Source organism: Pan troglodytes, chromosome 16 (assembly GCF_028858775.2).
Source record: "Pan troglodytes isolate AG18354 chromosome 16, NHGRI_mPanTro3-v2.0_pri, whole genome shotgun sequence".
Taxonomy (NCBI): Eukaryota; Metazoa; Chordata; class Mammalia; order Primates; family Hominidae; genus Pan; species Pan troglodytes.
The window spans coordinates 79,584,598-80,161,313 of record NC_072414.2 but is presented as its reverse complement, the minus strand read 5'-3'; the positions used below and the strand labels follow the sequence as shown (position 1 = coordinate 80,161,313).

The 576,716-nt window shown below is 45.1% G+C and overlaps 2 protein-coding genes and 3 long non-coding RNA genes across 15 annotated transcripts in view; 4 read left to right on the top strand and 1 right to left on the bottom strand.

Annotated features, from left to right (window-relative positions):
* LOC134808475 (uncharacterized) overlaps nucleotides 1-2,716 on the top strand; it is a 4,772-nt gene extending 2,056 nt beyond the window's left edge. The window contains exon 3 of the long non-coding RNA XR_010151494.1: nucleotides 2,611-2,716. This is a non-coding gene — a long non-coding RNA (uncharacterized LOC134808475). The remainder of the gene's footprint in view (nucleotides 1-2,610) is intronic.
* A 435-nt stretch (nucleotides 2,717-3,151) lies between these two features.
* LOC104002417 (uncharacterized) lies at nucleotides 3,152-12,614 on the top strand. The gene is made up of 3 exons (XR_008539396.2): nucleotides 3,152-3,277; nucleotides 3,629-3,726; nucleotides 11,633-12,614. It is a non-coding gene; the product is annotated as an uncharacterized LOC104002417 (long non-coding RNA).
* Nucleotides 12,615-96,408: 83,794 nt separating this feature from the next.
* LOC107968414 (uncharacterized) lies at nucleotides 96,409-114,516 on the bottom strand. The gene is made up of 4 exons (XR_001709561.3): nucleotides 113,768-114,516; nucleotides 100,364-100,455; nucleotides 99,402-99,621; nucleotides 96,409-98,010 (listed from the first exon to the last, which is right to left on the bottom strand). It is a non-coding gene; the product is annotated as an uncharacterized LOC107968414 (long non-coding RNA).
* LOC134808576 (5E5 antigen-like) lies at nucleotides 109,803-110,949 on the top strand. The gene is made up of 4 exons (XM_063795453.1): nucleotides 109,803-109,906; nucleotides 110,112-110,263; nucleotides 110,367-110,579; nucleotides 110,747-110,949. The coding sequence occupies exons 1-4, from the start codon at nucleotides 109,803-109,805 to the stop codon at nucleotides 110,947-110,949; spliced, it is 672 nt and encodes a 223-aa protein (XP_063651523.1).
* NTRK3 (neurotrophic receptor tyrosine kinase 3) lies at nucleotides 111,029-492,303 on the top strand. Of its 11 annotated transcripts, XM_016927087.4 has the most exons (19): nucleotides 111,030-111,345; nucleotides 182,943-183,017; nucleotides 183,753-183,824; nucleotides 219,794-219,862; nucleotides 229,624-229,781; nucleotides 230,571-230,713; nucleotides 231,140-231,281; nucleotides 231,783-232,079; nucleotides 238,444-238,467; nucleotides 239,953-240,017; nucleotides 240,806-240,908; nucleotides 332,780-332,968; nucleotides 428,442-428,572; nucleotides 436,006-436,178; nucleotides 439,756-439,999; nucleotides 460,620-460,694; nucleotides 483,373-483,414; nucleotides 488,678-488,836; nucleotides 491,974-492,255. In XM_016927087.4, the coding sequence occupies exons 1-19, from the start codon at nucleotides 111,098-111,100 to the stop codon at nucleotides 492,157-492,159; spliced, it is 2,595 nt and encodes an 864-aa protein (XP_016782576.1). In that variant the 5' UTR covers nucleotides 111,030-111,097; the 3' UTR covers nucleotides 492,160-492,255. The 11 variants fall into 11 exon arrangements, with proteins under 11 accessions (XP_063650090.1, XP_016782576.1, XP_016782570.1 ...); XM_063794020.1 differs by lacking the exon at nucleotides 238,444-238,467 and having other exon boundaries at nucleotides 111,029-111,345; XM_016927081.4 differs by lacking the exon at nucleotides 483,373-483,414 and having other exon boundaries at nucleotides 491,974-492,303.
* Nucleotides 492,304-576,716: the final 84,413 nt, after the last annotated feature.

Sequence of the window (576,716 nt, the reverse complement as noted above, 5' to 3'; positions counted from 1 at the left end):
CCAGCTCCTGAGGAGTGGACATTTGATCTCTGGGCGGTCTGGCACAGAATGCCTGCCTGAGCCACAGATCTCAGTGGGTGAAGTCACGTGGCAGGTGACTTCCCTTTTCTGACCTCAATGTCATTTCCCAACATTTAGGGACGGTGAAAAAGAGGGTGTCAGGGAAGGAGGCTGAGCTTGTGAGAAGAGAGAGACAGGGGAGCAGAAAGTTTTTCTGACCTTTGCTGCATTTTGGTTTGTCTGTCTGCCAAGACTGGGAGTCGTTAGGTTGCCCAGGGGACATTCTGTGGCGGTGTCAGGGAGTTCTGGGGGACGCACGATTAAAGGTGGTGTGGCAGCACCTGCTGTAAGAGAGGCATGGTGCAGAACAGAGGCCACGGTGCTGCTCTTGGCGCTGGGACCCAGGGGTCCTCATCCCTGCTTCACGCCAGCCAGCCAGCCAGGTGACTGTGGGCAAGCCACCCCACCCCCTGAGCCTCAGTTTCCCCATCCAGAGCCAGAAATCCTATCTGACTACCTCTAAGTAGTGGCCATCTGCCCTGACTACCTCGAAGACATGACCATCTGAGCAAGCCCTTTGCGAGCTCTGTGGCCATGACAAACTGGGACAAACAAATGGCTGGGCCCTGATGTGGGTCTTGCCCTGGTTTGGCAACCCTGCATCCAGACATTCTTTTTACTTGGGAGGATTCATCCACTTGGAGCATCTTGGTGAGAGGCAGAAGCCCACTTCGCACCAGGAGAAGCAAAAGTGTCCTTCACTTCCTCTCCTGGAATCCACGCCTATCACTGCTGCCCCCACAACACACACACAGCCCTCGTCTGGGGCCTCGGAAGTTCTTCATCTGCAGGGGCCTCAGTTTCTTCATCTGCACAGTAAGGATAGTAATAGCGTGTCCGGAGTTGGTTCCTTCCAGCGGGTTCGTGATCTCGCTGACTTCAGGAATGAAGCTGCAGACTTTTGTGGGGAGTGTTACAGCTATTAGAGGTGGTGCGGACCCAAACAGTGAGCAGCAGCAAGATTTATTGTGGAGAACAAAAGAAGGAAGCTTCCACAGTGGCTGGCTGGCGGCAGGAGTGGGGGTGGAGGTGGGGGGGTGGGGGGGGCACCTTTTATTCCCTTATTTGTCCCCGCCCATGTCCTGCTGATCTGTCCATTTTACAGAGTGCTGATTGGTCCATTTTACAGTGTGCTGATTGGCCCATTTTACAAACCTCTAGCTAGCCACAGAGAGCTGATTGGTGTGTTTTTACAGAGTGCTGATTGGCACATTTTACAAACCTCTAGCTAGCCACAGAGCACTGACTGGTGCGTTTTATAATCCTAGCTACAGAGTGCTGATTGGTGCATTTTACAATCCTCTTGTAAGAGGATTGTAAGACAGAAAAGTTCTCCAAGTCCGCACCTGACCCAGAAGTCCAGCTGGCTTCACCTCTCAGTAGCACCTCCCTCACGGGGCTGTGGGGAGAATGAAATGCAAGCCTCTCTCCCGTGCTCCCCACAAATGACTGGAGGTGGCTATGATTAACTTTATTGTTCTGCTCTTGCTAGGATGCTGGCTTTCCCTGCTGGGCTCTGGAGTCTCATCCAGGGCCTTTTCCCATCTCTGAGGCATGGGCACAGAAGGCCTGAGGTTGACTTTCTTGAATGCTTTGGCTTCTCAGTAAAATATGGGTTCTGGCACAAGGAAGCAAGGAGTTCAGGAGATTTGGCACCAGACGTGTAAGCACCCAAGTTTTCAGCAGCCTCACATCTGCTGCTGTCAGCGCTGGGTCGGTCTTGCCCATCGCCCACTGATGCTTTGTGTTATGGGCACTCTGGCCCCCTACCCTTCCAGCTTTCCTGAGTCAGACCCAGCACATTATCAAGGTCACCTCGGCACCATGATCTGGGGTCCTGGACAGAAGGGGTCTCTATGTGGTAGACTCTCAGAGCGCAAAGAGGCACGAGAGCCCCTTTTTCTGACTTCCTCCTTTACAGATGAGGAGACCAAGTCCACTGAGGGAAAAGAGCCTCAGGATAGTGGAAGTGGGATGGAGCCCAGTCTTTGGACTGCAGGGAAAATCCCTTGGGCCCACACCCTCGGCCAGTGTGTCCTGGAGGCTTGCATTCACACACATGTGTGTGCCTGTGCCATCTCATTCTTCCCCTTTCCTCCTCCTTGACGTTTGTCGTGAGCACATACAAGATGCAGGGATTCCCACCCTCTTCCTCCTTTACGAGCTGTGTATTCTGAGGCTGCACATACCTCTGTTCCTTGCCCGACCCTGGCCCCCCACCCCTCTGCCCTCCCTCTGATTTATCTCTCACGAGACTCCTGGGATGAGCTGCAGCACTGAAGGCAGATGTATGCCCAGAACGTCTTCAGCTGACTGCTCGCTCAGGCTGTGATCACTTCTAATCACCGGGGGCCTCATCAGTAGATTTCTTTCCTGAGCTTGCAATCCAGGGTCAGGTGCTTCCGAGAGGTAGCGGAAACAGACAAATCCACAATGGAAACAACCAAGTCCAACCAAAGGAAGGGGAAAGGGCTAGTGGGAGAGCAAGGAGAGGAAAAAATATTTCATTGAGTGACTCTTCACCCTCAATCTCTCACTGAATTCTCACAGCTGCTCTACAGGTTATTTTCCTCTTTTGCGGGCGGGAAGAAATGGCTTCAGAGAGGCTGTGAAGGCCACAGGGCAAGCAGAGGCTGGAACCAGGAGTCCAAACCAGGTCTGTCTGCCTCCAAAGTTCATGAAGACCTCTTTGTCACAGTTCAATTAAGTTTCTGGAGAAGAATTTAACATGTTTGGGAAAAATCCATTGTAAGAAGGAAGAGTTTCTCACTTTGTCCTTGATTTTTCTTCCTCAGAAACTCTTTTTCTTTATAAACCAATGTCTGTTTTTCATTTCCTCTTTCTCTTTCTCCTTCGCCACCTCTCTCTTTGCTTGCTCTTTTCACTTCTGTGGCTAAGGTTATCAAATGTCCTGAGTTGAGTTGCCTGTGGAATCCAAGGGCCCATGCAGTCATCTCTCTGGGTAGAGAAGCTGGTGCAAGCAGTGGGCAGGAGGCAGAGGCTGCCTGGTTGGTGTGGGCAGGAAGGGGACAGGCTGGCCTGGGAGGTGCCCCAGCTGCTCCTGGTTGCCTTGGCCTCTGGCACTCCCTAGACTGGGGACCGGTGGCCACATGGAAGAACCAACAGCGTAATGGATGGAGGATTGCCCACCAGGCAGCATGCCAGACATCAGGACACCCTATGCTACTCTCTGGCTGAAGTTACCCTGGTCCACATGGTGAGCAGTCAGGATGGGAAGTCTGTAGCTGACTTGGCACCTGAAATTTAACCAATGGTTATCAACTTAATAATTAGGTCTCTAACTCATCTATTCAACAAATACTTATTGAAGGCCTACTATACTCGAGACTCCTTTTAAGAGTCTAAATGAACCCTAAAATGATTAAATGTATGTGGCAGATAAGTCATAGGTTCAAGAAACTTCTAGCAGAAGGAAGAGACAGTGAACAAGCCTCATTTTGGAGGAGAAAGGGGGTAGAAAAAAAGGTGCCTGTGTTCAGATGTAAGACTTTTATTTCTTTTCTCCGTGCCTCTTTAACCTGTTTCCTACCTTTGTGTTAATTTGTAGCAATTACAGATTGCAGCCAACATCAAAGACACCTGATGTGGATGATCAAAGATTCAGGATTTAAGTAAAGCAAACGGCTTCTCTTTTGTATTTCAAAGGTGAGTGATGCCACTGTTCTCTTTGGGCAAACACTCAGGCAGCTCTACGTGTTCAAGGAACATCCATAACACCATGCCCCAGGTAGATGGGATGACCTGTGGATAATTTTTAGGGAGTAACTTCTAGGTCAAGTCATCTAATGGCAGGGCATTTCTTTTCTTTTTTCTTTTTTAAATTGAGAACTATCTACCATTCAAAGAGCACCGTCATGTTCATGGGACATCTAGAGAGCCTCAAAGGCCATGAGTATCTTGGCATCCTCACTCAGAGAGCTCATATTCTTCCAATTGCGGGGGCCCCAGGGATACACCTGCCGGCAATACACCTGTTGCTGTCAATCATCACCTGTACTGGATAAAACAGTGGCTTTAGGGCCAGAACTTATTTTAAAATCTAGTTCTGTTATTTCCTGTGCAATCTTAGCTAAATTACTTAATCTTCATGAGTTTCAGTGACTCTTTGGGAAGCAGAATAGTTAAATAGAAAACACAGAGTCTTTGAAGGTTGAATTCTTGCTCTGCCACTTACTTGTTGTGTAACCTTAGGCAAATAGCTTACTTTTGGGATCTTGGTTTTTACATCTAAAAAATGAAATAAAAAATAAACAAACAAAAAATAAAAATAAGCATAAAAATAAATACCAGCTTCACAGGACTGTTTTAAAGATTAAATAAAAAATCATACATTTCAATCACAGAGTCTGTATATATTATATGGTCAAAAACATAATTTTTTTTTTTTAGTTTTATTATTATTGTACTTTAAGTTTTAGGGTACATGTGCACAACGTGCAGGTTTGTTACATATGTATACATGTGACATGCTGGTATGCTGCACCCGTTAACTCGTCATTTAGCATTAGGTATACCTCCTAATGCTATCCCTCCCCCATCCCCCCACCCCACAACAGTCCCCGGTGTGTGATGTTCCCCTTCCTGTGTCCATGTGTTCTCATTGTTCAATTCCCACCTATGAGTGAGAACATGTGGTGTTTGGTTTTTTGTCCTTGTGATAGTTTGCTGAGAATGATGGTTTCCAGTTTCATCCATGTCCCTACAAAGGACATGAATTCATCATTTTTTATGGCTGCACAGTATTCCATGGTGTATATGTGCCACATTTTCTTAATCCAGTCTATCGTTGTTGGACATTTAGGTTAGTTCCAAGTCTTTGCTATTGTGAATAGTGCCGCAATAAACATATGTGTGTGTGTGTCATTATAGCAGCATGATTTATAGTCCTTCGGGTATATACCCAGTAATGGGATGGCTGGGTCAAATGGTATTTCTAGTTCTAGATCCCTGGGAATCGCCACACTGACTTCCACAATGGTTGAACTAGTTTACAGTCCCACCAACAGTGTAAAAGTGTTCCTATTTCTCCACATCCTCTCCAGCACCTGTTGTTTCCTGACTTTTTAATGATCGCCATTCTAACTGGTGTGAGATGGTATCTCATTGTGGCTTTGATTTGCATTTCTCTGATGGCCAGTGATGATGAGCATTTTTTTAATGTGTTTTTTTGCTGCATAAATGTCTTCTTTTGAGAAGTGTCTGTTCATATCCTTCGCCCACATTTTGATGGGGTTGTTTGTTTTTTTCTTGTAAATTTGTTTGAGTTCATTGTAGATTCTGGATATTAGCCCTTTGTCAGATGAGTAGGTTGCAAAAATTTTCTTCCATTCTGTAGGTTGCCTGTTCACTCTGATGGTAGTTTCTTTTGCTGTGCAGAAACTCTTTAGTTTAATTAGATCCCATTTGTCAATTTTGGCTTTTGTTGCCATTGCTTTTGGTGTTTTAGACATGAAGTCCTTGCCCATGCCTATGTCCTGAATGGTATTGCCTAGGTTTTCTTCTAGGGTTTTTATGGTTTTAGGTCTAACATTTAAGTCTTTAATCCATCTTGAATTAATTTTTGTATAAGGTGTAAGGAAGGGATCCAGTTTCAGCTTTCTACATATGGCTAGCCAGTTTTCCCAGCACCATTTATTAAATAGGGAATCCTTTCCCCATTGCTTGTTTTTGTCAGGTTTGTCAAAGATCAGATGGTTGTAGATATGTGGCATTATTTCTGAGGGCTCTATTCTGTTCCATTTGTCTATATCTCTGTTTTGGTGTCAGTACCATGCTGTTTTGGTTACTGTAGCCTTGTAGTATAGTTTGAAGTCAGGTAGTGTGATGCCTCCAGCTTTGTTCTTTTGGCTTAGGATTGACTTGGCGATGCCAAGTTCCATATGAACTTTAAAGTAGTTTTTTCCAATTCTGTGAAGAAAGTCATTGGTAGCTTGATGGGGATGGCACTGAATCTATAAATTACCTTGGGCAGTATGGCCATTTTCACGATATTGGTTCTTCCTACCCATGCGCATGGAATGTTCTTCCATTTGTTTGTATCCTCTTTTATTTCATTGAGCAGTGGTTTGTAGTTCTCCTTGAAGAGGTCCTTCACATCCCTTGTAAGTTGGATTCATAGGTATTTGATTCTCTTTGAAGCAATTGTGAATGGGAGTTCACTCATGATTTGGCTCTCTGTTTGTCTGTTATTGGTGTATAAGAATGCTTGTGATTTTTGTACATTGATTTTGTATCCTGAGACTTTGCTGAAGTTGCTTATCAGCTTGAGGAGATTTTGGGCTGAGATGATGGGGTTTTCTAGATATACAATCATGTCATCTGCAAACAGGGACAATTTGACTTCCTCTTTTCCTAATTGAATACCCTTTATTTCCTTCTCCTGCCTGATTGCCCTGGCCAGAACTTCCAACACTATGTTGAATAGGAGTGGTGAGAGAGGGCATCCCTGTCTTGTGCCCATTTTCAAAGGGAATGCTTCCAGTTTTTGCCCATTCAGTATGATATTGGCTGTGGGTTTGTCATAGATAGCTCTTATTATTTTGAGATATGTCCCATCAATACCTAATTTATTGAGAGTTTTTAGCATGAAGAGTTGTTGAATTTTGTCAAAGGCCTTTTCTGCATCTATTGAGATAATCATGTGGTTTTTGTCTTTGGTTCTGTTTATATGCTGGATTACATTTATTGATTTGCGTATGTTGAACCAGCCTTGCATCCCAGGGATGAAGCCCACTTGATCATGGTGGATAAGCTTTTTGATGTGCTGCTGGATTCAGTTTGCCAGTATTTTACTGAGGATTTTTGCATCAATGTTCATCAAGGATATTGGTCTAAAATTCTCTTTCTTGGTTGTGTCTCTGCCTAGCTTTGGTATCAGAATGATGCTGGCCTCATAAAATGAGTTAGGGAGGATTCCCTCTTTTTCTATTGATTGGAATAGTTTCAGAAGGAATGGTACCAGTTCCTCTTTGTACCTCTGGTAGAATTCGGCTGTGAATCCATCTGGTCCTGGACTTTTTTTGGTTGGTAAGCTATTGATTATTGCCACAATTTCAGCTCCTGTTATTGGTCTATTCAGAGATTCAACTTCTTCCTGGTTTAGTCTTGGGAGGATGTATGTGTTGAGGAATTTATCCATTTCTTCTAGATTTTCTAGTTTATTTGCGTAGAGGTGTTTATAGTATTCTCTGGTGGTAGTTTGTATTTCTATGGGATTGGTGGTGATATCCCCTTTATCATTTTTTATTGTGTCTATTTGATTCTTCTCTCTTTTCTTCTTTATTAGTCTTGCTAGCAGTCTATCAATTTTGTTGATCTTTTCAAAAAACCAGCTCCTGGATTCATTAATTTTTTGAAGGGTTTTTTGTGTCTCTATTTCCTTCAGTTCTGCTCTGATCTTAGTTATTTCTTGCCTTCTGCTAGCTTCTGAATGTGTTTGCTCTTGCTTTTCTAGCTCTTTTAATTGTGATGTTAGGGTGTCAATTTTAGATCTTTCCTGCTTTCTCTTGTGGGCATTTAGTGCTATAAATTTCCCTCTACACACTGCTTTGAATGTGTCCCAGAGATTCTGGTATGTTGTGTCTTTGTTCTCGTTGGTTTCAAAGAACATCTTTATTTCTGCCTTCATTTCGTTATGTACCCAGTAGTCATTCAGGAGCAGGTTGTTCAGTTTCCATGTAGTTGAGCGGTTTTGAGTGAGTTTCTTAATCCTGAGTTCTAGTTTGATTGCACTGTGGTCTGAGAGGCAGTTTGTTATAATTTCTGTTCTTTTACATTTGCTGTGGAGTGCTTTACTTCCAACTATGTGGTCAATTTTGGAGTAGGTGTGGTGTGGTGCTGAAAAGAATGTATATTCTGTTGATTTGGGGTGGAGAGTTGTGTAGATGTCTATTAGGTCTGCTTGGTGCAGAGCTGAGTTCAATTCCTGGGTGTGCTTGTTAACTTTCTGTCTTGTTGATCTGTCTAATGTTGACAGTGGGGTGTTAAAGTCTCCCATTATTATTGTGTGGGAGTCTAAGTCTCTTTGTAGGTCTCTAAGGACTTGCTTTATGAATCTGGGTGCTCCTGTATTGGGTGCATATATATTTAGGATAGTTAGCTCTTCTTGTTGAATTGATCCCTTTACCATTATGTGATGGCCTTCTTTGTCTCCTTTGATCTTTGTTGGTTTAAAGTCCATTTTATCAGAGACTAGGATTGCAACCCCTGCCTTTTTTTGTTTTCCATTTGCTTGGTAGATCTTCTTCCATCCCTTTATTTTGAGCCTATGTGTGTCTCTGCATGTGAGATGGGTTTCCTGAATACAGCACACTGATGGGTCTTGACTCTTTATGCAATTTGCCAGTCTGTGTCTTTTAATTGGAGCATTTAGCCCATTTACATTTAAAGTTAATATTGTTATGTGTGAATTTGATCCTGTCATTATGATGTTAGCTGGTTATTTTGCTCATTAGTTCATGCAGTTTCTTCCTAGCCTTGATGGTCTTTACATTTTGGCATGTTTTTGCAGTGGCTGGTACCAGTTGTTCCTTTCCATGTTTAGTGCTTCCTTCAGGAGCTCTTTTAGGGCAGGCCTGGTGGTGACAAAATCTCTCAGCATTTGCTTGTCTGTAAAGTATTTTATTTCTCCTTCACTTATGAAGCTTAGTTTGGCTGGATATGAGATTCTGGGTTGAAAATTCGTTTCTTTAAGAATGTTGAATATTGGTCCCCACTCTTTTCTGGCTTGTAGAGTTTCTGCAGAGAGATCAGCTGTTAGTCTGATGGGCTTCCCTTTGTGGGTAACCCGACCTTTCTCTCTGGCTGCCCTTAACATTTTTTCCTTCATTTCAACTTTGGTGAATCTGACAATTATGTGTCTTGGAGTTGCTCTTCTCGAGGAGTATCTTTGTGGCATTCTCTATATTTCCTGAATTTGAATGTTGGCCTTCCTTGCTAGATTGGAGAAGTTCTCCTGGATAATATCCTGCAGAATGTTTTCCAACTTGGTTCCATTCTCCCCGTCACCTTCAGGTACATCAATCAGACAGAGATTTGGTCTTTTCACATAGTCCCATATTTCTTGGAGGCTTTGTTCATTTCTTTTTATTCTTTTTTCTCTAAACTTCTCTTCTTGCTTCATTTCATTCATTTTGTCTTCCATCACTGATACCCTTTCTTCCAGTTGATCGCATTGGCTACTGAGGCTTGTGCGTTTGTCACATAGCTCTCGTGCCTTGGTTTTCAGCTCCATCAGGTCCTTTAAGGACTTCTCTGCCTTGATTATTATAGTTATCCATTCGTCTAATTTTTTTCCAAAGCTTTTAACTTCTTTGCCATTGGTTCACATTTCCTCCTGTAGCTCGGAGTAGTTTGATTATCTGAAGCCTTCTTCTCTCAACTCGTCAAAGTCATTCTCCGTCCAGCTTTGTTCCGTTGCTGGTGAGGAGCTGCGTTCCTTTGGAGGAGGAGAGGCACTCTGACTTTTAGAGTTTCCACTTTTTCTGCTCTGTTTTTTTCCCATCTTTGTGGCTTTATCTACCTTTGGTCTTTGATGTTGGTGACGTACAGATGGGTTTTTGGTGTGGATGTCCTTTCTGTTTGTTAGCTTTCCTTCTAACAGACAGGACCCTCAGCTGCAGGTCTGTTGGAGTTTGCTAGAGGTCCACTCCAGACCCTGTTTGCCTGGGTATCAGCAGTGGTGGCTGCAGAACAGTGGATATTGGTGAACTGCAGATGCTGCTGTCTGATCATTCCTCTGGAAGTTTTGTCTCAGAGGAGTACCTGGCCGTGTGAGGTGTCAGTCTGCCCCTACTGGGTGGTGCCTCTCAGTTAGGCTACTTGGGAGTCAGGGACCCACTTGAGGAGGCAGTCTGCCCATTCTCAGATCTCAAGCTGTGGGCTGGGAGAACCACTACTCTCTTCAAAGCTGTCAGAGAGGGACATTTAAGTCTGCAAAGGTTACTGCTGTCTTTTTGTTTGTCTGTGCCCTGCCCCCAGAGGTGGAGCCTACAGAGGCAGGCAGGCCTCCTTGAGCTGTGGTGGGCTCCACCCAGTTCGAGCTTCCTGGCTGCTTTTTTTACCTAATCAAACAACTAACTCGGCAGTGGCGGGCATCCCTCCCCTAGCCTCGCTGCCACCTTGCAGTTTGATCTTGGACTGCTGTGCTAGCAATGAGCGAGACTCTGGGCGTAGGACCCTCTGAGCCATGTGTGGGATATAATCTCCTGGTGTGCCATTTTTTAAGCCCGTTGGAAAAGCTCAGTATTGGGGGAGAGTGACCCGATTTTCCAGGTGCCGTCTGTCACCACTTTCTTTGACTAGGAAAGGGAATTCCCTGACCCCTTGTGCTTCCCGGGTGAGGTGATGCCTCGCCCTGCTTCGGCTCCTGCACGGTGCGCTGCACCCACTGTCCTGCACCTACTGTCTGGCACTTCCCAGTGAGATGAACCCGGTACCTCAGTTGGAAATGCAGAAATCACCCGTCTTCTGCGTCGCTCATGCTGGGAGCTGTAGACTGGAGCTGTTCCTATTCGGCCATCTTGGCTCCTCCCACCGCAAAAACATAGTTTTAAACCCTTCATTTAGAATGAAGTAGGACCTCCTGGGGTAACTCCTTCCCCAGCCCAGAAATGGCACTACCATCTACCCAAGTGCTTGGCCCCAAAACCTAGAAGTCATTCATGATTCTTCTTTTTACATCACCATCACCCCCTTTCTCCAGCATATAATTCAACAGCAAGTTTCTTGACTTGACTCCTAAATGCCTCTTGAATCTGTCTTCACTCTCCATCTTCACTGCTAATCACTCTGTTTGTAGCCATAATAATCTCTCCCTTAGCAGTTTTAAAACATGGTCCCCAAATTCTTTAACACTTCTGGCATCAAGAGGTGGAGTTGATGTTCCTTCCCCCTTGAACCTGGGTGGGCCCAAGACTACTTTAACTAATTGCATATGGTGGAAGCGAAGCTATGTGACTTCTCTGAATAGATCATAAAAAGCTTCTTTTTGCTTCTCTTGGAACACTCACTTTGGATGCTCCCTATTGTAACTAAGCTGCCATGCTATGAGGAAGCCCAAGAGGCAGGCATGTTGGTATTCCAGTTAACAGTTCCAGCTTAACTCCGCTAGTGCAGTTCCCACCCACTTAAATCATCTCAGCCATTTGAGACTTCCAACCTGAGGCTTCAGACATCATGAGCATAGATAAACCATGCCGACTGCACTCTTTCTGAATTCTTGACTCATAGATAATGACCATAATAAAATAATATTTTGTTTTTTTATTTAAAAATTTTTACAGTTTTCTCTATATGCCAGAAAGTTATTGTTTTCATGCTTCTGAATTTGGGGTAGTTTGTTACACGGTGATAGATAACCAGAATGCTCCTCTTGACTATTGGCATGCTCTCCCAACTTATTTCCCTCCTTCCACTAATATCTATTCTCCACACGGCAGCCAGAGGAATCTCTTGGAAATGTGAATCAGATAACATCACTCTGTCATGTGAAATTCTTTCAAACATCTTACCTTGGTCTACTAGACTCATGTGTTCTGGTCCCTCTTCTCAGGTGCATGCTAGAAGTGAAACACTCATCTCTAGGGAAATCAGAGACTGACCAGGGGCAAATGATGTTGGACACAAAAACCACCTATTACAGCTCGGTTTCAGCTTCCCCATCTCAAGGGCCAAGGAAGCATCTCCTGTACTTGTGTGGGTTTTAGAACCGTGGTTTATAGACCCTAAACCCTCTGCAGATGGTCATGACCTTCCTGTACCTTTTTGTCTCTGTCTTATCTCTTGATTTCTGGCACTATGACATTTCCCTTTCCTTCTTTCAAGTGCAGCCATATTTTAAAAACAATATCAAGTGTTTCTATGTGTTTGTAACTGAAGGGAAGAGCTGCATCAACTTAACAGAACATGTTGCAAGAAGTCTGAAAACTCTCTCTGTACATAATATGATCATCTACTTAAGAAAATCAGCTAAAAAGCAGTTGGAAGTTAGAGTGTTTGGCAAGTTGATCAGAGAGCAGAGCTGAGTACACTCATCTAAATTCATACTGTCCTGTAACTCCACTAAAACCACCAGTAAAGCGTTCCTTTTTTTGCTACAAATCCACAAGTTTGGGTAAAATGAGAGTGGAGACAACGGTATCATTTTGGAAGCTAGAAAGGAGATGGACAAGTGATAACATATGTAGCTGACCTGAGAAAGAAGACTCTGAAGGCGGCAGTGAAAAAACGCACCAACCAACCAAATTTACACTGCAGAATCCTCAAAGGCTCAGCGATTACTGGCATCAGAAACTTTCAGAACTGGAGATAGAGGTGGGAATAAAGAGGATTGGTGGAAAGCTGTTTCAGAAACAGGAATGGGGAATTATTGCCTAATGAGTACAGAGTTTGTGTTTGGGGTGATGAAAAATTCTGGAAGTAAGTAGTAGTGATGGTTGCACAACACTGTGAATGTAATTCACACTACGATTAAAGTAGCAAATGTTATGTCATATATGTTTTACCACAATAAAAAAGAAGCAGTTAGACTCCTACATTTTCTCCCTCATTCCTTGCTGATGGGTTAGGAAGCCCTAACATCCTGGCCAAGATACAAGGGGTTTATTTTCTGGAGAGGTAAAAGAGAGTGTCCATAGATAGAGGACACCAGGCACAGTCAATGTTATGGGTACCATACTGAAAATAGGGAGACAAAATGACTGAATGCAAACTGGATATTTAGACTCCCAGGCTTTCTCCTCTACTCTGTGCCCTCTTTGAATCCCAGAACACAGCCCTTTAACTTCCTAGCAGGAGATTAGAATAAATGTTTCTGGGGAATCTGAGTAGCTCAATAAGAAAGACTGAAGAGACTTACATTGAGGTTCCCTAGCAAATGGCCCAGCTGTATCGCTTAACAGTGTAGTTCACAATCAACAAGTGCCACAATGAGCTCAGGACTTTCAATCAATGCTTTAGGTCCCCACTCTTAAATATAATTATCAGAGATTTGAGAATGTGAGAATGACTCTAATGTGAATGACTGAATACCAAACAAGCTAGTAGGCAGACAGAAAAAGGCAACAGGTAGGAAACAAGAATAGGACAGGAAAAAGGAAATAGGTAGGATAGCATCTGTGAAACAAGAACATGATGCTATCCAAAAAGAATGGACATTTAGAGAACAAAATAAACTTTTAGAAACTAAAATCATGGTAGTGGAAATGAAAAACTCAATAGAAGGGTTAGAAGATAAAGCTAGGCAAATTTCTCAGGTAGTATACCAGGAAGACAAGAAAAACACAAAGTAGAAGAGGAAAAAAATATAGAGTTTCAATCTAAAATGCTCAACATCTGAATAATAAGAGTGTCAGAAGGATAAAACAAAGACAGTGAACAAGAGAAAATCATCAACGAAGTAATTTTTAAAAGTTTATAACTTAAGAACATGAAAACCCAACACTAACATTTATATTCTGAAATTTTAGAATGCTGTTGTATTAGTATGAGTTTTATACTGCTGTGTAATAAATTACCATAAACTTAAGTAGTTCAAATGGACATACATTTAGCATAGCATGGTTTCTATGGGTCAGGCGTTTAGACACAGTGTAACTGAGTCCTCTACTCAGGGTCTCATGAGGCTGCAATCCAGGCTTTGTTCCTATCTGGAGCTTGGGGTTCTCTTCCAATCTCATGTGATAATGTTGGCAAAACTCAGTTCCTTGTGGTTGTAGGACTGAGGTCCTTGCTTCCTTGCTGCCTGTCAGCTGGGAGCTACTCTCATCTCTCAGAGGTACCCTTGCCATATTGTGCTTTCATAGACCATCTCACAACATGATAACTTAGTTTTAGTTTTTCAAAGTCTGCAGAAAAATCTCTCACTCCAGTCTAAGATGGAGTTTTATATAACATAAAATAATCACATGAGTGACTATCCCATCATCTTTGTTATAGAATGTAACCTAACCAAGGGAATGACTTTCCCATCACCTTTGGTATATTCTATTCGCTAGAAGGAAGTCTCAGTTTCTGTCCTCAGATTATACATGAGTGTAACCCATTGAGGGTCATCTTAGAATTCTTCCTACTATAAATGGGACAAATGAAGCTCTTGTAAGCTTTCAGAGGGAAATAAATAGGTTAATATAAATGATCAGGCAGTTGAATGGTTCAGATTTCTCAACAGCAGTGTTGGAAGCTAGAAGACAATGGAGTGGTGCTATCAAAATTCCAAAGAGAAAGGATTTCCTACCTACAGTTCTATACCCAGCCAAACTATCTATTGAGCATGACAACAGGATATGAATATTGTTGAAAAAAAGGATCTCAAATATTTACTTTCTACACATTCTTTCTCAAGAAGCTACAGGAGACTATGTTCCATAAATCAAAGTAGTAACTAATGAAAGGAAGACATCTGATTCAAGAAACAGGAAATAAAGAGAATCTTCAGCACAGAAGGGAAGGTACATCCTCCCAAGATCAACCCGAACAGATTAGAGCAGGTTAGAAGCCCTGGGGATCAAGATGAAATTGACAGACAGTTGAGATGAGTGAATGGGATGAGAAAAGATTTAGACAACTGGCAGAAGGATTTGTTTAAACTGATGGTAAGAACATAAAAATTAATCAAAGTGATTGAAAAACTATTATTAACTTCAGATACAACAAAAAATTATTCAGGAAAAAAATAAAACCATAGTTTACTACATAGCTGAGCTCTGCATAACTGTGGGTTTATTACAATGTAAATACTGAACATTAATCTAACCAAATTGATGACATAGTTATATAGTTTTGAAAGGATGTTATTACAGGTTGAATTGTGTTCCCATAAAATATGTTGGCGTCCTAACCCTCAATACTTGTGAATGTGACTTCATTTGAAAATAGGTTCTCTGCAGATGATCAAGTTAAGATGTGGCCTTTGGAGTAAGCTCCAGTTCAATATGACTGGTGTCATTATAAAAAGGAGAAATCTGAATATATAGAGACAGAGACACAGTGAAAACATTGTTGTGAAGATTGGAGTTATGCTGCCATAGGCCAAGAAATGCCAAAGATTCCTAGCAAACCACCAGAAACTAAGAGAGAGGCATAGGACAGTTTCTTCCTCACAGTTTCAGAAGGAACCAACCTTGCTGACGCCCTGACTTCAGAGTTCTAGTCCCCAGGACTGTGAGACAATACATTTCTGTTGTTTGTCACCTAGTTTGTGGCACTTTGTTATGGCATCCCTACAAACCTAATACAGGTGGGAAGTACATGTGTGTTGGTGGGAGGCAGGGAAAGGGAGATGAAAGAGTCAACACTTCATCTTCCTGAGTGGGAAGTTAATATATATTTCCTACACACAAAATATCAAGAAATGGTAGTATACGCATGGCATTTAGAGCTACTGAGGTGAATACTTGCTGTGGATTGGGTATGGTTTATTTGTCCCCATCAAAGCATAATGGAAAATGGTGAGAGATGAAGCTGAATAGTGAGGCCGAAATCAGGTCACTAAAAAGCCATTCACTCAATGGGAGTTTGCTCTGTTTTATAGGAATGGGCGCCTTTGAAGGTTTTCAAGTGGCAGAGTGAGACAGAAGGTGATGTTTCTCTCATGGTATAAACAGATGGGTGATTTCTCAATACAAGATGTCCATTTCAATACAAGATGGACAGACAGGCTGGGTTACTGGCTTGAATTCTTCGGGCAGACCCTCTAAAGACCCTATCTTAATCAGCTTGGATTGCTACAACAAATTAGCATAGAATGGGTGGCTTAAACAACAGAAATTTACTTCTCACAGTTCTGGAGGCTGGGAAGTCCAAGATCAAGGCTCAGCAGGTCTGGTTCCTGGTAAGGGTTCTCTTACTGGTTTTAAGATTGAGACAGAGTTCCACCACTTCCTGATTGCTTGAAGAGGCATACCTTTTTTGAGCCTCCATTTCATTATTTCTAAAATGGGGATAATAATATCTGTTCTCCTTTCCTCACAAGCTTTTGTGAGGATCGGCTGACATAATGCAACTGAAAGCAATTAATAAACTCTATTATTTTAGCCACAGTTTCTTGTTAGGTCTGTTCAGCCTGCATCCTCCAGCCCTTAAACTTTTTGGTTCACTGGGGCCAACACCTTCCCCTTGGCCATGCTCATTGGCTGAAGGATGGTCATATGACCTAAGCTGGCCAATAAGCCTTTTGCTGGTTATATTGAGGGGGAAAAAAAGTGCTCTTTCTCCTGGAAGCCATCTTGTCTCCAGGCAATAGGCAGTCTTGAGAATGAAAACGACACAGAGAAAAGCAGAGACATGTTCAAAGACAAATTTCTGATAATGTCGTTTCATCATCTGCATCAAATAATTCATTTTTTCATTCCACAACTAGTTGTTAAGTTCCTCTTATAGTCCATAACAATTTCTGGATTCTTGGCATTTGGTGATAAATGAAAGCAAGACCCTACTCTCATGGTGCTTGCATTCCAGTGGGCAGCCCTGGCAATAAACAAACACTAAATAAATGCATGATATAATGCCAGGTAGTAATAGATTCTAAGAAGAAAATTTACAGCAGAATAGGGGAAGACCGAGGTGAGGTGTTATTTAGATGGAGTGGCTGAATCCACCTCTACCTCTGGATTTTTTAAACTTCATGAGCCAATAAAGCCTCATTGAATTGTGGTGCTATCAGTCGCCACCAACTGTCCTGATGAATACAGCTTTACAAATGTAAGGATTGGTAATGATGCTGATGATGATTATAATTATAATAGCAGCACAAAAGCCTCTTGAGAATGAGTTGGATCATTCCTCCTGGGAATCCATGTCTAAGATATTTATGCCAGTGAAACAACCCAAGGATAGGAAATTATCAAACGATTCCCAAAAATATTCCTCATGGAATTAAGTGCATACAAGGGTCATTCCTCTGGATTCATCAGTTGTATCAATTCACTTGAAAGCCAGAAACTTAACTTAAAAATGTATTTTGAAAGTTGAAGACACTGAGCATCAAATCAATCAAAGCATTCAGCTGGTCATCTGTGGCCACCTGGCTCTAGCGATATTAACAGGACTGACACCTATCGCTTATGTGGAGTTAGGGGACACTGTAAAAGCATCAGAAAGATGAAGTTAAAGAACATTCACAGCCACTAGTCACAGTCAGTTGACTTTCTGCAGTTCTTATAGGGTAGTTAGAGGCTAATAGTTTCAAACCCTGATGTTGCTCAAGGTTATTGATAGCCAGTCATCAAGGTTAAGCATGCAAATGTCCATTCATATCATCATTTCCACAGAGGTTTTCTAAGTTTGAGTCCTTTAATTTTAAATTCCTGACACTCAGGAAATTTTCTAATGCTTTGTAACTTTATAACCACTCACCCCTACCCTCCCTCCACCACCCTCTTTCTTTTCCTCTCTCTTCTGTAAAATTTTGGTGTGGTGATTAGTATTTCAGGGATGCACCAACCACGGGAGTTTTCTCAGCTTGAACTCTCAAAAGAACATTGAAACATCCTATATAGTTTTGATGCATAGAATGTACACCAAATAAAAAAAATGTGAAACTGGAGCTTCCATTATTGTCCTCCTGAGCTGCCACGCCTACACTGTGAATAATATTTGTCTTACTCAGATTAAGACGTGCACAAGCCAAGATGAACCTACTCAAAAAATAAAACAAGTGCTTCCAGCCTTCCTGTACCTGCTGGAATTTTCTCATGTTTCCCTTCCACAAAATGCAACAATTGCTGAGATGCTGCTTCACCTGCTGGGAAAAGGTGTTCGTTATCCCTGAACAAGACAGCATGAGGACCCTTTCCAGAATGTCAAGCAGGTGTTGTCTTCTGTCACTGTGCTCGTTTGAAGTGTTGCACACCAGGACTGAAATGAGCTTTGCAAAGACAATATTCTGTCAGGAGTGCTATAATCATGGTTTTGGCTTATTTTTGCACCAGTATCTTGATTCCAAGAAACACTTATAATCTGCCAGATAAATGTATAGTTCAGCATTTCCCTAAAAATACTGGAACACTGAATGTTACATTTAAGAAAGAGTTCTATGGTCAGGCAAGTTTAAGAAACACTAGGTTAAAAAAAAAAGTTGAGGCGATAATACACATTGGTTAAGCAGAACCTTATAAATGATAATGCACATTGTAAGTATATCAGAGCAAGGTATGACAGGGTTCCTAAATTTATTTTATCACAGATTTTTTTTTTAGGTGGGAACGTCTATTAACATTCTACAGAGCACAGTGTGGGACAAATCAAATTATAGCAATATTCAGTAGAATTTTTTATCCCCAGACCTTGAGAATTCAATACAAATAAATAAATGAGACTGTTCGAACACACACAATGGAAAGAGATTAAAAGAGATAATACTCTGAATTTATAAGTATAATTAAACCTAACAAACTACACATTTTTAAAACAAACAAACAACTTCACTGCTTATGAATTTCCAAGTTGCAAACTTTTATAGATAGAAACAACACAAAGCTACAAAACAAGATCACATTAACTCAGCCTCCCACCAAAGGTGGTGGTAGTTGCAGTGTGAGGTTCTTTTAGTCTGGACCATAGAGTCCTTTGTTGTACAGTCATGCACCAGATAACAAAGTTTCATGTAACAACAGGAAACAGGTGTGTCCCATAAGATTATAAGACTGTATTTTTACTGTACCTTTTCTATGTTTAGGTACACAAAAACCTGCCACTGTGTTACAGTTGCCTACAGTATTTGGCATAGGAGCATGCTGTGCTGGCTTGTTGCCTAGGAGCAACAGGCTATACCATACAGCCTCTTGTGTGTGTAGTAGGCTAGGTGTGTAGTAGGCTAGACCATTTAGGTTTGTGTAAGTGCACTCTGTGATGTTCACACAATGACAAAATCACCCAATGACACATTTCTCAGAATGTATCCCCGTGGTTAAGTGACACATAACTCTTAGTGGCAATCTTGCTGGGGTTCTATTTAGTTCCAAGGTATTTTGCAAACATTAATTTCATTGTATCCAGTGAATACAAATGCAGTGAACGTTTTAAATTGCTGAAATAAAAGGTGTGCAATTGTTATGGAATTGAAAGAAGAGAATTGTATGGAATTGAAAGATTGAAAGTGCTGAGAAAAATAATGCCTGTTGCTCTGTGTGCTGTGAGTTTTCCAAAAGGAGGCGTGGTTCAGAAGGACAAAGCACTTAACTTGCAACGCGCTGTGCATACACCGTCCATGATACTCAGCAAGAGAGGAGGAGAAAGGACAAACACAAAAACTAGAGCAGAGCACTGCAAGATCCGCATCCAGATGGGCTACCTATCAGCCAGATACTCATTCAGGAGAGATCTGGGACATAGCTCAGTGACCTAAACGGCAGAATATGCTGAAGGTGCTGTTGCTGAACTGTTCATTCATTTGTTCACTCAGCACCTATTTTATTTTATTTTTTGAGACAGAGTCTCACTCTGTCGTTCAGGATGGAGTGCAGTGGCGCAATCTCAGCTCACTGCAGCCTCCACCTCCTGGGTTCAAGCAGTTCTCCCTGCCTCAACCTCCCAAGTAGCTGGGATTACAGGTACCCACCACCACACCCAGCTAATTTTTGTATTTTTTTAGTAGAGATGGGGTTTTGCCATGTGGCCAGGCTGGTCTTGAACTCCTGACCTCAGGTTATGCACCTGCCTCGGCCTTTCAGTGCTGGGATTACAGGCAGGAGCCACCATGCTCAGCCACCTATTTTACTGAGTGTCCACTATGAGCCAAACATTGTGCTGGCTACGGGGAACATATTAGTGACTAAAACAGATATAGCTAGTCCCTGCCTGTAAGGAAATGATAGTCTATGGAAGAATGGGGGATGGAGGGAGCAGACAACAAACAAACAGAAATATAGAAGTGTAAACGCTGGTAAGTGCCATGAAAGAAACGAGACAAGGGCAGTGATAGAAGCAATTGAAGCAGAGGTCGGGTAGGTGGTGGTGTCAGGATGGTTCTTGGTTTCAGGTCTTTCAAATCTGCACAGGCCAGAGTGGGTGGGGGCATGGCACATTGCAGCTATCATGGCAGCTGAGGCCCTCCATGGGCTGAGGGTGGGGGCAGGAGGGAATTACCTGGCTCCACAGATTTCCCCGCTACACTGATCTGATCTACTTTGGAGAAAAGAAGACCCATAAAATATTTATTAGCATAAAGAAGCAGCATCTGCTGGTTTTAAAGTTTCAAGGGACTTACACTCAGATTAAGTGGAAATACTCCTTGTTCCCTCTGGACTCACAAACAAATAGACTTACAAAGAACATAACTGTTCTTAAGTAGAGGAACTTCCGTGCTACCTAGCAAGAGTCTGGTGTTAGTTTTTAATTTCTTATCATTAAAGAACAGAGAAAATGTTTAATTGGATTTAGCTAAGAGAATTGTCTGCTCAGGCTTGATCTGGATTTTTTTTCCCTTATATTGTGCACCTAAGAGTCTCCTGAGCCTCTTCTTCCTACACTGATCTTGGCCCACACTGGTCTACATTTTCTGTGTCACAACCTTCTTTTGCAGACAACCCTGTCTTTATTTAATAATTTAATAGATCAAAATGTATTCAGCATTTACTCATTGTAAGGCTGTGTTTACTCAGATTGGGTTGGGATATGAGTAATAGAAGAATCCAAAATTAACAATGGCTTTAAAAGATAGAAGGTTATTTTTCTCTCAAATAAAAATTAGAAGATGTGTCATCCAGGGAAAGTACAGCAGCTCTGCTCCACAAAATCTTCAAGAAGTCAGGAGCTTTCTCCCTTGTGGCTCCACCAAGCATGACTCCTGTTTACCTCATGAGCCAACAGGCTTGCTTGAACTCCAGTCATCAGTTCTGCATTCACAGACAGCAGGAAAAAGATAAGGGAGAAAAATCCTTTCAAGGAAACTTCCTGGAAGCTGCACTCACCACTTCCACTTACATCCTTTGGGCCAGGACTAGTCACTTAACTACACACAGCTGCAAGGAAGGTTGGGAATTTGTTTTCTATCAAAAATAAAAAGACGGGCCAGGTGCAATGGCTCACGCCTGTAATCCTAGCACTTTGGGAGGCTGAGGTGGGAGGATCATTTGAGACCAGGAGGTCGAAATCAGCCTGGGCAACATGTTGAAACCCCGTTTCTACAAAAACTACAAAAATTTAGTCCAGCATGGTGGCACATGCTTGTAGTCCCAGCTACTTGGATGCTGAGGTAGGCAGATTGCTTGAGCCTGGGAGGCAGAGGTTGCAGTGAGCTGAGATCACGCTACTGCACTTCAGCCTGGGTGACCGAGTGAGACTCTGTTTGAAACAAACAAACAAAAAAGTGGAAAGAAGTGCTGCCTCCGCCAACAAGCTCCACAGGTTATCTGTTACCGGTTTTATCTTCCGGTCTTCATGGCTCTGCTGAGCTCTTCATCATCATTATCCATAACTCAATTCCTTTTGAAGTTCTGCTGTCTGTGAGAAGCCAGATCTCTATCACCTCTGGAGGGAAAACACATTTTGATTTTGTCAGAGCTAAAAATTGCCCATTAGGCAAAAACCCAGACAGTGGAAGACATCCTAGGTACTACTAGAATTTGTCTAAATTGCAGCAGCTTATACATTTACCATTTAACGTCTTCATGTTCACTATCTTGCAGATTGAAGTGTTAATATTTTTAGAGAGTTTGAGCAAGGGAGCAAGAAAAGGGTTAATTTTTATGAAAGAGCCATATTATGACATATATGAGGTTGGAAGCACTTTACTCACTTACGACCCTGCTATGCTGCTGTCCCCTAGAGTTTGTATGTTGAAATCCAATACCTAATATGATAGTATTAAGAGGTGGAGCCTTTTGGGGGTGATTAAGTCATGACGGTTCCACCCTCTTCAGTGGGATTAGTAACCTTTTAAAAGAAGCTTGAGAGAGCTGCCTTCCTCCTTTACCATGTGAGGACACACAGAATGCACCAAGATGAGGAACAGGGACTCAACAGGCACAGAATCTGCTGGTGCCTTGAACTTGGATTTCCCAGCCTCTAGAACTGTGAGCATTACATCTCTGTTGTTTATAACTTACCCACTCTAAGGTGTTTTGTTATAGCAGCCTGAATAAACTCAGATGGACCTCCAAAAAATAATAATTGGCATGCAGAAGTTCATTCACTGAATTACTTTATTCAATATCTATTTCTTGAGCACCTACTATATGCCTGATGCTAGGCACTGGGCATACAGCAGAGAACAAGACGGTCAAAGTCCTCATGGTGCAAGTATTCTAGTGGTGGGGAGGGAAAGAATGAACAAGCGAACAAATTCAGAACATAATTTCAGTTAGTGAGTAAGGGGAGAGAATGACTGGGATGGGTGGGGAAACTATTCTAACAGGAGGTGACATGTTATTATTGATGAATGATAATAGTTAACTCTTATTTACACTTACCATGCAATAGGCATTATTCTAAGATTTTACATGCACTGGCTTCTTTGATTTTCATAACTGTCCATCCACTCAGGCACACAGAGCTGGGGCTTGAGCCCAGGCAGGCTGGCTCCATTGTTCTTGCTCTTAATGCTTCAAGATAAGATCTCCTGAGAGAATAAGCAGAAGACAGCCACATAAGGATCTGGAAAAGAACATTCCAGAAAATGGACTAAGCAAGGCTCAAGTTTCTGAGGCTGGCTGGCACCAATATGTTTGGAGATCCACAGGAATGCCAGCATGACTGGAGACTAGAGGTGAAGAGTGTGAGAAAGCCAGGCCGAGGTCTGCTGACGGGGCCAGAAGGCCAACCCAGTAGGGAATTGCCAGAGAGTCACAGGAAGGGGCAGGTCTGCATAGCACCTTTTCTTCCTTATCACTTGGCCTCGCTCAGTGTGCCACTGCCCCCGAGATGCTGAGCCGCACTCAGCCACAAAACCACACAGGGCCGTCTGCTTTCCACTCAAGAGCCAGGTTATCTACAGAGAGGCCTTATGCCAACACTGATGCAAACGTATTTATTATTACTACAGTTAAGAAGCATCACTGTTTTTTTCTTTTATAATCCCTCGCCTTTATAATGAGACTGAAAACTACGTGCTTTCAGGGTTCCTTGGAGGAAGAGCCCATGCTGCCTTCATCTCTGGGTAGGCAATGCCAGTGTCTCCGCATCGGGTTTTAAAGTATACTCCTGACAAGTGGGAGGAGGCACAAGCTCTGAGGGATCGAGTAGGCTGCCTTCATTGGCCCCTTCCGTTGGAGGTGTCAACATGGAAGTCCTCCCTGAAGCATGCCTCCTCAGGTGGGTTAATAATACCATGACCATCCCTGGGTCAATGGCTGACTGAGGTCTGTGATTGATGTCAAGGGGTGTCTGCTATGGGTTTAATGTTTATGTGCCCCTAAGATCTGTACATCAAACCCTTTGATAGGGTTTGGATCTGTGTCCCTATCAAATCTCATGTCAAGATGTAATCCCCAATGTTAAAGGTGGGGCCTGGTAGGAAGTGATTGGATCATGGGGGTGGTCCTCCATGAATGGTTTAGCACCATCTCCTGCTGCTGTTCTCATGAGATCTGGTTGTTTAAAAGTGGGTGGCTCCTCCTCCCCACCTTCCTCTTGCTCTGGCCATGTAAGATGTGCCTGCTTCCCCTTCCCTCATAATTGTAAGTTGCTGGAGGCCTCCCCAGAAGCAGAAGCCACTATATCTTCTGTACAACCTGCAGAATCATGAGCCAATCAAACCTCTTTTCCTTATAAATTACTCAGTCTCAGTTATTTCTTTATAGTGTGTGAGAATGGACTAATACACCCCTAAACCTCAATGTGATGGTATTTGGAGATGGGGCCTTAGGGAGATAATCAGGTTATCAGGTGGAGGCTTCACAACAAGATTATTGCCCTTATTAGAAGATATGTGAGAAGGTTTGCTTCCTCTCTCTGGCTTGTCTTTGCAGAAGTAGCTGAAAAAATGGGACAAGGCAAGAGATTTGATAAAAATCCTTGAAGGTTTTAAAATTCTTAGGGTGGTTGACTTTGCTTCACCTGTTGGTCTCTCAGTGGAGCCAACTGGTTGGACATGAGTGGTAATAACTAAAAGGTTTAGCCTAGCATGTGGAAAGTGAGGACTTACTACATTGTGAGGACGGACTGGCAATAACAGCAAATTCTCTGAGCCTGATGACCTGAATCTGAAAAAAAAAAAAAAAAAAAAGGCATCATATCTAGGCAACTCACAATCTCCTCTGATCCATGTGGAAGCATAGAAGTTTATCTTCCTGCCAGTTTTGCACACATGGATAGAATACCAATTTTTAGAGATGAAAGGAACCTCATGGAGCAACTGGTCCTACATTATTCTCAACCAGTGTTTCCTAGCTGGCAAGCCAGATTTTTAGCACCTCATGCCTATTCTCCTCCCCATTCCCCATCCTCCTTGGTCCCAGTGGCTGTGTCTCTTTTTCTTATTCTGGGGTCAGTTGTAGAACGATTATAGAGTTGACCAGTTTTGCAGAACAATTTTGATGGGAACGCATTGATCTGGGGGTTTTGCATTTGAAGAACTGGGCTAGGAAAAAAGTAAAGTAACGTCTCCAAGATTGTATGGTGATAAGCAGAGGAACTGACCCTTAAACCCAGACATTTAATTTTATTTATTGGCTTAAAGTTCAAGTTGTTTCTAGTAAGCCAGTGTTTCCCAATCATGGCTGGGTCCCACGCCAGGGGTTCTGATTTAATTGGTTTGAGGCATAGCTGAGGCATCTGGATTTTCAGAATCTCCTCAAGTATTGTGGTGTGCAGTCACTGTTGAAAACCACAGCCACCCATGAGGTAAAATGAAAGGCTATGGGTAGCTCCAAGTGAGGTTAGAGGAACCTGGACTAGAAGCAAACTGGATTATAGGAGAAGATTATAGGATTATAGGAGATTACAGAAGAAAGGAATAGATCTGATATCTTTACGGAAGCCAACTGGGCCAATGAAGGAAATGGATATTGGTTTCTAAATGCAGACCGTGATGGGAACAAGGCCACTGCTAACCCATAGTGCTTTCGTGCAAAAAAAAAAAAAAAAGAAAGAAAAAAAAAGAAAAAAAAACTCCTCTAGGGAGACTCAGCCCTGCAATTTCCAAGGTTGGCAAGAGGATGGTCACTGTGCTGTGAATGTAAAAAAGAACCCATGCTTTGGGAGGCTAAGGCAGGAGAATCGCTTGAGGTCAGGAGGTTGAGATCTGCCTGGGCAACACAGTGAGACTCTGTCTCTACAAAAAATTTAAAAAAAATTAGCCAGACGTGATGGCACATATCTATAGTCCTAGCTGCTCAGGAAGCTGAGGCAGGAGGATTACTGAAGCCCAGGAGTTCGAGGCTACAGTGAGCTTTGATTTCTGGCCACTGCACTCCAGCCTGGGTGACAGAATGGGACCCTGTCTCTAAAAATGAATGAATAAACGAATGCATGAACAGAACCCCCTCCACCTTGAAGCATTCGGCCCTGCACCAGGCACATGCCAGTGAGCAGAACGAGGACTGGATTTTGGTCTCCACCTGCCCCCTTGGATAGTTCTTTGTGTAGTGGACAACCTGCAGAAGCATTATGTCAGTCTAGGGTAAGGACGTCCAGCCAACTAGAAATTCCATGCACCTAGAAGATGAGTGTCTAATACCTTGACTTTCCTTACTGTTAAATTCATCTGCTGGGGGAGAGAGAGAGATGCAAATATGCTCTTACTACTCTAGTCCTTATACTGATAAGGAGAAATTCCTTGGTAACATATAAATGACTAGAGTTTTTGGGAAACTCCCATGCTATCTTAGGGTAGATAAGGCTGGGCATAATCAGACATGCTTCCCAACCCTTAAGAAGGTAGACCTTAGTAGAACTTTAAAAAAAGGTGTCCAAGTCATAGCATGAAACTTATGAAATAACATGGCTCAAGGGAACTGGAAGATTGTCAAAAATATAACTCTTAAAATAATTTTTCTTGTTACGAAAGTGATCCAAACTAATTGCAAAAAATGTAGAAAATAGAAATGAGCCAAAAGAGGAAAAGAGTCACTTGAAATTTTACTACTCAGAAATAACCACTCACAGTTTTCTGTTTATCCTATCAGTCTCTTTTCTATGCTTATAGATACATTTAGGATACATTTATATATACTGCAAAATGGATTGTATGTATAGACTTTTTTGATCTGCTTTTAAACTTAATAACATTCCATAAATATTTTCCATGTAATTAGCTATTCCCCAACCTTGTTATTTTAACAGTTGCATGGTAACCCATTTAATAATACTGTAAGAATTTATGTAATTCATCCTTATTTTGGAATTTACATTGTTTTCATTTTTTATTTTTATGAATAGTGTTCGATGAACATTCTTTGAGTTTCATCTCTTACCACATGTATTAGTCGGGGTTCTCCAGAGAAACATAACCAGTAGGATATATATAGATAGATAGATAAGAAAAGATTTATTATAGGAGTTGGCTCACTTGATTATGGAGGCTGAGAAGTCCCACGGCATGCCGTCTGCAAGCTAGAGAACCGGGAAAGCCAGTGGTGCAGTTCAATCTGAGTCCCAAGGCCTGAGAACAGTTTACATGGGAGGGGTTTTGATGTCTGGAGTCTGATGGCCTGAGAATCAGGGGCTCTGATGTCCCAAGGCGGTAGAAGATGTCCCAGTTCCATAGGAGGGAGCAAATTCACCCTTCCTCTGCCTTTTTGTTCTGCTGAGGCCCTCCCACATTGGGTGAGGGCGGATCTTCTTACTGAGTCTGCTGATTCCAGTGCTAATCTCTTCCAGAAACGCTCTCACAGACAGAACCAGAAATCACGTTTCATACACTATCTGGGCATCCCTTAGCCTAGTCAAGTTGATGTATAATATTAACCATCATGATAGCACTATAGGGTGAATATAATTGACAATAATTTACTGTATCTTTTTAAATAGCTCTAAGGGTGGATTTTGGATGTTCCCGATACAAAGATATGATAAATGAGGTGATGGATATGCTAATTACCCTAGGACGATCATTACACATTGTATACATGTATCAAAATATCACACTGTACCCCATAAATATGTACAATTATTATGTTAATTAAAAATAATAGTAAAAGCCTGGTCGAGGTAGCTCACGCCTATAATACCAGCACTTTGGGAGGCTGAGGTGGGCAGACCGCTTGAGTCCAGGAGTTCGAGACCAGTCTGGGCAACATGGCAAAAATCCATCTCTACAAAAAATACAAAAATTAGCTGGGCGTGGTGATGAACTCCTGTACTCTCAGCTACTTGGGAGGCTGAGGATCACCTGAGCCCAGGAGGCAGAGGTTGCAGGGAGCTGAGATCATGCCACTGCACTCCAGCCTGGGCAATAGCGTGGGACCCTGTGTCAAAATAATAATAATAATAAAAGCAAAAAATTAACCATCAAAGCACATTCCTGAATGAATTCTTAGAGGTGGACATAAAGGTCAAACACTTCTTGCCAAATGGCTCAACGGCAAGGTTGTATCATTTTCTACTTCCATCAGCAGTGGATGAGAATGCAGGTTTCTTGGAAGACCCTCCAGCTAGGCAGCGAGGGTCAGAACAACATCTCTGATTTAGCGATTCTTCAACTCTAAATGAGGTTTGTGAGGCAAGGACAGGGGTTGAGACCTTGAAAATAGTCAGTCCCAGGCTGATGAAAATGTGGAGAAAAGGAAATCCTTGTACACTGTCAGTGGGAATGTAAATTAGTACAGCCACTGTGGAGAACAGTATGGAGGTTCCTCAAAAAACTAAAACTAGAACTTCCATATGATCCAGCAATTCCACTTCTGTGTGTATATATTTTTAAAAGTGAATCAATGTATCAAAATGACCTCTGCACGTCCATGTTTATTGCACCACTATTTACAATTGCCAAAATATGGAGTCAGCTTAAGTGCTCATCAAAGGATGAATGCATAAAGGGAATGTGGTACATATACACAATGGAATACTATTCAGCAATAAAGGGGAATCGATTCCTGTCACTTTCAGCAAGGTGAATGGAACTGGAGGCTATTAAAAGGGAAAAAGAAGGGAAGAACCCAGCGTCCTTCTCACTGGCAGTGTGTCTAATGCCTCCCAGCCCTCAGGGAGAGCTCATTGCGTCCCTCCAGGCTCTTCTTAGTCCTTTACAGAAGCAAGTCCACCCCACCCCATCCCTCCCACTGTGCTCAAGCAGTGTCAGGCAGCCAGGTGCATGCAGTGAGAACACCTATGAACAGGAAGCCTGGAATGAACTCTGCAGTGTGGTGGGAAAATGCAATGCAGGCTCAGTTCCTCTGGGCCAGTGGGGTCAGCACAGGGCAGACAAATATCTTTCTTGAAACCTTATTGTGTGAGAACAGCCTCCAGGAATCAGCTCTTTGGGTCTGCCCCTTTTCTTTTCTTTTTTTGAAATAGAAATTTTCCATTTTATCCAAATTAAGTTTTCTTTATTGATGCATAATAGATGTACATAGTTTCAGGTACATGTGATAATTTAGTACATTGATATAACTTGTAACGATCAAATAATTGTACTTGAGATATTCATCACCTTAAATATTTTTATCTTTTCTTTATGCTAGAACTGTTCAAATTATTCTCTTCTAGCTATTTTGAAATGTACAATAGATTATTGTAAATTATAGTCACCCAACTGATCTAACACCAGGTCTTATTCCTTCTCTCAAACCATATATTTGTACCCATTAATCAGCTTCTCTTCACCCCTCTCCCACCTAACATTCCTGGCTTCTGCTAACGACCAATATACTCTTCATCTAAATGAGATTCACTTTTTAATTCCCACATATGAGTGAGAACATGCAATATTTGTCTTTCTGTGTTCAGTTTATTTCACTTAACATAGTAGCCTCCAGACAGAAACCTGAAGACCACTGGTATTTCAGGGGCAGGTGGCAAAAAAGAAACCTTCAAAGGGAACAGAGAAGGAACTGCTCGAGGGGCAGGCTCAGGATAAAAACAGCAAGAGAAAGATGCTCTGGAAAGAGCGAAGACAGTTTTAAGGAGAAAGAGGAGGCTGACAGTGTCAAAGGGTTGAGGTTTAGGTTAGGGTTAGGTCAGTGTTAAATAAAGGTGAAGCACAGCAGGCTGAGCATCAACAACATTGATAAGATCCAAGGCTTCCAGCTTATAGGCCAATGTTCTCTCCCTATCCTCTGCTTCTCTCCTGTGATCCCATTCAGAATCTCAGGGGAGAGAGGATTCATCCATTGTAAAGAGCCCCTGTTTGTTTGCCACAGGGCCCATTTTAAGCAAATTTGTAATATGAAAATAGGAAACTGCAAGTGTTAATAGTTGCTGGGCTGAGACTGCATGATTGATGATTGCCCTTAATCCTCTACCCCTGCCTGTATCCATGCCCTTTGCTGGGCATCTCTGTAATTCCTTCCACAAGAGGGCAAGTGTATTTCCCTGCTCCTTGTCTTTTGGCTAAGCCACCTGACTTGCTTTAGCTGGCTGGATATTAGTAGATGTGATGCAAGCAGGAGCTTGGGTGGCCTTGTGCAGTTGGTCTTGCTCTCTTGAACGTCTGTCATTGCCCTGAAAAAAACCTGCCTGCTGGCTCACTGGTCCCTGGTGGATGAGGGCTGTATGGAGCAGAGCCATCCCTAGCCACCCGCAAACTCATGGGGGAGAATTTGACATGCTTGTTACTGTATGCCACTGAGACTTTGAGGTTCTTTGTTTCAGAGCAAGCATTTGAGTTTTCCACTATTCATTTAATAAAGCTCTGGTGGCTTCACAAAAGCTTTAATCTGTCCTACCTTTCTTGATTCTCACCTTGGTGTCCCCTTTCCTGACTCCCTGCTGGGACGTGGTTCATCTCTTGCAGTCACAGCTCTCCTAGATCCCGGGGCCTGATCTGGGGCAGGACGGATTGAAACAGCTCCAGCCCCTCCTCCCATTGCCTAACTCCATTCACTTGGGAGGCCAGTCCAGCATGATCAGCACTCAAGTATGAATGTGGTGTTTCTTACTTATACCTGAGCCCAGTATCAATCAGGTGCCCTTCCATTCTAACATTCTAATTCACATGAATTAAATAATTTGTTTTATATATATATATATATACGTATATATATATGTGTGTATATATATATGTGTGTGTGTGTATATATATATATATATATATTTTTTTTTTTTTTTTGAGATGGAGTCTCGCTCTGTCACCCAGGCTGGAGTGCGGTGGTGTGATCTCAGCTCACTGCAACCTCTGTCTCCTGGGTTCAAGCGATTCTCCTGTCTCAGCCTCCCGAGTAGCTGGGATTACAGGTGTGCACCACCACGCCTAGCTAATTTTTCTATTTTTAGTAGTGATGGGGTTTCACCATGTAGACCAGGCTGGTCTTGAACTCCTGACCTCAGGTGATCTGCCCAGCTCGACCTCCCAAAGTTCTGGGATTACAGGTGTGAGCCACCATGCCTGGCCTACTCAACATATTTTATTGGACAGCTACTATATGCCAGTCTTTTAAAAGCGAACTCTCCTTTTTTAAAAAAAAAAAAAGAAAAGAAAATACTTGGTTGTTTTCATGTAAATCACCCCGTGCAGTGCCTGATATGTCATTGGTGATCCCCTGATGGCAAACACATTGTTATTTTAGAAAATAGTGTAATAAAATCTTTTTGCATAAATCTTGGTTTCCATTTTTAAAAACTTCTTGTATTTTTAATGATAAAAGTAATGCATGTTTTAACATACTAAAATATCAAATTACATTTAAATTTTAAATTAATTGACAGGAGCTTGTTTTTCATATCTCCCAGGGAACTGTCTATTGGGTAAAATGAGGCTCAGTTTTGTATTATATGCTTAGCACTGGGCCTGGCACAGGGTAAACTCTCAATTTAGCGAGTGGAGCGAGGCTGCCACTGTGCAAGTCCAGGTTGGCTGGAACTCCTGCCAGGAACACTGAAATCGCCTCCTAACTGGTCTCCCCTCCTCCAGCCTCTCCGTGCACTGGCTGATTAATTAATTAAAGCCTGATTAATTAAAGTGCATTTCTGATCCTGTCTCTTGATGCTCCAAGCCCTTCTGTGGCTCCCCATTGCCTTACTGACTCTTTCTTTCTTTTCTCTTCCTTTTTTTTTTTTTTTTTTTTTTTTTTTTTGAGACAGAGTCTTGCTCTGTCACCAGGCTGGAGCACAGTGGCACAATCTCAGCTCACTGCAACCTCCGCCTCCCAGGTTCAAGTGTTTCTCCTGCCTCAGCCTCCCAAGTAGCTGGGACTACAGGCGTGGGCCACCACATCCAGCTAATTTTTGTACTTTTAATAGAGAGGGGGGTTTCACCATGTTGGCCAGGATGGTCTCAATCTCCTGACCTCGTGATCCACCTGCCTTGGCCTCCCAAAGTGCTAGGATTACAGGTGTGAGCCACTGCGCCTGGCCCTTACTGACTCTTTCTAACTTGCTTTAAGGCTCATAAACATCTAACCTGAAACGACTTTTTCAGCCATTTTCTCTTACTCCTCCTCATGAATGCTGTACACACGAAGCGCACAGTTCCTTGAACACACCCCTTACTTTGCACCTTCTAGGTCTTGCTTAAGTTCTCTCCTGTGCTGGTAATTCTTCTCCCTCATCCTCATGCATCCACATCCTCTCCATTTGTGTGATCTTCTTAAATACCTCTTCTCCATGAACCCTCTTCTGATTTCTTTAACTGGAATTAACCATGCTTTCCTCTGCATGCCTTACTGCAATCCTTTCTTTGGATCAGGGTTTCTCCAGCTCAGCTCTATTGAGATTTGTGGGCTGGGTAATTCCTGGTTGTGGGGAGCTGTCCTGCACTGTTTAGGATGTTTAGCACCATCACTGGCCTCTACCTACTAGAGGCCAGTAGCACCCCCTCCACCCAGTTGTGACAACCAACAATGTCTGCAGACATTGGCCTAAGTGTGCTGGGAGGCAGAATTGCCTCCTCTCAAAAACTGGTCTAGAGTAAAAATTATGCAATAAATCCCCTGCCACACTCGGGGTTTGCATCTTGCTTAGGAGGATGCTACCTAAGCACCAGGCCCTTTTAAGCCTCCAGGCCTTTGTTCATGCTGTTCCCTCTCCCAGGAATGCCCTTCCCCTCCCTCCTTCATCTGATGATTTCCTCCGTAGCCTTCAAGGCCTGGATGATATGCCATCTCCTCTTGTCACCTTTCCCAATCTGCCTTCTCTTCCCCAGGCAGAATGGATGGCCCTGCTCCCTGAGTTCCCACAGCACTTTGCACAAACCTCAGTCACAGCCCTCACCAGACCATGTGCCATGTTATACAAAAACAGTTGAAATAATTGTGTCCCCAGGTAGAATGTGAGTTGTGGTGTGGCAAGGACCTTGTCTGGCTGAGGCCTCTCCAGGTGCGGCAGGGCCCTGTACCATCTCCTATTGGTATAAGATGATAAAGCAAAAGGCAGTGCACAGGAGTGGTTATGCATATCTAGAAGTTCTGGAACAACAGTGCCTGGGTTCATGCTCATCCCCCTGCTCAACTCTCAGAAGCATTTACTAGTTGTGTGATTTTTGGGTACATTAAACTCTGGAGGTTTAATTTCCCTCTCTGTAAAAATGACATTGTAATAGCATCTACTTTACTGGATTATTTCAAGGATTTAGTATATTAATACATAGAAAATGGTTGCCAGGTGCCTGGTACACAGTAAATGCTTGGTAAATCTTGATAATTAATGGAGAATGAATGAATGGGTATGTTGAGCTGGGTGATGAGGGAACACAGATCTCACAGGCTGTTATATCAACTCTGTAACAAGGGTGCTACCCTTGAGACCGAAGCCTCTGCCCCTCTCCTGCCCCTTCCAGCTGTCCTCACCCCATCCTCCCCAGCCTGGGCAGTGGGCACCGGCTGCTCAGGGAGTGAGAGCTGTGGGCTCGCTTCACAGTGAGGTAGCCAGGCTGGGTGGAACAAGGGCAGACATTAAAAACCTATTTTCTCACTGGGCATAAGTAATTGGCAAAAAAGCTCTAAATCCATAGCTGTCAGGTGAAGTCATTTCCGAGAGAAAAGGATGGAGGGAGAGAGCAGGAGGAGGGCATGGGTGGGAGCCAGAGGGAGAGAGCAAAATGCAAAACCAGGAGCTGGTGAGGCCAGGACAGAAGCCTTCTCCTTCCCTCTTCCAGACCAGGCTGCTCTCCTCACTTCCAACCCACCCTCATTTATTGTTTTCTTTTCTGGAAAGAGGCTTCTAAGGTGGTAAAAGCAAAGAAAGTCGTCCATGGGATTATTTAATGAGTCAGAATGAATTGCGTTGAAAATCCTTTAAATGGGATCTGGGAGCATTTAACTGCAGCTTGGGATCTTAACTAGAGTGGGAAAGGATCTTTGTGCTAATTGCTGGCAATAATATTCGTACAGAGAGGGAGAGATAGCAGCGACCAATTGGTAGACAGAGGGGTAGTTTCAGGGTCTGGCCCACTTGGCTATGAGACTGAGCACCTTGGTGCAGCCATCTGGGGAGTCTAAGACCCCCAGCAGGAGACAGGCAAGGCTTGGGCCCCACAGGGAGGGGAAACTGTGGGGGTGAGGTGAGGTGAGGTGAGAGTGGCAGGGGAGACCCGACCTGGGCTTCCAGGAGTGGAGGCAGGGCCTAGCATCCTTCCGAAGGATGAGCATTCCCAGGAGGAACATAAGGTGAAGCTTCTAGCCTTGCATTTGTTCTAACCCCACCATCCAGAATGCAAACTTTGGACAGGCAGAAAACTTTACCTAAAGCCCAAGTGAGAGAGCAGAGACCCCCCACTTTACCCATTTCAGTTTTTTCTATTCCGTTCCACTCACTGAACCTAGAGATCTCGCTGTTCGTTTCACTTTTTTTTTCTTTTTCTTTTTTTTTTTTGAGATGGAGTCTCGCTCTGTCGCCCAGGCTGGAGTGCAGTGGTGTGATCTTGGCTTACTGCAACCTCTGGCTCCCAAGTTCAAGCAATTCTTATGCCTCAGCCTCCAGAGAAGCTGGAATTACAAGCATGCGCAACCACACCCAGCTAATTTTTGTATTTTTAGTAGAGATGAGGTTTCACCATGTTGACCAGGCTGGTCACAAATTCCTGGCCTCAAGTGATCCACCCACCTCGGCCTCCCAAAGTGCTGGGATTACAGGTGTGAGCCACCGTGCCTGGCCTCATTTCACCTTTAAACATCACTTTTGGCAGGGAGTGTAGGATCCTGTTCCTTAGCTTTTTGATGCACATATAACCCTGGGAAGGTATTATTAGCTCCAGTTTGCAGATGAGAAAACTAAGACCTTCAATTGGGACTTAGTTGAGGAAACATAGTTGATGAGTGACAGAAGGTGACCTAAGACCCAAGGTGTGTCCTGAACACACATCAACTAGTAGTCATTGCTTGTTACGGTGATGTTCAGATAAATGTGAAGGACAATGTCTTCTTGCCTTCCAGGATGAGTCTACAAGGCTCATACCCTAGAATCACAAATAATTATAAAAGATTAAAATGCTAACTTCCCTATGAAAGATACAAGTGAAAGCCAGAGGAGAGAAGGGTTACTTCTGAATGGGTGGCCAGCAGAGGCGTCACCTTGAATATGGGTAAAATTGGGGCATGTGGGGATCTGGAAGAGAGAGACGGTAACAGAGGGCATTATTTGAACAAAGACAGGGAGGTGGGAAAGCATGAGACAAGTATTGGGAGACATCACATGTTTCTATATGTCTGGAGAGTAGGAAGAACTAGGGAAAGAGTTGGGGTCAGATAATAGAGAGTTTTGCGTATAGATTGAGTTTGAATCTCATTGTGCAGGCAGTGGGGATCTATGAATGGTTTTTGAGCTGGGGAGTGGCTGCAGTAGATGATTAATTTGGCAGTGGTATGGAGAAAGGGCTGGAGTAGAAATAGGATGACTGCTGGAACCAGTTGGAAGTTATCATAGTACCCTACCGAAAAGGCAGTAAGTGTCTGGATGGGGCAATGGCTGTGAGATGGACAGAAGACAACCTTCTCTCTCCGTCCATCTCCATCCTTCACTCTGCCCTCAGCACCATGATGGCTGTCATGAGTGTGCTCTGAGGTCCTCAGCAGTAGTTGGACCTCAGCCTGGGTTGGAAACATAGGTCATGTACAACATGTGCATAAAATGTGGGACATAAAGCTGGTGTGGCCAGGAGGTCATCTGGTCATCAAGACCAGTCCTTGCCCTTGGCAGATGACAACCCAAACCACCCAAGACCATGTTCACTTACCCTGCATTATAATCCCCCAATCTCTCTTCTCTGGGAGGTCTGCCTTCAATCATCCTGACAGTCTAGAAAGCCTGCCCTAAGCACTTCCTCAAGTTTGAGCAGGAGCATTTTCTAACTGAGCTATTGGCAGAGGGGAAGTTGGCCTCCCTAGTGTGGTTGGGACTCATCCCTGGAGTAAGGTGAATAGACCAGACCTGTTGGAGCTGGCTTTGATTCAAATATGGGAACAGGCGGTTGGACCTCATGAGCTTTAAGTTGCTTTCCACGCTGATTCCTAAATTTCCCTCATTGTACTGTGGGTTCCTCTCATTCTATGCTCTGTGCCGCCTCTTTCACAGCCACCTTGTGCCTCCTGAAGGATCTGCTTCCTAGGAGAGTTGCCTGTAGAGAGATCTGAGCCTACCTTGAAGGCAGGGCGTGTGTCTTGTACATATGCCCTGTAAGACTAGCAGGAGGCATGATAGAGAGAAATTTTTTATTAATACAAACATAATATTTTGCTATTATTACTAATGCTAGTAATTATTGTTAAAGTTACCATTACACTTACTATGATCTGAGTATTTCAATACATTATTTGTAATCTCAAGCAAACCTGCAAGGGAGGTATCATTACTACCATTTTCAAATGAGTAAAGTGAGACTCAGGCCAAGTCACTTGTCCTCTGTGCTGCAGCTAGAAGGGGAGGCGTCACGACTTTCTCCCAGGCTGGGCAGCTCTGAAGCTCTCTCCCTCTCTCTCTTTTTTAGGTGGAATTGGATGATCATAATCATGTTTCCAAATATCATCCCATGACTGGAAGAATAATAATAGCAAACCATATTGAGTGTGCTAAACTAGGGTTATTGTCCATCTGAAGGTCCCCAAAAGGATTTATGGCACAAGGGGAAGTTTGTTTATTGTTCTAATTCTGCTGATCATGCAGCTTTCCACAGCTCTAAGCCAATGGATTGGGGTGGGAGGGCCCACATTTAGTTTCTTGGGTAGACAAAGAGGTCGCTGAGAAAATGCTATCTCTCGGGGGTCTTCCGGCCCATAGATGGCGCTGTTGGACCCTGGGAAGTCCCACGGCCCAGTTGCGGAGGGGTGGAGGTAGCGTTGTGGTGCAGTCCCAGCTCTGCTCTGTTAAAGGGAAGGCACAGATCTGTTTGTAAGAATGCACCTTGGAAGCAGCCTAAATGACCACCAAGATGGGCCTGGTTAAATAAATTATGATACATCCATATATTGGAATGCCATGTAACCATTAAAAATTTTGACATAGATTTATGTTGATTGATATAGAAAGATATCTCACAATGTATTTTGTCGAGGGAAAAGCATGCCTCGGGACATTTCATATATATAGCATTATCCCAAAGATATTAAATTGTGTGAGACAGAGACAGAGACAGATAGCAAGCCGGATGTTCACCAAAACTATGAACAGCGTAGATCTTTAGGTTGGTGAGATTTCAAATGATTTTTACTTTAACCTTATCTGTAATGTGGGGGTTTTAAAAATAAAAAAGCATGTCTTATCTTAACAATTGGGAAAAATCAGATTGGTTTCCATTTGAAAATGTATAAACCAAACCAAACTGAATGTCTCTCTAACTCTCCCTGAAAAAAGTCTCTTTCAGAGTGTAGCCACCTCTGATGTCTCATCTGTGTGTTAGTGACTAGTTATTCCCTCTTCAAGGAGTGGAGACATTTGTCACCAGTGTTAGAGAAAAGCCCTAGGAGGCTTTTCCTGGGGCAGTTCCAGGGCACGTTTCACAGCTCAGGCACGGGGTGTGATCCCGGTCCTTCCCACCCTGTCTCAGCGACACCCATCGCCCCCTCCCCAGCCTCCACTTTCCATTCTCTCCTTCCACGCCTTCACCCTCTTTCTGGTATCTCCAGAAGCTTTCATATCCACACATTCTATTCAGCAGCGAGTCCCTGAACTTTCTAATTGAGATCAGAGATAAATATAGTGGGGAACGCAGGAGGGAGAGGGAGGAGGCCTAGTTTTAATTTGCAGCACTTCCCATTAATAACAAATTCTAATTAAAAAGTCTCTGTCTTCCAGCCTCAGTCCAAGGGAAAAGTGTCCCCAGGTCTGTCTGGCTGGAATCTTTGTGACAGTGAGTTTGGGGTGCAGATTTCTGTACCAGCTGAGCCCTGTCTGTCAGAAGCCATAATTAAGCTGGAAAAAAAAAAGGATGTCATCTAAGACCATAGGGATCTTCTCTTGCTGCAGTCCTAAAATGAGGCCATATGCCTTCCTTGGACAGAGGTGCCTCTGGGCTATTCCTCGTAGAGGGGGTGGCCAGCCCGGGTGTGCAATGAGGCAGATGTTCAGTGGCTGGGGAGTGTTTTTGGAGTTGCAGGAGCTAAGCGTTTTTGGAGCGCAGGAGCTCCTAGTAGAAGGGGGGAGCCTTAGGGGAGAGCCTTCTCTGCATCATCTGCGGGGCGTCTGCCTCGTCTTTGCCTTTTCTCTTCACCCAGAATTTTCTCAGTGAAGACTGCCTCATTCTTTGGTGTGTGAGCCTCTGTGTTTGTGTGTGTGTGTGTAGACAGGGTGCTCGTGCTGCTGACAGAGAAGTGAAGGCTATTAACAGTCTAAGATAGTAGGACGTGCCACTTAGTATTGATCTAAATACAAGTTTATTTTTTTTCACCAGGAACATTTTGATTCCTTGCTGAACTGAAGTAGGCACTCAGTAAATGGCTATGAATAAATGAAGCAGCGAGTGAACAAAAGGGTCCACCCTGAACTTTCAGTCTCTTATAGCCACCCGCTTACTTAGCACCTCCTCTTGGAGGTTAAATCCTTAGAAAACTAATGCAGGAACAGAAAATCAAATACCACATGTTCTCACTTACAAGTGGGAGCTGAATGATGAGGCATCTCAGACTTAAGGTGCCCAAGGTCATAGGCCTGGTCCAAGGTCATGTTGCTCAGAATTTGCAGTTGCTCAGACAAGAAATCCATCAAGTGATTCCTTCCTCTCTTGGTTATAACATCCCTGACTCTACTCTTTCTCTCACATGCTGCATCCCTCATCCATGCAGCATTCCTGTTGGCTCGACCTTGAAAATATATCCAGAGTCCAGTGGGATTCTCTGCACCTCTACTGCTGGGACTCTGGTCGGAATCCCCATTGTCTCTCTTGTGTTTGATTTCAGAAGCTTCCAAACTGTTCTGCCTGCTTCCGCTCTTGTCCACTAAAGTCCATTCTAAACCCAGCAGCCAGAGGGGTCCACTTACAGCCTCAGTGAGATGACCTCCCTCCTCTGCTCCGATGCCTCCACTGACTTCCCTTCTTGCTCAGAGTGGAACCCCAAAGCCGTGCGGAGGCCTCAAGCACTGCAGGGCCTGGCCCTTTTAAACCTCGACCTCACCTCCTGCTACTCTCCCCTTGGTCCTTCTGCTCCAGCCAGTTGGTGTCTCTGCTACTCCTTGACTGTGCCAGCCATAGCCCTGCCTCAGGGTCTTTCTTCCTCTGCTTGAAAGCCTCTTCCTCCAGGTGCCCACATGGCTCAATCCTTCACCTCCAAGAGGCTGCCTTCCCAGCAAGGCCACTCTGACCACCCTACTTAAAACTGCAACCCTGCCCCCTCCAGCACGTGATTTCTTCCTTGCCTGGTTATTTTTTTCATAGCACTTGCCACTTTTAATATTATTTTCTTTTCTTTTCTTTTTTTTTTTTTTTTGAGACAGAGTCTCATGCTCAGGCTGGAGTGCAGTGGTGCGAGCTTAGCTCACCACAACCTCTGCCTCCTGGGTTCAAGTGATTCTCCTGCCTTAGCCTCTGGAGTAGCTGGGATTGCAGGTGTGAGCCACCACACCCAGCTAATTTTTGTATTTTTAGTAGAGACAGGTTTTGCCACGTTGGCCAGGCTGGTCTCAAAGCCCTGACGTCAGGTGATCTGCCCGCCTCAGCCTCCCAGAGTGCTAGGATTACAAGAGTGAGCCACGGCACCTGGCCTTAATTCTTTTCCTTATTTGTTTTATTTATGCCTCTCTCCCTTTCCTCTATCCTGCTAAAAGGCAGGGTCCAGGAGGGCAGATATTTTTGTCTGTTTTGCTCACTGCCATTATTCCAGCACCCTAGAACAAGGCCTGGCTCATGCAGTTAGTCAATGAGCCGCTTGTTGGATAAATGCAGGTGAGCTAAATTATCAAGTTAAAGTCACGAGTTCTTGATGTGGGAACCATAACCAAATGTAACCCAGCTGGGTTCTAGTACCTGGGAAGGGGAAAGCTATTGTTGTAAGATGGGGCTCGGGAATCAGTAGGACCTGGGTTTGAAATCTAACCTCGTCATATGTGAACTGTATGACTTCGGATCATACTTATAACCATTCTGAACCTCCAATTTCTTCATTTATAAAATGGGGATAATGATAGGCTCTACCTTATAGGAGAGTTGGTGGAAACAATCAAAGCAGTGATATACACTACTTATCCCTGGCCCGGTGCATAGCAAGTGCTCAGTGAATGCTAGCTAGGAATGGTGGTGCTATTTTGTTGTTAACAGGGAACACCTTGTAAATCAGCAGTGACTGTTGACCATGAGGAAGTGAATGTCATCTTTCTCTGCAGAAAGAAGGGCTTGGTATTAAGAAAAAGGAAGGAGATGAGTCTTGTCCAGTTCCTGCAAGAGCATGGTTCTGGGATCGCTCTTTAAAAAATGAACATAAATTAATGGGAGGTGTTAAGAGGAGAGTGATCAGGATGGTGAAGGTGAAAAGACTCAAAATCATGCCCCATGATGATCACTAGCGAGATCTGGCTTGTTCTGCACCTACCGAAGAAGTTATAGTCCACAGCAAGAGTCCCCAACTCCTGGGCCGTGGACCAGTACCAGTCCGTGGCCTGTTGGGAACTGGGGCACACAGCAGGAGGTCAGCAGTGGGGTAGCTCCATTACTGCCTGAGCTCCACCTTCTGTCATATCAGCCGTGGCATTAGATTCTCATAGGAGAGCGAGAATTGTGAACTGATATTGTGAACTGCTCATTGCAAGGGATCTAGGTTGCGTGCTCCTTATGAGAATCTGACTAATGCCTGATGATCTGAATGGAAAAGTTGCATCCAGAAACCACCCCCTCAACCCATCCATGGAAAAATTATCTTCCATGAAACTGGTCCCTGGTGCCAAAAAGGTTGGGGACTGCTGGTCTACAGCAGGGGTTGGCAAATATTTTTGTAAAAGGTTAGATAGTAAATATTTTAGGCTTTGCAGGCCATATGGTCTCTGTCACAACTACTCAGCTTTACTGTTGAAGTGTAAGAGCATCCATAGGCAAATGAATGTGGCTGCGTTTCAATAAAACTTTATTTACAAAAACAAGTGGAAGGCCATATTTGGTTCCAAGACCTGGGGTTGCTTAACCTTGGTCTTTAGGATCCTATCTTGAGATGGTTGAAAGAATGTTTGAAGGAGGGCTGGACTGTTCTGAGGGTCCTCAAGGGAAGAAGTGAGGCTGAAGGATGGAATTTATAGATCCATAAATTTTCTTCCCTTTAAGGGTGATGTTTAATTGGCCAGAGCTTCTGGCTGTGCCTAGTCAGAATGGGCTGCCTGGGGCAAAAGCCTATGAATCCTTATCTGTGGATTGTTCAGGAAAAAGCTAGGGCAGCTTGGCAGAAATACAGGAGAGTGTATTCCAACACTGGGTAAGTCGTTGATTCATTCCTCAGGGGCTTTCAAAATCTCTGCTTATCGGGATGTTCTAAAGCGTATGCATGTTGCCATTCAGGAAAACAAAGTCACAGATTGGGCACCTTTCCAATGAATGGGTCATTGAAATATGCAGATTGAAAACAGTTCTACTTTCTAGTTATATCACCAGACAGATTTTGTGCACATATCCACAGGTGAAAACCAGTGAGAATGCATTGTCAACTTCACTTAAGATGCAATCCATCTCAGTACTCATCTGGGTCTCTCATGAAGACCCAGACACTGACTGTCAGCCATAGTCACTGTCCTACTAACATAACATGAGGAATGCATGATAATTCATCTTCCATTTGTATCCAAGAATGGCAAACATCTGCCACAGAGGCCTCCACTCCTCTCACCTCTATGTATTTGAAAAAAATTGCTAATTGATCTTGACTGTCTTTCTTCCTGAACCTTGGCCTCAAATGGTTCAGGTTCTAGAATTTTTATAATAGGAGGGACTGGGGCCAGCTGTCTCGTTGGAATAGGGGTGAGGGTGTAGGCTCAAAGCTGAAGTATGTCAAAGAATAGAGCGGAGATGAGTGAGAACCCCCAAAGACCTTCTTCTCTAGGACTCCCATGGCCCCACTACCCAGGAATTATTCACAATATCTTGCTTCAGGCATCAACTATCAACTTATTGAAGGTGGCTGTTTGCCATCTTTGGTTTGGGAAGTCCAAGGGCAACAACAGACATTTTCTAGAACTGCCTAGAAGTTGGCTGGGGGACAGTATGAAGACTGTGGATAGCCTGGGATTCTCTACTGAGCATCCTGTGCAGAAAGAATCAGGATCTCAGCATCTTTGATATCATGACATCTTAATCAGATAGCTACTGGAGGTTATTCAAAACTTTTGGATTCAGGCATACCCTAAGCCAGGTGCTAGAAAATGTGAAGTCATAAATTGGTGACATTTATCTGACCTTTTTCTGTGCACTAGAAGCACCTGTGTTCATGCCTCATGAGTAGCAGGGCTGAGTGATGAGAGGAGAATGGGATTCTGGTGAGAGCGTGTGAGTGATGGACTTAGCCATGTGTCCACACTTCAAGCTAAATATGGAATGGAGGCAGGAGAACAAGGGCAGGATCAGTGGTGAATGTGTTTGTGGAGACAGGGTGAGCCCATTTGGAACATCTTCCAGGAGGGAAGCCCCAAGATTTGAGGATTTGGGGGTTAATGTGGAAATAGCCAGGGTCCTGTCCTAGAAAATGGTACCCGACATCAAACACCAAAGGCCAAGGTAACAATGTAAGTGGCAGACCAGATAGAAAGACTAACCATTGGGTGGGTTGGTTGCATAATGAAATTAGTGTGATGGATGGACTAAGGAGGGCAGTTCTAAAGCAAGGCAGGAAGTGGTGAAGGTGCTTGTGTTTGCATCTCAGGATAAAATACAAAACCGTAGCCTAGGTTCCTCAATTTTGGCATTGTTGATATATTGGTCCAGGTCATTCTTTGTTGTTGGGGGCTGTCCTGTGCATTGTTGGATGTCTAGCCTCTTACTACTAGATGCCAGTGGTATCTGCTCCACCATAAAAATGTTAACAATAAAAAAATGTCTCTAGACATTACTAAATGTCCCTGGGGGGCAAATCACCCCCGGCTGAAGACCACTGCATAGTCTGCCAGGCTGCAGCACACAGCACATGTTATGGAATATAGAAGAGATCTGCCAGTCTAGCCTGTAATGGGGGACCTGGGAGAAATGGAATAGCCTTGTGGCCCTGTAGATTTACTGGAGAGTCTCTCAGGTCCAGTGCCAGCTCCCTGCATTCCATCATCCCGACTTAGGAGTTTCACCTGCCGTAGTACATCACACATTTTCCCAATCCAGCTACTATTTTCTGGTATTGTCAATGTTTGCATGGTTTTATCCCCACAAGACTTGAAATCCCCCCAGGGCATGCCTGCATTCCTTTATCTTTGTGTTTCCAGTAGCCAGCATGGAGCCTGACATATAGAACTTACTCATTAAATGTTTCCCAAATGCATGCATGCATGCATGAATGAATGAAGTAGTGATTTTGTGGATCATTCCCTCGACCTCCAGCATGACAAATGGACGAGAGGCAAGACCCTGAATCATCAATGCAGAGGAGATATCAGAACTGGAAAGTGATGAGTCCTTTCCTCTTCTGGAAAACATAAGTCAGCCTAGGAATGAGGTTCCTGAGTCACTGAGGCAAAATGAACCCAGAATGGGGACAGGAGGGCCGAGCTTGGGTTTGGGACCAGGCCAGAAGGCTATGTGGTCTTAACATCCTGACAGCGGCCAACTCAAGGCCCCCTCCCTTCAGCATGGCCTGCAGCGGCCACCCTCGCAGCTCGGCTTCCCCCACGCTGCTGGTGGTTGCATCGGCCAGCAGCTGGGAGCACAGCCACCAGTTAATGGACCTCTTAAAGGGGGGACCCAGCCAGGAGCCATCAGCACAGCTCCCTACCAAACAGTCCTACTGAACCGGTTATTTCAATTAAAGGACCATTACCATGAAACCCTATCCAGCCCCAGCTCCCATTTGCCGGCAGGAGGACTTTCTCCTCCTTGTCCCAGGCCCTGCTCTGTGGTTACCCGACGGCCCTCTCACGGGGGCTCACCGCCTTCGCTAAAACACAGCAGCTGCTGCTAATAAACAAACATATTGATCATACCGATACGGGATGTCAGGGACTTAATTCATGAATGAAGTGAGCTTTAAGAGTGCCCAGTGGGAGCTGGCTCCATTTAAAGGGCCAGCAGCTGCCTGAGCACTCTTAAGGGAGGTCCAAAGAGGCCAGGCAAGATAACCTCTCTCTTCCCTGTGTCCTATGGTGTGCTGTTGGGGGGAAATGGAATCTCCTGCCCCATAGTTATCACCCCGTCTGACCCACCTTCCTCCTCCTTGATCCTTTTTGCAGCTTGGAGAGAGTCGGCTGAGGCTGCCGTGGACTCGTATCTAACAAGGGCTGGGGCCACTGTAGCGGAGGAGCAGGAGAAGAGGCTACACTAGCTCTTGGCTCAGCCTCTCAGGCCTCTTACCCTAATGATGTGATGACGGCCTTGGTCCTGAACCAGTCTCTACCAGGATCTGCTATCTCATTAGAGCAAGTGGCGTAAGGACTCTGAAAATCGTGCTGAAGGGTCCACTCCACTAGTGGTGGAGTGCTTCTCCAGTACGCTGGCCCCAGCCCTTGTTAGGTACGAGTCCACTCCAGCCTCACCTGACCATCTATCTCCAAGTTGTGAAAAGGGTCCCGGAGGAGAACAGTGGAGAGTTGGGGAGGGAGATAACCGTGGGATGAGAGATTCCATTTCACTCCAACAACACACCATAGGACTCAGGGCAGAGAGAAGTTCTCTCGCCTAACCTTTTTGAGATTTCCCTTAACAATGCTCAGGCAGCTGCTGGCCCTTTGGGATGCCAGAGGGCCTAGACATTTCTTCTGTAACCACTTCCAAGCCAGACAGACCACCCCCTTGATAATTTTAGCAATTAGTCAAGAGTGAAGGCTCTGTAGCCAGAGTTCTAGAATTTAAATCACAGCTCTATCATTCACAAGCTATGTGATTTCAGGCAAGTTTCTTAACCTCTCTGGGCCTTATCTATACAAAAGGTAAAATTGTTGGTGTAGAGAGTAAAATGAACCCAATATGTGCTGTGCTTGCAACAGTGCCTGGCACTTATTACATGTTCAGTAACAGTGCTCCCAGCCCCATCCTGCTGTGATGGCCACGGACCCGCACTGCATCCTTATCTCTCTGTCCCTCATGTATTCTCAGGTACCACTCAGGAGCAGGAGGTGGCTTCATGGAAGTACAACACGCTGCAAAACACGTTTCATCTTTTCTCAGTGTCCAGATGGGCAGCTTCAGCCTGAGCCCTGGCCCAGTTGCTAGCTGGAAACTCAGAGTGGCTTCTGCACCTAGGCTGAAATCTAGCCACCCTGAGCCCTCCCAGGCCTGAGCTTTGGACTGCTGTGGGAGAAGGCTAGTCCTTCAGCTCCCACAGCTCTTTGCTGTAATCCCTCCTCCTCTCGGCTTTGTCTAGAGCTGCACTGACCCAATATGGTGGCGACCATGAGTCACATGTGACTAAGTACATTTCAGTGAATTAAAGTAAAACTAAAAATTCAATTCCTTAGTCACACTAGCTACATGTGGCTACCACATTGGACACTGCAGACTATAGAACATTTCTTTTTTCTTTTTTTATTTCCCTAGAGACAGGGTCTTGCTCTGTCACCTGGGCTGGAATGCAGTGGTGTGATCATAGCTCACTGCAGCCTCAAATTCCTGGGCTCAAGTGACCCTCCTGCCTCAGCCTCCTGAGCAGTTGGGACTATAGGTGTATGCCACCACACCCTAATACTTTTTAAAATTTTTAATTTTTTTGTAAAGACAGAGTCTCACTTTGTTGCCCAGGCTGATCTTGAACTCCTGGCTTCAAGCGATCCTTCTTCCTCAGCCTCCCAAAATACTGGGATTGTAGGTGTGAGCCATCACACCCAGATAGAACATTTCCATCTCTGCAGAAAGTTCTGTAGTGCTGCTCTAGAGGTCTATGGCAAGGAGGGAGGCACACAGTTTTAAAACCCCTTGCTACTCAAAGGGAGGTCTATGGCCTTTGCATCCATATCACCTGGGAGCCTCTTAGAAATGCACACTCTCAGGCCCTGACCCAGACTGACTGAGTCAGAATCTGCATTTTTTTTTTTTTAAGACAGAGTCTCACTCTGTCACCCAGGATGGAGTGCAGTGGCACAATCTGGGCTCACTGCAATCTCTGCCTCCCAGGTTCAAGCAATTCTCCTGCCTCAGCCTCCCGAATAGCTGGGATTACAGGCATCCATCACCATGCTTGGCTAATTTTTTTTTTTGTATTTTTAGTAGAGATGGGGTTCCACCGTGTTGGCCAGGCTGGTCTCGAACTCTTGGCCTCAAGTGATCAGCCTGCCTCAGGCTCCCAAAGTGCTGGGATTACAGGTGTGAGCCACTTGCCCAGAATCTGCATTTTAATAGGATCCCAGGTGATTCCTGTGCATACCAACGTTTGGGAAATACTGCTCTAAACCTCAATCTTCCTGTTATAGAAAGTGGGAATCATACCTTGTAGGATTAAAGAAGGTACCCCCTAAAAACTTCTTGCCCAATAGTGAGTGCTCAATAAAATCTAGATGCCTTAACCAACCTCATCGGCCTCAATGAAAAAGTGATTTGTCTGAGTGTCATGGAGGACCTGATGTTGTTTGGAGACCAGAGAGTGCCACCTGTTGTCCTTCCCAGCTGTAGAGGCAGAGTGTGAGGTCCGAAAGGGATCTGCATCTGCTCTGGGCATGTGTGAGTGTTTTGTTTCCAAAGCCCAAGCTGCAAAACCCTCGAGGCCTACGGCTCAGAGATGTTCATCAGTTGAGTTCAGAGTCAGCATCAGAGTGAAGGACTAGGGACCCAGGTAAATGGAAACATTGTGTTTGGTCATTAGTAAAGTGACAGATAAACAAATAAGCAAGCAGATAGATTATCTCAATGCACTGTGGTGAGGAAAAGGCAAGGGCCATGTCCATGTGGCTGTGGGAGCTGAGGGGCGCTTTGCCATGGAGCAGGCAGGGGGCAGGGAGGGTGCCTGGGGAGGCTTCTGAAGCAGGGGTCTCCTAAGTTCAGATGAGATGGTTGCAGCACAGGGGCTGGCAGGGGAGACATGGGTGGGCACAGTGGGCAAAGGCAGCCTGTGATGCAAAGGGATGGAGCTATGCACCAAGCTGGGAGTACAGGGCACCACGCATTGCTTGGTTCTGTTGGAGGATGAAGGATAAGGGTACGTGGAGTCTGGGAGGAAGGGCAATTGAGGTTAGAGGTGGGCAGGAGTTCAGACACAGGATGGTGTGTGTGGCACTAACAATTATCCTGTAATGAGAAAGCTGCTGAAGGGTTTTAGGTAGAGGAATCATGAGGCTGCATTTGTGAATTAGAAAGATCACAGGAGCAACTGCGTGAAGCAGGAGCTGGAAGCAGAGATCATTAGGGGTTAGTGTCCAAGTCCAAGGAGAGACAGTGTAGGCATGGACACTGGCAGGCAGGTTAAGGGGAGAGGAAGGAAAGTGTTGAGGACAAGAGGCCACACATTAACATGTCAGCTATTAATTTTGAATTATTAATTTTGAATTTGTGATCAGTTTTTTAAAAAGTTTACTTGTGTTCAGAAATAATTCTTCAGACAGGGTGCAAGTCCCCAAATCTATGAGACAGTGAAAGCTGTTTACAGAGGAAAATTAATAGCCTTAAACGCCTTCATTACTAATGGCTTCACTTCTAATGAAGAAAGACCTTCCCTCGAAGAAAGGGGTGGTGTTAAGCACTCATCTGAAGAAATTAAAATAGGAATGACTAAATAAACCCAAAGAAAATGGGGAAAGAATATTAATAAAGATAAAAGTGATGGTTAATAAGACAAAAAAAATGTATGTTAGAAAAAAATAAAACCAGAAGACTAGCAAAATAGATGAACGTGCCTTGAGTGCCTGATTAAGGGGAGGGGAGATATTAAAGAGAGAAAACAGAGATGATATAAATTAATTGCCTCAGCAAGATGGTTGGGAGGAAATTGTAAACACAGTACTTGAGATTCAAGAGCCTCTTCCTATACCGATAATGGACCTGGCAACTCCAGTTCATGCTTAACCTTCTGTTCCCTGGAGCCTGAGGATACCAGCAATATTTTGTTAATATCATTCTCCTTTCCGTCATACAAAATACAGCGACTCACATTTATCCAGCTTTTCTTCTATATGTCAGACACTATGCTAACTACTATGCGTAGACTTTATTTTAATCCTCCCAAAATTGAACCAGGTGAATTCGGGCCAACTATGACATCATTTTACAGATGAGAAACATCAAATTTAGCATGACAGATTCATTTGCCCCATGCGCCCACCTCTCTCGAGAGGCAGCATTTGCGCTGGGACAACATGACTCCTGGCCTTCTGTGCCCATACAGTTTAACTGATGCCTCTCCCTCAGTATACCTTCCCCCCAGGTGAGCATGTTTGGAATATTCAAAGGTGTAGGAGGAGCACTTTGGTTTTGACTCAGCGATAATCTGGACCCTGGGTTCCAGTCATATTGTTGTCACTTAGAGGCTCAACCTGGGGGCTTTGTCACTTAAGGCTTCTAAGGCTAAGCTAAGCCTTCCTAAGTCTCAGTTTACAACTCTTCTTTAAAATAAAGGAGTTGGACTGGGCCCCTATGCTTTTAAAATTCTTTTATATCTTTAAAAATGCCTTATAGTCAGACCTCACTGCTAATGAAGGTGGGCCTTGACATTCAGTATCAATTAGGCATGGATGTTCCAGCCCTGTCAGTCTTACCTTCTGTGCAGGATCCCTGGCTCCCCTCTAAATAAGTGTACCAAATACTAGCACATAAACTGCCACAGTAGGAAGTACAGACAGTGGCATATGGTGGTACTGCCCTTAGACCTGGTTGGACACACCTACTAGAACCCCCACTCTCTTATATTCTGAGACAGGGTCTTGCTCTGTCTCCCAGGCTGGAGTGCAGTGGCACAATCATGGCTCACTGCAGCCTTGACCTCCTGGCTCCATCAATCCTCCCACCCCAGTTGCCCAGGCTGGTCTTGAACTCCTGGGCTCAGGTGATCTGCCTGCCACACTCTCCTCTTGACCACACTTCCCAAGCCTACTTCCAGGGCCTGTGTAGGCCTCCTACTCCTGGCCCACCTCTCCCTGATGGATTCACTGGTGTGTGCATGTCCAGCCCCATGTGGTGTCCGGGGGCAAGTGCTGGGGCTGTGGACAGAGTTGGGCTTTGCAGGACTTACAGGCTGGAGTGCATCAGGTTCCTTGTGGTGTGAGAATGAGCTGGGAGTGGGAAGAGAAGGGGAACACTGGCATGGGGCCTCCCACTGGAACTCACGCCCTGCCATGTGGTGCCCTAGAATTTAATAAAGGAAAATTCAATGGCCTGGTAACAGTTAAACTCCCCACAAAAGACACATATGCGTGAGAATATATATACATATATATATGAATGTGGATAATAGACAGGCAAAAATGATAGGTTGCAGGACAGGTCAAGCTTGATCATTGGGGGCTGGATAAACGAGCACAACTGTGGCAAGAGAAGCCCTCAAAAAGGGGCTGCACTGCCTAGAAGAATTTCGGGGGCCAGGATAGACAGAAAGCAAACTAACAGAAATCTATCTTAGCCTTCTGATCTCACAACTAGCTCACTTCCTTTAGCCCTGGCTTGAATCTGACTGGAACAATTTCCTCCAAATAGATGTGCCAGGATTCATTCACTCCTTCATGGCTCCATCAGCGAATATTTATGGAGCACCTCTCATGTGCAAAGCACAGTGCCAAGGATGGCAGTGAGCAGAACCAGATCCGGCTCTGCTTCATGGAAATGCAATCTGGTGATGAGAGACACATGTGGATTGAAGAATCGTAGAATGGTGCAGGTAAACCAATGCTTGCGAGGCACCCATAGCGGGGAAGGTCTGAGGGCTCCAAGGTGCCCAGCACAGGACCTGACCTGGGCTGGTAGTGGTAGGTGCTTTCCTGAGGATGTGACATTTGGGGATGGGACAGCTTGTGTGTGGTCCCTGGGATGGATGGAAGGCCAGTCTGCTTAGGGGTAAGAAATGGATGGGGAGAGGAGGCCAGATGAGGCTGGAAGGTAAGCAGGGGTCAGGAAAAAGAGGGAAGCATCAGGGGAGTTTCTGGCTTCCAGAGCCCCTTGAAGGTGGGGCCTTCCTGAGATAAGGAAACTGGAAGAGAATCATTTCTAGGGGTGGAGATTTCGGGGAGGTCATGAATTTGCCCTCCTAGTCATGAATTTGACCTGCTGATCTTGAAGTACTTAAAAAATAATTTATTTTGAAATAATTTATCTCGAAATAATTTCAAACTTAAGAGCTGCAAGAACTGTACAAAAATCTCTTGACTTCCCTTTTCTCAGCTTCCCCAGTAGTTAGCATTTAATCACATTTGTTCCAACGCCCTTAAATGCTCCCCTAAAGACACTGTCCTTCCTTACCACCACACAAGCCCCAAATCAGGAAAGAAGCCACAAATCCCATTCAAATGTCATCAACCATCTCAACAACCTTTCTCCTTATGGCCCAAGATCCCATCCAAGAACACACGTTGCATTTGGTTGCCATGTCATTTTGGTCTCCTTGCATCTGAAACACTCTCTCACTGTTTCCCTGGCTTTCATGTGCAGTTTGAAGGGTACAGGCCTGTCTTTCTATGTGATGATGTGTGTGATGTCTGTGTGATGAAGCTCAGCCCACTTTAATGTGGGGTTTCCTCGTGACAAGAGTCTTTTAAAAACATGTCAGGTTTATTGAGGTTTAATTTACACATGGCAGCATTCATCCTTTCTAGTGTGTTTTTATGGGTTTTGACAAATGCATAGCACCAGGTAGTCACACCACCATCAAGATATACAGCATTTTCATCCAGGACATTTTTCCTGGGCATGGGACCTGTGCATGCCCCACACATAGAAGAACCCACGCTTGGTTGAATGGTATTGGTATCCTGTCACTGTCTTTCAGTTCTTAATAATTTTTAAACAAGGGACTCCACATTTTCATTTTGCACCGGACCCTGTGAATTATGTAACCAGTCCCGTTTCCCATCACACTAAAAAGTTTCCTGGTGCCCTTTTCTTTGACTATCTGTTTCCTATCCCTGAGTTTTGTTTTTTCCTGGTTTCATATAAATGGAATCATCTCGTATGTAGCCTTTCAAGATAGATTTCCCCTTCATCCTTGTTGTTTTATGTATTAGTAGTTTGTTCCTTTCTATTGGTAAATATTATTTCACTGCATGGATGTATCACAGTTTGTTTGTTTATTCACCAGTTGAAGCACATTTGAATTGTTTCCAATATTTGGCACAATAAACATATACATACAGTTTTGTGTAAACATGTGTTCTTATTTCTCTTGGATAAATAGCAGTAACAAATAGAGTGGGATTGCTGGGTCAAATGGAAAGTATATGTTTAACTTTAGGAGGAACTGCCAAATTGCCTTACAGAATGGCTGTATCATTTTGCATTCCCGCAAGCAATTCATGAGGGTTCCAGCTGCTCCAAGTCCTTGCCAGCACCGCGTGTTGTCAATATTTTTTTATTTTAGCTGTATCAATAGGTGTGAAGTGGTATCTCGTTGTGATTTTATTTTGCATTTCCCTAAAGACTAATGATGTTGGGCATCTTTTCATGTTTGCCATCTGTAGATCTTCTTACATAAAGTGTCTATTCAAATCTTTTGCCTATTTAAAAACTAGGTTTATAGCCAGGCGTGGTGGTGCGTGCCTGTAGTCCCAGCTAGTTGGGAGGCTGAAGCAGGAGAATTGCTTGAAGCCGGGAGGCAGAGGTTGCAGTGAGCCAAAATCATGCCACTGCACTCCAGTCTGGGTGACAGAGCAAGACTCTGTCTCAAAACAATAACAACAAGAAAAACAAACAAACAAAGAAACGAAGAAAACTAGGCTTGTTTTCTTATTATCAAGTTATGAGTGTTTTATAATATGTATTCTGGATACAAGTTCTGTATCAAATATGTGTTTCATAAATATCTCCTCCTGAAGTGCTTTTGAAGTGGTTAGAGCTGATGCTCAGAGGAAAGTTCTAGGCTGATAATATAAAATACAACTTAATTAGTGCGTAAATTAGAATCGAAGACATGGGCATGGGTACAACTGTCCAGGGAGAAAGAACAGCCTTGAAAGAAGTGGTGGCTTCAGACCAAGCATTTAGGAATTACAGCATTCAATAGCCAGGCAGAATGGGATGTGCTAGAAAAGGAGATTAAAAAAGAGCTGCCCACATTGTAGCAGGAAACCCAGGAAAGTGTGAGGCCAGAGAAGACAAGAGAAAGGAGTGTTTCAAGAAGAAAGGAATGGTTAAGAGAGTCAGATGCAGTTGAGAAATTAAGTAAGATGAGGACTGAAAAATATCCTTACTACATTTAGCAACATGGAAGTCTTTGATGAGCTTAGCAAGAGCTATTTATGTGGAGTGATGGAGCAAGGCTGATATTCACACCATACCAAATGATACAGCCATGCTGTGTGAACACATGGAAATACTTATATATTGGTTGGTAAATAGCTACCACCCCAATCCCCCTGAATGATCCCCCATAGCCCCAGTTCATTGTCTCTCTCCCTGGCTCACCTACAGACCTCAACATGATTCAGTAGCAAAAGTCAACCTCCCAACCAGCAGGGGGATGTAGGACCTTGCCAAGCTCTATGGCTGGATGATTGCTTTCCAAGCCATCTTGGTAACTTAAGTATCTTGGTTACTTAGATACTTATATCACTGCTGGATGGATGTCATATTGAAGTGGATTGAGAAATCAATGGGAAGTGGAGAAACTGAGACAATGACAATGAACAATTCTTTATAGAACTTTTGCTTTGAAAGGGAGGAGAGAGAGAGAGGGGGTAGAAACTGGATGTGAGGCCCAGGGGTGTTAGATTGTGTTCATTGTTCTTTTTTAGGTGAGAGACTTCAGTGTGTCTAAATGCTGATGGAAGGATTTTGACCAAGAGAAATTGCCCTAGTCGGCAAGACCCAGGCACTCTAGTATGCATGACCGTTATGCTTACAGTATTTTTCAATGTAAATTAATAAGTTAGAGTCCAGTTTATATATCTATCTAAAGAACTCAGTTGATTTGAGTTATCCCTAATTGACAGATCAGTTCTCTGTGTTAACACCTCAAGTTTCTGAGCCTCTCAGTTTGAGGACCAGATCCTGGACTCTAATGAATTCACTGATGCATATGCTACCTTGGGAGACTGATATGGTTTGGCTGTGTCCCCACCCAAATCTCATCTTGAATTCCCACATGTTGTGGGAGGGACCCAATGGGAGGTAATTAAATCATGGGGACAAGTCTTTCCCATGCTGTTCTCCTGATAGTGAATAAGTCTCACGAGATCTGATGGTTTTAAAAAGAGGAGCTCCCCTGCACAAGTTCTCTCTCTTTGCCTGCCTGCTGCCATCCATGTAAGACATGACTTGCTCCTCCTTGCCTTCCACCACGATTGTGAGGCTTCCCCAGCCACGTGGAATTGTAAGTCCAATTAAACCTCTTTCTTTTGTAAATTGCTCAGTCTCAGGTATGTCTTTATCAGCAGTGTAAAAACGGACTAATACAGAGACCCATTGGCCTTCTGCTAACCCTCCCTGGCATCATCTTAATCTCCCTGCTAGAGATCTGTTAAATCTTCTAACCATCCCAATCTAGGCCAGTCAGGACCACCTCCCAATTTCTAGTTCAAGCCACAGTTACTCCTAGCAGATCCTTGAGATCACCAAGTGTGTGGGTCATTGAGCATTGATAAGATGTGAACCCTGCCCTCATCTTGTAGGTGGAGAGACAAGGCAGTGTTAAACCAAGTTAGAATAATATAAGGTGGACTGCAACATGTACCATCATAAGTATAAACAGTATGATGGGAGCCCACAGCAGGGTGCAACAGGCTCTGTTGGGGAGGTAATTAATTCTGCAATGCAACTTGGTATTCTTCTTGCCAACCCTGCATATCATCTCCCTTTCACTACATGTTCCCTCATTCACACTCCATGCCCAAGGAAGTATTAATAGTATCCTCAAATGGTACCTCTGGAGGTGCTTTCCATCTGCACAGCTGCATGGGATTGGGATTAGTTCAGGCACCTGCTGGTCCTGGAGCTTAGAACCTAATCACATTCCCTTCCCTTAGACTGTCTTCAGACACACACAGCACAAAGGCCCACTTTGCCCACCCTCTCAAAGATGCTTTCTTTCTGCCTGTTGTACAGCTATTTTACCCTCCCAGGGTTGACTTTCTAAGTCCTCCCAGCAAGGCTTTCCACCACCTCATTGACTTGAAAGAGGGGAAAACACAAGCTTCATTCAGGGTGGATCGTTTTGATACAGAAAAGATTTCCTTTGCCCCAAAGGGAAGGCCGACTTTTCTCTTCTGGCGCAATTCTCTGGGTCCTTGTAGCTTTCTGCTCACACTGACTCACAAATTCCTGAGGTCTCCTTTCCTCTTGGATGGAACTACCCTCACATTTCCCGGCTAGCAAAGGGAGAAGTTGTACCCAATAGCGCTGAAGGCCTCCTCCAGCTCTGCTGACTTATGAGCCTTTGTCCTTTGTGGTTTGTCCTGAGCCAAGGACAACTAGGCACTGCCCTATGCATTGCCCACCTGAAACAGCTGCCCACACGTGACGCCATTAAGGAAGGCCACCCTGGTCTTGCGGTGTTTCCATTGCAAGGTTACAAAGTAAAGATAATGGGAAATAATGCTGCTTCATCATTTTTAACCTTTCTGAATAATGCCTCTGTGCATAAGCCAGAGATTTTTATTTTAAAATCAATTGTGCTTATTGTGTTCTTTGAAAAAATAAACGAGAAGCTGGGAAGAAAGAAGTGGGATCCAGGGTTTATTAAGACAAATAGTTTGGAGTGGGGTGTGGGAATGTGGTCCTGCCTAGCCTAGACTGCTGTTGTCCTGGAGGACAGGGCTAGCAGCTGAAAACCCCAAGTGGTTGCTATGGGAGAAGAGAGCTTCTCACGCTGCAAAAATGTACCAGACATATGTGGGCAAAGCATCTGTCTTCTATTACTCTCAGGCGCCCAGAGAACCTCCATTCTTATCCCAAGGAAAATGGGGCTCTGGCCCTAAGGAAGAGCTTTTAAGAGAAAAATATCAGACATCAAATTCAGCTTCAGCCACTCATTAGCTGTGTGGCCTTGGGAGGGTTACATGATGCCTCTTCTGCAGAATGCAGGCGACAACACCTATTTCTTGGAGGTCAGAGGGCCCCTGAAACAGCATACACCCTGGACCAGAGTAACCAATGGCTTGTCTAGAAGCCCAAGGCTCAGCCCCAAAGTAGCATGTGGAAGTGTGGGTTGCAGGAGTGGAGGGGCTGGTAACTTGAGAGAACAAAGTCAAGCTCAGTGGGTATAAGAGGGGCTGTCATCTCAGCCCAGTCGATTCTGCAGCTGCCTTGGGCATTCTGGTGACAGCACTTGGAGCAGTGGAAACCCCATGCATGGCCACATAGTGTCCATGCTTGGCTCTGTTAAAGCCACAACATACATACACAAATCATACACACACACACACACACACACACACACACACACACCACGCACACCACGCCATCTGCCCTCAGCCCCATCTCACCACTCAGAACCTCATACTCCTTTTCCAAATCTACTTCGCTTCTTATAGGAGAAAGCAGGGAAGCTCTTTTTATCACTTGCAGGGGAAAACCATGAAGAGCATGGGCCACATTAGACTGTACTAGGGCGTGCTCATTTTTGCTAGTTACACTACTATGCATAATCTAACAGCCCCTGGTGTAAGAAACAGAGCAGGCCCTCCAAGAGGCCAGGGAGCTTTTCCCTGAGCGAGCCCTTAGCTCATTTTGTCACTCCTACAGATCTTGACACAAGTAGGGATGGTTATTTTCCAGCCTGGGCCTTAGTGCTGGCAAAGACATCTTACTGGAGAGGCCATACCCTCAGTTTAATCCCAGTGATCCACATTGATCTCTCTTCTGCTGTTCTCTAGGACTCACTTATTTGCCACCTATGTCCTAATGGGACTAAAAGTAGGAAGGTGGAGCGAGGGAGGAGGGATGCAAAAAGTAACTGTTTCTTCTTGCTCACCAGAGATTATTCATGAGGTTTGATCCACCAGATTTGGGATTATTTTCATTCCCTGCCTGAAGTAAATGAGCTGAGCATGGCGGCAGACTTGGGGGTAGGGAGCAGATGCTTAAGGTGTGAGGATCTGCAGGGAGATCTCAGAGACCTGGGGCAGTGTCAAAGGTTCCACGGTGGCTTTTCATTTTCCTAGAGATCAAGCCCTTCTTCTTACACTGTCTTCACCAATGAGCACAGAGGTCCATGTGTACCTTCTCAGTGCAGTATCAATTGTGTCCTATGTGCATAGCATCACCTGGAGTTGGGCAGCATGGCAGCCCTGATTCCCATCACTGTTCAAGCCCTAGCTGCAATAGGCATTGCTTCATGGGTCTGTCACTCCTGCCTGTCATATGCTTTATGTCTGGAATGGTCCTTCATATCCTGCATCAAAACTGGCTCTCTAATACTTATACCATCCTAGAACTCCAAACTCATTCAAGAAGCAATTTCACATGTCTAAGAGATATCTATGGCTCGACCTTATCCAGGCAAACACCCATCTTACCAGGTAGGGTAGACACTGCTGGTTCCCTACATAATAGATCTCTCTGTATCCCAAATCCCATCTTGTTGTTAGGGTTGGCCTTCTACTCTAAGTGTTAGAAAGTCACCTACTCACCTCACTAGGCTCCTTTGCATCCAGAGCATGGACAATGGGATCTAATCTTTACCAATGGGGCAATGTGCAGGGAGATCTCCAAGAAAGATTTTCCTCCCTGGTAAAAAGAGACATGTGAGGATAAAATGCCATTTTTAATTCTTAAGAATATAGGGTGTGAGGATATGATACCTGGAGCCGCAGCAGTCATCTTGACACCATGAGGATACACACCTTAAGAAAATTGATGCTGACAGCAGAAGGAAAGAAAGAACCTGGTTCTTAGATGACATTATTGAACCACTGGATAGACCTTTGAATGCTGCTGGTTCTGTGACTTCTTGTTAGGTTTGGTAATTAAATGCCCTTCTTGATTAATTTTTATGGGACATTTTGTTACATGCGGCCAAAAGCCTCATCACTGGGCTTCAGAACCCGACTACCACCATCAGCGTGTGGAACTCTGTAGTGGTGGAAAAGGAGTCCTGGCTATTATGTCCAGCTCGTCTACCACCTTCTTGTGGTGAGTCAGGGACTGGTAGGAAATAGCCTTGAAGGTCAGGCTAGAGCTCAGTTCTTGATGAGAACTGGAGTGGGTTCAAGGAATCAGGTGCCAGGACACAAGGTCACCCCAAGTGTGCTAGGCAAAGAGGTTACAGCATTACCCGCTTAAGAGCATTCAGGGAGTTATTCTAGCCCCTTGCCCACCTAGAACATGGTATTCCAGTCCTAGACCACCTCTAAAAGCCTGTCTCATATGAGTAGGGGGAGGTCTGAACAAGCTCTATGGCTGGCTGGCTCTTGTTGGCTCAGGGACTGGCCAGGATGAGCTTGCAGTTGGCAGGGTTCACAACCCACACAGGACATGGGGCGAAGTCTGCAAAAGGCTTAGCTGAGGCGTGGCCTGACACCCTTGGCTAAATTTTGATCTTTGCTTTTTGAATTTTTCATGCTGTTCCTGTCTTCCCTCCCCTTGGCTATGAAAAAGTGGCCTATGCCATACTTACTGCTTAGGCTCAAATTACCCTTTGAGGAAACATCCTTGTCTAGGGCAGGTGCTGCTCCTTACTGCAAGGCAGGGCCCCTAAAATCCCATCTGTCAGATGGGGAATATCTTTTAAAAATCACAGGACATTAGGACTGAAGACACTGTGACCCAGATAGTGACAGACGATTTGCTAAGGTCACCAGCTGGTTACTGGAAGAGCCTGCTTAGAATCAACACTCTGGATGCTGAGTTTGATGCATCCTATATGACACTAAAAATAATTCACTAGTTCATTTCATGGGTGCCCCCACACGGCAATAATGACGTGGGCAAACGTGTTCATGAAAATTGGGGCTGAGGACAGACCAATTCATCCTTCTTACCCTCTGACTTTTTATTACCTTCCAAGACTTGTACTCAAGTCATTGGGGAAAAGATGATATCAGAGCATTGGGATTCTCAGCCATAGGTGTGAGAGGCCCTCAGGTTTTGATGGGTACATCTTTTTTAGGACTAATTTTTATCAGACGACGGTGGGCCCAATTTGTTGTGGCATGGATAAATAATTTACCTCTTGTATTTTTTGAAAACCAGACATCACTCAAGGGTGATTCATCAAAAGCAGTGTCAGTGACATCAATATTTCTGAGGAGCTGTATGATAGGTAGCTTATGAGATCTTCCCCCCCATTGAAGTAGTTTACAGGCTAAAATAATTCAAGAACCACTGTCATTCTTTGTGTTTTGTAGGTCACTCAAATGAAAATTTAAGGACTAGTGAAGCAATCTGTATTTGTCAGGGAAGGAGCGTACTCCACAAGGTGGCCCCTAGTGGTAAGAAAGTCCTCAGGGGAACCTGTTGAATTCTGAGTGACTAGAATAACTTACTCCGTTGTGTTTTGAATACAGATGGCTTGCATCTGCCTGTATGATGTGTATATATACACCTTCACTCAGTCATGTGTGATGGCATAGCATCACCCACGAAGTCACCCCTCCACCTGCAACGACACCCATGGTGTGGTGTGGTGGAAAGTACACAAATCTGGCCGATTGCGGTTTCTCACGCCTGTAATCCCAGCACTTTGGGAGGCAGAGGTGGGCGGATCACGAAGTCAGGGAATAGAGACCATCCTGGCTAACACGGTGAAACCCCGTCTCTACTAAAAATACAAAAACAAAATTAGCCGGGCCTGGTGGCAGACGCCTGTAGTCCCAGCTACTCGGGAGGGTGAGGCGGGAGGATGGTGTGAACCTGGGAGGCGGAGTTTGCAGTGAGCAGAGATTGCGCCACTGCACTCCAGCCTGGGCGACAGAGCGAGACTCCGCCTTGGAAAAAAAAAAAAGAAAATACGCAAATCTCAAAGTGAAGCAAATTTGGGATCCAATTCCAGCCCACCAGCCAATTGTCTGGAAGTATTCTCTTTCCCTCACTGTATCTCAGTTTCCAAATCTGAAAAATAGGGATAATTATATTGACCCCTTCAGGTTTCAGTAAAGATTAAGTGAGATCCCTTATTTAAAAAGAGCATAGCATACAGTAGGGCCTCAGTGAATGCCAGTTCCCTTTCTTCTTTCCTTTTCCCTCACCATCTGCCAGCTGTTCTGGGAAATTTGGTTCCGGCCCCTGGCAGTCTGTACATCATAAACTTCACAGCCACGCTGTGGGAAAGACCCAGCACAGTGAAGATGCTGGGAGCAACGGTCTTTCCTGCTGCTCTTCCCATCCCTTAAGCAGATGCATCTGCTTCTCGGCAGACAGCAATCACATCACTCTCTGCCCCAAAGGGAACCTGACTTCTGAGACCTTTTTAGGCATTGGGTATCAGGGTAATAATAGTAATAGCTTCCGTTTATTGAGTTTTTACTATGTGCCAAGCATCGCGTTAAGCGCTTTATGTGCATTCTTACCACGTGGCAGGAATGAGCATTCTCAGACTAAGGAAACCCAGGTAGGGAGAAGCTAAGTTGCTTATCCAGGGTCACATAGCTAGGAAGAACTGGACTCAGGATAGAAATCCCAAACCAAACCTCACTCTTAATCAAGGGCCCCAGCAAGATGTACGGTATACATCTGCCTTTGTGTGAATGTAGCACGTTATGACTATCTTACAATTGTCGTCAATACTGCATTGTCAAGGATAATGTGCATTTTAAAATTTCAGACTCCAGCACGACCCAAGTAGGTATCAGATAATGTCTGTCCTTTCTGTTTGCTAAAATACATGTTTATAAAATGTAGGTAAGTGCTACTCAAAGTGTGGCCCCAGCTTCACCAGGGAGCCTGCTAGGAATGCAGATTCTCAGGCCCCACCCCAAATTTGCTGAATCAGACTTGGGGGGCAGGCTCAGGGAACTGTGTTTTAGCAAATCTCCAGGCGATTCTAACTTATAAGAAGCACTGGAATGGATGTTTCTTTGAGGTCCTCAGCACACAGCTTTGCAGAAAAATAGCGAATTAAAACCCACCATCCCCTGATTGGTTCAATCAGTTGGTGGGAGGTTTCTACGTTGTGCCAAAGACCTTGCAGTGTTCTTGCTTTCTGAGAACGTGAGGCTGACCCGTTATTTTGCTGAGAGCTGCTAAATGAAGGAAGACCCATCGGCTTCCTCTTTGACTGCACGACACTCTCCTATCCCTTTCATCCAGCGACAATGGCAGCAAGCACAGCCACTCTCAGAAAGATTTAAATACTCAATTAATCAATGGAATATTCCATTAGTGGGATAATCAGTTGCCATTGCCCTGATCTATAGTTACATCTCAGCTGGGCCTCACAAATTGATTCCTGATGAAGTTCTAATTGACTGGACCATCTGATAAAGGGCCAGTTGGAGTTTATTGAAATACCCGGTGAGCAGTCCCTGGGGTCAGGGCCTTCCTTAAGGGAAGGCAGAGGGTGGAAAGAGGGGCAGAGGAGCATGATTTATGCCTGGTTCTCACTACATCTCCTCTCCAACACAACATTTATGGGTCCCAGGTGAGGGATGAGCACTCACAGCTGGGATGTGGGGATGACACAGCTGCTCTGAGCCTACCCCCAGCCCTGGGTGGCAGGTGGCCTGAATGGGATTTGCCCAGGAACTCTCGGGGCAATATCTCAAACTTGAAGATGCTTAAGAGTAACCCAAAGAACTTACAAATGTAGGGTTTCAAATCCTGGTGTCAGATATTCCAACTTTCTGGGTCTGGGGCAGGTTTTAGGAATCAGTGTTTTGACAGATCTCCCAACAATTCTTATGCTGGTGGCTTCCAAACCTCACTTTGAGAAATACTGCCTTAGGAGCTGGTGGCTTAGAAGCAGGCTGTGTCCCCAGGGTCCAGCTTCCTCTGGGGGAGATTAGAGCTTCTTAGGCCATGTGTGGGGACACACGTATCTGTGCATTATCTAAGGATCCCAGCCTTTTTCTTCCCTAGCACCATTTTCGTTATTTTTTTCATTTGTTTGGAGTGATATTTCCTTCAAAATAATTTATGTTTACTACCAACGAATTTGCCTTCACATTTTGATTAATCTAAGATATATATATATACACACATATATACATGTATATATATACACATATATACACACATATATACGTGTATATATACACATATATACACACATGTATATACGTATATGTGTGTGTGTGTATATATGTGTGTGTGTGTATATATATATATATATACAGCGATGTATGCAATGGAAACAGTGTAGTATCACATTTATTTGTTTCATTCATCCAGTGGCCACTTATTCATCAGACATCATTTAAGGATCATTATGTGCCAGGCATTGAGGATATTTTTTTAAAAAGTGAAATCAGTCAAATGCATGGTTTCCAACTGCAAGGAGCTCACACCCCTTTGTGGGAGACAGGCAAGAAAATGACGTGATACATTAGAGATAAGTACAGGACCCTGCTGTGGGCTTTACTACTAGGCTTTGTTGAAGGAAAATATATAATACCTATTAGGTTTTAATACCTATTATGTTTTTTAGAAAATTTGAAAACAGCTCCTGGAGCCCTGCATCTACCTTTGAGAATTCCCCCAGAACAGGGGGTCCTGGGTGACATTAAGGCCCCATCAGCTGAAGATGCCCCTGGGTAGTCCATAAGTGTGCATGACTCTTCCTGTGGGGACCTGCAGACACTGGGTGGTCTTAGGGGGGCTAGATTTAGATATAAGTGATCCAAAACCTTGTGTACCTAAAAAGGAGAGTGGCCTTGTCCCTATTATAAAGGGAGAAAAATTACTGAAGAGTTTCACACAGGGGAGACGCTATGGTCAAATATCAGATAGGGCATTTTCCTTTTCCCTTTCTCCTCACTTCTTCCTCTTTCATTTTCCATTTCTTTGCCTTCTCTCCTTCTCCTCTCTCTCCCTCCCTCCCTTTCTTCTCTCTTAATACACTATATTTTGTATATATGCCGCTTTAATTTGTATTTAGATATGAATGTTCAATGTTCTGTCTGTAAAAATACATTCTGGTGTTTTGGATGATGTGGGACATACTTTAGGGCCTCAGAATGTCTTAATCTGGCCCTGGATCTATTGAATGTCTTAATTCCTTTAGACGTAGCCCTGCCCCAGTGTGCCACAGGAGCGATTTGGTAGATGGAACCTTTAGTGTGGTTTAACATTTTAGTCCCATTTCCTTTGTCATGATGTTCTGCTTCTGACAGAAACTGCCAACTAGGTCAGAGACTGTTCCTGGCCATATCTTCACTCATTTACTGTTTATTAAGTGGCTCCTACGTGTGAGGAACCAAGAGATATACAACTGCCATTTAAATGTGATCTTGGCCTTCAGGGGACCATAGTCTAGGATAGTGGCCCCTAAGTGGGCATGGATCCCTCCGGAGGGCAATGGGGCTCATCTGATATGAGATATGGATATACATTGGATGGCTGATCACGCTGTGGGAAAGGTGTTCTTTTTTAGATTCTTTTACAATCCTGCTGATCGTTTTAAGGTGAAAGTCTCATCATGGTATTAGTTCATCTTTAACACCTCCCCAGTACTTGTTCATCTCCCTTTTAAATAGACAAAAAAATAGCAGACCTCAGACCCAGAGCCTTTGATAGGCGACAGATTCTAGCTGGACTTAATCATAGTGTTAGGTTTTCATTGTATTATTGTATCTTCTAATTGTGGTAAATATATGGTCAATTTAATGCATTGTCTTGACTGTGCTATAGAGTGCCCAGATATTTGGTCACACATTATTCTGGGTGTATCTGTGAGAGTGTTTCTGGATGAGATTAACATTTACATCGGAAGACTAAGTAAAGCAGATGGCCCTGCCTAGGTTGTGTGGGCCCCATCCAATCAGTTGAAGACCTTAAGAGAACAAAAAGGTTGACTCTCCCAAGAATAAGAGGGAATTATTTCCTTTGGGACTGCCTTGAGCTGGGACATAGTGGGTTTTTTTTCCTCCCCTTTAGACTGAAACTATAGCATCAATTCTCCTGGGTCTCCAGCTTGCTGATGAAAGATCTTGGGACTTGTCTGCCTCCATTTAAAGAGTTGCATAAAGTGTCTCTAGTCAATATATTTATTCAAATTAAAAAGAGAGCTTGTTTTTGAAAAGATATTAAATAAATGATAATAGAGGTTGTAATAGATTTGGCAATCAAGCTGAAAAGAGTTTGGGAAATACAGAGGTTTGGAGAGGAATACAAAGAGCTGCAGAGCTTCGTAGGAAGAAGGAAGGGTCAGAAAGGCAGTGGCTGAAATCCTGACCCCTTGTGCTTCTCTCTGGGGCCCAGGGAAGGAGGCAAAGATGACAAGCCAGGGTACTGTGTCTGGAGTGTTTAAGGCAGCTGAGTGGCTGGTGTTGGGGTGTACTGACTGCTGTCACAAACAATCTCAAAACCTCAGCAATTGCACCCAATCAAAGGTCATTTCCCATTCACTCACATTATGTTTATTCAAAGGTTAGTAGGGGAGGGGATGACTCTGCCCCATGGCATTATTTGAGGGCCAGACTTCCCTTAGTGTGCGCGCCACAGAACAGCACATCCCGTAGCACTTTCTGCAATTGTGAACTTGTTCCCTACCTGTGCTGTGGCGAGCAAGCATTTGAAATGTGGTTAGTGCAACTGAGGAGCTGAATTTTTAATTTTCTTTCCTATTTTTTTTTTGAGATGGAGTTTCGCTCTTGTTGCCCAGGCTGGAGTGCAATGGCACGATATTGGCTCACTGCAACCTCCGCCTCCATGTTCAAGTGATTCTCCTGCCTCAGCCTCCCGAGTAGCTGGGATTATAGGCATGCGCCACCACGCCCAGCTAATTTTGTATTTTTAATAGGGGTGGGGTTTCTTCATGTTGGTCAGGCTGGTCTCGAACTCCCAACCTTAGGTGATCACCCCCGCCCCCCTCAGCCTCCCAAAGTGCTGGGATTATAGGCATGAGCCACCATGCCTGACCAATTTTTAATTTTCTTTCATTTAAAGTAGTTTAAATTGAAATAACTGCATGTGGCTAGTGGCTACCGTATTAGTGCAGTCTCATTTGCAATCATCCATTGAGATAGATATAGAGATAGATAGAAAGAGAAAAGGGGGACATGAGAGAAAGAGAGAGAGAGTCTGGAGAGAGGAAGGAGAAAGGAGGAGAGAGAGGAAGACTGAACAAGTCTATGGGCTGGGCCTAGAGGTGAAGTACAGAGGTTCTTCACTTTCTTGCATTCCATTGTACTCACATCAGAACAATGTCATATGGCTGCACTGTATTCCACAGAGTGAAGTCCAGGTATGTGCCAGGAAGAGGGCGGATGGGTTTGGTGAGAATCTAGCCAATCTCTGCCACCACAAATCTGGCAGAAGAGAGTGGCAATATCTGGTGATAAGCAGTCTGGGGTGGGCACTGGGTGATAGCATAGGCAGATGGCATCAGAGAGGCTGGGCTGCTAGTGGCAGAGTTGTCCTGTGGCTGAGGTTCAGAGAGGGAATTAGCCTCTGAGTAGAAGGAAGCTATACCATGGAGAAAGTGGAGAACTGGAAGTATAGTTCCTTCTGAGACCTGGAGGAAGGATAGGCCATGGTCTCAGGAGCAAGGCAAAAGCCACCCAGAGAGGCAAGGAACACAGTAGGCTGTTTGGCAAGATGTCTGTCACTGAGTCACTGCGCATAGGAGGGCTGCCATGGGCTCCTGATATTTCCCTTCCCTTTGCTGTAGCTCCAAGGTGGGGAGGGGCTGAGAGAACAGAAGGGGCTTGGTGGGTCTAGCAGTGGGGAGAAGCGTAGTGGGAGGTGTTGCAGGGAGTCAGGCTGGTTATCGCAGAGTGAACTAAGGAGGGAAGAAGCTGCAAGGAGCTGTGGGAGAGTCATTCATTCATTGATTCAATCACTGATTCAACAAGCATGTGGAGCACCTACCGCGGGACAGGTAGAGAACAGGAGATTCTGGTGCAGTCTTTTCCACAGTGAGACATTTGGATGCACTTAAAAACCAAACCATATACTCTCAGCTATTTTAAAATTAGAAACGTACAAGCCAGACATCTTCAATCCATCCCCAAACTGCATCCCCTGGTCAACTCTCACCCCTCGGGTGAGAACCAGGGGTGGGATGGGAGTTGGGTGAGGTAGGACACAGGGATTTTAAATGCTGATATGGCTGAGCCGAATCAGTTGCATTGCAAAACTGCATGTGAACATGTCCTGCTTTTGCCAGGCACCGTGCTAAGTGTGGGCAGTTTTGTGGAGGAGGTGACACCTGAGCTGGGCTTTGAAGGAGAGGTGGGATTTGACAGGTAGAGATGGAGGGGAGAGCAGTCTAGGCAGAGGATGTAGAATGAGCAAGCTCACAGGGAGGAGAAGCGTGGGTGTGTGCACAGGAGACCAGAGTAGACCAGTTGGGCAGAGGGTGAGTGGGTGCAGTGAAAGATACAGCTGGAGAAATTTGCTGGGGCCAGGTTAGGAAAGGTGGTGAATGCCAGGCGAAGGGGATAGCTTTTATTCTAGGGCTAGTGGAGGCTGCTGAAGGATTCTGAGCAAGGCAGTGGCATAACCAAGCTCTGGAAATGTGCAGGGCTGGATCGGAGAGAGGGCCAAATAGTGACAGACATGGTAGGAGGCTTTTGCAATGCACTGGAGACGGTCCTGGACAGCTTAGACCCATGTGCAGGCAGAGGCCATCGAGAGGGCTGTGTGTGTTGTGTGTCTGTGTGTATTTGTGTGTGCATGCATGTGCATGTGCAGGGGAAGTGGGGAAAGGGGGTAGGTATTAAAAACTCTAATGCAGGATTTGGTTTCACAGCTCAACAAATTGTCTTTGTGTCTACTCTGCTTGCTTGGACATGCCTGGCTTTTGGTTGTGTGGACAGGTCAAGAGAGTGGGGGCATTTCACACATCACCATCCTTTTCTAGAAGAAAAACTCAAGGACTGTGCTGCTTGCTTAGGTAAAGAGGTGGATACTGCTGATTTCTTCTGAAACAGCAACTTCAATCTGAGAGAGAGGCTGCAGCTCAGATGGAAGTCCCATGAGTCAAGAAAGGGCAAGAATGGAAGGTGCTTTTCAGCTTGGGTCTCCATGGGAGCCACACCCAGGCTAAAGGAGAAGAGAACACAGGTGAATATAGAGGCTGGTGGAAAACAAAACAGCAGCAGTGGTGGCAACGGCACTGAGCCAGATGAAAGCACAGTGGTGAGCAGGTTAATTCCCCCTGGCTGTCTGGATGCCTGAAATGGAAGCATAAACATTATAGAACTGGATGTTTTGCATTACATTACAGGCCTGCCTATGCCGGGGGGTGTGCTTTTTAAGGGGGAATTTGGTGAGTCAATTTGAGTCTATGACAGCAACCTGATTCTTTTTCGCCAATGCCAGCTGGGGGTTTGGAAAGGGAGATTTCCTTTTCTACCGAAGACATTCAGTGTGGAAACCCAATGCAGCAGAGTAATAGGCATTCCATATAGGACTATGAAGGCAACAATTTCCTCATTGTGTGTATTTCCGTAATAGCTACAAGAGTCTCTCATTCTTGCCCTACATAAGTGCCCAATTACAGAGGTTTCAAAGAGGGAGAAAGTCTTCAAGGTACTTGGTTTTCGGGCCTTTTTTGATTCTGTTTTCATTTTTCATTGTGGTTTTAATCCCAAATGAAACTGGCAAGAAAAGGCAGCGTGTTATCTCAGCAAAGTTTATCTCCTGCTCATTCGGCTCAGGGAGAAGCTGGCAGAGCCTCCAGCAATCAATCCCTCCCTTCTCCTGAGTGAGTGGGCTACAAATGCATGGGCTGGGCTGGAGCCAGCCAGGCACCTACCCCTAGTTTGGTAGAGAAATCCTGGCCTGATGATCAACAAAGCAAATTTACCGCCTGCTTTAGCAACATCCATCCTGCTTCTGAGCTCACAGTGAGGAATCCAGACCTCAGAGCAAATTCTCACCAACATCCACAGAGCGCCTCTTGCAAGGCCTTTCTTCACTTTCCTACATCCAGTCCTCAGCATATTGACCAGTCAGAAATGTGCCAATCATCTTTACCCACAAACGTTTTACTCAAACCCCAGCTCTGCTCTGTGACTTTGACAATTTGCTTAGCTCTTCTAAGCCTCAGTTTCCTCATCTGTAAAATGGGGGTCTGTAATAAAAATCCGGTTCCTGGGGCTGCTGTGAAGGCCAGATTGGTCCATTTGGGCCAAATGACTTCAGGAGCTGCGGTCTGACAAGGCTGGACATACCTCTGCTCTGAATGACTGTGAGGGAATGGGGCAGATACAAGCTGGGTGTGACCTTTGCTTTAGCATCTGTGAGCTGTGAGACCTGGAGCAAGTTATTTCAGCTGCGGAAACTTTATTTTCTTCCTCTAAATAATGGGAGTAATAATAGCACCTAAGGCATAGGGTGGTGGGAGGACTGAATGTGACAGTGGATGTGCAAGAACAAGAGCTCACACTCACAGGGCACTCAGCACGTGGGAAGCATGGCTGTAAGCACTTTCCATTTGGGGCCAGTTGGCCAGGCGGGCATCCAACATTTATTCTGCACCTGTGACACCTAGCCCCATGCCAGGCAACTGGGACTGAATGAGGCCCACGGCAGATGTGGTCTCTGCCCGCCCACATTATGGGGCAGGGGAGGAGATGGGGTGACCAGGCACATGCCGTGAGAAGGGCTGCATCCTGCAGTGGGGGATGGGGTTCGCATGAAGGAGACTTATTGCCTCTGAGAAACTCCTAGCTCAGCAGAGAGGTTAAAGAGGTTGGAGTCTTTCTACGGCTGGGAGTGGCTGCCATTCACCTTTAGGATCTGGAACTCTGAGCAGGGAGGCTGGTCAGCAGGGGTGAAATGGGGCTGCTCTTTGAGCAGGGTCTAGGCTGAGGAGCTGGAGCATGTGAAACACCAAGGTGTAACCCTCCAGGTGCACATATTTGAAGCTGCCGTTTCCTTGGCCAAAGCTCTCAGCCCGGGGGAATCTTGTAGGGAGATACTGGCTGCTCTCATCCTGCAGATTTCAGGGAAGAGCAGGTGAAAGGGACCCCTGAGCCAGGGCTGATGGGCTCTCCAGCTACCCTTGAGCAGGCATTTTGTAGCAAGTATCTTTTCCTGTGAAATTTCCCTCCCAGACCTGCATTCCCAAGCAGCTCAGCATATGGACAGAATCTGCAGGAGGCCGGGGGAGTGGGGAGGGGTGTCCAGCCCAAAGCATGTCGCAGATGCCCATGGAGAGCTGGGGAGGATTAGAGCGAATCATTAATTGTCATTAATATGCTGGGGCTTAACAGCCCTGGGTTTATTTTTACACTGAAGACCAGACGTGCCTTGCACATGTCCCTGGGTTCTGGGCTCTGGGGGAGAAGGGAAAATTGGTTGCACTTGTCATCTGCCAGCCTCTCCAGGATTGGACAGTGGACCTTCGGCTTGGCTCCATGGCCTGGCAGAAACCATAGCTTCCAAGGAGCCCCTCACCCTCCTTCCTTTCTGGTTTTCTTCCTGTGGCTTGTTGACCTGTTGGCCAAGGGCCTCAGGGATGAAGGGAGCAGTCCAGACGGAAGATAAATGATGTCACAGAAAAGGCTGCCATTCAAGGGTTAAACTGCTACCTAGAAGAGTGATGTATCAAAAGGAAAGCCTTTGGCCAGGTGTGGTGGCTCACGCCTGTAATCCCAGCACTTTGGGAGGCCAAGGCGGGTGGATTGCCTGAGGTTAGGAGTTCGAGACCAGCCTGGCTAACATAGTGAAACCCCGTCTCCACTAAAAATACAAAAAAATTTCTGGGTATGGTGGCGGGCACCTGTAATTTCAGCTACTCGGGAGGCTGAGGCAGGAGAATCGCTTGAACCTGGGAGGTGGAGGTTGCAGTGAGCCAAGATTGTGCCACTGCACTTCAGCCTGGGCAACAAGAGCAAAACTCCGTCAAAAAAAGAAAGAAAGAAAGAAAAGAAAAAAGAAAAGAAAAGCCTTTACAGCAGGACTTTTATAGATACTAACTTCTATAGAAGAAAAAGGAATTCTGGATCGCTCTTCCTTTCAAATAGTTATTGAAAACCCAGGGTTGACTCTAAAATTGATTTTGTAATCCTTATGAGAAGCTGGTGGCTCTTGCTGGAGACACTCCTGTTAGCCAATATTGTCCTCTAAGGCTAGAGGCCCCATGAGGAGGTGGATATGGGGGTTCCATGAATCCTTGAAGAATTTCATTGAGCATTTACTCTGTGCCAGCACTGAGCTGGGCCTGGGAATTCATCACACTGAGTACACTGGTTGTGTGTGGAAGTCTCCATCAGCAGACAGCAGTGGGGTCCTGTCTTCCAAGTGGTAGGCACCCTGTTATCTCTCCTTTCCCCATACTTCTGCCAGCTTTCCTTCTGGGGCTTTTGTCCTTTTCCTCTTTGCCGGCATTTGGGAGAACTTCATCAGTTTCTAGGTGGTTGAATTAGTTTCCTATGGCTGTTATAGCAAAACCATAAACTTGGCGGCTTCAAACAACACACATTGATTACAGTTCTGTAGGTTAGAAGTCTGACATGGGTCTCACTGGATTGAAATGAAGGTGTCTGCGTGGCTGTGTTCCTTTCTGGAGGCTCCATGGGAGAATCTGTCCCCTGCCTTTTTCAGCTTCTAGAGGTACACGCTTTCCTTGGCTTGTGATTTCTTCATCTATCTTCAAAGCCAGCAATGTTGCATGGCTCCAGGCCTTTCTTCCACAGCCACATTGCCATTATTCTGCTTAGTGGGTTCTTCACTATTGTTTGGTAGCATTGCTAGCTGTTCCTCCTGCACCTGTGTTTGTGGGGATGCAGGGCTCCTGGCACAGTTGGACAGAGGATGGAAAAGCACCTTCATGTCCTGGAGAAGGAGCCCTGTGCTGAGTATTGGGTGGGAGGTGGTGCCTTCTGAGATCCCTCCCACTCCAAGGGTTGTGATTTGATGACTCTGTGTTATGGACTGAATTGTGCCCTCCTCAAAATTCATACACTGAAGCCCTAACTCCCAATGTGATTATACGTGGAGAGAGTGTCTTTAAAAGAGGTCATTAGTTGGGAGGCCGAGGTGGGCAGATCACAAGGCCAGGAGATCGAGACCATCCTGGCTAACACGGTGAAACCCCATCTGTATTAAAAATACAAAAAATTAGCCGGGCACGGTGGCGGGCGCCTGTAGTCCCAGCTACTCGGGAGGCTGAGGCAGGAGAATGGCGTGAACCCGGGAGGCGGAGCTTGCAGTGAGCCGAGATCGCACCACTGCACTCCAGCCTGGGTGACAGAGTGAGACTCCGTCTTAAAAAAAAAAAAAGTGGTCATTAGGTTACATGAGGTCATAAGGGTGGGCCCTAATCCAGTGTGACCGATGTCCTTATAAGAAGACGACGAGACACCAGGGATGAGTGTGCACAGAGAAGAGGCCACATGAGGCTACAGCAAGGAGGTGGCCATCTGCAAGTCAAGGAAACCAACCCCATTGACACCTTAATCTTAGACTTCTAACCTTCAGACCGTGCAAAAATAAATTTCTGTTGTTGAAGCCACTGAGTGTATGGTATTTTGTTATGGCAGCCCTAGCAAGTAAGATAGCCAGGCTGGAAGACAGGATCAGTGTTCATCTCAGGCAACATTGCCATCTCACCTGGCTCAGTGCCCGTGGAGAAAGTTTACTGCTGGCGTGTGACCTAATGGCTCCGTTGATCCTTCCCCTCCCTCCCATCTATTTTCTGGGATCTTCTTTCATTCAAAGGTGAGTCTTTGGAACAAACATCACTTTCTTTGTCTGAATTCCTGTGGGTTATTTTCTGAGTTCTTGAAGGTTTATTGTGATTCATTTGAGGGTGTCCTTGATGAAACCAAGAACGACCCACTACTGGAAGTCTCCTGGATATGGTTTGTAGTGGAGAGAGTCTGAAGACCTTTGTGAGGGTCACTTAGAATACTTAAAACAACATGATTTCATCTTGGATCTCACTTGTCTTACCTTGAAACAAAGACGCAAGATTAGATCAGGGATGGCAAAGAGGTTTGCCAGTTCCAATTAATTCAGAGTGGTTGCCTGGGACTAGTAGGAAAGAATGCTACCACCAATTAGCCATGTCTGCAAAGGGATGCAGGAGGAGAGAAAGGTAGCATATATATATCACGTATCTGCCATCTCAGAATCAGAGTCTTAAATTAAGGTCTCTTCCAGCTCAAAGTTTTTAAGACCCTTGCTGATCAGAGGTTCATGCAGACCCAGGATCCAAATGTTGCCTGGTATCTTGTCTGGAGTAATATTTCTACCCTGCTGCCTTGGACCACCCACACTCTTGCAGTCTCCTGCTGCTTCCCTTTCATTTGCTCTCTCTCCTTGCTGGCACACGAAGTCCTGGGGTGCCCATTCCATGCTTTCCTCTCACTGCTAATTAAGGTATTTCTTCAGAGCCCTATTGTTTAATGACTCACATTGCCCTTCAGCCCACATCCCCCAGGCCCCCTTTGGGATCCAACTCTGATTTCATTAAGATTTGTTCTGTTGCCAGTGGCCATCAGTGGAAGATCCGCTTTTAAACTGGAAAACCACTCAAACCTTTTGAAGTTGGTCCTCAGCAAAGTCCAATCAGAGGGAACATAAGGGTTGATTTTTTTTTCTTTTAAAGAAAAGAGTGCTCTGTGTGTGCATGCGTGTGTGTGTGTGTGTGTGTGTGTGTTTCCCCCCAAAGAAAGCGTTTCAAATGCTCATTAGGCAAAAATATCTATTTTACATGCACTGTAATTGTTCTATCTAAGATGAAATATATTATTTTTCTTAAGTAAAGCTACAGGCAGTTTATTAGCAGAGCTAATTAACCCACAATCAGGAACTGGCTCACCTCTAATCACAACCTGCCTGCATTCTTCACAGGCAATGTGGTAGTGCTACAGCACTTATATTTATAAATATGTGCAATGCAATATGAACTATATTTATGGGGACAGCATCAATTTTTTTAGCCACAAAACCTGACCTACCTAAAACAGATGGTGAGAGAACTGGACTGCCGATCTAGGGCTGGAGGTGGAGACTTTTCATCTCTTTAGCAAGAGCTTTATTTTTTTTAAAAACAAAAAACAAAAACAAAACAACCTATTATCCTGTTAGGCCTTTTCCTCCCAATGAGTATTTCCAAGTGAAGGTTGTCTAGTGCACTGTGTGGTGCAAGCCAGCTGTCTCCTGGTGGGTGGGCATCAGCCTCTTCTTCACCTCCCTCAGTTCCTCACTGCAGGGAATGAATGAAGGTAGCCCCAGTGAGACTGGCAGGTGTCTTGGCCAAGGGAGATTGTCTGAGGAAGGTGAACAGGTCTGCTGGGGCTTGGGCAAAGGTCAAGCTGAAGGAATTCCTCCCAGCATTCAGGGAACTCTGCCAGTCAAGGCAGAAATTGTCCCATTGGTGGTAGGTGGCACATATTAGGTTAGTTTAAAGGGATATCTGCCAGAGACCATGGAATGCTCATGTCTTGACCCAACAACGATGCTTTGGCAGGGTTTTAAGACATTGAGTGGGAGTAGAGAACCAAATAGGAATAAAGAATCACTTTTGCTGGACTCTATGATAAAGAGTGCCTTAAAGCCTGAAAGCACATCTTAGGTGTTCACTAACTGTGGCCGGCTGAACAGAAGGCATTGAGAGAAAAACAGCCAGGTCCCAAGAGGATCCTCTGTATAGACTGGAGGGAAGAGACAGCTGAGTGTAGACACACAGTGACCCCAGGCACCCCAGTGAATGCTCTGTACCCGGATGGATTCGATGGATATTTCTTCCTGCGGTGGAATGGGGGTAGTTGTGAGGTAAGCAGGAAGGAAGATGCCAAGGGAATCTAATTCTTAATAAAAGTAATTGCTTATTTGATGAAAGGAGGGAAGGGAGGAAGGAAGGGAGGGAGGGTAGGAGGAAAGAAAGAAGTGACATTCAGAATCTAGTATATGTCAGGCAGTATGTCAAATACTTTTATACCCACTATTTCACTTAATTCTTCAACCCTTTGAGGCAAAACGTATTACCTTCATTTTATGGAAGTGGAATTAACATAGAATCTTTTTAAAAATCAGCATTTGGACCCAGGCCCATCCAGATCTCTTTCCATCTACCATTTTTCAGGTATCCCCTTAAGTGAGAAGTGTTTGCTTGTTGAATAATGCGACCACGAGGCTCTTAATGTACTTCTAATCCAGACCCTTGTTCTTCACATCAACGGGGTAAAATTTCCCTGTCGATTCAATCAGGGGAGTCTTGAAGCTTTCATAGAGTCTCTAGTTGTATCAAGCCTAGCCTCTTCCTATATGAGGCCCTGGTGACTTCACCTAAGTTAGAAGGGAAAGCCTGTCTGGGCACTGTGGCTCACACCTGTAATCTCAGCACTTTGGGAGGTCAAGGAGTTAGAGGCTGGCCTGGCCAACATGGTGAAACTCCATCTTTACTAAAAATACAAAAATTCGCTGGGCATGGTAGTGTGTGCATGTAATCTCAGCTACTCAGGAGGCTGAGGCAGGAAAATTGCTTGAATCCATGAGGCAGAGGTTGCAGTGAGCCGAGATTGCGCCACTGCACTCCAGCCTGGGTGATAGAATAAGACTCCATCTCAAAAAAAAAAAAAAAAGAAAAAGAAAAAAAGTTGTCGGGGGGAACCCAGCTATTGCGTTTATTACATAACAGATAAGTGTAGATATACTATGTCAGTTGGCCTTAACTTCCTGGCAAAGCCAAGGGGTATTCCTGTAGGGACAAGACATAGGGTATAGAGATTCTCCGGTTTGTGGTAGGCGAGAGATTTCAGTAGAAAGGAATGGAGACTCTCAGCTCATTTGTATCCAAATACTGTGCCAAGGTTTCCTTTTGTCCCCTATGGTAGAAGAACTGGCTCTCTTGGGTGGTATCCACTGCCCTTTTCTGGCTTATTTGTTTTCAAGGCTGGGAATAGAAGCATCTGGGATGCAAACTGGATGGGGGCCATGCATGGGGCCAGAAGGTGCATCTCAGATGCCAAGACTGGACGGCTGGAGGAGCATCTACAAAGTGCTGGGGGCCTGGGACAAAGAGTGGGATCCACATGGCAGTGATAGCTCAGGTAGAAGCCAGGAGCAACCAGAGCAAGAAGTCATCAGTCAGAACAGGTGAGCTGGAAAAGTTTTAGAAGCAAGATCCAGTGCCCTGTAATGGAGTTTGTGTGTGAGTGTGGCTATGGGTACACCAGGATCACTCTTTTTTTTTTGGTGGGAGTCTTTGAAATGAAAGCTCAATTCCTTTTAGGGTCACATGAATTCACTCAAATAAGGTTGTATCTTTTGAGCCTGGGCAAGACATCACAAACTTGCCCTGATGAAACCTTCTTCTAAAATCACTATTCTCCAAATTTATGAGATTGGTTGGAAATGTGAGGAGAGAGAAGCAAATCAATAGATAACCAAGTTATTCTTTGGGTCCTGCATCCATCTCCTCTTTCTTGGAAAGTTTTCCTGTTACTTGTCAGAAAAGGAGTTCAAGAGGTAAGTGTACCAGATGTACGAGGAATGAGTAGCTCAGTGCTTGCAGTATTAATGTAAGTCTGGCAATAGGGTGCGAGGCCTATATTTAAAAACACAGATTCCCTTCTCTGAACTTCACCTTCCCTAGGTGTGAAATGAAGCAGACGAGTTGGCCATCTCAGTAAAGAGCTGAAGCACTGGTTATTAGGTATGACAACAAAATGTCTCAAAAGCTGTGTTGCATAGGTGAACCTTGAAGACATTGTACTGAGTGAAATAAAACAATCACAAAAGGCCAGATACTTATGTTTCTATTTATATGAGGTACCTAGAGTAGTCAGAATCACAGAGACAGAAAGTAGAATGATGGCTTCCAGGGGCTGGAGAGAGCGGGGGATGGGAAGTTATTGCTGAATGGAGACAGAGTTTTTTGGGAAGAGGAAAAAAGTTCTAGAGATGGATGCTGGTGATGGTTGCACAACCATGTGAATGTACCACTGATGCGTACACTTAAAAATGATTAAAATGGTAAATTTTACATTAAGTGTATTCTACCATAACTAAAGAAAAAAGCTATATTGTCTACAAGAGGGCCATAAGATCAAGAAGCCCAGTTTATAAGACTGAGGCATGCCCTCGAACAGGTGCACAGGTCAGCCCCCTGTTCTAGACAGGCTCACCATGGCCATCAATGGACTTTTAGGCCACCTGTTCTTAAATGTGAAAAACAGCAGTGGACTTCTTCTCTCCAAGAAAAACAAAACAAAACAAAACTTTGTCACAAATTCCATTATATGAAGCAGACAATGAAGAGATCACAACTTCGTGGAGCGAGAAGCCAGGCACAAAAGCCACAGTGGCACAATGTGGGATGAGGTCAGCATGCGTGTCCCACCCTAGGGTCGCAGGTGGGTGTAGCAAAAGGAGAGGCCACTGGCACCATGTGATGCTTGACACCAGAGAGCTGTGTGAGGTTCGTGTCTCTATCCTTGGTGTGAGGTACGGGCTTCCATCAAGTGTGTCTCTCTGGCCACAAGGAGGCAAGGCCATGATGCAGCGGAACCCACCCCCTCTCCCAGCAGCCTGGTCCACGGCCCCTTTTGCAGGATTCCCTCCTGCAGGATGCCCTGTAGCATCACCCCCAAGGATAATCTGGGAAAGCTTCTGCTAGGCCAGCATCATCTCTTCTTCCTAAATAAGGAACCTAGTTGGGCTTGGCCAGAGATGACATCCTGGACCCTTTCATGGACCTAAAGCAACTGGATGGATCAAGAACTCTTTTGGTTGCAAGTGACAGAAACCAAACCCAAAGTGGCTTAAACTCGAATAAAACTTATCAATTCAGTGTGTAACTGAAACTTACCAGTTCAGTGTGTAACTGAAATGTCAGGTACAGCTGGCTCCAGGGGCTCAAATAATGCTGTCCGCTTTCTTTCTTTATCTTGCTTGCTTACTCCACAGTTTGTTTTCCATTTATCTTCCTCTCTCTCTGGCAGACCCTCTCCACATGATGACTGTTGGCAGCAAGAGGCTTATGTCATGCCTCTGCCTGGCAGTCCGTCCCAAGTTTTCTTTTTCTCAACAGGATTTACTTTGCAGCTCATGCATGAGCTATTGGCATGGCCAGGAGTCACGAGTGGAATACTCTGATTGGCCAGGCCTGGGACACTTGCCACCCGAAGCCAGGGTGTGAGGCCAGTGCCACCCCCAACCATGGGTGGAGCATGAGGGAGGAATTGGTCCCTGGAGAGGAAGTGGGTACAGTGACCAGAACAGGAAGCAGAGACCAGTCAGGCAGTGATGAGAGACACACCTTTCCAAGCCCATTGTGACAGGTGTGAGAAGGGCATGAGAAGCTGCCCAGGGCTTAGGAACTCTCTAAGCTCCTGTCTCTCTGCTTCTCCTGCCCTGACCCACTGCCTTCAGTGTCTCCCCTGGTGTCTGGGCCCATTTTGGCTTTTCTCCTTGACTTCTACTCTCTCTCTCCAACCCTGGGGTTGGTGACCTCAGTTCAGATGATTCGGTGTGGCTGGTAACTGACCCTCCCTCATGATAGGACTTCCATTGTCTGCCCTGTGACTGCACTGGCTTGCCCCAGCCCACCACCACCCGACACAAGGATGGGGGTGAAGTGCAGGACCACAGGGACGGTGCCCTAGTTTAGAGGAACTCACATTGGGAGGCTTCAATTTCACCTTCCTCACCCTGCCAAGATTCAGAGCCTCAAACTCTTTTTCCCCCTTCCAAGTTATTTTCTTCATTTGTCAGGTCCCTGTTGTGATGTGTGGCATTTGCTGCTGAGTGGTGTCGGTTTGTTATTTTCACCCTGTTTCGTGCCCTGACACTTCCCAGAGGTGCAGGCATATTCTAAAATAATGAGCTCCCCATGGCCAAGAGAGCCTGACCCCTCTGCAGTGGTTTCAGCAGCTCTGGTCTCCAGGAGGGGACCAGGAGTTTTGCTTGGGGCCCAGTGCTGGAGGGGCTGGGATGAGCTCACTGGGATAGAAGAGAATGTCCTGTGGGGGTGCAGAGGGCCAGAGCTGGAAGGTGTCTGGGTGGAGGTGAATATCACAGGTGTAGGTGGCTGGGCCTCAGAGGTGCTGCTCTGGGTGGCAGCACCAGGTCCCACCCAGGCGGACTAGAGGTCATTGAGCGTATCAGGCCCTGAAGAAACCTGCTCATGATGGCTAAACTCTCCAGGAGCCCCAGAGTGGTGGTGGCTGATTTGCCGTGAAGGATCTGGGCAGGGTGGGGTGGGGCCGGATGAGGGGGCTCTAGATCAGAATGCACACAGGTGAGCCCCTGCCTTGCCAGTGTCAAGGTACAAGGGATCCTTCCATCATTTGAAGGTGGTTCCATGTCCGTGCTGGTGGCATGTGCTTCCAAGGTCCAGCTGGAAGGAGATTTCTTGCCCTGTGGGGTCCTGTGTCCTTACGCCACCTTCTGTGGCTGTTGGAGAAGGGTATTCCTCCATGGTGGGGCACATGCCTGCCATCCCTGGACAGAGAAGGCCTTGGGGCTCTTTGAAGCCACCCACTCCAGTTCTTCCTCCTCTTTTCCAGTTCCCACAAGCCTCCCTCCTTTGCTGGTTCTGGCCACAGTAATTCACTGTTTGAATTCAATGGTATCCCGTTTAACTGTTACCACTCCCAAGTGTCAGGTGATGCTTCTTTGATGATGAGGCAAGATCCAGTCGTGTTGGAAAGAGGACAGCCGTGAGCTCTGGAGTGAGGTGGACGTGGATTCATGTTCTGGCTGCACCTCTCACAAGTTAAATGACTGGTGTGAGTCACTCAGCTTCTGTAAGCCTTAGCTTTCTCACTGACAAAGTGGGTTGATAGAATTGCCCTGTTTTCAGGACTGTTGTGAGGATGAAATCAAGCAAACATTGATTCCTTCACTAAGTATTTACTGCATGCCTAATACCTGCAAAGTGCTGTTCTAGGCACTCCGTTGCACTCATAAAACAGTTCCAGTGGATGGGATGCAAGCAATGCATATATAAATCCTTGGCAAAGAGAAGGGGGGGGTGCCCTGATGGTACCACACAGTGGGCCGTGGCTTTTGGAAGGATTTCTATTGCTGCCAATGCTGTTGGAGACTCTGATGCAGACCTGCCCCAGAGTCTGGACTGGACAAGCCTTGCCAGTAGGTGTGGGGCAGGGTGAGCAGTCCTGCCCCCTCACTTCAGGGTGAGTCTTTGCTTTGCTGACTAGAGGGGCTGGTTTCCTGGAACTCCCTGAGCTTTTGTCCTCAGGACTCTTCCCACAAGCCTTTGCAGTCTTGTTCTTCAAACTCAGTCCAGGTGAAGATGATGGTGTGTGATTCATCAGCCCGGAGCCAGAGAAGGCTGATAGCTAGGCGGCCTGTCTTTGCCCCCAAGAGGTGGGCTGAGGTTGACTCTTGCTGCCCAACATCCTGGGTACATGCACTTGCATGCATGCGCACACACACACACACACACACACACACACACACACACTGTTTCCCACACCATCTGCTGTGAGGCCCTCCCTTCCCCAGGATGCTCTTCCGTGGATGTAGCACTGACCATGACCTCACAACACAGCCATATGTGACCCACTCAGGTGCCCTTCAAGCAAGGAGTGAAAGGGAGGGGCCAGCCAGATCCAGAGAGAAAGAGAACCCCGTTGACTAGCTTTTGAAGGTTCCTTTTTGATCCAGGGCCTTAGCTGCCTCTTCCTTGGGGTCTCTATAGGTGGAAGGTAACACCCTTGTTTCAGCCCTACACGACCCCTCAGCTTGCCTGGATTGTCCCCAACTCTAAGACCTCACCCTGGAGGCACAGTCTCTGGACCTCCCCATACCCTCTTCCTCCTAGGAGGAGAGTTGAGATGCTAAAGAATAAAGGAGAAATGGGGCTCAAGATACCAGTGGGTGGGGCAGGCTGGCAGGGAGCCACTGCTCTCCCGGGGCAGGTTTTTCTTGTTCTTTCTACACGACTCCCTAGGACGCCACGGGTGGCTATTTGACCCTGGAGCACTGGGCTTCTCCAGAGAGGTAAGGCCTCTCCTGCAGCCCTAGGTCTTCTCCACTACAGCCAGAAATTTAATTTGTAAAGATTTTCCCTGGCCTGAACTATGGCTCCCTTACCTTGTCTCTCTGGCTGCTGCTGAAGCTGGCTCCTCCTCTTTTCTCTCTCTTTTCAGATTTCTTGGATGAAATTGATTCTCTCTGAGACTCTCACCCCAAATGCAGCTCAGAGCAGAAGGGTCAGCAAATATTTTTTTTCTCCAGCAGGCTATCTCTCTCGTCTGATGAGCAGTGCCCATGAAACCCTGAGATCTGGTGTTTGTGCATGCATGTATGTGCATGTGTGTGCACGTGTGTGCATGTGCATCCACGTGCGTGTATGTATGTGCATGCATGTGTGTGTTGTGTGTGTGCATGCGTGTGCATGTGCGTGCACGTGTGTGCATGCCTGTGTATGTGTGGGTGCATGTTTGTGTATGTATGTGCATGTGTGTGCATGTCTGCATGTATGTGCATGTGTGTGTGCGCGTATATGTCCGTGTGGGTGCACATGCATACATGTCTGTGCATGTGTGTGCATGCCTGTGTATGTGTGTGCATGTGTGTGCATGTCTATGCATGTGTGTGCATGTGTGTGAGATGAATGTGGTGAATGAGAAGGAATCCAGGGAGAGGATGCAGCTTTTTTAACAGAGGTGAATGTGATGCCCCAAAAGACGACAGCTCTGTCCTTCCAAGACTGGCCAGAGCAGGCTACAGCAGCAGGCTCTCCTTTGGCTTCTGAGTGAGCTGCCCCTTCCCCCTGGAAACTGATGGGGGAAGGGAGAGGCAGCTTCTACATGTAGAAGGGCCAGGAACAGAGATTTCTCGGTAAAACTCATGTTCGAAACATAACATTTTCCCCAACTCCTCCTCTCTCTCTCTCTTCATTCCTCAGAGGTTGCTGCTGAAGTCTTTCTAATGCCTCTGCCTTGGACTTCTTTCTGTTCCCATGGCCTTGAGTGAATACCTAGACCTGCAGGGCCCTGCAGTAAGCTTCCAATAGGACCCTTTTCTCTTCTCGTGCATCCTTCAATCCCCTGACTGCCTAGGGTTTCCAGAACCTGCCCCACTCTTTCTCACCTGTGCCTTTACTGACCATCCTCCTGCCACCCTGTCCCTCTCGCCTATCTCATCCCTTTTCTTTATTCCAGGCCACATTCTGCTCTTCCCATGAGGTCTCTTTGGACTGCCCCCTCTATCAAGGTCTCTGCTATTAATTTGCCAAGTCTGCCACCTCGAGCAGTCAGGCTGGGCAGTGTGGACTGCAATGCATTACCACTTACTCACTGTGTGATATAGAACCAGGCTTTTGAAAACTTTTCTGAGCCTCAGCTTTCTCATCGGGAAAATGGAACCTACCTCATAGAATTATTGTAAAAAAAATCCATGATATAATATATGTACCAATTCTAGTGGCTCAAACTTGTAATCCCAGCACTTTGGGAGATCAAAGTGGGTGGATCGCTTGCGCTCAGGAGTTTGAGACCATCCTGAGAGACATGACAAAACCCTGTCTCTACAAAACATACACAAGCTTAGTCAATCTAAATTTTGGTGGTGGCATGTGACTGTAGTCCCAGCTACTTGGGAGGCGGAGGCAGGAGGATTTCTTGAACCCAGAAGGTCAAGGCTGCAGTGAGCAGAGATTGCGCCACTGCACTCCAGTCTGGGCGATGGAGTGAGATCCTGTCTCAAAAAAAAAAAAAACATTCTAATACTGTGACTGACACATAGTAGGATCTCAGTTACTAGAGGTTCCACTCCCTTTGTGGACACGGGCCATTTCTTCAATGAGAGTTCAAAGCTCTGGAGAACAGTGACTGAATCCGATTGTATCTCTGAGTTCCCAATGCTTAAGCATTTGATAAATGTGGTTTGCAGTCTTTGATCTAGCTCCTGTCTACCTCTCTGGGACTTTCTCTCATTGCTTCCTCTTTTCTTTACTCCAACAATCCTGAAACTGCCTGTCATCTTTCTAGAGAAGGTTTCACAGTTTCTCAACATTGGTACTATTGACATTTTGGAGCGGAGGCTGTCCTGTGAATTGTAGGCTGTTTAGCCGGTGGCACCCCCAAGTTGTGACAACCAAAAATGTCTCCAGATATTGTCAAATGTCTCCTGAAGGGCAAGATCACTCCATGTTGAGAGCCACCATTGTAGAGCTTTGCAGAGCTTTTCTCTTAGAATTTTATGCTTTTCTGCATGCAGTTGCCTCTGCTGAGCACTGACTTCACCTGTTCACCTAGTGAACTCTTAATCACCTGTTGAAACCCAGGCCAGATATCAGTTCCTGGGAGAAGTCTTCTCTAATCCCCACAGAGGCCCTTCTAAATCCCACATGTTTTCATGCTTCCCACTCAGCCATTCTTCATCAAATCACATTGCCATTGCCTATTTTTGTGTCACTGTCTTATGCATTATAATTTGACCTCTTTAAAGGCAGAATTTGTGATTTACTCATCTCTTTATCTTTAATACATAATCTAGGGTGTAGAATACAGTGGGTGGTCAAAATAATGAAGAGAAAGATGGGTAGAAGGCTAGAAAGATTAATAAATGGTAGATAGATTGATGAATGGGTAGATGGATGGGTGAGTTGATAGATAAATTTGTAGGAAGGTAAATGGGAGAGCAATCGCATGGAAAGGTGGGTAGAAGGATGGATGGAATTTACAGATAAATTAATAAGTAGAGGAATGAATAGATGTGTGACTTGATGGATGAATGAGAGGATAGGCAGATGAATGGGTCAATAGAGAAATGACTGGGTAGATAAATAAATGGGTAGGTGAGTAGATAGATGGATGAGTAAGTGGATAAATAGATGGATGAGTGAGTAGGTGGTGGATGGGTGTGTGAGTGAATGAATATAGGTGGGATGGATGGAAGGATGGGTGAAATTTATGACTGAGTCAATGAATGCATGAATGGATAGGTGTGTGGTTTGATGAATGGAGGGGAGAATAGATGAATGGGTGAATGGATAGATGGATGAGTAGACAGATAAATAGGTTGGTGGGTAGACGAGTGGGTGGGTGGGATAAATGGATGTATAGGTGTGTGAATGGGTGAATTTCTGAGTGAATTAACCCTTTCAAAAGATGAAAGGAGTTTATGAATGGGTGCATGCATGGTTGCAATGAAGATAAATGGAACAATACATGAACAAGTCAGTGAAGAATAGGGCACATTTTCCTGTGCTTATCTCTTCATTTAGACAACCTGGAGGGAGAAACTGAGTTAGAGGGGTGGGGACATCCCAGGGGTCTGGAATTCTGAGGGAACCCAAAAGTTTCCTTCCTTTAAAAATCGCTCTTACATTGGGTTCCGACAGGCTTTTTTAGGAGGGGGTTTTGGGGGTCCCATTTTAAAAATGGAAATTGAACAATGTGCAAGTCAAAGTCATTAGGTGTGGAACTCAGCTTTCTAACTCCCAGTCTGCTATTCCTTGGGAAAGCATGCCCTACCTCTGCCACTGAAGCTCAAGACAGGCTGGCCAGGGACTGGCAAAGTCTTAGAGTTGCCTTGAGGGTTAAATTCCTCAACACAATGTCTGGCACGTGGAAGCCACTCAATGAATGTCAATTCCACTGAGAGACTGGGGCCGCAGAGCCATGGGGTGTCAGGCCAAGGACAGTCTCATTCTGGATTAAAAGGAGACAGAAGCCTCAGGGCTCAAGGCTGATCACCAAGAGATGGAAGGGTGCAGAGACAGATTCTGGAAAGGTCAGCCACAAAGAACACTGCCCAGAGCTGGAACCAGGGAGCCTGAGCTGGATGCCAGGGACTAGAACTGCTGGTGACAGACTCTGCCAGCACCACCAGACTCAGTAGCCAGAGCTTCAGGCTTAATCTGCCTGAGTCAGCAATGCAGGACTCAGACCCGTATGCCAGGCGCAAGGCTCCCTGGACCCAGGCAAGGAGGAGGGTTCCTAAATTAGAATCGGAGTGCAAAGCTGGGGTCACACCTCAGAGCAAGGGTCAAGTGGGGAGCTGCTGCAGTCGGCGCGCCGGGGCGGCTCTGGTGAGGAGCCGCCACCTTTGCCTCTGTTTACAGAAGGCAGACTGGAGACCTGTGACCCGGACACATGGCTCAGTGGAGGAACCTCACTCCCGTGGGGCCCCCGGGGCATGGAGCAGAGGCCCATTTAGCTTCTTGCAGAGAGAGGGGGTGGGGGGCAGGGTGAAGGAGGAGAGCTGCAAGGGGCTGGGCTAGGGGACAGGCAATTAAGGCTGCCTGAGCTGCCAGCAGAGCTGATGCACGCCCTCCCCCTTGCGCTGCAGAGAGGGCCCCTTCCTTCATTAGCTGCTAAGCTGCTCCCCATCTCTAGCACCTCGGTGTGGCCTGGAGAGGCAGGGATGGGCAACCAGCCTCAGGTGGCATGGGAGCTGATTAATAAAAACACACAAAGACGAGGGCTGTGCCCACTTCCACTCAGCCAGCTATCTCAGATATCCAAGGCTCTTCCAGCCCCTTTTCTTGAAATGGTTTCCTTGCCTAGGGTCAGAAACAGGCTTGTGGACTCCAGCCCTTTGGCCAGAACCTGAGGCATGGTGGGAGGGACATTAGAAAAGGAGGGAAGCCCCAGAGGTTCCAGTTTGAATTCCATGACAATGCACATCTGATTGGTAGGGCGTGTTGGAGAATTGAAGATAATTTTGAAAAACAGCTCATATTTTTGAGGGATATTCAGGTTCTCTTGTATCCCTCTGCATATATCATGGTTTAGTCAATTAAGTACAAATGATATTAATAGAGCCCTATGCCTGGGGTGCTGGTGCCCTGACAGGCTGCACCCTGGAAGGCAGGTGAAGCTGGGCAGGGTGCCCTTGAGTCCTAGAGCACAGGCACACTGGTTGACTTTGCAAATGCTGGCCACTGCTCACTTGAAGAGGGTAAAAAGAAATCTGGCACGATCCAAGGAAGCCGGGAAGTTTCCAGAACAGGGATGGTTGCTAGGTTCCTGTGGAAACTTTGGCTGCAGCCTAAACTTGAAGCTCCCCATCTGTTGGAAGATGGGGGACACTCTCTGGACTCTGGATGGATGGATGGAATCTGCCTGGAATATGAAGATGGCTCTGTGTATCTGTGCAGCCCCTGAGGGAGTGGGTGTGCGAGGCTGAGTGCCAATTCCTCCCTCTGAGGCAGCTGCCTGCGTAAGGGTCCTGGCTCTAGTGGCTGGGCTGATGCATAAAGAACTGGACCTTGTGGTCTCTGTTTGAGGTGCAGAGAATCTCAGAGTGGGCAGAGAGCTTGGAGACACCTGGCTCTTCCTCTCCATTTTATAAACTGGGAACATGGATGCCTAGTATGGAAAATAACCTGATGGTAATCTAGGAAAGCTAAATGCAGAGAAGAACTTTATCCTGAGACTGAGGTCCTGAGAGAAGCTGGAAGCCCCCTAAAACAGAGTGCAAAATTATCACAAACGTGTGCATTTTCCTGGAGAATGGTTCTGGGGAGTGTCTACACATCTGCAAGGTGCCCGACACCAGAGCTGGTTAGAATGACTCACCTAACAGTGGAGCACGGGACGGAGGTGTGTTCACTGGCACGAGGATGGAATGAGGTTTGGGGGGCTGGGGGTTAGGTGAGCTGCTACCAGCCTCAAAAGGGAAGGGAAAGGAGGCTCTGACAGCACCATCATCCGCTGTGAGCCCCCTCTAAACAGGCCTCCACCTGCTGTGCCCCCCACCCTGACTTCACTTTCCTGAAGGCATGCAAGACCCCAGATGAGGAGATGTGTTTGTGGCCAGACCAGAGCCCTTTTGTTAAGCAAACACAGCAGCCCTCCATTTAGCAGAAATAGCTCTGGAGCAAAGAGAGGGAGGGAGTGTGTCCACAAACCCATTTGCCGTTTAGGTGTCAGAAATAAATTTTACCACTGGAGTCTGTAGCATCTGATTAGTGAATTATTCAGTTGGGATATTGCGTTCCCTCTGACCTCATTAGTAACCCTGAGGTGAGAGGGATGCATTAGAGTAACCACCAGGCTGTCACGGAGCAGAGTGGGGGCATTAAAGTGGATTAAAGTGCTTTACCAAGAACTACGGCACAACTCATAAAAACAGGGCATTGTTAAACCAGGGCTCAGCAAATAAACAGGCAGACGCCACTGGGGAGGGGGAGGGGAGGGGAGGACAGCAGGGCAGCGAGGAGGTGGGTGGGGGGCAGAACTTTGTGGCAATGTTGGCACTTCTGCCTACCAGCTGATGGCATTGGGACCCAAGTCTGGGGAGAGGGTGCTCCCCGAGCCCGGCTTAGTTGATTTTTTTGTGTTATGCCCTTTTATATACCTTCCATGGTTGTCCTTTTTGCCCTCTTTTGCCACTGGGTCTTAAAGTCCTGTAGAGTTGACAAATTTAGAGTGAATAAGACCTCAATGAGTGTCCACTGTGTTTTTGTTTCTAAGTAGGAGTTTTCCATTTTAATAAAACTTCTTTCTGCCTCCCGTTGATAAAGTAGTCAGCTAGCGGAAGGGGAGCCTGCCTTGACACCTGGTTCCCCAGTGCTCCAGTGTTCCTATCTACCTCACAGAAGAGAGCTCCCATCCATGCCTGGCCCCTGTATCTGGGAGATGTGCCAGAGGATCAGGCTGGTTTATGGATCAAAGAGGGCACATTGGGTGGGTGGGTGTGATCTTTTGTTCCTCCCAAGGAATTCACATCCCCTTTGGGAGACCCATGGGGCTTTTTGCACTCCATATAGCTCTTAGCCCTCACACCAAGCCTAGTTGATCAGACGTTTGGGTCTGTCATGCTATGGAATGAATGGGGACAGAAGGGGAACACCAGAGGGACAGCCTGCTTCTGCTTATCCAAATCAAGGGCTCTACAAGCCTCCTGTCCTTTGTTTCAGGGGAATGGAACCTGTTGCATAAACCTTAATGCAGAGGAACTGTGTCTTCCTCCAAGGATGGGTGGATTCCACAGAGTCTGATTCTGAAAGCTGATATCTAAACAGTTATGAAAATACCAGATCCCAGCAACTCATCTCTGTTTCTCATGGAACCGCCTTAGCAGGACCACTGCTCACTGAGCTAAAGATATTGAGGACTCCTCCTTGCCAAGGACCAGAACACAGTTGGAGGGCTGCAACGTTCGAGGTCTGGATTTAGCGGCAGAGATGGAGATGGGGTTGCTGAGAGCACCTCCTCTATCCTTTGTTTGGGGATGGGGCTCTGGGCTGGAGTTCAAGGCTGTCCCAGGAGAGCCAAGCCCCAGCTAGTGACTGGTGTGTTTGCAATTGTTTGTTCAGCAGCAGTCGCAAATGGATGCTAAAAGGCTTTGTGGTTCATTGATGGTCATGCTCCTCTCCATCCCATTCTTCATCCGTTTCTTGGGCGAGCCGCAAACTCTCCACTGGCAGCCCCTACCACTGCCCTCACTTGGCGCTGGGTCCTAAATCCTGCCTGCTCACAGCCCTCTGCCTGCCAGCAATCCTGAGGGTGGGTGCCCTTGCTCCAGGTCCTGTATTTTGAAGACCCTTGGCAAGGCCAGGGCCTTGCTGGCCTTCTCCTCTGCTCCTGGCTTTCTGTCTGAGCTCATAGAAACCGGGTGGTGGGTCCATATAGCAGCTGGTATAGTCCAACAGAATAAATGGTTTATTCAAGACATCCACCAGGAGCTTAATCACACAGAGAAAGGGGCCACGGAGAGGAGTTGTTTGGAGCTCCATTATCATTTTACTTGGGATTTGTGGCCCCCCAGTTTGGGGTCCAGTTGCTGATTCTACTTCAAAGACTGGATGTGAAATGACTGTGTGGGTGGAGAACAGGAACCCCCATTTAAAAGCAAAAACATATTCTTCACAACTTGGCATGGAGGCAGGGGAAGAGGAAACGATGTCTTTTTGTTTGGTGGTGCCTTGAGATATTATATTAATCTGTGCATCTGCTGTGGCATGGGTGAACCTTGAACATTATGCTCAGTGAAAGAAGCCAGCCACAAAGGACCACGTGTAGAATGAATCCATTTAGATGAAATGTCAGAATAAGCAAATCCATAGAGACAGAAAGTGGTTGCCAGGCACTGGGGGTATGGGAGTACTGGGGAATGATGGCTAAGAGATATGGAGTTTTTTTGGGGGGGTGATGTAAATATTCTAAACTTGACTCTAGTGATGGTTGCACAGCTCTGTGATTATACTAGAAGTTGCTGAATTATACACTTTAAATGGGCGAATTGTATGGTATGCGAAGTATGTTTCAATAAAGCTGTAAAAAATAAGCTACACATCTTTTTCCCCCAGCGGGTGTTTTTCCCTTTTCCTTCTCCCACTGAAGTAGGTTACCTGACTCTGCTCCTTGCCCTAGGGGAGAGATGGTAGAAATTGTGAAAAGTCTGCCTATCTCATAGGCTTTTGTGCCTCAAAAGCCTAAACCATTAGGCAAACTTAGATGCATTATGGAGGAGGTGAAAGGAAGAAGAAAGAGATGCTTGGGTATAAATATAGTGTCATGGAAAAACAAAAAGGAAAACGACTCTCCACAGTGGACTGGAGAGAGGATCCCCAGGCAGGAGAGATGAGGAGAGATGCGTGCAACCTCCAAATCAGTATGGACTTATGCCAGGGAGGAGGCAAGACCTCAGACAGGTGTGTCTGCATATTGATGCATTGGGCAGACAGGATGTTCCACGTACAATTGATGCATAACAAACCACTTCAAATTTTGTAAAGCAATCATTTTATTATGCTTATAGACTTAGTGGGTCAGGAATGCAGAAAGAGGCCATTAGGAATGGCTTGTCCCTACTCCTTGAGTTCTTGGAAAGGTCAAAGGCAGGGAGTGATTTGCTGGCTGGCCCGGGGCTGGAATCACCCATAGGCTTATTCACCCATATGTCTGGCAGTTGCTGCTGGCTGTCAGCTGGGGTCTCAGTTGGGACTGTCACCTGAAACCCTGCATGCATATTCTTTATGTGGCTGCTTGGGCTTCCTCATAGCATGGAGGCTTAAGTTCCAAGAGCAAGCATCCCAAAAGAGCCAGGCACAGCTGTATCTCCCTTTAGAGTCCCATAGTGTCACTTCTGCTATAGGCACAAGACTCCATCTCTTGATGGATGAAGTTTCAAAGTTATATTGTGAGAAGAGCATGTGGGATGAAAGATATTCTGGCCTCTTTGGAAAATACAGCATGCCACATGGGATTATAGATAGCCTTGAAAAACGGTCCTTAGTCTCAAGTACTGTGCAGAAGAAGTAGTGAACCATCAGACCTGCCTGAATGAGCCATATAGAGAAACAGTGAATGCTTCAAGTGTAATCTGAGTGGACAGATGGCCAACAGCATTCCTTACACCATCTATCTCCCCACCATGTGTTGGCACAACTTAGAACCCAGGAACCCTGACCTAATCCCAGGGAGTATGGAGGGCAGGAAAGCCTCAAGAAGGACTAAGATCACATTTCTGCCAACCAGGCAAAAGGAGGCTCAGGATTAGAAATTAGGTAGAGTTTTTGAATGCACGTTTGAAAATATCTTGCACACTTGGAGCTTATGGTGTGAACTTTGCACTTGTTCTGCATTCATTCATCTCTACAAAGATGGAACCAGGGAGATAAGGAACAAATGTGTAAACATGGAGGCAGGATGAAGTTCTAAGTCAGGCTTCAGGCCTCCCCAAGTCTCAGGTTACTCCCCGGGCATGGTGAGATTGTATGATGTAGGGTACATGACGCATGGGATGCCCGCATGGGATGCACGCTACAGCTCCGTGCCCGAAACATGCTGAAACTCAATGCACACGAGCCATTGTTACTGTTCTTTAGGCCAAGCACTAAGGCGTCAGTCCCAAGCTGGATAGTGGCCTCACCTGAGATAGACAGACTCCTATTCCTTCCCCCAGGGCCTCTGAAGGTCGTGCAGAATCACTCATCTCTTCCCTGTCATGTGAAAGCAACCTGATTATGTCCAGGTCATTGGTTCTCAATGAGAGGTGATTTTCCCCCCCACCCCAGAGGACTTTTAGCAACATCTGGTGACATTTTTCATGTCACAACTGGGAAGGAAGGAGGGTGCTACTTTGGCATTTAGAGAATAGAGGCCAGGAATGCTTCTAAACATCCCACAATGCATGGGACAACCCTACAACATGGAACTCTCCAGCCCCAAGTGTCAATAGCGCCTGGGTTATGAAACCTTGGTCTAGGTGTTCTCAACAAGAAATAGATCTTTCAGGGAGATTTTAGAAACACTTGCCCCCTTTTACTCCCGCTGTCCGAATGGCATCCCCTACTCGTGTTCCAAGGTGGTGACTATTTTTTCACCATATTCCAGAAGGAAGTCCAGCCAGGCGAAGTTGGTTGAAAGTACTAAATTTGAGTCTGTGGGTGATTTCTTTTTGCCTTTCGCAATCATGCATATGCTACATACAATTTTTTTGTTTTTAAGGCATCATAAAATCTGCCTTCCGTATAGACCAAAAAAGTTATCCGATATAAAAGTGAGCTTTATATATGAGAAAGGTATGATTTCTCGACAGGGGGAAGAATGTTGAGACCAGGGTCCAGGTTACTCACCTTGGGATCGGGGATGATGAGTCTGGAGAAACTGAAAAGAAAAAGTCTGGAATGAGTCATTGATTTTGGTTACAAGGATTGTCAGAAATGAGCAGTCAGAAGAGCCTGAAAGTTAAGTTTAGGAAGACAGAGGCTTTCAGAAAGGAGACTGGTTGAGTGGGAAAGGCAGGCAGAGTGGTTCTTGGGCTGTGTCCAGAAGGGGAGACAAGAGGGAAGATTGGTCCTAAAATTTATTGGATTTATTGGGAGGAGAGGTAGGTGAGGAAGGGGTGTGAAACTCAGTTTAGACCTAGAACTTGGGAATGGACTTGGCTTTCTTGGGAATCAGGGGATCTGAGAAGAAGAAAGAAAGGCAAAGAAAGAGGAATGAGTGGGAAGGATGTGAGGGGAAGAAGAGATAGAAAGGGCAATAGCACCTGGGAATGGAGAGGAAGCAAAGGGGAGGGAAGGGAGGAATGGAGGCTGCCGGAGGGAACCCGAGCTCCTTAGGTGCTCCAGCATCTCCTGTCCTCCAGGTCTTTCTACAAGTAGCTATTAGCATTGTGCCCCAGACTGACTGGCAGGGGGTAGTCTGCTTGGCAGGCCCCCTAACAGAAAGGGCACAAATGGAAGTAAAGGTGGAAAGAGCAAAGGTGTGGGGTCAGGATCTGCATACTTGGAAGGAAGGTTTGAGCCCTTAGAAATCTGAGCGTAGGGAGGGTGTGAACTGGGAGCTTCTTGCCCCCCCAGGAGGCTTTCTTTGTGTTCAAGGATGGAACTGTTTTTCTGTGTGACAAAGACACACATGGCAGAACCCACAGGCGCTTCCCTTCCCTCCCTTGGAAAGCTGTTGTCAGAAGCCCCTATCTGTCCCTCGGAGAAGATGGGCAGGGGGAGGGAGTGTGTGCAGCGGGAGGAGGAGTTGGAGGGAGGGAAGGCGGCTTGCGCTCCTCCCTGGCACTTGCTATTTCGGACCCACCAAAAGTCTGTTCCTCCTAGGTCTCCGTTCAAATGCAAGTGACAAGACTCCTCGCAGCGATCTCTTTACTTAACCCCTTTTGCTGGGCCATCTGTTCAGAACTCGGATGTATGCTTCTCCTCGGAGCAGACATCACATTATTCAGGCTCCTTCCCTGGCACAGGCTCTGTCCTTCACGGCTGCCCCTGCCTCACACAACAAAACCCAACCGCTTGCTCACGTCCTGAGTGACAAGGATACTTGCAGGCCTGTGGGCGAGTGGATCGCAGTTGAGCAAAAAATACTGGAGGCCTGGTTCCCTACTCATCCTTCCCTCAGATTCCAGCTTATGTCTCAACTCCACTGACTCCCCCGGGCTGGTTTTTAAAAATACCCCTCCTCTGTGTTCCCATGGTGCCTCGTGTTTCTCTCTCGTGGTCAGCAAGGAGCTGGGGCTGCCACACCCTGATCCTTCCAGAGAGTCTTCAAGGGGCCTGTCCTACCCCCCTGCCGGTTCTTCAAGCTCCCACAAAGCTTCAACAGCCCCGGGGCTTTCCATTAGACTCTCTTTCACTCCTAGCCCATCGCCCTTGATAAACCCATCATTCTGGTAGACTTTCTAGAGCAGTGCTGTTTGATAGAACTTCCCACAACTATAGAAATGTTCTCTATTTGCACTGTCCAATGTGGACCCACTAGCCATATGTGTCTACTGAGTCTGTGAAATGTGGCCAGTGCAACCAAGCAACTGTACTTAAATTCTAATTTAATATAATTTTAATCGACTTAAATTTACATAATCCCACAGCAGCAACAGCAGCAGCAATAGCACCTGGGAACTGTTGGAAATGCAGAATCTGGGGCCTCCCTTCAGACCTTCTGGATCAGCATGTCTAGGGATGGGGCCCAGCAATCTGTGTTTTAACAAGCCCTCCAGGTGATTTTCATGCATAGTGAAGTTTGAGAAGCACTAATTTAGGGCTGAATGCTTGGAAAGCCCCAGCTCCCTTTCTAATACCTGCCAACCCCATCACCTGGAGCTTTGGAGAGCCAGGGTTTTGGAAGATGGACCCAACTTCCTTCTGGGTCTCTGCACTAGTCTTGCTGTCCACCTCTCAGGCAGAGAAGGCAAAACTGGCCTTGGCTGGTGTTCCTCGCACACCCCCATAGCAGGCATCAGGCTGTGGGAAGTTCTGAATAATGAATGCTGCAGAGAGGGGTGCTGGCTTTTTCCGTTCACTCACTGAGCGCCTTCCCTAGTGGGTGGGGTGCACAGTCATCACCCACCCCAAGAGCAATCTTCTCCGGGTGAGAACAGGCCCCTGCCCCCGCCTTTCCTCCCTCACCCACGGAGGCTGGGAGCTGGCTGGGGGAGGCTGCTGAGCCATGCCTTAGAATTTATTCCAAGCAAGGGGATGCAGGGTGCTCAGCGACGAAGCCGTCAAGGTCTTGGTTTTTGTTTTCTCCTAGCCAATATTTATTGAGCTTATCTTCCAGGTACTGGGCTAAGTGGTTTGTGTGCTTACTCTTTACAATAGTTCGATGAGGTGGTTTCGCCATCCTTATTTTTCAGAGGAGCGCAAGGCTCAGAGATGTTAAGTGACTCGCCCAAGTCAACAGCTGGTGTGTCTGATTCCAAAGCCCGAAATTTTACCTGAAGCTCCATGTGCTTCTCCATGGGCTCCTCTTTGTAGCCCCTGAAAAAGGAGGGAGCGTGGACTATCAGGGATGTCAGCTTCTGCCAGTGCCCAGGAAGCTATCTTTTAAGCAGAAATCCCTGAGCCAGTGATTCAAAATTGAAGGATGCTTAATTGCAATTTAATCTTACATCAGGAACTCTATATGTGATTCATGTAATATCAGCTTATGCTGAAACCCTCACCTCTGTTCCTTCTCCCTTTGTCTCTTTCCAATCTTCATGGCTGTCTCCCGACTAAGACGAGCCGGAGCTGAGCTGGGCACCAAGAAGGGTGTGTCCTGGCTCCAGCTGCAGTGCTGGGAGCAGCCCTGGGCAAGTGCCGCTCGTGGAGGTCAGAGGGCTGGGAGGAGCTGCCCGGAAGCACCTGGGTACAAGAAGGGTGACATTGTCTAGGATGAGGGCAGCCTCAGCACCTGACCTGCTGGGGCCGGAATGTGACTCCTTTCTGGGACCTCAGGTCCTTCTCCAGGAAGATTCCATAGAACCCTCCAGCATCTTCCGTGTCTCCACTGCTTGATTCTGACTGTCATTCACTGTGCTGCTGTCCCTTTTTGACCTCTTTCTCAGGCCCCATCCTGCTCTGCCCTCTCAGCCTGCCCCTCAGGCTCCAGGGCACAGATTCTGTCCCTGTGTCTGCCTGCTCCAGCTGGCTTTGTGGCCTCTTGTTTCCTTCAGAGTGTCTGTGTCACGTTTGAAGTTTGCCCTCTGCCCTTGGGTGGCGAGATGGGGCTCTAGGGTGATAATCAGGGTGTGAAGGGATGCAGCATCCAGGCAAGGCATGACTGCAGGAGCCCTGGGGGAGAGGTGGCAGCTGGACCTTTGCTTTTCCTCTTGTGGCCAGTAGGTGGTGCTAGATGCCAACCAAGGCCCATCTGGGGCCTTGGATGTGCAAACTGCAGCCCTCACTTACAGCAAAGGGCTCAGCTTGCCACCCAGCTCTTTTGGGAGAGATGTAAGGAAACACAGACTTGCACGCTGATTCAGGACACTGGAGGGGATGGGAGAACTCAGTAGTTTCTCTTCACTCAGGCTTGTGGCCCTTATAGGTTTGTTCCCCACTAGGAATTGGAAACAGGTTGAAAAGAGAACCTACCTTACCTTTTCCTCCCCAAGGAGATTGGAGGAACTGGATTACAGGCACTTGTTTCCACCTTTGCCCAAATATCATCTCTTCCAAGCAGGGGTTGGCCCTTGCCTGTGGGCGCTCATGACAAGTTTTATTAATGCTTCACCACACTGGGGGCACATTATACATGACAGAAGCACTGTTTCCATGGCTGCCTTCCTCAGTAGACTGTCAGCTCCTGGAGGTCATTTTATAATCACTTCTGTATCCCCAGTGCCTACTCAAGGCCTGGCGCATAGCATGTGCTCAATAAATGAGTTAGCAAGTGAATGAGTCAATGGAGAGATGAGCTCAACAGTTTCTACTGGCTGTAAAGAGAATGTGCTATCTTTCTGTTTGGAGATCTTTAAGTACAGAGGTAGTCCCTCTGCTTAAGGATTTTAGGGATGGCCCAGTGGAAAGGATGAACCTTGAAGCCTTCTTGAGGCCAATGCCGAATTCAGAACTTCACACATATATATGGAAGGTGCTTATTTTCCTTTCATTTGATGAACATTCACTGCATGCCCACAGTGGACCAGGTACATCTTTCTAAGTCAAGAAACTTCCTCATGTCTGCAAAGAAATCTTCCCATATCTACAAAGAAGAGGAATGACATATAGCCTGGACACTGGAGCTCAGGGACTTTGGACTTAGCTTCCAGGCATGCAGAGCTTGGGAAAATGGTTGGACTTTTGAGGTTGACCAGTCAGAAAATAAAAAAGGAGCTCTGTTGGGCAGGACCTGGGCTGCTGGGCTCAGTGTGCAGAGGGAGGGGATGTTATCTAGGCAGGGAAATGAACAGGCATTGAAGTAACCTGGTTGGCGGGGGTGGGGGGTGGGGGGGCGTTTGTTCCTCTAAAACTATTTTTCCCTGCCTAAGACTCAAACTCTGAAGAATGTGCAGTTTTATTGAGAATAAGCAGGCTAATCAGATGTGCAGCTGACATGGAATTGGGAAGGGTTAGGTAATTTTGAGGATCCCTAAAGATCTGTACAGACAAGGATGGAGGGATGAGTCAACAAGGCACCGTGTAACAGGGATAAAAGTAAAGTTCTGCCCCAAAAGCCAACTGGATTTAGGAGGCATGGCTTTGGAGTTATGAAGACTCTAGGGCTTCTTAATGATACGAGTGAGCCATGGAATGGAAGGGCCACAACAATAAATTAGTGTTGCAAGAGTGTTTAGAATAAGGGTCTGAGCTGCAGTCGGCTCTGGTCAACCACTCTTGGAAGGTTCCATTCAGTTCTAGGGAACTTTATAAGGATTCAATGAACATCAGTTTGTGTTGAAACCCTGATGCCTGTTCCTTCCCCCTTTGTCTCTTTCCAATCCTTATTGCTATCTCCCAACTAAGAAGAGCCAGAAGAGCTGTCTTTTAATACATATGATGTACTGAAGCAAACACTGAGGGAACAAGCCCAGCAAGGCGGAGACTCAAAACCAGCTCATAAGAGAAACCATTGAAGGAACCAGAGCTCATTACCCTGGAGAAAACAAGGCATGGGGCACGTGAGACTCAAAGGAGTGATTCTACTTGTGTTGAGATGACTCGGTGAGCAGACTTGACATGTCTGCAGCAGATGAGTTCCCCTGGGAATTTGCAAGCCCAGAATGGGGGTCGAGTTTGAAGCCCCTGTGTTTCCTTTTGGGCCTCTGAGACCAAGAGCAAGTCTCTCTCTATCTCTCTGCACCTCTAAGCTTCCTCAGGGACTGCTTAGCCATAATGTCAATTAGCTGTAAGGGTCTGTGGCCTCACAGCTCTGCCTCTCCTGTTGGCCCCGTGGTGCCGCACTCAAGCCTCTTGCTGAGCCTGGGGCTGTGGGTTGAGCTGGCTCCTCTTGAGTCTCTGGGAGAGAACCAGGAGTAGCAGAGCTGATGGGCTTATGGCTCTCAGAGATGGGGCAGCTCAGACTCGAAGGCTTCTGCTGCTCTCCTCTTGCTCCCTCCTCTGCAAAGACTTGGGGTTCAAATCCTAGCTGTGTGATCTTGGGTAAGTCAGATGACCTCCCAGAGCCTCAGCATGGGTACTTGCTGGGTTAATTTCAAGATTCATTAATCTTGAAATGACTCTACTTGTGTTCAGATGACCCGGTGAGCAGACTTGACATGTTTGAAGAGGGTGAGTTCCCCTGGGGATTTGCAAGCCCAGGATGCTCCATTCCTTCATCTCAGCACTGTTTGTCATCTGCCCTGGCGCTCCACAGCGAAGGGCACATCTCCTCTCAGTTGGAATGGGTTTGCCCTTTCCTTTCTCACTTGGCAACTGTTCATTTCCCCCTGGAACTTCTAATGAATCTTGAAATTAACCTGGCATTAACCAGGTATCCTTTGGCAGGTACGGCAGGTATCCTTTCCGTGGACCATCTCTCGGAGCCACCCGCCTCACCTTGAACACTGTAGCATGAAGCACCTTCAACAGCCACTTGCTGGAATTAGGGGGATGACCTTCCCCCTTTGCCCTGGGTGGAGGGGATTCCTGGGATGTGGGACTTTGAATGCTAAAACCTAGAATGATCTGGGCAAGCCAAGACCAGTTGGTTAACTTAGCTGGACTCCCCATCCATTTATCTTCCTCTGCGACGTGGCTGTCCTCCTGTCAGCCCTCAGTTAAAGATTCACTGAAGGATGGCTCGGGGCAGCTATTGAGGACTGATGCTCTGTCCCTTCATCTCAGCACTCTTTGTCACCCCTTGGAGCGCCACAGCAAAGGAAACATCTCCTCTCACTTAGAATGGGCTTGCCCTTTCCTCTCTCACTTGGCAACTGTTCATTTCCCCCTGGAATTTCTAATGAATCTTGAAATTAACCTGGCATTTTCTCCCTGCTTATCTCACATGGGGAGCCTGGTGCTTTGGGCTGTCCATTGCTGGACAGAGGAGGAAGAGGAGGAGCAGCTGTGTGCTCAGGTTCAGCCTGCAGAGGGACAGCAGCTTTCATTCCCTTCATCGCTGAGGACCCTGGTGCCCATGTGGCCTCTAGGTGCCTGGGTCTTGTTCTCTTCAGTCTCCCAGGATAAACAAATGTATTTGGGCTCAGTGCATGACTTTTCCTAGGGCAAGAAAGTCATCGTATTGACTGGTGCTGTTCTCAGATATTTTCACTTCCTTTCAAGTTGAGCAAAGGCCCTGCAGGGACATAAGGCCAGTTTCCCAATGACCATGGATGGGATCCCACATTGCTGCAACCCCTTCCAGCCCATTTAAAGAAGGGCCTTCCATAGAAGCACAAACTCCAAGGCCACACAGTCTGACAGTGGACTTAGCCTTGCCTGCCTTCAATTTAAAACTCTGTCCAAAGACCACACTGCTCCATTGGCACATTTCTTCCTGGGACCCAAAGAAATATCCTGCTGGGATGGAAAGTAGGGGATGGGAAAGAATAGCAAGCATTATTTTCTGGTTTGGTTTTCTAGTTTAATTCAATGAGTACTAGATAAACACACATTGATGGAATGCCTGTTAGGTACTGGACTCTGTGTAAATACATGGCCCTGGCTTCAAGGAACCTAGAGTTCAGGATAGAGGCAGAAGTATGCATGGCCATCTCTGACGGATGGAAGACCAATGGAAGGCTCTCAATGATGCTGTAATAGTTGCTGAGCTGCCCCGTTCTGAACATACAGGAGGCAAAATTGCTTGGAGAAATTGGGGGGCTTGTTAGGGAGGTGAGATGCCTGGGCTTTGAAAGCTAGACAGAGTTTTGACAGGCTGGAGCTGAAGAGCCAAAATATAGAGATGGGTAACAGTGGGAAAAGGTGAGATTGGAAGTGGGCTGGAGCCCAGGTGCTGGGCACAAGGGGCAGTCTGGTGGCAGAGCAGCTGAAGTGGGAGGAAAGGCTGGGTCCTGGACAGTGCTGGATGCTGGGTGGTGGAGCTTAAAGTGGAGACCTGTAGACAGTGGGGATCCAGGGAAAGTTGGAAAGCAGGAGAGAGCCAGAAACCCATCATCTTTTGACAAAATGTCAGTTCCCCTGTGACTTCCCCCTGTTGCTGTATTTTCCTGTTTCTTCTTTAACAAGGAGCTGGACCAGACTTCCCCCACCTGGAGCAGCCTTTTCCTTTCTCTTCATGCCTGGAGCAGGGAGGTTTGACCCAGCCCTAGGGAAGCTCTTGCCATTGGCTCCACTTCATTCCCAGGCTGGGAGTGGCAGAGCCCCTCCTCCCCGTCCCTGCACTGGATCCCACTGCTCCCTGGCTGCTTAGAAGCAGGGCTTTGAGGTCAGACAGATCCAAGTTTGCTCCTGGTCTCCCCAGTGTAACTTCAGGTATGCGACTTAACCTCTTTAAGTGTCCGATTCTTCACCTGCAAAAGATGGATGATGAGAGAGACGCCACTGGGTGGGGAGGAGTCCACTGGCATCTGACCCTCGTGGGCACTCAGGGACGTGCTTCCTTTTCCCTCTTCTCCCTTTCAGGCTGGGGATGGGAGGAGGGTATCTTGGCCTTTCCAGGAAGCAGCTGGCTAGCGTTGGCTGAGGAGCCAGTGGGCAGCTCCAGGTGCTGTGGGGCTCCTTGTTGGGCTTCCCAAAGCTGCTGGCCTTTTAAATTGCCTTGCTGTCTTCCTTACAGGATAACAAGGGCATAAATCAGGAGCTGTCAGCATTCATTTCCATCCTTGGGTGGACAGTTGTCCTGCCCTCACCAGGCTCCAGGTATGTCTGCGGAAGATCAGCTCCCTAAAAGCCAGGGAGGGTGGTGGGCTGGGGCTGAGGGGGTCAGTTCCGACCCCAGAGCTGCAGGAGGAAGGGCCGGCATGCGCTGCCACTCCCATGTGGGTCTGTCCTTCCTGGTCCGCATCAGTCCTGGGTCAGAAACCACAAGCTGTCAGACAAGTGGGGCCTAGAATCTTCTCTCTGAAATGTCAGGCTGCCAGGATGAGACCAACACTTGCCAGGGGCTGTGTGTGCCAGGAATGGAAGAGGGAAAACCTTCTGCCAGGAGCCTCGGGCAGAGACTTCAACAAGGGTGGTTGCTCCTTGTCCTTCTGCTTCTAGGGGACTGGAGGGTGCCAGAAGCAAAAGCAGCTCTCAGAAAATCAGTGAAGAGAATGAGAGGTAGCAGAGAACCTCAGGACTTGGGCAATAGAGCCCTTAACTGCAGCCAGGACCTAGAAAGCTTGGGTGTCCCAGCTGGGAGGAGTTTTTGAAGGGCTCCAATTTAAACACAGCCATTTTACAGATGAGGAAAATGAGGCCCAGCAGGACCAGACTTGGTTATCTGGGTCTTAATCCCAAGGCAGCTGCCACAGGATCTCATAAACACAGAACAGGCACCCAACAAACAAACAAATGAATCAATGAAAGTAAACACATGTATGAATGAAAATGAATGAAAGAAGAGAGCTGTAGCCCCTCTGACTCTCCCCAATGAAAATGAACCTCTCGGCTGGGCACAGTGGCTCACGCCTGTAATCCCAGCACTTTGGGAGGCTGAGGTGGGTGAATCACTTGAGGTCAGGAGCTCGAGACTGGCCTGGCCAACATGGTGAAACCCAGTCTGTACTAAAAATACAAAAATTAGCTGGGCGTGGTGCCACACACCTGTAATCCCAGCTACTCGGCAGGCTAAGGCAGGAGAATCGCTTGAACCCGGGAGACAGAAGTTGCATTGAGCTGAGATGGTGCCACTGTACTCCAGCCTAGGTGACAGAGAGAGATTCCGTCTCAAAAAAAAAAAAAAAAAAAAAAAGAAAGAAAGAAAGAAAGAAAGAAAAAGAAAATGAACTTCTTTATGTGCTCACTGCCCACTGACACCTGGCCCCTGCCATTTGCCACGTGTCACGGATGATATTCTGCTGTTTTCCCTAACAGAGCCGACAGACCATGAGCTACTTGAGACCAGAGACCAATCTAATGACCAATTCGATGTCTCTTGCCTCGCCCATGGCTTGCCCTTGTTAAATGCTCTGGGATGCTCTAGACCTTTTTTTTTTTTTTCATTTCCACTGGATCCATCTGGGGTAAGGGATGCAGGGACTGAGAGGATATTCCTATCCTGCCTCAGTTCAGCCCAAGAGTCAGCTGGAGAGAAGCAGGCAGCAGAAGCAGGCAAATCGGCCCTCTTTAGGAAAGGTCAGCTAAATTAGCCCCCCTGCAAGAAACGTGCCTGGTATTTTTAGAAGCTTTTCAAGCCTGTGGGCCTGAGCTCAGCAGGAGGCACTCAGAGCCTTCACCCATCCAGCCCCTGATCACCCCAGTTTAACCCCACTTCACTGTCTCCTACTTCAGGCAAGGGAAGGTAACTGAGCAGAAGCTGGTACAGTCATTCAGCGAGGCCACATGGCTAAACCCTGATCTCCTTTAGATGATACAATAGGCGGTCTCATCTACTTCACTGGCCAAAATGTATCATGTGACCATGAGAAAGTCGCGTTCCTATGTTACTCCTACCTGTACAATGGAGAGGTCATTATATTTGCCTGTAAATCCATTTCGGAAACGAGGCAGGATAAATAGGTATCCAATAAACACCAAAAATTGCTGTACTCTGGTGGATTCTGGGGGACTGTTGTAAGGCCTGGGTGAGGTTATGTTGGAGAATTTTGTGTTCCTTGGAGAGAGATGCTTAAAGAGCTGATGTCATAAAAATGTGTCATAAAATGCTGTTGTGCTGAAAAAAGAAAAAAAAAAAAAAAAAAAAAAAAAAAAGAAAGGTAGCTTTCCACTTGAAAGAGAGGTATGTGGTCCAGGAGGGGCCAGCAGCGTTTGGGACATGAGGTTCTCAGACCTCTAGCCAGAATCTGTTACTTTTTCTTTCTTTCTTTCTTTCTTTCTTTCTTTCTTTCTTTCTTTCTTTCTTTCTTTCTCTTTCTCTTTCTTTCTTCCTTTCCTTCCCTCCCTTCCTTCCTTCCTTCCTTCCTTCCTTCCTTGTTTCTTTCTTACTTTCTTTCATTTTTTTGAGTGGGCAGAATGGATGCCTCGGAGTAGAAGCCTTTGGCTGTAGTCCTAACTAACTATGCAGCTTTGGGGACATAACTTAGTTATCTTGGGCCTAATTTGTCTACCTATAAAATAGCAGGGACAGGGGATTGTACTAAATGTGGTGTTTCCCAAATTGGTAAGTTTCCATGAGGCTTTTGTGACTGTGGCAACACCCCAGGGTCTTCAAAGGCACAGGAATAATAAACATGGCACAAATCTTCCACCCCCTTCCCCCTCATCCCCTCCCTCCCTGCTCTCTCTCCTCCAAGTTTGGGAATTCTAGTTGGGAAAATGTGAGGAACACAGGAATGGTTAATCTCTAAGGCCTTTTCAAAGGTTATGATTTTATAATTATAAAATATGTGATATTATTATTGCTATTATTTTTGGTATGTGTGAGGGAGTTGGGGTTAATGATAAACTGAACTCACAGAAATGTCTAGTATCTTCTTTCTTCTTCCTAAAATCCTGGGACTGGAAACTTTCAGTGGACTTGGAAGCTGAAAGCAAAGTGAGCTGGCTTCTGTGGCCAGCCCATGAGGGCAGGGAGGGACAGAAGAGAAGAGTGGGGGTCAGAAAGTGGGGTGATATTTACAAAGTTCTATTCTGTCATCTTTGCATCAGAGACTTTACAGATTAAAAGTATGGCTTCTAATTCAATCTGGCACAAGGGAATGAGGATCCTGCCATCAGCATCCTTTATTAAGCACCTTCTTTTGCCCCCAGCCCCTGCAGTTGCCCTCACCACACACGCAACCTCCCCACACACCCCTCTGGCTCCCACCTCTCTCTCCGACCTGCATCCACATGTGCATACCCAGCCCATTGGGAGTGCCCCTCACCCACACCCCACCCCACCCCACCCACGAGTAAAGCCCACCCGCCCTCCGCCACCTGCTCCCTGTGCTCACCTGCACCGTCCAGCCCCTGAAGACCCCCTCGCAGGCTGGAGGTTCCTGCCACCCTCAGCACATGCCCCTGGGGACCACATGTGGTGAGTTCACACACCCATCCCCGAGCCGACTCCCCATCTCTCTGTCGCTGCCCACAGCCTTCCCCAGGCTTGGAGCACACACTTGTTCACCCCGTTTAAGATCACAAATAAACTCTCTGGAACCTGTTCAAAGACTAATGTGCATCCTCCCTTAATTATTGATTTGTTGATTACAGATGCTTGGGTAGGACATTCATTGTGTCCACTGTGCCAAGGGCCTAACTCTAGAATCCCTGTCCTTTTTGGGAGAAAGTTGGCCCATTGATCTTTTGGGAAGGAGTTATTTGAGTGTTAGATAAAACCTGTCCTGTCACAGGACAGGTCACAGACTAAATATTGTGCTCCCTGCTGAAGCCCTCATTAGCCCTAGCCCAGGATGGTCTAGGGCTATGGCTAATGAGGGCTTGGATGGTCACCGCTGGGGTCCTCCCTCCTTCCTTCGCTCTCAAAACCAGGGAAACCCTGGCAAAGGGGTGTGGGGATGCAGAGGGGCAGAAGTGCATCTCACCAAGTCCCCTGCAGAGGTGGCAGTCTCCCCTTTCCTCATTGCCTCACTAGGGACAATTTAGTGTAAAAAGTGGCACCTGGTTCCATGCTGTGTTTAGGAGACCTGGGTTTAAAACCTGGCTTATTCCACGTACCAGTTGGGTGACCTTGGACATGTGATTTAACCTCTCTGATTCTGTTTCTCAACTGTAAAACCAAGTATTTGTGAGGATTCAATGAAATGACACATGTGAAGGCTATAGAAAAATGTCACACACAGAAAACAGTCAATACATTGCGGTTGAAGTTATTATCATCATCATCACCATCATTCTGCCCATCTTCATCTCTGGGGCCCCACGATCGTTAAGAGATGGCTTTCTTTGGCCCAGGGGATGCTTCCCTTTTGGTATGTGGGTGTGGCCTCTGGATGGCTTCTGCTACATTTAAATCTGTCAGGGACACTGAGCCCTGGGGCAACCATAAACTCTTCTGGAAAGAGGTTAGATCCTTCACACCACAGTTCTATGGACATCTCCTTGTTCGTTCCAGCATGAGGCTGGGCAAGGGGAGTGTGGGGCTTGTCACTGGGAAACACTGGGGAGAGGTCTGTCATAGGGCACGTGCACAGTGGGAAAATGTCACTGCCATCCATCCATGGGGTTGGACTCCTGGGCTCTCTTTCTTGGAGGGAAGTTCTAGAACTTGACACTAGGAAGAGGGTGTTCAAGGGGAACTCCAAGTGTCCGCAGTGCTTTGAGGGTCATCTGGCTTCCAGCAGTTGGATGAACTCATGGTGCCTTCCAGGTGTGCTTCCAGGCTGAGTTTCTAGGACCCCTTCCCCACGCCTCACATTCACCCCACAGCTTTGAGCATCTGACCTGAGCTTTTGTCAGGGCTGGTTTGCACCTTCCCCCACTGCCACCTTCATTCCCTGTCCCACCCCCATCCCAGAACTCCCTGGGCTGGGCTTTCTGTTCCCTCAGTTCCCAGGCAGTGCAGCTGGTGCTGTGGGCTGGGGAGGGGGTGGAGGACACAGCAGAAAGTCTGTGGGAGGGAACTATCTCTTAGTTCCAAAGGCAAGCATGGCTTCCCATGCCCTTCCCCACAACGCATTGCTTCCCCCAAATTCCCACACTGGTATCTCAGCAAATAAGACAACACTTTTTTTTTTTAATTTTGGTTTTCCATTTGCTCTTGATACCTACTTAAATGTGTGTTGTGTGTGTGCTGTTCTCAGTAATCAGTGCCAGAAGAAATTGGAGCCGATCTGGTGATTTCTTGTTTTGAGTCCCAGGTATCTGGCAAATATCTAGTCTCCTCCTCTCTGGGCCTGAGGAGTTTGGGGCATCACCTCTTTGGCCCTCTATGCTCCTGGAGTTCTGTTCTGTTTAAAGAAACAGAAGCCAGGATAGTTTCTAGCAAGCAAGGAGGGTGGAGTTGTGAGCACCCTAATAGGGAGGCCGAACCATCTGGTATGGAGCGGGCCCCCTAAGGAAGAATAGTAGAAAGAAAAAATAAGGGAAGGGAGAAATCCTATGTATCAAATCCTGGGCTAGGCACATTATGCACGTTTTATGATTGCCTTCTCCAAACTGCATTGCAAGGGAAATATCCATGAGCAATGCCCTTCAGGAGAGGAGGATGAGGCTCTGCTAGGTGAAATGATAAGCCCAGGTCACCAGCTAGAAAGTGCTGGAGCTGGGGTTCAAACCAGATTTGCCTGGGGCTAAAACTCACACTTCATAAAGCTGCCCCTTGGAGGCGAGAGTGTAACGCATGGTGTAAATGGAAGCTGTTGTCTTGGCTTTCCTCAACTCTGAGATCATCTGGTTGTTGATAAATGCAGGCAGGTCAGAGGTGAAGTGCTAATCAAGTGTGCAAAGGTACTGGTGTCCGCTACTCTTAGTGGAAACCAGTGGCTGTCATTTGTGAGTGTTAATGTCCACAAGGTGTTTTCAGGTGCATTATCTTGCTTGGTCCTTGGCATCATTGGATCCCCACATGACAGAGAAGGAAGTGGAGGATAAGAGAAGGACAGTAGCATGCCCAAGGTGATGCAGCCCAATATGTGTTGATGCTAAATGAATGCATTAGTACAAAGATGGGTCTGAAAGCCATAGTCCTATAATCTGAGCCAGAGGCTCAGGGCCAGGGCAGCTGGAAGGTGTGGCATGGGCCACTTTGGTGAGGAGCAGGTGGAGAGAAGGGCAACTGTGGGAGGTGGTGAGGCAGAGGCGGGAGCCTGGGAGCCAAGCAGGAGTGGGCTGGGTTGACCAAGAAGGGCAATAGGATACAGTGGGGGCCCTAGGAGATGGGGAGGAACGAAGGGGGAATGTCTAACCCAGAAGAAGTCTTTCTTTGGCTTTCTGCAGGCTGCTGGACCTGGGCTCTGCCCTAGACTCAGTGGGAGGAGGCCGCCAAAGGCCCAGGCGGTAGGACATTGCTGTTCCCAACCTTCTCTTGAAAACAGGAGCTGCTAATCTTTCTGCTTCTAGAACCCCTTGATATTTGCCTTGTTGGGGAGAAGTGTGTGGCGGCACATATAACTCTGGGGATACAGAGGAAGTGGTCAGCCCAAAGCACCTCACTTCTGTTAAGTCCCAAACTTCTCTTGTGGACACACATGGGGTTTCTGGCGGCAAAATAATTCATTTAATCTTCCCCCAAAATATGTGGTGTCCATTTTTGGGCTAGCACCAAAGTAGGCTTTGGGGGGTATGTAGTGAACAACACTGACAGCTCCTGGCCCTCTTGGTCCCTGCAGCCCAGGGGGAGGCAGACACTGAACCCTTACTTCCATGTGTGTGGAGTGGTACAAAAGGGCAAGGTGTGCTGGGGGCAGCCATTCATTCAACAACCACCTAGAGAGCCCCTCTGTGTTCTCAATGCCGTTTACGGGGCTGGCAAATCAGTAGATAAAATAAGCAAGGTCTGCGCCCTCAAGGAAGTTACATCTTAAAACCTGGTAACAGGAATATCTCCTTGCAAGTCAGGAAGGTGCCCAGACTTCTCTGCCCCACCCTGTCAATCTTAGTTGCTTCATCTGCCAAATGAAGGCCATTATCCCCGGCTGCCCTCTGAGATGATCCCTGGCTGCTCTCTCATCAGTAAATAGGCAAATGGCTGGGTATTGTGCAGAGGAAGGCACAATGTAAGTTACTCCGAGAGAGCTCATCTAGGAAGGCACGTGAGGGCTATGTCTATAATGGAGGGTGGGTGTGGAGGTGCAATTCTCCAGCCTCTCCATTCCCCCCAGTCCCTGTCAGTGGTGCTGCACTAGCCTCTGCCAACCACCTGCAGGTTTCTGGCTTCCTAAAAGTGTGAGTCCTGACTCTTGACTCCTGATTTCATACCTTGGGGTAAGTTGGCTCATGAAGTGGGAATCCCTCTTCCCTGGCTCCCCTAACCTGCCTGCAGTGCTCACCTGCTGGCAGGAAGTCAGCTGCCTGCCCTGGACCTGCTGTCTAAGGAAGGGCTCTAGCATCTGCTCCTGCAGGGCCCCCACCAGGACACTCAGAGGCCAGGGAGGCCTTGTGAGTCACTGCCTCTGCAGGACCTAGGACGTGCGGCATTAAATTCCCAGCCCAACTCAACTGCTCAGAGTCGGTGGTGACTCAGCAGGGTCTACCTTCCTATGGAAGGGACCAAAGCCCAGAAGGAGCAACTCAAAGGCATGAGAACCAGCAGCGAGGGGCTCCGGGGCTGAGGAGTTGCATCTCAGGGGAGATGTACCTGGGCCTGCGCTCTGTACTTTCTTCCCCAGGGACCCGAGATTCGCTGAACCCTCTCTGGCAGCACACCACTTTGGGGTCTAGGACCAGAGCCCAGAGAGTATCTGTGGGCGGTGGCTGCACCCGACCCATTGCACCAACTTGCCAGGGGGCACTGCAATGTGTGTGGGAAGAGCTTCATGGCGGCATTGTGTTTGGCTGTTAGTGGATAAAGGCTGCTGGGGCCTCCCTGCTGGGTGGTAAAGCCCTCTGGGAACCTCAAAAGTGGCATAATGAAGTTGACATACCATGCTTATGTGCACCAGGCACTGTTCAAAGTGCCTTACTGTGTTATCTCATGACAACCTTGTGAGTTAGATCCTATTTTGCAGAAGGGGAAACTGAGGCGGAGAGACTTAAGTACATTGCTAGGGTTCGATACTAGCGGGTAGTAAACCCTACATGACACCATTTTAGTCCCATTACAGCTGCTTACTGCCTGGCTCCCCAAGGTCAGAGCACCTCAAGCCGGTGTGATCTGGAGCCATGCTTTATTTAAACCGATCACTTTGACAAACCGAATGCATTTCCAATAACTGTAGTGGGGAAAGATCAGAAAGCTGTGCTTTTGGAGTATAGGGAAGGAACTGAGGCTTTGCTCAGAGAAGAGAGGGGCAGTGAGTAGCCTCCTGGGTGGCTGGCAGAAAAGAGGTGAGACTTTTCCCTGAGGGTCTAGGTGGCAGCACTAGCACGAGGGTGGCAGCTTTAGGGTGCTGGCTTCGCTATGTCAAAGTCAAGGATACCCAAGGAATGGAGCTGTCTGAGAACAGAGTCGAAGGCTCTGGAGTGGCTGGTAATGAGCTTCCTGCCACTGAAGGTGTTCAAGCAGGACACCACCAGCAGGTAGTTCCAACCTCCTGGCAGGTGTTTGTCCAAGATATTGGGACTTGAGTGGGAGCCCTGAGCTGGCTCTTCCATGGTTGAATTCTTCTGCTTTCCTGGACCACTTTGGTGCTTGACTGTCCCCTTTTGTGGGTGGGCTTTCATCTTCCATGTATGGTCAAAATTCTTTCCTTGGACCCAGAGCTTCTGGATAGCATTATACATCCCCAGCATCCAACCAGGCCCAGACCTGTCTCTTTCCCTTGTAACTTATGCTTGGGCCACCCAAGAAACAGAACTCCTCCTCTAGCCCAAGCCCAGATCTGCCAGCTCCAGATAGCTCTTTTAGAACAGCAAGTCCTTCAGGACCTAGTATTCCCTTTGTAGCCCGCTGTGCTCCCCAGTCACCTCCCAGTATCACAGTTTCTTGACCAGCTGAGACTTGCAGAAGTAGATCCTATTTCTGCCCAAACTTGAAAGTTGTGCAGCACAGCTCTTGGATTCAGAATGACACCATAGGAGCAGGGCATGATGGGTGAATCCATGGACCTGCCTGGTGTGTGGCCTACATCCCAGTAATGTGGCCACTGACTCAGGAGTATGGGTCCTTTGGAAAAAGGGATGTGGCTGGGTTAGAAAGGCAGACAGGTGACCAATAGACTGGCAGGGCTCTGCTCTGAGTTTCCACTCCCTTTCTCCCTTGCTAGGTGGAGGGGAATGTGGGCTGCTGGAAATCTCCCATAAACAGTTGATATTAATCTCAGGTGCTTGCACGCCTGGAACATGCCTTTTAAGAAAGACACGTGTTCAATTTCTCTAGGTGTCAGGGGAGTTGGGCCACTGTGCTCCAGCAAGTGGTCCCCACTCTGACCTGTCTGGTGAAAGATTGCATTCGAATCTTGGGAACATTTCTGTCTTCTCCAAACCCTTGGTACTGGAAGGTGTCTACTCACCTGTAAAGGGTTTCTAAAGCTTTACTTTCTGTTCAAAAAACAAAACAAAACAAAAAACTTTGCCTATTCCTGCCCCTTATTGATCAGCAAGGGGCACATGGGTGAGTTTCCTCCTTTCTAAGACTCCAGCTGGTAGCAAAGGAGATGAGGAGGTTGGGGGGTGACCCCTGGTTGGCTGGATGCTGAGCTTGGTCATGATATCTCCAGGACTCCATGAAGCGACAGGCATTTTTCCTTTTCAACCAGGACATTCTTATCAAGAGGTAAGACACTGTAAATGCTCTGGACTCTTACTGAGGGGAGGGTGTCTACACTGGAGACTTTCTTCTGCTCCCACATTTAAACCTGGCCTACTGCAGAGGTTAAGAACTAGCAAACTCTGAGTGTGCACTATTATTGACCCTGCACTATGATTTCTGTGAGCAGTGCATGAGCAGGTCATTCTCACCTTCTTAAGCTTAGAATGAAACTTCAAATGTCTTTTTCTGACAAGGCCCCTGCCTCTGAGATACCCAGTTTATTTCACCCTAACTTCACTGTAACTGAATAATATTATGAGGACCCATCATCCCCATCATTCCCCACCTTTTTTTTTTTTTTCCTCCCTCAGCAGTCCCTTTGGCCCAGATCCATGTAGAATCAGAGAATCTTCAGGCTGGGAGGGGTGACTATGGGGCTGCGATGTGCTTATGAATCACCTGGGAGCTTGTTCTGATGGACATTCTGGTTTGGGAGGTCTGTGATGGGGCCTCAGATGCTGCACTTCTTGCAAGCTTCCAGGTGATATGGATGCTGCTGGACAGAGGGCCACACTTTGGGTTTTGAGGATCTGGTCTTAACGTGGTCATTTTACAGATGGGAAAGCGGAGTCCCAGAAAGCTTGTCATTTCCCTGTGGTTAGAAATGAAATTCTGCTCTTCGCCACACTAGTCTATCACCTGCTTTTTTTTTTTTTTAAACCTTTAAGTTCAGGGGTACGTGTGTAGGATGTGCAGCTTTGTTATACAGGTAGACATGTGTCATGGGGTTTGTCGTACAGATTATTTCATCACCCAGGTATTAAGCCTGGTATCCATGAGTTATTTTTCCTGATCCTCTCCCTCCTCCCACCTTCTACCCTCTGGTAGACCCTCATGTGCATTGTCCCCTCTATGTGTCCATGTGTCACCTGCTTTTGAAAGGGCTTCCCTCTTTTTCAGCTGTCGCTTCCTGCTCAGGCCCAGAGTGTGAGCATAAATGTAGCACCCCATCTTAATCCCATTTTACTGTCAGGATGAAAGACTTCTTGCCCATCAGGGCCCCTTGCTCCACAATCTGCATTTTTACCAAATCCAGAGGGGTTTTTAAAGGTTTTTTTTGTTGTTGTTTTTGTTGTTCTAACTTATGGATGTCTCTTCTTCTCTGCTTGACATGTTAAAAATCCTCTCTCTCTCTCTTTCTTTCTCTCTCTCTCTCTCAAAAAAGTGGGCTGGGCATCTTTTGGACACAACCATTTCAGTTCCAGGCTGGAGCACTGATGCTGGGCTGAATCCACTTGGCGTTCCCTGCCCAGGAGTGGTCTGAGAGAGGCTGTGTTTCTCTGCTGCCACCTGCCACCTCCCAAGAGAGGCCAAGTGTTAGGATCTGACTACACCTCAGTTTCCCTGACTCTCAGATATTCTAAAGCCAATCCCAGAATGGCACTTGAAGTGACAGGGAAATTCCCAGTGGCCTAAGGACACCCAGGATTGGCCTAGGGCCAGTAGCAAGTGGTTTGAGAGTCCAAGGAGGTCTTCACACTCTGTCCCCTCCTGCTGGTGGGAGGGCAAAATGCCAGTCTGGAGACAAGGCCATAATGGCGACGGGGGTAAAAATCTCCCTGAGGCCAAGGGAAGGTGGAATGTGACGGGAAGTCGGGAAAACTGCCTTTTATAGGCATGTTCTTTTCTTCCATTTTTTTCGTCCAAGTTTTTACTCCAAGCGACAGTGCCACCCGAAGGCGACCGGCCTGTTCGTGGTTGCGCCTGGGGCAGGCGGTGACACCGGCATACCCCTTCCCCCATCTTGCCTGCAAGTTGCATGACCTGCATCGGAATCCACGGGGGGCGGGGGAGACTCCTTTCAGATACTGGATGCAGTTGAATTGAATTCAATGTATTTTGCTTCCTCGCCTGCCCTCATCCAAGCTCGGGAAGGAGAACCCTGCTTTCTTCTGCGTGTGAATGCTGTAGTGTGTCTGCCTGCTCGGACTCCCCTAACCCTTTCTTCTCCTTTCCCACAGCGAATGCTCGTTTTTTTTTTTTTTTTTTTTTCAGCAAACAGCTCACACTTGGCATCTTTATGTTTTATTAAGAAAAAAATCCCTACCAGCGCAAAAGCGGGGACCCCCCCCACACACTTCTTTCCCGGATGAGATCTGAGCTCTCGTCGAAAGCTGCACCTGCTTTGCGTCCCTACCAGGAAGGGGTGCTTGTGTGGGAGGGAAGGAGGAGGTTCTGCGCCCCCGAATCCGGAGAAAGCAGCCCGCCCGCCCCTCACCCGGCAGCCAGTTCAGCGCACCCGAGAGCTGAGCCCAAGAAGCCGGCCTCTGACGGTGCTGGCGTGGCGCTTGCCAAAATATGCCCCTTGCATCTCAATTTCCCCCGGCCATTTCTCTTGCACGCACAGCTCGCCCGGGGCCACCTCGGCTCTCCAGCGCAGCCCTTTCGACCCTTGTTTCTTCCTTCCCCGATCCATGCCTGCTCAAGGCCGAATGCAAAACCCACCTCCAAGAAAGCGCAGCGGGCACGGGGGGCACCTAGCGTGCCATGTCCCGCAGTCCCCTCCCAGCCAAGACCAGCGCCCCAGACTCTAGATTACGGAAATGAGTGTCATTCAGACCAAGGACTGCGCGTCTGCGGTCCCGGTCCCCGGCTCTGGGTGCTTCTCTGGGGTGTCTGTGCGCTCCGGCACCCCCCGTCGCCGTCCGTGAGCCTGCGCCCCCCACCCACCCAGGCTTGGGAGCGCCCCCCACCCAAGGCTTGGGAGCACTCCCCAATCACCTCCGCCACGTTCATTTCACTTCCTACCGCGGTCCGGATTGCAGCAAAACCGGGTAGCGCGAGGGCCAAAAAGTGGAAAGGAGAGCGCCTTTCCGTGTCGTGCAGCCAGCTCGCCAACTCTCCCTCCCCAGCCCCGACCCTCGCAATCTCAACTGCAACTTTTTCCCTTCGGTCTCGGTTTCCCCCGGGCTGCGGCTAGCGGGCGCCGCGCTGCGAGGCGTGGAGCGGGCGGGCTGCCGCGAGGCTGCGGGTGGCGGTGCCGGCTACAGCCGCGAGCCGGCGAGTGGGTGGGTGGGTGGGTGGGGAGGAGGGAGAGGACGGGCGGGGAGAGAGACGGGTGTGGGGAGGGGAGGGAGGGGGAGATTCCGCTCTCCTGCCGCTCCCAGCCCGGGCGGGGGGCGGGGGGAGGAGGCCGCGACGAGGGAGGGGAGGAGGGAGGGAGGAAGGGAGGGAGGGAGCCGAGGAAGACGCTCCGATAACCCGTGCGTTTCGTAAGGCTCGGAGCACTTGTACATTTCTGCAGCCGCGCGGCGAGCCATTCGCGGCGGCTGCTGCAGCTCCTACTGCATCTTCCTTCTCTTCCTTTCATCGGGCTCCGGGTGTGTGTATGTGTGAGAGTGTGTGAGTGTGTGTGTTTTGCAGGTGTGTGGTGTGTCCGTTTTAATTCTGCCCAGTAGGTGGGACTTGGTGACTTTAGCACCATTTTTTCCTTTTCCTTTTTTTTTTTTTTTTTTGCCTCCCCACCGTCTGTTGCAACCCTGCAAAGTCTCGGAGTCGGAGAGCGCGCCTCGCTTCCAGAGCCCCCGGACCCGGCGAGTCAGCGATCGCCGAGCCGGCCACCATGCCCGGCAGACCGCGCCACTAGGCGCTCCTCGCGGCTCCCACCCGGCGGCGGCGGCGGCGGCGGCGGCGGCGGCGGCGGCGGCGGCGGCCGCGATGGTTTCAGACGCTGAAGGATTTTGCATCTGATCACTCGGCGTTTCAAAGGCAGAGGCCCCCCCTCCCCCTTCTCCCCTCCCTCGCCGTCTTTGTTTCCTTCCCCCCCTGCTCTCCCCACTCCCCCCACCCCACCCCCCTCTCCTCTCCTCCTCCTCTTTTTTAGAAGCAGCGATCGGAGATGGATGTCTCTCTTTGCCCAGCCAAGTGTAGTTTCTGGCGGATTTTCTTGCTGGGAAGCGTCTGGCTGGACTATGTGGGCTCCGTGCTGGCTTGCCCTGCAAATTGTGTCTGCAGCAAGACTGAGATCAATTGCCGGCGGCCGGACGATGGGAACCTCTTCCCCCTCCTGGAAGGGCAGGATTCAGGGAACAGCAATGGGAACGCCAGCATCAACATCACGGACATCTCAAGGAATATCACTTCCATGTAAGTCAGGCGGCCGCTCCCCAGCCTGCCTCCCCCGCGCTCCGCGTCTCCCTCCTGCCCGCCCGCGGCCGGGAGCCGGCCCTCCGCCCGCCCCAGCTCGCCGCTGCCCGCCGCCCGCTGGGCGCGCGTCAGGCTCGCTCTGGCTCGGGAGATGCTCTCCGGCTGCGCATTCCAGGTGACTCCGGCCCTGGCGAGGCGCGATCCGGCGATGCGTGTGTGTGCCTCTCCCCGGAGAGGACCCTGGCCGCCGAGGGCACGCGGGGCCCAGCTACCGCCCGCCCCCCAACCAGTTGCTGGCTCGTTTCGATGGTGCAAATTGTTTTTTTTGCTCCCCACTAAATAGCAACAGTTTGGCCACGCTCAAGTGGAATAAAGTAGACGAGGTTCGATTCTTTGGCAGAGGCGGCAGCAGCGGTGGCAGCGGCGACAGCGCTTAGCCGGCAGGGAAGGTGACAGATAGGGACTGCTCGCGATCCAGCCGAGGTGTTTAACTATTTCCATTTGGAAACAGTAAAACATGCTGACAAGTAAACAAGTTGCGAGCTGGCTGCTCGCGGGGAGACTTTGGACGTGTGGAGGCCGTCATGGACGCCTACCTCTTCCCTTCCCCTCCTGCAGCCCGCCCTCTCCAGCCCCATTTTGGGCATTTCCGAGACACCCCCTTTGCCACCCTCATCTGCATCTGGGCGCCTACAGATCCCTTCCCAGTTTGGGCTTTGATAACTGCTCGGAATAATTCCGAGTCAGGATGGAGCAGGGAGAGGAGAGGGCGTGTGTTTTGAGGAGAGGGGTTTCTTGTGTGATCGTGCGGATCGGTTCATTTGGAACATTCAACTCTGGCTGGCTTTTGCTTGGTTCTGCCCCCTCCGAGGGAGACCAGTGCTGGCCTGCTCTTTTCTCCTTGCTATTTTTCTTTGGTGGGGATGGCAGCAGACGCAAAGGAGAGGACAGATCGAGGGCTGGGGACCGGAGAGTCTGCTCCTCTTTTCTTTCGTTGACCTCGGCCAGGTGACCCCTTCCTAACCTACCACCCTGGAGAAGGGTGTGGACCGTACTGGAATTGCTCAGAGGATAATTCTCACCTCTTTTCCCCCAAGGCTTCCAGCCCTTGGGGACCCTCAGCAACGGGTAGGCAGCTGAGAAGGGTTTGTGCTGAGGTCCTGGCCAAGGTCTGGAGGAAGGCATTTTGGGTGGCTCTTTACCCCTTCGACGGACTTAAGGGGGCCGGACCTGCCTTTGGTGCTGCTCTGGGAGCACCTCCCCTTGCTTCAGCCCAGGGCCATGGGGCTGCAAAGCCTGGAGGAATTGCAGTCCTGCTCTCTGGAAAGCCCACCAGCCCTCTCGGCTTAATGGAGCTTCTGCTTGCGCTCTCGCAGCTGACAGTTTGAGGGAAATGGATAGCCCAGGAGATGTCTCTGACTCCTGGCCCAGGAGACAAGCTTGACCCATATCTCAGCTCTGCTGTTCACCCCCTTACCCTCTTCAACCCGGCCAGAGATGACAAGACAAACAGCCAAGGGGCGGGGGTCAGCAGGGAGGGCAGGAGGAACAGGACAGACCCAACTGTGCCTCTCCCCGACTGCAGGCCACAGGCTTCCAGCATTCCCAAGGATGCAGGGAGAAGGGTTCAGAGTGAGACTGTTAGGGAAACTCAGACTTGGAAGTGCATTGCTGGAGCTGTATGTGTGTAGGGGGTGGATGTGGGTAGTAGGGTGCTGGTGAAGGTGGGAGCTGAGCAGCCAGTCTTGGTGCTCAGAAGCCTGACCTAGAGATTGCCAGGGGTGGGCCAAGGGTTGGAAGAAGGGGCCCCTGGTACCCAGCCTGGGTCTCTGGGAATGGGTGAGCTGCATCCAGTGTGCTGCTCCAAGGATGTGTCTGTCTGTAGAAAGCCAGTGGGAGGCAGGGATGGTCACAATCACGTAGGCTCTTTATAGCCACACAGAGGTGTTGCTCCTCTGAAAATGATGCTCAGGGAAGCAGTTTCATAGGGAAGAGTTGGGTTAGCCTTTCTAGGCTGCCAGAAAGGTCTGTGATGGGAGGGGACTGGGGGTGGCCTCTTGCCCTCTTTGGTACTGGAGGGCCTCAGGAGGGCGTCTGGGAGGATAGTGAGCAGGGAGTGGATCTGGAGCCCCTCTGTGTGTGTCCCCATTCTTGTTTCAGGACTTGGATTCTGAGAGGCCATCAGGACTCCTTTCTCTAAATCGACCCAACACCAAAGAACAAGGGAACTGGATTCCCACAGGAGCTGTGCCAGTGGCAGGTGGGGGAGGGTCAGAGGTCATGGGTCGAATGACCTCTCCTTGCCCCATCTTCTCCCCAGTGCCCTGTTATATCTATGGCTGGTATTGACTGAGCTCGAGAAGAGCCCAGATTTCCACTCCAGAGCCAGAGGGCTGGAGAGAGGGCGGGGAGTCACGCTCACCCCAGAAAGTCAGCATCCCCATCCCTGTTTGACTTCTGAGGAAATGGAGGCTTGGGGTGGTAAGGTCACTTGCCCCAGACACACAACCCCAACAGGAACCCCCACTGTGTGGGGCTGCATATGGAGCAGGCTGGAAGAGGGATGTGTGGGCAGAGAGGAGCACCCTCGGCTGGGGTCGGTTCTTGTTTTAGTATGACTTGGGAAGAGGGCTTCAGTTGAAGCCCGTGCCTTGCTGGAGAGTTGTTCTTCAGATTTCTGATGTTACCAAGGAAATGGGACCAAGAGGTCCCCTAGCTTCCCATTGGCCTGAAGCTCTTGATGCTGGTGGATGCCCCAGGGTATAGCTTGGGCACACTCTGGGTAGAAGATGCTGAGGCCTCCACAGTTTCACCCTCTTGTTCTTCGGGCTGTAATGTTTCGAGATCCTTCCTTCAAGTGCTGAACTGATTGTACCTGAGTTTCCAGAGGGACAAGAGGTTTCCCTGTGGTTCTGCTTCTCAGGGATGGTGTGTGGAGTGATTCCTGTGTGGCCATCCAAGGAAGCTGGCTGGGAACTGCCTCTGATGGGGGAGGCCATCTCCCCATTCAGCTGCCCTGTTTGTATCTGGAGGAAATCAGTTGCAAGGCATCAGAGCATAAGTGTGGGTCTCACCTCCACCCCTCACCAGAGCCACGCTCCTCCAAAGGGCCCTCCCTTTTGGCCCCTTTCTGCCCAGGAGGCCAATCCCTTTGCCTTTGCAGCTGTTGATACACAGGAACCTCATGGAGCCTGGAAGGGTCCATGCGCAGCCACACCCAACCAGGCTGTGACGTCACAAAGGCAGGAGGGTGGTGGCCATGGTGGACTGTCTGGGCCGCTTTGCTAGGCCAGGCCTACCTGGGGCTGGGTTGGAATGGTATGGTCTTTAGCTGTTAGAAAGAAGATGAAGCGGGAGAGGATGGCGTGGCTGGACCAGGTATGCTTGGGGCTGGCTACCTTGGCTTGCAAAGACCACGGGCTCTTAGCTGGGACTCTGAGTCGCCAGCTGGGTCTCACTCTGAGCCGCCACAGGGTCCCTGGCATTTGGCAGCTCTCTGGTCCCTTCATTTCCATGGCCCTCCCTGAAGGCCCTCTTCTGGCTGGCTGAAGGATCATTCGGGGCTTTGGCCGTCATGTTGGCTCCTGAGTCTCATTCTTTCTAAGGATCAAGGGGAGACCCAGCCTTGACAATGACCCGGCAGGGTATGAGCCAGGCCCCAAAGGCATCATGGGGCTCACTCTTGGTAGGCACAGTTTGGTGCTCAGAACCCCAGGATTAGGACTAGGTCTGAGAGAGGTGGGCAGAAATGTGAGGGGCTGTTGACATGAGATTTGGAAGCAGGAGTAGTTACAGCCCCACAGAAAGATACTTCCAGGATCAAACCTGGGGCCCTTGGTCTCCTGAGGCCCTGGGGTTTTCCACCAAGGAAAGGCTATTGGTGGCTCCAGAGCCAAGACCCCCTGCCCCAGGAAGCCCAGCAGGTCAAGCTTCTGTCATACACCCTGGGGCCAAGGGCATCTGCTCTGCACCTCCATGGGACCTGAGGCCATGACAGCTTTGGGCGAAAACCAGCCCAGCCTGACCACTGCTTTGAAAGTCCTCATCTACTGGCCCCAGGAAGGCTAAGCCTGCAACCTGGAAGGTTCCTTAGGGTTCTAGAAGGCTCCTACTACCCTCCTGCCTGGCTGAACAGGAGGTGCTGCTGTGAGAAAGGGAGGGCCTGTCCTTGCCTTGCCAGTCCCTGCCAGCTGCTGCTTCTGTCCAACTCTGTAGAAGGACCAGGGCCCCACCTCAGCTGGCTCTTGGGTGGGTGTGGGTAGCCTGAGGCCCTCCTTTGGTATGGCCCTTGCCAATATCGCGGCATTTCCACTGTGGCCCGGGTCCCCATCCCATGGGCTCCCATGGGTGGCTGGCACAGGAGTCATAGGCATGGTCTCCATCCTCCCCTCGGGGCCTCCAGTTGGCTGGTGGCAGAGAAAGGGATGGATCATGTGAATCCCACCTTGGCTCTGCCCCTAACTCCCTGTGAGCTCCATCAGGGCACTCTAGACGTTCAGAGCCTGTAAATTCAACTATGAATTGAGGCCGCAGGGCAGAGTGTTTCTTCCAACTTGGACATATGTCATCTCAGGGCCCAGAGAACTTCCCCCAGGAGGCTTGGCCACTCCACTTTTAAGGGCACCTCCTGGGGATGGCAATGATCCTTGTGATGGTGCCAGGAGGAGGTGCACTCCCTCACTGACCTTGGGACAGTGGTTATTCTCCTCTTCCTTCCCTTCCCACCTCTAGCAAACTCAGGCCACCCAGAATTTGACACCATTTGTGACACATGACACTATTTAGAGTCAACTGCCCAGACCAAATGGCATATTTAACAAGAATGTGCTGGGGCCTGCAGCCTCTCATTAGGGCCTGGACACCCAGCTTCGTGACTCCCCATCTGCACCCTGGGCTCAGGGCCAGGAAAAGATGTTCTTTTGCAAAGCTTTCAGCCCATTGCTGGAGCACAGCTCTCCACTGGGTGTGAGAAGAAAACACTGGAACTTCTATTGCAAATTATTTTTGCCTAGAAAAGAGGATATTTCATATTTAATGTATAGATAATAGATATATAAACATATAAAGTAATAAATATGAGTGTTTGGGGTTTATAAAATAAACTTTTTGATTGCTAAATCATGCATGATCAATACAGCCTGGTACCCACTGCTCTTGTGATTGGGAGGGTTGGCACTTGAGAAGGAGACAGGGTGGTGACAGAAGAGGTGGTCCTGAAGCCCCTGGCTCTCTCTTGGTGCTGGGCCAAGGAAGGGTTGATTAATAGGGGGGTATGGTTAATGTGAGGAGGGAATAAGCTGGGTGGGGTGGAGGATCTCAGTTCCAGATCAGAGTTCCCAAGGCCCAAAAGCCCCCTCGCAGGGGCCAGGCCAGCTCTTAAACGATGGTCTAGTGCCTACTGGGATCCTACCTTCTTATCCTTGTGTAGCAAATTCTTCATCTCCACGAATGCCCCCATCAGTCATATCATTATTTTTAGTTTACAATTGTTGAGTTTATTTTTGTGACAGTTGCTTGGCATATAAAAGCAGAGCTTAACAGTCCCATTTTACAGATCAAGAAAACAAAATAAAGAACAAATCTAGTGTTCCAGGTGGTCATGTTGTCATAGCTCACAAATGGAAAAGTCCAGAGGCTCTCAGGAGTCTGTGGTTCTTCTGGGGCTTCTCTTACCAGCTTGTGGGTCCCCTTGGCTCTGTTCTTCCTTGGGCGTGGCCCTTTCAGCCAGACATTAGGACTACGCCTGAGAGAGGAAGACAGAAATGTGAGGGGCTATTGACATGAGATTTGGAAGCGGGAATAGTTACGGCCCCAGAGAAAGATACTTCCAGGATCAAACCTGGGGACCTTGGTCTCCTGAGGCCCTGGGGTTTGGCTTGTTGGGAAGGAAGGTGCAGAGCATTTTCATCTAGGAAGTTTTTTTCCACCCAAAGGGCAGCATTGCGGGAATGACCCATCTTTGAGGGACTTGCAAAGGGCGGCTGAGTGTTCAGCAACTGGTCAAAGAGTGGCCCAGATAGAGGCTGGACTCAGTCACTCAGATGTTGGTGACGAACTGAGTGATCAGCTCATGTCATTTGTCATTCTTTGAGCCTCGTTGACCTCAACTTTGAGGAACACAAATCCTCCTGGTGGCCCGGTGTGTTGGAAGCTGCTCGTTGATGGGTTGGGTCATAAGGAGTGAAGACTCCAGTGAGGCTAACACCAAAGCTCAGGGCCCAGTGGAGTCCTGAGAACCCCCAAGGAGGCTCTTCCCATTTCCGCCGCCTCTAAGTGCAGGGCTTACCAGAATTCAAAGCTGGAAAGGACCACTGCAGTCATCTTCTCCCTCATGTCACCCATGAGGGTCCAAGGGCCCAGAGTGGGCAGGGACTCAGCCGGGGTCCCTGGGTCGCTCGAAGACTTCTCTTCCCGGGCACACTCCCAGGTGCTGGGGCCGCCTTCTACTCAGTGCTGGCTCTTGTTCTGGGCACTTTGTCAAAGCCAGAGCCTCCCCCATGACTGTGTCTCCCTCTGAGGCAATGTTTCCAAATTCAGGGTCCCCAGAGGCAGCAACTATGTGAGACTGGCAGCCCCAGAGCTCTTTGCAGCTTGCAGCCCACACCAATTAGAAATCAACTCGATGAGGCCTTCTGCTGAGCTCTGTTCACATACAGGGCTGGGGAACCTGGGGCTCAGCAGACTTGGGAGCTTGTCCTTTTCCCCTGGCCTCACCTCTGCCCCCAGTCCTCCTGCCTGGCTTGTCCCATCATAAGTGTCCCAGAGTCTGGGTGGTGGGAGATTCAGGATTCCTTCCCCAGACACGCATCATCAAGCATGGAGGACTCTGCAGCTACTCTTTTCCTAAGCCCAGTTTTCCCAGCAGCTCCTCCAGGCATGGCCTCTCCCTAGCTTTGAACAAATCCCTTTCCTCCTCTGGGTCTCAATTTCCTTATCTATAAGAAATGGATAATAATAACAACTACATTATGTAAGCACCTTGTTGAAGTTCAGTGCCCTGGGTCATGTCTGGCAAAGAGAAATCTGTCTATACATAACTAGTGACAGCTAGCATCTACTGAGTACATGATAACAATCGTTAGCGTTTCTGGAACACTTACTATGTTCTAGACACTGTGCCAAGCACTCTAAGGCTAATACCTCATTGCGGCCTCACATCAACCCCAAAAAGATAAGTACTATTATTAGCCTCATTTTCCAGATGGGGAAACTGAGTGCAGAGAAGGAACTTAACTCACTTAATTTCATGCAGCCAGTAAATGGCAAAGCAGTCTGGCATTTAAATATTAAGCTATATTGCCTATGCTCTTTTGTAATACTCTTATGCATACTAGCATACACATATATATGCACACATGCACACACACACACACACACATTAATATATTACTATTAAGTTAAAAATAAATAAAAGAGTTGATGTAAAAGTCTAGGAGAATCATTTAGTTTACAACATTTCAGTTACTTGGGTGGGAGTTACCCTGGCTGGGATAGGAGGGGAAGGCACATAGGATAATTATGGGTGTGGTATTGGCCAAACAGTGTGGCCAACACTGTCCCAGGCAGGCCTCTCTAGTAGTGGGGGAGGCTTTTGGTCTCTCCTTCTGTCCTGTTCCCAAGAGGGAGTTTCTCCTGAAATTGTGTCTCAGCCACACCCTCTTCCCAGGCCTCCTCATCCACCCCATGATGTCCTGGCCTCTGAGGTCAGGTCAGCCCACAGCAGAACAGGTGCCAGCTGAGGCTGGCTGAGATTCAGAAAGCTGGTGGCTGGGTCCCAGCCAGCTCCTCTCTGGGCTGAGCCGTGGTCAGCAGGACTATGCCCCTGGTGCTCATGGCCAGCGAGAGCCCGGATGGGAGAGCAGAGGGCTGAGTGGCTTCTCCCAGGTAGAGCTTTGGGGTGCCAGGAGCATTTCTGGGTGCAGAGTAAAAGGGGGGTGTCTAAATCGCTGGGCAGCTGGAGCTGGAAGCTGATGTTTAGAGCTTCTTTCTGAGTCCTTCCCTGGTCCTCTCCACAATAAGCAGCCTTTATCCCCCCGCGACCTTACCCCGCCTCTCTACCTTCATTGCTCATGGAAGCTCCATCTCTCTCTCCATAGGGATGAGCTCTTAGTGTGGGAGACAGGTACAACTTTCTTCTGTGAAACAGCCGAAACTGTGGGGCAGGGTTTGGTGCATTTTCCACGTTCGCTGCTTCTTGGCTGTGTGAGCTTGCTTCATCATCGCTCAGCCACTGGCCTCGCACTTCTGAGAGCTGAGGTCATGGAACTCTCCAGCCCGGCACCCCCGTAGGGTCACTGTCATGTTCAGACCTATGTAATGATGTATTCGCTAGGCTCTGTAAATAATTGGGTACCACGTTGGTTATTTCCTTTTCTAGACTACTGGGAAGATTTCTAAGTTAGAGAGAAGATCAAGACTTTGAACCATAAATTACTAGATCTGGAAAGGGCCTCAGAAAATGTTGGGGCCAAACACTGTTTTACAGAGAAAGAACTTAGGAATCAAGAGAGGTGAATTGATTTGGCCCAATCGCCCAGTGAGTTCCTGGCACAAGGCAGCCCAGAACGAAGGGCCCTGCCTCCCTAGCTGGTGTGGGTCTCCATCCGCCTGTTGGTGTCTGCTCTGGGACTCAGGGGTTCCGGCTTTTACAGGCAGGCGGGGAAAGGAGCTCTTAGAGTGCTGCAGAGAAGAGGAGAACACGAGGGGAGCAATAGTAGCTTCGAAGTCCTAAACCCGGCTACCTGCCGCGGGAAACAGGGCTGCGTGCGTGTATCTGGGGGCACAGGCGCAAGTGCGTCTCTTCTGTATTCTGTGCACATCGTGTCTGAGGTCTCTGTAAACAGACCTTAAAAGATTTTGGCTTCCCTCTGCGGCTACACTCCTGGTGGCCACCAGAGGTCAGTGTGGCGCACGAGACGGTCCTGGGCTGATGGCTTCCCAGGGCGGGAGCCGGGCGTGTGGCGCTAGCCTGGTGAGAAGTGCACTGTCAGCCCTGGCTTTCAGAGCATTTCCTGAACCAGGGCTGAGCAGAGAGGTCAGCTCTCCTCTATGAGGGGCATCTCTCCGCCGAGATGACCCTGCTTCCATTGTATCTCTGCAGTCCAAAGATGTGAGACTCCTGGACCTGGACTTTCTGACTCATGAGCCTTTGGCTTCCTGGGAAGGAGGTGGCTGGGCGAGTGCATTGGACGGAGGAAAGCCACCTGGTGTGCTCTCCTTCCAGCCTTCTCTCAGCAGCAGCAGGAGAGATCAACACATTTTACAGAGGGTAATGGGATGAATGCATGGAAGGTAGCCCAGGAAGACCCACAGGCTTAATAGAGAAGTTGACAGATAGTTTCACTGTGGGGCTAGTATCATGGAGGAAGCGAGCTTTATACAGGCTCTCAGGCTGTCTGATGCCCTGGCTCAAGTGTGGGGGCATCTCTCCCCTCTCCCTGCCCCCACCAACCCAAGCTTGGATATTACCGGACGACAAGTAGTGCTCAGAAAATAGCAGGTCCTGGCATTGACTAGAGATGAGAGCTTGGCGCCTTCTCTTAACCTCTCCAGATCCCGTGTCTGCTTTAGGAGATAACCATACACAGAGGTGGCTACGAAAGTGCCTTGCAAACCAAAGCCATGGGCCCTGCCTGGACTGGCTGGTTTTGACAGTGTTTCTGAGAGTATCGTTGGCTTGTCTGTCTGTTCCAGGCAGTCTTATATTTGAGCAGGTGCTGTCTTGTTCCGTGCACAAATGAGTGTCCTCCTACTAACAAGGTTATCAGCTTTAGAGACAAGGTCTGCTGCTTTTGGGGTGGGTGTGGAGCTCTCTGGTCTGGGGCCTGTGACTCTTTCTTGAGGGTCTGCTCCCAGCTTCCTGACCTGGGGCTGCAGGCAGTGTTCTCTCTGTTGTGGTCCGTCTTTCCCCACTTCCTTATTTCTGATAGTTTTTCAAGTCTGGTCCACCGAAGAGAAGGAAAGAAGCTGACATTATGGCCCTTCTACTGGGCCAGAGATCATTTACATATACAACCCTAATTATTTATGGCAACGACTAAATGAAGCTTTAGATCATGACTCTGCCTCTTACATCGTGAGACCCTGGGCTGGCTACTTGACCTTGTTGATCCTCAGTTTTCTCATATGAAAATAATAAACATAAGGCAGGATTATTATAAGATTTCAATGAGCACATGTGTGTGTGTGTGTGTGTAAAACTATTTTCTCTCTCTTCCTATTACTACACCCCAGAACCTCATCCCCACAAGCATGGATACTTTTTATAGCCCTCATCTGTTCTTCTTGCTTCCAGTCTCTCCTGCCTCTAGCTCATTTTCCACACCCTAACAGATTAATCTTCTAATCCAGGGTATTTGGTTAGACCAATTCCTGCATCCCGAACTTTTCAGTAGTCCCTTTGTCTGAGAGGTGGCATGGTGTAGTGGGAAGAGTAGAGGCTTCTTTGGTCAAAAAACTCAGTTTAAATCCTGGCTCTGCCCTGGTATAGGCTTAGGCACATTACTTAACTTTTCTGAGCCTCAGTTTCCTCATCTGAAAAATCTGGTTAGCTATACCCATCTAATAGAGAGGTTGTGACGGTTGAATGAGATTATGGTAGGTGCCTGGCATGTGATGGCTACACAGAAGCCAAGCTGGTGAGCAGTCCACGGGAGTCTGTAAGAGGTGATGGGCAGTGACATTTCCAGGTCCTTGAAGAATGGCATTAGAGGAAGTTGCATGAGGGAACTAGCATGTGGACAAAGCTGACGGAGGCAAGAGAAGGACTAAGATGGCATGTATTTGGAAAAAGGGACACAGTGGCTGAGGTACATGCCTTCCACAGGGACAGGGAGATTGTTATGGCTCCTGCTAAGGGACTCCTTTGGAATACCAAGTGTCAGAGTGTCCCAGGCAAAGCCTTTAACTACCTGCCTTCCCCACTCTGCAGCCCCAGAAATCTGGATGCCAGAAATCTCTATCTAGGGTAATTTAGTAGCATCTAGCTTCTTGCAGATGTTGTCCCAAGTGGTTTTATTGCTATTCTTGCCTTACATAGCTTCCCATTCACTAGCTGATTCCCTCTTGGCTATTGTAATCCAATAAGTCTGTCTGAAGAGGGGGCTTCAGGACCGTCCCTGGTAGAAAGAATTTAGGAATCCAATGGGATAGGATGACCTAAAATCCTTCCAATCCACTCATGAGAGCCTCCCATGGACATTCATCCCAGTTCCATATAAAGCCACAAGAGGGCACTAGACCATGATTTCTGCAGGGAGGGAAGGGCTGTTGAGCCTGTCCTGATGTGATTTGTACCTTTGATGAAAGTCTGAGCCCCACTTGGTTTTTTCCCAGGTGCCATCTTCTCTGGGGTCATGGCAAACCAGCTTGATTCAGCCAGAGCCCATAGCACTGAGACTGATAGCTCAAGGGAGGCTAAATTGTGTAGTAAAAAGGTCATGGAATTTGGCATCTGTCTCAGGTTCCAATCCTTGCCCTCCTCCTTGCTTGCTTTTTTAAACTGTGAGCACGTTATTTAATTTTTCTCTGCCTCATTTTCTTTCCCTGCAAAGTAAGATGTTATTGGGAGAGTTGCTATGAGATGGTGTTGTGAGGATTAAAATACATGATGTGGGGACAGCATCTGGAATATGATAGAACAGCATCTGGAGCAGCATCTGGAACATGGTTGGCCATCTATCTCTTTCTGGGAGAAATATGAAGTTAGGTCACACCCAGGAGATATGTATGAGATCCCCTTGGCCTGCTGGGGTCATTTTACCCCCTACTGAACGCTCTATGGTTCCAATTCATGGGGGGGCAGCAGTGACACCCAGTGGCTGGCATGGAGAACAGCAAGTGTATTCTGATCTTGCAGGTGGTGTGGTGGGGATTGTCCAGGCCAGGTCAGACTGAGTCAGGGTTAGTGGATATTGGCTTCAGAGGTTTCATTAGCAGAATTTCTCCCCTTCAACTGCTAGGTGCTAAAGATATTTTTTTTCTGAGGGCATTCATGTGATGATGGCTATTAGGGATGTTTCTTGCTGGGGCCCACAGTACGAAGTCACAACTGGAGAAACCACATGGGCAACTGACTAACTTGATTGTGATGAAACAATCCTGGCACCTAAAAACCAGAGCCTTTCTGGTGTTTTCCTGGGGCACCACTCTTTTTGACATGCTTTCATACAGTCTATCTGGTTGGCCTTAGCCAAGAGACTCCAGATCTCTGAACCTCAGTTTGTTTACCTGGGAAATGTAGGGGTTGGTCTGGTTGACAAAAAAGCCTCTTTTAGCTTAAATTTGAGTGTCAGACATGATTGAATACCTTTTGCTCAGTGTGTGTGTGTGTGTGTGTGTGTGTGTGTGCTATGGGGGTTGGGATCAAGTGAGAAGCAGGGGTAGGGGTCACTGCTAAGCTTTGGGCTTTACTGGTGAAGAAACTCCAGCCTCCTCTCAGCAGAGGAGTAGCTCTGAGGCTGGTTTGGGGTGACCCTGGCTCTCATCCTTGCAGCCTCTTCATTTCTCCACCTGAGATCCAGGAGGGAGCGTTGGCAGACGGGCCAGGCTCAGGAAGTTATTTAATATCAGCTTTGCTCCAGATTGTGTTTCTGACTCCCTGCCACCTCTTAAGTGGCAGTCATTTGAACAAATGTGGCGATAAGACACAGAGAGGGAAATAACATAAGAAGTGGGGAGGGGGCAAGGGCGTGGAGGAGGGGTGCAGTTTTATTCTCTTGGCAGAAACCTTGTCTTTGAGGCACTCAGGAGCAAGAAAGAAATGGAAGAGGAGTTCAGCTCAGGGCTCCTCAAAGACCCTGGTGTTGAAGGAAGAGGGTGGAAAGAAGGGCCTAATTTTTAGGGCCTGCAGCTGCAGCTCCTCCTCCTCCGTGGGAGGGCCCTATGGCCTATGGGGACTTCTGGCTCCCATCCCTAGGGCAGGTGTTGGAGGGGCGGCCTCATATTCTGTTTTCCAAAGGACTGTCTTCCAAGTGCGTAACAGACAGCTAATGGGGGCCTGGCATTGGCGGTGTGTTCAGCCCACAGTGACTGCTGAGCTGCATCTGTACCTAGGCTGTGGGGTGCCCAGGTGTCTGGCCGCCTGCCTTGCTGTTTGCCAAAGCCCATCCTAGCATCTGGACTGTTGGGGAAGAATGAGCAGATGCGCTAGCAGGGCCAGCCTGGCTCTTCCTTCTGTGGGACCCAAAGAGGAGGAGAGTCTACCCCCTTTCATTCTAGCGCCTAGCACCAGCTGTGGGCCAGACCCATGCTGAGCCCTGGGGCACAGCCTTGAGAAAATAAAAGACCGTGATACTGCCTTCTTGGAGCTACAGGTGAATGGAGGGAGGCAGGTATTAGACAAATGACCTACAGCTCAAAGGGTTATCTCAAGAGAAGCGGGGGCAGAATTTTAGAAAACGGATCTAATGTAAAGTTTAAAGAAAAATTTATATATATGAAAATGTGGCTTCCCTAAGGTGGAGAGGGTGCAATTTTCCTAAATGGAGTTTTGAAAATTCTAGATTTACCTGCTCCCAGGTGTACTGAATGTGATAACAGTAGACTGTGCCCCCTGGCTGGGAAGTTGATTCATTGGCCTTGCTGTTGCTCACAGAGGCCCCATGCGGAAAGGCAAGAGAAGCGAGTTTCATTTCTTTACCTGTCACTCTGTCTGTGTGAGATGAAGATTTGGGGTGTGGGTAGTTTATTTGGAAGGTGACCCCAGGAAACCTGGGAGGGAGAGCGGAAGTGAGACAGGGAGGGAGGAAAGCCACGCATCAGTGTGTCCATGCGCAGGTGGCTACGTGCTCTTCCCAGGCGACCGTTCATTCGTTTCTCTATTTGTGCATTTATTCAACGTGGGTTTATTGGAGAGTCTCTGATGGGCCAGCCACTTGGGAGAGCTGGGAAAGCCGTGGAGAGCAGGACCCCTGAGGTCTCCATTGTCCCTAGGTCTCCATTGTCGTTCTAGGATGTGTGCAGCCGAGCAGCAACTCTCCTGGCCTCTCCCTGCACCTGGAAATCGACCTCTGGAGAGGGGAGGTGGGCCGAGTTTGCTGAGAGTGCACGGCAGATTCCGTCCATTCCCGGGGCCATGTTCTCGGCAGAAAAGTCAGAGGGCTGTGGGGATAGGGCAGCCCTTCTCCCCAGTGCGCTGGGTGGAGGTGAGCCTGGGTGAGGCGAGGTGCAGGTCAGATGAAGAGAGTAGCTCCACGTGGTATTGAAGGGTAGCCCCGCTTCCTGCTCCCAGCACCCGGCTGGCATTCTGCCCAACCAGCGGCTGACCTGCCCCATGCCCCCTGCTCCTAGGTGAGACTGACCAGGGCACACCCTCCCTCCTCCTTTCCAGCCCAGAGCAGCTCCCTGGGCCCTGGGGAAGCAGAAGTGGCAGGAGAGTGACCTCATGACTCCCTGATTTGCATCTAGGGTTCATTTTCCGGGGTCATGTTCTGTCTCCCTGGAAATGATTGGTTGCTCTTCCCTGCGCCCATCACCCCCATCCCTGAGCTGCAGGCTGTGTCTCCCATCCAGGTGACTGACGTCCCCCTGCCCTCCTTCTGTCACTCACTCAGGACTGCTGTTGCCTGCTGTCTGGGCAGGCATGCTCTGACCTTGAGGCCCCACCCTGCTGTCCTCTACTGCCCTCTATGTTCTTACCTGCTCAGGAGGTCCCTGAACAGAAGAGGGCGGCACAGCTAGTGTCTCAGTCCAGCTGACACCCTCGGGAGCCCCACGATGTGTCCTATATGGCATTAGCTTGTTAATGTTCCTGTTTCCTCACTGTGTGGTGAGCTCCTGAAGGCTGGCATTGAGGCTTATTCAGCTCTGTCCCCAAGAGCCCCCACCTAGTAGGTGTTCAGTAAAGACCTGTGGACTGGAACAGGCTCATTTCCTGCACCAGAATGTCCCCCAGGCCCACAGCAACCCTCCCAGCTTGCTGAGGGCACACATGCCTCCATGCAGAATTCTGGGCACACCATTCTCATTGCTCTCCACACCTTTGTGGGCCTCGGGCTTTGCCCTCAGCAGGGCAGCCCGTTGGAGGAATCTTCTAGAGAAAACTGAGCTCATCACAGTGACAGCAAATGCTGTGTGATGACTGCTCTGGGGGCTCCTTTAAGGGGACTTTTATTTTAACCCGCTTCCATTCTCAGCACAGTGACATGGCAGGTCCCATGATCATCCTCATTTTACAGGGGAGAAAACTGAGGCACAGGGTGGCTAAGTAGCTTGCCCTAGGTGGTTCTGCTAGGAAGTGGCAGAGCTGAGATTTGTCTGCAGCAGGTCTGGCTCCAGAGCCAGGAGGGCAGCCCTGTATTACAGACCCCTTTCCATTTCCTGCCAGCCCCAGCCTCCTCCACGGTAAGCAGGCACCCTTGGGCCGACAGGACACACGACGTGCTGTTTTGGTGTTTGACTTTGGTAGTGGTAAGGAGGGTGGGGTAGAAGGGGCCCTTGGGACTCAGTGGAGTTTGAGATCCTTGAGTTTCATGGACACAGGTGTTTTTGGCCACATCCTCACAGAATGTCCCCTGAGTCAGGGCAGGATGGGGCTGGCCTCTGTGTCCCATCACTGCCACAGTTTATCGGCTGTGTCGGGGCTGGGCATTGTTGTCTCTAAGGTCTCAGTTTTCTTATATTTAAAATCAGGGGGATGGACTAGGTGATCTTTGAGATCCCTTCCAGCTCTGACTTGTGATGTTTCTATGGCGGTGGTTGGGGACGGGATGGGAAAGTAGGGGAGCCATACAGATGCGGCAGCCCTGGGTGTCTCTGGGGGCAATCCTGTGGGGGAGGGGAGGGGGGGCTGTGCTCCTGCACACAGGTGCGTGGGAACCTTGTTCCTGTGTGTGTGTGTGTGTGTGTGTCTGTGTGTGTCGCTGTGTGTGTATATGTGTGTTCTGGAGACCAGACCCTGTGAGTTATTAAGCTTTGGCGTGCACGCGCATCACCAAGGGCTGTTAAAACACTGACCGCTGGGCCCCACCCCAGAGTTTCTGATTCCGAAGATCGGCTGTCAGGCCTGAGAATTCGCATCGAGTCCAGGACCACACTTTGAGAGTGACTGTTGATATTGATGGCTTTCACACTGTACTCCCTGGAGTGAGATCAGAGGCGGGGTGGTATTCTGCATAACATTTTTATGAATAAGATTTCCTAGACTGCAAAAAGCCTGCATCCTTCCATTCTTGAAGAATACCAGCCCACTCCCAAGCACATTCTGCCAGGCCTTGTCCTGGTACTCGGTTCTCTGTCTGTTTCTCTCTCCCCTCTTCTCTCTGCACCCCAGATGTGGTGCCTGGCTCTCTCCTGACTTTGGCCCCATGCTGACCTTTCCCTAAGGGCTGGACTTGACCTGAACCTGCCTTGACCTGCGTGATCCAACCTGTAGTTGAGAGACGAAAACACACTTGTTACAGAATGCCATTCCAGACTCAAGTGGATTTGTAAAAATGATCTGGGAGGTAGAGTAAGTCATTGTGTAACTGCGCCTCAAGAACCTTACTTGGCTCCCACTTGCCCCCAAGGTGTAGTTGAGACTTCTCTCTGTGGCACTCAGAGCTGTTCATGTTCAGGCTGCAGCTCCTCTTTGGAGTCCTGCCTCTCGTTATTCCCCATGGGAATCCTCTCCCCCAGTGAGCTGATCTGCTGTTCATTCCTCAAACATTCTCAGCATTGTTCACTCTCAGTCTCGTGATCCGGCCACTTCCCCTGCCTGGAGGGCTTCTGGCCTCCAGTTTGCTTATCTGGGCCCTCCCTGTCACTCCAGTCCCACCTTTGAGAGGTTCTTTGTTGCCCAGACCCATGTTTGCGGATTATTTTATCTTTCCACTTCCTGGAGCTCATAGTGCTAGCAGCTGCTGTGTGTTAAGCACTGTATTCAGGCCTGGCAGTGTATATAGTCACTCATTTAATCTGCACAGCCACTATCTGAGTGGAGAACTGCTCTCGTCTGACAGATGAGGAAATGGAGACCAAAAGATGCAAGAGCTTGTCTAAGGCCACAGCGGTAAATGACAGTGAGGATTCCAGCCCAGGCTGACTCCAGAGCCCGTGTTCCCATGTTTATTGCAGAAGTGTGTGCAAGAGCAAAACAACTGGAAACAAGCTGAAATGTTATCAGGAGGCATTTGAATCAAGAGCTGAATCATGGCATAGTGAGATGATGAAATCCTGTACAGCAGTTTCAGTGAAAACCTTGTTCTCTGTGTGGTAACATGGCTATATTTTGAAAACATAATGCTGGTGAAAAATATAATAAGTTGCAGAGTGACATACCATATATACACGTTAAACATCACAATGACCGATATAATACGTTGTTTATAGACAGAAAGATAAAATCGTGGGCTGAATACAAACCAATTTCGTGACAGTCTTGGCCTCTAGGGAGAGTGGGAGAGAGGAAAAGAAGGGTATGTACAGGGCTCTTAACTTTACCTGTAATGTTTATATTCTGTCTTTTTAAAAAGATCTTGGCATTTGACCCAATGGTAATGTGTATTAATTCCAGGTGATGAGTAGATAAAATATTCAATACAAGATCCTTTGTTTTTTCTTTATTATAATGAAACTTTAGAAGCCCTAAGCAATAAAAAGATTATTATACCCACTAGATTTATGATTTAAAATAAAAACAATATTAAAATCCTCATATTTCTTGGCTGGGGCTGCCATAAGAAGGTCTCACAGACTGGGTGGCTTAAAAAGCATACGTTTGTTTTTTATGGTTCCGGAGGCTGGAAGTCCAAGATGAAGGTGTTGTCAGGGTTGGTTTCTTCTGAGGCCTCCCTCCATGGCTTGCAGACGGTCGCCTTCTCACTGTATCTTTACATGGTCTTCTCTGTGTGTGTGTGTGCCTGTGTCCTAATCTCCTCTTCTTATAAGGACACCAGTCATTTTGAATTAGGGCTACCCCAATCACCTCATTTAAACTTAATTACTTCTTTAAAGACCCTATCTCCAAATACAGTTACATTCCGAGGTACTGGGGGTTAGGACTTCAACAAAGGAATTTTGAGGGGGACACAAAAATATTATAACAATCATAAAACAAAAAAATGCATACCTGATGAAATTTAAAGCACCATTTTTAGATTTTCTGAGTGCAGAATTCTGTGGAAGTTCATCAAGGCTGATTTTTTTTTCTCATTTTATTTTGGTGTGTCTTGTTGCGAATGCCCAAAGTGTCTGCTTAGTCGGTCATGTAAGCAAGAGAGCCCTGTGGAAGAAGTTGCACAGTCTTAGGTGAAATAGAGGTGGATAATGGGAAGGACACACGCAAGCAAGTGCAACATCTGAGAAGGGTCCACAGGACAGTTCTGTGTTTTAAATTTAGATCTCAGGTGTAAATAAGCAAAACAACTCATATATAAAGTGCATGATTTTTAGCTCTCTTATGAATTAATTAACTAATTATTTCAACAGCTACCAGTGAGCACCACGCTTGTGTCAGTAACCATGTTAGGCATCCCTCCACCCCCACACAATGACAACGGGCTGGGACCTTCAGCTCTGGGGATGTGGGTTAGCAGTAAGAAAGAACTTCCCAAAACAATGGGTCACAAAATAGGGCTATGGAATTGTTTTCTTTGGGACATGTAAATACATAGGATCCCTCCCATCCCGTCACTTTATTATGCAAATCCTCAAACATACAGAGAAGTTGAAAATTTTGTGGTGAACATCCATAAAACTACGCCCTAGAGTCTGCAATTAATATGGCACTCTACTTCTTTATCACATCCTCTATCCATCTGTCCAGCCCTTTATCCACTCCTTAACCCATCCTATTTTTCTGATGCATTTCAGAGTAAATTTTAGATGTTGGCATGCTCCGTCTACATACTTCAGCATGTATGTCATAAAATTAGACTTCGATTCTTTTTCACTTTTTGAGCTAATATTTATATTTAATGAAATGCGTTACTCTTAAGTGTGCATTCTCTGAGTTTTGACAGATGCGCACGCCTGTGGGACCCAAGCCCAGTGAGAGACAGAACATTACCATCCCCCAGAAAGTTCCCCACATTCTTCCCAGTCAGCATCTGCCATTGCCTCCCCAGGGGGAGCCACTGTTTGGGAGATTTTTCTTTTCTTTTCTTTTTGTTATCTACTTTTGAGAGTAGTGTTTTTTTTTTTTTTTTTTAAATTTTGGTAGCTTTTGGAGTACAAGTTGTTTTTGGTTTCATGGGCGAATTTATAGTGCGAATTTGTAGAGGAGATTTGTACCCAATATGTAGTTTTTTTTTTTAAATCCCTTCCTCCCTTCCGCCCTTCCCCTTCTGAGTCTCCAGAGTCCATTATATCCCTCTGTATGTCTTTGCATCTTCATAGCTTAGCTCCCATGTTGGTATTTTTCTTCTCTTTTCTTTTTTACAATTTTTTTTTTTTTTTTTTTAATAATAGAGGCTGGAGTCTCACTTTGTTGCTCAGGCTGGTCTCGAACTCCTGGCCCTAAGTGATCCTCCTGACTCAGTCTCCCAAAGTGCTGGGATTACAGGCATGAGCCACAGTGCCCAGCCTGTTTTGGGCTTTTTCACAATAGATGACTTTTTCTTCTTCTACAGCTTCATAGAAATGGAATCATATAATATCTGTTTGTCAAAAATGTTTGTGAGATTCATCCACATTGTTACAGATATCAGTGTTTGGTTCCTTTTTATTGCTAAGTGATCTTACATTGTATGGGTAACCTGAGTTTATCTGTTCTCTTGTTTTTGGTTGTTTCTAGTTTTGGAGTATTATGGATAAATCTGCTATGAACATTCTTGTACAAGCCTTTTTGTGAACATAGGCTTTCATTTCTCTTGGGTCATTCCCCAGGAGTGAAATTTCTGGGATGTTTGATAAATTTATGTTTAACTTTATAAGATACTGCCTGACCTTTTTCCGAAGTGGTTGTAACAGTTTACACTCTAGGACTGTTTTTGATTAATCTGGGTTAGGAGAGACACATTTATGTGACTCATCGAAACAGGACCTTGTATCTTTGCCTTGCAGAGGAAGAAATTGAGGGGAAGAAGGGTGGCGTCACTTGTTCAAGGTCATCCAACTGGTAGGTGGCAGAGCTGGGATCCTGTTTGACTCAAAGCCCCAGTGGGGTTACTGTTGTGGTGCACAGCTTCTTGCTGCTTTTTGCAGAGGAGTGAAGCAGGAAGAAAACAGATGACTGACTTCTCAAGGGCACCTTCTGGGGTCCTCAGCCCAAGGACATCCCCCTAGGGTCCTCTCAGAGCTCCCTTCTTCTCTGTGACACTGTGGAAGCCATGGCCTGGTGGGCATTTGGTGCTCTTTAGCAGGGCTGGGCCCCTGGGTCTCTGGCCTGGGGCTGGGTCGTTTCCTTGGGGTTCTCCATCCACCCCAGTTGTGCTGCTCCTCCCAGGGGCCCAGGCTGAGTCTCATGTGCAAGGGATAGATGAATGCCACTCGAAGAGGGCCTGGTCCCACCAGAAAGGCAACTCCCCTGGGCTTGTGTCTCTCTCCTACAATGGTTTAGCTGCGAGTCCTGCTTGCTGAGTGCTCAGATGTGGGTTCCGGGAAGGCCGAGACCAGTGAGTGTCCACTGTCTGTGGCAGGGTACTGACTGCGTGGGTCCGGCGACCAGCCCAGCCTGCCGGCTCAGAGCCTGGAGGCTATTGTGGGTAGGGTAGACAGCAACACAGGCCTTACTCATTCATGTTGGTGATTCTGTGATGTGCAAGACACAACGTTTCTGGCCTGGGACCTTACAATTCAGTGGATAGAGGCCATCCGTTGATATGTAAGCAAAGAAATCAGTACAATCATATCAGGAGTAAGAAGTCCCATGAAGGTACTCAACAGAGTGCTCTGTTATGAGGCATGATGGGGAGGTGAGGAGGCTGCCTTGGTGTAAGGGTAGGGCGTCTGGGCTCTCAGAGAATGGATTGTCCAGCTTCGATCTGTCAGTGACAGACAGTCAGAGCTTCATGAGAACTGGAGCCAGAAGTTTCCAGGCCCAGGGCATAGCCAGTGCAACGCCTCTCAGGTCGGAAGGGGCTGGAAGTGTGTCGGGGGCTGGATAGGAGGCCCTGGGAGCAGGGCTGAGTAGGGTGCGCTGGCGGGAGTGGGAGGTTGGAGAGGTCGGCAGGGACTAGATCAAGCAGGGTCATGCAGGCTGTGGGAAGGGGTTAGATTTTATTCCTAGCAAAATAGGAAGTCCTAGAGGGTTTTCCTTTTATACAAGAGATGATTCGACTTACAGCTGAAGTGATGGGTGTAATAAATGTGTTGGAGAAAGAAGCACAAGGTTGTACAGATTTCTGTGAGGGGGTGCGTAATCCAGGCTGGGCATGCAGAGAAGCTCCCCAGAGGAAGGGGCAACTGAGCTGGAACTGGAGGGATGAGCAGGCACTAGCAACATGGCGAGGGCAGAGGCGATGGAGAGCTAGTCTAGAGGAGGGAGCAGCGTGAGGAGGGCCCCTGAAGCAATGGTGTCTTTAAGAAGCTGAAGAAAGTTCATTCTGGCTGGGGAAGTCGAGAGGGGAGAGACTGTGCAGGCCCAAGGAATATGGGCTTCTTATAATGATGGCTGGTGTTTGGTCCTGCTTATCTTTGTCTTTCCAGTGTTTAGCATATGCCTTGCTATATAAATGCAGGGCCGATGCATACATCAGTCAATGAAGGAGAATGAATGAATGAAGGAAGAGAGTGCACTCTGGAGATGTGTAGGCTATGGGAGCTTTTTGAAGGTCAAGCGGGGGGCGATGAGAGACAGCCTTGGATCCTGAGAGGGGCAGATGTGATTGGACTAGGGTGCTGTCCATCGTCTCCTGACTGAAGGTCCAGGCTGCCTGGCAGGCTGGCCTGGCACAGGACGGTGACTGTGGACCTCCTTTGCCATGAGAAGAAGGCTTGGTCCCACCCAAAAGGCATCGAGGTGCATGGTGGCAGAAAGGGACTCCAGCTCAGGAATGCCACTTGCTAAAATATATTTGTTTATTCGGAGATTTAATTAACATGTTTAAATATTAAAGAGTAAACAACGCGTGTCTAGTGGGACTCAACATTTACCAACAGTTCTCACTTATTTAATGATTTGTTTTCACAGCCCTGAGAGCCATGTTTCTGGCTTTGTTCTAGGAAGGCCAGAGGGAGTAGAGATTCTCTTGGACAAGGCAGGGAGGGGGAGCGCTGGATGTCAGGGGAGGAGGAGCAAGGTGTAGGGAGGAAGGGGGCAGGGATGGAAGGGAGAGTAAGGAGGACCAGGAGGAGAGGGAGGAGAGGAGAGCAGTTTTCTGAAGAGGTGGACCTCTCCAGGCAAAAGAAACCAAGACCCTGCATTTGGTTTTTGTGGAAGGAAGAGAGTTTTGGAGTTTCAGGACAGTAGGGCTAGCCTGCAAATTAAGGAGGCCTGTGGCAACTAGGAAGTCCTTGGGGGAGTCTCTGCAGCTGGGGGATTACAGGGTCTTGGGATTTGCTCTTTCGAGGATGCTAACTGTGGTTTCAGTGTGCTAACTTTCGTGGGGTGCCACTTCTCCCCAGGATGCTTAAAGAGCCTGCAGGCTGTATGGCAGCAGCCCATTCCCTTGCCTTCACAGGGAGGAAAGGATATGGACAGATAATAAGACCCCCAGCCACCACTGCAGGTGGAACTGTGTGAAGCCAGAGGTGTTTCACAAGTGATCTGCATTATAATATCTCTGCAAATGAAGTCCTGGATACTGAGAGATTACACTGGGGGGGGGGGGGGGGGGTTATTTATTGGCAATGTGCTCTACGGTTTTAATTTTTTCTTTTTGCTTATTCAGGCTTTAGCGCCAGAGGAAAATAGCCTGGGGTGGCTCCGAAATAGATTCTCTCTGCCCCATTAACTTATTCAGTGAGTTTAATGGTCCCTTCTCCCTTCAGCCTTGAAGCCATCATTAAGAGGCAGAGATTTATAAAAGCGAAGACACTGAGCTTTAGTCAAACTTTCGCTCTGGGCTGGGGGGAGGGTCTGGGTGGAGGTGCCCCCTCAGCCCTGCTGCTGTGGATACAGCCCATGAGTGGGCCCAAGACCCTCAAGACGGAAGCTGTAGGCTGGGGGATGGGTTCCTGGGTGTGTGGGGGTAGTGACATCACTCCACAAAACTCTTTAGGGTTGAGTGATCCCAGCTTCTCCCAGCTCTCACAAGGCAAGAATGTTATGTTGTCACTGAAGGCCCGGAGGCTGAGTTTTCTGGGGTCCTCAGTAGGCCTCTGGGGCCTTTTCTTGGTACATCCCACTGCCCAACTCCTGGCTGCTCACTGCCTGCTTTGGTTCAGTTTACTGCAAATCAGCTCCTCAGAGGTTGCTTCATGGAGGGATTAACTTGTCAGAAGCCGGTTCCTTTCCAGCCAAGTGTCTAGGGGGCCAATTGCCCAAATGACCAATGAGCAAATGGCCAAAAGAAAAACAGCCACATTTACCAAAACTTTGATTTAAGGAATATAATTATTGAATCAAGCCAAGTTAAGCCAGTCTAATCCAGGGCTGTCCAATTCAGTGCAATCCAATTCAATCCACTTCACTTCCTCCATTATTTGAGCATCTGTGCTGTGCATAGCCAGATATTGCAGAGGGTACAGCAGAGGAATAAACCAGGTCTGGGAGCAGATTAGACAAGTGCATCTGTTCTGTAAAGGAAGATGGATGTGACAAGTGAGGTGGCGATAGAAGAGGATGCAGTGGGGTGGGGTGGGGTGGGTTTTAGGAAAACTTTGAGGATGGTGCCTATATAGGGGGGTCCCTGGCTGTACAGGTAGGACCTGGATAGGGAGGGAGGTGAGGCAGGACATTTCAGGCGGAAGGTGCAGCACACAGCCAGAGTGCCCAGTGGGGTGGGTGAAGTGCAAGATCTCCCATCACCTGGAGGTAGGGAGCATGGAGGGGCCATGAGCGGCCACAGATGAGCTGTGGGATTCACTCGGGGAGAGTCTTGAATGTTGGGCTGAGGCATCTGTACCTTATCCAGTTAGTGACTGGAGTCACTGAAGGTCTAGGAAGACAATCTTAAAGAAAGTTCAAATGGCTCAAAAAAAATTTAAGTATCTTTGTTAATGGAAAATTGAAATAGTGAAAAGTAGGAGATAGAATAAGAAATCACTCAGTTCCAGCAACCAGGAAAAAATCCCCCCTACTCTGATGGATTTCCTTTCAATCTTACAGTAGGTTGATTCTATAGTAAGGTGGATACTAGAGTCACAAGGCAAAAAGTGATCTCTGAAAACTCTTTAAACCGCTCATGAGTGGACACAAGTGTGTTCACTATGAAGAACACAGGAGTGAGATCAGCTAGGGTACAGTGGGTTCAGCACCTGTCTTACACTGGTGTTGATGGATGCTCGCATTGAGTGAAATCGAGGCAGAAACACCAGCCTTTGAAACCTGGTTATTTCTCTTCTCATTTTTCCTGGGTGCATAAAGCTAAATTTGCATAGACTCAGTGTGTAGACTAAAGAAGACCATTGCATTTGTGTGTGTGTGTGTGTGTGTGTGTGTATGTGTGTATTTACATATACTTGGGCAATTATTTTTAATCTGCATTTCAAGAAAGAGAATCTGAAAGTGACACAGATTGAGGAAGAGGAGAAGCAAATAGTGGAGAAAGAAGACAGGAGGCAACTACAATAGCTCTGGATGGGTGATGTGGGTGGGGGGCAAGGGGAGCGGAGAGGAAATATATTTCAAAGCCTATACAAAAATGTTAAACAATGCTGATTTTCATGTGTTGAGTGTGAGAGTTGGAGGTGTTAAGGTGGAATAAAATGCCCAGAACTTGGGTGAGAAGGGGAACAATGCTGCCTTTAGCAGGAAATGGTTAGGGGGAGAGGTCTGTGACATCTGTTTGGAACACGTTGAGTTGATGGTGGTTATGAGAGATGAATAGCATGCAGGTTAGAAATGGTCTGGAGCAAGACATCCTCCCTCTAATCAGCAGACCCATGTTGGTTAAGTTTATCAACACAAGAAACCAGCAAGAATAGCTTGTTAAAGAAGGGGGGTCAAGACTTGGCCATATTCTGAGAGCCCATTCTGCCATGGCTACCAGCCAGTTTTCTCCATGGGCGTCAACCAACTGGCATGTCTTCAGGAAATGGGCCTTCTCTTGTGAGAGCTTTGTTAATATTGGCTTAAAAGACATTTTACCTTTGTCTTTATTTACAGGGTGGTTTTGTCTGAGCTTTGTTAATATTGGCTTAAAAGACATTTTACCTTTGTCTTTATTTACAGGTGGTTTTGTCTTTTATGTTTCCTCTCCCCATCCCCGCTCTTCTCACCAGGTCTGTAGGTAGAATTGGGCCTCTCTATCCCAGAACAGGTATACTGCAAGCTAATAGGAGAAGGCAAGAAGATTGGTTGGTACATGATTATTAATAATAATGGGAAAAATTAAAATGATTAAAATTAAAATTTATGGCTTTTCAAAATAACTTTTTACTCTTCTTTGAGGAAAGCTGGCCAGATTTTTTGGTTCCATTTTACAGAGAAGGCAATGACTTTTCCAAGATCTACCTGCCTGTTAGGGGGCAAACAGGGCCCTTCTTGCAATAGTCAGCCTTCCGCGATCATGATCTCTGAATCCAAAATGAGAACATGTGCTCTGCAGAGGTGAGGATACTTGTGGGAACAACAGGTTTCCATATATGAACTTTGAGCCATCCTCGAAAATTCAGGCATCCTCTTATCCTTGTGGATGAAGTACTTATAATGGTGATGATGATGACTGACAACAATAGGAAGAAGAGCATCACCCAAATTGGGTGCTATGTGCTGAGCACTTTTCATTCAGTGACTTTAATTTAATTTAATCACAGCTGAACAAGGTAGGTGTTATGATTCCCACTTTTTAGATGAGGAAACTGAGACAACGGAACTGAGGTCACATGGCCAAGGTCATCCAGCTAGCAACACTAACTAGATTGGAGCCCAGAGCACACGTTCACACCCCTACAAGTTACAGATGACAGTCTATGGTCTCTCTGGACTCTTTGTCCAACCTACATCTGGAGGTGGTGGGACCACCCTGTGCTACCCAGTTCTGTACAATGGCTGCATTGTGACTTGGTTAGATTTTCCAAGCTGGAACAAATGTTCCTGATGTCAGTCCAGTGAGAAATTCTGCTCCATGCTCCCTGGGCTACACTGATCCATTCATCTTGTATAAGACAACCATGTGGGGAAGTAGATAAAATATTTGTACCATTGATTGCTTTATCTCATGTGGATGGAAGGTGGGAGTGAGCAAGTGCCCATGAGCAGGTGAGGGAGGCTGCACCCACCTGTGTGCAGAGAGTGACCAGGGCAGAACCTCAGGGATGCTGGTACCCCTGGGGACATTGCCTGTTGCATCCAGATCTAACTCTGACAAGAGTTAACTGGCAGGCTCTTCTCAGGATCCCTTCTGGTGACAGACTGTGTTAGTTGCAGACCAGGGTATCTTCTTTTGGATCGGAGTGACGAAGGCATCCATCTTGAGGAGGATGTAGTCCCTCCTCACATCTTTGAAGGTTCATATGGAAGATTTAGTAAAGTGGATGGTCTTTCCAGTCATTGAGTCACTCAACAAGCATTGGGATGTAACATGGAGAAGCAGATTGGAAAGATCCTGAGTGTAAAGATCAGGCAGATTTGATCCTAGTTCTCCTGCTCTTGGGCTCTAGGATGTTGGATAAGTCATGTAACCTCTTCAAGCTTTAGTTCCTCCTGGAACCTCATCCCCCAGGGTGGTTGTTAGAGTTGAATACCATTATGTATGTAATCAGACAGGCTTGCGTTTGGCTGCAAGTAACTGAAAACTGGCTTGGTGGCTTAAACATATAGGGGTTTATTTTTCTGATGAAAATTAGACAATGGGAGATTGGCTGGTGTTGGTCCAGCACTCAGCTATGTCAAGGGTGGAGTCTCTGCCATTCTCTTAGCCTTTCTCTCATGGTTGCATGGTGGCTGCAGACAATATGTCCTGGTGAGGGGCAGATAGGGTCAGGGAGGGGTAAGGAGTGAGCACACCAGCAAAGGAGGGAGCTCCCCAGAGGTCCCCCCACAACACTCCCACCCTTAGACTTCTGCATATGGCTCAGGCTTCAAACCTGGCCATCCCTTGTTGCCAGGGAGGCTGAGCAGATGAACATGTGGCTTTCAATCTCTATGGCAAGGTGAGGTGAAGGAGGCAGAAGCTGGAGGGGCTTCTGGGGTGCTGCCATATCTAGAGAGCTTGTTGGCTTGCAGACCTCCAGTTCCCCTCTCTTACTGCGTGTGAGGCTTTGTGGAAGTTATTTTGAGGATCACAGTGATGACCCCAATAGACAACTATAATACAAGGGAAGAGGTGAAGAGTACTGGGGTCATGTGCTGTGGGTTTTCCTGGAGGAGGGTCTATTTCTGCCCAGGGGAATCAGGAAGGCTGTGGTGGGATCTGAGTGGTGGGTCACAACTGACCAAGAGGAAGGGAGTTGGAAGGGGCAGCAATTACCACAGCTCCCAGAGGCTCTGAGTGCAGGTGTAGACAGATCCTTTATGCACTACAGGGTAGTATGGGGGCAAGGGGACTGATAGGATGAGACTCATGTTTCAGGAAGATTGAGCCATAACAGCCAGCCATGGATTGGAAGTAGCAGACAGCCAGGATGGGGAGACCCACCGGGAGGTGCGGAATCTCTCCAGATGGAGGGATGAAAATCAGATATAGGAAGAGGGGGTGGGAGAGAGAAATGGCATGGAGGTCAGAGTGGCAGAATTTGAGCTGAGGGGGCGTGCATGGATTCTCAGCGCTGGGATTTCCAGTGGGGAGCCCAGGAGAGAGGGGAGTGACGTGCCCAGAGATAGAGGAAGATCAGCAGGGAGTGGATATGAGAAGGAAAAGCATGATTCTGGTTTCACACATTGGGTTTAGGTTTGGCCTGGAAATCCAGAGGCAGATGTCTGCCAGCAGTTGGAGTTTCTGGGCTGGCTTGGGCATAAAAACCAGGCCTGCAGATTAGTGAATTATGTATCTAGAGGTGAGGGCTGAAGCCAAGGATGCCAGTGAACATGAAGACGGGAGGAGGGCCAAGGTGAGAATCCTGTTTCCATCTGGATACAGGAGTAAGGAGAAAGGACCCACGGGAGTGAGCTAGCAAGGGGAATGCTTGGTACTGCTGCGAGGGGCATGCAGCTTCTAGGGGGAGGGTAGTGGTCAGAGACCTCAGTGGCCCAGAACTGAGGTGGGTAAAGGGGGAGGGAGGAACGGGCAGTGAGTGTTCCCCTGAGGGTCTGGTTACCAGGTGTGTTAATCTGCTGCTGCTGCCATAACGAAGTCCCACAGACTGGATGTCTTAAACAGAAGAAGTGGATTTCTCACCGTTCTAGAGGCTGGAAGTCCAACATCAAGGAGCCAGCAGGACTGGGTTCCTCTAGGGCCTCTCTCCTTGGCTTGCAGATGGCGGCCTTCTTGCTGCCCCTTCACCTGGTCATCCTTCTGCGTGCACATGTCCCCGGTGTCTCTCTTTTCACCTGCCCACATTTCCTCTTATAAGGACCCAGTCACACTGGATTAAGGCCCACCCTAATGACCTCATTGTATCTTAATTACCTGTTTAAAGGTTCTATCTCCAAATACAGTCACACACCGAGGCTCTAGGTAGGGGCTAGGACTTCAACAAATGAATTTCATGTTGGGGGTGAGGAGTGGACAGCAATCAGCCCCTAACACCAAGGGAAAGCTGGTGATAGGTTGGTGGGAAATGCAGCTTTTTAAGGGAAATGTGGGCACAAAGGAGGAGCCAGTGGATGGGAGAGCCTGAAGGAGCAGGAGAGACCCGACGGGGAGGGTGCAGGGCATGGAGGATTTGGGAGAGAGAGAATAAGAGGTGCAAACTGAAGCTGGGATTTCCTGGAAGGCTGGGGCACCATCGTTCATCTCTGTCCACAGAGCCTCACTTTATGCTGGGTTTTGGATAAATAAAAGAAGAGCATCCTCTATCTCTGCAAAAGGAGGGAAAGTGGAAAAGGTGAATGTGCAGATGCATACATAAAGTGGAAAGAAGATGAGAGCTCAGGTCAGATGTTCTAAATCTTCTCAGTGATACTTAACCTCTCTGAGCCTCAGTTTGCTGCTCTGTAAGATGGGGCTATCACCCCTCCTTTATTGGGTGACTGAGAAGATTAAGTAAGATAATTTCTGCAAAACACTTGGCCTAGTACAATGCTAAGGGCTCTCTCCAAGTTGAGTGTAATTATTGTTGTTACTTTTATTAATAATGGAACGGGACACAAGACCATGTGAGTGTGGGCCCAGGGGCAGGGGTGGGGGTTTGATGGAGATTTGCATCAGCCATAGGGGCCGTGTGGCCCAGAGATGGCTCAGTGCTCCCCCTGGGTATGTCAGGATGGAGGGCAGTGGGGGCCTGAGGACAAGGAGGAGGGACTTTTGAGGCTGCACTTCCCTGGCCTCTGGAATAATTTGTGTCTGAAATTTCAGAAGCCAGACTGTTCTCCAGGAAGTGAGTGTTGGAACTGGAGACCCACACCCATTGTGGGTCATCTCACTGCCCTTCAGTGCCTGGCCTTCCCTGGCATCTCAGGGCCACCTTGTGGACTGCTCGTGGCCTGTTTCTTATCCACTCACACCATCCAGTCGGCACTTCCTGGGATCTACCCTGAGGGATCCTCTGGTGGCTGCAACCTCTGGGGTGGAGGAGAGAGCATGTGCTGAGGGCATTGGAGGGCAGGGATGAAGGGAGAGGAACCCATGGAAGGAGTCTGCAGGGGGCAACCGGCAGGTGCTGCCCTGGGCTTAGGACTCTTGGTCCCAGAGCTAAGGACTTAGAGACGGTCTGGCTCACTCCCTGCATTCTACAGATGAGGAAACTGAGGCCTGAAAGGAAGAGGACTTGCCTGGTGTTGCACAGTGGGGACATCACAGAGTGAAGACTCCTACCATGCCTTTGACTTCACATCCAGTGTTCTCTCGACTTCCAGACTGCTTCCTGGGATCGCCCTTGGCTTGTCACCTCGGCCCTTTAGAAGGGCCATCTCTCCAGGTTCTAGGGTCTGAGCAGATCAGGGCCGGGGCAGCGGCAGGCTGTGCATGTCTGGGTAGCGGGTGACTGCTGACTGCAGCCTATTGGACCCCCAGGAAGGGATCTGTGCCTTGTTGTTCTGGCCCTTCCTTCAATCTCCTCCCATCCCTTCTCCTGCCTGCCATGAGGTGTGGTGTACGGGGCTGTCGGGGCTCCCTGAGTTTCTGGAGAGGGTTTTGGATCTGGTCTGCATGGATCTGGTTGGGAAACATCAGCACTGTCAGAAGAGGGGGAGTGGGCTGTGCCCGGCTTGTCCTGATAATTGTGACCCTGCTTTGTGAGTCGGAACTGTGGATGACTTAAAACAGAGATATCAAGAGAGAAGCTTCCCACGCCCTGCAGCCCTGCCCTGTCCCCCATCTTGTCTCTCTTCTTCATCTCCTGGACTCTTCATCCTCCCACTTCATTCATCTGCAGCTTGCTTTGGGAGCCTTCTCCACTCTGAACAGCATCCAGGGGTCCCTCCTACAGAAAACAGAGGGTTTTTGGGGTTTGCAGAAAGGAGGTGGGATGGGTGGCTTCTGCAGCTCTGACTGGCTGGTCTCTTTTAGGATCAGGGTAGTACAGAGGGTATAGCCCCTGCTCACCTCCACCCAGCAGAGAACCCATACCCGCTTAAGCCCAGTATTTGTGCAGAAATGTCTTCTCTCACTCAAGCAAAACCCCGACCTGCATTGGAAAGCAAACCCAGCAGCACAGGGGTAGAGATCCACTGGGGTGTCTTGACACGTCCCTTTTAGTTTCATCTCGGGCTTCTTTCCCTTTCATTATTCCTGCCATCACCCTCTGGCCCAGGGGTACACTCCGCTACCCTCCACCCTGTGAGAAACATCATCTTTCCCGCAACCTGTTGGTAGTGGCTGGCATTTAAAAGAAGAGAACTTCACTAACTACTAAGGGAAAATAAAGTGGAGATCATTATAGGAAAATAAAAAGGCAAACAGGATCAAAATAGCCCACTTTGCAAGGCAAGGGACTGCAGTCCTGCACTAGTGACACCCTGCCCCCCAGGGGTTGATTTGATTCTCCAGCTCCAGTGCCAAGAGTGAGGGCCTTGTGCACACCTCTGCCACTCTGCCTGCTTCCGTGTGCCAGGATAATTTATGTAGCTGCCTCCCTAACAAGACAGGGACACCTCAAGGTCAGCAGCAGGCTGTGCCTTATCAACCCTACCTTCCCAGAGTTGCAGCACTCCTGGTAGGTACCTGGGCAGTGCGTTCCTGCCGTAGAAGCAGTGTCACAGGCCAGATAACAGCACGGGTGAGAATAATGACAGTCATGATAGAACCTGATGACTGAAGTCTTAATAGGTTCCAGGCCCTGCTATGGACTTTATAGAGATGATCTCAGGAATAACAACGCTTATCTGAAATTCAAATTAATACTGTCATTAGCTTCATTGGACAGAAGAGGAAACTGAGGCTTAGTGGTTCATAATGTACCCGAGGTCCCCTCAGCTGGGAGGTGAAGGAGAGAGTATTTAGACCCAGCTTGTTGAGGCCCCGGAATGCAGACTGTGTGGGACTTGTCTGCACCTGCTGGGCATGTTCTTCTCATGCTGGGAAATAGGGTTCTCACGACTTGCTCTCCAGGCCTCAGACTCTGCAGGCCAACTGTTCAGCCTGTCCTAGTCTCTGCCTTTCAGATCTAGGTTCTGAGCTCTGGTGCCTGGTGCAGGGCTGGCCCCTCACCTCGCAGGGAGCATCCTGATCTGAACTTGGGGCCTCATCTTTCTCAGCCCCATGCTCACACAGGGGCCTTCTGACACTGTATCATCCTTAGGACGAGAGGCCCAGGCCTATTGTCTTACATTATCTGCACCAGCTCTGAGATGCAGAATCTGAGATCACACCAGATCAGACAATAGGTCTCCGGCCCCGGGCCTTCCTAGATATGTGGGTGCTGCCTTGAGTGTTGCCTGGAGGCCAACTCTGTGTCTTGTTAACTCTGCAACTCCCTCTGGTCAACAGAATGAATGCCATCTCACTGCCCTCATCTTACTCCTAATAACACCTCCCATGCCTGGTTGTCCCTTGTCACTTTGTTCTTCTGCCTTTGGAGCACTGCCTCGGTTTCTAGCCTCTACCCTGGGCCGAACTTTCTAAGTCTTCTGCTCTTACCTTGTGAATAACAATCATGGCCAGCCAGCATTGTGCGAAGGGTTTTTAATGTGCAGTAGCCCACTGAATCCTCCTGTGGCCCAAGGAGGTAGACGGTATTATTATGCCCATTACATATATAAGGAAACAGAGGAAGACCCCAAAAGGTTGAGTATTTTTTCCAAGACCATGGAGCGATGAAGTGGTGGCGTTGCATCGGACAGGGCTCTCTGACATGTCAAAGCTGCCTCCTTACCTAGGGCTGCCCCAGGCCTGCTTCTGGCCCCTGGGCATACCCAGGCCCTGCTCCGCAGTCTCTGGCCCTTGCAAAACTCCCCACAAGCCCACCCTTGTTGCCCACGGCCTTTGCCTTCTTGTCCCTGGTGCAGTCTTCGCCTGCCAGCTGCTCCTTCTGCCTCTGAGCGCGTGGGCAGAGAGGGGCTCTGGGGAGGAAGGGAGCAATGAGGCAGCAGGGGGCACAGCTGTGACCAGCGGCCAGCCCCCTCCTCCAGCACTCACGCCTGGCGACACAGGCCACTGCGTCCTCCCGGGTGACCTGGTGTGATGCTTTGCCCTGGCCAGCTGGTCAAGGACGTTCCACTCGGCTGATTTGGAAGCGGTCACTGTCCGCCCTGGGGGCCGTGTGCTGGGGGTGTTCCAGCTGGAGCGGCTGACATCTGCCTTCTGCCCAATCCCACCCGCCTCCCGAGCCGGCAGCTCTGGCTGGAGGGAGCAGGGAGGCAAGCACCTTCTCTCCCCTGACGCCCACCCTCCTGCCAGCCCCATCACCCCATCTCCTTCCTCTCCCTCCTCTCCCCACTTCTTGGTTTGAGCTTGGAGGGCTCTCAGCCCAGTGTGAGGCAGTCCAGAACCCCAAAAGAATCCTGCGGGTTCCTCAGGGACCCCTTGGTCTCACTTTGCCGCTGCCTGACTGCGGGATGTTCAGTGAGTCATTGAGCCTCCCTGGGCCTCGGTTTCTTAATCTGCTGTTAATAATGGTACTTGCCTCCTAGGGTGATTGTGAGAATTCCAAGTGCCTGGCACCCCACACTTCAGAAGTGGGCACTCTGGTCACAGATTATTGCCGTGACCTCCAGGAAGCAGTCAATCACCTCAAAGGGCCAGGAAAGTGGCAGTTTTGTCTAGTTTCACCTCACAACTGGGCAACCTAATCTTCTTGGGCAAGTCTTTGAGCTCTATGTGCCTCAGTTTCCCCACCTATGAATGGAAATCACAGGCTATTTCACAAGATTAATGTTCTGCGTTCTGTGTGAAATGTTCTAGAAATGTGCTTCATAAACTGAAATGGATGATTAAAATGAGGGATGATATATCTTTAAAAAATATGATTGTTGTATTATTGAAAGGCAGCTTCAGGGTTAGGAACGTAAACTGTGGATCCTGCCTGAATTTGAACACTAGAGCTGCTTTTCTTGCCAGCCGTGTGACCTTGGCTAAGCCATTGAACCTGTGTCTCAGTTTCCTGTTCTGTAAAATGGGAATAATAACAGTACCTGCTGCATAACCTTGTTGTGAGGTTTTAGTGCGGGTGATGTGCCAGATTCAGAACTAAGCTGGCATGAGAGTCATAGGTAGGTGCATGTATGTGTTACAGCTGGGCACTGGGATCTGTTCCTATGCCCGTGTCACAGAGAATCTCTGAGTTCTGACCCACGTGCATTCCAGTTAGTTGGCAAACAGCCCCTCTGTACTGCCTCACCCAACATGGGCTGCAAAGTCTGCTTTCTAGCTCATGCTTTGAGGTATGACAGGCCTTTCTAGCTCATGCTTTGAGGTATGCTTTGAGGTATGACAGGTATGTGGCCAAGAGATTCCAGTTGCATGTAAGGTGTGCAAGAAGCCCTCGTTCTGGCAGTTATCTCTGCAGTGCCGCGTAAGCTGTATTGATAAATTAATCTTATATTGTTGGGACCAAACAATCCTGTAATTTTTCTATTGTGCAGCCTAATCGGTCTCAACAGCTGTGTCATTAGTTTATGTTTGTTGTAATCTAGTCAGGCCCTTGTGAGCCATTGAACAAGCCCCCCTCCCACCTCCCCATTCACCCGTCACTACGGGACTGGCCTCTGCTCTTTTCCCTGGACTGCACTCTCTGTTAAGGGGTGGCAAATTCTTTGTTTTATTTTATTTCATTTTTATTATTTAATTTTCAACATTTTATTTCTTTAAATAGAGATGAGGTTCCACCATGTTGCCCAGGCTGGTCTCAAATTCCTGGGCTCAAGGGATCCACCTGCCTCAGCCTCCCAAGTGTTGGGATTACAGGCGTGAGCCACCGCACCTGATGGTAAACTCCTTGTTGAAAAAGTAAGCATTGCATCAGGATCAGGTTATCTGGCTCTGCCCTTGGTATTCACTAGCTATTTACTTTGGTAACATGGTTAAAATTGCTCAGTTATTTTTCTCATCTTTATTGATGTTTTTTTCTTATGAATTTGTAATGACATCAGCAAATACCTAAGGTGAAATATTAAGTGAAGAAAAGCTAGGATTCAAGTTGTCCATCCGTCATCATCTCATCCTGTAAGAATGAAGACGGGAGGAAATGCTTTCAGGCTGAAGATGGTTACCTCTGGGAGCCGTAATTACCAGTGACTTTACTTTTCTTTATATGTTTTCAGTTTTTCCAGACTTTCCACAATACGTCTGTATTACTTTATAATGAGGAAAAGAGTAATTGAAATTAATCCGCATGAAGTCCACCAGCAATAGAGTTTCTTTCTTTCTAAAATGAAAGCATTGGACTAGATTCCTAACCCTGGCTGTGTTTCAGAATCCCCAGGAGAGTTTGTTAAAAATGCAGAGAACTGAGCCCCATTCCAGGAATTCTGAGCCTGTACTCTGGGGTTAAGCCCAAGAATCAGCATTTTTGAGACGTATCCCCTGGAGGTTCAGAGGCATCCAGGGTTTAGATCTCTGGACGGGTTGATCTCTTGGAACCTTTCTGCCATGATCACTTCCTATGGATGTGTCCTATTTCAAGTGGCTTGACTGTGGGGTGGGAATGGGGAGTCCTGTGGCCAGCATTCCTCTGGCTTGAGGGACAGATCTTTTGGACATTCCCGCTCTCTCTGGGAAGAAGCTGGCTGCAGGTGTTTGTGGCCATGTGCAGGAAATGGCTGGCTTGAAAGCTGTGTGGGCTCCTGTGACTGCCTGGAAAGGGGCCTTCCTCTTGCCAGCATTTCCCAAGAGCCTTCCAGGGCTGGGCCTCTTCTCATCTCTGACCCATTTCATTCTCACCAACTCACACAGTGGACCTTGCTCTCACTATTTTTCAGATCCGAGGCTTCCAAATTTAAGTGACTAGCTGGCATCACACAGCTACTTAGTGGCAGAGCCTAGATTTGAACTCCCATCTGTACCTGCAAGCCCATGGCGTTTTCTCTCCAGCAGGCCCCATTGGGGGCTGACCCACAGGTCTCTGTCTTGGTGGCCTTTGAGGTTTCGGTCATTCTTCTGAGTAGGAGAGGCTAGGATTTTCCTGTGGGCCATCACCCCTCTCCTTGCCTACAGTAAGACCCCTGCCATGGGACTCCCCAACCCCAAGAAATGCATGAGCAGTTGATTTGCTTGGGGGAGCTTTTTCAGGGTTCCTACGTGTGGCTCAAAGCCATGGTGGTCATTGTCATCTCTGCTACTGGCATTCTTTTTCATTTCTTTATTTCATTTATTTTATTTTATCTTATTATATTTTAGTCTGCTGATTATGCCTTCTTTTAAACCCAAGCTTATTAAATTGTAGTCTGATTTACTTGGGGATTTTCTCTGGGCATTTGAAGCTCTCTCTCCTGGCAGTCGATAGCTGCGTCTTTGGCTGGGCTAGCAGAAGCGAGAGAGGAGGGGGTGCGGGCATTTCTGGGTTTGGATGCAAGTTCCCCAGTGAGAGCTGTGTGACCTTGGGCAAGCCATTTTGCAGACCTTTGTTTCACCATGTGTGCAGTGGGGATAATGCTGCCCATCTCAGAGGGGTGCAGAGAGCATGGGCTGAGATGATGTAATGCACTCAGTGCAGGGCCTGGCACTCAGAAGTGCTCAGTGCGTGTTAGGCACCACCATCAAGATTCTTCCAGTCTTGATTTTGACCTCCACCACCCCTGGAAGCCTGGGCAAGTCACCCACTTCAGGAGCTTCAGTTCCCACCAGAATGTACCGTTTTGGAAATGGAAGTGCTGGTTCACAGCTGGGCTAGTAGAAGTTTGGGTTTAGTCGACTTCATCCAGGGAGAATGACTGTTTCTTCCAGAATTTAGCTCAGTGTGAGGGAAACAGGATTGGTTCTGTCTCCTAAGGTTTTGCTTGGTTCCATTGCCAGTAGGCATTGAGGCCAGGAGGCCAGCCTTCTGCCCCAAGGGTCCAGCCCTGCACAGTGAGGGACTCTGGGATGCCTCATCAGTTGCAGCATTCCAGCTGCTGGCTGGGACTTCTCCTCTTGGCCCCCGTCTGTGGGTTTCAGGGGGCTGTCAGTTTCCTAGTAGACAGCCCAGTTGTACCCAAACAGCCACACAGCTGGCTGGAGAGGATTAAACTTAATTTGCTGCAGGTCAAAAGGATTTTAGGCCCCTCCTGTCTTTTTTCATTGATTATTTTGCTTTGATATTGAAGGGGGAAGTTGGACACTGCTAATGGGCTTCTCTCTCTGCCCAGGCAGGTGCCATCCTGCACATGTAGGTCTGCCTCAGGCCTTCCACAGCTTTCCTTCATGTGTGCAGATTGTTGTTTACATATTTCCCACCAGTCTGTGGCCAAGAGGTCGTCTCCTGTCATTGTTGCTAGGGCTGTTGCTATGGCATCTGTCATCCAGGCTGTGTTGTGAGAGACCACGTGGGTGATGCCATGCCCCCTCCAGTACAGACGGTCCTTGGCACTGGAATGGAGGAAGGCCTTAAAGGGAATACTGGCTGGGTTTACAAACAGGTGGATTTGGATGAGAATAGAGAACTCTTAGGGCAAGGGATTCCTGAGCACTCTAAAGCTCCACCTCTCACAGGGGTTAATGCGGCATCAGGGCCTCCTGTGACCGGAGCAGATGCAGGTGCTGATCCTGGTGATGACATCATTGAGCTTTCGGGCAGCTCAGGAAATGGTGCAGGGCACAGAAGCAACAAAGTCACTTGTGCCTAAGGATAATGCTTCCCAAGGTCCCCAGGCCCTGCAGTCAGACTGTGAGCCCGAGAGTGGTGCACGGGGCTCCAGCTGACAGCATGGTGGTTAAAACTCAGAATCATCACGTCCTATGATTGAACATTGAGTGCCTTCTGTGCCCCAGCCCTTAGCAAGCATTGTCTTGAATCCCCAGGGCAGGGCTAGTTGATGAGCATTATTATCCCATTTTACAGAGGAGGAAATGTAAGCTCAGAGAGATCCAGTAAGCTGTGCTGGGTCACAGTAAGCTGTGCTGGATCACAGAGCTGGTAAGTGGCAGAGGCAAGGTTGACATCCCAGGCTGCCCGGCCCCATAGCCTGGGTCTTCACCAGCAACCGTAGCTGCATGGAGAAGTCTTGTTTATTTCTCTTTAGGAGGTTTTCTATGGAGGCTGCATAGAAATGTCCATCAGAGGCCTCAACATAGTGGTCTTGTTTATAGCAAAGGCAGATGCTCCCATTTCACAGACGAGAGAGTCTGTGACTTGCCCAGGGATGTAGTCAGGTTAGACTAGAAATGGTTTCTTGAAGCACACCTGCATTCAACTCGGGGGAACAGAGATGTTCTGGGCCCCCGCAGTGGGTCTTTAGGGAGAGTTGAGATTGCTGTTGTCCAGGTGTTCGTCCAAGACAGCGACCCCCAGAGGCGGCCTGGAGAATGGGCACAAGAGCCTTAAAAAATTGTGCTAAAACGGTGAAACCCCGTCTCTATTAAAAATACAAAAAAAAATTAACCGGACGCGGTGGCGGGTGCCTGTAGTCCCAGCTACTCGGGAGGCTGAGGCAGGAGAATGGCGTGAACCCGGGAGGCGGAGCTTGCAGTGAGCCAAGATAGTGTCATTGCGTTCCAGCCTGGGCGACAGAGCGAGACTCCGCCTCAAAAAAAAAAAAAAAAAATTGTGCTACAAAACACATAATAAAATTTACCATTCTAACCATTTTTAAGTGTACAGCTCAGCAACGTTAAGCACATCCACATTGCTGTGTAACTGGTCTCCCAAACTCTTTTCATCTTGCAAAACTGAAACTCTATGCCCATTAAACAACAACTCTTCCTCATTTCCCCATTCCCCCCTCCCCTGGCAACCACCATTTTCTGTCCCTAGAAATCTGGCTGTTCTAGGTACCTCATATAAGTGGAATCGGACAGCGTTTGTATTTTTGTGACTGGCTTGTTTCACTTAGCATAATGTCCTCAAGGTTCATCTCTACTGTAGAGTTTGTCAGAATTTTCTTCCTTTCTAAGGCTGGATAGTAGTCCATGGTGTGTATTTACCACATTTTGTTATCCATTCATCTGCGATGGATACACGGGTTACTTTAACCCTTTGATTATTGTGAACAGGGCTGCTGAGAACATGGGTATACAGTTAGTTATCTCTTTGAGACCTTTAATCTTTTTGGGCATTTACCCAGAAGTAGAGTTGTTGGACTACATGGCAATTCTTTGTTTAACTGGGGAACTGCCACACTGTTTTCCTTAGTGGTTGTACCATTTTACATTACCACCAGCAGCGTAATGTCTCCACATCCTCACCAACTCTTGTTATTTTTTGTTTTTTTTAGTGTCCACCCTAGTGGTTATGAGGTGGCATCTCATGGTTTTGATGTGCATTTCCGTAACGATTAGTGATGTCAAGTATGTCTTCATGTGCTTATCGGCCATAAGAGTCATTTTTTTTGAAGCTCTGTTAACGTCAAACTTCAAACCACTGAGTTCAGTTCAGTCCCTGGTACTTTGGGGTCACCACCAAATATAGTTCTTATCCTCATGGGACTTGCAGATTAAGACAAGTGGGGCCTGAGGCCATTCCACAGTCAACTATAGCAAGGAAGGGTGAGATCAGTTCCTCAAGAGAGGGGTGGATAATAAGTTCTGGAGCTCTTGCCATGGGAGGAGGACATGCATTTGTGATGATGCTGGGCTCCCCTAAGAGGAGTGATAACCATTCCCCAGGCAGTCACCATCACCATCTTGACCCACCACAGGGGATGTGCCTCATGGAGGCCTGTTCTAGGAAGGATGGCTGGGTGGCAGGAGGAAGTTCCAGCTGCTGCACTTGGATCCAGAGACAGCTCTCCCACTGGCCATTCCTGTGTGCCCTTTGCCAAAAGGGATGGTCTCACTGCTAATTTGGGGTCGTGCAGAACTGCCTCCCTGCTATGACCAGCACGTAGCTGGGCTGGTCAGCCCCGGTGAGAGCTATTTGAGTACATTTTATTCTGTAGCTAAGTTTCCCTCCTTCTCAAGCTCCAGGCCCACAGGGGTGAGCTCTTTCTGAGCCAGGACAAGTACCTAGGGCTGCTGTGTAGTTTTTCAATACCCAGGATGGCCAGGATGCTGAGCCTCCGGGGCAAGATATTCCATCTGATTTCGGGGGACAGTCCTTCCTAATGCAGACCAAACTTGATATCCTAGTGGCTGTCCCTCTGAGGTCAGTGATCAACTGCTCCTGTCCTCCCTGCCCCAGTGAACTACAACATAATAACTCGCTCTCACCGCTTATTTAATCCTGGCTTAAATGGGAGCACTATTGAGTGGGGGCACTAAGATCCCCTAGCCGTGACCTTGGGCCAGGCACTGTACTGGGTGCTTTATGAACATCTTTTTGTTCAAGTCTTATGACAACCTAATGAATGTGAGAATTGCTTTCTCCAATTATAATGGGACAGCATAGGATAGAGTTTAAAAGCAGAGACCCTCTCAAATCAAGCTGCCTGGGTTCAAATTTCAGAATTGTTTTTTTTCCAGGGAGAACCTGAGGAGCCTAGATCCAGGGAAAGAACAGCACAGAGAGTTATAAATCTTTGCATTCATGTTTGCATTTTTCAATTTCATATTCTTTGCCTATGAAACTTCCTGTGGTTCCATATTTTAAAAGTATATATAGATGTTACCCTGGTACTGCTTTGCCCAGTGTCAATTCTCTCCCTCAAGAGAATGGACTTGCAATTCTCTCACCAGAGGTGATCAATTTTGCATTTAATTTGCAGTTTGCCCCTCTTTGTTATGCAATTGTGTTGCTAGCATTAGACCCTCTATTTCTGGATCTCTCATTCTAGAATTCTTTGGGCCTCTTGCCCCAGCTTTCCTCCCAGCCCCAGCCTGGCTCCGCTGAGCTGCCTGTTGATGCTTTTGATTTCTCTCTCTGTGGCTCCCTCCTGGCATCGCAGGACACAGTGTCTAGCACGGAACGTTTCAGGGGAGCCACGGGGAGCTCTGCGTCAATGGAGATGTAACGCTGGAATGAATGCCTACACACAGAGTGAATATCTGCACGAGGGAGACAGTTATTGGGGCCAGGTGGGGCAGTGGGGGGCTGTGTTTGCCCTGGAGCTGGGCATGCTGATTAGGTCCATCCCGGGTGACAGCTGCTTTCCTTCTCCAACCCCCAAGCGTGATGCTCCGTTTGAACTGGGATTTGTCAAGGAAGCTGTGAACAAACCGGGATGTTTTTCCTCTGATGAATTGCCATTGCCAAATTTTGGAGTTACTTCCTGGGCCTAAATGCTAGACGGCAAACCCACAGTGCTTATGGTGTGCCAGACACATAGGGTAGGAGGTGAGGGAACCCAGATACCTTTCTCTGACCAAGAAGGGCTATGGGCCTATGGGGGCTTTGAGCAAATCACTGAATCTTCCTGGGGCTGTCAACTTCCTCATGTGGGAGGAAACCGGGCAGAGGAGTGGGGAGCAGGGCAAGGCCCAGAAAGTCATGAGTTCCCCATCCCTTTGCTGAACACCTGTCACCTGCCAGCCACTGCTCTAGGCACTGGGGCATGAAGATGAGCCCCGACAGCCCTGCACTTCAGGGGCTCACCTCCTAGTGGAGGGGCAGATGTGTGCCCAGCCGGTTATGGGACAAAATGGTAAATTCAGACAAAACTGGGCTCGTATGGGAAGGCGTTCCAGAGAGGTTGCATCTTGCTTGGGAAATAGGAAGAGTGTTCATTTGGGGGCACATTTTTTTTGTCCTTATTCTCTCTGTTTTTTTTTTTTTTTTCTGCTTTATTTTTTCCTGGCTCAAATGGTCCTAGCCCTAGTGACCTCCCCTTCAAGAAGCAGTACAGCCCAGTGGCTGTTCCAGGTTCAGTAGTGTCCTTGTAAAGCTCATGTCTACTCTGCAGCTCAGAATGTGGCTGTGTTGGAAATAGGGTCTTTGCAGACATAATTCCTTAAGATGAGGTTATATAGCATTAAGAGGGGCCCTAAACCCAGTGACTGGTGTTCTTATAAGAATTCGACATGTGGACCCAGCCACACGCAGAGGGAGGAAGGCCTTGTGAAGATGGAGTAGAGATTGGAGTGATGCAGCTATGAGCCAAGGAATGTTAAGGATTGATAGTAACCCCTGGAAACTAGGAAGAGGCAAGAGAGGATTCTCTTCTACAGCCATTCGAGGGAGCATGGCCCTGCTGATACCTCGATTTCTGACTTCCAGCCTCCAGGACTGTGAGACAATTTCATTTGTTTTAAGCCACACAGTTTGTGATACTTTGTTATGGGAGCCCCGGGAAACTCTACAGTGGCTAAGCACATAGATGCTGGCATACGGCCTCATTTCTTTTGTTTTTTTTCTTTTTTGAGACAGAGTCTCATTCTGTCTCCCAGGTTGGAGTGCAGTGGCATGATCTTGGCTTGCTGCAACCTCCACCTCCCAGGTTCAAGCAGTTATCCTGCCTCAGCCTCCTGAGTAGCTGGGACTACAGCCATGTGCCACCACGCCTGGCTAATTTTGTATTTTTAGTAGAGACGGGGTTTCGCAATGTTTGTCAGGCTGGTCTCGAACTCCTGACCTCAGGTGATCCACCCGCCTTGTCCTCCCAAAGTGCTGGGATTACAGGCGTGAGCCACTGCACTTGGCCGCCTCGTTTCAAATCTTACTTAAGCTGTGTGACCTTAGGTAAGTGACTTGACTCCTCTGTGCCTCGGTTTCTTCTTTGTAAAATGGTGATAGTATTAGCATTTACCTCGCAGGACTGTGTGAGGGCCGTAATAAGTTAATGAAGGCAGAGCATGTAAAATAGTGCCCAGCACATAGCAAGCACTGCGTGTTTGTGATTATTATTTGAAGTCCATCTACACTCCCGCTTCTGAACCACAGAGCTCTCTTCGTACCCCCGAGTGAGGCCGAGCTGCCTTGTCTGTCTGTCTGTCTGTCTGTCTGGGCCTTAGTCTCCCCTGTTCCTAGAGAGGGGCTGTGGGCACATCCTCACAGCATCTCAAGTGGACACGTGTGGGCAGCTTGTCCGCCTGTTCCTCTTTCATTGTCCTTGTCCCGCCTTTATTTTATTCAGGCTGCAAGGATAGAAAGTGGGAGAACCCAGACACCTTTAAAAGTAGACAGTTTCCTCCAGTGGAGAAGAGCTGTGAACCTAACAGCTGGGGGTCTTTGAGCAAGTTACTCAATCCTGGTGGGCCTCTGTTTCCTCATGTGTGAAACGGGAATGATGGCTCACCCCAACATCAGAGGGCTGCCTAAGGATGACAGGAAGTGAGATCATGACTCCAGGGAGCAGCTGTCAATAAATGTTCCAAGCAAGAAAATCCACACCAGAAAGACATTTGTGCTAGTCTCTGTCAGGCATAGAAAGAAGCACATTTTTACTATGGCTTAAACCTCACACATACGGGCCATTCTGCATGGGCTGTTGGCGTCAGGTGCCCAGGCGATGGGACCCCACAGCCCTGCAGTGTCTCAGCGTGGGCATCGGTGCAGTGACCAGCTTTCCTGCGGCTGTTTCTGACTCAGTATAGGGTGAGGATGGAGTTGGACTCCACTCAGTGTGGGGGCCCTGACGTTTCCCCTTCAGGCATGGGTCTTCTTTGGATGTCTGATGGATTTTTGCTCTGCCAATGGCAGCCACATAGTGGGACATACTGCTGGCCATGGGGGCCTGGGGTGTGTGTGTGTGTGTGTGTGTGTGTGTGTGTGTGTGTGTGTGTGGCAGCAGCCAAAACAGCTTCCATGAAGCATCTACCAGGTTGGAGAGGTAGGAGGAGCTGGGAGAAGGGAGGGTCAGAGGTCAGCCAAGTGCAAGTCTCAGTTACTGTATTTTTGGGTAGGAATGAGGTCCATCAACAGAGAAGTGTCTCGTGAACATCCACAGCTAAATGGCAGCTTTACCCTTTACACACCTTGCCTCATATGTAAGCTAAGGGCCATCACTTTGACCACCAGCATAAAATGTCTGCACTATGGGCACGTGTTAAAGAATTCAGAGACATGCTGAAGAAATGAACTGTTAGAGACTTTTTATTTTATTTTTATTTTTTGAGATGGAGTCTCACTCTGTCGCCCAGGCTGGAGTGCAGTGGTGCGATCTCGGCTCACTGCAAGCTCCGCCTCCCAGGTTCACTCCATTCTCCTGTCTCAGCCTCCCAAGTAGCTGGGACTACAGGCGCCCGCCACCATGCCCAGCTAATTTTTTTGTATTTTTAATAGAGACGGAGTTTCACTGTGTTAGCCAGGATGGTCTCGATCTCCTGACCTCGTGATCTGCCCACCTCGGCCTCCCAAAGTGCTGGGATTACAGGTGTGAGCCACCGTGCCTGGCCTGTTAGAGACTTTTAGTGGATGCTTCCACCTTTATTTCTTTGGGATTCTTCACATTTGATTCATGTAATAAATTGAGTATTTAGAAAGCAATGTATCTGGGCTGTATTTGCTTTATTCTACAAAATTGGGTTTATTGAATTACAGTTTAAATGTGTTCATGAGCCATATAGAGTTGATTAGAAAAGAAAAAACAAAACCACTCATTTGAAGAACATTTCTGTCTCTTGTAGAAATATAAGAACATGTCCTCTGCAATGTCACACACAATCTTTTATAGAAGGATCTATGCTACAGGTTCTTTTCTGGATCTAGTGTCAGGGAAAACATGTTTATCTCTACAGCTGACTTGTAGTGACTTGATTTGTTTCCCTTTTCACCTTAGCTGCCAGGAAACCTGTGGCCACATTCAGTGCCTGAGATTGTGAGAATTAGTTCACCCTGGACTCCTGTTAACACATACTCCTTTGTTCCCTTTTAATAAGTCTATTTTGCTTACATTCCTAATTATGCTATTTTATATTACATCTTCTCTCAAATCCTTTAAAAATGGACAATTCTTCTGGATGTATACCCAAAATAATTGAAAGTAGGTATTTCAACAAAAAACATAAACATGAATGGCTGTAGTGGCACTATTTAAAATAGCCAAAAGGTGGAAACACTCCAAAATGTCCATCATCTGATGAATGAATAAACATGTGGTCTATCTCTATAACGGCCTATTATTCAGCCATAAAAGAGTGACATTTTGATACATGCTACAACATGGATGAACCTAACCTCAAAAATGTGTTAAGTGAAATAAGCCAGATACAAATGCATGTGCATATTTTATGATTCCATTTATATCAAATGTCCAGAATTGATAAATCCATAGTTGCCAGGGACTGGGGAAAGGGAAGAAAGGGGAGTGTGACTGCTTAATAGATATAGGATATTTTTTGGGGGGTGATGACAATGCTTTGGCACTAAATAGAAGTGATGTTTGCATGACATTGTGAGTGTATTAAATGCCACTAAATTATACATGTTAAGATGGCTAATTTTATGTTATGTAAATTTGCCCTCAATTAAAACAATAGTGCATTAATTTTTTTAATGAGTGGAGTATATAAATGCCACTTGAATGAAAATGGTGTGCTGGGCTCTCAGTGGAACATCTCACTGCTCTGGGTCTCAGGCAGGGTGTTTCCCTCCCTGCTCACTGCTCTGTTTGTCTCTCCCAAAGCTGCCTTCCATCCAAGGTGGCAGCTGTCCCAGGAGCCCGCTCTCTGATGGAAGTTGACGCAGAAGTTATGCTCTTTGGTTAGCTTTTTAGGACGAGTTTTCATGATCCATTTACAAATAAATCAGAAGAACTCCGTGATATTAGCTGTATGAGAGAAGGCTTCTGCTTTCTCTGAAGACTCTGTAAACTTAGAGGAATTTCTAAATAAAACCAGGGGCAAGTTGCTCCAGGTGTTCGCTCCCTCCTGCCCTTGGGGAAGACCCAGCAGCATCATCTTCACAGGCACCACCTGGGAGAGTTGTTCCTGCATCTGAGCTTTCCCTCTGGCCAGTTTGTTCAGTTCCAAACCATCGTGGTGCAAAGGCAAGAAACCAATTGAGGAATTGCAGAGGAACAACTGCTTGAGATACAGGACATTCTGTAGCATTCCTTTATTTCTTTGAAAACCTGAGGCTAGGGCTTTTTTGGGTTTCATTTTAAGAATTTCTTCCATCTTCAGGCTTCCGCGAGGAAGATAGATCAGGTCATTGCTCTCTGTTTTGGAATCGGGCTGCTCTTCGAATTGCTTCTCTCCTGGTGCTTCCAGGAGGCCAGCACAGTTAGAGGGGTCTGAGGCTTCCTCCCCTTGAGAGGCCCTCCCTATTCAAGAAAAACATTTCTTCCTAGGTGTGGGCTCCCTTCAATCCCTCTTTCTTAGCTTTTTCTTGGGGCAGTGCTTCATAAACACTTGTACATCATTGCACACAGAGAAATTGATAATATTTGTTATTTGTGTAGCACCATGAGGACACATAGAAGAAGGTATTTACAGCTGGATGTGACCTGCCGGGTGGCCTCCCCAGATCCTATGTGGACAGTGTCTGTACTGCATTGGCTGGCAAGATAGAGTTTTGAAGGTAGGGAAGGGGATGAGGGATATGTTTAGCCTGCTTTTGCCAGAAGCCCAGAATGAGTCTGTCATTTACCTGTCAGTGCCCAGATCCATTCCCTGCCCTTCAGGCCTGACCCCTGGAAATTACATCTCCCAGGACCCTTTGCCAACTGGCTGGGGGCTGGGTTTGGCCAATGGAAGGCACTGTTTGAGTCTGTGGTCAGGAACAGAGAGGGCAAGCTCCCTGCCTCACTCTCTGGGTAGTGGTCTTTGCATCTTTAGCAATGGTTGTGTTTCTTAGTATTTGCAGCTTCTGCTGGGCAGTCCCTGCTGTACCTGGCTCCTGCCAGACGGCTCTGACCCTGGGCTTCACAGCACCACTTCCTCCTTTTATCCCTTCAGCCTGGGGTCTTTCTGCTGTTGCTTATCTCTGGGTTGCCTTGTGGCTACCTGTTTGGCTTTTCAGCAACTCCAAGATGTCACCCGTTTCCCCATTAAATTTCCTCTGTCAAGTATAGGATGTGAATTCCGTTTTCCTGACTGGTCTCTGACTGATAGGGCATCCTAGCCACTCCCATGTGGTCTTCCAAATAGCACCAGCTGGTAACAGAACACACATTGGATGAACCTCGTTCTTTGTGCATACACCTTCCTTATCAACCCATGGTGGTAGTAGGCAGCTGCCTAGAATTTAGGACCCCGACAGCTGGCCAAACATCATCTCCCCATGACCAATAATGGGGAAGAACAGAGGTTTGGGGCAGCTGCTTCTCTTGTCTGTCTAGAAAACTCCTATGCATCCATTAAGGCCCATACATCACTACCTCTTGGTCACTGTCTTCTTTTTCCTCTCATTTCCTCTATCTTGGATCAGTTGTTTCTTCATCTGTATTCCCAAACCAGTTTATAGAACTTATGCCTAATAGTAGTTTTTCCACTATAATTACACATAGATTTATTTCCCTTATTAGTCTTCAAGTTTGCTGTGGGCAGTACTTGGTCCCACTCAACTCTGTATGTCCAATGCCTCACTCAGGCACGATGCTTGGCACATTGCAGGCAATGACATCGTTTTATTGAATTCATTGGCCCTCTAACTTGATTGCACACTAGGATCCCCTAAGGAACCTTTAAAAAATACTCAGACTCTACTGCAGACCAATGAAATTGCAATCTCTGAGGGTGGGCTCCAGGCATTGGCATTTTCAAAAGATTCTCTAGGTGATTTTGATGTGCAGCCAGCACTGGAAACCATTGGTTTATTTGACTGCTTCAGCTTACCACTTGCTGTTTATTAATGAGTCCTGCCATCAAACCCAGCTCTTCCTGCAGTTTAATTCAACGTAGCAAATCACTGTGAGTGCCTACTCTGTGGCCAGGCATTGTGCAGGCACACTCTTGCTACTCAAAGTGTGTTCTATGGACTAGCAGCCTCAGCCATCCTGGGAGCTTGTTAAAAATGCAGAATCTCAGACCCCGCCTCATTCTGACCTATGAGTCAGAATTTGCATTTTAACAACACGCCCAGGTGGTTTGCATGCACTTTATAGCCTGAGACACAATGATGTAGCATCATGCAAATGTCAAATTGCTTTCTCACTGTGAATCTTATTTCCTTTGTGTCCACTCTATTTTGATTCCCTTTAGAGGGGTATCATTTTATATCCCTTTCTCCAGCTAAAATGGAACATCCAAAGGGGGCGGAGACCAAGCAGGAGTCAGATGAGATGAAGGATCCCCTTGAGTGTGGGAGGGGTGTGGGAGGGAAGAAATGGACTTTGAGAGATGGAAGCCTTCCTGGGCACACAGAGTGCCAGTGTTGGGAGGCCTTGGGGATGGGCTGTTTGGAAGGGATGTCTCCTGTTTCTGACATTGCCACTTCCTTGGTTATGATCCAGGCATGCTGGAGGGATGTTGTGGCCATAGTGGCTAGAGGACTGCAACAGATCCCATTGCAGGGAGTGGGGTGACATCGATGCAAACCAAGTAGCCTTACTTGCCTCATGCCTTTGGGATCCACACACCGTAGGAAGTTTCTGCAGGCTGGCCTCCCAGAATCCACAAGGTTACCTGTTGTTCAAGTTAAAATGGAATATGATGACTTGTGTCCACAGGAGCAGTGGCTTTTAAAGGCAGCCAGGAAGGGGCTGAGAATCTTTGCACATCTGATTGCATCTCTGCCATCTCCCATGAGCTGAGCACATCTGGCCCTGGTCTGTTGAGGCTGTGTTTGAGGGTGATGCTGATGATAGCTCCGGGAAGCCAGGAGGGGCCTTGGCTTATCTGGGGAAAATAGCCTTATCTGGGGACCTGCTTCTTTTGCCTGCAGCAGAGGCCTCTGCCATGTACTGTCGCATGGTTGGTACTAAACCTTTGAGAAGACAAAGAAGAGGCAGGATATCCTTCTCCAGAGAAAAAAGCTCTTGTCCCCCTAATATACTGCTTTGCCACCTGAGTCTCTGTGACTGGATGAGGCCACAGTGATAGCACATAACCTGCTTCAACAGGACAGCTGTGTGTATTTCATCTTGAACTCTTCAGATAGATTTAACAGAAGCTTTTGGAGGAATTGGGATTGTGTTTGAGAAACGATGTAGTAAGGGTGTGTTTGGGCTGTGGGCAGGAAGTCAGAAGGTGTTGGGGGGAAAGAGTGACATCTGTGGGTAGCTCAGTTGTCCTGACTGCCTCAGCACTGAAGACAGTTCCACCACCCAGCTCATGGGACAACTATCCCGGCAGTGCCATCCTGGAGGCAGGTGCCTGGGGACTCGCTGGAGGCAGGTAATATAATAGTCCCAGCAATCACCTTCTCATGAAACCAGCCTGTTAGGGTCAAGCAACCTGACAAATACCATTGAGCTCCTGGCCCGAGGGCTGGGGATGCAGCCAGGAATAAAACAGGCCCTGATGGACCCACAATGTCGGGGCGGAGCTAGACGCTAAGCCAGTGACTCCGAGTTTGACTGTGAATTCCCTGAAGGAGGAACAGAAGGTTCTGGGTAATGTAGACCTGGGGCGCTGACCAAGCCTGGGCCTGGGGGTCCCTGAGGAAGCACATTTCCCCTGAGACTTGAAGGAGTTGACCAGGGGCAATGGTGTGTCTGGGGACAGTCTCAGGGAGAAGCACGAGCAGACACTAACAAAGGCCCTGCGTGGGGCCTCCGATGCAGAGACAGATGGCTGTGGCTGCAGGGCTATGGCCGAGGTGGGAGCAGGGAAAGGAGCTGTGAGCCATGAAAGACCCGGCCCCGCCCGCCTGGCCACTGTAAGGAGTGTGGGTTTCTCCTCAGAACCAGGACTCTTTGAGGTTTCTGGAGAGGTTTTTTTTTTTTTTTTTTCCCGAGACGGAGTCTTGCTCTGTTGCCCAAGCCGGAGTGCAGTGGCGCAATCTCGGCTCACTGCAAGCTCCGCCTCCCGGGTTCGCGCCATTCTCCTGCCTCAGCCTCCTGAGTAGCTGGGACTACAGGCGCCCGCCACCGCGCCCGGCTAATTTTTTGTATTTTTAGTAGAGATGGGGTTTCACCGCGTTAGCCAGGATGGTCTCGATCTCCTGACCTCGTGATCCGCCCGCCTCGGCCTCCCAAAGTGCTGGGATTATAGGCGTGAGCCACCGCGCCCGGCCTGTTTTTTTGTTTGTTTGTTTGTTTTTTGTTTCTGAGACGGAGTCTCGCTGTCGCCCAGGCTGGAGTGCAGTGGCGCGATCTCGGCTCACTGCAGGCTCCGCCCCCGGGGTTCGCGCCATTCTCCTGCCTCAGCCTCCTGAGTAGCTGGGACTACAGGCGCCCGCCACCGCGCCCGGCTAATTTTTTTTTTGTATTTTTAGTAGAGACGGGGTTTCACCGTGTTAACCAGGATGATCTAGATCTCCTGACCTCGTGATCCGCCCGCCTCGGCCTCCCAAAGTGCTGGGATTACAGGCGTGAGCCACCGCGCCCGGCCTCTGGAGAGTTTTAAGTGTCTTCCAAGGCATCTCTAGCTGCTGTGGGGAATGGATTAGAAAAGGGCGCTGAGCAGATCCCGGAAGATGAGGTCGGCTGCTGTTGCAACTGGACCCCTCTTCATTAAGCTGTCCACATTCACAAGGCACACTCCAGGTCTGCAGGAGGGAGCATGAGGGATTCAGGGGACGCCCTTGTCCCCTGTACACACCTAGAGGCCGGTTCGACTACAGTAGGTAGGTCAGGGTTATGGGAGACTCTGTTCAGCCTGTGTGCCTTCCCATCCCCAAAGTCCTTAGGAGCCTTCTCTTGTAGTCAGGCCCGCCATTTTATTTATTCAAGGCCTGGAGAACGAGTAGGGGCCAAACCGGGGTGAGAGGGCTGACCCTGGAGTCACCGTTTTGGGGGCTTAGGATAGCCCTTGTTCAGAAGTGGGCTGTGTGCAGCTGGGTTACCTTTCAGTGCTCAGGAAATAGAGGGCTGTGGCTGGCTGGCTTCCTGTATCCCTAGGATGATATACCAGAGCTCATGTCTGTAGAAGTTTGTAGCCTCCTAGGAAGAGATCTGTGGCAGATCATGTAGTAAGTGTGATTTCACGTAGGCATCGCTGCCATGCTGGGCTCTTGGACCTCTGTGGGACCTTGGGGAGATGCTTGCAGGAGAGGCCTCAAAGGCCTGGCTGGTGAGATGGGAGGGTCTGAGAGCCGAGGCCCACATAGGCCAGTCTGGGCGGTGGACACATTCTGGCTTGCGGTTTCCCCATGCTCTCTTGAACCAGGGAAGTCTGTCATCCCTTCTGTTTCTCACCCCACACGGACACTAAGGCATCAAGGCTCCAGCTGAAATGCATTTTAAACCCTGAATCCAGATCCCTCGTCTTCCCACCATATACAGAACCACATGCTAAGCTTAGCAGCAGGGGGAGAAAATCACTTTTAATGAACGTCACTGTCAGCCCTGGATTGTTTTCTTCTTTCTCTCCAATTTCTCAGCACTCCTGAGAATGCTGATTTTCCTGGTAGGAAGGGCAGGACTGATGTGGGACATTGCCCAGATTGTAACAAGAATCTCAGAAACGCATCATCTTTCCCATCATGTTCCTTTCCTTTTCCCTCACCTCCTGTCAAAGTGGTTTGATCCAGCTGAGTTTGATCCAATGGGAGAGGGGCTTGTACCTCACCACTCAGGTAGCTCTGCTCTGCTGAGAGGTGACACCTGATGAATATGCCGGAGCCAGAGACTGTGCCCAGCAGGTGGCACGCCCCCAGTGAATATTTGTCCAGTGACTGCAGCCTCGCTTCCCTTCACCAGCAGCTCTGGATGTATGGAATGAGAGTCTGTGGCTTGGGCGGGTCCGATTCTCACACCTTTATGTAACTGATTAGTTCATCCAGAAAGAATTTTTAACACCTCCTAGGATGCAAGCAGGGTGCAAAGGAAAGGGTCTTTCTGAGGGGAGAAAAGATACATCCACAAAAACTCTGATCCCAAAACAGACTGTGATAAGGCTTGAAGGAGACCCTGGCCAAGGATCAGGGCATCAAAGGAAGAGTTTGTAGAGTGAGCAGCATTAGAAATGGCTGATTGTAGGAGTAGAAGTGATCAAAATCTGGCTTCCCTACTTTTCTATAATGTGTTATCGTTTATTGTGGTTTTTGTTATAGACAGTGGCTTGTTGAATCATCTCAAGAACTCTGTGAGATAGGCAAGACTTTTTTTTTTAAATTTTTCAAGTTAGAAGGTAATAGGGGAGAGAGTATGCCAGAAGGAGAGAAATCCAAAGACTGGCGAGAGCAGGTGCCTGAAAGGCACTAGATTGTTGGGATTAAGAGCAACTGCTGCGGAATCCAATGGAGGAGAGAGTTTGTATCTGGACTTCACTTAAAAAATTACCTTTGCTTGACTAACACAGGAACAGAGAACCAAGCACCACATGTTCTCACTCATAAGTGGGAGTTGAACAATGAGAACACACGGACACAGGGAGAGGAACATCACACACCTGGGCCTGTTGGCAGGTGGGGAGAAAGGGGAGGGAGAGCGTTAGGACAAATACCTAATGCATGTGAGGCTTAAAATGTAGATGACGGGTTGATAGGTGCAGCAAACCACCATGGCATATGTATACCTGTGTAACAAACCTACACATTCTGCATATGTATCCCAGAACTTAAAGTAAAATTTTAAAAATTATCTTTGCTTTTTTTAAAAAAATTATTTTTATTGATACATAATAGACATACATATTTTGGGGTACATGTGATAATCTAATACATTCGTATAATGTGTAAAGATCAAATCAGGGTTATTGGGATAGCCATCCCCTTAAATATTTATCTTTTCTTTATTCTAGGAACATTTGAATTACTTTCTCCTAGCTATTTGGAAATGTACAATAGATTAATGTGAACTATAGTCACCCTACTGATCTATTGAACATTAGGTCTTATTTCTTCCATCTAACTGTATATCCTTACCCAATAATCAACCTCTTTTAGCTGTGTGAGGTTTGAGAAGGTCACTCAACCTCTTGGTGCCTTGGTGCCTTTCATTTATAAACAAGAATGATAAAACCTGTTCATTAGGGTGGTTATGGGATTGAAATGAGATTAGGGGGGTAAATGCAGAGACTGACACACAGTAAAAGCTCAAACAGTGCAACTCTTTATTCTTTTAAGTGGATTATTGGGGTCTGAGTCATGCGGTAGGAGACAGAGCTGGAAAGACATACATGGGTTCCCATGTGTAGCAGCTGGTAGACAAAAAGCTGTCTTAGTTTGGGAATCCCTAGAAGCAGACCCTGAGAGAAATATTCAAGGGCAAGTAATTTATTTGGGAAGTAATCTCAGGACTTCTAGGTAGGGGAATGGGGAACTGAGATGGGAAGTCAGGAAGAGTGTGTACCGAGCTAGCAATCACTGTGGGAAACTGGATCTGGGATATTTGTCCACCATCATTGCTAGGAGGGCTGCTCCTGGGGTATTAAGCCCTGCAGACACTTGGCCCACCCCAGAGAAAGCTCTCAGGAAGAGAGAAGCAGGTGCTGGCCACTGGGAGCCAGCTAGCGTCAAAAAGTGGGAAGGTCTGAGGGACATCAGTGGGACACACAGAGTGTTTGCTTGGCAAGATTTGCAGTGTCTCATCCAGCCTCTGCCCAACCAGATTCTCCTGCTAGCCAGCGGCGTTTTACTTCCTAGGGAATCAGCAATGCTAGTTTTCCTTCTTTATCTTCTGGTCTTTGGTCTTGTTAGTTCTGGGATCTCACGTTTGTGGGAAACAAGACTCATGGGTCACACTCAGCCTTTGGACACACAGGTGTGGATGCTCTCCTTGGCAACATCGTTCTCTCCAGGACAGCACTCTGTGCAGCTGCACAGGTCATGGTGAGGAGATGGGCTTGAATGGAAACTTGCAGGCAGCCTCTGAGGAATCCTAGGACAGGAACAGGTCTGGGGCCCAACTGGCCACACCCTGAAGATGGACATGAATGGGTCGCTTAGTCAAAAGGGCATCTGTATCTCCATAACTCCCCCAAATGACTGTCCGGAGCACACAGCTGAGCACGGGACAGCTTTCGGAAACACTGACTCACTTTTTGGGTTCTTTGAGGTTTCTGCTTTAGAGAATGGGGCATTCTGCCTGTTGCTGCCAACTATGACTTCACACTGCACAGAGCAGCTGGCTGGGAGAGGAGCCCTGTCTCCCAAATGTGGAGATGAATGATTGAAGGGAAAGGCCAGGAGAGAAAGTCAGTGAAGTGGGGGAGATGTCGAACGGAAGTGAAGTTGAAAGAGCCTGAGCAAGGCTGCTGAGATATAGGCTGGTGGAGAAAGAAGCCCCTCGTGCCTCCCCACTTAGGATTGGATTAGCTAGGAGAAGACCTGGAAGGCAAGAAACGAAGACCAGGAGGAAGGCTCCTGCAGGTTTTGGCCAGCAGTAGTCAGCTGGAGAATGGTTATTAACAGCTGTTTGGGGGTCCTAATCTGTGGAACCCTGACCTTCTTCAGAGGAAAATAGATCTTCACATTTAGGCCTTGATGTAGTCTTTTTTTTTTTTAGGAATCCAGACCTGCTGGAAGGGCACCATCTATGACAAAGAAATGAGGGAGGAAATAGAAGACAGAGTGACTTGGAACATCATTCAAATGTATTTTATAAAGCTGTTATCAGTAAGAAGAGCTCTGTATGCCCTATGCAAGCATTTATTCCAGGGGTGTGAAAAGAACCCCTTATGAGCAGACCCAGTGGACAGGGGCTCCTTGGCAAACAGGCAGTTTCCATTAAGAAAAAGCCCAACATCATGGTGGCCTGGCCCTGTGTTCTGAAGTATTCGGACCCCAAGACATCTGCAGGCAGGGCTAGCACCTCACAGGTTTAAGTACAGGGAACAGCAGAGACTCAACCTTCTCTGCTGGGAGGAATGGCCTTTGTGTCCAGATGGCGTGAATTGGGAGTGTTTTCCTCAGGGATGATTTGCACCTTAACCTCTCTGCACTCCTGTAGCATGTACGAGGTGTGCAAGAGGAGAGGGTTTGTTGTCACACAGATTCCTTGAGAGTCTGAGCTGAAGACTACTGTGAAGTTTATTACCATTGTAGAATTCAGATGTAAGTCCTGTGCTGGCCTAGGTTTTGAATTCTTGAATTGCACGTGATATGGTGGCTTCACACACCCTTAGAACCGAGGGACAACACCCATGAGACCCATGGGTGGTAGGTGTCTGCACACTTGTAAATGCAGCTTTCAGTCATTTTGAATTACCAATGGCATGCTGGTGAGGAAAAGGAAGAAAACTATCAATAGGTGGGCTCAGGTCAAAGGGAAACTAACCAGCTGCTGGGCTGGTCCCCAGAGTCTAGCCAGCACTCCCATTCCAACATATCATGGTGGGTAAGATATCAGGGCTTGAGTCTGATTGGGACTGGTCTGGCTGACCGTGGCGCCTAATGTGGTGGATCTGGGAAGCACTCCTGTTGTTAACCGAAAATTAATAATGCGGGGTAGACAGGGATCTACATGGTTTGAGATTGGTCCATGAGCCATTAGCAAGATGCTGATGAGAAAGTGTGAGCAGGACTTGAGTCCCTCTGCCAGGAAAAGGAAAGATGATGGTGTGCTCGCTGCATTGTTAGAGCCTAGCTGAGCAGCTGGGATTTGGGCAGAGCTCCTGTCCCAGCTTTTCAGCATCTCATTGAAGTGGCAATCAGAGCCTGTGATAGAGACCCTGTCATATTGCTAAGGCGCTTCCAGTAGGCTTGGAGGGAGGGCTGCAGCTTGGTGGTTGTATTAGTCTGTTCTCCCACTGCTATAAAGAACTGCCTGAGACTGGGTAATTTATAAAGGAAAGAGGTTTAATTGACTCACAGTTCCACATGGCTGGGGAGGCTTCAGGAAACTTACAGTCATGGCAGAAGGGGAAGCAAAAACATCCTTCTTCACATGGTGGCAGGAAGGAGAAGTGCTGAGCAAAGAGGGAAGAGCCCCTTATAAAACCATCAGATCTTGTGAGAACTCACCCATTATCATGAGAACAGCATGAAGGTAATTGCCCCATGATTCAGTTACCTCCCACAGGGTCCCTTCCATGACACGTGGGGATTATGGGAACTATAACTCAAGATGAGATTTGGGTGGGGGCACAGCCAAACCATATCAGTGGTGCAGGAGGGGAAATCTCTCCAGGAACACCAGATGCCAGGCAGAGGGAGCTGGCACATAGTAGGTGCTTATAAATAAATGAAGTGGAGTTCCAGGCCATACCTGCTGTTGGGATTAGGCCTGGATAAATCAGCCTGACCTAGGCTTGGGAGAAGTTGAACCCACTGAGTAAAGATGCTCTAGGTTGGCGGCCAGTCTGGGCAGGTGGGGACTGATGAGTGGCTTCTGGCCATTGAGTCCTTCTTCGTGGTGAATGCAGGGGGACATGAGTGAGCTCTGTAGCCAGAGGCTCAGAGCCTGGGCTCAATCATGCTCCCAATTTATTCACGGTCACCCACTATCTGGACTGCCATGGGCTGTGCTGCTTTCTTGTGCATAGTGTGAGAAGAGAGCTGATTGGGGTTGGACCTGAGAATCCTGGTGTGTTCTGGCTCTGACTCCCCTCTCCCACCTGTAGGTTTTTCCTTCTCTTTACTCAGTGGGCACCAGCACCACTTCCTTTCTTGGAAGTGGTGGCCCAGGCTGTCCTGCTGAACTCCATTTCAGGAGCCAGCTGTGAGGTTCTACATTCCCAAGCCCCTGGGATCTTTGAGTAAACTCTGCTGCTACTGGCCTAGAGAGGAGGAATGCTTGCAGGGGTGAGGGCCAAAGACTGGGTCTCCCCAGACACTTTCCCCGGTGCTGGAGTTAAGGGCACAGACACCACTTTGACCTTGAGGTTTCCACTTTGTGCAGTGCAGAAGGTCAGTCCCAGGAGATGTGCTCCACCAGGCTCCCTAGAAGAGGGGTGGTTAGAATCTTTGTTGCATTCCCCTGTCCTGCCCCACCATGGGACTCCTGGGATGGTGCCTTGGGCCTCCCTTCACTAATTTGGACAATTCCTTTCAGGATATTAAATGTTCTTGCCCAAGGGTGAAGCTGACAGCTCTGGGAAGGAGAACTCCTGCTGCATCCATGCAACATTTACTAGGGCTTTTTAGGAGCCAGGAGCCCCATTTGGCACCAGGGATGCAGAGATAAAAGACATAGTCCCTGCCCCAAGGATCATGGAGTCTTGTGGAGGAGATAGGCTTGTCAAAGAATACAGGATGACATGATGAGTGTCCTGGGAGAGGTACAGGCTCTGTTTGGAGTGGACTCTCACCAGCTCACATCAGTTAAAGCCTGGAAGTTGTGAAAGTAGTGAACTACTTCCATAGTAAAGGGTAAATATTTGCTCCCTGAGCCCCCCAAGTGATGATGCCCAATATTCCAGTCTACCAGCCATTCCAGCCTGATACCTCCTTCTCCCCACCCCACCCTGTCCCTGGATCCAGGAACTAAGGATCAGTGCCTGGCTTAGGATGTGATGTCCATTTGGTCCTGAGTTTGCGCTCTATGAAGTGTTACTTGTCTCAAATATCAGCCCTAGTTCCATGATGGACAGCACAGCAGAGAAATTTGTGACTGAGAAACAGGGGGCCAAGGAAGGCTCTCCAAAGGCGAGGACATCCTGGCTGAGTTGTGCAGGATGAGACTCTGAGGAGTGTGTGTCAGTCAGCATCTCTCCTCAGCTCTCTGTTTTGTGCTTCTTGGGCCCTTGGCATTGGACCTCAGCCCTGTCCCAGGCTACTTAGACAGCTCTTTCCCACTGCAGGTTGGAGCCCACCTGGTCCCAGCTTCAAGGAGAAGCTTCTGGGAATTTCTGCAAGGTCTGAATGCTTACTGAGCGCAGAACTGAGCATGGGGCACGAGGAGGGTGAACAAAATAAATAGAATGCAGCAGACTTTGTTGTCAAGGAATTTATGCTCTCACAAGGGAAGCCAGGCAGATAATGCCTAGACACACAGGTGACAGGATTACATACATACATCAGCAGCCACCTAGAAAAATTTCCCAGGAATTAGAGGGTGAGGCTGGGATCACTGAGTGACTGTGACTGGGTGGCGATGGTTTGTTAAAAGCTTAGGGGAGAGGAAGATGTGGCACATTGGAACCCCAGGAGGAGACATTCAGCTCCACTGACATTCTGAGTACCCAGAGGTGGGCAGGGAGAGGCACCATGGCTCAGAGGATACTGGAGGGAACCATATCTGGGCAGCCAGGGCTTTGTTTGGCTGACTTGTAAAGTTGAGGCTGGGTTATGAGAGGATGAGGAAGCAGTGGGTAAGGATGGGAAGGGGGTGGCTGGGAAGAGTCTCACACTACACGTCTGTCACAGCCTCAGCCACTGAAGCTACAAGTAGGGTTACCCTCCCTGCCATGATGGCCCCAGATCCTGACCTCAATTCCTGCCCAACCCAAGGATTGCTTTTCTTTTTGAAGAGGAAAATAAACATTCTTTGAGCCCTAGCATATTTCAGGGAATGTGCTAGGGCTTTTTACAAACACTATTTTAGTTCATTGTTATGATGCCTCCGTGAGTTCAGCATCATTATCTCTATTTTACAGATAAGGAAACTGAGGCCATGGGAGATCACCTAGCTTGTCAGTGACAGACTGGAAAGTGAAGCCCAGTGCTGACCCCAAAGCTGTTATTTTTTTTCATTATACCAAACCGCTTCCAAAAATAGTACAGGGAAGAACCAGAGGGGAGACGGCATGATGATGCCTGGCAGGTGGATTTCTCTGTGGAAGTAAGCACACCTCCCTGGAGTAGCTTGATGTTTTATTTTCTTTGAGAAAAAGATGAGGACACATGGGGACAAGAAGAATGAGAGTCACAAAAGCCATTTACACAGGTCCCATTAGCAATCCCCTTTCCTCTCAGCTTCCAGCTGGATTCAAGCCTCAGGAAAGCATCTCAGTAGTGCAATGGTTTGGACACGGGAAACAGAGAAAAAGTTGCTTCTGTCCTCAAAGGGTCTGTAGCTCTGTTTATAGTCCCTTCTCCTCAGTTTCAGATTTCCTGCAGGCTTAAGGCTTCCTAATAGAAGTTTGGTTTGGTGTGAGGCATTTGATAGCCATTGGGATGTCTTGGGCCTGTAGGGGACATGATCGATGTCATCTTTGTAAAAAATGGAGCCTAGAACAAGTTAGCACTCAAAGAATGAAAGCTGAAAGGGTTGCTAAGAGGTCCTCCTATCCTTCTGGGCATGAGGCTAAGATAGAAGCTGTAGAAATAAAAAGACAAGGTAAGTTACTTGCAATATCAGGAAGGAGGGACTGATGGGACTTGAATCTGAGAAAGAAAAGACCTCTCAGAGCCTTTTGAGTAGATGTGGTCAATGGATGATACTTTCATGGTCCTTCCATGTACTGTGCCCAGGGCAGACATCACTAATCAATCACAGAGGTTTTTTTTTTTTTTTTGTCCTGCTCAACCATAGACCTCTTCTAATCACAGCACTCTGTGTTAGCTCTTGCCAACCCACTAGTATTGTACATAAGTTAAAATTGACTGACCATCTCTGCTGCCATGTTTCAAGTCAGGAGTACTCAGTGAAGGTAGATTGGGAAAGTTCAGGTGGGAAGAGTGAGCCATTCTGTCCATATTTGCTCTTTAGAGTTCAGGGGAATGCATATTGTGATAACAAGAACTTCAGGACAGGAGACAGGTTAGGCATCAAGGGTAGAGCTGTAGAACTAGAATCAATCTCTAATTAGGCAGTAATTGAAGTCATGTGAATGGAGAGATGCCTTCCCAGAGGGTGAGTATATGAGGAAGAGAACAGATGGTTTATTGCTGGAGGAAAGGAATTGGGTGGCAATGATGAAGTAAGGGAGAGAAAAGCGAACAAGAGAGAAACCTGCATTTCCTTCACTTGGGTGAGGAAGGCTACCGCTCCAGCTCCTTAAATGGAGCCCTCTGGAACCTTCAGAAATTCCAGAGCTGGTTTCCTTACAGATAACAAGGGTGAATATCATTTCCTCCCTTTCAGGCCCCAGATGTAAGTAGGTGTTCCTCTCAGTGCCAGGTCTTACAGGAGCTGGCCCTGGGGCCTGCCTCCCTCCTGCAGCCCCTGCTCCACATTCTTCTGCAGCCCCCATCCCAGCCCACCCTTCCTTCTTCATCCTGTGACTTCTCTCTTCTTCACTGTGGCTCGGTCGCATCCCGGCTTGCTGTGCACGAAAGAGAGGGCCAGGCATCACAAATGTGATCTTGTCTTTCTGATGCTTACCTTGACTAATCACACTGACACCCTCAGGTTCTGGGATAATTATTCCTGCAAAGTCAAGGACTCCCTTTCCTCCTAGTGACCTGAACTTACCCTCTAACAATGAAAATGCCCCAAGCTTTGGAGCGACTTTTCTGCATTAACTCTGAGGCAGAGTTGCAGTGAGAAAATCTACCCTTTTAATGGGCGAAAATATTGCCCTCATAAGTCTTTATGCAATGCACTTGAGCTTAATGCTCACTTACCAATTCGCCTTTATAACTTCCATATTGAGTGAATTAAGTCCTCCATGCGGGTAGTTATTAAAGAAGTGATAAGTGCTTTATAATTCAGTAAAGGGTGGCCTGGCCATTTCATATTTTCCTAAGGAAATTGGCCACCCAAAGGGCAGCATTCTCAGAACCCCTGGGGCCAGCTGATTTTAGGCACAGAGCTCGCACTATTGGATTACTTTCAAGCCAGCTGCTCAGGCCTGGACCAAACTCCTTCTCACTCAGGCTTTTCCCCCCAAGACCCCTTGGGGAGTAAGGGTCAAAATCAATGTCTGTCTCCCTGCCCGAGGCTGTTTTTACTCTTGATCAAAGGCTTCCATTTTCTCCCCTGGTTCAAAGCTAAGATGCCTAGTAAGGATCAGAGGTTTTATAATCAACATGATTTGATTCTCATTTGTAGACAGGAGGAGACTTTCTCCAAGGGGCTACAAGGGTTCCACCCCTCTGACCCCAATCCCATGGGCACAGCTTGCTCCTTTATGCTTTAGACTCTTCAAGTGGTTGGAAAAAGTGCTGTCCCAATCAAGACCTTGGTAACCACAGATTTTTCATGACTTGTTGAGAGGTCACAGGGTTCTGAGGAGGGACAGTCATTTATTAATTTGTTTATTTAAAATTTCTACTATGTACCGGGAACTTGGATGAGTGCTGCAGATACAATAGTGAATAAGACAGGTTGCCTGCCTTCAGGGAGCCTGCAATGCATTAGGAGAGAGACACGATAAACAAGTGAACACATAGGTGACATAATCAGAGGTTTTGGTAAGTGATAATAAATGAGTTATCTAGAGCATCATTTCTCAACCTTAGCGCTACTGATATTTTGGAATGGATAATTCTCTGTTGGGGGTGGGGGCTGTCTTGTGCATTGTGGGAGATTAATAACATCTCTGGCCTCACCCCGCTAGACACCAGTGGCACCACCCCAATAGTGACAATCAAAACTGATGTCTTCAGACAACCCAAGCCTGGGGGGCACAGTCTGCCCCTGACTTGAGTATGAGCACTATTGATCTAGAGGAAGGTTCAGAGAATGACCCTAGCTAGGTTGGTCAGGGAAGGCTTCTCTGGAGAAGTGACATTTCAAAAGAATGCTGAAGCTGCTGTTTTGGCCGAGGGAAAAATAAATGTGAAGGTCCTGAGAGGAGACCAGTGAGGCTGAAGTCAAGTGAATAAAGAGAGAGGGAGGTTTCAGCTGAGGAGGGAATGGCATATGTTACATGAGGAAGGATCCTGCTGGTCATGGTGGAGTCAGAATTTTCCCCCAAGTCCAAGTGCAGGAGAAGCCACTAGAGGTTTTTTGTTTGTTTTGGTGGAGGGCATGATTAAATTTATATTCCAACTAATTCATTGGGGTTTCTGTGTGGAGGACAGATTTTAATTGGGCTGCAGTGGAAACAGTAGTCATGTTTTGGAGGCAGGGGTCTTTGTGAAAGGTGATGGTGGCCTGGATGCAGGTGATAATAGTGGATGTGCCAAGAAGTAGATAGAGTTGAAGGGTAGAATCAATGACAGGGTTTGTCTGGGACAACTCCATGATACCAGTGTCATTTATTGATATGGAGACAGCTCACTGGGAGGAAAGCAGGGGCTGGTATTGGATCTGCTAAGATGTCAGCTAAACATCTGGAGCTCAGGGAAAGTTCTGCCAGAGATGCACATTTGAGTGCTATCAGCACAAGGATGGCACTCAGAGCAGAGCACTTGGGGGAGATCACCTTGGCACATGAGAGAGGAAGTGAATAGAGGAGCCCCAGGCTCCCTGGGAGACTCCAACATTTAAGGATCAGGCAAAGAATACAACATCAGCAAAGGAGCCTAAGAAAGAATATCCAGAGAGTAGAAAGAAACCCGGGAGAGAGTGTAGTCAAGGAAGCCAGAGAGGAAAGAATGTTTCAAGGAAGAAAGAGTGGTTAACAGGGTAAAATGCTACCCAGAGATTGAATAATGGGTGACAGAGAAGAGTCGATTGGATTTGCAAACATAAAAATCGCTGGTGACCTTGACAGTGCAGTTTCAGTAGAGTAGTGGGATCGAAGACAAACTAGGATGGAGAATCAAAGGGAGGTGAGGAAGAAGGGCCTGCAGGTGTAGACGATTCTTTTAAACCATTTGCCATAAAGAGGCATAGACACATGAGTTGGTAGCTGGAGGAGGACATGGAGTCAAGGAGGTTTTTTTTCTTTTTGTAGATGAGCTTTCCTAAAACATGTTTATATGTTGATGGAAAAATATAGCAGAGAGATAGTTGAGGGTAGAGAAGAGGAAGAGAAAAAATGAATGTGTTCCTGAGAAGATGGGAAAGGTTGAGGCCAGGTAGAAAGTCCACATGGGAAGCTGATAGCTAAATGGTTAAGGTCTGACATTGATCCCTTTGGGGATTCGTTCATTTATTCGCCTAGTGGTCACTATTTGCATAACACTGCAACCACAGCCTCCTGGCTTTGCCCTTAGAAAACTCATGCTTTGTTGAAGGCCATAGTCATGTAGGGACAGGAAAGGTGGAAAAGATGTGCCTGGGTGCCAAGGACATTTCTGCTTCCTCTTCGTTTGGTGTGTGGGGCCCTCCTACTTCCCCACTGCTGACCCTGACAGTGGACATCAAGCTGAGACCTGGGCCTGGGAGGGAGCTCTGGATATGGGGCCCTTGAGACCTCTGAGATCACCTTCCCCTTGCTGCTGTGCCCTGCAGTTATGCCTCCAGCATGCCTGTCCCTGGGTGGGATGTTCAGTGGTGTGCTCGGGGCCACAGCTCTCCCCAGAGATCAAGTTCAGGGTGCCTGTAGGGTCAGACCAGGGCCCTGGGCTGCTCAGGGGGCCAGGGTGAGGGCCGTGCAGGTACTGAGGGTGGAGATCCTCTGGCAGTGAGGTGGGGCAGCTGGGTGGCTACGTAGTACCGCCCTGGATGGCTTTCCAGGTATATACTTACTCAGGGGTAGTGCCCCAATTTAAGATTCTGGGGGTGAGTAAATGGTGAGTAAGACAGATATGATCTCTGTTCTCATGCATTATGGTTCTAATGTAGAGACACTGATGACAAACACATAATCAAATAATCTAATAAGACAATTACAGATGGTTATTAAGGGCTGTGAAGGACATAAACAGGAGTTTGTGCCAGAGAGCAACTGGAGGGGAAATGCAGGGGCTGCTAACACAGTGGGGTCAGGGCAGGCTTCTCTGAGAAGGTGATTTTTGAGTGGAGATCTGAGGGATTGAAAGAAGCCAGGGATGAGTGTTTCACGTAGGAGGTCCAGTTGGGAATAAGCTTGGCATATTTAAAGACCAGAGGCAGGACAGTGTGACTGGAGCCCACAAAACAAGGGGAGTGTGTTCAGAGAAGGAGCCCTAGAGGCATCTGGTGGCCAGCTTGTGCAGGACCTTGAGGGTGGCTTCCCAGTGATGTCTGGACATCATTGGATTTTATTGTCATAGCCAAAGGAAGCCATTGGAGGGTTTTAGGCAGGAGAGAGTGGTTGCAATAACGTAGATTGTTGAAGAGGGAAAGCAGGGAGGCCAGGTAGGAGGGGATGCTTGTTCTCCAGGTTAGAATAGGTGGTGGTTACCAGGAGCACTGATGTGTAGGCAAGCTGGGGTTGCCATCCTGTGCCAGCCCAGGCAGCAGCAGTAAAAATAGAAGCAGATAGGCTGGGGAGGGGAAGGATAGGAGGCCACAGGCTGGGGTTCAGCCACAATGGCCTGGACTCCCCAGTGAACTGGCTGGCTCCCAGATGAAATCTCGCTCCTGGGAGTTAGCCCTTTTCTTAGTGGGGTAGCAGTGAAGATGTGCCCTTGATCTTTTCCTGTTAGGAGACACAGCATCTTTGCACCTGCAGAACACAGGTGTGTGCACAAACGTTCTTCATTCCTGGCACAATACTTTGGAATTGATCAGGAAGCCAGCACAGATGCTGTCGTCTCCCATCTGTTCGCTGCATGATCTGAATGTTCCTTTCTGTGGTCCCAGGGGTGGCCCCAGATGCGGGGCTGGTTCACCGTGGTCCTTGGCGCACAGCTGCTTGTAGGCTTGTGTGCTAACGTGCTGGCATGCTGGGGTCACCGGCACAAGCCGTCCCAACCCCTGGCTGCCTGGGGCTCTCAGGTCTGGCTCCCCAGGCATCTAGCACACTGTCCCCCACAACAGCTGTCAAGGGAGGGAGAGCCAGGTGACTTGGCTAGCGTGATCCGATGCGCTCCTTCCCAGCCCCCGTGATGCCTTAGCACCATGGAGCTGTTGCTCCAGACGGTTTGTTTATGATGCTAAACATATCAGATAATTGAAAGCTAATGCTGCTGTCTGGATCACTAGACATAATACGCCTGGATAACAAATCAATTTCCTCATTGCCCTACAAGGCTTCGGAGTCAAAAGCGCGGCACATTGTGCGTGTGTGTGCACACGTGCATTCATGCATGTGTGTGCTCCAATGCTGACTTGTTAGGAAATGGGATTCCAGACTAGCTTCTGCAGGCACTAGCTGGAGAGAAGGGACACCTGTATGCAGTCTTGTTTTTGAAGCTTTTGAATTTTGTGTTGGAGGAGTAGAGTACTCACATATAAAAAACATCCGGAGGCCTAGGCAGGCTGATTGCTTGAGGCCAGGATTTCGCAACCAGCCTGGCCAACATGGTATAACCCTGTCTCTACTAAAAATACAAAAATCAGCCAGGCGTGGTGACACATGCCTATAGTCCCAGCTACTCGGTAGGCTGAGGCACGAGAATTGCTTGAACCTGGGAGGCAGAGTTTGCAGTGAGCTGAGATCACTGCACTCCAGCCTGGGTGACAGTGAGGCTCTGTGTCAAGACACACACACACACACACACACACACACACACACACACACACACACGCACGGGAAACATCAGCTTCAGCTGCCTCCTGCCAGTATTCTGAACACAATGTTAGTGTCGTACACTTAGGTACTGCCATGTAAATGTGAATTGTGACTGCACCTCCAGGAAAGCTTCACTTAACTGGCAACTTCAGTTATCCAAAAGGGGGAGCAAAACAAAGTCATATGAAAACAAGGGCAAATATCTGCCTATCTGTATGCATGTGCATGTATGTGTGTGTGAATGTTTTCATATTCCCTTAGATCCTATTTACGCTTACTTAACATGCATTTCTAACAATACAAATGGAATCAGCTATTTATTCCACTAGTGCCATGCATCCACAGTGAATTGAGGACTTAGGCATTACCTTCTCTAACCCTCACCACAACTAATTTTGCTATGGAAAATCTGACAGCTGGAGAAGCTCTAGTAACTGGCCTGAGGGCATCTGGCTTCCGGTGCTAGCGTGTCATCTCCAGGTCAGCCTAACTCCAGGTGCCAGCTCTTACCTATTGGGCTCCAAGAGGCTGCAGAGGAGACTGGGCACAGCACATTTGGGAGGGAGGAGGGGCCCTGGGGACAGCTTAAGAGGTGATGGCCTGCAGCCTAATATCAAAGAAAGAGCCAGAAAATAGTTAAAATGGAGCAATAACCATTGGAATAGGAAGTCATATCAGGGTAGGGCCATTTGTAGTAGGGCTACAAATTCTGCATCCATCAAGAGCTTCTGAGGGTTTTGCTGTGCTACAGCCTGGCAGACTCATTAGGCTGGTCGTATTGATGTAAGGTCATCAAGAAAATGTAAATCATGATCTGTCTACTCTGTTTAAAAAGGCAAGGATGTGTGTAATGCATTTTAGGTGGAAAAAAGAAACATCCAGCAGGGAAGTTGAAAATGCAAAGGGTTTTGCATTTAAATTTAGTTGTCTGGAAAATTTGGTTATGAAGAAGAGCTCATTAATAGCAGTGAGAAGTCACAGTGAAGATAACAGCAATCTGACAGCCAGAGAGGAGCGGGAAAAGCTTAGAAAAATGAGGCAATACTGGGCCTGCTACCTGTCGAGAAAGGAAGGATGTTCCTAAGTCCCACCGACCGAGCTCCTGTCTTGCCAAGTGCCCAGGGAAGTTCTGCCAGGTAAAGGGTGCCTTGTCCCTGTTGACTTCCTCAATCACCTTAGTCCTCTGGGGTTAGATGGTGGTGGGCGTCTTTGTGTTCTACAGTTTTCTGCATAGGAGAGGAGTAAACGTGAAACATTAAATATTGAAGGTAGAAACAACTCTTAAACATATCCACATGACATATTTTTAATTAAAATATGGACCACACATTCTGTACCATCCAATTTTGGAATGCTTGGAGATTGCCAATTCGTTTATCATATTGGCCCAAGCAAAACAGAAGGAAGAAGAGAAAACTGGGGTACAAAAGTACCATCTGGTTGGGAACGGTGGCTCATGCCTGTAATCCCAGCACTTTGGGAGGCTGAGGCAGGTGGATCACCTGAGGTAAGGAGTTTGAGACCAGCCTGGCCAACATGATGAAACCCTGTCTCTACTAAAAATACAAAATTAGCTGGGTGTGGTGGCACATGCCTGTAATCCCAGCTACTCAGGAGGCTAAGGCAGGAGAATTGCTTGAACCTGGGAGGCAGAGGTTGCAGTGAGCCATTGCACTCCAGCCTGGGTGGCAAGAGTGAAACTCCATCTCAAAAAAAAAAAAAAAAAAAAAAAAGGAATTACAATCTAATTTATTCTAGCACAGAGAATGTTTGTAGTCCCCATGAACGTATCAATTAATATTTAATTTATGCCATGTCCCATTATAAAAATGGCTATGAAGCAGCTATCTGTGTTCCTGGGTCTCTGGGACCTGGTGTTGCTGTTATGAGTCACTAAGAGTGGGTATGTTTCAGACTGATTTTTTAGAATTGCCAAAGAGACTCTGCATGGCCATTCCCTGACTCCATTTCCCTTCTAAGCCTACCTGGCAGCATCATGAGATCTTGATCCCAGGGGTCTACCTTGACATCACTGAGGTTTTTGAGTTCCTGCCCTAAGCCCGACTCTGACTCTGGAGGTCAATGTCATCATGTATTATGCCCCACTGTCTCCCTCCGTCTGGAAAAGTGGTGCCCAACTAGCTCTTGGCAGAGTAGTGGCTCTGTGGAATGGAAGGGCAGTGGTGAGAGGGTAGGAGCAGGGCATTGAGCTGATTTTCTGAATGGAGCATTTCACATTTCTATGGAATGAAGAGGCATGAGAAATCCAGGAGAGGAACTTTCAGTGGAGAGAAAAGGCTCTTGGCCAGTGGGTTCCAGCCAGAGATGGTGAGAAGAGACCACTGTTGCGTCTGGAATGTGTAGCCTGGCTTGGGCCATGGTCCAGCAGGCCAACACACCCCTCATTTCCTCTCAAGAAATGCCTGTGACTTGAGAGGGTCCTGGGAGCTGTGGCTTGCCCATTTTTTCCTCTCACCTGGACTCAGTGACCTAGAGGTAGACTTTTTTGTATTGGCCTGAAGCCTGGTAGTGTTTGCTGCAAAGCAGTTATTTTCAAAATTGATGTTGTTTTAAGCCATGAGACTCTTGCTTTAATAGCCCTTTTAGGCAGAAGCTTTATATAATAAAGCAGGATTTCTCAATCCTGGTGCTGTGGACATTTGGGGCTGATGATTCTTAGCGGTGGGGGCTGTCCTGTGCATTGTAGGATGTTTAGCAACATCTCTAATCTCTACCCACTGTAGGCCAGTGTTACTCTCTTTCCCCAGCTGTGACAATCAAAAATGTGTCCAGATATTGTCAAATGTCTGCTGGGGGGCAAAATCGCCTCCCTTTGAGAACCAATGTATTATGAGACTAAAGTGGAGGTAATTTATTTAAAGTAGGAGTGGGCACCTGATGTGCCACCCCTTTGCCCTCTTTCTCCTCCCTCCACTCTGTTTCTGATTGAACCAGGACACCCAGATTGAGAGCAGAGCTGCAGGTTCCTGTGGGGGCCATCACCATGCACTCTGCAGAATTGCACAGTCCCTTGGGCATTGCTCTAAATTCTGTTCCTCCACAGCGGGAGTGGGTTTGTAAGATGTCTGGGCAGGGATGAGCTGGTCCAGCCTGTGGTCCTGGAACAGGGAAACCAGTCACTGCCCCCACAGGGTTTAGGTGCCTGGCCTGCCTCTAGAAGTGAATAGGTATTGATTTTTTCTTTTTTTTTTTTTTGAGACAGTGTCTCATTGTGTTGTCCACACTGGAGTGCAGTGGTGTGATCTCGGCTCACTGCAGCCTCTGCCTCCCAGGTTCAAGCGATTCTCCTGCCTCAGCCTCCTGAGTAGCTGGGATTACAGGCGCCCACCACCATACCTGGCTAATTTTTGTATTTTTAGTAGCGACAGAGTTTCCCCATGTTGGCCAGGCTGGTCTCGAACTCCTGACCACGAATGATCCACCCGCCTCAGCCTCGCAAAGTGCTGGGATTGCAGGCAGTATTGATTGATTTTCAAATGACAAAACAAATGCTCAATGAAAACAACCTGGACAGCCCAGAAAATCACAAAAAAGGAGAAGCCACGTGTAATCGTTCTGGGTTGAGATACTCACCATTAACAAAGGCAAACCAAACCTGCTCTTTTACTATATATATATAATATTTTCTAGAGCCTGCCTTTTTCACTGAAAGTGGTGGTCTCCCTAGTAGCACACACACACCAGCCGGCAGAGTCACAACACTGACCTCCTGGTTGGGTACCAAGTGGTGAGTCATAGGAGAACTTGGCAGGTGCCCAGCTGATGCCATCCGGAAATGTCAGGGCCTCATCTTCATCCTCTTGCTCTTCCTCGGAACCTGCTCTGATGTGGCATCTATGCACTCCTTGAACCTGTGTATAAACTCCTGCTGGAACAGTTTTCCTGGAGGCCATGAATGACAGGTTTCCTACCCCTCCACACTCTGCCACATGGGGTTTTTATCAATGATTGCTGAGAAATGACAACTTCCAGCAGAAGCCTGATGCCATTTTTAGCTTGAAAACTGAGAACAAGACTGCTCAGTTTCTGTAAGGCACAGGAGGAAAATAATCAGCACAGCCAGCTCTGCCTGAGGACTTACATGTGCCCCACACTGCAAAGGGGTTTTCTTTTTTATCATAGTCTTTTGATCTTCACATTATTCTTAGGAGGCAGTTATTTTATTATCCCCATTTAATAGATGAGAAAACTGAGGCACAGACAGAGAAGTAACCTGGACAGGGTCACATAGATAGGGGTACTGGTGGCGCCAGGATATGCATTTTGACCATCAGCTTCTAGGGCAGGAGTCGACAACTGTTTTCTGTAAAGGGCCAGAGAGTAAATATTTCAGGTTTTGCAGGCCATATGGCCTCTGTAGCAACTATTCAGCTCTGTTATTGTAGCTTGAAGAGAGCTATAGATGACAGTAAATGAACAGGTATGAACATGGAAATTTGAATTTCATGTAGTTTTCATGTGTTATGAAATATAATTCTTCTTTTGATTTTTAAGAATGTAAATGCTATTTTTAGCTCTGGGGCTGCAGGAAAGCAGGCAGCGGGCTGTAGCTTGACGACCACTGCCTTAGAGCCCTGACTCCTACCCACACTGTTGCACTGTGGCTACAAAAATGCCATTCCCTGATTTAGGAAAACTCAGACCTACTCAACGGAGGAGGTGGGGACCATTATTCTACTTACCGGAGGACTCTTTGCAGCAAGGAGTTCATTCATTTCTCTGCCATATCTCAGTGCTTGCCTAAGTCAGGGAAGGGTCAGTTTGTGGGCATAAGGACATGAGGGCTGAGAAGGGTAAGGCTTGAGAACATGGTAATGATTGACAACTCAACCGTAACAACACATTTATGGAATTCTAATGTGGGCTGTGAAAAATGATTTCACTGATTTAAACAATTGGATCAAAGTTGCTTGTTGGGAGCAGATCCTTGTAGGAAGCTGGAGTCCTGTGAATTAGAAGTATTCTGTACAATCATGGTGATCTACTTGGTAATTTACAAAGCCCAGGGAATACACTGGGGGACCTGGTGGCACAGATAGTTCTACTCCTCTGGCACTTTCTTTTCATCTGAAATGTTGCCAGGTTCTCTGCCATGGTGAGACCAGACCACCCAAACTGCCCTGGGGCTGTAAGGCTTCCAGGGAGAACTTTGGCATTGGAATCCAACACCAACCTGGCCACCTGGTCCATGTCCCCAGCAGATGCCATTGTCTCTGGCTGCTCAGCAGGGACTTTGAGAGAATGTGGTACAAAACAGGTTCTCAGCATACCTTGTCACCGTGTGGCTCTGAAATGCTTCCAGAGGCCCTGGCAGTCATAGTCCTGCTGCCTTGCTGGCTCTGACTCGAGTTGGTGGCAGATGGCAGAGCTACGGGTGTGGTGGTGCTGGGGAGGAGACGTCTGGGGAAGGTGGCTGTCACTTTTCTGGACAGAGTGTGCCTGGGTTAGTTCTGTCCCAGGATGAGCTGTCACCTCTCTGCACTCTTCACTAAGAGTGAAGTACTTAGAATTCATGGCCACTGATCAGAGTAAAATCCTGGGAGGATGGGGTGGGCAGTGGAAGGCCTTTTCCCGAGATCCTTTGGTGCCTCTTGGGATCACAGGTGTGTATGAATGGGCACATGCATACACCTTTAGAGCTGCAAAGGGCTTTGATAATTAATAGTGTAATGGTCCTCAACCTGGGGACCCCAAAAGCAGTAATGAGGGGTGTTTGTTTCTGGCATTTGGTCAATACAAAAATAGTAAACCCAGAAATCAGATCCATACCCATGACAAGCCTTCTCATGTTGACAGAATGTTGAGTTTCTTTGCTTTGGGCTGGAATTTATGCAGTGGATGAGTTAGCACGGGTTTGTGTCTGTTGATAAAAAGCTCTGGTTAACAGTGATTTACATTGCTGATTAATAAATCCAAGAAGATGAATTAATTAGTAGTTAATAGATGTAGTGTGCTTGCTAGACATAAACCTCCTCAAACATGGGATCTCTTGGGGCAAAGTTCTAAAAGGAGACCTTCATGATGAAAAGGGGAGAAACTGCTGATCCAGGGCAACTCTCCTCTTTTACAAATGAAGACATGAGAGACTCAGAGAGGTGGAAGCACTGGCTCAAAGTCACTGGGTCCTGAAGTCTCGGATGAAGCTAGGGTTTGTGTCCTCCACTGCCAGGTTCCCATTCTTTCCATGACACCCTAGTGGCTCCAGGATCCTTAGGTGGCCCCCACTCTCTGGAGTCAGCTCCACCAAATCAAGCCAATGGTTTTTTGAGCTCCAGGAGGGATTGGGCTGTGGGTCACCCAAAGTGGGCTTCCAGAGTCTAGACCCTGGTGATGCTGGAAGTAGGAGTGTGTCCCTCCTTGGCTATGCCCACTGGCCAGCCGGCCACCCCGTCCTTTTTTAAAGCCATGTCATTTGTATTGTCTTTATGGGCAGTAACTAAGGGAAAAAAAAGGCCAGTCCTTAGGAAATTCTGAATAGGAAAAAGAAAGAAGGGGAACAGAGGAAAACTGAGTTAGGAAGGCAAGCAGGGAGATTGAACTTCACGTCTTTAGCATCTTTTTCTAGCTGATGGGGAGACATTCAATGCAATCCATGGGCCAGGAACTTGGAACCAATGAATCCAGTTAATTCTTGCAACAACCCAATCAGGCAGACGGTGTGAACCCCACCACGCAGAGGAAGAAACTGAGGCTCAGATTTATTTGGTGACTTGGCAAAAGGCCTGGCAATCAATTAGCTCATCGGGGATCAAAGCCAGGTCTCTGTGGCTCCAAAGCCAGCCCCATTTCTGTTGCTTCTGGCTGACCATTACCTTTCCTCCTCCCCTGCAGACACATAGAGAACTGGCGCAGTCTTCACACGCTCAACGCCGTGGACATGGAGCTCTACACCGGACTTCAAAAGCTGTGAGTACACCTGGCCACAGAGAGGCCTTTCCCTGTGGAAGGGGTGGATGCCACCTGGTCTGCCTTCTGGGGTGGCGTGAGGGGCACAGCAAGGCTGCCATCCGTGCTTTCTCCCCCAGGTCTTCTTTTGGTAGAGTTGGCAATATGCACTTAGGGGACACCAGAGGCTTCAAAGGCCATCTCTTCACACCCCTTTGTTTCACCCTAGTCTAGAGAGGCAAGGGGGTTGTGTGAATTCCCATCTTGAAGGTAGGGTTTCAAGGCAGGCCTAGAACCCAGGCATGCTGGGTGAGTGTCCTTTCCCTACCCTTATGCTTGACTGATGAGCCCCATGGAGTATGAGATTTCCCAGCTACCTCCACCCTTGGATGTCGGTACTAGTGACTGTGGGGACCTGGAGTGGGGAGAGGGACAAGGAACAAAGAGGGCTGCAGCCCTGCCATTACTGGACCAGCAGAAGCCCTGGTCCTTACCTACTGGCCAGGATGGGTGGAGGGCAGCTGCCAGTATGACCCCTTACCTCCCAGCCTCACGGGGCCCTGGGGCGTGTGAGCCCAGGTGCCTCCACTGAGCAACCCCAGCAGGCCACCTGTGATAACTGGCAATGAAGAGGTGCAGATAATCCACAGGGCGGCTGCAGGGCCAGCCTTAGCCTCACCCCCTGCCAGCCTCAGCCCAGAGCAGATATCCCTCTGCCACTTGAGCTCTGCTGATCCTCTTTTTCTCTCTGTCTAGGACCATCAAGAACTCAGGACTTCGGAGCATTCAGCCCAGAGCCTTTGCCAAGAACCCCCATTTGCGTTATATGTGAGTAGAGCTGGGCTGCAGGGATGGGGGGCACATGGCAGGTACTCTTGGGGCAGTGAAGCCGGAGACCTGAGGTCTAGACCTGGCTTTTTGCCTCCAGGGGCTCTTGGGCAAGGTTTTGAACTTTCTTGGGCTTCCAATTTTGCCTCTTAAAAGGATTATTTTGGGTTTGATGATCTCTAAGTTTCCTGTCAGAAGGAAAAATCTAGGACCAGGGGCTGAGAGGGAGAGTCAGTCTCCTGACACCCAAGTGTGTTCACTTTCATGATGAAACTTGCAATTTTATGGGAATGTAAATGATAGGGAATTCCACTCATATGTAATGTGAATACTACACTTCTGAGACCATAAGTAGGCCCATAAGAGTGTGTATGTGTGTTAGGACTGGGGGGGTGTTGCAAGAAGAAAGAAAGTATGGCCAATAGCCAGTGTTATGTCTAAATAGATCTGGGTTCAGTGGGGAAAAGCTCAGAGAAGTGGAAACACCTGTGTAATGTCACACAGCTTTGTTTGGGACAAGCTAGAGGTCAAGTGGTTATGGGTGGGGGTTCCTGTCTGTCTGTGCCTCCTTCATCCTGTCTCTCCCCTTTCCCTAGTGGGGATAGAATCACAAGAGTTGATGCTTCCTCTCTAAGCCGAGTTCTGGGCTGATAAACTTTGGGATTTAATGAGGACTGCCATTTCCTGGGGAGAAAGTGGGCATGAAAGGAAGCCTGGGGTGAGTGATTAGGGGAAGTGCCAACCTGCTGCACCTGTAGAGGGGTATTTGTTGTCTGGGTCAACTCCAAGGATAGTGGCCATCTCGGACACCCATTGGGCATGTTCCCAAAGAGCAGAGGCTCTGCAGGAACCAGGTGGGGAGGGGTCTATTGCCTTTGTGGAGAAAGTGGAGAAGTGGTGTGCTTTGGGCTAGTCTTTCCTGTGGCCACTTAAAAGTTTCACTGACTGAGCACTTTGCATTTGGTAACGGAGGGCAGCTGGGCTGGAGAGAAATTGCATGCACCGGGGCAGAACATCCAGGGGAGCTGTGGGAAGTGGAGGGTAGGGAAGGTGGGGAAAGGGAAGAGATGACAGTGAATCCTCGTGGAGGAGTTGTTTTTTCTTTTTTGGGGGATCCTGACCTTACCCCCAGGCTCTTTGTGTTTTCCCAAGCACATAGTGAGTGCTTGATAAATATTTGTTTATCAGTATGGCCACCTCTCCTTTCTGCAGAGCTTTCTTTTCTCTCTCTGGAAAGAACAGGCTCTGTGGCCACTGTTCAGGGCCAGGTGTATCAGCTCCAGGGGACTGAGACCTCCCTTTCAGCTGCCTAATTAACTGTTGCCCCTTGCCCCAGGGTAGCCTCTGTGGTGAGAGTCTCCTGATGTGTGTTCTTTGCAGCTGGAGGCATAGCTGGGACCAGAGGAGGGTCTTGGACCAGATGTTCCAGGTGTTTATTTTATTGGGGGTTTGAGTTTCACTGTAAAACATCCTAAGGGAAAAAGCTTTTGACATCTGAGAAGTCTCCGTTTTCATAGTAATTCATACAAGGCTCACAAAGCCAAATGCCCATGGTGGACCAGGTGGGGTCACGTGTCCCCTCCAAAGAGGCAACCAGTCATCAGTTCCAGCTGAGTGCTGCCACGTGGAGGTGGGGCCTGGTGTGGTCAGACTTGTTTCCAGAAGACTTGGAGATTCCGTGAAACAACTCAAGTTTTAAATGCTGCCAACTAAAAACAAGACCCTTCAACTCCATGGGCCAAATGAAACTACTTCTATGAGCAGAATGTGGCACACAGAGTGCCAGCTTGTGGTGCGAGGTCGTATTTGGGGGAGGGATGCTGTTGATGCGAGACAAACCCTGTTCTCTTTGAGGACAGGGGCTGGGTGCTCAGGCCTCAGAGCCTTCTAGGGCACGGTGTCCCTGCAGCTCTTAGGGAGATGGAGAGGCTTCAGGACCCAGGCTCAGGAGTGGGAGCAGGGTTGCATCTTGGGCTGCAGGTGGCTCTGAAGTGGGTTGTACCAGAGCATGTCTTTGGCTTGCCCTTGAGGATCCTGGAAGAGGGCTGTGACCCACTGTCTCTTTTGGAATGATATGGGGTCTGCTGAGTGGTGGCAGCGATAGAGGCTGGTGGAGGTTTGCAAGATTCCCAAGGCTTTGTGGGTAGGAGGACCTAGTTGGAAGAGGACCCAAGGATACCATTGAACCTGCCCATGACCTTGGGCCCTGTTTTCTCCTGGACACATTGGCCAGCTCTTGCCAAAGTACTTGTTATTGGCTACAGGGTGATTACCGAGAAGGATGGATGACCATTAGTTCACCCCCAATTTGAGTCTGTCTGTGCATTAGGGGCAAGTCAGGGTGCTCAACCTCGTTCAAGAAAGTCAGCACCCAGTCAAGTGGCTCTGATAGGCACAGTGGGATGCCCAGAGGAGCCTGGGGGTCACAGAGAGACGAGTCAATAGGATGAGGCAGAAGCACTGGCTTTATCCATGGGTTTTATTTATTAACTTTTCTTATTTATGAAGACACACACCAAATTCCCAACTGAGTAAATTTCCCGGCAGCTTTGGGACATTTTCTACTGGCAAATGGGCCAGGTTTCTCTGCTGTCTCACAACATCTTCTATTTCTGTCCTCTAAATGCATTTACAAGTCTTCTGGCCCCAGCTGAGCAATCACAAGATGATCACTTACTCCAACACTAATTGCCGAGCCCTGGCTTGGCGGCTTTTTTTTTTTTTTTTTTTTTTTTTAGGGTAATGGCTGAGAAGTCTTTTCTTCTTTCCTCTGTATAAAATAAGAAGTAGGAAGTGATATCATTGCCCCTAGTACTGATGTCAAATTGTTCAAGTTGTTCTGATTGGTTGAACTGTCTCCCACCCCTAAGCTACTGTTGCGTTAATCAGTGTAATTCTTCCTCATGCCAGAAAATGAATTGACAAAGTTTTGGCCAAGTTGTCTGCTGTACAGTAGGCTGGAGATTAGGACTTTTGGGCCCTACGTCATGGTTTATGAGTGACTGACCATCTCCTCTTGACTGCTTTAGTTTTCTCTACCTTTTGTAGATTGTGGAAAATGAGATATGGATGAATACACATCAAGGGAAACCCTTTTTTGAGAGATGGGAATATTTTCCACCCTTGTATCCCTTCTCTGATCCTAAGAATTCTGGATTAAGGATTTTTAAGGATAAGGATTTCTGAGATTGATAATTGTAATAGCTGTATGCCAATCTGAAAAGTGGGCATAATAATAGTGGCTATTCTAGGGATGGGATGTGGTCAAGATTAAATGATAAGAGGCACATACAGCTCTCAGCCCAGTGACCAGGAAATAGTGAGCGTTCAGAGAGAACAGTTGCTAGTAATGATAGTAATTATTGTTATTATTCCTGGTGGTGATGATAGAATCAAAGAGAAGGGGTTAGGTGACCTTGATGGATATTCTGACCACTTCTTTGTCCTGAAAAAGCTGAATTTCTGTCTCACAGTGGAGCCCACCTCTCTGGTGACTGGAATACTCATATTCTCCAGCGTCTTTCTTCATTGTACACTGATGAATAAATTCGGATAAGTTCTCTATTCTCCTCTTTTATCCCCTTGCTCTAGACTGTATGTAGGCCTCTCTGTAGATGCTGTCAGTTTCAGAAAGGAGTTAAGGAACTGAAACTGATGAGCTGACAACTTTCTTTATTTCCACCTGAGTTGAGATCTCCTCCACCAGCATTATTGGACTTGGGTTGTTCTCAGAGTCCTCTGAGCCCAGCTTCTGCAGCTGGCCCCTCTTTCCCTTTATGGGGTGTGTTTTCTCTGGCATGGCTCACACAGACTGGATCGCCACAGTCTGGGATCCCCATACATGAAGAATGTAGACATCTGTCTGAGCTGCACTCAAACAATGGTACTTCCTTTCATCTGTAGAGCTCTTCGTGGTTTTCAAAGTGCTTTTCCATACATTATCTCATTGAATTCTCATAACCATCCTTGGGGCAGGGGTATGGTAGGTGGCTTTATTTTACAGCACAGAAGATAGGCCCAGAGAGGCTCTGACTTTTAAGTAGCAGAAGTAGAACTGCACCTGAATCCTCTGATTCTCTTTCCAGGAATCTTTCCACTATAGCTCATGGGCCAGAAGAGGCAATGTTTTTTCACAGAAGCAATTTAAAAAGTTACTATGTTTTGCTAGTCATTACTATGTTTAGAAAACCGCATAAAACTGCCGGTATCAGAAAAGAAGAGGGAAAGGCTAATCAGGTTGAGAACTTCCTGTGTGCCAAGAACTGTGCCTGGTGCATTTGCAAATATGAACTCACTTACTCCCCACAGTAACTCTAAGTTAGGAGTCCTCTATTCCCATTTCATAGATGCAAACATTGAAGCTCAGAAGTTATAACTGAGTTCTCCTAAGGTTATACAGTAAGTTAGTGGAAGAATCAGGATGTGGACTCTAAATCCTTTGAATCTGAAGTCCGTGTACTTTTTTACATCCCAGGAGCGTTTTTTCTCTCTGGTTTTCACAGCAAGAACTTCTTATAGGAGAGGTGGGCATCTTTAAAGTTCCGTGAAAGAGCTGCTCTTTCCCCCTGGGGATTCAGCACGCTCCATCCTCAAAGAGCTCTGTTGAGAAAGCTCTGTTTAGTTCCTCTTTCTATTCAGGTCAAATCCTATAATGACAGTTACATTACAACCTGAATATCTTTATTATGAAAGATTTCTTAGCATTAGCCTATGGCCTACTTATTTCCAAGAATATTTAATGTAAGATTCCAGCAAGCCAAGAGAATTTATTTAATCCCTAGAGTTGATTGTGGTGGGATCTCTCTTGGGCTCCATTTCTTGCTCTTTTCCAAAAAGCTCTGGATGCCGGACTAAGTTATTTCTCCTTTTGGAAGCAAACGTGCACTCAATCTTTAGCTGGGAGAGTCAGCCGTCAGAGTGGGGCAAAAGATGGAGAATGTCCTGATTTGAGCATGATTGTATCAACTGTGTTATGTTTGCAAAGAGAGGAAGTCAGTGATGCTGTGCGGATAGGAAAAGAAGAGGTGGCTAGGATCCCTACCCTTTCAGGACACTGACTGCATAGGTAATAAATTTCTCTTGAGATTATTGAGGTGAAAAAATGGTGACATGGATTTATTATGTATTATAAATTACTCAATGTTCTTTCTCCTTGGAATAACCCCAGATTCTGAGTTTCAAGATGACATGTAGACAGTATCTCAGTTAATTTTTGCTTTTCTGCCTTCCCCCTTACCTCTGCACTGAGACTTTTCTCCAAGTCCCAAAAGGATTGGCAACTGGCACACTGGTCTCCCTCACTGCTTCTCCACAAGTATCCTCCTTCTTCTGTTCTTTGTGGAGGACTTAGCCATGAAATGCTGGATAGCTGACAGTAAGAAGCATGGGCTTTGAAGATAGAAAGATCAGGGTTCAAATCCTAGATCTTTCACTTCCTGCTGTTGACCTTAGGCAAATTATTGAACTTCTCTGAGCTTTGAAAGGAAAATAAGAGTTCCTACTTCATAGGATTGTTCTTAGCCTTAAATAAGACAACATCTGGAAAGTGCTTAAGACAATGTACTATGAAAGACTCAATATATATATTTTTGCTATTATTAAAGATTTCCTCCCAACACATGTTGGTCTCCAATTGTTTAGAATCATAGATAGTTAAAGCTGGAAGAGTCCTTAGAACCAACTCCCAAATTTGTATTCCTATCGTGCCCTTTAGTTTCCTATATCAAACTGCCTACTTGCATGCCGCAGTCATGAGTCAACCTTAAGCTGGCCAAGACAGGATTCTTGATTTCATACCAAGCCCTTCCTCCTAACCTCTTCTTCCTCAATGCTTCTTGTTCTTGTAAGTGGTACCATCCATCAAATTGCTCAGGCCAAAACCTTGGGAGACATTCTTGATGCCTCTCTTTCCTTTACCTGCCTACTCCCTTCTTCTGACATTCAGTTTAATAAATTCATAAAATATTTTGTATCCATCTGCTTATTTACCCTTTCCATCCTCATATCTATTGTCTTGGTCCAAGTCGTCATCCCCTCCTCTGGCACTGTGACAGTAGCCTTCTAACTTAGGTTTTCCACACCTTCACTTTTGTCTGCTACATTTCATTGTCCACACAGTTGCCAGAGTGATATTTTAAACATAGAAATCCGATCATACCACTTAGCTGCTTAAAGCCCTCCAATTACTTCTTGCGTTACTTACAATAAAAGCTAAGCCCCTTTCCATGGCCACAGGACTCACATGGATATAGTTTCTGTCTCCCTCTCTAATTGTCTTGTACTTTTCCCCTTGTTCTCTCTGCTGCAGCCTTACAAGCCTTTTCAGTCCCTTAAATGTGCCAAGCTCATTCCCACATTGGAGTTTTTGTCCCTGTTGGCCCATCTGACCCAAACAGATACCCTGCCCTGGATCTTGGCATGGCTGGCCCCTTCTCATCATTCACCCAAATGCTACTTTCTTAGCAAGGCCTCCCTTGACTACTCAAACTTTGTGGCCTTCCTTCTCCTTACAAATAGATCACATTTTATTCCGTCATGTGGCTGAATAATTTCCTTCGCCTTTATTACTATTGATCATCTGCAAGTATCTCATTCAGCTATTTAAGAGTTGATACTCTATCTCCCGCACTGGAATGTAAACTTCCGTGGAGCAGAAATTTTCCCTGCTATATCTCCAGCACTCAGAACAATGCCTGTCATATGCCAAGTGATTGGTAGTGATTTGTTGCATGTACAAGTGACTCTAGTCTGACTTGATCATTTTCTGGATGACAAGAAGGATATCTTGAGTGGAAGAATTCTGACCAAGATCTCCATGGGTAAGAGCTGAGCCAGGACTAGAATGTGGGCCTTGGTACGCTCTGTGTGGCATTCCTCCCATCATATTTATCCTGTCTACTTTCTTTGGGTCTTACCTAGCCAGGGATCCTCACACTTCTATGTATGGTAGAAACTATTGCAGCCCTGTTTAAAAGAAGGGACATATGGGCCGGGCACAGTGGCTCACGCCTATACTTCTAGCACTTTGGGAGGCCGAGACAGGTGGATCATGAGGTCAAGAGATCGAGACCATTCTGACCAACATGGTGAAACCCCGTCTCTACTAAAAATACAAAAATTAGCTGGGCATGGTGGCGCTTGCCTGTAGTCCCAGCTACTCAGGAGGTTGAGGCAGGAGAATCACTTGAACCTGGGAGGCGGAGGTTGCAGTGAGCTGAAATTGTGCCACTGGGCTCCAGCCTGGTGACAGAGCGAGACTCTGTCTCCAAAAAAAAAAAAAAAAAAAAAAAAAGAAGGGGCATATAGGCAAATATTACATGCATATCACTTATATTATTGGAACGTACAAATATAAATAGTACAGAATCATATCACAGTATCACCCTGCTGAGGTGTGATACAAAAATGTGCAGTGAAGGTAGGTCGCCTCTTTGAGCTTTCTGCTCATTCAGTTCTTCTTGCTCAGAGCTTCCATCAAACATCCTGCTTAAGCTATTGCCTCTAACCCACCCTCATCACTAATTTGGTTATTTCGATAAGTAGTTGAGAGTATGTGCTCTTGAACCACATGGCCTGACATTCGATTCTGGCTTTATCACATATGTCTGCATATCTTGGGCAAGTTACTTAACATATCTATGCCTTAATCTCCTCTTTTGGAAAATGGGAATAATATGGTTGTTAGCAAGATTAAATGAATTAATGTATATGAAGAATTGAGGAGAATGTCTGGCCCATAACAATGACCCAATATATGTTAGTGGAGATTGCTGTTATTATTCTTTAGAAAATTGGAACGTACAAATATAAATAGTACATATAGCAGATGATCAATATCAATATCATCTAAAATTGATATTCTAAAATGGATCAATTTGATTCTAAAATTGATCATTATCATGATGAAAATATTCTAAAATTGATCGTCAGTATTCTAAAATTGATTCACAACTCTGTGAATATATGAAAAACTTTTGAATTGTACATTTTAAGTGAATCGTGTATATCTATTGCTCTATCTCTTTATGTCTCTCTCTCTCTCTCTCTCTATCTCTCTATGTCTATCCTGTGTTTCTTCTTAGAAGATGCTTTCAGAGCCTGTGTGGGGCCTACTATGTCTCTTTTCCTCTGCTGTGGGGCAAAGGATGTTACTGTTCCAGATGGAGGCTGCTCCATTAGCTGGCGTCTTGTTGGGAAGATGATGGGAGCAAAGCCACAGCTGACCTCTGTTGACATGTAGTGTGAGAGAGAAATACACTTTTATTGTGGCTAAGAAAAAGAAAGAAAAGATAAACCAGGAATGACAGAGGCTGTAATCAGTGTATGCAGTAGATAGGCTACTGGGGGTGCATGAAACTTGGTGTCTAATCTATTACCCAATTCTTTTCTCTCCTACTCAAGACAGGGTCTCAGAACACAGATGAGAGAGATGTTATTACAGGGAAAGTGTTGAACCTCCTCTAATTTAAGTATAAGGATGTAAATGGTGAGTGGTGGTTCTTCATCAGTGGCTATGGGTTGTTGGTGACACAGCTCACACCTTTGACAGATTGCAGAAACGGCTGACATTCTCCAGGGACTTCCAGCACAAGGCAGTGGAGGTGCCGCTGGAGGGCTCTGAGCAGGGCTGCTGACCCGAGATGGGCAGGAATGGCTGGGCAGCCTTATGGAGCAGGTGACAGCTGGCCTGGCTTTGGAGGAGAGTGGGCTTGGGTTGGCAGACAGCCTGCTTATGGCACAGGGCTGCAGCTTACTATGGGGTGTGCACAGCTGTTTCCCCCTGGACTTTCTGCTAGAGCTGTTTGGACATGTGCTGATGGGCACAGGCCACTGAGCCTGTTTATCAGGTATACTGAAAAAATTGCCAAGGGAACAGCATTTGGAAATGGAGCTATTTGTCCACGGAATAGGATTTTCACAGAGTGAATGATGTGGGAGGCTTGAGTCAGGACTATATGCAGTGGTGTGTCTGGGTGGAGGCCAGGAGGGAAGATGCTGGGCTTTGGGTCCATATGAGTATATGGGAGGGGCTGGTGGGGATGGCTGTCAATCATTAGAGGTATTTTTTGGCTGCAGCAGGGATAGGTGGCCACTTCTTGCACATCCCTTTGGCTCTTTCTTGGCCTTATGCTGTGACGTTGGATAAGCTATTTAACCCATTTGGTCTGTTTTCACATCTCAAACATGAGACAGTGTTATAAGTGGCCCAATCCTGACCTCATAGCATTTTGGGAAATTCTTCCTGGAAGAAAGGTTGCATCTGAGACACAGCTGGGGCCACTGAGGGGCAGGACCAGAGGAAATCTGTTGTCTATTTGTTTTAGTTTTACCCACTTTATTCTACTCCCCCATCTCACCTCCGTGGAGGGGCAGGCATTCCAATGCAGTGAGTTCCAGGGACATAATATCAGTGAAGCACTGACTATAGACCAAGCATTCCTCTATGCACTTTATATGTCATTTCATGCTCATAATAGCAAGTGGACATCATTGTTGTCCCCATTTTACAGATGGGGAATTTGAGGCACAGAGAGGTTGAGTGACTTGCCTAAGGTTTCATACCTGCTAAGTGGCAGAGCCAGAAACCGACTCCAGGTTGCTTGCCTCTAGAGCTCCAGAGCCTCCACTCTACCATCTCTTGGCCAAGGCCAACTCTGGTCAGCCTTGGCTGGTTTCAATTCAGGAACCCAGCTGGAGAAGAGAGGGAGGCAGTAGGCTTCAGAGCAGCACTCCTCAAAATGAAGGGCAGATGGAGGGGAAGGCCCATGGGAGACCACGAAGGGAGTGCCTGAAACCATGTCCTGCTTTGCACCTGGTTGCTAGCAGGGTCTGGGTGAATGGGCAATGCCCCTTAGCCTACTGGCTGGCACTCGGGAGGGCCATTAACAGATGATTACACAGAGTGGGTATTCAGCATAGAGAATGGAGCCTGATGATCGAGCAGGTGGAGATGAATCATGCTGTGATATGTCGATGCAGGAGTGGCAGATTTCTATTTTCCCCATTTCCAGGGAGCATGGGGCTACACCAGCCCTGGATGTCTTTGGCCCATTTCGGGCAGGATTATGACTGTAGGTGGCACACCCTGTTATAGAATGGGAAAGAAGGGGATATGGGCCAGAGTAGATAAGCTCCAAGGCTCTGTCTGCTCTAACATCCCCAAATTTTGTGCCTATGTGTGCAACTTCAACATCTGACACCTCCTAGTACAATCCTGCCATGCTATTTCTGTAGGTGTGCCTGGGTCCCCGCATTCTTTCCATATCCCAGCCCCTATGGCACATGATAACACTGAGTGGCGCCTTTATTGTCCTCTTTTAAATGGATCCTTCCTGCTTTTATTGAACTCCAAATGTGTTATTGAACCCCAAATGTGTTTTGCACCGCGGAATTCACCAAGCTTCAGATTTTCAATGGATATTTCTTAGTTTCTACTCTCATATCTGCTGCCTCCAAAGAAAGTAAATTCCCAGTCCCCTCATACCATTAGTCTCCTGGGTGCCTGCCTCTTCTGAGGCCCTGTAAAGGTACTGCTCCTGGTACCCTTGTGAGGCAGGTGGCAAACTTCCTAAATTGAATTTCCTTTTTCTTGTCTGCTTGTGTCTGTCCTCCAGACGCCCTGTGGTCCTGAGATTACTCATGCCCCCCAACCCCCGATCATTTCTTTCTGTTCACTTTGTTTGTGGACCACATTCTGATTCACCCAGGGCCAGATGACATGGCCACGTGCCTCACCTGCTGGCCCACTGCATGTTTGTGATACGTACTTTGAAATTCTTAGTCGAAAACCCTAACCTCTTCTTGGAGACTGTTCTTTCTGATTTCAGGTATCTCAGTTCTCTAGAATCCCCTGGACTGAACCTTAAAAATTTTCTTATAACCCTGTCAGCTGTTGCCTTTCAAAAACTCAGTGTAATGCTGAGTAAACATTCTGGCCTCTGGGCTGTGCATCTCCTAGTCTTGGGGATTAGACACTGTGCTCATATTTTCCATCCTTGATTATTCTCAGTAGATTTTCTTCTCTTTTTTCCCCCTCTTCCCTAAGGCTTCATTACTTCCCATTTGTTCACATCTCTTTTCTCCATTTTTCTTGTTAAAGACAGATTTAGAAAATGAGTTTAGTCTCTTGGCTATTTTGGAGTCATCATTAATTTCTGTTCCTCTTCATTCCTTAGCAGGCTAACAGGTTTGTGTCTCTTTCTCCCTTGTTTCCTCTTAATGGGTCTTTGAAAGTCTCTTTTCTTGCTGGGTTAACCCCTTTGCCTGTTGGGGCTTGCCTTGGGCCCAAGAGGCCTCTGCCCTTTCTGGGTGGTATTCTAGGTGATGCAGCCACTGCGATTGTTCTGGGTTTAAAGGGTACTGGGTCTCCCAGACGGAGTAAGTCATGCACTGCCTCTGGCTGACTTCATGCAAACTGCAGACGGGGTCTCCCAAGATGCACCTTGAAACCCATCTGAGGGGTCCAGGCGAGGCCTGAAATATGCCTGTGGAAAGATATGACCCTCTCAATGATGTGTACGCCCCATGGGGGCAAAGACTAGTCTCCTTAAATCCTGTTTTCTCAATGTAAAATTTGTATTTGGAGAACAAATGGCCGACTGAACGAATGACTGAGGGAGGGGGAGAAAGAAGAAGGGAAAACACCACACATTTTGAAGGTGGGCAGACTAGGCTGTGAACCCAAGTTTGACTTTGCCAACTCTTTCACTTTGCATTCTTGGCCAAGGAGCTGAGCTTCTGTGTCCTTCCTAGGACACAAGGAAATAATTCCTACCCTGCAAGGCTTTGGGTGAGGATTAAAGGAGTGAACATAAAGCACCTTTCTCAGTGGCTGCACATGGTAGGTACTCAGTAAATGGCATGTCCCACACCTTGGAAGCTATTTTAGAACCTTGATCCTTATTAAGGGTGTTCAGAAGCCCAAGCTCAAAGCCCCTGGGTTTGAGGCGTCTTTGGGATTCTGCCCCCTGTATGTGGGGAGAGCAGAAGCTAAAGGGGAAAGGGAGTTACAGAGCCGGGGTGGGGATCTGGCTGGAGCCCCCCAGCAGAGACCCCCCATGTCTTCTATGGCAGCCTCAACACACATGCACCCTTGCCAGCTCATCAGTGTATTGCCATTACCAAGAGGGAGCTTTGTCAGTGTATTACTGTTATTCTCAACGAGGAAATTGAGATAGAAAAAAGGGGTGTGGTGACCTGGAGCCAGTCCTGTGGGGAGATTTAAGAGCTGGATTTAGAGCATGGCTTGCTGGTTCTTAAGCCTCCATTGCAGCCCACTTCAGCCCTGAGTCCCTCTCCCTTCCTCCGACAGCTGTTTCTCTTTGGATCTGGTCAACTGTCCACCTCAGGTTTTACATCTGCATTTCTTTAATGTGGTTGCCTTTGGCTTTTTCCGTGATTGTGAAGTCTCCACCCAGGATAACTGCCATCCCATTTGCATCTGGAGGGCTGGTTTATACACACAGAGGGGTTGAATTCTCTAGAGGGCCTGGGGTGGAAGGCACCACTAAGGGCTACCTGTCTGTCTCTATGATAGGGTGACCTGGCTAGATGGGACTGCATCTGTCTTGCTAGAGCTGAGGCTTTGCTGATCATCAGAGTTGCCTGAGGTTGGGCTTAGGGGAGTCGTTCAGTTCATTTTAGAACTGACTTTCCAGAGTGATGAGGGCCAGGGAATCCTCAGGGACCCTACAATGGGCCTGTTGGGACCCTGATCCATAGCCCACGTCCTGAGGGTGTGGCAGTCTGGTTCTTCTGCTGCCCTGGTTGTGGTCAACATGTTGTTATGGAACATAGAAAGAGTGCAGACCTGTTCTCTTTAGATGGTGCACAGGTGACTTCCTTCTTTCTCTGTTTCCTCATCTATAAAATGGGTACAAAACTGTTGCCTGTACATCCCCCTACAGGGTTATTGTGAGGACAGAGTGAACAATGTTGAGAAAGGACTTTGACAAACATAGAACCTGAGTACCCAACAGGGTGCTGTGGGATGTAGTGAGGGAATCTCACCAAAGCACTGGACTGCAGGAAAACTTGATGAAAGGACTTTATCCTCTTGGGTTTTACTAAAAATAGAGACCAGGAAAAAAATGCAACCTGGTCTCAGTTTGAGGATCAAGTTATGAAGATCTTGTGAAGAATGTTGCTGATGCAAATTATGTCAACCTCATTGCCTGAAACAAGCATTCCCCCTGCCCTTGAAGCTGGCATGTAATCATTGATTTTTTGTGCTTTAGAGTCCTACAAAGTCCACTCACAATGGCCCTTGGGGTCCTGTGGGGCTTTTCTGAGACATTAATACATTAATACCCTCCAGGAACATCTGTTGAGGGCCTTCTCTGCCTCAGGAGAATTCATGCAAATTCTCTTAATTCGTGCAAAGGTGAATTAAGTTTAGGTCTTTGGCTTCAGTGGGATAGTCTAGGGGTGGAAGAGGGAGACAGCGTGTAGAGATGCTTACTATACAGTGTGATGAGGACTTGGGGCTCCCTGGGAGCATTTAGCACAGGTGGGGATGCATCTTTGGGGATAGGGAGGATTCCAGCAAGGAAGGCTTCCAGGCCACCTGAAACCTGAGGATGGGTGCAAGTCAGCAGCTGAAAGAGGCTTTCTGGGGACATGGGTGATGATTGTGCCAGGTAAAGGGAACCATGTGCTGCATGTCCAGATGCCTGGCAGTGAAAGAGAAAGCCTGGTATATTTGCAGGGCCTAGGCCTGTGGGACCCACTAGACCTGGAACCAGACTGACAAGGTGACTCCCCACTGTGCTTCCCTGTGGCCCCAAAGTCAGTGTACTAAAGGGTTGGAATCTTTGCTTCCAGGTACCCTGTCTCCCAGTACGGCCCTGTGACCTGAGATCTCTCTCACTGAGGCAGCAGAGTGATTCATATTAGAGCAGAAGAGGGGATCAGGGCTGCAGAAAGACAAGATCCCCTCCCTGTATGCCTCATTTGCTGCCAACTACAGGTATCTGATGCCTCTGTGGCTCCTTCCAGAGGGGCATCTTGGTGCTTCCTCCACAAGGGCACTAACCTCTGTTACATACAAGTGTCCTAAGGATCACAGAATCCTAAGAGGTCTCCCTTGAACTACCTGCCATACTCTGAACCATTCTACATGTGTTCCATGCACTCTGCAAGGAGGCTGATTAAACATTGAAATCTCATCCTCTTAAATGTGCCTCTGATGTTCTTAGGATATGAACCAAACTCCCTGCCTTAGTCTGCTGGGTGAGTGTGAGGCCCATGCAGAAACCTAGGTGAGGCAGCGTGGTATGGTGTGGGACCAGCCTCAAGACCAGTTCCAGCATCTCCCTGCATGTCCTCCAGGGCTCTCCGCTCAAGCCACATTGCGCTTCCCTCGATACCCCCATATGCCATGCCACCTCTAGCTCATGGCCTTTGCCTGTGCCGTTCCCTCGACTTGGAATATTTTCATGCAGCCTCTGACTCGCTTTAGTTAATGTCTATTCCTCTTTCAGGTTTCAGCACAAGTGTCATGTGCACAGATCCATAGGCCAAAGACATCCAGTGAGTTGGCCTGAACTACATGACGATAGAAAGTAGGCTGCTGCCTTTGAGTGACAACAGCCTCTCCTGATGCTTGTCGAAACTGAGTCCATACTGTGCTGGTGCCTCTCAGGAGCAGGTACCTGCTTCATAGAGGAATTAAGGGAGATGACCCCCAAGTCTTCCCCCAGGAGTAAAAGGGCACCTTGGTTCTTTTGTCCTTACTACATCTGGCAAGTCCAGCTGTGTCCCTGAGGCGGGCAGCTCACTCCCTGCAGGAGGCAGTGGGGCTCTCCTCCCTGTGCCAGCTGTCCATTTGCAGCTCAGAAACCTTCGCTGATGCCAGCAAGGGTGGTGTTTGCAAAGAGCAACCGTGTGCTCCTTATTTATTGTGTGGAAAAGAAAACAAATTAAGCTCTTGTAATTATACAGTCAGATATGGCCTTAAATAAAACTTAAGCAGTCAAACTCCATTTAGAATATTAATAATTGCCTTTCCCAGCCCTGATCCCCAGCAGCTTTCTTTCTTTGTACTCCTCCCTTCCCTTCCCACCCATCTCCACTCTTCTTCTCCCCCGGCTCCCTCATTGGTGCAGACCTCTGCTTGGCCCTCAGAAATCTCTGGAAGACCCCCTAGCAGTGACTAGGAAGACCCCTTAGCAGTGACTAGTCCCTGTTGGACTTTTCACATATCACTAGTGGCATTTATTAAGTGATTTCACAGTCATGGGGTTATGCTAGAATATTCTTGTCCTGCCCCCACCTCCCTTATTTTGGTTAATCCATGAGAAGTTGCATAATATTATGATTGAAGACACAAGTTTTGTATCAGTCAGAACTGGGCTCTGTTCCTACCTTGTTTGCTGACCAGCTGCGAGATCTTGGTCAAGTCATCTAATCTTTTTGAGCTGACTCTTCCCTCTGGTAAGAAAATCATCTCCCTCATAAGCTTGTTTTAAGACTTGGATGACATAATGCATTTGAAGTTTTGGCACACAGCAAGTTTCTTACAAATATTAGGCCTTTCAGTTACTATAGCTCTAGATCATACCTCATATCAGAATTTTATGGAGTTTCTTATTTTCATTTTTCTGGACTCAAACATTTATTGATGTGCCCAGAGCCTGCAGGTACATATTAGGTCTCCCAAAGAGTCTGTGAAGTGAAATGGATGCATCTGCCTGGGGCCTGGCAGGAGGACATGGAGTCGGGCTGGTCAGTAATACCATGTGATGTGTTGTTCTGAGGGTCCACTGACATGCCTCCCCTCACGACTAATGACCAATTCTCTGAGCAATATGCTATCTTAACCATTGTGGCTATAGTGCTTTACATACCACATCTCAAAATACCATCTTATTTAATATGCTGTAATAAGATGAAGTAGCTAGCAATTACCATCATCCCTGTTTTATTAGTGAGGAATCTGAGAGACTGCATTGTCCAGGGCCACACAGCTAGAAGTAGTAGAGTAGGAGCCGGGACCCAGGTCTCGGACTTGTTCAAGTTCTAGCTCTTTTTTGCTATACTGGGCTGTTTCCTATGCTGCTGCCAACACCTGGGAGGAGACTCATCTGGTTTCTGGACCTCAGAGTCGTGATGCTGCTTCAACACTTAGTGTGAATCAGTCAGTCACCACCTTACTGTCTCATTTAGTTTCCTTTCCTGTGACATGGAAAATGCACAGCAGCACTGGTTTTACTTGTGATATGATATGTGATATGATGGTAGTTGGGTCTTTGCCAGAAACTAACTTGAAAGTAGTTTGGAAACACTGAAAGATGGTTAGGTTCAAAATCTCTATTAGGTGATTATATGGATAATACCATAAAGGGCCTTGTTCAATGCAGGTAACAGGTGCTTTGGAAATGCTGGCCACAGGATTCAGGAAGGACATGGGTCTTAAGTTTGTCCTTGGAGGAATTTTTGCAGTATTATATAGGAAGAGGGGAGAAAATTCATGGAGTGTACATGTGTGCACATACAAGCAAGCAGGAAACAAAGTGAAGAGAAAAAGAGATGAAATATTTATTGTGTTAAGCTCTGTGTTAGGTGTTCTTCCAACAGTAATCCATCTTCTTGTTTTATACATGAGGACTCTGGGGCTCAGAGAGGTTATGTAACGTGCTCAAGGTCACACAGCTACTGAAGAGATTTATTCATATCTATAAATGTCTGGTCCAGAGCTCATGTTCTTTCTGTTGTAAGTGATATAAAGACCAGGTCACCTCTCTGAGGGTGGTCAGGAGTCCAACGTTCCCAAATGAATATTTAAAAATTGTTTCTTCTTGGGAGGGAAACTGATACTACCATTTTTGCTTACTCAACTCCCAGCCTCCATGGTTCCGTCCCTGGGGGTTCAGCACCATGGCCAGAGCCCAGGGAGCCCTCCCTTTCCTCCTGGGCAGTGAACTATGAACAGCTCCCCAGAGAGAAGCGCCCAGGCCCTAGTCCCCGGCTCACCTTCCCCTAGCATTGCCACAGCTGCTAGTGGGCTGACCTGTGTCCTTAAGCGAATGCCACTGCCTTGGCACAAGCAAAGAGTTAGGTGCATGTGGTGGACAGGTGGCCTGCGCTCTGTTTGCCAGCCCTCCTGCTGGGATCTAGACCCAGATGTAAACAGTAGAGGGAGTGCCCCTTCCACTTCTGCCTTCCAGAGGCCCAGTCTAGAGTGGACGAGGATTGTGATTTATGACTTTGATTACCCTGCATTGAGGAATTATCTAGGGCTGTAGGATTCCAAAGGATCCTGAGCAGGAACAGGATTCTTTCTTCCAGACCAGAGCTCCCAGGGTCAGGTCTGTTCTGTTACTGTTGAATGGGGCCTGGAGCAAGTAGATTTGTCATGTGCTTTCTCACAGGAATAGATAAAGTGGGCCAAATGGTGAGAAAAGCACAGCAGAGCTGGCTGAGTTATGATGTGGGTGGGTTTGTCCCCTAGGATGATGTGATTTTTTCATTCTTAGAAGGTTTTCACCTGCATAGTATAGAACCAAGTCCCCAGCTGGAGATCAAGACAACTTCTTGCTTATGCGCATGTGCACATACACACACACACACACTCAGGTGAACACGTGCCAAGTGTCATGACAAGGGTGTGGATTTTGGAATTAGGCACGTGGACTCAGGCCCTGTGATAACACTACCAGCTTCGTGACCTTGAACTAGCTATCTCACCTCTGAGCCATGGATTATTGAATTGCTTATCTGTCAATGAGAGCAAATCATTATAATAATACGGACCATAAAATGTTGTTGGGAAGATTCAGTGGACAAATATCTTTAAAGCGTATAGTGATTAGCTCCTAACAAACACAGAGTAAACGTTACTTATTATTTTGATTTCTCAGAAAATGATTTCTGTATCCCAATTTTCTTTAGTTTACTCTCATGATTATTGGTAATGACTATGGAAAAGTCCTTATAGCAAGGAAAAATGATTAGCAAGTTAATTAATTATTTGCACTTATGTGCAGATCTCAAGATTTTAAATTAAGTTGAGGTCAGCCATAGCAGTAGTGCAGGTCTAAGAAATAATGAGTTGAGTTTGGCACCCTGTTCAATGCAAGACTTAGGAAAATTGAGCCATTCCGTGAAATTTACCTGCATGCTTTTATTTAACAATGATTGTGATCAAGGTGTAAATCATTCCTTCCACTTTGCACAAAGAACTACAAGCAGAAACACAGTTCACAAGTCCTAATGTTAGTGATTATTCCTGAGAGTGCCAGCCTTTGGCCAGGCCCATGCATCCACATGCCCTTTTACTCTGTTCTGTTCCCGCTTGTTTCTCTAAGTCTCAATGCAGATTGCATTGTCTCTATGGCTTCCTCAACTCAGTTCATATTCAATCCTCAGCTCCTTGAGAATCTACATGGAACCAAGTGGGATGGGGGTTGACTCTAGGGTCCGTATACTCAATATGAGATAAGAATTCTTATCTTGTCTCTTCCTTGAGTGAGTCTATGTGAACACTACCAGATCTCTTCAGGAGAGAGGCCATGGGGTGTAGGCATGAACACTGCATTTCCCAAACATTTTGCAGAATTGGACAAGAGAGGCCAAAAGACTGCATGGTATAAATTACAGAAAATGGTGGTGTAATGACACTGTTGGTGAATAAATTAAAGCCCTGAATCATAAGGCCAGTAACAGAGAGGGGGCAGAGAAGTGTAATTAAAAGGAGAAAAGAGATGTTTTTAGCTGACACTGGAAGTGAGACAGAGATGGGGGCAGGGTGGGGAGAGAGGGCAGCTCAGAAGAGAGGACATGGGTATTGCTGGCAGTCAAGGAAGGTAAGAAATGATGCCAGTACTTATGAAACTAAGGAGGAGAGAGGGACAATGGGGGTAATCTTAGTGGGAACAAAACAACATGAGCTTTGGCAGTAAAGATAGCTGTCAGATGTACTCTGCAGACACAGAATAAGATGAATGGAAGAGTTCTGATGAAGACAGATGAGATCCTGGAGAATAAGGAGTAAAATCAGGGGTTAACTGGATCTCCCTGGAGTCACAGCATTCTGAAGATTGTTCTCCAGTGTCACTTGTATCTGCAGCTGGCCTTTCTTGCAAATACTCTTTGACTTATCCTTTGTAGGAATGAGAAGTAAACCAAGACATCTGGGCCAAGAGTGCCTGTCTTGGACCAGGTGGCATGGGTAAGGCTGTGACCAGCCCGGCTGCAGCCCACCACCATGTGGGTCCAGCAAGGGGTCAAGACCGTGGGGAAAATTCAAATTCTGAGCCAGAAGCAATCCTTTTTGGACAAGAGTTCTTCCCTGGATTCCTCTGGAAATGGAGTAAATGAACAAATTTCTATGGGGAGCTGCCTTGTTCACCCCATACACCCAGTACACCCACATTTCCCAGCACAGTATAGGTACCTAATTAGTGTTGAATGATTGCATGAGCAGAGATGACTTTTAAGATAGAGAAAACAAAATGATGCTAAAGCTGACTCTGTTTAGAGCATTTGCTCCTCTCTTTTGTTCACTGCTGTAAAGTGACACCTAGATGCACGGCACATAGTAGGATCTCAGTAAATAACACATTGTCCAAAGTGGGACACTTTGGAGAATGGAAGGGAAACTAACCTGATGAAATTCCAGGATAATAGATGTGAGCTGGGACTGTTTGGGCAGACCAGAATGTGTGGTCACCTGTCATTAGTAATTAATACAATGAATTAGTCTTGTATCCTTGGAACTATCTAAAAAAGAATGAAGGTCCTGCCTCCTTCTGGCCACATTACCTCCATTTATGCTTGGGCTCATTCAATAAACATCTACTAAGCACCTACTCTGTACCAGGTATCTTGCTAGGCATCAAGAAGACAACTAGAGGGAAAAGCTGTCGTTTTACTCCAGGATTCCCTCCATTCAAGAGGCAGCTAGACTTTTGAGAGATACATGATTTGACATTGCTGAGCTTGATGGATGGATGAAATGCTCTGGGAGCATGTGAGTGGGGAAAACCAGTCGTCTGGAGGTGGTGGTCAGGGAAGGCTTCTCAGAGGAGGGATATATCAGTAAGTCATGGAAGATGATTAAGAATTTGCCAGGCATTCTGGGAGAAGACTGAATGTCAAGGACAACTGCCCAGGGCACAGGGCTCATTATAGATCAGCTCAACAACACCAGGTTGCTGGATGCTGGGAAATATTGTTGTGACTAAGACAAATGAGCCATTGACCTCATAGATAATATGAATTGCTTGCTACCAGATATAATATTATATAGTCCATTGGGGCTGTGTTGGCGGAATTTCTGTATGAGTTGGGAGCCTGGAGGAGGGGCATCTACCCGACATGGAGTGGTGTCATTTCTAGGTGCTGACATTGGCCCCTAGGGAGAGATAGGAGGTAGGGAGAGAGACATCCAGATACTCAGGTGGACTGGGAAGAGAAGGTTTTGTGTGCCCTTCTTGTACCAAGGGTATGGGGTGCCTCTCACTCTTTTGCAGCTAATGTTACCTGGGCAAACAGAGTGGCCACAGTGCTGGACCAAGGCAGCAACTGCTCATGTACAGACCTAGAAGGTCTAGAGGTCTCCCTGATCCTCCTGGAAGTCTGAGAATGAGGAGGGAAAGGCTGGGTGGGAGGTACTGGAAAAAAGAGACAGGAAGCTGGAGAAGGAGGAGGAAGCTGAGGCGTTGCATAGATAAAGCCCATCTGCCTCCCCATCCAAAGCTTTCAAATGTAATATTAAAATGTTCCTCATTATTTTCCTTGGATGAGTTTGCTATCCTGATGATATTAATTATTCTTAAAGGTCAACAGCGCTCTTTCGAATCCCCTTCTGTTCTATCATGTAATCAGTTAATTAATTGGAAACCATTTAGCGCGTATGCTGAGTGCGTTGTCTGGTGCGAGTTTTCTTGTTTTGTTGCTCCTGCAGTGATGGTTCCCTCCATGCTCCTGTTTTCTTTCAAGGATTTGGAAACTTGAGAGTGGGCCACCTTCTCCCCTCTCCTTCTGCTGGCTGATCCCCCGTTCATTCACAGTTGGCTTTGGAGGTGTTCTCTTTAGCTTTTTCCTTTGTGAGTCCTTACTGGCAATATTAATTCATTTCCATTGAGTGCCTACCATGTGGTGGGCACTGTGTGGGGCATCCGTATGTGTTATTTCACTTGATTCTCACCACCTCATGTGGTAGAGATTTTGCTCCCATTTCAGAAGAGAAAGGAGTGAGACTCAGCCTAGAGAAATGAGCTGTTCATGAGTTGTCTAGCTAAAATGTGTGGCTGAGTAAGAACAGAACCTTCTGGAAGCCTTATATCCTGATTTGCTGTGGCGCTGGTGCTTCAGAGTATCTGGGAGAGGAGACTTGGGTCTTGTGATAGGGTTTTATTTAGAATTCTTAGTCCCAGGCATTGCTGGTTCATTACAGGAGTGAGCACTTGAAATATGAAGCTGGAGCTCTGTCTTCCCCGTCTTTCTTTATTGTGCTTCCATTTTGCTCTTCCATTTTGCTCTGATGTACACAGAGGGGATTCCTCAGCAGCTGGAGGGCAGATTAGAAGCAGGAATGCATTGCTTGTGGTAAAAAATCCCTGCCAGCTCCTGAATATGCCCAGCCCCCCAGGATGATGCAGTCACACCAAAAGGCCGACCTCTGTGGGACTCATGAGCAGCTCAGCATGTTTGTTCAGCTGGGATCTCCTGCCCAAATCCCTCCTGGAGAGGGGCTCTAGGATGCTCCAGCCCTGATTTGTCACTGTGTGATCACTCTACAAGACCTCTCCCTGCCTGGAGTACGTAGCTCATTTCTGGTTGACCTCTCTCCATGCCTTTCCCTATGCTCTCCTCCATGCTAGTGGATGGGTCTCCATTTTTTATGGCTGTCACACATGGTCCCAGTTAGTCCAGGGAACACAGTGAAAAATTGGACTCCAATTCCCCTCTCAGTGACCAGAACTTCAAGTCTTTCCAGACCTGGGGGTGAGGAAGGCTTTCCAAATTTTACCTAAGAATCATAGGATCCTGTCCTAGTGGTGGTGACAGGCAGCGATCACTAGGAGCACAGGAGACAGGGCCCTAGTAACGTAGCCCCTCCTGCTAATGCTAGCAGGTAGTAAAGGGCACAGACTCTGCATCCAGACTGCTGGGGTTCAATCCCTGGCTTCCCCTACACAGCAGCTACTGACTCAGGGCAAGTTGTCTAACTCACTCACTCTGTAATCTCCTCTCTGTAAAACAGAGATGATGATAATGATGATAGTAGCATATCTCTCATAGGGTTGTTGCAATATTTAAGTGAACTCTTATATGCAAAACCCTTAAAGATAGCTGGCCAAGAGCAATCACCATGTTTGTTAGCTGCTATTACTATTACCACCTCAAATACCTCTGTGACCCCAGCAGCCATGCATTGAGTACCTGCTATGTGCTAAGCACTGTGTTGGGCATTTGACATGCATTAATTTATCTTGATCTTTAGAATTGCCCCATAAGGCTGATATTATTAGGACTTGCATGGTCAAGATGAAGAATCTGAGGTCCAGAGAGATTAAATAACTTTCTCAGGGCAGGTCCCACAACTCAGGAGGGTCAGAGCTGACAGCTTAGCCCATCTTTGAAAACCATTGCCTACCTCTCCCCTAAATGCTTTTCCAAACCCACACAGCCACTGTTCCCTTCCAGAGTAGTGTGCTAAGGAAAGAATGAGCTTCTCCATCATACACTTGGATGGGGCTTTCTCCACTGTCAGTTGCCCATTGACTTGGTCCTAAAAGTGGGTCTGCTACCTTGTTCCTCACGTGGTCCCCAGGGTTGAGTCTTCTGGACACCCCTAGGGGAGAAGGCCCCTAAAGGCCAATGGTGTGCTCACATGTCCTCCTGGACCCTGCTAGAAGTGGGGCAGAGGAAGTCCAGCTATGGCTTTTTACGTGCGCAGGATCTGCTCTGGAAAAGGGGCAGGGCAGGAGGCCTGAGCTGTCAGCAAAGCCGCCACTCTTCTGCGCTGGCCACTCCAGAGAGCAGCCTTAGTGAACCCTTTGACGCTAGCCGCTGACTCTGCCCCAAGCCTCTAGGACACTACCTCAGGCACTAAGCTAAGGTCTCTGCTTCTTAGCTCATCCTCTAGCCTCAAGGGCTCCCCATCCTCAGGCAACCAGGGGTATGGGCCCCTCAGTGGGCCTAGGCACAGCTGTGACTCCTTGAGTGTGGCTCTGGCTGGCCTGTTGCTACGTGCTCCTCTCTTCCCTCTCTCTGCTCAGCAGCACCCCCTTGACCATGGCTGGGGCGCCCCTCCTTCCTCTGGGTTCCCCAGCTCCAGCTTTGGGTCTCACTCGTTGGTTTGGATGCTCTCGTCCAAGTCCTGTTTTCTCTGCTCTCTTTTGGGACCATCTCCACTCATCCCGGGACCCTCACTGCCCCTCTCACTTTCTCTGGTTTCTAGCCTCTGTCATCCTCTAGGCTCACCAGGCATGCTGTTCAAGCAATGTGTGTGTGTGTGTGTGTGTGTGTGTGTGTGTGTGTAGGAGGCTGGGTGGGGTGGGGAGGCACAGATTCATCTTGTAATTGAGTGCAGGAAGCAGGTGTAGGAGGCACTTTGGGCAGCAGGGACCTCCCTTTAGTCAATGTGCAGTGCTGTGATGGCCCTGCCCTGGACCACCCAGGGGCACGTCCCCATTGGAGATTCTCCATCAAGTTCCAGGAGGGGATTGTGAATTCCCCTATGTGGTTATTAACAATGGCATTTGTTCCCAGGAGCCTGCGCAGGCATCCCTCGGCTCCCTGACAGGGCATCTCTTTGCATCTGCTCACATGACTCTTTCATTTCCTTATATGTGCATATACGATTGTCTACTTTTTTAGGGCAGAGGGATTTGATTGGAGCCAAAGTCAACTTGCCCATGGGGAAAACAAAATTTCACCAGATCAGTGGTTCTTAAAGTGTGGTTCCCAAACCAGCAACATCAATGTCACCCAGGGAACCTCTTAGAAAAGCAAATTCTCCAGGCCTGCTGAATCGGAAACTCAGGAGGCCTGGTAATTTGGTTTTTCCAAGCCTCCAGGTGATTCTGATACCCGGAATGGGAGAACCTCTCCCCTCAATGCTTTCTGAAATCCACACTTGGCCTGTGTTCCCTCTAACCTCCTATCTTGGAGGAGGGATTGGATGCAGCGTTGGCCTAATCAGGTTTCTTTATGAAAAGGCCCAGAGCAGCTTTCTGTTCACAGTTTTGTTGTTTTTAAGAGAGTCATAGATTTTCCTTTAATCTGAATAGTAGCTCTTAGAAAGGGGACTGTTGTCTGGCCTGGCTAAAAGGTAATGAACAGGAATGTGCTTCCTCAGAGCAGCTTAGCACTCTTGCCCCTGCAGGCTCCCACCAGCCTTTGGGGACCCTGGCTTCTCCAGCCCTGACAGTGCCCGCCCTGGGCAGCTCTCTCTCAGCCCGGGGGCTTGGCCTGCAGCTGTACCTCTGTTCCCTTCTCCCTCTCTATCCCTTGCTTTGCTTTTAGTCCATAGCTGCAAGGGGTTCTTGATTTTTCCCACAGATGCTTTCTGCATCTTTTTTTTTCTCTTGTCATGACAGCTCTTGAGTAAAAATGAGTGTGATGTCTTGGCCACATCAGCACATCATGTGCTGGCGCCTCTCTGGGGTAGTCAGCTCCCACGCCAGGCCTGGCCTCCACCTCCCCGGGTGGGTGGATCCCGGGTGAAAAGGCCCAGCATCTGCCTGGCAGCGCCCACCCGGGACTCCAGAGAGAGCTCACATGCTTCAGGGCAATTAGCCTTAGGTTAATTTATCTGAAAAGAAACTCCCAAGGAGCAATGCCCACCCGCCCTGCAGAATAGTTTCAATAACACTCAAGGTCTGGTGCAAAGCAGACAACATGAAGAAACACAGCAGATTTTAAGGCCTTTGGTGGCCTTGTGCTGCAGCGGAGACCCAGATGCAGGTGGCCAATAGACCTCAGGGTGAGGACCGCATTTTCCCTGGACCTCAGGCCCTGCCCAGGCATCTGCTAGGTGGGCTGCAGGAGGCAGCACACCAGCACCAGCCCAACCCTAGGGGAGCAGGTGCTGCCTGCTGTCTTGTTACAGCAGGTCTCTATATTGCCTTGTGAACTCAGACTTTACTGAATACAATGATGCCTGAATTCAAGGGGGTCACCACCTGGACCTCCTGTATTTGTTTTAATGGCGTGGGCGCGTTGTGGCTTTGGTGGTGACTGGCAATGGGCAGAAACAGTGACAGAGCATGTTCACTGAGTGCCCACTGAGGATGAGGCACTGTGTCAGCTGCCGTCCATACCCCATTTAATCCTCACCACAGCTCAAGTGGACATGCCCTATTATTATTCCCAACTTCCAGATGAGCAAACTGAGGTACAGAGAGGTGAAGTAACTCACGCAGAGTCACAGGGCATGGAGGCAGCAGTGGTAGGACCGGCACCTGGGCCCGTGAGGTGCCAAAGGCCATGACCTTACCCATCCTGCAACACTAAGGATCAGAAGTCACTCCTGTAGCCAAGATTGGCCAAGAGGGGAGGATCCCTCAGCTGCCCTGGTTTGAGTATCAGGAACCCTGGTGCCAGCTACCAGCCTCTGCTACCATCCAGCTGGGTCATCTTGGGAACTGGCTTAACCTCTGGGATCCCCATTTTCCTCTCCCATAGTCAGAATCCAGGACTCCGGGTCCTGGCTCCAACACTGACTTGCCTGGTGACACAAACAAATTATCTCCTCTCCCAAGTCCTCCTGGATCTCACAGTCTCGGCGTCCCTCATGTAGGCCAAGGGGGGTGGGCTGAGGGCTCCCCACTGTTCCCCCATGTTCTGCGAGGTTCTGAGTGTGCTCCTCAGCGCAGAGACGTGAAGGTTTGTGCTGACACCGAGAGAAGCATGCCTACTGGAGGGAACAGGGAACGGCTGCTGGCTCTGGGACCTGGGCTCACAGAGTCAGCTCCTGGTCCTGCTCGGCTCCACACATGTTCCCATCAAGAGGCCAGGGCAGGATGGGCCCTGCCGAGGCAGCACAGACCAGAAGGGACGGGGATCCTGAAGGGCAGAAACCCAAATGTCCTTGAGAGGCAGGGAGGGGTCAAAGAGGCAGAGCTCCTCAGACCTCCGAAGAAGAGTTCTCAGTGTGTTTCTTGGTGGAGCCAGACGGAGACAGCTGGTGGGGATAAGTGTGTATGTTTGAATGTGTGTGTGTGGTTTGGTGTGTGTGTGTGAGAGAGGGAAGGAGAGGGAGCGAGAGCGCCTTCATCCTCTTGACACCCACTGGGAGAGTCTGGCTCGGCTGCGCAATGGCTGTGTGAGTTCATAGCAGTGGAGAAGTTGGCTTCACAGGGACAGAAAGAGGTCCCAGGACAGGTGGGTGGAGGAGGGCAGTGGGAGGAGCAGAAGCCGCACCCTGCAGGGTACAGGATTGTCTTGGTCCCTAGGCCTTTTTCTGCTGAGGTCTCTGCAGAGCCTCTTTGTGCACTGTGGTTGCTGCGTGGAAAGAAATGCTTCCTTCCAGTGTCCTTAGAAACTCAGGTTGGTTTTAGGTCCCTTCAGATGAAAGAGTTTTGTGGGTCTTCCGTTGAACTTTCCATACGTTCTTTGAGCGCTTACTGGGTTCCAGGTGCTATAAAGAAAATAAAACTGAAAAAGAAAAGGTTGTCTTCAAGAAAAGCAACCTGGTGGGAGGCCAACACAGGCACAGCTGTCACTCCAGGCCAGCAGTCTGAGACGCAGGCTGTGACAGTCGAGGCCCAAGAAAAATGCAGTGGGAGAAAGCGGAGGGAAAGAAGATTTTAGAGTGGGTGGTGCTAGCCGTCTGCAGAGAGAACCACTCACACTGTGCTTGCAGGGTGGGGAAAAGGGCATGAAAGGTGCGGTGGTGTGGAGCAGGAGAAGTGCCAGGGAGCTAGCTCTAAGGGTGCAGCCAACAGGGCGATGCCATTTTGTCCCAGGTAGGTTTTTAGGGTTAGCTAGGGGGAGGGGCTGAAGGATGGGGGAAGGAGGCGGGTAGTGAGAGAGTATATGGAAACAGGAGGCTGATGTCATTTTGTGGAAGTACTTGAATTCCGAGGTGGAGTTTGGACTTGATTAGGTGTGCCAAGCATTCTGGAAGAGTCCAGTTCTCTGTGTCCATATCTGGTCTCCCATGTGCCATGGTCCTTCTCCACCTCCTCAGCACATGGCAAGTGCTGACCTCTCTTTTCCTTCCTGCTCTGAGCTCCAGCCTGAGAGGATGCTGGCAGCTACTCAGTGATGTTGCACTGTGCTCTGGGACAACTGGAGTGATTTCCTTTTCATAAAACAAACTATGTGACTGCTGGATTCGGGGATGGATTGACATCTGGGGAAAGAAAACCTGACATTCCTTTGGAGAACTTATAATGACAATTTTCTACCTGTTGACTGCTTCTCTCTACTGGGGACTTCAGGCAATGTCTGGATTTTTCAGATGGTCCAGAGCCGTGTCTTCTAATATGGTAGCCTTTGGCCACTCATGGCTATCAAGCACTTGCAATGTGGCCAATTCAAATTGAGATGAGCTCTGAGAGTGAAGCACATATGGATTTAAAGACTTAGTACAAAAAAGAATGTGAAATACCTCATTTATATATAGATAGATAGATAGATAGATAGATAGATAGATGATAGATAGATTACAAGTTGAATTGATGTTTTGGATATATTGGGTTAAGTAACATATTGTTGCAATTACTTTCACCTCTTTTCACTCTTTAACATGTGACTAACAGAAAATTTCACGTGGTATTTGTGTCTTTTATTATATCTATACTGGAGAGTACTGTTCTAGACAAGGGGTTGTCACACTTTTTCTGAAAAGGGTCACATAGCAAATATTTTGGTCTCTGTTGCAATTGCTCACCTCTGCTTTTGTAATGTGAAAGTGGCCCTATTAGTTTCTCATTGCTGTTGTAACAAATTAACACAAAGTTTGTGACGTAATACAACACAAATTTATTGCCTTACACCCAGAAATTCAACATGGGTCTCATCAGGCTACAGTCAAAGTGTAGGGAGGTCAGCATTTCTTTCTGGAGGCTCTAAGGGAGAATGGATGAATGGGTTTTCTTGCCTCTTCCAGCTTCTAGAGGTCACTCACATTCTTGGCTTGTGGCCCCCTCTTCCATCTTCAAAGCCAGCAACATTGAATGTCTTTGTGCTTTCCTTCATTAGTCACATGGGTCCCTACTTTCTCTCTGCCTTCCTCTTCTACCTTTAATGCCCCTTATGATTACCTTGGGACCATGGGATAATTCACGATAACTTCCTGATCTCAAGGTCTATATGCTTAATCACCTCTGCGGTGTAAGTTAACCTATTCACAGATTCTCGGGATTTGGATGTGGATACCATTATTCTGCCTGGAACATGACCGTAGACAACACATAATCAAATGGACATGGCTGTGTTTTGGTAGAACTATAAAAACAGACTGCCGACCTACAGGCTCTAGCTTGCTGATCCCTGGCTTAGAGAACATTTCTCTAAGGATGTTATGTGGGTATTTTTTGGCTAGACACTCCATGGAGAAGATTCTATGCTCCAGTAAGTTTGAGAGACACAGTTTGCCAGGTCCTTCTCTTACAGTAAAAGCTCTGAGAAGTTCTGCAGTCAATAAGCATGCTTAATTTTAATACAATTTTCAAGCAATATGATCTTTTTCCCCTTGTAATACCCATGAACATATTGCAGACCTCAGATTCCAGGAACACGCTCTGGGAAACCCTGGTAGAGCCCATAACAGGCTGCACAGAAAAAGTTGCCTCCAGTCTCCTGAGCTAAGGTCAAGACACCAGTCACGTCAGTTGAGATTTGATTAGAGAAAGCATTTTGGCTTCATTAAAGTTCATTAAATGAGCCATCCAGTGTAATTTAACTGAATAAAAATGGCTCAGATGGCTTTAAACCCCACCCCATTTTACAGCAATTTAATTGAGGGAAAAGCAAATATATCAATGATGTAGGAAAATATTTCTTGGCCTTCAAGAAGAATGTTGGGCGGCAGCAGTTGCTTCCTTGTCATAGGCATTAGATTTTAAGGGGTTGGCTCATGGGCCCTCCTTGGTGCTGGCAGCAGGCCTTGGTGACAAGATTATATGGTGCCTCCTTCCTTCCTACTGCTTCAACCCATGGAGGCTGGCGGCAGCCCCCTAACAGCTCCTTTGGTGGTGGGCTGCAGATACCTCTGGTGTGGAGCTGATGGTGCACAGAAGTAGTCACAGGGTCAAGACTGAGGAGGTGTAGGTTCCCTGGCTCTTGGAGAAGTGGTCAGTAGGCTGCTAGTTTCATCCTTCTGTGGTTTGTTCTTTTTTTTTTTTTTTTTTAGCAAAGTCTATGTGGGCTTGGTGCTGCATCAGGGAATTCTCTTTTCTTGCAGATTCTTAATTAGTTCTGGTCTAGAACAGCACTCTTTTCTTGCAGATTCTTCAGCAAAATCAAAAGAATCCTGGTATGGTGTGTCATGAGAAGGGGCTGATGGTCTCCAAGATGATTGCTATGATCTGAATATTTATGTGCCTCCAAAATTCATATATCGAAGTCCTCCCCTTCCAGATGATGGTATTAGGAGGCAGGGCCTTTGGGAGGTGATTAGATCATGGGGGCAGAGCCCTCATGAATGAGATTAGTGCTCTATAAAAGAGGCCCCCGAGAGCTAGCTAGCCCCTTCTACCATGTGAGATTTAAATGAGAAGACATCTGTCTCTGAGGAGGTGGATCCTTGAATCTGCTGCCCCATTGATCTTGGACCTCTTAACCTCTAGAACTAAGAAATAAATTCCTATTGTTTATAAGCCACCCAGTATATGGTATTTTGTTATAGCACCATGAATGGATTACAGCAAAAACCAAGGAGATATCTCTTTCATGGTGAAAAAAAAGAGGCTGGGCACAGTGGCTTACGCCTGTAATCCCAGCACTTTGGGAGGCCGAGGCAGGTGGATCACCTGAGGTCAGGAGTTTGAGACCAGCCTGACCAACATGGAGAAACCTCATGTATTTTTAGTGTCTACTAAAAATACAAAAAATTAGCTGGGAGTGGTGGCACATGCCTTTAATCCCAGCTACTCGGGAGGCGTAGGCAGAAGAATCGCTTCAACCCGGGAGGCAGAGGTTGCAGTGAGTCGAGATCATGCCATTGCACTCCAGCCTGGGCAACAAGAGTGAAACTCCATCTCAAAAAAAATAAAAAATAAAAAATAAAGAAGAAAAGGGATAGATACTTGATGATGTTAGATCTTAAGAAAGAAGGAATTGCACCTTTCAAAATGCTGTCTTTGTGGATGAAAGAAATAAGATTTGCACCATAATGATTGCAGCCAGCAAGTCACAGACCCTGGGAGCTTGCAGGATTGTGAGGGGTTGGACATTCATTGTTTTCTGGTTAGCTGTGCTGGATGCACCAAGACCAAACGGTGCTCAAAAGAGTGCCTTTCTGCAAGCAGCAGAATGAATCCTCCAGGAAGAGTCAGTGACGGTGGCATTTATGTCTGGGATGCAAACTGAGTATGCCCCTGGTTCTCTGTTATCTCTTTTAATAATCTTTTTGCAGGAGGAGGCTGGAGTACACCCAGGGGGTGGGCAAGTGGGCCAGATACCAGATTAGATCTTAGTGGCTGGAACCTGATTGAGAGGCTGGTTCCCTGGAGCCACCAAGCATAGACAGAGCAAGGGGGTGACAGAAAACCATGACTTGGAGGCTTTCAGGGATCACAGTGAGGCAGCCAACTTGGCCGTTAAGGCCTCAGGGCAAATGAGGGGCCGAGAACAGGTGTATTAATTTGCAATTGCTGCTAGAACTCAATGCCACAGTCTGGGTGGGTTAAACAACATCAATTTATTTCCTCACAGTTCTGGAGGCTAGAAGCCTAAGATCAAGGTGTCATTGGCAGGGCTCATTTCTTCTGAGGCTTCTCTCCTTGACTTGCAGATGGCCATTTTCTCCTCCCTGTGACTTTACATCTTTTCTTTATGTCTGTGTCCTAATTCTCTTCTTATAAGGACACTAGTCATATTGGATTAAGGACCACCCATATGTCCTTACTTAACTTTAATTAGGTCTTTAAAAATCCCATCTCCAAATACAGACACAATGGGGGTTAGGATTTTGTTTGTTTGTTTTGTTTTGTTTTGAGATGGAGTTTCACTCTTGTTGCCCAGGCTGGAGTGCAATGGCGCAATCTCAGCTCACTGCAACTTCCACCTCCTGGGTTCAAGCGATTCTCCTGTCTCAAAGTAGCTGGGATTACAGTTGCCCACCACCACACCCAGCTAATTTTTGGATTTTTAGTAGAGATGAGGTTTCACCATGTTGGCCAGGCTGGTCTCAAACTGCTGACATCAGGTGATCCACCTGCCTCAGCCTCCCAAAGTGCTGGGATTACAGGTGTGAGCCACGGCGCCCGGCTGGGTAAGGATTTTAAAAACGAATTTTGAGGGAATGAAATTCAGTACAACAGAAAACACTCAAGTGAGAGGGACCAAGGAGGTGTGGAGGTGGAGTGAGCATCCAGGAGCTGGAGTGGGAGTACACAGGTGAGGCAGTCTGGTTTAATAGCTCAGAGACGCAGAGGACCTGCCACCAGCAATCCCTTACACATGCAAATCTTAAGACATACCTGCCCATTAGCCTGCCTCTACCAGTAGAAGAGGAGGTGCTTCCAAATGTCAGCCCCACTCTTACTCCAGGAAATCCACAAATCCTTCCATCTTCAGGACCACTTTTTGGATGGGGCTTAATGTCTCCTCAACTCTCAACCCCCAAAGGGGCAACAGAGGGACTCATCTGGTTGGTTTCTCTTGGCAACAGGGTCCGTCTTATTGACCCTTTTGTAACAGTAGGTTTCCCAGGGTAGAAGATGAAATCCTCCCCATTTGTGGGCTCTATTCCTGCCATACTTGGGTGCCACCATTAGGAAGGTCATAGGACTGCTTACTGTGCTGAGGTTTCTACTGGTCAGAGGAGAGGTTGCCTGGGAGGACCCCTGTTCATTATGGGGTTAATGCCAGAGGTGACATCTCAGCTCTGTCGTTCCTCAGGGCCCAGGGTTCAGCCATCTGTGTGTCTGGCTCCTTGTTCCTGGAGCACCCAGTAGCCACATCATCATCGTTTATTACCTCTGGACCCCAGAGTCTGGTCTGTGAGAGGGCCAGTTGTGCAGCACAAAATTAATGGCTTTCTTTGGTAGTCTCAGGCAAGAGATAGAAGGGGCAGTGTCACGGAACTTGATTTTGCGGAAGAGTTTGATGCATCATCTCGTAAAATCTTGCTCACCAAATTAATTCAATGGTCAGGTGGCTTGGAAACTGGCCATTGACCCAAGCAAAAGTCAGAGGCGGGTGATAATGGATCTATTAGGGAGGAGGCCCACAGAAAAGGCTGCCGCGGGGCTCAGAGGCAGGGTGTTCTTAATTAAACTCTTGTCTGATGAGCAGGGTAACCAGCTCATCAATAATTGATGACAGGTGCATATAGGTGCGGCCCCAGCTAGAAGAAAAAATCAGGGGCAATGAGTTCCGAGTGGGTGGCAACTCATATAGAAGCTTGTTTATTTACCCTGCGCCATGAGAATTTATCAATGCCGGTGAGGGCAGGGTGGCCAGAGGCATGCTCTGCTTGTTTTGTGGTGTGTATATGTTTGCCTTATCTCTTGTCTTTTTTGTATAAGTTTTTTTCTGGGGCTTGGTGCTTCTACTGTGTGTCTGGCAGGGAATTGTGTACAGTTGCAAGGGTTGTGCACACTGCAACCCTCCCTGAACTTGTGCAATACAGTTTCCAGTCTCTGCAAACAGGCACTGGGTTGTCTGTGTCTGTGGGCAGAGCACATGAGTGCTTCAGCCATTCCATCCACCCAAAGAGCGGGAGGAATCCAGGTGGGGCTTGATGGGTGGGGGAGGGGCAAGGGGGAGATGAAGCCAAGACAGCCCTGGGAGAGCAGGAGCCCACTTCCCCCTTAACAGGTGTCCCAGGACCCCTCCTTCCTCTAACTTGTAATAAGGCAATAATGCTATTTCTTATTCTTTATTTGCCCAGAATGTCTGTTATTTTCTTTCTTTCAGAATCCAATTTTCTTTTGACATTTCTGCCTAATGTAGCAAAGCATGACCTTTGTGAGAGGACATTGCTGGCAGCCTGCTCTCTGCCTCGGGTTCCCCAGGACTCCTGGCAGGCTCCCTGCCTGCTCCTCCCTCTGAGATGGGCAGGGCTGCCCATTTCACCTGGACTGCTCCTGTCTCCTGGCCTGCTAGTTCCCACCAGTTGCTTTTGTACCTTACCAGGGGTATGTTCTTCAGGGCTCAATAAGTCTGAGCTTTCTGGCTACCAACTGCCCATTGGATGCAGCTGCTCAGCTTCAGAACCATGGGTTTTGTTCAGGGAGGCACTGGAGAAGGGTAGGGAGCTAAAGGCAGGGGACAGACATCTTCCCAAAGTGCCGCAGGGATTACCTCGTGGATTTGGAAGCTGGGGGCTTGTCCAGCTTTTGCTGCCGTGATGCTGTTGTGCATAGAGTAAACCAGGCAAAATAGAGCAAAACAGAAGATTTCTACCTAGATGAATCAAACACTTAGATTTAATAAAACCTCATAAAGGCCAATGGCAATGGAGACTCAGAGCAGTACCAAATCCTGTTGTCCTGAACCCCAAGTTCGAACTCCTGGTCTAATAGGGTATGGTTAATGACTCAGTGGGAGTGTGTGTCTGGTCTCCAGCTCCACCCTTCTGAGCAGGAGCTGGGCTGCTGCATGGGGCTTTGCCCCAGGTGGTGTCCTCAGGTGGTCATCACTGCAGTTCTTCTTTTATCACACCTTTCTGATCGGTGGGGGAACAGTGGAAGTTTGTAGGAATAAGATGTATAGTCATTAGGGGTTTTGTGGAGCTGAGCATGATGGATGGCTTAGGTGTATAGGCTTTCAGTGAGCATGTGCTGTCATACCAGAGGTCTCAGCCTTGCATAGAGGAGGTTGGTGACAGTGTAGGGCCATGGGGACTATCCTAGAGGCTTAAAAACTCTGAACAGAGAGGGTACTGGGTACAGGGAAGACAGCAGAACAGTAAACTTGGGAGACATCTACTTATGTTTCTTTCCCTTCTTCTCCAGTACCCTGCACCCCCAGCATGAGGCTGCCTCCTCTGCACAGTCATGGGCCATCTCAGGGACTTAGCCAGTTCAGGCTGGGGTGGAACCAAGCCACCGCACCAAAGAGGGCTGTGTCCAATGAGAAGGGGAAGCCATGTCCCTTTGGTTGTTCTCGTATTTTAGTGTCTGGTACTGTTATGAACTGGGTAGACTCCCTCCCTATGTGATCTTACCCAGCCTCAACCTCTCCCATGAGCTCTAGACCCAGGAATCCAGCAGGCAATTTGACTTATCTCTTTGGATAGCTAACAGTGTGTCAAACTTCATATTTGCAAGGGGAAGGTCTCTATTCCATCGCCTCCATGTGATCCTTTGGCAGGCTTTCTCGTTCTACTCAATGATGTCACCATTTACCTGGCCACTCACTTCTCTTTCTCTCCTCTCCAAAATCCAATCCAATAGAAATCCTGGCAGCTCTACCTCTAACACCTATCCTGAATCCATCCACTTGATTATCTCCACTCCCTTCTCTTGGTTGGAAGACTGTAGCAGCCTCCTAGCTGGCCTGCCAACTTCCAGTCTTGGTCTTCTATTTTTTAAAATGGTAATTAGACTAGGTCACTTCTCTGCTGAGAACCATCCAGTGCCTTCCCACCACTCTTTAATATCAAATCCAAACTCCTCCCCATGGCCAGCAAGTGTGGCGTGAATCCCTCTCCCCCTTATCCCAAAGCACTCCTCACTACTTCCTGACTGGCTTCCTTCCTGGTCCTCTGGATCTCTCAGGCCTTGACACTTGCTACTTTCACTGCCTGAAACACTCCTCCCTTGGTACTCAGCTCTTTCTTCTTCTTGGCTCAGGCCTGATGCTACCTTCTCAGAAGGCACCTCTCTCTGAGCCCTCCGCACTCCTGTATCAGTTACTTACATCACGGTGTTGATACTCTTCCTTCTGCTTATTCATCTGTAACTTGAATATAAGATTCCAGAGGGAATTTCCCTTCCCCCTCAATGGTCAACCCCCTCATTCCTCAGTGTAGCCTCAATAAATATTTGTTGTAGAAGTCATCCAAATATAGGTGCGTGTGTAAGCATATGTGTGTGTATAAACAAGAGTCTGTGTTTGCCTTTAGTACCTACATGTTTAATAGACACAAGTATACACACATCGTGTTTGTGTGGATAGATATTTACCTAAATGGAATCAGCACTGTCATTTGTTCCCATCAGTAGATGAGTACATTGTTCCTGGGATGCCACTTCAATTCTAGCAGTGTCTAACTGCTGCCTTTAAGGGCTGTTATCACATCAAAAGTTGTTTGTTGAGCCTGGCAAAGTAATAACCGTGGGTGTGTTTCTTCTTTTATCCAGAAGACTAATGGCTGCTCCTTTCCCCTGTACATCCTAATGAGAACAATTAAATAGCCATTAGGAGGAGAACAGACGTGTGAACAAAAGGCTGATGTCTTGATCATTGGTGGGCATGTTTGCCGGGAGAGACACTGGCTAAAAGGAATTGTAGGTGACCTGCAGAGTTTTTTGACCTGTGTGCGTGTTAAGAATGCTAGTGGGCTTATCTACTCTGAGAACTCCCTGTCCTCTTAGAGAAGGATGGCTTCATAAAGGCTCTGTAAACTTTTATTGTGGGGAGGGGATATGGAAGAATGACCATGAGAATTTCATGGTTTCTTTGATTTGTAAAATCTTGCCCTTTAAAAGGCCTCAAAAGCCTATCCAAACCTGATCTATGCCCTCAACTATTAGCAGATGTATCGCTAGCCTAACAGCATGAAGAAGAAGAAGAAGGAAAACAAAGCCAGGCTCCAGTGAAATGATTAAGCTTACTACCTAGAGCATTATTTGTGCCAGACTTGTTTTAAAATTTCCCTTTATTTGTCAATCTTGCAGAAACCTGTCAAGTAACCGGCTCACCACACTCTCGTGGCAGCTTTTCCAGACGCTGAGTCTTCGGGAATTGTAAGTTTGGTTTTGAAGACTGTCCAGGTACTGAAGTGCTGGTAATGGGTGGATGGGGAGGAGTGTCAAGCAATGGAACTACCTGAAGGCTGAGCATACATCTACTTGAAGAGCCTACTTGGGTTGGTTGACACAGAGTGTACCATGTTCAGTGAGAGCAATTAACCCTGTTGCTTGACTTCTGATGCTCTTTCTGGGCACAATCTATTTCAGAAGACAGGAGTCTCTTCTTTTATTATGACTTAGTTTTGTGATCTGTAGATAATTAGTTATAATAGTATAAATACTTATAATAAAGGATTTACAATAAATAACATTCATAATATATAACTTTATAGACTATTAGGCATGCTTTCATTTATATAACTTTAGATTTATCATCATAAGAGTCATAAGAGGTAGATATTATTATTCTCTGCATTTTATGGGTGAGGATTCTGAGCCTTAGAAAGACACATGAGACTCAACTAAGACCACATTTCTAGGGCCTAGCCAAGCTGGGACTTGAACCCACACCTTCTGACTTCAAGTTACATGTCTTTTCACCACTCATAATCTTCTTCAGCTTATTTGACTTGAGTACTGGCATGTCAAGGGGTTTGGGGAGGCCATATATTTTTTCAATCTGCATGTGGACTGCTTAGCTTTGCTGTGGTCCAAGGCTGATCAGGGCACCCCTATCCCAGCCAGCCATTCTGCACAAACAAACGAAGGCCAAATGAGTGAACATTCGTGACCACTGCTGGAAAAAATAACTCATGTTGATGAGTGATTCATCGGGGTCATCTCTGTGCATGAAGGACATCATATTATGTTGAGGGTATAAATCAAGGAATAAATTGAAAAGGAATTGAGGCATGGATCAAGTTAGGGAGTCAGGGTTCCAGAGACACCGCTCATGTGTTCCCTCTTACTTGGTGACGCAGATCCAAATTCACTGAATGCTGATTGCTTTACTCTCTTTACCAAGAGGCAATGACCTTGGACCTCTGCCTATGCTGTTGGCCTTTCAACTTGTTTTCCCTTCACCTAGCAAGACCTGACTTCATGGATGCGTCAAAACCTTACCTTTTCAGACCCAGCTCTTGATGCTTTACATCAAGCATCCCAATAGCCTATCACCCCATGATGACCTTGTGTACTGTAGGTGGAAAAGATAAATTAACATGACTACTACGATTTACTACTAACACTGATTTCTGAGTTCTTCCTCTGTGCCAGGCATTGTGCCAAGCAATCTATTAAGTTGTATACTTAATTTAATTTAATCCTTATGGCAATTCCTTAAGGTAGGAATTATTACTATCACTTCACTTTGGAGGACACTGAGATGCTTAGCAAGGTTAAGTATCCTGTTTAAGGTCACTCACTGAATAGTGGCAGTGTGTGGACCCAAAGCTTTGACCACTGTGCTCAACTATCTCCCAGTGTTTTCAGTCTGTTTCCAACACAAGGATCTATTCTACCATAATTTAAAAAAAACACATGATTGTGGTCTTTCTTAAGTTACCCTAGAACTGACTGAGGGCCTTGGGGGATCTCTTTCTTGGGTGTCTTGCATGTAATTATTCTGGAACCCGTAGTCCCTTCATCTCAGGAGGCCAGGGATGGCAACTCTCCAGGGGACATAGGGGGTCTGCTGTTGGCTGAATTATTGAGAAAATGTTCAGTGCTCTTTCTAAAAAATTATTGGATGTGAAATCAATGGTGTGCTGCTGCCCTGGTGACCTGTTTCGTGGAGTTTTAGAAACAGTTGTTCCGTGGATATATATTTAAAGAAGATGTCAGATTTCTCCCAGAGGATCATGGGATTCTGCATTCATCTTTGCCTGGGATCAATACACCAGTGAGTTAGATGTGACTTATGGAGGAATGAAGACATTCCCTCCAGTGTGAGTCAGTGTGTGAGTGCCACCATGTCCATGGTGTGTTTTATTTCTGTCATATTGTTAACTAAGAAAAAAATCATATTGGAGAATAAAGAAGCCCCCCTCTAAGGAGCAATCACCCTGGTAGGGGTCTATTTTTTGAAGAAGAATTGAATCTTGGGAGAGGAAAATTCATCTTTTGGCTGGAGGGGCCGCGTGTTGGCTCTTAGCTGTGGCTATGATTAAAATCCAAACAATCCCAGTTCCTGGCAAATGGAAGAGGGGGTAGTATTTTCCTGTCTGACTTCCTGATTAGTCCACATGGCGCCATCTGCCATGAGCCATCTAGACTGCCAGGGTCTGCTCGATGGAGCCTGTGGGCTGGGGCGTGGGGATGGGTTGTGTATTTCCAGGAAGAAAGAATTTTGGCCCTGGAGGAGAAAGGGCTCAGTGTGTTGTGGAGCCAGGAAAGCCACAGGCCAGAAGTGTGAGGTTTAAGTGACCCTCTGCAGGGACAGAAGGGGCAGAGGGTGTGCAGCAATTCCTTAGCATGTTTCTTTCTGTCACTAAGGACCTCTGCTGTACCCCAACCAGCCCCTCGCCCAGTAGAGGATCCTTGCTGTAAGAATGGAAGGGCTGAGCGTCCACGACTTTTCCAGTAGGGCAGAAGGAGAAGGAAGAGGCACATCTTGAGCATCTAATGTGTGTGAGGTTCTGTCTTATCCTTGGAACAATCCTACAGGGAGGTAGCAGTATGACCAGTGTTACAAATGAGGGATTTGAGGCTCGGCTAAGTTAAACAGCTAGTTCAAGATCACATGGCTAGTAAGTGGTATATCTGGGAATGAGTGTTATGATTTTTAATATTATCACTACCCCAATCTGCTGTTTCCAAAGACCATGCTGTTTCTCTTACCTGACTCAAGCAACACACCCTACATGCTCGGCCTCTCCTTCCAGAAGCCCCTCTCAAGATGTTGGGTCCCTTGAGTGGAATCAAAGGAAAAAAAACAAACAAGTTACCATCTCAGAGTTCCTGCAGTGCACCAAGACCCTTCCTCTACTTTCTCTCATTTATTTTTGTGGGATGAGGGGGATGGTCTTGGCCAAGCCCCTGACTCACAGCTTCCCATCTGTCCAGGGGGGCGTACCTCTTATTGAGTGAATTTGAAGCATCTTCGCATCTTCCATGACTTGCATTGGAGTAACCAGCACAGTTTCAATGGCACAGGTTGGAAAAATTTGACGTGGCATTGTGCAGTGCTCTCAGAAATTTCTCGTTATGGCAAGATGATTTTTTTTTTTCCTTGTGGAGAAGATGAGAGCTGTCTGTCCAAAAATCAGAGCAAGAATCAGAGAGATTGTCTTAGAGATAAAGAATGAAGTAGGAAGAAAAGAAGCTTAGATTCTGAATCTCAAGATACAATTTAGGCAATGGGAAGAGGTCTCAGAGGATGTAGACCTACAGCACAGAAACACTCCAGCAGTGCCCTAAGGATCCTTAATGTATCTTGAACAGGCTTCTCTGAATACCCTGCATGCATGGAGCAGACATGATTAAAATAGATTGGAGTATTTCATTTTCTTTTAAAGGAAAGTGATAATTACGTCTAGTATCATTTGAAGATTTAATCAGCTTGGTAAAATATTAACTCAGTAGCGGGGATGGGTTTGGGCTGGTCCTGGTGCATTTCTCTTCCCAGTCTTGGCCGTGATGACTTTCTACGGTTCTTGGAGACGTCACTAAACAATAATGTTACTAATAGTATTACTATAGTGATCATTTCTGGCCTCTTAATAGCTTCTTTTTGTTCCCAAATCATGCTAACGTATATTATCATGAATCCTCCTAATAAATTTGTGAAGAAGGAAGGTCGAGCACAATGATCTCCATTTTACTGGTGTTAAAAGAGAACCTTAGAGAGTTAAGTTATTAGCTGTATTCATTTCCTAGGCTGCGTTAACAAATTACCACACACTTGCTGGCTTAAAACAATAGAACATTATTGTTTCACCATTCTGGAGGCCAGAAGTTTGAAATAAGGGAGTTGGCAGGGCCACACTCCCTTCAAAGGCTCTGCAGGAGAACCCGTCCTTGCCTCCTCCAGCTTCTGGTGGCTCCTGGTGTTTCTTGGCTTGTGGCAGCATCACTTCAACCTCTGACTCCATCTCACATGCCTGCCATCCCTGTCTCTTTGTCTTTAATCTCCATCTTCTTTCTTTTTCTATTTCATTTTATATTTTTGAGACAGTCTCACTCTGTAGCCCAGGCTAGAGTGCAGAGGCATGATCTTGGCTCACTGCAACCTCCGCCTCCCAGGTCCAAGTGATTCTCCTGCCTCAGCCTCCCAAGTAACTGGAATTACAGGCGAGCACCACCATGCCCAGTTAATTTTTTTTTTTTTGTATTTTTAGTAGAGATGGGGTTTCACCATGCTAGCTAAGCTGGTCTCGAACTCCTGGCCTCAAGTGATCTGCCCACCTTGGCCCCCCAAAATGTTGAGATTACAGACGTGAGCCACTGCGCCTAGTATTTCTTTTTTAAGGGTACCAGTCATTGGATTTAAGGCCCACCTGAAATCGAGAGTGATCTTATCCCTTGATCCTTAACTTGATTACATCTGCCAAGACTCTATTTCCAAATTAGGTCACATTCACAGATACTAGGGGTTGGACTTGGTTATATCTTTTGGGAGGACTCAACTAAACCCAGTGTATTCACTTGAAATGATACAGCTGTCCCAACTCAGATCTTTGGTTTGTGTGCTTTTCCTACCATCTGACTGTTGTTATCTCAAGGAGGCCTGTGCTGATGGCTCCATCCTTTGGGGATCCTTTACTGGGTGACAGCAGGGCTGTCCTGGCTGATCTGGATCCCCTCCTCATTTTCCACTGCCTGGCCCCAGGACTGTCACTGGAAGTGTTGATGCTGTGCAGGGAAGAAGAAAACCACTAGAGTGATGACCGGAGGGAATCAGTGTTTTCTAAATATCCAGTGGTGGCCTTGGCTGTGCTGCAAAGTGCCTGTCCTTACAAACTCAGATGGGGCTGAGTTAATCTGTGGGGAGCCGTCAGGGCCCTGCGATTAGGCCCCAGGCCATCTTGGGGCAAGGGCTGGGTGTTGGTAAGCTTTGCCTTGCAGCAGCTGCTGCTGTATTATTCATGGGACTGCCTGCATTATTCATGAAGCATGGAAAGCCATGCTTTAGGTTCCGCAGGACTGCCCCCAAAGTCCTGGCTAAAGGTTCCCCTGCTTGAGATCTGGTTCAATGGGAGGAGGGACACAGGATGGACAGCATCATTTAGATTTAGGATGTGCCGGTCTTTGCTTCTTGCCCATCTCATCATTTGAATCCTCTCTTGTCCAGATATAAAGACGATTGTGGATTTGCTCAGTGGGCTGTCTAGGGTGTCATTGTTTTAAGACTCAAAATGTTTTCTGCTGTGTGTGTGTCCTGTTCTCTTGGAGGAAAGTCCAGAAGGATGGGGGGAATACCCCACAGTTCTTTTGCAGTTTCCCATAAACTCAGTTGGAACAAAGGACCAGGTTTCAAGGTGCATCCCAGCTGCTGGATCAGGTCCTATAAGCAGGACCCTGGGGGGAAAGGATGGAAGGAAGCAGAAAATTTGTACAAAGCCTTTGCCTGGCAGCATCCTTGGCACATCCCAAACATCTCACCTAATTCTCCGGCCAGCCTCAGGACATTCTAATGCTGTTTGCCTTTGTGGGGCCATGAGATGCTGGGATGTGCAGCAGTGCAGGGACCAGACAGGAGGCAGCACAGCATCAAGTGCTGTGTGGCTTGCGGCAATGCAGCCAAGCCCCTCGCCTGTCTAGTCTTTTCCACCCAGGTGGATAATTTGTATTTTTACACCTACTTAATAATGAATGACTGCATCTTGTCAAGTGAGCAGCTGGGAAAAACCAGGCTGACCTGGTTGAGTTCACATATATTCAAGCATCTGGACCCTCCTTGTCATTCTAGCAGGGTGGCCAGGCCTCTCCTTTCAGCCCCTGCAGTGTGAGCCCACACCGCTCCACCTCATCTGGCCTATCTTTCCTGCATACACTGGGCAGCTCATCTGGCCTTCTGCTCTTCTTGTCATGAGGGTTAAGTGAAGAAATGCGTGGAAGGCATTTAGTCTAGTGTTGGCACTATGGCAAGTGTGATGCTAATATTATGATCCTATAATGTCTATTATGTTCCTCTCATTTTTTCCTGTCTACCTTTTCTCTTTTCTCTGTCTCATGTCCAGCTACACAGACATCTTGACATAACCCCAAGGCAACACCTCCAAGGCTTCTTGACTTGATCCTTCCCTTTCCCCTTCTAGGACCTTAGTCTCTCCCTCCCCAGCCTCACCCCCATCCCAACCTCATTCGTAATGTGTCCTCTCTTCCTTTCTGCTGGTTCTTTCTCTTCTGTTTTCAACCAAAGACAGTTCTCCCTGCTGTTGATTTCCTGTCTCTTGGAGCTTAAAATCTTGGGGTCATCTTTTGCTTTTTCCTCTTCTTTTATCCCCTACAAAGCACCACGTACCATTTTGCCTTCCTTGTGATGCTAACTGGATCTTCTCTTCCCTCTCTCCAGTTTTTCCCACTCCACTCTAGGCCCATATTAACTAGGCAGCAGTTCTCAAGTGGTGGTCCAGGGTGTCCTGGGGGGGCCCTAAGACCTTTTCAGGAGACAATGAAATAGAATCTGTTTTCATAGTAACACTGAGCCATTATTTGCCTTTTTCACTCTCATCCTCTCATGAGCATACCGTGGGGTTTTCCAGAGGCCACAGGACGTGATAACATCATTGCTCTGATGATGCATGGAGTTTGTGCTAATGTATTCTGGAGTTTTACATCTTTCTCAGTGTTAATTTCTAATTGGTAAATACTAATAGATATGACTCACATAAGCAACAGCTCTTTGAGGCCGTCAGTAATTTTGTTTGAGAGTGAATGGAGTTCTGAAACCAAAAGTTTGAGAATTGACCTGGACCCTGCCAGTCTATATGGTGCCTATGTGTGAGTTAGAAAAGATGCCCCATCTGGGTGCATGTAGCCGCGTGCCAGGGTTACAGCTGGGTCTGGCCAAGAGTGTACAGAGTGGATTTTATCCTCTGTCTATCCCTTTGGTTGAGTACTTTGAGAAATGCTCAAACTACACAACTGTACGTGTTGACCCTGTGTTTATAAGCAATCTTAACCAGCTTCTCAATCTCTAGTTTTCCTCCTCTCCAGCTTATCCTGTACACTATTGTTGGATTTCTCTTTTTACAGACCTCTTTGTCCACAGTTCTAGAGGCCTCAATGGTTTTCCCTGCCTTCTGGATGAATTCCAAATTTCCTGATGTGGCAGTAAAAGTCCTCTATTATCTGGCTTCCACTCGCCCTTCCAGCTTTGTTTCCCAGCACTCTTTAACACATTTTCTGTCCTGCTAAGCCTTTCTTTTCTGTTTTCACACCTCACCTACAACTTCCCTTTGCCTTTGTTACTTCCTTCTACTTACCCCCACCCCCCACGCTCCCCCCCTCCCACCCCAACATGGTCTTTGCCTACATGAGCTCCTGAAGTCAGGGCTCCTAGCTTGCTCCTCTCTGCTTCTCTCATGCACCCAGCAATGCCTTGCACATGACAGATGGGGTGGAGAGTGCATGAGTTTTGAAGTCCAGCACACTGAGGTTTGAAACCGTGCTGTCTTGCACACCAGCCAAAGGACCTTGCACATGTGACTTAACCCCTCCAAACATCAGAGAGGGCCCCTCCCTCCTTGCAGTTCTGGCCACCTCCCAGGGTTGTCGTAGGAAGCAAATGCTCAGTAGGGGTTAGTTCCTTTCCCTTCACCTTTCTGACAGAGTACCATGTGTAGAGAGTACTTCTAGGCTAAGAGGATGCTACCACATAGGGGTATTTGCACATTCTGCCTCCGGTGTCCTAGTAACTAGAAAGCACTGATTCCTTTCCCCAGGGGCCTCACGTTTTCTTGAAAGCTGATTAATTTTGATGCATGCTTAACTATTTTGGAGTTTTCCAGTTGTCAGAAATATCCTAGGTCTTAGTGCGGTGTGGCCAAGTGCCCCTCCCTCTGGTTTCCAACAGATTCATCTCCTTGATGGTCCAGAAAGAGAATCATGTTTCCTCTAATGATCCAGGCATTCAGATTTATCCGGTGCCCTTTACTCTGAGTTTTGGATTGATTAATGCTGTTCATTGTCTCCTTAATAATCCCATTGAGAGGGGAGGTGACTTGCTTCAGGTCATAAGGAAAATCAGTAGAGAAGGAGGTCCTTGAAGGTGACTCTTCCCCTATCAAACATTCTTCTTCACCAGGCTGAGTGCTCCTGGAGGACAGGGACTGTCTTCTTCATCTCTGTGTCAGCAGCACTCAGCCCATGGCCAATTATGGAGCAGGTGCTTATTAAGAATTTATTGAATTTATGAAAGAATAAAGCTGGTCCAAGGATGGGCTTTGAGCATATCTTGGAAATAGATAACCACCTACTCCCCCAGGGAGAGTCAGTCTGTCTCGTTCTCTCTTTTTCTCTCTTTCCTTTAACAAGAATTTATATGCCAGGCTCAGTTCTAGGTTAGGGAATGAACAAAACAGGCAATGTTGCTGACCTCAATGGAGTTTAATTTTTATTCAGGGAGACAGATAAACAAACTAATTAAAAATAAATATTTAAAGTGATGCCAGTAGTGATAAATTCTAGAAAGACAAATATAGCATGGCAAGGGACTGGGCAGTGTTAGACTGAGAGAGTCAGCCTTGTAGAGATGTTGGTTAAGAGCTTGGCAGGCAGTGGAAACAGCAAGTGCAAAGGTCCTGGGGTAGGAACAAACCAGTCAACAGGTGACCTTGCAGACACCAAGGTCAGTGTGGCTGAAGAGGAGGAGGGAGTGAGGGAAGATGAGGTCAGAGATGATGGAGAATGGTGCAGATTATTTAGGGCTTTGACTTTGATTTTCAATGAGATGGAAGGCCATTGGAGGGTTTTAAGAAGAGGAGCATCTCGAGCTGATATCTCTCTCTCTCTTTTTTTTTTTCTTGAGACAGAGTCTTGCTCTGTCGCCCAGGCTGGAGTGCAGTGGTGCAATCTCGGCTCACTGCAAGCTGTGCCTCCTGGGTTCACGCCATTCTCCCGCCTCAGCCTCCTGAGTAGCTGGGACTACAGGTGCCCACCACCACGCCCGGCTAATTTTTTGTTTTTGTATTTTTAGTAGAGATGGGGTTTCACAGTGTTAATCAGGATGGTCTCGATCTCCTGACCTTGTGATCCTCCCACCTCGGCCTCCCAAAGTTCTGGGATTACAGGTGTGAGCCACCACGCCCTGCCGCTGATATCTCTTTAAAAGGATCTCTTAGACAGTTGCATGAAGTGAGGTGGATTTCTTTATTTTTTATTTTTGAGACGGAATCTCGCTCTGTTGCCAGGCTGGAGTGCAGTGGTGTGATCTCAGTTCACTGCAACCTCCATCTCCTGGGTTCAAGCGATTCTCCTGCCTCAGCCTCCCGAGTAGCTGGGACTACAGGCGTGCGCCACCACGCACGGCTAATTTTTGTATTTTTAGTAGAGACAGGGTTTCACCATGTTGGTCAGGATGGTCTCAATCTCTTGACCTGATGATCTGCCTGTCTTGACCTCCCAAAGTGCTGGGATTACAGGCATGAGCCACCGCACCTGGCTGGATTTCTTTTTTTTAAAAAATGAGTTTATTGTTTTAAAACTGCAATTTATGGACTTACAAGGATTTTTCCACTTCTTTTGTAACCTTGTTAAATCCCTTCTCCCCTTAATCCCTGAACAGGTCGGGTCCCCCTTGTCCTCATAGCCCTGGGAGAGTCCTGGGCCATCTTCGGTTCAGAGGTTCCCTTCCCCTCTCTCTTTGCCGACAGGCAGTTGGAGCAGAACTTTTTCAACTGCAGCTGTGACATCCGCTGGATGCAGCTCTGGCAGGAGCAGGGGGAGGCCAAGCTCAACAGCCAGAACCTCTACTGCATCAACACTGATGGCTCCCAGCTTCCTCTCTTCCGCATGAACATCAGTCAGTGTGGTGAGTGAGTGGCCGCCTGGCCCAGCTGGCTCCAGGGAGGCATCCCTCAGACACCAGAGATGGTGCTGGACGTTACCTTGGGATGCCAGAGCCTTCCTTTCGAAACGCCCTCCCAGCCTTGAACTCTGCAGTTGTGTGCAGACCTCCTGACTCATCATTCCCCTTCTTGGTCATTCCTGTCCCTTTGTGCACGAGCCATAGGAAGACTGGTTTCAGGAATTCAGACAGGAGTTAAATGTGCTCCTTCTCATCACACCAGATTCCCTTTCTCCCTGTGAGTTACGTGTCAACCAAACCTGAAGGAGTGTATCTCAAAATGTGGTCTCTGGATTCCCTATGGCAGCAGCTTCTAAGGAGTTTCTAAAAAAGCAGATTTCTGGGCCCAAACACAGACTTTGAGAATGTCTGGGGATGGGTCCCAGAAATCTGAATGTTAAGCAAGCTCCCCACTGGGAGACTGAAACACTACTATTCAGATAACCAGAGCCCAAAGTGTAATGATGCCATTGAGCTTAATTGCCAGAAATGCATTCCTTAAGCACTGTCCCCACCCCGCAACCTGCCGCTGCAATGTGGGAGACTGCAACTGCATGGGCTTCAATTCTGAGTTCTGATGTCTACTGGGGATGTAAAGCGTCTTGGATTTGCGGGTCTTCCAAGAACTCAAGCAGGTGGTGTTAGAGTCATTACTGGGCAAGGCAAGAAGTGCCACCATCAGCCCCATGGACAGAGCTTCCTTTGGGTAGTAAGTGTTTGCCTGTCTTTTCACCCACTTTGTCTGGCTCCCAGACCTTCCTGAGATCAGCGTGAGCCACGTCAACCTGACCGTACGAGAGGGTGACAATGCTGTTATCACTTGCAATGGCTCTGGATCACCCCTTCCTGATGTGGACTGGATAGTCACTGGGCTGCAGTCCATCAACACTCACCAGGTAGGCATCCTGGGCTTCAGCCCCATCAGGAGGCTAGGGAATGATCACACTGTAGTCTTGAAGAAGAGGGAAAATTTGCGGTCTTGTTACTATAGGAAAAAACACATAGACTTGGGTTACATGCAGCTGCAATATTTTCTAGCCATTTTGCTCTATACATGCTACTCAACTTTTCTGTAACTTAGGTTTTGCTTCTGTAAAATGGGCATAGTACTGAACTACCGTTCACCTCATAGGGTTAATAGGAGGATGGCCTGAACTATTGCCTATGAGGAGCCTGGCATTTGGCCAGTGTGCTTTCACACAAAGATCTCCTTTGCCTTCCGCTCAGCTTTCCTTTTGATTCCTAAAGGTATTTGGGGATTAGGTAGCAGAGCCATCCTTGTAGAAGCTATCTGATTGTTATCTTTTTATTGGGGTTTTCAGACCAATCTGAACTGGACCAATGTTCATGCCATCAACTTGACGCTGGTGAATGTGACGAGTGAAGACAATGGCTTCACCCTGACGTGCATTGCAGAGAACGTGGTGGGCATGAGCAATGCCAGTGTTGCCCTCACTGTCTACTGTAAGTGCATGTTATTGTGGGGGATGGCTGTGTGTGAGGGGGAACTGGCATAGGAGGCTGGAGAGGGGCCAAGGTGTTGTCAGGGCTGAGCTAGAGCAGTGAGCTGATCTACCAGTAGGGACAGAAGGACTCTTGTAGGGCAGGACTGAGAAGTAAGTCCTTGGATTAAAAACCCCAGAAAGAGCACCTTTGTCCCTCAGAAGATGGTGTGGCTCCAAGTCAACTACATCTTCAGGACACTTCTAAGTTGGCCTATTCTGCCTTTTATGAAACCCCTAAGAGGTCCCAAGAGGGAGCCCTCCAGCTAAGGTGGATCTAGGAAGCTTGCATAAAGACAGACATCTCTTCCCCTCTGCTGGGATTGTGGTGGGACTTCTGCTTCCCTCAGCCTTTTCAGAGTGGGTGGGGAAGAACCGGGATTCCCATTTTAGTTGCTGGAAGGCTACTGCGGGAGGTGGTAGACTCTGTGTCCTGGATTTCAGCAGACTTCTCCCTTGACAGATCCCCCACGTGTGGTGAGCCTGGAGGAGCCTGAGCTGCGCCTGGAGCACTGCATCGAGTTTGTGGTGCGTGGCAACCCCCCACCAACGCTGCACTGGCTGCACAATGGGCAGCCTCTGCGGGAATCCAAGATCATCCATGTGGAATACTACCAAGAGGGAGAGATTTCCGAGGGCTGCCTGCTCTTCAACAAGCCCACCCACTACAACAATGGCAACTATACCCTCATTGCCAAAAACCCACTGGGCACAGCCAACCAGACCATCAGTGGCCACTTCCTCAAGGAGCCCTTTCCAGGTGAGGGCAGTGTAGCTGGCTCGGAGGTGTATGGATTCTTTCTACAAGCTTGGGAGGTGGGGCATGTTAGCTTGAGAGGAGAAGCAGCATCAGTACTCATACTGTTATCATGGGCAACAAAACACACACTGGAACATGTGCAACCACCAGCCGCATCTGGTATAAACAAGGATAGAGTCTCCATTTTCCAATAGCAGTCATGGTAACCAAGACTTCTTAGAAATAACAGTTGTGTATGTTAGGGCATACTGTATGATAGTAGAGAAAGCAGAGACAGTAATGGTGGAGAATTCTGACCCAGCCCTTTAGTTGTGGGGAGACTCTGGGCCTGATAGTTTGCTTTTCTAAGCATCAATTTCCTTTTCTATGAAATAGTCATGATTACACTGCTCCTGTGACTTTTAAATGAGTCAAGGTATATAAAGCACGTCACAGGGTTTGACACCTGATGATGGTTCCGGGATTTCCCATTGCAAAGGACTTAAGAGTGTGTCCAGTTTAACCCTCCATTTAATGGATGAATGACCTGATCCTCATTCTACTTGCTGATCTGTGACAAGGTTTGACTTGGATCTAGGCCCCCAGGTCTGTGGCTTCATTCCTCTCTTGTTCCATGGTGAGCTACTGTGGGTCATACCTGATGCCCTCAGCTTATGATAGTGCTAATGTCAAGTGGACCAGGAAAAATTATTGAAATTACTGAAGAACTTTGCTTGATTTGATTTTGGGAGTTGATTCTGTCTTTCTCTGTCTGGGCTAAGATGCTTTAAATATCTTCCTGAAGTTGGAGGAGAAAAAAACACCAAAAGAGTTTAGTGAAAGTGATTGTAGCATCTTTTTGTGGGTTCCGCAATTGATAAGTTTTGCCCATGAAGCCATGTGTCTTTGCTGAGCTTGGTGCTTCATTTTGGGAAGTGACTAGGAGACCTTTGGTCTTCAATCCCTAGGAATCAGGAGTTCTAATGGGATACAGTGTAAAAACTGATAAGACACATACACACATGCACATGCATGCTCACACACGTGCACAAAGGAAGAGGCAGAAAGAGCTAGCAGTATGCAGCATCTGTTTTTATGAAGTCAACTTCACAGTCTACAAATTACCAGGGTGTGGCAGCTCCAGGAGGCTTTATTTATGTCAGTGCAAGGGAACTCGTACTAGAGGCCCTGAGAGTGAAGTCGGAGAAATGTGGCTGCATTAAGCTAAATTCTTGCTGTTGAGGTCCCAGGGATGATGGAGCCGTCTTTTCGGAGGCAGTTGAGAATGTGCAGATGTTTGAGGCCCTGGAAATCCCATGTAGTCTGAAACTTCCATCATCCCCAGAATGCTCAGTAAAAGCCCCCATGACACTTCCCCTCCTGGGTCACACTGTGCTCTCTTTCAGCAGGTAGATGAGTCCTGGCCTGCACAGTGGAAGAAGAGGCTTTTAGAGCAGAGATATTTTGCTCTTATGGTCTACAAGGGCAGGCTAGGTCTTGTTGACATAAAAGACTGAAACGTTGCCCTGCCTGTGGCCTGATTAGAGAATAAATTCTGTTTTTAAAGAGGAAAGTCTATACATTGTTGAGGGAAAGTCTCGATTGGTGAGGAAATGAAGCACCCTGAAGCAATGCTTCTGTTTCCAAAGAGAATCTTCTGGGGCCTAGGGAGGGGGGAACCCTAGAATGCTTAGGAGGGAGGAGAAGACACTCTGGCTCCTTCTGCCAGGGGTATCCTGAGAGGTGTGGGGTAGCAGCAGCAGTTGGATGATGTGGTGGACACAGCTTCTCCGTTCTCTCCTTTGTCTCAGGAGGAAGCAATACTTTGCGTCTTCTCAGCCCTCAGAGCTATCTCAGAGATACCTCCTCTGCCCCCACGAGATGCAGCAGCCCCTTCTGTTAGTCTGTGGATACCCTTGTCACCATAGTCAGTCATCAGTGCTCCTCAGGCCAGTGGTTCTCAAAAGTGACCTTTGGTCCATGGATCAGCCCCATCCGCCTCACCTGAGAATGTGTTAAAACTTAAGTTCTCAAGCGCCACTCACATCTACGAATCAGAGATTCCAGGGTGGGGTCTAGCAGCTATGTTTTAACAAGCCCCCAGGTGACTCCAGTACTCCCTCCTTTGCAATCTACTACCCTGGAATTGAGTGGGAATCTGGCCCCAGGAGGATGGAGGGAGGATAGAGTCACAGAGAAACTCAAAGAGAAAGCACCTCACCTGAGGTCATTTCCTCAGACCCATCTCCATCCTGCTAGGGCCACCCTGTGGGAAGATTTGCTTGTTTTGTGAGTCTAGGTTAAAGGGATCAATGGGTGATGAAAAGGCGGTGACAGGGAAACGATGCCAAGTGACAAGATGCTTAAACGCTCAAGAGAGTCAATTATCTGGGGGTGCAGGCAGAGATGAGTCATAACCCTCTAAACTGAACTCACCCCAGCTAAGCCTAGATGCAAAGCTGGTCTGTGATTCTTGCTCTTCTCTTTTGATGTGAAAGTGTGGAGACATCGTGATTATCATGTGTGTTTCTCTTCTGCTTCCAGGCAGCTAAGCATGGAGGCTAAGAGCAGGCACTCTGAAATCAGACAGACTTAGGTGCAGATCCCATCTGTGGCCCCTCCCAGATAGCCCTCCCATCTGGTGGCCTGGGCTCCTAGCATGGGGCTTAGTGCAAGGTCAGTACTAGATGAAGGACAATCACTTCTCTGTGCCTCTCTTTCTGTATCCATGAAATGGGAATGATAATATCTCCCATCTAAGCTACCATGAGGCTTAAAGGAAGTTATGCCTGCCAAGTGCTTAGCAGTGCATCTGGACAGAGAAAAGGCTTACTAGCTGTGGGCCATTGTTAAGATTCTTAGGATGTAGAGCTGAGATGAATTCAAGAGTTCTAGAACCAGTAGTCATTTTCTGGTCAATCTAGTAAGTTCTAACAGATAATGTTAAGGTAGTCTAGGCTAGTGGTCATGGAACCACATTGCCAGGGCTCTGACTCTGACTCAATCACTTGTCAGCTCTGTGACATCAGGCAAATTGCTTCACCTTCCTGCTTTTACCTTAAAGGTTGTGGTGAAGATTAATTTACAGAAGGGGCGCTTCTTGAAGAGTTATGGTCTGGGACTGTAGGAGACATGTGTATTCCCTTCATGGCACAGCCCCAGTTCATGTCCAGATTGTTCTTTGGTGTGCTGGACAAGCGCTCCTCCCAGCCTGCTGGTGCAGTCAGAGGTGAGGACCAGTCCTGGGTACCATCCTCTGCCAGGCTGAATGCCTGAACCCTCCCACAGGTTAGAGAGGAGTCAGGATGTCTCCTTCTTCCAAAGCTTATGTGCTTTCTGGATGTATAAATGCTTCCAGGCTCTGGCAAAGGCCTTAAACATTCATAGGCTGATTTGGAGATAACAGGGTTCACAGACTTGACCAAAACATTTGGCTAACGTGAGAATATTCTCTAATAAATGGGAGCCTTATGAGACATATGCAAATGAATGTAAACTGCGAATTGATCTGGCACCTCTCTTCTCTCAGGCTCTGAAACCCAGGCTAGAGCTTCCATTTCCTCCATCCTCCCCCTGCCCCAGTCAGGCTTCTGGTCACCTGCTGTTGAGAAGAGGGTGTTGGCACGAAGGGTAGGCCCAGGAATGTGAAGATAGTTCTGTGACCATCCCCCAAAACAATACAGAACAGACAACAAACAAGCAACCGAACTGCATGTACCATAAGTAAGACTTTCTTTGAAGGACTCCATCACAGAAAGTATCCGATTCCCCACAGGTAGTTAGAGAATATCTGCTGGTTCATACTTAATAGAGCTAAGACTGTGAGGGCCCGCAATGAGTGAATGAATGGCTGAATGAATGAATGAATACACTTTTACTTTTCAGGGCATGGTGGGCTGAGGCAGGAGGCTGTGTAGTATTGATATAGTGCATTCCAAAGGGAACAGCAGCATCAGCGTCTGCTGAAAACTTGTTAGAAATGCAAAATCTTGATACCCACCCCAGGTCTACTGAATTAGAAACTCTAAGGTGAGGACTAGTAATCTGTGTTTGTTTTTAGTTTTTAAAGATTTTTAACTTTTCATTTTGAAATAGTTTGGAATTCATATTGTAAAAAGTTACAAAATCATACAAGGCACTTCCTTCCACCCTTTGTCCGGCTTTCCCAGATGTTAACATCTTACCTAACCACGATGCAATGATCGAAACCAGGTTGTTAACATTGGTCCATCACTATTATCTAGTGTACAGATGTGAATTACATTTCATCACTTGTCCCATTGATGCTTTTTCCTTGTCTAGGATCCAATTCAGAATTACACACTGCATTGAGTTCCTGTGTCATCTCACTCTCTTTAAATCTGGGACAGTTCCCTAGTCTTTGTCTTTCATGATCTTGGAACTTTGCAAGAATACTAGTTTTTTTGTTGACTGTCTTTCCATTTGGAATTTTCTGATTTTTTTCTTAATGATTAATTTCTAGCTATGCATTTTTGGCAGGAACTCTGCAGAAGTGATGCTCTGCCCTCTCAGTGCATCATTTCGGGGGCGCGTGATGTCGATAGGTTTTGGTACTGGGGGTGTTGACTTTATTACTTGGTCAAGGTGGTGTCTGCCAGGTTTCTCTGCTGCAAACAGATGATTTTCCCCTTTGTAAGAAATCAGTATAATGTTTTAAAACTACATAAATAGCTTGTTTCTCATCCTTCTTTCACACTCTAATTTTAACATTCATTGATGATTCTTGCCTGAAACAATTATTACTGTAGTATTTGTGAAATGGTGATTTTTCTATTTTTATCATTCCTTACATTTAAAAATCAGAATTCTCTTGTAAGGAAGAGCATTTCATTCTTCCACCTTTTATTTATTGAATTGTTTATTTGTATCAATAAGGACTCATGGATATTTATTTTGTTCTATGGCTGGTAATTCATGTATTCGTTTGCTAGGAATGTCACAGCAGTGAAATACCATAGACTGGGTGGCTTAAACAACAGAAATTTATTTCCTCACAATTCTGGAGGCTGGAAGTCTGAGATAAAGGTGTTGGCAGGGATGGTTTCTCCTGAGGCCTGTCTCCTTGGCTTGTAGATGGCAGTGTTCTCTTTGTGTTGTCATGTGATTTTCCCTCTGTGCATGTGTGTTTACGTTCAAATTTCCTCTTATAAGGACATCAACCATATTTGATTAGGACTCACCCTAATGGCCTTATTTTAACTTTAATACATCTTTAAAGACCTTTTCTCCAGATAGTCACATTCTGAAGTACTAGGGGTTACAGTTTCTGTATATGGATTTTGGGACTACATAATCCTAATCCATAACAATCCAGGACTATCATTGTTTTGTTGCTTAAATGATCCTACATTTGGCTATTGAGATCCCCTGTACATTGGCTCCTGTGCCCTGTCTCCAGGCCTCCATTAATCTTTGAGCACTTTCTTACTTTTTAGTATTACAAGCCATTCCAGGCACATGTTGTACTTTCCCTGGTCCAGCCCTGAAATCATCCATTTCTCCAAGGAATCCTCACTCCTTTTATTGGATGTTGGTAGCAATCACCATCTGGGTGCTTCTGTTGTGTGCTGAAGTTTGAGCATTTCTGGTAGAGTGGGCAAGAGCCTGGACGGAGATTTGAATTCAGCTCTAATTTCTTCTTAAATGAGTGACATCCAATTAGTTACTTAATCTGTATAAGCCTGTTTCCTTATCTGTTAAGTGGGGATAATGCTACCACCTCTTAGAATGGTAATAAGGATTGAGTGATGTGTTACATGAAGCATTTAGCACCATCCCTCGCTTATAATCAATGTGCAATAAGGATTAGCTTTCATTATTAGTTGAGCTATTTCTAGAGACCAAAGATCAAATAACACGTTACCATCTGCAGGACGGGCAGATTCTAGAGGGATTCTCAAGAACTTCTCAGTGACCTGCTAGAATCAACTCTGCATATTACTTTGAAGAATTTTATCTTGAGATCATACCTGGCATTTTCAAAGAATGTCTAGGGGAGCCCACCCTGTCGCCCCATTCCCAGCACTTTGGGTCCTTAAGAAAGGAGAGCTGTGAATGAGACAGAGGGTCTAGTTTTAATTCCCTATCTCATAATGAAACTGGTTTGGTTTCTCGTTCCTAGATGGGCCACCTCCCTTGAAACCAGGAATTTATCTCTCATTCCTTCTCCATTTGGAGGACCACCCCCTAAACTGGTAGTGTAGCATGGGGAGACGGGTAATGTGCCATGGATTTTAGTTTGTCAGTTGCCATGAGAACAGGGAATCATGGTGAATGGGAGAGATCATAGCTATTAGGACCAAGTAGTGTGTCTGTTCTGGTTTTTATTAAATTTGTTAATTATCTCTTTGTCCTTTTTTTGCAGAGAGCACGGATAACTTTATCTTGTGTAAGTCTGCTTTACCTGTTGCTTTGAAACTGATTTATTCTGATACTATCGGTAACTATTGAATTCAAATAGCCCTCTCTCCTATTCCACATCATCCCTGGCCCATGGCAGCTGAGGGCATCTGAGTGAACTGTGAAAGGGAAATGAAGGGTAGCAATGCTTTTTAGGCAGTTCCAAGCCCACTTTTCTTGGGTAATCACTCTGTGGTTCACTTTCCCCCAGGGAGTTTTCTAATGTCTGATGATGTTGTGGATCTCTTTACCTGGATAAAGAGGGGCTGTGTGAGGATGGACATGGGTTTCATGTGCCTCAATAGACCCCTATTGATCATCTTAGTTGTTCTTGCAGAGAGAATATGGAACCTATAAACCTGCTAGTGTTTCTCACCTGCTTCAGGAGCCTGAGCACTTGGCCAGGACTCGCCTCATAAGAGCTTGACTTACAAGGTTTCCTGATAGGCTCATGTGTCCTCAGAAGGAATTATTGAGGCTCAGTTTATAAGTGATTTGGGGCTAGGGCTAGACAATCCTAAAAGAATTTGGGGTTTTGTTTATGGACTGTGGGGAAACCTGTGTTTATTCCTTTTTCTTTTTTTTCTCCATGGGAGGTGGGAATGATAGCAGCAACTGCTGCCATTTTTGCCTCGTGTCTGGCTTGAGATAATAGGTGCTGTTTAGAAACACCCTCGGCTTTTTGGTACTGATGTCAATATCTGTGATTTCTTTAGTTGTCTTCAGCCTTAGAGGACTTGTAATCTTGCAGAATATTCCTTCAGAGAATTCTGAATTGGGGCCATTTCTTGTCAAGGAGGTGATTCTAGATGGTGGAGTGAGGGGAAAATTGATACTTAGCTTCCCATCCTGGCCTTGCTGGGTAAAAGTGGTGTTTCCCGGTCAGATGGTTCTATTTTTTTAACTTAAGCTGCCCTTGTGTTCTGAAATCAGTGTTAGGGGAATGGATAGTGGGCTGTTTGATGGATCCCTAGGCCTCCTGGATCTCACTGAGGAGTAAAGAAGGAAAGAGGGAGGGCACAGGAAAGGCAGGGAGAGGAAAAGGAATGCCTGTGGCAAGGAGTAGCAGAATGTCAGCAACAGCTGCCACCACCAGTAAAATTTGCCTAATCCAGACCCTGGCCAAGATCCCAAACCATGTTTCTTTTTTTCTGTTCTATAGCTCATGGCCCAAGTTGCCCAGGTTATGTTATTTTCTCTGGGGTTGGGGCAGGGAATGGGACTGAATGTCCTTTATTCCTATGGAGCCTGTGCTTGAACTGTAACACCAGCCAGATGGTCAGATAGGAACCTGGTCTGTGGGGGTGGGGGGTCCTGCAAAGCCTGGGGAAGGCAGACTGCAAGAGCCTGGCCTTCAGAGGATGGTCTGCAGGGGGAAGTCTCAAGGGAGCTTGGGAGTTGGGCAGGGACTGTGGCTGAGCCTCCCCAGACGGGAGAGCTAACTGTCCTCCTCCTTTTTGTGTTTGGTTTTCAGTTGACGAAGTGAGTCCCACACCTCCTATCACTGTGACCCACAAACCAGAAGAAGACACTTTTGGGGTGAGTCACTTCTTGGTCAAGAGGAGTGTGTTGACTGGCATAGTCATTTTCAGACTTCATTTGTGTTGCTAACTTTTCCAAATATTATCTTACTTGAAACTTTGAAAAAAAAAAGTAATGAATTGAACTACATTCAGGCAGTTTAAACCTTCCTTGTTGGATGGAAATAGTTCATTGTTTGAGGAAATGTTTGACGATCTGCTCCAAGCCCTAGGGTTCAGAAAATCCCCAGTCTGTTAGGAGCCCAGCTGGGCCTGATTTGCAGGGGGTGCTAACTGTACAAGTTTCCTACAAAAGGCCAAGTTGCTCAAGGCATCTCCTTGGGTGTGTTTTCAAGCGCCCACTCCTACTATTTCAGAGCCTAAGATTACTCTGGGGAGGAGGAGAAAGGATTCTTTTTAGAATCCAGATCTTTTCGACTTTCCTGGATAAGAATGTTATATAAGGAATTTTAACATGAAGATGCAGAATTCACTTGCTAATTAAAACAAAATCAGACGCCTCTCTAGGCTTGTTTTTGCATCTGTTAGAATGGCCCCAGGTGAGAAGGGGCTCAGAACATTGAATCGTGGAACTTTCTCTAATCAAATTGGGTAATTTATATATTTTTAAATGTTCTAAGGGTCTCATATATTTCTTCTTCTAAAGACCTTACTCAGTATTGCAGTTCTGAGAAGGCTACAATTACTATGGCAGTAGGACTGTTCTTATCTGGGCACACACATTATTTTCAAGGAAATTGCGTTTTCTGTGATTGTTGCTGACTCTCTGTTTCTGGTTCCTCACAGGTATCCATAGCGGTTGGACTTGCTGCTTTTGCCTGTGTCCTGTTGGTGGTTCTCTTCGTCATGATCAACAAATATGGTCGACGGTCCAAATTTGGAATGAAGGGTAAGGTGGGAGTTTCATTTTCAAGGGCGTCATGGGGGGAAACATTACTGCTTTTGATCAAAAGATACTGTTTTAATCTCCCATTGCTCTCTGAGAGGGCCTCCGGTCTTGGGGTCTAAGTGGTACTGATGGAAACTCCTGTTTGCCGCTTGTTCTTGGTAATTATGGATTGAAGGCAGTGTTGGGATCTGTGGGAACCAAACTGTAGATCCACATGGTTTTGCTTTGACTGCTGATAAACATTGCTTAGAAGGGCTTATGCAATGAGGATAATTTGGAAAGGAAGTTGGATTTCAGGGCAAATGAAGACGGACTTTGGTTTATTTTCATTACGGGTGGGTAAAGGGCCTCCTAGTTTGAGGACACGGTTTTCCTCTTGTTTTTGAAGTTGTGTTGGGAAGGCGTCAGCACAGCAAGATGTAGGGTAGACTCCGGCATTGAAAAGCTGCCCATGCAATGGGATCTCAGCACGTAGCTCTACACAGAGTCCCAGAGTGGATGCCAAGAGCAACATGATTTCTAAATCTGCTGGCTGGCTTCCATGACATACAGTGCTCCACTCCACTGTGGCAGGGTGGGGTGGTGGGATATGGCTCTTTGCCAAGGCTCGGGTAAGGGGACTGGCATGAAAGGGGTTAACATGGTGAATTAGCATCCACCTGCCTGGTCTCAGAGATGGATGTGACCAAATGGTTCAAGAGAGGCTGGGTACCAGTTCCAAAACAGAAACTTGAATTTCAAGATATACTCCCAGCTGGGGTTTCCATGTTTGGCGATGTTGGGTGGGGGTGGGTAGGGAGGGATGATACGAGGTTTGGTAAGTTATCAGTTTGCTGAGCCAGGACTCAGGTTGGTGTTCTCTGGTGAGACTATGGGATGTGTAGAGAGATGAATTTCTATGGATTCTCTGCATAAGCTTGTGTCTGTGGTTGGGGACCTTGGGGCTCAGGGACTGAAGAAGAGTACATGAATGGCATTCACAGGGACGGTGATCCTCTGAGTTGTATGCAAATGTTGGAGTGTTTGTGCATGGAACCGAACTAGTCCATAGCTTTCGCTATATTCTCAGAAACCTCTGTAACTCCTTGAAAATTCAGAACACTGATATATAGGGAAATACCCAGAGAGGATTAGAAGGGTAGAAAACCCTGTAATCCCAGCTACTCAGGAGGCTGAGATGGGAAGATTGATTGAGCACAGGAGGTCAAGGCTGCAGTGAGCTGTCATCACACCACTGCATTCCGGTCTGGGCAACAAAGAAAGATCCTGTCTCAAAAACAAACAACAAACAAAAAATGGGTACAGGGTGCCCTGTTTCCAGAAGATTTCTGCCTTTGCACTCTCTGCTCTTGATGAACCTGATCAACTCACAGCAAAGCAAGCTAGTTTTTCTTAAGTCATCTGAGATATTTTGACCAAGAGAAAGACACGTGCAGGCAAATTATAAAGGTGGATGGAAGTTTGGCTGGAATCCAGATGACTTAAACAAAATCAGACCACTTTTAGGCACCTAGATTGGAGATGTCTTATCTGCAAACACAACATGCCAAACAGGGCTTTCTAGATCTAGAAGATGAGATGACCACTGAGTGAGCGCACAGCTTTCAATCTTTGGATAATTCTTGGGCTCCTGGTTTTGAGGACTGGCACTATTATTGCCTGTGCAAAGTTTTCCTACCATGCAGGGAGCTTTTATAGCTCTTCCTCCTTCCACCTGAGAAAACATCAGGGCCTTGACCAAAGGGAAGAATGGGGCATTGTTGCTCTTCCCCTCAGGAGGCACACCACCAGCTGAGACCCTGCGACATGCTTGGCAGTGCTGTAAGAGCAGATTTTTCCTATTAATTGTCATCCTGTTTCTGGAACAGCATGTCCCCATGTCGGATGGATTAGGCAGCACCCAGGGTGGTGCCTCCCCTCAGCTGTCCTCAGAGCTTCTCCCAGCCCCTGCTCCCCTCTCCCAGGCAGACCTTCCTTTCTTGGCCCTGGTTGGGTCAGGAGAACATGTCCACGTAGGTGGAAGTGAAATATCCTCTATTGTAAAGTCGGGCAACTTAAAGTAAGTTATACTGGAGTTATAGGCAAGATGAGATGGTGTATCTAAGACTCACCTTGTTTAGAATTAAGCCTGAATCTCTTTCATCTTTATGAAGCCAGATTATGTTTGGGTCTTACTTTAGGATAAATAAGTGCAAAACAAAAATAAAATTCTAAGCCCCCCAACCATCCGAATGCATCCCTCTTCTCAACAAGGGCATCCCAAAGTTAACCTGAAAAACTAGTTCAGACCATGATGGGAAGCAGGGAGCCATACATGCCTCATTAAACCCTCCTTCTTTTTGGAATTACTGATAGAATAGACTCGTTAAGTCTGATGAGAAACATTTGCAATCTATTCTGTCTGATGCCTGCTACCTGGAGGCTTCATCTGCATCATAAAACCTTGGTCTCCATAACCTCTTATTGAACCTTCCTATTGAAAATAACTCTTTCAACCAATTGCCAATCAGAAAATCTTTGAATATGCCTATGACTTGGAAGCCCCTGCTTCCAGTTGTCCTGCCTTTCTGGTCTGAACTAATGTACATCTTACATGTATTGATTGATGCCTTATGTCTCCCTAAACTGCATAAAACCAAGTTGTGGCCCAGCCACCTTAGGCACATGTTCTGAGGATCTCCTGAGGGCTGTGTCACAGGCCATTGGTCACTCATATTTGGCTCAGAATAAATCTCTTCAATTATTTTACCGAGTTTGACTCTTTTCTTTGACATAAGCAAATGCCTCAAGCTGCATTAACCTTTGATCTTTTATTGCCAGCGAGCATCACAGTCTTGGATAAAGAGTGATGACACGGGTACCAGAAGTTCCCTACCTTTTACTTAGGGAAAGCCTTGTCTCTTCACATCCACCCCAGTCTCAGTTTTGAATTTTCAAGTCTGGGTGAGAATGTACGATACCACTTAATTGCTCATTGGCTTCAGCAAAGTTACTACCTTCTCAGTGCCTCTGTTTCCTCAACTCCAGAATGGTAATAATACTACCTCCCTCACTGGGTTGCTGTGAGTGTCAAGATCTATGTGTAACTGGCATATAAAAAGGCTCCGTGGGAACATTTCTCCCTTCTTTTCTTTATGTATAAACCTTTATAGGTTCCTTTTATTGCCTTCCAAAAAGGGCTGCCCATCCAAGACGCAATCATGCCCTCTTTTGTCCTGCACAATATTTAGTAAAATGCCTTTATTATACGCTAATCCCAGTACGTTGTCATTTCTTTGCTGATAGACCATATGTCTGTCCTACTTGACCAGGAGCGACCTATGGCAGAAATCACAGATCACTCAGCCTAGTATGCCTGAAAACACCACACAACATTTGACAATTGCTTGTTGAATTTAGAAATGAATGACTTTAATTTTAATAATAAAAAAAGTACAGCTTATAAATTAACAATGGGCTAGTTAGAATTAATTGGGAGATCTGAGATGTCTGGGCAGTGGGAAATAAAGAGATGATGATAGGGAAAACTCATAAACAATTCCCCATCCACATCTGAGGGCCAGGTGTGTCAATAGGGAGGGCCTACTAATAGGAGCTTTACTTCCTTCTGAGAAATAAAAAAAATACAGAAAAAGACAAAAGATTAATATAACAAACACCCATATTCCCTCCACCTAGAATAAATGACTTACTGTTTTGTCTTATACTTGCATTTACTGCTTTAGTTTGGGAAGATATAAAATATGACTAAAACTAAAACCCCTTTAGTCATCCCCCTGGTCCTATTCCCATCCCCATCTCCATAGGCAGCCACTAGCCTAAGTTCAGCATCCTCCAGTTCACTGACTGAAGCTTCTTTCCCGGTATCTCTGTCTTTGTGTGTCTCTGTCGGCTGTCTCTCCCCTCATGGCTGTCTCCCAGATAAACTCACACCTCCCAGACTGCCAAATTAGCAACCACCTCTCCTACATGAAAGATGAGTGGCTAAGGCTGGTAAACAGTTCATTTTCATACTTCTACCTATATGTATATGTACACATATATGCATATGTCTCTGTATATCCATATGTAGACACACAGACATGCATATATATCAATATACTTACAAAATGCATTACTCTGTGAGTGTTTTAATTTATATTCATGCTTATACTCTGAGTAACTTGCATCTTGCTTTATTTCCTTGTCATATGTTGGAGATCTCTCTCTGTCGGTATGTGTAGGAATTCCAATGGGTGCCCATTTTATGGGACATGAATATATTAACCAGATCTCATAGAAACAAACCGAACATGCTTTGTCTCAGAGCCCTCCAACTGCCATGTTGATCAAAATTTTGGCTTGGGGAGGGGGTCACCTTGGGACACAAGCTCATCTTCTTTTGGAATCACAAAGGTTTTAAGATGGTGCTAAGTGTACAGTGGGGGTTTCTTTTTGCTATTGATGAAGTCTAATGCTTCAGAGTGGCAGGGGTGATTTGTGAAGTATTTGGCGTGTCCTGGGCACTGCCCTATCAGCCAGCCCTCCTGCTGGAGCAGGGCCCTGGAGGTCCCCACTGTGCTAGACATTAACTCTTTGATTGTCAGATCATGGGGTGGCCAGGGTGGTTGGGAGGTGTGTACTTGTGGGGTTCAGGGCATGGGCTATTTACTGCAGCTACAGAAACATATAAAAATATTTCAGCATTTTAACAACTAACTAGAGTGTACCCTTGCATCCTGGGCCTGGAAGTGAGATGGTTCAGAATTTAGGACAAATTCATTCTCATAAAATATTGTTAAATTAGGCATTAAAAGATCATGACAGTGATCTGGCTGGGCTCTCCTGTATCCGTATTTCCAGGTGAAGAAACCGAGGCCCAGACAAGGAAGTGACTTGCTTTGGTTTGGCTGAGTTTTAGCTCCAACCTCTTTCCACAGCAACACAAATGCCCTGACTCCTTTGTCTTGGCTGCAACACTGTCCACATCCATAGTGCACCATCATCATTTCACGTCGTCATTAGAACAATAACCAGGCAATAGGTGTTAGTGTGTCTGAACAATAATAAAACTTGCTCTGTAGTTTTCATATAAGGTGAGCATCAAAATTATTTAATAGAAAGTGTAAGGTGAGCATCATAATTATTTAATAGAAAAAGAAGCAAGTGTGTGGATCTTTTGCAGCCTGTAAAAAAAAATATATACATTATTTGGCCTCTTTTCCTCTTGACCACCTCATAAGTATCTTTAAATACTTCTAGATCAGAGATACTGTGAGAATTACTTCATACTTCTTGGCTTCCTCTTACTCCCATGGAGAAAACAGAATAATAGTTTATCAGAGCTGAAACAGACCTTAGGCTTATTAGGCTAATGTGCCCATTGTACAGCTAAGGAAACTGAGACCCAGAGAGATGCAGTGATGTGCCAGAGCACACAGCTAGCGAGAGCCTCCTGGCCCTGCTTTTCCACATACTTGACTTGTGCGGAGAACCTGGGAGGGTCAGGGAAATGAAGCTGGATTATGAATACATCAGCTCAATCCCTCCAAGGCTCTGATTAATTAGCTTTGAATGCTGTCCCACTTAAATGGGGCTTTCGAAAATTCTCTTATTAATCCACTTTTTCCAACCTAGGGCACTCCTGGCCTTGGGGAAAGATAGGAGCTGATGGAGGAGTAGGCTCCAAGAACTTCCTTCATTTATTTTCAGACATGCTAGAGACTGCACGCGTGGCAGGGCAGCGGAAGTGGGAAGGCCGGGAAGGAAGGGCATCAAGAACTGCTGCTTGGGCTTCCGGCAATGCCTTAAGTGCCTCATCAGCAACCACTTGCCTTTCTTCCTAATGGCTGGATGTGTGCTAGTGCCTCTGATGGGCCTGCGGATGAGCACTTGCAGGACTGTTCCATTGTAAATTAGCGTTAGTTAATAGGTACTTAAAGTAAAGTGGTTGCCTATTTGATTATGATTGGGGGTTATTAACATTTTTTTCCATAAACAGATGGTAACTGTCCTCTGAGTGGATTGTAGAATCCTGCCAGAGTCTTGATTTGGAGGGACTGGCTCCTGCCAAAAGATCTCAGGGGCTGCTGCCACATTGAACGTTCTTGTTATCCTTCTGGTTTCACCAGTTGTTTAAGGGAATGATTAGAGTTGGGAAGGAGTCATTTCTGCCTTCTCTCCTAACCTTGGGGCATTGGACTGAGAAGGGTTTCTTCCAGGTGGAGGGAGGTAGGGGTGGGAGGGATCTAGGACTCCTGAGTTTTGATGCTGTAGGTTGGCATTTCTTTCTCAGCTGGAACAGAGTGTCCCTATGTCTTAGCCATGTGTGCAGAGCAGGGGAATTTGTACTGGAAGTGTGGTGTGTGATAGGAGATATCCGAGGGACTGAAAGGGGGCTGGGACCATGGATGAAAGCACTATTGGTATTGTTGAGTAAAATAGTTTCTTTCACCCTGCACAATACACTTATTTGACTACATTTAGCAGGGGGTCGGGAACCAAGAGCAGTGCAAGGCAGAAATGAAACTGGGTAAAGGAATTGGGTTTCCTGGCTTCCCTAGATGTGTCCATTCTTTCTTCCTCCTCCTTCCTTCTTGACTTCTTTTTCTATTTCCTCCTCTGAATTGACATGTGCAAGGGAGGAGCGTACCTTTGGCCCTTGCCATGATCCTGTACTTGGGATTCCTGGTGTAAGATGACTCTTTGAACATAATGTTGAGAGTGGTTTCTGGCTTCTTTCCTGTGTTGTGATCCCAGGGTCCTCGTATTCTCCTAACAAATGTTTGCATGCCCTCCCTCTCTTTTCTGACATTTGACAGACCTTCCAACCACCCCGCTTCCTCAAAAATGCCTAGTATTTGACAAATTCTAAATTAAAGAGGTTAGGTTTGTAGCAGATCCACAGGCAGGACATAAATTTATAGAAGCCAGGGGTCTTCTGCTTCTCCTTCTCTGCTTTGAACTTCATTGGGAGGCTCTGACTGCAGACAAAGGCCCGCCCCACTTGATGACTGAGTTCTAGAATGTGGTGCTTGGAGCTTTGAGAAGGCTGTAAAGCCATGTGTGTTTTTCTGGCATGCTTTTGCTGCCCTGTCCTTTGTGGGAGCTTTGCAGGGGTGCAGTGAATCATCATAGAAGTCCCTACATGGTCACCATTGGTCGTGTGGAGGCTGAACTTGCTCTGAAGACTCCAGAGAACCAACTGTTCCCTTGCATCGACTCTCCTATTCAAAGGGAATTCCCTTGAAATAGCGGCTGATGCAAAATATTTTTCCTCTGTGGCTACCTGCTAGCTGGCTCTTCTTGGCAGGCCTCTCTATCCTGTTCAGCAGGGCCAAGGATGACCACTATGCTTGGCTCTATAGCCGAAGTGATGGCATCTCAGATTCATTGAGTGTTGGCAGCAGAGCACAGTGCTTACTGACTCGTGTTGTTGCAAATGGCTCCCACAGGGTTAACAGCCCCGCGATACCTTACCCAGTTTAGACGTTCTGCACCTCTTGTCCCTTGCTACTCATGTGACAGGTGAGATCCATGCCTTATGCCCTACTGTGGATGTCACCAGGCTTTCCCAAAAGTGCTGGCTGTCACAGTAATTTTACACCTTAGGAAACTATAACAGAAGATGAGTTAGTAAATGAGATTTTAAAAGCTAAGAATAATAGTAAATTCAAACTGATTTTTGGCTTTTAAAAAGTCACAAACTTTAGTAATTTATTTTTCACCAAAAATCATGGTGACATACTTCCTCACTGATCCAGTTATCCTACGGTATCATGGTACAGGATGGAAAACCTAGAGGGGCTGGGGTTGCCAGCTTTGACTTTCTAGCATTCTTCTTTGTTCCAAATGTTTTTTACCCCCTGTAAAGTCAAGTTGTGGAAACTGCTCCAACAGACCCCCTCCTCTCTTCTCATGGAACATTCTTTCTCTCTCTGCATATTCTCCTCTGGGTCTTGGAAGCTTTCACTTGCGCGGAAGAGGCATGATGATAGGCTTTGGCTAATGAGAAGCTGTCATGTGGCTGCAGTAGCCAAGACCCGTGTTTATGCAGCTCATTCTCCTGTGAACTCTGCAGAGGGCTTTAGGATGGCCAAAGAGCAGCCCTGGAAACCAAAGACAGCAAAACAGAGAGATCAAAACAACTGCTAACCGGAAAACATGTTTTTGGACTAGGGAAGAAAAACCACATGCTGAAAACAGCAGCCACCAAGCCAACGGCTGCAAATCCCCGGCCCCAGCTCCTTGACACCCACTGCCCTTTGTGCTGTGGTTCCTCATGGAGGGTGAGCTGGGCAGGGGAGTAGAGAGGAGTGCACTGCAGGTGGAGGAATAGCATCCTTCAGCCAGCTGTGCTTCCAGCAAGCAGGTGTGTCTGCCACCTGTTCCAGGGAAGGAAGCAGAAGCCTGAAGCTGGTCTATCTCTGGCCCTTGCACTCAGAAGGGTTAATAACACTCCCTGTCTCTCTTCCTCACTACCCCAGCATACTTAGAGAGAGACCAACCAAGTAACTCTGGTGCCTGCTTCTTTATTCTTTTCTCTTGGATGAACTCTGTTACCACAAGCCAGAGGGAAACGTGCTGCTGGCTTCCTCCCTAATGGGATCGGCTACTTAATTTGTGTGGCCCAGTGAAAAATGTTCAAAAAAGATTAGAATTTCCAGACAGCTACAGCACAGCATTAAATCCCAAGCTAAGGTTCTTTTGAGCACGGAGTCAGGTCACAGGTCCACGAAGCCAGCTCTGCTTCCTGAATACAAAATCCATCATGGCTTAAGATCCTAGCTCCTTTGTCTATCCTGAATGGTGATGAAACAGGTATTTCTGTACTTCCTTTTAGAGAGAAGCTGGGATTTGGGCGAAAGACAAGAATATCAGTTGGTTTTTCACTTCTAATCATAGTAGGGGAAGAGAGTGACAGGCATCAAACATTCATTGAGTACCTACTGTGTGCCAGACAGCTAATATATCTTCAAATATAGAGACTTCATAGGTGGCTATTATTCCCACTTTAAAGATGAGAAAACTGCTCAGAATGGTTAAATCGCTCAAGGTCATGTACCTGGTAAGTATCAAAACTAGATTTTAAATGAGTTTATTCTAAATTGTTGGTTCTCAATCTTAGCTGCACATTCTAAACATCCGATAAGATTATACAACTTCCCAAACCTAGGCCACACTCCAGGTCACTTAAATCAGGGGTGGGTGTTCTTTTTTAGTTCCTCTGGTGATTTCTATGTGCAGCTAAGGTTGAGGAACAATGGTCTCAATCCAATAGACGCCCGCATATTTCACTGGTTCTCCAAGTCATTTATGTAGTCTGCAGACCAGCTCATCTGATAATGCTGGGAGCTTGTTCGATGTGCAGTTGCCTAGGGTTTACCCCATACCCACTGAATCAGGCATAAGCCACCACACCAGTCCTCTATAACCACTACTTGTAAGGCATTTCAGTTCTATCCTCTTTGGGTAAATATGCCTCTCTTTCCTAAAACTGTTTCTATAGTGGCTTCCTTGGTTCGAAACCAAACTGCCACCTCTTTCCACATGACGGGACTTGTAAGGTCTGCTGCCCCAGTTGATTTCAGTAAACTGTCAGGTCAATCAACACTGTTGCCCCCACTGAAGGAGTCGGGGCAGAAGCTCAGAGAGGCTAGCAGGCAGTGGGTAGCCAGCATTCCCAGCTCAGAGCTCCTTGAGCTGCTGTGACAGTCATTCCTCTCTTTCCTTAGAAACTTCTTTATCCTGTTTGCTCTCCCTCCCACCCCTGATCTGGAATGAACTGTTGAGGGCTATAAAAAACCGGAAAAGCTTGTGCTGGCAGGCCCCGGAGTGGCTCGGAGTGGGTCTGTCGGCGGGCGGAGGAAGCCCCATGGGTTAAGTTGGTGGGCTGCCCGGGCTGCCCGCCGGCCTCAGAGACACTGCCCTAGGTGGTGGCTGGAATCCCATTCTTCCCAGTCTTGCTGCTCTGGCGGTTGGTATTCACACTGGAAGCCTGCCCTGCCCTCCAATTTACTGCGGAATAAGAGTTGCATAGTTGGCAGAAGACCAGAGCAGTTTCCAGGACTGATAAGTCCTGGAAATGCCGAGCCTCTCTACCTGACAGGCATCTTGAATTCAAAGGGGCCTCTGTGCTGGAGCAGCCCTGCAAACCTGTTCCCAGGCAGGGGCAGAAGAATGCCAGCATCTGTCTATCTGCCAGCAGGCCTTGACATGAAGCCCCAAGGAGGGCGTCCGGGTGGTTCCAGGAACTGCCTTTCAAAAGTGAATCCTTCCAAATAAATGGAGTTCAGTGGGTTGGCCTTGGACCAGTTGAAGGGGGTGCAGAGGGGCACCGTGTTGTTGGCCTGGGCTCTAGGGGAAGCAGGCAGGATTTGAGTATTGTTATGAGCCATTATGTGTGAAAATGGCTCCCATAGCACCAGCCCCCTGCTTTGTGCCTGCTTTGCAAGGGGCATGCCAGCCTGAGGGAGCTGTGTGTGCTGATTGCTGCCTTCTGAGGAGAAGCGCTATCAGAAATCAGGGGCCATCCAAGAGCTTGGGAAAATGGACACTGTTTGCTGTTGCCCAGTGTGTAGAATGGGGTAGCCTTTCTGGAAAGTGGCTTGACAATATTTATTAAAAACCTAAAATCACGAAAGCCCATGCCTACTGACTCCACTTCTGAGAATTTAACCTAAGGTAATACTCACAAATGGCTATCCATATTTGTGGATATGGGTATTTATCCCAGTGTGACTTACAGAGTAAACTTGATAAATAAATAATTACTTACAGATCTAACAATAAATGACTAGTTAAATATTAATACATTATGGTCCATATATATGATAAATACAATGCAGACCTTAAAAATGACAACTTTTAAAAGTAGGTATTTAATGTTTCTGAAAGGATACATATGCAAATGGTAAGAAAACCTAATAGTATAAAAGATAATGGAGTAAAAATGTGAGTTTCAGTCCCTTCCTAATTTCCTGCCACTGGGATAACAATTACTTAGAGGTTCTTGCATATCCTTTCAGAGATAGTCAAGGCTTATACAAGGATATGTTTCCCTGTTGCCTTTGCACAAATGCAAGCTTGTATTCACATTGTTCTGTGCCACATTATTTCTGCTAACAGCCTGTCTTTGAGATGAGTTAGTATCAGTTCATAGAGATCTACTGCATTCTATTTTTATAGTTGCATACCAAGAATGATATTTTAGCAATATGTATTGACATGTGAACATGTTTACAATATATTTCCAAGTGAGAAAAGACTCCAAGCAGTTTCTCTAATGCCATTTTTTTTGTTGTTGTAAAATAAAGAGAAAATATTTTTATACACATACCTAGGAAAAATACTGGGATCATATGGAATTATAAGTCAGAATGTAAACAGTAGTTATCTTTGGGTGGTGGGATTTGGGATGCTTTTTTATTTCATCTTTTTTGATGTCTTCTGAGTTTTCTGTATTGAACCTTAAAAACAAAGCAAAGCAGATGTGAGACCCATGAGGACAGGGGAGCTGTTCCTCCATCAGTGGATCCAGAGGCTGACTCATTCCCCGACCCAGGTTCCATCTGCCCCTTTGTGGTGAAAGCCACGGCTCTGGTGTCACTTAGGATTGCTGACTGCACAGAGCAGGATTCCCATAATGTTGCCTCATGCCACGTGCTTGACAGTCATTGATGGTGGTGTGTGTGTGTGGTTGTTGTTGTTGGTGGGGGGGGGTACTGATTAAAATGCAGATTCCTGGGCCACATCTACTGAATCTCATACCTTGATAGTAGGCCCTGGGAATTTGCATTCTTAAAAAACAGGCTGGGTGGTCATACTGCCATTAAAGTTTGAGAAACTATTGTGTAGATCAGGAATTTGCCAACTTTTTCATAAAAGAGCAGAGAGTAAATATTTTAGACTTTGCTGGCCATATGGTTTCCATTGCAATCACTCAAGGCTGCTGTTGTAGCATGAAAACAATCAGCCAATATGTAAATGAATGAGCATGGCTGTGTTCCAATAAAACTTTATTTATAAAAAACAGGTGCCAGGCCAGATTTGGCCTGCAGGCCATAGTTTCAGACCCCATAGTTTCATGTTACCCTTAAAAAAAAAGTTAGACCAGCTGTGGTGGCTCACGCCTATAATCCCAGCACTTTGGGAGGCTGAGGCGGGTGGATCACCTGAGGTCAAGAGTTTGAGACCAGCCTGGCCAACATGGCGAAACTCCATCTCTACTAAAAATACAAAAATTAGCTGGGCGTGGTCGTGTGCACCTTTAATCCCAGCTACTCAGGAGGCTGAGGCAGGAGAATCACTTGAACCCAGGAGGCAGAGGTTGCAGTGAGCCAAGATCACGCCAGTGCACTCCAGCCTGGGCAATGGAGTAAGACTCTGTCTCAGAAAAAAAAAAAAAAAAAAAAAAAAAAAAGAAAGAAAGAAATTGATCAGCAGGTGGGGGAGTCTACCAAGAGCTCCTTCTATTTGAAGAAGCAGGTCATAATATTAATAGCTACAATTAATTAAGTGATTATTATAAGCCTGGCAGTTTCCAGACAAAACTTACACCTTAATACAGCCCTGCATAGTAGCTATACCAACAAGGCCATTGAAAGAACAAAGTGATTAGCCCAAGCTTACATGATCAGTAATGACTGGGTTGGTCTGAATGCAGACTTGGGGAAGAAAGTGGTAATGCCACAGTCCTATTACTCTCTGGTCTTTGGGAAAGAATGATTTCAAAATCTCTTCCCAGGGCATCGGGCACACACAGGTCCCTCTAAGCCCCCAGCCTAAGGAGGAATAGCCACAGCCACGCACTTGGTGGTGGTACAGATCCTGGGGTAACTCTGTACCTCCCGGATGCCTCGACTAATTGGGGTTGTGAGTGGTGTGGGGTCTTCCAGGTGCATTGGACAATGCTCAGGTTGAGGTGGCTCCGTTCACTTTCTTGAAGCGGGGGAGAGTGCTGTTGCTATAGAAATAGCTCAGGTCACTGTGCTGGACCTTTCTGAACCCTGCTGCTCAGAGTCTCCCATCACTGGGACCAAGAGCCCTTAGAGCCAGGCTCCTGACAGGAGACTTTCTTGTGTCCCTGCTCCAGTGACCATGCAAGTTTCCACATGGCCAGTGTTAAACATTCACCCTGCTTAAAGCCCATGGAGATAGGTTAGTGCCCTACATGTCTGCAGACAGGGCTGGCCAAGAGAGACTGTGGCAGTGGCAGGCAGAAGGCAGTCCCTCGCTTCCTTCTGTCTTCTCCCCACCCCAGCCTTCCTGACCTTCAACCACATCCCGACTCTAGGGCAAAGAAAAACCCTCTGGGCTGAATTCAGCCTCTGGGGCTCATGGTTCAGCTTGATGGCTTTGCCAGGTAGCAACATGGGTGATGCTAGTCCCCTGTGAGGTAACTGTTATAAAGATACTAGTGTTTTACATTTATAGACAGCCCAGTTTGCCTTGAGATGTTGGTTTATTACATAAAATCTTGAAGGCTTGGGCTGCTCATTGGATTAACTGAAATAATGGACATAAAACAGAAACCAGAGGCTGAGCATGGTGGCTCACGCCTGTAATCCTAGCACTTTGGGAGGCCAAGGCGGGCGGATCATGAGGTCAGGAGATCGAGACCATCCTGGCTAACATTGTGAAACCCTGTCTCTACTAAAAATACAAAAAATTAGCCGGGCGTGGTGGCGGGTGCCTGTAGTCCCAGCTACTCAGGAGGCTGAGGCAGGAGAATGGCGTATACCTTGGAGGCGGAGCTTGCAGTGAGCCGAGATCGTGCCACTGCACTCCAGCCTGGGTGACAGAGTGAGACTCTGTCTGTCTCAAAAAAAAAAAAAAAAAAAAAAAACCCAGAAACCAGAACTTGGAATCCAGAACCCAGAACACACTGCTCAACCAAATAGTAGCAAATTGTATCATTGTTACCATCCATCTTATGACAATCAGTAGTCCACACAGCAGCCCCCTTAAATCGATATTATCATTCTGTTTTTCACACATGAGAAAACTGAGATTCACAGACCCTGCTAGAGTTCTAAGGAGGGTCAGCAGGTTTGTCTGGCTTCCAAGCCACATGCTCTTAGTCACTATCATACATTTTAAAGTCAGAATATAAGGAGACCTAGGGCTGCTGGGAACCTTAGGGAGTCCCCATCCCAGGGACCTGCAGAAAGCCCTTGACAGATTATTCTTCAGTTCCCTCAATCACCTGAGAGCCTCCTGCCTTCCCACAAACCAGTGAGTGTCAAACTACCTAAGCTAACAGCTTCATACTGTCTTCTTATCAGTTAATAAGCTGCTTACCCAGCCTCAGGTGGACATTTGGCTGCGGGTTAATGGGGCCTTTTTTGGCCCTGGTCCTGGCCCTTTAATCCACTCTCCCACCCCTTTCTGCTGTCTTTCTCTCTCTCCAAGGATGCAAGTATTAGTATTTCGGGAAACAACATAGCACCTCCTGGTAGAAACCTCAATTCCATATTGCACCTGAGGTCGTGACTAGCCACCTGCCTTGGAAGGACCCTATCCAGGTTCAAGGAGGCAGCTTAGGCAGGTGTGAAGCAGCAGCCTGGATAGATGCCTCAGCCATTGAGCCCCAAACCATGCCCGGGGTGAACCCCCACCCCATCGCTCATCATCTGTATCTCAATGAATTTCCTGTAAACTAGAGACATAGGAGTCATTCTTGACATGTCTTCTTGCCCAGTCCCCATGTCTTTACCCCTCCATGCTCTTGCACAGCCCAGTCCTGTCTTTGTGACCTAAATATCTCCTGAAGTTGTCCCTTCTCTCTTTGCACACTGCCACCCCTCCATTCCATCTGGGCTCCTCCCACATGGCTCTGGACCTGGCCCCTTCAGTGTGTGCCCTGCTCTGTAATCACAGTAGCAGACTCAGGACTTTGAAATGAAAATGGGGTTCTGTAGTAGACTCCTGGTTCTGAAATGAAAATTGGGCCCAGGAGTCTAGCTCCTGCCACGTCCCCAGCCTCACCGAGCTATAGGGTTTCCACTCTTGCCAACCTTGTTCCATGCTCCCTAAGACTGAGGTTCCTCATGCACCTTCCCTCTGTAGCACTTTGCACAGTTATTGACAGGAACATTTGATTAGTGCTTTGCGTCTCCAAGTAGACTGTTGGGTTTGCTCACTGCAGCACCACTCATGTCAGCAGACCACTTAAGGCATAGGGTGCATAAATGTCCTCTGGGCCCCTTGGGCATTGCAGCCAAAGGGCTGGACCTGGAGCTCCTCCTCTGACCACCCCTAGTTTTGTTACTACTGTGGTGAAGATATAATCTGGGATCTTTCCTTTTGGTACCTGTGGATTGCCTGTAAGATGGAGACAGGGATATTTGGGGGGAGAATGTTCTCCTCCATCCAACAGCTCTTGCCTTGCATTTCTTCCTTCTGCCTACCCCACGGTGCCCGCAGACAGGAAGACACTAGGGCTGACCTGCCTTTTCCTAAGATCCCACCTCCATGTTTACCTGATCTTCTTTCTTCCTTATTGTCTCTTTCTTTACCCACAACTTTGTGCACTATCTGGCCAATCCTATGGCTTCTTTTCCATGCCATGACACTAAGATTTCTTCCCCAGTCATGCTACTGGGGCTCATTAAAATTTAGAGCTATACAGGCTGAGGTCGAATCTCAGTTCTGCTGCTTGGGAGCTGTGGGACTTCAGGTGACTTATGGACCATTCTGGGCCTCCACACCCTCAGCTGACAAATGAGAGGGATAATTCTTTTCATACAGGGTTTTATGAGAATTAAATGAAATTGTGTATATAAAGCAATTAGCTTAGTCCCCAGCTGTGTAGTAATCACTCAATTAATGTGTTGAGGGGAGAAATCATGATTTTTGCTGCACTCAGAAAAGCTGTGAGTAATCTACAGGTCCCATTATGGCTGTGGTTCATAGACTTGGTTTTATGGTAGAATCGCATGGGGATCTTTAAAAAATTTCAACAGCTAGGCTACTCCCCCAGCCAGTGGGTCAGAATCTCAGTGGATGGGCTCTTGGTGTTGGTTGTCTCTAAAGCTGCTCAGGGGATTTTCAGTGGGAAGCTAAGGCTGTCAGCCTGGGCTTTCCCAACCCCCGCCCCCAGCCCCCCACCTCTTTCTGCCAGAGCACACATATCTTGGAACTTTAAAGGAATAGGAGGGATGCGGGCTGAAAACATGGCGGGAAAAGCTCTCTTTATTGGGCTCCCACGACGTCTCTGGCACTGTGCTTGGTGCTTCACTTTCATGTTTCCATTTGATTTTCACTGTGACTTGTGATACAAAAATTATTGTCCCTGTTTCTTTTAGGAGCTTCAGGAAGGACGAGCTCCTTGCTTAATGTCAGGTATTAGGTGGCTTAAGGATGAAGGACCACGATTCGAGGTTGGTGAGGTTGGGGTCAGGACGCTGTCCCCTCTTCTCTCCCTCCTGCAGAGTGCTCCTTTGGTGAGGTGACTGAACGCCCCAATTTTCCCCACCCTCTGCGTGAGGCCTGGCTGCTGCACCTGTCCACTGCAGTATTTAATGACCCAGCCTGCTTGCGGCTCACTGGGCCCTCGCCAGTGAACTGCCACCTGTTCTACCTTGCGCGGTGGTGCTGTTTGCTTAACGGGGAAATTTAAATGCCTTGCAAAGACTCCCCATGGATTGGGGGAGAAGCATCCGCTGACTAGAAATGGGAGCATTGTTGTTGTTTTGTTATTGCCATCAATTTCCAGGCACTCTGTTGGGTTGGAAAATAGTGAGGGGTGGATGGGCAGAGAGAGGGAGGGATTCTTTCTTGTCTGACTGTGCAAGTGGATTAGAGAGAGAATTCTCTCCTTCATAGCTCCTCAAACTTTATGGTGCACGTGGAGCCCTGGGGATCTTGTTATGATGCAGATTCTGGTTTGATAGGTCTGGGGTAGGGCCTGAGGTTCTGCATTTCTGCCAAGCTCCTTATATGAGGCTGATCCTATTGGTCTGCTAGCCACACTTGGCTTAGCAAAGCTATAGCTTCCAAGTGAGGGAGACTCAAGTCTGTTTTTTGGCCCCTGCAATTTTTATTTTGGAAAGTGTCATGGAATGGTATAGAAATCTGGATTCTAGCCCAGGCTACACTCTGATTTATCTTTGGATATCTTTTGAGCTTTACTTTTATCCTCTATAATTGGAGGGATTTGGATTAAGGGCTTCCAAGGTCCCTTTCAGTTGTAACATTCTATGATTCTGTCAGTTGGAGAGGGTAGATTAGAGGGAGCATGGAGTGAGGAGGATGGGAACTAGCGGGAGGTGGGAGTTGTCAGGAGCGCCCGTTGCATATATGGGCTATTCTTTTTAGGATCACCAGGTTTGAATCCTGAGAGGCCAGAAGTGAGGAAAATAGGCAATGAACTTCCTTTTGTGCTGTGTGTCCAAGATCCCAGCGTAGACTATGAACTCCGGGCAGGTAGTGACAGTGACTCTTACTTCCTGACTCACATACTTGGCTTCTCCAAATGGCAGGAGTGTATTTGGGGATGTCAGCCATTCTGTGGGTTTCATGGAGGGTAGGCACTGTGGGATACAGATACAAGCAAGGCACACTTTTCGTCCTTGGTGAACACAGTGTTTTCTTAAGAGAATGGCATATCTTTCAGAACCTGGAGTCTTGCTGTTACTTTCAGATTGGAATTGCTCTTCCTGATACTGTGTGTCCAGCAACTGGGGTCTTTGCCTATGGGCTACTGTCAGCATCTCCTGATGTCCTGACTGTTGGTTCTGGGTCTGCTCCTACCTGCCCAACACTGTATCTCTAGGATGTCGCTTGCTCTCCACCTTGGGGTCCTCTACTTGCCTGCCATTGGGATGTCTCTGTTTTCTGCCCCTCTCCCGCTTGTTGGTCTCTTGGATGCCCAGGTAGTGACCACTTCCAGTTTGGCTCTCCTACTGCTGACTGGGACTTAGTGATGATAGTACATTCTATTTGGTGGGTTCAGGTCTGAGATCGTGTGATATTTTTATGTTGCTATTCCCTGCAGAGGATTTCACACACAGGCAGGCTTTATCCATTCTTCCCAATTAGACACATCTGTGTGCAAATGGATAGGCCTTGGGCTCCTGTCTCTCACTGCTCTTGAGAGACCAGGAATGGGCCACAATTGGGCCAGGGAGGGCTTTCAGAACAGGGAGCCTGTGAAGTTTGGAGACAGAGTCCTGGTGTGGATGGGGGTGCTACCATGACCTCTTCAGTTCTTCTAGACCAACAGAAGCTCTTGAAACTGTGCATTGAGCCCAGGAAGGGACATGCCTTTATTTTGTACTTCATAGATTTTCTTTTTGAGACATGGTTTCACTCTGTCACCCAGGCTGGAGTGCAGTAATGTGATCACAGCTCTTTGTAGCCTCCAACTCCTGGGCTCAAGTGATCCTCTCACTTTAGTCTCCTGAGTAGCTGGGACTACAGGCACATGCTGCCCTGCCTGGCTAATATTTGTAGTTTTTGTAGAGACAGGGTTTTGCCATGTTGCCCAGCCTGGTCCTGAACTCCTGAGCTCAAACGATCTGCTCACCTCAGCCTCCCAAAGTGCTGGGATTACACGTGTGAGCATTGCACCTGGCCTGTGGACTTATTTTTATAAAAGGAATATATATTCATTATATAAAAATCTAGAAAATATTGTATAAAAAATTAGTGGTAATCTTATTATTCAGAAATGACAACTGTTAGCATCATATGTGTGAATATATATATGTAAATGTATATATGTACATATGCACATATATCTATGTAACTGTAGATCTGTACCTGAGTATCTATATTCCCATACTTTTTTTTTTTTTTTACTTTTTGAGACAGAGTCTTGCTCTGTCTCCCAGGTTGGAGTGCAGTGGTGCGATCTCAGCTCACTGCAACCTCCACCTCCCAGGTTGCAGCGATTCTCCTGCCTCAGCCTCCTGAATAGCTGGGATTACAGGCACCCACCACCATGTCCAGCTAATTGTTTTGTATTTTTAGTAGAGACAGGGTTTCACCATGTTGGTCAGGCTGGTCTCGAACTCCTGACCTCATGATCCGTTCCCCCTTGGCCTCCCAAAGTGCTGGGATTACAGGCATGAGCCACATGCCCGGCCCATTCTCATACATATTTTAAATGTACACTTAAGTGAAAATGGTCTTGAGCAATTCAAACAGTGTTTGACCTATTTTTTTCACACAACACTCTTTCTTAAGCATCCTTCCGTGTCATTCAGTAACCCTGTCTCTAGCTTTTCCATTACTCTGCAAAGCTCATTTTCCTTTCTTACATTCTTTCTTTTCACGTTGCTTGTGTATTATACCATTTCACTTGGTTAATTCAGAATCTAATCCATTTGCCCCAAGGCTGCATGGCAAAAGGGCAAAGTATGCATTTATAAAATGTGAATGAGCATAAGGAAGACACAGGCCAGGGTTGCTCAGCTCCTTGGCCCAGTAAAGCTCCCTCTGTGCATGTTTTCAGCTCGGCTTTGTTCAGGGAGCCTCTGGTAGGGGAACTTGGCAGAAGCCAAGCCAACCTTGTCCTGCCGGCCGCTGTAGCAGCCGCTGCATCCATTAGCAATTATGGGTCATCCACTGTGGGGCATATCAGAGGCCTGAGGGACACAGCTTTGCCATGAGCAGAAACCACTGGGTAAGCCGGAATGGACCAATGAAAATATGTAATCTTGACAACAGAATCCTTGAACATACGCACACATACACACCTACAAATGCTCACAGAGTGCAATGGAGGCAGCGGAAAGCAGTGACTACGGGGGAACACTCTGGGCTAAGACTGGAATTGGAGTCCTAGACTTGAGACTTTCTTTTTGATTTGGGTGAGTCACTTAAACTTTCTGAACTTCTGCTGTCCTCATCTGTAAACGTGAATGGTGCTCACGTGAGAAGGTATTGAGAGATTTGACTGGGATTACATATGGGAAGCATTCGGCACAGGGACTCCACGTGGTCCATGCTCAGAAAGTGGCCACCACTGGCTTAGTTTTAGGGATCTCAGAGGTGGGGGAAAGGCAGTGCTTCTGGTGTGTTTGTGTGTGTGTGTGTGTATTTCCACTCATGAGGTACCTTTCCTTTGATGAACATATAATACTTTATGGAGTTATTTTTATTTAATGTCTGTGTGAAGCACAAGGAAAAGATATAGCCCTGCTGGTAAATCCAGACCCAGAGAAGCAGCGTATGTGGAACTAGTGGAGCGTGTACTACACCAATAGTAGGGAGATGCAGTTCTTCTCCTGCCTCTGGGACTGCATGGCTGTGTGGCCTTAGCTAGTCACTTGTTCTTTCTGATCCTCTCTTCTCATTACTTGGAATAAGCCAGCTGATTGGAACACCTCATTGCTAAGGTCTCTTCTAACCCCAACCATCCATGACTCTTTAAGGTAGCAGTGGCTACGTCCTTGGGCCTTCCTTGAATGTTCCCCTAAATCTGGAGAGTCATCTCTGACACATCAAATGTAGACAGTCAGGCCAATACTCTCCAGCACGTAGGAGAGCTGCAGATGGTGCCTGGAATTGGCAATGTTGAGAATAAGCTGGGGACGAGGAGCCGTGGTTAACAATCAGGTCCATGGCCTCACTGGGTTGTGCTTTCTCTCTCTAGGTGTAGTTTAGTTTGAATTATTTATGATGATACTTTCTAGTCATTTGGGAAGATGAATGAAGTCTCAGTAATCAGAGCCCATGCACAGCCTCTCTTAACTAAAGTGAATTGAGACATCAATCCATGAAGAGTGTCAGGACTAGAGAATTTCAGGGCTTGCCCCCAGGATGAGCCACAGCCAGCAGAGTCTCATCAAGCAAAGGGACAGCCCAACTCGCAGAAGCAGAGTAAGGGTGCTCTGTCTTCTAAACATAAAAGGACAGGGCAGTAGAGAATTAACTCCTTGACTCTGGCCTCTTAGCCCTTGCAGGTGTATAACTTGTCCCCTCTGTTCTCCTTTCCATCTCCCTGCTGATGCCAATGAGATGTTTAGGAATGCCTTCTCCTCACTGCCTCTGAAGTCATAGTTTTCTTGAGCTCAGCACACAGGATTGGCAGTAGGAAGAGACAAGAGAGCATGAAGATGTGATGGCTCAGGCTGCAGAAAGGACTGGGAGAGGGCAGACGGCCAGGAAGGGGCAGACACACACACAATTTGAAGTAACTGAACTTCAGTGCTGATAGCTGGGAAGTGCCACCATCATGAGGCTGTCAAGGGCAACTCACTGAAAGTCAAAACATTGTGCTGATGACAGAGTGAGAAGCCAGCAGCTGTAATCTTTAGCCTCGTGAAAGACTGTTAAGGAAGCCCACACAGCAAGGAAAAAGTGGCCAAACATTTTCAAGACATGAGCTCAGGTTACAGTCGGAAAGATAAACGTTGTTCTAAGGAAATGCGCATCTTCATTAGAGACAGTAGAATGGATTTCAAAAGGAGGCTGATAAATGTATTTTACTTTAAAACTATAATCTACCCATGTCCAAACTGGAAGGAATCTCATGCAACAGTTCTAGACATACCTGCATGCAGTGAAAAGTCGTCATCTTTCAACGTCAAAGGTGGATGTGTCCCTGAAGTCTCATCCACCTTGTCATATTGAAACCAGTAACTTAGTGTTATTTGTAGTAAAATATTCTATAAAGTGGTATTCTCTGACCCAGGATCAGCTCTGCTTTTGGAGGCAAAGCAGATGTCTTCTTCCAGATGCCTGGCTATTTGGGGGAAGAGGAGGTCCCTTATAGCAAGAATGCTAGACTCAAAAGGAAATTCAGTAGCACAGAAAACCTAAGTCAGTGGCCAGTTATACAGAAGAATGTCTCTAGTGTAGAATTGTCCATTGGCATCCCATGGAATGGATTCCTGGTTGTGCTGCTCCAGCCACACCTCTAGGATATATCTAGAGTCTCCTATTGCCCTTTGGCTCTCAAAATGTAAGGAGCTTGTTATCTCTAGTTCAGGTGGGGACTCTGTGGGGGAATGGGAGGCTATTGGAGGGGTTTCCATATGCCTTAACCCCTCGCTTTCATGTGGGGATGGCTTATAGCATGGCACTGAAGACCTGTGCCCTTTCAAGGTCACTGTCTTCTATGAATCCCCTCCCAGAGTCTTACTGAGAGTGGATGACTACCACGGGTAGATGGTATTTTGATCCGAAGAAGGAAAGAAGTTTATATGTTTGAACAATCTAAGGTCTTTTTTGACTGTTAAACCTATGGGCAGTATTGAAGCTGCCCCATCTTTCGCCACTCTGGTGAATCAGAAAAAATCATGTTCTTCTCTGCCTCTCTCATACCAATCAGATATCTGTCCGTCGTTGTGTGTGTGTGATTTATTTTAAGGAATTGGCTCAAGCAGTAGTGAAGCCTGGCAAGTTTGAAATCTGTAGGACAGGCTGGCATTCTGGGAACTCAGGCAGGAGTTGATATTGTGGTCTTGAGGCAGGATTTCTTCTCTGGGATGCCTCAGTTTTTGTTCTTAAGACCTTCAAGTGATTGGATGAGGCCCATTTATATTATCAAGGTAATCTTTACTTAAAACCAACTGATTGTGGGTACTAATCACATGTATAAAATACCTTCACAATGACACCTAGATTAGGGTTTAGGAAATAAGTCCTACCATCTAGCCAAGTTGACACATAAAACTAACCATCCTTGCCTAACCTCCTTGAGCCTACGTTCCTCATGCATAAAATGGAGTTATAATATCTGTAACACAGGTTATTGTAAGGATTAATGTATTGACATCCATGTAGTTCTTATTCTGTGCCCAGTAGGTACTTTCTATTAGGCTGTTTTTCGTATTACTACCAAAGGCTGTGAGTCATATGGCAGGGACCATCAAAACGCCTTCATCAACTCTGACTGCAGGGTGGTTATACCTTTGTGCAACAGGCCTTTTGAGCTAATAGAGACAGGCCTTGAAGGGTGGTCGGATTCTGGAAGGTGATCCTCTTGGTAGAGTTGGAGCATTTCTTAGTTGATTAGAGGATGCTAATTGAAATTCAGCTATGGTAGAATCTTCTTGGGGAGATTTCGGAGGGGGATGGCACATTCTTTTGGGAATCTTCAAGCCAATTCTTCCTTCCCTGTGTCTTTTTTTAATTATCATGGATATATAATAGTTGTACATACTTATGGGGTACATGTGAAATTTTGATACAAGCACGTAATATGTAATAATCAAATCAGGGTAACTGGGATATCCATCGACTCAACCATTTATCATTTCTTTGTGTTAGGAACATTCCAGTTCCACTCTTTTAGTGATTTTGAAACAGGTAATAAATTATTGTTAACTGTAGGACATCCTATTGTGTCTACTGAACACTAGGTCTTATTCCTTCTATGTTTTTGCACACATTAACCATTCCTGCAAGTTTCTTTTTCTTTTGTCCTTTCCAGGTGGCCTAAGTATAGAAAGATTATGTTTTTTTGGTATAACTAAATATACCAAAAATATGCTTAATTCAAATCTAGCAATTCATGAAGAATTAGAAGCACCTTCTAGAATGCCTCTTATGCTGGGGACATCATCAAGAACCATCTCTTGCTTCTTCTGTCAGCATCTTCTTCCTGTACCATCTATAATGCTGTTGCATAGGACCAGGGGAGATGCTGGCCTGAAGCAGGGGCAGAGGTCACTGTGGTTCTGGGCAGGTCCTTGTGGTTCTAGTGGTTGGGGATACCCCATTTCCACTTCCTCTTTTCAGCCTATTTTATTTTTTTATTTTATTTTATTATTATTATACTTTAAGTTTTAGGGTACATGTGTACAACGTGCAGGTTTGTTCCATATGTATACATGTGCCATTTGGTGTGCTGCACTCATTAACTCGTCATTTAGCATTAGGTAAATCTTATAATGCTATCCTTCCCCACTCCCCCCACCCCACAACAGTCCCTGGTGTGTGATGTTCCCTTCCTGTGTCCATGTGTTCTCATTGTTCAATTCCCACCTGTGAGTGAGAACATGTGGTGTTTGGTTTTTTGTCCTTGTGATAGTTTGCTGAGAATGATGGTTTCCAGTTTCATCCATGTTCCTACAAAGGACATGACCTCATCATTTTTTATGGCTGCATAGTATTCCATGATGTACATGTGCCACATTTTCTTAATCCAGTCTATCATTGTTGGACATTTGGGTTGGTTGCAAGTCTTTGCTATTGTGAATAGTGCCGCGATAAACATATGAGTGCATGTGTCTTTATAGCAGCATGATTTATAATCCTTTGGGTATATACCCAGTAATGGGATGGCTGGGTCAAATGGTATTTCTAGTTCTAGATTCCTGAGGAATCGCCACACTGTCTTCCACAATGGTTGAACTAGTTTACAGTCCCACCAACAGTGTAAAAGTGTTCCTATTTCTCCACATCCTTTCCAGCACCTGTTGTTTCCTGACTTTTTAATGATCACCATTCTAACTGGTGTGAGATGGCATCTCATTGTGGTTTTGATTTGGATTTCTCTGATGGCCAGTGATGATGAGCATTTTTTCATGTGTCTTTTGGCTGCATAAATGTCTTCTTTTGAGAAGTGTCTGTTCATATCCTTCGCCCACTTTTTGATGGGGTTGTTTGTTTTTTTCTTGTAAATTTGTTTGAGTTCATTGTAGATTCTGGATATTAGCCCTTTGTCAGATGAATAGATTGCAAAAATTTTCTCCCATTCTGTAGGTTGCCTGTTCACTCTGATGGTAGTTTCTTTTGCTGTGCAGCAGCTCTTTAGTTTAATTAGATCCCATTTGTCAATTTTGTCTTTTGTTGCAATTGCTTTTGGTGTTTTAGACATGAAGTCCTTGCCCGTGCCTATGTCCTGACTGGTATTGCCTAGGTTTTCTTCTAGGGTTTTAATGGTTTTAGGTCTAACATTTAAGTCTTTAATCCATCTTGAATTAATTTTTGTATAAGGTGTAAGGAAGGGATCCAGTTTCAGCTTTCTACATATGGCTAGCCAGTTTTCCCAGCACCATTTATTAAATAGGGAATCGTTTCCTCATTTCTTGTTTTTGTCAGGTTTGTCAAAGATCAGATTTTTAAGGTAGCAGGAGTTTATAATTTGATGGGACAGAGCCCCAGGCATTCACTCAGAGGGTCATGTTTTCAAGTGGGCAGGTTTCCTTTGCCTGAAAGGTCAGTACCCATGCAGTATACTTTTTCTTATGCCCTTCTTCTGTGACATCCTGGCTGCATGTCTCTTTCTGTTCTCTGCACTGCTGTCTGCTATCAGGTGGGTAAATTAGCTGAGGTTTGCTTGAATTCACAGAAGATGGAATAGTAAACTCTGTTTCCGCCATCTGAGGTTTACCAGAGCTCACTACTGGGAGTTGCTGGCTGCCAGCTCGGTTGTTAACTATGTAATACTGGGTTCCCCCCAGCCAGTATTTTCTGCATATGGCTCTCCAGATGGGAGCCCTGTGGAGAACAGGGGTGTTGGGAGGATCAGTCCTTTTGGCTGTTTGGTTATAACACACTTGTAATAGCACCAAAGCCTCTTGCATTGTTCTTTGGAGCAGAGCTTGATTCTCATTTTGCTTCTTTGCTGTGTGTCTCCCTTTCACAACAGAATCTTAGGAAAGCTTATATCTGAAAGGTGGCCAGCACTGGGGCCAGCACATGGGGGTTTTAGGGAACACAGGAGTGAGGAGTGAGCTTCAAGGAATTTGATGGGGAAACCTTTATCCTCATCACTGGAAGAGTAATTCAAGCTTAATTAAACAAGCTTAAACAATCTGTAGTTTAAGCTTTGTCTGTCCATTGCTGCCCTTGGAGTTAACTTTTAACCGTAGAGTCCTCAAAAGGCCAGAGAAGGTGCAAAGTATCCTTGTCAACTCCATGTCCCCCTCCCCAAATCCTGAAGCCTTTTCAGTAGATGTGTGTGGGGCTAGTCCATGCTGTCGGTTATCTCTAACTATGTGAACCGCCCCACCATAGCATTCAATTTCCAGTTTTAATGTTTGTTTTTTGTTCATGTGAGCACTTAGTAACTATTAAGTCAATGTGGTCATAGAATAAAAGACAGTTGCTTTTAAGTTTCCCCCACCCCTGCTTTTAGATGCAGAATTGGAGACTCAGAGAGATCAAGCGACTTCTCTGAGGACAGTTTTGATTGCGGCAGACCCGGCTAGCACCCAGGCTCTTAGCTCCCGATGCCATGTTCCTACTGCTGTGGCATTTTGCACTTTTATGGACTTAAGTTCTAGCCTCTTTGTTTCATGAATCATTAAGAGTTTCAGGGAATACCTGGCCAACTAAGGGATGAGATCAGTCAGTAAAATGAAGGATCTAAATTTTGAATCCATATTCCTGTTCATAATACACGTCTTTGCAGTCATTTCCCCTTGTCCAGCCTCTCTTGATGAGAGACTTTTTTAGCTTTTAGCAGGTACTGTAGCCAAAGCACCTTCTCTCTTCCATGTTCCTTCTCCAAATCATCTTTTTTCTTTTCATCAGCTGGACCATGTTTTCCTTTTCCCTTCCAAAGTCAGTCGTGCTCCACATTTTGACGGCTTTCCCTGGTTCTGTGAATTCCTTCCAAGTTGCTGCCATCTTTCCACTAATAAGCTGCCCAATACACTGTACCGGTCACCTCCCTGGAGCCTCTCACAGCCTCCTGGATGATCTTCAGCCTCTATTCTGGAAAAACCAAGGCTTACACCACCCACTACAATGCTCTTTCAGCCCTGTGCTCTCCAGGTGGCCTTGGCTGTTACATCTTGTCGTTCATCACCCCTACCACCTTTGCAAGATTAAGGTGAGGTATATGAGCCCTTCGCTTTGGGCAAAAAATTTAAGAGGGTGCCACAAATTAAAAACCCCAGTAATCAAGACTTTTTTAAACCTACAGATTTTTTGCATTAATTTTGTTTTCATAGCATATCACATTACAGTATTATCTCTCTTGATTACTGAGTTTCTGAGCAGCTCCCTTGATTTTGGGCCCAAGATGAATGCCTGTCTTTCACACTCCATCTCTCCCATGCTCCTTTCCTCTTGGTTTTGCTCCTCCCCATCCTTTTCTGTAATTCCTCTAGTCTTCTGGCCCCTGCGGATTTATTCCTTGTGAATTAATGTTCTGTTTACATCTTCTTCCAGATTGTTAATAAAGATGTTAACACGTTCTCTAGGCCTCACTCCAACCTCGCCATAGCTGGCCCGCTATCTGGGGCCCTCTGCTCAAGAAAAGAAACTGCATTTTATCATAAGTTCTGTTGTTTACCGTCTCCTGGTGAGTATTTCCATCCCACCCAGGTTTCTGTTATCCTTGTCCAAGCGCCTTAATGTCTCATGCACGAGGCTTGCTGAAGCTCCACGAGTGGCTTGAAAGATAAGCCCTTGTAAATAAAGCTTATGATCCTTGTTAATGTTGGGAGCTGATGGCATGCGTAGTCCAGCCAATTTGGATTAATTTTTCAAGGGAGATTTTGGTAGATGCTACGTCAACAGATTCTCTGAAATCCCACTCTCTCATCTTGCCTCCCGTTTCCTTGGCCACTCGCTCGTTTTTGCCAATTAAGAAAAGACATCACTTCCGTGGTGGGGTGTGATTTACTCTTTATAAACCCCGGTTGCTCTTCCGTGCTCAAAGTCCACTTGCTGCTTATAAACAGTGCTTTTCCTATTGGCCTTATCCTTTCAGTAGCAGCTTGAACTAGATTTACCTTTGTTTCTTTTTGTCAGAGGAAAAGATAGATTTTTATAACATAAATTTGGCAAAATGGAAGGACACTGTAGAATAAAACATCCTTTGCAAAAAGTACACACTTTTAGCAGTTCACATTTTTAAAGAAGATTGTCGTTTTCTTGGTTCTCTGTTATCGAAGTAGCAAATGTCCATGAAACTAACTTGGGAAATAGAGAAAAACAGTAAATCACCCTTGTGCTAGCACCCCAAAATAAACACTGTTTACATCTTGGCACCTTTCCTTCTAGTCCTTGTTACATATTTATCATGCTGTAGATGCAATTTTGTGTCTTTACTTTCACATAGTATATCGTAAATAGTCTCCATATTATTATGTAATCATTATAACCGTCGTTTTTAAAGATTGCATGCTTTTCAATCCAAGTAAATCTGTCTTTTTAAATTTAATCATTCCCCGTTTATTGGTCACTTAAGTTACAAATACTAGTATCAGTAACAATGAGGTGAACCTCTTTGTATGTATGTTTTCCTTAGTTAGGATTATCCTATACCTTAGATTCCTGGTGGTGGAATTACTATATTAAGCGTGAGGATAAACATGTTGCTAAAGTGTGTTAGAGAAGAGTTTGACCATTCAACAAAGCCTCTATCAGCGTATGAGAGTATCTCTTCCCATTCCTCTTCTTGTACTGTGTAAAAATAGTTCTTATCAGTGCGTTCCTGTCACTCTAGGAGTTACTCAGGTAGACATATACATAATCACACTCTTCATAGTCCTCTGGTACATTTGTGATGCTAACAGCATTAATGATAGTAGCAATAATATCCCAACTGTTCTCTGACACACCTCTTTAACCAGCACTGTTCAATAGAAATATATTCCAGCCAAGGATGTAATGTTAAATTTTCTAGTAGACATGTTAATAACAATAAAAACACATAGGTGAAATTGATTGTAATACTATATTTTATTTAGCCCAATATATCAGAGATGCTATCATGTCAGCCTGTGTCACTAGCCAAGTCTCAGGTGCTCAGTGGCCACACGTGGTTAGTGACCACTGTTTTGGATAGCACAGCTTTGAGCCATAAGCCTAAAGCACTACCAGACTCTCTTCTTTCATTTAGAAAGGCTGTCAAATCCTTCTTTGCTTTTCAATCTTAGTTTTGGTTCTCCAAAAGTCAACTCTGAGACAAGGACTTGATGTGCAGGTAATTTATTTGGGAGGTGATTCCAGGATGCATTAGGGAGCAAGCGGGCAATATGAAAGGGAGATGATAAAGTCAAGGAAGAGCGTGACAGTGAGTGGATTGCTGCAGTGGGTAACTGGAGCTTAGTCTTGCTGGGGACCGTCTGAGAAACTGGGTGGCACCTGCCTCAAAGTTGCTCTCCACTGCAGATGCAGGGATTGGAACATGTATTTAGTGACTCCTGTCCTCCATTAATTAGTTATGGGTTGTTCCGGTGGTATTAATTACCCCACACTTCTGGGTTGTACCTGCTTAGGGCCAAGCTTGCTCTTACTGTGCTGGATAAAGTCCTTAGGCAAAGAAGAAGGAGGCAGGCTCTTGAGGTGGGTGTAGTTTGGGGGCTGAAGTGCCTGCTGTCTTTGCCAGGAGACTCAGGTGGGCCAGGGATATGAGTGGGGCCTCAGCAGCACCTGCCTCTGGGTCTGTGTCATGGTGAAGTAGGGTCTTCTCCAGTGGGGCTTGTCCCAACCAGGTCATCCTTGGTTGATAGTCATCGTGGGTGATTCAGTCCATATTCTTTTATATAAGCCACAGAAACTGATTCTGGCTAACCAGGCAAAATGTAAATGATGAAGGGATGCTGGGGGCTCTCTGGATGTAATAAGGCCTGGAGGAGAGGGCTGGTCAGGATTGGGGATGGGAGAGAATAAGATTTTGTCCCATGCTGGAATAAACTGGCAGGACAGTTAGCATCTCGGAGAACAGCATGATTAGGATGCCCTGTGTTCCCTCCCCCTGTTTGTTCTGGGTAAGGAAATGGGGAGCAAAGTCACTTTGGCTTCCTTTTAGAGGTCACCACCTAAAATTATTTTCCCATTTATACTACACACAATAGAAGAAAGATAATTCCTTGATAGAAAATCAAATCACTGTTAGGGAATGAATGCTGGACTGCTAAAAATGGACAAATGACCACTGCAGAAGGAGATTGGGCTTTCTGGTGAAATCTCAGTAAAATTATGCTGATTTCCTGGTTTTGATAATGTGTTATGGTTATGTAAGATGTTACCACTCAGATAAGCTAGGGCATAGGTACATGGGACCTTTCTGTACTATTTTTGCAACTTCTTGTGGCTGTATAATCATTTCAATTGGAGTATCCAAGCTTCACCTTTACGCCCTACCTCATCCTCCAAATTACTGGTGCTCAATCTTTAGACCTAAAGGTACTCCTCAAACCTTCTAAACCTGGGGACGGTTATGCACCTATTTATTTGGATTCAACTGGTTTTCTTGCTCTGGTTAATTTATTATATTTTTTGGAGTTTATATTTGCAGATTTGATGTTGACCTGCAGTTAATTGTGGAGGATAGCAAGCAGGTCTGAAAGTGGACTGAGAGTTATACAAACCCTGCTTTCCTCCTTCTGACTCCAAGCAGGTTTCCCAAAAATGCCAATGAGAAGATTGACACCCTGTAAGTGAGCCATGGTTCAATGGAGACCACTCATCGCTGATCAGCCCCAGAAACTCTAGGAAGGGTTGGGTCATCCAGTTCAGAAAGCTTTGGCTCAGCCCTTTGATTTCTGCAATGTACTTGGTCAGATATATCTCTTGGTGAGAATAGAGTGGGCTAAAGCCATCTTTGTTGAGACATTTTCTCCAAATAGCAGCCATTTCTTTATGTGGCTTTCCAACCAGGGCATATTCTGAGAAGACTATTAAATTCTCACATGGGACCATTGACTTGAAGGCAGTCAACCCCTAGAGAACACAAGCTGTTCTCACTCTTCCTTCTTGCAGTGATTGAATGTCATTGCTGCCAAGGCAGAGTCTGGGCTCACGATCACAGGTGTTGTGGTGTCCGCCAGAGTGCCATCAATTTGGCCATAGCCACAGCTCCCAGGTAATGGGTATTGGAAGCCATTGCTTGTCTAAACAAGATCTGTGAGACTTCCATCCTCAGTTAGCTGTTCAATTTCTACTAATAATTCTCTAATAAACATTTGGCCAATCAGATTCAGTCTGTTACGATGGAGTTAAAACAGCTTAATTTAAGCAATAATAATAATTGACAGCAACAGGAAACACTGAGCCATATTCTTCCCACTGTCTAAGTCATTCCCTGGGAGTAAATCAAGTGTTTAAGGAGGGACATTCACGTCTGCAGGGCACTGGGACCTTGCTCAGTCAGCTAGGGCTGTAGACATCAGATGGTCCCCAGGCCATGGCTTGCAAATCTGTGCATGGCCTAGCCCTAGGGGAAAGCCCAGGCTCACATTCTACATGTCATCCTTCTTCCCAAGAAGGCTGAGTATTTCATGAGTACGATCTCATTCTTCCTTCTCAGCTGTCTCTGGAGGGTGGGAGGGGTCTGCTTTGGGGACGCTGCTGGCAGACTTCTTTTTATTCTTAAGCCCCCTCCTGCAGCCCACTTCTTCCAAAGGCTGCAGCAAGAAGAGCCCCTTCCACTGGCTTTTTAAAGACTTGCCAAGGAGCCACACAGTGTGCTTGGGGAGGAGTGAGAGTGCATCCCCTGTTTGTATTATGGGATTTGGAATTAGGGAGGGTTTAGGTCAAATCCTGGCACCACCACACAGGTGACCTTGCTGAGGCTGTTTGCCCTCCCCAAGCCTCAGTTTCCCATAGGATTGGGGAAGGCAATACCACCTCGTGCTGTTGAGACAGTCAATAATTGATAACAACATGTACAAGATAAGTAGAAAGCTAATATGATTAATATTAACTTTATAGCAACCCCCCCTCTTGAGGCCCACAGAGAGTGTTACAACCCCTGCTTGAGGCCCACAGAGAGTGTTAAAGGAATCCTTACTGAGTCCAAAGCAAGAGCCCTGTCTTCTGGTCCATAGTGCTCATGGCAGATTATGCCCATGCTGTTGGGTTTGCACTGCTGATTCAGGGATCAGACCACATGTTCTTCATAACAATGATCAGGTGCATCATTGGAGACAGGTATGCTATGGCAGAAATAACGTGACTTTGAGATGAAGACAGAGCCTGTCTATTTAAATCCTGACTGCCATTTATGAGCTGTGTGGTCTGGAATGGGTTTCCTCATCTGTTAAGGAGAGAAACTGACACCCATCCATAAGCATGAGAAGAAGAGTAAGTGAGCAAGGCTGCCTGGCACATAGCAGGTCTACTGTAAATGTTCCTTTCAAATCCTCCCCTTCCTGCTTTCTAATCATGCTACCCTAAGATTGAAACTGGTGATTATAGGAGAATATCATCCCTTCCTTTCTTCCTTCCCCCCTCCCTTTTTTTCCCCACTCCCTGCAGACAGAATTGGCATTTTCCAGAGGAAGAATAGATGTTTGATTTTGTGATCCAAATTGAAGTTCCTCTTTGCCAGAAAACACTTCTCCATATGTTTGAGATTCCTTATTAAGGGAAAAAAAGTCATGTTTACGTTGAGGTAAAAACGACACTTGGTTTTACCTTCTGTGGTAGGCAGAATAAGGTTGTCTCCCCCCCGCCCCCCCCAAAAAAAACCCCAAAGCCAAAAAAAAAAAAACCAGAAACAAAAAATCAGGTCCTAATCCCTGAACCTGTATATGTCATCTTGTACAGGGAAAGGGTCTTTGTAGATGTGATTAAGTTAAGGATCTTGATTTGGGGAGATTATCCTGGATTATCCGGGTAGGCCCTGAAGGCAAGAATGTGCATTTTTGTAAGGGAGAGGCAGAGGGTGATTTGAACATGCACAGAGAAGGCAGTGAGACAGACATGCAGGGATTTGAAGGTGCTGGCCTTGAAGATTGGAGTGATGTAGCCACAAGCCAAGGAATGCCATCAGCTGCTAGAAAGAAGCTGGAACAGACAAGGAGCAGACTCTACCCAGAGCCTCCAGAGGGAGTGCAGCCCTACTGATGCCTTGATTTCAGAACAGCAATACTGATTGCCAACCTTGTGCCTGCAGAACTGTGAGAGAATAAGCCACTGAGTTTGTGGGAATTTGTTACAGCAGCCATAAGAAATGGACACACCTTCATACTATTGGGACAAACCTCTGGCCAGTCTGGCTTGTGGCCACATTTTTCTGAGAGAGTCAACACCATGGGTACCTATAGATGCCAGGGGGTGGGAATGCAACCTACCGGAGATTTAACCAAGCTCTGGTCCTATGTATGGGCTCTCACCTGCCAAAGGTGCAGCAGTTGCTTGGATGTTTCAGGATTAATGATCAAAGGCAGCAGGTTTGATAATAGGGCCTGACTTTTGTGGCCATGCAGTCGGAGCCTTGATGATGATATAAGTTAAGGAGCTTCATTGACTAGAGACCTGGCCCAGCCCTCCAAGGATGACACTGAGCGGCTGAGATAGCCATCATATTTCATCTGATGTGCCAGCTCTGATTGCTGGGGGAGTTGCCAGGTTGTTGAGAAGCTTGAGGCTGAGACTAAGCTGCAGGCAAAGTAGAAACAAGCTGCTCAAGAGCCTGTGCTTTGGTGCTGCTGCACCTATGTAAGGCAGAAGTGGGCTTCAGAACCATGGTTCTCATTTGCCTTGTTGTGATGTGTGATCTACTGTGAGATGGGTTGCAAGTAATTTGTTACCAATATTAAAATGCTGCTTTTTGCAGAAGATTTACTTCTTTTAATAGATTGGGGCAGATTCATGGTGGTTTTGCTAACTTGCATTCTGATATGTGTTCTTGAGTAGGGCAGAAAGGGGTGGAGGTTTAGATAGCACACAGGAATTGCTCATAATCTTGGGGACACTAGGCTGGCAGGTGAGTCATGGAGATAAAAAGTGTCTGAGAGCCATGACCAAGGAACATTTACCGCTTCCCTCAGGTCGACAAATATGGGTCAGATGTGTGTCATCTCCCACCCTTGTGTCCATGGCGGACATCACTAATTGATGTGTGTGATCTCCCTACTCTTGTGCCCATGACAGACATCACTAATTGATGTGAGTGATCTCCCTACCCTTGTGCCCATGGCAGATATCACTAATTCATGTGTGTGATCTCCCTACCCTTGTGCGTACAGCAGACATCACTAATTGATCATGGCACTGTTAGGCTTGAAATCAGGCACAGAATACTTCTCAACACAGTCATTTGGTTGTCCGCTGCCATTTGATCAATGGGTAAGAGGAGAGCAGAGGAAACGATAAGTGAAGGTAAAAGTAGTATGAGTTTTGTATTTTTGAACTGTCATTTAATTTTTATGTTATTGGATATGGGAAACAGTATTATCACTACCAGTTGATCAGGGTTGACCTTTGACATGACATACATTTGCCATTCCTGCTAATTCCTTCCCCAGCTTTAAGAGAATCTGCCCTAATTCCCAGCATTTTTGCTGGTCTTTCCCAAGTTTCTTTTGGCATCCATTAACAAAAGGTCTAACCTTTTCCCCCTTTCATCAGGAAAGATAAGCTGCAGGTAGTAAAACTGGTTCCCAATTTAGCATGGCTCCTCTTTCAGAGGGCAGACATCTAAGGAGAGGTCAGCCGCTCCACTCCCCTAGCCCCTGACTTTCCTCTGGGGCCCAGGGATCACACAGGAGTTACAGGGATTAGATTTAGAAATCAGCAACTCTCCTAAGATGAGTATTGGCTGTTCTTTTTTTTGAAGGTGGGAGTCTTGGTCAGATGGCTTGAGCACGCATGGCCATGCACCAGGTTCCCAGAGGCGCAGGCAAGAGGGCCGCATCCAAGTTGTCCTGGAAACCATGCTTTTTTTTCACATTTAGGGCTGAAGGCCAGATGCTTGCTGCCTGGGTGGGGGAAATAGGAAGGAGCAGCCAGGGTTTGGCCCCTGGGCAGAAGGATGTGGTGAGATTAAGAGTGGGTCAGGGGTTGTGGGGTAAGGAGGATTGAGGGAGGAGGAGGTGAAGATGAAATGCAAAGTTGTGTCTTAGAAGTTACTGGCAGGTTGGCATTGTGAACTTGTTATCTGTTTGACATGACACCCCAGGGAGTGGCCGGAGAGACAGCAGCTGTCATGGTCATTTCTGGAGGAGGAATGACTCTGGCTGAATTTGCATTAAGGATTTCCTACCAGGGTTGCCAAGTGATTATCCCATAGGGAGATTCTGAGATCTCACTCTTTCTCCTTTTTGTATATATTTATAGTAGAATGCTTATCTACGTTGCCTAGGGCACGCTGTCCTTCCTCCCTCCCTCCCTCCCTTCCTTCCTTCCTTTTCTCCTTCCTTCGTTTCTTCAGCATTTTTGAGCATGCACTGGGCACCAAGTACTGGCTTACATACCGGGATTTGGCAATAAATAAAACAGTCCCTGCTTTTGTGAAGCTTACATTCTGGTGGGGACCGAGGTGGGGAGCAGGAGAGACAAACAATAAACAAATAAATGAATCTATAACATGGCAGGTAGTGATAAGTGCTAAGATGGAGAAGACTGAAGATAAGAGGGCACAGGCTGGTGGAGAGGGCTGGGAGGTCTTTGGGATGGGAAATCTACTTGAATGAGTGCAAGCTGAGCAGAGAGGGGAGGGCTTCACAGACACCTCGGGGAAGAGAGCTCCTGGCAGAGGGAGCTGCTAGTGCAAAGGCCCTGAGATGGAACTGTGCTGGCATGTTCAAAGAACAGCCCGGAGGACAGTGTGGCTGGACCGGTGGTGCACGGGTAATAGCAGATTAAGCCAGTGAGTTTAGGCAGGGCCAGGCCACATAGGGCCTTCTAGGCTATGGCAAAGACCCTGGCAGCCATTTGAGCAGGTGGGGAGACTGTGCAGGGTGTAACGCAGGGGAGGGCATGAGCAGACCTGTATTTTAGAAGGGGCCACTCTGGCTGCTTCATGGGAAATGAGCCACAGGGGGCCAGGGTGGAAGCAGGAAGGACTGCTGGGTCCAGTAGCACAGGTTGTGCCCTGCTCAAGAGTAGAGAGTCAAGGCTGGAAGGAGGGTCAGGAGGCCGTGTCTATCCAAGGGGAGCATCTTTCTGGAATCCATCCAAGGTGCCCTAAGGCTAATGGGACTCAGCTAGTTTGTAAACTACTTTTGCTACTTATTAATATGTCATAGACATTTCCCCCATGTCTACAAATAGTCTTTGACAACATGCTTTTTAATAGTTGTGCAGTATTACATCACTTGGACGTACTATAATGTAATTAATCTCCCATGTTAGACATTTTACTTATTCCCAGTTATTCACTATTTTTTAAATGTGCTGATGGATGTCATTGTGCATAAATCTCCACGTACATCTCTGATTATTTCCCTGGGTAATATTTCTAGAAATGGAATGGTTGGGTTAAATAAGATGCATTTTTAAGCCTCTTGGTTATTAAATTACTTTGCAGATAACTGAGCCGAGGCTTAAGAAGGGTGAGTAACTGGCCTCCAGGCACAAAGCCAGGAAGTGGTAGGGCAGGATTTGAATGCAGGCATGTCGGTTTTGAGATTTTGAGATCTATCTTCTCCCCCACCACCCCCCTCATACCACACTAAGGACAGCTTAGATGTCACTCAACTCACACTCAGCCAAAGGCCAGGTAGCCTCAGATTTGGTGGCCTTGATGAAGATGATAATGATGGCTGAGGAGTTGAAACTAGTCAGCTTTCTTTAATCAGCTCTGTGTCAGGAACTATATTCAGTAGAGATTGTGGATATTCCCACTGGACCCTCAGAGGAACCTAAGAGGCAGTAAGATTTTTAGTTCCATTTTATACCTGGGGACACTGAAGGTCAGAGAGGTTAAGCAGCCTACCCAGGGTCACACAGCTAGAGAACGGGGAAGCCAGGAATGAGCCCTGTGTAATACCTTCATTCTTAACCATTCCCAGCTATAGGGCCTTCCAAGATAGGAACCATGCTCACTAGTCCCTTGAATTATAAATACTAGCTCATATAGGCTGCTGATTCACTTCACAGTCCACATTTGGTCTGACAGCTTCTGCACTCTTGCAGCTTTAAAAATAATTGTTACTATTATTATTACCATATTACTTCTATGACTATGTATTATATTATAATGGTAATATATATGCTGGTATATGCATAGTATTATATACACTAACCTTATATATATTACATTACTGTTACAACATGTTATTACAATTACTACTATTATTGCTGTACATCATTACTGTGAATACGATATTATTACCATTCCCATGCTCCTTGTTGCTCATTCTGGTGTCCAGGTGGAAGGGACAAGAGCACGTTTTCCTCATAGCAGAGTGCAGGGGCAAAAGGATGAGCAAAAACATCTCATGCCTCTGAAGTTACTGCCTCATGACATTATTCTAATACTCATAGCAACAACAACTATTATGATTACTATGTTAAGCATAGGAGCTGATAGTTCCACGCCAGCTCCACTCAGTCTTGCTGGCTTTTCTCTCAACAACTCCTTGGGGTAGATACTTTTATTGCACCCATTTTACAGGTGGGGAAACTAAGGCCCAGAAGGTTTCATGACTTATTCAAGATCTCACAGCTTGGCACTGACATATTTTTTTAACAGCTTTATTGAGGCTTGATTTACACACAATCAGCTGGAAGTATTCATTTATTTATTTATTTAAGATGGGGTCTTGCTGTGTTTCCCAGGCTGGAGTGGAGTGGCATGATCTTGGCTCACTGCAGCCTCCACCTCCTGGGTTCAAGCAATTCTTCCACATCAGCCTCCCTAGTAGCTGGGATTAATAGGGCATGCCACCATGCCTGACTTATTTTTTGCACTTTTTAGTAGAGATGAGGTTTCACCATGTTGGCCAGGCTGGTCTTGAACTTCTGACCTCAGGTGATCCACCCACCTCGACCTCCCAAAGTGCTGGGATTACAGGCGTAAGCCACCACACCCAGCCAGCTGGAAGTATTTAAAGTATGATTTGAGGTTGTGACATTGCATATGCCAGTGAAATCGCCACCACTGTCAAGATGGTGACATCTCTGGGGCTCTGGTGCTGATGCAGGCATGACCCTTTGTGGGAAGCCCTCATAAGTCCATGCATGGTGCCTCCTTCAGCTCTCTCACCCATGCCATTGATCCCAAGAGGAAGGTCTCAGCATCTGCTGAGCTTTCTCACAGGTAATGTTCCTGCCTACACTCTCCCTCCTGTCCCCACTTGCAACAGTGCTTTCTGTGGCTAAGGACCAGAATTCATGAGGCTGAGTGACAGTGGAAATTTATTACTGGGATGGTTCCTCTAGCAAGAGGGGCACAGTGGGGGCAAAATGCAAGGGAGATGAGACCTAGACAGCAGCCCCTCCCGAGAGACCTGCCGGACACTCCCCCAGGGCCACTTGCAGAAGACAGGGCAAGGAGAAAGACCTAGTGGAGATTGTCCTCCATGGAGCCCCTCCACCTTCCACTCTTTAGCTTGTGAACCTTATTTACTCTGCAGTACTGTTCTCACTTTCACACACACATGCATTTCATGACTCCCTGGGGTACCCACTTTGCTTCTGGGGAGCTTGCTGTGTACCGTTGTTACATATTCGCCTCACATCACACTTAGTTAATATTTAGATAAACTGTGTGAGCAAAATGATTTTAGGTTGTATGTGTGTTCCATTGCTGGAAACCTCTCTGTGACCCAATGCAGTGATGCACCCGTTTTTGAGCTGGGTCCCTTTGGGTATGGAGAGGTTAAGTAACTGATGTCAAATCACAGAGCCTGGAAGGGCAGAGCCTGGAAGGAGGCCATGACTTTTATTCAATTAGGCTTGGCCCACAGAAAAGCCCCCTCCTTCGGGCATGGAGGGTGGAGAGCTGCACACTTCCAGGTGAAGAGAAAAACTAGGGTCATCCACCACACAACTGCCCCAGGCTAGGAGAGGATGCCTCTTGCTACAATAATCATTCCTGAACTTGTCTGCCCATTGAAACCACCTGCGTACTCCAAACTGCACTGAAGCGTGGGGCCCGTCGCTAGACATTCTGATTTTATTGGTCTGGGATGCAGCCTGGGCTTTAGAATTTTTAAAAGATCCCCAGGGGATTCTAATGTGCAACCAAATTTAGGTCTAGAGTCTGGCACAGTGCTGTCTAATCAGAATACGAGAGAGCCCCATACATACTTTTATGTTTTCTAGTAGCCATGGTTTTAAAAAATAAAAGAAACAGGTGAAATTAATTCTAATTATGTATTTTAGCCCAATATATCTAAAATACTATCATTTGACCATGTTATTTTAAAAATTAAGAGATATTTTAAATCTTTTTTTTTGCTCATGCTAGGTCCTTGAAATCCAGCATGTTTTTATAATTACAGCACATCTCAGCTTAGACCAGCCACTTTTCAAATACACAGTAATTGCATGTAGCTAGTGGCTACTGAGTTGGACACTGCAGATCGGGCATATAGTAAGTGCTCAATGAAAAATTTTTGAACACTTGAACAAATAATGGAGGCGTCATGTGCAATATCTGCAGTCGTGAGACTGGATAACTGTTCCAAAGGTAGGAAGGTGTGGTTTCTTGGCAGAGTCCTCTCTAGAGAACGGTTCTGGTTATGTCTTAGGATCCAGGCGTCGGACACCTCTCCTACCTATGAAGTCTTCATCAGCTTTGTCCTGCTCCTGCACTCTTCTCCATGCATTGGTGACATATGCCTCTTAGACTGTGATGCCTCGATGCCCTAGGCTCATTCTGTCATTGTCATCATCTGTATCACATACTATCATTCTCTCTTTATGTGTCTGCTTCTCATATATCCTATTAGCTCCTCAAGGCCCTAGCCATGTCCTCATTAATCTCTGTATCCCTATTGGCCAGCATTTAATAGATGTTTGTGGAATGAAGTAATAAACGAACAATCACATGGCGAGGAGATATGACTGTCATCAAGCCCAGTTTTATGGGGCAAGACTGGCTAGGGCAGGTCTTAGGTGGAAGGCAGGGCTGGCTCAATGCATATTTGTAGTCTGGTTATTAGAAATTGTAAGCAATGTATCTTAGTTAGCGATTACTGCATACTGCTGGGTAACAAACCACCCCCCACTCAGTCTTTTCTGACAAGCATTTATTTCTTGTGCCCAGGCCTGTGGGTTGGCTGGGTTTGGCTGATTCCTGATGTGCTTGGCTGAGTTTGGCTCCAGGCAGTCGGTAAGGTGCTGGTGTGCCCCATGTTTCTCATTCTGGGGTGCCGGCTGAAGGGGCAGAGCATATTCTTCTCATGGCAGATGGTAGGCATGCAAGCTGATGAGCAGAAACAGTCTGTACCTCTTAAAACCTTGGCTTGGAACAGTCACTGTCACCTCCCTTGCATTTCATTGCCCAAAGCAAGTCACTGGGCCAAGCCCAGAGTCAGTGGGGCAGAGACAGGCAGGGGCATGAATATGAGTTGAACAATCATCCCATCTATTACTCTAAAATATGGTTTCCTGGCTAAGGGTGATGGTGTTCCTGCCTCTGAAAACCCATCCCTTATCTAAGTGGTTATTGACTTCAGCCTGTTTCTCAGTGTAGGAAGAAAGGTGGGTCAGGGATTTTATTAACCATGGTTGCTTTGCTGCACCCAGGCTGTTTCCGTTTTATTTGACATTGGCTATCTTGTTTTCTACTCTTTTGACCCTGGGAATTGGTTAACCTAAGAATTCATGCTAAACTCTCTTCTTGCTCTTGAGGGACCAGTCAAATCAGTCCCTGATATATAAGTTATCCCAGCTGTGCAGCACGTGCAGATTGTGTGAACACCCATGCGGGCGCATGTACATGCTATGGTTCTACATGCCCCTTGTCAAAGGGAGGATGCAGCTGTCCAGAGGCTGACCAGAGCTTACAGTGGCTCTCAGTGTGTCCTGCTCAGCTGTGCACCCATTGTAGAGTTGCCTGCATGAGAAGCCTTCCCTGAGGTTTAAGAAAATGGACCACTCATTTACTGTCCCCTTGGTAACCTTCAGCTCTACTGGGCTGGAGGGCAGGGGGACGTCTTTGTGCAGTGCAGCTGCAGAGGAGACTCACAAGGTGAGAGGGGTGGGGGAAAGGAGACGTGAGGCTGGAGCAGTGGTCATTCTTCCAGCTCTCTGGCTTGGACCTTCCAAGTTCACTGCCATTCCAGAGACCTTGCCAGAGTCCACAATTGAGCTCAGACCAGGGACTTCAGGCCATTTCCAGAGGAACCTGCTTGCAGCATTCTGTTTTGAGTGAAGATGCTGCTTCCAATGAAGCAGAATGGAACTCCTGGCTTGCCTCCTCTCCCTCCTGCAGCCTGCAGGCCTAAGTGAGCTCTGAGGAGCTCAGTCTTGGCTGTGAACAGGAGAACAATTTTACCCTGAACTAGCCTAACCCTGCTTCTTTCTCCAGTCTTCTCCTGGTCAGATTTGGCTGCTTTTAGCATCTGTGTCTCCCATTGGGGTGCAGGGGAGTGAGGGGGCACTGGGACATCCTTTTAGTTGGTTGGGGTCTCTGGGGAAGCAGGAGCTTTGAACGCAGTTTGAACCCCTGAGCGCTCAAGTTCCTTTTCTCTTGGCACAGTATGATTTCCTGTTTCGAAGAAAAAAACCCCAGAGTTTTAAGACCTTAAAAAAAAAAAAAAGGCACTTGGACATGAAATGGCTCTTACAAAACAACATGTTGATGAGTTAAGTATAAATGAATCAGAGACATATGGATTAAATTTTCCTTGCAATCCACAGGGGCTTTAAAATTAGGGGAAGAGTGTTTGTTAAAACGTGTGTGTCTCTGCCAGGGTCTGGGACAGAATTGGAGGCTGTGGGGTTGCCGGAGAAGCCTTACACCCCTCCCCTCCCCGACTATCCCTACCCTGATAATAGGGCTTACAGCCAAGGAAGTTACTACAAGTCTTAGGTTCCTTCTTGTTTACTCCTCAAGCCTAAAGCCCTTTTAATTGCTTTTAATTGAATTGTTCCTCATATATCTCCCCTGTGCCTTTAATTGGGGGAACGGGCCAACATCTAACTCTTGCAGTGACTTTGAGCCAGCGGGGTGAAGGCAATTGATGTGAGCCACAATGACATGTGAGATATTACTGCCCACTCCTTCTTGACTATGAACTGTCCCATCTTGGCCCATCCTGTCTTAACCCTTCCAGGCAACACAAATAATCTGGTGTGGTTCAGACACGCTATTAGAAAAGTCCTGGCTGGGCGCGGTGGCTCATGCCTATAATCCCAGCACTTTGGGAGACCGAGGCAGGTGGATCACTTGAGGTCAGGAGTTTGAGAACAACCTGGCCAAATGGTAAAACCTTGTCCCTACTAAAAATAGAAAAATTAGCTGGGCATGGTGGTGGGTGCCTATAATCCCAGCTGCTCCGGAGAGGCTGAGGCAGGAGAATTGCTTGAACCTGGGAGGCAGAGGTTGCAGTGAGCCGAGATCGGGCCGCTGCACTCCAGCCTGGGTGACAAGAGGGAGACTCTGTCTCCCTCCCAAAAAAGAAATACCACTCCCCTCTCTCCTGTGGCCAGGAACAGAGGACCGTGCAGGAGTGGAGGGGAGGGTTGGTAACTTCTGTTGCAGATCTCTCTGATACTATTCTTGAAATCAGGAGAAGGTGGGAGCTGCAAAGTCTTTTAGTCTCCTGGTAGGAATAAGGACACCAAAGGGATGATTGGTTTTTCCCACCCGCAGTCATCCAGACATTCCAAAGTATGTTGGCCTTGAAGTTTTTATCCTTCCTTCTTAATTTTTGACCAAGGAGCAGAGAAACACTGTATATTTGGAGAAACCCTGAGTAAGCTTCTTTGTGTTGTTGTTGTTTTGCCTGAGAGCCTTTTGGGCAAGAGAAGTCTTTGTGGAAGCCCCTGTGTAAAACAGATAAAGAGCTGAATCAGATAAATCAGGGGTAAACATCTCCCGGCCCCAGTTAGACCCCGTTTCCGTTTCCTTCCCGGCTTAGTGGGACCTGTAGGTCTCTTGGGAACACACTCTGCAAGCCTATTAGTATTCCAGAGTAGGAATCACTACATTCTTTGGCTCTTAGCTCCAGCAGCAAAATTAATAAGTGTCTCATGGACATTATGTTGAGTGAAAGAAGCCTGACATAAGAGAGAACATGCAATGTGATTCCATTTATACGAAGTTCAGAAATAAGCAAAACTAATCAATGTGGATGGAAGTCAGATAGCAGTTGTTTCTGATAATGATTGGGTGACAGCATGAGAGAACTTTCTTGGGACACTGGAAACGTTCTGCATTTTCATCTGGGTGGTGGTGATACAGGTGTACACACATGTAAAAACTTCCTGAGCTGTACACTTCAGATCAGCTCTCATTGCAGGTATGTGATCTGTTCATTAAAAAGTAAAAAATTCATTCTCTCTTCTTCCCCGCTGCTGAAATCTGGGGGCACCATGGTCAGGTGAACCTCTTTTTTTTTTTTTTTTTTTTGAGACAGTCTCACTTTGTCACCCAGGCTGGAGTGCAGTGGCACGATCTCGGCTCACTGCAAGCTCCACCTCCCGGGTTCACTCCATTCTCCTGCCTCAGCCTCCCAAGTAGCTGGGACTACAGGTGTGCGCCACCACGCCTGTCTAATTTTTTTTTGTATTTTTAGTACGGACGGGGTTTCACCGTGTTAGTCAGGATGGTCTCCATCTCCTGGCCTCGTGATCTGCCTGCCTCAGCCTCCCAAAGTGCTGGAGGTGAACCTCTTAGAGTCTGAGCTTGGAGATTGTTGTAGGAATGAGGGCAGAGCCCAGGGGGAGCAAGGCATAAGAAGGGTTGCCCTTGGAAAGAAAAAGCAAAGCAGGGTTTTGGTGACACAGAGGGCCACAGCAGAGTTGAGTGCACCTGAATGGGCTCTGATCGAATGGCCTCAGCCTCATGAGAAATGCACAGTAAGGTGGTTGGGGAGGGCTTGACAGGGCCCTGGAGGTTGGGGGCTGTTACCATATGGAGGAACAAGCGGGCATGAGAACCAGCCCTGCCTCAGGTACTTCAGCCCCATTTATGGAGAGACCACTTTTGCCCCTCTCTGTGCCATTTTGACATGAAGAGGATTCTGGGGGCTCAGAAGGAAGGGGGCACTGCCCACACAGCCCTTGCCTCCTACCCTTTCCGATTCAGAGGGACTGGGCGTGTTGGAGGCACACAGAGGATGGAGTGTCCACGACCAGCCCACTAGGATTCCAGAAAGGGCCCATGCCTGTCATAGGCAGTTGGAAGTTTGCTTGAAGAGACGGAATGAGACTTGTTGGGCTAGCATGTCTGGGCTCTGGTTGGGAAACATGGTCGGTCAGTGGGATTGAGGAATGTGGCCTGGACAAAGTGTGACGGCAGTTTGCATAGTTCTGAGGCCTGGATGGGAGTGGTGGCAGGGGCGCACTTGGGGTGTCCTGGTTGTCCAGCAGGTGTGGGACACATCCCACCTGTCCCACTCCACCCCATCCTTCTGTCACCTTCTGAGCCTAGGTACTGGTCATTGGATCCAGGCCCTAAGGCTTTCTGTCTCATTTCTAGGGACCATATATGGAGCCCTCAACCTCAGCCTGGCCAGGCACACTCATGCAGGAGGGAGATTTCAACAAGCTTTGGGAAACAGTTTTCTTTCCAACCCAAGCAGCTGCCCTTTGCCAATCTGTGCTAGAAGTGAACTATACACAGCTCTGTTTAAGAATTCCCCTTCCAGCTAATTCATCCCAGCCTCTCTCCACTTAGTGCAAGGACAGGGGAACTGAGCATGGTGACTCTCAGAGACTTAAGCTGCCATGTAGTGGCACTTTCATTCTCGAGGCATAAGTCATTTTTTTTGGCCTTGACTGGTTGGACCAACACTGCCAGTTGCACCTGTGTGCCCACTTTCCTTCCTTCCCAATGGAGATGGCAAACTGCTTCCATATGGAGGTCATTGGCACCATGCTTTCTTCCCCTGCCTGCTGCTCTCCACCTCTGATGAAACCAGGCCAGGGACTAACCAGCCTCAGTTGTTTGGACTCTGGGTCTTTGCTCCTGCCTTCCAATCTGGGGCTCTTTGGCCATGAGATTGGAAGAGCCACGTCAATGTGGGGTTTAGCCAAACCTACTGGGACTTCCTGTAAGTGATGTTTGGTCCTTAGGCCCAGGGTGGCTTTTGGAGTAACTTTTCCTTGTAAATTGCCAGTTGCCTTTGGGCTCTCAAAATCAGCATGAAGAAGATAAACAAAAAGCAGGAACAGGCAATTCCTAGAATTAGAAAATAAAATGGCTAATAAACATATGGAAATTTGTTCAGCTTAAGTAGGGATCAAAGAAACATTAATTAAATCAGTTACAAGATTCTGTTCTCCCCCATTAAATTGGCAAAAATAATACATGATGGTTTAGATACAGAGAAAAGGGGGCTGTCATTCCCCTGCTATAGGGAATTAAATTGGTACAACTTTACCAGAGGGCTTGTTTGACAGTATTTTTCAAAAACCTTAAAAAAGATATTCTCTTTGACTGAGCAATTCCATGTTTTGGCATGTTACTTACCTTAAGGAAATAATCAGAGATGGCCACAAAAGTTCACGTACAAGGTTGTGTATTGAAGTGCTATTTGTAATGATGGAAAATTGGAAATGATTGAAATGTCCAACAATACAAAATCTGTTATGTAAATCATGGTTCATTCAAATAATGAAACACCATGAAACCATTAAAATATGTTGTAGAACAATATTTAAAGACATGAAAAATATTTACGGTATTTGTTACATAGAAAAAGTCAGATTGTATTTAATATCATCCTAATTTTATATTGACAACAAAAAATCCATATTGGTGCATAGAAAAAAAAGAGTTGGAAAGATATATGCCAGCCATTTAATTGGGGTTATTTCTAGGTTTGGAGATGATGGGTGATTTTTATTTTTATTTTCTTCGTGCTTTTCTTTCGCCATCTTCAAGTTAGGGATTTAATGCAAACTTCTTTGAATTTTAAATTGTTTCCCATTTTTTATTCATAATGCATTGATGACTGTCCTTTACTTAAATTATTGCATAGACTTTTGTCAGTTCATGTAAGTGGAATTTTGGAGTCAAATGGCATGTCCACTAAATCCATGTTGCTTTTGTAATTAAAAGCAAAATTAAATCCCTTTAGGGTTTTGTTCTAGAATTATCTTGCCACTAATCAACCCCTATCAGCTGGCTGTATGCTCAAGTCTGCTCTCCCTTTAAGCTATGAGCTGAGAGCACGAGCCTGCCGGTGCCCTGGAGACAGAATTTGTCAGGGAGGTAGGCTCTGCCACCATTTTCCCCAATTCCTCTCTGTACTTGTCTGCCTCCTAAACTTCTGGAAGCAGGGGGCATCCTGGTATATCCGTCCCCTTTCTTGGCATCTGTGACTGATGGCAGGTGCGCTGGGGAAGGGAGAAAAGCTCTAATGTGTGTGAGGACCTGCTCTGTGCTAGCTGCTGGCCTAGCTCTTGTCAAAAGGCTGATCGTCTTTGATGACTCTCTTACTTCACATCTAATCCCAGTCTCTTTGTTTTGACTTCAAACTGTGTCACGAGTCTAACCATTTCCCAGCACCTCCACAAGTACCACCTAGTTCCTGCCACCATCCCTTCTTGCTCCACAGCTGTGAAGGCTGCCCGCAAACGCCACCCCCCCGCCAACACCACATCCACCGACTGGGCTCCCCATGTTCACCTGTTCACCTGTGCTCCCTGCACTCCCATCTCTACCCAGCAGCCAGAGGGGTCCTTTGAGAACACACTGTGGGGCTCCCTCCAGTCCTTCAGACCCACTGGGGTGCCCCATTGCATGCAGCAGAAAGCCAAAGGCCCCACACCTGCTGACCTAAGCCCCTGCCACTTTCCCCCATGCTCGTCCACTCTGGCCACATCAGCCTTTTTGCTGTTCCCCAGACATAGAAGAACATCTTCCCTTAGGACCTTTGCCCTGTGTCTCCCTCTGCCTGGAGTGTCGCTTCCCCAGGACTCCTTATGGTTCATCCCCTGCTGAGCTTAGGTCCCAGTTCTGAGGTCACAAGGTGGCAGAGGCCTTCACTCACCTCACTTTTCTTTTGTTGTTGTTGTTGTTGTTTTTAACTTCGGGATGGAGTCTCACTCTGTTGCCCAGGCTGGAGTGCAATGGTGCGATCTTGGCTCACTGCAACCTCCACCTCCTGGGTTCAAGTGATTCTCCTGCGTCAGCCTCCTGAGTAGCTGAGATTACAGTTGTGCACCACCACGTCCAGCTAATTTTTGTATTTTTAGTAGAGACAGGGTTTCGCCATGTTGGCCAGGCTGGTCTTTGAACTCCTGACTTCAAGTGATTCTAGGCCTCCCGAAGTGCTGGGATTACAGGCGTGAGCCACCGCACCAGGCCTGACCTCACTTTTCTTTAACCCCACTTCACTATTATCACAGCACCTGTTGGGACGTGCCATGTGAGGTATGTGCTTCTTCCCCAATAAGGACAAAGCTCCCTGAGAGCAGGGACTTTCTGTATTGCTGTACCTCTACCCCCAGAACATACAATAGGGTGTACATTGCAACAGACCCTGAGCCCGTGCTAAGAGGACAGAGCTGAGGAGGTGCCGAGATGTCAACAGACCCATCTGTTCAAGGACATGATGTATACACCTTATAGATTCAAGCTTCTGTCCAACTCTGAATGTGTTTGTCCTCTATTCTTAGAGGCATGGCCCCTGGGCAGGGGGTTGCTCTCTTTGCTGCCATTCTCAAACCAATGGGAGCTGCTGGCTGGATCCCTGTAGCCCAGGAGGCCTGTGGGGCCTGTTAGGACATGATCCGAGATTTCCTGTGAGATTCTGTCTTTGCAGCCCACACTGCTCTGTCCTCAGTTGGCTGTGTTGTGTGGTTATTGGTGCCAGTGTTTCTAAGTTGTGTGTCTGGGAAGGAGACCCACCTGTTATTTTACAAACAGGGTAAAGTTCCTTGCCTAGAGGCTCAGGCTGGAAACGGGGCCACATCCCAGCTCCGCGACAGCTCCAAGTACAGGAGGGAGGTTTTTAGAGTGTTTCACTCAGTCTTCCCACTTGCTGCCTCATCCTTGTCATTATTTATGATTTGTTGAGTGCCCCTACTGTGTTCAGCAGGCTAGGAGATATAATGTCGTCGTTGTTCCCCTGCCTGAGGCCTTGGAGTCTAATGTAGCCAGACAAATGACTCAGGCATAAACCACCTTCCCAGAGAAGGTGCTTACTTCTCCAAAGTGTCGGGTTTCTCAAGGTTTTGATTTGCACGTGGCTTTCCATTTTTAAACTCCCATGGAGAGGCGTGGAGACAACTCTGGGGTGAGGGCGAGGGTGGGGGAGGCAGGGCTGGGAAGGCAGACTGGAAAATGTTGGCTACGTAAGGGTTTTTGAGAAGAAATGGCATTCCAGGCAGCATTTCTGAGCCATGCAGTTCGTGACTCAAGATAAAACATTGGTCTGGGGTCAAGATGTTGCTGAGAACAGAGAAAGTGAAGGCAAAAACCCAGTGAAGGGAGCAGGAATGGGAGGAAGGGGCCAGAAGCCAGGGGCAAGTTTAGCAACTGAAGGTAGAGCAGAAATATTTATATCCATCCAACTGCCCATTCCTTCATTTATCTGCTTGGAGAAATGCAGTTTCATCCTCAAAAATGTTTTATTTATTTATTTATTTATTTATTTGATGGAGTCTAGCTCTGTCACCCCGGCTGGAGTGCAGTGGCACGATCTCGGCTCATTGCAACCTCCGCCTCCTAGGTTCAAGCGATTCTCATGCCTCAGCCTCCCGAGTACTGGGACTACAGGCACATGGCACTGCACCCAGCTAATTTTTTGTATTTTTGGTAGAGGTGGGGGTTTCACCATGTTCGCCAGGCTGGTCTCAAACTCCTGACCTCAGGTGATCCACCCACCTCGGATTCCCAAAGTGTTGAGATTACAGGCATGAGCCACTGCATCCAGCCTCAAAAGTGTTTTAAAACCTGTGGTTCCCTGCTTGCTGGACAATGTCAGGCCCCCTTTGTGCTTTCTCTCATAGTACACTGTACTTTTCCTTCATTGCATTCGTCACAGCTTTAAGTGCTTTTTTTTTTTTTTTTTTTACATATGTATACTTACTTGATAAGTCATCAGCTCCCTCCTAATGCTCTGTGAAGACAAGTTCCCTGTCTATTTTCTTCTTGTATCCCCTGTCTGAGAGCAGTTTTTGGCATGTGGTAGGTGTTTACATTGAAATATTATTTGAATAAATGAAACCATCAATGAAGGCAGTGAAAGAAGCCTCATCTGGTGCACTAGGGGATTAGAGGATGATGTAGTGAGCGGTCAGGAGAGGACTTGAAAGAGGAAATCCCACTTAATCTGCTCTGATATGGTTTGGCTGTGTCCCCACCCAAATCTCATCTTGAATTGTGGCTCCTATAATTCTCATATGTTGTGGGAGGGACTCAGTGGGAGGTAACTGAATCATGGGAGTGGGTTTTCCAGTGGTGGTCTTATGACAGTGAATAAGTCTCATGAGATCTGATGGTTTTATAAAGGGCAGTTCCCCTGCACACATCCTCTTACCTGCCACCATGTAAAACATATCTTGCTTCCACCTTAGCCTTCTGCCATAATTGTGAGGCCTCCCCAGCAAAGTGGAACTATGAGTCCATTAAACCTCTTTTTCTTTATAAATTATGCAGTCTCAGGTATGTCTTTATTAGCAGCATGAGAACAGACTAATACATGCTCTGTGATGCTTCCTAAATCTACAACAATAGCACCACCACCATCAAAACCAGTGTCTAGCATAAGCTGAAAGCTGAGTGTGTGCCAGGCTCTGAGTTCAGTGCTTCACATACATGATCTCATAGAAAGTACATATGACTATCCTTATTTCGCAGGTGAGGAAACTGAAGCCCAAGGAAGCTGAATAATTTGTCCCCAGACACATGGTCAGCAAGTAGTAGAATTGGGACTCTCATGTGACACCCCCTGCCCCCATCAAGTGGTGCTTAGGGTCCCTCTACTTTGTGGCCTACAAAACAGTATCTACTGTTGTTGCAAATAACCATCATGGAACCGAAGCAAGAGAAATTGCAGCTGGGTGGAGGGAATTTTGAGGTACATGGATGCCCTTCGAGAGAGAGAGACTTTTAGAAATACAGCAACAACAACAACAACAACAACAAACATAAAGAAAAAAGGGAGACTTTTCTCCTTTGGAGACTTATAAGAAGGGAATGTGAATGGTTAGGGTGAAGTGGCTCTGCTGGGGTCCTCTTTAGGGACACAGTGGGGCTCAGGATTCTCCTGAGGTTCCTTTCAGGGCGTTGTCTATTAGGACCATTAAGCTGCTAATGGAGGGTGACAGTGCTTGACATTTGGGTAATTAAAACATCTACTGACTGAATAACAACTTTTTATTGACAGTCATACTGGTGAAGGCAAAATTAATTTGATTTTTGACATCCTTGCTGAGTTCTCGGCTAGACAGGGGCCGACGTCATGCAGATAGAGTTGTTGACCCTGTGGATGGTGGCTCAGGCCCTCGGGTGGGCTTGGCTCAGGCCCAGCATGCAGGAGCCAGGGTGGTCAAGTTCATGGCAGGGAGGCCCAGCTGATCCAGGCAGCTGAGGGATGCACACTGCAGGGTCACTGTACAGTTTACATGTAGGTTCCAACACTAATTCTAGAAGGAGTTTGGGGAGATATTGTTTAAGCTGGAAATGTGAGGTGCCTTATAGTCCATTAATAGTTAGAACAACCCCCTGGAGCTTACAGGTCAGACAGGAATCGTGGAGTGGAATTGGGTGTAAGGGGAAAAGGGTGCCGGGAGATGTAGAAAGTCCCTTACATCATACATCAGCTCACTTGATTCCAATAACTATCATAGGTGATTATTTTATTCCCATTTTACAGATGGGAAAATGGAGGTTCTGAGAGCTCTGGCACTGTGCCTTAAAGATAGCACGATTTAAGGACCGGCGTTGCTTTCTGACTAGGTCTGTCAACTTGAATCCCAAGGAACCTGTATATCAAGACGAATTTCTCTAGTTTGATGGTAGAAATGGGATGGTCCAGGAAAAGAGAGATTTTCTTTGGCACAGCCACAGGAAAACCACATCATATACGGCTATTTATGTCATCATTTACTAGCAAGAGGATGCTGGGTGGGAGTGACCCAAGCCAAAGGGTGTTGCTCTTTCCATGATTAGGGCCTGGGTGAGAATCCTGTCTCCACTTCTCTCAGAGCTTGAGTCATCCAGGGGACAGGATCAGCCTGATGTCAGAGACAGGGACTCACCAGTGGTCTAGAGCTGCACTCTCCAATACGATGGCTGCTAGCCATGTGTGGGCATTTAAATTAACTAAAATGAAATAAAACTTAAAAACCAGCTTCTCAGAAGAAGTAGCCACATTTCAAGAGCTCAGTAACCACACGTGGCCAGTGGCTACCATTTTGGGCAGTGCCATGCACTTCCTTCATCATTCTAATGGATGGAGCTGGACCAGAGGCCACCTGGTTCTTTCCGGCAGCAAGACAAGAGAGGACACTGCTTTTATTTCTAAGCTGTATGACTTTGAGTATAATACTTAGTCCTCTGAGTCTCTGTCTCCTCTTCTGTGAAGTGGGAAGTGGGGGCTACAGTGAGAACTAAACCCAATGGTGTACGTTCGGCTTGCTCCATGGCGCTTGGCACATGGTCGGTGTTCATCAGGGGCTGGTAGCACCTGCATATTCGGGAGAGACAGAGACAAGCCCCCTCGGTCTGGTATATTTCTTCTACAGATCAGTTTCCATTTGGTGAGTTTACCTGAGGCCACACATCTTCCTGCCTGGTTGCTTCTGGAATACATAATACCAGAAACAAACAAACAAAAAAATAAGAACAGAAAACAAACCATTGGAGACACATGCTTTTTTCTCAGTCTTCCCCATAAACACCCCGGTCTTGCCATCCTACCAAGCCTCTCTATTTCCTCTTCCTTGCGGTGCAGGGCGGGGGGGGTGTTGCAGCGCTCTGGACCTTCCCCAGGGCTTGCATCCTTAGATTTTCTCTCTTGCCTTCTTCTCTCTTTGTCCTTCAGGCAAAGATAACAAGTTCAACTATTTAACTCCTGGAGCTTGTTAATGAGTTATAGAATCTCCATTATTTTGTACCTGGGCAGCCTGAGGGTGGCTGTTAATGGCCCACAGGAAAGCACTCTGGGTTTTCTTTGCTTATACTGCCCTCCCTTCCTGGAAGAAGGGGCGGCAGGATGTAAACTGGCCCATGATTGTCCAGCTTGAGCATGCATATGAGTCACCTGAAAGGCTTGTGACAACACCCGCCTCTGGGCCCCACCCCTGACTCTTGGATTCAGTATATCAGGAACAAGCTGGGAGCTTGACTTTCTCACCAGTTTCCAGGTGATGCTGCTGCTGCTGCTGACCTGGGGCTCACACTTTGGGAATCACTGTTTTAGGCCATGCTTCGCAGTCAGCTGAATGCTCTTGAACAATCTACATTAGCATTACACAGAGGGCTCTTTAACAGGCAGATCGCTGGGCCCCTGCCCCAGAGTTTCTCTTCCAACTGTGGGAGAAGGATGAAACCCAAGAATGTGCATTTTTAACAAGATCCCAGGTGAGGCTGATGCTGCTGGTCTGAGAACCAGGCTTTGAGAACCGCAGGTGTCTTTACACCAATGTTATTAATAGCTCTGGGATCTGTCAGGCATGAGAGCAAAGCCTGTCTCACCACTCCGTGACCCTCAAGCTACCTGAGCCCCATTTTTCCCATCTGTCAAATGGGAACTATGGGCTTCTAAGATTGTTGTGAGGATTGAATAAACTAATGGTTGATGCTTAATAAATGCTTGGTTTTTCTCTCCTCTGAAGGTGAGCTGTCTTGACTGGGCTGATGCTGGGCTGCCAGGAAAAAGAACACGCATAACTCCGGATTGGCCCAAGAGGGCTTCCTGCTGTGGCCCAGCCAGCACTGCCTGCTTTCCCTCTCTTGCTCCTCAGCCTGGCAGTCCTTATTAGCCTCTCCCCCAAAAGCCAGGTTGCCAAACCTCTCAGCCTTCAAGTGCCCATCATACCTCTGCCCTCTTGGTACTACTTCCCTGAATTCTTCAAACCAACGGTGTCTCATCAAATTGTGCATTAACTGTGTTACAATAAGAATAAACTGTGTTTATTTCTAGATGGCCTGGAGCTTTTGGCTGTCTTGCTTAAATGTGACTCAAAGCAGTTAAAAAATAAAGAAGGAAATAAAATGAAAAACAACAACAGAAAGAAGAAAAGGGCAACCTCAGCCTGATGAAAGACTTGGAAGAGTGAGACCTCTCCCTCTCCGGAATAAATTGCTAGTTGCCTTTCAGTGTCTTGCACTGTAATTGATTCAAAGAAAACCAAAATCAGCCCTGAGCTGAGCTGGTCTGCGTCACTCTGCTCTGGGACTCCCGAGAGCCCCTGAGGGGAGTATGAAAAGGATGTTTGGGGCCAGGCGCAGTAGCTTATGCCTGTAATCCCAGCACTTTGGGAGGCTGAGGCAGTCGGATCATGAGGTCAGGAGTTCGAGACCAGTCTGACCAACATAGTGAAACCCCGTCTCTACTAAAAATACAAAAAATTAGCCAGGCATGGTGGCGGTACCTGTAATCCCAGCTACTCAGGAGGCTGAGGCAGGAGAATTCCTTGAACCCGGGAGGCGGAGGTTACAGGGAGCTGAGATCACGCCACTGCACTCCAGCCAGGGCAACAGTGCAAGACTCCATCTCAAAAAAAAAAAAAAAGATGTTTGATTTTGCCTGGGTCTGTGAGAACCCTGGAACCCTGGAAATCTTTCCAGGATTCTCCGTGGACTGTGTTACTCTGCCAGGGCAGGAACTACTAAGAGCCAAGGCACCAAAAGAGGACTCAAAAGCTGGACAGAGGCAAGGACTATGGGGCCTCAGAAAAGCAAACACAAAAACAAAAATTCTATGCCTGCTAATTCCTACTTCTGGCACAATTGTGGTCCTTTATAGCATAGGTAGTCAATCCATTTTCTCTAGTATTCTCCCATAAGGAGCATCAGCGCTTTCAAGCTATGTAACTTGGAGTATGTTATTTAGTCTCCCTCAGCGATCCTAGCTATAAAATGGGAATAATAACATCTTACCTCTTAGGCCCACTGCTCAGATTGAAATTATGTTCATAAAATCAAGCAGTATGCTGCCTAACCATAATAGGTGCACGATAAATATCTGTTCCTTTTTCCTTATCTCAGCTGTATCAGAAGCACTGATGTAGCTGTTCAGAGATAAAGGTGCTGCTCTTGGATGCATTAGCTTGTGCCAGCCCATATAACCTCCCTGGTATTCTGGCCTTGGCCAAGCGAGACTGACACACTGGAAGAGAAACCCAAACAGAAGTGACAGGTTGAAATCTCGGGAGCAGGCACTGTGGCTTCCTCCACCTGCAGCTTGTGCTCAGGAAGGAAGCAGGCAAGGTGGAGAGAGGCCTCCCAGCCAGGCTGCTCCCTGCAGAGTCAGTCAGGAGGAAAGTAGCACCCACTTCTGCCCTCATCGCTGGGATGCAGTGAGTCCTCGGGCCTCAGGTGCAAGGAGGTATGTGCAATCCTCAGCTCATCGGGCCTGGGACTTAATCGGAGCTGCCTCCTGCATGACTGCCATCCTTCTTCCCTGGGCAGTTTAGACTCAGTGAAGATGAGTTAGGACATGAAGAATGCAGTAGGATTGAACCCTAATCAGATCATTACTGCAGCAAGAGAAAAAAATCATTCCAGGCCCAGGCTGATGTCTCTTTCTGTATCTTTTATTTATTTCCTAATAGCCTTTATTTATCTGTTTTTCTGCTAGAGGGCTAGGAATCTTCCTTCTCCTCCTCCTTTTTATCTTGCCTTCCTTTTCTCTCTCCTTGGGTTTTGGTTATGGCTTTTCTTTTTGGGTGCTGGTTAAATGTGGTCCTGAGGCCCCTTGTTGCCAAGAACATCATTCACTGATTTCTAGTTCAAGACAAGAAGAAACATTTTGCTGTGGTGCTGGCTCAGGCTTTTACTCCCAGGCGGCCCTGCAGACCTAGGTGGATGTTGAGTGGACAGGTGGATGGGCTTGAGTTTCACTGGGCTGGGGGAGTGGGTGGAGGGGAGTGAGGAGAGGCTACTGGAGATCAGGAAGGAAGGAGGGGAGTGGATCTGGGAATGGGAGTTTGGACTAGGGCTGATTTTTGGCCACTTGAATTTAAGGAGTCCTCCTGACATGACCTCTAATTGAAGGAAGCAAAGCTGATTTCTGCCTCTGTATCCCTTGTCATGTTTCTCTGATCCTTTCACCACATCCAGACCTGTGATGACTCTGTATGTGAATGGCCAGAATGCCCACAGAGACCCCAGCGCCCCTCTCTGTGGGTAGCCTGCCCCTGCTTGCCTTCCTTCTGGCTCAAGTTGGGGGACGATCAAGGCAGGAGCTTGAAGGGAAAGAGGAGGGCTCTTGCTGTCTCTGGTAGACCTGGCAGAGGTAACTCTAAAGAAACTGCCCAAGGCTGCTAGATCTCAGGGCATTTGGTACTTCCTAGATCTCCTTCTAGTCTTTACCTTTTCTCCTCTTCTCATTTGTTTTTAGAATAGCGTTGCCCATAGAGTCCAGTTTTCTGTTAAATTCATAGAGGACGTCTCATATTTCTCTATTGATAACCCTGAATCACATGGTAGCACTGAAGGATGCTGGCAGGAAGGAAGAAGGGAGCAAAAAGAAACAGCTGCGAGATGGATTTGGGGCAGCTGAGGTTGCAACATGTTCTGCAGTAACAAGTGTATCCCTTCCTGTGGTGTCCTGGATCTTTCTGAGATTGCCCTAGACTCTCAACAGCGACCTGTGAGTTCTGACTTTCCAAGTGCCAGAGAGGAGGCACCTTGTATTTCTGGGCTGTTCGGGGCCTGAGATCCCTGGCCTTTTCACCAAGCCAGCTTCCCTCTGTGAGGTCAGCAAATGTATTTGGACGTGTACCATGTAAACAGTGAAACACTAAAGGAGAGAATGAGAAGAGGCAGATGGAAAGCTGGAGCTGGCATCTGGCAGTTTGGAAGCAAAATCCTACGTGTTGTGTGCCAATTTCCTTCATATCGTGGCCCCATCTGCCTCCAGCCCTGTTAACACAGGCCTGGGCATCTCTGGATCCTGAGTGATAGTGTTCTGCTTCTTGCTCCTTAGCATCTTCCATTGGCATTCCTCTCCAAGAAGCGTGCTTCTTCACGGGAGGTTCCGGTGTAGCTCTGCCTACACCCAGGCTCCACACTTCCATTGCTCCCCCTGACACCGCTGCATCATCCTTGGAATCCCAGGTGTTAGCATGCCACCTCAGTTTTCTGTGTAGTGCTGGTAGTCTTAATTAATACCTTTAATTCTTTCCCCACTCTGGAAAAACTTGTTGAATGTGACTCATCAAGATGGTAGCAAACCAGGACTTGAAATAATAATCATAGGTCTTTGGGGTGCTCTACCATGAGCTCATACAGCCTCCTTTCTGACAACCTTTTATATGGTGATGCCACTTTGGATTGAGAAGGCAAGAGGAACTTGCCCAGAGGTGGTTATGATTGATCTCTTTCTGCAAGGTTGTCCTAAAGTTTCATGCTTCTACTGTAGGACTTGAGAGTAGGACTGAAGTTTCAAGATCTGAGGCTGCAATGTTGATAACTTTTGGCACTCTTCATCTCCCCATGATTAAGCCTTCCTTGCCGGTGACCTTCATGTACACTCCATTACAGCCCCATAATAGCCAGTTCTTGGCTTGCTTTGTGGCTTGGAATTTCTCTTCAATCCAGATGTACCTACCTCTCTTTCTTCCTTCTTCCTGCTCTACTTTCCTTTTTGTACCCTACCTTGACCTCTAATCTCTTGGTCTCCTCTGATCCCTGGGTCCTCTTGGCTCCATTTGCTTCCCCATCGAGACAAACCCCATTGTTAGCCAGTAAATGGCATCTCCCTGGAGCCCCAAAATCCGCCCCCTCCTTGCTCTTCTTGCTCTGCCTGCTTTGACGACCCCTACCCTACTGTCCTGAGTTGCTGAGCACGATAGCCATGGGCCCATGCTAAGTGGGTTCAGTGCAGATCTGCCATGCAAACCCCAGCAAGACCCCTTGCTGCTTTTTGGCAGGCCTTTGATTCAGCTTTTGTTGACCTCACAGCAGCTGCTTGCCTTGTCTATCCTTTCTGAGCCCCATATCTTGGCTTTTAAAGTCTCAGTTAATATCTTGCATGCTTTGTTGAACATGAAGCTGCCCAGTGCTGGTAGTCAAAGTATTCCTTTTTCTAAACCTTAATAGTGTTTTTTTGTTTTGTTTTGTTTTGTTTTGTTTTTTTGAGATGGAGTTTCCCTCTCTCGCCCAGGCTGGAGTGCAATGGCACAATCTTGGCTCACTGCAGCCTCCACCTCCCAGGTTCAAGCAATTCTCTTCCTCAGCCTCCTGAGTAGCTGGGATTACAGGTGAGCACCACCACACCTGGCTAATATTTATGTTTTTAGTAGAGATGTGGTTTCACCATGTTGTCCAGGCTGGTCTTGAACTCCTGGCCTCAAGTGATCCCCTCTCCTCAGCCTCCCAAAGTGCTGGGGTAACAGACGTGAGCCACTGCACCTGGCCATAAACCTTAATAGTGTTCTGTATCCTCACCTTTTCTTTCTTGTATCACTTAAAGAAAGAGTCTAGGTAGTTATGTTTAGTCATTAAACATTTGCCCAGTATCCACTCTATTCCTGAGGTAGGAATATACATGTAGGTAATTCTCTTTCCTAAGATAGTCACAGCCCGTAAGATGTGGATCCTGTAAAAAACTACTGTAAAAGGTATAACAACATAATGAGGATAATAACAACATGTGAAGAGCAGTAGTCTTCATTAATGAGCACTTGCTCTCCATCAAGTCCTGTGTCAAGGACTTTTCATGTATATTACACTTAATCTTGACCTCAATCTTGTGACTTAGGGACTTACAGGATTCTCATTTTATAGAAAATTGAGACTGAGAGCTCAAATAAGAGGTAGAGCTGGGATTTGAACCCAGAATGTGCATTTAGATTCTACCAACTTTGGCCTCTTTTCTCCCCACCTTCCTTCGCATGGGTGGACTCATCCAGGGCAGGTCTAGAGCGCCTTCAGCCCCCTCCCACATCCTCTCTGACCTCTTGGTTTTCCCAAGTTCATATGTTTCTGCTGAACAAGCACTGCTGCTCTGACCCACCACAAATTTAGCTGCTGAGCACGTGTAGAATCACATCGTGCTTTTAACTGCAGGCAAAACCCATCCCCCTGGGAACTGTCCCAGTTTGAGGGTTAAAAAAAATAGGCAGTCATGTTAAAATAGAGATAAATACTATAGACAGAGAGAGACATGAAAATAGATCCAGGAGGGATGGTAGATATTCTCTCTAAATAGATACCAGAGATAAATACATGGAAACCATAGATAATTATTGTAGGGAGTTATGCTCAATAGGAGACTCTGTGGATAAATATATAGACTTCACAGATAGTAGAATAATATTGAGGAAGTGAAAAAAAATGGCATGTGGGAGTCTGTACAACTCTGAGGGGCTGTGCTGAATGGGACTGAGCCCTCAGCACCACGTGTTGCATGGAACTGATCCAAGGGAAGGTCTGAAATACACAGGCAGCTTGCATACTTCCAGAAGCCATGCTGTACACTGGGTAGAAGGAGTGAGTGGGATTAATTGAGGACTGTCTCAGTAGGGCTGGAGTGGGGTGGGGGATGATGAAGGCAGACCTGGGAGAATGTGGCAAGGTTGAGCCTTTTAAGTTGATGCAGGAATGTAGAAGGGCCAGTGGAGCCTGGGAGAAAGGAACTACTTGGAAAGAGGAGTAAGGATCAGGCCTTTCCAGCCACCCTACTAACTGACCTGTGTAGGTGAATCATTATTTTGGCAGGCTGCCTGTACAAGAGTGGGGAATGGGGGCATATGTCAGGAGGTTGCTGCCCAATGTGAGAACCACAGAGAAAAAAGTCCATCCCAGGCTGGCACTGTTCCTGTCTTTGACGATCATGGCTCTACTGTGATTGAACATGGGATTGGCCAAGGCTCTGCCTGCAGGTCCTCAGGGCGGGTGATGGACAGCTGGGATAAGCTTGGGAGAGGCACTCACTCACATGTGCTTCTCCCCTCCCTTGTCTCTGTTCTTCTCTTCCCTGTCCATCCAGGAGGCTGCTGGGAGGACTTTGCAGTTCTGTTGGACAAATGTTCCTATACTGTTTGGCTGTGGAATTTTTCATTCAAGGGCCTACGAAATGGGCAGAAGAGAGCTGTGGGTGTGATTCAGAAAGGCAGGGCTGTGTGTCCATTTCTCTATGGGCTTTCAGCTCTTTATTGAAACAATTGAGTAGGAAGGGGATCTGCAATCATTAAGTGTGACCTTCACATCCAGATGGTGATCCCATCTCAGTATCTTACTCTCCTTTCCCAGCTGAAAGGGGGAGATATCTACTGTCATGGAGGAGGAACTTGTCTTTAATGGCCAACTACCCATCATTCTCCCTACATGTCTGAGGTGCCCATCGAATATCTAGCCTTGTTCTGGGGTGAGTTAGGGACTATGGAGAATAGAAAAAGCAAGGTCTTTATCATCAGAGAATTGACATTAAAATAGTTTATGCTAAAAAGCCAAGCTACAGTTATCTCTCCATAGGGGAGAAAAAACCCAGATAGTTGCTGCTTTTGTATCAGGAGTTTTGCCTTCTACACATGATTTAGTTACTATGGCGTTATCTAAAATGTCATAAGGCCCAGATGTGCTTTTCAGGGCTTAGCCCTGACAGTAGGCCATTTTGGCAAAGTCAACTTCCTCTGTAAATCAAGGTCTCTCTTTCTTTGTTTGACAAGGCTTATGATGATGTGATTCATGAGGCATGAAGAGGATCAGACAAGGGGTATACTGGAGAAACTCAACAGGTACTAACGCTACCTTATTAGAGAGTTTCAGATCAGCCAGTTCAACAGAGAACTTTAGGTACACATCTCCTGTGGAGTTAAAATTCCTGACCTGTTTGTACATAAGAGAGGTTCCCATAAATAAGAGGAAACAGTTCCAAAGAACTTTTCTAATAGGAACTTGGCTAATCAAGTTTCTAGCTGGACTTGTACCCAGAGGATTCATGAGAACAAAAATCATGGGGACAGTCATCCAGATGGCATCTGGTAGGGGTATAGGTTCTTCTCCAGCAATATTCTGGGGTATCTGCCCAGTCCCGGCTGTCTGGAACACCCCTCCCTCCACTCCAGGCAGGAGGGAGGGTGTCCCAGAGAATGGGTAGCCCTAAGCAACCATCTGGTCACCAAGCAGAGCCTCAAACCACCTGATTTGGGGACAGGGACCATATGGGCTTTTCAAGGTTCTACCTTGCTTACTTTTGACTTTAGTCTTAAAGTCCTCTGAACTGGAAACAGGACTAAGAAGAACGTTTTCTGCTAGAGAGCTAGAAGCTATGATTATATGGATTTCTTCCCCTGGTGCTGGATGCTTCTGGTGGTGGGTAGGACCATGATCCTGTGGACAGAGGATAGGGCCAGGACTTTCAGTGCTTGGTTGGCCTCCTATCAGTGAGGTGCTAAGGTGACCTCTACCCTCTTTCTATCATGGGTAGAGGAAATACAATCCTGGAGCTTGAATTGGTGCCTGTAAAATTCAGGGAACACTACTGAGCCATACTGGGGTTAGTTATCATCACATAGTTGTCATAGATCTTGATTCAGTACAAAAACTTGTTATCAAGCATATGTTATGTACCTGCAAATGAGCCAGGCTTTGGAGATACGAAGAAAAGCAAGATGAGATCTCTGTGCTTAGAAAGCCCTCAGTCTGAAAGTATTATTCTCACTTACAATTCCTTCCTCCCTCTCAACTGTCAGGAAACTATGTGTTGAGGTTCATTTAGCCCACTGCATGTGGGTAAGGGTGAAGGAGGCAGGGAGCCCTAAAGTGAAGAACAGACACTGAGTCTAGAATGGGACTGGGACCTCAGCAGCAGAGACCCCCATAACCTCTTTTGAGCTAAGTTTAGGCTCTTCCTGAAAGCTCCTTGGTTCTGTCATGTCCAGCCTCTTGCTCTGGACTGCAGTGGAGGGGGCACTGGAAGTTACAATGTGGTAGCTATGGGCATAGAAACCAGACAGACCTAGACAAGAGTCCTAGCCATGCATGATGGAGGAAATTCACCAACCTCCATGAGACTTAGTGTCATGATCTGTGAAAAGGGATAATTGTAGAACCTACCTGATGAGGCTGTGGGAGTGTAAAATGGGACAGTGCATTAGAGAAAAAAAAAGAAAAGAACCAACAGTAGAGAATGTGGAGGTTGTCGATGTGAAGTTTGCAGCTGGAGTAAGGAAGGGTGTGGCCTTGAAGGACGAGCTATAAAATCAGTTGGTCCATCTCTAGGTGATGGTATTAGATTTTTAAGGCAGCCGTAACAAATTACTGCAAACAGCATGGCTTAAAACAATGGAAATTTATTCTCTTACTGTTTTGAAGGCTAGGAGTTTAAAGTAAGGTATCAGCAGGGCCATGCTCCTGCCAAAGGCTTTTTAAGAGAAATCTGTCTTTGTCTCTTTCAGCTTCCAGTGGCCCAGACATTCTTAGCTTATATCTGTATCACCCCACTCTCTGCCTCTGTCTCACCTGACCTTCTTCTCTGTGTCTCTGTGTCCTTTTCTGTCTTTTATAAGGACATCTGTTGTTGGCTTTAGGGCCTGATCTAACCCTGTACGATCTCATCCCAATCCTTATTTTAATTATATCTACAAAGACTCTATTTCCAGATAAGGTCACATTCTGAGGTTTGAGGTGGACATATGTCTTTTGGGAGCAGAAGACACTGTTCAACTCACTACAGTGACCAAGACAGAAGCAAAAGTAGTTCTATTTTCATCCAATTCATCTGTTTCTTCTGAGCTCCAGGTTATTTGGCCTTTCATGACAGGAGAAAAGAAGTTGTGGGGAGTGGTTCATTCATTCTTCCACCTATTCAACACGTATCCATTGAACACCGCCACATGTGAGATGGAAATGGTGCAGGCATTGGAGCCATAAGGTAAAATAGATATGTGCCTGCTAGAGGCCTGGTTCAGTGCTCAGTTCTAGCTACAGATGTGATGGACACACTCACTGTCCCAGGATAGCTCAGTCTCCAGGAGAAGGCAGGCGGGTCGTGAGGTGAGGACAAGCTACAGTGCTAAGAGTTCTGACAGCCACCAGCCAGGGCTCTGCGATCACAGCAGAGAGACACCCAGTGGGGAACACGGGTTGTCCACAAAGGCCTCCTGAGAAAAGTGGCTTCTGGGCTGAGTGTTCAGGGACATACAGAATCCATTAGTGAGAGAAGCTGTCTTCAGACAGATTGGAAATTTGTAAAAATGGGAGACTTGAGAGAACAGGACAGTTTAGAGAGCCACCAACAGCTCTGTCTGGCCTTGATGCTTGCATGAGTTGGTGACTGGAAAGCAAGAAATGATGTTGGGCAGGGCTTATCTTCATCCTTGTCATCGTCATTGTTGACATCACTGGCAGGTATGGAGCACTCACTATGTGCTCCTATGAAGCACCAAGCACTCTTAACACTTCACCTGAATTAATCTTCACAGCAAACATATAAGGGAGTTGCACCCCAGGTTTATAGATGAGCCGAGTTCAGTAATCTGTCCAAGGGATGGAGCCCAGTGTTGAACCACAGCATAAGGAACTTGGCTGTTACCCCCATCCCCAAAGCACTGAAAGTGTGTGTGTGGGTGAGGGGGATGGGGAAGCCCCCCTACTCACCACACATCTTTACATGAAGGAAACAAGATAATCAGAAGTTCAAATGCCTAGGATTCTAGAATGGGGGGCCTTTGGCCTTTGGCACAGGGGAAGCTGATAGAGTGGGCATATGAAGAGAGAAACCCAGGGCTGACCCTCAGTAGCCCAAGGAAAGCAATGTTCTCACCCTTCTAACAAAAATAGTAATGGAAGCAATGACAGAAATGATAATAAAGATAGAATTCATTTGGCTGTGAGTAGCAGAGAAGCTCCAAATAACAATGGCTTTTTGAAAATGGACATTTACTTCTGTTTTGTGAAAAAGAGGTTTGGAAATAGGCAGTCCAAGGTTTTTATTTTGGTTTGGTGATCATCGGGGTCCTTTTATCTAGGGGCTCTGCCATCTTTACCTTGTAGCTTCATTGGCTAAATTGGCAGCTAGGGCTCCAGCCATTGCATCAGCATTTCATGTGCAGGAGGGAAGGAGGGCAGAGATAGGCCTACTTCATCCTATTTAGGGAGACTTCCTAGGAATTACTAGCCAAGACTTCTGTTTATATCCCATTGGCTGCAAGGGGAGGTGGGAAATGTAGTCTTTATGTTGGGAAGACATGTGCTCAGCTAATAATAATGGGAAAGGGGTAGGAGGCACCTACTAGTCAATGCCAGAAACTGTTATCATTTATGGAGTACTTCTTGCGCAAAACACTTTCATCCTTGTAACACACCTCTGTGGGATATACTACAGTTGTCCCTCAGTATTCATGAGGGAATGGTTCCAGAACCCACCTCCCCGTTCTGCGGATGATGGATGCTCAAGTCCCTGATGTAAAATGGTACAGTATTTGCATATAACCTACACACATCCTCCCGGAGACTTTAAATCATCTCTAGATTATGTATAAAACTTAATACAATGTAAGCGCTACATAAATAGTTGTTATCCTGTATTTTTAAAAAATTTGTATGATTTTTTATATTGTTAATTTTTATTTTTTTCCAAATATTTTTGATCTGCGGTTGGCTGAATCTGCAGATGTGGAACCCACAGATACCGAAGGTCGATTGTCCTATTATTACCCCTGTTTGATGGATAAGGGGCCTGAGGCTCAGAAAGGAAACTGAGGCCACAGCATGAGGAAGAGGCAGAGCTGAGTCCCAAGCCCAGCTCTGAGTGCCTCCACAGACTGGCATTTTCTCCATGAAGCTCTCCTGCCTCACAGGGGACTCTAAGAAAGGGTTCCAGAATGGAGCCTCCGGGCCCTGGAACCAGCCCAGCCTCTCTGACGTCTGCTCTGGCCTGAGTTCGCCACCCTGCCAGGCACCAGATGAAGAAGCAGGAAGTGGGAAGGACTGGCTTAGTGAGCCCTCGCCCTGCGGGGGCGTGAGTGTCCGTGGGCCCATCCTCTCCAGCCAGGCATGCCACATGGGTTCCGGCTGCCACTCTGCTCCTGCTCCTGCTCTGTGCTGCTTTCTTTGTATTATCAGCCTATTCTAACCTGTTGTGGGCCTGCATTCAAGATGCTCTTAGCAGTCACAGGCTGACCCACCCCACACCTTGTGGAGGGCAGCACAAGCATTCTGTGTCCCTTTTGACCACTGGGGGTCAAGTAGACGATTCATTTAGTGGTGGGAGTGAGGCCGTGGCAGGGCTCCCTCCTCGGAGCTCCATTTGATGGATAAGCATTCAAACTTGACTGTACTCTTTTCCTGTTGCAAGTCCAGATTTCATGGTCAGGTGAAAGTTAAATTTATTCATTTATTTTACCTTTATTAAAAGCATCTCTAATGAATTATTGATTTTTTTCTTTTAGTTGGTTGGGGGTAAGCTGACTTTCTTGGCAAACAAATTATTACCTGATGCCAGATTTGAAAGCCGCTCAACAAGGGGGTCTCTTTTTGAAGTATTAAATATTTCAACATAAAAATCAATGAAGTACCTGAAAAAATGGAAGTAGATGAACAAATTAAAAACAACTTTTTTTTCTTAATGAAGACTATTTTAATAGTTGAAAAAAAAAGGGAAAGAGGAAAGAGGAGAGAAACATCAGACAACCCTTGTCTGATATCAAGGTGCAAAAATAACCCACTTTGAAATTTGGGGATATATTGATAGTAAATTTAAGATGATACCAATGGCTAAAAGTAAATATTTTTTGAGCAAAAATAACTTCTTACACTTGGATTATGCCTCCTTCTTTTCTTTCCTGGGTGATGAAAATAGCCTGTGACTGGGGCTTCTTGCTTCCACTTCTACCCCAACCCATGGTCTGTTCCGCACACAGCAGCCTGAGCCATGTGATGTAAGGGACAATTAGCTCCTGCTGTTCCCCCGTGCTCAGTTCCAAGGGCTTCCCATCAAAGTGCCTGCTCTTCTGGATGGTCCCCATGGTCATGCATGGCCTGGCTTGGGGCTGCCTCTCTACCCTGTCTCCCCCTTATCTTGCCACTGGTCGCTTCCCCTCAGTCACGCTAGCCCCCTCACTGTTTCTTGACCATGCAGCCTCCTGTTTCCCTGGGGACTTTGCACGTGTGCTTCCCACCATGGAGAACAGGCTTCCCTGAGATGGTCTCAGGGCCCCCTACTTTTTTTTTTTTTTTTTGAGATGGAGTCTCATTCTGTCACCCAGGCTGGAGTGCAATAGTGCAATCTTGGATCACTGCGACCTCCACCTCCTGGGTTTAAGCGAGTTTCCTGCCTCAGCCTCCCGAGTAGCTGGGATTACAGGCAACTGCCACCATGCCTGGCTAATTTTTGTGTTTTTTTTAGTAGAGATGGAGTTTCACCATGTTGGCCAGGCTGGTCTCAAACTCCTGACCTCAAGTAATCTTCCTGCCTTGGCCACCCAAATTACAGGCGTGAGCCCCCTCACCCAGCCACAGGGTGCCCTCCTTCACGGCAACCAGGCCTCTGCTAAGATGTCACCTCCGTGGGGAGGCTTCCATGACCTTCCAGACTCGGTGGCTTTAACAACAGAAATCTATTCTGGAGTTCAAGCTCAAGGTAGTGGTAGGGCTGGTTTCTTCGAATGCCTCTCTTCTGGGCTCTTCTCATTGTATCTTCACATGGCCTTCCCTTTGTGTCTGTCTAGTCCTAAACTCCTGTTCTTCTAAGAAGGACACCAGTGACGTTGGGTTAGGGCTTGCCCTAATGACCTCATTTTAACCTAGTTATCCCCTTAAAGACCTTTTCTCCAAATCCAGTTACATTTTGAGGCCCTGGGTGTTATAACGTTAACATATAAATTTTAGGGGGGGTCACAATTTAGCTTGTAACACCTGGTGTCCTCTTTATCCCCCGACCATAGCTCTGGGTAGAAGCAGGTCTCACTGCACACATGATGGGTGTTCTGAAAAATGGTGCAAACTTCCCGGCGGCATGTTCCTTGTCCTGTGTTGATTGAGGTGCCTTGGGGTGCTTGCCGGAGAGTTTGGAGCTGTGCACAGAGTGGAATATGGGTGGAGCATGTGCAGAGTGAAGCATGCATAGAGAATATTTATATGGGCCTGGAATAATGTGCATTTTGTTTCAGGTGTGTGCCTATAACTAGGGGTTTATAGGTGATAGAGGAGCAACAATGAAATGAACATGTAGGATGTGTGTACTGCTTACCAAGTGAACTCCTGGCTTGGGGTACAAAATCATTGTATGTTCTGGACTCTTGTCTCCCAGCAGAGCCATCGCTGATCTATCTGAATTACAGATTAGCTGGCACCGAAGGGACTGCAGAATCCATTTAAATGGATAGCTCTCTAATTTATTAAAGGGCTTATTTATGCTGTTGATATCGGGTGCTCATCAAATTCTTGGAGTGGCACAAGCCCCTTTCCTGCCCTCTGCTTGCCATTGCTGCTGGAAGATTTTCGCTTTTCCAGGAGAGCTCTAAATGGCTGTAGCCAGAGGGCTGTGTGTGTGTGTGTGTGTGAGAGTGAAATAAAGGGGCCATGCACCTTCTGTGGGCTTGCTATGTTTCTTGCAGCTTTGCAATTAGCTTGCTGCTGATGGTGAACATCTGAATCTCTGGAAGAAGCTAGAGTACCACATTTTTCTCTGCTGGCTCAGAGGAGAATGAAGGTGGACACTTCGCTGACAACTAGGTCCTCCCTTTACTGCCTCCATCATCATGATAATTATCATCATCATCATCCCATGTGAAATGACATTGAGATTTCTGGAATCTGACATGTAGCTCTTAAATTGCTTTCCTGAACATGACCCTGCTTCAGACTCTTCCAGCCATGTGGCTTGTGGGCAGGTTAGGGGAGGATGCAACAGATGGGGATGGATATATCTGTGCATTCAAGAGTCCTTCTGCTGGGTTAGCTGGATAGTTCTGTTCTCAGGAACGGGCATTGGGGCATGGTGGAGGGTAGTGGTGCTAGGTGTGCTTTGGGCCAGAATTTTGGGAAAAGAAGTAAAAAAATGCCAATACTAGGGGTCTTTCTGGAAAGGAGAGAGACCCACAGACAGAACTTCCCCTGTTTGACCTAGGACTTGCACTAACCTTTGACCTTTGGAGGAAAGATGTTCAGTCCCACTTATGATAATAACCTAATAAATACCAAACACTTTTCACATATTCATTTAACCCTCAAAACAATCCTATGAGGTTGGCTATCATATCATTACCATTTGATTGGTGAAAAAACTGAGAGACGTTAAGTAACCTCCCCAAGGCCTCTCATCTAGTCAATGGAGAAAGTGGGATTTGAACTCAAGAACTGTCTGACGTCGTAGTCCTGGTGCTTACCTGCCACTCTGGACTCTTTCCCCTTTGGCCAAAGCGATCCAAGTTCCTACACACTTGCTCCTGACCCTGTCAAAGTCCAAGGCCCCAAGCTGTGCTTCCTGCCATCTGCTCTTGCCTTCCCCCTGCCAGGCAGAACGATTGGCTTGCAGAGCCAGTGAGATCTCACCCAGAGAGAGCGAGCTTTGTCACCCCGTGGCTTCTGGGGTCTGAGCATCTGCTCGGCTCTCCGTCCCTGGCCCTTCCTTTTCCTTTGCAAGTGATTCACTGTGTCAGTGGTGTGTCAGCCCCATACTGGCAGCAGTCATCTCCCAGCGTATCATCAGAGGCAGAGGAAGAGAAAGACAGAAGAGAGCAATGAGGGCAATCCGCCTCCCTCAGAAAGATATTGGGAGTCATTTTGAATGGGCTTGACAAAGGACTAGGAACAGCTCAAAAGGTGTTCTGCAAGAGGCTATGGGTGCAGCCCTGGGTGGCTGGAAGTGGGAGTCAGGGTTTTCCCGGCAGCTCACAGCCCCCAGGGGCAGAGCAGGGCACTGGAAGGCACTGATCATATTTCCCTGATGCTCCCCTGAGGTTGTAGTCAATAGCAATGTAGAAGGACCTTTGCTCTCCTTAAAGGTCACCAGGAGCTTCCCATTGCTCCACCTTCTGGAATTGGCCAAGACACTCAAATAACAGCCCTTGCTCAGGACACATTTCTTTCTTTTTTTTTTTTCTTTTTAGAGGGAGTCTCGCTCTGTCTCCCAGGCTGGAGTGCAGTGGTGCAATCTGAGCTCACTGCAACCTCCACCTCCCAGATTCCAGCGATTCTCCCACCTCAGCCTCCTGAGTAGCTGGGATTACAGGCACCTGCCACCACGCCCGGCTAATTTTTTGTATTTTTAGTGGAAACGGGGTTTCGCCATGTTGGCCAGGCTGGTCTCAAACTCCTGACCTCAAGTGATCCGCACACCTCGGCCTCCCAAAGCACCAGGATTACAGGTGTGAGCCACTGCACCCAGCCCTCAGGACACATTTCTTTGTGTTCTTGATACCACATGAATGAGGTTATTGCTTAAGTGAGGGTGATCATCAGAAGGGACTTTGTCACAACCCTAAGCCAACCAGGAAGAACATGTTCTCGACTCTCTGTGGAGTCACCCCAATGGAGAGATACTGAGAAAGTGCCAAAGGGTTTTCCCGACAGGCTATCTTGCCTCAGAGATTCTCAGACCGTGCGGAACCATGCTAAGGCTTTGTGGAAGGAGGGAACGAGTGAGCAGCACATTTCTGTGAAAATGCAGTCTTTTTGTCATATTTGAAATTCATGTGAGATTATTTTAATTCTTGAAACAGGTTTCTTCCCAGCTCTAAATTATGATCTCAGCATCAAATTGAAGCAGTGTCTTTGTTCCCAAGTGAAACGAAGGCCCCGAGGCAGATAATAAACTACATAAGTACTGTTAACCATAGGTAGAATATTTACTGTACTTAATTTTCTACATTTGGACCATGAACAAAAAAATAGAGAAATTTTATCATCTCCCTTCATCTCCAACCAATGCCCTGAAAATTTTATTATTATTAATATTTAAAGCCCATCACTCTGCATGAATCATTGGCTATAAAAAGACATAAATTTTGCTCTATTTCCATTTTATACACATATTTCTTTAACTCTTCCATATGATCAAGGTTCTACATTAAAAAAAAAAAAATATATATATATATATATATGAAAACAGCCTGTGCTTGTAATGCTTCACCCACGTTGTCCTAACTGATTTGTTCAGTTGAGAGCTCCAGGAGGCTTAACCAGCAGAACCCAGGGGCCTGCCATGCTCCTTTGTTTCTTTCTACTGCCTGCTTTCTCTCCAGTTTGCCCACAAGTCATGCCGTAACCTACATGCAGTACTATCCTGCTGCCGGGGCACTTTTCTTTGCCAGTGGCTTCGGTTGGCTCATCTTAGTGACAATGGGAAAGATAAGATATAAGTCCCTTTCAGTCTGATTCTCCTTTATCAGGGCAACAACCTGAACTCTAAGTCTGTTCCAGCTGCTAGGGGAGGAAAACGTTGACTTTGGATTTTAAAAACCTTGCGGCTGCCCCGTTTAAATGCCTCCTTTCCCAGTCTAGGTATTTTGCAGCATGGAACCAGAGAGGGCTGGTGCCTCAGTATTGGGTGAATACACTGGAAATCCTGGGTTCTCATGTTGTTTGGTTGATTGAGTGAACTTGGGCAATTCACTGGGTCTTAGTTTCATCACCGATTGAAAGGGCGGCTTGTCACCTACCTTATCTATGTCAGAGAGTGATTGGGAGAGGGAAGCAATGAGCCAGTGAACGTGAAAGTGCTTGGCTCCATGAAGCGCTATGCAAATCTAAGGAGATACTGTGATGATGAAGATTATAATGATGATGATGTTTTCAAGGGTCATTGAATGAATATATTTCATATTTCCAGGAAATATGTTATTTGGTTGTTCATATGAAATTGCATTATTAGAATCTGAGTTTGAGTCCAGTCCAAAAATTGGGAAGCGCTTTTTCTCCTAGAACTGTCAATGATTCACCAGTGGCACTGTTTGGATGTGGTCATTAAGATGCCACATGTCCCCATCTGTCTACTCCTCCCAGTTTAATTTTTTAAGTGGCACAGATCTTCTTTAATCTCTTTCCAATAGAGAGGTGGGGAGGGTGAAGAGAGACTGTTGGCAAAGAGCTTCGAGTTCCTCTGCAGAAGGCTGAGGCCATGGGGCTCTACCACAGGGCCTGGGATTGGCATTCATTACCAGAATCTAAGCTCACTGGATGCACCACACCCTCACACAAAACACCTCCCCCTTCCCTCTGCCAGTTTATGGCTTTGTAAAGCACACGGAAGTGTTTGGGCTCTGAGGTTAGCTACATAGGAGTTGAAATCCCAGCTCTGTTAATTTCTACCTGCTTGGTGTGGGCAAAGATCTACATCTCTCTGAGCCTCAGTTTTCTCATCTGCAAAATGATGATATTAAGAGTACCTTTCTCATGGAAGTGCAAAAATCACTTGCACTTTGGAAAAAAAAAAAATACACGCAAAGAGCACAATGCCTGAAACATAGTAAGCACTTGTTGAATGTTTGCTGCTATTATTATTATTGTTATCATCATCATCATCATCATCATCATCATCATCATCATCAATATTTTCAGAAGCTAGGAGCATTTCTATATAACCCACTGACCCAGGGGGAAATTGAGATCCAGGAGTATTTTGGCCTCATCTCTGGGGTTGCCCTCATAATGTTAGCTACCAAGTGCTTTGCAGAAACTCCAGAACTGAAATAGGAGGTGCCATGCTGTCATATTTTGCTATTTCTGTTCTTTAATTAATTCTAACTGTCTAATTTTATGGGATGCCTGTTGAGTTGCTCATTTTGCAAGACATGAACTCTAGGATGTCTCTACTATAAAGGAGCCTGCATCTCATCTGTTAGGGCACCCAAGACCTTATAACCAGCTGCAGGTCAATGTGGATTGCTCATGTGTGGGGTTGAATGCCAGGGATGAAGAGTTCTGGCTGGGACGGGGGTGGGCAAAAGCAGAGGACACTTAGATCAGAATTTGTAGAGGAAGTGGCTGTGAACTGGGTCAGTAGATATATAGATCACTATGTCTACCTTATATTAACTTTCCAACAAATGGTAGTTACTAATATTATTTAATGGTTTGCTCGCAATAGGCATTCAATATATTTTTTGGATTGACTGATTGCCTAAAACTGGCAGTACAAACAAATGAGGCAGGTTTTATTATTCCCATTTCTTTTTGCCCAGAACGGCCTCTGGTTTCTATAGAACTGGGCTCAATGCTCGTGGTGATGGAGCCAGTCATAACACCACGTGTTGAATTATCGGCTTATTTTCCCCTTAGATTTGCAGCCCAGCACATTCTATCTACCTTGGCACAGAAGTGAGCAAACCTTTCTATCAACTTCCTGTAGTGTCATATTAATCAGTACCTTTTTTCAGAGCCTGGTCTCAGGGAAGAGAACTTGAGGCAAATTGCCAAAGGACATGAAATTCTGATTTTTACCAGTTCCATTAAGTATAGCCTTTCATTTTGATAAGGTATTTGTACCCATGTCTGAACTTAACAACTCTATTAATTACTAATATTTATCTAGCCCCGGCTATATGCCAGGCACTGTGCTAAGTATTTTACACATATTTCTTCATTTAAATCTCATAACAACCTTAGAATCTTTGTCAGGTAGGTGCTATTATTTTCCCTGTTATTGATATGGGAATACTGAGGCAGAGTGAGGGCAAATAACTTGCCCAGCTGAGGTCCCAAAGAACTTGGGAGGTCTCCCACCATAGCCCATACCCCTAACCAACGTTACCTATGGCCTCACTGTATGTTGGGCATCAGATCCATGGTCAGCTTGCTCTTGTCAAATTCAGAGTGAAGTACAGGCATGTTGGGTTGCTGGTTTCAAGGACTGTTCTTGACAAATACCCTTTGCATGGTCTGGCTGTCAGTCCCAGGAACCCTCTTAAGTCCACTGTAGCCAAACCCTTCTATTTAGTAGGTATGAGGTCTCCCGCCTTGGCTATTAAGTGGAGCCTCCACACACTGACTGTGGGACAGGCCCTTTGAATCTCTGAACTCCTATAACCCTTGTGACCTATATAAAATTAGCCTCATTACTCTCTGCCCCCTTACCCTGCTGCACCTTCCTTTGTGGCTGCCAGTACCACTAGACAAATGACATATATTTATTGGTTTAGTTATCCACATTCTGTTGCCCTCCCCTTAGAATGTTATTGCCATCAAACAAGGGCTTTGTTTTGTATCCCCAGTTCCTAGAACAGTGTCTGGCACATAGTAGGTTCCTAATAAATGTTTTGAGAATCTGATAAATGGACACTGTTGAGGGGAGGCTCATTTTCCCAGTTTTCCAGATAGGAAACCAAGGCTCAAAGAAGTTAAGCCACTTATTTAAAGTTACACAGCTAATAAGGCTTCCATACTGATCAGCTGATAGATAACCCCTTGGGCCCAAATTCTAATATTTTCAGCTCCTTGTTCCTAAAATACCTGGAATGTGACAACCTGTTCGATGGGTGAGTGCTTCCGTTGCTGCACCTCCTTGGCCTGTCATATGTGCTAGCAAACTTCTGCACCTATACTCCCCTCCCTGACACCCTCCACCTCCATTACCCAAAGATTTTTCACTTTCCATCTCATTTCTCATTGATTTATTAGCATAAGCCATTTTTAGCTCACTATTATAATAAATCTATTAACTCCCAGTGATTACAATCAGCATTAAGTACATCTAACTTTAAAGTATCATACAATGCATGGCTGTAGGGAAGACTCCACTCTTGGATGTGGCAGCCCCTGACACCTCTGACAGCAGATGTCTGGATACCTCTTTGAAAGACGCCCATGGGCTTTAGCATGTTGGAGTTAGAGTCGTAGCGTGCTTACTCCAAACTAGAGAATTGGCTTTTCAGTCTGACTGACCAGGGTTCCAACTAATTTTTCCCCTTTCTAGCCATGTGTGCTCAGGCAAGTCACCTCATCTCTTGGAGCCATAGCTTCCTATTTTCACCATGTTACTGGGAAATTAAGAAATGGCAGCCATGCTGATGTCTCACCCAGCCTCTCTCCAGGATGTGATAGGGGGTGATGGATCCCTGTGTTGAGTGCGGGCTACCTCCTGTCTTATTCTTGGAGCTATTTTAGATGTACACCTGGAAATATTTATGACATCACTTATTCTATAATACATTTCCCCTTTATGTATGGAAATTAGGGAACTATATTCATCCAGCATAGTTAACAGGGCTGTCCTTTAACATTTATTGGGTCCTTACTAAATGCCTGGATAGGTGAAGAATCAGGCTAAAGTCCATGGTAACCAAGAAGAGTTAGCCAGTCTTTCAATTATGGTGCTCTTCTCTACATCTAATAAAGCTCATTCCTTATTTGCATTATTAAGTCCTCTTGCTTTGATGAGAAGTGGGAAGCATTGGCTAACTGTGATCCCCTAGCATGGAATGGAAGACTTTAGGGCATATAGATGCTGTCATTAGTGGCTATATTAAAAGAAGAACCTGTCACTTAAATCAGTAATTATCATGGGGTTTAAAAGTATTAACAGCAAAATTCTTGAGTTAGCTAACCACTGTTTTTTTTTTTCTTTTTTACTTTACAAAGAATTATTTTTAGTTAATATTTACTGAGAACTTATACCATGCCAAGGGCTTTACGTAAATATTTTATTTAACCCCAACAATAGTCTGATGAGGGAGTTACTGTTATTAACCCTATTTATAGATAAGGAAACAAATACTTAGTTTAAGAGGCATGACCAAGATGGCATTAGTTAACAGAGCAGCAGAAATGATGCTTTTGACTGAGACATGCTCCTCATTGTGATAAACACTGTTGCCTTTTCTTAGTTAAGAGGAATAAAAGCATAGAGTCACAACAACTTCCTTCCCTGTTAAGCCTTATTCTTGGGTTGCAGAGAATCACTAGCGAGAGACAGAGAGGCAATAGGCAAACCTTGATCTTCAGAAGAGCTGCACGAATCTAGAGGAAGAAATAACTGTGAGTGGGTGGAGTGGGGAGAAAGAGGAGGGAGAGTTAGGTTCAAGAAATGCTTCAAGGGAGTGGTGGGGATTGAGCTGGTTCCTGGGAGGTGTAGGGTTGGGCAGGTGGGTTGTAGGCATCAAAGCAAATGTCTTGGGCTGGAACACAGCTGTGGCAGAGGTGGAAATGTAGATTGTGTATTTGGGGAACAGCAGACGTGTACTTTTACTCAATTGCTGGTAGGAGATGTGGTTAGTGAAATAATTAGATGACCACGGTCTTTGAATGTCAAACCCAATTTGTACATGTTTATGAATGAAGACACACCTAAATGGTATTAGAGAGTAAATTTGATGAAAATTCTGCAACAGACCCATGGAAAATATTATATATGCTCTCTTATCATATTGTTTCATAAATTTTCTTAAAATTATAGTTTGTGGCAGGCACTATATTGTAGGATGAGTACAGGCCTTGGGATGGATTACATGGTCTTGGATTGGAATTCCAATTTCACCATTTATTAGCTGAGGGACAGTTGGCAGGTTAATAAAATAGTTCTGAGCCTCAATTTCTTTGTCTGTAAAATGGAAGTGATCGTTGCAAGTTTGCAAAGATTAAATGAGCTAATTATTTATAAGTTGCTTGGGGGCAATTTTGGCTATGGTATATACTCATCAAATAGTAGTTCTATTAAATTAGAAAACACAGGAAAGCATAGCCTGATCCCTGAGTGGATTTTCCATAAATACTATCTGATTTATTTGTGTGTGTGAGTGTGTGTATACTACTCAGCTATGCTTTCCATACAAACACACACAGAAACACACACACACACACACACACACACACACACGGTATATATTGATTACTCAATCTACCTAGCTAAACTTTAAAAAGATACATGTCTAATATCTGAAGTAGAAAACATTCCATATATAAATATGCTGTGAGCCCAGGCCAAGATGGGAATGGTACCCAGGCCCATTAGAAGTCATCCATTTTAAAAATAAATGTCATTTATTAGCTTAAGGATTGTAATGTGGTGATTTTGAGAAGCATCTTGTTGGAATCCCACCTGTAAAAGTCTAGCTTTCCCCTATAGCCTGGGACACACGTGCCTTTGAATTCATGCCAACGATAGAGAAGGACAGTGAAGAAAATCCTGATATTATATTGACACTTTCTTTACTTCTCTTTGGAAGTTCTCCTGTTTATATTCTTGGTGCTTAACTGCATTAAAAAAAATTCAGGGGCAAATTGTTGGTTTAATGAATGCCTGTGCCTTCAACAAAGATACTATTATGTGAAAATAGTCAATAGCCCATTCAGAGTTTCCCAACAGATATGTTTCTAAAATTGTTGAGTGTGAAGTTTTGCATCTATGAGCATCAGGAGCACAATGCCAAGTGTGTGCCTAGCAAAACTTCTTCACTGTCTAATGCTTTCCTATAGCTTTCTCTGGCAGTTGCAGAGATGCATAATCATTGATTCTGAACCATCTTCGATTAGCAGAAACTTCTAACACTTCAAGTTGCTCTGCTCCCAACCTCTCTTTCAATTGGTTAATGATCTTAAAATACCCTCAGCTGCACCACAGTGTCTTTAAAGGGCCTGCTATTTAAAGGCACCTTGGGAGGAATTCCCTGATTCACACATTTGCATATTAGGCCAATGTTCTGAGTGTGTTTGGGAACTCAGCAGTTTCAGATAATATTGACAACAGCCTCTTGGCCAGGGTTGACATTATTCGGATAAGGCTTGCTACATACTGACCTTTTACATATATCATTTTGCTTAGCTTAAATGCTTAGGTCAGTGTCAGGATCAGCTAATTAATATTAGCTGTTAGTGAACCCCATAAACACACACACCATTCTGAAGTGGACACTTTAAAATTACATGAATTTTAAATTCCATTATAAAACACTGTGGGGTTTTTAATAGAACACCAACGAACAATATTGTTAAGCAATTAAAAAATAATAAAGCAAACCTGCTTAAATAGCTGTAACCTCACAGGGTCAAAATTATGCCTGCTGCCCTGGGAACATAAACTCTTGAAAACCAGGGGAAATAAACTGTTAAGGACTTAAAATAGACTAGGCATACTATGTAAGTATTTGAAGCATCACTTCCATGCCTCTTGCATGCGGTCCATTTGAGCAGGAGACAAGACTTGCTTTTCTCTCTCTTCAGCACCACCTTGCACTGCATTCTCAGCTCCAGGGTTGCTTCTGTGCATCTTCTATCAGGCACAGAGGAAAAGCAATTTCTACACACCTCACCAGATCTTAAAATATATCCTTCTCTGATTCCTCATTTGCCCTTGACACTGCTGGCATTTCATTTCATCAGTGTTGTAGGGTAGCGGGAGGTTACGGTTGACCTTACAGGAGGAACTTGAAGCCTCACAGAGATAAGGTGACACCTTCCCGATTGCACACAGTTGTATTTACAGCAGTGCTGGGGTAAGAGCTTGGATTAGAACTCAGGACCCTTGTGGCATCCATCTGTTGCTCTTGCCTTCCAGGATAAATCTCCTTTCCTGGTAAGATGGTTTGACTTTTACAAGATCTTGATTTTCATTTTAATAATCCCAAGTCTTCCCCTGACTCTGCAAAGGAGTTAAATTTAAATACATAGCCTACATTTTATCTTGACATTTTCTTTAGAAGGCAGGAAAAGGAGGGGCCAGATATTCAGTCTTCCCATCATGAGAGCAAAATCCTACTATTGTGTTGGAACCCTTTGTTAAGAGAGGTGTGGGGCCAAAGGCTTCTTTGCAAGCCTCCAGGCTCTGCAGTTACCCCTGCAGATACCAGGAAAAACCTGCATCCCACATTCTACATCTCTGTGGGGAATGTACCTGTGTCAGCATTAAGTGATGGGGCTCAAAGATAGTCTTGTCAGTCTAATTGCTCTTGAGTCATTGCCTCTCCTGTCAGAGCTGTCTGTCTCCTTACCCATAATCCTCATCACTTTGATAGCCCGTCAGGAATATGGGACTTTGCCCAGCCTTGCCTTCATCCAATAACATTATGAAATTGATACTGACGCTTCCATTGGCACTAATTTCTCTAAGAGATTGGAGCCAGAGGACAAGTGGTTTAGCTTCATGGCAGTTAAGCTTTCCAAGTAGATCAAGATGGCCTAAGATTGATTGACCTACACCCTGAGGAAGGAGGCAGGGAGAAGTGAACAGAGGGAGAAGAGGGAGTGGAAAATCAATGGCTGCGTCGTTGTCATCAAATGATATTTATTGACTGCCTAAGAAGGACAATGTCCTATATGGATATTCTGAGGATACTTGCTAGGCCCCTCTATAGACTGCCTCAAAGGGAGTTTAGGAGATAGGATGGAGACATGTTGGCTAGGGTGGTTCACTGCTTTACTTGTGATATTGCATCACTAGTGTCTGGAGTTCAAAACAGCAGTTGATTCTACCCATGACTATCTTTTCTCCACCTTCCACTCCCACACACAGGAGGCCTAAGTTACTTTTTATTAGGCTTACTACATCATTTTTCATCCAGACCAAAGGGGGCTCTATTAATGATGATGCTGGAACAACAGATAAACAGACTGTCCAGGGCAGATCAGGATGTGTGGTCGCCCTCCTTTTAATAGAACCAGATATCTCTGAACTGAATGAGGAGATACTCCCTTTTTGGCAGGCTTCAATTTCTTACCTGAACCATTGTTAGGTTAATGGATGCATGAAGAAACAGACTTTTGATGAGGAGGTACCGTGAAGGTGAGGAGTTTTAATGAATTGGCCAGTTTAATAATATAACCTGATCTAGACATCAGTACAAGAATAATACTATAAACTGATTGTGAGAAGTCACAAAATTTCAAAATAAAATGCGTTTATACATTTTCAGATGAGATGTCTGGACTTTTTTTTCCCCTTGGTACCAGGGCTAACTCACTACTATAGAATCTCCCCACCATCTACCTCACCACACCTTTTTGGGGTATTCTGTTTGGGTGTTCAATATTCCTGGGTATATTACACATAAGTATATTATATACATCACTCATGGAAATATTTTATCTGGTGAGATAGAAGAAGGTATAAAATTGTGAAGAAATGCAGACCAGTAATTCTCCTTACACACCTGTCCAATGCGCAGCCACGTGCTACTAGTTCATGTGTGAGTTCATACACATTCTTGTTCAGGGAGTGCACATGGGATTTCCGGTATGTTTATGAGGGTCTGCTGGTGGGCATGCATGGAACCTCATTGCCTTTCCCTGTGTGACTGAAGGGGCTTAGAGAACATGGCCCTATGGGTGTCAGCTGTCAGCCTCGCCCATGGAGCCTCTGCAGGGCGGTCAGGGCAGGCATGTAGACAGGAGCAGGTACTACAGTATATAAAGCATGCCGTACGAGGGAAGAGATCACAGAACTGATGCGGTGTTATTTCAATCGATTTTGTTGTTGCATTTATACCTGCACATGCTGGAAATAAATCGACCCTCTGTACCCTCACCATTCCTGCTGCAGCGCTGTTCGAATGAAATGCTTATATCATTTTTATGGCATGTCTGTGAAAGGGATGAGTGAGCCAAGAGATTAATAGAGGCTGCTGGGGCCCTTGCCCGGCTGCTGTCCAGGTGTGTGGGGAGAAGAGACAGCAGCCAAGGTTCAAGGTGCCATGAAGGTGACCCCCCCTGAGAAAACAGAGAGGATCTGTGGAACAGGAGGCTAGACAAGTCCTCTGGGGTGGGACAAGGATGAAGGATGTGAGCAGATGGAGCTACAGGCTAATGTGTTTGCTGGGTGAGGTGTCCTTCCCTGCACTGCCTTCCTCTCTGTCCTCCCCTGGTTGACTGTCTCAGGTGCTGCCTCATGTCCTGAGCGCACCTGTAACATGGTGCTCTTCCTATGTGTCATCTCTGTTGGTTTATTTGTGTGTCCCACCTGTAGACCTGGGGACCTGTTCAGGCTGGGGTTGTGTCTTTTTTCTCCCCTTTTCTAGTCCCTAGCTCAGAGCCCAGCACAGGAGAAGGTATTTGGTGAGCACATGGGCAGGAAAGGCCAGTCTGGAAGGTGTGGCATGAATCATGAACTATAGTCTGTAGGTCACTTTCAAGGATTCTAGAGGGTACATATTGCTACAGTTCCTGGGGAGCTGCTCTTGGGAGATTAAATGCCCATAGATTGAACTCCCAATTCACCCAGAGCCTGAGATTCCTCCACATCTATCACCATCCTTATAATGCTGTTTTATCCCTTGTGCCTGCCACTGATGCTCCAGCCTGGGTGCTGAAGATTAGGCATATGGGAGACATGGTGCTGTGGGTTGAATTGTGTCCTGCAAAAAGATATGTTGAAGTCTTAATCACTAGTACCTGTTAATGTGAACTTATTCGGAAATAGCCTCTTTGCAGATGGAGTTAAGATTTAAGTTAAGATGAAGTGATACAGGAATAGAGTGCGCCCTTGATCTAATTTGACTGAGGGCCTTATAAAAAGAGGAGAAGAGACACAGAAATGGACACACACAAAGAGGAAGATGCCATGCGATGAGCGGAGAAGGCTACATGATGACAGAGGTCAGAGTGATGCATTAACAAGCCAAGGAATGACAAGGATTGGCAGCCACCAACAGAAGCTTGGTGGAGGCAAGGAGGGATTCTATCCAGAGTCTCAGGGACTATGGCCCGGCTGATACCTTGATTTCCAACTGCTAGCCTCCAGAACTGTAGTGCATAACTCTGTTGTTTTAAGTCACCTAGTTTGTGTTTTGTTGTGGTTGTTATGGCAGCTCTAGGGACTCTTATGAAATTCAGAGATATCCAGGATAGAGTCCTTGCCTTGTAGGGATTTATGATCTAGAGAATTTTAGGACCAGCTGAGAAGCTTGAATTGGGATAAGTAAGGAAATGGGCCAGTGTTGACCCCAGGACAATCAACAGCAGGATGGGTTCAAATGCAGACGGGTTGCTTACTGCTTTTTATGGGTGTACGTTTCTGATGAAAATTCTAACACTGGGTAATGGCACAACTTCCAGAAGTAAAATGCCATAGGACTCTTCTGTGACTTGTCCACAAGATATCCTTGCCACAGACACAGGGTGGCGGGCTCCTGTTATAGGTCCTGAGACTTGGATGTACTATTCTAGTTGGAGGCAACACTGTGACTCAACAGAGAGCTGGGCCTGGGAGATGTGCTACCTAAGATGGGCAGGTGCCAACACCTGGTCCAGTGAGCACTAGGCAAGAGGCTACAGGAGGCCAGAAGCACCTGCAATAGTCCATCCTCTATGCAAAGGCAGGGCCTGTGGTCCCGCAGGGCATGCACAGCCCCCAGCAGAAGTACCTTCAGGGCTTGTGGAACTCAGCATGGTGCTACAGCAAATATTTTCTAATAAAGGGGAAAGTACCTTTTTGTCTGATATAAGATGGTATGGTCTGTGTCAAGCCCAGGGTAAGCTGAGTGTGAGCACACAGGATTCTCAGGGCATGGGATTGAGTTCATAATCTCAGAATGGCCTGGAAGAAGACATTGGACTTTCATGGTTTCTAGCTAACTGTAAATTCAGGCCTCATTTCAGCGTCTTTGATTTAGGTGCATTATAGTTCAGAAGTGTGTTCATTCTAGACCTAGTGCTTTTGGCCGTATGATTATGTAGGTTGAGGTGGTGGTGGGGTGGGAAGGCGGGTGTGGTGGGCCAGGCGTGGTGGCTCACTCCTGTAATCCCAGCACTTTGGAAGGCCAAGGCAGGCAGATCACGAGGTCAGGAGATCGAGACCATCCTGGCCAACACAGTGAAACCCTGACTCTACTAAAAATACAAAAAAACTAGCCGGGCGTGGTGGCAGGCGCCTTTAGTCCCAGCTACTCAGGAAGCTGAGGCAGGAGAATGGAGTGAACCCGGGAGGCAGAGCTTGCAGTGAGCCGAGATCGCGTCACTGCACTCCAGCTTGGGCAACAGAGAAAGACTCCATCTCAAAAAAAAAAAAAAAAAGAACATAGACTTGGGAATCCCACAGCTCCAGGACACTGCTACCTACTAGCTGTGTGACCTTAGGCAGACTGCTTAACTGCTCTGACTCTAATTATAGGACCCACTTCACTGAGCCACTGTGAGCGTTGGACAGGATCACACAGAGCCCAGTACAGTGCCAACAAGTGACCAGTGTTGGTCAACAAGTGATAGCAGACCTCAGCTATTATTATCTGTTTTACTACACAGGTATTTCAGATCATCACTCTGACTTTTCTGGGGGTGACAATATGCCATGGTATCACTCCATGTGTACTTAGAAATACTGGGAAAAGGGTTTTCTTGAGACATACCCTGGATACCCTATTGCAGTGTGTGAGACCCATACAACTGTGGGTGACATATCTAGTTAGGAAGTCTTATATCAGCCAGTGCCTATAAGACCCCAAGTTCCTCCAGAAAAGGATTTTCTTCTTCTCTGCATCAGTTCTCTCTCTCTTTCTCTTCTAACTCATTGTGCCTCACTTTAATTTGAAAGAACTTCATATTGAAGCCATCCAGGTTCACCTAGTGGGGTTTTAGATATTAGATTTCCCTCTTGTGACCTCCGTAAAGTCAGAGGCATTTGGACTTAGCCCTCAGGAATTTGGGTTCTCATTCTCTTGGCTTTGGTGTTGAAATCAGATCATGCAAGTGCCAAAAGGGACATGATGTGAGTGGGTGAAGGCATGAGGACTGTAGCAGTTCAACATGGCAGCCCCTGGCACTGCATGACCTCAAGTGATGTTTCCTCCCAGTCTTCAAAAGTCCCCAGGAAGCTGGGGGAAAGTTACAGATAAATCTTTAGGGAAAATAAATGTCTCTATTTTGAGGTAACACTAGCAAGCCATAGTGGCTAGAACTGAATTTAGACATGTTGAAATTTGAACTATGATCTCTTCATGGGGCCTCGGACCAAAAACCCAGCATTTTGTATTCCAGTCACCTTATACGTGCAATCAGAAGGTAACTACTCACTTCCTGTTGATGCCTGGGATGGTCTGAAATACTGTCTGTACAAAGAGTCTTTGGAGAAGTCTGATGGCATCTGCCTTCCCTCCAGGATGCTTGTTTTGACATTCTCAGACCCCTTGCTGCCGGCCATTCCTGTGCTATGAATTTCTGGTTGCCCCTGACAGCTACATCCTTATGCCACAGCTGTGGGTTTGGAGTTTACTGGAAATGTTATGGGCTTCTCTCCTAAACAAAGCCAGTTCTCTTACAAATGAATTTCAAGAGAGTAAAGGTTGGGAGTGGGAAGGAGAATGTGGCTGACTTGTCCTGTTGTTAGAAAAACAATACTGGAGGGTGGGGCAGCATGGTGCTGCAGTGAAATGAGCCCAGACTTTGAAGTCAGATAGACGTGGATCTGTTTACCATTTATTAACTGTGTGACCTTGGGCAAATTATGAAGCCTTGAGCTTGGATTTCCTCAGCTACATCCCTGGGGATGAGAGGATCTACCCCCAGGGTTGTGGTGATGATTAAGGGAGGTAAGGGAAGCTGAGTCCAAATACCCATCCTGCCTTCCCCTTCCTTAAGTGCGTGTTCTTGGGCTGCTTGATGAGCAACATCATTTTCAATCACCAAGTGATACCTCCAAGCTATGAATGCTGCGAGGCATGAACAACGCCTTTGGTTCCTGTAAGAGGCTGGGAGGGAATTCGAGCCAGAGAATAAAGCTTATCTTTTGGGAAATGATTCAGGGAGAGGAGCGGAGAAGTGCGGAGGGCATGCCTTGCTGTGCTGCCTGCAGGACCCTCTTGTGCCCTGGAGACCACAGAGGGCAGAGTCTGTCTGGAAGCCGGAGGAGGCAGAGAGGGGAGGGCCCAGAGGAACAGGTCTAGGAACAGAAGGCCATGACTAGTCCCCAGGTCTGTTCTTGAGCACAGCCCGTGTTCACTTGGCCTCTGTCCCACATCTGCCAATAAAAATTAAGAAATTGATTTTCTTTTGTTTGCCTCTGAGGACCAGCCTCTTTTTATGAGACAGTAAATGGAATCCCTCTCTGAGCGTGGCTGGATTTTTAATTGTGTTTGTTGTGCTTCCACTTATTCCGTTTTATGAGTTCCTGCTCCCAGATTTGTTGATGCAAAGCTCTCGCCCACCAGGGACATGTCAGTGTTTGATTTCTATCAGTAGGAAAAGGTTGAGGTTTTAAAAAAATCATTTTCTTAATCCAAAGGTTGGCTTGTTTGCTTCATTCTGACACATTAAAAAAGCATGAGACCCATGCAGGCTTATTTGCTTCTGCTACCCAAGTCAGATCTAAGTGGTCATGATCTGACTCTGTGGAACAGAAGACTGAAGATTTGAGCTCAACTTTGCGACAGAGAGTGGGGAGGAGGGATTTTAAAAATGGATTATATCATTGAGGACGACAAGCCCTTTTTTTTTTTTTTTTATGAGGGACTTCTGCGGAGACTTGCTGAAGATGGTGTGAAGCACGCGAAGTGTCTGAATGAAGAAATTAAAGTACCATTGGTAAATGTGGAGATGTGATAGACAGCACCCCCACCAATCACAACTGCTTAAAACAATGGTGCTGCATTTTGCACGTCACCATGGCTGTGCCAGGTGTTGGCGGGAGCCCTTGCGTCTAAGTTTGCCTCACTGAGGGACTGGGGCTGAGTGGGGTTCTGTTTCATGCTTCCACAAATGCCAACCCAGGAAAAAGGGAATGTGACAAGTCACACTGGATCTTCAAGCTTCCACGTGGGAGTGATGCATCCTCACTTCTGCTTACTTTTCATTCCAAAGAAAGTGATGGGGGTACTGTTTAACTTCAAGGTGGTCCACAAAACTGCAGTCCTAGTGAGTGCCTAGATATACTCAATAAATAGCAGTCATGCTTACCACAGCTCCCAAGAGGGCTTCTGAGTTGGGAAGTGAGATTGCTGCCCCCCAACCCTACGTTGGAAGGAAGTACAAGTGTAAAGGAAGGAGTACAGAAATCGATTCTGGCGTTGGAATTGTACAATTTAAGTCTATCTGTTGGACTTGTCAGCCCAGAGCTATTTTACGTGGGCTGGTCCAACCCTGAAAATATTTGGCAGTCCATCCCTAGACGCACTGATTTGGCCCCAATCACAGGGGAGCTGGCATCTTGCCTTCTGTATATAGGCTCATGTATTCACACCAAGCAGTCTCTGTTTGTGAAAAATACTTGGTGTCAGCTATACTGTTGAGAAAATGGGTAGTTTGGTGGGAAGACGCAGAACTTTGGAGTCAAACAAAATGGCTCGAAATACAGGTTCCACCACTTCCTGACTAGGTGATTTTTGAAAATGACTTAAACTTATTTGAGGATAGGTTTTGTTGTTGATGAAATGAGAATAATGGTAGTTGTTGAGGATCAAATGAGATGAGAAGAAAGTGCCCAGCAACATATCTGGCATGTAGTTGGTATTTAATTAATGTCAGTTTTATTTTCCCTCCATCTTTCCTTTTCTTGTAAACCACAGGGATCCCAGCATCCTTGGGGTTCTGTCACTCCTTTGGAATTTGGAGAAGAACCACTTCTACACGTTGGCTGGGCAAATGCCCTGTGGTTGGGCCAGTGGCTGGATTTTCTTGGTGCCACATTTCTGAGAATTGTCAATGCTCTGTAAGTCATAGAGTTGCTGGAAGAGAAAGGAGTTTTAGAGCCAACGGTAGGGCATTTGAGAAAATAATTCCAAGGCAGTCTTTCCCCTGATCTGAAAGAGGGAGTGAGTATTGATGTATCAGTGTATTCCCTGGGAGGCCACTCCTTTTTCCTCCTTCATTTTTTGTGACCCACCTCTTTCCCCCTCTCTTTCTGCGTTATGAACCTTGAGAAGAACTTTCCCTGGAGTCACCAAAGGCTTCTGCAGAATGGTGGTGTACCCACAGGTCCTCATGGTGACTTGTTATCCCAGGCTCCTCTCTTGGGACTGGGGCTCAGCCCACCTGGGTGGAAGTTCATGCTACTGCAGTGAAGTTCCCTCTCCACTGTTGCCATCAGAAAGTTTTGCTTTCTCTGTGTAAAAAGTAAAATAGAGATTCCTCTTCAAAGACTTTCCTCCCCATCTAATTAGGAATAAATAGTAACTTCTCTTAGAAGCAAAATTTATTCAAAGACCTGTGCTAACATTCTTAAATATCTGCCAGCCATAATAAAGAAATCAATGTACTTTATGTTCTTAGCTCCCACAATTTAGCCTAAATATTTGCCCTGGCATGCTTATACTGGTCCAAGCAAGCATTAGGTCATAGCCTGTTCATCTTCCTTATTTGAAGGTGTTTTTACCTTTCTCAGCATTTCACAATTTACTTCCTCCTTCCTTGGTTCTCCTCTGCTTTTCCTCTTTTAAAAAGTTCTAAGTTGCTAGCCAATCATGACAAATATAGAATGTGAGGTCCCATTCCAGCCAATGGAAACCAGACACAGCAGTAGGGTGGATGTGTCAGGTTATAAATGACCCTGTCTCCTTTGTTCGGTGTATTCTCATGGCAAAACTGCTGGTGGGTGTATCTTTTCTGCAGAAAGTATAAAAACGGCCTTGCTGAGGAAATTAAATTTATGTTCAAGTGCTATTTCTTTACGGCAGTGGGGAACAAGCATTTCAAACATCTGGGAACCTGAATCCCAACTTGGAATAAACCATTTATGGAATTGGAGCCATTCCTTGCTCTACACCCTCATTTTTCCCCTGTGGAAGAACAGGGAGGGGAGGAAAAGCCTCTGGACAGAGAATATGGACCATTCTGTGGGGAAAGACACCTGTCAGGGCCATCGAGTTTCTCCAATTATCCAATGGTTCTGTTATGATATGGTTGGAAGAATAAAATCCACCGTGGATCTGAAGAAAAAAACAAGGCACCAATTTTAGAAGAGAATAATATGATATTGAGAGTCTGTGCAGACCTCTGTTCCCTTGAGGGTCTCTCTCCAAAGCTTGCATTTACTAGAAAGGCTATGAGAATGTTTCTCTTCTTTTTGATTATTAGTGTTGCATAACAAAGTAATTGTGTAATTTGGAATGGATTAGTGACAGCAGAGAGGCCGATAACAGGTAATAGGCGGGCTGTGTGTCTGTGTCTGTGTGTGTGTGTGTGTGTGTGTGTGTGTGTGTGTGTGTGTGTGTTGAGGGCTCAGTAGACATCAAAGCTTGACTCCTCTTGACCTGCCATCCACCTCAGCAGCTTCAAGAAAATAGAAGAAAGCTGCCCAGACAGTTGAGATATTTTTCCCCCTATTACTTTTCCCTCCTTCAGTATCTTAACAAATTCTTCACTGTGGTTATTAAGGTGAGAACAATCTCAGCGAGAACAAATGCTTCCTCCCCTAGAGGGGCTACAGGTCTGTGAGTTTTCCCCTGAGGCAAGTGGTGTGAGAACTGGCCAGAGTTTCATGGAGTAACATGTTGGTGTCTCTCTCAGTGGTTCTCAACCTGGCACAGCTCCGTCACCACAGGGGATGTTTGGAAATGTGTGTGTGTGTTTTGTGGGGAGACTGGCCTTTTTTTTTACATTTTAAAATTTTTGTCTTTTAGACTTTATTTTTAGAGTGATTTTAGGTTCACAGCAAAATCAAGTAAAAGGTACAGAGATTTCCCATCTACCCCATGCCCCTACCCATGCACAGCCTCCCTCATGATCAGCATCCTCCACAGAGTGGTGCATTTGTTATGGCTGATGAAGCTGAGACTGGCTTTTCATGCCCAGGTCTAGGGCTGCTACATGCCTAGAACAGCCCTGTCCAAGGAAGACTTGTCTTGACCCAGTGCCAGCCGTAGCCCTATAAGGAGCCCTGCTGGACTCAGACACAAGCAGGCAGGGGCCAGTTGCAGAGGCTTCCTCTTACATCCTTTGAAGTGATGGGCCTATGTGCTTTTTATTGGGTTTTCTTTTAAGGAATGTAGTTTATGGAAGAGCAAAGGTGAGTAAGAGGGCCTTGGGAATGGGGCAAGAGTCTGATGGTGTGATGCTCTTTTCTGCTGTGGATATAGCTTAATAGGAACATTCAGCAGTGACATACATCAGAAGACATGATGAATTATCTGTAATCTATCTGGGTGAGTGTAATGAGGTGACTCACTCCCGTCCCAATTCTCAAGGGTCAAGAGGAACATCTTTAAAAAGGGTCTTGGGGAGCTGCAATTGAAGGCAGCTGCTTATGAGGAAGATAATGTACCAGAATTGATCAAGTATCCCTTTGCATAAATTCTTTCCCCCACAGTCTGCACTTTCAGGGAGGCAGTGCTGGTGGAGGGTTATGAGCACAGGCTCCGGAGCCAGACTGTGAGTTTGAATTCCAGCATCACCACTTCTTCGCTAGGCATCTGTCCTTGGGCAGGTCACTGCTCTGTGCTGTAATGCCCCCGTCTTTAAAATGGGGAAAATAATGGTACCAATGTCACAGAGGCATTATAAGATTAACTCCTTTACAGAGCCTGATGTGTAGGAAGTATTCAGTAATAAAAATTATTACAATCATCAGCATTTCTCCAACTAACTCCTCAACTCACTACAATTTGACTTTTCCTTAACATTCCATGGAAACTTCTCTCATTAAGGTCGCCTACACATTTTCCAACACATTGGCTCATTTTCAAGCTTAATCCTATTTGTCCTCAGTGTATGTGTCTCTTGAACTTCTAGACACTCTCCTTCTTTGAATGCTTTCTTTCTTTCTTTCTTTCTTTTTTGAGAGGGAGTCTTGCTCTGTTGCCAGGCTAGAGTGCAGTGGGTGCCATCTCAGCTCACTGCAATCTCCGACTACCAGGTTCAAGCGATTCTCCTGCCTCAGCTTCTCTAGTAGCTGGGATCACAGGCATGCAGCAACACACCCAGCTAATTTTTGTATTTTTAGTATTGACTGGGTTTCACCTTGTTGGCCAGGCTGGTCTCGAATGCCTGACCTCACATGATCTGCTCACCTCGGCCTCCCAAAGTGCTGGGATTACAAGCATAAACCACTGTGCCTGGCCTCCTCCTTTGAATTCTAAGACAGTATCCTTTTCTGATTTCCTTCCACATCTCTGGCAGTTCTCTTTTTCCTTGCTCCCCTTCTAATGCCCACATTTTAAGTTTTGGGGTCCCCAGGGCTCTGATGTCTGGCTTTATTCTTTTATCTCTCTCAGGTCTTCCTGGGTGATCTTATTCCTTCCCGTGGCTTGGGAGTCTGTGGCAGAACACTTCCATCTATGCACCTTAACACAGCTTTTTCAAATCCTCAAATAAGGTAGAGAAGGTGGAGACTGTTTTAGATCCTAGGCTCTTGGAACATTTCATTGACTACTTGCTATCTATGGACTTTATGTGAGCAGATTCAAAGAAACAGCCTTTCACAAAAGGTTTAAGTCTCGATGTAGTATCTTCTCAAACTTCTCCCTCTTCTGTGTCCTTCCTCCATGTCACTTTAACCATCCACATCCTATAATGCTGAGAACAGAAAGGGGCGGGGTTGGAGGTGAACTTCTGTTGCGTGTGGTCTTTGTGTCTTCCTGCATTCTGTGGTCTACAATTCTAATAAAGCAAGTAGTCTGTAGTTGCAGGAAGGCTTGTGAGCTTTGGAGTAAACAAGACAGCCTGGGCATGGATCCTGTCTTCATCATTGTATTCTGTAATCTCTCACTCCAGACACCTCCTTCCCGCAGCCCTGCGGCTTGAGACTGCCTCTCTATGATACTAAATCGCCAGCTTCCTCTTTTCCTTGCTTGCCCCCTTGTTTTGCTGACATCCCTCTTCCTGATGCATGCTAAGACGGGGACAAGCAAGGCAAATTTTTACACATTTGCAAATACTTTTATTTTGCTCTCAGAGTGGATTGATTTTTTTTTTTAGGTGTAGATTTCCAGGTTAAAAAGTTCCCCATCCAAATGTTGAAGGAATTGCTCTGTAGAATAACAATAGTGGTATTGTTATAGAGAATGATTCCATTGTCTTTCTGATTGCTGTTCCTTTATAAATGTATCCCTCTTGCCTGGAAGCTCTTAGCATCTTCTCTTTATCTCCAGGGCTCTGGCATTTTGTAATTGTGTGCCTTGATATATGTGTGTGTGTGTATGTGCATGTATGTGCACATACATTCATATTTGTGCACTTGTGTTAATTGTGCTGGAAACTGGGTAAGTAATTTGGGTGAAATTTCTATAAGTTTTTTAGTTTTCCATTCATCTCTTCTATTCATATTCATTTTCCCTGCCTCTCTCTCTCTGGGATTTCTTTTAATTAGATGATGGATCTCTTTATCAAACCTTTGATTTTCTTATCTTTCCTTTTTTATTTACCACCTCTTTCCTCTTTGTTTAATTTTCTGGAAGATTTCTTGGCTTTATCTTCCAATCTCCTTTAACTTTAAAATTTTGACGATCGTAATTTCCAAGGACTCTTCACTACCCTTGAATTTTTCACGTTTTAAATATTGCCTTGCTTGTATAGATGCAGTGTTTTCACTGACGTCTCTGAGGATATTAGTAGTTTTTTTTTTTTAGAAAGTCTTCTTCTGCTTCCTGCATTGCCTCTGTTTCCTGCAGGTCGCTGATTGTCTACTTGTCTTGTGCTCTCCCATGCCGGAGCTTTGCTGAAGTGCCTGGTGATCTTGACTGCTTCTTCGTATTTAGCAATTGAGCCCTAGAAAGCTAGTGCGATTCCGCCTTGTGTGCGTGGGTAGGGCTTGCCAACTGGCAGGTTTCACTGTGGCATGATCACAGAATGAACTTGACTTTCCACTGGTAGATCTCCAAATGTCCATACTGAGAGGTATTTTTTGAGAGAATTCATCCAGAGATGCATTCTCTAATCTCCTGCAGGGTGCTGGTATGAGATGAGATTGGTGTGATGGGGAGGCAGGGTTGCAGGAAGAAGGGGCTGAGCTTCATGCTTCATCCCAGCCCTCCCCTGAGCCTTCTGAGTTCAATGTCTCTGGGTAAACCACTAGAGTCCTGTGGGAAGGGAGCAAGGTGATGGTGGGGGCACCTTGTTCCCGCCTGGAGCCTCACTCCACCTCAGCCTTCCTGGCTCTCTTGTCCTTTCACATAGGGATCCTTTCCAGCAGAACTGGCTGCCTGCAAATATTCCCCCTGCAGTCCTGTTGGTCATCTCTTCTTCAACTCTTTCCTCTTTCCTCCTCTTGCCTCTTTCTTCTTTTGACTTTTTAAATTCCAAAATATTATTGGATTATCTTATTTTCTCTTATCACCTCTTTTCCTCTTTCTCTTTGTGCTCAGATATTTTTTGCATTTCCTTTTTTGTATTTTAGTAGAGGGAATGGTTAGTGTATGTTTGAGGAGGGAAAGAGGATAAAAACCAGTGCTTAGTTTTCCCTGTTTAACTGGAATTTGCTATAAAGTTTTTCAAAAAGTTTACAAGGTGTTTTCAGGAACTGGCTTCTTTTTTGCAAGGCAAGTGATTACTGTGAGTATTTGGGCAACCACTTACAGCTACTTTTCCATACGGTCTCCAAACACAGTCAGATATTTGTCATGGATTGGAATAAGCCTGTCTGTGCTGATGGAGTGGAATTCAGGGTCCTCCATTTGCATTTACCAGTCTCCCATTTAGTTCTGCCTCATTGGTGCTTCACCTCGCTATTTGATGGGAAATATTCTCTCCATAAACTTCATTAAGATGTAATGGATTTCTGCAGTGGAAATATTGTTCAAGCTGCAAAACCAAATCACAGCAGGCACTTTGTCTGGGGACTGTGTGTCTAGCAAAGCAGCCATTCAAAACGCCAGTTGCATGAAGCCACAAACAGTCACAGCTAATTCACTTTACAGGAGTTTTATTTGTATGTATGGGAGAACCACGGCACCAAACAGAACCATTCTTCTACCAAGACTGCAGCGTTAATTATCTTTGCCATCTTGGGCTTTTTGAGTAACTGTATGTCCTTACTGGATTTCTTCTTTGGGTTAGAAAGAAGTGGGAGTGGAACTGGGGTTGATGAAGACACAAATGATGTTCTTTGAAGCCATTGGGTCAATGTGGATATTTCAAGAGTGGGGCAGCTGGCCCAGCTGCTGGTATGGAGATCATGATGCAGCTTCGTTACTGTCATTTGTGAAACTTGGCTCAGCTTAGGTCCAGGCCCACAATGGACTTACCTCCCTGTGAACAAGGGAGGGTTGATGGCTGAGTGCAGTAAAAGATACAGGATGCTCCCCTGGGAGTCTGGTGGCCAGCTGGTAGAGGCTCTAGGTCTTTGAGCCACTCATCAGAGTTTCTTGATCCTGATTGTAAATGGGACTCACCTGGGGAGCTCTCAAAATCTGATGTCAAGCTTGCATCCCCAGAACAGTGGAATCAGAACCTCTGGGGATGAAATCCAGCATCAGCCATTGTTAAAGCTCCCTAGAAGAGGAGGTACAGGGTGCACACTACTAGTAGGTCATTTTAAAAATCCTATTGTTGCTACATAAGAAAATAAACGTATTTAAAACTCTTATTTTGAACTAATTTGGACTTGGGAGAAAGTGAAAATAGTTTATTCCAGGGTCGTTTAAATTTACCTTGATTTTGCAGCTGTTTCCATGGTTTGATAGGTGAGTAATTCTCAAGAAAGAGAATTTAGGGTGGTTCTCTGAATTCAGAATACAGAGTATTGGAGGAATAAGCTTCCAGTGGATTTTGCTAATAAAGAAAATGTGGGCTGGGCATGATGACTCACACCTGTAATCCTAGCACTTTGGGAGGCTGAGGTGGGTGGATCACTTGAGGTCAGGAGTTTGAGACCAGCCTGGCCAACATGGTAAAATCCTGTCTCTACGAAAAATACAAAAATTAGCCAGGCATGGTGGCAGGCACCTGTAATCCCAGCTACTCGAGAGGCTGAGGCATGAGAATCACTTGAGTCCAGGAGGTAGAGGTTGCAGTGAGCCAAGATTGAGCCGCTGCCCTCCAGCCTGGGTGATGGAGAGAGACTCTATTTCATTTAAAAGAAAAAAAAAAAGGCAACCTATAGAATGGAAAAAAAAATGTAAGCCATGTATATCTGATAAGGGGTTAATATCTAAAATACACCAGAAACCCAAACTACTGAATTTACATATATATATATATATATAACACACCCCCCAAAAGTAAAAAAAAGAAAACGTTTGTGATGGGAACAGTAGTTGGGGGTTGTCTGTGGACAGGGCTGGAAACTGGCCGGATGTGACGTCACCAGGTCCTGCATCTCTGTTGGTGTGTGCAGGTCCCGTGGCTGTCATCAGTGGTGAGGAGGACTCAGCCAGCCCACTGCACCACATCAACCACGGCATCACCACGCCCTCGTCGCTGGATGCCGGGCCCGACACTGTGGTCATCGGCATGACCCGCATCCCTGTCATTGAGAACCCCCAGTACTTCCGTCAGGGACACAACTGCCACAAGCCGGACACGTGTAAGTACTGGGATGGAATGCTCTCCCTCCTGGGGAGGGGAGGGTGGTTGGTGATAGACCATGTACCTGGGGTTCTGGAACCTTCTAGGGTGACCTGCTACCTGCCAACCTCCCACTTTCTAAGAGACCCTCCCTGTTTGTCTCAAAACTTGAAGAATAGCCTGAGCCAGGAGTCCCCGGGACCAGAGTCCTCTGGGAAGGGGGTCCTGTGGGTCTGAATCTGCTTCCCTTTTTTCTTCACCTGGGCTCAGCAGGACCCTGGGTGCTCCCAATAAGGCAGGAGACACAGAGAGGCTGTTCTTCTCTCTAGACCTGGCCTATGTAACTAGGAAACATAACCTGACTCTGTTTAGACAGCAGCCCCTGAGCTCACCAGAACCTCCACCCAAGCCTCCATGAGGGGGAAGGGAATAAAGGGCGGTGAGTACCTTTGAATGGAAACATCTCTCTAGCTGCCCCTCCAGTGCCCTGAAGTGTGCACTTTCTGAGAATCAGATCACGGCCCAAGCGCTAGGAACTCTCACCTCCCCACTGCAGATGTCTCACTCAGACCAGAGGGCTCAGGGCACCTGTTTCCCTCTCATCTCCCCACTCCTGTTGGTTCCAACCCCTCTCCTTGTCCTTCTGCTGAGCCCTTCTAGGCCCTCTCTCAGCTCCTGGAGCCTCAATGACTTGGCTGTCCATCCAGCAGGGTTCCTCCTGCTGTGTGCCCAGGTTCAATCTGGGCCCAGCAACACCCAAACACACCCCGGCTCCTCCTACTCTTCCTGTCCCCAGGAAATGATCCACTGCATCAAGAGAGAGCACAGCAGCTCCTGGAGAACAGGGACACCCATGCCTGCCTGAGAGCTGGAAGGACAGAAGTGATCGGCTAGGTTGAGGCCCCACCTTACAGACAGGAATACCGAGGCTCTGGGTGGCTGCCCCAGGCTTCCTGACATTGGGTTCTTTTCATGTCTCAGTGGGTTGCAGGGTGGGCCTAGGAAGAGGCGCTTTTTGGTCTTGCTCAGCCCCTGAGCGGAGCTCTCTGTACTTGGAGCACAGTCTTTGTAGCTCACAGAACTCTTGCTGCTCCTGCTGGTTCATCCTACAGCAGAGTGGGCACTGGGCTACCCCCATCAGCCTTTGCTTCATTTCCCTGGCTCTGAGTTTTAGGAGAGCATTGCCACAGTGGGAGGGAGTGGGCTTGAGTCAGCATAAGGTCATCGTTTGCCTCCTAACCTTGGGTGTTCTCCAGAATCTGTCTCAGTGTGTATCAGATGCTCCCTGTCAGTATCAGAAAAAGGACACCTGGGTTCTGAACCAGGGCTGGGCAAGGAAGAGAGATACCTGTTTTTCAGATAAACCATGGGAAGCACAGAACAAAGATTAGTTCACTTCTGGCTAAATTTCCTGTCTCAGATCAGGCTCACCCCAGGACTGGCCTGGGTAGGACTGGGAGGAAGGACTTTCTATGGTGATAGCTGGGTCCAAGCTCAGTCTAGGGTTGATACTGAGTTTCCTAGGGTGCTGTTGATATTTGAGCAGAGACCTAGACATTGCTATGTTCAATATACAGTTGGTTCTCATTATCTGTAGCAGTTGTGTTCTGTGAAGTCGCCGTGAACACTGAATTAGTGAACACTGAACCATTGCTCCTAGGGAAGACACGAGGTTAGGTTCCTGTGAGCCTCAGGTCACATTTTATCAACCAGTCAATACATAACCTTGTCATATGTTTCTGTTTAAAGACACCTTATTTAATACATGTTGTTGATTCATTAACATTGAACTCATGGCCATGGCCACCGTCACTCTTCCTGAGCAAAGCTTATCTAACACATGTGTTTTTTCTGTGAGGCACATCACAGCTGTCCTAAGCTAAGGAACACTAGCCAATACTTCAGAATGATGCTTGGGGGCCCTACCAAACTGCATAGTCACTAGCAACAAGCACAAAAGTGTAAAAAAATGTGGTCTGGAATAGACCACAAAAAAGGTAGTTGCTTATAGTATGAGAGCTGAAACAAGAATTTTAAAACAATGTACATGACAAATATGACAGATGACAGGTTTTTTTTTTTTCCAATTAAAATAAATGATTTTTTTTAAAAAAGGAAGAAGGCAGATATCTCCTTGTTGAGTCTCAGCTGGAAACGTGCCCCTAGGGTCACATTTTGTCACTCTACACATGGCCCTAAATGACCAGGAAATTGCCTTGAGTCTTGGTTTTGGCATTGCACATAAATTTTAGAAAGTAAGTGAATTCCCAAATACAGAATCTGTGAATAATGAGGATCCCTCTGTCCTCTTTAGTGGAAGCTCTGGATTCCTGGTGCAGAATATGATCTCGTGATCATATCTGCTCACAGAATCTCCTGATACCAGGTTATCCACACAGTTGCCAGATGGGATGACTCTCTGGTGTGTTGGAGGCAAGTTTCCTCTGGGCCATCAGAATAAGTGTCCCCATGGAAGCCTGGGAGCCATGGAGAGAGCTGTGGGGCCTGGAGCATCCTTTGGTGTCAAAACAAAGCATAGCCAAGGACTCATCCCACTAGGCAAACCATGTGGAGGAAGTCTTCCTTCTAGAGCCCTCTAGATTTGTGATTCAAAGTGGCTATTCTCAGGATCCAGACAGTTCTTCAGTGTAAACAAGAAAAGGTTGGTGAAAATGGGAAGGCAGCAGGTTTATTGATGAGACTTGAAGGAGCAAGGGAAAACAAACAATGCCTTATGAGAGGAAAATCATGAGATGACTCCAGATCATCAGAACCCCCTGATGCTGGGGAAAGTAGCCCTTTTAGAGAAGTGGGACATTCTGTTCCATCAATAGACAGCAAATGGCTCCTAATTGTTTTCAGAAAACATGAGTGGCATGACAGACAATGAGCAGGAACATTGTAGCTGCGTTTGTCTAATCCTCCCTCTGCTAATCCTTTGGTGACTCACACAGACAGAGTGAAAGGGGACCCAGGCCAGTCCTCAGCAGAGATTTACTGGCTGAGCCAGCAGCAGGTCTCTGATTAACGAAGACTTCTTCAGTTGAGGGAACAGACTCCAAGACACATCCCTGTGTGCGATGAGACACTATCATAAATAATTAAAGCCACATGCATCTTGGCATATAAATAAGTGGAGAGTATTTATGGTGCGGCAGATAAGGCCAGGGTCACTCCTTTGGGGGGATGCCAAGAACCAGGAAGGTTAAGAGAATAAAAATGCTCACATTGTGAATCCCCCAGGGGGTCTCCTCATTCCCTTCTTTGTCCCATTTAAAAATGTGTAATGTGGGGTGGAATTGCATGAACATAATGCTACCTGACTTCACGCCTTATTTCCCCATCCCCCCAGTGATGGATTAAGCACAAATGTGCTTTTCTTTCTGTAGTTATGTATTTATTATGAATAGTGGGATCTTTCTGATGGAAATGATTAGGATGCTGGTCCTCTCCTTGCTTCTCACTTTCTATCTGCTTTCAATCTGGTCCATAGCATTTTTCCTAGCATGTCAGGCTGCAAGGATATTTAGAGATCACCTGGTACAATCCCTTATCAGATGCTTGCATCCCCACACCTATGTTCCCAACAAGGGCTCTGCATTTGACATTGTCTTTATTCTGCATTTATTTAGCCTTTCCAGGGATTCCGAAAGAGCTGAATAAAGATGCTCCTAGTTTGCAATATATACAGAACCCAAAGCCTAGTAAAGCCCCCCTCATTATTTTTGTATAGCCCTCTGGTTCTTGAGAGCATCAGGAAATGGATACAGCCCTCCTGGTCACACAGCTGAGGACCCTAGACTTTGGGCCAGGTCCGATAGAATGAGAAGTCAAGGGACCAGTCCAGATGGGTCACTTGGGAGAAGCTAAAAGTTATTTGTAGCAACATTGGACCCTCAGTTACCTTTGTCACCCATGTGGCAGCTCTGGACTGTTCATGGATGAGGGCTGGACTGCTTGCTGCTTTCTCAGGAGTCACACATTGGCCCTTTCCCATAAGCCAGTTGAAAGGCTTCTTGGTTCATCTTAAGGATGAACAGGGTTTTCTGTTCATCCTTTTCTCCCTACACCCATACTCTTGGTTGAGAAAACAGAGACCACCTGGGGAGAGGCAACTGCCTCTGCCCCATCCTTCTGTCCTTGGGTGTCTTTGTCAGCCTTTGCTCCCATGTTGTCCCTGTCTCAGAGAAAGCAGCGTCTCCATCTTCCCAGAGTCATCCCCTCCCAGCCTTCCCAGTCTGGGTCTGCAAAGATGGCCTGTCTCCATCCTGGTTGGCCCGCCCTTTCCTCTCTTCTCCCCCTTGAGGTAGTGTCTGTCTGCTTCTCTGCCCATCGCCACACCTCTTGTAGGTCTCTGTCCTGAAGGTCCATCTGTTTCTTTTTCCCCAGGAGCCCCTCCACTCTCCATCCACGATCACTTTGCGAAACCTGACCATGTTCCTTTGAGCTTCCTTTCCTCCTTAGCATCCGAGTCACTTTCCACTGTGCTGATTTTTCCCCTTTCATCTATTTAATCCATGTTTATTGAGGGTTTGTGTCAGCCTTTCGTTTAGGCACCGGAAACACTGGGGAACAAGAGACACATGGTCTCCACCCTCATGGGCTCACGTCCAACCATAGCTGAACCCCAAAACATGGGATGGCGCCCCCTGCTGCAGGACCACTGAGAGCACCTTGTGCCCTCCCTCCCTCCCTTCCTGTCTTTCTCTCTTCTTCAGCTTTCTGCTGATGACTCACCAGCCTTTATTCCTTCTTTCCAGATCATCAATCCCACACCTCCAGCCACTACCTTGAAATGCCCATTTTCCCTCCTCACCCTCACTCCCTCTCCTTTCCTTCCACACCCTGTTCGTCTTTTAACACCTCTTTCATTTCTTGCTTCTTGTGAATTCTTCCTAGCCCCATGCTATCGCAATGGGACCTTTCCTTCCTTCCTTCTAACCCATAGCTTAGTCAGTGCCATGCCCCAGTCTTGAATGACTTTGAGCCAAATCATAGGTCAGCCTGTCGTTTCTCAAATATACATGTCCTGTTTCCCAAACCCGACTTTGAGTTTATTCCTAGTGTCATAATTCTTTATTTTCTACAGAAACCACAGCATGGAACTAGGGTCAAAGAAGGTGCTAACTAAGATGTGTCAGATGACTCCACGCCCAGGCTCTCTAGAAACTCAGAGAGGGGCCAGGCACGGTGGCTCACGCCTGTAATCCCAGCACTTTGGGAGGCCGAGGTGGGTGGATCACGAGGTCCAGAGATCGAGACCATCCTGGCTAACACGGTGAAACCCCATCTCTACTAAAAATACAAAAAATTAGCCAGGCATGGTGGCAGGTGCCTGTAGTCCCAGCTACTCGGGAGGCTGAGGCAGGAGAATGTCATGAACCCGAGAGGCGGAGCTTGCAGTGAGCCGAGGTTGCGCCACTGCACTGCAGCCTGGGCGACAGAGCGAGACTCTGTCTCAAAAGAAAAAGAAACTCACAGAGAGGAAAAGGAAAATATTATTGATTTGTATCAATAGCCTCTTTAGAGCAAGCACTGGGCTGGTGTTTTATGTTTTTTTTCTTATGCGATCTTTAACTAGCTCTCTGAGGGGGAGCTACTACTCCCATTTTATAGCTAAAGAAACTGAGACTCAGAGAGCTTAAGTTACTTGTTCCAGATCATACAAGAGAGAGCCTGAGATTTAAACTCAGACCCGCTAACTCCAGCATCCATCCCTCCCCTATCAAATCTCGTTGCCTAGACTTCTAGTGATTGACATATACTCAGCATGGCTGGAGGTAAGGGAAGCAACCTATTAAGGACAGTTCTTTTGTTTTGTAGAGGCTCATTCTTCTGTTTCTAGGATAAGGACAGCCCTGTATAGGGTGTTCAGGGTTGGCTGAAGGCCTCTGAAGTCATGAGGCTGGGCCAGCCTCAGTCTGGCTGTTGGCACTTATTACCCCTCTCTGAATTCTCCATAGAATCAAGTTCTTGAGGGGCCATGACTGCCTTCAGATAAGGTGATACCTGGCCCTGGGGTTAATTTTTATTTATTTTAAAGAACAGTTTTAGAATAGGTTTAGATTTACACAACAATTTCAGAAAGTACAGAGAGCACCCACATATTCCCTTTAAGTCCCCACCTGTCACTACAGTTTTCTCTATTATTAACATTTTGCATAATTATGGTATATTAGTTGCAATTGGTGAACCACTATTGATACATTTTTATTAACTAAAGCCACAATTTAAGAAGGGTTCACTGCTTGCGTTGGACAAGTTCTGTGGGTTTTGACAAAAGCATAGTGTCATGTATCCACCATGACAATGTTAGACAGAATAATTTCACTGTCCAAAATGTCCGCTGTCATCCATCTGTTGATCCCCTCACACCCTTCAATCCCTGGCGACCACTGATCTTTCTACTGTCTCTATAGTATTGTCTTTTCCACATGTCATATTGTTGGAATCATAGTGTGTAGCCTTTTCAGATTGGCTTCTTTCACTTAGCAATATATGTTTAAGGTCCTCCATGTCTTTTCCTGGCTTGATTGCTCATTTATTTTTTTATTTTTTATTTTATTTACTTATTTATTTATTTTGAAACGGAGTTTCACTCTGTCGCCCAGGCTGGAGTGCAGTGGTGCATTCTTGGCTCACTGCAGGCTCCACCTCCTGGGTTCACACTGTTCTCCTGCCTCAGCCTCCTGAGTAGCTGGGACTACAGGCACCCGCCACCACGCCTGGCTAATTTTTTGTATTTTTAGTAGAGAAGGGGTTTCACCGTGTTAGCAAGGATGGTCTCGATCTCTGGACCTAGTGATCTGCCCGTCCCAGCTTTCCAAAGTGCTGGGATTACAGGCGTGAGCCACCGTGCCCGGCCTGATAGCTCATTTATTTTATTTTATTTTGAGACAAAGTCTTTCCTGTCCCCAGGCTGGAGTGCGATGGCTCAATCCCAGCTCACTGCAGCCTCCACCTCTCGGGATCAAGCGATTCTCATTTATTTTTATCACTGAGCAATACTTCATTGTATGGCTGTATTACAGTTTTTATTTCCTCACTTAGTGAAAAGCATTGTGTTAGTTTCTTAGGGATGCCGGAATACAGTACCACAAGTTGGGTGGCCCCAAACAACAGAAATTTTTTATCTTACAGCTCTGGAGGCCCAAAGTCTGAAATCAAGGTGTTGACAGGGCCATCCTCCCTCTGAAACCTATAAGGGAATCAATCCTTCCTTTCCTCTTCCTAGTTTCTGGTGGTGTTGCTGGGAATCTTTGGCATCCCTTGGCTTGCAGCTGCATCACTCCAACCCTCTGTCTTCATAAGACTGCCTTTTTGTAAGAACACCAGACATATAGTTTTAGGGGCCCATCCTTATCCTCACTTAACTAATCACATCCATGGTGACTCCATTTCTAAATAAAGTTTACATTGTAAGGCACTGGGAGTTAGGGCTTTGACCTAGCTTTTTTGAGGGGGACATAACCTGTAACAGACAACTTCATTGCTTCCTCTTTTGGGCAATTATAAATAAAGCTGCATAAATATTCATGTGCAGGTTTTGTGTGGAAATAAGTTTTTAACTCATTTGTATAAATACCTAGACACGTGATTGCCTGGTCATGTGGTAAGAATATGTTTAGCTTCATAAGAAATAGCAAAACTGAATGATTATACCAAGTGAGGTTCATTGCATTTCACATTAGACTGGCTTTCACCAATCAGCTCCTGCCCAAGGGTCTCCTGGCACTTGTGGATGCACACTGTCCTTCTTGGTGTGCCTGGTGAAGTGTATGTGTTTGTGTGTGTGTGTGTGGCCACACACATGTGTGATTGTACCAACCTTTCTCTCTTCTGCTCTAAAGTATACCGGTAACTGATGACTGTGTAATTCTTATTGGATATTCACATTGACTAATAGTGAGCATACTTCACTTCTAAGCTGTCATCGGTCAAAGACCAATTGCCATGTTTACTAAAAGACTGGCACCTCTTGGTACCAACCAATGTGTCCATGCCTTCACAGCATTTCAAAGGCAGCTTGTCAGGGTGATTCTCCATGATGTCAGCCCTGAACCCCACCTTTCCAGGCATCCTAATTCTTTTCACTTTCCCAGAAGTCTTGTTAACACTTTCTCTTTCCCTACATGTCACTTTCTTTTTTTTTTTTTTTTTATTATTTTTTTATTTATTGATCATTCTTGGGTGTTTCTCGCAGAGGGGGATTTGGCAGGGTCACAGGACAATAGTGGAGGGAAGGTCAGCAGATAAACAAGTGAACAAAGGTCTCTGGTTTTCCTAGGCAGAGGACCCTGCGGCCTTCCGCAGTGTTTGTGTCCCTGGGTACTTGAGATTAGGGAGTGGTGATGACTCTTAAGGAGCATGCTGCCTTCAAGCATCTGTTTAACAAAGCACATCTTGCACCGCCCTTAATCCATTCAACCCTGAGTGGATACAGTACATGTTTCAGAGAGCACAGGGTTGGGGGTAAGGTCACCCATCAACAGGATCCCAAGGCAGAAGAATTTTTCTTAGTATAGAACAAAATGAAAAGTCTCCCATGTCTACCTCTTTCTACACAGACACGGCAACCATCCGATTTCTCAATCTTTTCCCCACCTTTCCCCCCTTTCTATTCTACAAAACCGCCATTGTCATCATGGCCCGTTCTCAATGAGCCGTTGGGTACACCTCCCAGACGGGGTGGTGGCCGGGCAGAGGGGCTCCTCACTTCCCAGTAGGCACGGCCGGGCAGAGGCGCCCCTCACCTCCCGGACGGGGCGGCTGGCCGGACGGGGGGCTGACCCCCCCACCTCCCTCCTGGACGGGGCGGCTGGCCGGGCAGAGGGGCTCCTCACTTCCCAGTAGGGGCGGCCGGGCAGAGGCGCCCCTCACCTCCCGGACGGGGTGGCTGGCCGGGCGGGGGGCTGACCCCCCCACCTCCCTCCCTCCCGGACGGGGCGGCTGGCCGGGCGGGGGGCTGACCCCCCCACCTCCCTCCCAGACGGGGCGGCTGGCCGGGCAGAGTGGCTCCTCACTTCCCAGTAGGGGCGGCCGGGCAGAGGCGCCCCTCACCTCCCGGACGGGGCGGCTGGCCAGGCGGGGGGCTGACCCCCCCACCTCCCTCCCTCCCGGACGGGGCGGCTGGCTGGGCGGGGGGCTGACCCCCCCACCTCCCTCCCGGACGGGGCGGCTGGCCGGGCAGAGGGGCTCCTCACTTCCCAGTAGGGGCGGCTGGGCAGAGGCGCCCCTCACCTCCCGGACGGGGCGGCTGGCCAGGCGGGGGGCTGACCCCCCCACCTCCCTCCCGGACGGGGCGGCTGGCCGGGCGGGGGGCTGATCCCCCACCTCCCTCCCGGACGGAGTGGCTGGCCGGGCAGAGGGGCTCCTCACTTCCCAGTAGGGGCGGACGGGCAGAGGCGCCCCTCACCTGCCGGACGGGGTGGCTGGCCGGGCGGGGGGCTGATCCCCCCACCTCCCTCCCGGATGGGGCGGCTGGCCGGGCGGGGGGCTGACCCCCCCACCTCCCTCCCGGACGAGGTGGCTGCCGGGCGGAGCTCCTCACTTCCCAGACTGGGTGGCTGCCAGGTGGAGGGGCTCCTCACTTCCCAGACGAGGTGGCTGCTGGGCGGAGGGGCTCCTCACTTCTCAGACGGGGCGGCTGCCGGGCGGAGGGGCTCCTCACTTCTCAGACGGGGCGGCTGCCGGGCGGAGGGGCTCCTCACTTCTCAGACGGGGCGGTTGCCAGGTAGAGGGTCTCCTCACTTCTCAGACGGGGCGGCCGGGCAGAGACGCTCCTCACATCCCAGACAGGGCGGCAGGGCAGAGGTGCTCCCCACATCTCAGACGATGGGCGGCCGGGAAGAGGCGCTCCTCACTTCCTAGATGGGATGGCGGCCGGGCAGAGACGCTCCTCACTTTCCAGACTGGGCAGCCAGGCAGAGGGGCTCCTCACATCCCAGACGATGGGCGAGCAGGCGGAGACGCTCCTCACTTCCCAGACGGGGTGGCGGCCGGGCAGAGGCTGCAATCTCGGCTCTTTGGGAGGCCAAGGCAGGCGGCTGGGAGGTGGTTGTAGCGAGCCGAGATCACGCCACTGCATTCCAGCCTGGGCACCGTTGAGCACTGAGTGAACGAGACTCCGTCTGCAATCCCGGCACCTCGGGAGGCCGAGGCTGGCGGATCACTCGCGGTTAGGAGCTGGAGACCAGCCCGGCCAACACAGCGAATCCCCCTCTCCACCAAAAAAATACGAAAACCAGTCAGGCGTGGCGGCGCGCGCCTGCAATCGCAGGCACTCGGCAAGCTGAGGCAGGAGAATCAGGCAGGGAGGTTGCAGTGAGCCGAGATGGCAGCAGTACCGTCCAGCTTCGGCTCGGCATCAGAGGGAGACCGTGGAAAGAGAGGGAGAGGGAGACTGTGGGGAGAGGGGGAGGGGGAGGGGGAGGGAGCTACATGTCACTTTCAAGCTGGTTTCCATGCTGAATCCATTTTTCCACATGAGTTTCTAGATTTTAAACTATAGATGTGCATTCAGCTGCTCCTGGCTGGTCACCCCTTCCCATTTCTTTCCTAGATCTGTCCTACATCCTCCCTGGCTGACCTGGTAGCTCTGTCTTGGGGTCGTCTTGGCCCCTCACTCTCATGACATTGCCAAAACTCCATCTCTGTTGGTTCTCTTCAACTTCCTTTTCTCTTTTACTCCTTCAGTCAGTCAACAAACATCCACTGATCCCTTCTTAAGTACCAGGCAGTCTCTGCTAGGCCCTGGGGATAGAGCAGAGAACCTACCCTTTCTTACCCCTCTTTAGCTACAGAGCAGTAGTGTGGAGTTCCTGGCCTCAGTCTCTTTCCCTAGGAAAACTGCTTGATGCATTCCCCTCTAACATATCAGCCCACAAGGCAAGAACATCTGCACAGATAACCAAAGCTGGAACTGCTAGATCTGTGCACTGTCTCTTTAGCTGGGACCAGTGGTTCCTTCATCAGAATGTGCAAGCGGCTTATCTCCTCCTTTTCTTCTGGGTCAATTAACCATGAAGCTTGCTTTTTCTGGAAGAGGAATTGCCCAGGCCAGTTTCCAGCTGTGGTGGGGAGCACAGAGCCTGTGTGCGTAATGCAGTATTAATAGTGCATCAGCATGATATAGATTTCTGTCACCTTCTATACTAACAAACATCGCTTAGCGTAGGGTAATGATGGGTGTTTATTCCCAGCCACTTAACTCAGCATAATGGACTTGCAGATGAAATATGGAAAATGGGCTCCTTTGTCTAGGAGGCTGGGGCCCTTCCTGGAACCAGTAACAGGGGCAACAGCAGCAGCTGCTACTCCTGCAGAAAAAGTCTTTCTAGTTCTTTCTGTAGAAGAAGTCCGGGATGGACTTGCTTGATGCAAAGAAGGAGATCTTGTTACAGGGCTGGGCTGGGAGCATGGGGTGTGCAGCTGAAGAGGGTAGGTTGGCATACCAGGGGCTGCTGTTTGCTTCCTGTGGTTGTTTTAGGAGGCAGGCTCTGCTAGATGTGACTTGGGAGAGAAATAGGACCAAGGTGGGTGGGGGATTCTGATGGGTCCCCTCTTTTATTCTCCTGGTTGGATCTTGACAGTCCACTCTAGGGGAACCATAAGATGAATCTTGGTGACTCTTGGTTAATAATGGAAACATTTAGCTTTAACCTTTTTCACCAGTTCAGTATCTTCAGGCCCTGCTTGGTAGGCAGTGTTTCATAAAACATTTTAAATGGACATAAATTAGTATTGTCTCCCTCTGATTTTTCTTCAATCTTATCTTCAGATTCAATTAGAATAACTAGGAGACCCCCAGGAATTCTGTGATGCTAGGTTTGGTAAGCCCAAGGTCTCTGGAGGGAGGGATGAGTCTGAACACATTACTAGTATTCTTTCTTTCTAGAAAGAGCTGGACGTTGCCAGAATGAGATATCTTGGGAGCCAGGCAAATAAGTCCTGGGCCCATGGGCTTGAACTTTAGTATACATACAAGCTCGTCCACAGAGTCTCAGCCTCAAGATATTAATCTCTGCTGGGTGCTGATGTCTGAGTTCCCTAAATGTTGGTACAATCCAAGCATAGCACTTTGACATTTTTCCCCCATTCCAGGAAGAAAAAAATCATATGAAGCCATTTCCCTGAAATTAATTGAAAACACTAGACTTTCCTAGCATGCACTTTGGAGCTAAAACCAACTAGTTCAAAGTGACAGATTAGCATTCATCTCCCTGGGCCGAGACCACCTGCCATCCTTGTGGTTATCATGACCTCATCTGCTCTGTGCCTCACTGCCATAATCACATACTCAAAGTTAGTAGCTGCATGCAGTCATGCTAATTAAGTAATTAGGTCTAATTATGCTCACTGTAAATACAAGGTAATTGGCTTTAAAAAAGTACTTGAGGGATAAGCATTCACTTCATGGTCGAGGAGGGGAAGAATGATGAGACCCCCAGCCAGCTTGGAGTAATGTCATTTCATGGTGGGATGGGAGCCCAGGGGAAGCTGCACCCAAAAGCTGAAGGTGAGCAGAACATGGAGTGGGTCCTTTCTGTTTTGCTCAGCGGCCTAGAAACAGAAGGACTACTTGTCTTCCTGGCATGTTTTGGCTTCAGTCTTGTTTTCAAGGAGTAAGAGGATTAACTTTTCTCCAGAGATCCTTTCTAGCTCAAGATTTCCCAGAGATAAGTAATTTATGTTTTTTCTTTGTCAACTGGATTCAGGCATCCAGTCTGTATTGGAGTTTTAAAGGGTCATAATTCTGAACCAGCTAAAACATATACATAGGGGTCAGATAGGAATCAAAAGATGAGCATTATTGTTGCGCCCAAGAAGGCAGCTTGGGTGTAAAGCCAAAATGGGTTTTTTGGTGCTTCTCCTGTCTTGAACTTGCATGTACAGATAGAACTTGGGTTTGCTGAGCAGATATTATTCATTCAGTTGCATGGAGGGTCATGGTTTACCTTACCTTTTGGAAGCCAGAGAGCTTAAGAACACCCCAGGAAGCTCATATGCACAGGGAGTGACTCCCTTTCCTTCGTGAACTTTGCCCAGAAGAGAAATGTGATGGTGGATGATGGACTCCGCCCTCGTCACCCATCAAATAAGTCACTTGCTTTTCACAGGGAGAAGCCAGGAATGCAGGGTGAGGGAAGGGCTTAGGGTTACTTCCCATGTCTCCAAGGAGTCAGACATTCTTATTTTAAGGGCAGAAGTTAAAAATCAGGGAAAGGGAAAAAGATCTCCTTCTCCCACCTACAAGCAGGAATCTCGGTAGTTGATGGTGGTCTCTATTAGTGTTCTCTTTCCAAAAGCCCTTTTCCAGGAGAAAGCAGTCATCATCTCCATCTTGCTATGAATGAACACGTGAGTCATTCCTTATGACAGATGTCCCAAAGAATTTGTCGGTTCTCATTCCCCTTGCACTATATTGTTGATGGACAATAACTAAAGACCAAAGCTCCACCCACATCTTAGCCAAGAAGCCAAGAGTACAACTGCCCTTCCATCTTCTCTCCAGCTGCCTTTAATTCATTGTTTTGCAAATTGTTCTCTGAAGGATACGAATAGGCATTGCTTAAAAAAAAAAGTTTCATGGTAAAATAATTTTGGGAAAACCTGGATTAAGTAACTTTCGTACTGTAGGATTCTGAGAGCCTTTAATGCTAGAGATCCCTGAGACTTACCAAGAAGGACCTTTGGTCTGCAGCACTTCTCAAATTTCTTGAGCTACTGAACCTGATTTTGAGGTATACCTGTTAGCATCTCTGTAGACACAGATGTTTCAATGGATCCCATTCAGGGCTGTTCTGGGGTTTGGGGGCTCCATTGTTGCCTCCCCAGCAGGTGTGGTCACTCACTGTGACAGTGCCCAGATGGGCCTGAACCCATTTGGCACAGGCACTGTCACATTTCCTCTCAAGCCCCTCGGAGGGACAGGACATAGCTGCATTCCGTGGGAATAGCCCGAATTGGGGTGGTAACATTCTTCAGGATTTCTGGCAGAGCACTAAGTGCCCTACACTTAAATGGATCAGGGGATCTTTGCCTGTTGTTCTCTTCCTAGAAGCTCTTGCAGGTGCTTCTAACACTTCCTAAACCCCAGATCCGGAGATGCTGGTCATGGCCAAATTTTCACTGCATTCCTCGTTTCCAGGCAGATCTGCTGCCTCTTAGGAATGGAATCTTAGGGAGCTGCTCCAAGGAGAAATGCTCAAACCAAGATGCAGGCAGCCTTCTGAAAGTCACTGTTTCCAAACAATTGTTGGGAAGGTCAAAACATCTTCTTATTTAAAGAAGAGAATATAATGGTCTTGGCATGGAGTAGGCAGGGTCTAGCGGATGACAGAATGAACTGAACTAGGGGGTTACAGAGGATCCTTTTTCATTAGAAACAAAAGTGACATGAGCGTGGGTGGCCTTAGACCCACGTCCCAGCCTACCACTCAGCCACTGCATGACTGTGGGCAAGACACCTGCCTTCTCTAAATTTGAGATAAGAAAAGGTGACCACCTTAGTAGGTATCTTTTGAGATGAAGGGGTACGAGAATTTGAAAATACTCTGTAAACTTGTATAAGTGACAATATATGATCATCCTTGCCTTGACAGCAATATTTTTACAACTATCATTACAATTTCTGATATAAATATGCTGTTGGGGGAAACCAGCTTGATGGTACCAAAAAATATATTTTCCAAGCTTGGATTTATTTCTGAAAAAAGAATCCCCTCCAGCGACTTCTTTCCCCCAACTCTAAGAAGCTGCATTTTATCACCCGGCTCCACAGCTATGAAGATGCTCTTAGGAGTCGGAACTGTAATATGTTGGTTGTCAGGAAATGATGGATGTAGATGAGCAGAGGGCTCAGGCCAATTTCCTTTTGGGTTAATGAGACCGAAACGCTGTGGGCTCAACTAGAAGGTGGCAGAGAGATTCATGGCGAGATTCTTTTGTTTGTGTTTTTGTTTGATTGATTCTTTGTTTCACCCTTCCCTTTGTCATCAAACTTAATTTTGTTGAAACAAACTCCCCTTCTCCCCTGTATGCCTGCCCATGTGCTTTACGCTGAGTTCTCATATGTTTGTGCCTGCACGGTCCCCTCCGAAGTTAGGGCTTCAATGTCTGTCTGCTTATTTGACTTCGTTTTTGCTTGTCCTTAGACATGAGTGCACAGCCCTTTTGTTTTTTCTTAGCAAACTTACACATAGGATCTTCAGACACAAATGTACATATGTCTGAGTCTTGTTCATATTCTCATGTTTTAGACACTGATTGTATCAGTTGAGATCCTTTTGACTGAAAGTACAAGATAATCCTGACTCACTTGGCTTAAGACGTTGATCATCGCATAACTCAGCTAAACAGCTAGGGAAGGATCCTGGTGAAGTGTATTAGGACTCTAGCTCTACTTTTTGTGATTCTCCTGCCTCTGCCTTTCTGTGTTTTGCTATATCACCAGGTTAACTTCTCTCATGGCTACAAAATGGTTGCAGCAGATCCAGGCATCACAACCAAACACATGGACTAGGGGCCCCACAGGGTTGTCTCTTCTTGTGGGTGGGTTGAAACTGAGAAAGCTTTTCCCAAAGCCCCTAAGTAGTCTTTCCTTCCTGTTTCATTGGCCAGAATTATGTCATATGTTTATTCCCAAGCCAGTCATTCTTAAGGGGAATGGAATTACCCCCAAGCACTTTAAGCTCCTCCAGATTCTCCCCTGGGGCTGGGAATGGAACTCATTTTCCCTGAGGCATATGGTTGCCTGGAGGGCATATGTCTCCACAGAATCACAGGGCTCTGTTAGCAAGAAACAGGAAGTGGCTGTTAGAAATGACAGTACCTGCCACCCAGGTCTCCTCCAGGAGTAAAGCAAATGCTCACCTAGGCTTTCAGCCTTGCAAATACTGTCATCCTGCTCCTCTAGGAGTAAGCAGGTGCCTCTTGGGGTACAGGGGGTAGAATGAAGATGAGAACATTGATACCATGTACATTTTACTCCTTGTATCTCTCCTCCTAGGGAGGGCAACCTAGTAATTTGTTGTCATCATCACTGTTCTGGTCTGGTAAACTGTCCTGCTAATGTTCAAAGCTAGACTTGTATGCCTGGGTGGTGAAACATTTCTGCTTGTGGTTTTAGCTGCATCCAACTCTCTTGGTTGAGCAAGCTGTGTGAATTCCTCAGAGCTGCTATGTGATCCTTTGGGAGCATAGCTTTTGGAGAGTAGGTGGGAGCAGGTAGGTGGTGAAGAGAGGGGAAAAGGGGGAGTAGTAAAAAAATAAAGAAATACATTAACATTTACTGAATACTTACCAAGGGCCAGGCTCTGAACTTGAAGTACATTCAAATAATAATAAAATCATACACTGCGTAGTGCTTATTATATCTTAGGCACCAAAATCAGTTTAAATATAATAATAAATTGTTTAATCCTCACAAAAATCATATGAGGTAGCTTCTATTACTTTCCCCATTTTGTAGGTGAGGAAACTGAGGCACAGGGAATGGTTAAAATGTTTGCTAAAGTCTTGCAGCTAGAAAATGACAAAACTGTGATATGACAGAGCCCACCACCCCCTCTTCTTTTCATGAAGTCATTCTTTCTACATTAAATCAAGCTTTAATGTAAGTGTAGTGTTCTCCACTTTACAGATTAGGCATTTCCTAGGGAAGCAAGGAAGTTAAGGGAGTTGCCCAAGGTCATTTACTGGTCAAAGGTAGAGCCAGGATTCAAACTCTAGAGTTTAGGAGCATGCCACTTCTACTAACCTGGGATGCCCCCTCCCACCGTCAGCTGACTTCCAATTCACCCACACCCCCACCTTTTGGGAGATCTTGGAGACTTTCAGACAGATACCAGTTTGGGTGACTCATGGTGCTCACCAGTGAGGCAGCAGAAGGCAATTCCTCTCTAGCACTTTAGCTCCTATGTAGTCATCCCCCTCCGTGTGTCCACCCCAGGAGGCTCTTTGGAGCTCCAGATCCCCATGAGGCAGGCTTCCCAGAAGCAGGGTCCAGCTAGAGATGGGCATTGGTGGTGATGCAAGAGCTACCCTTGAAGGAGAAGAGCAGAAGTCCTTGGATCCAAGTTGACCTATTTTTGGCTGAGTCTCCTTTTATCCTGTCGCTGGTGGTTCTGTAGCTTAATTTGTCACCCAGATTGTGGCTGGGCCTCTCAGCAGGCAATGTATAAGCTTCTGTCCCCAGACCTAGAATTGCTGGTGATACAGCAACTCTTCGCATTGGATTCTGCTGAGTTGAGCAGCCCTCATGCCACTGGTAATGAAGAAGTGTTGGGACTAAACTCCTAATGGCTCATTGATTGGTTGAATTATGCTCAGTGTAATTCTGAAAATAGATTTTAAATATGTGCTTGGGGATTTGTGGGGATTTGTTACTTAGGAGCTTTAACTAAATCATGGCTGGTTTGACAGAGACATCAACACAGGGAGCCTGTGCCTGGGATGTGATGTTCATCTGTGGGTGACCCCTCTCCCTCTATTCCCCAAAGTCAGGAAAATGTGCTGGGTGGGGTGGCTAGGGGTGGGATGGTCCCCCCTCCCTTCACATATATTCCTTTGTTCAGGTCTTGAGAAGGTCAGCTTGGTTGAACCAACCACTGCAAACTCCTCAATATTGCTAAGGTGAGATGGAGACACGATAGGTTCTGGATTCTCCCTTTTATTTCCTCTGAAGTTAAGAGCAGAAGTTGTCTTCTTTCTAACTCCAAGCTTTCACTTTTCCTGGAGCTGCCACTCTGGGGAAGAACCAAAGGGGAAGCCTTCATGGATGCTTAGCTAATCAGCCTTTTGGCATATTCTGGTGCCATCTTTTCCTTCTGCATCCTTGGATCCTAGGTCTAAAGGGGGAGCTGTATGAAGGGTTCCTGGTCTTGGGCTGAGCTTCTAACATCCATGCTTCTTTTGGTGAATGCCAAGTTAACTTGGAGACAATAGAAAAGCTAATGAAGGCCCCTCTGTGAGGGAGCAATCATTAGAAAATAATAATCAGAGACCTCCCAGCACACCCCAAATCACTCACCTTTTATTTCTTTCCCTCTGGTCTATCAGAAACCTAAAATGCCTCCCATTTTTGGTGCAAGGTAGATCAGAAAGAAACAAGGGATGTTGTAAGTGAGGCTTAATGAGGCAAATTTGAAAGATGCAGTTAGACCATATTTCCATGGGGAATTTGGTCAGGGGCTTTTTTTTTTTTTTTTTTTTAAGCTTCGTCTCTTCCATTTTAACCTCTGTCTGAAAGGGTATATTCCCCTTCCCTGGGATAATTTATACTCAGCCAGTCTTTATGAAAGAAAAAAAAATATCCCCAAAGAAGGGAGGAAGTAAAAACAAAACCTGGAAGAAAAGAAAAAAAATGACACTCTCCTCTAATAAAGAAATTACTGACGTTCTACATTATGAACTGTATTAATTTTTAATGGCTGAGAAAGGAGTTGATTTATAATGCATCCTTCCCGGCTGCAAAGCCTGTCCCCAGCTAATAAATAAATGACAGGTCTCTTGTATTAAAAGTATCCATCATCTTAGAGTGTTGGAATGTAAATGGTGAGAGGCATTGAATGAGAGGCCCCTGGGAGGGGGCGTGCCCTGCTGTGCCCAGCTGGAGAAGAGCCTGCCATAGCATTCTACTTAGTTGTGACACAGCTTAGCCCATTCCTTCATCTTGTTTTCAGCAAAGTGATCCAAATAGCTGCAACTCTTGCGGTCCAGGAGAAAGTTCATAAGAAAAGGTGATGGGCCATTTAGGAACAATTCATGATGTAAATTTAAATTCCTGGTGTTTAAGCAAAACTGTCCATGGCTTCTCCTTACATATCCTCAGGGCTTCCTCATTGGCTTCCCATGCATCTCTGGGATTATGTGTTCAGTAGTTCATCCTTTGATGGTGGTCACAGCTCTGGTTAGCCTCTCTATGTCTCTTTAGAAAACAGACAGAACACCTAACATTTGTTTCTGGTTTCAAAGTAATATACAATCACTGAAAATATTTTGAGGAAAATCCAGAAAAGTGAAAAGAAGAAAATAAGAATCATCCCTAATGCCACCCCAAGTGATGAGTGCATGACATTTTGCCTTATATGCACAGGCTAATAACATACGCAGACATGTACACATCAACATGGACATGTATAGCACACACAAATGAGATCATATTCTGCATACGGTTTCATAATCTGAATTTGTCATCTAGTAGCCTATCATAGACCTTTATTTCACAATGCCACTATTTTTAATGGCTACATAATACGTGGCCAGGCTATATTCACATTGGAGCCGCTGTAGAGCTGGCGATCAGTCAATCAAGATGCATTCCTTCGTTCTTCATTACAGTGCCAACTCCAGAATAAACATAGTGCAGGAGAAAAACTGAGTACAAAGATGATTTTTGCACAGAGCTCCTAATCTTGGAGCAACTACTATGCTGCAGAGTCAATGCAGTGAGGCTGAGAGATGAACAGAGTGGCATCATCCCCGCATGAGGGAGTCCACACTCCAGCTGGGGAGACAGGCCAGGAAACAGTTCTGGAGATATGAGCATAATGAGATGCCTGCCACAGAGACCCTGCAACTAAAGGGCCCGGTGTGCTTAGAGAGCAGTGGCTTGTTTAAATTAGGGGAGCAGAGGCTTGGGTAAAGGCTCCACAGAGGGGAGAGTGTTTGAGCTAGGACGCTGCGGGGAAACTTGGACTGGCAGAGATGGACGGGAAGGGCCTTCCAGGCCACCGTAGCAGTAGCAGGAGGCAGACAGGGGCAGGGTTTGGTGGGGGCAGGGCTGGAGGTGAGTGACCAGAGAAGGACTCCCTCCCGGGGTGGAGGGAGCAGGTCTTGTTGATGTATTAAATAGCATAGCTTATTGACACAATAATTATGAATTTATTCATAGAATTTGCACTTACATAGTCCAGGCCTTTGTTTATCACGCTTGTCACTGTTTCTCAGAAGTAGGTGATGACTAGAGGAGTAAAGAAACTATCAACATTGTAATAAAAAAGGTAAAACAAAGTAGCAAGTTATTCTCTCTGAATTTAGGGACAGTTCCAGGCAGACATAGAGAGACCCCTGTTCCAGAAAGAAGAGAAATGAAACACTCACTGAATATACCTTTCAGCACAGGGAACGTTATGTAGAAAATGAGAGCGATCTAGCAGTTGCTGCCAGCAGGCTCCACTCCCTCTGATTTATTTATATTGTCTTCATAGGCTTATAAAAATGGAAGTTTGCCTAGATTTTGAGACTAACATTTCTATCCTTTCACATATGAATTTATTTCTTGATTTGTTGTGCATATTTCTAAACATAGATCGACCAATGACTTTTGCTTTTGGAAAAATAAAAAAGAAAATCTCGGAGCTGGTGAGAAGAGGAATCAGAGACCGTGTTCCTGCAAAGAACCTGCTCCGGTGTTGCCGGAGAGGTAGGCGGGGAAGGATCCAAGAAGCATTTATTCCTTGAGCACCTGAGAGAGCCTGTTTTTTTGGCAGGTGGAAAAGTGGCAGCCCAAGATCAAGTCCTAGCTGGTCTTGGTTTTATCACCAGTTAGTTGCAGTTGCAATATGATCCTCGCTTATATTTTTGCCTTCAAATCTTGGACCAAAAATTATTCCAGCAATAGGAGTTGGCTGAAAGCTAAGTTTTTCCTTTCCTGCTCTTTAATTCTCTTTCACTTAACTTCCTTGTAGAACATAGAAGTTTTTTTAATCTGAAAAATATCTCAGAGATCCAGTGAGACTTATCTTTTCATTTAGTAGATGAGGAAACTGAGGGCCAAACACATAGTTCAATGATATTAAACTGCATAAGGATTTGGAAGAAGGAACAGGTCTAGGACCAATGGCTGTTGTCTCATGTTTCTCACTCCTGAAACTGTAAGTGGAAATGCAATCTTTTCATTTTCCCCAAAGTTGATTTTTTTTTGTTTGGGCCATTTAATAAGGAATGTCTGACAAAAGTGAACTGTCTGACTCAGGTGCAGTAATTGCCACAGAAATTGGTTTTGGTGTCTTTGGGGAATTCTGCAGTTGAACCCAGAAGGCATCCTTATCAAGTAGCGTGTTCCAACACTTTTACAAATTCTAAGAACCTCAGATATCACTGTTTTCCTTTGGAGCGATATTTTGTTATTTTAGTAAACTTTCAAGGGGCACTGCCACTTTGCTGCACTGGCTTCCTAGTGAGATACAGTGTTACTATCTTAAGTCTTTTTTTAAAAAAATTGAGACAGGGTCTCACTGTATTGCCTAAGTTGGGTGGAGTGCAGTGGTGTGATATTGGCTCACTGCAGCCTCAATCTCCTGGGCTCAATCTGTCCTCCCACCTCAGCCTCCCAACTAGCTGAGACTACAGGCGCACCACCACGCCTGCTACCTGGGCTCAGTCAATCCACCTACCTCAGTCCCCCAAAGTGCTAGATTTATAGGCATGAGCCACAGTGCCTGGCCAAGTCAGGCCCTGCTACAGGATTTTTTGTACATGATCTGAAATGTTGTCTGCACTTGAAGGATCTCTTAGAAGGGTGTCTGAGTTCCTACTGGCATTGAAAAGGAAGGAAACTTGAAGCTAGGCATCTGTTTGATTCTCAGGCTCCTTTCATGTTACTTAATGCTGTCAGATCATAAAGGGAATTCATTTCTATTCCTCAACTTCTAAATAACTTCACATGATTTACAGTTGACAAACAGCACACTGGGACTCTTCTTGCATTTCATTGTTTCTGTGGAAAATTGGTTGATAGAGCATCACCAAGTGTATGGCTTCTTATCCTCAGGCATTTCTTCCACCAACACTGGCGATGGTCCACTGTGCACAGAGCTCTGGGTTAGTGAAGGAACCCTGTTTCTTTTTTTCCACAGTTCTGTTATCTGGTTACGCTCTGACCTAGAGGAAGATGCGGGTATGATTTTAAACAGTCTTACCAGTGCCCAGTGCACAGTTTCAGCTGTTGGTAGTGGAATTTCAGAAGACCGTTGTTCTTTGAAGTCAGGGGTTATCCAAGTGTGGTGTGCAGACCAGCAGCATCAGCATTAACTGGAAACTTGTTAGAAATGCAAATTCTCAGGATTCACTTCAGACCCACTGAATCCGAAACTCTGGGCATGGGATTCAGCAGTCTGCGTTTTAATAAGCCCTCTGGGTGATTCCGATGCACATCAAAGTATGAGAAGCACAGTGTAAGATACTGATGTAGTTTCCTGTTTCCCCCGATCAAAAATATCTGAAGAAGCTGAGAAGTGCTTCAATATAGTTACTAATAGTGCATTATAAAACATTTATTTATTTAGTAAACATTTATTGAGCATCCATTAAGTTCTAGGTTCTGTATTGGGTGTTAGGAGCACAAATAAACCAGCAAATGGCTCATTCTGCTGTGGTTGTTTTGGTATGAACATATAGAAATACTTTTTTGTGACAGTGATATAAACAAGAGGTTCTCAGCCTCATTCTCACCCTGCCTGTGATTTCCGTGCTATTTCTGGGCCTCTCCAAATGGGCAAGTTTGCCAAAGCTCGGGGTCAGAGTGTCCTGAGTGAGAAGGAGGATGTAAGCAAGGCGCAAGAATGAGCCATGGCTGGGGGAATGTTGCCAGCTCTGCATTTTATTTGTGAATAATAAGGAAGGAAGTGAGAAGGTTTGTGTTTTAGGTTGTGTCAATACGTTTCCCTTATGTCAAAACCACCAACTCCTAGCACCCTGTCAAAATGGCTGCACTGAAATATCACAGTTCGTCGAGGATCTCATTGTCTTATAGGTTCGTGGATGATGTAGAAATGGCAGGATGGCAGCCAAAGAGCTGAAGGTGGGATTCTGTGAAGAACAATGCATGCTCTCTCCTTCATGCTGCACAAGGCCGTAGGGTACAGGGTGGGTGAGCTCTGTTGGCTTGAACATTGGAGCCTAGACTTGCTGCTGTGCTCTCTCCCCATGTCTCTGTGTGTCTGTCATAAGGTGGGACTAATGGGAGGACCTGCCTCACTGGGTCTTCGTGTGTGTTAAATGAGGTAATGTATGTAAGGGATTTGGAACAGCTGCCTGTGTTTAGGAAGAAGTGGCTCACTTCTGGCTGTCAGCACTATTACCATAGTCTGCCTTAGTTATACTACAGAAGAAATTCACTTCTGCACTACTGGGTCACCCCAGTGGCAGGCGAAGGGAGGGGCAGTATCTGGCTGTGCAGACTTTCCCTGACATTACTGATAAATCAACTTTCCCATAGAGTAATGTGCGGTGGGAAGTGTCTCCTCATGTAGAAGCTGGTGTCCTATTGTGCTGACGTAATTCAGTGGCCTGCTCGTGCATACACTGCCAGGATGTGTATATCTTCAGCTGCGGCTTCTTTTCAGGGATAGACCCAACTCACCATGACCCAACCCCAAACTTCACCTCATTGCCAAAGTCAAGGAGAAGATTTTGCCAGAAAATATCAGATTACCGAGAATTTAATTATGATTTCCAAATGTTCCGAAATTATAGGAATGTAGCAAATGCCCCATAGTGTGTTGAGGTGAGACATCTAACCTCTTCCTGTTTAATATGGAAATGTGCATATTTTGTAAGTCCTTACAGACTTACTAATAGAGTCACATTCTCATTCATTCCCAGATAAACTTTCTCAAATCCTGTCTATTTTGATTTCTTAAAGCAAGCTGGAGACTGAGCTTTCTGTTGGTGATGAATAGGAATTCTAGACAGCAAGAAGCGAGAGGCTGACCTGGTGGAGGGAACAACAGATACAAAGGTGTGGAGGTGTTTTCTGGGGACACTCAGGAGCTCTGGATGAGTGGGGTGGAAGGTGTGTGGGTGGGATCCAGTCATGATGGCCTGTGTGGCATGCTTGTTCATTCCAAGCCATTTGAAGATAATACTGGATAAGAAAATATCCCTCAACAACCCATGGACCAGGAAGGAACAAAAAGAAAAACATGTCCAAAAGGATGGATTTTTTTTATCCCTTCATGGGTAGCGTGGTGTGATGGCAAAACCCTGAACTGAAAATTTGCATTTTGGGAAGTCATTCATGTAGGGAGTGAATTAGAATGCAAGCCAGATCCAGGTAACTGCTGTGAATGCATGATGTGGCAGCAGGTGAATGAGTTAGGCACACTGAGATGTGTCTGTGAGTGGTACAATTAGCCCGGCTGTTTCCCAGGTTGCTTCTAGTGTGATAATATTTTGATTTTGTGTGTGTGTGTGTGTGTGTAAATTCCAGCAGTGCTAGAGGTAAAAATACATTTAGCAAGTTCTGTTATTGGCTCTTAAGTGGACAAAAATATAATGCATATTTTAAAAATAAAATTCTCCTTATTCAATAGGTTTATTACATTGCTTTTAGGAATGAAATCTGTTAGTAATATATAAATATCTTCACCATATTATTCATCACTTCCCAAAAAAAAAAGCATAGTTTCATTCTTCCCATCCTTTTCCTTTTCTTCAGGAAAAATTACTAAAAAGCTTGGAGAAAGAACTACCAATTTATTTTACATAAATTGTTCTCCTTTCCCCAGGATACTCATATCTTAAATCATTATAGAGGCGGTGGTTGGAGCCTTGAGAATGAATTCACCCAGAATGAGAAATTGTAGAGAAGAGCCGAAGTTCCAAGCCAGGACCCTGGGCTGGAGCCGTGTTTTAGAGAAAGAAAAGAAAAGCAGATGGCAGGGCTATTAGAACGGGCAAAGGTGGAAAGAGTTTTCACAAGAGAGGTGGTGTTGGAGGCTGAAGGAGTAGACAGAGACTGGACCCTCAAGTTGGGTTAGGAGCTGAGGCCTGGAAGCCTGGACTACAGGGGTGAGGGAGATCCCTAGATTGCTGGCATCTAGAGGGGGCTGGTCATGCCAAAACAGGCCAGAGAACAGAAGAAATGGACAACATGGCCACTGAGCTTTTGCTTTGTAGATTTGAAAGAGATTTGGGGGCAAGCTCGACATCTAATCATTTGGAAGAAGATTTATTCTACTTTACTTTCTCCATAATGTCTTTTGGCGTGGATAAGTTTGGTGGATCTGAGGACAAAGGAATCCACTATATTGTTTGGAAGGAAAAGCAGTCTGTAGTGTGCTTTTTTCTCACTGGATCTGAGGAAATTCTGAGAACAGGAGCAGAGGTGCCTCCTGTAACACTGCAGTGGAGAGAAGGGTAGAGGCTACCTGTCCTAGTAGAAAAGTCTGGATTTGAGTTTCAACTCCAGCTCCAGTGCTTACAAGCTGCAAATCCTTTCACAGGTCATTTAACATCATATCTGCAAGGCAGCATCTTGTAGGGCTCCTGGAAGATAGACAGGTTGCAAAACAGCAGCTGGAGGGTCATGTGCACCCTATAGGGGTGTGTTCTGTGGCCTATGCAGAGCGTATCATTCTTTTTGAATTGGTTGCTAGCAAGTAAAACTTGACAAGGTTCACACAAAAAAATCTCTGCATTTCCAGTTTCTCTTGAAAGATAGAAGGATCTGTCAAAATTGGCTTGCATTTCTGCATGGCAACCATTAGGTAGAATGTAGAAGCAGTGGACCTTTTTCCAGAGCTTGTGTTCCCCTTTTTGCCAGAGTCTCCTTTTCTCCTTATTGTCTTACACCCAACTCTTTCTGCTCATCTACACTGCTCACCTGGCTTTTGTGGCCATTTTAGTTTGTGATTCTCTCTCTCCATTAAAAAAAAAATAAGGAATAAAGGAAATAAATGCAAAGTGTTCTGCATATAGTAATAGCTTCATACATTGAATGTTAGCTAATATCATCATCATCAAAATTATCTTCATATTTTTAAGCAATATGAAATTAATGTCCCTGATATGTCACTGAGGTAGGGGTTTCTCCATTGCCTCTTTAGCTATAAGCCTCAAAAACATGCAGACAATGACAAGTCTCTTCCCACTCAACTGGGGATCTCTTCCTTCTCAAATAGAGGTCCCCTGGAGGCAGAAAGAAAACAAAATCAGGAATCTGTTCTTCTTTAATCTGAGAGTAGAAATCCTTCTTCAGTCCTAATTTTTTTCTTCTCTAGGCCCGAGGGGGGCTGGTCTGTGAAGTCTGGGACATCTGAGCTACTGCTAATGGAAAGGGAATCTTCCAGCAGGGAGAGTGAAGGGAGGTGCTAAACATGGAGGTGGATCTTATATATTCCATTTCCTGTTAGTGGTCAAGATAATATTTCAGTAATTGATATGCCTTTATGAATAATGGAGTGTGGATCAAAAGAATTGTAGCGTCTGTTTAATATGAAGAATCGCTGGGGGCCGAGCCCTGGTTGCTCCTCATCAGAACTGCACTGCCACCAAGAGCCTTGAGTGTCAGGAGACTGGGACTCAGAACTGGGAACTTAGTAGAATTTAAAATGTGAAGCACTTAAAGGTCATCTAGTTCCATGGGTAGTAAATATGTGTCCTCAGGAATCTGCATTGGAATCAACCGGGAGCTTTTAGAAACCACTGTGTCCTAGGGCCTAGGGTTCTTGGACCACTGTGTCCAAGAACCTCAGAGATCCTGGTTCTTGGTCTGTGTGTGGGGCCTGCCAGCTTCTCTCGGGGCTCACATGTACAAGTGAGTTTGGCACTTGCATCTACTCTTGTTGCTTTACAGATGAGGAAACTAAAGCCCTGAGTGGTTAAGACACTTGCCCCAAGAGACCTAGTGAGTTGGTGGCATTGGTAGAAATAGAACCAGGTGTGCCCCACCTTCCTTTTTCACCTTAAATTTACCAGCTAACATTGAACACATGGAACTTCTCCAAGAGCCAACCCTGTTATGCTCTAAGGTTCTGGGAGTGTATTTGCTCTCTGTGAGTTTTAGGATTCTGCTCTTTTTCTTCTTCTGGATAGATCCAACCCAAATTAATTTTAGTTACTTTGCTTCAGGGGACACTTCTCTTCTTAATAGGAACCTCTCTCTAGTGTATGGGAATAGTTTTGTTCCCTTAGATCTCTGTATCTCTAGAGATATGTGGCCAAGTCATCCCAGTAGATAATTCCTTGGCAAATCTTCTGTGCCCATGATTCTGGGAAGCTACAGTCATAAAGGAGCATTTTCTTGGTAACAAAGGTCTAGAAATGCAGCATCATAGGGTATAAGGCACTTTAGGGGTCCTATTCATCCACCCATTTTACAGACGAGATTACTGAGGCATAGAGGGATCAAGTGGATTGCCCAAGAAACACAGCTGGTTTGTGTGCAGAAGACAGGAAGAATTAGAACTCAGGTCTTCAGATTCCTCTGCCCAGTGATTGCCTTGATTTCAATGAGCACATCTCTGGTGGTAGAATTTCACATGCCTGGAAACAGGCTTAAGACAAAAGATAAAACAGGCTTCCCAGGCACAAGCCTTCTCTTGTTTCTCAACAAGTCCAAGTTAGAAAATCTTAGGATTGAAAAAGATACGACAGATCCTTGAGGGTGTGAGTCTCCTGTCCATCCCTTATAGGTGGTCATCCAGTTTCAGATCGTTTTCCTAGTGACCAAAAGTCACTCTTTCCAGAGTGTCCAGTCTCCTTTCAGGCAGCTCTAATTGTGAAAAAGGTTGTCCTATCCTGGCCCAAGAATCATCTTCTTGGGGACCCATTCCCTGGTCCTGATTGTTCTGCCTGAAACCACTTCACCAACAGTATGGTATTGTGAGCAGGATTTGATGCTGGACACAACTGGGTTTTGGTTCCACCCTGCCGACTACTGGTTATGTGTCTTGGACTAGTCACTTCAGTTTTTTAAGCCTTGCTTCCTTGTCTGTAAATAAGGATAATAGAATGCCCATATAGGATAGTTATTATGAATATAACTCAAGCTATCATTGTATCATACCTAGAGCACATCCCAGCACATCAACCCCTTGGTTCAGGCTTGTCCACATTTTGGAGGCCTGGGGTCATGTCTCTCCTCACGCTAGGTTTTTTCATTTTTGTACTAAACCTTGCCATGGCCTCCATTTGTCCTCATGTGGTGTCAGTTGACACAGGAGGGCACAAGTGCTCCCTGTGCCTCACCCAGCTGAGCAGACTCTCCTGAGATGGGTCTCAGTTGCTTTTTCACGCATGAGGAAGGCAACGTTAAAATTACTCGTGGGGTTATCTTAGTGGCTCTCTGATGGTGCTGTGTTCTGAAATCCACAGTTTGGAAACTAGCCGTCATGGGTTGTGCATATGTGAGTCTGTATGTCATGTGTGCATTTGGAAGCCCAGTTGTGTGCCTCTGCATACTTCTCTCCCTGTGTGCATGTGTTGTGCTCCTGTGTGCTTTCCCACAAACCTCAGTGTTCAAGCTACGGATGTACTAGCCCGTTTTCTTTTACATCAAGGAGATGCTCACTGCTTCTTCAAATCCCAGAATCATGCCATCCCATGGGGCAGGGCTTTTTGGTTCATCTCTTATTTCCACCTGAAGCCACATGTGTCCTGTGCCTGTGGAGGGCTGCTGCCCCCAGATAGAGCTGCCTCTTTGCTGAGGCTGCCACCAGCCACCAGCAATCCCTCTTCATGTGACCTGCAGTTGTGCATGATGATCTCTATCAATCCTTTTTCCCCAGGCTCCTGGTAGTGCATAGCATTGCACCAGGTGCTTCAGGAGAAAAGCTGCCTCCACTGCTAATCTGAAAAGCACTTTGCCTGGAAAGACACCTGAGACGTGTAAGATATTAATAGCTGCAGAAGTTTCATCCTTGTGTAATTTAAATCCCTTTCCCGAGGAACACTCTTACGGTGGGGGTGGAAGAGAAGGAGAGAAAAGCCTAGAATAATTATGAGAGGTTGTGGGAAAAATTTTTTTGGGGATGACTGAAATATTCTAGTTTAATCATCCACCCTGGTGCTTTCTGGATTTGGTAATGAACATTTTTACTTTCTCCTTAAAGTCAGAGGCTATTTTGACAGCTACAGATGCTGTAAATTACAAGTGTTCTGATATGGTCCTGTGAGAAGCTCTTGAAAAAGTGTTCCACTAAATAAGTTTGGGAAGGGCTGTAAATACCTTCTGCCTCCTAGTGAGCCCCAGTGCACATCGGCATTTGAGGGGATGAGAGATCCTTCCTACAGAAACTTGTTATGCTCTGGTTATCCTTGGATTTACCATATTGATGTGAAGATAGATTTCCTCAAATGTATTGCCCTATCTCTGATAGGTTGCTAATAATGTTCAAGGGTAAAAACTTTGTTGAAGGGGAATGGAATGTTATGGAAATTGAAGTGTAGACTGTGTAGTTGTTGGGGTAGATGGGGGAGGGTCTCAGGCATATTTTGGTAAGAGAGGGAGACTGCCTCCTAGCACCTTTTTCTGTGCTCTGGCCCTTAGGCAGTGGGATATACAGATGTCAGGTATTCCAGGATTTGTTGAAATCTCTCCTTTGGAGAGATTTGAGGTGGTCTGTTCCATGCATGGAGTCTAAAGTTGAGACAAGTCAAGGCAGTTATCACACAGAGTGCAGTGGGAGAGCCATGCAGAGGGTAAGATCAGGTGGCTTTGTAAAGGAATCCATGCAGAACAGTGTGATTTAGGGCGGACAGACTTTAGACTTTAAGGGCAGGCCCTTTGCTGGACCCATTGACAAAGTCACTGACAGCTGTTTGGAACAATTGCCTAGGAAAGCCTGTCCCCACAAGACTCTTGTCTTAACACAGTTATCCTAGGTGGTGATATTGTTACTCCATGGGCTTCTCTGGGGCCATCAGAAGTCCTGAATGAACTGGGGGTCAAGCTCATGAAGCATCTGGCTCCTGCTCAGGAAAGCGTGGCAGCCTGTACTTAGGCTTCTCTGGCAGCACCAGGGTGTGTCCAGAAAGCATCAATCAGGGAGGAACAGTGTGAGTGCCTAATGAGGATGGATCCCAGTGAGCAGAGACCCAAATCAATAGAGGGAAAACAAATGTAGATGAAAACCTTTGGAGTAACACGAATATAGGGTTAAACCCCAGCTCTACTTTCATACCTTTGCACAAATTACTTAAGCTCTCTAGGCCTCATTTTTCTCATCTGTAAGATGAGAATAATAAATACCACTTTGCTAGGCATTGGGAGGATGAAATGATTTCACACATGGAATACTACAGTACTGTGATAAATTCCATCCATTCATTCTGCTGCCACAGATCAAGAGGAGTTGAATGATAGTGAGACCATCATTCACTTGAGCCAATCCTTCCCCTAGTGCTACGATTCTGATCATTTTCACTTTTACCCCTCTTTTTCAAGGGTGAGTCTCACAGAGGTTTTAAGTTTGGCCTCTCACACTCTCCCACACCTGCTAAATCCTTATAAATGTTTCTTCTCTTCCCTCAAACTTCCCTCACTGTCTTATTTGTTTCTTGCCCTGTGGAAGGCAGTAGGGTACACATTCTTCTTAGTGTAAATATGCCTTGAATTTGCACAAGGGCAGGACAATGTGTTCTTTTTTCCAACAGCTGTTTTGATAATGCTTGGCAACATGTTGGTATTTTTGGCCCGAGTAGCACATATTGAGACCACATCCTCAAGGAATACTTTTTGATCTCTCCCAAGTCTCTTTTCTAGACTGAATGGTTTGGATTTTCCATTGATGAAAAACATTCCCCTTTTCTTGCCCACATGAGAGTTTATCTGCCCATTTTTCTGATCATCTCTCTCCTCTTGTTTACAGCACATGCAAAAGTCTCTTGGGCTCTTCCTATAGTTTATAACTTTTGTTTTAGTTTTATATTACCTGGAATAGCTTAGGATCATCTCAGAGGGACTCTGGCATAGTCCCTCTTGGAGATCAGGGATGCCAGGAGGGGCATTAAAGATGGAGAGATCAGGTGAATAGTGAAGGAGTGATACTGGACAAAGTGTAAAGCTCTAAAGCTCCACCAGGTGGAGGAGGGCACAGGTGCTGAAAGACAAGAGAGGTAAGGGAAAGCCTAGAATCAAGTCAGAGGCACAGCAAACAAAGGCACCCCAAGCAAGCCAGTTAGACTAAGAGAGAGGCTCATTGTCCTGTCTTTTCTTTCTTATGGGTGCGTGGCCCTGAAGCAGGAGATTCTGCTCTTGAATGGGAAAGGGTTTTCAACAGACTCTTTGACCAGTTCTCCATCCATGAGAATACATCTCAATTACCATGGAGACTTCCATCTTAAAAATAGCCATTGAGTGGAATCTTAGTGCAAAAAAAAAAAAAAAAAAATCCAAATATATCATAACAGTTGGTTCCTTACACCCTTGTGCCTATTTACTCTTTTGAAGATTTTCATGAGGTTTGACTTTTCCTTATGGAGAAAGTGTTTGTTCCTCCATATGTTATATTGGCTTAGCAATGAGTGATTCCCTGGTTGAAACTTTGTTCCACAGTCCTCTTTCTTCTTAGCGGAGCAGTGCATTGTAGTAGTTAGCTGTGTGATTGTTGGAGGCATCCTTCCTGGGCTCAAATCTCAGCTCTGCATCCTGGTAACCATGTAACACTGGCAAGTTACTTAACCTCTCTCTATGCCGTAGTTCTTTCACCAGTAAAATTAGACCAATATGTTACCTACTTCATGGGATTCTAAGGTTTAAAGGAAATAAAACCTGCCAAGGACTCACAACAGTGCCTGGTGCAAAGTTAGCTCTCAGATCATGCCAGTCAAGAATTTTCTCTAGGGAGCTCTGATGCACACTGGCATACAGTTTACCTGTGAGACCTTGGCTCTGCTGGAAAGGACCTTAACATTTTGGTCAGCAGGTCTACAGGTTCATAGTATTGTTCAAAGCTCATAGTTGGCTGCTTCTACGCCTCCCCGTTTATCTCCTATATAATTGTCAGTTAGATCTAGACCATTCTGTGTGTGTGCCACACTTGTGTGCTTCAAAAGACAAGTGAGTGGCTAGCATTTGATTGCCTTGTAAAGAATTAGTCAAATAACTTAATGATTTTTTTTCTAAATCTTTCTTGCTTCTTCTCAACCTTAAGCATGCCCTTTGCTCTGTGATTATTGGGTGGAACCAAAGATTCATGTGCTGGCACGCTGCCTCTTATAGATTTAAAGTCTTCTCTCTGACCTTGGGGGATTTTTGAAAAGTGGTACTTGAGGTCTGGGACTCACTGAATATCTGATTTGAGATTGCTGGCAAAGGTCCCCACTCCCCAGGCTTCCTTCCTCTTTCTCTGGCTTGGGGAGTCTGCTTTTTGTTTTTTTCCTTCAATAGGCCCTAGTTGTGATAGGCTGAGATTCACCTGGTTAGTCATGCTTGTTTTAATTTTCTGTTGGTTTAAAGGATGGATATTTTGATTCATAAGAATCTTGTTTTCTCCGGGCTTCTAGCAAGGTTTTTTTTTTTTTTTTTTTTTTTTTTTTTTGCATAGCTTCTCAGGTTTTCTGTTGAGTCTTAGTTTTTAAAAAACTGTCTCTTTTTATTTCAAGGTGAGAGTTACAGTGAAATTGTATACCTTTGTTGCTTTGTTTGTCATTCCAGGATCAAAAATCTATCCTAAGAATTAAAGCAGAGATCTCAGATTCTCTGAATGTCAGCTTCTAGTTTGGTGTTAGATAGAGATATTAATTGGGGAAGGGCTTCCCTACCCTCTGTAGTTCCTAGCAATCTTAGTCATCAGGGATGAGGGCTGGGGCACATAAACACTATCACAGATTCACCATTTCCTTGAGGGCAGGGTCACTTTGCTGGTGGAAATTTTTTGAACAAGGCCTTCCATTATCCATCCTTGGCTGAACTTATGTCTTTCTTTTGAGATTTTATGATGGTACAGTTCTCCTGTGTGAGCCTGAATGCTTTATAGCTTGAGGAGTTGAGAAAACTCGAAATAGTCCAACTCTTAGATTTTCAGTTTGGAAAAAAAAAAAAAAAAAAAAAAACAACCACTATCCTTCAGAGAGAGAAAATCCCTTTACAATACACCTGGCCAACATTATCATCCTTCTCTGGGAATAATTCCAATGATGAAGAGTTCACAATCTCCCATGGACTTTATTATATCAACGCATAGATATATATACTCATTTTTACTCTATTTTTAAATCAAATATCATTTTCATTCAACAACTGGCATGTATGTATGTATATTGATTGGAAGAATTAATATTATTAATATACCAGTACTCCTTAAATTGACCTGCAGATTTAACCACAGTCTATCAAAATTCAGGCCTCTTTTTTGCAGAAATTGACATGCTGATCCTAAAACCTATAGGAAAATCCAGAAGATTCAAAATAGCCTAACAAACCTGAAAAAGAAGAACAAATTTGGAGGTTCTAACTCCTCAATCCCAAAACTTATTACAAAGCTACAGTAATAGAGACAATATGGTACTGCCATAAGGATAGACATAGATCAATGGAGTAGAATTGAGAGTCCAGAAATAGACTTGTACTTTTGCGGTCAACTGATTTTTCAACGATGTTGCCAAAACAATTCAAAAAGGATATAATAGTCTTTTAAACAAATAGTCCTGGGACAATGAGCTATTCACGTGCTCATTGTGAAGTTGGAACCCCTACCACATACCATATACAAAAATTAACTCAAAATGGATCTAAGACCTAAATGTAAGCATTGAAACAATAAAACTCTTAGAAGAAAACTTAGGTGCAAGTTTCTGTAGACTTGGATTAGATAATGATTTCTTATATATGACACCAAAAACACAAGCAACAAAAGAAAAAATATATACATCAGACTTCATCAAAATTGAAAACTTTTTTGCTTCAGTGGACACCATCAAGAAAATGAAGAGGCAACCCACTGAATGGTAGAAAATATTTGTAAATCATATCTGATAAGGGAGTAGTATCCAGAATATATAAAGAACACTTACAACTCAATAAAAAGACAACCCAATAAAAAATGGGCAAATGGTTTGAATAGACATTTCTCAAAGAAGATATACAAATAGCCAATAAGCACAGGAAAAGTTGCTCATTATAATTAGTCATTAGGGAAATGCAAATCCACATTGTAATATCATTTTATACCCACTGGAATGGTTACAATAAAAAATGTTGGACAGTAAAAAGTATTGGTGAGGATGTGAAGAAAGTAGAACCTTTACACCTTAATGTTGATAATATAAAATGATGCAGCTGCTTTGGGAAATAGTTTGGCATATATTCAAAAAGTTAAACATTGAATTACCATATGACCTACCAATTCCACTTCTAGGTGCATAATAGAGAATTGAAAACGTGTTCATGCAAAAACTTGTACATGAATATTCACAGCAAGATTATTCATAATAGCTAAAGAGCAGAAACAGTGTAAATGTTCACCAACTTAAAAATGGACTAAGAATATACTATATCCATGGAATATTATTGAACCATAAAAAGGAATAGAGTATTGGTACTTGCTACAACATGGTTAAAGCTTGCAAACAGTATGTCAAGTGAAAGAAGCTAGATTCAAAGTAACCACATATTTAATGATTCAGTTTCTATGATTTGTCCAGAATAAGCAAATCCGTAATACCAGAAAGTAGATTAGTGGTTGTTTCCAGGGGTCAGAGGCACACAGGGTGATGAATAACTGCTAATGGATATGGTTTATTCATGTGTATGTGTGTGTGTGTGTGTGTGTGGTATAGTTTTAAAGGGTGAATTTTATGTTTTGTGAATTATATTTCCATAAATGATTCTAAGAGAAAAAAACCCTGCCTGGTATACACTGCCCTATTGGAAGAGATTCTTGCACCTGACCTTGCATGAGCTCCTTGTTCGATTGTGAGAATTCTCAGAGGAGGGGGCTGGGACCAGCATGACAGTGCTGAGGGTCTGAGTACTCAAGGCAGGGGCTATTTACTAACTAGTATGGACATATGTCGACATTTTAACAAAGAGTGTGAATATACAGCTACCTGTCCACTATTAGTCCCTACCTGTGTCTAAATCCTCAGACTTCCACTCCTGGATTACCCCACTGGGGGCAACAGAAAGTGTATATACACCCCTACACATTTCTTGAATATCACCATCATAGCACTAAGAAGTCTGATACTTGAATATCACCATCATAGCCTTAAGAAGTCTGATAAGTATCACTATCATAGCACTAAGAAGTCCAAGCCCTGTACTCTCAGATCCCTAAGTCTGTGGGTCAGGAGCTGATTAAATCAGCATTTCAATTAATATTTTGGAGTAGGTCCTTATAGAGGATGGTGGAAATTTGTCTGGTTCTATGGAATCATATTGCAATGTAATAGAAATACCTCCTCCCTCCCTCTTTGATAAGAATCATTTGTATTCTTTAGTAAGCCTCTATTGTCTGTCCCAGTGCCATCTTCCTCATCTGAATTCAGAATTCCATGAGCCTATCCTAAGTCTGAAAGATGTAGTCTTAAAGATAAACTTTTCCAATTTAGTCATGTCCTCAGCTCCTTATCATGCCCCTATCCACAGCAGCTTTTTGTGATAGGGCCTGCCATATTCCTCCCGGGGAAATATCTACATGGCTCGATGCATGGGAAATAAAATTTGCATGAAGGAAGAAAAGACATCTACATGTTATTTATTCAGTGACATCCCATTTCATTGCAAAAAATGTTTGAGGTGCTTTGCAAAAATGCAAATGTAATGCAACAAAGATGAATAATGGGAATGACAATATCTGGTAATAGTGGGGGATAAATGTAAGAAAATAAAATTAGCGGCAAGTTTAGACTACTAAGTACCTGCTGCTAGAGGGACCTTAGAGATCTGGCTCTGGGCATCCTAGTGGCCAAGGAACAAAGGTAAGCATCAAAGGTTACAGGCTGTCATTCAGAGGAAGAATATCTTTTCCATTGTTCAGAGGAATAGTGTGGGGATGCAGTATTATACTTTCCAGCTTCCTGACAGTAGATCTAACAGTGCATCTCTTAGGGGTGTTTGTCAAAATATCCTGTGATGCAAGTCAGTGGCTTCATGTCCAAACCCACTTCATAAAGTAGGTGGGTTGGTATGGGGGAGAGAAGCTTTGAGAAGCACCCACAGGAGCCTTTCATACCCTGGGCAGACTAAGGCACTGCTTGGAAATGGGGATCCTTTGGGAAGCCCCATTTTTGAGGATTGATTGAATTGCCTTCCTCCATTGCAGTACATCACCTCTGGGGCCTTACTGGTTGGCTTTTGCAGCTAGCAATCCTCCTCCCCCCACACTCCCTACCAGCAAGGCATTTCTTTCCAGGGTTATTGGAACTTCATCATGTGAGGCAGTAAATCATTGCAGTCCAGAACAAATCTCACTTGACATTTTTATCTTGACTCTTCTGGGGGCCTTTAATTAGCATGATTGCAGTGCAGGCAATTGTTTCAATGGAGTCTGTATTGCTCTTGGTTGGCATAATGGCTATTGAAGTTTCTCTATTTGCTGTTTCTGGCCATCCAGGAAAGATTCTGATTAAATAAGTAATGAAACTCCCTAATGTGGTATAATAAGGGGTGGTTGGCTGTGAGTTTACATGGATTAAAAATGCATCAGAATATGGATTCATATAGTTATAAAAGCATCACTGCTTAAAGTCCAATGTGACTTGTTTGCACCAGAGCTCCCAGGACTTCCAGAGCTCTACACAGCCACTGTATAGACATCTGAAGCTGGCATCGCCACTGCCCCATAGCACATACAGCCACCATGTCCTTGGCCATGTGGCCATGATGCACACAACTACAGCAGGCAGCTATGACGTTCTCAGCTCTTGTTAATGGTCTATGGGCTTTTAGGAGCAGCATCAGTATATGTTATTGTTAAAGATGGAACTCAGCTAGCATTAGGGGTCCTGATTCTCCCAGTTCCTGAATCATAAGCTGCAATGAAAATCTCCTACTTGTAGCAGTGGTTCTCAACCAGGGTGATTCTGTCGCCAGGGGACTTTTGACAATGTCTAGAGACACTTTCGATGATCACAATGGGGTGGAGGATGCTATTCACATCCAGTGAGGAGAGACCAGGGATACTGCTAAATATCCCACAATGCTCAGGACAGCCCCCTAAAACCAAGAATTATCTGGTCCAAAATGTCATTGCACTAACATTCAAAGATAATTCCTACATTACCTTCTTTAGAGCTCATGATGTTTTTGTGACGGAGAAGGTACAAAAGTTTTATCTCCCTTTTACAGATTGGAAAACTGAAACTTGGAAAGACAGTGACTCTCCCCTGTCCCACAGGGCTAGGCCATCATCTGGTTCTCATTCTACAGCTATTTGCACACGTCGTGTGGGATGGTGTGAGCTTTGGGGTCTCTACAAGTGTCCAAAAGGGGCACAAGTGTTATCTAAGTGCCTATGGCACATCTCTGGAGAAACTATGACCCCAGGTTTCTTATGTAAGAAACATACCTCAATTTCATATTTTTTCCCTAGGAATCAAAGAACACATATCCATCAAAAGTATTGTATAATGATAACACTTGATCACATTTGACACTTGATACTTGAGATTTTTAGAATAAGAGTATATGATCTGCCAAAGAGAACTCATATAAAAAAAAATTTACTGCTCAAAATCTGTGTGTCTGTTTGTGATAAATTTGCAGGTAAGATTTCCCTCCAGGCCCTGTCAATTTAGTGGAATAACAAGCGGGAGAAGGGTCATGCAGGGTGGTAAGAATGCAGTTGTATTCACATCCTCGTTGCCTGAGAATTTTGAAGGATATATAGAAGGAGGGGACTCTACCACAGAGAATGCATAGCAAATGTCTCATTGATGCTTCATCGCCTTCTCTCTCTTCTTAGGACACTCACGGCTGTCTTGTTGAACATTGTTTACAGCTCGCATTTGGAATTGGAATGTAATTCATGCCAATTGTTGCCAGACAATTGTATGAAGCACTGTATGCTTCACCCAAATATCTCTAATCCCTTGGGTCTCCAAGGGAAGTATAGTTATCCCCATTATGCAGGTGGGAAGACTGAGCTCAGGAGGTTACTGGTGCCTGATCCACATCTGCCTAATGGCAGAACTGGAAGTGAAACTTAGAATTTGCTTACATTCCCCTTGACTACACTGCCATGTTAGTCACAGCAATTACATCTTACTCTTTGCTCCTCATTTAGGAAGAGGAAACAGGGCTGCTAGGCATTGAATGTGTTGTTGTATCTCCTGCCTCTTAAGGCAGTGAGTGCATTTGGGGGATAATAGGCACAGTGAAGTCCCAAAAGAATTCATCTACACACTAAAAATTTATAAAATAAATTGACCTAACATTAACCTCAGTTCTTCCACCGATCTTAGCAAGTCTAAAGTGGCTCTAACCTGAGTAGAGTATACCGCAATTCTTGGAACTCAGAGCTCCTCTGTGTGCTGCCATGCCTGGCTGGAAGAGCCTTATTTAACAGCAAGTGGCTTGCCTCAGGTCTGATGAAATAAAGTCAAGGGCATGAGGTTTCTAATTCATAGTTCAAGCATTGCCACACTTCTTTAAGCATTGCAGGCATGCTGTCCTGAGTTTGTGTTGAACACATCACCAACTTCTTTTCCGTTGCTCTCCTGTGTTGCTAATGGTCTTGTCATCATCACACTGGAGAACCCTGGAGCAGCCCAGACCCTGCCTCCTCTCCCACCCCCTATGTTTAATCTGATGCCAAGTTTCTGATTTGCATAAGCTCTACCTTTGCATCCCTCTGGCATCCATCCTCTTGGTTCTCCTTCAGCGATCCCAGCCCTAATGTATCACGTGTCCAGGATGGTACTGTCACCGTTCAACCCAGGGGGCCACAAACTATAGCCTGCAAGCCCAATCCAGCCTGTTTCTGTACAACTCTTAAGCTAAGAATGGTTTTATTTTATTTTATTTTATTTTATTTTTAGAGACGGAGTCTCTCTCTGTCGCCCAGGCTGGAGTGCAGTGGTGTGATCTTGCCTCACTGCAACCTCCGCCTCCTGGGTTCAAGTGATTCTTCTGCCTCAGCCTCCCAAGTAGCTTGGATTACAGGTGCGTGCCACCATGCCCGGCTAATTTTTGTATTTTTAGTAGAGATGGGGTTTCATCATGCTGGCCAGGCTGGTCTTGAACTCCTGACCTCAGGTGATCCACCTGCCTCAGCCTTCCAAAGTGCTGGGATTACAGGCATGAACCATCACACCCAGCCGGTTTTTATGTTTTCAAATGGTTGGAAAAATTCAAAGAAGAATCATCTTTTGTAACACGTGAAAATTATATGAAATTCAAATTTCAATGTCTCTAAATAAATTTATTGGGACTCAGCCATGTTCATTCATTGCACATTGTCTATGGCTGCCTTCGTGCTGCAACGGCAGAGTTGAGTAGCTGCAACAGAGACCGTATGGCCTGAAAAGCCTATAATATTTACTATCTGTCTCTTGACAGAGAAAGCTTGCTGGCCCCTGCCCTAGCTAGACCAGCCACTGCTGACCTTTCTCTGTCTCATGTTTCATTCCTTTTAATCTTTTCTCTGGTCATCCCCTCTTTCAAATCCTTCAAGACTCACCCATTGCCCAAAACTCTCAAGTTCCTTCATGATCTGCCCCCAAGCTAATCATTTCCATTTATTAATAGGAACTCCTTGCACTTCCCCAAGTGTGTCTTGTACTTCCCCACTATGGCTGTCAGTGTGGCGCTTTATTCCAGGAATAACTTCTCTTCCTATCTTCTTAGGAGGAAATCTTATGTCTCCTTTAGGCCTCATGGCAACAGCTGCCTCCTCCAAGAAAGCTAAGTCTCCTACTATTGCTACCTCTTAGGAATGCCCTAGCACTCTCCCTGTACTGCTTTTATTCCTTGAGGTTCTTTCTGTCACAGTCTGACTGTTTCAGCCTAGGTTGTGCAGTTTCTACTAGGGGTGAGATCTGTGAGGGCTAAGGCACAGATGTGGTGAGTGCAGGCTGGGTGTGTCTACCTGAGCAGGGGCTCTCTGGGCTCCATGGGACACTCTGCTTTCCCAGGTGTGTAATTCCTATGAATTTCCAGGACTTTTGTTCTCCTAAACCTATGTGACATTGTTTTGAAAGTGGGAAACAGAATTCAACATTTGGAAATTGATTTTTAACATTAATGTGAAAAGCCATTATCATTAGTTGAAGGTACATCACTTAATCTAAATCTCTTATCTAAGTATCTATCCATGTCTATATCTATTGACCCAACATCTGTCATCTTCATTTATCCATCTATCCATCTGTCAGTCTTCATCTCTATCTATTGATCCATACCAGTGCCCACATCTAAATTCCACAGCTGCAGTTCTAGCACTGTCACTTGATTGGTGATGTCCCATTTTTATGGAGTTACTCACAGATAGTCCTGCAACATCGTGTTCCTAATCTCCCTTACTGAGCTGCTTCCCATTTTTCCCATATTCCTGCCTTATGTTCCTGCCAAATTATGTACTTTCCTTCTCAGGGAAGAAACAATTCCTGTTTTAGTTTGCTAGGACTGCTGTAACAAAGTGCCACAAACTGGATGGCCTAGAACAACAGAAATTTATTTTCTCAGTTCTGGAGGCCCGAAATCCAAGATCAAGGTGTCTGGAGGGCTGTGAGCCCCCTGAAGGCACTAGGGAAGGATCTGTTCCAGGCCCCTCTTCTAGCTTTGGTAGTTTGCTGGCAATTTTGGACATTTGTTGGCTTGTAGACACATTATGCCGATCTCTGCCTTCATGTTCACATGGTGTTCTGTGTGTGTGTATCTATCTGTGTTCACATTTTTCCTTTGTATAAGGACATAGTAATATTGGATTAGGGCCCATCCTAGTGACTTCATCTTAACTTGAACATCTGCAAAGATCCCGTTTTCAAATAAGGTGACAATATGAGGTACTGTGGTGATGGTGTTTGAGGGGCACAATTCAATCCCTAACAGTTCCCTATTTGCTATGCTTTGTCTGTTGCTCCCGCCACATGGAATGTCTCCCCCTCCCCAGCCCATGCATTTCTGCCTGGTGACCATTTTTCTCACCGCCTCTTTCCCACCCGCGTGTGATCTTATGACCACTCCCTCACTACAATCCCTCAGCTGTGGGTGTATGCCTCTCTCTTGCCACTCACCAGTGAAATACCATAATATAATCTGTTTTAGGACCCCATGACTGTAAACTTCCCATGCTCTCTTTTCCTTTTTACTTTCTCAGCTCCTGGAAGATTGATATTTAGGTATTTGCAAAATTATTTTTAGGTAAGCTTACAGAGGTATAGACTCCCGTTCTTGGCACTGGGTTTTTAGCTCCTCTTTGCAGTCATTGTTTTTTACTCTTCTTACTCATCTTGATATTGCCTCTCCCTTTATCCAGCTCTGAACATAGTGGCCATGAGCATAGGAGGCCCTCAATGTGTGTTGGTTTTTTGGAGATTTGGAGGACAGTGCAAGCAGGGATTTGATACACATTTGCTGGTATCTGCTATAGTGCCTGGCACTGCAAAATGCTGATGTTTGGGAGCTGTGTAGTATATATCTTCCACTCTTTTTCTAGGCCTTTGGGGGAGGTGATGACACCTGCACTGCCCAAACTGAGTATTTTGTGTGTGTGTCTCTGTGTATGAGTATGCTTCCATCAAATTAAAAAGGACCCAAAGAAAGGTGAAGAACTATTCTTCTCTACTGATGTACAATGGGACACCTTTCCTCCGTCTTCTTTTCCCCTTCATCACCTTCAGTAACTTCTTCATCATCACAAATCTTGGAATTCAGAGCCAAAAAATCCCAACTCAGAGGTTTATATTATTTGATTTTTTAGGGCCATAAATTTAGAATGAGCCAGCTATCTGATCCTATTAGCCACATCTTGATCTTAGATAATTTGCTTCAAATTGATACCACCCTGGAATGTGGACTTTACTGATTGCATTTCCTGCCAGATTCTGACTTTTGTCTTTTGCTCATCATATCCTAAATGGTACGGCCATGACTCCAAGGAAAGTTGAGCACCCTGGTGTAGCAGTTGGGACTTGAAGATGTTGGTTCCAGGAGCCATATGGCCAAGTCAGGGTAGGAGGCATTGATGTTAAGATATTTTTTTTCTTTCCTTACCTCAGAGTTATTTTGAAAGTAACATAATCATTTTTAAAGTCCTTAGAAGGAGAAATGCTTTGCAAATGCCAAGATACTGTAGTGCAGCCTGAAGATAATGTGGCATATTGTTGTACAGATCACACACACACAAGTCAGATTACATGGTTCTGAAAAAACAAGACTTCAATTCTCTGAAATCCGTGTCTATCACATGGGAAATAGAGAGAGCTGTTGGATTTGTTTCCTGCCCTTGGCATCTACATATAGAGGGGGTTAAGAACATGGGAGCTGAGATGGCAAAACCTGGATTCAAGTCCTGGCTCTGCCTCCCATTAACAGGGCAACTTGGCATGAATTACTGAGCATCTCTGCCCCTTCATTTCTGCATCCACAAACCAGGGGCCATACCAGTTCTCCCCTCATAGGCATGCTGAGAAGGTCAGATTAGAAAATCCATGCACAGCACTTTGCTCATTGCCTGGGCAAGTGAAAGTGCTTATAGATATTGGTTGTTGGTTTTTTTTTTTCCAAATAGTCTTATTAAGAAACGAAAAATAAATCCATGAACCATTTCATTGTAGTGTATGCGTCTGAAACAGTTCCAGGTAAGAGGAGAAGAATTATCAAACAGAAATCAACAATTAACTGCCAAGTGGCTTATACAGAGAGTGGAGTCTGAGCTGGGGGTGAAAGGATTGAACGGCAATTGGATGAGAAAAATAAATTAGAAGATAAGCATTCAAGACAGTGGAATAGTGTGGAAGTGAGGACAGAAGCTGAAAGGCATACACTGTGGTCAGAGTTTATCTGAACAAGAGAGTGTGAGTAGGGAAGGAGTAGATGATGAGACCAAATGGTTGGCTGGAGATAAAGTATGTCAATATCAGGATGGCAGCCTAAGCTGTTTGGGCATCACACAGTGGCACTTTCAAGTCACTGGTGGCTTCTGGGTGATTGGTGAATGGAATTTTTATTGATATGATTGGACAATGATACATAAAATGGATTAACTTAAGGACTGGAAGCTGGGAAACATGTTAAGAAGCCCCCAAACAGTGGCCCTGAAATAGGGTTGAGTGATGAGGAAGCATAAGCCAAGATTTGTTCATCATCTAGTGTGTGCCATGTGCCAGATACTCACCTGGGTGCCTTTAAAATTAAAAAAAAAAAATCACAACAGCATCTGGGAGATAGACAAAGATATCCTCGTTTTACAGAAGGGGAAACTGAGGCTTAGGGAAGTTAAGTAATTTACTTAAAGTTATTATCTCTCAACTTTTTTGCCATGCTTTGCTAAAGTGGGGATCTAAATTAAAGAATGTGTACATGAGATATTCCAAAACAAATCATTGAAATCAGGTGTTTGATATGGGGAATTAGAAAGGCACTGGCAAGAAATGAAGATGACTCCAAGAGTTTGAACTTAGATGATTATAAGCATGATATGACTTTAGAGAATTGGCCTGTCAGAAAGGGAAATTGTTTGGGATGGGGATTGTAGAAACGTTGAGTTTGTTGTTATGATGCACAATAATGGGAATGCCAAGAAGCCAGCTGCCATTGTGAGAATAAAATTCAGAAGAAAGTTTGTGCTGGAGATAAAGGGCTAGAAGTCAGCGCACAGGAGATGGACATTAATGATGGAGGGTACAGGGAGATGGAGAGAGGAGCAGACGGCTAGAGCAGCATTTCCCACATTTTACTCTGCATAGAAATCATCTGAGGATTCTGTTAAAATGCAGATCCCAATCCGGTAGGTTTTGGATGGAGCCTGAGATGCTGCATTTCTGACAAACTCCTGGTGATCCTGTTGCTGTCAGTCTGAGATCCAAACCTTATGTAGCCAGGGGTGAAAAGACTGATGCTTGAGAAACTAGCATAAGGACCAGTGAAGGAAGAGAAGCCAACAGAAAGAAAGGGAGCAGAAAGGTAGGAAAATGATGAGGATGGTACAGTACTCTAGGTGTCATGGGGGGTGTGGGATGGTCAAGGTGCCACATTCTGTGGAATGATCAAGGTAAAATGTCAAAGAGTGGAGAAAATCTAGTCATGGGGTAACCATTGGTGACCTTCAAGAGGTCAGTTTTGTAAAAGGATTAGAACTTGGATTATGGGAATGTAATCATGAATGATCTGCAAAACAGTGGAGGTTAGGGTTGGAATTAAGTTATGCAAATTGTTGGTATCCAAAGGAACTAAGAAAATGGGATGAAAACAAATGGTATGGTAAAGTGGGGGACATTGCTCCATCATTTACTAGGTAAGAGACTGAGAGTGTGGGCATACATTTGTTTGGTATGTGTGCACATACCCAAAGATAGAGATAACCATATATAGATTTCTGTACAAAAGGGAATATAACAGCAAAGTCAGAAGATGTTGAAGAGACAGGAAATAATTGAAGAAGGAAGTTGGAGATAATATTGAAGGTATCAGTTAAAGGGTTAGTTTTGGAAACAAAATAAATTTTTCTCCAATATAGAAAGGCAAATAATTGGGCTCTGGTCAGGATGGTACCATAAGTTTGTGCTTTAGTTTCCTCCTCTGCTCCAAATATGTAACAATGACAAAAATTATAAAAAGACATGGCTGGGCCCCAAAACAAGATAAATAATCTGTGAACAAGAAATGGTACAGAAATAAAAAGTGATGTGCAGAGTTACATTCATTGTTACGCTGGGTTCCAAGTCTAGAATCAAAAAGTCAGGGCAGGAATTTAGCTCTGGAGGGTATCTGCAGAACGGTGTGTGCTCCACATTGTCAGAGGATCAGAGCTAGACTCACTGCTTCAAGTCTTGGGGTGGGGATAGTGAAGAAAAGAGTCTGAAAAGATAATGTGGCTGACCCCTATCTGGGTTCCTAATAGGAACCTGTGAGCCTGAGGAAGTGGGAGAGAGAGGATAAAGTTGCAGCTTTGAGACCATGAACTGACTTAAGCCGCTCAACTAGCTGAAGACTGTTGTACTCTACCCTCAGTATTACCCTTGTAGGAGGACTCCAAGTCATTATTATAGGATTTGGTTTATAATTGAAGTCCCAGGAAGCTAGATGGAGGTAACAACCACAGCAGCAACAAATTAGACAATATGAGTGAGAAGAAAAGGAAAAGGGAAAAAACAAAGAAAACCAGAAAAAATTCTTTTCACTCAAAATGAATTACAATGAAAAATCTTGAAACAAGCCCAGGCATGATGGCTCACACCTGTAATCCCAGCACTTTGGGAGGCTGAGGTGGGCACATCCCTTGAGGTCAGGAGTTATAGACCAGTCTGGCCAACATGGTGAAACCACATCTCTACTAAAAATACAAAAATTAGCCAGGTGAGGTAGTGTGCACCTGTAATCCCAGCTACTTAAGTGGCTGAGGCATGAGAATCTCTTTTTTTTTCTTCGTGTCAGCACTAGATCTATATGATTTATTTTCTTGGACTTTTTTTTTATATTTTAAGTTCTAGGGTACATGTGCACAACGTGCAGGTTTGTTACATATGTATACATGTGCCATGTTGGTGTGCTGCACCCATTAACTCGTCATTTACATTAGGTATATCTCCTAATGCTATTCCTCCCCTCCCCCAACTCCACAACAGGCCCCAGTGTGTGATGTTCCCCTTCCTGTGTCCAAGTGTTCTCATTGTTCGATTCCCACCTATGAGTGAGAACATGTGGTGTTTGGTTTTTTGTCCTTGCGATAGTTTGCTGAGAATGATGGTTTCCAGCTTCATCCATGTCCCTGCAAAGGAAATGAACTCATCATTTTTTATGGCTGCATAGTATTCCATGGTGTATATGTGCCACATTTTCTTAATCCAGTCTATCATTGATGGACATTTGGGTTGGTTCCAAGTCTTCACTATTGTGAATAGTAACACAATAAACATACATGTGCATGTGTCTTTATAGCAGCATGATTTATAATCCTTTGGGTATATACCCAGTAATGGGATGGCTGGATCAAATGGTATTTCTAGTTCTAGATCCTTGAGGAATCGCCACACTGTCTTCCACAATGGTTGAACTAGTTTATAGTCCCACCAACAGTGTAAAAGTGTTCCTATTTCTCCACTGTTGGACCCAGGAGGTGAAAGTTGCAGTGAGCCAAGATTGCACCACTGCACTCCAGCCTGGGTGACAGAGCCAGACCCTCTCTAAAAAAAATAAAAATAAAAAAAAGTATGAAACACATGAAAAAAATATAATGATAAGCATGTTCGTTATTATGTATGACTTTTATTCGGTAATATTCTTGTAATGCTAGCCACTGCAATAAGATAAAAGAAATAAAAGAATTGGAAAGACAGATTATCCTTATTGTGAAGATTCTGATCACCCTACATAGAACATCAAAGGGTATTTATAAAATAATCATTAGAACTAATTAGGGAGTCCAGGATATTTGCTAATATAGGATCAGTAAACAAAAATCAATGTCTTCCCTAAACACCATTAGATCATTTAATGGAAAACAAATCACATTTACAGTAGCAAAAATGAAATAAAACCAAGAAATATGAAGTAAAAAAGTATAAACCTAACAAAGGATATGCAAGAGGCTATGGAAAAATGCAAAATGTCATGAAGAGTATAGAGGAAGAAATGAGTAAATGGAGCATATACTTTATTTATGGATGGGAAGAAACAATATAATAGTAATGCTGATTTTCTCCTGAATGTATAAATTGAATACAATTTTTATAAAGGTTCCAGCAGAGTTTTTGAAAGCTCTTGCCTGATATGCTTATCCTATAATTTATGTGGAGGAATGAAACACCAAGATAGCCAAGGTGTTTTTTAAAAAGAAGATAAAGATTGAAGAGATGTGCCCTAATAGACAAAAATACCTATTTTAAAGTTACAGTAATGAAGACAGGGAAAGCAAATAGGCTAAAGTATAGTAATTGTTTTTAACACTCAGAAAACTTACGTGTGTATGTTTGTAGATAGATAGATAAATAGGAGACAGATGTGTGGGTATGAGTGCTTTTTTTTGTGCATGTCATTGCAAGTCAGTATGAAAGAGAGAAACTAGGCCGGGTGTGGCCGGGCATGGTGGCTCATGGCTGTAATCCCAGCACTTTGGGAGGCCGAGGCGGGCAGATCACGAGGTCAAGAGATCGAGACCATCATGGCCAACAGGGTGAAACCCCATCTCTACTAAAAATACAAAAATTAGCCAGGCTTGGTGGCACATACCTGTAGTCCCAGCCACTCTGGAGGCTGGGACAGGAGAATTGCTTGTACCTGGGAGCACCATTGCACTCCAGCCTGGTGACAGAGCGAGACTCCATCTCAAAAACAAAAAAACACAAAAACAAAAAAACAAGAGGGAGAAACTATTAGATAAAACCCCATAAGGAAAAACAAAGTGATGTTTTTACCTCACACCAGTCAAAAAGTAAATTATAAATTCTGGATGAAAATTTAAAGTATAACTTTCTATTTTAAATCAGCTTTTTATTTTAAAATAGCTTTAGACATATAGAAAAGTTATAACACTGGTACAGAGCATTCCCTTATATCTCTCATCCAGTTTCTCCTATTGTAATCATTCTATATCACCATGATACATTTGTCACAAGTAAGAAATGAGTGTAGGTACATTATTCTTAATTAAGTTCAATACTATACTCTGATTTCATCAGTTTCCCCCAAATGTCCTTTCTCCATTCCTGGACCACATCCAGAACACCACTTTACATTTAGTTATCATGTCTTCTTAGACTTCTATGATCTCTGACAGTTTCTTAGACTTTCCTTGTCCTTGATTACCTTGATGGTCAGGTTTCATGTAGAATATCTCTCAATTTTGGCTATCAGTTGGGATATTGGGAAGGAAGACCACAGAGGTGAAAGGCCATTCTCATCACTTCACTTAAAGAGTGCATGCTTATCACATGACTTAACACTGATGATGCTAACCCTCATTACCTGGCTGAGATGGTGTTTGTCAGTTTTCTCCACTGCAAAACTACATTCTCCCTCTTTCCATATACTTTGGAAGTAAGCCAATAACAGTGTACACTCAAGGGGTGGGGGGAAGTGAAACTACGTCCTTGAGTGAGGAGTCTCTGCGTAAAGTATTCGTAATTCTTCTGTAAGGGAGATTTATTAAACGTAGTACTTTTATCTTTTATTTATTATTATTATTATTTTTTTTTTGAGACAGATTCTCACTGTGTCACCCAGGCTGGAGTGCAGTGTCACGATCTCGGCCACGCCCGGCCCTAAACATAGTACTTTTAAAGGAAAAGGTAATATCCTGACATTGAGGAGGAAAATATCTCTTAACATACAGATTTAAGTAACATAAAGGGAAAGGTGAATACATTTGAATACATTAATTTAAAAAAAAATCTATGAGTACTGTATACAAAGTTAAAAGACAAACAGTATCTTGAGATGACATCATTTCAATGCATATATATATATAACAAAGAATTTGCATAGAGAATAAATAACAAACTCCCACAAATCAAGAAAAGAGTAACTACACACACACACACACACATCTATCTATCTATATATATCTATGTCTAGATATATAGATAGAGAGAGAAAGACACACACAAGAAAATGAGGAAAGGATACAAATAGGCAGTTCACAGTTCCTTAATTGGGGAAACCCTTATTGAGATGATGTACAACCTCAGTAGTAATTAGGGAAATGAATCTTAAAACTACAAGGAGATAACATCTACCACCCATCAGTTTGTTAGAAAAAATATCTGATATGGGAAGATGGGGTAGGAAGTTCATCCATTTAGTGATTATAGAAATATGAGTTGGTAATACTTTGGGTAAACATTTAGCAATAGAATTATGTTAAGGATTCAATTACACTAAATTTAGGGATCTCTTCCAAAGATGTGCTTCTCAAATGTTTTTGTGCGTAGAAATCACCTGAGGAGCTTATTAAACCACAGATGTTGATTCAGCGGGGTCTGAGCATCTTCATTTTTACCCAACTCCCAGCTGATGCTGATGCTGCTCGTCCACTTGCCTGCACTTTGAGTAAAAAAGCTCTAGAGTAGAGGTCAGCAAACTATCACTCATTGGCCAAGGGCCAAATCTGGCTCTTGCCTATTTTTACAAATGAAATTTTACTGGAACACGCTCATTTGTTTATGTGTTTTCTGTGGCTGCCTTCAGACTATACTGGCAGAGTTGAGTGGTAGCAGCAGAGACTGCATGGTTTGCAAAGCCTAAAATATTTTCTATCTGGTCCTTTATAGGATAAGTTTGCCAACTACTGCTCTGGAGAAATTCTCCCACATGTGCATACAGATATGTGTGTAATAATATTGATTGCAACTTTTTTTCGAATAATGAAAAGATAGAAACAAGTGTCAGTTGGCAGAATAGGCAAATAATTTGTAGCATATTCACATAATGGACTTCGTTAGCTAAAATTAATGAATGGGAGCTACATGTATCAACATGGATAAATCTAGAAAATACCCACTTTTTAAAAGCTTAAACTTACACAGAACAAAACTATAATTTGGTTATGGATATATGCATATGCAGCAAAATTATTTCAAGATTCCTGAAAAGGATAATCAGCTATTTCAGAGCAGTGGTTACTTCTGGTGATGGGGTAGAGGAGAAACAGGGTTATATGTGAACTCACATGGGTTCTCAGCCATTGCAGTAATGGATTATTTGTTTAGAAATTTGAGAAGAAGATATCAAAATATTATAAATTGTTAATGCTGGAGGTAGGTGCAGAGTTTCTACACTTTTCTGATATTTTAGATATTTCAAACATTTGAAAAGAGTCAAAAGACTCAGGAAAAAATATACTGAATACAAAGACAGATATTTTGAAGTACAAGGAAGGCAATGAAGATAGATTATTAATACCCGAGATTCTCTCTACTGTCAGTTAAGCAAGAAAAGAAGATGCTCAGCTATTACAAATTGTTCCTTATATAGTGAATTCTGAAAATGGTAAAGAAATTTTTTTCCATATGACTAATATTGCTCCATGGCTTATGAAGTATTATGATTCTAAGAGGTCACTTCACCCATGTTATGGAGTGGAAGGATTTTCACTTTCTCTGGGGACTAACCTTTAAGCCAAGATCAGCTTATCATTGGAATAGTCTTAGTGATGCCAAGTGGTGGGTGGCCCCCCAGCACACCTCCCCCCTTTTTTTGAGTTAGAGCCTTGAAATACTTATCAGGGACAAGCTGTGAGAGCCTTCAAGATCCCTTCAGGAACGAGCCTTTTGCTTTTGTCTGAGAATCTCAGTGGTCCGTGCCCCTTTATCTCAGCCAGGCATGGATGTCCTCCCCCTGTGACTTCCTGTGGGCATGACGCCATGAGCTAAATTGTAGTCGGGGTACATTCAGCCTCAGCCCCCTCCCTCTGAGCATCTGCACACAGCTGGAACCAGACTTGGCAACCGTGGCATGCGGGCCAGGACAATCTCATCACTCATTTTCCCAGCAGCATTGAGGTGACTTTATAGGAAGAGGCGGCCCATACTGAAGGTGGGGGTCTCAGTTCAATACTCTTAGCTACACAGTATACAACAGGGACATTTTGGTTCTAAGTACCTTTCAATATTGTATAGAACCCTTTGAAATGTGTTTGTTATTATAGGGATGTAGGAACACTTTGGGTCCAGTTATTCCCCCATGAAATGTACAGCTATATTAAAAAGTCCTGCTTGTTGGCATTCAACAACCTTTTGTCGTGTGCCTTATACATGTCAGGCAATGCGGAAGACACAGCCAGTGGATGACATGAGTGCCACCTTCTCTCCCAGCAGTAGCTTTTTCCAGCATTATGCTTCAGCATGGTGTCTTGTTGGGAACTTGATTTCTGACCATGCTTGCTTCCCTTGCTCACATAGTTCAGTTTCTGAGCTGTCTCCCCCTTCTGAGATAGGTTTGTCCCTCTGCTGTAGGTTTCCAGCCACTTCTTTATCATTGTTAGCCATGACCAGAGGGAGCATAAGTTTGGTATTTTAGGGGCATTCAACAAGGCTTGCAGAGATGGGATTTCCTGGTCTTAATGCACAGCCTATAACCTAGTACAATAAACATAATGTTTATTGTACAGTTTGAATCTCAAATGCAAAGACAAGCCATGTAGGTACTGTAAGTAAGTGCAGGGGTGGAGGATAATAGGAATTGGTGGAGAATATGGCAAGCTGGAGAACACACACTCACACACCTCGTATAAACTGAGTGGCTACCGCAGTGGGTTATCACTGTGCAGTAATTCTGGCCCAGGGTTGCCAGAACTCTCGGACTTTCAAGGGAAGCTAGAAATGGGGATATTTTAAATGTGAGATCTCCCAAGTTTTAAATGCTGGCAACTAAGCAACAAATTTTTAAACAGACCATTTGTGTTAAAAAATAAAATAAAATAAAAGGCACATCGTAAGGCCATATATGGCCTGTGGGTTAGGTTTGCAATCTCAGAATAATAAAAGAAATAACCTGAAAGTTTAAAGCAGCATAGTCTGTGGCCAGCAAGCCTGGGCATTTGGGGTTCACTCACCTCGGCCAGTGCCGCCATCCTTTTATTGAATCCGATGGCATGAGAAGAAAGAACTTAGACTCAAAAAAAGCGATAACTACACCCAAGGAAAAGATACAGAACAAATCAATCATAACCATAGCCCAGGCACCATTAGAATGCTTTGATGATCACCTTCCCACAACCTTAGAAGGGCCACCATACAGGCAAGAAAAGAAGCAAGAGACATGTGTCTATGAGGAATCCTTTCTTCACCAAGATTCACTTGTTTCTGTCCATGCTTGTTTACACAGTGGCCTGGGGTGGGTGCTCAGGAAAGAGTTCCACTGGGTACCATGCTTGGCTTACCAAGGGTATTCTCAGATATTCCACAACCCTTGGTTAGGGTATGACTATATTTTAATTATCCATCTCTCCATACTCATTACTACCTCACGTTCATGTGGTCATTTTTCATCCCCTCTAGGCTGAACTCCCTGAAACATTATCAAAATGAAGGAGTCCGTGACCAGACAGAGTTTGGGTTTCCTTATCTGGAAGGTCCCAGTGCATGCGAAGTGTCATTGTGAGGGTGGGGGTGAAGCCACCAGGGATAGAATTAAACCAGGGTTGGCCAGGGGAGGGAATGACAGGGTATGGTGCTGCTTACCTTCCTAACTAAGGAAGCTGTTAATAAGGTAAGAAAGCCCTGCCCTCTGTTTAGAACTTGTTGAAGTGGCCAGAGTGAGAGCCCTGTTCCCCCCAGAGAATGTCCTTACCATCACTACCTTGACCTCCATTTCACCCCCTTCCTGGATATTGGTTTTCCACAAATGAGATCCGTATTGCAAAGTGGTTAGTTGCAAGGACTTTGGAGGTATGAAGAGCTGGATTCAAATTTAGACTTTGCCACAAAGTGAACTTGGGGCTGTTTTTCCATATTATAAAGGCACAGTTTTCTCCCTTGTAAAGTGGAGTTAATACTATCCACCTTTTGGGGATGTTGAGGTATAAAGAACTAACTGTAGGTGATACCTGTCACTGGCACTCCCTTATATAGATCTATGGATTCCAGGGCTATCAGCAACATGTCTGATGGTACGATTGGCATAGTTGGGTATTGCCCGGGGCTCCCTTCTCCATTCCATGCCTACCTGCAATGGGGTTGAAAAACATCTCACCTCTTCTTACCTCTTGGGGGAAAGGTGGGAAGGTTGTGGAAAGTGTGGCACCCTGACTGGGATGGGATGCCCTTCCCACTGCATTGCCTTCTGGCTCCCTGTTAGTCTACCACCCAGGGCCCCAGCGCCAGCACTCCTGTGTATTTCAGCCCATGCTAGGGTACAAAATGCTTTTTTCCACAGCCAGTGCTATGTCAGTGCTAAGGGTTACTGTGACGTAGCAACTTGAAGATGATGAATGAATACATTTGAAGAGGGGATGTTTGAAAATAATTCTATAGAACTGCATTTGGTATTGGGACTGTTGTCTAAACCATAACCTAAACTACTTTATGCAGTTAGGTAATAGTCTCATCTCAGATAACAAAAGGAAGAAGCAGAGACAGAAGGAGAAGGAGAGGTCTGTGAGAATCCACAGTCAGGTGGAAAGAGTGTAGGCAGAAGATGCAGGGAATACCTTCTCCCTGGAAGGTGCTGGGCTGGTAGCTCCAGAATCCCAAGGCCAGAGCACAGGGGTGAAACCCCAGCAAGGGAGAGAGAATTAGAATCTGCAAGAATCTCAGAAAAACAGATTTGAATGTCTTTTTATGTGGCAAAACCATGGGAACTGACCTTTCCTTGCTGTAGTCAATATAAAGGACTTGCCTTTAGAGATTTAACCAGCTCTTGACTCAGTAGGATTGGCTCCAAAACCTCTCATCCAATCGTATGGGTGCTCAGTGCCCCTTCTCCCCTAAGCTCCATTTACAATGTCCCTCCCTTTCCCAAAAAGATCCCAGAGCCTCTGGCTTGTTTCTCAGGGAAAGTATTCTTAGAAGATCCCTGAAGACCCAGCTCTGTTCTGAATTACAGAGAGCCTACAGGTACCTTTGTGCTGAATGTTTTGGGGAAAGCTGTTGACAGACAGAGGAAAAGGTCAGATGTAGCGGGGTCTGTGGGCCCCTGGTGGGTAAGGCCTTCTTTGGAAATGCCTTTGATTTGCCCCTCTTCAGCCTTTTCTTCACCCATTTACCCCTTTACCAGTGTCCACTGTGGTTCTGGGCTCCCCTGCTCTTCCCCCAGTAAATGCCTTTCACTTTCTGCTCAGGGGTTGTTCTGAGACAGAGGGAGAGGAATGGAGGATTTTGGAGCAGTGCCTCTTATGCTATCAGGCTTCAGCTTTTAGAATCTTGGAAAGACTCCACCTGGGAAAGAGTTCCAGAGAAAACAAACTTCAGATCCCGGCTCATATGGGAAAGGGCTCATGTTCACGAAGGCAGCTTCGGGGACATTGGCAGAGACTTAGGCGGGCTTGGCCCTGGTCTTTAATGGATCCGACACGGATCTTTCCAGGGCCCACAAATGCTGCATGGTCTCCAAAGGAGATTTCATCCTCAGAAGCTACAGTGATATCTCTTTATAGAAGTTGTAGTCTTCAGGTCTTCAGTGAGCTAACAGCTTTTGTTTTTCCAATGGTTTATGCCCTAACGATGGCAAGGAAGATTTTAAGGAACCAAACACCACCACCTCCTCTCATGTCCTCATCATCCCCGCCTTGTCACATTGCTTTCCTCTTGAAAATTAGCTGAATTTTTTTGATGGGATATTAGAAGCCAGAAAGAGGGTCTTGGGTCCAGGATTATCTCCCAAGTCAGAAGAAACATCCATCCAGGCCCAGGAATGACACTCTGAATGGCAATGATGGGCACAATTTTGAGACATTCTGGTCCAAGAAGGAAAATGGGGGGCAAATATGTTAGGAAAAGTGCAGGACAGAGTTCATGGTGATGGTGAATCTTTCTTCTCTGACTCTAACTTGTGCCATTTCTATAATGCCAGGGTGAGATTCTTAGGATCTAGATTTTATGCGTAAAATAAACCAGCTGCCACTACAGGCACAGCAGAGTGGGTACAGGAGCTGAGAACACCTGGATTTCTGTTTCTGGCATTGTGCACTTAAGAAAAATACTTTCCCATGTTTTTTGCACTTGGGGTTTAATACTGACCATTAATTCCCCCATGTCTGCCTCTTCTGCCAGGGGTCTTTTCAAACATAGACAATCATGGGATATTAAACTTGAAGGACAATAGAGATCATCTAGTCCCATCAACTCACTATATATATGAGGAACCTGAGGTCCAGAGTGGGGAAGTGTCTTACCCAAGGTCACATGGTGAGTTACCTCCTTTGACGTCTTTGTATGCAGTAAAGATCCCTCCCCTAACCAATTTTGGTTCTTAAGACCTTAAGACTCATCAAGCCTCCATATATTTCATGGACTGAGGTATGACTAGGTGCCCAGCACGGGATTTGGTACTAAAAAAATCCCTTAAATTAAAGGAGTGTCTTCCAGGGGAGGAAGCTTCATAGGGCCTAGGTAAGGGCTATGGGAGAAGCAGGAGAGGACCATGGCCTGGAAAGAGATAGTGGTGTCACAAACTTTCTCAGCAGGCTACCCAGACCAATGGCCTTCCTTCCCTTTTCCTTCATACCCCAGATAACCTTTATCTGGGGTCAGGGCAGGGATGCTGTCTCAGAAACGTCTCACCTTGAAACAGCCTCCCTCCAAACATGATGTCATAGGCAAGGAAGGTTTCCTCTATCTTCACAAATCTGACCCCACCTCCTTCAGAGGAAGGGGTCCCAGCACCCCAAATGACTCAATACTGTTTTGTCCATAGCATGTCCTGGGCAGGAGGACAGGAAAGTCTCAATGCAATCAAATTTTGTTCCAAGTTTTTCCCATCATATTCCCAATGTCCAGAGGCCCCTTATGACCTCTACATTCCTGAGCATAGCTTCCATAAAAAGATAGGCTTACTCTGTGCACATATTCACACACACATACACATTCAAACACACACATATGTGTACACACACATATATTCGCACATACATGCAAACACACACATGGAAACACACACACACATGCACATGAAAACACACAGGTGTACACATGCAAACACAAACACATACAGATGCACACAAACACACAAATACACATGCAAACACACACATGCAAACAGATACATGCATGGAAACACACACATGTACACATGCAAACACACACACATGCAAATGCACACACACACTCTTTACACACACTTTTTAAATCTGTAGTTGATTGAACAACATCTTTCTGGAAATTTTATTAGGAACTCCCACTTTTCAGGATATCCTAACTCAGTTCATGGCTGTATGGCCAGAAAGGAAATGAGCTGTCATGGAAGTCCTCCTTGCTCGAGGCAGCACGTGGCCTCGGGGCCACCAGTGTTACTCCTCCAGGGTATTTTCCTCCCCTGTAAGATTTGGAAAGATGGCAAGGCTCAGAGATCAGCTGTTACTCTCTAAACCTTCCACAGACCTGTGGTGTGAGGCGAAAAGGTCAATGAGAAAGAGCTTGTAGGCTTGGGAGTATAGCACCCCCACCTCCTGGTGTGGTCAGAAGTGGTCTGTGTAATTTTAGCTCCTAGAATTAGAAATGCCCCTCTGGTATCCTTAAAGAGCATCAGTTCTGGGAAAGCATAGCCTTCTCCTCCCATCCCTTAGCCCCTAAGTGACCCTACAGTGCATACCCCTTCTCCAACACACCCCTCAGCTCATCGTCAGGGTCTCCTCCTTTCAGAAAGATGCTTATAGACTGAGACCCACTTAGATGAGACCTCTCCTCCTCTTCCATGACAATCCAAGGCCAAGCCCCCAAAGGTTTTGCTCCCTTCCCTTCCTCAGTTCAGTGGAGGCTGCAGCAAAATGGAGTGTTTCCACTTTCTCTGACCATGCAGGGTTTTAAGTTAATCCCCTCCTCCTATCCTTCCCTTTTGCTGACAGTTCTTCCCCTTTCAAGCTCCCTCTCTATTTCCCCTCCTAGTTTTGATCTTCTTTGGGGGTTTTGGTTTTTACTTTATTTTGCTTTTTTCTGTTTTTTTTTTTTCTTTTTGTTTTTTATAGGTTTCAGAGAAATTATGTTGAATCCAATAAGCCTTCCCGGACATTCCAAGCCTCTTAACCATGGCATCTATGTTGAGGATGTCAATGTTTATTTCAGCAAAGGACGTCATGGCTTTTAAAAACTCCTTTTAAGCCTCCTTGTTTTGATGTCACCTTGGTAGGCTGGGCCCTCTGAGAGGTTGGAAGCTCTAGGCATTGTTCTCTTTGGATCCAGGGATGCTAAGTAGAAACTGCATGAGCCACCAGTGCCCTGGCACCCTTTAACACCACCAGATGGGTGTTTTCCCCCATCCACCACTGGCAGGGTTGCCCCTTCCCTCCAATCATCACTGTGCTCCTTTTTTCCCGGCCTACGAGGCAGCTCCTGCCACTATCTTTAGAGCCAATAAAGAGAATTAAAAACCTGTGCACCAGGAGCATCTTTTAAATACACTAGCCATTCTCTTGCTTTACAAAAACAACCTAACCATCACAAGAAAGCCTGATGAAGTCCAGCCGTGCTCCAGCCTCACTTTCCCTGCTTGGAAGCGTGGGGTCTCCCTGGCTCTCCCAGGATACCATGCTGTCCTCTTAGTGACCTCGTCGCCCTGCAACCTCCAGTGGGGAAGAGTCACAGAGAGCACCTAAGCAGAGGTGGAGACGGCGCGGTAAGAGGAGGGGGAGCCAGGCTCAAGTATTGGCACCAAGTTAGGTCTCAGAGGAAAGAATGGAAACCAATCACTTTACATTTTTATTTTTATTTTCGGTGGAAAAATCATCCTTTTTTGGGACATACTTGCCCCCTACTTCCTCTTCTCTCTGGAACGGCTCACAATGAGTGTGATATTAGAAAACTCCTTGCAGAGGAGAGTTTCTCCAGGCTCTTCCTGGGCCCTTAGATCTGCAGTTCCGACAAGCTTTGGCTGCAGGAGGTTTTACTCATGAACTGGCCATCCTACTAGGACCACAAGGGACCAAGGGAATCAGGGACAAAGGCCCTTCCTGCCAGCCCATGATCCCGGGATTGGCTCTCTTCCCCTACTTCCACTTATTCTTGACTCTGAGAACTTTTGGAACCCAATGGAATCAGCATTTCAAGGTCAAGATGAACTGAAGGGGAAGAGAAGTAAAACTTGGCCTCCTCCAGCCCCTCTCATGGCACCAATGGAAGTGTCCTCCTGTTCTCTGGTCAATATGTGTGTTTACTTTGCTTGCTTTGACTCATGCCTTACTCCATGGCCACCCTCTCCCAAAGAGGGGGCTCGCTTCCCCCATTTTCAACTTGATCCACTGAGGAGAGGGAAGGGGGTGACTTTCCCTTCTTCAGTAGGAAAGGCACATTTGTAGGGCCTGAAACTCTCCCGTATTTGCTGACTCATTGGTGGAGTAGACTTCTGGCTCCCAGCTCCACTGGCCCATGGGGCCTCCATTGTGTGAAGTCAGCATAGGCTGCCCACCTAATGGTGGAGAGCATGAAACTGGGAGCATCCTGTGGGGGGCTTGTGGGGGGAAAAGGTGGTTGTTTTAACCCACCGTTGTTTTGGGGTGGTGTTGCACACTAGTAGAGAATAGAGTCTATGCCTTTGGCAAATTTAACTGGGAGTTTGGATTCCCACTTAAGGGTTTTACTTCTTGGGTCCTGTGGATGGTGGTTCTTCATGTCAGGATCCCAGCCCGATTCTGCAAATGCCTCCATGGGGTTTAAAAACATGAGGCTTTCCAAGTTCTTGCCCAGTATCTGGGGCAGCCTCCAGAGTATCACCTGGGAGTTCAGGTTCTCTCCAGGGCTCCAGGTGTGTGTTTATCTCGCCCCCTCCAGCTCTCCTCATCCTGCTCCCCATTGCTCCATGTCAGGCTATTCCCCATTGTGCCCTGCTGATGCTTTGGGTCCAGGGCCTCCTCCCAAGTGTGGCTTTAAGGAGTAAGCTTGAGGATGATGTTTTTTAATTATTGTAAATCATTACCTCATTTCCAGCCTCCCAGGCTCCATCCATCCCAGCATCTTTTATTCTGCCATTTTCCTCACCTTGTGCTATGACAATGGGGCGTTGTGTTTCCACAGAGACTTATAGGAGTGTTCAGTGTATAGTTTCTTAATAAACACTTTATTTTCTAATGAAATGACTGAATCAGACCTCTTATTTGGAAATTTTGCAAAAACATTCAAAATACAGAAATTCCAGGTTACCTGCATTTTTTCCTGTTTTCGTGTTACTCTTTTAAAGAAGTTTCTTAGTTAAGTTCTTTGTTTACAAAGGTGTTCACAATCTGTTCCATTGGTTGCTTTCATTGAGAGTCTTCCAGATAGCTTAGGCTCATGCAGTAAAGTGCTTTTTCATCGTATTGAGAAAGAATTAGAGGCTCAGAGAGGTTGAATGGTTCATCCAGGGTCACACAGTGTGAGAGGTGAAAGCAAGGTTCAAACCTGACTTCTACAGACACTACTCAGGCCACTGAGACCCTCACTCCTTTGGTAGCTGGGGAATGTTCTGTTGTCTGAGCAGCCAAGGCTCACAGAAATCTTCTCTTGAGAGCTGATATATGGGGGTCTGAGAGTGGGGTTGGGGATCCTTTATCTTTGGTGCACCAGCAAAGCCAGTGGGGCTGTCCCTAGGCTGGAGTGGTTTTGTATGTTCCCTGTGGATGTTGGGAAAGTGACCTTGCCCAAGGAAAGATGGGGCTTTGGGCGTACAGGTCAACATACTTGTCATTCAGAGACACACTCCCTTTCATGCACACACTCAGGTGAGCCACACTCTCATGGCGAGTTTCAATTGGGCTGCCAGGAGGGAGAGGCCAAAGAGTAAAATGCTTAGATGAACTGGCACATCTGTGCACCCTTGGACCCTGGCACTGACACAGCTAGAAGAGTTGAAATGCTCCCTGTAACTTGCCCTCTTCCTTTCAGGAGGAGAGGACACCGTGAGGCCCTGTATGCAGGAGAGATGGAGCAAGAGTGGAGAATGCGGGCCGGGAAAAGGCTCCTGGGTGGATCTGAATGCTTCACTGGGCCCCAGTAATCCCTGATGGAGCTCAGTCATTGAGGAAGTAGAGATGAGACAAGTAAAGTAATGTGGAAGAGCTCATGTTCCAGTCTGACAGGAAGTTGATCAGGCTAGGTTGGTGCTTTTCTATATATCCTCAGTTGCTTTATCTTCTATTTAAGTCTAGTTTGGTTTGAGACCCCCTTAAGCCAAATGGAAGCTCCTGCTCTCTAGAGTGGCCTGGGTGAGGGGTAGACCAAGCTCTGCATTTATCTCTTCTTAAGGGTTCCAAGGAGAAAGAGTTGGAACAGGGATGCCTGAAGGGTTGAGGCTGTCCTGGGGACCATGAGGACATGCACTGGTTCGAGGGAAAACTTTCATTTTTAATATAGGAGAGATTTGAGCTTTCTTTTGTTCTGATGCTTGGAGCCTATCAGTGTATGGGAGAAGAGATAATAGATAAAAATGGCCCCTGAGAATATGGGAAGGAAAAGTATCCACAGCTCAGGAGGAAGGGATAGCATTGGCCTCATGGAGGGAGTGCTCTTCCCATAGAGCAGGAGGCAAAAAGAGGAAAGGATGTGGAATGTCTTTTCAAGGTGATAGGGCAAGGAAGTGAGGGAGTTCTTGTCTGGTGGCTTCCATTTTGCCTATAAAGAATGAGGCAAGGCCTTGTGCTGCTAGTGAGAAGACCCAAGGAGAGTTGGAACATCTGAATTGACGGGGAAGAGACTATGGATGACTATGGGGATCTATGGAAAGGTTGCTGGGCAGAATGAGGAACCAGCTGCGATTGGAGTCTAGGCCTCCGTTTTCCATGTTTTACTGCTAGGTGTTGAAGTCTCATGGCATTTACCCCAGGGTTGGTGCCTCTAGGGAAGTCAGAGCTGGTATAGGGCAGATGCGGAGAGCTGAACTCAGCCCAGAAAGATGCCAGTTTGGACTGGCCTCAGCTTAGGGTGGCTCAGGGAATCAGCCAGTCCTGCAGCTCCCTGACCTCCTGCATTCGAATGTCACCAACAGGATTTCACAGTAGCTTTGTCAGACCTTAAGCTTACATTTTGATCCTGCGGGATTTTGCTGCACAGATTGACAGCTGACTCAGTTCACGAACCCAGGGTGCTTGCCAGGCGCTCCCTGGATCTTCATTCTAGAGACTTGGTTGACAGGTGCTGGTTCTGAAGCTCAGAGAATGAGAAACTCAACTGTACCAATAAGATCTTGTAGAAACAAGGTGAAATTCGATCTAACACATTCCAGGGACATGCCCTGGAGAGGCTGGACTTTTTTACTAGCATTACATGATGAGGTCCTGGAACTGGTTGCCAACTTCCCAAGAATGGGTTTACAGTGGGGCATTAATAGTAATAATTCTATGTATCTTATGAAGCACTTACTCAGAACCAGTCAGATTTTACCCACAAGGAAGCTGAAGCTCAGAAAGATTGAATAACTAGCTCAGGTTTCCACAGCTTGAAACTGGCAGAACCAGGACTGACAGGGGGACTGCCTGACACCTCAAAATGCTTTTGGCCACTCTGCAGCCCCCTAAAGTAGCACATCTTCTGCTCCTGGAAGGCTATGATTGTGAAACACCACCTAGGTGCTCCCCCCTCAACCCCACTCCACTCCTAAGACAGAGAAGTCTTTCAGGGGTCTTCAGGGATGAGCACCATCCCTGACTTCCTTCTGGAACTTTTGGGACAGGGTGATTTTAAAGACTGGAAAAGAACATCTGCAACGTTCTTTCCTCTCATTGTAACATTTAGTGACTTGGGGGTGTATGAAAGCATGGTTGGGCTTAGATCTGAGATTAATCACATGTCTTACAGTTGGTGAGATTCCCAAGCAATGATGGACTTTTTGATATTGGGGAGGACTTGTTGGATGAGACCAACCTGATCCTTAGGATAGCAGTTAGGCTGCCCAGGTCTGGGCAAGGGTGAGAAGCTTCAGATAGGAAGGTGGTAGAAGAAAGGATGAGACCAACCTGATCCTTAGGATATCAGGTTAGGCTGCCCAGGTCTGGGCAAGGGTGAGCAGCTTCAGACAGGAAGGTAGTAGAAGAAAGGGCCTTGTCTGACTACCCACTGTCACTTAACCTTTCTTCAACGCACCTCAAAGACCTCCTGATATGTCCAAGCTCAGCCATGCAATGCTCACCCTAAAAAGACCAAACACAAATCAGGCTCAATTTGGAAGTCAAGAATCTGACCTCTAGCCACCTCTGTCTCTTCTTTTGTGTGGGAATCCCTTTCTGCAGCCAAGCTCCCAGCAGCCACATCCTCACCTCCACCTCCCCAGCCACAGGTGTGACCGCAGCACAGCACTGGGCTGTGACACATCCCCTGGCTCGTCCCAGTTCCCTCAGGTCAAGCCCAGGCATGAGCAAAGGATCAAGCATCTCAGATACAATGGTGAGGCAGCAAGGGAGGGTTGGATGCCGCGGGAAAGCTCAGGAGCGGGCAGATCAATGCAGGACGACTTCATTGTTGTGTAGCTTTCTGCACGGAGCCAGACATGGATTAGGCAAAGAGCTGGAGCCTTTGTTCCTTCAGGGTTTACTGACTCCTGTGCTCTGGCTAGAGTCGCACATTGCTGCCAGCGTGACTCTGAAAGCAAGAGCAAAATGAAGGTGGCAGGGAGGGAGAGACAGGGAGGGGGAGAGGGGTGATGCTGGCTGCTTGGAGTCTTCTCTGTGAAGGGCCCAGGGAAAACTCTTAAGCATGACAGCGGAGACGGGAGGAAGGTGGAGAACAATGGGGAGTCTGGCTTCCATCTGGACTGTCCAGCACGGGCCTGGAGCTCTCCTCCTCCTCTCTCCCAGCTCTCCCCCACCCACCACATTGCCAGTCTTTAATGCTGGCTGATGTGGGCGAAACTGCTTGCAGTCTCCAGATTCCTTGGATAGCTCTGGTTCTGCATTTTGCCTTTAGAAATCCTACTGTTACCACCCCCTATACTTCCCACCTCCCAAGAAAACCTCAGCCTAGATCTGACAGTATATTTCCAGAGCTAAATAAGACTCCTTCTTCAACCCTACTTGAACCCAAAAGTGAGTTGAAGGAGACGTGCTGGCAAGAGATAAGTCCCTTGTCTGCTTTTTTGGGTGGTTCTGAAATTCCATCAGGAATCTGAGGCCCTCTTGGGTAGGACTTTTGTTCCAATTTCTCCTACTCAGTGGATAAAACTTGCATAGAGTGACCCCAGTTTCCCTTGAAATTAAATCTTGATAAGGGGAGATTTCTGCACGGGTGATAAGGTCTAACACCCCTCTGCGTTTTTGCCCCTTTTCATTTTGGCACATTTTCCTTCTATCACAAAATATCTGGGTGTTTGTGCCTGAGAGAGCTAGATCTTCTCTCCTCATTATGCTTGACTTCTGGGTGGGTGTGAATGCATTGCTCAAAGGTTCTGTATGCTCCTGGGCCAGGATGGTGAGGAATGACAAAAACGAGGGGAATAAGGAAGATATCAGAGGCAAACGTTTGACTGGGGTATGCTCTGCTTTGAGAGAAGGGAACAAGAAAGACAGGAGAACTTCTGAGGAGCACAGATCCCACAGGGACGTAGAAGGTACTGGTGGCTCAGATTTGGTATCAAAGGCCTCCAGCCCAGGTCTGTGTGGGTTGTATCTGGGAAGGAACTTGGAACTCTGAGGTAGAGGAAAATGGCAGGGTTGCAAGTTACCCAGAGAACTGAGCTGTAGAGAAATCTTAGCTGAGGGCTCTGGTGGGACTTTCAAACCAAGATACATGAGCCTTCCACATGGGACCAGATGGGCACCTGGCTTTCTCAGGATCATGGTATTTTCTCATGACCCTCTGCCAAAAGGATCCTCTCAAAGCCTCTTTTAAATAGATGAACCTGACTTTGATTTACCTATGGGTGGAGACTGGGGCCTTTGGCATAAGTCAAGAAGAATGGAGCTTGGCTTTTCTGAGAGCCAAAACCCTCGAGCAGTTCTCACTTCACAACCTAAGAGTAATGTCAAGTAATGTCTGAGTTTGGAGGGGTGGTCAAAATCCCCTGCTCAGCTATGGAGAGGGTTTGCAGAGCAAGGAGTGAGGCTGCCCAAAGGCATCGTTTCAGTATGGCAGTCCCTGACTTTTGCCTTCTTCCAAGTTTGAGGGACAGAACATCATGTCACCTCAGAAAACACTACCAAACCTGGCTTTGGTAAGTAATGCTGGAAGCCTTTGTGGATTGCAGTGATGACCAGCTTGTCTTCATGGCTGTCTTTGCCTCAGTTTCTGCCACCTGTGTGCTGTTACCATGGCAGCTCAATGAAGCCTAGCTCTGCCTTTGGAGACCTCACTGGAGCAAGTGGCCTATTTCCCTGAAAAAGACACATTCTCCCCTCCCTTGCCCTCAAGTTCATTCTGCAGTGAGAAGGACAAGGACTTAGCCTTGGTAAAGGGGAAAGTGACTTCACTGCTGTCTAATATGGCCTGGTGATACCTCTGTTACAGAGTTCTGATAGACCACTTACTTTCTCACTCCAAAGCTCACACTACCTTCAGTCTGTTTGGGACCTCGTAATGTCGTTTAAAAATCACATTGTGGTATTCTTTGCTCTGCAAGGCTTGCAATAGCCTTTGGTCAAAAGTCATGAAATCCTGACCTTCAAAAATGCACTTCTCATAAAAAGAGAGGGTGTGGAGCTGTGGGGAGCACATGTGCTCTTCTAGGGATGTGGCAGGTCTACAGAGCCTGTGACATGGTCCTTAGCAGCTGCACAGGCCTAGGGAAATATTTACCTCTCACAGCTAGGTTCTTGAGCGTGTCGGGAGCTCATGACATGGAGGGTCCTCTAGTTTTAAGCTGAAAGGGTTTAGCCTCTGTGACACAGGGGACCCGTGCACCTACAAAGGCTAATTTCCAGTCTTTCTCAGCACTGGGTCAGACAAGCAGTCTCCAAGCTCTGCCCTCTTGCTGCCAAAGTCAAGGCAAGGGTGACAGAAGGAACATTCCAGAGTACTGGCTAGATACTAACTAAATCTAGCCTATTAATTATATTCTGTCAGAATCTCTGGATGCTCTTGCTATTAATTCTGAAAGAAAATTCACATGGCAGAGAACATGAGAGTAAATCTCAAACAACTTCTGTCAAGACTGCTAGTTCCTGACAGCTCACCCTGGCCAGGAGGGCACAGCCAGGATCTGTGATGCTCTCTGGTTGCCTCCAACCGGCGACCATAGCTCCTCACTAAGGCCTTTTGCTTCAGAGGGAGCCAGATATAGAGCTGGCCAGGGAGAACTTGAGTCTGTTCCCTCCCACTGTCAGTGGGCAGCAGGGGAGGCACCACCAATATAGAACATATTCTGAGAATGTCCTTCTTGGGAGAATTTTAATTCTAAGTTCATGTTTAAATGACTCACAGAATCATTCAATCTTTATGGCTGTCAATTTGGCATTTCTTGCTACCATAACAGGAGATTGCTGCACAGTACCTCTGATACCAAATGGCCAACCTAGTCGTTAAGAAGACCAGAATAACCCCACTGTGCATTTTCAGGATGGTGTCTTTGGCCATCTTAATAATTTTATTGGGTCAATCACTTGACCAACTGTTATCCTGCATAAATTGGTCTGTTTTCTGGGCAGAGCTTCAGGGCCTGCAATATGGTTCTCCCTTAATTTGAAATCCCCAACTTGCAGAAAAATCTTTTTCTCTTCCTCCAGTTACTAGACAAATGATGTTGTAAAGATCAAGTGCTCCCCTTTTTATTGATTGCAGCAGTGTTTCCCCTTAGTCTCATGATATGCCAAGGATCCATCAGAGAACTTTGGAGAATGTTGCACAATATGGCCAGCTCTTAGAGTTTCACAGTTTGCATTAGGATATCAAAGGCTCCAAGAAGTCCTGCTGTAAACAAACCTTATTCTACCTCTTTCCAATTCTAATTAAACACAAAACATTCTTCATTTAACATCTATTAATAGACTCAGCACACACATGTTAGAAAACACTGGGTTATAGTGTGATCAGCAGCTTTTAAAGAAGAATCAAGCAGGATGTGTTCGTCAACCACCCACTTCTTATATCAAGAAACCACCACACCCAGCACGCTACCCAGCTCTAGGCTCAGCCCTCACTTCTGCCTTCTACATAGAGTCAGAAAAAATTCTGGTTGCTGATGGATAGACACTCTTGTGAAGATCAGGAAACCTTCGCTGTGATATCTCAGAAGAGAATGGTAAGTCATTTCACATAAGAGCTTGAGACTTCAGCATTAAACCTGGCCATCCGCCCAGGCTGGTGGAGGTGACATCATCTAGTGGTAGCATACAGCAATGAAGACCCGGATCCCAGTCTCAACTCTACCACTAGCAAAATGACATGGGGTAAGTTACCTTTCCTTGTTCCATATTTGTCTCTGAGTAGCTAGTAGAGTTTGCTGATCCTCATGTAAAAGACCCTGCCTGGACAGATGCCCCAAATACCATGTCCCCATGAGTCACTGTTGTCTCTTAGTGGAGGACATCTCTTGGTTCCTGGTCCTTCTCTCTCTCTGAATATGTTGTGTATAAGGCAAACTGAGTGAGAGAGATGGCTGCCCCTTTGGGTGAGGATCAGTGGATTTCTCTGGATGAGGATGGAAGCAGATGCTTGGGGGTTAATAGACCCTCTCTGTCACAGCTGGACAAGGCCAAGCGGGAGTTCTCGGCAAGATTTTCTGACTTTGATCTCAAGAAGGCAGCTCTGCCTAACAAATAGTCTGAAATGTCAAAGTATAAATGTTAAAGCTTGAGGGGTCATTCTCCAGGGAGTTGCCTGGGCTGGCTAGGGAGGGAGAGGAGGAGGGAGAGAGGGACACAGCAGAATCCTTCACATAAAGATTCTGACTTGGTTTTGTGATATTTAAGAAAAAAGAAAACTCTGAATTATTTATAGCACAGAAGATGTAAGCAGGCTGTAGAGAAGTAGCCTGGCTTCACATGATAGTTTATGGCCATTATTTAGCTGCCCCAGCCTTGAACTGGTAAAACTTTTCTCATTAGTCACATGCTGTTGAGCTCTACTTGAGCTATGTATCTATCTATTCTTATTATTATTGCTATTATCATTATTTTAATCAAGAAAATTCATGTCCTTCAATATATGAGTTGGGGGACGCAATTTCTGGAAATGACATTTGCACAAAGCAGGAGTTATCTCTTTCCCTTAAAGGGACTCTGGCACATGCTTCAGTAACTGTTTCCACCCCTGTGGGTGTTTCCAGCCTGTGCCTCTTCAAGCAGGGATTCGGAAGACCCCTGCTCTGATATGGGTGGGAAGCATCTCCGTTTGGGCCTGGGCACCAATTGGCCATGTCAATCTGGGAAGGTGAATTTCATCTCTCATTCGTTCCCTCTGAAAGATGAAGGCAATTGTCCTATGCCTCTTCTGAGTATGCTGGGCATAGGAAGGATAATTCCATTGTGTTCAAAATACCTTGGTACCTGGCAGGGGGTGGGGGGATAGCATCTATGTTATGTGAGGAGATAAAAGAAGTAAAGAAATGTTAAAAGGTTAAATAAAACTGATTGAAGGATTGGTGGTAAAGCTGGGGGGAATGAGTTCTTTCATCTGTTTATTTTGGTCAGTGATAAAATGAATGCTTCATGTTGATAATCGTATCCTGATTCTATAGCATGGGTAATTGAAATTCACCAATAATCCCCAAATTGCAGTTAGAATCACAAGCTTCACATGCTCTCTCTTCCATCTCTACACATGGTACAAACACGCTCTTAGTCATTCTCCTAATTGTTTTTGCATACCCTTGACAATACTCTGGGAGATGCAAACACATGGAGTCAACTTTTGGTCAGTTTAGGGGTGGTGAGGTGAGGCTAGTCAAACTGCAAATTAGATCATCAGTAGAGCTCCAAACAAGCAATATTGTATTTAGGAGGTGTTGCTTTTGTTGAAGATATCAATACTTTCGTTTCTTTCCTAGACCTGTTTTTTTTTTTTTCTACCTTGAAGAACCTGGAGAACATTTTGCAGTTAAAATGTCACAGTGACACTCCTGTTATAAAACTCTGAACGTGTACATATTTTTACCCTCACTAACTTACTCTACCTCCCAGAAGTCTTTGAAGTGTTTTGCCTCCACTCCCTACTTGCTGTGATGTAGAAGTTAGGCTAGCACCATTGCTCTAGGGCAGTGGTTCTCAAAGTTTTTGGTCTTGGGACTTCTTTTCACTTAAAAGTCATAGAAACCCCAAATGATGTTTGTTTCTGTGGGTTATATCCATCATATTCACTGCATTTGAAATTAAAACTGAGTATAATTTAAAAGCTCAAGTATACACACACATTCCATGTAGCTGTCAGGGTGATGACATCATCACATGTCTGGAAACCACTGGACAACTTCATGAATAATACCTGCGAGACACGAGAGTAAAAAAGGCATACACTATCTTACTATTGCTGGGAAAATAGTTTTGACACATGAATCTCCTGAAAGGGTCTTGAGCCCACCAGGGACCTTTGGACCATTTTGAGACCTGCTGTTCTAGGAAAACAGGCACAAGCAGATTCTGAAATCAAACCTGAGTCCCTTTGGAGCCAGGGAAATCTACCAGTCATGCACTTTGATCCAAGTGTAGAAGTCCATCAGAATTCCATTTCTTTACTCAGACATCACTGACTGCCCCATGGGTGTTGACTTAAAGCAAACTGGATACAACCATGCATGTTCAGTTGCTAGGAATGTGGAAAATATACAAGAAAGACTTCACCTATTATAAGAAAACAGAGTGGGGGCTGTTTGCTTGCTCTGGAGAAGAACATGGGCTTGGTGTCACAGTAAACATTATTGGTTGATTGAAGAGACTCAGCATGAACAGGATTTACAAAATCCCATTGGTGAGAGCAGGAGGCATGAATGGCATGGGATGAGAGAATTTAAAAGCAGCACCTTGCTGGTTGGGCATCCCTTCATTGCACTGTAGCTCTCATTGTACATCACATTTGGACTTGTTTAAGGAACATGTGAGGCTCGCAGTGCTCTAGCCAGGACCTATGGGAGTGCCTATTTAAGTTTAGACACTCTGGCACCTCCTTCCTCTTTCTCCTAAGCTGGGCAGCTTCAGTATAGGAAGATTGGACTATGAAATGCTTTAATGTCTAGGGAGCTTCCTTAGGTTAACTCTGTATAGCACCCAGCACACCACCCAGCAGAGGGACCTGTCTCATCATGAGGTCCTAAGTGGGTGACAGTGTTCATGCCTCTTCCTGTTCATCATTTATACCCCAGGGAGCAAGAACTGCCCTTCTGTGGGATTATTTCACAAACCCACCGGAATAGGGTCTTTCAAGGAATACCTCTGAGATCATGAGCAAATGTTGCTTAATTGACTCATTCTTCAAACATATTTGGGGCATCCACTCTGTGCCACACACTCTGCTACTAAGTGAGTCAGTTGTATTTCCTGTCATCAAGAGCTTTATTGTCTCCTGCACTGGTTTTCAATTGGGGGTGATCTTGTCCCCTAAGGGACATGTGTGGAGACATTTTTGGTTGTGACAACTGAGGGTGGGTGCTTCTGACAGCTCCCCACAAGAAAGAATGATCCAGCCCCAAATGCTAACAGTATTAACGTTGAGAAACCCCAGTCTAGAGACAATACAGTCCAGTATTCACTAGTCTTGGGTAAGAGGGGACCTCCCCACTTTTTGGGGCCCTCCTTTAGCTGCCAAAAGTCCTAGGGCCATGAGAAGGGACCATCTGGAGCCTGCACCCCACCTCCCTTCTAGACAATGTTTCATTTCCTAAACCAGAATTCCTTACCCAAACAGCTCTCAGCTTGCCTCCAGGACACATGCGGGTCTCTTCATTCATCTGTTCTAAGGGTGGGCTACGCTGCAGGTACGTGTACTGCTAAGCCTAAGAGTTGGCCAAAGGATTACTGTGTGGGGGCAATGGGAACATCGAGAGCATGAGGGTGGGACGGTTAGAGGAAGATGGAGTTGCAGGCTCAGTGTGCACACATATGTACGCGAGACCCCTTTCACTGTGGGATGGAAGATGGGGGTGGAAGAGAAGGGAACAGGCCAGGGGCCAACTCCTTAGCACCATGTGTCTCCACTCGCAAATCTGAGGAACCAGAGACATCGGAAGTCACCTGGTCCTTCAGGTCATCCTGAAGATCAATTTCGCAGGGCAGGAGGATAAGACATGCCTTATTTATTAGTGTGTTAGCTTGATTTATAACTTCCAAATTTTAGACATGTGTGTGTGCTTCTAATTATTCCCTTGTCCCAAGTCCTTCAAATGTAAGGAATAGGCCTGGTATAGATAAGTGAGTAATTATGAAGCAATATGATGAAATTATGGGAGAGGTAAACATAGAGGAAAGACACCTAGTTCCCAAGTGGAGTTTTTTGTTTGTTTGTTTGTTTGTTTGTTTGAGACAGTTTTGCTCTATCATCCAGGCTGGAATGCAGTGGTGTGATCTCGGCTCACTGCAACTTCCACCTCCTGGGCTTAAGTGATTCTCATGCCTCAGCCTCCCGAGTAGCTGGGATTACAGGTGCCCGCCACCACACCTGGCAGATTTTTGTATTTTTAGTAGAGATGGGGTTTCACCACGTTGGCCAGGCTGGTCTCAAACTCCTGATCTCAAGTGATCCACCTGCCTCGGCCTCCCAAAGTGCTGGGATTACACGCATGAGCCACCTTGCTCAGCCTAATGGAGTTCTTAAAAATACTGAATCATGATATTGATCTGCAGATGTTTAAATAAAAATGGCAGTTCAAAGAATGGCATAATCAAAATGATCAGTTAAGACTTTAAAGTTTCCATTGTTTAGAGAGAGCTGCCTTCAAGCCTTGGAAATCCTGACTCCACTGCCTGGTAAATAAACACCACGGTCCTTTGGTGACCTTGGGCTGCCTGAGGTACACAATTGTGGAGGTTCTTCCTGCTGGACAGTCTCCACACTGGGGCAATGCTCTTACAGGCCCACCCAGTTGCCATAGAGACTGATCTCGAGGTCTCCACAATTGACTGGTATTTACTGGGGATCTGCAGCTTTCTGGATGCCGTGACCAGCATCATAAAGGAAAGAGAGGGGCTGCCCCTTCCCGGCTCCCAATTTGTGGACTATTGTGAGAATATCTCTCTGTCACAGAAAGGTAAAGACCCTGGAGAAATTGAATAGGAAGGATAGTTTTTTTCTTTTAATAACATTGTGCTTTTTTCTGATTACAAAAGTAATTTATATTCACAGTAGAAAATTCAGTGAAATACAGAAAAGCACACAAACACATAAATTATCCACCATCCCATCACCCAGAGACAACACTGTTAATATTTCAGCTTTCTGCCTTCTAATCTTTTTTATGTACTTATTTGTCAGAATCAAATCATTCCACGTGCACATGCACATACACATTACTTTGCTACCTTTTTTTAAAAATAAGATTGCATTTGCAATTTAACTGATCTTTTGCAATGTTAAAAATTTTTGTGGAAGTGATATATTCACCACATGGTTAAAAAATACACACATATACACACACACAAACTTGCACATAAATGTTCATAGCAGCATTTTTCATAATGGTCAAGAGCAGAAAAACGCAATATTTATTGACTGGTGAATGGAGAAAGAAAATGTGGTGTAACCATAGAATGGATTACTACTCAGCAATAAAAAGGAATGAAGCACTTACACATGCTACAACATGAATGAATCTCAAAGAAACATGCTAAGTAGCTGGACACAACACATCCCATTTTCTATGATGCCATTTGTGTGCAATGTCAAGAAGAGGCAAATACGGAGAGACAGAAATTATATTAGTGGCTGCCTAAGGCTGGGGTTGGAAGCAGGGATTAACTATAAATGGACCCAGGGTTCTTGTTGGGGTGATGAATGTTTTAAAACTGGTTTATGCTGGTGATTCTACCATTCAGTAGATTTACTAAAAGTTGTTGAATTTTACATTAAAATAGGTTAATTTTATGGTATGTAAAATAATGTCTCAATAAAGTTTGTATATATATACAAAATAAGTTATATAATAAATAGGTAAAATAAAGTTTGCATATATGAACTCAATGATGCTTATATATAATACATAGTAAATATATAATATATAAACTAAACATATATAATATATGTAAACTTTATTGAAGTATTATCATTATTTATCCAAATTACTGCTACAGATTGATCTATCTGTCTATAAAATGAGAGCGCTCCCCTTTTTTACACCTGTTCCTCATTGGCAAGTTGTTCCTAGCACCGCTACCATTACCACATAAGTAACCTCTGTTATTGAGTGTCCTTATGAATTATATCTAAGCAAATTATATACAAACAGATATAAATGTATGTTGTTTATTTTTCTCTATTTTGTACAACTGCAGCTGTATCATACATACTATTGTGCACTTTTTAGGATAATCCCTTTCCCACCCCAGTTTCTTGGAGCTCTTAGAGAACTCCCTCATTGTTGTTTTAGAGATCCATACTATCCTGTTATATTGATGTACTCAAATTTATTTAATTTCTTCACAATAGTTTGCTCTTACAAATCACGGAAATGGATTGACCCTAAATATATTGAAACTAAATAAATGTGGTTGAACCTAAATGTAATATTAACATAAAGCCGTATGACCCCTATAAGCTATTTCGTATATCTGTTTTGTATATATTGACCATATGGGGTGACACCAATGTGTACCCCAAGAGTAATACAGATGCTCCTCAATTTGCCATGAGGCTATGTCCTGATAAACCCATGATAAGTTGAAAATATCACAAGTTGAAAATGCACTTAATAACACTTAACTTACCAACAATCATCGCTTAGACTAGCCTACCTTAAATGTGCTCAGAACACTGACATTAGCCTACAGTTGGGCAAAATCATGTAACACAAAGCTTACTTTATAATAAAGTACTGAATATCTCATGTAATTTATGGAATACCATACTGAAAGTGAAAAGCAGAATAATTTCACACCATAGTGAAATTGAAAAGTCCCAAGTCGAACCATCGTTAAGTGGGGGACTGTCCATATATGAGAATGAGATTCCCCACAGTCTTAATAAACAGAGGGTCATGGCTTGACTTTTAATGACTGTGTCATGCTCCACTGTGTGGACATACCAGATTTATTTGTCTAGTCCCCTGTGTTTGAAAACTTGGATTGTTTTATTTTTCCATTATGAAAAACAGCACAAGTATTTAGGTACTCTTGGTGGTTAAGCTGAACAAGGGAGATGGCTCAGTGGCAGCCCTCATCAGAGATAGTATGTCTGTCACTGCATTGCTACCTCTGATGAGGACTGCAGGTATCCAGTGGATTCCCCCAAGCAGGTATCCAGTGGGTTCTCCTGAGGGACAGCTATCTTGTAACAGAGAGCTGACTGTGGAAAGCTATCTCCTTCTGAAACATTATTGCTTCAGACCCAAAGATGCAACATCGTTGAATGCAGAGGTCATTATCTTTTTTCAGGTAACTTCAAGATGTTGCCAACATTCACATAATGTTGTTCCCCAAAGGGCTCTTCTGGCCAGAGCCTTGCCACATTTTAGGGCTGGGGATTCTGAGCTGCACAGTCCAGAAATGTTAATGGAATTCTGAATGAAGCCTCTAATCTCTATGTCCTGCAGAGGGTTAACCAAGCGTGATGCCATGACTTTCTCAAGGTCAGAGTGAGTGTTGGGAGGTAGTACCCATGTATCCTGACCTCTTGCTCTGACCTTTAAGCAGGCGGCGTCCTTGGAACACATCGGGTGGGGCATGGCAGTAGAGATTGAAGCTGGCTGTAAAAGGCCACAGACAATTCAGAGAGAGGCATTTCCAGCCAACCCACTGATCTGGGCTCCAGGCAAGGGAGGGGCACAAACTGGAGAGAAGTCAACCAGCTGGAAGGAATTCAAGGAAATAGCAACAGGAAATCTGAAGGGGTGGAGAGATTGCTAGTGAGATTATCTAAATCTGCAGCTTTTGAGGCCAAGTGATAGCCATGTTTTCTCTCTAGCAGCCCTCAGCGGTGACAGCAAAGCCCATGCTGTGGCTTCAACACCTCTCCTCCTCTTTTTCTAACAAACAGGGTCTTTAGTGTCTTTCTAGGGGTGAGCATGGATGGGGCCAAAGATGGTCAGGCAGGAGAAATATATCCTCTTCCTCTCCTCTTCTGGGTTCCTGAGCTCTTGTCTGCTGAAGATAAGTCCTGGGGGAAGGAAAGGTCTTTAGACAGCAGAGCAGATGATGCAGAAAGAGCCCAAACATATGCGCGGGCAAGACAAGCATAAAGTGATGATATTAGGGATCAAGATCTGATGGCAACAGGGAAGGGAGAAAAAAGCTGGGTGTGGGAGGAGCATTGTAGTTGAAACCAATAAGTGCAATTAGGTTTGTGTCACTTCCTACAGCCCAAGCAAGCTGTTTGTTGGTCATCTGTTAGAGGTGGCTGCCAAGATGCCATGTGCATTCCAAGATCCCTGGGTGCTGGCCCTTCCTATCTGCCAGGCTGAGAGAGGGACAATGGATGCCAGCTCTGGAAGTCCACTCAGGCATGTGTGGCCCACCTCTCTGGTATGCTCCTGGAAGCAAGGGTAGTTGGAATCAAGGAAATACAGCATGAGAAAGAAGTCTGAGCACCTGCTCATCGCTTTCCTTGCAATGGGGTTGAGAAGAAGCAGTTATAGGTGGATTGAATCAGGGGTTAATGGCTAGGCCAAAGGGAAGCCTGGTGCTCTCACCAACACACCAATGTCCATCTGTTGCTTAGCCCATCTGGGCATGCCCTGGGCAGGACCTGCTGCAGCTCAGAAAGCAGGAGCTTTTAGGGGACAGACTGCACCCTCAGGAATTGGCCTTGCCACTGCAGCCCACTTCAGACCTGACTTACTTCCTGCCTGATTAACTTTCCCATCTCCCACCTCAGCTCCTGCTGTAGCTGGTATGCCAATCTGCAAACCTGCTAATACTACAGTGCCCAGAAAAGTGGGTGCTCAAAAAATATTTGTTCATTTAAGAAAGTTATTAGCTAAGGCATCAATTAAATGCGCCTTTAAAAAATCTCCCTAGAAGGAGTGTCTCCAGATTCTTTGGAAATCTACCCACATAGCTAGCTTGAGTTTTTTAGGGGTCGGTAGCATATGTTTTTCTTTTAATGACAGTCAACAGTTTAATGATAGTCTCTAAACTTAATGCCAAGTGTAGGCTATGCATCAGGTTTACATGGTGGATTCAAACCTGGTCTGTGCTTCAGAGGGAGATGGCTGTGCACAGGGAAGTCATATACCACATTGTGATAAGTACCCATATGCCGTGGGCTTCCTGGAATTTCAGAATCCTGATCATACCTATGTCTGTCGAGATAAGTGAGTACCCCATCTCATCAGATGCAAGGTTGCTAATTATCAGAGAGGCCAGGTAGGCATTAGTCAGACTGTGAAGGATTTGAACTTCACCTGTGTTGAATGAGGACTAGGAAAAAGCAGTTGGGCCTGGGCATCAGAGATCACTGTGACTTTATAACAGATAAAGTCAGGGGGGTGAAGTGGTAGAAGTGAGAGTGAAATGAGGCTTGAGAAATGATTGGGAAGCAGAAGAATGATATGGCACGCCGCTTAGACTACCCATCAGAGTCTGGTGATGAAGGCAGACAAAGGAGTAATTTCTAGGGGAGGAAGGGTCAAGGAAATACTTTGCTTAGGATGGGGGAGGCCAGGCGTGGTGTCTCACACTTGAAATCCCAGCACTTTGGGAGGCCAAGGCAGGCAGATTCTTTGAGGCCGGGAGTTCAAGACCAGCCTGGCCAACATGGCAAAACACCATCTCCACTAAAAATATAAAAATTAGCCAGGTGTGGTGGCACACACCCATGATCTCATCTACTAGGGAGGCTGAGGCAGGAGAATCCCTTGAACCTGGGAGGCAGAGGTTGCTGTGAGCCGAGATGGCGCCACTGCACTCCAGCCTGGGTGAGAGAGCGAAACTCTGCCTCAAAAAAAAAAAAAAGGATGGGGGGAAGCTTTATTCTGTAGGTGAGAAGTCAGTGGGCAAGAGGGGTTTATAGTAGTGAAGAGAGATGGGTACTAGATGGGTCCACATCCAAAAAGGAGATGGAAAAAAAATGAGATAAAAGCTTGAGTGGTGGCCGGGCACGGTGGCTCACGCCTGTAATCCCAGCACTTTGGGAGGCCGAGGCGGGCGGATCACGAGGTCAGGAGATCGAGACCATCCTGGCTAACACGGTGAAACCCCGTCTCTACTAAAAATACAAAAAAAAAAATTAGCCGGGCGTGGTGGCGGGCGCCTGTAGTCCCAGCTACTCGGGAGGCTGAGGCAGGAGAATGGCGTGAACCCGGGAGGCGGAGCTTGCAGTGAGCCAAGATCGCGCCACTGCACTCCAGCCTGGGTGACAGAGCGAGACTCCGTCTCAAAAAAAAAAAAAAAAAAAAAAAAGCTTGAGTGGAAGCTTTACAACCTTGGAAGAAAGAGAAGAGTTATTAATTCATGTAAGATGAAAAATAAACATGAGGTAAGTAGAATTGAAGAGAGAGGGAAATAAGGGAATTTCTTCCTATTTCCTTAGCTCATCTGAGAGTTAGTCCATTTATACTGGGAGATTTTTGCTCTGGTCCCTTTGACAGGAGGTCCTGGATTAGTCTTGTTCGAGGAGGGACCCAAACAAGGTACTGATGAACAGATAGTCTTTCATGAAGGAGGCAGAGCACTGCCTATTTCCACCATTATGAGTTTTGGCTGAACTCAACTGCTCTACACACTTAATTTTGGCTGTCATAGCTAAATTTGGGGTCTGCTCCCCACTTCTTTTTTAGTAGGATGCAGCTGGGGAAAGGCAGCAGGCAACCTCCTTCATCTCCAGTTTCCCACATGTCTGAGAATTCAACTTGGTGGCCATGCCAAGATATGCTGGCTCCATGCAAGGATGCCTTGGGACAGTGTCCCAGAGACTGACGGAGCTTCCACATTTGGCTCCCTCTTAGCCGTTACCATGAAGAGAGTCACAGAGCCCACAAAACTGCCACATATTTGAGGGCTTTCCAGTAGATTCAGTGGCCCTTTTGTGTTGGTGTCAATCCTTTAATGAGTTAATGCTGTGATCGAGCTCTAGCTTGAGCGTAGGGCCTCAGATTGAGGAGCAGCTGGGATGTTCCATGAAGATCGAGACCCGAGCTTCTGATTTTCAATAACTTTAAATGTTTAGGTATTTGCTGGTAGAATCTATGCTTAGATGGCTGTCGTCTTAAGCTCGATATGAACTCAGAGCTGTGATTGATGTCCTGTTGGGCACTGCCCTGATTTAATAACTAGCACGCCTGCCTTGGTTTCAGAATTCGGATCTGCTGAAGCTGCAGCCATCTCAGTTGGTGCTGGATCTCCAGCTCTCACCTGATGTTTCCAGAGAGTCACAGGAGCCTGTGGAGTAATGATAATAAAACCCAGAAAGGCAGCCGCTCATCTATTTAAGGAATACTTGTCGAGCACCACTGTCCACCAGGTGGTGGTGGAGGTGCTGGGTACAGCACTGATGGAGACGCTAGGAGCCAGAGCTCTGCCCACTAGGGGACCAGATGATAAACAAACAAATAAGTCAGGAAGATAATTATCCGATGGCGGCAGTTCGAGGCATGAGAATGGAAACAGTGTGCTGGGCTAGAAGTGACTCCTTTCCACTGAGTGGTTGGAGAGCAAGCGTTCACAGACAGGTAGTGGCTGCTGTCATGGCTCTAAGGTGGCCCTGAGCTTGGAATGTTTCAGAAGAGAAGGAAGGGCATTGGGTAGAGTGCAGAGGGAATGCGGGGGGCGGGGAGCGGGGGTGGGGGCAGTGAAGATGTGCTCAGAGGGCTAGGCAGAATCAATTTCCGTAAGCAATGATAGAGTGCATTGGGCTCTTACTCTAAACTTGGGTTTGAAGCAGGGGAGGAACATCAAGATTCCTACTTTACAGTTTTTTAAAGATGACCTGGGTTAGCCGACCATGTCCCAGAGTTGGGGTGAGGGATGGAAGAGAGGGGTGGGAGAAGAATGGAAGCTCAATTTAGGAGACCCCTGTCCAGGTGAGAGAGCCTCGTGGCTTGAGCTAGGATGGTGCCAGCAGGATAAGGGGCAGAGGGTCTATTGCAGATGTGGACAGATTTGAGAATTGCTTGGGTGTAGAGTGGACACGATTTATTGATGGGCTTGGGAGCACTGCAGGAAAGAGTCATCAAGGAAAACTCCTGGGTTAGGGGCTTGAGCCGTTGAGTGAATGGGAATGCTGCTTACCACATAGGGATGCCCTGGGGAAGGGCAGATTCAAGGAGAAGAAGCAAGAGTTCTTTTCGGCTGTGTTACACGTGAAAGACCACTAGACACACAAGCAGAGATGCCAAGTAGGGGTTTGGACAACAATGCTGGATTTCACAAGTCAGATGATATCTGAGCATCCTTCAGATGAAATCACTGGAGCTCCACCCTGAATAGACATTCCGTCCTAAGGATGCTCAGAGTTGAGGCGGGCTGAAGTTATCTTACTCTTCTCCTGAAATCATCAGAGTTCTCGCTTTTGTTGAGGTGGGTCAATACAGACAGACTAAGCATCCTATATATGCCACTGCTCTTCTGAATCTTCATCCTGTATGTGAAACACGCCTTTTATGCAGTATTTTATGCCCCTGAAATCACTAATTTGTGGAATTGTGTGTGGAGCGGCTTTTGCTGTAATTTTAGCATTATGTGGGAAGTTTATGATGAATCAACACAAACTCCCATATAATACATGTTAGACATTTCTGCTCTAAAAGACTTCCAGCCACCCCACTAACAGGCCACCCCCAAGCTTATAGGCTCCCTTTTGTTCTCTCCTAAGTCACCCGAGTTCCCTTCACGCATCGCTCCTCTCCTCGGAGAAATTCAGCCACCGAACTCTAAGGTCCAGAGCAATTTAGTTCTTTCCTTTCCCAGGTTGAGCCTACTTTTGAATTTACACAGACTAATTAATGTGCTCTGCTAAACAATGGGCCACCGACTTCAGGTGTAACTTCCAGCAGCACAAAGAACTGGTAGAAGCTTAAAATGATTCAGTCCTCTTTCATAGTCTCTGAGAAGCAGAGGCAGCAGTAAAAAGACTTATTTCTCACTTCTGTGAAGTCTGTCACCCCACCTTACAGAAGTGACTACAGTTGGATTCCCAGTACACAACATTTGTTTCCTCTGTGTTAACCTAATTATAGTATAGCCACTCTTTTTTCCAAGAGCTCCTTTTTTTCCCCATGCACTGTGCCGAATGATTTCCGTATAGGATCTTATGCAATCCTACCACAACACTGTGCTATAGGACATCTTATGAGTCCATTTTGCAGATGAGGAGATTGAGGCTCAAAGAGGTTATACAGCCAGGGGCAGTGGAACCTGGGTGGGAGTCCAGCCCAATCTCTTAATGAAGCCACACCATGTCCCACAGGGATGTAGTCTGTAGATGCTCCCGCTGTGGGACTGTAGGTGTCATAATAATGTACTTCTTGGTGATAATTATGTGAAGACAATTGCCATGGTGATGATAGCTGAGACTTGATGCTTACCTAATAGGTATTTTTTCTAAGTGTTTTACACATGCTAACACATTTGTATGCAAAACAATTCTATGAGGCAGGCTCTAGTATTATTATACCATTTTACAGCTAAGGAAACTGAGGACCAGAAATGTTAGGTAACTTTTCTAAGATCTCAGAGTGAAATGATTGGTGTAGGCTGGATTTGATCCCAGACAGTCTGGCTCCATGGGTCACGCTGAGTGAGGTTGGCTGGAGCTAAGAGGATTGGGTGAGGAGGCAATACAACCCACTGCTCCGCCCCCAGTGCAGAGATGTCTTAGTCACGGCCCTGAGAATTGATAAACCATAACCAGAACAAGGTGGGCTTTTCTGGACAGTGTTTCCCTAAATGACTACCCCACCCCTGCCCTAAAAAACAGAGCAGCGTGGCTCACACCTGCAATCCCAGCACTTTGGGAGGCTGAGGCGGGTGGATCACCTGAGGTCAGGAGTTCCAGACCAGCCTGGCCAACATGGCGAAACCCCATCTGTACTAAAAAATACAAAAATTAGCCAGGCGTATTGGTGGGCGCCTGTAGTCCCAACTATTCTGGAGGCTGAAGCGGGGAGAATTGCTTGAACCCAGGAGGTGGGGGTTGTTGTGAGCCAAGATTGCACCACTGCACTCCAGCCTGGGTAACACAGCAAGACTCCATCTCAAAAAAAGAAAAAAGGCCGGGCATTGTGGCTCACGCCTGTAATCCTAGCACTTCGGGAGGCTTAGGCGGGTGGATCACCTGAGGTGAGGAGTTTGAGACCAGCCTGGCCAACATGGCAAAACCCCGTCTCTACTAAAAATACGAACATTAGCTGGGCGTGGTGGCATGTGCCTGTAATCTCAGCTACTCAGGAGGCTGAGGCAGGAGAAACGCTTGAACCTGGGAGGCAAAGGTTCAGTGAGCCGAGATTGTGCCATTGCATTCCAGCCTGGGTGACAGAGTGACTCTGTCTCAAACAACAACAACAACAAAAACCAGAACAGCACACTTTGTACGTACCTGGAGTAACTTGCAGTATGTTATTTGGGCACTTTAAAATTTTTATTGCTATTGTTGGAAGATGAAAAATCAGTTTCCATCTGACTGTTGCTTGCAAGTCATTTTCCCATATATTCTCCCATTTATACACAAAGAAATGGAGGCCCAGGGAGAGTAGGTAGTCTATCCTGACCCCTCCAGATCTAGATACACACACCTTCCCGGTACCCCAGGGTCCTCTCCTTGTCCCACCACGGGGCTTATTACAATGTATTCAAATTTCCTGGGTGACTCATCTATCCTCTTCTCTATACCAATGAGCTCCAGGAGGACCAGAAGAGTCTCTTATTCCCTGCTGGAGACCCTAGCCCAGTTCCTGACACACACTATAAAGTTTAATGCATATTTGTTGAATATGAAAAGGATTGAACCAACATGTGACCCCTCAGCAAATAAGTGGGAGAGCCCTGGTTGGCACCTTGGTTTCCATCACTGTCAACAACGATCTCCTTTGTTGAACTGGCCTCTTTTCTGCCCAGTACCACTAGGCAGGGGGCTGGAATGGGGCCAATGGTTGTGCCTGTTGGCAAGTTTGGAGCAAGGGTTACTCAGAGGCGTTGGTGTAGGTGAACATTTCCAGCTCTCTTCATCCTCTTCTCAGTTAAGACCCAAGCACAGAGCTACTAACTCGCTGCAGTCCCATTCAACCCCTCGTAGGGCTCTCTATGCCAATGTGAAAGGCACTCAGCAAGGTCACTCTGTGTGCCTTCCACCTGCTGTGAGTTTATCATTTGTTGTCGGCTGCCCTCCAGGTTCCCTGAGCCATGCCGTGTCCCCAAATCTCCTGACCCTCTGTAGCGTGCAGCAGATAACAAACAGCCTCTGTAAGCTGAGCAAAGGCCCCAGTTAAACACCTATGGCCTAGGGCAGTCAGAGTTCTCTATAGCTCAAAGTGGCAGGCAGAACTTCTGCAGACAAATTCCTGCTTCAGGTGGGCAGGTGGAGTAGGTGTGTTATTAAAGGAGGGAGGACCTTTGAATTTATACTCGTCTCTGTGTCCACGGGCACAAGGCAGCTCAAACTGAGCAGCCTCGGGTAACAGAGCAGAAATGAATCTTAGTTTTAGCATGCACTCCATGCCTGATACTATGCTAAGGGATTTACAGATGAATATTAACTCATTTGCTTACAAATGTTAGCAGTAGATCACACTTCCCAAATGCAATGTCATGTCAGAGAGGTTGAGTAAGATGTCTGGTGTCACATAGCTAGTTAGTAGCAGAGCTGGGAATGCCCAGTCTCATAGTTCACACTCCTCCTTACCACACTCCTGGGAAATCTATGGCCAAAGAATTGTGCAACTTGTGCATGAGAAATGAAAGGACTTACTAAAAAAGACAGACACTGTGGCTGTCAGGGAATTTATGGGTGCACTTATAGATGATTTTATTTATTGATCTGTTTATTTTTAGCATCCACTAGATGAAAACAGTGTAGACAGCACAGCAGGTGAAAAGATGACATGGTTTTTCACACATGTTAAATTAGTAACCATGGGCACTGAATGGCAAATTCCATTTCCCAAACCCTGGCCGGCTAGAAACTTTTCTGGGGGAAGTCTCTTCAATGAAACATTTATCAAGTGGTTTTGCTCTGTTGCAGATAATATTTTTTTTTCCTATGACTGGTCTTCCATCCAAATATTTAATTCCTTCCTGATTTTATAACTTGGATTTCCTAACTCATTCTGCCTAAGTCATGACCTGGAGTAATCGGAGATTCATATATGTTTGCTCCAAAATCTCACAGATAAGGGGAAATTATACAGGAGAATATCCATGTGTAATTGACACAAAACACATCTGCAGGAGGCAGGAGGTATAGCTGTCTGGTCATTCAGCCTCCATACTTTTTGTACTGAAAATGGGAAAATGAGTAAGTACTTAGAGAGGAGACATAGAGGGAAAGGGCTAGTTTCTAGGGTAAAGAGCTGTTGTGGGAAACATCTCATCTCACATATATCCCCTAGTTGGAATTTGTAGGACTGTACAAAGAGAGCCCAAGGGCTGGCCTCTCAGAGAGCTGGCAGGAGAGGGATGGCAACCCAGGCCGTGGGCCTTGCCTGAACCCTGCACAGTGGAGGCTCAAGGAGCCATTCACATCTGCCCACAGAGCCTACAATAAAGATCTATTTCAGAGAAAAAAAGCATACACACACACACACACACACACTGAAAAGGTCTGGCAGGAGCAGAGCAGCTGCAGAAGGCAGCAAAGAACAGGCTGGCAATGGAGGTCGATAACCCGCACGGAGGAGGGGCAGGTGGGCAAGGGGGCTAGAAAGAACTCGTTCCCAGGGAAAGCAGAGAAAGTGGAGTGGTCTATTCCCAAGGAGGCCACAGCCTGCAGACAATGTGTAGATGTCACCATATGAAGCAGCAATCTCTTCTGAAAAAGCAGAGAGGAAATGTCCGCCAGGCTGATAAGAAAGGGGAGTTGGGGTCCTTCTGCAGAGCATAGAAGGATGGCTCCTTTTGGGGCTCCTGAGTGTGTTTGATGTGGGTTCCTGAGGCTGATGCCCCAGAGACCTCACCTTGGTTCTTCTGGGGCCACCCAAAGAGGTCCAGGCCTATCAATAAGAGGTGGCCATTCATTAGCTGCACAGGTCTAGTGATATTCAGTGAAGATTTCTCCCTTCTCTATTTTCCACTGACCGTCAGTCCCAGAAACCACTTGACCTCCAATGTCTGGGATCTTCCCAGAGACTAGTAAGAACAAATAACATTGACATCATTGAAACCTCACACTTCTCTATGTGACTCAGTTTCTGTCAGTACCAGGAAAACGATAAAGAATCGTCTTCTGGTCCAAAGCACCATCCATGTAAGTGTTTGCTGATGACTTTAGCTAGTGCCCGAGAGGCAGCAAACTCGGAGCTTGGTGAACACACATGGACCTGATCCAAGACCCCCAAGCCAGGGGAGGGATTCCAGGGGTAAGATAGGGGCGCTTGTAATTCCACCAGTTCTTTTTCTTTGGTTTTCTTTTGTTGTTTTCTATAGAATTGTAGGGTGGGAGAGGTTCAGGAGACAGGCCAGAAAACCACCGGCCAGTGCGTTTAACATCTGGTGTGGGGGAAACTCTTGGAAGTCAGCTCAGAGGATGTGGTGGGAAAACACCTGGCAGAGTGAGTGGGCTTCGACAGGGGGAAGCATGGATCCGGGATCGCGGAGGCCTTGCGGAACGAATCTGCTGGCTGCGCTGAGCTGTGGCTGCCCACGCGGAGGGCCGGCGTGGCTGGGACTCGCAGGCCCTGGCCTCCGACCTTGTTCCCCATCAGATACAGGGTGAGGGCCAGAGCGAGAGGCTTAGAGGGGGCGGCGGGGGTAGGGCAGGAAAGGCAGGGGTGCCTGGCAGAAGCCCTGGCTCCGGGAGTGGGAGTGGGGAATGGGAACATATACCTTGAAAGGGGCCCAGCGTGAACTCTCGGGACTCCCGGACAGTCTCCTCAGTCTGCGGAGGGTGGGCTTCCGAGACTTCCAAAAGAGTCTGATGGAAACGGTGTCCAAATGCAGACGTCACGCGGAAGGAGATGGTGCCGGGAATAATGGAGTGCGCACAGGGTGAGCCGGCGGCCAAGATAACTTTGTGTCACCAAGGGCTCCAGAGGAAGCCTGTGGGAGCTGGGCTGAGTTACGGAGGGACAGGGAGCTGTCTGTCCCCGGGGCAGGGAGAGGAGGTGGGGGTTCGCAGAGAGGCTGATCACCAGCGCTCCTCTGCACACCTGAGGGAAGACAGGAAGCCCCAATGGGGCAACCAGAGCAGCCCAACAGAGCTTCCCTGCTGTGCAAGGGCAAGAGCCCTTTCATGGGGGGCACGTGTGTGTCCTAGGAGCTCACGACTAGACTGGATTTTAAGCACGTTAGGAAGAAGAGGAAAGAGGAGTCTTTCTTTTCTTTCTTTCTTTCCTTCCTTCCTTCCTTTCTTTCTTTCTTTCTCTTTCTTTTTCTTTTCTTTTCTTTTTCTTCTTTCTCTTTTCTTCTTTCTTTCTTTCCTTTCTTCTTTCTTTCTCCTTCTTCTCTTTCTTCTTTCTTTCTCCTTCTTTTCTTTTCTTTTCTTTTCTTTTCTTTTCTTTTCTTTCTTTCTTTCTTTTGAAATGGAATCTTGCTCTGTTGCCCAGCCTGGAGTGCGGTGGCGCCATCTCGGCTGACTGCAACCTCTGCCTCCCAAGTTCAAGCGATTCTCCCACCTCAGCTTCCCGAGTAGCTAGGATTACAGGTGCGTGCCATCACGACTGGCTAATTTTTGTTTTTTTAGTGGAAACTTGCTTTCACTATATTGGCCAGGCTGGTCTCAAACTCCTGACCTCAGGTGATCTATCTGCCTCAGCCTCCCAAAGTGCTGGGATTACAGGTGTGAGCCACCACACCCGGCCAAGTCTTTCTTGAAGAAAGACCCTTAGGGTTAAGGACCCCACATGGGGATTCTAGTTTCTACATTTCCGTGGACTTCGGGCCTGCCTTCCATTCCCTTCAGAAGCAGGGCATCACCTTCTCTCTGGTGTCTGAGCCTTCTGCTTTAAGCAAGAGTAAAGTTAGGCTTTTCCACAGAAAGGCCTCCCAAGTCTCTGTGGAAGGACTCACTGGGTGACCTGTTCATTTCCTAGGGTCCTTTGTGCATTAACTAAAATCCTTTCCATCAGTAAGTTCATTGCTGGGGGAAAGAATGAGGGTAAGCAGACTTCTTCAGGCCAGCAAGCTTTTCTTCTGGAACCTGGTGAATGTAGGAAGTCTAAGGGCTCGGCCCATGTCCACAAATGAACTGGAATTTTATGCCTTAGTATAACTAAATTCTATCACATAAAAATTGAATGCTGGTCTTTGCCAACACCACTTACTCTCTCTAGTCAGGCAGCAAGGTTGTTTTGAACTGGTTTCCTCTGAGCTGCCCAGGAGGTGAGCTTATGTAGGGGGCAACAAAATAAGCAGAGATGGTCCTAGGACACCTATTTTTGCATAAGGAATAGACATTCTGAGGAGAGAAAGAGAAGATCAGGAAATGATCTTACGGATAACACAGGATTATTTCCCGTGTTGGGGATTGGGTTGATTTCTACTAGTGGAAGTGGGGACGGGTACCCCAGATGGAGGAAAGCTAGGACACAGATGCACAGCACGAGCTCACATGGTTGCTCAGAGGACAGTGGATGGCCAGCCTGTCCATCTGTTGGATCTATTTAATGCATTTATGAGGATGAAGCCTGGGGATTTGGGCCAGGTTATCAGAATTCTCAAATATCAGACTAAAAACTGTCCTGAAGACATGGATACTCTATGTTAAGGCCTATTGAGCACCTACTGTGTGCCTCCCAACTGTTTTAAACACTTAATCTCTTCATTTAAAGATATCAAAACTCCATGCAGTAAGCACTTTAATAATAACCATAACAATAATAAGGGAGAATCCTTGCAGGTTTGAGCAGAGAGCAGGTGAGAGGAAGAAATTGGCATATTCCTTCCCGAACTTTTATGGGCATTAGCTCCTTCGACACGCTCCAAATGTACGACTGTACACATGATTTCACTGAATCCTAATGGCAAGTCAATGAGGTGGATATTTTCTTAATTTCGCTCATGAAAACACCATTTGAGACTGGTTTAGTAAATTGCCAAATGCGGCCTCTGAGGATGTGTCCTTGAGTGTGAATTTATACCCAGTTCTGTCTCATTCCAAAGCCATGTTCTTTCTCAGTCCCCTTACTCTGATCCTGGTGTTTGCTCCCAAGGTCCCCTTCCTGTCCTTTCTTCTTTTCTTCATGTCTGTTGTATTTTGGGGGGTGCCGCTGCCTCTCTTATATAGATCAAATGATGCTCTTTCTCCCTATTCTGCCTGAAGCAGCTCAGTTTTATCTTGGACCCATGGTTGTGGGTAGCTGTCAAGGTCAATGGTGTGTCCTGCGAATGGGTGACTGGGATCCTCTGGTCTCCCCTTCTACGGTTCACCCTGTGGTCCTCACAGGTGTTTCTCTTCCTGACCTCAAGACTTTCAGCATGGAGCTGCATCTCATGGCTCCAGTGCCCTGCAGCCTATGTCTTGGCCCAGAGTTCTGGTGCTGGAAGGGACAGCCTTTAGCACATTGTGCTCTGCGTGTTCTGGTGAGAACATGACATCACAGGGAGGGCTTGGGGGACAGAGTCAGATGCCAGGAATGAGAGGCCAAGGCAGCATTCCTGGGTAGTAGCTGGAAAGGAAGGGCCTCTGGGGAGATTGAGAGGTGGGATATGACCCTCATATGGGAACTTTGAAGAGGGTTTGTCACTGTCAGGCCAGAAGAGGCAGAGGAAGGAGGGGGCCCAGCAAGTTGTCAGAGGGACACATTCTCAGTCGGAGCCTGAGATTCATCTTTCAGCACCTAACTTCACAATTCCAGATGGCTCTCCTTGGGGAGTTCTTTTTCTCTTTATTCTTGGCTTGAGCAGTCACTGCTTAATGAGAGCCAGAGGCACTCTTGCCACGGGAAAGGCCAACCGAATATAGAGACCAGGAAGTGGGTATGAAAGGGCAGGCGTACTGTGGTAGGGAGGCTGATGTTGGGAGCCTGGGTGTTGGTTGGTGTCTGAGCTCATGGCAGTGGAGCACGGTGGGGTAGCACTGGGGAGCAGGGACACTTCTGAACTTCAGCCTCAGCTTCTGAACTTCCTGTGTCAGGAAACGTGAGCTGGAAATTGCCCCAGAACAGACAGTCCTCTGCTGATCCTCTCTCTTCACTGCTTCCAGAAACAGCAGGGTGTCTTATTTATATGTTCATCTTGGTGGGAACACAGTGTCTCGGTGTCCTAGACTGCTACCTCTAGCCTAAGGGTGCACACGTGCCCCAGAGTGGGACCTGCTGTTTGCTGAGCTTCTTCAGAGCTGACCACGGAGGCACTTTGTTTAGAAGTCTGGGGAGCCGGAGACTGAGGGTTAGGATGTGGGTCTCAGTACTTTCCTGGTTCAATACGATCTTGGTTCCTCGGGCCATTCTCGGAGCCAGGACATAAATAAGTCTGTTCTTAGGAACTTCCTGGCTCTTTTCCCATTCTCACTCATCTTTCCTTTCTTTTTGCCACTCCCCCAGATTCCCTTCTCCCTCCCTCTTTGCAGCGTTTTCCCTGCTAAAGTCTCTAGCAGTGCTTCAGGGGGAGTTTTAATTTATTTGCCCATTCATCATATAGTTAGTGGGTACCTACTTGGTCCCAGGCCCTGTGCTAGGCCCAGCCTACGAACTTGAGCAACACATGCCTTTTGACTTTTGGCCTTTTGACTTGTGCAGCTGCCAGCACCCTTCAAAGCCTCTTTGTAAAAATGTCAAACTCTGAAAAGAATGTGTGAGGGAAGCCCTAATCCAGAGAAGGCCTAGGGACGAGGCATGGACTGGCCAGCAGAAAGATCCAGGTTCTTATTCTTAGGTAAAAAATCCTGAGCCAACCTGGCCCCAGGGCAGCAACAGGAACAATCAGGGCTGGTGGTCATTCAACCTGGAATCCATTCCCAAGTCATTGTTACCCCATTTGACTAATCATTTTTATTTTTTATTTTATTTATTTATTTTTGAGACGGAGTCTTGCTCTGTCGCCCAGGCTGGAGTGCAGTGGCGCAATATCAGCTCACCACAATCTCCGCCTCCCAGGTTCAAGTGATTCTCCTGCTTCAGCCTCCCAAGTAGCTGGGATTATAAGCACATGGCACTGAGCGTGGATAATTTTTGTATTTTTAGCAGAGATGGGGTTTCACCATGTTGGCCAGGCTCGTCTTGAACTCCTGACCTCAAGTGATCCACCCACCTCGGCCTTCCAAAGTGTTGGGATTACAGGCGTGAGCCACCGCACCTGGCCTTGATTACTAATTTTTAAATTCTAGACCTCTAAAAAAATTCTGCAGAGTTTTTGTCTTAGATCTCCAGCCTTCAAAATGTCTTCTCTTAGAAAGGTCCTTTACAGGAAACCAGGAGATCCTCTTTTTTCTCCTAGTCTATAAATCATCCAGGGATGGCTCTGCAGGAGTGGTGGTTTGAATAGTTTAGCCATGCTCTACTCTTCTGTCCAGGTGGAGAACTGACTGGGTTGGCTGGAGACCCCTACAAAGGGCCTGTAGCTGGCCAGGGCACATGTTTGTCTGGCTATGCTCTTATGCAATACCTTATGCAATTAGCTCCTCTTGCTTGCCATTCATAGAAGGTGTGAGGTGAGACCCAGCCAGGAGGCCAGGAGAAAGTGTGAGGGCAGTTCTTTGAGGGCTGGCGGAAATTTATATCTTGAGCCCAGGCAGGGCCCTGCCCTCTTGGTGGTCTCCTTCCCCCTCAAAGGTTCAAAGCTGGCCCTCTTTCTCCCTCCTGCCACTTCAAACACCCAGAGTTGGAGCTCCCAGAATGTTATTCTTTTCCATTAAAGACATTCCATTTCATGTGTAATTAAATATGTGGTATTGAATTAATGTTTTCTTCTGAGCCTTTTTGGCAGCCAGAGACCCTAGGGTCTGGTTAGTGCAGAGAAAACACACGCTTCTCACAGATCCTCCCTTCCTCTCCCTGTTGCCTCTTCCCCCTTCTTTCCTGCCAAGAATCTCCCTCCTCCCTCCTCCCTCCTGCGTGTAGTCACGCTCAGGACTCACCTTGTAATGGGTGAGCCTGAGGTACTGGAAACTCTGTTTCTGGGTGGGGCAGCAAGGTCTTGGGTTTCTGCATTCTGGTGCTGGCTTTATCTTCAAATGTCATCCTGGTGGCTCACATTGAGCTTAGGTGGTGGCAATCAAGGGTAGGAAGAATAGGGTCCAGGATAAAGTGACACACTCTCTCTTTACAGATGTTATTGGTTTCTACCAAGTACTGATGCCAGTGCAGAAAGCAGAGCCTCTCTCTGAAGTAGGGGTTGCAGGGGTTGAAGGGGGCTGTCATGATTAAAGGATGTCAAGGTGGCACAGTCTGCTCAGCCCAGCCTTTAGAGTCCCACAGGACACCTCTAACAGCTAGGGGATCTTGGGCAAGTTACTTAACCACCTTGAGCTTCAGCCCCCTCATCTGTAGCACGGGGACAGCAACATGTTGTGTTTAAGAGAGTTGTAGGGCCGGGCATGGTGGCTGATGCCTGTAATCCTAGCACTTTGGGAGGCTGAGGCAGGTGAATTACCTGAGGTCGGGAGTTTGAGACCAGCCTGGCCAACATGGTGAAATGCGATCTCTACTAAAAGTACAAAAATTCACCAGGTGTGGTGGCACGCACCTGAAATCCCAGCTACTCAGAAGTCTGAGGCAGAATTGCTTGAACTTGTGTGGCGGAGGTTGCAGTGAGCCCAGATTGTGCCATTGCACTCCAGCCTGGGCGATAGAGCGAGATTCCATCTCAAAAAAAAAAAAAAAAAAAAAAGAACCCATGAAAGACAGAGCTGTAAAGATATCATGTGCTCAGCCTGGTATCTGGCTCAGGATAAGTGCTCAATTGATGGCAGTTATTTTTATTAATAAGGGCACAAAGGGATAACAATGAGCTAAAGGAGCAGTGCAGAGCGAGATGGAATCCACAAGGGAAAGATCTGTGAGGTCTCAGTGATGAGGACAGGAACTAGTTAGGAACTGAGTATCAACATGAGCCAGGGAAGAGGGGAGGGCAGGATGGTTAGGAGCTGCCACCAGGGGCCAGCCCTCAGGGCTGCTGGTGGTGGCAGGGGACTGCTTCTGAGCCTCTTAAGTCAACACCTTCAGAGAAGGACTGTCTCAGTCCTGTCCACACACATGGTCCCCAAGACGATAATTAGCCAAAGCACCGAGGTAGCAAACAAGTTTCTTTTAAGGCAGTCTGAGTGTGACTGAGTGCACACACTCACCTTTGGGGACCGAATTTGCTGCTTGGCATACAGCAGGATAACTGTTATTTATAACCACCGACCCTGGGAAATCGGGTTTCTCTCTACTGATCAATACCAATCTTGAGTCGGTGGCTGTCTCTGCCTTTTGACGTCTTTATTCCACTGTCTGACCAACCTCCTCCCGCAAACTGTTTTGGCCTCTGAAGGAGGAGGAGGTCAGACATGGTGGTGGCAGCCGTAGACGGAGCTGGTGACCCCTGAGCCAGGGCCAGCTTACTCCTGGGCAAGCTCGTGCCATTTTATTTTAGGAGAAAATCATCATCCTTCTCCACATTTCTTTCCAAGCCACGATTTTATTTGCAAGATAGGTATTGAGCTCCTAGTTGAAATGAAAATTGGAAAGGAAAGAAAAACATCTGTTAAATGTCTAATATATTTTAGATATTTTATATCATCTTTATTATCTAAAAATTTTAAATCATCCTCTGCACAGTTCTGCCAAGTCAACATCCATGTTCCCATTCTACAGATAAGGAACTAGAGGTGTGGAGAGGATAGGATTCAATTAGTAAGTAAGAGGGTCAGGATTTCAATAGAGATCTGTTTTTGTTTTTGTTTTTGTTTTTGTTTTTTTTTCCAGTCTTCACTCTTTCAGCAGTGCCATTTGGGGCAGATTTTTTGTTCCCTCTTCCTCCCTGGTCGCAGGGCTGAGCAGTTTATGCCTGCCACCTCCCTGCCCTCATTCTCCCAGAACAGGGAGGTGAAGCTGACAGTGGTCACCTCTGTGTCCAGCGATGTCAGTGTATCCAGCGGCTCTGTGTATACCTCCCCTCCCGCCCCACAGGGCAGCCAAGGGGAACAGAGGTAGGACAAGGGATAACCCCTGCCTGCCCACTGACCTCTCAGGGCTCTGAGGTTTTCTGTCCAGAGGTGACCAGTGACCTCAATGGATTAGAGATTCTGCTCTAGGTCACGCTTGCTGCAGGCTGGAAGACCTCCCAGAAGTGAATCCCACACATATGGAATAGTTATCTTGGTCCCCACTACAGAGAAAGAATTCTTGGAGCAGCCACTAAAACACAGAAATCTTGTTTCTGTTCTTGTGTCAGATGAACCGGTTGTCCTGTGGGAACAAGAAGATCTACAGGTGGCTTCCTCTGGTGGAACCCAGTTGGTGGCTGTCTCACAAAAAGGAATTAGGGAAAAGCCAGGCCAGAAGGTCCCAGGAACTCTTTTAATTTCCCAAAGAACCCTTCCCATTACATAGCAGCCTCCTGCTTTCTCCAGCAGCCCCTTTTTTGTCGGAGATTGGGAGGTCTTCCCACGGCCTGGGGTATTCATCCCCCTCCCTGCCTCCCCTTCCAGTGTCTCCATGTCTGAGCCTTGTGACCCAGACTCTGCTGGGCCAGCCAGCCAGGCAGTAAAAGGAGACTGATGCCCTCTCCTCTTAGGAAAATCCATCACTTTTTGGCCTGTGGGTCAGATAGCTTCACCAGAGGCAGCTCTGAACAGCACTGTGTGAGCTAAAAGCATGCAGAAGCAGGGACCCAAATAGACGCGTGGACGTCAGAAGTGAAACGGCTCACTCCAGTCATTCCCCAGGGCCTGAGCAGAGGCTCTTCCTCCCGCACTCTGTCCCCAGATACACTCTTCTCCCCAGGGCTTTGTCTGTTCTGTAAGGCTTCCAGTGGGGGCTCCTGCCCTTGCCCTTGGGAAGATGCTGTCATAGAATTCCAGGATGAGCAGAGTGAGGGAAAGTTGAGTAGTGGAAGATGGAGGGTTAAGCATCTGTGCACTGGATCATTTTAGTGGCCGTAAAGCTGGGAAGACAGAGCGAAGGCAGCCTAAGGTAAAGGAAAGAACACGGGTTTCGGAGTCATAAACAAGAGAGTCCTTCTTTGGCCTCATTTTACCTCTGTGAATTTGGCAAGTTACCCCCTGCCTCTGTTTTCTCACCTGTGAAAGGGGTGTAATAACACTTATCTCTCAGTCTCTCAGGGTTATGATGAGAATCAAGTGTTGAACACACAGTAGGTGTTGAATACATAGCGTGCAAGTTAATTCCCTTTGCCCTACTGTTTCCTCGGTAAGTTCAGTGAAAGAAGCTGCTCATATGGTATTCTGGAGTCTCCAGTCTTGTTGATGCATGGGGTTGTCCACATGGAAGTGATTTGCCTTATGTGTTTGGCCCAAATCCAGCCAGTCTCTGCCAAAACTCCCTGGTTACCTTGTGGAGCTTCTTATCCTCATCATGAGGAACCAGTCCTCTCCTGGAGGAGAATTTGTGGTCGAATAAAATCTGTGCTTATTTCCCATTCCTCCTTCAGCTCCTTCCCAGCACTCACTACCCTACCCAGGGCTAAGGACAGGTATTGGTGTCAGAATTCTTTCACCCTGAAGACAACAAGAATGAGCCAAGGCTATTTTCTTCTGAGCACCTGAGTATTTCCACATTCTGGAAAAAGTTCCATTTGCACATTTGGGGAAGACACTTTGGCCCACGGAGGCTTCTGCTTGGGCTTTTTCATGTGCTCACAGAGAGCAGATGAGCTTCCAGTAATATGGTCACTTGCCCTCTGCTACCTTCAAGGCTCACAGCTGTCACAGCTTCCCCACTCCTGCAACCAGGGGTTTGCAGCTGCTGCCAGGCTCTTCTGGGATGTTGAGGGAGGGCTGAGAAACCACTCCCTGGATGCTGCTCCCACTTGGCTTGTCTGAATCTCTCAGGGGTTGTGATTCTTGCTGCCGAGGGAGGGAGAGGAGAAGGACGGATTCCAAGATGTGACCAAGGCACAGCAGCTGAAAAACAGAGTCTGGTTCTCTTTAAAGTTCCTCCATTCCCATTTTGCACTAATTGTAGCTGGGAGTGAGTGTTCTGAGTGGAGCTGGTGAGGTCTCCCAGCCCAGAGTTGTACTTAGGGACCCAGGAAAACCTATATTGTTTTGCCTTTTGTAGAGATGTTTCTAGAACATAAGAAGGCAAGAGAGGCATGATCTGCATTGCATGGATGGGTAGTTGGGCCTCTGAGAAGGGACTTGACTCAATCTAGGCCACACAGCTAAGGAGGGAAGGAGGACCTTTGAGCTAAGCCCAGGACGTCTCACCTTCTCCTGGGCTTCTGGAAGTGAGGCATGGCTAAACTGTTTATGAGCATGGTACTTGTTTAGGCCAAGTTGTAAAGGTAAACTTCTTCAGCTGGCTAATTTCCCACCCCACCAAAGAAGCCGTGTTCTAGTGATTCTCAAAGTGTGGTTCCTGCACCAGCAGCACCTGGGAACTTAGAAATGCATATTTTCAGGCCTCAACCTGGACCTACTAGATTGGAATCCCTGGTGGAGGAGCCCAGCAATCTGTTGTAACAAGCCGTCTAGGTGATTTTGACGCATTCTCAAGTTCTCCTATTACAATGCAGAGGAAAGGTGGGATTGGGGTGGAGTCTGGGGCCAAACGGTGCTCTTCCCCAAGTAACTTGGCAACCCTGCCATGTCCTGATGCTCTGAATCCCATGCCCAGCTCAGTCACCAGGTGGGGATGCCTGATTTGGCCCTCATTTCTCCTTTTTGTAAAATAATATCAATAATAATGAAAATGCCAAAACACAGCCTACATTTTGGAGGACTTAAAGGTTTACAAACTTCCATGCTCAGGTAATAGGTAAGTTAAACTCGTACTATTCTCCCCATACCCATTTTACAGGTGAGAAATCTGAGACCCAAGATTTCATTGTTGTTGTTTTTCTGTGAGGTGCATAAGCTTTTGGAGGATCCAGGTCTTGAAGCAAGCACCTGTGGCTTCCCAGGCCTTCCCAATCCTGGCGTGTTCAGAGATGTGGGCTTGACATTGTACAGCTGCCATCGTGAGCCCTGTCTTCACTCCCAGGCCGTGCCAGGACACTCACCTTGCAGAACCTATGTGTCATCCCTAGTCACCTGGGAATGATTAGGTAGCAGGAGCAGGTGGCCTCCCGAGAGAGGGCCTGACTTCCTATTTTCTCGCAGTGGGAGACTCTTTAGCCTTGCCCTCCAAGGTCAACAAATACCATTCCTCAGAGGCTGAGAAACAGAGACAGAAAGTGTGAAGAAGGGAACCAATTTTAATCCCCTCCCTGTAAAGACTGGGGCATAGCCCTGCAGTGTGTAGCAGCCGCATTGCAGCCTGTGGCTTGGGAGGAGCAGTCGCCAGCAGCTGTTAACGTGCAGGTCTGTCCTAGGGGGAGGAGAAAATAATAGTCTGTAAATGCTTCCTCTCGCAAATCCTTACTAGGCAGATCATCTGCGACACTGTGGGGATACCAAGGACTCTGATGGGAGGAAAAAGATTCCTGTAGTTTATTCTTAAAGGAATCCCCAAACCAACAAAACACTACCCCAAGGCTTCCAGCCATGCCCCTCTGTCCCTATTACATCTCCTCATTTATGGGGATGGTCTGCCATGGCCCAGGATCTGCAGCTTTCATTTCTCGACAAAGTCACTTGGGATAATCTGCTTTTTGGCTCAGCAATGCTCTTCATAATGTGAATACAGGTATTTAATGGGCTTCTGCCTGTTGAACAATTAATGTAAAGGTCAGTGAGTAATCTCCGGTTTGCTCTTTTCATGCCAGCCCACTGCTTGTATAACTCCTTCGTAGCATTCTTTCCAAATAGGTGGGAGGGCTGAGGTCACAGCTCTGCTTTCTCCAGGCACACAGACCTTAATTAGGTTGCTAAATTAGCAGAGGCAGGGGCAACCCTTCTCTCTGCACACACCCTCCTTCTTGGATGGACAGTGAACTTTCCTTTTGTGATCTCATTGGTCTTTCTCTCTTTCAGAGAAGGGTTGGCCAAGTAGGGGTTTCCCCCAGATAATCTTAGCTACCCGTTAGTAGTCTCTGACATGAACCAGGCACTGTGATGGGATCACTACAGCCTTTATGTTACCACAAAAACCAATGTGTCTTTGTGTGTGTGTGTGTGTGTGTGTGTGTGTGTGTATGTGTATGTGTGTGTGCGTGCGTGTGTCTTGTCTGCTACGTCTTTACTTTGTCCTCAGCACTGGGCCAAGCTCTTTATATGGATTATCTCATTTAATCTTCACAAGAATTCAGCAAGGAAGTTGTTCTTGTTAATCCCATTTTACAGATGAGGAAATTGAGGCTCTGGAGCTGAATAACTTTCCCAAGCTCAAAAAACTAGTAATGGCGTGGACCCAGGATTCCAACCTGATTCTCAATCGTACCCTGGAAAATTTGCTTTTCAAAGTATGACCAACAGCAGATGGACATGACCTGGGAGTTTGTTAGAAATGTAGATTCTCAGACCCACTGGATTAGAATCTTCATTTTGACAAAGATTCCCAGGGGATTCATGTGCACAAAACTGTGGAGACTGCTTTGTGCTATCTCCAACAACTCTGGCTAATGAATACCAGAATCCTGTGCATTAACTACTAACTCCATTTGCCAGCAGAGGATGCTGTGGTTTAGAGGGGTTAGGAGTTGTTCAGGGACAGCATCGAGATTTGATTCTGGCCCATACTCTCAAACCACAGAGGGATGTCAGTTTTTATGCTAAAGCTGGTGTGCCAGAGTTTGCCTTTGCCTGCTGTAGGCTCAGAACCAAGTTCTCCACGCTAGACCTCTGTACTCTTCTGTCTCCCTGTGTCACCAAACAAGGACTGATTTGCTGCCCTCCTCTTTGTCCCCATCCTACAGATGTGCAGCACATTAAGAGGAGAGACATCGTGCTGAAGCGAGAACTGGGTGAGGGAGCCTTTGGAAAGGTCTTCCTGGCCGAGTGCTACAACCTCAGCCCGACCAAGGACAAGATGCTTGTGGCTGTGAAGGTAAACCCCAGAGGCACGCCGGCACCAGGAGGAGGGCTGGCTGAGGGCCCAGGGAGGGAAGGAAGAGGCTCCCTCCATTTGAGAAGATAGTGCTCAATTGGCTTTCTCAGATGCAATCAAAGGACTTTGCTCCGAGGTCAATGAAGTTTCCTAGGGACCAAAACAACTTCCTTTGGCTTCCAAGGTCAAGGGCTGCAGCACTTAAGGGGGCTATGCCTGGGGAGCAAGTTTATTCTTGTAAATGACCCTGGTCCTTTTTTGGTGGCCCTGTGGTTACCTCTGTCCTAGGGCTGGCCCTCCACACTCCACCCTTCACCATGTAGTGGCTTTACAGGATGTGCTGTCTGTGCCTGGAAAGTCACATGGCCATTTCTTAGTAGTTGAGCTGTTGTAGAGCGGGCTGATTAAGGAGGACTGGGTAACCACTTCCCAAGGGCACAGAAGTCACTGAGAATAGATGTTGAGGGAGGGGGGTGCAGCAGGGAGGCAGGGGGTTAGCACTGGGAGAATAGTGAGTGAGGTTGGAGAAATTCTTAGGTACTTCCCATGGGTTTCAGGTTCAGACCCCAAGGGGCAGCATGCCTGGGAGAAACTTCCTCCTGGCAGCTGCTGGAGGGCTCCCTTAACCACAGGGCTTCTGTGTTGCCAAGACACATGGCAGATTTGCAGCAGGAGCTGAATTGCTTGGGGTAGGAGAGAAGGGGCTTTGCTACTACTAGTTGTCCTTCCAGACTCTTCCACCCAGCAGTCAACAGCTTCTCTTTGTAAACCAATATTGGACAAATCTTTGAACATGGTTAACATAAAAAGAGTCAAGTAGCCTCATGGAGGCACGCACAGATCTCTGGAGCCCTTCTCTGGAGTCTGGAGTGGCTTCATTGGGTGCACTGAGCAGGCTTCTGAGGCCAGTGTAGAGTCTGCAATGTCCTGAGATGTGGGCTGACCAATGCTGGAGATATGGCTCCCCGTGAAGACATTCACCCAGACCTCAAAATGGTCCCATCCTTAGCATTGAGGGATCACAAATGCAGTTCTTGTTTCTGCAACTTTTGGGTCTCTGTATTCATAGTCTTGTGTATCTACAGATTGTTTCTGTCCACAGAGGGCAAATAGCCTCGAAGAATGAAGGCAATACAGTGCAGGCATAGCATGGGCATCAAAGAGCCTGGGTGCAAATCCCAGTTCTACCACTGATAAGCTTTGGGACATTTCACAAAACACTCAACTTCTTTGGGCCTCAATTTCCTTATCTGTATAATAGCAATAATAATATCCCCTCCTTAGAATGTTGGGGATTAAATTACATAATGTGTCTAAAATTCTTAATGCACTTCTTGGGGCTTTTTATTGAGTAAAGACTCAATAAAAAGTAGTTGGCATTTGTTTCTATCATTATCATTGTCATTGATGTTGATATTACTGAATGTGCTTAGATACATGACATATGATCTGCCAAGCTTGCATTGACTATCTAGAATAGGAGTCACCAAACTTTTTCTCTAAAGGTAAATATTTTAGACTTTGAGGGCCTTATAACTCTCCATTGCAACTCTTCCCGTGTTGTTGGAAAGCAGCATAACAATACATTCACTAATGAGGGCGGGTATTTTCCAATAACTTTTTTTATTACCAAAATAAGCATAGTTTGCTGACCTCTGCTCTAGAAAATAAACAAGAGTACTGCATCCTAAAAGGCTAATGATTATTATTGCTATACATCCTGTAAATAAACTTGCTCAGTGTGCCTGCATAGACATGAGATGGTCAGATGAACAAGGGTGTCTTTAAACAGTCTGGAGCAGGGATGTAGAAAGGTTTCTAATGTTGACCCTAAACTTAGGATCTGCATTGCCCTGGCATTTTTAATATATAGGATGACACTAATCCACGGGGTGTTCCGGCATCCATCTGGGGACTGGAGAATGAACTGAACATTTTTGCACTTTCAGCAGAGAATGAAATGATGGCTGAAAACCCTAGGAAATGTTTCCCCGAGTGGTCTGGCATTAAGGGGCAGTACCCAGACCGAGTAATGCAGAAAATGTGTTTCTGTTTCCATCCTTTTAAAAGGATTTCCTTCTTTCCTTGGATCTGGAGGAGATGAACCGTCTGGGATTTTACACGTGTCACTCAGTGGATCTGCCTAGTGGTCAGCCTGGTAAAGATGCGTATCTCCTCCAGACAACATCTTGGAAGTGGTGTTTCCTGCTTCCTCCCCTCCTTAGATTCTACTTCTTTTTGCAAGACCCTTCCTTTTGAGTTAGTTCTCATGTTGATGCAGAGTAATTTTATACCTAAAGAACACATACAAGTATAACCCAAAATAAAGTTTTCCCAAATCAATTGGCAAGAATGTTTTGCCCAGCAGTTGCTATGGTACAAACAAAGAAGCAGAAACCACAGCCTATTTTTAAGGTGCTTACAGCCTGCTGGGGAGAGGGAGCAGGATTGCACAGGACATAATCTGCATATATGTGTAGTATAAGTGTGACATTAAAATAACCTCATGCGTGAGACTCTTAAATAAGTGGTGCCACTCTGAAATCATCATTAGACAAATAGAACATTTACACAGCATTCAAACCCAGTCAACCCCCTTCCTTTGCAGAGGAGGGAATGAGATCCTTCTCCCCATTTTTCCTTTTTTTTTTTCTTCTCTGTCATTTCATACTCTGTCCCGGGTGAACCTCAGTGGTCTTCTAATTCATGAATTCTTCATGTGGTTTTATCTGGTCTAGAGCTTTTCCTGTCTGTGGAGGTTTTTGCTTTCACTTCAAAGACCATATCTTTTATTTCCAAGATATCTAATCGGTTCTTAATTTTGTTACCTTAATTTTATTTCTCCCCCTTCTTGTGGCATGCCTTCTTGTTTTCTTTAGAAAATGTATTTCTTCACTCCTTTTGAGCATTTACTTATTTAAAAATCTTTTTGAGCCATTCTAATAAAATTGATTTATCTTCAGGAAATTTATGTCCTGATTTTTGATAATATTAGTCATTTGGATTTAGCATTATATTTCTTCCTGCCCAGCACCCCTGGGCAGCTTTTGGGTTCCTTTTGGCTTGAAGGGTGTTTTGGTTTTTGTTTTGAGTAGTCACAATTTCTAGTTTCAATTACTTTAAATTGAAGCAGGAGCTTAAAACATTTGTGAAACAATCTGAGTGCAGAATCTCAGATTTTTACTATTTTCCCAATGTTTTAATGCTTTTTCCTTCCACTCTTAACAGTATTTTTAACCACTGACCTCTAGCAGGTTTTTTAAAAGCATTCATCCTAGCTTCCATAAAAACTCTCCAATCTACATTTATATTTCATTGGTTTCTAGAACATTTCATTACATTAAGTAATTACATTGGCAGGTTTAGTTGTCATGAATGAGTTTGGGAACAATCACTGATGACTCTTGGTAAGCCCCTCTGTGGGAAAGAAGTATCTCCCTGGGTATCCAACTTGCAGGGAGTGTTCAGGATCTCATGTTCTGTAGAGATCATAAGGAGTGCCAACTAATCTGGGCTGTCATGTAGACACAGCTCAGTGGAGAGTTTTCTGGCAAAAGGAGGAGCAAAGGCCCTGGGGCAGAGAAAATCTTGGAGGGTACGGAAAGGCCATGAGACTGAAGTGTAATAAATGAGGCAGGAGGAGTGTGTGCAAGGACAGGAGGCAAAGAGAGATGGGGAGACCAGACCTTATAGAGTCCATGACTATGTTAAGGAGTTTGGATTTTATACTACAAACACTGGGAAGCCAATGGCCAGTTTTAAGCCAGGAAGACAGATGAGAGAGGGGTACCCCTGTATGTAATAACTACCCATCTTCTTTCCTGGTAAAGTTGTGTGAGACTCTCACCCAGAGGAAGTGGCAGTGGATTTTGAGTCACTAAAAGAAAGATGATTTTATAATGAAAGGAGGTTGATTGGTGTGCGTGCGTGCGTGTGTGTGTGTGTTTGACCACTTAGGACTTTGAACATTTAGGAATGTGTGTATATCATGTGTATATCATAAAAATGAATTTCAGGATATTAATGAAATCTGAAACTGAACATTCTTCGAAATATCTCCCCCTAAAAAAAAAAAAGAAAGTAAGATGGAGGGCAGCAGGGTTTGGATGACATGAAGATACTGAATGACCCAGGAAGAGTTGGGAGCTGTCGAGAAGTTGTGTTCTTGCCATCTAGTGTATTTTTCTTCCATCCAAATAAACAGCCTTACTGAACCCTCTCCCCAAGGCAGAGTGGACATGACAGCTGATGCACGTAGAGGGGAAGATAAGAAAGGGAAATGTCCCCAAACTTTGGAAGAAAGGAGGGAGAGAAGAAGGGCAAATTCTAGCTCTCCTTTTTGTACTAAAGATACTATACAAACGCCTGAGCCAGGAGCCTCCCCAGCTTCAGAGACCTCTTGGCAAGATGCATGTCTCTACACTGATAGTTGGTGGCTATGATAAATCGATTCTTTCCCATGCCACTGACTTGTGACCCATTTTGAGGTTTCCCAGACATGAAGATGTTAAATGTGGACCCCACGGAGAGGGGCCAGAGAGTCACCGGCCCTATTTTCCTCCTCATTATTCTCCTCCTGTCACCTCTGTTCTAATTGCATCAGTCCCTGGGGACGGGGCCACTGGCAGCTCCCAACCCTAGTTGCCATACCCTACATTTGGCCAATTAGGTAAGAACTTCAGGTTTGACTCAAGAGCTGGAAAGCCTACTTTGAAAGCACAGAGAAGGGATGTAGAAGACTGAAAGTAATGGTGGTTGCTTTGTGCCCATCTCCCAAATGAGGAACCCATCTCTGCCTCACAGTGCAGGGTGCCAGCCTGGGGGATGCTGGCTGGTGCTGCTCAAGAGCTGAGAACAGAAATATCCCAGGGCTGTCATTGACGTCCAGACTGTGGGAGAGAATGATTTAAAGAGATGGAGAGAGGCCATTTGGCTGGCCCCAAATTTGACCTACTTTTCCCTCTCATAAATCCAGCATTCACATAAATCTTTGTATTCTCCCATCCCACCCATGCTGGGTTCAGTTTTTTCCCCTTCTTCTTCTTCTTCTGCATGAAAATAAATAAACCACCCTGCATCATTCAATACCCATGACCCAGCCCATACAGCTCAAGGCTGCTGCTGGGAGCTGGGTCCCCAGAAGAGACTGTCTTTCACCATGACTCTCTGACTTCTCAAATGTCTTTGTTCTGGCTGTAGGTAGACATTACATCCTATTCGTTTATTGTTAGGTAGCTTCCCAGAGCAAGCAGCCAGATTTGAAGTGGAGAACACATAGAATGAGGTCTGGTAAAAATCAACAATGGGCTGATCACATGTCCTTGCCCTATCCTCAAGCCTGGCATCTTTGCTGGGCTCAGCCACTCTGTTGGCAGCCAACATCCCACCCCTTTCCTGACCCTCTCTTCTATACTTCCATATCCTTTTATTCCTCTGCCCACCATTGTCTTGGGGACCTGCCTAGTGACTAATTTATCCCATAAATTAATTCAGGCAGGTGTGCTGGGCAGGAAAGTGTCCTGGGCTCCAGACTCAAGCTGTCACTTGTTACGTGATCTTTGGCCAGTTACTTCCCCATCCTGAACCCCAGTTATCTCATCTGTAAAATGGGAAAGTTACACTAGATAACTTTCGACTTTTTTGTCAGCCATAGATTAATTTAATCAAGCAGTATTTTTATGAAGCCTCCAAATTTTAAAAAGAATAGAAGGTGGTGCTGGTTGAAGTTGAAGGGGGCTTGATCTCTGGCTGGAAGACCACACCTCCACTTGATGACCTTAGAGGCATTGCTACTGAACTTTGGGGCACTGTGAGGCCCACCAGGAGAGTACTGAGGTCCAGTCAAACTCTAAGTGTCTGTCATTTAATTAGTGTGAATGTGAGCTGATTCCTGGACAGGCTCAGCCTCAGTTTCTCCAACTCCAGAAATGAGCAGGTAGGAGTAGATGATGTCTAGGGCCCTTTTCATACTAAAAGTCCATCATTTCTGGTGTGTGCTAAGGGCTGAGAGGTTTGATGGACCCTCCCCAGATACACCTCTTTTGGCATATTCACACTACTGCAGTTCTAGAACCAAGGAAGCCCTACAGATTTCAGATAATGGGCCTGCAGGGACAGGAGAAAGAACTCTGGTGAGGGAGACATTTTGGCACTTGCATGATCTATAGGAGAGGTCAGTCATCCTGAAAAAGCCAGATGCCTAGCAGAGAGAATGCAAACCAATCTCTAGTCTGTCTAGATTGTCACTACTCTGAAAATGGTGAGCCAATATTACACTCACTTCCTCATTACCTTGTGTTGTGTCTATTGAGATTGCTAAAGTGTGTCAGTTGAAACAACTCAATGTTTGGCCCCATTTGCCTTCTGGCCTCATAGGGAGGGTGGAGAGGCTGGAGAAATCGGGGCGCCCACCTGCATAAGCTGCTTATCATGCAGAAAGGGCCTCTCCTCTTCACAGACCATTTTCCATCTGGCCAGCATTGCTGGGCCCATGGCAGTGCCCTAACCAAGGTCCTTCAGATGTGCTCAAAGGCTTCATCTTTGGCCTTGTAGTCCCCTTCTGGTGCTAGGAAATCCACATGCACAACTTACACTCTACCTGGCTATATTCATCTTCCTGGGCCCTACAGGAAGTGGCCTGGTTTGCACCTCTTTCTCACACTTGAGTTTTCACCCTGACGGAGGCTGAATGGTGGCATTCTGGTGGCCCCCAGATGCTCCTTTCCATCCTGCACTAGGACTTTGAAGGACTCTGCCTGGCCCTGAGTGTATCTGAGATTTCTGTCCACTAACTGCCATTCCCGTAGCTGCCGCCCCACTCTTCCCACCCTATTGCTTCCTCCAAACCCCTATTGGGAGAACACAGGTGTCTTCCAGAGGTCAAAGTGCTCACTCCCCTCTGCAAATGTAGATACCTTCACAATCTAAAAGCAAGGACTCCAAAAGACAAGGATATTTTATTGTGTTGCCTGCCCAGTTTCCAATAGGCTATGAGCATGTGACTAATTCACAAAGCTAAAGTATTGGGGCAGTGGTTTTCACACTGTTTATTCCAGCTGTGGGACAGTTTCCTCAAAGAAAACCTTAGGAGCAGGGGCTTTTGCCAGGCTTTCCTCCTCACAGCCCCTCCAGCTGCCATGTACACTCACCTGCGGAAGCCCAGGGCTCTGTGAAGAACAGAGCTTGAAATCACTGGAGAGTGCATGGGATGTGGATGTCAGAAAGTGGGTTTCTATTTCTGCAGGGATGAAAATGCTGGAGAAGGAAAGAGTCAGGCCTTATAGTTGAGATTGAGCTTCATTGTCTTTAAATTCCATTTAGATTCATATTTATTGGTAACCCAGTGGTGTGTGGGGCCAGTTTCTTTCCAGGAGTAGAAAAGACAGCCCCCTGCCCTGTAGTTGTTAAACACCTGTGTCCTGCATTGTTCCTAGGCCCTGAAGGATCCCACCCTGGCTGCCCGGAAGGATTTCCAGAGGGAGGCCGAGCTGCTCACCAACCTGCAGCATGAGCACATTGTCAAGTTCTATGGAGTGTGTGGAGATGGGGACCCCCTCATCATGGTTTTTGAATACATGAAGCATGGAGACCTGAATAAGTTCCTCAGGTAAGCAAGGATTGTCTTCCCCTGCACCTGACCCCAGTCCCACCGAACCCTTGGGGTTTTCCCTGGAGCCAGAAATTATACTACCCCCTCTAAACACTTTCCTCTCAGGATGAGAAATCAGATGAACACATTCATTCTTATACATGATCTCCTTAGCAGCCAGATTCAGGCCTTTGTCCCCGGTTTGTAGGGAAAACAAGTTGAGGATACTATGATAAGTATCCTATACTATTCTTCCTCATTCCAAAATGGACAGGGTCTGGAATAGGTCCAGAAGGAGTCTGGAAGCCCCACAGCCTGTGGCTTACAACTCCAAGATTCTAGGGCCACCCTTCTCTGATGTTGCAAATAGCTTTCTCCCTTTGTGCCTTAAGTTTCTCACTTGCAAAGTGAGGCTAGTATCTTACACCCCTCCTGGAAACCTTCCTGCTAGAGACTTTTTGATGATGAGTAAGAAGGTCCAAGGTTACAATTCATCAGGTGGCAGAGATGGTTGAAACAAAAAGGGGACCGATTTTCTTCAGGCTAATTCTAGAACTGTGCAGTACAGTGTCCACCTATGGCCACTTAAATTTAGATTTACATTAATTAAAGTTCAATAAGGTTTAAAAATTCAGTCGCACTAGTTCCTTGGTTGCAGTAGCCATATTTCAACTACTTGTTAGTCACATGTGGCTAGTTTTTACCATACAGGGAAGCACAGTATAAACGTTTCCATCAATAGAAAGTTCTATTGGATAGTACTATTCTAAAAAGAAAGGATTTGTGGTAAGAGGCGTTTCTCCGAGTCTAGAACAAGATCATCTGGACTTCGAGGGCTCTTAATGTAACTGGTAAGAGACTGGAACGCCAGCCAGAAGTTCTGGATGAAGTTTCAAGGGTGGCTCTCCCTTCCCAAGAGAAGACAGCATCTAGGGCAGAGTTAGGACTCCTCTGCCTTCTGCAGATGCCACTTCCAAACAGTGCCCAGATGTGGAAGGGACAGCCGTGTGAAGGTCTTTGGAACCCAAGGCCCCAGGAAGCAGGTTAAACATACAGGCCCTGAATACTTAGGGTGTGGCCTCTGCGACCACCACAATTTGAATCTCATTGAACTCTGTGGCTGAGGATAAGATTTCCAAAGTTCAAATGTAAATTATAGAAGGCTCTAGCCCACTCACCAAAAACTGCTAAGCATCCTCTTGAAGTGGGACATTCAATAGGGTGTCGTGGTTTTGAGGGGCAAAGAAATGAGTTAGTACCAGGCAATGGAATGGAGGACTCTCTGGAGCTCTGCTTATGAGTCAGGTTTCTATAAAGATGGCCCTAAAGGAAATGAAAGCATCTGTGGGATGTTCTAAGCCTTCTAAACCTGGATTCACAATGAAATGGATTTCTTTCCTGGAGAACTTTGTCTTTAGCATAAGACAGATTTGGGTTCATATCTTGGATTTGTCACATCTTAGTTGAAAATTGGAGCAAGTTATTAAATCTTAATTTTCTCTCCTAGAAAACACGACTATTAATAACTGCTTCACGGGGTTGTTGCTATGAGTATTAAATGACTATATGTATAATGCTTAGACAAGTTTTGCAAGTAGTTCAGTGATCAGCCAATGGTAGCTGCTATTGAAGTTATTACTATTACTATTTTATGAGAATTGTGAACCATGGTAGCTTCTAATCTAGGCATCACTCTTTCTCAATATTCGGGATAGCCCTCACCTTGTCCTTTTGTTCCCCTGGGGCCCAAAGGGCATGCCCTACTTTTCACCACACCCTATCCTTACATTCAGCAGTATCTCCAGCCCCAAGAGCCACCAGCAGGGTTAAAGAAAGCTCCTAGGTGCCTCTGCACTACTGTCATACATGATAAAAGGGAAGAGAAAGAAGATAGTAGGAGGGAAATAAAGAGTGAGAGCCTAGAGTAAAGATAAGGAGTGGAAGAAGCAGAAAGTAAGAAGAAAAGAAAAAGGAGTACAGAAGAAACAGAAAGAAGTGTATAAGGTGAGGGGCAGTGCCAGTGCCTTGCCTTCTCCATGGCAGACAGCATGGGGAATGCATGCATGTGAGTACAGTTCTACAAGGACTTGCTGACACTCTGAAGACCTCTGTGTCTCTATGGGATCCCTTCCTGAAGACAGCATGGGGGAGTCTCTCTAAATCAAGGCTCGACAGTCTTCCTGGGGCAATTTTGCAGCAAAATCTGAACTTTAGCCTCCATTACTGACCAGATTCCCAGTAGGTTCCATTAATCTGTCTTCCTAGGCTCTATCAGTCGAGGGTGAGCTTCTAAAGAATTCTCTGAGACCAGAAGCTCTTAGCAACAGGCCGCACCAACCCTTCCTGGGAGGCGTCCTGTTGGCTGTTCTCACAAACACAGCCTCCATAACCCGCAGGCCAACCCTGCCTGCTCTCACATCTCCATATTGGTGGTGTTGAGAGGCAGGCTGGAGTGCACTCTCCAGGCAGACAGAAGGGAGGGCTTCTCTGCTGACCCCTCTTCCTTGTGAGCTGATGCAGCCTTCCTCCTTCTGAGGAGTGAGGTAGGCAGAGCCCACCGGAGATAGTAAAAGGGATGTGCTCCCACTTAATGGTGCTTTTCGGAGGAAATCAGAGAAGCAGTAAAGCAGGCAGAGGCCTTGCTGTACACCAGGGCTCCTTGGTCCACAACTTCATAAATAAGGGCCCTGGGTGTGGTTACGGCTCATTGGGCTTTCTAGAGAAAAGAGTGAATGCTAAAAGTGACTGATATGATCAGGCAAGGTGTTAGAATAACAAATCCGGGCTTGATTTGGGATGGAATGGGTTCTGGGGGTACCCCAGACCCATGCTTCAAGGTCAGAGGCTCTCTCCACTGTGCACTGCTATGGCCATAAGTTACCCAGTGCTAAGCAGTGTGGTGGAGTGGTTAGGAGTGTCCCAGTGCCACTGAGCATGGACTGCCAGCATCAGCCCTGGGAGCTAGTGGGAAATGCAAATGAGCAAGCTCACCTAGCCAATCAGAATCCTAGGGGGCAGGGCCAGGGAATCTTGGAACAAGCACTCCCAATGTTCCTTTTAGAAGCTCACTTTTTACAGTCACATGTCTGGTTTCAGATCCTACTTCCTGATTTCCCATATGGCCATTCTGGACCTCTGGGACTTTGGCTGAGCAATCTCATCATTTTGTGCCTCAATTTCTTTATTTCAAAATTGGGGTGGGAAAATTGAGTGAATTACAATATTTAAAACAATCAGAGCATATAGTAAGGGCTATGGCAGAGTTATTTGTTGTTTTGCTAATTATTCTATAATAGACATCTAGCACCTGTGAAAATCCTAGGAAGCAGTGGAATATTAAAAAGAGTAGGTTTATTCCCTCTTCCATTTGAGTATGTCTGCTCTCATCTTAGCCAGAATCTGGTTGTGGAGTTTCACCCGTACCCACACGTACATAATCTAATTTGGAGCAGATAAAAATAAGCCATAGGCAGGATGGAAAGGGAAATTTTATTTATTTCTGTGGGGCATTCCAGAGGGCAGGGACCCAGGAAGGCCTTTCTCCTTGATCTCCTGATTTCTCTCTGCCCCCTCTCTTCTCCCCACGCTCTTGCAGGGCCCATGGGCCAGATGCAATGATCCTTGTGGATGGACAGCCACGCCAGGCCAAGGGTGAGCTGGGGCTCTCCCAAATGCTCCACATTGCCAGTCAGATCGCCTCGGGTATGGTGTACCTGGCCTCCCAGCACTTTGTGCACCGAGACCTGGCCACCAGGAACTGCCTGGTTGGAGCGAATCTGCTAGTGAAGATTGGGGACTTCGGCATGTCCAGAGATGTCTACAGCACGGATTATTACAGGGTAAGGTGACTTTCCCAGCTGCAGGACTCAGCCACAGAGCTAGCGCCTTGCTTACATGTCTTTTTCATTGTCCATTAACCGTGTCACTCTGGCACACACATATACACACCCATGCCCAGACATGCACTCAACAGTTATCTTTTGACCTCTCTTGCATCTTGACATACCTGTTTATTATGTTCTCAATTGCCCACTCCTTCTTTCTTCTTGGACATTTAACTGAACTGTAATCTGTACATTGCAATAACATATGCATTGTGTTCTTACGTGCTTCAATACTCATTCTTCATGTAAACATACTCATACATGTATATGTATGTGCCCAAACACACACACAGACACACCCAACTTGATACTACATTTAATGTCTCCCTACCCAGTCCCAGATCTAGCCTCACCCATGACACATTTTATTCTCTGAAATTATCTTGTGATTATGTAAGAATTATCTTGTTTCCAAAAGTAGATCTTGATGAGAAGAGGAAACCTAAGTAAAGTAACAAAGATGGCTAATATATTGCTGAGCATTATCCAAATGGGCTGGAACAGATGAGGAAAGGAAGCATGTTATCTGTTGCCAACTTTGGAGAGAGGACAGGTTAGATCTTAGAAAAGCTTTCTGATTGTGAGAAGATCCATCCTGCTCAGTTTTACCTTCATATAGTCATCTGCTTTACATTAACAAGAGTCTTATTTTGCTCCTAGAATCTTTTTTTTTTCCCTAAGTCTTTGGGAATCTTTTTTTCCATGGATTATTGACTGATTCTGATAGTGTTATTATTTCCAGGGAAAGGATGAATGGCCATGAGTGTCACTTATCTCAGCAAGGGGAAGTATGAGTGCAACCTGAGACACAGAGATAACTTCTGCAAACTGAGTGAGGGCAGATTGCTAAAAAATACAGAAGATCCAAGGCTGGGAGCGGTGGCTCATGCCTGTAATCCCAGCACTTTGGGAGGCTGAGGTGGGTGGATCACGAGGTCAGGAGTTCAAGATCAGCCTAGCCAACATGGTAAAACCCTGTCTGTACTAAAAAATACAAAAATTAGCTGGGTGTGGTGGCATGTGCCTGTAGTCCCAGCTACTCGGGAGGCTGAAGCAGGAGAATTGCTTGAACCTGGGAGGTGGAGGTTGCGGTGAGCCAAGATCACACCACTGCACTCCAGCCTGGGCGACAGAGCGAGACTGTCAAAAAAAAACCCAAAAAAACAAAAAAACAGAAAATCTATTTTTGGGACATCAAAGGGAAGAGGAGTTTGGATAGACGTTATAAGGAGAGTGTGGGACAATGTTTTGGAGGTCAAGGGATGTCATATTCCTTTTCAGCTGTTATAACAAATACCACAAATGGGATAGGTTACAAAAAACTGAAGTTTATTTCTCATGGTTCTGGAGGATGGGAATTCCAAGATCAAGGTGCAAACAAATTAATTGTCTGGTAAAGGTCTGCTTCCTCATTTATAGATGGCCATCTTCTTGCTGTGTCTTCTCCATATGGCAGAAGGGTTAAGAGATCTCTCTGGCATCTCTTCCATATGAATGCATTGCCCTCATAACCTAGTCACTTCCCAAAGGCCTCATGTCCTAACACCATTACCTTGGGGCTGTTTCAACATATGAATTTGGGGGGTACACAAACATTCAGTCTATTGCCAGGATCATGGCAGCCATTTGTCTCATCTTTGGAGAAATGAGTGATCATACCGTGAGTCAAATAGATAGGATTGTCCTGTTTACCTGAGCATAGTGGACCAGAGGCTGGGAATTTGAGGTGTGTGCAGGTCAGTTCTATCTTGATGTTCCTGATGGCCTAAATGAGATCACTCAGACGTTAAAACAGATCAGTCAAGACACTTCATTTTAGCAATAGGTTGGAGAAAAATGGAATGTTTGAGAAATGACCTTAGTTGTTAGAAAGTGACTTGTTTGTTGTGCAACCAAAGAATGGCAGATGATGTACCGTTGTGAGAGAATATAAGACAAAGCATTGAGTGTCCACGGCAAGCTGGGCAGCCTCACACGCCACCTGTCCTGTCCAGTATTCCCAGGTATGGAAAAGGGGACATGATGTGGCAGTAGTCATAGACCGATGGTCAGGGCAGACCTTCCAGAAAATATCAAAGAGGAGTCTTTCTTTAGTGTCTAGACCATATTTTTCATTCATTTCCAAGAGAGGCATTGGTGTGGTTACTAAGAGGGGGATGGGTCATAGATTTCTTAGAGTCTGGCTGGAGCTGGCATCATTTAATTGCCTTTCCACTTTGTTTAATGGGGTTTGCTGGTCTGTCTGACTGTGCTCAGATCTATGTTGGTGTTGATGAAAACAAGGGATGGCTCATTGTTTTTCTCTGTGAAAGGCAGATGTTTGATTATGCCAAGCTGATAACTACTGACTTCACTGGAGTCTCAGGAAACTATGTCTGACCAGAATGTGCTAACTGGCCCTTCAAACTTGCTTCTAGATGTGCTGTTAATATTTATTGAAACTAGTTTAAAAGAGGAAAAACAAAAAATAAAAAGATCACATCCCCAATTGATATTTCTTTGTCCTTGCCTTAACAACTGTGAACTGTTGCTCTTTATGCCTAAAAGGGCTACAAGGAATACATCTATCTAATTTCTGTAGGTGCCAGGGTAGATTAGAATTTAAGGAAGGGAGAGTGAGGTGGGAAAATGTACACACTACAGGTAACCTCAATTCCTTCTTCATGAGTTCTAAGGGCGATGTTAGCCAAGGCCAGCTAGCTCGAAATGTATGTTTTTGGTCCCAAGGAAGTTTGAACAAAAAAGGATAACTCTTACTGTAAAAACACAGCACACCATTGGAAATCTGTGTATTCTACTGATGAGACATTTAAAGACCAGCTTGTGGCATATCTTCATGTTCACTTACTCACAGTGTCCTAATGTATACACCACTCCTCATTCCCTACTTTTCTGTAAAATGAAAGGCAGAAGTAGATTTGCCTGAAGTCACATCACAATGAACCCTGAAGTCTTATTATCCATATTGGAAGACATTGGAATGACAATGGAATTCTTGGATTTAGGCCTAATCTTACCTGTGTTCACATCCTAATGTGCAACCACCATTAGCAACCATATAACCTGAATGCATTTTCCTCTAACCTCTGTTCAATTTTTCTATTGTTAAAGTGAGAACAAAAATATTCACTCAACAGAGTTGTGTTGATGTTAAGCAAGTTAATTTGTATAAAGAGCCTGTCGTACAATACTTACTGGATAAACTCCTGTTTATATTATCTTACTAGTCCCCCTCACATCCAAGCCAAGACAACTCTGTGGATAATTTTATTTCCATATGCAATTCCTGGGACAGAGAGAGGGACTCCCTGACCACTAGAAGATAAACTGGATCATGCAGCTGCTCCAAAGGAGTAGAATCTTTACATTGACCACCTCAGGAAAATGTCTTTCTTAAGGTTTCAACATGTATGGAAATACTGCTCATGAATCCTAGAGCTAAGTCCACATTTGGGTGATTTATGTAAAACTTTTTTGTTCAGTATACATCGGCTAAGGCCTTGGGGGAATGCTCTGATTTGTCAGATCGCGAGAATACTGTGAAGGATTCTCTCTATGAGCTGATACCCCCAGACAGGTTTGTACCTCTCTGCTATCACTGATTACTGAACTCATTTGGGCCTAAGAGTTTGTTGGCTTCTTATGCCTAACACCACTAAGTGCAGATAATCCAGGCCTGTGTGTGTGTGTGTGTGTGTGTGTGTGTGCGTGTGCATACACGTGTGCTTGCCTGCCCAGTGCAGATTCCAGAATGTGCATATAACGGCATGGGGAGAGATGGAGATAAACTCCTCCTTATAGTCTTTCTTTTTCATTTTTAATTTGTTAAAACGAAGAGGCACCATCTGGCTCATGCATAAGTGGTATACAGATGATTTACAAAGGTGAACTGCCTAATTTCCTGTTACACATTTAGAGAGAGAAAACAAATGTTCCCACACCAGAGCACCAGAGCGATTTGTTCTCTCTTCTTAAGACATTCACAATGACAAACACCTTTTCCTTCTGTGAATCACTGACTCAATGCTTCCAAGATTACCTTTACACTGGCTTTGACAAGGATAGGCTTTGGGTACCATTATATCTTTCTAAGAACATCAGAGAACACTAAGAGATTGATAGTCAAATCTAGTATTAAAGTTTTGAATGTCCTGAAGGGGAGAAGGTTGAGATTTCAGAATACAGAGGTTTTCAGATGTTTTGATTTGGGGAGAGGAGTCAATACACTGAGATCAGGGAGGAATGGAATGAGGAGGGAATGGGATCCTACTAATGTAGAACTCCAGGAGTGTTCCTTTCTGTTCATCCTGCTGTCCTGTGTGCTGTCCTGTGTGACAGTACCTGGCACTTGTTAGGCACCTAATAAAAGTATGAATGAATGAAGTCAGAAAGGGAATTTAGAATTAGGAAATAGGTCATTCCAGACCAAGAGAAACCTAGATAGATAACCAGATGCTCACTTAGGGGAGGTGAGCCTTTGGAGATGATGTGGAATGCAGCTGCAGGCAGCAGGAGCAAGTCTTATCTAATCAAGCAGTGCATTATCCTGGGAGACAGTTCAGAAGAGGCAAATGAGTGATAGTCTGAGTCAAGGATGACCCACTTCAGGTTCTGGTAGAAGACAGAACAGAGTGTCTAGGACATGATGGGGTAAGTATGCTAATATGCTGTGTGTTTATGACACACAGGTGTGGGTCATAAACAGGTCTGGCAGCAGGTAGTAAGGCACTGGATTCTAAGCTGGAGATTCTGGGTCAGGGTTCCCAGAAACTCCTAGAAAGACAGTAACAGTAATCCTTAGGAAGTGGGAATCATTTAGAACAAGCCAACCTTACTGGAAGAATATTTGATTTTAGGGATGTCTTGGTGTCCCCATAGCAGATGAAAAGTTGTAAGCTCTTGGACCCACACTGCCTTGGTTTGATCTCTGCTCCTATAATTCCTGACTGTATGACCTTCGGCAAGTTACTTGCCCTTTCTGTGTCTTCAACTGTAAAATGGAGCCAACATCCCCTATCACACGCATTTTCTGTAAGGACTAAGAGTTAAGAAATATAAAGCTCTTAGGATGATAAATAATAAATATTAATTATTGTCTTAGTCTGTTCTGTGTTGCTATAACAGAATACCACAGAATGGGTAATTTATTAAAGAAAGAGATTTATTTCTTATGGTTCTGGAGGCTAGGCAGTTCAAGATCGAGGGGCCTCATCTGGTGAGGGCCTTCTTGCTGTGTCATAACATGGCAGAAGACATCACATGGCAAAAGACCAAGAATGGGCCAAACTTGCTTTTATAGTAAACCCGCTCTTGTGATAACAAACCCACTCTCATGATAACGACATTAATCCATTCATGAGAGCAGAGCTGTCATGATTAATCACCTCTTAAAGGTCTCACCTCTCAACACTGTTGCACTGGGGTTAAGTTTTCAACAGAGGATCTTTGGAGGACACTTTCAAATCCTAGCAATTATTGGAGCTAAAATATGAATGCTTTCTCCAGTTCCAAAATGGACAAGGCTTACCTAGATATATTAGTTAAGGTAGGCCAACTGCTGTATCAAATAGATACTCAGATATATAATGGTTCCAACACAAATAGAAGCTCATTTCTAGGTCACATAACAGTATGAGTAGGTGAATTCACTGGAGGAGTAGTCCTCTGCTACACCATCATTCAGGCTCATGGAGCTCTACCCTTTTCCTTGTGTGGGGTCCTTGGTCATGCTAGGCATCTATCTATGTCCCAACCAGCTAAAAGGAGAAACTGACATGAAGGAATGTGTGTGGGATGTTGTTAATAGACCTGGCCTGAAAGTGGGGACTAATCACTTTCTCTCATGGCAAGAACCCAGTTATATGACCTTCCTATTTAAAAAGGTGGCTGAGAAATGGAACATAGCTGTGTCCCACATAGAAGAGAAAAAACATGAATTGTACTTCATAGCTGGCAATCTCTGCCAGAGTTAAGGATGAAGAAAAACTACATTGTTTTTCAACATTCCATCCCAGCAGCAAATCATCCCATATCCATTGATTTATCAGGAAAGATAGGCCAAGCCATTCTTACTTTGTATTGCTACTCTGAATGTGGAGAGAGTTATTTTGCAAGACCCCCTTTTCTATTCTCCTTGCAAACTCTTGGTGTCCCATGCTTTTGTAAGCAATGGAAGAGCTTGGTCCCACCTGCCATCTTGGTGCTTTGATTCATCCTCCAGGAAAGCAGAAGAGTAAATTCAAGAAACTACATCCTATGAATTGGGTGGGGGAAAGAAACAATGTTCCAAATCAAAGGGAATGTAAGTTAATAGATAAGAAAACACATCTAGAAGAAAAACAGAGAAGAAATACAAATTAGAGCAACTTCTATTCCAAATCCATGGTAGTAAAGGAGGAATCCAGAGTATGTCAAAATTCTAACTGAAGCCATCCAGTATTGTCTAAAGAAGGGTTACATCCTTGACTAAAAGCCTGTATTGTTTTCCACCAGCAGGTCAAAGGATGGGCTTCAGAAACTCTAAGACTTCCTAAAATTATATGAGTAATATTGAGTGGGGTGTTGTATTTCATTTTTTGTTTTTTGAAGGTTCAGGGCTTTTAAGAGGATCCTAAAGATATTTATGGCCCATTGACTTTACTGAAATGAATTTCCCAGCATGTCAGTCCTGAGAGAGCAAGACAGAGATCCAGGGACTGTACCAATATGAGAGCTCTGGAGGGCAGCCCCCTCATTAGTTTAATGGGAGGACCTGAGGTGCAGCAAAGCTGAGGCTTTATCAGATGCTCTCTAAGGTGCCTTCCAGTTTTATGATCAACAAGAACATTGACTGATTACTCAGTCGCCAGAGCTGAGAGCCTGAGGCTCCTCTAAGTCTTTTTGACCAGTTAGTTCTTGCCTTCAAGTCGGGAGAAACTCTCAGATGAAAGTCAAGTGGTTGGCAGTGTACTGAAGAGAGCCAGTGGTCTATGAGATAACGTGGTTTCAGGTAATTTTAAAGGTAAAAACAAAAGCTAATGATGGTAATTTGAGGCAACTGAGTTTTAGGATCACGGGGTTCCACCATGCTTTCTGCTCTTCGTTGGAACTTTGGGAATCTCATTTAATAAGTGGCACCTCTCTTCTCTGCCCAGATGATGTGTTTGAGCCCACTGAGGCTGAGAAGCCAGGCAGATGAAGATTATAAAGTACACTTGAATAATGATAGAATTCTTACTGATGGTGATTTCAGTGTGCAGCAACAATAGTTTTTTTTTTTTTTTTTTAATACCAAGTCCCCTAATCTTTATAGCAAGATTAGGCATTCCAGCTCAGTCATAGCAGACTGGGAATATTGCAGACTTTGCTCTGCAGAGGCAGCAGTTTTGCTGCTCATTGCTCCTCTTTGTAGGGAGAAGATACTCATCAGAAAAGGGAAGGGGTTGTGGCCCCATGCGCAGTCCCCAAAATCAGACAAGTTTTTCTCCCAAGAGGTGAGATTAAGACTGGAGAGCTCTCTGCATTAGACCTGTTACTCCAATAAGGTGTCCCTGTAGTTGGAAGCCTGAAACAGTGCAAAGAGGAAGGGGTCCATCACAAGTCTATTCATGTCCACATAGGCAAGCAGTTGCCAGCTACACTCAGAATCATATAGTTCCTTCCTCTGAGGCCAGGAGTAGGGAGGCTTGACCCCTAGCTTAACTGGTGATAAAGGATTAGCAGCTAGGCATACTGGTTCTTGAGGGATGCTGACCCTGTTTGGAGAAGGCTTATCCAGATTTATCCCTTTGGTTTTAGCCATTAGGTACTCCTAAGTAGACCCAGGCACCAATGAAGAAGTGATGCTGGCTGTCAGGAGATGAGGGTCTTGTACTGGTTGTCCAGTGACCAGACTCTGTTTATTGTGTTTGATTCTTCCTTTGCTGTTTTTGAAATATCATAATCATTCTTTAACCATCGTCCTATTTATATAGAGGAGAATAATGGAGGAGCGTTGTATTCCATTCCCGAGGAAGTGGTTTTCCCAAATTTTTATAATAAAATTTTACTTGAGAGTAATTTTAGATGTACAGAAAAGTTGCAAAAATAGTGTAGAGAATTCCCATATATCCTTCACTCAGTTTTTCCTCCTGTTGGCATCGTATGGAACCAGGGTACCTTGGCAAAAAATAAGAAATTAACAGTGACACAAATTATTAACTAAACTACAGACTTTGTTTGGATTTTACCAGCTTTTCCACTAATGCACAGTTTACTGTCTCAGGATTCACTCTGCGATACCAAACCAGTCTTACTGAAGGGCAGTGGAACTACCGTGGTCAAAGCAGGGGTGAGGGGATGGATCCCCCATTGCCCACAGTCTCTCCTTTGATACCCTATGCCCTCGATGCACCCTTAGGAGCCTCCAGGATTCCACAGTTCAATTTTCTGCAACAGAGATAGGTGGGCTATAAGACGCCCTCCTGCAAAACCAGTCCCAGAGGTGCTGAGAAACCCTATTTTGTGAGCAAATTATAACTCCAGATTCTTACAAGAATCTTTTAGAACTGTGCAGTCTGGGGCAGCCATCTTCATATAGCAAGTGGACAGGGCTGGAGTTACTGTTCTCTGCTGGAGTTTAGGAGTCTAGAGGAAGGTATGGGATCTTCTTAAATTCCCAGCCCTAAACCATGCGTTTGTTCTCTTCTTCAGCTTTGGGAGAGGGTGCTTTGTGCTAATCAGGAGACGTGGCCACAGACTGGAGAGACTTCCAAGTGGGGCTCAGAGCTTTAGTTACCTGAGCATCTGCTGTAGGACTGGGTGTCGTGATATGCACATCTCAGGTGAATTTTGAAAAACAACTTAAATGCTAAGACCAATTAAGTTGTACAAAGCTGCTGAGGGAATGAACACAGAAGGAGGTGTGTGGGATACATTTCTGCTAATTATAAGTATTACAACCTTATTTCCTTGATTAAAGCCAGTGGATCTGCACACTAATTATCTACAAAATATCAGTCACTTTGGAATACAAAAGTCTGTTGAGGGACAGGGCTGAGATTTAGGACATCTTGGTCTCAGTGCCAGTTCTGTGTCCAGGCTCCAAATCAGAGATTTCACTTTCATCTCTAAAATCTGGAGTTTGGATTCCAGCCATATGATCTCTTTGGGGTTTTGCCTTCTGTTGAACTAAGTTCTGTGTGTAATAATAAGTGAGAAGAAGACTTGATTTTTTTAGGATAGGAGGGGGACATGGCCAAAGGTATAATAATAACGTCAAAGTTGTCTTAACCGGTCTGTACTGTTGCTTTGACCCTAGACCATAGCTCTTCCACACCTCAGCCCCCTTTTTTCCTTCCTGATAAAATAAAAAGACAAACTCCAGTTTTGAAGCAGACTCTTCTACATTACCTGGATCTAGTTTAGTGACTGAAGTTCAATTTCTGCTCCACCCTCTTCTTCTTCTTTGAGATATTGAGGATAATTGTCCAAGATTCACCCTGGTGGGTAGAAGAATTACCTGAACAGAATTTCTTTGTATTTTTCCAAGGATGAGGATTATCTAATTATTGCTATTATCTTTGCACTCCCATACCTGCACCCTTTCTAGACCATCTTATACTTTATTTCAATATGGTGGTAATGTTGGGGACATCTACCTGCAACTCAGGCATTCTGAAAAGTATAGAACTGAATACAGAAAAGAATCTGGTATTTTCCACCCTGGGACACTCTGGCAATCTGGAGAGAAGATGACGTGGAGAGGGCATGATGACCAGGAGGTTGAGGTGCAAAGAACCGGGCTCTAACAATGAAGTGATGAAGTTATTTTGTGAATTCTCCCTGCAGTGGCCTGAGGATATTAGTCCTGGGAAGTGCCCTCCCATTTTTGTTTTTGGGCTCTTGGCAGCCAGTGACATATGTGGGAACTAGAATGCAGGAGTAGAAGCCAAGAAGCCTAGATTCAGTCTCTCTGCCATGACTCCTGACGTGGAACAGATCCCTTTCTTGCCCAGGACCTGAGTTTCTCATTTGTAAAGTGGACATTTCTCATCTTTCTTCTACACTGTTGTGAGGCTTTTCATCTTTTCCCAAGTACTGGCCACACCAATAGCATTATTGTCTGCCACTGCATGGAAACTAGGTTGAGAGTTTGTGGGATGTACTCAAGTTTCCTTTTTAGATACATCCATGGCTTTACTGCTTTTTTCCTGGACTGGGACTGAAAGAACTGAGTCCCAGTTCAGTCACTCAGTTTCTTTGATGACATTGTCTTTAGATCAGTGTTCTTAACCTCAACTCTAGTTAACACTTCCCTCTCATGAGGTTAAATTAGATGCTTAGTTTCCAAACACATTTGCACATTTGCTAACCCTGTCCATGTTGGTTTATTTCCTACCCTCATACCACATTCCCTAGCCATTAGCAAGATCCATGTGTGAGGGATGGGATTCAATTCAATTCCTTGTCCATGTGCTAAGATGAATAGAACACAAGGAAATAAAAATCTCATAGGGAATATAAGAACAGATAAAAATGTGTTGCTCTACCATAAGCCAAAGGGAGGCAAAATGTATAAAAGCCAGTTAAAAATGTCTAAAGCTTATCTAAGTAGAGGAATGGCATGGGTCTTGAGGGGTTGGTTGGCAGTCTGGATTAAATTTTATGAAGATATCTCCATCAGAGAGGTTAGCATGAGCAAAGTCATGGAGGAAGCTTGGAGGTAAGGAAACCAGAAGAATGATCTAGAACGGTGTGTGATTCAACTGGCCGAAACTAAGGATCTATGGAAGATGCATGGAAAGAAATGTTGGTAAAGGAAAGACCACCATGGCAGCTTTTGAAAGGCCAACTATTTTGGCTTAGGTAGTCAATGGACAGTCACAGAGGATTTGTCATCTGTTGAAGTGTGAATCAGGTCATGTGTAAGGACAATTCATAAGGCAGTGGCATGTGGGATAGATTGCTGGAAACTAAGACCATAAAGTCAGGCCATCGCACTGGCCCAGGAAAGAGGCAGTGAGATCCTGTGCCACAGTGGTAGCCATAGAGTATGGAAGAGAAGCCATTAGAATCCATGGGCTCAGGACTACAAACTGGAGACTGGCTGGTCCCACAGGCTCAAAGCCACTTGCAGTTTGTAAGGGGCAACTATGAAAACAAACAAACAAACAAAAAACACACAAAAAAACACAAAAAAACAGTGAAATGGAGGGTCAGGATGTGTCTTCATCCATTTTGAGGTGCTATAAAAAACACTTGAGGCTATGTAATTTATAAAGAAAAGAGATTTAATTGGCTCATATCTTTGAAGACTGTGCAAGAAGCATGGTGCCAGCATCTGCTTCTGGTAAGGACCTCAGGAAGCTTCCAATCATGGCAAAGGAGGAGCAGGAGTGTCACACGGTGAGGGAGGGAGCAAGAGAGAGAGGAAGGAGTGGTGCCAGACTCTTTAATGATTAGATCTCATGGGAACTAAGATTAATAACTCACTTACTACCTGGAGAATGGCACCAGACCATTCCCTCAGGGATCCACCCCCATGATTCAAACGCCTCTCACCAGGCCCCACCTCCAACACTGGGGATCAGATTTCCACAAGAGATTTGGAGGTGACAAATGCCTAAATAAACCAGGATGGATTTTTAAATTGCATCTTTTAGGCCACCAAGTCCATTCTGCATCCTTAAAGTGTTAGAAACAACGGAGCAAATGCCAAATCATTCAATTTTAAAGAAATATGTAGCTGGAAGGAGCCTTAAATGTCATCTATTTCACCCTTGAGGGACCAGGCAGAATAGCATCAAAATCATCCCAGACAGATGGTTTGCTCACTCTATTCCAGTGCATCTTCTGGGATTCCACAGGTTTCCTTCCTTATTCCTTTCAGCTGTGGGAGAGGGAAGCTATTTTCAGTGAGAGATTTGTCTTTTTCTTTCTAATTATTAACATTCTTTAGAAGTGGGAAGTTCTCAGTTGTGTCTAGCAAGAATCCTACCTGCTACAAAGTATGTTTCATCCTATGTCCTTAGTGGAGATAAATGTGGTTTATATTATAAAACAGACATTATAAGACTCAGAAAAACTAAGAAGAACCTCAATGTGACCAAAATGGCCTTGTGGCCAGGTGTGGTGGTTTGTATCTGTAATCCCAGCACTTTGGGTGGCCCAGGCGGGGGGATCACTTGAGGTTAGGAGCTCGAGACCAGCTTGGCCAACATGGCGAAACCTTGTCTCTACTGAAAATATGAAAAATTAGCTGGGCGTGGTGGTGCATACCTGTAGTCCCACATGCTTGGGGAGGCTGAGGCAGGAGAATCACTTGAACCCGGAAGGCAGAGGTTGCAGTGAGCTGAGATTACACCACTGCACTCCGCCCTGAGTGATAGAGTGAGACTCTGTCTAAAAAAAAAAAAAAAAAAAAAAAAAAAAGCCTTGTGCTTTTCATAGGCAATTGGTTATATTTTATGCATTGTTTGTATCTTGACTGGTGGGAAACCAGTGGAATAAAAATCTTTAGCCCCCTAATCCTGCCAAAAAATAATAACCTATTTCTGAGGGTGGTTTCTAGTTATCTCCTAAACTTAGTCTCTTCTCTCTGCAGTTTAGAAATCCAGTTGTTTTCTTCTCTCATTGAAGGTTATGCAGGCATGAGGACTGATACTGGGGAAAAAAGATGGGGAAGATGCCCCATAAGAAAATTCTGAGATGTTGAAGCATGCTTATATTGGATTCTGTCCTTGGGAAAGGAGAGGAAAAGGCTGAAGGAGACCATTGAATCTGGTGTTGAGTCATTCACGTCTCTCTACTCCTGTGGAGGGCCCTTATGGATATGTCATAACAGGATCTCCTTTTCCTTCCTCAAGTGCAAAAGGCCTTTTTTTTTTTTCTGAGACAAACTGAATATATAACATAAAAAGATACATAAATTTCCATACAGATATCTTCTTTACTAGCTGTAATTAAGATATTTGCAAGTAAAGAGAATGTTGTGTTCCCTTGACTTCCTCCTGGTAGGGAATTGTATTTCTCTCATAATCCTCATAGCCCAAGATTTTGTGATCTGTCTGTGTCTAAACGGAAGGAGGAGGAGGAGGAATCAGAAGACTGGGTCAATACAAAGCATCTGAAATTCAGAACTTCAAACACAGTTTTTACTCTCGGTTGTTTTTTTTCTAGGCTTTGCTAATCCCAAAGAGCAAAGTTGGAGGTAGGAAAGTTGATAGCCCAAGAGCAGATGGGCCGAGCACCCACTGACATTGCAGTCAGGCAGATATTCAATTGAATCACTGAGCTTCTGCTGAGAGCTATTTGGCCTTAGGAAATATACTTAAATTCACTAAGACTTAGATTCCTCATCTGAAAAAAAAAACAATTTCTTCTTTTGTGCACATTAAATAAGATAAGTATTCAAATTGCCAGTACCCATTAGGCACCCAATAGATGGCTATTATTCTATGTAAAAGAATAAGGTAGAAATTATATATCAGAAATTTTAAACCATTTTAAGTTACAAGCCAAGGTTTTCCCTTTGATGGATCTTTATTGCTGGATACTAAATTTAGAGAGGAGAAGAACCTACTCAAGAGAATTTAGGGAAATTTAAAATAAAAAAAGCCACCCACTCCTCCAGGACTGGTTTAGACATTTGAGTTGATCTGTTGGAAGCCCAGGAGGAAAGAGAAAACACTTTTAGGCATCTGCAGGAAGAGCTTTTCTATTGTGGAGTTAGTAGCTACAACCAGGAGCTAATTTTTATAACTGTGGACCATGAATTCTGCAGTAGACAAAGGTCTTCAGAATTAAAACCTCCTTCTCCAGATGTCCTTAGTGTGTGCTGTCCCTCATCATCCCAGAGGGAGAGCTTAGGGTGATGCACCTGTCCTGGAGCCTTGGGGATAGAGAAAAGACTGGCTTAAGTCCAGCTCTACCTCCTTTCTCCTTTCATTGGCTATATGATGGTTACTGCTTATTATTATGCATAGCATGAAATATGCAAGTGTATATGCATATGCATAATGGATGTGCAAGTTCTTTGTAAACTGTTGGTTTGAGTGCTGGTGGTTTTGTCACCACCACCACCACCATCACCACCCCCATCACCAGCATCATCACCAACACCATCACCACCACCATCACCATCATCACCATCATCACCATCACCAACGCCACCATCACCGACATCATTACCAACACCACCAACACCATCACCAACACCATAGCCACCGCTGTTATCACCATTATAGTCTGTGCTTAGTAAATAACCATGTACACCCTGGAAAAATAAATTGAATCCATCAATGTTCCAAAGTTGACTGGTAGGTGGTGGTCTGTACTCCAGCTCTCCAACTCTGCCAATCATCACGACAATCTTGGTTGCCTTCCTCCATTGAGTCATGCTTTCCAGCCTCTTCAGCCAGCTTGGAACTTTGATTTGCAGCCCAGTTTGTTCTTGTAGTTGGTCATTTCCTTACCCAGTGGGTCAATCCCCAATTTCCTGATCTTTGTATTTATTTTTTCACATCCTGAGACACTTGGGTACATGTTTGTTCCATACCTCAATAAAGCATAAGTTCCCTTGAAGGCAAAGGAGCTCACCCACTTTTAGCACAGTGATTTCTACATTAATAATGCTTAGTAAAAGTTACTTAATTAAAAAATACATAATACTATATTAGATGTTTGTAATGGGAAAAGAATAATGTCCCCACTTGCCTAAATCTTCTTACATGAATCCTCATTGGTTCCCACTCACTGGGCACCAATGGTCAGTATGTGGGGACTCTGAGTATGTGTATCTGAAAGATGCACTGGTATTACCAAGGGAAAGCCAGCTGGATCTGATTCCCTGCCAATGGCCCTGACATCTGACATCTGCTTATCAGTGCAGAGGACTGGAGAAGGTCTCACAATAATTAAAATACCCATAAGAATGGAGTTAGCACCCAAAGGAAATTTATTATTGCACACAGAGAATCACATTATTCAAAGGCCATAGGATCAAAGCATTTGTTCTCAGTGAGCTAGTCCATGTGGGAAGCCGGATCATAATGTGAAAGTTGCTTAAAGAGGAAGAAATCAGGGCAAGGATGTTAGAAGAGTCAAATAATCAATGACATCCAGCTAAGAAAGCCTAACAACAGGGTTCCTGGCTTCTCAGCAGGTTCAGAAATACTCCATGTCTTTTGCCTAAATCCTCCTCTCTCCCTTGTCCAGAGCCAGGAAGGGATGAACATCTCCACCATCCAGTTCCAAGGCTCATTCTTTCCCAGGCCTCCAGGATCAGCCAGTGCCCCATCTGAGAGATACATTATTTCTTCATCTGTATCAATCAGGGCACAATGCAGCCATGATAGCCTAAGAGCCACTCAAGATTTTTCAGACAAACTTGGATATACATCCATGTTTTCATTCATTTTCTGCTGATCGTAAAGAGGCCAATTGTATTTTCTTCATTTTCAAATGTTTGGGAGCCACTTTATTACAGCCCCTAATGCTTCCCATGTCACTGAATTGCTTTCACACCTAAAAATGAGTCCTTTTGTTGCTTGCAAATCTTATTGCCTTGATACCTAGTATTACATGCCCCAGGGAGGGTACATATTAATAGATTTCAAGTGCCTGTTCTGATTGACTGGTGATTGCCCAGAGTGGAGTGATGAGAAGAATTTGGTGGTTGCATCTAGGATCAGTGAAAAAGTGGTGATCAGCTGGTGACATCTCACATGAAAGTAGAAAAGAGGATTGGTGGCACTTGTGTCCTGTTCTGACACATGTCATCCTGAGCAGTGCTCTCAATTCAGGGATTCTGCTGGATCCTGTTAGGCATGCTCTAACCTTGGATTCACACAAGTGGAGGGATTCTAATGTGACATAGATATTGAGTTTATTGAGTGCACCTGTGTTGAAGGATCATATTCAGAGAAAGGGGTTTGCCAGGCGGATCTGCTTTACTGGGGCTAATTTCCTCATCACATAAATGAGACTAGCATCCCCAAATTCTGAATTATCTTCTACTGGCCTTTCCCTCACATTTCAACTAAATAGTTGGATTTTTTATTCTTTTCTTACAACTTGTATATAGAAAAAGTGCCTTGTTTCTGGGTAGATTTGATTCCCCTTTACACACTGCCAAGGTGTTTAGTAGTCTAGATACAGCTTTCCCTGCCAGCTCTATGCCATCATCTCTGAGCCAACTTTTATCAATGTAGCAGCAGGATCTTGAAGCATATATATATATATATATTTACTTTTTGAAAAGTTGAACAGCCCAAGATCAGGGTTTGCCGCTAGAGTTCTGCTCCCAAGCAGACGTTGATTCAATTATCAACATTCTCTGGATATGGTCTATGCATTTTTATTACTCCACCCAACTGTTTTGTAAGTATTCTATGAGAGACCTTGATAAACGTCTGGATGAAATTTGGGTAAGCATCTACACTGGCAATCTTGTGAAATCCTGACTAGAAATGAAGTTGGAGGTCATCTTTCAAACCCACTTATTTGACAGGTGAATACATTGAATGCCAGCCAGAGAGAGAGAGAGAGAGAGAGCAGAAGTCCCTCAAGACCACACACCTAGTTAGTGGTAGAGTGAAGACAAGGACATTCTTCTCCCTTCCTGTGAATTCAGTGCTCCTCTCTAACCACCATCAAAGTGCTATGAGATCAATGGGCTGGCATGATTCTCCCTATTTACAGACAAGTAAATTAAAGCTCAGAGAGATTAGCGATCGTTCCCCAGACTGTACAATAAATGAGGGGTGGAATTGGGTTTGGTGTTCTGGTTAAGTTAGGTTTTTCGAGGGATGAGAGTTTACTTGTGAATAGAATGTTTAAAGAGCACACCAGTACAGCACAGTCTCCATGAGGTTAAGTAGAAGTGTGAGCTTGTAATAATTGAGTTCCATGATCTATTTTTCTAATAAGGCTTTGTGGCAAGGCCATTCAAGGCAAAGGAGGAAAACAGGATGACCCAAGCCTAGTCAACGCAGCAAGCAAAGATGATTTAATTTAGAGATTTTCAGCTCTCCAATATAATCTTAAAGCAACCAGCAGCAACGTGATTTGAGGTGATTGTAGTCTGTAAAATGTAACACAGATTCAGTGAAACTGAAGGGCGAGGAAGGAATATTAGAAGCAAGGGAGATGGTGCTCAGAGTTGAGGAGTATTGTCCTATTGCCTTGAAATGTGTTGCAAGAAGTAGTTGTTTTAATGTTTATTGTGAAAATGTATTCTCAAGAACTTTGATTGACACATAATCATTCACAGGAGCTTAGAAGTTCTTTAAGGGCAGTATTCATGCCTTATTTCACTGATTATATAACCCTTGTACCTAGGACTATACATGATATATGGTAGACACTTTCATAAATGTTCATTAAATGACATAAACCAGGAGACAGGTGTTCTTCTCAGCGAATGACTGATCTGGGATGATGCTCAAGGACCCTAATTTGGAACAATCAGAGATCACAAAGCCAGGTTTCAGTACAGAGATGTATGGAAGGGTTGTCCTCCATTATTTTGGTGCAATGAGTGGGCTCTGCAATGTGTTCCTCACCCACAGGGGTGGAAAGATTGGAAAATGCTAGAGATAGTTGACACCTGAGGGTGGTGAAGCACAGTGCTGCAGGAAGTTACCCTTATTGTGTGAAAATGGAACAGACCATCCTACAAGATAGTGGGTTCTCCATCCCCAGTGGCTTTCTAGAAAATCCATAGAACCACATTATACAGATGCCTGTGCTGGACATGAGGTTTCAGAAGATGATCTCAAAGTTTTGCTTTTCTCTAATTCTGAGATCCTAAAAGCCAACTCTACAACAGAGATTGCTTAGATAAGTGCAAAGTGGTAGAGTAATTTAAGAACTCATAATTATGTACGTGCAAGGAACTGTGTCAAGTATATATTTTCATGATGCTATCAAATATTAAGCCCAATTCACCCTCTGCATATCTACACATTCACAGCCTGAATCCTTTCCCACTTTGCTCATATCTCAATACCTGTCACCTGCCCTGTCTCTTGTATCTCCCTGTGACTGTGTTTATCTTGCTCTGAAGGCTTTCTTGAGGCATTTCTCCCTCATTTCAACTCTAAAAATCCACAATCCATCCTACATTAAAGAAAAATCTTCATTTGACCTTTCTATCCCTTCTAACTTTGCCTGAATATTGAAATAAGTACTTTTCATCTTCTGTCTTAATTTTTTGGGCTTCTGATCTTACCACTGAATTGAATCTGCAGTTTTGGGGTCACTAATTATCTCTCACGACCAAATTTAAATTTCTTACTTCAAGTCTAACCCTTCTTGAACTATTGTTGAATGACATTATTAATAATTTACCCTTTCCCCTGCACCCCCTGCAACTGCCAATGCTGCATAGTATTCTTGTTGAATGCCTCAGTAATGCTTTGTTCCACAAGTTATAACCATTCCTGGTCATTCTTTCCCTGTTCCATTGGTTTCTCTCCTTCCTCTCATTTTAAGTTTGGGTGCTGCTATTTTAGACATCTGCTTTGCAAACCTCATGCACTCACATGGTTATAACCCCTTTTTACTTTTACACAGAATCTGTTTGAAATTTACATTTGCAGCCTCCACTTCTTCTCTCTTTGATTGCTTAATCTGTAAGCCTCCCCTGGAGAGTTCACTGGAGATTGAAACATGGCATGTTTTAAATAAAACTCACCATGGCCTCCTCCTGCTTCTCTGAGTGCTAGCACCTCAGCAACCGTTAGCATCCGTGAAAACTCTCTTGGGAGCTTCCCAAAGGGGAGCCATTTCTGAACCTGTCTCTTTATCACCAGCCTGCTATGTCTTTCCTTATAGCACCTCAGTGCCACTTTTTCTTTGCACGTTGGCAGGAGCTGCCCGGGTCCATGCCTGGTCAGTCCAAAACCTGAATCCGCGCACACACCTTCAGGCTTGGAGCTCTTCCCCCAGGGCTCCTCGAACTTCCTCATCCCTCCTGTTTTTTTGGAGCCTTGTGTGAGTAAATCTTCATTTCACCAAAATATAAATTTCTTGCCCTGGCCTACTGGGTTCTCAAGCCCCTGCCAGTCTCCTTCCTGACCTTCCACAAGAAGCCCCCTTGGCTCCATCCCAGCCAGTCTGTCCCCGGTGGCCCAGTGCCAGTTGCTTATTTCCACCTTCGCATGAGGCCCTCTGTGTTCATTTGTTCGGGCTGCCATAACAGTGCTCCACAGACTGGGGGCTTCAACAACAGAATCTGAGTTTCTCACTGCTCTGGAGGCTGGAAGTTCAAGACCAAGGTGCCAACAGGGTTCATTCATTCGGAGGCCTCGCTCTTTGTCTTGCACATGGCTGCCTGCTCACTGTGTCCCCACGTGGTCATCCGTCTGTGTGGTTTGTGTCCTAATCTCTTCTTATAAGGACCCCAGTCCTATTGGATTAGGGCCCACCCTACAGACCCCATTGAACCTTAGTTACCTCTTTTAAGGCTCTCTCTCCAAATACAGTCATATTCTGAAGAACTTGGGGTTAGGACTTCCCCATAATGAGCATGTGTTGGGGGGCACACAGTTCAGTCCATCACACCTCCTCTTCCCAACTGCCCATCTGTCCTTTCTTTCATCTCCCTCTTCATTCTTTCTCTCTGTTCGTCCCTCCCTGCCATCAGCACTCAGCAATCCCCATTTCATTGTCTTCACTGGATGGTCTTTTCAGCCTCACCCTATGAGTTTGTGCACAGGGACATGTTACTTCATGAATCTGCCTCTCCTCCAGGTCATTCCAGTGCTGCTTCTCTGCCTCTGACTCGATTGAGAGCAGGGACTGTGTCTCTTGTCTCTTGCACACAGCCCTTGACTTGGAAGCACTTGAGAAATGCCATTGCTAAGTTACTGTGAGTCCCTCCTCACACACCCCCCTCCTCTCACTTCTCAAGAGCCCTTTCAAGGGAAAGGCCTTGCTTAGGAGCTTTTTTCCTGAGTGGCGATGGAGAACACAAATGCTAACTCCATGGACAGCAAGGAGGAGGAGGGCTGAGGCTCCATGGTGGTGACATTCAGTGAGCTAACCTTTCTAAATCAGGAAGGAAAGGAGAGGGAATCTGGGTAGCCCTAAAAGCAGTGGTGAATTCAGGGATTTTCTGCGGGACACACTAAGAGCAATAATTCTCTCAGAAGCTTTGGAGAAAGTGCTGTTTCTTTGACCTAAGGGGTTGAAGATTCTAGATAGAACCCACTTCCTCTCCAAGCAGTAGGTTGGCTGGGAGGCTCCTGCTGGGAGTAGAACCAAGCTCGTGGAGGGAAGCCCATTGCGTCTTCATTTCCCACAGAGGAAGACAGCTGAGTGTCATGTGCTGGGAGTGGTGTCATGATGTGCTGGTGGAGCCCCGAGTGCCTTGTGTTTCTGGGCGGACTCCAGAGTAAGGGCCTTGAAGGTGGGTTGCTGCGGTCTTCCGCTGTCCTCCCTAATGATGCAGGACAAATGTTTGAGGCCGTGCCCAGGAGAGACACGCCATTCAGTTAAAGATCCCCCTGCTTTCCTCATGCTCCTCCTTTCATCCTTCCATGCTTCCTTCCTCTCCCTTCATCCCTTTTCTTCTCTCTCCCCCTCCCCACTCTCTCCCCTCATTCACTGTCAGGAAGGGCCATGCCAGAAGGGCCCGTTCAGCGTGGTGTGGCAGCGGCAGAGGCTAGCAGCAACGGCAGCTTCCACAGTGAGTCTGGATTTGATTTCTGGGGCCAGGGGGCTGGGCAGGGCAGTCCACACCCAGACAGACAGCTTGCAGGCTTTGGAGAGGCACTTCCATGGGCTGGGGCCTGCTTCCAACCTCTTTTTTCCTTGCCTCCCACCGTGGGGCATCATTTAACTTCCATGGAAGTTTCCTGCCAAAGCCATTGATGTGCTTGGGATGTCTCATGGGGAGACAGCATGGTGGGGGGTGGCGGGCCATAATCTGCTAAAATTAGGTGCACAGCCGGGAGAGCCGCTGGAGTTCACATGGCTGCCAGGGCTTCTGTCCAGACCTGTGCGTGTGGTGGAGGCTGAAGGCTCTGCATGGACGATGGTTTGGCTGCTTTCTTGCATTTCAGGAGGTGTGACCTTGAGTTTTGAGTACACTTTGGGTGCTTACACTCCATAGGAGACTCCCTGTAAGGAAATAAGAATGCCCTAATTGCACAGAGTAGAGGGTCTAAGAACTGGAGGTCTCCCCATTGACCTCAGATGAAGCGTGGTCTAACAGACCTGATGCTCAGGATGGTCACTACAGATCCTCTGTGACTGAGTCAGATCCCCCAGTGCTTGCAGGGAGGCTTTTACCCTCCCCATTTTAATTTCTATGGTAATTTCTGGCAGGGAGATGGACATACTGCAGAGTCAGTCGAAGTTCCATCTGTCTTACCTTGATCGTCAGACTGCATTGGATGGCTTCCTTCCACTTTTTGCTTGGGGGCTTTTTTCTTCTATTTGGGAAACGGTCCACTTGGGAAAACAGAACCACAGAATTCACCTACTCAGCCTTAAAGATCCATCCCAGACTAAGAAGACACAAGTTCTGCTTGCCATCTTGAGAGGCTTTCCACAGGCCGGAGGCTGCTTCCTAACACTGACAGGGCGTGCGGTAGTTAAGTCAGTTTTGAAGTGAGAAGCTTCTGGTTTCTAATATACAGTATTATCCTGACACTGCAGTCTTATGGGCAGGTGCATGGGAAGGAAGGCTTTTACAGTTTCATTCATTTCTCTCATAATTTGGTTAGGGAGGTAAATTAAGCATAGCCTCCCAGGTTCTCTCAGGATCAGTTTTATAGGTTTCTCTTCTTGACACTGCTCCTAATAACAGCATGAAAGTTTAAGATTTTCAGTACTAACAAGTGTGTATAGCTAGGGTATTTCAGAACAAACATGCTTGGCAGCCTTATGAGAATTTTGCAAGTAGAACCATTTTAGAAGATTAATCAATCTCTTCTCATGCTTTTAAAATATTGTATGTATTTCAGTCGCATCAGGTTCAAACTCTTGGTTTTAGGAACTGACAGGTTGCATTAAAATATCAAATTGGTCAAATTTATTAATTTCAACAAATATTTAATATTAATCAACTGTGTATGTTTTATTGTCTAAAGTTGGACCCTTCTGAGAATGAAAAGGGAAGTTATTAATAATTAAATAGGAGCTACAGGCATAAATTTAGACCTTTCTTGGTAAATTGGGGCATGCAGTCATTTTATCCATGTATCCTGAGTTATTGTTGGTGCCAGTGATACAACTATGAGTAAAACATACAAAAATCGCTGCCCTTACTGAGGGAGATAAAAAAATAAAGATAAAGTAAAGTATATAGTAAATTAAGAGTGATAGGTTCTTAAGAGAGAAGGAAAGCAGAGAGGAGAAAAAGAAGTACTTGGTGGTAGTCATAGTGGTGGTGTTGGTGGTGGTAGTTAGTGTTGTGTGTGTGTGTAGTTTAGGTAGGGACGTCAAAGCAATTGCATTGCTTAAAGAATACGAAATATTTTAGTTTATTTAGTTTCTCCAAGGAGGGCTTTCATGACTCAGCTAAAACTTACTGTATGGATGAAATCATATCTGAAAATTCTGAATCCAAATAAAGAAATACTCACAAACTTCATAATGACAGAAAGCAAAGAGAGAAAACCAGGTGGCTGTGGCACTGGAAGGATACCTTGTCTGCTTGATGGTCAGCACAGGTTTCATCTCCCTCTGACACCACTGAGACGGCATCAGAAAGTGAACATGGCTGTGGATTCATCTATTTGGGGAGCATCTTTGTAGAAAGTCCCTTAATCTCTGACTTGTGCTGGCCATTCAGAGCATCTTAAGGCCCTTCCTTCTCCCATCTGCCTTTCTGTGGGGTAACGGAAGGGCAGCTTACAGCTGCTGAACACCCGCTCTAGCCGGGCACCTTGATAGGGGCTTTGAGTAAATTAATTTGTTTAATTTATTCTGTTCTCATGAAGACATTATTATAGTTCCACTTTGAGGATGAGAACACTGATGTTTAAGCTCAGAAATAGAAAATAGTGGAGCCAGGATTTAAATCCAGGTTGAATTATGTCTGAAATTCTGCCTTTATCAGTTAGTCTCAGCATCTTTCCACAGATACCAGTTGGCAGGAAGTGGAAGTAAGAAAAGGACTCACTGGGTGACCCGAATGTCCCATGTGTGGGCTGATTTGCATGGCTGGATCAGGAGCAGTAGATGTGTTGGGGTGGTTGTCCATGTCTTTGCTGATTGCGCATGAAGGCACAGCAACTTCTGCTGCTTTGTTTTTTGAGTGTTGTCACTGGAAATGGGGATGGGCATGGGAAATTTTGGGGGCATGAGAGTAAATCTTCCTGTGTGGCTTCCATCCTCGGCTGAGGTGGAGGCTTAACTTCAGTGAGTCAGTGTTCCTGGGGCTCACGCACGTTGGAAGGAGGGACCATGCATGGTGTCTATGTATAGATAATAGAGGTGGGGAGAATGCATGCAGAGTGCTGAGACTGAACAAAGGTTTTTCGACAGGGGTTTGAGCGAAGAGTTGAGTTTGAAGATAATCCTAAATTTCCTGTCTGTCTTTTGTGAATGGAATCCACAGACTGACCTCCTCCAGTCTTAGGATGCTATTAGCAAGAAACAGGATGTCTCTGGACCACATCTCAGATATGATGGTTATATTTAACCTAAATATCACTGTGTAATGTTGCATTTATTTGTGGTATACTTTCATATATTTCTCAGAAAACAAATAGGTAACCTGTTGTTTTATGTATAATATGGTAACCTCCTGATAAGGTTATGTTTCAAGCAAATCACCATTTAGATGCGGAAGAGAGACCTGCTACAACAAAGTAAAGAATTACTTTGGGATGCCAATAACCCTATCCTTTTGTGATAAAGGAGAAGATTTTCTACCTGTAATGCTATATTTTCCTTGGAGTTTTAGAGCATATTTATCCCAGGGTCTCAATGCATGTCAAGGCAATGTCTCTTAGTTTCACAACATGTGTCATAGGGGTAGAGAGAAGCCATTACTCTTGTCATTTGGCAAGGATTTTCTTTTTCATTACATCGTTACCATCACAGAAATATACTCCAAGCACTGGGATGTCCCTCGCTGTGGTCTTCTAACTATTGGGTAGGGTTACCTCATCAAGTTTTGGTTCTTTACTGCTTTTAGGGACCCTTGTCTAGTTTCCTCTGTCATTTTGATACTTGAGGGCTGAGGAGGAAAGCATCATTCATCTTCCTCCGTAGGATACTCCACTTTCACTTATCTGAGTTCTCCCTCTGGTAGAAACAAATAAGCAAGCAAATTAGCTTTTCTTCTAAAATATTAACGCATCTCAGCACAGTTGGCTTCTCTCTTCTGCATATGTGTGCTCTGTGGAGTCCCAGCTGGGAATCAGGGTAAAGATGAGAAGTGTCTGGTTATATTTCAAACTGACAAGGATAGTCATTCTTTTTCTGGTTACATATGGGCCGCCCTGCCACTCACACATACAAGATATGTCTTAATTCCAGAAGGGCTTAGCTGAAGCTTAAAAGAATAATACCCATGCCTTAGACACAAGTCTGCAAGGGCACCTGGTCATGAGTGTGCCTCGGTCTGGGAATCTGCTTAGAGACTTGGTCATAGATGCATCCTTTACAGCAGTACGCTGGGATTTCAGGGGTGAGATGAACCCAAAAAGATTCAGAGAGATCCCAGAGGCCCATATTAAAAGATTTATTGTGGCTGGGTGTGGTGGCTCACGCCTGTAATCCTAGCACTTTAGGAGGCCTAGGCGGATGGATCATGAGGTCAGGAGATCAAGACCATCTTGTCCAACATGGTGAAACCCCGTCTCTACTAAAATAAAATAAAAAAAAATTAGCCGGGCGTGGTGGCATGTGCCTGTAATCCCAGCTACTTGGGAGGCTGAGGCAGGAGAAGCACTTGAACCCCAGAAGCTGAGGTTGCAGTGAGCTGAGATTGCGCCACTGCACTCCAGCCTGGCAACAGAGCAAGACTCCTTCTCAAAAAAAAAAAAAATGCTTATTGTAGTTTCATTCTAGCAGGGCATGTCTTGGTCATAGACAGGTCCTTTAAAGTAGCATGCTGGGATATCTCCCCACCCAAACAAACGTAGTATTTCTAAGGAACCTAAGGACACACACCTGTTTATTTCCATGTCCAGGGTACACGAGGAGAGCATAAGACAAGCTTTGTTCACCCCTCTTGGCATGCGAGTGTTTTCCAGCCATCACTGAGGTTGTGGAGAGGGTCTGGGTGCAGTGAAGATGTCTATAAGTTAGAGATTATTCTAAAACCCACTAGGACTTTCCCAAAGTCAAACACCAATGTAGTTTAATGGTTTTGAAATTGTGGAATGTGGTTTCCCCCCTTTTCATTGCTATCCCAAGTCTTGTGATCCAAGATCATTAAGACTGGCCTTTTGGGGAAAACCAATACAGTCCCCTGTGTAAGATGCTTGTGAATGTACAGGGTATCGCATGTCCTTATTAGTTTAGGGAGTTTGGTTGTCTGTTCTTAGTCCCAGTCCTCTGAGTTCTTAACTGGAGATTTATCCAGAGATAAGAAATCTGCCCATTAAATAGTAATTAATCTTTGAACTCTCAGTTGCCTTAGCATTTTGCTTTCTGATGATCTGAAGAAATATAGTGTCTCAGAGCAGAGCAAGCCCCTAGAACAGGATGCTAAAAGGGGCCTGGAATGCAGTGGGGCTCAGGTCTTCAAGGGAAGGGGTTGTGGGAGCTACAGGGAAGATGATGGAGGAGGGGAGGGAATCTTTCTGGTTGTGCCATCCAGGACCACTCACTGAGAATGTTGCCCTAGTCTCGTGATGGGACTTCTTGGTCTGCATCTTATCTTCAAAGCTGGTCAAGTCCCTTTGCTTCCGCAATTCTTTTGGGACAAATGACTCATGAGAAATTCATATGACTACAAGAATTGTGACACCGCCTCCTGTCTGGCGATGATGTGGGTTCTGCTATTTCTAGGCTGGTGCCCACCTCTCTTGAGCCTTAGCTAGTTCCTCTGATTAGTGCTGCCTCCTCTCTTCCTGCCACTTGTGGCTAGCCCTAATGGAAAGTAGATCTCCAGGCAGATGCATCCGGCTGAAGAATCCTGGCACCGGGGCAAATGCAGCCCTCCAAGGAAAGCTTTTAGTTCAGACACCGGTCTCAGAGCCCACATTGTGAACTGTGTCCTGTGAGGCTTTATGGCCAGTGAAGCTCTGGCATTTGGGTGCAGGCATGTAGGGTGGGGAAGGAGCAAGGGGGAGTCGGGGTGAGAGGAGGCTTATCGTAGTTTCATCCTAGCTGGGCATGTCGGTTTTTACATGGGCCTCTGGGCTCTCTCTGAATCTTTTCTCTTTGGTTCATTTCTAGAAATAGACATTGTATTTCTAGAAATAGAAACTAACTTGAGAGTCGAATTTTCTAGTGTTTTCTCAGGATTTTTTCAGCTGTGACAGAAAACTCTCTACCTTAAGCAAAAAGGCAATGTACTGTCTTTATAATAAAATTTTTGTTTTCCAGGTTTAGGAATTATTTCTAGTGTTGGCTTCATTCTAAGACCTAAATAATGTCACCATGTAGAGCCTGTTGCTTCCTCTCTCCCTTCTTCCTTCTCATCTCTACTCTGACTTCTTTCCATAATTTCATCATCATTCTCTTCCTCTCTCTTTGTCTGCCCAAGACCATGATCTTAGAGAAAGAGATGTTAACGGGAAATAGATTTCCAAACAATCAAGGCTAATGTATTTTGAAAATTATGATGACAAATGCTGCCACATTTGAACACATTATCTGGGACCTAGATGTTCAGTAGTGAAGGCTTGTCCTCGTCAGGGAGGCCTTGCCATCAGGAGCCTAGCTGATGAGGTGAGAAATTATCAGTGCCATTTCTACAAGAGTGGGACTGGACATTATGCAGAGAAAAGCTGCAAGAGAAAGACACAGGAAGCAAAGTCCATGACTGGCTTCTTTTTTCCAATCTGTCTATGGAGGAACATAGATATTTTCTGATTTCATCTTTATGAGTGCTCTCTGGGCTGGTGTAGGTTCCCATCTTACTTCATTGAATCTGCTGATTTAGATATTTCTGAATGAAAATTCCCCTTCAGCTTTTCTGAGTGTTTTATATAAATCACATTTATAGGATTTCTATCACATTGTCCAAAATCTGCCACCCTAACCTATCAATTTACATGTCTTAAAACATTTTTACTAATGAGTCTTTTTTTAATTTAGAATGTGTAAGAACTTTAACTTGGTGGTGAATAAGAACTTTGGTTTTGGAATCAGAATAATTTGGGTATAAGACTTGGATTTTTCTGTCTCAAGCATTTTTGAATAAGATGCTTAACCTCTTCCTCTCCTTTTTCCCTTCCTCTCTCCCTTTCTCCCTCTCTCCCTCCTCCCCGCTTTCCTCCTTCCTTTCTTCCTTTCTCAATACAATGCTGTCGATAATAGTAGTTTTCATAGCCAATGCGTTTTAGGAGGATTGAGCGAAGCAGTGAATTTTAATTCATTTAGCATATATCCTAGCACAGTATAAACATGCAATAAGTTGTTGTTCTATATCCATGTTCACTGGGACAAGAACTTAGCCCAACTCGACTCCCAAACTTGGAATGCTGAAAGCATCTCCTTCTACCTCTGTTATGGCGGAGGCCAGAGCTTCAGATAAATTAAGATGAGGGCTCTACCCTTGGGGATTACCTACCCCAGCACTCAGCCTGGCTCGACCTTTTGGGGACCCACTAGGTGACCCTGAGAAAGATACTTCATCCCAGTTTCGTTAGCCTACAAACGAGAAGTCCACCTGCTCAAATTCCCCTTCTATATTTTTTGGAAACAGGAATGTGTGTTAACAGAGGAGGAATGCCTTTGAATAACAACTCTCCAACTGTGATTTCTGGCTTCACATTTAAGACTTTCTTGTAGGTTCATCCTCAGAGCAGTCCTCTCCTGCCTTTTGACCTTGAAGGAGAAGCCAAGAGGCAGGGCTTGTTTATAAAGAGAGATGGAGCAGCCCACAGCTGCAGGCCTCAGATTATGGCCTGGAATGCCAGATGCTGCATGGAGGTACAGCTCCTCCATCTCTTTCATCTGAACCTGCCCTTGGCCTACACCCTTCACTGCCGAGAGGCACCCCAAGACCCAGTTGTAGAGTAGCAGGCTGTGTGGAACGAAGTGGACCTCAGAGCTCTAACCTTCTCACAGGGCCAGGAGGGGCATCCAAAGATTATCCAGTCTCTACTTGACCAAATCATCCCCTTTTGGAACTGGATGATCCCTAAAGGTCAACTAGTCGAAGTCTTTCCCTCACCCTACCAATTATGCAGATGAGAACACAGGAGGCCAGGGGTGAGCCAGGAGGTATGATGCAAACTAAGGCAGGGCCGTGGAGCTCCTGAATTCTGGCCCATGCTCTCCTTCACTGCCTACAGCACACACACACACACACACACACACACACACACACACACACACACCCCCACACCCTCTGTAAAGTCAGGCTGCTGATGCTGCAGATGTTAGGAAGGGCCTTGAGTTGAGCTTTCGTTCAGTGTTCTTGATGTCCTGATTCAGATGAGAAAATTATGCTCATGCAATTTTTGAGCAGAGAGGAATCTTAGCAAAACTCTGGTCCAACTATGTCATTATTCCAAGTATGAACATTGAGACCAAAAGAAAACATGGGCTGCCAAGACCACAGGATGGCACACTAGTAGAACTGGGACAAGAACCCAGATGACCTGAGTCTCAATCCAGTGCTCTTTTCACTCAGGTTCCTGGTTTCTCTTGGTGCCAGACCTTCCCTCTGGCTGTCTCCATTCCAGGATGCTAAAGATGCCTCTAGGCCTTGCCAGAGCTGTGTGGCTGGATTAATAGATACCCCTTTCCTGGCATTTCCCAGGGAAAGGCCCAACTAGAAACCTGTGGTGCTTAAAAAGAGTGGTGGTACTTCTTTTTTTGATGAATCACCTTGCAGTTCCCAGAGTGCTTTGACTGCTGTTACCACCCAACCTCAGACTTCCTTGAGAATTTAACCCTGTTATTTTTTCCAAGTTGAATCCCCACTTTTACATGAAGATAAAGGACTTTATCAACTGTTTCATGTCTGTGGTCCTGCAAGTGATCTATGAGCTCTCTCCTCTCAGCACCGAGCATCCTTCCTTTAGAATTAAAGGGTCTTTATTCATGACTCAAAGAAAAATCCCATTTTCCATTGGATGAAGAGTGCATTCAACTCCCAAGAAAGCTTTAGGTGTGTGAGAAGGCTAATTGTTTCCACCTTCTCCTTGCCCTTATCAAAGCTCCTCCAGCAGCCAGTCAGTGAACAGATGGGAAATTCAGCTCCAGCTCAGAGAAGCTAGATAAGGCAGCCTGTAGCCTGCGAAGGACTTGTATATTCTTTATGTCCTCTCCCATGATGTGCATCCGACTACCCTTTGCCTGGGGATGTGGCCATCAGTAGTAGGTTTCTGTTGTGCTATGTATTGTTTACTGAAGAAATTAAAATACGCAAAGTGTTCCTGGTCCCCCTTTTTGGGCTCCCTCTCCAGCTACTTCTGGCATTTTCTGTTGGCAGTTAATAAAACAAAAGGGGGGCCCAAAGGCTCGGGTCTCCCTCCAGCTAGAATGGTTAATTTGGAGTGGTTTGGAAGTAGTAGGTATTACCTCTAGCTACATTTGTGCCTTTCTGGCTGATCTGTCCAACCTGCAATATGTGCCCTGACTGATGGAGTTCGAAAGCTTCATGAAAGGGGCAGGGGATTAAGGGCACAGAAATTGAGGGGGTGGGGGAAGAAGAAAGTAGGGGTGGGTCTCCTTTTGCTTATTATAGCAGCACAAACCAGCAAAGACTTATCTTTCCTCAAGACAGCCTTACTTGAGGAAAGAGCTACAGTCCAAGACACTTGAAAATTACTCCCTAATCCAGCCTAAATCTTTACCATCCCTTACCACTAATTATGCCCATCTACCTGCACTCATAGAAGTTCCAAATCCAATCCCTTACCTTATTTAAATCCTGGACCCAGAGAATACCTCTTGCAAATATTTATAAGATATTTATACAACACTACTGACACCATTACAACTCTTATTCATCCCAATGACTGGGCTGGCACTTGGTAAGCCTCAAGATATGTTAGTAAGTAACAGTTGCAATTAGAGTTGTTATGGTGTTAGTAGTATTGTTCGCTTATAAATATTTGCAAGAAGCATGCTCTGGGTCCAGGATTTAAATAAGATGAGGGATTGGATTGAAAATGTCTATGTGTGTCAGCCTCCCAAGTAGCTGGGACTACAGGTGCGTGCCACCACACCTGGCTAATTTTTGTATTTTTTTTTTTTTTTTAATGGAGACAGAGTTTCACTGGGTTGGCCAGGCTGGTCTTGAACTCCTGACCTCAGGTGATTCACCTGCCTTGGCCTCCTGAAGTGCTGGGATTACAGGCGTGAGCCACAGCACCCAGCCTAGAATCCCTGATTCAAGGATCCAATGCCATCATCTTAAAGCTGGTGGGATATTCAATCAATAAGAGATATTATTAATGTCGCTTAAAGGATGACTCAGTGAGCCCATTCCTAGCTAAGTTTGCCTTTTGTGGAAAAAAGAAAAAAGAAGCTTCACACACAGAATATGCAGTCTCTGAGCCTAGTCCACTGTAGAAAACTGCACATTCTAACCAGCGCACCCTTGTCTTCAAAATTCACTTTAGCTGCTCCTCCTCAGTGTCTAAGCCCCGCTTTTGTAAACAGCCTGAATCCAAGGATCCAGACTGGCAGTCACACAGATCTGGCAGCTCCTTTAAACTGCTTCCAGAACTTAGGTGGAACTGTCTTGAACCTACAAAACCCACAAAAAGAAAGACTTGGAGTGCGGCAATAGATTAACTTCTATCTCTGGCTTTACCATGCTGACTGGCTGGCATATCATCCCTGAAGTGGTTTCTCATCCATACATTTGGGATTATTGTCTCATTGTAAGGGTAATTGGGCAGAATGTCTAAGTCCTTAGAAAAAATAGGAAGTGCTGTGTAACACACACGATCATAATCATTGAGAAATTAGCATCTTTCAAGGAAGATTTAGATTCAAAGTATTATGTATGTGCAGGTGTCTTGAAGCCTTGCCATGCCTCTGTTTCACTTACTATCTCATTGAATTTCTGCACATGTTCTGAGTGTGTTATTATTCCCATTTTTATGCACAAGGAAGTCAAGTCTTCCAGAGGTTAAATAAATTCTCTATGGTTGCTTAGCTAGCAAAGAGCATTGGCTGAGTTATACATTATTTCCTTCGTTCTTTTGGATCCTCTATTTCCTTATCCTGTATACACATTTCTGATATGTTATAATTTTTACATTTTTTGGCCTCTAACTATTTAGTAAAGTCAATCTTATTTGAAAGAAATTATCTTATTTTGGCTAAATAAGTCTGAATCTAAACTAGAACCTAACTCTCAGTACCTGAGCTATGCAGGGTCAGATTTTTCAAAATCTAGGATCATTAAAAGGATGTATTCTACCATTGTTTACTTATGAATATGATATTATAACCTGCATTTGGGGGCTGAGTGGATCCCTTTGAATCTAGTGTGATCCATGGATCTGAGCTTGGTTGAGACCTCCAGCTTTGTTGAGTGACTTGAGCTCTTTTAACATCATCTTAAAGTTTGTTTCCACTAGAAGATATTAGTGCAGCCAGGAGGCCTCAGTGTAGCCATTTGCAAAAGGAAATAAGGGCCAAATTATTTTTCAACTCACATCTTTGGAGTTGAAATGTCTGCTCTATTAAAAAATACATTGCTTGGGGGCAGTAAAGGACAATGAGGTCTCAGAAAGAGTGCTAGAATTTAGGCAGGATTAAGAAAGAGGAAAACAAAATAAGTTATAAAAGGCATGTGTTCCCGGGGCTTCCCTCAGAACTTTGCTCCTGGCAGATGCAGCTCTAGGTAAGAGAACTGGGGAGAATCACAATGGGCCTATTTATCCTCTAGGCTCACACTGCTAAACAGCTTGGCTCTCAACTCCTTGTATTTTTGGAAGACTCCAAGGGTTTTTCCTAATCCTGGGGCTAGAGGCTCAGACTGAGACAGCCGTTCCACTGAGATTCTGCTAAATGGATGCTGTTTGCGTAAACTGTCAGAAAGCCCTGCTCTGAGGGAGCAATACTATAATGATGTCTTTGTGAGTTTTCGCTGCATTTTCCCTCCAAAGAATCTCAAGCACCTACTAGACCCGGGGCTGAGATATTCAGTTTGTCTCTAAGAAGCTAGATAATAGTCTGTCCTGCTTTACTGGGAAGAGGAGAGGCAAAAAGAAGGCAAGCAATTCTGACTTAATAAGTCAGAAGTCTGATGTCACTGTAGAAAAGTCATAATCTCTTGTATAAAGCTTTCATCTGTGGGGTTTCCATAACTGGGGCGAGGCCACAGATGGACATGTATCTGTGAGTGCACACTCATGTATTGTAGATCAGAAATCAAAAGGATATCCAAACTAATATATCCCTAAGGCATGCACCCACACAAACTGGGGAGAACACAGAGTTCTACCAGGTGACTCAAAGTCTATATACACCAGGATAAAAAGAAGGAAAACTATAGAACTGTCGATGAATAGAGTCAAACTCTGTAATATATATACATATATATATTTTTTTCTTTCCTTTCTTTCTTTCTTTTTTTTTTTTTTTCTTTGAGACAGAGTCTCACTCTGTCACCAGGCTGGAGTGCAGTGGTGCGATCTTGGCTCACTGCAACCTCTGCCTCTCAGGTTCAAGCAATTCTCCTGCCTCAGCCTCCTGAGTAGTTGGGACTACAGGTGTGCGCCACCACGCCCAGCTAATTTTTGTATTTTTAGTAGAGACAGGGTTTCACCATATTGGCCGGGATGATCTCTATGTCTTGACCTCATGATTTGCCTGCCTCGGCCTCCCAAAGTGCTGGGATTACAGGCGTGAGCCACTGCACCTGGCCTGTAAAATATTTTAAGAGATTTATTCTGAGCCAAATATGAGTGACCATGGCCATGGCCAGACACAGCCCTCATGAGGTCCTGAGAACATGTGCCCAATGTGGTTGGGGTACCGCTTGGTTTTATATACTTTTAGGGAGGCATGAGACATCAATCAAATACATTTAGGAAATATATTTGTTTGGTTCAGAAAGGCAGGACAAGTCAACGTGGGGAGGTGGGGGTGGGTTCCAGGCTATAGGTATATTTAAACATTTTCTGGTTGACAATTGGTTGAATTTATCTGAAGATCTGGATCAATGGGAAGGAATGTTCAGGTTAAGATAAAGGATTGTGGAGACCAAGATGTATTGTGCAGAGGAATCTCTCAGAAAGCAGACTTCAGAGAGCGAGCAGGTTGTAAAATGTTTCTTAGCAGACCTAAAGGGGTGCCTGGCTCTTAGCTGATTATCTCCCGGATCTGGAAAGAGAGGAAGGAAAACAAAGGGGGAAGGAGATTCTCCATATAATGTGGATTTTTCCCACAAGAGACTTTGAAGGGCAATTTCAAGGTATGGCAAGGAAATATATTTTGGGGTAAAACATTTTGATTTTTTTCCTTGTTATGCCAAAGTCAGATTGGAAAATAAGTCATGATATACAAGGTTAAATAAAACCCATGTGATGAGAATTTGTGGTTTCTAGGGCATACTCCCCAGACCCCTTAGATAGGAATTTGGGCAAGATAAAAAATTCCGAGCTTCATCCTCAGAACCAAAATGTAAACTTCATTCAGAGACTCAATCTGTATATTTCTGATTTGTTTGCCTTTGTGTATGTATGCTATAGTACAGTAGTACGTTTACATTAAAAACAATAACCAGACACTGTGGGACTTCAGTTCTGTTTCATTTACTATTCTTAGTGACTTGGACAAGTCATTGCTTTTCTGGCCAAGGTTTCTATGTCTGCAAGTAGACTGGGTAACTTCCAACCCTGTGTGTTTATTAGCTACAGCTTTAGTGTTGAATCTTTCCTTTCAAGCCCTGGGTTCTGAGAAACTCGGATTTGAGGAGCTGGACAAGGTACAGTTACAGGGTAGGGCTGCTCCCCACCCCCACAAAGATATACCAGGAATCCAGATGATATCTGGAGAGAAAGTAGGCTGAACCACCAAAGAGATATGCCTAATAAATGATCAGGTGGCTGAGAAGAGAGCCAAAGAACTGGTTCAAAATACAGCGTCCAGTATCCACAACTCAGAATAGTCTTAGACAGTGAGGAGAGAGTAGAGCAGGGGAGGAGGAGGAAAGGTAGGAACTAGGGGAGAGTTTCTGAAGACCAGGCTGCTATTTCTAAGATTCTGGCAGCCTCTCGCATATGTGGGGAAGGAACTATTGAGAGATACCAACAGTTGGAGAAGGGGGGCAGTGAGAAAGGTTCGTTCCAGGAAGGAGGGCTATATCATTCTGATTAACTAGTTTAGAACCAAAGCATTCTCTTCACTGCTTGGAGACAGAACACATTAGAGGAAGACTTTGGGCCTTTCCTCCTCCATTTAGGCCATTTATTTCTGGAAATGTCCAAGGGAAGTTTCACCAACCCCATACCATCGGGGAATGATCAGGGCAGGACCAACAGGCCCAGGTCTGTATCTATGACTGTACACACGATGCACATGCATTGTCACACACACACATGTCCATCTAAACCACCTCCCCACAGTGTATGGATGTGTGTATGTATATTACATGTAGCTAACCCATTATGTGCAGCCATGTGAGTGAATTCCCAAACCCTCTGGAACAAGAGTGCCGATGATTTTAAAGACTGTTATGGTGGCTGCTGGGACTGCTAGTGGGATCATGTTCAAGGTGACTGCTAGCCATAGCTGATGCCATCCTCAGACAGCCAAGCAAGGTGGAACAGGCCAAGGCCACTGGGGCGTGTGGGAAACCAGACTTCCCAGGGAATGACGAAGGCATAGATTTAGTTTTTCATGTTTTCTTAATGCACATAACCACTTTTCTATGTGAATAGACACCGAATCAAGAAAGATTAAATTTTAATAAATAAAAAAATGGCACTTACCATAAATGACACCCTTTATGATAATCTCCTGATAGACCATTTATCATTAACATATGTTGCCAAGGTTTTACCACTCTTCAGAGTTGTCTCCTCCAAAGTAGATGAGTTGCTTTCTCATGTTCTTCAAACATTTCTGACTCAGCCCATGCAGATTAGGGGATACAGAGGAAGCTTGAATCCCTCCATTAGTTCCAGAAATATTACGCCCTGTGAATCCACGCTTGCTCATCTTTGCTGGGTCTCAGTTTCTTTATCTGGAATATGGGTTACTTCGTGTCCGGTATACCTCATCGGAGTTGTGTGAGTATAGATGTTTTGAACCTCTCAGTGAGAAGCAGGCTTCTCTGTGATTTTTGGAATCCACCAGCTGGCTCCTTCTGTAATTAGATGCGGAAGCCTGAGAACCTTGTAGAACTTAGCTGAGTTTCTATTTAACCCAAAGCGGTGGGTTCCCTCTAACTGAAGAAAAGTTGCAGTCACTCAATGGAAATGAGCAAGACAATTCTCTTTTCAGGAAAGGCTGGCTTAGAAGAGGAGGGACAGCTGTGGTTGGGTGAGTTGGGAGGTAGGAGATTCCCCAGAGTGGAACACTGCCATGCGGGGCATTCTGCCCCAAGTAGAACCTGGAGCCTGAGAATTTGTAGCCACTAGACTTCGAACACCTTCTGCACCACTTATTTCTGGCCCTGAGGAGTGGGGCAAAGTGTGAGCCCTAAGGACTTGAATGAAAAAGATGGGGTTTGGGGGTTTCAGCTAGGCATCCCAGGGCTGGAGGTGGAACTGCTGCTCTTGCTCCCCTCCTGTCCCATTCTCCCAGTATATAGAGCTGATGGCTTGAGGAGGGGTACGATACAGCCTTGGGGAAAGACAAGAGGAGCAGGACTCTGAACTTTGCACCATTAAATGCTCAGTCTCTGTACCTGTGGTCTTGAAATGTTTATGCTCCTATAAGAATGTTGAAAAAATATATATGTCCGTTGCCCATCTTAAGTTGCCATCAAAAATCTTCAAAGTAATTTTGAATAGTTGCATTCAATGTCATTTCCAGAATATTGTAAATATTGACATTAAAAATACATCATTCCTTTAACACATCTGATGAACTTTAAGTACCAGAGCAATTTGGTACATCCTCTGTTAAACACATGAACAAGTTCTTAAACAGTCAGTTTTACATGGCTCCTGTTCCTTGAATTTATATTTTCATTGCAGTTACCCCACTGAATTTTATCTTTATATATTTTTATGCATGAAATCCTTTTATTGGCCACTCTATCATAATTTACTGTGACAAAAATATGTATGAAGATTTAAATTTAATTTTTAATGGCCAATGATCATACATTTCTAGATGTTAAGTATTTTTGGTTTGAGTTATCATTATGATTACTAGTAATACACAGACATTGGAAATTAAGGTATAATTATTAGTGATGCACGAAAAAGGCGTCGACAGAATAATATACATATCAATTTTTGAGGAATATAAAAGATAAAACGTAAAATATTAATGGAAATGCATCTCATATTTTCGATTAGTTCAAGTATTCATTAATGAATATTGTTTTAAACTAAGAAAGATAAATTGATGGAAAAGAAAGACATTTTGTTATTGAAATGTAACTCAATTCTTTGAACTATTATCTAGTTATACTCCTAAAATCACATATTGGACTCTTATCAAAAATTACTTTCAATCTTCTCTCAGCTGATAATTCTTTTAAGTTTGTCCCTCTCCAGTTGTTTGAAAATAATTGAAAACTATCCAACTTGCAAACAGATATTTCCCCAATCATTAGAGATTCATTTTCAACACCTGTACCAGTATTTTATACAGTTCCTTCCATTGTACTCTGTAGGGTTTCACTCCTGAGATTTAGAATGGGTGAGAAGTTTGTCCTTCCTTTTGGAGAGTGGTGTGTGTGTGTGTGTGTGTGTGTGTGTGTGTGTGTGTGTGTTGGGGGTGGGGGCAACTGGACAAGGGATTGATGGCTCACAGGGGCTCTGCATTTAATTTTAGAAAAAATCCATGTGAGAGCTGTGCATCTGCAAAGTCCCTCAAAACTATCCTTGCCTGAGTACACGCTGGATAGACTTCATGTTCTGCATATTCTGATTTGAAACCTCTTGCATGGACACTGTACTGTATCTCTGCCTATTACATGGCACGGAAATTCTAGACCTCATCCCATGGGACAGTGGCTGTTGCTCTTCAGGGTGTGTATGGATAACATGAGGTATATATAAAAAGTGCACTTCCCCATGGACAATAACAAAAGACTGGAAACAATCAAAGTGCCTATTAATAGGAGGTTAGTGGGAGAAACTGTGGCATCTTTAAGCACAGTGGAATCCTCTACAGCTATAAAAAGAATGAGTGAACTTCAGTGAAAAAAGCCAAGAGCAGAACAGATATGGTATGTTACATTTTATCTAAGATAGGGATGAAGTGAATGTAAATCCATATTTGCTTATGTAAGAAACAATGGAAAGATAAACTAAAACCAAACAAATGGTTATCTGTAGGAGGAAGAGAACAGGGTGAGGAGACTGAGCAGAGATGGGACAAAATTTTGCTTGAATGTACCTTGTTTTGTGGTTTGGACTTTGAAACAATGTCTCAGTTTTTACATCATTATAAAGCAACATTAAATCAAGTGCAAAATAAAAAACAAAGCAAGTCCTAAAAATTAAAAGCAAACGTGAAACAAATAAGCCTAATTGTGTATTACACTGGTGGCTTCACCACACAGAAAGGAGTTACTACAAATGACTTTAAAACATAGCTATGTTTTCTACATGCCCCTAGTAGGTAGATTCTAAGGACAGAAAGAGCTGCAAAGATTGTAGATTGAAGGTTGTTTTCAGTAATCATATTATTAGTAATAATATTTGAACTGTTATTTTGAAACTCTCTCTAATATACTGTATATTATTTAAACAAATTAGGATAAAGCAGATAATATTATGAGTGTTAATAGGAATCAAGATTTTCTGCATGAGAAAGAACACAAACATAAAATTAAAGAAGTAAAAGCTCTGTAATTCTAAATTTGATATGAAAAAATCAATAAGAAGTCATGATATTTTTTCTCTTAAGAAATTTTTTTCCTAGCTATTTTTATAACAAAGACCTAGAAATAATAACCACCCCAGTAGAGATGAGCACTCCAGTGATCCATGTTGTGGTCTTTAAATTCCATTGCCCTCCAAAAGGATCCAGGAATCCCTGGAGATATGGCTGATTCAAAGGCTGGAGTGGGAAATATACAAGATGAGCCTAGAGTATTATTTTATGTCAGAAAGCAAGGATGCCATGAAGACTATTTATTGGCATTATGTGAGAAGACACAGGCATAGGCTTTCATTTCCCAAAGATGAAACACCAGGCATCAGAAATAATAACTACTAACTACAATAGAATGAAACACTTCAAGTGTGTGTGTGTGTGTATATGTGTGTGTGTGTGTGTGTGTGTGTGTGTTTAAAGAACAAGCATTGGTAATGCTTTCCAAAACCAAAACAAACCTCTCATTGGTCACCTCTGGAGGATGCTATGGGATGAATTCATTATTCTAATAACTAGCAAATAAAGAGAATGAATTTATCTTACCGGTCCTGTATAAACAGTTTCCAGTGTAGCCAAATAGCTGATGAAAGGAACTTTTTATTTATAAAAGATTTCCAGCTAATATATGCAGAAGGAATACTATAATTACAATGTCACCCTTTTGCAGCCACTAAAGAAATAATGGACCTGGGCAGTGATCATCAGTGGCTGCTAAAATTGCTAGGTGAAAGGGAACTTTATAATATCAGATTGAATCCACTGATCAGTCTTAACATCACAAAGAAGTTTGCCTGGTGTTGTGTTACAGAAGGAAGCAAACAGCACCATTTATGAACCTAGATCTAATCAGGGCTCTGGATACCTGGTCAGGTATCATCAAGTGTTCCTGATTATAGGAAATGCAGCAGGTAGAGGAACAGGTGAAATAACCCATGGGGATACAGTGAAATAAACAGACTGTGAGAAATTTTTGGGACAAGTGACCCGGGATCATCAACAATGAATGAATAAATAAACAAACAAATAAATAAATAAATAAATGGAAAGTTGGGGCAGAAGGTAGGGGAATCCTATAGATTAAGATCCTAGGAGACATTACTAAATGTGATGTGTGGATCTTTTCTGGATCCAACTTTCAAAAATCACTTGAAAACATTTGGGAACTTTTGACACTGAATGGTATTTGGTGTTAAGGCATTATTAGTATTTTGATAACACTACAACAAAACCATATGTCTCTGGTTCTCCTACCCTTTGAGTCTAAGTCAGGGGCCACCCAACTCTGTAAAAGATCACATAGTAAATATTTTAGGCTTTGCAGGTGGCCCCTGTTGCAACTTTAAGGTGATCTCTTCTGTAACTATTCAACTCAGCCCATGCATTATGAAAGCAATCATAGACAATATGGAAACTAATGAGCCAGGCATGGTGTCATGTGCCTGTAATCCCAGCAACTCGGGAGGCAGAAGGAGGAGAATTGCTTGACCCCGGGAGGTGGAGGTTGCAGTGAGCTGAGATCCTGCCACTGCACTCCAGCCTGGGCAACAAGAGTGAGACTTCGTCTCAAAAAAAAAAAAAAAAAAAAAAAAAAAGGAACTAATAAACTAACGAGCATGGTTTTATGCCAGTAGAACTCTGTTTCCAGTAACAAGTGACAAGCTATAATTTGTTGACCTCTGGTCTAATTCATTGGGTTTGCCGTCAAGCCTAGGAATCTGTATTTTTAACAAGCATGCCAGGTGCTTATGATCAGGCAAACAGCCCTGGGAGGTGAATATAGTTATCCCTTCCATTTTCACACCAGAAAACAGGCTTAAGTAGGAAAAATGACTTGCCCAGGGATCCACAGCTAGAAGGTAGCAGAGCTGTGTTTATAGGCGAAAATCCTGGCTGCCATGTCCCCTCTCTGCCACATTCACCCCACTGGAGGATGCTAAGGAGAAACAGGGGGAGAAGGCTGGGAAGAGCACAGGAGGAGAGAGAAGAAAGTTTTTCTGTGCATTGTATCCCTAACTCATCAGTCTTCTTTAGGATGAGGCAGAGCCAAAGGGAGTGAGATAGAGCCTGCACACGTGCAGAAAGCCCAGCGGATAAAAGGAGGATGTTCTGGAGCATAATGTCAACTTCCTCACCAGGTCTGCAATCCAGAGTTGCCAGACTTTGCAAATAAAAATACACGACACCTTGCTAAATTTGAATTTTAGACAAAAAAAAAAAAAGCCAACATATTTTTAGTATGAGTATGTTCTATGCAATATCTGGGACATAAGTATAATTTTTTAAAATGTTGTTCAACTGAAAGTCAAATTTAACTGGGCATCCTGTATTTAATCTGGCAGCCCTGCTAACGTGTGAAGCAAATTAGTAAAAGCATTTAACAAAATATTGGTGGGAAAGGGGTCAAGGGCACCACCTGCCAAGGGACTATGGGAATCATCAGGAAGCTGCTTACAGGGAAGGTTCAGAGTTCACAGAGACTGAGCTTCTCTGGCTTGGCCAGATTTGGGAATAGGCACTTGACGCTCTCCTGTAAGTTCTTGGTTTGTAGTTGACCTTGACATGGATATCCTAAATCCTGAGTTGATCAGGTACCTCTTGTCTCTCTACACAAAATCTGGAATCATTCAGAACCCATCTGGTCTCTGGGTATAAAAGGAATTTTATGGAGATAGTGACATTCTCGTTCTGCTCCAGCTTGATCCGTAGTATACCAGGAGTGGTCATTTTTCTGAGAAACAGTCCTAATAATGCAACGAGGATTGCATTCTTTAATTAGTGCTCATTCCCCATGAGCACTTTCAGCCTCCCAAATTTTTCAAACTCTCATCCTCTTTGTGAGCATGTGTGATAGGTCAGGGAAAGGCAATGATCGGTGGAAGGTACCAAGGTAGCCGTGGGCTCTTCCCCAGTGCAATCCAAAGATCTGTTTCCCTCCAAGTACTTATTTTTATTTCTAGAATCATTCCTTGGAATATTTCCTGTGCCTTATTACTTACATCTCTTTTTTCAGCGTTCAGCCTTAAAATCCTTAATTATCTCATTGAGAGCTTGGGTCAGTAGCTAATATTTCTTATGCAGTGCTTGGGCAAGGTACCCTATCTTCATCTGTGACTTGGGGATGATAGAGGCTTCTATCACACAGGAATGGAGAGAGCTTAAATAAGGGATGTATGTAACATGCTGTGGCTGGCACTCATTATTAATTAATTAGCACTATTCTTATTGTTCATATTACTGTTTCTGGCTAGTTTATGTCTGGCTAAGTTTTACCATGGGACATATTTGTCAATAATTTTTTACCAGGGAAGGCTTTGACCACTACCTTTCCCAGACAGGGTCTCTCCAAAGAATGATATTGGTCACCTTGGAGGAAAATCAGCATGGATTTTTATGGGAAATAAGGAAATTTGAGGAAATTAGGTTTGTTATGCTGCACAGTAGCATATAAAGACACACACAATGAACAGTTACTGTACTTTGTGTATATACTTTTGCACTTAACGATGCTCAATGGGTTTTTACATACATAATCTCATTTTAGGCAGGCTGTTGCTTCACTCTTATTTTGAAGATAAGGAAACTGAAGTGCACAGGGTGTTAAGTGCTTGTCAAAAGTGACATTTAGAACCCAGGGCTTCTGACTTCCAATGTCATGCTCTTTGTTGTATCACAGGCTTCTTGAAATATTTTATTAATAGTCCATTCCTGGAAGAATGCAGTATAAACTTCATCCACATTGGTTGTGCTGCTTGGTTAGAATTTTGAAGATTCTTCTCAGGGGAGTCTCCATGACCAATTAATATCCTTCTGACACTTTTTTGCTCAAATACTTAAGTGCATTACCGTTTACAGCCAGGACACTTGAATTTCTGTCTGTAAAATTGAGGCTTTCAAACTGGAATACCTCTTCTGGATTGTGTTTAAAATTATGAAATGAGATACACACCAGCATCAATTTGTAGGACTCTGTTATTGAGAAATTTTCATCAAGAGAAATGTTCCTATATTCCTGACTTCTATTTTTTTTTAAATCAACAAACCAAGTGCAATAAACCAGTCTATGATATTCTATCACAAACATAATTTTTCTTTTAAAAATATTAATTTTTTGATAAATAGAACTTAAATTAGGTCCACTGGTTTCCTTATATTCGCACTTTTTTTTTTTTTACTATTTTTAAATTTTCAAGTGTGATACATGATTATCACAAAATTTCAAACAGCATAGAAATATATATATATATATATGTGTGTGTTTGTGTGTGTGTGTGTATGTGTGTGTGTGTGTATGTATATATATATATATATATATATATAGCAAAAAGTGGGATTTTTCTCTTTGGTCATTACTCACATACTATAGAGGAAGCCACTGGTTTGTTGGTTTTCTGGACATTTTTCTATGCATTTTCAAGGTTACATGGTATCACTATATATTTGCATCTGTATCCACATATACATTTTTACATGAATAAGAATACTACAATATATTTTTCAATGCCTTGTGTTGTCACTTAATATATCTTAGATATATTTACATATCAGTACACATAGCTCTACTATATTCTTTTTAACTGCTGCATATAACTTTCATGGTGAACAAATTTTTGCCTTTAGAATGAGTGAAATAAACACCTTTAACTAAGTATTTTTGCTTACCTGAGTGAATTATCTTTCTAAGACTCCTAGAGGTGAAATTGCTGGGTTCAAAGTCACTTGCACCTTTAATGTTGACAGATTCTACCAAGCTGCCCTCAGAAGAAGCAGAAACATTTCTCACCAGTGGCATTTGAGAATAACTCTTTCCTCACCCCTCTCAAACACAAGATAGCAACAATTTTTTTCAGTCTTTCCCAATTGACATTCAGAAATGTGTTTCTGTTGTTTTAATTGACATCTTTTCATGTGTTTGTGGCCATTTCTAGTCCTTTTGTGGATCATCTGTTCTTACCCTGTATTCATTTTTCTGTTGGGTTGCTTTTCCTAACTAATTTGAAGGAGCACTTTGTATTATATGGATTTTAATTCTTTGTCTGTTACATATATTGTACTTTTTTGGCCATTTGTCTTTTAGCTATGCTTATGTTGTCTTTTGCCATGCAAAAGCATTTAATTTTTGTAAGTTGTATCTCTAAATCTTATTCTTGATGGCTTCTTGAACATGTGTCTTATTTAGGAAGGCCTTCCTTTTCTGAGGATATAGAATACTTTTCTAAGTTTTCTTCTAATATTATTATTGTTTTGTTTTTTATGTTTAGCTCTTTAATCCATCTGGAAATGATTTTTGTATATGGTGTGAGGTAGGTATCTAAGCGTATTTTTTTTTAATGAATAGTTCATTGTCCCAACACTTTAATTACTAACCCATTGTTTCATATATTAAATTCCAATATTTATACATGGGTCTGCCTCTGGACTCTCTAGTTTGTTCCATTAATAAATTTGTCTACCCTATGCCAAAACGCAATGTGTTCATTACATAGTTTGATAAAATGCTTTGCTATCTGATAGAGTAACTCTCCGTTATTGTTCTATTTCAAGTATATCTTAGTTTTTATCAAATAATTACTACTTTAGATCAATTTTGGATTCATCTTGTCAATTTCCATACACCATTTCATTTGGGTTTTCATATATATTGTGTTAACTTTTCGGATCAATCTAAAGAAGAAATGAAATATATATAACATTGAGTCTTCCTATTCAAGGAAATGACACAACTTTTCATTTGTTCAGATCCTCTTTTATGTGTTTCAATGCGTTTCTTTAAATAACCTTGGACATTTTCTGCTAAGGTTTATGCTGAGGTGTTTTAAACACTTCTGTTGTTATTGTACAAATAATCTTATTTTCCATTGTATTTTGAAGTCATTGCCACCGGCATGTGAGAATAGTTTGATTTTTGTGTGTTTCTCTTATTTCTGGGTAGGCTGCTAAATCATATAATGGTTCTAACTGCTTTTTAGTTAATTGTCTTGAATAGTCATATCATATCCATACAACAGGCAGTTTGACGTTTTGTTTTCAATATTTCTACCTCATTTAAAAAATTCTTGCTTTATTGCATTGGTTAGGACCTCTTGAAAAATGTCACATAAAATTCGTGATAGAAGATACTTTGTATTTTCCTAACGTTTTGTCAGTAAATATGATATTTAGTGTATTTAATAAAGGAAGTTTCCTTCTATGAATTAGACTTTTAATCAGAAAAAGATGTTGGAAATTTTTGGCATTTTTGAAAATACGGTTTTTCTTCTTTTATCTTTTAATTTAGTAAATTTAACAGTAGGTTTCCTAAGGCTGAGACATTCTTACATTTCTAGGGTAAACCTTATTGAGCTATATATAATGTGGAATTCTTGTAATATATTGCTGATTTGATACAATATTTTATTTGTATTTGGAGAGTATATTCATAACATAGTTATACACACATATAGATAACTATGTATGCTGATATTTATTATGTAAATATACATGTAAGGCTGTATGTTAAATTTGACTGATTTTGTCTTCAGGGACGTTTAAACCACGTAGAATGGTTTGGGAAAGTTTCTATCTTTTTTTGCTTTGAAAAAGTATAAATAAGACAGAAAACTTTAATAGAACTCAACCAGAAAACCATCTGAACCTTCTAATTTTTTAATGTATAGATTTTTTTTACTACAATTATGGTTTTTGTATTCAACTTTTCTATTTAACTTTTTAAAAATTAATATTTTTAGTAAACCAATAATGCATGTATACTTTCAAATTTATGGCTGTAATAGTCTTAACATTTTACATTTGTCTCCTCTACATCCCTTATTAATCTTGCCAAAAGTTTATGTAACTTTTGAGAGAACTAACAATTGATTGTGTAGATCAATTCTGATTTTTATTTTCCTTTTGGCTGGTTGTTTTGCTTTGTTTGTTTTACACTGATTAATCAGTATTTATTTTATTTTATTGTTTATTTCTTCTTACTTTCCTTGCATTTGTTTAGTGGATCTTTACTGCCTTTTTTTTTTTTTTTTTTGCTGAATCCTTATTTAATTTAATTATATTTTCACTATTTTAAAAATAAATGCTTAAATGCTGTAATTTTTTTTTCAAAAATTATTTTAGTTATATTTCATAGATTTCAAGAAATAGGACTTTAGTTATTGTTACAATAAATACTTTTACATTTTATTTTCAATTTTTTCTTTACCAAATAATTTAATTGCCCAAAGACAACTTTTAAAAAATTATTTTTTCTTGTTAACTTTTATTTTATTATATTTGATACAGAAAATGTTTCTTATTTTTACTTCATATTTATTTTTTATCTTGGAATTCCAGTTTTCCTTTGAGATTTAATATGTGGTTGGTTTTGATACTTTTTTTAGGTAATTGAAAATAATGTGCAATTTTTTAAGGAAGCTGAAAGATGCACACAATCACAACACTCATATCTACTTATTGACACTCATTATTTGTATTTTTAAAGTGTATCTTCATTTATGTTGTCTTCTTGATCTTTCAATTTGTGAAGCATTTTAGTTTTCCATTATAATGATAGCTTTGTCAGTTTTCTTTTATTTATAACTTGTTTTTACTCTTTATATATATATACACACACATATACATATATATGTATTATTCCTATATATTTTTATAAATTTTTATATATTGTTGCTATGTTAATTGGAGCCTAAACTTCATCATTGTAATGGTGAATTTTACCAGCTTTAAATATAATATTAAGTATGATATAAATTTAATATAAATTATTTAGTCTTACTTTAGTTTTTGACATTTTGAATCCTTTTTTTCACATATATATGAAACAACAGACAACGTGTAAATCACAATAAAAGAAATGTAATTGGCTATATATATCTGTATATGCATATATATATACATGTATATGCACATATATGCATATATGTAGCCAATTATATTTTTCTTTTATATATAGTTGTATTTTTAGCGCTCTTCCATTTTCAGTGTTTTCTGCCATTTTGTTTTAGACATGTCTGTTTTAAATAACATGCAACTTGATTTTTCTAACCTAAATTTCTCTCTCATTTAAGAGGTGGTATAACTCATTTGTACTTATTGTCTCTAGTGGTGTTTTCTAAGCTTCATTTTCTTTTTGTGCTTTTTAGTCATCATTATCCTACTCTGCCTTTCTGTAGTCTTTTTGGTATTAGTTAAAGATTTTGGCTTTATTTAAAAAACGGTTTGAAAGCTATATGTACTATTTCTATTCTAGAAGCTACTTTAAAATTTTAGTAAGCATATTTAAATTTAAAGTGTTAATCTCAACAATTAATCACTGTAAGCTTCTTTTTTCCTTTCTATAACATACAGCCTTTATCAGGCTTTTAATTATTTCTATATCTACTCTTCTATGCATTTATGGTTGAAATTATTGGAAAGTTTCATTCCAGATAAGTATGTTAGTTGTATCAGTGGTAGTACTAATAGCATTATTAGTGTTATTATTTACTTTATGTCTCTATTTTACAGGAAGCCTTTATTAGTAATTGTATTACTTTTACTACCAAATTAACAACCATTATTCAAATTTAAATTGCATTTTTGTGGCTTATTTGCTCTGCATTTTTTGTTATGTTCCAATAATTGCATATCTTGGGTTATTTTTACTGTTTTTCTACAATATGTATTCAATTAGCTTGGCTCCTATATTTTCTGAAAGGATGTGAGTGGTAAACTTTCTGAGTCTTTGCTTGTCTGAAAGAAGTATCTTCAGTTGTCTTTACACTGGATACAAAACTATCCTGATTAGAAAGTCCCAGGTTGAAAATAACTTTTCTGGCTAGGCAAAGTGGCTCATGCCTGTCATCCCAGCACTTTGGGAGGCCGAGGTGGGTGTATAACTTGTGGTCAGGAGTTTGAGACCAGCCTGACCAATGCAGTGAAACCCCGTCTCTACTAAAAATACAAAAATTAGCCAGGCATGGTGTTTCATGCCTATAATCCCAGCTATTCAGGAGGCTAAGGCAGGGGAATCGCTTGAACCCAGGAAGCGGAGGTTGCAGTGAGTGGAGATCGTGCCACTGCACTCCAGCCTGGGCAGCAGGAGTGAAACTCTGTCTCAGAAAAAAGAAAGAAAAGAAAAGAACTGCTCTGCAAACTTGTATTATAATTTACCTCCTAAAATTCTTCAAGTGGTTAAGGCAAACATGATTTCCCTTTTTGGAAACAAGATTGCCCATCTCCCAACTTATTCGTTCTTAATTATTCGTTGTTATTATTTCTCTAACTGACCCCCCATAGAAATAAGAACTTTAGGCCGGGCGCGGTGGCTCAAGCCTGTAATCCCAGCACTTTGGGAGGCCGAGGCAGGCGGATCACGAGGTCAGAAGATCGAGACCATCCTGACTAACACAGTGAAACCCCGTCTCTACTAAAAATATAAAACATTAGCCGGGTGTGGCAGCGGTCACCTGTAGTCCCAGCTACTCGGGAGGCTGAGGCAGGAGAATGGCGTGAACCCGGGAGGTGGAGCTGGCAGTGAGCCGAGATCGCGCCACTGCACTCCAGCTTGGGTGACAAAGCGAGACTCCGTCTCAAAATAAATAAATAAATAAATAAAAAACAAGGAAATGAGAACTTTAAGTAATACCTCATCAGGACATAAATAGACAACTCTTTTTTCAATATTAAGTAGTTTTTTTAACAATGAGTTCCATGTATTAGGCAAAAGTTTCAATTCCTGAAAATCTATTTACTAATGATGCAGTTAGTTCCTGAGTTTTCACACATGCTGTGAATTTTCTCCCACTTATGCTAACATCTCTAGCCTGCTGGGCAGAGAGGAGTTCCCTAATGTTTTTCTCAGGAAAGGGTACCCTGGGTGTTTATCCTTGTCAGTCACTTCCTTTTCCCCTTGGCTTTCAGTTTGGCAGATTCACAGGTGGTTGATATCCTCCTTAGGCTATTTTTAAAGACTCTCCCTACTGTCCTTTGAGATCTTACTAAGAACTGTGGTGAATTCTCTTTCTGTCCATCTCCTACCTTATTAGCACGTGGTCTTCCACGCTTTTGGAATGTCTCTGTCTCCTTCACTTGAAACACTGAGTCCTAAATTGTGGTGAGAGATTCGAGATTGTCAGTTAGAAGCTAAAGTTCTCCAGATCAGATGCACATGGAATATACTGTGCCACTGCAGCCAAGAATCTAACCTGATGTTTGCAGATACTGATCCTTGGTGACTGGCTTAGTCATTCTGCTGACTTCTTGCTGGACTTGCTCTTAAGGTTAGATTTTTCTGTAGTGCTAGATTCTGAAACCTTCTCTCTCACTTCAGATTACCTTGATCTTTCTACACGCTGAGTGCCAAGGAACCTACCTTCCCTCAGGTGTTATCTCTAGTTGCTAGTCTAGCTGTCTCCTTTATCGTAGGTCTCCAAAGTCAGCATCTTCACACACCTCTGACAGAAGTTGCATAAAGCTGTGGCTATCTTAGAATAGGATGCATCAAGAGTGCATCTATGTGTGAAGAGTGCAGACAGATAACACTCATTCTGGCCATCTGGTCACTCTGTGTGCCTCTATCTCAACCCCTTTTAGGTGGGAGGACACACCATGCTCCCCATTCGCTGGATGCCCCCTGAAAGCATCATGTACCGGAAGTTCACTACAGAGAGTGATGTGTGGAGCTTCGGGGTGATCCTCTGGGAGATCTTCACCTATGGAAAGCAGCCATGGTTCCAACTCTCAAACACGGAGGTAAAAAGGGGGTGCGTAGGAATCTTGATTGAGGGAGGGCTCATAAGAGCTATCTCAGCCCAGAACTTGGACCTACTGAACAAGACATTAGGTGGGATTTAGAGCCAGCAGAGTGAATGTAGGCATTAGTGGGAGCAGAGAGCTTCTTAGTAGGAAAAAAAATGGAACTGTAGGAAATGTGGTGTAATTGTCAAAAGAGCATGAAATCAGAGGTCTAAATTGAGACTCAAGTCATGCCTCTGTTAAATCTGCTACCCTTAAAAATCACAAATGTTTCACTGTGACAAAAAAGGAAAACATAGAACAGCTACGAGTTTTTCAATTGTGCCATCTTGTGGAAACACCCACTACTTAGTATGCCCACATAATCTGGGTGCACAAAGGTTTTAGGTATGCCAAGCCCAGGGATGTACCAGATGGTCAATTTGGGAAGGCCAGTTTTATAACTGATAGAGCCATGTGTGAACGTCTAGGAATAAAATAAACCGTGTTTATTTTATTACTATGTTTTTACTGTGTTTATTAGTATGTTTACTATTAAACTTAGTAATAAATAGCCATTATATTTTTTATAATTGTAATTTGCAATAATAAAAAATGCTAGTAAACATAAATTAATAGTAGCTGACATTTAGTGGTAGGCACTTTTCTAAGCATGTTAGCTCTATTAATTCAGTAGTTTTTGCAAAAACACCTGTTGAGATTCAGGTTAAAGGAAGGGGGTCTGCTTGAGGTACTGAAATGGGCTGGCCAGGGTCTCACAGGTAAGAGCCTCCAAAGCAGGGACAAAGCCTGGGCTGTAATCCTAGGACTCCTCTGCCTCCAAAGCTCATCAAGATGCTTCTCAGTGATGCATGGACCATGCCATGTTGCCCCAGGGAATTCAGTGCAGTTTGTAGGCAGTAAGGAGCTCAGTCTTTCAACCCAGTCGACCTATGAAACATCCCTATGAAACATCGCAATTCTTTTTATGGTCTTCTGTTTGCTGGGAAAATGTAAACACAAGAGCCTTTTGGTATTGAAATCTTATTTGAATATTCAACAGAGTGTCTTTCTTCTTGGAAGCTATGTTTGTCTCTGCTCTCCTATGTCTTGACCACTTAATTAAGTGAATTACAAAGACTGAAAAGAAATTATTTTTTAAAATGTGTACTATCTCATGATTCACAAGCTCAATGGGGCCTGACCACATTTCCCAAAGTAGAACAAAATATTTTAACAATCTTTAAAAACAATGAAAGTATATATACTAGAACCCATTTTTTATGGTGTTTAAGAAATTGTTACTGTTTTCGCAGGGGAGGAAGGGTTAGGAACACACACACACACACACACACACACACACACACACCATGCATGCACCTGAACACTGCCTCCTTGTAGTTTGGTGGCCCCAGTAAACAGAGGTTCTGGGCTGAGGTTGCTATTGGTCTTAACAGAAGACTCAGCATCTGTTCTTGAGCTGGCTCATAGCAGCTAACAGGGTGTTTGCAGTTTCTTCTAAGACTCACAGAGGCATTGGCCTTAAAGGCAGGCTTTCTGCCCTCAGCCAATTCCCCCACTCCACCCACCATAGCAGCCACATACTGGCAGTCACTGATCATCGGTTTCTCCATGGAAATCAACAAACCTGGATAGTCCAACATTAGAAGAGACACTCCCAGGTGCCTTTGATCTTGGCATTAGCAGCTGCTACTGTAGTTCGAACTGAATCCCTTTTCCTGGAGGTGAAGGTAATGGAGGGTGGAAATGGGTCTCTAATATGAATGGGGAATATAAGCAGCTGGAGACTTATCAGGCTGGTAAAGAAATGAGCCAAGGGGCCATCGTAAACTCCAGGGTGAATATAACCAGGCGGATGCTGACACAGTGATGGTTTGACCAGCCCTCCCAAAGTCAGCGTGACATGAGACAATACTGGAGACAAGGCACTGTTGAGCAGTGTAGGGACATGCAAAGGATAAAAAAGACAGTGCTTTTACCTAATTAGATACAGACTAATGGTGGCAGAGAAGGGAAATAATATTTGTTCAGCTGCTGAGCTAGAGATTATTCTGTGTATTTTTATCATTATGACCAATCTTTAAATGCAGAAATTGAAGTTCGGGGTCAGTGACTTGACCAAAGTTATGCAGTGGTAGAGTTAGGGAGAAGTGAAAACCAACCTAAAAACTAGACAATGAAGCCTTGAAAATGCACATATTCAGTGTCAGTAAAGAATTGTCTTTGAGGAATTGGAAATGCATTGCAAATTATACACTTGGGTCTCAAGTGGCCTGCTGGGGTTGGCCAGGCATGCATTACTTGTTTTCTTCCTACTCCTCCTTATGGCTTCTCCTTCAGTATGTTGGGCCATACAGTCCCTTTTCGTGGTCTCATTTCATCCTTACAACACTCCTGGGGGTGGTTAAGGCAGACATTTGATTCCATCTTACAGATGGACATGCTGAGATCCTGAGGTTAACAGACTTGAACTGGCCGCCCAGAAGGCAGTGGTGAATCAAGCAGTTAGTCCTATTGTTAAGGACTTTAAGAGAAACTGGAAGCATGGTTTAGTGCAAGCAGCAGGGAAGGATGGGTCTTGCTGCAAAAGGGTCCTATGTAATGACTCAGAGGCAAGCGTGGTGACGTGCACAGAGTCTGCAACTGGGAGCCTGCCAGGAATGAGAGATAAGAGGAGATAGGCATGCAGGGGCCAGAGGGTGCAGAGCTCCTTCACGGGAGTTTCAAAGTGAGGCAGGCTCATGAAAGAGGGAGGGACAGGTCAGAAGCCCATGTCCACTATCAAGTGAAAAATGAATGCAGCTCAGTCATCCTGATGAGATTCAGGACTAGAGAAGAAAAGTGAGGTAAAAGAGAAGAGAGTATGGGGAGTCAATGGTCAATGTGGGCCTGGCCCAAGAAGTGGAGTATGAAGGGCAGCAGAGGACTCCACCAGCCAATGCTGCTCACTGCACTGTGCACCAGACAGACAAATATACCAGTGCTGTATGCAGCCTAGCCTTTAGCTTGTGCTTGTGAGAGCCTCGGCTCTGCATTGAAACTAATCCGGGAAGTTGGTGCTTTTTGCCGAGTCTGAGCCACAGGACCAAGGCTGAGCTTTGGGTGTAACTTCCTTGTTCTTCTCACTCTTTCAGGTCATTGAGTGCATTACCCAAGGTCGTGTTTTGGAGCGGCCCCGAGTCTGCCCCAAAGAGGTGTACGATGTCATGCTGGGGTGCTGGCAGAGGGAACCACAGCAGCGGTTGAACATCAAGGAGATCTACAAAATCCTCCATGCTTTGGGGAAGGCCACCCCAATCTACCTGGACATTCTTGGCTAGTGGTAGCTGGTGGTCATGAATTCATACTCTGTTGCCTCCTCTCTCCCTGCCTCATATCTCCCTTCCACCTCACAACTCCTTCCATTCTTGACTGAAGCGAACATCTTCATATAAACTCAAGTGCCTGCTACACATACAACACTGAAAAAAGGAAAAAAAAAGAAAGAAAAAAAACCCTGTAAGGCAGTTTGGCAAATATATATATATATATATATTTATATATCTAACTATCTATCAATCTATATCTACAGAGAGATACCTTCTCTAGTACACAGAGAAGCTGCTGATACAGAAAACCACAAGACTTTAACAACTCAGAAACTCTAAAATATTAATAATACAAAGGAAAATTCCCTTTGACTTAAGCTGTGGCCCATGCTTCTAATGCTACGGCTCTTCGGAGCAGAAGACCTGGACCATGCAGAGAGACAATCTTTGGGATGAGAGCTCTGGGACGGGAGGAGTTAAGGTGGTGCTCAGTCGCTGCTGTGTGTGTCTGTTACCCCGGAAGCTCACCACAGGCACATGTGAGGACTGCACGGCTGTGCTCAGCAAAGAAATGATGCCTGAGCAGGGTCCTTGCCTCCACTTCTTCCCCATTTCCTCCACTTCAGGACAATGTTCTAATTTGTCCGTTCTAAAAAGTGTAATCTTGATGCTTTTGGGAATCAAAGATGGCACCTACGGGTAAACACAGAACAGACAACCCCACAACACAAAACCCTGACAAGAGCTGACCGCATCCATCCTGGGTGTAAGCTTCTTGCTGGAGTTGCAAAGGATGTGTCTTTCTATTCTCAGAACTTAAAGAACTGGACTTTCTGGACTAAAAGAACCACAGAAGAAAAAATAGCTGAAACCTGAACCCTGCCAAGACACTGCCACCTGTCTTTTCCATCATTGCAAAGATTCCTTGGCCTCACCTCCCACTTTCAGGCCCCTGGGAAGCTTAGGGGGTTAGGAAACAGGTCCCCATGTTATCTTTGAATGTAGACACAGCACGCTTTAGGGTTGCAATAGCAAGAGACTTGGTTGCTTGTAGGTCATCATAACGAATGCCCCCTGGTCCTCTCAGTTTCTCATCCTGCTTCCCTAGATCCTAGACCCCACTTCCTGGGTCTCTACTGAGTCCCAGGTAAACCCCACTGCCAAGGAAGGGAGCCAGGTCTAGTGAGAGGCTGCAGCAGTGAGTGTTTCAGGAAAGCAAGCAGTGGAGTGGGTGAGAGCCAGCAGGGGAGAATCTACTTGGCACCTGTGCCAGGCCCCTTGGCATTCTCCTCACGTTTCCAGCCCCTGGGAGGATTGATGCATGTGCCTTTGAGCTGTTGTGAAAACGCAGGGGCTGAGAAAACACTTTTGTGGGCTGGGGTAGGGGGAAGGGCTGAGGCTTCTCTGGGAGATGTCCAATGAGCGGCCAGTGCTGCAGGCTTGGAATCTTAATGAGGCCTGAGCCCTGACCGGAGAGAGGGAAGGAAACATCTGGGCTGGGGCCTGCTCCCTCTGCCCCAGCATTGGGGAATCACTGCCTTCCTGGCTGCTGCCACAGACCACAGTGGGGCCGACCTCTGGGCCTCCCTGTCACATGAAACATGGAAGCCAACAGCCTGGCGCCACAGATCTCCTCTGCTGGAGAGGAGAGGATGTGTTCCTGCTAGGCCACGGGGCCCCTCCTCCTTGCCCCAAGCACAGAGCTACCTAAGGGACTGACCTTTGCCAACTGGAGCTCACCTCCCGGGGGCCTCTGGCCTACCCTTTTCCCTGCCAGCTGAAGAGACTGCCAGCAGCCTGGACGTCCTGGTTAGCTGAAGGCAGCTGAAATGTGGGCCTCCCTATGTGGGGTTTAGTACTGAATTATGTGTTTGTGGTTTTGCTTCTTTTTGTAGACCCACAGATATTTTTATTTGAATAGTAAAGAGCTGTGCTCAGATTGTAGCCATGGTTGGGATATGGGATCCACGAGGCTGGTTAGCTGGACTGGGAGGGGAGGCAGGTGAGATGGGAATTTGGTGTTGGTTTTCTCACTGTGCTGTGCTCCTAGCCCCTGAGGACTTTGCAGGGAAGCTGTTTGGAATGACCACCTCAAGGTACTCCTTTGCTGTCCTATGACAATTACTCCTCTTGTCTTTCCACCTAGAGGACCTATGCCGGGGCTGTGAGTGCTGGCTGAAACTGCACAATCTGGCTTTGATCTGGGTAGCTAAGAACAGGTGTTCAGGGAGGGCATGGTCTGGAGGCGCCTGAGGGAAAAGTATCTTCTGGTTAGAAGTGAAGCACCAGTGCTCCTGTTGCTTCCCTTCTCCCATATCCTCTCCTGAACAAACACTGTGTGGCTTCTGTCTTCTTGGCTGTGTGTTTCAAAACTGATAGTCACTGATGGGCTGGGAAGAAGCAGGAGAAGAACTGGGTTGGAGATGGGTGGAAAACTGGGAATAAGGACCATGCTATGGTTTTATCTTCAGGGCACTGATTCATCATGGCCTAATGAAAGAAGGTGATTCCTTAGGGGAACAAGAAGCACTGAAGGAGACCGCAGTTGTCAGATTGCTGCCACCTTAGGCCCACGGGCTTTCACGTTGATCTTGGGGTCATGTTCTTGCTGTGTCCATTGTAAGCAGCTGGCTGTGGAAGAGTGCCAGAGAGAGAGGGGCAGAGCAGGGAAGGGTAGCGAGGGAAGACCTGCCATCCTTCAGCCCTGGCTGTCCTGTCTATACAGAGTCTACTTTGATATATTAGCCTTGGCAGATTAAAAAAAAAAAAAGATTTATTTTGGAGAGTAAAGGAGGCAGAAAATAGGGCCATGGAAATTGCAGGGTACACTATGGCTCTGGGGAGTGTGGCATGTACTGGGACACACCTGTCCCTCCTATATTGGGACAGGACTGATAAGGCTTAGTACACTGTATCTTAATTTCCCCATCTGCAGAATAAGGGGTACACCTGCTAATCTCTGGCCCCTTCTAGCTCTGAGTTCTTAGATTCTGACAACGTTGTGTCACTGTGCCATTTTTCTCAATACCATTCTGGAATGGCAGGACAGCCTTGCATAGGTGGGGGGCAGTTGCCGCTGAAGGCTCACTGGGCCTGGGCAAGGCTGAGTTCCAATAAGACACTCCTCTCCTTCTTTGCCCCTTGTCTCAACATTTCGGAGTCTGAAGTGTCTGAGACGACTGTAAGCCAGGAGGGGAGCATTTGGTCGGCTTCCCATCCTGGCATTCCTACATACCAGAAGAGCACTGTCGACGGTCCATTTATTTATTTATTTATGAAGAGCCTAATGTGATGAAATGTGTTGTGAAATGACATCCTATTAGCCAATATGGCCACTCCAGTTCATTTCACCCTCATTTTCCCATACCAAAGTCCACCCTTTAGAAGACCGTGTCACATCGCCTCTGAGAGCTTAGCTTTGAAGCGAGCTCTTTTGTGTCTTTTGATGAACGCTCCAGGGCACCCAGGCTGGTCTCTCTGCCATGCCAACCTCACCGGATCCTCTCCTGGACTGAGTGAGAGTGACCTGCTGTTGGGTGTCCACCTTGGAGTAGGGTGTTGTGGCCATGGGACCTCCCAATTCTTCTTTCTTTGGATGTGAACCTAACTCTGCCCTCTAATGATATCCCTGAACTCTGAGGGGACCTTGGGCATCACTGAACCTCCTCTAGTCAAGAAACAAGAAAAAGGAGGTGCTGCTTCCTCCATTCAGCAGATCATGCACAAATTACTCCTAGACAGAGGCTTCCCACTTGAGGCAAAGGATCTTTGGTCCTTCTGGGTTCAGGTTGAACATTAATGTTCTTCTCTAGTGATGCTTACTTTGCGGAATACACTAGTGCAAGTCATTTTGGTGCTAAATACTGCAGAAACCAACACCAACGGGAGAGCTGTCAGCCAGCTTCTGGGGCTGCACGAGACTCAACTCAGAAGTAGAAGTGAGTCAGCCATGCCGGGAGAGTACAGGATGCATTGGAAGTTAAGTAGAAAAGTGGCAGGGTGAAAAGACCAGCAAAATTTCTGATTTTGCTATTAGTTATCCACGTGGCCTTGGCCAAATCAGCTTATTTCTCATTTGAGACATTTAAGAGGTTTGTATAGATATTTTTAGAGTCCTTTTCATTTTTTTAAAGCTAGGTTCTGGTCCCACCTGATATATATATACTTGCTTGTTAAAAATAAGAGATGAAGTGAAAGATAAGGAAGGAGACGAAGAAAAGTTACCAATGGCAAAGGATTGATTATAGAAGACAATGAAAGAAGGCCTGGTGACTGGTAGATTTGAGGAATATTGTACAGGGAGCCAGGCAGACAAGCCAGAGACTTCATTTTTATGCTCTTCACAGGAGGTCACTGGCCTAGCCACTTGCCTGCGTTTCACCAGGCTGTTCCCCTCAGCTAGTCAACCTTCCCTGTTCAAAACCAACATGCTAACACTTGGCAGAAACTATTCCAAGATATGGAGAGAGGCCTGCCCATCTCTCATGCAGGCCACTGGAAATCAACTCTGGGTAAAAACCGACAAGATTTTTATCTTTTAATGCTTATTGTAAGAGGCTGGGATGTTTGAAAGAGGGCAGCGTCTTAAGTTGCAGACTATTCACCAAAGTCCTTTTCTATTCAGGAATGACTAATGACTTTCTTTGTTCCCCTTTTCCAAACCAAACAGCAGCAGTATTACCTTGACTCCAAAGTACAGTGATTGCAATGGACAGTCTTGAGATTAAGGGTCTTTTTAGTGTTTTGCTCGGAATCTGGAGCAAGGAAATGTCTAGGGATGTTTGTTGAATGAACCCACCTGCCAGCAGTCCAGAGAGCTGTCCCAAAGGCCCCTGAGATGTCTATTGTCTGCTTTGGTAGGGAGCCAACCTGCTAGAAGACTCAAGGGCATTTGCCTTAGAGAGCAAAAAAAAATGGCGCATTTAGTTCCGGGCTTGGGTGCTGAAGTCACTGTGTTTTTGGCTCCTGAAGCTCCACTTTCTTTTTTCATACCAAATAAATTGTTTTGGCCAATATTTAAGGATTTAAATATTTAAGGTTTTGAAGGAAAATTCCAAGTTTTTGCATCATTATTAAGACATCAATATGGGCTTGGGAAAATGTTTTGGTGTTGCTTAATAATACTGGGAGTGTCTTCTAAAGAAAGTATACATATAGGTATGTTGTGTGTTTATTTCTATATATTGGATTGGAATGGCTTCAAAGAAGGCCTGTTTGAAGTCAGCAAATTGATTTCAATTTGGGATTCTCTTTTAGCCTTACCGTTCTTGGGGATAAGAAATCTGGAGATGAACTGGCCTCAGAAACATTCAGGAAGATTACGATGGGAAATCTGTCATCTTGTAAAGTTGGATCATTTGGTGCTCTCTGAATTAAATTATGCTGACTAACATTCTGAGCATCTGAAAATCATTATTCCTGGTTGCCTGATAGATGACCACACAGGAGCCATTTCTATCACATCTTATTTGGGGGTTGGTATAGACGCCACCAGCACTGCAGGGAAAACCACCCCCTAGGAGGGGTGAGACAGAGAGAATGTGAGATTTTGATCATTGATTGCTGTTTCTGAAAGGCACTGCTGACCATAGTAGGTGTGGTGAATATTTGTGTCACTGCATTGGGTATTAGAACTTTTGCTCTGAGCATGGGCTGCCCTACCCTAAAGAGCTGAATCTTGGCTTCTGACAGAGGCTCTGCATGACACATTCTCCTCAAGCATATTTTCCTTATTTTCCTATAAAAGTATCTATAGTTTGCAACAAGAACTGTCTTTGGCTCAAGTGTCAGTGTACTAGAATAGATGCTTTTCTGTGAGACCTGTGGAGGTTGGATTGGGTTGGGGGGTGTTCCTTCAAAGTACTTGGAATTCTTTATCAAAGAAATAAAACTCAGATTCTCTTTTTTCTAGTTTACTTCTAAGTTCCAAATTTAAAACAAGACCCAGTTTGACATTTGCAGTAGGAGATAATGTCTTGAACCAGTGAGCTTGGCTATCTTTCTTTCATTATAGGGAGGCAGGGCAGTAAGTTGTATTAATTTTTCCTAATCACCCAGGCAAATATTGCTTTTTGTTCAGTGTCATGACCCACATTCATAGCTTGCAGGGGATACTTCTAGCTGACAAAGCTGGAAGTTTCTAACAGAAGATGTATCAAGATAACAGAGGTGAGGAAAGGCCTGTTGAACATCTACTTCTGAGAATCACTGAGGCACTCAGGTCTTGCTTTTCAGTTTAGTATCTTACAAAAGGAGTTGGTTTCTTCTCATTTTAGGCAATGATAAATTTAGACATCTTTCTTGAAAGGCCAAAGGTAGATTGAGAGCTCAAATACTTACGATGTACTCTGACAGTCTTTTATTCTATTTTTCAAGACTTATTTTATATATACATATTTTTTATTTCCATAGGTTATTGGGGAACAGGTAGTGTTTGGTTACATGAGTAAGTTCTTTGGTGGTGATTTGTGAGATTTTGGCACACCCATCACCCAAGCAGTATGCACCATATTTGTAGTCTTTTATCCCTCACTCCCTTCCCACACTTTCCCCCTGAGTCCCCAGAGTCCATTGTGTCATTCTTATACCTTGACATCCTCATAGCTTAGCTCCCACATATCAGTGAGAACATACAATGTTTGGTTTTCTATTCCTGAATTGCTTCACTTAGAATAGTGGTCTCCAATCTCACCCAGGTCGCTTCGAATGCCATTAATTCATTCCTTTTTATGGATGAGTAGTATTCCATCATACATATGTATGTTTGTGTGTGTGTGTGTGTGTGTGTGTGTGTGTGTGTGTGTGTGTGTGTATACCACAGTTTCTTTATCCGCTCATTGACTGATGGACATTTGGGTTGATTCCACTTTTTGCAATTGCAAATTGTGCTGCTATAAACATATGTGTGCAAGTATCTCTATCTCTTATGTATAATGACTTCTTTTCCTCTGGGTAGATACCCAGTAATAGGACTGCGGGATTACTGACATTCTTTTAGATGCAACATCCCTAAAACCCAACAAGAAGTGTAAACACTGAAGTCCAAGTCTGATAATTATTCTTTCATTTAAGAAGAACACATGGGAGTTTCACATATTATTTTTAAAAACTAATTTTGTAATATGTTAAATGGTAGGACACATTCAATTTTTTTTCCTCATTGGAGATCTGTCCATGTTCCGTCTCAATTTAATAGCTACCTGGCATGTAACTGATGCCTCGGAGCCTACCTCTGGAGTGAATAAATAAACGTGGTCCAGGTGATTTGATTTCTGCCATTTGTAGTGGAAAAGTAAATCTCAGTGAAGAAGATTTTTTTTCATATTTCTTCTTTTTTCTTTTTCTTTTGACTTCTATCCTCCTGCTTCCATGGGACTGACAATCCAGCTTCTCAAACTCCACGAAAGTCTTAATACAAGGTGAATCCCAGAGCCACAAACAGTTTGGACTTCAAACAGTGATAAAATTGGCACTGAATGATTCGGCACACAAAGCAGAAAACTTTCATTTCCTGTAGGCAGGATGGAATTGACTGTTATATTAAGACTTCTGAAGAAGCCCTGCCCTGGAGTAATTTCAGTGCTGTCAGACGATGTTGACATCTAGATTAACCTCTGTGCAGTGAATTTTACTGCAAAGCTCATTGAGATGCATGTGATGTGTCTCCACAAATCCCATCTGGAACCCTTGGTGGCCCACCCTCAGCAACCCTCCTCTCCCCACTGACTCTGCTTTCTCTGTCCATAAACTTTTAGCCTCCAGGAGCAGAGGAGCCATGGCTGAGATCTGACCCTAGGAGAGGGAGTTTGGGCCTTCTCTGACCATGATGCTGAGCCAGGCTTTCTGCTTAGAGTGACAGAGATTGTCATCGTATTGGGTTTCCCCTGAGGGAACTGCAAATTAAGGCATGAAAAACACTCTGCTGATGACAGTTTCACAGCATATCTTAATGCTGCACAAAGTGAAATGGTTTAAAAGGAATTAGTGTGTCCTAAGTCATTGAGCCCTGCTCTGGGCTCTGCAATCCTCTAGGGATTCAAGATCCCATTGCAACAAGGTCATGACTGCGTCTAGGCTGGACAGATGGATTCTGAAGGACAAGGTGTTTGTCTTTTGTGCAGGTCTTTCCTATGGTCCTTACAAGAGAGGCAGCCACAGCTCCTGTTTCTCCCAACTGGGACAAAAGATGTAGCTGTTTTCTAAGCACTGGTTTGTCAGCTCTTTAAGGAGTGGTTGGCTCCAGAATGAGCCAGACTCTCTCTATAATTCCACATTGTGGCACAACAGCCACACAGAACCTCAAAGCTGAAATTGCAACTTTTCTGCAAAATAGGGCCATTGATTACATCCAAAGTTTTGAGAAAAGGCCTTCAGGTTAGATTCAGTCACCTTCAGACTCCACAGAATTGCTCAGCATGGTTGCAGGCGTCTTTGGAAACTTACCTCAGGGTTTTAGAATACTTTACCCTAAAGTCTGGATAACAATTTTCTCTGAGATTTTACTGATTCTAATTCCCTTTGAAATTGTTTTTCCTACTTGCCTCTTGTCTTTCATTTAAATAATAAGAATCTCCTTGCATATTCTTAGGTATTTCTTTAGGAGAATTGAAAGTTTCCAGCCAAGGACATTGTGTTTATGAATTGGAAAGATATCTTTCTGGGCTGAAAAAGGTAAAAATCATACGGAGGCAATCTTGATGACTTTATTTAAAAGCAATTATCAGCATTGTGTTTTATTCTAGGTGCTCATGCTCATAGTGCAAACTACATTCACGTTTTTAATTATTTATGTTACGATACTTATTCATGTGTACATATATGTGCACACACACACACAAAAGCCTCCACAATCCTACTGGTATACAAATCCATATGCCCCGTTTGTGTCGCTTCCGTTGATCTCTGTGTGCATGCATTTGCAGTGAAGTGTGCATCACATGTGTGATTTCTTAAACTCATCTATAGCTCATCTTTCCTCTTATTATTGACACATACCCTTTGACTTTCTGCACTTTGGAGCTCATGAAATTAGGGCTTTTTCAAGGGAGACTACATCTTGACTTTCTTTAAACCTTCATATTTAAAGATAGGACTGGTTTTCTTTGAGAAACAAAAACTTGATTCAGATTTTATTTAATTAATTAATTTTCTGGGGGAAATGGTACTGAATTTGTTCCTGAGTAACAAATAGTAGTAAGTGCAAATATAAATGTGAAGTAGTTTAAGCAGGTTATTGAACCTATCTTGTGGCTGAAACAAGTAGTCAGATATGAAGCTCAAATTGAATTAGAACGTAAACCAAAATGGTTAGCATGGGGCAGGAGAAGAGCACTGGGCTAGGAGCAAGCCTGCTAGATTGTCACTTGAGTGTCCTTAGCTTAATGTGGGCATCTGACAACTAGTTGCAGTCCTGTGCCCCTCTAATTCCAGAGATGGGGCAAGCCAATCTGTTTCTCATCCATTGCTCAAGTTGGTTATCACTGAAGTATTATATATCATCTCAAGATCCTGCCCTGAACGAGTTTGCAAACATCCCCACACCGAGGAGTCAGTCCCATTTTTGTTTTATGGCAGTTTATCTCTTGTGACCCTCCTTTGGAAGCTGTCCAAACTCTGAACACTTGCTGTCCATTCCCTGCTCCCCATCCCACCCTTTAAGGCCAGGGAAAAGCCAGGGAAAGCCCTATTGGCTCATCTCCCTCTTTCCTAGCCTGCACATCAACCAAGCTTGAGATTTAGCCTAGGTTTTTAGAGAGGAAAACAGGTGTGTTCTCCCAGCCATCAGTATCTTTCCAGCCCCCTGGACCAAGTGATTAGTGCCTCATTAGCGCCTCATCAGTTGCTTTTGCACAAGAGACTCTGGGACAACAAGCCTATTATAATGCCGCAGTCTGTCTTTTTGAAGTCAAACCATCCCTCTGGCTTGGTTAGGAAAGGGGAGCCTTCCTCCAAACACATTTTCTTTTAATTTCCTCTGTTGTTTTCTGGCTGTTAACTATATGGATAAATGGTAAAACATAATTTTCATTTTTTCTAGGCCCCTATGACAGTGGATATGCTATATTTCTATGGATGAGGAGTTCCACATGTCAGCAAAGCATTTATTTATTTAGTGAAGTGACTATAATATTGACACACAGATTTGCAGCAGCATCCAAATCTTGAGGGGGAAAGAAAGCCTTTTTCAATCAAATGAAACCTTTTCTGTGATGGCACCAGAGAGGTTTATATCTTAAGTACAGAACTGAACCTGATAATATGCTTCCTTTCTAGAAACAAAGAGATAGAAGAAATTGCTGAAGGAGCTGGAAGACCAAACCATCTATTCCCCAAATCATTATGTATCAATAGATACTTCAACTCTGTTCCTTAAATGGCTCTGAAAAACACAAATAACCATATTTGCTATTAAAAACAAATTCATAATGTCTAACTCAATCCCTTATTTTAATATATATACATATTAAAATAATCCCATGTATATATGATTATTATTATATGGGATATATATAGTTTACATATATATAGGGGTGTGTGTGTGTATATATATATATTTACATATGTATGTAAATGTATACTTTTTAATGCTGGGGATAGTTCCATATTGTTTCTTTTCTTGATTCCTTCTAATATATTCAATGAGATTTATAATTTTTTTCACTTTTATTTCTTTAGGAAAGAGTTGGGGTCTATTATGAATGCTTTCTAGGATAAAATGGCAAAACAGATGGAAAGTGTGGTAGAGGGAGGATAATGGGAATAGGAGGCAGAGAACTTGCATGTTTCTATTTCCTGCTGAGAGATCTTGGAAAAACATTGTCTGCCCTTTACCTCAGTTTCTTAATATACAAAATAGAACTACTATCAACCCCCTGCATGCCACAGAGGTTTATTTGAGCCCTAAATGAGATCATAACTGTTAACATACTCTGTGAACTGTACAGGGCCAGACAAATAGAGCCCACTCTCTGGGCAGTTGCATACAGTCTTGCTGGGTGCTGAGCTGAGTGACTGAGAGCCGCTTTTGAGACACATTTTGAGGCATATCTTCCTTAAATTTTTGCTGGTGTCGTTTTTTAGAAGTTTTGCCATTAGCATTTTTTGCTTTGAGTATCTAGTGATGGAGAATGCTCTAAAAAATACAAGGAGACAGGGAGATTCTTTATCTATTTGGCTTAGTCACTGGAAAGGGACAATTAGAGTTTGTTTTCAGGCTTGGAACTCTGACATTTTGTAGCAAAATGGCATCTTCTGCTGCATTTAATTCCTTGCCATCAACTCTTGCTTTCATAAGGTTCTGTCAATTTCAACATAATGCTTTGTAAAAATAGGACTCTGTGAAACTTTCTCTATAAATTTGGTGGTATAACTAATTTTTCAGGGAGCATCTGAAGGGATGATGATTTTTAAGTGGTACCCTGTTCATTCTAGGACCAGCAATTGTACATGGGAAAATAATCTTAAGATAAGTGAAGAGCAAATGCTAGACCACACCTTTAATAGGCCCAAGTGCCAACAAAAATACGTGTGAGTGGAAATCCCACGGAGAAATGTTTCTGAATGAAAACGAAACCCTTGATAATGAATCCTGAGGCCAGAATGCCAAAGTCACAGTATTCTGCCATTTACAGCCCCTAAAAAATCCCAGGTGTTTGTGATGACAGCCACTATTATAAGTACTCTGTATTAGTGACTACTTGGCAAGTAAAATTTTCTCAAATGTTATTTTTCATAGATCTCCAAGCAACAATCACTTGCAGTGTATCTGACAAAATGCTATACATGATTTTCTAAAAGTATTTTGATCACTCCAGAAAGAAATCAGAATAAAGCTGCATACCCCAAATCCTAGGAAATTCACAAATATTTTGCTCAAGTTCAGGCTATCTCAGCTTCTCTTTTCTCTTTACCTTTTGCCTCATACAGAGGCAATCTTGATGACAAAAGATTGGGCTCAATTTTTGTTTTTCTTATGTAGAAAAGCAACACCTCTGTTTTGGACTACTGTTCGGTAGACAAAAAGCATCCCAGCTTTCGAAATGAGAGTCCAAATTGGGTTACCACTGAGATTTTAAATTATGATGTGAAATTGGAGAAGGTGAACTGTACAGGGCCAGACAAATAATAGAGCCCACTCTCTGGGCAGTTGCATGCAGTCTTGCTGGGTGCTGAGCTGAGAGACTGAGAGCCGCTTTTGAGACATGTTTTGAGGCATATCTTCCTTAAATTTTTGCTGGTGTCTGTTTTTTAGAAGTTTTGCCATTAGCATTTTTCACTTTGGGTATCTAGCCATGGAGAATGCTCTAAAAAATACAAGGAGACAGGGGGATGCTTTATCTATTTGGCTTAGTCACTGGTTCAGGGTGAAGTTTCAGAATTTATTCTGATAATCTGGAGGGGATGACCTCCTTCACAGTACTGTTAAAGCCTTCCTTGAACAAGCTCATTTCACTATATAACTTCCTAAAGACAAGACTGATTATTTAAGGATTTCAGAGATATCATTTGGGGAATAACTCACCAGGCAGAGAAAGTTTGACCTGATATGTTAACAGGCACAACAAGAACTTATTTCAATGCTTTCTCACCATCTGCCCCTTCTCTGAGAGTTTAGCCTTTCTTAGGATACTTCCTTTTCCAGGCTAGAAAAGATTGATTGTATTCATATCCCAAAGTAAAGGCTCCTCCAATTCTATCAGATGTGGAGGCAACAGAAAATGACTCATGTTATTTTTCTCTCACTTCACAGCATCAAGAACTCTTCTTGTTTATGTGGGGGCCATGGTGGATTAGCTTGAGGAACTGTCAAATTAAAATGAAAGGAAAGCAAGTTGGGGCAAGAAAATTCTCACTCTGAATGTGAAAGAAAATAGCAGTGTTCTTCTCTCTGGCAAAGATTTGTGTACTGTTGGGGGAAGATTCATGTTATTTCTCAGGTAGACTTTACTTTTTGAGATTCTCTCTCTCTCTCTCTCTCTCTGTGTGTGTGTGTGTGTGTGTGTGTGTGTGTATGTGTGTGTGTGTGTGTATTTTGGCTGGTGGGGGGTTAAAGGCAGATAGAATGTAGTTGTTTATGAGTTTGTACTTTCTCTTTAGCATAATAGATGCCCTGTTTATTTTCTCAGAATGTGACAATAAAATTAGGAAAGGAGAGGAATTCAGAGGCCCATGTTGCAGTTCATGGCAAAGTTTTACCCAAATATTTCCTTCAGAAACATTTAGTCATAGCAAGCCATATAAATTCTTATCTGCAACTGGTATCAGAAAAAGAAATCAGTAGGTGGGGACTGTAGACCCCAATGGTGCATCTGTTTACAATCTTTCTTTTCCAAGGTTTTAAGGTTCATGGATAACATGAGGGAATTTGGGGAGAGCTACCACATCAGTACTTTGGCATGCATTAACTGTTCCACAGGAAAACTAGGGTTGCTTCAGGGCTATTTTTGTTTGAAATGACACACATACAAAAAAAAAAGACTTTTGGAACATGTTTTGAGGCCTGTCACCTGAAATCAGCCTTTGCTGAAAGAGTATTTAGTTTGATAAGCGGGATTTCTTGCTTCTCGCATCCCAGAGTGTAAATTCTGCAGCGATGCCTGGGTGTATGTTTTCAGCACCAGGGACAGCAAACAACCCCCTGAATTGAAGGGGCCCGCTATCCTGATTGACCTCCCAGACTAGGAAGGGCAGTTGTTTTGTTTTCCTTTATTTCCTATCTACTGGAGCCTCAACTTGCAAGACTTTATTCTTAAAGTTCTTACATCTTTCATCTATTACCAAGCCTAGCTTAGCTGTCTCTGTCACATTCTTGACCTCCTAACAAATGAGTTTGGAGTAACACTCCCAGCTCTCCTGGCTCAGAGAAGTAGAAAGAAACACACTAGACTTCATTTGAAGGGCATGCTTTAGAGTAGGCTCCCCCTACACAAGTCTTTATAACATACCACTGACTTGTAAACCCCTAAATGAAGGACTGCTTATACACAATCATTTTCCTTTTAACATTTCTGCACATTTCTCACAATGTACAAGTCTATGTTTGACTCAGTGTGCATCTGGAGGCAATATTTCACAGCAGTTGAGCAGAAGCTATGAAGTTTGGGGACAGAAAAGGTCCCAGTGATGCTGCTGTTATTCATTTTGGAGACTCATTGGGGGCACTTCTTTGATTCTCAGCATCCACCCTTCAACCCTGAGTGCTCTTTAACAGCTGTTTTTGCCTTAAACAATCACAATAAGAATGCAAATGACTCCTTGTGGCATTCTTCAGGCCAGACTGAAGGGTGTACTGAGAAAACAAGGGTAGCAGAAGCACATGTTGTCACATTGCTTTGTGATTGGCCAGTTTTTATATAGCACAATGACACACAGATATCGTCTTAGAGTCATCATTGTCTACTCTTAACTAATTGTCAGCATCTTCTCCACTCATGTCAGGATGAATCCTGTGTTGGGAAGGCAAGTCATTCACTGCAGGTTTCATCATAAATATTGCCTTCTATCTGACAGATGTTAGAAAACCTCCATTTTGAATGCCTCTGTACCATCCAAGGCTCTGAATTTCCCCTATATCTTATCCCTTTCTTTCCATTCCCTTTCCATGTTGCTTATCATAACATCCATAACATTTAGTGGTGTAAGACAATAAGGGGTTTCTTTTAGGAATAAATGAGGTGGAAAAAGTAGGACAGAGCCAGATCTCAGAGGAGCAAGTTCAGTGGAAAGATGATTTCTAACTTGGGAGTGGGTCTAAGATGTAGCCATCCATTCCTTCCATTCCTTGTCCTCTTGAGTGAATCTCATTCCAGTGCTCACACTTGCCCTGCAAAAAAGGCCATGGCACAAGATTCTCTAGATTATTTGTATGAAGACTGGAGGTGAGCAGCATCCAACACCTCTGTTAGAGTTCTTTAGAATAGAGGAGTTTTGTCTTATATTTTAATCCAGGAACCTTCCTATATTTAAAAAGTTTAGAAATAATATGTACAGAAAGGACCTATGGGGATAGGAAAGCTTAATAATACAAGTTATTTTCCCTTAGAACAGAGGGGAAGGAGCTGCAAAGTGACTGCTAATGGAGGAACGATCTGCTGGCTGGGGGAAATGTGGCCTGAGACTAGAGATGCAGAGCAGGCATCTCTAGAAGGAGAGATGATGCCAATAGAAGCCCCAGGAGGGAACTGGCCAGCGAATACAATTTTATAAAGATTCTCAGTACTTTTTCTGAAAAAATTCCTAAAATTTTCAAGGGCACGTCTAGCCCTCTGCCTCTTTAGAGGTGAGCTCAGTGCTACTTCTGGGTTCTTAAGGCAAATGCCCTACAAACACCAAAGTCTTGTATTTTCCACTCTCAGCCGGCACTGGCTAAGTGGGATTTTTTTTTTCCCTTCCCTAAGTGAAAGGGACTTGTTTTCAGGAGAAGTGTCCTTTAAACATCCAGCTAAAACTGGAAGTAATTTTTTGCATGAATGGCTTTTTACAGCTAGGTCTACAGCAGAACAAAACTTGTATTAAACTAAGTGCTACTTTACATATCTTATTTCAAGGGAAATGAAGGATTTATTGTCATGTAAATGATATACACTGATTTGTTTCCTACTGGACATTACATGTCCCTTTATCTCTAGGCTGATGTTGTGCAGCAAACTTTCAATATCTGGAAAATCAGCTGGTACCTACTTCAGTGCATTATTAGGGTATTACGTTCCCTGAGAGGAATTTTGCCAATGAAGTTTAGGTACTGTTGTAACTGATTTCCATCCCCCCTCCCTAAGCTTCTGTACTAAGTATATGTAAAGCTATTATATCTTGTCTGATCCCATGTGTTCGTGTGTGTTTCCCAATGTTTGCATAAATATACTGGCAATCTGAAGGGTTAGCTGGCTTATGGCAACTGCTGAACAATGGTATGTGTGGCATGTGGGACACCTGATACCTGTGCACACCTGTTCTGAGGCCAAGCTAATTTTACAGATTTTGGAAAAGAAAAATCAGCAGCAACAACAACAGTGTGGCTTGAATTAAGGAAAGTTTAACAATGAATACAGTATTGCCAAGTCATCATTTATGGGTGGAGACGTTGACCACAGCAGTTGAGGTGCTTTCAACTGGATCTTATGCCCTTTATTTTAATCCCAATTGATAGTTCCTCATTTGTATTTTATGACTTAGAAATACTCCTACGTGATGCTCGTTTGTTTTTCTCCCAGGCTTCTGAAAAGTGCTGATCATGATTGCTTCCTATCATTTGGATCCCAAAGTTGATAACTTAACATAAGTGACTGAGGTTTTAGTAGAACTGGGTTTTACTAATCGTATCTCCTCCTTGAGGTGCTGTTCCCTTCATTCCTTTCCTTTATGACAGGTGAATGCATTGGCTATGCTAATTTTATTTGCATCCTGGCGAGTCTTGGAGAATCAATCTAGTTAAAATGATGACTGCATTTGCCTTTGGAGAAGAGGTTTATTGTCTAAGTCAAACTCTTATGTGAAGGTGTCATTTATGCAAAAAAAAAAAAAATTCTAACTTGATAAGATGGCCACAGGTTAGAGGGGTGTGTTCTCAGTTGATATTAAGGGATATGTTGAAAAGGCAAGTGCCCACCCTCTATTCTTCATCTCACCCTTCCTTTCTCCCCAACCTCAAAAGAAAACAGAAAATTATTTTTTTAAACTGTATTAATAATTTATGTTTAATACAAAAGGATGATTTAATGGTATCACCAAAGGTTGTTTCTCCCATTGTGCATGTCCTTCAGTCTCGGCCCCATACCCATCACCCCATTCTTCACCCTCATGCTTCCATCCCAAGGCAAACATGTGTCTTCATCGGAATCTATGGGTGTTGAAGTTAAATGTGGGGGCAGAGATTTAACACCATGACACTAATACAAATCAACCATTCTTCACTTTCAAATGGTTAATCACTACAGGAAAGCGAACTCTTTTCTTGGTTTTTGTTTAAAAACATTTTATACATATATATGTATATATGTGTGTGTATGTATGGACATAGGTATGTATATGCACATGTACATGTATATATGTATATATCCATCTTCAATATAAATATATCATAAGTGAGAGTTGTAAATACTCCTTGGTCATATGTCTGTCTTTCTCATAGTATCATATCTTCAATGTTATGTTAACAACTCCATTTATTGATTGATGAAATTGTGTGTAGACCTGTATCCTCCTGACATAGTTTATGTAGGGTCTCTTCTCAAATAAAGTATAAAACAACAATTGTCCTTGTTTTATTTGGATTCATTATGTAATAGGGAAGTATGTTGAATTTAAATGTAGTTTGAAAGTTTGGGAAAGTTCGAATGTGTGCAAAGATCATGAGATCCAGTATCAACTCGAGAGACTGAACCTTGCTTTTCTGAGAGGAAAAGGAGATTGCACAATTTTTAAGGTAGCCTATAAGTTAAACATTGGATGGAAATGAGTGTTGTAAGGGGAACATACATGCAATTATTATTTGAGACTGAGTCCCAAGGAAAAGATTGAATATCTCCAGCTCTGTGTCTTTGTGATATCCTGTTACTCCTGATATGTTGATATTCAACTTCCCAGTTATAATCATTTGAGTAAGCTCTCAAAGTAGGATAAAATATGTTCTTTTGAATATCCATTTACCCCAAAGATTTTATTATCCTTTAGCATAATTAATTTAAAACTCTTTCCCTCTCTTCTCTTTTCATTCCAATTTCTCTCTCTTTGTCTACATATTTTCTGCTTTATGTCATATAATGTGTTTTCCTTAATAACATTTCACTGCTTATTTCATTAATTTATTTCAAAAAGATTGATGGGTTCTAGGATAACATGTGGAAGAGAGACAGGAAGCACAGATCGCAATTCCACTAACAGGAGTTCAATGGAGATGTAGAAAGGTTTAAACAGAGTTTTTCCATTATGGCACTGTTGACATTTTAGACTAAATAATTCTTTGTTGTGGGGGGCTTTTCTGTGCATTGTATGATGTTCATCAGCATTTTTATTAGTGCATTAGCAGTCCTTCTCTGCCTCCTCCACCCCCACCCCACTAGGGTGTGAAGACCAAAAATGCCTCCAGACATTGCCAGGTGCTTCCTGGGGGGAAAAATTGCTGCACTTGAGAAACACTTGCTTAAGCTTTTACATCTTGCCACACAGTATTAAAAGACGAATCAAATTCAGGAAATATAAGAGCCCTTGGTCATGCTCCAGCCCTTTCTAGACCAGCCACTTGGCTGTGCCATATGGTAAACTTGCTGCTGCTTTTCTTTAAGCACACTTCTCTTCAAAGCCCATTGCTGAGAATCAAGTTACAATACTACATTTAGGGTTTAGATGGTGATAGAAATAACTTCTTCATCTACATGGATCAAAAATGTCTTCATCCCTAGAATATTTGTTCATATCACTTAAAAGTGTGTAATTTTTGTGTGGTTAAGTCCTTTGGGTCTGTGTGAGAAGAAACTCAAACACTCTTTTTAAAGATGATGTCCCGTGAAAGATGCTGGCAGACCTAAGAGAGAGAAACCTTTGGTTTTCAATTGTTCCAACGTATTTTCCACCTGCCCCAGAAGGTTACATAAATTATAGGGTCATAAGTAGACCTTGTGTAGGCCTGGGATATAAGTCTCCAGTATAGAAAGTCCTTTCGATGAGTAAGTAGAACTTGCATTAAGTTGGTCCAGGCAAAAGTCAATGTTCTCTGTACAATGCTATGAACACAGTACACATTTAATGGACGTTTGCTGCATTGCACTGGATTTCTCATTCTCCAAGCCCCAGATTATTTGTACAACACTCAAAGTACCATCATTATGCCACCTCTTCAACTCACTCACGGAGACACTCAGGATCCAAAATTCTGAAAAACCTGACAGCATGTTCATTATGAAGGAAATATCTCTTCTCCCCAGAATGTGGCTACCTTTGCATCAGTGGCTTCCTATGACAGCCAGCTAGAGCAGAATTAGGCTGCTTGAAGGCAAAAATAGGTGTTTCTCAAGGTAGGATTTTGGATGTCCTCTGAAATCTAGACCTAAGGCTTGACCTTTTTATAGTCTACTCCAGTGATGGCTTGAGACCAAAGCACTGTGAGAGACTTCTGGTCCCATCCTACATAGCCTCAAACCCATCTTTCTTCAGGAAGTCCTTCCAATGCCACACAAAGGCCAAGGAGGCTGTGGAGGTGTGCAGCTTCACTTTAGACTGTCCTCATGCCCTTGTGACTCATTATTTGACATTTAATTTGAGATGACAATCCAAGGACTGGAATAAATTATGGCCTCCTAGGTCTGGAAGGTCCTTGATTGATAATCTCATTCAACTACCTGCCTGTGGCCAGGGTTCTCAGGTGCGTAAGAACTGGGACAATCTCCCAAATAAAGGCATCTTCCAGTGCTGGAGGGCATGGCCGGTGAAATAGTCTTATTATAAAGATCACTTGGTCCTAAAATATCAGCATCTCAGTGGTGACACAAAAAAGCTGGGGTTTAAGGAAGATACTTTAGAAATAGCAAGTAGCCATTGCTGAGAGTGAACCTGGAGGCTGTTCATAATGACACTGAGAGCAGAAATGCCAAGAAGGTGCTCATTTGACACAGGGCAGAGGTGGAAATTAATCTGAAAGTTGATGTCCAAGGTAGGGGTCACTCTTTAAAAAAAAAATAAGTAATTAAGTTAAATTAAAATTTACTTTTTTTTTTTTTTTTTGAGACAGAGTCTCGCTCTGTCGCCCAGGCTGGAGTGCAGTGGTGCAATCTTGGCTCACTGCAAGCTCCACCTCCCGGTTTCATGCCATTCTCCCACCTCAGCCTCCGGAGTAGCTGGGACTACAGGTACCCGCCACCATGCCTGGCTAATTTTTTGTGTTTTTAGTAGAGACGGGGTTTCACCATTCACAGGAGGTCTCGATCTCCTGACCTCGTGATCCACCCACCTCAGCCTCCCAGAGTGCTGGGATTACAGGCATGAGCCACCACGCCTGGCCTAAAATTTACTTTTTAAGAAACAGGGTCTCCACTTTATTGCCCAGGCTGGAGTGCAGTGGCACAGTGATAGTTCACTGCAGCCTCAAACTCCTGGGCTCAAGTGATCCTCCTGCCTGCTTCAGCCTCCTGAGCAGCTAGTACCACAGGTGCATGTCATCACACCTGGGCTAATTTTTGTTTTATTTCATTTTATTTGTACTTTTTGTAGAGATGAAGTCTCACTATGTTACCCAGGTTAGCCTCAAACTCCTGGCCTCAAGCTATCTTCCTGTCTGTGGTAAATCTTGTTATGGACTTTAGATAGATATAGGAGTGAGCTCCGAAAAATACTGCTTAATCCTCTCAGGACACATTTCCTTAGTATTTCAAGGCATGGTGGGCTTCTTGTGCAGGGCCATGACCTGTTCTTTGCGCCTAATGGGATGCTCAAAATTACTTAGCTATTAACTAGGGAGATGTTTTATTTTAACCTCTCTTTTTCCCCATCACTAATGTTCTGAATTATTCAAATCTCCAATGCAGGGCTCAGCAGAGGATCTAATTACTGCCCTGCTTGCCACTTGCTGATTAGCTTCAAGAGCCAGGGAATGACTTTAAAACAGTTAAATATCAAGAGGCAGCTTCTTTAAAAATTCTACAGGAGTCTCAGTCTTACTAAGGGAAGCTGGATGGTATAGTCTGAGAGAGTTTGCTGGATAAGGCCATCTTCTAACTACACATCATTGCCAGATACTCAAGGCTCAGGAGAAAGCCCTGCCTTGAATTAAATAAGGCGATCTTTATGAGTGTCCTAGTCACAGTCCTTTCCTCATCAGAATCTTGAGAACATTCACCACCCCTCTTGTCACTCAAGCTCAAGCAGTCTTAGCTGACAAATGCTAAGATATAATGGAAAGAGGCAGTGGAAGGAAGAAGGTGCAGAACATGATCACGAGCATCCATATTCAAATCAAACGTCACTATTTGCCAAGCTCTCTGCTAAGGGCTCAACATGAGTTAATACTCTTAATGGGGTCAGGTACTAACAATATTACTGTTGTATAAATGTGATAATCATGCCTTAGAGGTTTATATAATTTGCCCAAGCCCACCCAGTTTCTTGAGGCAGAGCCAGGGCTTAAACCCTGCAATTGGGTTTAGCACACATGGTCTTAATTACCACTCTATAGCTCTTTTACATGGATGGAAGCTCCTGTCTAAAACAACAGTGGAGGGTTTTAGGCTGAGGAAAACAGAGCAGAGATGCAGTTTGGAAGACATATCTTTTTTGGGATAATCATTCATTTATCTACTTATTCATTCACTCATTTATCCATTAATTCATTTGTGTAATCAATCAGTTTAGGAGTGCTTTTAAGGTAGATGTGGCACAATGTGCTGGAGCCTGAAGATGTAAAAGCATTTAAGATCCCCTGTCTCCACACCATCTTCCCTGCCTCATACTGGGAATCCCACAGTGAACAGAAGAAGGAGTAGAGTGCTAAGAGCAAGAGTATAAGATGCAAATGGAGGGGCAGTATTTCTGTCCATGACTTGGATGTTGGCTAAGAGAAGAGTGTTCGGTAAAGAGACTCCCCTGGGCTTCTCCCAGAACAGAGCCAAGTTCTCACCCACTGTGACCTTGGGCTATGCATAGCAAGTGCTAGGGTTTTGAGATAACACCTAATCAGAGTTCAGTAGGAGTCTTTGCCTTCTGCTGAATTTCATGCTAGGTGGGAAGCCAGAACTCTTCTCCCAAGCCCTATGCACACATTGACTTAGAGAGCAGGGAAATGTCTCAATCATGGTCTGACACCCTTAAGTCACTGCTTCAGAGACATACTGGCCCTGCTCATTTTCTGCCTCTGTGAGATGCAACAAGCCAGTGTGTCCTGATACAGAGTTATGCCCAATGGGGCCGATCATAAATGTGATTTATGGAGTTAGTTCATTTACTGCCTCTGATGCTGGCCCCAGCTGCCACGAGTTTGACTGACAATTTCTGTTTATTTATTTCTCACTATATAATATCTGACTTCATGTTATAAATTCTTCTGATTGGAATTTCATGGCATCTGCTCCAGTATTTACTGATGGCATGCTATTCAGGGACTCAGTCTTTTTTTGGGATGAACTGGACTCTGAGCTCTTGGTTGTGCCCGTGAGGGTGAGGCTAGGGCCCTGTCACCCCTAGAGAGGGATATTTTACTGTTGTAAAAATCCTCTTGTGCCTTTTGATAGACAGTCCTCTATACATTAGAGAAATGATGGTCACCTATGATGGATAACTTGTGATTCAGAACCAGCAGAAGTAATCAGCAAAGAGCAACTCAGAGTCAAAGTGGTGTGTGACTATTTAGAAGAAGGCTGGAGGGGAGAGTATGGCACACCAGTTTTTGCCCAGATAGATGATGGCTACCATGTCCTTTTCCTTATTACTTCTGTTCTAGTTCATAGGGGAAGCAAAATGACCACTTAGTCAAAGGTTGGACAAAAGACCCCAGGAGAGTTCTGAAGGTGTTTTTTCTCACCCTATAAATGTAGGGCCTTTCATCCAGGAATGATTGATCATAAAATGTTTTGAGAAAAATGGTGATTTTTAAAAACACTGGATGTATATTGCTCACAGGAATTTTACATTTTCTCTAGAGAAATGAGGTGATAATATTGTTTGTAATTTTTTTTCCAGTGCCATCAACCACTGTTAAGACCCCCCTCTGTCTCACTCTGAGTCAGCTTTGTCTGCACCAACTCCTATAGTCCAGTACTGCAGGACGGATATGGCCCAGCCTCTGGCTTTACCTGCTCTGGCCCCTCATCAGTCCTAGAGGAAGAAAATGACATTCATTAAGCACCTCCCATGCACCAGTTGGGCAGGTCAATAAACCTTCATCATAACCACCCCTCATGTGTTACATATTTTTGTCTTTACTTTGCCAGGTGAGAAAACTGGGGTTTGGAGAACCTAAGTCTTAGAAAGATTAATTTCCTTCCCAAAGGACACAAAGCAAGTATGAGTCAGGGACAAAATTTAACCTTATGTCTCTCTGACCACAAGCAAATTTTGTTTCTACTTGATATTCCCTGTGAGAATGTTTAAAGGAAAGGTGTTTAAAGAAGGTGATGACTTCTACAGCATCATCTTATTCCCCAAACCACTAGGAAAAAATATAACTCTCATTATCCCAACATCCTCCTCATCCACTGGGGACCTTGGGCAAGTCAGTTAGCTTCTGTGGGTCTCAGTTTTCTCATTTATAAAAAAGATTGTCATACCTACAGCCTGCTGTTATAGTACCAGGTCATGTGAAGACATGCACTAAGTGTTTAGTGCAGGGTCTTGCACTTCATAGTCCCTGAGTAAATGGTAGTAATCATTTGCCATCATCATCACCATCACCATCATTATTATCATTACCAGTTGTCTTCATCCTCCTCCTCGTCATCATCATGTCATCATCAATATTATAATCATCATGATTCTTTTATCTTCTTGAGAGTGGCCTATCCTTTTACTGAGAGTTAAATGTGTCCCTGATGGGGTTCTGGGAGGCTTTTTCTGAATGAAACAGAACTGGTGAGCCAATGAGAGCACTAAGATTACATTATTGATTTGTGTCTCCCAAGGCCAAGCCCTATTACGATTCGTTAAATCAAACAATAAAAATCCCAGCTTCCACACTTTTCCAATCATGGATCAAATTCAATCCATCTCTCCCCAGCTTCCCCCAGCCTGGTCATGGTTATTTGTCTCTAACTGTCACACAAGGAGAAGGTCACTAACAGCCACTAAATAGATCCAGGAATAATAGCAGCTCACAGAGTTTTAAAACTAGAATACATTTCACAAAAGTAAAAATTTGTCCTGCTGTTAATATTTGAGCAATAGAAAGAGACGTAGAAGAGTGGCATCTGCCATTTTAGGGTCATCTGCTCGTTGCTTAGGTGGACTTTATTAATCCCATTTTCCAATTGAGAAAACTGAACTTCAAAGAGGTTAATTGACTCGTCTAATGACACCAGCTCATAAATGGCAGAGGTGAAATATGAACCTAGGTTCATCTGACTCCGAAGCCCATGCTATTTTGACAATGTTATGCTGCTTTTGTAAACTCACAAGGACTTACAGATACATATACAACGACACATGATCGTATACACATTATAGTTTCTCCAAAGACTTCTCAGGGCAGTTGGGTCAGGGTTAGTTAGATGAACTTGCAAAGCAAGAGACTCCAAGGCCAGGGCCCCATTCCTCTCCCCTGTGGTGTCTTTATAGCCCAGAAATAGAAACTTTTCCCCAAGCCTGGAGTCATGGTCATTATGCCCTGAGACCTTGAGAGCAAGGATAAAGAGTCTGGAAAGTATGATTTCCATCTTATTCCTATCCCTCGGCAAATGTCTTACACCATTCACTTTACTGATCTTAAGATAAGAGCATAGCAAGATGATATTCTGTACTACTAACCTGAATGGACGAATGGACAGCAGACAACCAACATTGGGTGTATTTGAACTATGGCCACTCTTTACCAATAAAACAAGACAAAATAGCAAAGCCTTTCATTTCACACCATGAAGGGCATACTCATTACCAGGGGGTGCTCTAATCCAATGCCCACATCAAATTCTCTGGCCCTGGAGCTGGAAGTTGGCCTTCTCTCACACTTTTATCTTGGCACTGTGTTTGGAGGACATGTTAATATGAGGCATAAAAGAAGGCAAGCAAAATACATATTTGCAATTAAAAAAAGTGACAGGATGCTGCTTTTCCCAGGAAGTGTCAAGGATTCGTTTAAAAAAAAAAGGTGAACAGGGCAATGTCAACAACAAACAAACAAAAACAGATGAAACAGTAAGAGTCAGTGAAAGACAAGGTTGCCCCCCAAATAAATTTAACTTTGCAATAATTTGAGGTTAGAATAGATGAGGAAATTGCTTGCATTCACACAGCGGTTCAAAAAATTACCATTTTACTACTAATAATAGTTCCAGGGATAATAATAGAAGTATTATCATTATGTTATTATGACTATATTAACATTAAAACTCTACCGTCTATTGACTAAGACAGACATTATTATGCTCATTTTAAAGACAAAGTCACTAAAGCTTAACGAGATTAAAAGAATTGCGCAAATCTAAATCTACTCAGCTACTAAGGTGGAGTCTCTCAATCTTGGCATTATTGACACTTAGCATTAGATAATTCTTTGTTCTGGGGAGCTGTCCTGTGAGTACGTGGTTTGGCACCAGACTGTGCCATTGTAAAATGGCACAGCATCCCTGGCCTGTACCCACTAAATGTCAGTAGCACCTGCCAGTCATGATGATTAAAATGTCACTGGACATTGTCAAAATTGGCCCCAGTTGAGTTGAGAACCACTGCTGTTAAGAGATGGAGTTGGGTTTCATGCCCAGGTCTACAGACTTTCTAATCCAAGGTCATTATGCTGCTTAAAGGAGTCATAAACTAAGACAGAATTTATGCACAAAAATAGTGCGATTAAGCACAGGCAAGGAATCTCCCTCTAAAAAGAGAAAGAATCTGAAAACAACTTACTAGCAGGAAAAAAGTAAGGGCTGGGGTATAACTTTATGTTATAAACTCTCAGAGTGGTGGTTATAAAACTATAAATTCTGGCGGAGTTGCTATGGTCTCTGTCCCTCCCCTCAGCCCTTAGAAGTAATGCTGGAGAAAGAATGTCAATTGAAAAAAAAATGCTGAGATTTGCAGAGAAGTGGCTTGAGGGAGCTCAGGAAAGCTGTGGGCAAATCCTCTAGTGCAGAGGGCCCTGCTGACTTTGTGAGGCTCTCATCAAAGGCAGCAATGTTGGTTAGAGCTCCCTTCGGTCCCATGGCTCCAATCTGTCTGGGGACAGATCCAAGCACACCTCTGGCATATCCAGTTCATGGCTGGGATATCAGCCAAACAGTCCGTCAAAGGACATTTGCACCAAGCCAAGTCCTCCAGAATTCCGGCCCCCACTGGGCAGTCCCCCTTTCCTTTCCAGATTTTCTCAGACCACAGAAAAACTGATAGCACACAATACTCAACCCTCAAACTTCTGCAGAGACATAAATGTTTCAGTTAAGGTGGGAAGAATGTCAAACAGAATTCACCCACTATGGATCAGGATAAATAGAAAATATGGATCCAATTGCTCATGTTAAGAAAGAGCTAGTAAAAGAAGTGTAATAATGAATATATATATCATATTATATAGAATTTTGTTATATATAATATAGATTATACAATAAAGAGAAATGGAGAAATGATGGATAAATAGATAGTTGGGTGGAAGGAAGGAATAGAGCATTCAAAACATATTTACAGAACAGAATCTGGAAGAGAAAACAAGAAGAAAATTCTCCTGAGTCCTTGAAGGTATAGAACAAAATAACGATAGAAATTTAATAAAATGAGCTTTATAATCAGATTGTAACCAGCCAACTGAGAAAGAAAAAAAAATCATAAGAAATTAAGAAAGCAAATTAAAGACCAATGACAGTATCCTCTCCTGACTAACAAATAAATAAAAAACAGCAAAAAAAGTAAGAGACATGGTCAAAAATGAAATTACTGACTCAGAGAAGGAGCTTGAAGAGCTTACCATGCACACAAAGAAAAGGAGTTTAAATCAGCTACAGATAGGAGAATGGATATAGGTGCCACAGGTAATTCAACTCAGGTTAATTGATATCCTTTAAGAAGATAATCCAACAAATGGAATGGAGGTAGTATTTGAAAATGCAATAGAAGAAAATTATCCTCAAATTTCAGAAGAACTGAATTTATATATACAAAGATTAAAGTGTATTCCAGAGGAACACAAAGACATTTTCTGCCTAAATTATTAAATTGTGTATAATAAAGAAAGAATTTGAGGCAGCTAGTCTCCCTCCCAGGGTAAAAATTAGTCTGGTTTTGTATTTTTTCACAGCAAAATCAATGGATAGGGACAATGAGACTGTCTACAGTGATCAATGGGAAAGAAAATATGCCACAAGGATATCATAAGCAGCTTTGCTGAAATTCAAATTCATGTCACCATCAAGTTGGTTAATAGACTCTGCTTAGAAACTCTTTGAAATGAGATCTGTTAATCCAAAAGTTAAACCTATAACTATCATTAAAAATGGACGTGCGAGGCTGGCCGTGGTGGCTCATACCTGTAATCCCAGCACTTTGGGAGGTTGAGGAGGGTGGATCGCCTGAGGTCAGGAGTTTGAGACTAGCTCGGCCAACATGGCAAAACCCTGTCTCTACTAAAAGTATAAAAATTAGCAGGGCATGGTGACCCAATCCCAGCTTCTCAGGAGGCTGAGGCAGCAGAATCACTTGAGCCCAGGAGGTGGAGGTTGCAGTGAGCAGGCCGTTGCACTCTAGCATGGGCAAAAAGAGTGAAACTCCATCTAAAAAAAAAAAAAAAAAAAAAAAAAAAAGGACTTGCCACTTAAACCCCTGTGTTAGAAGACTGTTAAACAATTGCTACTGGATTTACAAACAAACAAACAAAAAACGCGTGCCTTCAGAATTTTATAAGTCCAGGCAAATTGGATACAAAGTTAAAGGACAGACAGGGTTACTGTGTGACCCCTTCTCTCTCCGCCTCTTCCCACTGCCCCCACCAAAACCATGAAAACAGCTCCAAGATAGGAGAACATGTGGGGATTAGTCATAAATACTTTTAAATATTGAATACAATCTAAGTCATGGTTATTTAGATTATTTTAGAAATAATGGTTTAAAATCAAAAGAATATGAAAATTGACAATATAAAATTATACTGTAATTAACAAAAATCGGTAAGAGACAACATAAACATTTCTTCATTTCTCCTAGCAGGGTGTTAGTTAATAGTAACTAAGGTGAAACAAGTAATTTGAAAGTGACTCCATATTATCTTTATCTATTCATCCATTGATGTCTTGGCTAATGTGAAAAATGTTGTAATTATAGTGCAGATATCTTTTCCACACACTGATTTCAATTCATTTGTAGATATATCCAGAAGCGGATTTGCTGGATCATATGATAGTTATATTTGCCTTTTGAGGGACTGCCATACTTTCTCCACAATGTCTGCACTAATTTACATTCCCACCAATAGTGTAGAAGGATTCCACTTCCTCCACATCCTCACCAATGCTTATTTTCTGTTGCCTCTGTGATAATAGCCATTTTCACAGGTGTGAGATAATATCTCACTGTGATTTCAATTTGCTTTCCCCGATAATTAGTGATGTTGAACATTTAAAAAATAAACCTGTTGGTTTATTTCTGTGCCTAAGCTAGGCACAGAAAGAGAGATATCCCATGATCTCACTTATATTTGAAATCTAAAAATGTCAAGACTCGTAGGAGTAGAGAGTAGAATAATGGTGACCAGAAGCTGAGGTAGGGGATGGGGTGGGCAATGGAGAGAAGTTGACCAAACGGCACAGAGTTCCATTTAGACAAAGGAATAAGTTTTCAAGATCTATTGCACAGCAAGGTGACCATAGTTAATAATACTGTGTTAAATATTTCAAAATTGCTAAAAAAGGGTTTAAATGTTTTCATTACAAAAAATAAGCATTTGAGGTGATGAATATGTTAATTAGCTTGATGTAATCATCCCACAAGGTATACATATAGCAAAATATCACAATAAACCCTATAAATGTACATAATTAGTATTTGGCAATTAAAATTTAATAAATTTTAAAAAGACACAGAAGACATATAAAACTGACTCTGACATTTTCATGTTTTACATAATCTTTTATATCAACAATGTGTTAACTTTTAGGCATTATTGTGCAATACTTTTTATGTCTCTGATTTGGAGACATGGAGAGACGCAACTGAAACATAAAATGTGTGTGGCCTTTGGAGTTTTACAGATCTGGATGCACCTTGCATCTGACACTTAACTAGAGCTTCATTAGACAAGTTCCCAAAATCTAAGTCTAAAGTTTCCTTATCTGTAACAAGGGAATAACCACACCTACTTAGCAGGGTTGCTTTGAGTTTGTGATGTCATGTCCAACACCGTGCCTAGCATTGGTCAGAGTTTTGGTTTTTTTTTTTTTGAGACCAAGTCTCGCTCTGTCACCCAGGCTGGAGTGCAGTGGCAAGATCTCGGCTCACTGCAAGCTCCACCTCCTGGGTTCACGCCATTCTCCTGCCTCAGCCTCCGAGTAGCTGGGACTACAGGTGCCCGCCACCACAGCCGGCTAATTTTTTTGAATTTTTTAGTAGAGACAAGATTTCACTGTGTTAGCCAGGATGGTCTCGATCTCCTGACCTCGTGATCCACCCGCCTCGGCCTCCGAAAGTGCTGGGATTACAGGCGTGAGCCACCGCGCCCGGCCGCATTGGACAGTCTCTTAACACCAGATTCCTTTTGCGTTTCTCCTAGCAATTCTTTTCCAGTCCATCCATCCATCCATCCATCCATCCATCCATCCACCCATCCATCCATCCACCCACCCATCCATCCGTCCAAACATCCAAGAAGCTTTTATTAAACAGGTGTTTGCTAACTACTGGTGACCCCTCTGGGTGAAAAGATACAGCCTCTGCTTGGCAAAGAGAACTACCAGGCAGGATGAGAGGAAGGAGGCGGCAGAACTTCAGGGTCAGAAGATGCAGGAGCTTTTGCAAAGAAGCCCGGGCCACCTTTTGTTAACTGTTTAACAATCCCTTGGTTGCTGGCCGGCTCCCATGCTCTTGCTTGGTCTGTCAAAGCAGCAGTGTTGTTCTGAGCTCTTAGGAGCCACTTGGAGAATGCGTCATTTTACTTTCCCTTCCTCCCACCCCTTCTGCCTCTGTTTTGCCTACCATCGTTAAATGCTCTGGCTCTTTATCATGGCTTTGAAATTGAGAAGGACACTTTGGAATTCAATTAGCCACATCGTTGCCACAGCAACAAAAATATAAACTTAAATGATTTATACGCACAGACAACACTTCAGAAAAGAGTAAATTTAATCCCACAGCTGAAAATGAAATGGATTGGACAATGAGAAAATTGTATTATTCTCTCCCCAATGAGAAGCCTCCAGGTCTTCTTGTGATGTGGGTGTACATTGAGATGGAGAAAGTTAGGTGGCCTGAGAGCAGCTCTTGCACACACCAGAGGTCAGGGTTCTTGTTGGGGTTCATGGCTAATACTCAGCCTGCTCTGCAACTGCTGAGGCAATCCAGGCCAACAAAGCCAAATAAAAGGGTGAACATCATTCCATGAACCATAAGCATGTCTGCCCGTAAGGGGTCATGCTCCTCTCTTTGTAATACTATGTATGCATATCCATACCCATAAATCCAGAGAATGTCTTTCCATTAAAATGAGATCTTTCACAGAGCCACAGAATGGGAGGGGTTGTGCTTAAAAAACAAAAACAAAGCCAAACCTACAAATCAGGTATTTCCCAACAGTTTCTGCCTGATTCCTGCACTCTCCCCTTGTAGACTGCTGAATTAATGCAGCCGTCAGTGGTCTTGGACTCAGGATACTTTCTAGGGTGGCTTAATAACTAATCAGATGTGTCAGGAGTTATAGTACTTTATTTCTGCTATAAAATATTGTTGTCTTCATGGGACATAAGTATAAAAATAAATGAAATCAGACATTATTTTGAAATATTTATCTTTATTCTTCATTTCTTTTCCACATTTTACATATACTGACCTTTTGCAATCACTAAGAATAGGAATTTCTGGTTTTCTTATACTGCACATTCCTATCAGTGTCACAGATATATGTGTAGTACATTACTGCCAATCCATATATATTCAAAACCAATAAAGTATAATTTTTTAATTTTTGAAAGAAATATATTGAAGTTTTAATTTTTTCTGTCATACCCAAATGAATCATCTTGCATCCCACTTTGGAAACCACTGTGAGTTGGAGGTACCCTCACTGTTTCAAGAAGAATTGGGGTGGTTAAAACGGGAGTTATAGAGAAAAATAACTTCACTTAAATTTCCAATACAAGATCTGGAGGATCAAAATGGAAGGTCATGAGAGGACTGGGCACAGTGTGTTTAATAACAATAGGCTGGAAAAGGACAGAATGGGGGTAGAGAAGATACTAATCCTGATGTCCTCCTGGAGCACTTCAGAGGGGGTGGGGAGAGGAGAGACGTGGAAAAGAGCCCTGTGGGTGGCTGGGTCTAGGGAGTGAGTTGGACACAAAGGCAATGTCCCATCCACTCTCCATTAATTGGGTGGTCACTGTGACACAGAGACTGAGAAGCTGCTCTTCAGTGGGTCCTGCGAAGGCTGTCCATCGACAGTGAATGCAGGTGGCCACTGAGTCCTCCAACTGATGGACACTACCCAATGCTTCGCTCAATATATCCAAATTGCTGAGCCCATCAATCACCCATGCCATGTAAAGTTACCCCCCTTCACACATGTGAAAAACAGCACAGGGGGCTTCCTGGCACTCATGGGATGAGATTAGCTGCATGTAAGGATAAGATGAGCACCACTCCTTGATGGGACTGCTCAGTGATGAAACCTTCCCACGGTTTCATGGGAAACCACTCACATCACTCAAACCTCACCAATTGACCTCCACTAATTTTGCATTGTTGACTTTCCATACTGTGGTGAATCCTGAAGTCATTTTTTCCTATGAAAATGATTTTTCTTTTTCAGCAGAGAACATTTATACCACAAATCAGCACATAGGAGCTCAAATTCCAAACAAAATCTTATCAATGTATATGTAATATTTCATATTTAGGAGCTCCTATTAAGAAATAGCCTACTCACCAGGTTTAGTTAATGTATCAGGGAAAAAGAATAAAACTGCAATAATTTATTTATATTCTGCAAGCTAGGATTTTCTTTATTTCAGACACTTCTTGTCTGGATATGCATGAACTTGGAAGTTGGAAATGGTTTGGATTCCTGCTCTACTACATGTCATCTCTGTAGTTTCAGGCAAATCACAACTTCTGAAGGTCTCCATTTCCCAATCAGGGCATGATAATATCACCCCTGCTGAAATGTCATTAGATATTTATCATCACATCACCTTGCATCATGCCCAGCTCACAGTGACCACTCAAATTGTATTTGCTCTTATTATGGTAAGTAGTGTGAATGAATGAGGTTTCCCTCTACATCACCTATACCTTCATTCATGTTTTCGTGTATTCATATAGGAAACATGGAAACCATACATCTGCATGTGTGTGTGAAGGGTGGTTGGGTTTTAAAAAGACAATTTTCACCACTTTCCATTCATTAGTGTTGGGTTATTCTAGGCCTGAAGGAGAATTTTGAGCAGAGCTAGTGATTGAGGGGTGCAGAGTTGAGGAGGGGCTATGGATGCCCGGAAGTGCTGTCCCCCTGCCCCAGCAAGGCAACAGTGGATTATATTTTTTACCTTTTCACTGTGGTAAAATACACATAACATTTACCATTTTAACCACTTTAAATTGTACAGTTTGGTGGCATTAAGTACATTCACAATGTTGTGCAAACATCACCACTGTCTAGTTCCAGAACTCTTTGAATCACCCCAAACAGAAACCGCATGCCCATTAGCAGTCATTCCTCACTTCTCCCTCCTCCAGGCCCTGGCTGCGACTACTCTTTCTGTCTCTGTGGATTTGCCTATTCTGGACACTTCATATAAATGGAATCGTGCAATATGTAGTCTTTTGTGTTTGGCTTCCTTCACTTAGCATAATGTTTCCAAGGTTTAATCATTTTGTAGCATGTGCCAGTTCTTCCATTTTTTTTATGTCTAATACTATTCCACTGTATGGATATACTACATTTTCTTTATACTGTATTTGGTTTTTAATCCCATCATTACAGGTAGGAATGATGACATGGTGAAGAGGACGCTGAGTTAGGCAGGCCTCAGTTCAGCAAAAGGGTGTCAGGCACTCACCACTTTTGAGACATTATACAAGTGTCTTAACTTCTTTGGGCTGTGGCTGTTTCATGTGTGAAATAAAGGTAATAGTTATTGTTAAATGACTATTATCATTAACGTCAATTAAATGAGATGCACAGAATATAAACATAGCTGGCACACGAAAGATGATTTAATCCATTTTTGTTTTTCTTTAAATTCCTTAACTTCATAAATATTATTGATAAAACAACTGTCATGGAAACCAAGTGCACCCAGGGTCAGGTGGGATGGACCCTTGCTCAGCATTGGCTCTGCACCTCACACCAGCCACTGGGGCGGAACTGGGCCCCTTGCCCAGCCCCTGAAGGCTGCCCCTGTCTCCATCAGTCTAACAGGCTATGCTTGTTTTTGTTCTGCATGCTGCTTCTGGAAGCACTCACCAAGCGGAAATACCTGGGAGACCCACTGGGGTGGGAGCAGTGCATGGCCCGGACAGAGGCCTGATTTGTGCTGCTCCTATGCTCATCTCTCCCTGGGACCAAGCTCTGAGAGCCACTAGGAGGTAGTCACCCTCCCTTGGTGAGGATCCAGCACACTGTCAGCCTCCCTCACTTCCCTCCCACAAGTCATCAGCGTTCCTCGTAGCCAGGGCCACTGGAGATCCCAAGAGAAGTGACACTTCCAGGAGGAGAGTTGCATTGACTAACCTTGGCTGGTAAATAACTGGCCCTGCTGCCCCTGTGATTTCCTTTCAGTCCAGGTGCCTAACTGGTGCTGCTCTGGACTTCCCTGCTCTGGCCTTTTGAACCAGCGTTGGCCAACTAGGCTCTGGGCCACTTTGTAGGCTGACGTCCCTTCCTGGTGATGCTTCCCTTAAAGCCTTCTCAGTGCTTAGTAACTCCCCAGTTTGGAGGCCTGGTCCATGCTGGCTACTGTATCTAGTAAGGAGGCCAGGCATGGCCAGGCCAGGTGCAATGGGATAGGTGCCTTGGGATGGGCTGAGACCTGAAAGCAGGCCAAGCCACCAAGCAGGGCAGGCACAGATGCAGGTACTGGGGGAAGGCCAGCCCACCAGCAGAGCTCCCTCAAAGGCCCAGTGATGGAAACAGGTGGTACAGGGCAAATGGCTGGCCAGGGGAGGGTGAGAGCAGCCCAGAAGAAGGGCAGCATGCACTGTGAGGAAACTCATTGTGATGGTTAATTTCAGGTGTCTACTTGACTGGATTAAAGGATGCCCAGATAGCTGATAAAGCAAGATTTCTGGATATGTCTGTGGGGATGTTTCTAGAAGAGACTGGCATTTGAACTGGTGGATTAAATAAGGAAGATCTGCCCACATCCAATGTGGGTGGGCACCAGCCAATTGGCTGAAGGTCCTGATAGAACAAAAAAGGCAAAGGAAAGGCAAATTCACTCCCTCCTGTAACTGGGAATATTCTTCTTCTCCTGCCTTTTGACATCAGAATCCCAGATTCCCCAGCCTGTGGACACTGAGATGTACGCCCCCACCTTCCTTCCAAGGTCCTCAGGCCTTCAGTATTAGACATGTCTGCTTCCATGGTTCTGAGGCTTTTGGACATGCACTGAGCATACTCCTGGCTCACCTTGTTCTCAAGCTTGCAGACAGCAGCCTGTCACTGGACTTCTCAGCCTTCATAATCATGTGAGCCAATTCCCCTAATAGATCCTGTCTGTCTATCTATTATCTATCTATCATCTATCTATCTATCTCTCCATCAATCATCTATCTATCATCTATCTATCTATCAACCAATCATCTATCTATCTACCTATGTAATCTCCTATTGGTTTTATTTCTCTGAAGGGCCCTGACCCAACCAATTCAAAGCTGTTCAGGAAGCCAGCACCTCAGAAACACCGAAATCTAGGAGCTTGACTCCATCACCCAGACTGAGGTTAATGGCAAAATTCTGGTCCTGGTGGTCAGCTGGTAAGAACAAGGTAAGTGTAGGCCTAGGAGGTAAGGCTGCCAGGCAGAAATGAAATGTTCATACCTAAACTATAAAAGATGAGGTAGAAATGTGGTATTTCAGGAAAGGTCAGGTTATTAGAATGGGCTTCCTTGGAGATGTTTAGACCCTTCCTATCTGAAGTCAAGTTGGAACTAAGGCTCAGATGGCACTGAGCCTTTTAATAGAGCTCAGGTGTCACCAACTGGAGGAGACATGAAGTCAGAAGCTGGGCATCCTGTGGGGCTTGACCAGGGACTGAGAGGATCCAGCTACACTTTTGTTCATTCATTCATTCATTCCCCCAAGACTTACCGATCACCTTTCCTCTGTGCTGGGTTTGTGCTAACCTTTCTTGTGGCTTGATGCAGCCACAGGGGTTTATAGTATGACAGGATCACACTATTCTATTCTACAGGGTCTCAGATATGACTCCTCCTAACTGCTGTATTTCAAGCTCCTTGAGGCCATCATTGGGGTCTTAATAATAATTATATTTCTGACAACCAGGCACACAAAAATGTTAGTGAATGTTTACTAAAATATAAACAGTTTATTTAGTTGAAGCCCTTTACTTCATAGCCCCACCTTGATCAATCTTATTCTAATTTCCAATCAAGGTTTAATGCATTATCCCATCCTGTCCCCCAGCCTTATCTAACACATACTCACATACAATACGCACCCTGAAAACTGGGTCACTAGAATAATTCTGGTGCCTGTTCCAGCTGCCTGGCCTCTTTCTGCTCCTGGCACCTGCTCGGGTCTTGGCACTGTCACAGGCTGACCAGGTGTGCACATGCTCAGGGCAGTGCTGACCATGCCAGCTCCCTGCCACCTTGGCCACCTCCAAAAGGAACATGGGAGGGGAAGCTGAGGGCAAGGGCTGAGGGCAGCTGGGCACCAGACTGTGGGTGCCCTTTGGTGCCAGCAGCCTGGGTGCCATGGATTGCCACAGGAGGTAGACAGGTTCCTGGGTGGAGGGGGCAGGTCCCTGGTAAGGCCCCATCTTGAGGCCAGGGAGGGCCTGAAGGCTGGGGGCTGGGCTGCCAGTCCCGTGGACTGGAGTGGGAACTTGTGGTGCCTCTTCTGGGCCCATCCATGGCCACCTATGGACCAATTGGCATGCACTTCCTCTCCTCTGAGGTCCATAAAAGCCCTGGGCTCAGCCAGAGGATGGAGAGGACAGAGAGTCAACTGGGCAACCAGCTGCAGAAAGAAGATATCCTCTCTGTTGGGAAGATGATGGGATGACCAGCTGCAAAGAGAATCTCTCCTTACTGAATTCAGCTCTCTACTGAATGCTGAACGCTTGCCAGGATAACCCACCTGCAGAGAGGAGGTACCCATCCAGGGCCTCTCTGCTGAGAGCTGTAACACTCAAAGGGACAACCTGCCTACAGAGAGGAGCTACCCACTGTGGGTCTCCTCTGAGCTGTTCTAACACTTAATAAAGCTCCTCTTTGTCTTGCTCACCCTCCACTTGTCTGCATACCTCATTCTTCCTGGATGCAGGACAAGAACTTGGGCAAAGGTGCCCTCAGCCACAGAGGTTTCCAACCAGAAAAAGCAACATCCCAAAGATCCCTTAAAACATATACATAGGGAAGTGATTATTACCGTCAAGCAAACTAAGGTGTTCATCATCTCAAATAGTTTTCTTCCTGCTCCCCTCCCTCTCCTCCTCCCTCCTCCCTCTCCCCCTTCCTTCCTTCCTTCCTTCTTTCCTTCCTTCCTCCTTCACTTTCTCTCTCTATTTCTCTTTTCCTCCCTCCCTCCCTTCCTTCCTTCTTTCCTTCCTTCCTTCCTTCCTTCCCTCCTTCCTTTCTTCCTCCCCTCCCTCCCTCCTTCCTTGCCTTGCCTTTCCCCTAACATCTAGGCTCATAGCAAACTTCCAGTATACAATATTATTAACGATTGTCCTTGTGCTGTACATTAGATCTCTAAACCTACTTGTCCTATATAACTGCAGCTTTGTAACCTTCGACCTACATCTTTCAATTTTCTTCATCCACCAACCCCCACCCACCCCTGGTAACCACACTTCTCTATTAGGGTTTTTTTTGTGTGTGTGATTCTGCATGTAAGTAAAATAATGCACTATTTTTCTTTCTGTGTCTGGCTTATTTCACTCAGCATAATGTCCTGTACGTTCATCCATGTTGTTGCAAATAGCAGGGTTTACTTCTTTTTAAAGGCTGAATAATACTTTATTATATATACATGAGTGTATTTACACACACACACACACACTGCAAATTCTTCATACATTTATCCATCAACTGACACTTCAGTTGTTTCTATATTTTGGTTATTGTCACTAATGCTACAATGGACATGGAAGTATAGGTATCTTTAAGAGGTGGTGGTTTTATTTCCTTTGGGTGTTTGAATTTTCAATTTCCTTTGAATTTTCTATTCTGTGGAGAAATTGCTGGAGCATATGGTAGTACTATCTTTAATTTCTTTAGGAACCTCCATTTGGTTTTCCCCAGTGGCTGCACCAAACTACATTCCCACCAATGGTGTACAAGGATTCGCTCTATACCCTTGTCAATGCTTGTTATGTCTTGTCTTTTTGAAAGTAGCCATCCTAACAGGTGTGAGGTCATATCTCATTGTAGTTTTGGTTTCCATGTCCCTGATGATTAATGACGTTAAGCACCTTTTCATATATGTATTGGCCATTTGTGTATCTTCTTTGGATAGATGTCTATTCAGGTTCTTTGCCTATTTTTAATCATGTTATGCATTGTGTGTATGTTTGCTATTTTATTATTATTATTATTATACTTTAAGTTTTAGGGTACATGTGCACAATGTGTAGGTTAGTTACATATGTATACATGTGCCATGCTGGTGTGCTGCACCCATTAACTCATCATTTAGCATTAGGTATATCTCCTAATGCTATCCCTCCCCCCTCCCCCCACCCCACAACAGTCCCCAGAGTGTGATGTTCCCCTTCCTGTGTCCATGTGCTCTCATTGTTCAGTTCCCACCTATGAGTGAGAACATGCGGTGTTTGGTTTTTTTGTCCTTGCGATAGTTTATTGAGAATGATGATTTCCGATTTCATCCATGTCCCTACAAAGGACATGAACTTATCATTTTTTATGGCTGCATAGTATTCCATGGTGTATATATGCCACATTTTCTTAATCCAGTCTATCGTTGTTGGACATTTGGATTGGTTCTAAGTCTTTGCTATTGTGAATAGTGCCGCAATAAACATACGAGTGCATGTGTCTTTATAGCAGCATGATTTATAGTCCTTTGGGTATATACCCAGTAATGGGATGGATGGGTCAAATGTTATTTCTAGTTCTAGATCCCTGAGGAATTGCCACACTGACTTCCACAATGGTCGAACTAGTTTACAATCCCACCAACAGTGTAAAAGTGTTCCTATTTCTCCACATCCTCTCCAGCACCTGTCGTTTCCTGACTTTTTAATGATTGCCATTTTAACTGGTGTGAGATGGTATCTCATTGTGGTTTTGATTTGCATTTCTCTGGTGGCTAGTGATGATGAGCATTTTTTCAAGTGTTTTTTGGCTGCATAAATGTCTTCTTTTGAGAAGTGTCTGTTCACGTCCTTCGCCTACTTTTTGATGGGGTTGTTTGTTTTTTTCTTGTAAATTTGTTTGAGTTCATTGTACATTCTGGATATTAGCCCTTTGTCAGATGAGTAGGTTGCAAAAATTTTCTCCCATTTTGTAGGTTGCCTGTTCACTCTGATGGTAGTTTCTTTTGCTGTGCAGAAGCCCTTTAGTTTAATTAGATCCCATTTGTCAATTTTGGCTTTTGTTGCCATGGCTTTTGGTGTTTTAGACATGAAGTCCTTACCCATGCCTGTGTCCTGAATGGTAATGCCTAGGTTTTCTTCTAGGGTTTTTATGGTTTTAGGTCTAACGTTTAAGTCTTGAATCCATCTTGAATTAATTTTTGTATAAGGTGTAAGGAAGGGATCCAGTTTCAGCTTTCTGCATATGGCTAGCCAGTTTTCCCAGCACCATTTATTAAATAGGGAATCCTTTCCCTATTGCTTGTTTTTCTCAGGTTTGTCAAAGATCAGATGGTTGTAGATATGCGGCGTTATTTCTGAGGGCTCTGTTCTGTTCCATTGATCTATATCTCTGTTTTGGTACCAGTACCATGCTGTTTTGGTTACTGTAGCCTTGTAGTATAGTTTGAAGTCAGGTAGTGTGATGCCTCCAGCTTTGTTCTTTTGGCTTAGGATTGACTTGGCGATGCGGGCTCTTTTTTGGTTCCATATGAACTTTAAAGTAGTTTTTTTCCAATTCTGTGAAGAAAGTCATTGGTAGCTTGATGGGGATGGCATTGAATCTATAAATTACCTTGGGCAGTATAGCCATTTTCATAATATTGATTCTTCCTACCTATGAGCATGGAATGTTCTTCCATTTCTTTGTATCCTCTTTTATTTCATTGAGCAGTGGTTTGTAGTTCTCCTTGAAGAGGTCCTTCACATCCCTTGTAAGTTGGATTCCTAGGCATTTTATTCTCTTTGAAGCAATTGTGAATGGGAGTTCACTCATGATTTGGCTCTCTGTTTGTCTGTTATTGGTGTATAAGAATGCTTGTGATTTTTGTACGTTGATTTTGTATCCTGAGAGTTTGCTGAAGTTGCTTATCAGCTTAAGGAGATTTTGGGCTGAGACAATGGGGTTTTCTAGATATACAATCATGTCATCTGCAAACAGGGACAATTTGACTTCCTCTTTTCCTAATTGAATACCCTTTATTTCCTTCTCCTGCCTGATTGCCCTGGCCAGAACTTCCAACACTGTGTTGAATAGGAGTGGTGAGAGAGGGCATCCCTGTCTTGTGCCAGTTTTCAAAGGGAATGCTCCCAGTTTTTGCCCATTCAGTATGGTATTGGCTGTGGGTTTGTCATAGATAGCTCTTATTATTTTGAGATACGTCCCATCAATACCTAATTTACTGAGAGTTTTTAGCATGAAGGGTTGTTGAATTTTGTCAAAGGCCTTTTCTGCATCTATTGAGATAATCATGTGGTTTTTGTCATTGGTTCTGTTTATATGCTGGATTACATTTATTGATTTGCATACGTTGAACCAGCCTTGCATCCCAGGGATGAAGCCCACTTGATCATGGTGGATAAGCTTTTTGATGTGATGCTGGATTCGGTTTGCCAGTATTTTATTGAGGATTTTTGCATCGATGTTCATCAGGTGGGCGCCCCTCCCCCAGCCTCGCTGCTGCCTTGCAGTTTGATCTCAGACTGCTGTGCTAGCAATCAGCAAGACTCTGTGGACATAGGACCCTCCAAGCCACGTGCGGGATATAATCTCCTGGTGCACTGTTTTTAAAGCCCATCGGAAAATCGCAGTGTTCGGGTGGGAGTGACTTGATTTTCCAGGTGCTGTCTGTCACCCCTTTTTTTGACTAGGAAAGGGAACTCCCTGACCCCTTGCGCTTCCCAAGTGAGGCAATGCCTCACCCTGCTTTGGCTTGTGCACGGTGCCCTGTACCCACTATCCTGTGCCTTTCATGTGCATCCGTGTGAAGAGACCACCAAACAGGTTTTGTGTGAGCAACATGGCTGTTTATTTCACATGGGTGCAGGTGGGCTGAGTCCAAAAAGAGAGTCAGTGAAGGGAGATAAGGTGGGGCCGTTTTATAGGATTTGGGTAGGTAAAGGAAAATTACAGTCAAAGGGGGTTTGTTCTCTTGTGGGCAGGTGTGGGGGGTCGCAAGGTGCTCAGTGGGGGTGTTTCTGAGCCAGGATGAGCCAGGAAAAGGACTTTCACAAAATAATGTCATCACTTAAGGCAAGGACCGGCCATTTACACTTCTTTTGTGGTGAAATGTCATCATTTAAGGTGGCGTAGGGCATATTCACTACTTTTGTGATTCTTCAGTTACTTCAGGCCATCTGGGCATATACGTGCAAGTCACAGGGGATGCGATGGCTTGGCTTGGGCTCAGAGGCCTGACATTCCTGCTTTCTTATATTAATAAGAAAAATAAAACAAAATAGTGTTGAAATGTTGGGGCGGCGAAAATTTTTGGGGGGTGGTATGTAGAGAGAATGGGCGATGTTTCTCAGGGCTGCTTCAAGCGGGATTAGGGGTGGCGTGGGAACCTAGAGTGGGAGAGATTAAGCTGAAGGGAGGTCTTGTGGTAAGGGGTGATATTGTGGGGATGTTAGAAGAAACATTTGTCATATAGAATGATTGGTGATGGCCTGGATATGGTTTTGGATGAATTGAGAAACTAAATGGAATAACAGAAGGAGAAAAACGGGTATAAAAGGTCTAAGAATTGGGATGACTCAGGATATCTCATTAGAGAGTGCCTAAGCAGATTCAGCATAGTCCTGCCAGCAAAAATTATTTATTTACTTCAAGAGTTAAGAGTGGCAGTTTGGGGATAGCACCAGGAGATATCAGCTGTGCTGGCTTGGAAAAACCATGTAAACCAGCAGTGTAAACAAGAGCAGGGCATGTATGAGTAGTTGAGAACAGTGAATAGGAGTATGACTAGACAGAAAATAGTAGGGATGACAAGTTTTTTTTTGTGGGGGGGGGGGCGCACAGTCTAAGTTGGTCTGGTGTCTGGAATGAGACTGGGGCCTAATAAAAAGGAGCGTCTATATAGGAGCTTAAATGGGCTGTACCCTGTAGCATTCCAAGGACAGGCCTGAATTCTGAGAAGGGAAAGTGGTAAAAGTATTGTCCAGTCCTTTTTGGTGGCTGAGCTTGGTGAGGTGTGTTTTTAAAAGACCTTTAGTCCATTCTACTTTTCTTGAAGACGGAGGACTGTAAGGGATATAAAGGTTTCACTGAATACTAAGAGCCTGAAAAACTGCTTGGCTGATTTGACTAATAAAGGCTCATCTGTTATCAGACTGTATTGAGGTGGGAAGGCTAAACTGAGGAATTATGTCTGACAGAACGGAAGAAATGACTGCAGTGGCCTTCTCAGACCCTGTAGGAAAGGCCTCTACCTATCCAGTGAAAGTGTCTACCTAGACTAAGAGGTATTTTAGTTATCTGACTCAGGGCATGTTGAGTAAAGCTAATTTGCCAGTCCTGGGTGGGGCAAATCCTCGAGCTTGATGTGTAGGGAAGGGAGGGGGCCTGAATAATCCCTGAGGAGTAGTAGAATAGCAGATGGAACACTGAGAAGTTATTTCCTTGAGGATAGATTTCCAGGATGGAAAGGAAATGAGAGGTTCTAAGAGGCGGGCTAGTGGCTTGTACTATAGTATAACCTGCCTTTGCTGGTGTGTCGATTAGGCCTGGTGGAACCGCCATCAATAAATCAAGCGTGATCAGGGTGAGGAACAGGAAAGAAGGAAATACGGGGAAATGGGGTGAATATCAGGTGGATCAGAGAGATACAGTCATGGCGGTCAGGTGTGGTATCAGGAATAATGTGGGAGGCCAGATTGAAGTCCCGGCCAGGAACAATGGTAATTGTGGTACTTAAAGAGTGAGTATAGCTGAAGGAGCTGGGGAGCAGAAAGTATATGCATCAGGTATGAGGAATAAAATAGATTTTGGAAGTTATGAGAACTGTAGAGAGTGAGTTGAGCATAGTTTGTGATTTTGAGGGCCTCTAAAAGTATTAAAGCAGCGGCAGCCGCTGCACGCAGACATGAGGGCTAGGCTAAAACAGTAAGGTCAAGTTCTTTGGACAGAAAGGCTACAGGGTGTGGTCCTGGCTCTCGTGTAAGAATTCTGACTGCGCTAACCATGCCTAGGAAGGAAAGGAGTTGTTGTTTTGTAGAAGATGCTGGGGTTTGAGAGATCAGTCGGACATGATTGACAGGGAGAGCACGTGTGTTTTTATGAGAATTATGCCAAGATAGGTGACAGATGAGGAAGAAATTTGGGCTTGATTGAAGTAATGGGGGCTGTCTGTGAAGTTTTGCGGCAGTACAGCCTAGGTAATTTGCTGAGCCTGATGGGTGTCAGGGTCAGTCCAAGTGAAAGCGAAGAGAGGCTGGGATGAAGGGTGCAAAGGAATAGTAAAGAAAGTATATTTGAGATCTAGAACAGAATAATGGGTTGTAGAGGCAGGTATTGAGGATAGGAGAGTATATGGGTTTGGCACCATGGGATGGATAGGCAAAACAATTTGGTTGATAAGGTGCAGATCCTGAACTAACTTGTAAGGCTTGTCTGGTTTTAGGACAGGTAAAATGGGGGAATTGTAAGGAGAGTTTATAGGCTTTAAAAGGCCATGCTGTAGCAGGCGAGTGATAACAGGCTTTAATCTTTTTAAAGCATGCTACAGGATGGGATATTGGCGTTGAGTGGCGTAAGGGTGATTAGGTTTTAATGAGATGGTAAGGGGTGCATGATCAGTTGCCAAGGAGGGAGTACAGGTATCTTATACTTGTGGGTTAACGTTGGGGGGATACAAGAGGAGGACGCAAAGGAGGCTTTGGATTGGGAAGAAGGGAGGCAATGAGATATAGCTGTAGTCCAGGAATAGTCAGGGAAGCAGATAATTTAGTTAAAGTGTCTCAGCCTAATAAGGGAACTGGGCAGGTGGGGATAACTAAAAAGGAGTGCTTAAAAGAGTATTGTCTAAGTTCGCACCAGAGTTGGAGTTTTAAGAGGTTTAGAAGCCTGGCCATCAATACCCACAACAGTTATAGAGGCCAGGGAAACAGGCCCTTGAAAAGAAGGTAATGTGGAGTGGGTAGCCTCCCTATTGATTAAGAAGGGGACGGGCTTAACTTCCACTGTGAGAGTTACCCGAAGCTCGGTGTCCGTGATGGTCTAGGGGGCTTCCGAGGCGATCGGACAGTGTCAGTCTTCAGTCGCTAAGCCAAGAAGATCTGGGAAGGAGTCAGTCAGAGAGCCTTGGGCCAGAGTTCCAGGGGCTCTGGGCGTGGCTGCCAGGTGAGTTGAACAGTCTGATTTTCAGTGGGGTCCCACACAAATGGGACGCGGCTTAGGAGGAATCCCGGGCTGTGGGCATTCTTTGGCCCAGTAACCAGATTTCCTGCATGTGTAGCAAGCTCCTGTGGGAGGAGGTTCTGGAGGAACGCCTGGCCACTGCGGTTCAGGCTTTGGAAGTTCTTGTGTGCTGGAGATGTGGCTGGGGTTTGTCTCACAGTGGAGGGAAGGAATTGCAACTTTTTTCTATTATTGTACACCTTGAAGGCAAGTTTAATTAAATCCTGTTGTGGGGTTTGAGGGCCGGAATTTAATTTTTGGAGTTTTATTTAATGTCAGGAGCAGATTGGGTAATAAAATGTATTTTGAGAATAAGATGGCCTTTTGACCTTTTAGGGTCTAGGGCTGTAAAGTGTCTCAGGGTTGCTGCCAAAAAGTCATGAACTGGGCAGGATTTTTATATTTGATGAAAAAGAGCCTAAACACTATCTGCTTTGGGATAAAAAGGAGCATTAACCTTGACTATGCCTTTAGCTCCAGCCACCTTTTTAAGAGTAAATTGCAGGGCAGGACGGGGAGGGCTAGTCACGGAACGAAAGTGTAAGCCGGCCCAGGTGTGAGGAGGGGAGGTGATAAAAAGATTATACGTTGGAGGAGCAGAAGCTGAGGAAGAATTGGGACCTAGCTCAGCCTGGCGAGGAGCAGCCTGGGAAGGAAGGGAGAGGTCAGATGGGTCTGTAGAAAAGGAAGATTAGAAAGACTCAGCGATGCTTGGGCTTGGTACTGAGGGGACAGGTGGGAGGGAAAGAAGGAAGATTTGGGACGAGTTGCCCTGGGTACAGAGACTAGGAAGGGAATGATGTGTAAAAGAATGCCTGGACGTCAGGCACCTCAGACCGTTTGCCTATTTTACGACAAGAATTATTTAGATCTTGCAGGATGGAAAAATTCAAAGTGCCATTTTCTGGCTATTTGGAACTACTGTTGAGTTTGTATTGGGGTCAAGCGGCATTGCAGAAGAAAATAAGGCATTTAGGTTTTAGGTCAGGTGTGAGTTGAAGAGGTTTTAAGTTTTTGAGAACATAGGCCAAGGGAGTAGAAGGAGGAATGGAGGGTGGAAGGTTGCCCATAGTGAAGGAAGCAAGCCTAGGGAAAAGAGAGAGTAGAGAAATGGAGGGAAGGGGTTCGGGGGTTCTTACCTTCCAGAAAAGTGGGAAAAGGGGTTGGGGCGCAGAGATAAGAGGTCAGGGCATGGAAATAAGGGATGGGGCACAGAAATAAGGGGTCAGGGAATGGAAATAAGGGGTCGGGGCATGGAAATAAGGGGTTGGGGCACGGAAATAAGGGGTCGGGGCATGGAAATAAGGGATTGGGGCACAGAGATAAGAGGTCAGGGTGTGGAAATAAGGGATTGGGGCACAGAGATACGAGGTTGGGGTACTTGCCCCTCCTCTAGAAAAGCAGGACTTGCCGCTAAGAGTGGGGGAGAAGGGGTTGAGGGGTACTTGCCCCTCTCCCAGAAAAGCAGAGAAGGGCTACCCTTACAAGGAGAGAAGGGGTTGAGGTACTTGCCCTGTTCCCGGAAAAGCAGAGAAGGGGTAGAGACAAGAAGAGAAGGGGTTGAGGTACTTGCCCCTTCCCCAGAAAAGCGGGACTTGCCGCTAAGGGTGAAGGACCAAGGCAGGCGTCCCTGTGTGGTCTGACACCCTTGAAACGTGGGTGTATCATCAGAGAGGCGTCCCTGCAATGATTAAACACCAAGAGAAGGCTGCCTTCCCAGTCCGTGACCGGTGCTGAAGTTTTGGGTCCACGGATAAAACGTGTCTCCTTTGTCTCTCCCAGAAAATGAAAGGAATTGAAATTAAGAGAAGGGAGAGATTGAAGAGTGGAAAGGAGAAAGTGGTTGAGGGACAGTGAGAGAGGTTGGAGAAGAGAGTAAGAAGAGGCTGCTTACCTGATTTAAAATTGGTGAGATGTTCCTGGGGCTGGTCGGTCTGAGGACCTGAGGTTGTAGATGGATCTTTCTCATGGAGCAAAGAACAGGAGGACAGGGGATTGATCTCCCAAGGGAGGTCCCCCGATCTGAGTCATAGCACCAAATTTCATGCGCGTCTGTGTGAAGAGACCACCAAACAGGCTTTGTGTGAGCAACATGGCTGTTTATTTCACATGGGTGCAGGCGGGCTGAGTCCGAAAAGAGAGTCAGCGAAGGGAGATAAGGGTGGGGCCGTTTTATAGGATTTGGGTAGGTAAAGGAAAATTACAGTCAAAGGGGGTTTGTTCTCTGGCGGGCAGGAGTGGGGGTCACAAGGTGCTCAGTGGGAGTGTTTTTTGAGCCAGGATGAGCCAGGAAAAGGACTTTCACAAGGTAATGTCATCACTTAGGGCAAGGACTGGCCATTTACACTTCTTTTGTGGTGGAATGTCATCAGTTAAGGTAGGGCAGGGCATATTCACTTCCTTTGTGATTCTTCAGTTACTTCAGGCCATCTGGGCGTATATACGTGCAAGTCACAGGGGATGCGATGGCTTGGCTTGGGCTCAGAGGCCTGACAGCACCCACTGTCTGGCACTCCCTAGTGAGATGAACCCAGTACCTAGATGGAAATGCAGAAATCACCCATCTTCTGCGTCGCTCACGCTGGGAGCTGTAGACTGGAGCTGTTCCTATTCGGCCATCTTGTCTTCTCCCCCGTGTGTTTGCTATTGAGTTCCGTGAGTTCCTTATATATTTTGGATATTAACCTCTTATCAGATACATGGCCCACAAATATACCCTCCCATTCTTTGGCTGCCTTTTCACTCTGTTGATTGTTTCTTTTGCTGTATAGAAGCATTTTAGTTTGATGTGGTCCCACTTGTTTAGTTTTGCTTTGTTACCTGTGCTTTTGGTTGTCTCATCCAAAAAAAAAATCATTGCCAAGGCCCATGTGAAGGAGATTTTCTGTATGTTTTCTTCTAAGAGTTTCATGGTTTCAGGTCTGAGGTATGGGGACATTTTAAAAAAGAGAAAACCATAGGAGAATTCTACCTGTGCATGGTGGGGCTCTTGGTTTTGAGGTTGTGCTTCTAGCTCCACAGATCTGGTCTCAAGGAAGGGAGATTTTCCATTGCCCAAGTAGCCCCTATGATGTCAGATGCACCCACCAAGCTCTCCAGAGCACCAAGAGTGCCATGTGTGTGAATGTATGCAAACAGCATGCCACAAGGAGTTGTATTACTTCCCTTCCCCTCCCTTCGGGACAGTGGCTGTGTCTTATTTCTTATTTGTCTGTGGGCTCCCTAAAGTGTCTAGACCAGGGTCTCTCTTTAGTGAGCACATAGAAGTGCTCACTAAAGGTGTGGTGAATTAAGGTGAATCCACAGACCCCACTGGCTGAAGCACCCCTCCCCCATCAGAACAAACCAAGTGGATGTCAGTCTTCTCCCCTAAAGAGGTTCAGAAAGACAGAGCCCCTGGGGAAGGGCTCTTTACCCCATGAGGCCCTTCACTCTTAGCAAATGCATGCAGGTGAGTACACCTGATAAAGCAATTGCAGTGGGGGCCACGGAGGCTGAGGCAGCCCCAGGAGAGCTTAAGTTCCCACAGTGGGCTGGGCTAATGAGGTCCTTTGGCACAGGACCTACGACTCTGGCCAGTTCCCTCTTGGGGATCAGGAGCAGATTTTTTGAGTCTTGTGAAAGGAATCAATCTTCTGCAGGAAGGTCAAGGTGAATGAATACACATGGATAGGCAGCCAGTTGTCAGAACCCAGAGCTCTCCAAGCAGGAACTGTGCTGCCAGCAGGGGTGTTGGCCACACCCCAAGGCCCTCTGGCTGCTTCCTGTGTGGACATCATTTCAACTGCCCAAGAAGGCATCAACAGAGCTTCCTTGTTTTTGTTTGAAAGAAGGCCACAGACAGTGAGTTTGATACTTTCCTGGCAGATAGAACAGGCCCAGAATACCTTATCTACAATTCTGAAATCCAAAGAGCTCAGAAAATGGAAACTTTTCTTATAACTTAATTGGCAGAAAAACCTGACCTGATCTGAATTCATTTGGCTGCAAAACTTGACCTTATCTGATGTGAGGTTATCTGTTTAGTGTGAATATTCACACATTGCACTGCAGGAATATTTATGTGTTTGATTATGGGTGCTGCCCTAGACCCTACGGGGGTGCTGTGGAATGTGCAATATATATAAGGATGCTTGCCCTTCCTAAAACCTGGGAAGTTCTGCATCCTCAAACATCGCTGGCCCCTAGGGTGTGAAAGGAGGGGCTGTGTGACAGGACTGAATACTTGCCGTAATTTTCCATTTATACATCTGTATTGAGGAGTGGCATGTTCATCTTCTAGCAGTCTGCTTTAGCTAATGTCTTCTGGTGGCAAGGACAGAAGATGTTCAGGTAACTTCGGAAAAGGGACTTTGCTGTCAAAGCCCCTCTTGCTGTCAAACTTCTCATATTAGTGAGAACTAAAGGAGTTAAGGAGTTGCCATTGTTGGGAGCAGCTTTACATTCTCTGTCTCTCTCTCTGTGTCTTTCAATCTCACTCTTGCTCTTTTCTTTCATCTTTCTCTCCCATAAGATTGTTGCATGGTGTCCCTTCCCTCATTGCCTTCTTTCTCTCCTTCTCGCTTCTCCTCTTCTCATAGTACCTCTCCTCCTCTCTGGGCATCTGCTTCATTCTCTGCACAACCTCCCCTGTGTACTCATCATTCCAGTTGCTCATAAATTTGGCTTACACACAGCTTGTCTGTATCCAGCTGTATTTCCATGGCTTGCTTACTCATACTTTTTGCCACTGTTCACTCCATGTTTCTGTGTGTCTCAATTGGACAAAGAAAATGATTGGTGCAAAAGTAATTGCGGTTTTGGATCATGATATTTAAATCATTATAACTAGGCTCAAACACATCTTTATTAACCAAAATAGAAACCACTACAATCAACACATTTTTGCCAATGAGAAATAAGTTTGTTTATTTCTGTAGCGTAAAAATTCGTGCTTTGGGATTTGAAAAACTGTTGGAAAGCATTTTCTGCATCCTGCTGGTTGTGGAAGCATTTCCCCTGCAAAAAGTTGTCGAGATGCTTGAAGAAGTGGTACTAGGTTGGCGAGAGGTCAGGTGAATATGGTAGAGGAGGCAAAACATCGTAGTCCAATTCGTTCAACTTTTGAAGCATTGGTTGAATAACCTGTGGTTGGGTGTTGTCATGGAGAAGAATTGGGCCCTGTCTGTTGTCCAATGCCAGCTGCAGGCATTGCAGTTTTTGGTGCATCCCATCAATTTGCTGAGCATACTTCTCAGATGTAATGGTTTCTTTGGGATTCAAAAAGCTGTGGTGGATGAGACAGGCAGCAGGGCCACCAAACAGGGAGCATGACCTTTTTTTGATGCAAGTTTGGCTTTGGGAAGTGCTTTGGAGCATCTTCTCAGTCCAACCACTGAGCTGGTCATCATTGGTTATCTATAAAATCTGCTTTTTGTCACACATCACAATCTGATCAAGAAATGGTTGATTGTTGTGTAGAATAAGAGAAGATGACACTTCAAAATGACAATTTTTTTTAAATTTTCACTCAGCTCATGAGGTATCCACTTATTGAGCTTTTTACTTGTCCAATTTGCTTCAAATGTGGAACAATTGTAGAATGGTTGACTTGAGTTCTTCGGAAACTTCTTGTGTAGTTGTAAGAGCATCATCTTTGATGATTGCTCTCCATTGGTCATTGTCAATTTCTGATGGCTGGCCACTAGCTTCTCATCTTCAAGGCTCTCATCTCCTTTGCAAAACTTCTTGAACCACTATTGCACTGTACATTTGTTAGCAGTACCTGAGCCAAATGCGTTGCTGATGTTGTGAGTTGTCTCAGCTGCTTTGATTTTGAATGACCCATTTTGAACTCTAATAAGAAAATCGCTCGAATTTGCTTTTTGTCTAACATCATTTCCATAGTCTAAAATACACATAAAATAAATGGTAGGTAGTAAGTCAGCAAAAAACCATAAAGCAAGAAATGCCCATTAAAATGGTGTATCCAATATCAAATGGCAAAGTCCAACAATGTAAAAACCGTAATTAGTTTTGCATTCACCTAATAATAGTCTCATGTTATCTTTTCATGACACGTCTATGGAAGGACCACCCTGGTTAGGTGCTCACTCTGGTACTGTCAGCTGGGTTAAGGAAAAGGGACATGTGCCACAGAATATGGCTGCCTAAGCCTGACCTTTGAGTGGGTGCTGGCATTTCACTTAGAAGGCGCCATGGCTATGCAGGCTCCAAAAGTCTACTACATGGTCTAAACTCTAACATTGCTGAGGGATGACTCACAGGACCAAAGATTGGAAATATTTCAGCAAGCTCCAGTAGTACTGGTTGTATACTTTTTTTTTGCCATCCTCCAGTGTACGCACAAATACTTCATACTTTTCAGCTACTCTAAGATTACAGGGTTCTTCTCTTAAAGTCACATGCTTCTGAGAGTCACCATTGCAGATATTCCCTGTCCGGATCAATGGTTGCCAATTCCCATCCAACCCCACTGTCCTAATACCTCCCACAGCAAAAGAAACTGAGACTGGAGCAAACCCAAAATAGAGTCACATTTATGGAAGTCATTTGGATGAATAGACCAAAGAAAGGCAAAGAGTCAATGGCTGCTAATGCTCCTGTGACCATATTTACCATATGTACTGTATTTCAGCAACTCTTAGAAATATAGTTACCCAAATCGAGGAGAATGGGTTTTGCTGATGGAATGGACATCCCTGAAGTCCTTTAGTAGCATGTTGAGAAGGTGGTCCTTCTGCATCTATGTGTACAGACAAAAATCCAAGAAGGAGACTAAGATTGCTAGAATCACATGCAGCCTGATCCTAGGAGGATCCTACCCCCAACAAGAGCTGGAAGGCATGAGAGACAGTGGCACTGACAGGGCTTGGGCAGAGTGAGATCAGAGAGCAGGCATCTTGGAGCTGAGCTGGGCAGGGCCCATGCTCAACTGTGCCATCAGAAGGGGATTGAAAGAGAATCCTCCATGCGAAGGGGAGGCATGCTCTGTCAGCAAGAGCTGTTTAAATAGATTTCCTTGCTGGCAGGGTGCTAATGAGGTGTTAACACAGGGGAGGGAGGCAGGCGGGGCTTTCTGGAAGAAGGAGCAGATCTAAGCAAGGCTTCAAAGGAGGTGAGTTAGGAGCCTGAGACAGCCACCCTGCCCACCTGCCCTAAGTCAATCTGAAGGCTCTTGTTAAGGGAGCTGAAGAGGACAGTCTGGATGTTCTGAGAACAGTTCCTCTTGTTCTCTGTCTCACGATCTTTCAAGAATCCTCCTCCTTGTTCTTTAGAAGCCAAAGTGCTCACTATTGTGTTCAGGGCCAAATTCCATCAGAGACTCTTTGTCTGCACACAGAGGTGGAAGGCGGGCTCACTCGTCACTCCCCATCTTGCCTCACATCACAGAGGTGGGCTCCGGGGCCTATTGCCTCCCAGAGGGACTCCATTTCCTGGGCTCCTGCTTCTTACTTGCCAGAGAAACTACAAAAGGCATACACTTCCATAGCTTTTTCCAGCTGGATTTAAAGTTTTAAAAAAATCACTTTAAACTTTCTCTTCTATGAGGCTAGCAAGATACCTTTGTTTATGTCTTTCCATTTTAAGGACAAAAGGAGTTGGAGTCTATTAGATCAAACTATATGAAAGTCCCATTTTTGTAGGTCAGAAACAATTTTATATATGTGATATCACATAGTTCCGAATAATATAACTGCCTGGAGCTGGGCATTGGATGGACTGGAACTCAGAATGCTGGGTTTTCTCAGGATGGTGTGTACAATGCACTGGCTAGAGCAACATGAGGGTGGAGAAGAGGAACTGGAATTGGAAGTTGAGAAAAATAATAATGATGATATTAGAGAGCTAGCTAGTCATAGTAATAGAGCTAACATTTATTGAGTTCTTACTACATTCCATAATACAAGTTTTGCATGTCATAACTCATTGAATTCTCACAATATCTACAGGAGGTAGTTACTGTCCAAAGGGAGAATTAAAAGTCCAAGATGATTAAGTTAGATGCCCAAGATCACCTACAAGGATGCCAGAATTTGGTCCAGGCAGATGCGTCCTGAAGTCTGTGCTGTCTCCTAAGCTTTAACATAGAAGGAGGAACTTTGAATAACAGAGAGGTATTCTTGAACATCTCGTCTTCTCCCTGGACGTTTCCCTGCTGGGCTGGTGGGACAGTCCAGGTTGAGTGCTGCAGTGGAAAGAGGGAAAGAGTGGCCTTTAGATGTGAGATAGACTTGGGTTTGAATACCAGCTCTGTTTTTTATTACTCCTGTGATCTGAGAAAATCAAACGGACTAATGTAAGTTTCAAGTTTCTCAGCTTTAAAATGGGGCTATTTATAAATGTAAACATAAACATAAATATAAATACCTTATGGGGATGTTGGGAGACATCCATGAAATAAAATCTTCCTAAACTAGAAACTCTCCAGGGAAGGTCAATCTTATTCATGTCTGTGTGACCCATTGTTAAGGGCCCAGTAGATATCTGGGCTCTATAAGTCTTTACTGAATGACTGGGTATTAAGGAGAGATTGGGAAGATATGTATGGTGTGGGGAATGTGGAAAGGTGTTGCGAGTTATTAATGAAGAGGAAAAATGGAAAAGCAAATGTGAGGAAGTGAGTGAGAGTGGAACTCAGAGAAAAGATGTGGTCAGGAGTCCATCCAATCAGGGGGAACTATATTGGAGGAGAATTTCCTTCCACACATCCACATGCCCTTTCCTTATGTGTTAGTTTCCTGCGGCTGGAGTAACATATTATCACGAACTGGGTAGCTACAAACAACAGGAATTGGGCCAGGCTCAGTGGCTCATGCTTGTAATCCCAGCACTTTGGGAGGCTGAGGCGGGCAGATCACTTGAGGTCAGGAGTTCAAGACCAGCCTGACCAATGTGGTGAAACCCTGGCTCTACTAAAAATACAAAAATTAGTCAGGTGTGGTGTCGTGCGCCTGTAATCCCAGCTACTCGGGAGGCTGAGGCAAGAGAATTGCTTGAACCCAGGTGGCAGAGGTTGCAGTCAGCGGAGATTGCACCAATGCATTCCAGCCTGGATGACAGAATAGACTCCATTTAAACAAAACAAAACAAAACATTAAAAAAAAAAGAGGAATTTATTCTTTCATAGTTTTGGAGCCACAATTCCAAAATCAAGTTGTCGGCAGGGCCACGCTCCCTCTAAAAGCTCTAGTGCAGACTCCTTCCTTGCCTCTCCTAGCTTCTGGTGACTGCCAGCAACCATTGGCACTTCTTAGCTTGTGATGACATAACTCCAATCTCAGCCTCTGCCCTCATGTGGCTCTCCTCCCTGTCTGTGTTCAGATTTGCCTTCTCTTACAAGGACTCCTGTCACTGGATTAGAGCTCGCCCCAATCCAGTATGATTTCATTTTAACTTAATTACATCTGTAGGAGGGAGAGCATCAGAATAAATAGCTAATGCACGCTGGGCTTAATACCTAGGTGATGGGTTGATAGGTGCAGCAAACCACCATGGCACACGTTTACTTATGTAACAAACCTGCACATCCTGCACATGTATCCTGGAACTTAAAATTAAATTAAATTAAATTTTAAAAAATTACATCTGTAAAGATTCTATTTCTAAATAAAGAAACATTTATAGGTTCTGGGTGGACATGAATTTTAAGGGGATGCTATTCCACTCAGTACACGCTCCTAGTCATTAATGTCTGTGTAATACTAATTTATTCATTCATTAATTTATTTAACAAAATTTTCTGAACATCTACTCTCTTCCAGGCATTGTGTTAGATGCTGGAGATACATGTTGAATAATGCAAGGTCCTTCTCCATAAGGATCTCACCAACTAATTAAATAAACAGATGTGTTGACGGGAAAGTTTAATACAGGTTTATAGAGCCAATGACCGGACCCTGTTCCTAAGGCCTAGGTGGGGAAGGAGTCAAGTCTGACACGAAAGACCACTGGTCAGGGTAGGCTTCATAGAACAGATGGTGCTTGTGTTGAATTTTCTTGAAATCATCAAAGGGATTTGCAGGAGGGACAAAGGGGAAGGTGCTCTAGGTGGCGGGCACAGTGTGTGCAAAGGCTGGGGACCTTGAAGCTGCCTCTTATGTTTGGGAGTTCTGCAGGTGCTTTGAGGCTGATGCTAGCTACAGCAGGGATATAGGACCCTCTCACAGGGAGAAAAAGACACGCTATGGGAGGTGTGATTGCCCTGAAGCCCAGCAATGGGTCATAGAGTGTCACCAATAAGCCTTAACAGGGGACAGGGCAGCAGTTGGGGCTAGCCGTCCTCAAACTGGTTGCTTTTGGCACCATTTGCCTGGCCAGTTGACCCTGAAAAAGAAAAGACAAGACAAGAAGAAAAGAGGGAGGGAAGCTGTGTGGTCATTTTGTTGTCATGACACTCTCATTTTACAGATTGGAATACTGAGGTACAGAGAGGTTAAATCGTTTTCCCTAAATGACAAGCAAATAAATGGCAGAGGGTCAAACCTCAATGACTGAATTTCCTCTATGGATTGTTCCCAGTGTTCTACACTGCGTCGCAAGGAAGACTGATATGGAAAAAAAAGAACCCACAGTTATCAAACAAGCCAATTAAAAGGCAATTATTTTTATTACACCATGAGTCTCTGCCTTACCTGGGGATTTGCCAACGTGTTATGTTTGACTAGCACCCCCTAATAACAGTCTGCCCTTCAACAACGTTCCTTCTCAGGTATTTAAATGTGCCCTGATAGATCACAACTTGCTTATTTTAGGAAAAGAGAGTAATAGAAAACTATCAACAAAGTGTTAAAACCCACCACCAATGAAAGGCTAACTAGAATTGAAGCAGTATTAGTGCTTCAAGGGAATTATGACCAAAGTCAACAAGAAAATTTGATTTCTTTTCCTCTTTTTTTTTTTTTTTTGAGATGGAGTCTTGCTCTGTTGCTGAGGCTGGAGTTCAGTGGCACGATCTTGGCTCACTGCAACCTCCGCTTCCCAGCTTCAAGCAATTCTCCTGCCTCGATCTCCTGAGTAGCTGGGATTACAGACAGTGGTCACCATGCCCAGCTAATTTTTGTATTTTCAGTAGAGATGGGGTTTCACTATGTTGGCCACGCTGGTCTCAAACTCCTGACCTCAAGTGATCCACCCGCCTCGGCCTCCTAAAGTGCTGAGATTACAAGCATTAGCCACCGCACTCAGCCAGAAAATGTGATTTCATTAAAAAACATCTATGTTAACTGTGGAGGCCTCCTCCACCCTGGGTGCCACCAGGGCTACCCCTTAGTGTGAACTTTTTTAAAGGAAATTTGGATCCAAAGTATGTAAAATGTGCAACACTTGAATAGATACAATTATTCAGAAACATGCCTTTGGTGCAAAGTGAGGCAGAGCATCCCAGCCATTCACAAACAGCAACCATCCACAAGCCTCTGGCATCATACAGAGGTGCCTTGGCTCTGGCGGTTGTGTTAGCCAAAAAGGGGCCTTGGTTGGAACTGGTGGCATGTTGGGCTTGCCACCAGTATGGTCAAAACCCTAAGGACCCCAAACACATGTGAGGCCTTTGGAACAGACAACCAAATTACCTCAAGAAGGCTGTATGCACTGGGGAAGCCTCAAATAGGATTATTCTAGAGTAAGGATGGTTCTTTGCTTCTAAAGTGGAATAAAGAGTAGAAGAAACTGTTCTGATGTGAATCAGGAATAAAAAAAAGCCCCAAGTTCAAGTCCTTGCTCTGTGCTATCTGAATGGCACTGGGCAAGTCCTTATACCTTTCTTGATCTTTCTTCTCTCCCCTGTTAAATGAGCAGATAGAATTAGATGCTTCTTCTTACCCCTCCCAGCTCTGATATTTTTTGATCAGTGACCAGGCAGGTGTGAGGTCAAAGGTCTTCACACAGAACAGCCTGTTTGGGGGCTGAATCTGGATCTGTCTTGGCAAGGCTTAGATAGGGCTGATATTGAGGCTGCTGGCCAGGATGGGGACACAAGCTACTGTGGCTTTTTCAACTTGAGACTGGGAGGAAATGATCAATACAAGTCAGATGGAAAAGGACATAAGCATCAGGGGAAATGTTATTGGGAAAGGGAGACACTTAAACTCGTGCAACTGAAAACTATAAGGCAAGGACAATGAGGCCTTAAAATCAAGCAATAGCATCAGCAGTCTGCACTTGGCTGGCTTCAGCGAGCTTCGACAAAAGAGGGAAATGGGCCTTTGGAGGTGCAAGGGGTGCTAAACCCCTTCCTCATTCAATTGCCAGGATATGGTCCCACGAGGTGACCTCCCTGCACTCTAATCCACGGCTCTCTTCCCCCTACGACTCCCCCACCATACTTCCTTGACCCTCAGTAGGAATTACGGAGTATATGACTTTAGGTATTGAGCAGAAGACGTTTTTATTATTGGACGCTATCTTTCCCTGTGATTCTCAATGATACAGGGATAGAAAGAGGCCTGCTTTTAATTAACGGCCACAAGCTAATTCCAGAGTCAAGAAGAACTGAGTAAGTTCCTCTTCTAAGGACATATAGTGGGATAACTGAGAATCCTAAGGGACATGCGTTCCCGCTATTAGGAACAGTGACAGCAGTCACGACGTTAACAGCCCTCATACATACAGCCATCATCGACTCTGTACCAAGCAGTGTGCTAGGTGGTTTACACTTGTTGAGGGAGGTGGCTATTTTTAAGCTGGAGGCAACATGAGTTTGCTGCTCCCAACTGTGCAAACATTCTGTTAAAGAGAAAAAAGGAGCCTTATTTTTTTTTGAGGAAAGCACTTCGTTGGGGTTGATGGTCAGGAATTATGGGCTTGGGTAGGTAAGCGTGGGCTGAGATTAAGAAAGAGTGAAATTACTACTGAATAAAGCAACAGGCCTAAGAGGAGTGAATGGGGGATAGTGTCTGCCTAAGAGGAAAGATGGAGAATGGCTCAGTAGAAGTAGTCAGGGATGCAGGAGAGAGAAGGCCTTGTGATATGCACCTGTGGTTGCCTTTATGCCATAGTCTAACACGTTTGCAATGTTACCTTGATGGTTATCAGTGGGAGGGGTGGGGGAAGGAGTTCCACAATTGTGTCCTCCATTAGGTAATGTCTGAAGACATTTTTGGTTGTCATGATTTGGGTGAGGGATGCTACTCCCATCTAATGGATGGAGACCAGAGATGTTTCCAAACATCCTACATTGCACAGGACAGCCTCACAACAAACAATTATGCAGCCCCAAATATCAGTAGTGCCAATGTTGAGAACCCCGTAAGGAATAAGGAGAAAAGGCTGTTTCAGACTGAGGCAGAGCTGGGCAGTGAGAGGAGGACAGCTATAGGTTTGAGACATCTGGCAGGATGACTGGGAATCCACCACAAAGGAGAGCATAGAAGAAGCAGAAATATGAATATGGTGTAAGAAGTGACAGTGTGAGCCAGGCGCGGTGGCTCATGCCTGTAATCCCAGCACTCCGGGAGGCCAAGGTGGGTGGATCACCTGGGGTCAGGAGTTCGAGACCTGCCCGGCCAACATGGTGAAACCCCATCGCTACTGAAAATACAAAAAAAAAAAAAAGCGGGCACCTGTAATCCCAGCTATTCTGGAGGTTGAGGCAGGAGAATCACTTGAGCCCGGGGAGCAGAGGTTACAGTGAGCTGAGATCGCGCCATTGTACTCCAGCCTGGGCAACAAGAGTGAAACTCCACCTCAAAAAAGAAAAAAAAAAAAAGAAAGGAAAGAAAAGAAATGACAGTGCAACCTAAGTGGCCCCTCTCTTGGCTCCAAGAACCCTGGGAACCAAGGATATCAAGCTGGACTTCATCCTCCTTGTAGCATGGGTGAGCTTCTTGTATTTTTTCTGTATGGAAAGTTTGACTCCTGAACAACTTTTAAAGGTTGAGGACACTGGCTTTAATACACATTGTCTTTTTCTTACCTTCACAAAAGCCCTGTGCATAGGTTTATCAGCCCTATTTTAGAGTGGAGAAAGACTGAGGCTTAGCGTAGTAGTAGGCTGGAGTAGTAGGTTGGTGATCACACAGCCAGCCCAAGTTAGAGCTGGAAGTTGATCCAGGTCTATCTAACTGCAGAGCCTGAGCTGTCCATTATCCCAATATGGCCCCAGTGGCACTGGGGGATGTGTACATGTGTTTTCACATAGGGCTTCACACAGACACTGGCTTTGAGCAGCGTTCTGTATGTCAGTGGTAAGTTTCCAAACCACTTGCACGTTTGGCAGATAATTAGCAAAATTTTGTAGGAACATATTAGGTAGGATTAAAGTTTCACGTGTCTTATGAAACCACCAGATTGGTTTTTACTGTGAAGTTTATGTGAGGATATTATCTCCAAGTCTAGTTTCTTTCTTTTCTTCTATCTGTAAATTACATTCTCACCTTCACACAATTGGGGGGCAGGCAAATTTATTCTCAGGAAATAAAGCTCCCACCAGGAAATGGTTAGGAGGACCCTTTTTCTATGGGGGAATGATGTGACTTGTGTTGACTGGGGTCCAGGGCTGAGCCCATTAATGGAGGTGTAGTGCAGCCCCACCCTCTGTCCTACAGACCAGGCATCGAGTCCTCTTGGGAATTTGGAAGGGCAACTGCTTGGAATGTCCAGATCTGGTTATCATGTTAAAGTCTGATTGACATCAGAATTAATCAGAAAAATTGCTTCACCAACTTATATCAACTCTGCATGCTCTCCCACAAGGCTGACAGCTATCCAGCTATCCAGCACCAGTGGTAGTTTCCTTATTGGGTCCAGTGAAATCTCATGCTCTACTTTGGTTTATAGACTTCTACAAAGGGCTTTTAGGTCCACAGTCACAATGCTGTCCATTCACTAGAATAGTAATTAAATTCTTTTTTTTTTTTTTTTGAGACAGTGTCTTGCTCTGTTGCCCAGGCTGGAGTTCAGTGGTGCAATCTTCGCTCACTGCAAGCTCCGCCTCCCAGATTCATGCCATTCTCCTGCCTCAGCCTCCCAGGTAGCTGGGACTACAGGCACCTGCCACCACACCCAGCTAATTTTCTATATTTTTAGTAGAGACGGGGTTTCACTGTGTTAGCCAGCATGGTCTCGATCTCCTGACCTAGTGCTCCACCCGCCTCGGCCTCCCAGAGTGCTAGGATTACAGGCGTGAGCCACTACGCCAGGCCAGTACTTTTATTCTTTAATACATTTATCATAAAAGATAAGTAATGCGAACCTATTCAGTAGTGTTTTCAAATGAGTCTGTCTTTTATTGATCACGACATCAACCAAAAACATTTGGAAAACTGCAGCACATGTATACACAGGTACAGGTTTGCAGATTTTTGGCAGTAAGTCCTCTCTGTGACTGTCTCGCTTCATTGTTCACCCTCAGGCCTCATAGCCTGCAGGTTGAGAACTCCATGGTGGGGTTCAGCTCTGAAAACCTGCAACTCTTCCCTTTCCCAAACAGTAAGTGGGTTGTGGGACCTAAAAAGTTAAGTGACTGGTTGTGTTGTTTATGCTTTGTAACATTAATGATATATCATTGTTCTCAAACTTTGATTCTTCATAATACTTCTGAATCTAGAAAAGAAACAGTGTTAGAAGAATAGATACAGATAACATCTTCTCTCATGCTATAGTGAATATTTGTAAGTATTAATTCAGATACATTCCTAATTCTCTCCAACTCTCCCCTCCCTCATGGCCTATCTCTTTATATCATAGTCTAGGTTTCTCAATACTGATACTCTTAACATTTTAGGTCATATAGTTCTTTGTTGTTGGGGTGGTGGGTGCTGTCCTGTGCATTATAGGATGTTTAGCAGCATCCCTGGGCTCTCCCACTAGATGCCAGTAGCACCTTCCCAGTAGTGACAACTAAAATTTTTCAAGACCTTGCGAAATGTCCCCTGGAAAGCAAAATTCTCAGTTAGGAACTACTGCCATAGTGGATTGGCCTTCTATAACCACTTGCTTGATGTAAGCCATAAAAACTAAACCCTTTAAATAAGAGTTTTTAATTTCCAGGGTTAGCCGATCTGAAAACAAAGCATGTGTTGGAAAGAGCATTGCACTTGGAGGAAGTAAAACCTGGACTTGAATCTAGATTCTGCCATATATTAGCTAGGTAAGTGACATTCTCTCAGTTTCCATCTCTACTGTAAAATGTGGGTAATAATATTCACCTTGCATGGCTGTTATGAAGATTAAATAAAATACTAGAGGTAAAGCATCTAGCACTATGCCTGGCACAGAGCAGGCACCCAGTGAAAACTGAATTCAGAACTGGATTCATCCCACTCGATGTGTTGCATGTCACCATCCTTGTCCTCAATATTGTGCTGGATAAAGCTTATTTAAAGAGTGCATATTTCTAGAAATTTGCTAATATAATTAGGAAAAACTGATTGCTGAAGACCATTACTTCAAAGTGAAACTGAAGACTGCTAATCTCATGGAGTCTTAATGATGGAGCAAAACTCCAAGAAAATGTAGTTGGTTAAGTCAAGTTAGGTTACAGGACTTGGGGAATTTCCTGAGCTAATGGCTGGCTGACTTGGGAGTCATATCCAGCCATGGTAGATGACCACGACCTTGATCTGCATATCGCTGTGTGTTTAATTCATGGAACTGTGGGTAGTGTAAGAGTGGGACGCTTCACAGAGCGATTCAGTTCACTGGTATGAAACTCCTGGAACATGCCCATTATACCCAGGAAGCTCTTGTGCCAGCTCTCACCCCAAGCCTTCAAGGTAAAAGACACATCTTGCATTTTCTAGAGATAGGAGGGCTGAGTTCTGCCCTGCAGTCCAGGGAGGCCCTGTCTCAATTTGGCTTTCTGGGTACAAGCCTGGTATATTGGGGCCTGAGGTTGCCTTCAAGACAACGGTGAATGACATGGCTGGTGGTACTATTTAAATAATGAGACCACCCGAATCCCTGGTCTTCAGTGCGGTGGACACAAATATAGTATGGAAGTAGAATGGTCAAAGGATGCACGAAGGGTGCGAAATAGAAAGAATATGGATTTTGGAGACAGGCAGATTTGATTCAAACTGGCCCCACTGCTTACCTGCTGGGTGATGTGGAGTGCTAACCCACTTTGAGCTTTGGTTTTCCAATGTGTGAAGCTGACATCCATGGTAAGTTTTGAGGTTTGGAGGTAGTGTAGGCAAAGTGCATGATGCAGCGCATCCCATTGGGTCCCGTGGGACCCAATACATAGGAGTTCCTAATACCATTATTGCTACTCCGATGATTGCTTTTCAAACAAGAAAATTAGTGTGATGCTTGTTCAACAACTTTTTTTTCTGATGTAGTAATTTCTCACTGTGACAGACTTTTAGCAAACACATCCAGAGGAACTCATGTTTAGTTATGCATTTTTGTGCTGCCTTTAACCAAACAAGACAAGTGCCTGACATTGACACTGAACAGAAAAATCTGGGGCTTGTGGACTCCAAAGCAAGCCAACCAAAGATCATGTTAGAGAGGCTTTGAAGCCAACTTTGTGGTGACCTTAATCACACTGGCTCTCAACTCCTCTCTCAGTACTATGTTTCTCTCTAACTCAAGCTCCTACCTGCAGCTCTCCTGTCAGCCATCTCCAGATCCCATGCTACAGAGAATCCCTTTACAAAGACTTTTAACTCCCAGAAGCAGATTGTTCAGCCTGACAGCATTAATAGATGGATTGTAGGTAAACTCTGGCTCTCCATGTACATCCGATATATTTTTTTAACGACTACAGGTTATTACTTCTGAAAACTATAATTGACTAGTTCTGTCAAAGCACATAATATCTCAGGCTCTAGCTTCTCCCTTTTTGTTGACAGAAAGGCATTTGTCAAGTTCCAAATTTGTTTGTGTCTCAGCTTTACTATTCTTATGACTTGGAAGGCATAAGTGAACACTTAAGCATTAAAGGAAAGCATTGTATTCTGACTCATTTTAAAAAGGAATAGGGCCACGGAAAGGAAGAAACCATTTTGCCTGAATTTATAACAGCTTTGGGAGACACGTGGGGCTCTACTCCCTCATTTGTAGGGAGACTCCTGACTGGGTTGGTGCAGTGAGGGCTCCTGTAAGATTCAAGCTTAAGACATTTAAAGAGTTGGAAGCTTCTTCATTTTTTCTAGTATTTTACTGTGAAAGAATTTCAAACACTTAGCGAAGCTGAAAGAATCTCAAAATTGAAAGAATACCCTTATACCCACCATTCAGCTTCTACCATTACAATCTGTATATTCACTTTATCAGATCTCTGCCTAGTTGTCCATCTCTCTATCCATCTATTAATTCATCTCATTTCTGGTGCATTGCAAAGTCAAGTACAGTATCAGTATACTCTCGCATCAATATTTCAGCATTTATATTGTCAATTCCAGTTCAACATTTCTTTACGGTATAGTCTTCCTTTGAAATAAAATTTACATACAATGAAATGCACGAATCTTGAGGGTACATGAATTTTGACTAATGCATATACAAAACCAAAATTAGATACTTGCCCATACTGGCCAGAATGGTTATAATTTAAGATGACTGAAAACAACAAACTTGGCAAGATTTTGGAACAACTGAAATTCTCGTACAATGCTAGTGGAAGTAAAAATGGTACAACATCTTTGGAACAAAGTCTGTCAGTTTTTTATAAACCTGTATCTATTTTATGATGCCCAGATTTCTATAAAGGTTCTGAACTTCGCTGTCATCTCAGAAATTTCCCTTGTCAGTCCACCATTTTTACTGTCCTCCAGAGTTAATAACTGTTTTAGTTACTTTCCACCATGGATTAATTTTGCCTGTTCTTGAACTTTACATCAATGGAATCTCAGAGTATGGTCTCTTTTGTTAGAGACTTCTGCCACTCAGAATAATGTCTTGGAGATTTATCCAGGATGTTGTGGGCATCAGTAATCCACTCCTTCTTAATGTGGGGTATTGCACCGATGTATGAATATATCCTTGTGTATTTATCCATTCTCCCATTGATGGACACCTGGGCTCCTTCCAGTTTGGGTTATTATGATTAAAGCTGCTGTGACTATCATTGTACAAGTCTTGTTCTGTACATTATTTTAACATCTGTTACATAAATACCTCGTAGTGGAATTACTGGGTCATAAAGTAAGTGCATGTTTATAAGAAACTGAAAGACCTTTACCAAAATTATTGTATCATTTTATATTCTCACTAACATTGTATAAGAGTTTCCATTGTTCCACACTCTTGCCAGTATTTGGTGTTGTCAGTCATTTTTAACAGTAATCATTCTGACAAGCATGTACAGGTGTCTAATTATGATTTTAATTCACATTTTTCTGATGACTAATGATGTTAAGCACTTTTTTATCTGCTTTTTGGTCATACATACATCTTATTTTGTGAAGTATTAAAATATTTCCTCCATTTTTAATGACTTGTCTTCTTATTATTGGTTGTAGAGTATATTTATATTCAGGATACCTGTTCTTCGTCAGATAAATGATTTAGAAATATTTACTTCCAATCTGAAGCTTGTCAAAGCATTTCCTTAATAGTGTCTTATGATAAGCAGTTGTTAATTTAGATGAAATCAATTTTTAATGGCAATTGTTTTTGTGAATTAAGGAACTTTAGCCTATTCTCAAATCTTTTATGTTTTCCTCTAAAATATTTATGATTTTATCTTTTACATTTGTGTCTATGATAAATCTTGAATTAATTTTTGCGTTTGTTGTGAGGCAGGGGTTGAGATCCATTTTTTCCTATATGGACATCTAGTTATTCTGGTATCATTTGTTAAAAAGACATTTCTCTTACTATTTAATTTCTTTGTCTCCCTTGTCAAAAATTAAGTGACTATAAAATGCGAATTTATTTCTGGGCTCTCTGTTTTGTTCCATTGATTAAGATTGAGGTTCATTTTTGTTTTGAATATATGTATCCAAATGCTCTAGCACCATTTGGGAAGAAGACCATCCTTTCTCCATTGAATTCCCGTAGTATATATGTCAAAAATCAATTGACCATATACATTTCGGTCCATTTCTGGACTTCCTATTCTGATCAGTGATCTATGTGTCCGTCTTTCACTAATTCCACACTCTCTTCATTACTGAAGCTTTATAGTAAGTCTTGAAATTAGTAGTATAAGAATTTCAAAGTTTGTGTTTTTCAAGATTGCTTTGGATGTTCTATGTCTTTTGCATTTCCATTTAAATTTTAAAGACAGCTGGTTAATTCTTACAAAAATAGCCTGCTGGGATTTTTGATTGAGAATTATATTTATAGATTAATTTGTGAAGAACTAACATCTTAATAATATTGAGTCTTCTAATACATAAACATATTATACCTTTTCATTTATTTAAATCTTCTTTAATTTTTCTATTGTTTAGTTTTTAATGTACAATCTTGCACATCTTCTTAAAATCTATTATTAAGTGTTTTACACAGTTTGCTGTACTTGTAATTTAAAGTTTGGATTTTGTATTCTAAGTGTTTGCAGCTAGAACATAAATATACAATTGACTTTTGTGTATTACCTTTATTTTGTGAATTCATTCAGTTTAACTAGTCAGTTTATGGATCGCTTGAGGCTTTATATGTATTGCCATATAGAAATAGACGCACTTTTACTTATTTTTTGCTTTTATGCTTTTAGTTTATTTTCTTACTTTAGTCCAAAGGCTAAGACACCTAGTATAGTGTTGACTAGAGGTAATCTGAATGGGCCTTTTTTCCTGATCTTAAGGTGGAAGCATTCACTATTTCATTGTTAAGATGATGTTAATTTTTGGTTGTTTTGTAATGCCCCTTATCAGATGATAAAGCTCACTTCTAGTCCAAGATTGCTGAGAGTTTTTATACTGAATGGCTGTTGAATTTTCTTTACACACAAACTTTCAGGCTCTACCTCTCTCATTCTCTCCTTCCTGGGATTCCCCCTTTGCAAATCTATTGAATGAGAAATAGTTTCATTCTGTTGCTTTTGTTTTCATTTAGCTGGTTACTTGGGATATTTACTGAATACTTATTTTATCTCCTTTTCTGTAAAATTCTGTCCAGTATTATATTGGTTTGTTTTTTACTGACTTATTGAAATTACTATTTATTTTTATATAAATTAATATAGATATTTAATTATTCTATATAAAGAAAATATTATTTTCAAGTCTGTTTTTGTCTTTTAAACTGTAGAATATTTTAATATTGATGTAGTAAAACTTTTTTTAGTTAATTAATTAATTTCCTTTTTTTGAGACATAGTCTCACTCTGTTGCCCAGGCTGGAGTGCAGTCGTGTGATCTCGGCTCACTGCAGCCTCCACCTGCCAGGTTCAAGCGATTCTCCCACCTCACCCTCCCGAGTAGCTGGGATTACAGGGGCACACCACCATACCTGGCTAATTTTTTGCCTTTTTAGTAGAGACAGGGTTTCCCCATGTTGCCCAGGCTGATCTTGAACTCCTGAACTCAGGTGATCCACCTGCCTTGGCCTCCCAAAGTGCCGGGTTTGAGGGTGTGAGCCACTGTGCCTGATGTAGTAAAATTTATCAATTTTTCCTCTTAAGGCTTAAATGATTTGTATCATGTTTAGAAAATATTTTTGCATTTCCAAGACTAGAATAAAGCCACAACAGGAACATTAAGTAGAAAACCTGTGAGATGTGGCCAGATAAGTTCCAGAGGAAAATCTGTAGCTTAAGTGCATTTATTAGTTAGCAAGAAATCAAATCTTAGTAAACAAAGTTTCTCCCTCAAGAAGCTAAGAAAAGAATACTAACGACTCTATCTCCTCCATGGAGTAATAAATTAATTAAAAGAAAGTCCAGCAACACAATAAGTAAATTTGGTTAAAAAACCTAAAGTTGTTTCTTAAAAGGACCAATGAAATACACAAATTTTGGCATTTACTTAATGAAAGATGAGTTATGACATAAATAAACAATTGCATTTAAAAAGGAGGCAAAGCTGCAGATGAATTGAAAATTATAAGCAAATACTAATTGTGTTGCAAATATAGATACAATGCATATGATTTTTCAAGAAAATATTCCTTACCACATTGGCTTATGAAATAAGAAATCCAAGTATAGAATAAATATAGAAGAAAGTTTAAAGGTAGTCAGAGATTTATCTCTAAAAATGACACTAGGCCTAGGCAACTTTGTAAATTAGTCCTAGAAAACATTTAAAAGAAAGGTAATTCCTGTATTACACAAATTTTTCTAGAGAATATAAAGATATAGAAAGGCAGATGGCTCATTTAAGAGGCTCACTTCATTCCAATACCAAAACTTGATAATGATAGCATGTGGGAAAGAAATAGTAATTCAGTCTTATTTGTAAAAATAAACACAAATATATTAAATGATATATTATCAAATTTATTCCACTGATATGTTAAAAGGAAAATCTACCTTTACTAAGAAAAAATTAAAAGACAAAGAAGTATTAGAAAAATTACTCATGTAAATAACTGCACTAATAGACAAAGGAAAAGTTATTTGCTTAAGCCAATGCACATAAAAAACAAATATGTGTTTTCATTCAACATCCATTTCAAACAAATAAAAAACTCACTAATCAAAAGAAGCCTCTTAGGAAACCAGAAATAGAGAGCAACTCCCTTCACAAGATTAAGGAATCTGCTGGAAACATTAGCACTGTACTTCAAGCCCTATATGATGAAGACAGGAAAGAAGAAAGGTTATAAATATCAGGGAAGCAGAGACAAAAATATCCTTTTTATGAGCAGACAATATAATCCTCTGCCTAGGCTACTGGCAAATATTAGAACTAACAAGAAATTTAGTAATATGATTTAAGATCCACAAACAAAAATAGATAGTTAGAGAGCAAGTAAGTGAAAATCATATATTGTGAGAAATGCAGAACTTTATTGAAAGATGTAAAAAAGGCCTGAAGGAGTGAACAGATATAACTCATTCTTGATGAGATGTGGTGTTGGAAGGATGAGAACAGAACCCAAATTTATCCATAATGTCAATGCAATCCCAATAAAATCCTAAAGGTTTTTCATGGAAATTGACACATTGACAATCAAGTATATAGGAAAGAGGGAAAATGTAGACCCAAGGCAACTTTGAGAATGGACAATGAAGGGAAACATGCCCCACTAGCAGAGCTGGATTTCTCATGGAACTAACAAACTTGAATATCAGGACTCTTCACTTGCTTGGCCCCTCTCTAGGACCAGGGAGGCATGTGGCTATGTGCTGACATGTTATGGTCTTATGTTTTTGTAAAAGTTGCCAAAATAAGATTTCCCAAGCACATTTATTTTTTGGCTCAGCCTTCCATGCAGTCACACTTGAACTTGGTCCCATGTTGGAGTAGTGGCAGAGTGGGTTGAGGATGGGTGGTGGCACCATGGCGGTTGCTGGGGGCTTTGGCTACATTGGATGGCTTAGCATTAACCAAGTCGTACACAGAAATGCTGGAAACTCCATACATCTATTCCAAACTCAACTTCCCCTTGGCCAGGACCTAAACACATTGCTAAAGCTGTGCTATATGCTTATAATGATATTTCCAGAACTCAAAATTCATTTTAAAGAGAGAAACCAGAAAGCAAGTGGATGAAAAATTTATTTGTAAAGTTGATAAAGCTCAAATACACTCTTTTAACTGCAATTTGGAAGGAGTGTTGGAACAGTTCAATAAGACATAAATAATAGACTCCTGATTTAGATGGATGCAAAGAGTAGCTTCTTTTGTCATTTTAAAATTTATTATTAAAGAGTAGAGAAATAAGTCAAAGAATAAATGAAATGGGAAACCAAAATGATAAAGATGAGTTATAAAATTAACATAAATTATGCAGACATGGAGGAGAAAATAGTAAAAAAAAAACCACTGGTTACATCAAAAGTGGTAATTATCTATGAGAAAGAGAGATGTTTTAAATAGAAGTTATGAATAAGCACATAGATTGTTTGATAAGCCAAGTAATGAAGATGAGTGGATCACAGAAACACACTGGGAAAATATTGACATTTATTGCCCATTTGACACAAGATGTCACTGTCAACAAAAATAACTTACACTTATAATTTACCACTACAACTAGAGTATTGACATGAAAATGCTTAACGAGTGTTGTCAGTTCAGAGTGTATCAGATTAATTACAGCACGAGAAAACTTGGAAGGCTCCAAAACCTTACAGTTCAGGTATAAGTGAAATTGGCTAGAGGCTTTTCCAAATTTGGCAAAAATCTTAAAACATTACATGGCAATACCAATAGCTATGTATGATGCTAAAAGAAACTTTATAAAGCTATCTATAGTAAAACAAAAACGTACATTTTAATTAACTGTGTTAAAGGAAAGTTAGACCAACTTTTTATTCTCCCTATAGACGATATTACAAAATCATTATTGTGTTGAGGGAAGTGACAAGTTCTGTTTAGCCTAAAAATGGATGGACAAAAAAGTATAGCAGAAGTGTGTCCGGCAGTTAGTTAATATGGATAATATATTATTTTTTCTGAATTGTATGATGTTTGTAGTATTTTAAACAAAAATTTTTTAAAAGTTTTTTAAAACTTCAAAAAAATTAAAAAAGTGTTTCATAAAAACCTTTAAGAATATGTAATTTATTGTGATCTTTTTCTTATTCTAAATAAGTATTTACTTTTATACTTAATTGTGTTACTGTAATTCGGTATTCTTTTTTAAGATGACCTGCAAATTATATCAGCTCTAGGTCCCATGAAACTTGAGTCCTCTGTGGCCTAGTAGGTATTGAACCATTTATCAATTAGAGTATTCGAGCAATGCTATATTGGTTTTGGAATAAATCAGGGATGAGCCAACTTTTTCTGTAAGGAGAGTAGATATTTTCAACTTTGTGGGTCACGTGGTTTCTGTTACAACTGCTAAGCTCAGGTGTGTAAACACTGCCAAACACAGTATGTAACAAATGAAGGTCCTGTGTTCCAGTAAAACTTTATTTATGGACACTGAAATTTTGATTTCATATATTTTTATGTTTCAGGAAATATTCTTCTTTTGATTTCTTTAAACAATTAAAAAATGTAAAATCATTCTTAGCTCATGGGCTGTATAAAAAATGGAGGGTGGGCCAAATTTGACCAGTGGATTATAATTTGCTCACCACTTGAACAGATAAAGGTATCAGAAGAATAAAATAGTAATTCTTATAAAAGACTATATGGATTTTTTTTGAATTATAGATTAAGAGTTTTCAATCAATGGGAAAAGGATGAATACTGTAATAAGGTAGAGAGATTTGGCTATCCATGTTGAAACAAAAATCCTTCATAAAGGTAAATTACAGATTGATTGAAAATTTAACAACACAGTTTTAAAAATATTAGAAGGAAATGTAGACGGACAGGTTCTTCCCTCTACTGTGTAATTTTCTGTTTTCTCTTTCCTTAGCCTGTGCTCGACAGCCTTAGGCAAAAACTTGTTTGAACAGTGCAAAAGGAGAGGCTGTAAATGTAGTTAAAAACAATAATGATCTTCTATACACCAACAGTGACCAAGCTTAGAATCTAACCAAGAACTCAACCCCTTTTAAAATAGCTGCAAAAATAAATAAAATGCTTAGGAATATACCTAACCAAGGAGGTAAAAGACTTCTATGAGGAAAACTACAAAACACTAATGAAAGAAATCATAGATGACACAAACAAATGGAAACACATCACATGCTCATGGATGGGTAGAATCAATATTGTGAAAATGACTGTACTGTCAAGAGCAATCTACAATTTCAATGCAATTCCCATCAAAATACCACTATCATTCTTCACAGAATTAGAAAAAACAATTCTAAAATTCACATGGAACCAAAAGGAGCCTGCATAGCCAAAGCAAGACTAAGCAAAAGGAACAAATCTGGAGGCATCACATTACCTGATTTCAAGCTATACTCTAAGGCCATAGTCATCAAAACAGCATGTTCTGGTATAAAAAATAGGCACATAGACCAATGGAATGGAATAGAGAACCCAGAAATAAACCCAAATACTTATAGCCAACTGATCTTTAACAAAGCAAACAAAAACATAAAGTGGGGAAAGGGCACCCTTTTCAACAAATGGTGCTGGGCTAATTGACTAGTCACATGTAGGAGAATGAAAGTGGATCCTTATCTCTCACCTTACACAAAAATCAACTCAAGATGGATTAAGGACTTAAATCTAAGACCTGAAACTCTAAAAATTCTAGAAGATAACATTGGAAAAACCCTTCCAGACATTGGCTTAGGCAAGGATTTCATGACCTAGAACCCAAATGCAAATGCAATAAAAACAAAGATTTATTTCTGGGACTTAACTAAAGAGCTTTTGCATGAAAAAAGGAACAGTCAGTAGAGTAAACAGACAACTCACAGAGTGGAAAAAAATCTTCACAATATATGAATCTGACAAAGGACTAATACCCAGAATCTACAATGAACTCAAACAAATCAACAAGAAAAAAAAAAAAAAACAATTCCATCAAAAAATGGGCCAAGGACATGAATAGACAATTCTCAAAAGAAGACATGCAAATGGCCAACAAACATGAAAAAAATGCTCAACATCACTTATGGTCAGGGAAATGCAAATCAAAACCACCTTACCTCTACAAGAATGGCCATAATTAAAAAATCAAAAAACAGTAGATGTTGGTGTGGATGTGGTAATCAGGGAACGCTTCTACTCTGCTGGTGGGAATGTAAATTAGTACAACCACTATGGAAAACAGTGTGGAGATTCCTTAAAGAACTAAAAGTGGAACTACTTTTTGATCTAGCAATCCCACTGCTGGGTATCTACCCAGAAAAAAAGAAGTCATTATATGGAAAAGATACTTGCACACACATGTTTATAGCAGCAAAATTTACAATTGCAAAAACGTGGAACCAACCCAAATGCCCATCGATCAATGAGTGGATAGAGAAACTGTGGCATATATATATATATATATATATATATATATATATATATATATGTATATATATATATATATGTATATATATATATATATATATATGATGGAATACTACTAAGCCATAAAAAGGAATGAAATAATGGCATTCAAAGCCACCTGGGTGAGATTGGAGACCACTATTCAAAGTGAAGAAATTCAGGAATGGAAAACCAAACATCGTATGTTCTCACCGATATGTGAGAGCTAAGCTATGAGGATGCCAAGGTATAAGAATGACACAATGGACTTTGGGGACTCAGGCGGAAAGGGTGGGAAGGGAGTGAGGGATAAAAGACTACAAATAGGGTGCAGTGTATACTCTTCGGGTGATGGGTGCACCAAAATCTCACAAATCACCACCAAAGAACTTACTCATGTAACCAAACACCACCTGTTCCCCAATAACTTAAGGAAATAAAAAAAAAATTTAAAAAACAAAAACAAAACAACAACAACAATGATGTTGACAGCAACAGAATATCATTTTAAAGGCCCAATCAAGACTTGAAATATCAAGTAAAGGATTTTAGAGTTTTTGTTGCAGAGAAAAAAGTTTGAGCCAGAGTAAGATGATCAGATCTGGGCTTTTGAAAGTGCATTTGATTAAAGGGAACAGGGCCTGAAGTGGCCAGTCTACCTTAAGATGGTGACAAAGAGGGAAGAGAGATGTATGGGGCACCCAAGTCTCCAGGGACCTGAGCCTGGCCTGTTGGACTCACCCAAGATGCAACGGTTGCACATCAAAGCCCCCATTCCTCACATACTGGCTGGCTTTAGACATTCTGGCTTTAGCCCGGGCATTGTGAGGCCTATAAACATGCACTGAGATATGACTGATTGGATGTAGAGATACCATCAAAAGAAATTCCCTGTATGTTGTGGAACGGATCTAACAGGCGAAAAGCAGAGCAAAACAACCACCAACAGAAAACCTTCCCATGCTGAGAATGGGAGCTCTGTTGTGAAGCCACAGCTTTGAGACCAGGAGACCCATGTTCTTGAGAGACTCTGCTGAAGTCTGGATAAGACAGGCAGGGATGACTGAGGGCAAACAGCAGATCAGGGCCTCTGCGATAAAAGCAGCCAGGGGTGATTTAGACTTCCATCATGAAACAGAGTCCACGGTATTCTTCCCCTTCCTCCTCTCATACTCTCCACAACCACAAGCTCTCAAGATTCCAGCCAGCTGGGAGCCTCACAACTGAACTCCCCAGAGGCTACTGTGAGGGGATCCCACTACCTCTTGACTGTTTTACCCTCTCATATCCATAGAAAGGATCCCCAGACCCATTGTTTGTCTGGCCAGGACGGAATTCATTTCTTCTTCCCAGCAATCCCCACCGAGGTTCTCTTACTCCCTAACAGACAGGGCTGAAGAGCTGGGGAGAGAAAGCAGCCAACCTTTGTGGATAGGTCGGGAAGATATGATCAGCAGCCCTCTGCCAGATTCTGTCTCACCAGCCACTTTATTACAGGCTGTTTTGTTTCAGGTGAACTTGATTTAACCCTCCATTTATTTAGAATCTATGAAATCATAAACTCTGTCTATTGTATTTGCACTCTGCAGGTGCTTAAGGGAGAGATTCTCTCAAATGTTTATATCAGGAGACTCCAGGGCTCTACTTCACTCCCGGCATATCCACACACAAGTGTGCACATAGCCCTGACTGTCCGCTTGCCTCCCCACCTATCCATATCCAGCTCCTCACCCATGAACACACACACACATACACATACACACACTGCATATAACTTCATAGGCACATTTTTTTACCAGCCATCATCCAAACACAACTATAGACTCACTCACACAAATTGTCACTCACTTCCACTCTACACCCATCCATCAATCATACAAACATACATCTAGATTCTTTCCAACCTATCAGCCCCCAACACACACACAAACACACACACACACACACACACACACACACACACACACTCATATATACTCCAAAACACACATACCAGCTCTGGCACACCAGCAAATTTTAGGAACCCATCATTTCTCCCTGCTGTAGCTCTTATTTCCACAACTCCCTTAGAATTTCTTTAAAGGTTTCTCAATTTGGAAAATGTTTGTCTAGGCAGACACCTGCCTTTCCTCCACAGCAGATCCATATATGCCAAGGAAAAGGAATCACTGCTGTTCACAACTTTATTCAAGCCTCTCCCTAAGCAAGACTGAAATGGTAATGTGAAGACAATTTGTGGGTTAAGCCTGTGGGCAGCTAGGCAATTTCTTCATTGTCAAGGGCCCCTTTTATTATTTTTTCCACATAGACCCCATACCTTAAAGTATTTTGTCTAATGAGCCACCTGCATGTATAACTAATAGTGTTTCTCCTTTCTTATTCATCAAAGACACACATGTCATCCACTTCCAATTTTAGATCAATGCCTAATAACTAAAGCTACACAATAAATGGATAGGATTTGGCCAAAAAGCTAAGCAACTTGACATTTTAGTTAGCCTATGCAGCCTTATCTAGAATAATATACAATTTCTGCCAGGCTTTTGGAAATATTGAAAATAGCTCAAAGACTTCCACGATTCCCTTCATGTATTCCCCACAGATCTGGAGACCCCAGGTTGGAAACTGCTGAACTAAATCTTTGACCATCCTCTGGGGTGAGTAACAATGTAAAATCGGAATAGGAATGGGGAAAAATAAAAGGATGTGATTAATTTTAGAACCTATGAGCCTTCTGGAAGGTAGGTAGGCTGGCTGAAAAATCTGTGCTGGATTTTTCTTGTAAATTCTAATGCCTCCACAGTGAATGGGAATTTATTCACCAGGCTCTACTACAACACTGGGTTTGTGAACCTTGCTTCATTCTAATTAGAGGAGGAGAATAGATTGCCTGACCTCTTGTGAGCAAAGAAAGGTGGTCCAGGGTCTGGCTGGCCATTAGCAAAGAGAAACCCTACTATTAATGAGTAAGAGCATGGGGGCTGAGCTCAAGACCTGAGTTCTAGTCAAGGCATGTGGGGAGAGAAAAGGCTATGTGAAATCTGAATAGTGGCTGAGTCTCAGTTTGGAAGTGTGGCATGTGTGGACTGGAAGAGAGGAAAATCTCATCCAGTCAAAATGATCTCTGTCACAAATAGGTAAAGTGAGACTCAGAGACTGAAGCAAATTGTTCAACGAATCATGCCAGAGATGGCTAGAACCCAAATCTATGGATTCCTTGATTCTTGGGAAACACCCACTGAAGGGAGATGAGGGCAGGAATTTGATATCCACTGCTAGGCTTTGTATGAATTTCTGAAGAAAAGTCCCTGGACAGTTCTTCATTCCCTACAGTGAATTACAGACATCAGTTTCTGCAGCTATGGTGCTTGATTCATGCTTCTTTTAAATATGGGAACCTAAAAGAGGTTGAAAGAGCCTGGACCTTCCCTGGAGACAGAACAGTCCAGCAGAGTTACCCAGGGCTAGAACTGGATATCACTAGCCCTCCAAGAGAGTCCTGGCTGCTGAAGAAGGTGCAGATAGAAAACAAGATGAGGATTCCTAGGCAAGGATGGTGAGTTGAGAGTCAGATGTTGTTGGCAATGCTGTTCAGCTCCCCAAATAAGGTGAATACTCCCCAAGAGGAAGAGGAAGCCTTTCACATCTTCTTGCACACTGCTAACAATTCATGGCCTCCCCAGTATGGGAATATATTAAGAAGGTAAAATTTTCCTGAGAAGGACATAGCGAGTGGGTTATTTACCATGGGTTTATCCAGCTAACAAGAATTTAGAGTGCAACTGGGTCATGATTCCCATTTTAGAAACAGTAAAAATGAGACTCAGAAGTAACTGAGAAGACATTTGTATGTTTCCATGTTAGTCAGTGTTATCCAGAGGAAGACAAAGAGAGAGAGAGAGCAAGCACATGATTATGGAGGCTGAGAAGTCCCATGACATGATCTGGAGACCCAAGAAACCTGGTGTTGTAATTCAGTATGAGTCCAAAAGTCTGAAAACCAGAGGAGCTGATCATGTAAGTTCCAGCCCAAGAGCCAAAGAAAATGAGATAGGATGTCCCAGCTCAAGCAGTGAGGCAGGAAAAGAGGCCAATTCCTTCTTCTTCCACCTCTACCTTTTGTTGTATTCATGCTTTTAACAGATTGGATGATGCCCACCCCACTGGGGAGGGAAGCCCACCAATGTAAATGCTAAAAACAACCTCACCCACATACACACCCATACACATTGTTTAATTGAGGCACCCCCATAGCCCACTCTAGTTGACACATAAAGTTAACCATCATGGTCCCCAAGGGCCACGGGGACTCCAGGGAGTAGAACCTCCTCTCTCTTCAACAGTTATAATTTGAGCATCCATCCCTAGCAGGTCTAAAGACAGTCAATGCATCAGAGCATTAGATTGGCATCGTGAATTGCATCTTTTGTTTCAGTTCCCTCATCTCACAGGGACCAGATACTCTTGGAATCTTGGAGTTTGTGAGGGTCTCAAGACTTCACACATTTCTTGAAAGCTAAAAGTGTAGAAGGACTCACCCTACACGGTGAACATTGGCGACATGTGGGGAGAGGGGGGAAAGACTATTAACTTTTATTTATGCACTCTGAATTATTTAATTTGTTACAGTAAAAAATGTGCTTTTGTAATAGAACTTTTTAAATTAAAAACAAATTTCTCCGCAGGAGATTTCTGTTCTGGTCCTGACCACAGAGTAAGCAGGGTGCCCCGGTAAGTTATTTAATCTACCTGAACCTCAATTTTCTCTTTGATAAGAAGGGAAAAGTAATATCCACCTCCTTATGCTCAATGGATGTTGCAAAGATCAAGCAGAAATCCTAGACATTATACATATGTAAACAAAATATTACTGCTATTGGGAGAACCCAAAATGGTAGAATTGCAAGGAACGTGATTGCATGGCTTCAGCTTCTCTTTGCTCATCCTTTTAATGGTCTGCCACTTTTCTCTAACCAGAGGGTTGTTTTCATTGACTTTACAAAGCTTTACATGCTTTATCTGGAAGGCTCCATGGAAGTTTAGAATGATGAGAGGTCACCGTCATACCCTTATGCTCCATTTATTTTGATTGGAGGGACCCAGAGAAAAGAAAACAATTTAAGATAAAAATGGCTGCAAGGAAGCTATCACACAGACTGACTCCAACAGGAAGGTTTTCCAATTGATTTGTAGTTTTGGATCAACATTTGCTTGGTGAAGTGAAATGGTCGTTCATGTTGTGGAAAACAAGATCAAAGGAACATGGAGACCCAATGGCAGTGAATGCAGAGATGGAGAATTAACCCCAAGGAAACTTTGAATTCCATATTTTGACTGTACACCTTCCAGCTAATGACATAAAGAACCATAAACAAATACTGAACTGTAGTTTAAAAGATCTGTTTACACGGGAGTATGGGCTAGCAATTGCAAAAACTACTGTAAATATTTTTAAGGTTGAACGAAGATGTAAAATATATTATGGATAATGAGAGCTAGAGTTCTCAATGTCAGAGAAGGGAGTTACAAATATGGAAATGGAGAAGGCTAGAATAAATCCTGTGGTGTTGGATTGGAATTGGCAGTATCAGCATGAACTCATAACTTTTTATATACAGAGATATACTTAGAAATAAGTAGATGATGTAGACACGCCAACTAACTTCATGTGTACATCTTCAGGATGTGAGAGGAAACCGGAGTACCCAGAGAAACCCCATGCAGATAAGGGGAGAAAATGCAAACTACACACAGACACACAGATAAACACAGGGGGTATAACTGTGTGTTAATATATATGGATATTTACATCTACATATACATATACACATGTGTGTATATATACATATATATTCACAAAACATGCACATATATACACACATTTCCTAGCCTTGTCCAATGAGAGACCCCTGTAGCAATGAACATACCAAATGTCTAGATCTTTGCATCTAAGTATTATTCTTCAATAAAAGAAAGCAGAGCTTCTCAGGAAATGGCTCATTCCAGGACTGGGCAGGGAAGGTACAAGTGGAATCTAGAACATCTTGTGCCAAAAAGCATGGAAGTGCTCAAAGAATGATGGGGCAGGTCAAAAAAACAAAGGAGCAGGGGACCAAATTAGAGTTGCCAGTGACCACATCTCAGACAATTTGAGAGGCAAAATAAATAATGCAGCCGATTAAAATTCATTGAATAAAATAAGACTTCATGAGTCTGTACTGATTGTAAGTAGACAGAATAAAGGTCCCGCAAATTGTCCATGTCCTAATCCCTAGAACTTGTGAATATGTTGACCTGGTAAAAGGGACTTCGCAGACACGATCAATTTAAGGATTTTGAGTGAGAGATTTTTCTGGATTATCCAGGCAGGAACAATGTACTCACAGGAGTCCTTTTAAGTGAAAGAGGGAGGGAGGAGAGTCAGAGAAGGAGACGTAATGATGAAGACAAAGGTTGGAGAGATGTGACTTCCGGAAGGGAGCCATGGGCCAAGGAATGTAGACAGCCTCTGGGAGCTGAAAAAGGCAAGAAATGGCTTCTCCCTAGAGCCTGCAGAAGGCATGCAGGCCTGCTGACGCCTTGAGTTTAGCCCAATAAGACTCACTTTGTAGTTTTGACTTCTAGAACTTTAAGATAATCCATTTGTATGGTTTTAATCACTATGTTTTTGGTGAGTTGTGCTGATGTGTGTGTGTGTGTATGTGTGCATATGCATGTTTTTATGTGTATCAGTATATTTATACATTGTATTAGACACAGCAACATACAGATGTTAAGCCCTCATTTAACAATGTCAACAGATTCTTGGATATTGTGACCTTAGGTAAAACGTCATGTAATGAAACCAATTTTACTATAGGTTAATTGATATAAACAACAGTTAATTTTTTATGGCATGTTTCTAGTCACAGAAACATTGTCAAACTTCTAAAGACCCCAAACACATGTAATATTAAACATTGGAGTGAATGTGAGCCATACATGCATTTAAGAAAGATTAATAAAAAACAAGTAAGATAATGATTTACCTAATTATTCCAGTTCAGGGTTGTGGATGACCAGAGCCTATCCCCGCAGCTCAGAGTGCAAGGAAGGAACCTTGAGCACCCTGTGATGAGGTGGCCTCCTGACTCATCATAGGGTACACTCACACCCACACCCAGACTCTCTCAGACTGGGATGGCGTAGATAGACCAGCTAACTTCATGTGTACATCTTCAGGATGTGGGAGGAAACCAGAGTACCCAGAGAAGACCCATGCAGATGTGGGGAGAAAATGCAAACTCCACACACACAGTGGCCCCACTGGGAAGCGATCGTTTTTTTCTCATCAATGTTACAATAAAACAGTGTTGAACAAAACGATGGTATTCGAGGACCTGCTGTATACATAAATAATGAAGAACAGAAAGCTCTTTTCTTACAGTAGAATTCCAGGTAATAAATAGAGAATGATGAAATTAGAAAATTACCATTTGTCAACCACCTAGAGTAATAAATTTTTCAGGCAAGACTCATTAATGGGTGCTAAATTTAATTAGTGAAATTTTGATGAGAAATAGAATGTCTACATAGTCTCAGAGTACCTCTTTACCAAGCATTTAAAAATTACAAGAAGAAAAATCATACCTTCGTAGTAGAGAAAGCTAAGAGATACCACCTTAGCCAAGTGATCAAAGTTAACATCACAATCCTGGGACAATAGTCTATTACGTGCCTCCTGATATGATGTCCTGAGAACACAGCATCATTTCTATGCTACCTCACCAAAAATGCACAACTTGAACCAAATCATAAAGAAACATTAGACAACCCTGCATTGAGGGACTATCTACCAAACAACTGGCCTGTGCTCTTAAAGATATGAAGGTCATGAAAGACAGATTGAGGAACTCTTTCAGGTTAAAGAAGACTAAAAAGGCATAACAACTAAAAGCAGTGTGGGTCCCTAGTTTGGATTCTGGATCCATTTTTTTTCTTTTGCTACAAAGGACACTAGCGGGATAGTTGACTAAATTTGACTATGGTCTGTAAATTAGATAATACTCCATTAACATTAGTTTGCTGGTTTTGAGAATGGGACTATGGTTATATAAGAGAATGCCTTTGCATTGATAAAATACATACAGAAGTACTTAGATGTAAAGGAGCCTCATGTCTGCAAATTACTCCCAAAGGCTTTAGAATATGTTGTATGTACATGATAAAGCCACGGTAGTAAAATTTTAAAATTGGGGGAATTTGAGCGAAGAGTATACGTCAATTATTTGCAGTGTTTTTGTAGTGCTTCTGTCAATCTAAAATTATTTCAAAATATAAAGATGTTTTTAAAAGACATGAAGATGAGCTGAACAGCATCTGCTCAGAGCTGAGTTTAGAGGCAGTGGCAGATACATTTGGCTTGAGGATGCAGGCACAGCTAGACTAGAGATCTGCATGAGGACAGGAGCTATGTCTTATCACTACTGTATCCTGAGGACCATGCATATCAGGAATAAATATTCATTGAATACAGGGAAGAAGGAAGGTGGGCAGGGATTTGGGAAGGACCTTCCTTTTTAGGCTGCATGTGGGCAGAATGTGGCCACCTCCATCTCCAGGCTTGCTTTCTGAACATCACTTGCATGGATTATATCCAGCCTCAAGATTGTCCATTCCTTTCAGCTTTGGCTTACCTGGAGCTTTATCAAGTGACTGGCCCTGCTCCTGAATGTTTGCCCCACTCTGCAACACTGAAAAGGGACTGGTACTGTCTATTCAGAGACTCTTCTAATCACCTGGCAATGCAAGATATCAGCATCACTTATTAAATTTATAACCTAAAGTGTCACATAGAAAAACTTTCAGGGAAGTTTGAAGAGAGAACTTTGGAAACCTTCAGTCTGGAGGAGGTTTCACATAGTAAGGTCAAAAAATCACCAAAGAACTTGCTTACTCAGAAAACTGTCTAAAATAGAACTGCTTAATTCCAAGTCAAATATTCATTAATTCAGCTATTGATTGATTGAGGCATCACTATTCAGCAGTTCAGCAATACTTCACCGAACACCCACAGGGTGTGGAAGGAAACGAACATTTATTGAGGACCTACTATGTGCCAGATCCAAACAGGGTGATATAACTGCTTCATTTAATCTTTCTAGACACTAGTTTCTCCTTCTCCTCCCCACTCTAGCCTCCTCCTCGTCCTCCTCCTCCTCCTCCTCCTTCAATTGTTTGAACACTCACTGTGGGCCAGGCTATTTGCTAAAATATTTACATTCTTGATATTGCTTGATTCTCACGATAACCCCATGAGTAGGTATAAGTATAATCCCTTTTCAGGAGATGAGGAAAACACCACCTAACTTGCCTAGAGTTGCAAAACTAGTAAGAGTCACACATTTTCTCTGAGATTCATGGGAATTTCAGTTCTGTGACTTTTAAAATAATGAATGAAGATGGTGTGTTCAAGAAATTAACTGACAGAAAGGCTGCACACTACAAACTCACATTTAGTAAAGGTCATCTAATTTGTTTTTTTCAGTGTGAGGGTGTACGTTCTAAGAATGCCTGAATCACACAGTTAGAATTGCACAGAGGACTTACGTTTACCTTTAGTCAATGTTTTCGATCTCTCTTGTCTTTCTGGCATCTTCTGAAAGGGGTGACTGTTAAGATCCTCCATTGCAAATGAGATCACCCCCTCCCCACTGCACCCGTCTGTCAACTCTGGGTACTAGAAGAGAATATTCAGACTTCCTTTTCAACTCAAGTAAATCGAATACATTAGGAATATTAAGTACCTACTACATGCCAAAGCCTGTGCTGAGCTCAGGAAGCACAAAAGCAAATGAAACCTTGCCTTCAAGGATTTTCCCAAGTTGGTCATAGCTCTGTATATAAATAACAGTGTGAGAAGAGTGAATAAATAGAAACATACATAATGTGATTTTTTAGAAAGCAATTATTTTAACTATGGCCTTTATAACAACATGAAGAGTAATTGAGAAAATCTCTATGCTATGGTATGACTCAGAAAAATGTATTAACAGTTAACAGTTATAGTTATATACAAGAAATATGGACAGCAAACAATGTGCAATGTACAAATATACTTAAAATGTATCTCTGGGGCTGGCACAGTGGCTGACGTCAGTAATCCCAGTGCTTTGGGAGGCTGAGGAGGGAGGATCGCTTGAGGCCAGGAATTTGAGACCAACCTGGGCAACATAGCAAGACAGGAGGATCGCTTCAGCCTAGAAATTCAAGCCTTCAGTGAGCTATGATCACGTCACTGCACTCCAGCCTGGGCAACAGAGCTAGACTCTGTTTCAAAACAAAACAACAGAAATGTAGCTCTGGTGTTCATTACAGATATCGTTCTTACTACCTCAGTGAGGAAGCCTTTACCCAGGATAATGTTTTCTGATTCTCATCTGAATCCTCCTCATCCTACTATTCATCCTCCTCTTTCTTCTTTCCGTTATTTCTTTCTCACTCATTGATTGAACTCTTAGACTATTCTGTGTTTAACTTCTTCTTTTAAAAATTCTTTTGATGACGGAACTGACATACTAATAGCTGAGTACTCTCATTCTCTATGTCTACAATTGTTTAGTATTTGAAGTACAGATTCTTTCTCTTTGGTGATTCCTGTTGACCAGGAGTTTCAATTCTACTTAGATTTTTTTCTTTAAAGAGTGCATGGCACCATAGGACAGATACTGAGAAAAGCCAACAAAAAATGCACATAGCGTGCTGTTCTAATAAATTGCTTTTTGGTGAGGCGTTTCGGAAGGATCTATGGAGACCACCTGGGCCCTGATGATTCCAGAGTGTTTAAATTTCATTTAATACACAGCTATATGGAAACTTGATACTGCCTCAAATGAAGGAGAAATATGTCTATGGGTTATATGGATATGTGAGTAATATTTATTGATTCCCTGTAATTTTCCAAGTACTATGTGTAAGCTCTTTATCCATGTCATAATATTATTCCTCATGACAATACTATGACATTTTGTTATCTTTCAGATAGGAGACTAAAGCTTAAAGAGATTAATAGGCTCCAAGTCATACAGATGGTCACTGGTAGTTTGAATTAGAATCCAGACATGTCAGGCTAAACCCCTAAAAAAACAGTCCACTACAGTAATAATTACCAGACTTTATATTTAGGAGATCTGGGGTAGAGTTCTGAATTTGCATTTTTAATTAATGCTTATCCCAGTTTCCCCAGAACTGAGGGGGTTCCTAAAATGCAGGACTTTCAGGATTAAAGCCAGAAAAGCACTGGGTAAACTGGGATGAGTTGATCACTCTACTTTGTTTTTTTTTTGTTTGTTTGTTTCTGTTTCTGTTTTTGTTTTTGTTTTGAGATGAAGTCTCGTTCTTTCACCCAGGCTGGAGTACAGTGGTGCGATCTGGGCTCGCTGCAACCTCTGCATCCCAGTTTCAAGTGATTCTCCTGCCTCAGCCTCCCGAGTAGCTGGGATTACAGGCGTGTGCCACCACACCTGACTAACTTTTGTGTTTTTAGTAGAGGCAGGGTTTTGCCATGTTGGCCAGGCTGGTCCCAAACTCCTGACCTCAAGCAATCCACCCACCTCAGCCTCCCAAAATGTTGGGATTACAGGCACGTGCCACCAGCCCAGGTTACTTGGGAGACTTTGATTCGTTATGGTTGAAGGGACAGAGGAGGAGATTCTGTGAGTGGCAGTTACCCAATCTCCGCTAATCTACAGCACTAGAGATGGGGTATGCTTCTGAGGTGCTTGTGCAGACTCTATACCACATGCTGTAGACTTGAATCCTGCAAAGGGATTCTTTTGTGGTCAGTAGAGAAGAGATTTGTGGAGGTCACCTTTGAAGCCTGCTCAAAATAGGACTGACTGACAACCTTGTATATGGGGGAGGAGTAGTGTTGACAATGGCATCATGCAGCAGAGGAAGCAAATATAATGTCAGTGACCACCATGGAGCAAGAATTGGGCTTCTTTCTCACTTCTTAGAGATACCTGAGCTCAGGAAGAAAAAGTTCAACAACTTTATAGTTAGCAGGCTAGTCTCCCCAGCCTTATCAAGTGTGGGTTCAGAGTTGGCTTTGCTCTGAGAGTCAGTACGACACCATTTAATATCGGATTAAATTCCAGCTCTGCCACCTTACTAGCTATATAACCTTGGGCAAGTTACCTAATCTCTCTGCACTTCGGTGTCCTCCATAAAAAGAGACTATCTCATAGGGTTGTGGTATAAAACAAATAAATTCATATTTGAAAAGTACTCAGAACATTGCCTGACACATTGTAAGCCCTATATAAGTGTTTGTTAAATTAATTTAGGGAAAAAAACGTGCTATCTCTTAGGAAACAAATTTATATCCGTGAAATCATAGTAAAGCTATTGAATTTGTGACTAGAAGGTCATTGGTGACCTTAATGCATTGCAGAGGCAAATTGCAATGAGTTAAGAAGGAATGAATCATAAACAATAGAGGCCCCTTTTATATATTACACATTGAATGGCTGGTAGGGAAAGGAAAGAAAAAGCAGAAGATCTAAATCACTGAGAGGTTGCAGAGGCTCCTATAGTGGTTCTCCTGTTGGAACTAAGGATTTTTCTTCCTTTTAGATCCCTTTTCTATTTGCCTGGCTTTCCAAATGAACAAAACCCCTTTTGGGGGTATCCCAGTCCAGGACCGGGTCAGGGTAGAATCCAGCCACGATGTCCAGGATCTTGTTTGTATATATTAGCTCATGTGTTTATGGACTAGAACAAGAAATTGAACATACTTCACAGGCAAGTCACAAAGATTCTGCTTTCAAGGTCAGAAACACCGTTATCTTACTGATTTATGATTTTCACTGACAACAGACACTGGAAGATGGTCCTTCATTACCCAGGGCCCACACAAAGAGGACAGGAAGGAGACATCCTGGGAGGGACTTAGCTATGGGGTGGTAACCGGAAGATCTAGAGTGTCCTGGATACAAACAGCTGCTATTTGTTGGCCATGTATTGTTATGTGTGGTATAGCACAGGTAAGACTATTGTATACATATTATGTAACAATTATGTGTACATAAGTATGTATACATATTGTGATTTATCCTTGCCCAAAAGCCCATTTTTCCCATAGAGTAACTAAGTCTCAGGAAGGTTAAGTTACTTGTTCATGGCCACAATGAAGCACATGAGCTGTATCTGGGATTTTTTTATTGCCAACTTCTATATTATACACTCCAGTCTCCACAGTTTCCAAACTGTGATCAATTCATTGGTGTTGGGCTGGCCACACAAGAGGCCCATAGGAAACAAACTACATATACATTAATTCCCAGTGATTTCTTACTAGTAGACCCAGGAGGGACCCAAGAATCTGTGATTTTAAAAGTTGTCAGGCTGATTCAGTTGTGCAGTCTGACTGGAGAAGATCTGCGTTTGGCTACCTGGGCTGTTCCCAAATTATTTTTGGTCTCTCCAACTTCAGCAAAAAGGAAGAAAGGGAGGGAGAGAGGAAGGAGCCACAGCAGCCAAAATTTTCCATCCTTCCCTTCATCTCAGAGGAAGTAAAAGGAGGAGAAGAGAGGAACTGAGAAAGCCACACGGAGGAGGTAAAGGAAGCAGAGAATGGAAGTTCAAGACCTATACTTCCCTTTTCACCTGTTGTTATCAGCTTTTAAAGGCAGGCACAGATTCTGGGGCAGGGGTGGCTGAACCCACACAGGGGGTGAGCCAAGGAAGGGCAGAGGTTTGGTGTGAGAGACAAAAGTGAATTTAATATTTCTGCAGGAGCCTAGAAACCTAAGTTCTGGTTGCAGCTCCAGCTGTGGGATTTGGGCAATCACCTATGAATCTTAGTCTCCACCAGTGTAGAGTGAAGAGGCCAGATTAGATGATCTCAAAGAGCCC

Bases quoted from the DNA above. Each gene is read 5' to 3' on its own strand.
- LOC134808576 (XM_063795453.1), top strand. From the start codon at position 109,803: ATGAGTGTCATTCAGACCAAGGACTGCGCGTCTGCGGTCCCGGTCCCC. The intron at 110,264-110,366 runs GTGGGTGGGTGG...TGCCGCTCCCAG, and splicing joins CTACAGCCGCGAGCCGGCGA to CCCGGGCGGGGGGCGGGGGG. The intron at 110,580-110,746 runs GTGTGTGTATGT...AACCCTGCAAAG, and splicing joins TTCCTTTCATCGGGCTCCGG to TCTCGGAGTCGGAGAGCGCG.
- NTRK3 (XM_016927087.4), top strand. From the start codon at position 111,098: ATGGATGTCTCTCTTTGCCCAGCCAAGTGTAGTTTCTGGCGGATTTTC. The intron at 231,282-231,782 runs GTAAGTGCATGT...CTCCCTTGACAG, and splicing joins TGTTGCCCTCACTGTCTACT to ATCCCCCACGTGTGGTGAGC. The intron at 436,179-439,755 runs GTAAGCAAGGAT...ACGCTCTTGCAG, and splicing joins GACCTGAATAAGTTCCTCAG to GGCCCATGGGCCAGATGCAA.